The sequence below is a fragment of the Scyliorhinus canicula genome, chromosome 3 (genome assembly GCF_902713615.1).
Source record: "Scyliorhinus canicula chromosome 3, sScyCan1.1, whole genome shotgun sequence".
Taxonomy (NCBI): Eukaryota; Metazoa; Chordata; class Chondrichthyes; order Carcharhiniformes; family Scyliorhinidae; genus Scyliorhinus; species Scyliorhinus canicula.
In genome coordinates, this window is record NC_052148.1 from 193,542,839 (window position 1) to 194,030,425 (window position 487,587).

At 45.7% G+C, this 487,587-nt stretch overlaps 3 protein-coding genes across 11 annotated transcripts; 2 read left to right on the forward strand and 1 right to left on the reverse strand.

Annotated features, from left to right (window-relative positions):
* Positions 1-5,636: 5,636 nt before the first annotated feature.
* lsm6 (LSM6 homolog, U6 small nuclear RNA and mRNA degradation associated) lies at positions 5,637-14,993 on the forward strand. 3 transcript variants are annotated; one of them, XM_038791938.1, is made up of 4 exons: positions 5,637-5,824; positions 11,805-11,921; positions 12,588-12,701; positions 14,842-14,993. In XM_038791938.1, the coding sequence occupies exons 2-4, from the start codon at positions 11,828-11,830 to the stop codon at positions 14,910-14,912; spliced, it is 279 nt and encodes a 92-aa protein (XP_038647866.1). In that variant the 5' UTR covers positions 5,637-5,824; positions 11,805-11,827; the 3' UTR covers positions 14,913-14,993. The 3 variants fall into 3 exon arrangements, with proteins under 3 accessions (XP_038647866.1, XP_038647868.1, XP_038647867.1); XM_038791940.1 differs by having other exon boundaries at positions 5,648-5,824; positions 14,608-14,993; XM_038791939.1 differs by having other exon boundaries at positions 5,794-6,002.
* A 30,056-nt stretch (positions 14,994-45,049) lies between these two features.
* Positions 45,050-110,854, forward strand: LOC119963198 (reelin domain-containing protein 1-like). Its single transcript, XM_038791941.1, has 7 exons — positions 45,050-45,160; positions 68,726-68,948; positions 87,450-87,672; positions 90,698-90,867; positions 96,831-97,158; positions 106,930-106,999; positions 108,424-110,854. Exons 1-7 carry the CDS (start codon positions 45,149-45,151, stop codon positions 109,072-109,074), a joined length of 1,677 nt encoding a protein of 558 aa, XP_038647869.1. The 5' UTR covers positions 45,050-45,148; the 3' UTR covers positions 109,075-110,854.
* Positions 110,855-141,542: 30,688 nt separating this feature from the next.
* Positions 141,543-487,372, reverse strand: slc10a7 (solute carrier family 10 member 7). 7 transcript variants are annotated; one of them, XM_038791943.1, is made up of 13 exons: positions 486,871-486,931; positions 474,440-474,522; positions 470,545-470,591; positions 465,285-465,421; positions 461,281-461,356; positions 363,806-363,844; positions 264,353-264,388; positions 230,639-230,722; positions 214,643-214,808; positions 212,322-212,373; positions 210,676-210,749; positions 154,298-154,443; positions 141,543-141,852 (listed from the first exon to the last, which is right to left on the reverse strand). In XM_038791943.1, exons 3-13 carry the CDS (start codon positions 470,578-470,580, stop codon positions 141,814-141,816), a joined length of 885 nt encoding a protein of 294 aa, XP_038647871.1. In that variant the 5' UTR covers positions 470,581-470,591; positions 474,440-474,522; positions 486,871-486,931; the 3' UTR covers positions 141,543-141,813. The 7 variants fall into 7 exon arrangements, with proteins under 7 accessions (XP_038647871.1, XP_038647870.1, XP_038647872.1 ...); XM_038791942.1 differs by lacking the exon at positions 470,545-470,591 and having other exon boundaries at positions 486,871-487,364; XM_038791944.1 differs by lacking the exons at positions 141,543-141,852; positions 154,298-154,443; positions 210,676-210,749; ... (1 more) ...; positions 214,643-214,808; positions 470,545-470,591 and adding an exon at positions 219,761-219,996 and having other exon boundaries at positions 486,871-487,369.
* Between the last annotated feature and the right edge of the window lie 215 nt (positions 487,373-487,587).

The following is a 487,587-nucleotide window of genomic DNA, read 5'->3' on the forward strand; positions in this document are numbered from 1 at the left end:
TAGCATCACGTCTTTGCTTTTATACTCTATGCCTCTATTTAGAAACCCAAGGTTGCTATAAGCCTTCTTAACAACTATTTCAACCTGCTCTGCCGCCTCCTGAGGTCCCTCTGCTCCTGTACTCCCCTCAAAGTTGTATGATTGAGCCTATATTGTATTGCCATGTTTCTTCTATCAAAATGCATTACCTCACATTTTACTGCATTGAAGTTCATCTGCCAGGTGTCTGCCCATTTAGTTAACTTGTTAATGTCCCTCTGAAGTTGCTCAGTGTCATCCTCACAATTCACATTTCTCCTTAGTTTAGTATCATCTACAAAATTCGAGATTTTTGCCCTCAACACCCACTTCTAAATTATTGATATAAATCAGAAAAAGCAAAGGTCCCAACACTGAGCCCTGGGGAACACCACTTTTAACTCATCTTCAATCTGAGAAATGCCCATCTATACCTACCCTCGATTTCCTATCGCTTAGCCAACTTCAATCCATGCTGCCAAGGACCCATCAATCCCAAACATTTTTAAATTGCTAACCAACTTGTCATGCGGCACTGTATCAAATGCTTTCTGAAAGTCCAAATATACACCATTCAGGGTACTACCTTCATCCACTACCTCTGCTATCTCGTCAAAGAACTCAATTAAATTCATCAGACATGATCTGCCCTTGACAAAGCATGTTGACCATCTAGTACTAACCTATTTTTCTCTAAGTGTATATTTATCTGATCCAATATTATGGCCTCCATCAGTTTTCCCACTATTGATGTCAAGCTGACAGGTCTGTAGTTTCCTGGGTTATCTTTTGCCCCTTTCTTAAACAACATCACGGTAGCACAAGTGGATAGCACTGTGGCTTCACAGAGCCATGGTCCCAGGTTCGATTCCCCACTGGGTTACTGTCTGTGCGGAGTCTGCATGTTCTCCTCGTGTCTGCGTGGGTTTCTTCCGGGTGCTCCAGTTTCCTCCCACAGTCCAAAGACGTGCCGGTTAGTGGATTGGCCATGATAAATTGCCCTTAGTGACCAAAAAGGTTAGGAGGGGTTATCGGGTTACGTGGATAGGGTGGAAGTGAGGGCTTAGGTGGGTCGGTGCAGAGCCGATGGCCCGAATGGCCTCCTTCTGCACTGTATGTTCTAAAAATAACAGGATCACATTTGTAATCCTCCAGTCCCCCGGGACTAATCCTGTTGCCCTGTTACCACATCCCTGATAATAGATTGATGGTTGTCCATGTTATTGTTTATGAGTTCAGTCGATTAAGCAGTCAAGAAATCAAATGCTTGAAAGTATTAGGTTTCTTTAAGTAAAACTTATAACGTCCAGAATAATGGTCAATGTCCTTCACACACAAAGACAACAGGCTGGAAAGTGCTGTCGAAGCAGTGGCTTGAATTTTGTAGTTCTATCAATGGTGAAACTATCAGTGTTTGTTGTCATTCCTCCTCTGAAACGGACAGCAGATTCTGGAATCTGTGCACATGTGGTTAAGCGTCGAATACCAAAGTTTCTGTCAGTGATTCCCTGTTGAGGTCCTCGCAGATGGCAATCTATAGAAATCACTGACCTGAGTAGAATTTCCCCTTTTATACTGTAATATTTCAGTTTAAAAAAACAGAAAAGGTTATGCTTTATTAATGAGGTGTATCTGGGTTTTTAATGTCGTACTAAGCCATAACTAATAATAAACAACTTCTCTAACCCTGAAGAAGTCATTTTATACTTGTATCATTTCATCTTTTAATATTCTAATAAAAAATTACATGGCTTAGCAAAAATTGAAGTTTGTGATATTTTTGTTTCTAAGGTGTATCTTAATTCTACTTTCTGTAAAATTTATAAAAACATAAGGTTTAACAGTGCATTTTACTTCCTGTTTTGCCGTCAATAAGAATTCATTGTGATTGACTGCTTAGCAGGTTTGATGCTATCTCTGTTGCTGGATATGTAGCAATCCCCCTTCACTTGGTGCCAGGTTTAAAGTTACATTGGGAAAGACAAAGTTCGACAGAGATTGACAAACCTTTATGGGCAGCTTTCTTTGAGATCAGCGGCGAGCGAAGTTCCGGCCAATGATGCATTAACATTGCTTGTCACAATTAGATTCCAAAGAGAAACTCAGAAATTGTGGAGGAGATACACCCAAAGGGCGTGATTTAATGGGACAAAAACAGAGCCCCGTTTTGGGACAGTTTAGCAGGATGTTTCCTGGCATCTGCAGCACCAAGAATGACCCCGCTATTTAACGGCACTTTGCCAGTTTTTTGGGTCCCAGCGGGGAATGACCCACCAAGGCCGCACTTACACCATTTCCTGCACTGACGAGCTCAGCTCACCAATGCAGGAAGAGTATTCGCGGAGAGGGGTGCCATTTTTAAATGCCACCCTGATCTTTTGCCCCCCACCCTCCTCAGCCACCCCACCACGGCCTTTGGAACCCCCCCCCCCCCTCCCCCACTGCACCCAACAATTATGGGGCCCTTGAGCCCCTCCTCACCCTATCTCTTAAGGACAAGGCACCCCTGGTCCTGTTCCCTGGCACGGGCAACTGGCACCCAGACACCTTGGCACTGCCAGCCTGGCAGTGCCCCTGACAGCCCAGCAGTGCCACCCAGGCCCATTGCAATTCTAAGGTGGTACTGCCAGAGTGCCAAGGTGGCACTGCCAAGGTGCCAGGTGTTAGCAGGAGAGCCAGGGTACCATGCTGCCCAGAGCCCGTCCACCCATGTGTCTCTAATGGCCTGGGAGACCCATCCTAGATGCCGTTACGCTTGGTCCATGTTTGTGGAAACAAGTGCTAAATGGTACCGTGGCGCGGTCTCCCCGTGGGAATACGGCACATACATATTTAAATTTGCCTGATGGCTCGCTTAAATATGTTAATCTGGATCTCGACCCGATCGCGAAGTCTCACAAGATTCTGTTAAATCTCACGAGATGTTTTGAGCGTCACAAAGAGGCCTCTCGCGAGTTTAAATGGCATTGCCGCATCACCAAGTCAGGTGCGACAAGGGCATTAAATCGTGCCCAATGTTTCGATTCGCTACAAATTGTTGGTCAGTTTATCATGTTTCTCTGATAGCCTCAACAAAACTGAAAAATTCACTATATATCTGCTGAAGTTCATTGTATGTATGAAATTGCTGGATGTACAAATTTGATGTAAATTAAACGTGTTGCAGCCATTAGCATTGATAACTAAAATCAGTGTAAGTAAAAAATAGTACTGGAGAAATGAATGTGACTCGATGATGATGCATTCCTGGCTCTGATGACCTACATAATAGGGTTTAAAACAGGTAGCAGCAGAGATAGTGGATGCATTGGCTTTGATCTTCCAGGTCACCTTAGATTCTAGAACAGTTCCCAAGGATTGGAAGGTAAGAAACAGAATTCTGCTGCTTAGGAGAGAGAAAGAAGACAAGGAACTAAAGGCCAATGGCCAGACTTCAGTCGAGGGCAAAATGCTCCAATCTATTAATCGAGAAGCAGTAACACTGTGCTTAGAAAGTCATACTGTGATTAAGGAGAGTCAACGTGGACTTACGAAAGGGAAGTAATGTTTGAAAAATCTGTTCAGGCAGAATTTTACAACTCCGTTGTGGCGGGGCAGGGCTGGAAAATCCATCAAGCCATTTAGCGGAACTGGAATATTCTTAAAGTTTTTTGAGGGTGTAACTCGTAGAATGGATCATGGGGGAATCAGACGATGCATTGTATTTGGATTTTCAAAACTTATTGGTCATTAGACAGTTAGGACTCCTGGGATTGGCATGCATTGAGAACTGGTTAATGGACTGGAAACAGATGGTAGGAATAAACAGGACATTTTCAATTTGACAGGTTGCACTTAGCGGGACACAAGGACCAGTATTTGATCCTCAGCTCTTTTAATGACATAGTTTTGGATTTTGATTGGCATGGGCAGCACGGTAGCATTGTGGATAGCACAATTGCTTCACAGCTCCAGGGTCCCAGGTTCGATTCCAGCTTGGGTCACTGTCTGTGCGGAGTCTGCACGTCCTCCCCGTGTGTGCGTGGATTTCCTCCGGGTGCTCCTGTTTCCTTCCACAGTCCAAAGATGTGCAGGTTAGGTGGATTGTCCATGTTAAATTGCCCTTAGTGTCCAAAGTTGCCCTTAGTGTTGGGTGGGGTTACTGGGCTATGGGGATAGGGTGGAGGTGTTGACTTTGGGTAGGGTGCTCTTTCCAAGAGCTGGTGCAGACTCGATGGGCCGAATGGCCTCCTTCTGTACTGTAAATTCTATGATTTGATTTGATTTTGATTTTATTTATTGTCACATGCACCGAAGTACAGTGAAAAGTATTTTTCTGCAGCCGAGGGAACGTACACAGTACGTACATAGTAGATAAAAGAATATTCACAGAGAATGAAAGAGAAAATGCTGGAAATTCGCAGCAGGTCTGGCAGCATCTGCAGGGAGATGCTGAGATTTTCCAGCATTTTCTCTTTCGTTTCAGATTCCAGCATCTACAGTAATTTGCTTTTATTCAACAGAGAACATTGACAAATAGTACATCGACAAACAGTGATTGGCTACAATGCGGAACAAGGGGCCAAACAAAGCAAATACATGAGCAAGAGTAGCATAGGACGTTGTGAAAGTGTTCTTACAGGGTGTACAGGAACTGATCAGTCTGAGGGGGAGTTGTTGAGGAGTCTTGTAGCTGTGGGGAAGAAGCTGTTCCTATGTCTGGATGTGCGGGTCTTCAGACTCGTGTACTGAGTGTATGTAGGTCAGTTCTGGAAATAAAACCCAGATATAAAAGTAAATTTTAATTTGAACTAAATTGATACGAAGATTATGAATCACTCCAATATTTCTTGGAGATTAATGTCGCACAAATTACATTTATTTCTGCTTACCTGAGGTTTAGAATCAGAAACAGAATACCTCAGATTTACTGTGGAAATAAAACTCAATTCCTTTGAAGTTAAAATGCAGCAATGTATTTTTAATTTTAACAGAGATTCATACCTCAATTACCACCAGCCAGTCAAGCCCCCCCTCTTATACATATCAATAAGATCACCTCTCATTCTTCTAAACTCCAATGGATCCTGAAGTTGCAGTTTCAGAGGAGTAACTAACTTTGCTTTCTAATGCAAAACCCGCCTCATGATGCTGGGGTGTGCACACACACTAAAACCGACATGGCACGGTGGCACAGTGGTTAGCACTGTTGCTTCATGGCGCCGAGGACCTGGGTTCAATCCTGGCCCCCGTCACTGTTCATGTGGAGTTTGCACATTCTCCCATAACCCAAAGATGTGCAGGGTAGGTGGATTGGCCATGCTAAATTGCCCCTTATTGGAAAAATAAACGACCCGAATATTAACCGCCAAATTATGCATAAGAGATAAAAGCTGAAAGTACATGGATCTATTTCCAACATTTCTATGTTTTACATTTAGGATTACCAACATTTTGCGGTTCTTATTCTGTCATTGGCGTCCAGTCGGCTATTAAAAAAATTAACGTCGCGCATGCTTCAGCTTTTATCCATGTGGAAACATTCCCTACAAAAAAAGTTATTTTGATGCTAGATCCAGATGCCCGGTTACGTTTGTTGACACAATGTAGCAGCCGTGGCAGGGAACCACTCCGGTATCTTTGCAGCGCGTCGAAATCTGAGACGCTGGCTGGAATCGACTTTTGTGTTTGTCCTAGCGAAGCCCCCGTCGTACCGGGAGGCGGGTGTGTTTGGGGCAGGGGATTGGCTGATTGTGCGGAGCCGGGCGGCAGGAGGAAAAGGGAAGGAGAGATTTTCGAACCGTCCGGGCCACGTTCCAACCGAGCAGTAAGTCTGATTGGGGATTGAGCGGGCGGCGGCCTCTGCTCCAGCAGCGCCGGGCTGCAGCCAGGGCCCCAGGCCTGCTCACACCAGCCGCCCAGTGCATTGCTGTAGCGCCTGTGTAAAGTTTGTGTCCCGGCTGTTAGTCGGGGGCCTGGTGAACTAAGTCGTCTTCCTTTCCGCGGTATGTTCACCTTTTCTACAAAGGACCAATGCATGCAAACCCTGTGGATATCTTGCCCGGGATCACATTGAGTGTACAGCACGGGGACAAGCCATTCACCCAGCCGGACTCTTGTCAGGCGTTTATGCTCCGCACGAGCCTCCTCCCAACCCTCTTCGTTTCTCCTGATCTGCCGCCTACTCCTTTCCCACTCATGTGTTTATCTAGCTGCCCTTTAAATGCACCTATGATATTTGTCTCCCCTACCTGCTGTGATGTTCCACATTCTGACCATTCTTCAAGTAGAGGTCTTTCCTGAACTCCTTATTGGATTTATTATTGATTTATGTTGACTACCTTATTTTTACGGCCCCTATTTTCTCTAAATGTACTCCATTAAGCACTTTCATAATCTCAGAGACTTCTTGAGATTACCCCTCAGACTCCACTTCCCGAGAGAAGCCTATTCAGAATTCCTGATAAGTATATCTTCTTATTTCATGTGACCTCTGTACGCATCTTTTTTGCACCTTCTCAGTGGTGTAGCACATTGGGCTAAATCGCTGGCTTTTAAAGCCGACCAAGCAGGCCAGCAGCACGGTTCAATTCCCGTACCAGCCTCCCTGAACAGGTGCGACTAGGGGCTTTTCACAGTAACTTCACTGAAGCCTACTTGTGACAATAAGCGATTTTCTTTTCATTTCAAGTGCATCTAGAACCGGTTATAATATCAAGGGCAGAATTCTGCCGCAGGAATAATTATATGTTGGTGTAGTCTTGTCTTGTCCTGGGTAATGAGCTTTACAATTTTATACTTTTATTTTGAATTAAATAAAATAAGAAATAGGGGCAGAAGTAAACCCCTTGCATCAAGACCCCTTCGTCAGCATCCTTCCAATTGAAGCTAAATCAGTTGTTAATTTGAAATCTGAAATAGATAAATTGTTGTATTATGGGATACGGACCAAAGACGGGTATATGGAGTTAGGCCACAGGTCAGCCATGATCTCTTTGAATGGTGGAGTAGGCTCAAGGAGTTGAATTGCCTAATCATGTTCCCATGTTTGACCACTGGCATCTAGAAGTAGAAGGTCAGGGGCAGCAGATCCATGGGAACACTACCACCTGGAAGTTCCCCTCCAAGCCACACACTATCCCCACTTGGAAATATATCACAGTTCCTTCACCGTCGCCAAAATCCTGGAACTCCCTCCTGAACACTGGATGTATCTGCGCGACGTGAACGCCAGCAGTTCAAAAGGGCAGCTCACCACCACCTTCTCAAGGGCAATTAGGGATGGGCAATAATTGTTAGCCTGTCAGAAAAGCCCACATCCCTTGAATGGACATCGTGAATGATCTTTGACCTCAACTCCACTTTCCTGCCTGATCCCCTTAATTCTCCCAGAGTCCGTCCCGCCATCCATTCATCCCACCGACCCTGGACTATATTCAATGTCTGAGCATCTACAGGCCTCTGGCTAGAGAAGTTTAAAGATTCACAACCCTCTTAAGTGAAGATGTGGAGATGCCAGTGTTGGACTGGAGTGAACACAGTAAGAAGTCTTACAACACCAGGTTAAAGTCCAACATGTTTGTTTCAAACACTAGCTTTCGGAGAACTGCTCCTTCCTCGGGTGAATGAAGAGGTATGTTCCAGAAACATATATATAGACAAATTCAAAGATGCCAGGCAATGCTTAGAATGCGAGCATTTGCAGGTAATTAAATCTTTACAGATCCAAAGATAGGGGTAACCCCAGGTTAAAGAGGTGTGAATTGTCTCAAGCCAGGACAGTTGGTAGGATTTCACAAGCCCAGGTCTGATGGTGGGGATGAATGTAATGTGACATGAATCCCAGTCCCGGTTGAGGCCGCACTCATGTGCATTCATGTCGCATTACATTCATCCCCCACAATCTGGCCTGGGCTTGCAAAATCCTACCAACTGTCCTGGCTGGAGACAATTCACACCTCTTTAACCTGGGCTTACCCCTATCTTTGGATATGTAAAGATTTAATTACCTGCTCCATCGAAGTTATTAATATAAATTGTAACTAGCTGAAGCCCAGCATTTGATTCTTGAGGCATTCCACTAGTCACAGGCTGCAAATTTGAAAATTCCCCACTTATCCCTCCCGTGCTTCTGTCAGTTACCTGATTATCCCATCCATGCTAATGTTCTATCCCTATCTCCATGAGTCCTTGAGTAATAACTTTTGATGTGGCACTTTGTTGAATGCCTTTTGGAAACCCATACCTACTACATCCATTAGCTTTCTTTTATCTATTCTACTGGTTGCTCACTCAAAAAAAACTCTTGCCTTAATTTTCCTTTCTAAAGTCATGTCAAATTTGCCTAATCATATTATGATTTTCTAAGAGTCTTGGTAATGCCTCCTTAATGATGGATTCCAGCATTTTTCAGATGACTAATGCCAACTTAACTGGCCAATAGTTCTCAGATTTTCTCTCTCCTTCCTTTCTTGAATAATGATCAATGATGCTATAGTTCCTACTTCCCAATCTGCTTGGCCTGTTCCAGAATCTAGGGAATTTTGGAATTGCAGCCAATGCATCCACAATTTTGCAGCCACCTGTGTCAGAACTCTCGGTGTAGGCCATCAGTCCCAGGGGGTTTGTCAGCTTTTAATTTCTGTAGTACCTTTTCGACACTAATAATTGTTCAACCCGCTGGCCACAATGCAACAAGGCGCGGGAGTTCAGGGGCCGGCGCGGCAGAAAATAGACCGGGGGAGCGATAGGCAGGCCTGCTGATCGGTGGGCCCTGCCGCGGGCCAGGCCCCATCAAAAGCCCCCCCCCCCCCAGGATCGGAGCCCTCCTTGCGCCCACCCCCCCGACCCTGCGCACAGAGTTCCCGCCGGCTGCGACCAGCTGTGGACGACGTCGATGGGACTCTGCCTTTTTAGAGTGGCCGCTCGGCCCATCCGGGCTGGAGAATTGGCCGTCTGGTCGTGTACAGTGGCCTGCGACTGGCGGTGCTTCTCCGCTTCGTGGAGAAACACTTGCTGGCGTCAGGGCGGCATAGCCCGGTTGCGGGGATTCTCCGGCCCATCCACGGGCTGGGAGAATCCCACCCCCTTACACTCATTAGAACTTGGTTCCCCATTGATTTTTCTTATGCGTTTTGAAGACAGAAACAAAACATTTGTTTAACATTTCTGCCATTTTCTTATTCCCTATTAGTATCTCTCCTGTTTTGACCTTTAAGGCACCACTGTTCACTTTAGCTACTCTCTTCCTTTTTATATGCTTACAGAAGTTCAGTACTATTCTTTGTATCATTATAAGCCTGTATTAATCTAATGTTGTCCTCAACCTCTTTAATCAGCCACAGATTGATCACAGTTCCTGGGAAATCTTTTGTTTTTCAGTATGTATTTTCACTGTGAATTTTGAATTTCTTCAAACATTTCCCACTGCTTATCTACCACCATACCTTTTTCATCTTTTTTTCAGTCAGCCTTAGCGAGCTCAGCCCTCTTTAAAGTTAAGACTCTCGTTTTGGACTTGCGTATGTCACTATCGAACTTTGTGTGAAATTCTATGATCACTCTATCTGGTATAACCCTTTACTATGATATTACTAGGTCACCCTGTCACTTTGTAAGTTTTACTTTGCAAGCCTTATCCATGGCTGGTTTGGCAATATTTTGTTCCAGGAAACTGTCTTGAATGGATTCCATGAGAAAACAGGATTGGTTGCGTTCTTAAAAATTCTAATTACAACAGCAACTTAGAGATTGCTTCTTCTTAAAACAGAATTCTTTGTTTATGGTAGACAGATTGCTGAAGCTATACTGCACTGTTTTGTAGCAGCACATGGATTAAGCCATGGCGCTGTGGTAAAACTTGCCACAATTACTTTTAAGCAATGTTATTGCCTGGAAATCTCCACATTGAGCATGGAAGTTCAACTTTGGAATTAATTTTTTCTTGCTCACCCAGTGCTTGGATTGGATTATGGAGAACTTCTTACTTGAGTTCTTGTGCTTCACAATGCAATTTCTACAGGTCTTTTTGTGTAACAAAACTTTCAATTAAAAAAAAGCAATAACCAATCTGCACATTTCATATTCTCAGGATGCAGGAAAACATGGCAGCATCCCAGGAGCATCTATTAAATCAATGACCTATTTTAGTAGTGGTTGAGGGGTAAATGTTGGTCAGGACGCCGAGCGAATTTGCCTATTCTTCAAGTCGTACCAGTAGATGTTCTACATCCGTCTGAGAGACGGGTGATGCCTTGATTACACCTCACCTAAACAATGGCACCTCTGACAGTGCAGCATTCCTTGAGTACTGTAATAAAGTGGCCGAGTTAATGTGTTCAGGGTTCAGTTAGAGGCTGAGAGAGGTGAGAGTTCCGCGATAGAGGCTATGTTTGACACTTGGAAGTAACAAATTACACAATTAATTTAATTCATTTCTAAAAGTACTCAAAAGTGTTTGCATTGCATTAAATTGAAGTTTGGGGGGGGGGGGGGGAGAGAGAGAGAGAGAGAGAGAGAGTGAGTGTTCCCTGCCCGTACCTGACACCTGGCCTAACTTTTCGCTCATTGGGCACACACACACAGCCGGCTTAGAAGGGAACGCAAAACACTGTTCAGGACGTGATTTTGCGCTGTCTACCCATTAATTGGCAAGCCATCCCAGATGGATGCTGAGAAAGGCTGAGCACGACCAAGGAGCATAGGAAGAGGGTGGGCAGCGAGAAAAAGGAGGGTGCAGGCAGCAGTTTCTAATGTGCTCCCTCAGAGGGACAGCTGCTGTGGAGCTATCTCAGGGAGCTGTTTAAAAAAAAAATTGCAATGGAAAAATGCTGCAATCATAGAGCATACAATGCAGAAGGAAGCCATTCAGCCCATCGAGTCTGCACCGACCCACTTAAGCCCTCACTTTCACCCTATCCCTGTAACCCAATAACCCCTCCTAACCTTTTTGGTCACTAAGGGCAATTTGTCATGGCCAATCCACCTAACCTGCACGTCTTTGGACTGTGGGAGGAAACCGGAGCACCCGGAGGAAACCCACGCAGACACGGGGAGAAAGTGCAGACTCTGCGCAGACAGTGACCCAGCGGGGAATCGAACCCGAGACCCTGGCGCTGTAAAGCCACAGTGCTATCCACTTGTGCTACCATGCTGCCCAAACAGTGTCGAGACAGCACGTTGAAGTTCAAACCTCAATCCCCAGATACCTTTAACTTCATCCCTGACATTTCAGTCTGCCCTAGATTGTGGTTGAAGCAAAACTGAAACAGATGTCAGAGGTAGGTTCTTTACTCAGAGAGTAGTAAGGGCGTGGAATACCCTGCCTGCAACAGTAATGGACTCACCAACATTAAACGCTTTCAAATGGTCATTGGATAGGCATATGGACGATAAGGGAATAGTGTAGAGGGACTTTAGAAGGGTTTCACAGGACGGTGTAACATCGTGGGCCGAAGGGCCTGTACTGCGCTGTTATGTTCTATAAACGTCATCTGGTCAATTTGCCCTACCCACCAACTGTAAAAGCAGATGGGCCACATAAAACATTGTTCAGTTTGCCTCTTAATGGGCTAAATTGCCTGCTTGATTGTGGACCAATTGAACCATGCCGGAAGTTATTTTACAAAATGTTAGGTTCAACCAGTTGATCGCGTGCCCAACCCCCGAATGTAAAATTCTTTCTCTTTCTCTCTCTCTCCTTCACTCATGACCACAATTTGCAAATGTGCATAAACCTTTGTGTGTTCTTTGAAAAGTCTGATTATTTATGCTTGGTCCATCATTGCGGAAATGTTTCTTTTGTGCAGGTGCGTAGGCTGAAGGATACAAAATGAGCCTGCGAAAGCAAACACCCAGCGATTTTCTAAAACAGATCATAGGGAGACCAGTGGTGGTCAAACTGAACTCTGGAGTGGATTACCGAGGTAATGTATATTGGCCCATTTAGATTCTTGTGTGCTGGATTAAAAAGACCAGTTGTAATGGGCACAGCTTTTAAGAGAAGAAATAAACTTAATGGAATTACCTTGCAATCACCAGAGTGTTCCTGCTGCTGCTCAGAATATTTAAGTTGTGCTTGTCCTCTTTCTTTGGTGCATTGTGGATATGGAAACAGAAGTTGAAATCTTCAGTGATTTTGTACCAAATTTATCTGCTATAAATCTACAAGATGGATATCACGGATTTGTTTTGTTTTCACCTTTCCTCTTTTCCTGCTCACCTTTCACAATGGAGATTAGGAACTGTCACTTAGGTAGGATGTTAACAAATGAAGGGTTCATGCCCAAGTGTCAGGTGAAACCAGCAATCTTCCATTTTATAATGGCAATGAGTTAAATTTTAACAATCTATTTTAGGGAGTGAGGATGCTTTTTATTGTATGTTTTATTCTAGTGTAATATAAGGGGTTTATCTTGCATTGTCACTTGAGGTCTATAGATTGTGGCAAAAAAATTATTGTACCATAACATCCACATTTAGTTCTAATGTACAGTAACTGTTATATATAACTCAGTATTGTAACCAATTATATTGAGCATTCACATACTGGGTTTTAATAAATTATAACTGCGGTTGTCCCATTTTACCAGGTGTTTTGGCTTGTCTGGATGGGTATATGAATATAGCATTGGAACAGACAGAAGAATATGTAAATGGTCAGCTTAAGAACAAGTACGGAGATGCATTTATTCGAGGCAACAATGGTAAATTGATTTTTTTTCCCGAATAGAATGTGATAATTCTCTCTACTTTATGTTAATACATATGGTGTTAATTCTGGACCAAGGCTTTTGAAAAACTCCTATTCCCGTGACTGTCATTTTACTTGTCTTCCACTCTTGTGAATGTGGGTCTACGTGCATGTCTCTCTTGTGGCCCCCCTCCCCCTCTCTGAATCTCTATTTTGTTTCTGTATCGTTCTGCTTCTCTCTGGAAGAACAATAAGATGTTTGCTTTTAAATGTGATGCTGCTGTGATCTTGGTAAGAGCTGTGATTATGAGATTTGCTATGCATAGGCAAACTTACCCTTCATGCCACTTTATCAGATCCCTTTCCTGGATGTTTTATCTAGTTACGTTATGAAGTTTGCTATCAATTGAGTCATTTGGGGAGCTTGTACTTTTCTTTCCCTTTTTCTTCGAGGATTGAATTTTCAGAGACAAATCCTAACGCTTGTGTCTGCTTGCACCACCGAGCCAACATCCCTTTCCTTCTGTATTTATCCCTTTCTTTCTGTATTTATCAGTTTGAGTGTTTGTTTAGAAGTTTTCCCTAATTGTACTTTCCATTTCCAGTTTTAAATCAAAGTATTTAAATTATTCAAAATAGTTATAACCACTAATTAAACTCGCATCAGACTTTATCAAGCATAATGTCTGCCTAATTGAAGTGCTGTTCTGATGTCCTAATGAAGAACCTTGGACCATGTGAGAAGTAATTCTTTGCAAGATATCCAATAATACAGTGGGCGAGATTCTGCGCTCCCCACGCGGCGTGGGAGAATCGCGGGAGGGCCCCCCGACAAAATTCTCGCCCCCCGCTATTCTCTCTCCCCCCCCCCCCCCAACTCAGAAAAATCGCCGTTTTTCACGGCGAACGGCGATTCTCCGACCCGGATGGGCCGTGCGGCCTGTCATTTGCGACCGTTTCACGACGGTGGCAACCACACTGGTCGCTGCCGTCGTGAAACGGGTGAGATATGCCCGTTTGGGGCTTGTGGGGGGAGTACAGGGGAAAGAGCACCACGACTGTGCTCGGGCCGGCGTCTCAATCAGACGCACTATTTCCCCTCCGCCGCCCCGCAAGATCAAGCCGCCACGTCTTGCGGGGTGGCTGAGGGGAAAGATGGCCACCGCGCATGCACGGGTTCGAGCTGTCAGCATCGTGACGTCAGCCAGCCGCGCATGCGCAGGTTGGAGCTGGCCAACCTGCGCATGCGCAGCTGACGTCATTAGGTGCGCCGGCTGCGTCATTCTCGGTGCGATGCCCCCGCAGCCAAGATTTACGGAGCGTGGCTCCTAGCCCCGCCGGGAGGGGAGAGGAGTGGCCTCCGACGCCGTCGTGAAACTTGGCCGAGTTCACGTCGGCCCTCCCGACTTTTCCCGGGAGCGGAGAACTCCGCGCAAAGTTTATTTGTAAAATAAAATATGGCGAACATGGATCTTTAGAAACTGAGAGTCTGATAAATGTGATACTGTTCTGGCAGTATAACTAGTCTGTTTACCTCTTTCCAAAAGTAATACTTGTTTAAAAACCTGCCTCAGGAAAATGAGCGAAACTAGTCTTGACTAATGCCATTTTCATTGTTCTTCCTCATCTCCAACTTCCCAATCAGTTTAGTCAGCAACAAAGCATTTAATGTTTACAATGGTATAATGAATGCAGTAGGCTTGTCACAATATTGCCTTTACATTGACGGTTTAGAAGAAAGATGCATGACTGTGGCGTGGCTGGGATATTTGTTTAAGTTTAAGGAATTGTTTTGTTCCATCTGACCCTTGTGTTAACCACAGTATTGTCCTCTGTGTTAAATAGTATACATGAACTGGTTTTGACTGTTTATCTTAAACTAGAGAATCCTTACAGTACTTTTTTCTTTTTCCTTTCAGTGTTGTATATAAGCACACAGAAGAGAAGACTTTAGATGATGTTTTGCACCAAGTGTTTTGTTTTTTATTTAAAAAGACAAAAAATGTTTTTATTCTTGTTTTTTTTTAAGGAAAAGGACATGCTAGTTTAATTCTTTCAAATTTTGGTTATCTACAGTACATATAGTTTTTCATGACTATGAATTATTGATTTACATTTTCTGGAAGATTTTGTCTTCATTTGCTTTATTTCAGAAGTGGATAATGGCTATGATGTATCTATGAAAACACAAAGCTTCCCCAAAGCAAGCATAGGCCTGTTTTGAAATGTTTCACACATTTAAAGCTAAATACCTGTTTATGGAGAAGCTACAAACATTGCAAATAAAGGACTTGATATACATGTCTCACTTTGTTTAAGTTCAATATCACTACAGTAGAAAAATATTTAAAATAACCTTCTAACCAAAGGGCGGCAGTGAGTGGATGAAGACTTTTGTTTGCAATTTATAGTGAAATCATAAATGCTATATCTGTTCATGGACGTAAGATTTTGGTTTGAGTAGGAGCAATCTTCCCCTTTGGCTATTTGTGTCAGTTAATAGTGGGGTTATCTTACTCAGGATTTTGTAACAGAATAGATAATCCTCACTGTGATCTAATGGTTAGCTTGTAGTTCTTCCATAAAATCATACAGCACAGAAGGAGGCCATTCCACCCATTGTGTCTGTGCTGGCTCTTTGAAAAAGCTATCCAATTTGTCTCACTCCCCTGATCTTTCCTCATAGACCTATGTAAATGCAGTGCCACTAAATTAAAGAAGAGTTTGTACTTCGAGCCACAGATTTTGGATGCAGAGCAGGAGAATATATTGAGTCCCGTGTAACTGATATATTCAAAGCACCAGCATCTTAGGAAAATGGGTTCTTTTCTGCAGCTGAGTCCTATATGGAACATCCATAGAATCCCTACGGTGCAGGAGGAGGTAATTCGGCCCATTGAGTCTGCACCAACCCTCTGAAAGAACACCCTACCTAGGCACACTCCCCTGCAACTCCACCTAACCTTTTGGACACTGAGGGGCAAATTTGTATGGCCATCCACCTAACCTGCACATCTCTGAACTGTGGGAGGAAACCAGAGCTCCCGGAGGAATCCCACACAGATACGGGGCGAAAGTGGAAACTCCACACACAGTCACCCAAGGTCGGAATTGAACCAGGATTCCTGGTGCTGTGAGGCTGCAGTGCTAGCCTCAGTGTCTCCCATCTATCATCACATCTAGGAAGTTTGTCAATAAAGGCTCAGTGATTCCGTGTTTGTCGGTTATGGGCGTTACCCAAGTTTTTAAATTGAGATTTTGGCAGCCATTTCCTGATTTTCAGGGATGCAAAATCTTCCCAGTAGCTTGTTTTTTGTTTGGGTTCGCTAGTGCTCCTGCAAGTCCATGTGGCACGGAGGTCCCCAGGATGATAATGTATTCCTGTTTCAATCGATCATGGATTTCTTTGTCATCAAGGTAGAGACAATCCATTCAGGTATCTTGACTGTTCTCCCCTTTTCTCACCAATTCAAACTTCTCGTGTCTCCATCTTAGTGCTGACCAGCCCCCACCCCATCAGTCCAGTATCTGACAGGAGCCCCCACCCCCATTTTTTTTTCTCAAATCTCTCCAAGCTCCTCTATGGGTCTCACCTGTTGCTGCCTTTATCTCCAAATCCACTAATCACCTCACGCACTAATTGCTCCCCCCCCCCCCCCCCCCCCGTGTCACTGCATCAGCATCGGGATAACCTGACCTCTTTTTCCCCACCCCAGAGCATACGCAACTTCCCCCACCCCACACACACATATGGGCAACCCCCCAGTGGGGCTCCCCTTAGGGCAGTGCCCGGCCACATCCCTCACCACCTGGGGGCTAACAAAATCTCTGTTCCTCTTGCATCATCAAGACTGGTCTTCGTTTTTGAAAACCAGTAATGATGCTCATCAGAATGACATCATGCTACCAGAGTGAGGGGTGGGGGAGGAGCTAGCGTGGGTGGATGTTATGACATAAAACTGTTTAAGAATGTTTAACTATTAAAATTCATAAAAATCAGGTTCACAGTCAGAAAGGGCCTGAATCTGACCACATCACTGGCAGTGAGGAGATGGGGTGATATCAAACCGATATCTCACTGGTGCAAATCCCGTTATGGCCCCCTCGTGATATTTAGCAGCCAGAATGGGATTTGCTCCCGCGGCAAAATGGGGCTTCCAAATTCCACCCTATGTCTCAGTTAAAAAACTGCTTTCATCTTTCCTCTTCAAACTCCTGTCTGTGATTCCTGTCTTTGCCAGCTGTTACCTCCATCTCCCATTCTCCTTTCTGAAGCCCTTGAATGAATTGTCCCTGCCCAGATCCTTGCTCAATCCTTCCCTCACTTCATCTTTGAATCCCTCTCCGATATCTGTTGTATCTACTTTTTCACTTTGCACTGTCACCTTAAGAGTTTCCCAAGCTTTCTTTCCACATGCACATGCTATCAATTGGCAATGTAGGTAGTACAGTGGACCAGCACCAGGGACCCGGGTTTGATTCTCGGCCTGGGTTACTGTCTGTGCAAATTGGTGTACAAATTGAAGCTGAACCACAAGTTGCAGTCAACGTAATCTTTATTAGTGTCACAAGTTGGCTTACATTAACACTGCAATGAAGTTACTGTGAAAATCCCCTAGTCGCCACATTCCGACGCCTGTTTGGGCACGCTGAGGGAGAATTCAGAATGTCCAATTCACCTAACAAGCATGTCTTTTGGGACTTGTGGGAGGAAACCCACGCAGACATGGGGAGGACGTGCAAACTCCCCACAGTCACCTAAGGCTGGAATTGAACCTGGTTCCTGGTGCTGCGAGGCAGCAGTGCTAACCACATTGTCACTGTGCCAACACAACTGAAGAACGGGGTGTTTGAGATGTTTCCGATGATTGAAGGATTTGATAGGGGAAGGAGCAACTATTTCCTCCGGTGGGGGGAATCCAAAACAAGAGGATCTATCCTTAAATTTAGAGCCAGGATGCTCATTGGTGATGTCAAGAAACGCTTCTTCACATAAGGGCAGTGGGAATCTGAAAACTGCCCCACCCCCTAAAAATTGTGACGATTTGAAAATTTCAAAACTAATGTTGATAGATTTGTACCTTTTCACAGCACCATGACCTTCGACACAGGTAGGGCAAGGAGGCAGGTCCTGAACCCACGCTGTTGGCACCAATTTTCTCAGTCCAGCTGTTCAGCCAACCTCCACCACCACTGCCTAACATACACCTTCACATGCATGTTGTAGACTGGAGCTGTGGATAGAGATGATACACGCTCCAATTTCTTTCCATCACATGGCTAATAAGGAATCTCTCCTGTTCTTACTACCTGCCATTGGTGTATGTTGGAAGGATTTGAAATGAAAATCGCTTATTGTCACGAGTAGGCTTCAATGAAGTTACTGTGAAAAGCCCCTAGTCGCCACATTCTGGCGCCTGTCCGGGGAGGCTGGTATGGGAATCGAACCGTGCTGCTTGGTCTGCTTTAAAACCAGCGATTTAGCCCAGTGAGCTAAACCAGCCATCAAATCCTGGAGTGGGACTTGTACCCGGTGCTTCTGGCTCAGTGGCAGGACGCTGTGTCACAAGATCTCAATATTTGTTCCACACAGGATTATGGAACCAAGGAAAATAGATAAGAGTTCATATACAATCAGCCAGGATTAAATTGAATTGCAGAATAGGTCTGACTGGCAAAATTACCTCCTCCTGTTCTTTAATTGTGATTTTATAATTTACAAAATGGAAAACTACCATAAAATGCACGAGCAAAACAAGGATGGAGGTCAATTTTGATGGTGACAGTTGTACTTGCATTTTTGTCATTAAAATGTTCTATTTGACTCATTAAGTCATCTGTACTGCACATTGAAGTGTTGGTAAAGTTACTCAAAAAAACCACTGATACTGAAACACTCATTTTCTAACAAAGATGCTACACATCTAACTCCCAAGATAATAGAACCAAGGGTAAAATTTGGATTGACACCGTGAGGTTGATAACCCACTGAATCAATAGAGCTGAGGTTATTCTTCAGTGATAAATACAAAAAAGTTACATTTTTCACAATAAGTTGAAACCATCACCGGAATTAGAGATCTTTGAGAATTTTAGAGCTAGAGGAGGTTAGGAGGATGGTAGCATACTGGTAATATTGGACGTGTAAGTCAGAGGACTGGGCTAATAATCTGTAACGCAAGTTCAAATCCTACCATTGCAGCTGAGGGAATGTTTAATAAATCTGCATTGAAAAGCTAGTAAACGGATTGTCAAAGCCACCCCCATCTTGTTCTCTATTTCCCTTCAGAGAAGAAAATCTACCATTATTTGGCCTGGCAGACAAGTGACTTCTCAACCACAGTAATGTGGTTGATGTCTAATTGCCTTCTAGGGCAGTTAAGGATAGGCAATAAATGATAGCCTCTCCAGCAATGTTTACATACCAAGAATACATTTTTTAAAAGTATATAGAGTGGCAAGACCATAAAGTGATTTTAAACAATGGTATAAATTTTAATGTAGAGGCATTGCCAGATTGGGAGCCAGTGTGGATTAGCAAGCCCAGGGGACGATAGGCGAATGGGGCTTGGTGTGTGATGGGATATGGGCAGCAGTATTTTGGATGAACTCAAGTTTGAGGTGGGACAGTCTCTTGCTATCGCTTGCAGGTTCAGTTCAGTCGGTTAGAATAAATATTTGATTTATTGATTTGGTTTATTGTCACATAAACATATTGCCCAGATTGCTATTCCTGGTCCAGGGCCTCCCAGTATTCCTGCCTAATTTTTTTTAAACTTATGGCAGTGTTCTTCAAATTTTTTTTCCGGGGACCCATTTTTACCAACCGGCCAACCTTCGGGACCCAACCCGGCTGCCCTTTGCGACCCACACCGGCCGACCTTCGCGACCCACGCCGGCTGACCTGCGCGACCCACCATTTTCTATTACCTTGTTTGCTGCTGACAAAAATAGAGGAAATGGTTTTGGGTCCCTTTGGCCCTTGTATACGCTCCTCCAATGGAACCTGTTGGACGAAGGTGAAGCCTTCCGGTGTCGGAAAGTATGGTGTCTCCATCTGTACAGAGTTCTGCATTTTTTTCCTGTAAAATCTTATCAAATAAACCCCCCCCGAACTTGTAAAAAAATAAAATAAAATGAATAACATAAATGAATAAACCCCCCCAAACTTATAAGATAAAAAGCTGCGACCGTTTAACAAAAAGTGGCCGCACTGCGCATGCATGCCGGTTTGCGCATGCGCGCAGATAATCCGGCACGCATGCGGAGTGCGGCCACATTTTTCTACATATTTGCGGCCATTTTGAAGGCCGCTTGCAGCCGCCGTTAGTAACAGCCGGCTGCTGCGGCTCTTGCGTACAGAGTTGCGTGATCGGGCGCGCCACAACGGATGGCTCCCCGACACCCGCCCGTCGCGCTCCCGAGTTTGACAATGCCTGTATTATGGTATTTATCTGGGTGGGCAAGGTCCCAAGGATTCGAAGGGAGCTGCTTCAGAGGGAGTGACAGGTGGGGGGCTTTGCAGCCAAATTTGTTATATTACTATTGGGTGGCTAACACAGTAAAGGTATTGGGGACCTGGGGGCTCTCTGGGTAAGGATGGAATCGGAGTCAGTTAGGGAGACAAGCTTGGGGGCGCTGGCAATGGCGCCACTCCCGGTAGCGCCGATGAAATATTCAACAAATCCTGTGGTGGTGGCCACACTAAAGATTTGGAGACAGCTCCGCCAGCGTTTCGAATTGGGGGCAACGTTGCAGCTGACTCCCATCTGTGCCAATCACTTATTCAAACCGGCACGGCTGGATGCCAAATTTAGTGTTTGGAAAGTGATGATTGGAGAAGGTGTGATATCTATTTTTGGAGGGATGGTTCACTAGCTTGGAGGAGTTAAAGGAGAAATATAGGCTTTTGGTCGCGGAGCTGGGTTAAGCAGTTTTCTCCGGTGGTTCAGCCACCCACCTTATTGGAACAGATTTTATCCTGCGCTGGATTGGCGGAGGGTAGCACGTCTGGAATATACTAGCATATAGTGGGGGTGGAGTTGGGTTTGGTTGAAGGGACAAAGGCAAAATGGATGGAAGAGTTGGGGCCGATACTAGCGGAGTGCGGTGTGAGGCAGTGAGGAGGGTGAATGTGACATCGTCTTGCGTGAGGCTGAGCCTCGTTCAGCTAAAGGTAGCTTTTCATGCTCACCTCATTAAAACAAGTATGAGCTTTTTTGAAGGGACGGAAGATAGGTGTGAGAGGTGTTCTCACACGCACATGTTCTGGTCGTGCCCCAAGTTGATGGAGTTTTGAGGGTCCTTTCCTGACACCATGTCGGCGATCCTGAATGTGGAGGTGACCCTGCCCACTGGTGGCGATTTTTGGGGTCTCCGATGTGCTGGAACTGCAGAGAAGAGAAGGGGCGGATGTCCTGAGCTTTGCTTCGTTGGTGGCTTGGAGGCATATCTTATTGGACAGGAGAATGGCGGCACCACCAAAGGCTCCGGTATGGCTGGGTGATTTGGTGGAGTTTGTGCGCCTCGAGAAGGTCAAGTACACCTTGAGAGGGTCGACTGAGAGGTTTTATCAAATGTGGTGACCGCTCATTGTGTACTTCAAAGAATTGGTCACTGCTAGAGTTTAAGGGGGAGGGGGGGCTTATTTGTTTACAGGGGAGGGTGGCACAGGTGGGACGGGGGTGTGTGTGTGGTGTGGTAGAGGTGAGAGTCTTTGTAAAAAGTGTTTATTGATGGAATCTTGTGAAAGAATGTTCATGTATTTTATATTCTTTCTTATGAAAGGTAAAAAATGTAATCAAAATAGTTTCCAAAAATATCCAAAGGTCACTGATTTAAGGTGATTGGAAAAGGAGCCAAAGGAAACATAAGGAAAAACATCTTTATACAGCAAATGCACATGTGCATCTCGAATGCACATCCTGAAGGGGTGGCTGAGGCATATTCATCCTGACTTTCAAAAATGGAATCGGATAAAAACCTGAAGGGAAAGTGTCTAGGCGTATGGGGAAAGGGAAAGGGACTAGCTGAATTGCTCTTGCAGAGAGCTGATCCCACCTCCTGGATACACTACCAAAAGTGTGCAGTCGGAGATGCAACTCCCAGATTGGGCTCTTTAGTTATGCAAGAACCCACAGAACCTTTGGCCAGTAACATGGAGTTTCTTAGGTGGATAATCATACTCGTTAGCAAATGATCGGCGAAGGAGAAGCAGATGATATACTAATTACTGGTACTAATGAACTTGCATAACTTAGAAACCACATTGGAATGCCTTCAGATGCATTGTCTTTGTGTCAGGAAAGGTAAGCGTGACTTCTTTCAAACAACAGTCCAATATTTAGGTCATGTGAATAATAGTAAAGGTTTACACAAGGCATCTGAGAAGATGAATTCTACAATGGAGGCCCCACAACCAACGAATGTAACTCAGTTCATTCCTTGGGTTAATGAACTACTATGGGAAATTTGTTTTGAATCTAGTAACCCTGCTTAAACTGTTAAATACTTTATTGTGTGTAAAACATGCTCTGAAGTGGACAGCAGAATGCAAAAAATTATATGAGTCAGCTAAAGAAGCACTGAAGTAGTCAGAAGTGTTGTTACATTTCAACTCAAAGTTACCAATAGAACTTGCCTGTGATGCCTCCCTGTATGCAGTTGGAGCAGTGGTGTCATACATACTACATTCAGGGGACGAAGGACCAATAGCTTTTGTCACATACCTTAACAAGGCTGAATCAAACTACGCTCAGTTGGAGAAGGAGGCACTAAGTATTTTTAGTGTGAGAAAATGTCACCGTCTCTATGGTAATTTCTTCACATTGCTAAAGGATCAAGGGCTCTTAACAGCTATTTTTGGGCCACATAAAGGTATTCTTTCGTTGGCAGCAAGTAGACCCAACGATGGTCTTTAATATTATCTGCACATTTCTATGAGGTCAAATACCATCAGTCAAAGAGCCATGCCAATGTGGATACATTGTCACATTTGCCTTTGCCTTCTGGTCAGATACCACTCAATAGTGAAAATATCTTTTATTCTGCATTCCAGTGACTGCAGCTCAAGTCCAACAACATACCAGAAGTGACTCCATAGTGGGGAAGGTATTGGAATGGAATTAAAAGGGAGGATAGTGGGAACTATCCAGAATTAAAGACATACACATCCAGGAAACTCGAGTTGACAGTACATAGCACATACCTGTTGTAGGGGATGAGGTTAATAATTCCACCAAACTTGCAATAAAGAGTATTGGAACAATTAGATGAAGGACACCCAGGTACAGTTTAAATGAAGGAACTCATACAGAGCTACTTTTGGTGGCCAGGAATCGATGTCCAGATAGAGGAAAAAGCAGGACTGTGCCAGTGATGTGCGCAGGTAAGGAACGCACCACCATTGTCCCCATTGCATCCATGGGAGTGGCATAAAATGCCTTGGCAACGTCTGCACATTCACTTTGCAGATCCATACAAGGGGCGCATGTTCATGGATGTCGTAGACACACCCTCCAAGTGGTCTGATGTGGTTCTAATGAAGTCAACAACCAGGGAACAAACCATTGAAAAGCTCATTGAGATTTTCGCCAGATTTGGGAAACCAGAATAAATCGTGAATGACAACAGACCACAGTTCATGTTTCAGCAGTTCGAGGACTAATTAAAGATGAGTGGTATCCAACATATAAAATCATAACCTTACCGTCCCTTCCACAAAAGGTTTAGCCAAAAGTATTGTCCAGTCTTTGAAACATACTTGAAAGCCACCAAGGACCAAGGTTCATTACTTTGCTGCCTAAACAGTTTCTTGCTGATGGATCGTAATACCACACAAGCGACTACTCTGGGTTCCCCAGCTTTACCACTCCTGAAGAGGAAGCTGAGAACTACATTTTATCTACTCTTACTGCAGGAGATGTCTGAGATAATAGAACACAATCAGCAGTCGCAAATCTTGAGAAGAGAAAACAATGTGAAAAGATGCTTGTTTCAACAAGGAGAGCAAGTGTTGGCGTGCAGCTATACCACTAGCAATAAGTGGGTTCCTGCTCAAACTGGCCCTATCTCCTATACAGTGCAAACTGAAGATGAGCTAGTGTGGCGATGACACACAGATTACTTTATCTTCACACATCAATGTGCCATTACCATATATGCCAGAACTATCTCAGGAGGAAACGCCATCCATACTACCAGATCGTGTGACTGCGACTTCTGGTCAATATGCAGAGGCAGCGATTGCCAAAGAATCCTCTGCTGCTACTAGTCCTACTTCTGCAAAAGAATAGAGACATCCTTTGAAGAACTTGAGAGTAAAGTCCAGAAGTGCATACGAAACCAGTACAAAATAGATGCCCACCTGATCCTCTTTTCTATTAACTGTAATTATTTAATCTCTGTATGTAAACATTTTAATGTCTATGTAAAAATAATATAATTATTTGTTGTGTTGGACTTAGACGTAAAGGAGAGGATGTTACATATATGGATTGTTGTTGCATGATCCCTTTAAGAGCCTAGTCACGTGATAGTCCGTGGTGTCATCAGCTGTTTCGTGGGGTTTGTCTCAGTCTGGACCAAGCCTTTCTACAGTTCATAGCCACCTAATCATTATTATTGTGTTCAACCCATGTGCTCAACATTACATTATTTTATCCTGAATGTACAATATAAAACAAAAACATTTGTCATATTTGGAAAATGCTTTGATATGCGTTTGACATTCGATAATCCACAGGGCTGCGGATCATGCTTTGAAAAGTGTGATTAGGTGCAGGAGCTGCCTATTGGAGAGCACAGACATGATGGGTCAAATAGCCTCCTTCTGTGCTGTAAATATTCTATGCGCGAAATTATCCATTTGGGAGACTATGAGCTGCATTCTCCGATTTTGAGGCTATGCCCGGAGGCAGCACAGTAGCACAGTGGTTAGTATTGTTGCTTCATAAGACCAGGGTCCCAAGTTCGTGCAGAGTCTGCACGTTCTACGCGTGTCAGTGTGGGTTTCCTCCGGGTGCTCCGGTTTCCTCCCACTGTCCAAAGATGTGCAGGTTAGGTGGATTGGCCATGATAAATTACCCTTAGGTGTCCAAAAACATTGGGTGGTTACGGAGATAGGAGATGTGGCCTTGGGTAGGACGCTCTTTCTAAGGGCTGGTGCAGATTCAATGGGCTGAACAGGAAATTCCTTCTGCACAGGAAATTCTGTGATAAGTGTCTAGTTCTAGGATGAAAATATTGATGAGACCCCAGCACCGACCCTCCGACCGGTGTGGGGCTAGCAGCCACGTCACGTAAAACGCATGGCTTTCACAAAATAAATGGCCGGAGAATTGCCGGGTCCATAGCCGCAAAGGTGCACGGCTGCGACCTGCAGTGATCGCACCGTAAAACATGTGTTTGTTTTTCTTACGTGGCCTGGAGCGAGGATAGGGAGGATGTAAGGTGACCTGCTATCAGCACTGGAGAAGAGGAAGGAGGTGCTCTTCTGGTGTGCTCGGCATCAGTTTGACTTTCTGGTGTGACTTTCCACTGTTGAGAGTCTACTGCTTGATGCACGATCAATCGCACAAAGATGAGAGTTGAATACAACTGAGGCTTTATTACACTAAGATGTGTGGCCTCCTGCAGGGCCTTACCATACATACCCTAATATATACAGCAGTGGTTACTACCACATTCACCCCCTGTTAAAATTGAGTCTGGCGGGGGTGGTGGAGAACTATATACAGCACAAGTTTAATATACAGAGAAAAACATTTTGAGTCCAGAACCAATTACAGGTTTAGCCGGTCCGGAGCCTTGGTCTGACGGGAGCGATGCCATGGTGTCGGCGATTCTGGCGTTGGTCGGGTCCTTGGTGACCCCGGGAGCGTGCCAAGATCCCCTTTATCCTCATGCGTGGGCAGGGGGAGGACGGATGGTCCTGGGGGGGTTGCTGCTGGGTGCGCCAGGGGAGGGGAGGGTGGCGCCGGGATGGGTGTGTGTGTGTGGAACCTGCTGGTGCCAGGTCCCTGAGAGAGACAGTATCTTGGCGGCTGTCGGCGTATGCTACGTAGGCATACTGGGGGTTGGCGTGGAGTAACTGCACCCTTTCCACCAACAGGACCACCTTGTGGAGTCATACATGCTTACGGACGAGTACGGGTCCTGGAGCTGCGAGCCAAGTCGGGAGCGACACCCCGGAGGTGGACTTCCTGGGGAAGGCAAAGAGACGTTCATGGGGTGTGTCGTTAGTCGCAGTGCATAGGAGCGACCGAATGGAGTGCAGTGGATCGGGGAGGACCTCCTGCCAGCGGGAGGCTGGGAGATTTCTAGACCGGAGGGCCAGCTGGATGGCCCTCCAGACCGTCCCGTTCTACCTCTCCACCTGTCCGTTTCCCCGGGGGTTATAGCTGGTCATCCTGCTCGAGGCGATATCCTGTGGAATAGGAACTGAAGCAGCTCATCGCTCATGAATAAGGATCCCCTATCACTGTGGATGTAGGCGGGAAAGCCGAACAGAGCAAAGATGGTGTTGAGGGCTTTGATGACGGCGGCAGACGTCATATTGGGGCATGGGATGGCGAAGGGGAATCTGGAGTACTCATCGACCACACTGAGGAAATACGTGTTTCGGTCAGTGGAGGGGAGGGACCCTTTGAAGTCCACGCTGAGGCGTTCAAAGGGGCGGGAGGCCTACACCAGGTGCGCACGGTCTGGCCGGTAGAAGTGCGGTTTGCACCCCGCATAGACCTGGCAGTCTCTGGTGATAGCCCTGACTTCCTCGACGGAGTTGGGCAGATTGCAGGCCTTAATGAAGTGATACAACTGTGTGACTCCTGGGTGACAATGGTTGTCGTGCAGAGTCCAGAGTCGGTCCACCTGTGCGCTGGCACATGTACCTCGGTATAAGGCATCGGGGGGCTCGTTGAGCTTACCGGGGCGATAAAAAATCTCGTAGTTGTAGGTGGAGAGCTCGATCCTCCACCTCAAGATTTTATCATTTTTGATCTTGCCCCGCTGTGTGTTGTTAAACATGAAGGCTACCGACCATTGGTCAGTGAGGAGAGTGAATCTCCTGTCGGCCAGGTAATGCCTCCAATGCTGCACAGCTTCAACGACGGCTTGGGCCTCTTTTTCGACGGAGGAGTGCCGGATTTTGGAGGCATGAAGGGTTCGTGAAAAGAATGCCACGGGCCTGCCTGCCTGGTTGAGGGTGGCAGCTAGAGCGACGTCTGATGCGTCACTCTCCTCTTGAAAGGGTAACACCTCGTCGACTGCGTGCATCGCGGCCATGGCAATGTCGGCCCGAATACGGTTGAAGGCCTGTTGAGCCTCGGCCGTCAGGGGGAACAGGGTGAACTGGATGAGTGGGCGGGCCCTGTCCGCATAATTTGGAACCCACTAGGCGTAGTAAGAAAAGAACTCCAGGCAGCATTAGAGGGCCTTGGGGCAGTGGGGAAGGGGGAGTTCCATGAGGGGCTGCATGCGGTCGGGGTCAGGCCCCAGAACTCCGTTCTGGACCACATAGCCGAGGATGGCTAAGCAGGTAATGCTGAATACGCGCTTCTCATTGTTATAAGTGAGGTTTAGGAGAGTGGCGGTGCGGAGAAATTTGGCAAGATTGGCATCATGCTGATCGTGGCCGCAGATGGTGACATTGTCTAGGTACGGGAAGGTGGCCCACAGCCCATACTGGTCGACCATTCGGTCCATCTCCCTTTGGAAGACCGAGACCCCATTGGTGATGCCGAAGGGAACCCTGAGAAAATGGTAGAGGCGGCCATCTGCCTTGAAACAGTGTATGGGCAGTCCGCCTTACGGATGGGGAGCTGGTGGTAGGCAGATTTTAGGTCTACAGTTGAGAAGACCCGATACTGTGCAATCTGGTTGACCATATCAGATATGCGTGGGATGGGGTACGCGTCGAGCTGCATATACCGATTGATGGTCTGGCTGTAGTCCGCGACCATTCTGTGTTTCTCCCCCGTTTTCACCACTACCACTTGGGCTCTCCAGGGGCTGTTGCTGGCCTCAATGATGCCTTCCCGAAGCAGCCTCTGGACCTCGGACCTGATGAAGGTCCTGTCCTGGACGCTGTACCGTCTGCTCCTGGTGGTGACGGGTTTGCAATCCAGGGCTAGGTTTGCGAATAGGGAAGGTGGGTCGACCTTTAGGGTCGCGAAGCCGCACACAGTAAGGGGTGGTAGGGGCCCGCCGAATTTCAATGTTAGGCTCTGGAGGTTACACTGGAAGTCCAGGCCGAGTAGCAGGGCAGCACAGAGGTTGGGGAGGACGTAGAGGCGGAAGCCGCTGAACTCTACGCCCTGGATAGTGAGCGTGGCTATGCTGTACCCCCGGATCGCCACGGAGTGGGACCCGGAGGCCAGGTAGATTCTCCGATTGGCGGGGTGTACCTCGAGGGAGCAGTGCCTTACTGTATCGGGATGTATGAAGCACTCAGTGCTCCCGGAATCCAGCAGACAGGAGATCACGTGCCCATCGATCTTCACGCTTGTGGAGATGGTTGCTAGATTGTGCGGGCGAGACTGGTCGATCATGACCAAGGCGAGCAGCGGCTGGTCGTCGCTGGTGTCAGACAATGGGGTGCCCGGGGGGGGGGGGGCACGGGTCCTGGAACGATGGTGGCGCCATGTGCTGTGGGGGAGACAAGATGGCGGCACCTGACGATCCTGAGGAGGACAAGATGGCTGCGCCCACGGGCCGCACGTGGCCTGGGGAGGGGAAGATGCCGGCCCCCACTGTCTGTACGCGCCCACTGTCTGTACGTCTGAGCAATAGCGGTGACTGAGCGAGCCTGGCACACCACAGCAATGTGCCCCTTTTTGCCGCAGGCCTTGCAAAGGGCGCGTTGGCAGGGGTGTTTTGGCTGCCCACAGAAGTAACATCTGGGGCCCCCGGGGTTGGCTGGTTGGTGCGTGGCACAGGTGTAGGGTTGGCTGAGTGGGGTCCCCGATGGGGCGGCCGTCTGCGGGGTCCACGATGCGTAAGAGGGGTGGGCCGCTTGGCTGGGGGTGTAGGCCTGGATATTGTGCGAGGCGACCGTCATCGATAGTGCCAGATTTTTGATTGCCGTGAGGTCGAGCGTGGCCCCCTCTAAATGTCACTGGCGGATGTGATCTGATGCAATCTCCGCAACAAAAGAGCCCACCTGAGTAAATTCGAGTGTTCCGTGGCCGTGACGGCCAGACAGTCACAGTCTCTGACCAGGGGAATTAGGGCATGCCAGAAATCTTCTATTGACTCAACAGGGAGTTGACTATGAGTTGAGAGGACGTGCCTGGCGTAAAGCGTGTTAGTCCGCTGAGCGTAATTCTCTTTCAGTAGAGCTACGGCTTCATTGTAGGTCGGCGCGTCCTGGACAAGCGGAAAAACACTGAAGCTCAGCCGCGTGTAGAGGATCTGGATCTTCTGCGCTTCCAGAATTGGGTCTGGTACAGACCTGATGTAAGCTCCGAAACAAGATAGCCAGTGTTCAATGTCCTTTTTGGCGTTGCTTGATTGCGGATCTAGCTGTAGGCGATCGGCTTGATGCGGAGGTCCATCTTCTGAAAACTTTAGTGTAATAAATTGATGCACGATCAATTGCACAAAGACGAGAGTTGAATACAACTGAGGCTTTATTACACTAAGATGTGTGGCCTCCTACAGCAGCTGGTGAAATGGCTGCTGTACGGGGAGCACACATATTTATACTCCACCGACTGGGCAGAGCCAGCAGGCAGGGACTACCCCCGTACCTGTAGTACAGGACCTTACCATACATACCCTAATATATACAGCAGTGGTTACTACCACACTGCTGGAGCTGCAGGAGGTGGAGAGAGAGGAATTTGATGAAGAGGTTGACGAAATGTTTTTGCAGATTGCTGGTGACTTTATTGTACTGTTTACTGTTTAACTTTTAATGTGTGCTTGTTTTTCTTTGTATAAATGCACTGTTGTAGTTTTGTTCGTGTGCTGATATTCTGGAGCAAAAAGGTGCTTGTGTGTGTTTGGCGCGGTGGCCTTTGCTTGTCGGTTACTGGTTAATGTGATGTATGAACTGTCCAGTAGTTTGTTTTCATCTTTTTGTATAAAGGTATAGTTGACCGTTTAATGAACAAAATGTTCTCAAGTGGCTTCTCATGGGCATAAGTGCCATATCTCAGGCGATGATTATTGCATCACATTTCAATCAAACTTTGATGCCCGAACATCGTGCCAGAACTCTAGAAGCGTCAGCACCATAGAGCCAGCAGCCAACAAGCAAACACTCAAGAGCTGGCTTCAGTACTGTGGATATTCTCACGACCAAACGGTAAGGAGGAGGGCACCAGAGCATTGCCTCCCGAAGGTTCCCGGCAGGGGCTTGGAGTTTGGGGTCCTGCTGTGGCCCGGGGTGAGTGTGCAGAGCGAGGTTCTCCAGCACAATTGGTTCGGTGGATGGCACTCTCAGAGTAGGTGGGACACGTAAGGATGGAGGAGACTTGGGTGATTTGAGGATCCCAGGGTGGAAGCCCTGACTGATTGTCAGTTTCTCTCCTTCTCCGATTCCTTACAGATATAACAATATAGCTGCTATTGTCAGTCCACCAGATGCTGCCCTTGCAGAGGTGGTGACAGCCCAGGAGGCCAGAAACCGGAGATGGTGGCAATAGATCGAGTACTTTAGATGGGTCCGTTTTTGTCCAATGTGTGGAGGAGGGTTTCCTGACACAGTATGTAGATAGGCCAACAAGAGGCAAGGCCACATTGAATTTGGTACTGTTTCAAATGTGGCCGCACCAGAGTTTTGTACAGCTGCAACATGACCCCATGGCTCCGAAACTCAGTCCCTCTACCAATAAAAGCTAACACACCGTACGCCTTCTTAACAACCCTCTCAACCTGGGTGGCAACTTTGAGGGATCTATGTACATGGACACCGAGATCTCTCTGCTCATCCACACTACCAAGAATCTTACCATTAGCCCAGTACTCTGTCTTCCTGTTACTCCTTCCAAAATGAATCACCTCACACTTTTCTGCATTAAACTCCATTTGCCACCTCTCAGCCCAGCTCTGCAGCTTATCGATGTCCCTCTGTAACCTGCAACATCCTTCCGCACTGTCCACAACTCCACCGACTTTAGTGTCATCTGCAAATTTACTCACCCAGCCTTCTACACCCTCTTCCAGGTCATTTATAAAAATGACAAACAGCAGTGGCCCTAAAACAGCTATATCCTGGGACACCTGAAGATTCCTGGCATCTTTGAGGCATACCCCAGGATGACGGAGTGGTTCTTGGGGGATGGGGTACGCGCTGAGGTCCTGGATGATGACGCCAGAACGGAGGACAGAGACCAAGGTGGAGACCCAATATAACAAAGCCCATGTTGCCACCTGTGCTGGCATTGAGCGCTGCATCGGGATGCTCAAAATGCAGTTCCAATGCCTGGATTGCTCTGGTGGTGCACTGCAGTTCACCCCCCAGAGGGTTTTCCGCTCTGTGGTGGTCCGCTGTACACTCCACAACCTGGCACAGCAGTGGGGCGACATGCTGGCGGAGCAGGAGGGACATACAGCCTCAACTGAGGAGGAGGTGGACCAGAAGGGGATGGAGGACGAGCCCGGGGAAGACCTGCAGGAGGAGCCGGAGGATAGAGGACAGGCAGTGGGCGGCAAGTGACTGGCATGCCTGGAGGACCAGGGAGGTACTCATCCTCACTTGATTCTCATAGGACGAGCTTAGTTGGCCAGCTCACCCCTCTCCCCCAATCCCTCCTTCCTCCAAACCCCCTCCTCCATTCCCTTCCTTCCCACCCACTTCCCCCTCCCCATTCCCCTCCTTCCCCCAAACCCCCAAAACTTTATGCACTTTCCCCTATTCCCATCCTATTCATGTATTCGTCAAGATGCCTCTTAAACGTCACTATCATACCTGCTTCCACCATATCCCTCTGCAGCGTGTTCCAGGCACTCACTACCCTCTGTGCAAAAAGCTTACCTTGCACATCTCCTCTAAACGTTCCCCTTGCACGTTAAACCTATGTTCCCATGTAATTGTCTTTTCCACCCTGGGAAAAAGAATCTGACTTTCCACTCTGTCCATGCCACTCATAATCTTGTAAACATCTATCAGGTTTCCCCTCAATCTTCATCATTCCTGTGAAAATAATCCAAATTTATCCAACCTCTCCTCGAAGCTAATATTCCCCCAGACCAGGAACATCTTGCTAAATCTCTTCTGTACTCTCTCTGAAGCATTCACATCCTGCTGTTAGTGATTTCCAGGGTCCATTCCTAATAGGGGGGTTGAGGACTCGAATCTCTGGTACTCTGCACCCCCCGTATTGGCCCTCTCCCGCTTATTATAGGCCATCTTCTCCTGTGGGACATAGAGAGGGCATTGTGAACAGCATGCTTGATGGGTCAAGGGGGTCTATTGCAGAGTCTATATATGTGGGCACTGTGCCTGGAGATGAAGGTTTTGTGCTGGTGGACGCCAGGAGTGACGAGGAGCAAGCACGAAGATCAGATGTGGGGAAGGTGCGAGGTTTCAGACAGTGATTTGTGGGGGGAGGTGGGGAGGTGCTGTGGGGGGGGGGTGTTGATAGTTTGAGTGGTGGCAGGCAGAACTGATGCCAAAAGAGAAGTGGTAACTTACCCTTGCAGCTCAGTGGAGATCGTTGGTCTTCTTCCGACATTGGATGGCAGTCCTACTGGTCATGCTGCCTAAACTGACAGCTGCTGCCACTGCCTTTCAGTCGGCATTGCTGACCCTGCTGCTGGTCCTCTGATCCCCCTCGGGGGAACAGGATAGTACACCCCGCATCAATGGGGTAGAGGAGCCTGGTCGGGTCAGCATCGCCAAAACAAGGAGCAGGTCTGCGCGTTGCCATGCTTGTGTGTTGACTGAGAGTGAGTGGTGAGGGAGCGTTTAAAAGCAGCTCCCCTTTGATAGTGGCGAGATGCTGAGCCTCAAGTCTGCCGAATCAGGTGGCAAGACAGACAGTAATGACGAGAAGCTTGTGGGGGCTCATTTCTGGCACTAAGTGCCGTTAAATACGGGCCACAATCACACCAGCGCAGCCGTTGAGAAACAGCCAACCAATCATTCCCGCAATGACACTTCAAAATCTTTCAGTTAAATCGTGCTAAACATCAATCAGTATTTGATGGACAGGCTGCAGCATTTGGGAGCTCCTGGATGACATTGTGATCCAGGGGAAGCACGTCTGCAGTAAATGTTCTGCGGCTTGAGGATATTCAGCTCAGTCACTGAGCTGGAGGCTGAACTGCCGTCATTGCGACACTTCAGGGAGGGAGAGTGTTACCAGGTCTCTTTGTTTCAGGAGGTGGTCACCGTCCTTACAATAGGGTCTTCTGGTTTGGAAAGTGGTTAGGAACAGGGGTGTGTGACTGCAGCTGAAGCAGGGGAGGGTTCCCAGAGGGCAGGCGTGCAGCAGCGTCACCCTCTGCAATTGCCCAACAGGTTTGAGGTTCCCTCGGCTTGTTTGGATGAGAGTGCAGACTGCAGGGTGGATGAGTTGACTGGCCATGAAATTGCGAACCAAGAAACCATTTAAATGGGGGGAAGCACAAAAGAATGTCGCAGTAGTAGGGGGCAGTATAGTGAGGGGGGATTGATACTGTTCTCTGCAGCAAAGAGCCAGAGTCCAGGCAGTTGTGCTTCCTGTCCAGTGTCAGCTATCGGGACATCTGCTCCAGGCTGGAGAGGAACTGGCAGTGGGAGGGGGAGGATCCCGTTGTTGTGGTCCATGAAGGTACCAAAACGTGGAATGAGGAAAGAGGTCTTCCAATAGGGAGTTTAAGAAGCCATGCACTAAATTAAACAACAGAGCCTCCAAGATTATAATCTCTGTACAATTACCTGAGCCACATGGAAATTGGCATAGGGTACATAAAATTACAGAGATCAATATGTGGCTCAAAGACTGGTGTGGGAGAAATGGGCTTCAGTTCGTCGGAAACTGGAAAAAGTCAAGACTGTACCATTGGGACTGGATGGGGTCATTATCACGTTCAGCAGGTGTCTGATGTTCGCTGTTAGCTGAGTGCCCTTGACAAAGCCTGTCTGGTCTTCTGTGACCATCTCTGGTATGCAGTTCTCCAGTCACCTGGCCAGGATTTTGGCCAGTATTTTCACGTCTATTTTAAGCAATGAAATGGGTCTGTAGGATCCACATTCAGTGGGGTCTTTGTCTTTCTTGGGTATCAGCGATATAGTGGCTTGTGCTAGCATTGGAGGCAGCTATCCCTCACTCGCGAGTCTGCAAACATCCCCAGCAGGTGCGGGGCCAGTGCTGGTGCAAACGTTTTGTAGAAATCCATTGGGAAACCATCTGGTTCCAGCGTCTTCCCTGCCTGCATGACTTGTCCCAGTTCTAGTGGTGCTTCCAGCCTCCTCCTCCTATCTTTCCCCATGACTGGCATGTCCAGCCCATCGAGGAACCATTTCATCCCCGAGTCCCCGTCGGGGGGCTCAGAGATGTACAGCCCTCGGTAGAAGGCCTCAAATGCTTCATTGACTTTTGATGGTTTGATTACCAGTCTGCCTTTGCTATCTCATTCACCTGCACTATTTCTCTCATTTCTGCCTGCTTTCTCAGCTGGTGAGCCTGTAGACGGCTGGCCTTGTCTCCGTGTTCAATGAAGGTCCCCCACGTGTAGCGGAGTTGGTACACTGCTTTCCTGGTGGATAGCAGGTTAAAGTCCATTTGTAGCTTTTTCCTCTCTGCCAGAAGCCGTCCAGTCAGGGCCTCGGAATACTTTCTGTCGACCTCCAGTATGGAGTTGACCAGTTGTTGCCCAGCTGCCCTCTCTTCCCTGTCTCTGTGGGCTTTGTAGGTGATAATCTATCTTATGATGACAGCCTTCAGCGCCTTGCAGAACGTGGAGGGTGAGACCTCCCCTGTTCCAGTTGTTAGTGTTTATCTGTCTATGGCCTGGGATATTTTCTGGCAGAAGACCTTGTCGGCCAGGAGGGCCGTGTCCAACTTCCATGGGGTGGGGGGGGGGGGGGGGGGGGGGGGGGCATTGGGCACGTTCCATCTCCAACCTCACATCCATCACATCCTCACAAGCCAAGGGGCTTTTCACAGTAACTTCATTGAAGCCTACTCGTGACAATAAGCGATTTTCATTTCATTTCATTTCATGTAGTGTGGAGCCTGGTCGGAGATTACGATCGCGGAATATTCCGTTCTTACTAACCATGGAAACACCAATTTCCCCACTACAAATAAGTCAGTACAGGTGTAGACCGCATGTATCTATGAGAAGAATGAGAACTCCTTTTCTCCCAGGTGCATGAACCTCCATAGAATTTCTTAGAATTTACAGTGCAGAAGGAGGTCATTGTCCATCGAGTCTGCACCGGCCCTTGGAAAGAGCACCTTACCTAATCCCACACCTCCAACCTTTCCCCGTAACCCCACACAATCTTTTTTGGACATTAGGGGCATTTTGGCATAGCCAATCCACCTAACCTGCACATCTTTGGAGGAAACCGGAGAACCCGGAGGAATCCCACACAGACACGGGGAGAACACGGAGACTCTGCACAGACAGTGACCCAAGCTGGGAATCGAACCTGGGACCCTGGAGATGTGAAGCAACAGTGCTACCGTGCTGCCCATGCTGCTCCATGGATCCACTGCCCACATTTTCTCCATAAATGTCCCTAGTTCTCTTGCCATGTTTTCTGTTTTCCCCGTTTTGGGGTTTGACCTGTCAGTCAACAGGGTCTCTACCCCCCCCCCCCCCCCCCCCCCCCCCCCACCCCCCACTCCATGGTTATTCTGTGGGTGTCTATGTTGGGAATTTCCGCCTTGGACTTCTTTATAAATTCAGTGTCATCCCAGTTGGGCGCGTACATGCTCACAAGGACCATCGTATCCCCATTCAGGACACTGCTGACCCTGACGATCCATTCCCCCTGGGTCCGTAACCATCCTCACTGCGGGAAATGTTATCCTCTTACTGAGCAGTGTGGATACTGTGGTGAATGTGTAACCACTATAATTCACACTGGACACTGCTTTAGAACAGTACAGCACAGAACAGGCCCTTCGGCCCTCGATGTTGTGCCGAGCAATGATCACCCTACTCAAACCCACGTATCCACCCTATACATGTAACCCAACAACTCCCCCTTAACCTTACTTTTTTAGGACACTACGGGCAATTTAGCATGGCCAATCCACCTAACCCGCACATCTTTGGACTGTGGGAGGAAACCGGAGCACCCGGAGGAAACCCACGCACACACGGGGAGGACGTGCAGACTCCGCACAGACAGTGACCCAGCCGGGAACCGAACCTGGGACCCTGGAGCTGTGAAGCATTGATGCTAACCACTATGCTACCGTGCTTGCCACTACTGTGTCCCTGTGGGCTCCATCTGTGAGCCGTTGCATGGCTCTGCCCATAGGGGGAGATGAGGAGCATGTACAGGGCTAAGTCCTTGGCTCCGCCCCCAGCAGGAAGTATAAGTGCTGCGGTCCTGCGAGTCCGCCTCCAGTTCAGCACAGTCGCAGGCAGGCTCAGTTGTAAGCCGATTAAAGCCACAGTTTACTCCAACTCATGTCTCTGGTTGAATTGATGGTCGCGTCAATTTAATCGGCTTAAATAACTACTATGGAAGCAGCCCTCAAACCTGACCGACTGGAACTCGATCCACAGGCCGCAGAGGCAAAGGAAATTTTTTTGCATTGGCTTCGGTGCTTCAAGGCCTACCTGGCTGCTTCGACGACCTCCTCTGTTACAGATGAACAGAAACTAAGTCTTCTCCACGCACGGATGAGCCATCGTATTTCTACTCAACTTGATGAAACTGACTCTTATAATGAGGCCCTCGCGATACTCGACGGCCTGTGCGTGCGGCCCGTGAACGAAGTCTACGCACAACACATCTTTACGACCTGTCGCCAGCGCCCTGGGGAGTCGCTAGAAGACTATCTGCGCAACCGTAAAGCCCAAGCACGTGACTGTAACTTCCAGGCCTTGACAGCCTCTCAGCACATGGAACTCGCCGTCCGAGATATGTAGGTTGCGGGGGTCCGATCAAATTATGTGCGGCAGCGTCTTCCTGAGAAAGGGGCCCAGGACCTGGAGGACACAGTAAAACTGGCGACCTCGTTAGAGGCCGCTTTCCAAAGCCTAACTGCGTTCCCGGCCGATCACGCGACCCGATCGTGGACCCCCAACCAAAGGCTGCCCAGGCCTGCGCCACGCGGCTACCCGCCCACCACGGAGGACTATCATGCCATTTTTGCGGCCAGCCCCAACATCCCCGACAGCAATGCCCGGCCCGCAACGCGACCTGCAGCAGCTGCGGGCGAAAAGGGCACTTCGCTAAGGTCTGCCTGGCCAAATCCAAAAACTCAAACCCCAACTCGAACACTCGCTCCTCCGATTCTCAGGCTCGCAGACCCCGTAATGTGGCAGCGTGTCTGCCGACTCCGCCTCCGCACAACATGTGCGACTCATGGGGGCCGCCATCTTGGCCATCCTCCCCCACGCAGCCGGCCACGTGTGAGCCATGGTGGCCGCCATCTTGGACGGCATCTTCCTCGCCGCTCGCCACGTGCGATCCATGGGGCGGCCATCTTGGACGCCATCTTCCTCGCCGCCCATCACGTGCGATCCATGGTGGCCGCCATCTTGGCCATCACCCGCTACCGAACATGAACAGTCATCGCGAGGCCACTCCAGCACCGCCAACCACGCCGCCGTCTACCCTCAACTCAACGCCGTCACCTTGGACCAGTCGCGGCACAAGCACCTCAAAAGCTCCATGATGGCCGTCCGGATCAACGGCCACAAGACACCGTGCCTCATCGACTCCGGGAGCACCGAGAGCTTCGTTCACCCGGACCTGTTCGCTCCCTGTATTCCCAACGCGGCAAACAATCTCTCACGCCTCGGGGTTGCACTCAGTCCAAATACAAGGGCGCACCTCAGCGACTCTAACGATACAAGGCGCCAATTACACGAGTTTCAAATTGTACGTGCTCCCAGACCTCTGCGCTCCGCTCCTCCTAGGACTGGATTTCCAGTGTAACCTCAGGAGCCTCACACTCAGCTTCGGCGGGCCCCTGCCCCCACTCACTATATGCAGCCTAGCAGCCCTGAAAGTCGACCCTCCCCTCACTTCGCTAACCACACCGCTAACTGCAAGCCAGTGGCCACTCGTAGCAGCAGGAGGTATAGTCTGCAGGACAGGGTGTTCATCAGAGCTGAAGTCCGGCGCCTATTGCATGAAGGAGTCATAGAGGCCAGTAACAGCCCCTGGAGAGCTCAGGTGGTGGTCGTCAAATCCGGAGAAAAGCTCCGGATGGTGGTTAATTACAGCCAGACCATTAACCGATTCACGCACCTTGATGCGAACCCCCTCCCCCGGATTGCGGATGGTAAACCAGATCGCACAGTACCACGTCTCCATGCTGGATCTGAAGTCCACATACCATCAGCTCCCAATCTGCCCGGAGGACCGCCACTACACGGCGTTCGAGGCAGACGGCCGCCTCTTCCATTTCCTCCGGGTTCCCTTTGGCGTCACAAACGGGGTTTCAGTGTTCCAAAGAGCAATGGACCGAATGGTGGACCAGTACGGGCTGCGGGCCACTTTCCCGTACCTGGATAATGCCACCATCTGTGGCCATGATCAGCAGGACCACGACGCCAATCTCCAACAATTTCTCCAAACTGCCCAGAAACTTAACCTCACCTATAATAAGGAGAATGCGTTTTCCACACCACCAGGCTAGCCATCCTTGGCTACACGTGGAAAACGGAGTCCTGGGACCTGACCCTGACCGTATGCCCCCCCTCTTACAACTCCCTCTCCCTCACTGTCCCAAGGCCATCAAGAGGTGCCTCGGATTTTTTTCGTACTATGCCCAGTGGGTCCCCCAGTATGCGGACAAAGCCTGCCCACTATTTAAGGCCACCCTCTTCCCACTGTCAGCCGAGGCTCGCCAGGCCTTCGACTGTATTAAGGCGGACATCGCTAAGGCCGCCATGAGTGCAATAGACGAGTCCGTCCCCTTCCAGGTGGAGAGCGACGCCTCAAAGGTCGCTCTCGCTGCCACTCTGAACCAGGCAGGCAGGCCAGTAGCATTCTTTTCCCGAGCCCTCTCCTCTTCCGAACTTCAACACTCCTCAGTCGAAAAAGAAGCCCAAGCCATTGTGGAAGCCGTGCGGCACTGGAGGCACTACCTCGCAGGTAGGAGGTTTACCCTCATCACCGATCAAAGATTGGTTGCCTTCGTGTTTGACAATTCGCAGTGGGGCAAGATCAAAAATGACAAGATCTTGAGGTGGAGGATCGAACTCTCCACCTACAATTACGATATCGTATATCGTCCTGGGAAGCTCAATGAGCCCCCAGATGCCCTGTCCCGCGGCACATGCGCCAGCGCGCAAGATGACCGTCTTCAGGCGATCCACAATGACCTCTGCCATCCGGGGCTCACCCGGCTCGCCCATTACATCAAGGCCCGAAACCTGCCCTTCTCCGCTGAGGAGGTTAAAGCCGTCACCAGGAATTGCTCGATCTGCGCGGACTGTAAACCGCACTTAGAACATAGAACAGTACAGCACAGAACAGGCCCTTCGGCCCTCGATGTTGTGCCGAGCCATGATCACCCTACTCAAACCCACGTATCCACCCTATACCCGTAACCCAACAAACCCCCACCCCTTAACCTTACTTTTTTTTAGGACACTACGGGCAATTTAGCATGGCCAATCCACCTAACCCGCACATCTTTGGACTGTGGGAGGAAACCGGAGCACCCGGAGGAAACCCACGCACACACGGGGAGGACGTGCAGACTCCGCACAGACAGTGACCCAGCCGGGAACCGAACCTGGAACCCTGGAGCTGTGAAGCATTTATGCTAACCACCATGCTACCGTGCTGCCCCTCCCTTCAACTAATCGCAATATTTATTTCCTCAACGTTATAGATTAATTCTCCCGTTTCCCATTTGCCATCCCTTGCCCCGATATGACCTCCCTTACAGTTCTCAGAGCCCTGCACAGTGTCTTCACCCTGTTCGGTTTCCCCAACTATGTCCACAGCGACAGGGGTTCACCCTTCATGAGCGACGAACTGCGTCAGTACCTGCTCAATAAGGGCATCGCCTCGAGCAGGACTACCAGCGAGAACCCCAGGGGGAACAGGCAGGTAGAGAGGGAGAACCCGACGGTCTTAAGACCGTCCTACTGACCCTCCGGTCTAGAAAACTCCCGACCTCCCACAGGCAGGAGGTCCTCCCCGATGCGCTCCATGCTATTAGGTCCCTCCTTTGTACGGCCTGAATCAGACTCCTCATGATCGCCTATTTGCCTTCCCCAGGGGAACTACTACGGGGGTCTCGCTTCCGCCCTGGTTGAGGACACCGGGCCCTGTCCTCCTCCGAAAACACGTTCGGACACATAAGACCGACCCCCTGGTAGAGAGGGTCCAACTCCTGCACTCGAACCCCCGCTACGCGTTCGTTGAACACCCCGATGGCCGACAGGACACCGTTTCCCTCCGGGACCTGGCACCCGCAGGCTCTACTACCACTACCGCCGATGTACCTCCCACACTACACCCCACCCGACTTCCCATGCCCTGCGCCCCTGCGCCTATTTGTTTCCGCGCTCCCTTCCACGCGACACACCGGTTTGCAGGAACGAAGCTCAGGAAGAACCATCGCTGGAGTCCACCCCCGGACCCCCACCGAACATCCTTCCACAGCCATCCGAAATGGCTACAACACTGGTGCTTCGTCGGTCGCACCGCACGATTCGGGCGCCGGACCAACTGAACTTATAGACCCGTCACCCCCGCCGGACTTGATTTTTTAACAGGGGGTGAATGTGGTGGATGTGTAACCACTATAATTCACACTGTACACTACTGTGTCCCTGTGGGCTCCATCTGTGAGCCGTTGCGCAGCTCTGCCCACAGGGGGAGATGAGGAGCATGTACAGAGCTCCGCCCTCGGCTCCGCCCCCTTCAGGAAGTATAAGTGCTGCGGTCCTGCGAGTCCTCCTTCAGTTCAGCATAGTCGCAGGCAGGCTCAGTTGTAAGCAGTTTACAGTTTACTCCAACTCGTGTCTCTGGTTGATTTGATGGTCGCATCTGATACTCGTTCCATAGCATGAATGGTAGGTACATTTGGCCCACACAGCCTTTTTTCAGACCTGCAGTCAGTCCTTCTCACTCAGGTGCATCTCTTGGAGGAAGACTATGTCGGTTTTCATATTTTTCAGGTTGACGAAGACTCTGGATCTTTTCACTGGGCCGTTAAGTCTCCTGACGCTCCAGGTGACTATTCTGATGTTTTTTATTGCCCCCCCACCCACTCCTGCGTGATCAACCATACTGCTCCTGCACTTTGGGATTACCCTTTGTTAGGGAGCCATCCAAAATGGTCACGGTCACCGGGGCATCTGCCTGCGCTCCGGGTATTCCTTTTGTCCAGGGGCCACCCAACATGGCTGCCATCTGGGGTCCGGATGAGAGAACTTGGATGAGAGAAGTGAATGTACTGTTGCCAAATTTGCGGATGACACAAAAATAGTGGGGCGTCAATTGGTGAGGATGACACAAAGAGTCTTCAGAGGGATATAGACAGGTTCAGTGGGCAAAAACTTGACAGGTGGAATATAATGTAGGAAAATGCACTTTAATAGGAGGAGTAAAGGAGCTGAATATTTAAATGGAGAAAGATGCAGCACAGAGGGATTTGGGGGTCCATGTGCATAAATGGCAATAAACTAGCATGCAAGTTCAGCAGGTAATAGGGAAGCAACTGGAATGTTAGCCTTAATTTCAAAGGGAATGGAGTATAAAAGTCGAGAAGTGTTGTTAAAACTGTACACGGCAGTATAGTATATCCCACCCCTGGGATACTGTGAAAGTTTTAGTCCCTTTACCTAAGGAACGATATACTAGCATTGGAGGCAGTCCAGACAAGGTTGACTAGGTTGATCCCTCATATAAGGAGGGATTTTCTTATGAGGAGAGGTTGAGTAGGTTGGGCCTGTACTCACTGGAGTTTAGAAGAATGGGAGGTGACCTTATTGAGACAGATAGGATTCTCAGGGGACTTGACTGTGTAGATGCTGAAGGATGTTTCCTCTTGTGAGAGAGTCTAAAACCAGAGGACATAATCTCAGAGTAAGGGATCACCCATTTAAGACAGAGGGTAGTAAGTCTGTGGAATTCTTTACCACAAAGAGCTGTAGAGTTTGGGCCATTTATGTTCAAGGCTGATATAGGCAGATTTTTAATCTGCAAGGAAAACAAGGATTATGGGGATAAAGTGGGAATGTGAAGTTGAGGATTATCACATCAGATTGGTCATAATCTCATTGAATGCTGTGCAGACCCGATGGGCCGAATGGCCTACACCTGCTCCTATGTCTAATGATCTTATGGTTTGCCATGCAAACAACCACAATGTCAAATCATTGTGATTCTCTCAGGATGTTTGAACCATCGGCAGGACCATGGATTGAGGTTGGTGGTGATTTTTGTCGATTTGCACATTGTTGACCATCTGCTTGTTGTCATTGACAATTACCATAGAATTCCAGTCATGGGAAGCAATCAAATCAAAACTTGAACAGATTTCAGCCTTGTTCAGAATCCCTGAAACTGTGACATTTGTCAATGGACCCCCATTCAACAGCGATGAGATTGGTAAATTCACAAATTACCTCGGTTTCCACAGTGGAAACATGCTATGTTTCTCATTCACTCAAAAGGGGGGGGGGGGGGGGGGGGGGAGTGAATGTATGGCTGCTAAATGTTTTCACAGTAACTTCATTGCAATGTAAGCCTACATGTGACAGTAAAGATTATTATTATTATTAAATTTGCTGATGGCTCAAAATTAGGTAGGAATGTAAATTGAAATGAGGACACAAGGAATCTGCAAGGGGACAGAGATAGGTTAAGTGAACAGGCATAAATTTGGCAAATGGAGTGTAATGTAGGAAAATGTGAACTTATCCACTTTGGCAGGAGGAATAGAAAACAGATGGAGAGAGATTGCAGAACTCTGAAGTGCAAAGGTATTGGGAAGTCCTGGTATATGAATCGCAAAATGTTCGCATGCAGGTACAGCAAGTGATTGAGGTAAATGGAATGTTGTTGTTTGCAAGGGGAATGTGATAGAAAAGTAAGAATTTTTGCGACAGTTGTATGGAGTGTTGGTTAGACCCCCACCTCTAGTATGATATACAGTTTTGGTCTCTTTATTTAAGAAAAGATTAAGTGCACTGGAAGCAGTTTAGAGAAGGTTCACTCAACTGATACCAGGGATTAGGTGGTTATCTGATGAGGATAGGTTGGACAAGTTGGGCCTATGCTAACCTGTATTGGAGGTATAGGCCCAACTTGTATTGGAGGTTAAAAGAATGAGAGGTGAATGTATTGAGACATATAAGATCCTGAAGAAACTTGATAAAGTGGATGCTGAAACTCTTGGTGTTGACTACACTGTGAAGCAGAATGACACCAATGGCATGCTTTCAATCTCCATACTGGCTGTGGTAGTTCATGGAGGTGCATGTGGAGTAGTGTCCCTCAGGCTGTATATAATCAATTGTTTCTCTTTAATGAAGAAAGATTTTTTGTGGACTATGGCCAAGGACCAATCCACCTAATGTTAAATTTCCATGTTACCTTTCGGATATATTAACTACATTGATCTTAATTTAGTGCAACCTCCTTCTATCTGTGGTCAACTGTGGCAATTCATCACCAACCATTTTTTGTAAAGGAAGGAAACTGGAAAGATCTTTAATGTGCATTAAATAATGGATTGTCATGGATGGCTTGCTGATCTCTGAGTTGTTTGTTTTAGTCATGCATGGCTGCAATTTATGTCCTGGCCCCGTACTAACTAGGCTGCATGCAGCCCTGTAATTCATCCTGGGCCATTCATTATCGCATATCTAATTACATCATTGTGAAAGGTTCCTCTTGTTTCCTCACAAATCATGATTTGGAAAGGGAAGAATGCGGCACCAGGAGTCTTCACTTGATTACCATTTGTCACTGGCAGTCTTTTCCAAAGACAATCAGTTAAGTATGGACAAAATGCAAATGAACCTGTCAGAACCAAATGCTTGCGTGAGGGAAAGAGACTGCTGATTTAAAAGCCCGCGGCTATTTATTTTCCAAATCACAACGTTGGTAGTTCTTTTGTGATTGTCCAAAACAATGCGGAGCCTTTCCACCTGGAAACATCAACTTCTGTAATGAAGTGTAGGTACAGATGGATAACACCTATAATTCTGTCGACATTTGAAATTTAAACCCCTAGAAGTTGTTTTTTTACGCGTGTGTGTGGGGGCAGTGAATTGCAGCCAGGGTAACTGCTACTACTGGGCTGGATCTTTGTGTGAGCCCAGCTCACAGCAATATCTTGGGCTGTAGGCCATTGTCTGTGGTGCACTGAACTGGAAACAAAAGTCAGATGTTATTAAAATCGTTCACATGCTGTCAGGTGGGGGGGGGGGGGGGGGGGGGAAGGCAAATAGGGAAAACATCAGGGGAAGGAAAAAGTGATGAAAAAAGTTTTTAAATCAGAACTGTTAGTGACCACCTTTCACTGTGCACCTAGCTTGAGATTCAAAATCTCATCTGCACTTTCTGTGAAGAGGAAGCTATACAGCTTTTGAGTTGAAATGAATGATTCCGTTGGACCTCCAGAATTAAGCATATGTCCTTTGACCCATTCCATCTAAAACTTCTGCGTTTAGGTCCCAGGCTGAGTAATAGAGGCAGAAAATTCAGAGTCATATGTGATTTAAATAACAGAAGCAGACCGATGTGAAAATATTTCTCTTTTTCCCTTTGTCTTGAAATGTATGCCCATGCTTATCCTTGCTCTGTAAACTACAAAAACCTCAATAAAAACATTTAAATAAATAAATAATATTATTTATTCACTTACAAATACAAGGGCAGTTCTTTCACAGAAAGTTAACACATGGAATGCGTGTAATATCAAACAGAGCCACACTATCCTGGTGTGGAAACAGTTATTACGGACATGATGGTAAGGAACGACATGAATCAGATGGACTGATTTAATTGCAAGACTTTGTGTTATAAAGGCAATCCCAATCCTTTAATATGAGATCAAACGACTGAAAACTGGAGTCTTCAGGATGGGCACAGGGAGACAAGAAATTAAACCAACTCCTTTTTGTTTGTACAACACAGATTAGACAGGAAGAGCGAGAGGGGGAAAAAGAAAAACTTTGTTTGCTGCTAATGGGATTAAAGAAAGAGGCTGACATCACAGAAAAATTCACTATTATTACAGCGACAGCTGTTGCACTTGCCATTAGAGGGAAAAGTTCAGACAGTTTTTGGAGATGTGCATCCCTGATCAGAAAGCCCTGATACATTAGACGTGGCTTATACACAGCTTGTCTTGGAAGGAAATGCCCACAAAGGTCAGTTTATTTAATGATTACACTTTACTTTTCATAAATGGTAATAAGGTAAGTGCTCAGGTATTTTGTAAGGAGCCCTTTGGGTGCCGTATGACATGATAGCATTGCTTGTTTCAGTGGATTAACTGCACATCCGTCCAGAGGCGGATCTATCTTATGTTTAGTCAGCGGCGTGTGAGCTAATAGTGGGGGTAGTTTGGGTAAATCTATAAAATGATGCTTCCAGATTGATATAATGGATTAAAGTTTTGATGCATTGTTTAATTAAATAATATGTATGCGGAACACATAGGGATGAAATTGGTCACCAGTGGCCGTACAAAACAAAGGGAAGCAAATTAGTCATCTGTTTTAGATCTCATCTGATTTTCATTTCTATTTAAATCGATGGAGAAGCAATTCCTGCTGATTGATTGATTTATTGTCACATGTATCGAAGTACAGTGAAAAGTATTTTTCTGCGGCCAAGGGAACGTACACAATACGTACACAGTAGACAAAAAGAATAATCAACAAAGTACATCGACAAATAGTGATTGGTTACAGTGCGGAACAAGGGGCAAAACAAAGCAAATACATGAGCAAGAGCAGCATAGGGCGTTGTGAATAGTGTTCTTACAGGGAACAGATAAATCCGAGGGAGAGTTGTTGAGTCTTGTAGCAGTGGGGAAGAAGCTGTTCCTATGCCTGGATGTGCAGGTCTTCAGGCTTCTGTACCTTCTGCCTGATGGAAGGGTCTGGAAGAAGGCAATGTCTGGGTGGGAGGGGTTCTGATAATGCTGTCTGCCTTCCTGAGGCAGCGTGAGGTGTATACAGAATCAATAAGAGGGTGGAAAGCTTGTGTGATGAGCTGGGCTGAGTTCACCACACTCTGCAGTTTCTTGCGATCTTGGGCCAAGCAGTTGCCATACCAGGCTGTGATGCAGCTGGATAAAATGCTCTCTATCGTACATCTGTAGACGTTTGTTAGAGTCGATGCAGACATGCCAAATGTCTTTAGCTTCGGAAGTACAGATGTTATTAGGCTTTCTTGACTGTTGCATCAACGTAAGTGGACCAGGACAGACTGTTGGCGATGGTGATCCCCAGGAACTTAAAGCTATCGACCATTTCCACTTCGGATCCATTGATGTAGACCGGGGTGGGTCATGCTACGCTTCCTGAAGTTGATGATCAGTTCATTGGTCTTTCCGACATTTAGAGAGAGGTTGTTTTCGGTACACCATGCAACCAAGTGATCTATCTCCCTTCTGTAGTCTGATTCGTCGTTGTTTGAGATACGGCCCACCACAATCATTTCATCCGCAAACTTATAGATCGCATTGGAGTTAAATCTTGCCACACAGTTGTGTGTGTATAGGGAGTACAGCAGAGGACTGAGCACACATTCTTGCAGGGAGCTGGTGTTGAGGACTATTGTAAAGAAAGTGCTGTTACCTATCCTGACAGTTTGCAGTCTGTTGATGAGGAAGTCAAGGATCCAGCTGCACAAGGAGGGGTCAAGTCCAAGGTTGCAGAGTTTGGTTATTAGTCTTGTCGGGATAATGGTGTTGAAGGCGGAGCTGTAGTCTATGAACAGCAGTCTGACATAGATGTCCTTGTTGTTGAGGTGTTCGAGTGTTGATTGTAGGTCCTGGGAGATGGCATCTGCTGTGGATTGGTTGCGGCGATAGGCGAACTGCAATGGATCGAGACCGTCTGGGGGGCTGGCATTGATCCGTCTCATGACTAGCCACTTGAAGCATTTCATGATAACAGATGTCAGGGCCACCAGTCGGTAGTCATTGAGGCAGGCTACCTTGTTCTTCTTTGGTACTGGTATTATGGTGGTCTTCTTGAAGGAGGTGGGAACCTCGGAGCGAAGATGTCTGCGAATACACTCAGAACCTGCGCAGACCAGTTGATGAGTGCTCACTCAAGGACTCAGTCAGGGCCCATCGCTTTCCACGGGTTCACTTTCAAGAAGGCAGCTCTTACCGCTGAGGCTTAATAGTGGGTATGGGTGTGTCCAGGGATGTTGGGGCGGGTGGCACTGATACATTGGCTGACTGCTCAAAGCAGACATCGAACTTGTTCAGTTCATTGGGGAGTGATGCTCCAGCACGAGAGAGTCTGCCTGGCCTGGCTTTGTAGCCCGTAGTCTCGTGTAAGCCCTGCCATTGACATCGTGGGTTTGTGTCGTTGGCCTGGGATTCTAGTTTGATCCGGGATTGTCTTTTGGCATCCATGATGGCTTTACGTACGTCGTACCTGGATTTTGTCGTATCTGACACAGTACCACACAGTGCCCCACTTCTCCAGAGTTAATAACGATTTTTTCAAACCACTCACTCCTGGTAAAGGGTTTGGCAAAATGCTTTCCTAATTTTCTGAATGTGATCATTGCTTTTGTTTGACTGGTTTCTGCCGTTACTCATTGGAACTGTAAACTTTAATGAAAAAATAGACTGAAAAAAATCACATTGTGAAAAGGACCGTTGCTGAAAATAGACCACCTTCGAAAGCAAGGCCTGCCTCAGTTACCCAAGAAGAACTTGTTTATACAAATATTTTTATTCTCCATTTTCATATTTTCTTCAGAATTTACACCCCACCAACAAACAGTCAACGGTAACGAATACAATGTCAATCCCCTTATCAACAACAACGATCCTATTCTCCCACCACCCCCCCCAAACAACGGCCTGCAGGACATTATAAGCATCAAATAAAATAAACCCTCCCAAGGTGGAAAAAAAAGGAAAAAAGAAAAAGGAATCAGGAATCGCCTATCGTCACCATTGACATATACAGTCCAACCCCCAACCCCCCCCCCCCCCCATATTCAATGCCATCCAATCTACGAAAGAGTACCATGAATGACACCCATGAATTGTAGACACCTCCCCCCACTCCCTCTCCCAGACTCCTCCCCTCCAATTCCTCTTGCAAACTCCTCCCCCCCCAACCTTGGTTCCTTCCCCCAACTTTTCACCCCGGCTAGACTCACCGAAACCTGTTCTACCAGGCTCCGATGGCCGCAGCCCCTCCCCCCACCTCACCCCTGTTCACTGGCCGGCTTAAACCGGCCAGCGTGGGGGCCCCCGCCCGGGTCCCTTCCCCCCTGGACCGGTCCCAGGACAACCAAGAAATCCCCTTTAGCACACAACCCCAGCATACACACCCAAGCCCCAAAGAACCATCATTGCAAATGAAAGTCCCAACTCTTCCCTTGTTCAAATATATACAGCGTCAACTCATTTAGTACATACACCAACACGCAGTGAAAAAATACAGTTACATGAGGCTACATCGGTACACGACCATTTCTCAATACTGCCACAGTCCTTCTGCCTTCGCAAACTTCTCCACTGCTTCCACCGTCCCAAAATAAAAGTCCTTGGATTCGTAGGTCACCCTCAACTTAGCTGGATATACTATGCTACACTGCACCTTGCTGATGTACAGTGCCTTCTTCACCTGGCTGAAACAGCCGGCCTCCTCGCCAGATCGACCGTAAAGTCCTGGTACATGCGTATACCAGCTCCAGCCCACTGCACCACCTGCTTCTGCTTTGCCCAGCACAGGACCTTCTCCTTCACGCTATACCTATGGAAACACAGTTACTACTCTTGGCGGCTCACTTGCCTTTGGTATAGGCCTCCACGACTGATCAGCCCGATCCAGCTCATATCGGGAGGGATTGTCCCCCTCCCCCAATAGCTTCGCCAACATCATGGCAAAATACTCCGTCAGCCTCGGGCCCTCCACCCCTTCGGGCAGACCCACAATCCTCAGAATCTGTCGCCTGGATCTGTTTTCCAGGTCTTCCATTTGGGCTCGCAGACTCTTATTGGTCTCTGTCACCCTCCGCAGCTCCTTCCCCATCGAGGTGAGTTTATCACTGTGCTGCGATAATGCCTCTTCCACTTCCTTCAGTGTCTCACTTTGCTCCCGCACCTCCGCCGCTGCGCTTGATACCGCCTCCCTCACCGGAGCAATCCCCTCCTCCACCAGCACTTTCAATACCACCCCCATCTCCTTCTTCATTGCTTCCATGTGCTTTGTGAACTGTTTTTCAAGTTCCACAGCCATCACCTTGGTCATTTCTTCTGCTGTGAGCAATGCGGCTTCCCCTGGTGCTCCAGCCTTCGTTTTCCTTATAGTTCCTGCGCTGAATTTTTCACTCCCTGGCGGACTTTCATTAACCGCCTTTTTCACGGCCGTTTTTCTCCCAAACTTGGACATTTCTGCTCCCTGTGCCTTCTTACAGCCTTTTCAGCCTCCGTTACCCCCGGGACCGGGTGTTAAAACTCCAAAGTTTCTATTCCCGAGCGGGAGCCCTCCAGTGTGTGGCTGCCTCCCGCCCGCCGTCACCGGCAAGAACTTGTATTTCTAATGTCATCTTTAATGTGATGAAACAGCTCAAGGTGCAGCAAGGCAAAAATTCACATTGAGCCGCATAAGGTGATGTTAGGGTAAATGACAAGAGCTTAGTCGAAGAATTGGGTTTTAAAGAGTGTCTTATAAGGGGAAACAAGGTAGAGAGGCTTTGGGAGGTTATTGCAGAGCTTATGGCTAAGGCAGCTGATAGGACGGACACCAGTGATGGAGTGATTAAAATTAGAATGCTCAAGAAGATGGAATTTGTGACTTTAATAAGAGCAGTTTTTGCACTGTTGCAAGGCCAGAATACTGACCAAAAGGGACTCCAATATGGTGTTCTAGCAGAGATGTGTATAGGTTTGAGAGGTGACAATGCATAGTAGTAGCCAATTTTTGCAGATGAGGTCAAAATCCATACCTCTTTATGTGGTCCAGCCACATCTGGCAGTGAAAGACTGTGTACCTTGGAGTTAAGGGAACTGAGGCAATGGCCATTCCAGACAGAATGGTGAGGATAAGAGAAAGTGATTCTCTATCCCAGAATGCAGTGGAAGCCTGAACACTGAACAGATTTAAGGAGGAGATAGATAGGTTTTAATTTAGTAGCGGAATTAAGCATTATGGGAAGGAAGGTGGAAATGAGTGAGGCCGAGACGAGACCAGCCATGATCGTATTTATTGGCGGAGTGGGCTCGAGTGGATGAATTGCCCACTCCAGCTCCTAGTTCTTATGTTATTAATGGTTTTATTAAGAGCTAGGGAGTCAAAGGGAGTCAAAGATGGAGGTGAGGATGCGTTGAGCAAATCAGTAGCTGCAGAAATGTTCTGGTAGATGGAGAACTATAAAATCTTCAGGAGTCCCAAGAAGGTAACAAAAACAAAGGTTTACTTGACAAGCAAAAGTAAAGGCCGTAACGTGGCATACAGCACAAGTCCCAGCCGGGGCTACCGATCATGCCGTTTCAATCCGGGCCGGCTTTTAAGCAGTAGATTCATGAGCCCCAGCTGCTAGGTATCCACCGGGCACCATTCCCAAAATTCCGGACCTACACAGTGTCCCCTGGCTTGAACCCTCTGTCCTGCTTCCGGTGGTCATGGTACTTTTTCTGGAGATCTTGTTTCTTCTCCACCTTCCCAACAAGATTAGGAACGTTAGGCTTAGACGGGGTTCATAGTCTTCGGCCCATCAGTAATTCTGCCGGTGCTATCCCAGTTGTCATATGCAGCGTGATCCGATAGTTGAACAGGAAATGCACCAGTTTCGTCTCAATTGACCCTGCGGCTCGTTTCTTCACGCCCTGCTTGAAAGTCTGTACCGCTCGCTCAGCCAAGCCAATTGAAGAAAGATGGTAAGGGGCGTTCCGAATGTGTTTCACTCCATTTGCCTGCATGAACTTCAAGAATTCCTCGCTGATGGAAAGTGTGCCGGTATCGGTGACGAGCACCTCCGGAATTCACTGGATACTGATTGACTGGCGTAGCTTCTCTATGGTGGTCCATGAAGTGGTGGACAGCATCCGGTAAATGTTCATCTATTTTGAGTGGGTGTCGAAGCGTAATGGAAACACTGACCCCAAGAACGACCTGGCAAAGTCAGCATGTGAACGCACCCAGGACTGGCCTGGAGTGAAGCTAATGGTGGAAGCTTTTTAAAAATAAATTTAAGAGTACCCAATTATTTTTTTTTTCCAATTAAGGGGCAATTTAGCATGGCCAATCCATCTAACCTGTACATCTTTAGATTATGGGGGTGAAACCCACGCACACACTGGAAGAATGTGCAAACTCCATACAGACAGTGACCTGGAGCTATGATCGAATCCGGGTCCTCAGTGCTGTAGGCAGCAGTGCTAACCACTGCGCCACCGTGCCGCCCCGTGATGGCGGGAGCTTTTGATGCTCTTGGCATGAGAGGTGATAACCTCTCAATATCACCATTAAGCTCTGGCCACCACATGTGTTGGCAATGGGAGTTAGTTCAGGCCATCCATGTGCACAATCTGTGTACGCGGATGATACTCGAAGGCATATTCATATGCTGCCTGTCATAATATACATCCAGGTATATGTTGGAGTGCAGACAGGCACTGATTGATACACAGGATGACACAGCAGCCAATCACCAGACAGGAGACGACCACTATAAAGCCAGAGGGCACCAGTTTTCCCGCTCTCTCGGGATCCAGCCTCTGAGACAGTCAAAGCTCGTGAGCAGCAACTAGTACAAACACCATGTGGTAGTCAGATAGTCTGGTCAGTTTAGCCTGAGGTCTCCAGTCAAGTTAGCATAGTGTCAGCCCACAGTTAAGCATGTATTATAGTTAGTTGATCAATAAAATCGTGTTGCATTTCTTCAAGTGTTTGAAGCCTGTCTCTCTCTACACTGTGTCAAACGCAGTCCACATAGACCCAGCTTACCCAACACATCACTGCCAACAATAATGCTCATCACTGGATCCTGGCCAATGCGATCGAAGGTATCATCTTGTCTTCTTTGAAGAGACTGAGTAATGGTTTGTGATCCGTGATGATTGCAAAGGGCCATGCATAAACGTACTGATAAAACTCGTTGACTGCAAAGATCACGGCCAGATCTTCCTTTTCTTTTTTTCAAATAAATTCAGAGTACCCAATTATTTTTTTCCAATTAAAGGACAATTTAGCGTGGCCAATCCACCTAACCTGCACATTGTGGGGGTGAAACCCACGCAAACATGGGGAGAATATGAAAACTCCACATGGACAGTGACCCAGAGCCGGGATCGAACCTGGGACCTCGGCACCGTCAGGCAGCAAGGCTAACCCATTGTGCTGCCCCTAGATCTTCCTTTTCAATCTGAGTGTACCAGAGCTCTCCGTCAGCCAAGGCTCTTGACTCATAGGCTATCAGTCTCTCTGCCCCATCGTCCATCCAATGGCATAACCCCGCCCTGATGCCAAATGGGGAGGCGTTGCACTTGACAATGAGCAGCTTAGAAGGGTAGTAATGTGTTAGCAGGTTAGAGGACAATAATTGTCATTCTTTTGTGGTGCCTTCCATGCTCAATCCTGACATTTCTTTAAGAGTGCATGTAATGGCGTTAGTCTGGTCGCCAGATCTGGAATTAACGTTCCATAATTTATAAACCCTAGGAATAGCCTCGGCTCTGTCATATTCTCTGGCGTTGGGGCCCGTTTGATAGCTCAAACCTTGGATATAAACCATCCTTGTCTACTCAGTACCCCAGGCATCATGGGCTGGATTCGCCGTTATTGGGACTATATCACCACGCCGGCGTCAAAACTGTGGACTTTCATGCCAGAAAACCTGGCGTGAAGGGCCACATAATCCTGGCCCTGCAGGGGGCTTGCAGGGACCCGGCATCAATCTAGCAGCTTTTGCTGCAGATACGGGCCCCAACACCTCTGGGTTGGAGGCCGCACATGTGCACGGCGGTGGCCTCCAGCAGCCGCACAGTGCACCATGGCAGACTCGGACCGTGGAGCTGGACCCTGAAAATAGATCCCCCTGTCGGCCGCGCGCCCGACCCTGACTGCCCTGACAAACATTCCCCGACCGCGTATAAGGCCCCCTCTGCCCTCCGATCGACCCGCCCCCAAACAGGGCGGCTGAGAACTGAGTCTGCAGCCACCCGCAAGTATCCTCGGACCACATTAGATCCACGCCGTCGGGACTTTGGCCAATCAGGGGTGGAGCGGGCCTCCAGTAATGGCCCAAGGTAGGACCTAGGTAGGTCTCCAAGTATGCCGCTTTTCGGGGCCCACAGAATCGGGGAACTGGCGCCAGTCCCGATTCCGTGCCGGGAAATGGATTCTCCACCCCCCACGCTAGCCATGATTTCAGCACCGGGGTGCGGAAAATCCAGCCCATGACCTCTCTTGCCCGGAAAACACAATTGCCCCTCTTCAGATGGTCACCTGCCTCCAAGAAACAACGGAGGACTTCCTCTAAGTTATCGAGGTGTTCTTTCTCGGTGACTCCGATAGGCAATACGCCATGCAGTAGACTGCTGCTCTTGAAGGATGCTCTCCATAACCTGTTGGAAGATTGCACAGGCAGATGACAATCCAAATAGGAGGCTGGTATATTCATATAGTCCTCTTTGGGTATTGATAGTCACATATTTTTCTGGACGCCGCACCCAATTCCAACTGGAGGAAGGCGTGGCTCATGTCCAACCTGGAGAAAGAATGACCCCCAGCCAACTTTGCATAAAGGTCCTCCACAAGCGGCATTGGGTACCTTTTCAACAGAAGGCCCTGTTCACCATTATTTTATAATTGCCGCACAGGCAGACAGTCTTGTCTGGCTTTGGCACTGGGAATACTGGTGTTGCCCACTGCGGGAACTGAACCGGGAGAATAATCCCTAAGTTTTCCAGTCGGCTGAGCTCGTCATCCACTTTTGACAGTAGGGCATTTGGAACTTAGGTTGGGCTTTTGGGTCCACATAAACTTCGGCCATGGCTTCCTCAAACCATCTTAGAAAATGTCCGGGTATTTTCCCAGGGCCTCATACAACCCGCCTATACCCAATTTAAAAATCTGTTGCCAGTCTAGGCAGAGCCTCTATAACTATTCGTGGCCCAACTGACCACTATCAGTGGCAGGTGAACTAACTGCTGCTCCTAGGTAACTGGAGCCTTTGGTGATCCATGATCGTTAATGGCTACCATTCCTTAGTGTTCCTTAGGCCTGGGTGTTGGATCCCTTTAAGGACCTTCTGGTATGTTTGCTATCCAACAACAAAGACACTGGCCCCAGTATCTATTTCCATCTCTAGTGGGTGGCCATTTACCTGGATGGTGATCTTAATGGGGGCAACTTTTAGGGCCGTAATGCAATTTAGTTGCATGCAGCCATTCTCCTTGGGTTGTACTAAATGTAAAGCCCTACTGAGGTAATATGGGTTGAAGTTAGAAATAGGAAAGGAGCAGTCACCTTGTTGGGTGTGTTCTATAGGCCCCCCAATAGCAGCAGAGATGTGGAGGAACAGATTGGGAAACAGATTCTGGAAAGGTGCAGAAGTCACAGGGTAGTAGTCATGGGCGACTTCAACTTCCCAAACATTGAGTGGAAACTCTTTAGATCAAATAGTTTGGATGGGGTAGTGTTTGTGCAGTGTGTCCAGGAAGCTTTTCTAACACAGTATGTAGATTGTCCGACCAGAGGGGAGGCCATATTGGATTTAGTACTTGGTAATGAACCAGGGCAGGTGATAGATTTGTTAGTGGGGGAGCATTTTGGAGGTAGTGACCACAATTCTGTGACTTTCACTTTAGTAATGGAGAGGGATAGGTGCGAGCAACAGGGCAAGGTTTATAATTGGGGGAAGGGTAAATACAATGCTGTCAGACAAGAATTGAAGTGCAGAAGTTGGGAACATAGGCTGTCAGGGAAGGACACAAGTGAAATGTGGAACTTGTTCAAGGATCAGGTACTGCGTGTCTTTGATATGTATGTCCCTGTCAGGCAGGGAAGAGATGGTCGAGTGAGGGAACCATGGTTGACAAGAGAGGTTGAATGTCTTGTTAAGAGGAAGAAGGAGACTTATGTAAGGCTGAAGAAACAAGGTTCAGACAGGGCGCTGGAGGGATACAAGATAGCCAGGAGGGAACTGAAGAAAGGGATTAGGAGAGCTAAGAGAGGGCATGAAAAATCTTTGGCGGGTAGGATCAAGGAAAACCCCAAGGCCTTTTACACATACGTGAGAAATATGAGAATGACTAGAGTGAGAGTAGGTCCGATTAAGGACAGTAGCGGGAGATTGTGTATTGAGTCTGAAGAGATAGGAGAGGTCTTGAACAAGTATTTTTCTTCAGTATTTACAAATGAGAGGGGCCATATTGTTGGAGAGGACAGCGTGAAGCAGACTGATAAGCTTGAGGAGATACTTGTCAGGAAGGAAGATGTGTTGCGCGTTTTGAAAAACTTGAGGATAGACAAGTCCCCCGGGCCTGACGGGATATATCCAAGGATTCTATGGGAAGCAAGAAATGAAATTGCAGAGCCGTTGGCAATGATCTTTTCATCCTCGCTGTCAACAGGGGTGGTACCAGAGGATTGGAGAGTGGCGAATGTCGTGCCCCTGTTCAAAAAAGGGAATAGGGATAACCCTGGGAATTACAGGCCAGTTAGTCTTACTTCGGTGGTAGGCAAAGTAATGGAAAGGGTACTGAGGGATAGGATTTCTGAGCATCTGGAAAGGCATTGCTTGATTAGGGATAGTCAGCACGGATTTGTGAGGGGTAGGTCTTGCCTTACAAGTCTTATTGAATTCTTTGAGGAGGTGACCAAGCATGTGGATGAAGGTAAAGCAGTGGATGTAGTGTACATGGATTTTAGTAAGGCATTTGATAAGGTTCCCCATGGTAGGCTTATGCAGAAAGTAAGGAGGCATGGGATAGTGGGAAATTTGGCCAGTTGGATAACAAACTGGCTAACCGATAGAAGACAGAGAGTTGTGGTGGATGGCAAATATTCAGCCTGGAGCCCAGTTATCAGTGGCGTACCGCAGGGATCAGTTCTGGGTCCTCTGCTGTTTGTGATTTTCATTAACGACTTGGATGAGGGAGTTGAAGGGTGGGTCAGTAAATTTGCAGATGATACGAAGATTGGTGGAGTTGTGGATAGTGAGGAGGGCTGTTGTCGGCTTCAAAGAGACATAGATAGAATGCAGAGCTGGGCTGAGAAGTGGCAGATGGAGTTTAACCCTGACAAGTGTGAGGTTGTCCATTTTGGAAGGACAAATCTGAATGCGGAATACAGGGTTAATGGTAGGGTTCTTGGCAATGTGGAGGAGCAGAGAGATCTTGGGGTCTATGTTCATTGTTCTTTGAAAGTTGCCACTCAAGTGGATAGAGCTGTGAAGAAGGCCTATGGTGTGCTAGCGTTCATTAGCAGAGGGATTGAATTTAAGAGCCGTGAGGTGATGATGCAGCTGTACAAAACCTTGGTCAGGCCACATTTGGAGTACTGTGTGCAGTTCTGGTCACCTCATTTTAGGAAGGATGTGGAAGCTTTGGAAAAGGTGCAAAGGAGATTTACCAGGATGTTGCCTGGAATGGAGAGTAGGTCTTATGAGGAAAGGTTGAGGGTGCTAGGCCTTTTCTCATTAGAACGGAGAAGGATGAGGGGCGACTTGATAGAGGTTTATAAGATGATCAGGGGAATAGATAGAGTAGATAGTCAGAGACTTTTTCCCCGGGTGGAACACACCATTACAAGGGGACATAAATTTAAGATAAATGGTGGAAGATATAGAGGGGATGTCAGAGGTAGGTTCTTTACCCAGAGAGTAGTGGGGGCATGGAATGCACTGCCTGTGGTAGTAGTTGAGTCGGAAAATTTATGGACCTTCAAACGGCTATTGGATAGGTACTTGGATTAGGGTAGAATAAGGGAGTGTAGGTTAACTTCTTAAGGGCAGCACGGTAGCATTGTGGATAGCACAATTGCTTCACAGCTCCAGGGTCCCAAGTTCGATTTCGACTTGGGTCACTGTCTGTGTGGAGTCTGCACATCCTCCCCGTGACTGCGTGGGTTTCCTCCGGGTACTCCGGTTTCCTCCCACAGTCCAAAGATGTGCAGGTTGGGTGGATTGGCCATGACAAATTGTCCAAAATTCTATGATTAACCTAGGACAAAAGTTCGGCGCAACATCGTGGGCCGAAGGGCCTGTTCTGTGCTGTATTTCTCTATCTATCTATCTATTTCTGGGTAGGTGTGTCACCCTAACCAGGGTGACACGCTTGCTGACAATTCTGGAGTACCTGGTCCCCATGGTTCCTGCGACCAGAAGTGCAGCACCATTGTGAGTCTTCCTCCTGGAGCTCAGGAGAGATATCTTGTTGGGCTGCAGTGGCTTTTGGCTAATGGGTCTGACCACACCATTGCTTGTGCGGCAACTGGATCCCATAGGCTCTACTTTTACTCTTACAGCATTACTCACTGGAATGGGAGGTGGCCAATGCTATTTACCTTCATATCCATAGAGGCCTGCACTTCCTTTTCTGTATTTTCACCGAAGAGGGGTAATTCTCTGATCCTTTTTAAGTGAAAAGAAGATTCTGCCAACAACTTAAACTGGGTCTTGTTTGTTGTTTATGTCACATATGAGGCTGTCGCGCAACATCTCTGGAAGGGATGGCTCATAGTCACAATGCACAGCTTGTTTGGGTAGGCATGTGAGGAATTACACTACAGACTACCCCAGTGTTTGCCCGGTGGTGTTGAACCGGTACCTCTGCACTATCACCGGTTTGGGGACATAGTGGTCTGCAACAGGTGCTACCAACTCGTCAAAGGCCTTTGAATCTGGGGCCGTCTGGTGGGTCAGGCTTTTGATCGCACTAAATGTTGAGGCGCCACAGGTGGTCAGGAGTATTATCTTTTGTCAGTCGTCTCCTGTAATTGCATTTACCTGAAATACTGCACACACAAATGAAGGTTTATTTGGAAAACAAAAGTAAAGGCTGCAACATGGAATTAAGCACATAAGTCCCAGCCGGGACTGCCGATCATGCCGGTCCCAATCCAGGAGGGCTTTTAAGAACTAGATTAACGAGCCTCAGCTGCGAGACCACCGCCCCTCAGCGGGGGAGCTCGTATTTCACGAACCTCAAAGGGAGATGAATTGAGTCGTCCCAGTGGGTTTTATGAGGGTTATTACACTTGTAAATGATTTGGGGGAGATTTTTGCCAGGGTCGACAAGGCCGGGCAAACACCTGGGTAGTCAGGTTGTGTGTGGAGATTCAGTACTGTGCTGTCACTTTCTGTCGAGGCTATGACAGGAAGATCTGAATGAGGTGTAAGAGGGAGGGTTACCTGAATCACAGCCTGGAAACAAACATGCCATGCAAATAAGCCCTCACTGCACTAGAGAGAGTAGACCCACAGCTCACAGCCTACTTAATATTGAGTTTTGAGCCTTATCTATCACAACAACGAACTGCAGATTCCCGCTGAGCCTTCTCAGGTCGCTTGCCTGGTAAGGACTTGGATCTCCTCCCCATGCAATCTGCATTCTTATCTGATGCCGAGTATGCAGAGCTCCTGAACATCTTTGATCCAACAATTGAGCCGAACTGATTCACTGCATCTGCCTAATTCCTGTGTCCTACCTGCTTTGTATTGCTATTAACACAAGTTCAGCTGCAGGTAAGCATTATTGAACAATTTTACTTGCACCTCCCTAACAGAGAGGAATTTTGAGTTGTTACGACACACTGGGCAAGTGCACGGTCAACTCCAGTCCCATGTGCTCTGGAGTCACAACACAAGTGAGTAAACCAATAATTCTTATGAAAATTCCTGAAATCTTTGGCCCTTGGCTGCCCAATAACTAGTGTCCAGGTTCTATGAACCTTTTGGTATTTGTTAACAGGCGTAGTGGCAGAACTACCACACGGTTCACCATCCAACTTCCTCTTAATTTTTAAAAGGAATTGTTTACTGATTATTTACTCTCCTTTGCTATCTGCTGCCTTTACCTCGAAGAGGCACTGTGGACCTTCAACACCCTGGGAAAGTGCGCGGTCAATTCCAGCTCCACACATCCCATAGTCACAACACAAATGAATTAAGCGATCATTCTTATAAAAATATCCAAAATCTTTGGCCCTTGGCTGTCCGATAATAACAGTCACCAGCTGAGTCACTGTCCGTGTGGAGTTTGCACGTTCTCCCCGTGTTTGCGTGGGTTTCACCCCACAACCCAAAAATGTGCAGGTTAGGTGGATTGGCCACGATAAATTACCCCTTTATTGGAAAAAGAAATGAATTGGATACGCTAAATTTATTTAAAAAAAATAACAGTCACCAGGTTGGTACGTTTAAATACAATTGCTGTTTATTTGTAACAAGAACAGATATGAAATATGCAGTAAATGCAGCTGCTTAATGACAAGCTAATATCTGGCTCCCCCTTTAACTGTTCCAGCCTCTACCCACACACACAGGAGAGACAAATATAGAGGGATGGAAAGAGGTAAAATAATAAGGATTAAGGTCAAAAGATAGGAGTCCTTGCTTCAGATGGTGAGTTCTTTAGTGCACTTTCTTTACAGTACGAGTGTGGATTAAAGGCTCTGCTTTACAGCCCGTAATGATCTTCCTTGCAGTTCGCAATATCTTACTCACAGCTTTTCCAGGAGAGGCCCCTGGCTTCATATCAGCCTGTTCTGCAGAGAGAGTTATATGATTCTGGTCTCTACTTGCATCAGCCTTTTCTGGAAAGAGAGCTGGTTCCCATCGTGACCTTTTGGTGAGAATTAGCTGGTTATTCCTGGAGGAAATAGAATGGGAAAAAGAGAGGTCTTCTCCCTTAGCTGCCAAAGTGAAACAGAAAGCTCCTTAGGTCCCTGAACCATTTATGTGGGATCAGTTCCAATCACCACCTGTTACCAGACGGAGCACAGCCTTTGGGTCCAATTCATTGACTACCAGCCAAATCAATCAAACCAAGTCATCATTGAGGCCCACCTATCTCCAATAAACAGTCTAACACAACACAGCTTTCTGAATCCTGCTGATTGAATTAAAGGTGCAGGTCACAGCTTCCTTCTGCTTGGATTAAAATGGCAGACTGCCTTAAAGACACATGGGGGTCTTATAGATGCAGTGCATCTGAACTTCCAGAAGGCATTTGATAAGGTGCTGCACAGAAGGATAATTCACAAGGATAGATCACATGGGATTAGGGGTAATTTATTAGGTTGGATAGAAGACTGGCTGACGGACAGAAGACAGCGAGTCGGGGCCATTTTGTTTTGCTGAAGGGTAAAGGGGCGCACGGCGGAGATGGTGCCTTTGACCACGAGCCTACTCTCCCTGTCCGGTTGGAGCATTCGCCGAATTGCAACAAGACAAACTCATCATAAAACTGGTCCTGACTTTCATGACCGGTATGGAAATGCTATCCTTTTGGGAGGATTAACTTTCTGTATTGTAGTCTGGAGTTATGCTGCCACACAGACTGGGATCACATGGAACCTTTCTCCTGTTGGCAAAATCGCCCCTCAAAAATGGAGGGAATAGATGTACGGACCAAGTGTTTGCAAGAAATTGAGTACAGATGTGCTGCAATGCAAATTTGCTTCTAGTCTCATGGCTTCTACTGTACTGATTACCTCAGTATATTGGGTTTCATCGTAAATCAATAAATTATATAAACTTTAAAAAAAAAGAAGACAGCGAGTCGGAATAAATGAGTCTTCTTCTGGATGGCAAGATGTAACTAGTGGGGTGCCACAGGGTTCAGTCGTTAGGCCTCTGCTATTTCCAATCTATATAAACGACTTGGATACAGGGATAGAAGGTTCTATAGCCAAATCTGGAGATGACACACAAATAGGTGGGACAGTAAGTTGCTTTGAGAAAATAAGAACCTGACAAATGGATATAGCTAGGTTAGGAGAATGGGGCAAAATGTGGCAAATGGAGTTTAACGTGGATAAGTGCGAGGTCATGCACTTTGGTCAGAAAAATGGGAAGGCAACCTATTATCTAAATGGGGAGAATCTTTGGGGTGCTCCGTTGCAGAGGGATCTAAGGGTCCTTACTCATGAGTCACAGAAAACGAAGATGAAGGTACAACAGACAATAAAGAAAGCAAATAGAATGTTGGTATTTATAGCTCAAGGAATAGAGTATAAAGTTAAGGAAGTTATGTTGCAACTATACAAGGCATTGGTGAGACCAACCTGGAGTATTGTGCACAGTTTTGGTCCGCTTATTTCAGGAAAGGTGTAGTGACATTGGAGATAGTTCAGAGGAGGTTCATTAGGTTGATTCCATGCATGAGGGGTTTGTCATCTGAAGGAAGATTGAACAATTTAGGCCTATACTCTAGAGTTTAGAAGAATGAGGGGAGGTCAAATTGTGGTATGCAAATTGAAAGAAGGTATGGATAAAGTAGACGTGGAGCAGATGCTTCCTCTTCTGGGGCATTCTAGAATGAGAAGCCATAGTTTTTGGATAAGAAGTAGCAATTTAAAACAGAGTTGAGGAGAAATTACTTCTTCCAAAGGGTTGTGAATCTGTGGAGTTTGCTATCCCAGAGTGCAGTGGATGCTGGGACAGTGAGTAAATTTAAGGAGGAGTTGGACAGATTTTTAATTGCTGATGGGTTGAAGGGTTATGGAGAATGGGCAGGACAGTGGACGTAGGATGCGATCAGCCATGATCTAATGGCAGAGCAGACTCGATGGGCCAAATGGCCTAAATCTGCTCCAATATCATATGAACTTATGAGCTTATGTCCATAAATTATCCATGAATTAAAATGCATCAGCAAAAGTAGAAGAATGTGGAAAACAAGGGAATAGATGGAGAATAAACAAGAAGGAACAGTAAGAACCCTTGCAGAGTATAAACGGTTTCTCCTGTTCTCCTTTTGTCAAATCTCCTTCCTCTTTCCCCTATATTGACTGAGTCTCTCTCCAATTGTCACTCGGTGTGAATACACCCAGCATCTTTACAACAACTCCAAACAAAACCTTTTCCTTTTGTCAACTCTGCTTCTGAAATAATATGACTCCTGTAGCTGAATTAAGAATAAAAGTAAGTTGTGAATCTTTGACTCTCTATTTCTATTGTGAGTGCTGGAATTTTATCTTTAGTCCCGTTATTCTCATCTTTCATGTGCTGTTAATCTTGCTCTCTGACAAAGTGTAACTTTTGATCTTCCTGCTTAATAACATTAACTTGTTTCCAACATTGTTCATATGCACATTCAAGGATTTCTAAACACCTGAACTAGCTCCAGATCGACCACAACTTGACCTGGTGCATGGCTGTGACCTTGAGCTTTACCAGTCACAGAGGTATTAATGTTTCCTCTTCTCCTTCATGTCATCTGGTTATGACCGACTTGTACTCACGTATAGCACTTTGACTGGGAGAGGGGTCATTTAAATGGCTAATGGCTGCTATGACAATGGTAATATCTAAATTTCTGACCCTGAGAATGTGGACTTGACTACTGTGACCTAGATCTTGCTGAAATTATAGAATTTACGGTGCAGAAGGAGGCCATTCAGCCCATCGAGTCTGCACCGGCTCTTGGAAAGAGCACCCTACCCAAGACCAGACCCCACCCTATCCCCATAACCCAGTAACTCTTCCCAACACTAAGGGAAATTTTGGACACTAAGGGTAATTTATCATGGCCAATCCACCTAACCTGCACATCTTTGGACTGTGGGAGGAAACCGGAGCACCCGGAGGAAATTCACGCACACACGGGGAGGATGCGCAGACTCCACACAGACAGTGACCCAAGCCGGGAATCGAACCTGGGACCCTGGAGCTGTGAAGCAATTGTGCTATCCACAATGCTACCTGGAAATCTGGAGGTCCTGCCTTGCTGATTCAGGAAATGAATTCCCTTGCAATTTACAACCGTCTCTTTCTGTCATTTCCATCACTGTGGTCTAATCCTAGGCCTCCTTCCATGTCAACTTATTGCTATTGCTCAAAGCTTGGTCTGGATTTTATTGTTCTTTAGGCCCCTGGAGAACAAATCTCTAAGGGTGATTTTTAAGCACATGCCGTACCTACAGTGACAAGACAGTTTCTTTAATTCAAGGCTGTACTCTGCAGCATTCTCACTTGACAACTGTTTCCTTTCATCCAATGCAACTGTCAGTGCAATCTCAGTCATGCCATAATATGAATCTAAAATCCCATTAATTTCAGATTAGCCTGTAGCACCAAGGTCTAGAGGGCGATATTATTAGACACCACCTCAAGAGCTTCTGGGCTCATTATCGCGAGGGAAACATTTGCTTTATCCCCATTTCCTATTTCATTTGCTTTCAACCAAACGTCTAACCTTCATTCATAAATATACCTGCCCTCTTTGTTAGAGTCGAGTTCTCCCATTGTCCCCAAATACGTTGTTACGGACAGGAGAGACAGTTCAAACTGCACTGATTTGCTCTTACCACCTGCCTGTAAGAAGAAGGATGTTTGAGTTAGTTTTAAAGAATAAGCAGTGGCATGTTTTCCTAATCCTTCATGTTTTATGATCTAATTTTACTAATAATCCCACAGTGAACCCAAATCAGGTTTAACTCAGCAGGTTAGTTTAATTTCCACATTCCAAAACCTGCGAAAAGGAATGTCCGCATCTCCGCACATTCACGCAGTAAAGGGTGAGATAGAGAAAAGGAGGTTTACAATACAAGGGCCACAGAAAATTCAATATTGCTTCACACGAGTTGCAGAGACCTAAGTCCGAGCCCAGTAAGGAATTTGTTCTCCTCAGCATTTGAGTTCGGCTGACTGAAGGCGGCATTGTTTGATTCGTTTTTCACGGCGACCGGCGATTCTCCAGCCCGGATGGGCTGAGCGGCCTGACGAACCCGACCGGTTCACGCTGGCGCCAACCACACCTGGTCGCTGCCGGTGTGAACATCGCGCGACAGGTAAGTGTGGGGCCTGTGGGGGGCGGAGAGAAGAACGAGCACCACGGGCGTGCTCGGGAGGTGACTGGCCACCGATTGTCGGGCTGGCGTCTCTAAGAGACGCACTCTTTCCCCTCCGCCGCCCCGCAAGATCAAGCCGCCATGTCTTGTGGGGCAGCGGAGGGGAAGACGGCAACCGCGCATGCGCGAGTTGGAGCCGGCCAACCAGCACATGCGCGGCTGATGTCACTTAGGCGCGCCATCGCGTCATTCTCAGCGCGCCGCTTTGATGCAAGCATCAAGGCCCGGCGGCCGAGTTTCTCACAACGCCGCTCCTAGCCCCCTGGGGGGGGGGGGGGGGGGGGGGGGGGGTGAATAGGGTGCGAGAAGCGGCCTCCGACGCCTTCGTGAAACTCAGCCGAGTTCACGACGGCCTACCCGATGCCGCGCAGGAGCGGAGAATCGCGCCTAATGTCTCAGTAGACCCACTGACTTCACTAGCAAGATTGGCTTATCAAATGCAAATGGCATTCATATAGCTCCTTTTGAAATTGATCTGAACAGATAAGACGTTCCTTCGACACAACAAGTTGTGTTATTCCAGAAACTGAGAAGAAAATTTTTATGTTCTGGAGAAAAATTCAAGTTTGAAACTTTAAAAATCGTAATAAAGATGAGGTTTTTAAAATACATACAGTGTAGGGTTTCTTTTACTTGTCAGAGGAATCCAACAACATCTTCAGTACCATTTTATCAATTAATGATGACCTATTGTCACAAGTATGAAGTTACTGTGAAAAGCCCCTAGTCGCCACATTCTGGCGCGTGTTCAGGTAGGCTGGTACGGGAATTGAACCCATGCTGCTGGCCTTGCTCTGCATCACAAACCAGCTGTCTAGTCCACTGAGCTAAACCAGCCCCTATTACGTACTTTGCTGACTCACTGTGTACTTGAATATGATGTGAATGTGGTATAATATTTCAAATTGCTCAAACATCCCCAAAATGACCTTCAAGTATATGTCACAATGTTTTTCTGTCCTTAATTCCCCAAATTAAATGCAAGAGAAAATTTCATCTGAACCTCGTCACCGTCTTTCTGTCGTGTTTGTATGCACTGAGTAAGACAAATATGTGCTCAGCTGCAAGCAGCCATTATTGAGGCTGCTTTATTTCCATCTCCCCAACAGGGAGGGCAGCAGAGAGGGCAATATATTTTTTTGAAATATTCTGATTGAAGTTTTTACATATTATACACTATGCAAGCAGCAAGGGTAACTGTGCTAATTATGGTGGACATATCAATTTCTTTGTGTGAACCCCCCCCCCCCCCCTCCTCCCCCTTCTCTCATTGTTTCAGGGTCCTTTCCTGGGCACTTCACTGTACAATGGATAGTTCTTCATTATTTAAAAGTGGGTGGTGATTCCCTGTCCCTCTCACTTTTGTTGTTGCCCCCCCCCCCCCCCCCCCCCATCTCTTATCAACCTTACCTTGGGGGTTCCTTTTCCTGTGTTCTTGGTCTAGGTTCTCTGGCCTGTTTTTTTCTGGTTCCCCTCCTTTTTCCGGTAGCCTCACCCCCCACTTTCCTGCCTGCCTTTCCTGTTTGCTCCCTGTCGTTCCATTGGCTCCCGCGCAGAGACATGCCCCCCACCCGTTCTATTAGCTGTTGGCTTCAAACAGGTCCTGGAACAAGTTGGTGAATGGCCTCCATACTTTGTGGAAGCCATCCTCTGACCCTCAGATGGTGAACTTGATCTTCTCCGGGTGGAGAAGTTTTGATAGGTCTGCCAGCTAGTCTGCAGCCGTGGGTGGTACTGCTGATCGCCAGCCGAGCAGGATTGTCTGGCAGGCGATTGGAGAAGCAAAGTCAAGGTCGTCAGCCCTCTTTCCCCATGAATAGCTTGGCTGGTCCGATACCCTGAAGACTGCCACGTTTGGGCACGGCTCCACCCTCACCTCCACAACCTTGGACATTGCCTTGAAGAAGGCTGTCCAGAACCCGACAAGTCTGCGGCATGCCCAGAACATGTGGGCATGGTCGGCCAGACCTCCTTGGCACCATCCACATTTGTCCCCCACGTCTGGGAAGAGCCTCATTCTGGATCCTGTCAGGTGCGCTCTGTGTACCAATTTCAGCGGCATGAGGAGGTGAAATTGGCTCTGCACAGTGCTGCACTCCAGAGACCCCACCCTATTTCTGGCTGTTTCGTTGGAGGTCATTTATATCTGATTATGATAAGAGAACATCAGACAATCTGCTGCAAGTAGTTTGCGCAGAACACACTTGCCGCGTGTGACGGAGGTTGTGCTGTGATGAACATAAGTAACTGTTTCTGTATTATTTTAATACCACGGTTCAGATAGAGTTTATGGCCTAGAAATGTTATGACACGTTTTCAAGTGTGAACTAAATGCCTAAGCATCCACCATGGGAGGGAGGGTTTACATGGTCACTGCGGGCTGGAAGTATGCCACGTGCCGTACTCATGATGTCAGAGGCACATGCCTGAAACAGACGTTGGACTTTTGAAACTGATGCTGGGCCAGTTTGGTTCAGCGCTCCTGAAAGGGACTACCGAAAGCCAGCAGCAGCCAGTAAGTCTTTAAAGAATTATTGAATGTGGTACTGTGAGGAACACGAATGCTCCAACCAGAACTACAGCAGTCTTAAAGACCGTTGCCAGCCCCTGTTTGGTTCGCTGTGGTTCCTGATTTCTTCCCTGCCTCTCTTGAGACACCCTAGTAACTCTTCCACAATCCAAAATCAAATTCCTCTGCTGGCAAGTTGCATGGGGATATACATAGGCATCAGCTACTCACTGACTTCATGAAAATGAGGCCCTAAATTAGGTGGAGCTGAGGCCTATCCATTCTGTCACAATGTTCCTTGTGCCAGGTTTTCACTAACAGGCTGATCTGAACCAACCTTTAAGACTACATATCTTATCAAACCATAGAATCATAGAATTCACATTGCAGAAAGAGGCCATTCAGCCCATTGAGTCTGCACCGGCCCTTGGAAAGAGCACTCTACCTATGCCCACACCTCCACCCTATCTCCGCAACCCAGTAACTCCACCCAATTTAGCATGGCCAATCCACCCAACCTGCACATCTTTGGACTGTGGGAGGAAACCGGAGCACCCGGAGGAAACCCATGCAGACACGGGCAGAACGTGCAGACTCCACACAGACAGTCACCCAAGCTGGGAATCGAACCTGGGACCCTTGAGCTGTGAAGCAACTGTGCTTACTACTCTGCTACTGTGCTGCCCCGTCACTTACATTTGATACGGAATACGATGGCAGGCATCTGCTCTCCCCTCTCCCACAGCTGAGGAGCATCAGAGATATATTAATATGCCAAACCTTATGTTTCAGCTCCTTGGTTTTACAAATTCCAGGTTTCATTTGGCAGAGCAATGGATTGTCTCCCTGCTGTCAAACCCCATCAACTCCACTCCCTGCTGCCTAACTCCAGGACCCTCTGCTCAGTCCTATAAAACACCAGGATCAGCCCCCATTGTTACCAAAGCACTGGAGCACATTGAATGGAACCAAAGCTCAGAACCATTACCAATATCACCAAAGCCTAGATACATTCTTGAAGTTAGCAAAATGCAGAAGTACATCTATAGCCGATTTACCCTGACAATGCTGCTAAACAATAGGGGTGGCATTTGAAAAAACAAAATTAAAATTGGATGCGTTCAATATGAGCAGACAATGCACTCTACCAGATTACAGCCCAGGTAGTGAACAGTGTGATGTTCCTTGTATAGTCCTCCAAGATAGCTAAAAGTTGTAGCATTTACAAAGAACATCAAGCTATGTATTTTTTAAAAAGCTGGTTTATTTTACACTACTTTAAATGGTTCATACACTCTACTAAGTAATAGTTAACAAAACAACAGTATTAAATCTATGCTACAGTAATCTATAATGTGTTTCTAATAGAACTAACACTATCTCAATCTCTCACCATCCTTCTCCATCAGCTTCTCCCAGAATGCTTAGAGTCGCAGCCTTTTAAAAGACTACTCAGTGATGCCATCTAGTGTTGAGATACATGAACAGCAGCTTCTAAACCCTTTACTCTCCTTAGATTATACATATCATTGCAAACAGGAAAATCCATATCCAGATGTTTATGTCCAAGTCTGTCCTGGAACCATTTGTGAATCTATTATTCAATAATTCTTGCATGCCAGTGCTGAGTATTCTCAGCTTTCAAACGGTAAGTGATACGACTGAAATACATAGTCAAGTAATATCTTTAACAGGCAACGGACAGCATGGTAGCACAAGTGGTTAGCACTGTGGCTTCACAGCGTCAAGGTCCCAGGTTTGATTCCCCGCTGGGTCACTGTCTGTGTGGAGTCTGCACGTTCTCTCCATGTCTGCGTGGGTTTCCTCCGGGTGCTCCGGTTTCCCCCCACAGTCCAAAGACATGCAGGTTAGGTGGATTGGCCATGCTAAATTGTCCTGAGTGTCCAAAAAAGGTTATTGGGTTACGGGGATAGGGTCGAAGTGAGGGCTTAAGTGGGTTGGTGTAGACTCGATGGGCCGAATGGCCTCCTCCTGCACTGTATGTTCTATGTTCACTGTTATCTTCGAGGGGAAGAAGATTTGAGAGCATCTACTACTCAAGATTGACCACCCTGAACTAAACTTCGTTAGTTGTGATAAGAAGCTACTGGGCTGGCTGGTCGTTCTTGACCTGACGCCCTTTTAGATGTTTGAATTTCCTTATGTTGCTTTAATATGTATTTCTGACTGTTTCACAACAGATTGTGTTGAAAATGTTGAGAAGTCATGTAGCTCTGCTGGCCTGGATGCTAGGTGTGCTTTGCCTGGTCTCTCTCAGCAGTGGATTCTCTCATGGTGCAAGTACCACTGCCTGTGTTGACATGAAACCAAAACACATCAGTGCTCATCCACAAAATCCACACAGCAACTTTATCAGTGTGCACACCGACAAGTCTACCTACCTCCCTGGGGACAAAATACCAGGTAAGAAAATCTGATTATAGGTGTCCTGTGTTAGAGGGCAACATATAATTAATCATAGTTAATATCAGGTGTCAATATTAACTGTCATAACCTACATGGGAAGAAAAATATTTTTTTAATGGCGATCCAATGTTACAGAGTAGATAAGAAATGCCACGGTTGAGAAAAGGCAATTTAGCCCACTGAAACGGATTCTACCGGATACATTTGAATAACACCAATATTGTGTCTCTATAACCCTGACTGGCAGATTATTGAAAACATTATCACTCTTTGATCAAAAAACTTCTTCCTGATATTAACTTTATTATATTTTCTACTTATACCTTCTAGTCCGACTTTCATGGTAAACCTGAAGTAATGTTGTAGGCTGATTTGTAGATAACATTTTATATATTGCAGATAATTTCATTTTCACCACAAATATGACAAAGCTCTGTTGCTGATTTTTCACCTTGTTGCAATGTAAATGCATTGTCTAATTGTATTGACCAAGACTGAACACAGTGTGTTGTTCCTCGTGTCTTAATAAAGCTCGTAGTCTCAAAGGTGGAGAAGATGCTTTATTGTGAATTTGTTCTGTCTTCAGAGCTTAACTTACGGCTACCTCAAATGCTGCCTGCATGTGTCTGTGTCCTGCTACCAGTTCTGCCTTCCGTGAAGTGTGAAGTGTATTTATAGCTCTTCCGTGCTCCCTCTAGTGCTTGCTCAGTTGTATTGCATCTACACTGATACACAATCACCACATCCCCCCTTTTTTCTTTACATATTTTCTGTACATCGTTAAAGAAAATTGTACAAAACAGTTACTTATGATATGTGTATCTATACAAGTGATGGTGCTATTGCATATTTTACAAAGCCAATTTATATTTATGAGTCCAATCTTAATAAAAACATTTATGAGTGCAAACTTGATGAATTTGTTCACTGAGTTTTTTCTTTTGTTGTTGTTGACGTGGTGATATTGCTATTGCAACTCCGTTGTGAATGTTGTCGGTGTTCTTGTTATTTTAAGTAACCAATACGTCATCCCAAGGTTTTTGCATGGTCGAACCACTGATGTTGACTGACATGGACTTTTTTCTGTGCTTGTGGTATCGATTTAGTATGTCATCTGCCTTGAAAGCTGGTGTGCTTGCTTGTTCTGGAGCAGATGTGAGTTTGTGCGATTCATTGTCATCCCATGGCATGTTTGTAGTCTTGTCATTGTTTTGCAGTGTGCTGTGGCATTGTCCTTCATGTGCAGAGTTGTACCATTTTGTACAAGTCGTTGTTTCATTGCTGTTGTTTCTGTCGTTCCTGCCTTTGTTGTTTTCGTTGCCGTTCTTGTTGCTGTTTTTGTTGTTTCTGTCTTTGTTGTTGTCGCTATCTTTGTTATGCTTCTTGTTGGTTTTGTGTTCTTCTTGTGTAGTTTTTGTTGGTGCTGTTGTTGTTCTTGTTTCTGCAGTGCTTCTTGCGATTTTTGTTCTTATCGCGCTTCATGTTGCTTTTGTTCTTGCTGTTGTTGTTCTCGTTTCTGCTGTGCTTCTTGTGGCTTTTGTTTTTCTTGTTATGCTCAATGAGTGTCCCGTGTGGATAATTTGAGTCATTGTCACAGTTATTGGTGCGAGTATCCTTTGTGGAATCTGTTACATTGAACGTTTCGTCTCGAGAATGGCGAAAATGATCTGATGTTGTATTGATGCTGGTGACATCAGTCATTTGTGGTGGATTTGATTCGTCGTCTTTGCTTTCTTGGTGCTCCTCTTCTGGAGTCAAATTCTTCACTATTTCATTTGACGTGGTCTCTCTGGACTCTTGGTGCTCCTCTTCTGGAGTCAAAATCTTCATGGTTTCTGTTGATGTGATCTCACTGGACTCTTAGTGCTCCTCTTCTGGAGTCTAAATCTGCATGGTTTCTATTGGCGTGGTCCGGATCCTCAGACATCATGACGCTCGTGACGCCACGCGTAGGAATCGATTGCGCATGCGCAAATCGGCCTTCCTTTACTGTGCGGTTTTGTGACCACTGCGCACGCGCGGCTTGCGCATGCGCATAACGATCAGCAACACAAACTTTTTTAAACTGACGCAGATTTTAGTTCTTTGTCTGCCAGAGATTGTAAAATGTGCTCCGACGCCATTTTATCGCGGATTTCAGCGTTTTTTCTTTCTGAAAGTTGTAAGTTACCTTTTCCTTTCGATCTGGACTGGATTTCAGCATTTTGGCTTTGTGAAAAATTCAAGTTATTTCTTCTTTTTGATCTATACTTTTCACTCGCGATTTCTTGACTGAACTCTTTCTGTTTTGACAGTGATTGTTTGAGTTTTGCATCACTCAGACTCTGTGCAGTTTGGCCTCTGAGCATACCGTGCTGTTCAAATTCCATACAGTACTCTTCGAAATGTTTTAGTATTATTTGTAAGTTGTTGCTGTCTTCATCTTTTGAGTATTTAAATCCATGATATACTTTCCTAGCATCATGTCCTGCGATGAGCATTGCTATTTTAATTTCGTCTGAGGCTGCTGCTACATCATTTGCTATGATGTAAAAATCGAACATTTGTTTAAATATTTTCCAGACATTTCTTACATTGCCGGTCATGTCCAGCTGAGGTGGGGTTCCAAGCCACATCCTCGAATAAGCGATGTCTTCCCAAGTTGAATGTCCAGTAGGAGTTTTTCTTGCCATTTTGGTCTTTCTGTGTCTGCAGCTGAGTTGTCTTGTAGTAAGCGTCTGAAGTCACTCCTTGGTACCATGTGTTGTTCCTCGTGTCTTAATAAAGCTCGTAGTCTCAAAGGTGGAGAAGATGCTTTATTGTGAATTTGTTCTGTCTTCAGAGCTTAACTTACGGCTACCTCAAATGCTGCCTGCATGTGTCTGTGTCCTGCTACCAGTTCTGCCTTCCGTGAAGTGTGTCCTCACTTCCTGTCCCTATGTATTTATAGCTCTCCCGTGCTCCCTCTAGTGCTTGCTCAGTTGTATTGCATCTACACTGATACACAATCACCACACACAGTATGAGAAGGAAAATGTCTTTCCGAAGTTTAACTCCTGTAGCCTTGATCCCCAAAGTCTCCTGGGGGATTCAGCCAATGTTATGCTGTAATTGGCAAGAGCGTTAGAAGATGGCCGACGGACTGTTTTGGGAGCTTCTAATAATAATCTTTATTATTGTCACAAGTAGGCTGAACACTGCAATGAAGTTAATGTGAAAATCCCCTAGTCGCCACACTCCGGCACCTGTTCGGGTACACTGTTGCAATGTAACGCAAATAGTGACAATAGACTGGGAAAGGTCTCTTTACACTGGGAATTTTCATTCCCAAGCCTGGATTGTGGCCTAGTGCATCATGTGAGTCTGTTACAATAAATGGGTTGAAATACTCCAATCTTCAGCAGGTTGGGTGTGGGTCTCAGGACTGTACGAGCTCCGCCAATGGCTTCCGTTTGGGTACAAACATCAATGGTGCCATTGGGTGGTTATGGGCCCTACTAGTGGGATTGGTGGGGGATTGGAATGGGTGTGGGCCCCACTGGTGGGATCTGGGTGCATCCAAGAAACCTAGGCACCTGAGGAAAGTATTTAAAAAATTGATTTGCCCCTTGTTTGTGGGTGATGGAGACCTGAAGCAGCGAAGTATAGGGGTCAATCTCAGTCAACTTCTGACATTGGATCCTGAGGAATTTTAACCCTTTATATTGAACAATATTTGCTGTTTCACAATATCTATTAACTTGTTCATTGATTTATCTCCAGCAATTAAACACCTTTCATGGAAGTACAAAAGAGACACCAAAGAATATCAAGGACTGCTTACTGCTCTAAATAAGATGTTGCAAAGTTACATAGAACATAGAGAAATACAGCACAGAACAGGCCCTTCGGCCCACGATGTTGTGCCGAACTTTTGTCCTAGTTTAATCATAGTGTCCAAAATTCTATGATAATCTAAGGGCAATTTATCATGGCCAATCCACCCAACCTGCACATCTTTGGACTGTGGGAGGAAACCAGAGCACCCGGAGGAAACCCACGCACACACGGGGAGGATGTGCAGACTCCACACAGACAGTGACCCAAGCCGGAATCGAACCTGGGACCCTGGAGCTGTGAAGAAATTGTGCTATCCACAATGCTACCGTGCTGCCCTTAAGAACAAATTAATCTACAATCCATTATTCTACCATAATCCATGTACCTATCCAATAGCCGCTTGAAGGTCCCTAATGTTTCCGACTTAACTACTTCCACAGGCAGTGCATTCCATGCCCCCACTACTCTCTGGGTAAAGAACCTACCTCTGACATCCCCCCTATATCGTCCACCATTCACCTTAAATTTATGTCCCCTTGTAATGGTTTGTTCCACCCGGGGAAAAAGTCTCTGACTGTCCACTCTATCTATTCTCCTGATCATCTTATAAACCTCTATCAAGCCCCTCATCCTTCTCCGTTCTAATGAGAAAAGGCCTAGCACCCTCAACCTTTCCTCGTAAGATCTACTCTCCATTCCAGGCAATATCCTGGTAAATCTCCTTTGCACCTTTTCCAAAGCTTCCACATCCTTCCTAAAATGAGGTGACCAGAACTGCACACAGTACTCCAAATGTGGCCTTACCAAGGTTTTGTACAGCTGCATCATCACCTCAAGGTTCTTAAACTCAATCCCTCTGTTAATGAACGCTAGCACACCATAGGCTTTCTTCACAGCTCTATCCACTTGAGTGGCAACTTTCAACGATCTATGAACATAGACCCCAAGATCTCTCTGCTCCTCTACATTGCCAAGAACCCTACCGTTAACCCTGTATTCCGCATTCATATTTGTCCTTCCAAAATGGACAACCTCACACTTGTCAAGGTTAAACTCCATCTGCCACTTCTCAGCCCAGCTCTGCATCCTACCTATGTCTCTTTGCAGCCGACAACAGCCCTCCTCACTATCTACAACTCCACCAATCTTCGTATCATCTGCAAATTTACTGACCCACCCTTCAACTCCCTCATCCAAGTCATTAATGAAAATCACAAACAGCAGAGGACCCAGAACTGATCCCTGCGGTACACCACTGGTAACTGGGCTCCAGGCCGAATATTTGCCATCCACCACCACTCTCTGACTTCTATTGGTTAGCCAGTTCGTTATCCAACTGGCCAAATTTCCCACTATCCCATGCCTCCTTACTTTCTGCACAAGCCTACCATGGGGAACCTTATCAAATGCCTTACTAAAATCCATGTACACTACATCCACTGCTTTACCTTCATCCACATGCTTGGTCACCTCCTCAAAGAAGCCAATAAGACTTGTAAGACAAGACCTACCCCTCACAAATCCGTGCTGACTATCCCTACTCAAGCAGTGTCTTTCCAGATGCTCAGAAATTCTATCCCTCAGTGTCCTTTCCATTACTTTGCCTACCACCGAAGTAAGACTAACTGGCCTGTAATTCCCAGGGTTATCGCTATTCCCTTTTTTGAACAGAAGCATGACATTCGCTACTCTCCAATTCCCTGGTACCACCCCTGTTGACAGTGAGGACAAAAAGATCATTGCCAATGGCTCTGCAATTTCATTTCTTGCTTCCCATAGCATCCTTGGATATATCCCGTCAGGCCCGGGGGACTTGTCTATCCTCAAGTTTTTCAAAATGCCCAACACATCTTCCTTCCTAACAAGTATCTCCTCGAGCTTACCAGTCTGTTTCACACTGTCCTCTCCAAAAATATGGCCCCTCTCGTTTGTAAATACTGAAGAAAAGTACTCGTTCAAGACCTCTCCTATCTCTTCAGACTCAATACACAATTTCCCGCTATTGTCCTTGATCGGACCTACCCTCGCTCTAGTCATTCTCGTATTTCTCACAAAGCAAACAAAGCAAGGAATTTGTTCTGATAATACCTTTCTCAGAAATTGAGTCTTGGCATCCTTCTGATAGGAAAATACAAATATGAATGTATGCATCCTGGTTTAGCACAGTGGGCTAAACAGCTGGCTTGTAATGCAGAACAAGGCCAGCAGCACGGGTTCAATTCCCGTACCAGCCTCTCCGAATAGGCGCCAGAATGTGGCGACTAGGGGCTTTTCACAGTAACTTCATTGAAGCCTACTTGTTATTATTATTATTATTATCCTTGATGCAAAGTGCCTGAATATTTTGAGGCAGAGGATCCAATTTGAAATTTTCTCCAGAAATTTAAGAACTCATGGGTGAGAAACCCTCAAGGGTGAAATTGGGCTTGGTAGCACTTGTTTCTTGAACCACTATAAGGCTCCTTCTGGTTCCAAAATGGTGGTTGTAGCAGATGTTCACATATTCTGTGCCGGATTCTGTATTGATAAATATACTGGTATGTGCAGCTAACGGCCACTGTGAGTATGCAGGACAGACAGATTGTTATGTTGTTATGATTCCTTTAAGGACCAGTGACTTTTTCTTTAAAGTAGACAAAGTGTGGGATCCCAGGTATTTACTAAGAGAATAAAGCTACAAGATTCCATAATTTTAAATATAGAAAATGAACTTTACTATACAAAGTCAGAAAAGTAAAGCAATTAGAATATCTAATTTATTCAGAATTAACATGAGATAAATATGAATTATGAGACAAATTGTGGCTGAACACAGCAAAATGCACCTTCGTAGCAGCTGTGCCCAAGGCAGATCTCATGGATTTACCAACATCCGACCCAGATGTCAGTGTCCATGGTGAGTTTCACAGTCTCGTGAAAACTTTGTCTCCTTTATGAGGGATTGTAAATCTCCACTCTCGAAGATAGCCACTCCTAATCATACTACCTCAACAACTGCACACCCCCAATGGTCCAATCTCTTCTCCTGAGACTGCCTTCCATGGGAGTCACAAAGCTCCACTCCAGAATCCACTTTTTGGCACAATTTTGGCTCTTTAGCAGAGTGTTAGCTTCACTGATCTGATACTGCTCCTGTGTTTCTCTGAACTCCAATTTCACTCTTCCAGATCTGCTTCTGAGCCCTAAACTTTTCCATCACGGATGAAGTAACCTTCTGGTACCTTCTTGGACTTCCCTCAACTCTCTCTACCTGGAGTCTGCTAACAACAGCACTTTTACTTTTGCTGCCTCTTCTGCCTCCTGCACACCCAGTCACATGGGCTTAACCTTTATCACCACCATGGGCCCCACAGTCAGGCTTCTGTGCTACCAATGCCACGGGGGCACCCTGATGATCTCTGAGAAAAGAGCCCAGAATGAGCTGAGCTGATCCTGTCACCTTGCTGCCTTCTGTGCATGTGCCAGAACTCATGGGCTTGCCGGGAAATGAAGTCCTTGGCCTTGGCCTGGAATAAGGTTAGTTCACATTTCTTGACAAGGTCAATCAGTGGGCAACTACTGATTCTGGACTCTGTGGACACATGTCAGACCCATGCTTGGCCTTTGTCGGGCTAAACCCCTGACATTGACATCTGTGACTATCTATTCCCACAACCTAGGGGCATGTGTCCGGAAGGACATCTCTCATCCTGTTCACCTTTTCCACTATGACCTCAAATGCCATGTCCAAAAACCTTTTCTCTCCCACAGTCAGCCATTTTTGATTGCTGCACAATACTATTCTCAAAGATCTCAGCACCTCCAGCAGCCACCATACACCTTCAATTTAAGAGGTGTAAATTAGTTTTAAGCAGTACGATCCCACTTTAAAAAAATATATATTTTTATTCTCCTCCTTTTTCACATTTTCTCCCAAGTTTAGACCCACCAACAATAAACAATAAGCAGTAACGTGTACAATGTCAATCCCCATATCAACAACAACAATCCTATCCATCACCAAACCCCCAAACATTAGCCCGCATGTTACCATAAACAAATAACAAAAAGAAATCAGGGATCACCCATAGTCACCATTCAGTCCCTCTCCCTCCAACCTTCCCAAACCCCCCCCCCCCCCCCCCCCCCCAATGTTCGATGTTATCCAGTTCTTGAAAGTGCACAATGAATAAAGCCCATGAATTGTAGAACCCCTCTCTTCCCCTCAGTTCAAACTTAACCTTCTCAAGAGTCAAGAATTCCAACAGGTCCCCTCACCATGTCAGGGCACAGGGTGGAGAGGCTTCTCTCCATCCCAGCAGGATCCGCCTTCAGGCGATCAACGAGGTGAAGGCTACAGCATCTAGTACCGTCTAGCTTTAAATGGTGCTGGCAAGTAATGATATTGCCCCCCGCCCCCCCGATGATTTGTACAATGGGGTTAGCATTGGTTAGATGCAGAAAACGAGGAGGTAGCATGAGGTTGGCAATATGTCTGCATTACATTGACTGCTATGGATTAATTGCATCTACCTGTGTCTGTTCTTTGGGGCTGTTTCATTTAATTTCCCTTGTCTTCTGAGGCCCACAGTACAATATGAGCAAAATCTGAGTCTTTCTTGTCACTAGATTTCTCACTTCCTCTTTGTATTAGGGTCATGTCAGTATTCCCGCTGGTGAGGACCCGCCAGTGGGTGGAAGGAAACTGGCTGCTGGTGCAATTATACAGGGTCGAAATTCTAATGACGCTCCTGCTGGAATCTTGTGTAGGCTGGGCAGAGGTTTCTGGGATAGATCCCAGATCAGATGAGTTTCTGCCTCATTAACAAAGCTAAACAGAATTCCCATCTGGAAAAGAATGGGCTCATTATCCGCACGGCACTACTGAGCACCAGATATTCCTCTGGTAGACTTTGGGGTGTGTAAGTTTTATGGCAGTAATTGTAGGTGTGGTTCCAGGTCACAATCTGAGCACTTGGTAAAATAATCTTGCTCATTGCAATCATATCCAAGAGAGTTTGAACAGCAGGAGGCCTAGAATGAAGATATTATCAATAGTCCTTTCGGTCTTTGGCTTAATTGGTTTCTATCTCCTCTACTTGGACTGGAAGGGTGCCACTCCCAGAATCTGTCAGGTGGGCACCCTTGTTCCCTCACTGTCGGTGTCAGTACCTGAACCTCATATTCAATAACCCCGTATGTGGCATTTTGCAGCATCAAAGTAGCAGGAGGAAGTTCTATTCTGTCGGACTGCCTGCAGTGCAATAGTGCCACTCAATGACAGCATCCGTTTAAAATGCTGGATGGTTTTGAAGAAGTACAAAGAATTTCATGATCCTGACAAGGAGCAGAAGATGTACTGCTGTGGATCTGTTCCTTCATCACTGCTGCATTGATTATCTTCACTGCGGTGGCCATTTATATATTTAGGTTTGTATCATTTCCCTATTTTAACAGGTGTAAGTATTTGGTATTGCCAAGCCACAAATGACAGGGGGTTTGAGGCGACATTTGCTGTGAAAATGATGGCAGATGATTAATACAGCTATATGATTCTCACCCATCTTCCTAATCTGAATAATCCTGTCAAATGGGCGCAAAATCAGGGGGGAATCCTGCCTACTCAGACCTAACCGAGAATATAGGATTCTTTAATCTGCCGCGGGAGTCACGTGCTGATGGTCCAGTCTGTACGGTGCAAGGAATATCTCTTCCCTGAACATCGTACACACAATACTTTCCACAACCTCATCCTGCACAGGTGCCCAAAGATCCATGTGTCAAGAATCGGCCTGTTCAGTCAGATGAAGTTCAACGGCAGAAACCAAGGACACTGAATTGATATCCTCAACTCAAGGGATAGACACCACCACAGCAATGACAACACAAAATACAATTGATGCGACCATCAATTCACTCGAAGACTCGTGTCGAAGTAAACAGTGGTTTTAATCAACTTACAACTCTGCCTGCCTGCGACTGGTACAATACTGAAGGCGGTCCCGCAGGTCTGCTGCTCTTATACTTCCTCTAAAGGGCAGAGCCATGGGCGGAGCCCGTACATGCTCCAACATCTCCCCCTGTGGGTAAAGCCACACAATGGCCCATAGATGGAGCCCACAGGGTTAATAGCATAGTATAACGCAATACAGTATACTGGTGAATTAACAGTATTTATACATTCACCACCTGTAAAAAAAATTAAGTCCGGCGGGGGTGACGGGTTCACAAATTCAGTTGGTCCGGCACCCAGATCGTACATTGCGATCGCCGAAGCACTGGTGTCGAAGTTCAGAGGTGGTGAGGGTGCGTGAAAAGAACGCTACCAGCCTGCCTGCTTGGTTAAGGGTGGCGGCGAGAGCGACCTCTGGAAGGGGACAGACTCGTCCACCGCACGCATGGCAGCTTTGGCGATGTCCACCTTGATGCAGTTGAAGGCCTGGCGAGCCTCGGCTGCCAGTGGGAAAAGGGTGGCCTTAAATAGTGGGCGGGCTTTGTCTGAATACTGGGGGACCCACTGGGCGTAATAGGAAAAAAATCTAAGGCATCTCTTGGGGGCCTTGGGACAGTGAGGGAGAGGGAGTAGTAGGAGGGGGCGCATACGGTCAGGGTCGGGCCCTAGGACCACGTTTTTCATGACGTAGCCGAGGATGGCTAACCTGATTGTGCAGAAAACGCATTTCTCCTTGTTATAAGTGAGGTTAAGTTTTTGGGCGGTTTGGAGAAATCGGTGGAGATTGGCGTCGTGGTCCTGCTGATCATGGCCGCAGATGGTGACGTTGTCCAAGTACGGAAACATGGCCCGCAGCCCGTACTGGTCCACCCTTCGGTCCATCGCTCATTGGAACACCGAAACCCTGTTCATGACGCCAAAGGGGACCCGGAGGAAATGAAAAAGTCGGCCGTCTGCCTCAAATGCCGTGTAGTGGCGGTCCTCCGGGCGGATTGGGAGCTGGTGGTATGCAGACTTCAGATCCACCGCGGAGAATACGCGGTGCGTAAACCGGTTAATGGTCTGGTTGTAATCAACCACCATCCGGAACTTTTCCCCGGTCTTGACGACCACCACCTGAGCTCTCCAGGGGCTATTGCTGGCCTCGATGACTCCTTCCCGCAAGAGACGCCGGACCTCGGACCTAATAAACGTCCTGTCCTGCATACTATACCTCCTGCTTCGAGTGGCTACTGGCTTGCAATCAGCGCTGAGGTTAGCGAAGAGGAGAGGAGGGTCGACTTTTAGGGTTGCGAGGCTGCACATGGTGGGAAGGGGCAGGGGTCCGTAAAAACTAAGAGTTAGGCTCCTGAGATTGCACTGAAAGTCGAGTCCTAAAAGGAGAGGGGCGCAGAGGTCTGGGAGCACATACAATTGAAAATTAGTATACTCGACACCCTGTATCGCTGAGGTTGCAGTAGTGCGTCCTTGGATTTGTACTGAGTGCGACCCAGAGGCGAGAGAGATTGTAAGTTGCGTCGGGAATATCGGGAGCGAGCAGCGTCATACCAGATCCGGGTGAATAAATCTCTCGTGCTCCCGGAGTCTAACAGGCAAGGTGTCTCGTACCCGTTAACCTGGACGGCCATCATGGAGCTCCTGAGGTGCTTGGGTCGCGACTGGTCCAAGGTGACTGCACTGAGTTGAGGGTAAACGGCGGCGTGATCGGCGGTGCTGGGGCGGCTCCGCGATGACTGTCCGTGCAGGTTGTACGCGTCGAGTGGCGTAGCAGATGGTGGCAAAGATGGCGGCCCCCGTTGATCGAGCGTGGCGGGCGGTGAGGAAGAGGGCATCCAAGATGGCGGTCCCCATGGATCGCACATGGCCGGCCGCGTGTGGGAGGATGGCCAAGATGGCGGCCCCCATGAGTCGCACGTGTTGTGTGGAGTCGGCAGACACACTGCCACATTACGGGGTCTGCAGGCTGAGAGTCAGTGGATCGGGTCTGTGAGTTTGAGCGTTTAGGCTTGGCCAGGCAGACCTTGGTGAAGTGTCCTTTTCGCCCGCAGCTGCTGCAGTTTGCGTTGCGGGCCAGGCAGTGTTGCCGGGGGTGTTGAGGCTGGCTGCAAAAATAGCAAGGTAGCCCCCCATGATGAGCGGGCAGCCGCGCGGCACAGGCCTGGGGTAGTCTCTGGTCGGGGGCCCACGAGGGAGTCGCGTGGTCGGCGGGGAACACAGTGAGACTCTGAAAAGCGACCTCCAGCAAGGTCGCCAGTTTTACCGTGTCCTCCAGGACCTGGGCCCCTTTTTCGAGCAGGCGCTGCCTCACATAGTTCGATCTGACCCCAGCAACGTAAACGTCTCGGACGACGAGCTCCATCTACTGAATGGCCGTAACGGCCTGATAGTTACAGATGCGCGCGAGGGCTTTGAGGTTGCGCAGATAGTCAACAGCGACTCCCCGGGGCACTGGCTGCGAGTGGTGAAGATATGTCGCGCATAGACCTCGTTCACAGGCCACACGTAGATGCGTTCGAGTATTGCAAGAGCCTCTGTATAGGAGGTGGCTTCGTCGAGCTGGGCAGAAATGCGATGACTCAGCCGTGTGTGGAGGAGACTCAATTTCTGTTCATCCGTGACGGATGGTGTCGACGACGCAGCAAGGTAGGCCTTGAAACACCGAAGCCAATGTTAAAAAAATTATTTCGCCTCCGCGGCCTGTGGATCGAGTTCCAGTCTGTCAGGTTTGAGGGCTGACACCATAGTAGTTCTTTAAGTTGATTAAATTGGTGCGACCATCAATTCACTCAAAGACTCGTCTCGAAGTAAACAGTGGTTTTAATCAACTTACAACTTTGCCTGCCTGCGACCAGTACATTACTGAAGGCGGTCCCGCAGGTCTGCTGCTCTTATACTTCCTCTAAAGGGCAGAGCCATGGGCGGAGCCCGTACATGCTCCAACATCACCCCCTGTGGGTGAAGCCACACAATGGCCCATAGATGGAGCCCACAGGGTTAATAACATAGTATAACATATAACAGTATACTGGTGAATTGACAGTATTTATACATTCACCATAACAATTTGAGGCTTTGTTATGTCACTTGAAATCCTGCAGAACTCTACAATCTATCTTTATGGATTTTCGATAATAACATGAATGTAGTGCGTCTGAATGTACTTTTATCTGAATGTCTCCAATGACAAATGCATGATTCTCTCCTCATTAGTTACTGAACTCCACCTAATTTAAGAAATCAACACCGAAAAGATGCTGCCCGATTAAAGGTTAGCATTTTGAAAAAAGTGAACACAGAAAGCCTATCTTGCATTGGAATGTAAAAAGGGGGTGGGAGTGGGCAGTCGACAGATCTCTATCAAAATACCAAATCAAATTAGTGGGTACAAGAAGTACTTTTAGATTGTAGCTTTTCAGGGAGCCCATTACCACACACACCAACAGATTACAAATACCTTGGGTATCAACCAATGGATAATTTCTTTATGTGTTGGCCTCATCAGCAAGGATTTGCATCTTTGCAAAAAGCGTTTCCAAAATAGATTTATTTCGATAAAAATTAAGATGTAAAATGGTAAAGAATTATTTTAATGAACGAATTGCACAATAATGAAAGTCTATGTAATAACGATTTCCTGCCACTAGATGTAGCTGGTGGACTGTAAGAAATTGCAGACCAGATAGCATGCGAGACTTTGCCTGCCGTTAAAGAGGGATTTCAGGATGAGAAAGAGGCTACATTAAAGACAAAACTTTATGAAATGAATAGATCAAGCGAAAATTGACCTCAAATGTCAAGTTCAAGTTATGATCTATAGTTAGCCTTATTTGGAGTTTTGAGTAATGATCAAACTGAAAAAAATAATGAAATACCTACCAAAATAGCAGGTGATGTAGGAAATAATGACACAAATATTAACCCTTTCTTGGGTCATTTATGGCCATTCAGAAAGTCGCAGAGTATACAAACATTCGGTGACACTGTTATGGCTGGGTATTTATTCCTTGAGTAGTTTTTACAGTTTTTGCTGAATTTAATCCATTTCATTCAATTCACATCATGCTGCTTCATTGCCTCAAGTTAGGCTACAACGTTAAGTTATCCTAGCGTTTAATGCTGGGTCTACTTTTTGTATACATTTTGTGTATATAAATGACTTTGTCTTGGGTATTGACAACACAATTTATTGATGGGAAGGAGGTCTGGCAAACAGTAAAATACTTCAGCAGCAACTTTGATTTAGATAAGACCTTTCATGTAAATGGACACTGAGCCAAACAAAATATTAAGAGGTGTGACCAAAACCTTGCTCAAACTGGTGGGCTTTGAAGAGGGATTTAAAGGATAATAAGATGGAGGGAATTCCAGAGTGAAGGATCTGGGAACCATGACTGCCAATAGTGTGGTGAAGGAAATCAGACAAATAAAGAAATTGTTTGGGGTTTAGGGCTGGCGGACATTACAGAGAAAGGAAGATGCACGATACTGAAGTGATGTAAACACGGAAATAGGAATTTTGAATTTAATACTCGGGGGACCAGGCAGCAATGTAGGTCAATGAGGACAATGTTGGGTAAGTGGGGCTTGAAATGGGATTGGAAATGGGTAACAGAGTTTGGGATGTGTTGAAGTTTATGGTGGTAATTTATTGTGGAGAGGTGCGGGCTGTTACATTTTTGCAGGAAAAACAAAGAATGAGAATCCTAATCGTAGAATCATAAGAAATCATAGAATCATAGAATTAACAGTGCAGAAATAGGTGATTCGGCCCATCGAGTCTGCACCAGCCCTTGGAAAGAGCAACCCACCCAAGCCCACACGCCGACCCTATCACCGTAAACCCACCTAACATTCTGTGTTTGGACACTAAAGGCAATTTAGCATGGCCAATCCCCCTAATCAGCACATCTTTGGACTGTGGGAGGAAACCGGAGCACCCGAAGGAAACCCACGCAGACACGGGGAGAACGTGCAGACTCCGCACAGACAGTGACGCAAGCCGTGAATCGAACCTGGGACTCTGGAGCTGTGAAGCAACTGTGCTAACCACTGTGCTACGGTGCCACCCTTACAGGTGAAGTTTACAGGAGAAGGCATTTTGGCCTCTTGAACCTGCTCCATCATTCCCTAAGATGTTGGTTGATCTTATTGTGGCCTCAACTCCACTTCTGTCTTCCCCCTCATAACCCTTAGTCTCATTGTAGATTATTAATCTGTCTAACTCGGGGCTCGAATATAGTCATGACCTAGCCTCCACTGCACTCTGAAGTCAAGAATTCCAAAGATGAATGACCCTCCGAGAGAATACATTCCTCCTCATTTGTGTTAGATGGGAGATCCCTTATTTTTAAACTGTGTCCCCTAGTTGTAGATTCCCCAACAAGGGCCACCTCCCTCTCAGCATCTACCCTGTCAAGCCCTTTCGGAATCTGAAGTAAGGAGAATATTATTATTCACTGTACATGAGTTGTGCACCACCCAATTCCCTGTATAGCTGTAGCCTCCCTATCACTGTACTCCACTCCCTTCAAATAGAGGCCTGCATTCCATTCCTAATTACACATGCTAGTGAGGGTGGGCAGAGATAATGGCCGGGATTCTCCGCCCCGCCACATTTCTGCTCCGACCGGCTGTTGGGATTCTCCCTTACGCCAGTCGGTCAATGGGGTTTCCCATTGTGGGGCAGCCCCACGCCGTTGGGAAACCCTCTGGCGCCGAGATAACGGAGAATCATGCCGGCAGAGAATCCCAGCCAATGTTTTCACCCGTTAATTTGTCTGTTTGTCTGTAAACTATATCTCAAAAACGAATGGATGGATTTCAATGAAACGTAGTACACAGAAAGGATATAGTCCAAGGAAGAAGTGATTATTATTTTTGTTGATGATGTGGATCTATATGCACATCCTAGAATTTTTTTAAGGATTCATTCATATTAGGAAGCAAGGCAATTTATCTTAGAACTTTGTGGGTTGCTTTATTTAGAACATTATTGATTGCTTTAGAATGTTATTTATTGTCTCGGCTGTTGTGATGGAATTTGTCACAGCTGTCAAAATGTGAACAGATTTTTCAGAGCAGGTTGTTTGTTATGGATTAACCTCATGCCTCCTCAGTGAGATGGAAGATTTTTTTAAAAATGCAGTGTAATTACAGAACATCAACCAGGCAGAAAAAAGCCTCAAGGAAGAGTTGCGCAATTGTAATAATGTGAAGTTAGCACTGTAAGGCGGTAATATGTGCTCTGCTATGTTCCCTCTTCACTTGTTACTTGATTTACCTGCATACAAGTGTTTTGTGATCCATGTACAAGGGCACCCAGATCCCTCTGTGCTGCAGAATTCTGCTTTGTCTCTCAATTTAAATAATATTCTGCTTTTCAATTCTTCTGCAAAGTGGGCAACCTCACATTTTCCTACATTATAGTCCAAAGATGTGCGGGTTAGGTGGATTGGCCATGCTAAATTGCCCGTAGTGTCCTAATAAAAGTAAGGTTAAGGGGGGGTTGTTGGGTTACGGGTATAGGGGGGATACGTGGGTTTGAGTAGGGTGATCATGGCTCGGCACAACATTGAGGGCCGAAGGGCCTGTTCTGTGCTGTACTGTTCTATGTTCTATGTTCTATTATACGCCATCTGCCAAATTATTTGCCCACTTACTTGACCCATCTATTGCTCTTTGCAGATTCTTTGTATCCTCCTCACAACTTGCCTTCCTATGTATTTTTGGACTGTTCATCTAAGTCTTTAATATAGATCATAAATAGTTGAGGCTCCAGCACTGATCCCTATGGCCCTCCACTAGTTACAGTTTGCTATCCTGAAAATGACCCATTTATCCGGATACTCTGTTTTTTTCTCAGCCAAACCAATATCCAGGCTAATATATCACCCCAATACCATGAGCTCTTATCTTCAGCAGTAATATTTTATATGGCACCTTATTGAATATCTTTGGAAATCTAAATACACTACATCTACTGATTCCCCATTATCCATCCTGCTTGTTACATCCTCAAAGAACTCTAAAATAAATTTGTCAAACACGATTTCCCTTTCACAAAGCCTTGTTGACTTTGCCGACTGTATTATGGTTTTCTAAATGTCCTGCTATCCGTTAGCGATGGATTCTAACATCTTCCCGATGACACATGTTAGGCTAATTGACCTATTGCTTGCTGATTTCTGATTTTCTCCTTTCTTGAATAAAGGTGTTCAATTTGCAACTTACATCTGTTTCAAATCTGTTATGACCCGACCAGAATCTGGGGAATTTTAGAAGTTTACAATAAATGCATCCACTGGGCAATATTTACTGGAGGCAAAGGGCGTCTCACATGTCAGCTGGAGAGCTGGTCCCCATATGGCCTCTTTTAGGGAAGGCCTGTCGAATCAAGCACCACTCAGTAACTTAACTGAACAGTGATGAACCTTCCCCGAGATCCAAGCCTCCAGGTAAGGAGGTTCTGCTGCCCAGAGCTGTGGGCAAATCAGAGGCTGCCAGCTGTCATTGCAGGTGGTGCCACTAGGAGGGGAAGGCTGCTGCTGTTTTGACACCCACACGAGGCCTAGTATCAGCATAGGATCCCAGGTCACACCTGAGTGATGGCCGGAGAGGAGTTTGTTATCCTGAAGATCGCCTAGTGGAATTTGTCGAGGAGTGTGGTCAACAGGAAGGGCAAGTGGGTAGCTCTCAGCAAGCACCCTCCTTCCTGATGTTGTGTTCCTCGATCAGAGACTGAGTAAACAACTGCTCTCTCACCCCCAGGAGCCCACAAACAACACCACACAGTTTTGTTAGTTGTGCTCCCTACATAGCAAACACCAAGCCCACCACTGCGTTAATGCCAGCAGCAGGGTGAGGCCCTTAAGTGGGCAGTAAGTGCAGGATTATGTGACCCAAGGGCGGGATTCTGTGATTCCCCCAGGCATGTGTTTCTCGTCAATGTACCGTTCGCTGTGGCAGGATTCTCTGTTCCTGCAGCTTGGCAATGAAATTTCCCATTGAAGACACCCCAGGCCATTGGGAAACTCACGGGCTGTGGTGCACTGCTGGCAGGAACAGAGACTCCTAACGGCTGGAGAATTCCGACCTAAGAGTGAGGAAAGAGGTTAGGATAGTTTTTTTAGTCCAAAACTTTGGAATGGTTTGCAACATATTGGTGGAAGAAGAGATCATTGGACTGTTTAATGAAAACTCGGAAGAATGTTAGGCCAAGATTCAGGTCGAAGAAGAGAGGTCAGTCAGTGGGGTATCCTGACGGCATGGGTTGGCTTGAATGGGAAATTCCATTGACAAGCAGCGGGGGTAGAGGATCGCAACACCGAGAACCATGCAGCTGGGGAACTGGAGAATCCCGCCCTGCATCTGAGAAGGCGCGTGATGGGATTTAATGATAATAAGGATATTAAATTTAAAATGTTGGGAAATGGAACCAGTTTAAGTCTCCGTGCAGGGTTTAGTGCAGAACAGACTACGTCTGCTGATTGCTGGATGAGTTGGAACTTATAGAGGGTGAAGGATGGAGTCCACCAAGGAGAATATTAGAGAAACTGAGCCTAGAGGTAAATGAACATTTGAGAAGGTAAGATGTTGAGAAAAGTGGAAGAATGGGGGAAGAAATAAAACCCATTAAAGAGTGACTGTGCAAAGGAAGATGATATGGCGAGTTTCCAACTGATGTACTGTGTGTTTTGAGAGTAGCTCCTGGATTAAAGGAAAAAGCCTGCTTGCTCCTAACAATGAGGAATATCTCTTATTCTTTACAGTGACTATACGGAGCACACGTGACTTCATGGGTTTCCTGATGCAGGCTCGCCGAGTTGCTGATGACCAAGTGGCTGGGACCTTCATTCTCATTTCGTCTGGGTCTAAACTACTGAAGTGTTCTAAAGATGGAGATACCGTGACCCACTCAGACAAGTCATTGAAGAGAAATCTCTCCTTTATTTGGAAAGCACCAGACCAACTCATGGGGAACATCAAACTTTTGTAATTATTGTCTATGACCTTAAAATGCATGTAAGAAAATTAGCAAAAGCAGAGAAGTCTTGCAATGTTGTGGGTGGAGGTCAATGAAAATACAAATTAATCTTCCATTCACTCTGAAACATTTTCAAGAAAATTGTGCATCAGGGTTAGGTGTCTGGCCAGGAGTGTGTAAGTACTGAGACACTGAACCATTCCAGAGTTGTGCAGATCATAGCTTCAAGTGATATGAGCTTTTACCTGTTAAAAGTTTCAGACACATGAGCTGCATTAATGTGATGTGCCTGAAAAATGGTGAGCTTGACTCTAGTAACGGAGCTTAGAACAAAGTTATATTATGTGCAATCTTTTATGCACATATTTAGGTTTCAGATAATCTTTCTGAAGGGTGGCCTTGTGACTGCTATGAGCAGTACTAATCTTTGTATGACCATGACCAAATGTTTCCCTTGTGGGACAAACTAGAACAGACAGGTGAGCCTAATGTACGGACTAGTGAGCCTAATGTACGGACCGGTGAGCCTAATGTACAGACCGGTGAGCCTAACATATGAACCGGTGAGCCTAACGTCTGTGTTGGGTAAGTTGTTCGAAGGTATTCTGAGAGACATCTACAGGCATTTAGAGAGGCAAGGACTAATTAGGGACAGTAAGCATGGCTTTGTGAGTGGAAAATCATGTCTCATGAATTTGATTGAGTTTTTGAAGGGGTAACCAAGAAGGTAGATGAGGGCAGTGCAGTTGACGTTGTCTACATGGACTTTAGCAAGGGCCTTTAACAAGGTACCACATGGTAGTTTGTTGCACAAGGTTAAATCTCAGGGAACCAGGGTGAGGTAGCCAATTGGATACAAAATTGGCTTGATGACAGAAGAAAAAGGGTGGTTGTAGAGGGTTTTTTAAAAAAACTGAAGGCCTGTGACCAGTGGTGTGACTCGGGGATCAGTGCTGGGTCCATTGTTATTTGTTAATTATATTAATGATTTGGATGAGAATTTTGGAGGCACAGTTAGTAAGTTTGCAGATGTTACCAAGATTGGTGGCATAGTGGATAGTGAAGAAGGTTATCTAGGATTGCAATGGGATCTTGATCAATTGGGCCAGTGGGCTGATGAATGGCAGATGGAATTTAATTTGGATAAATGCGAGGTGATATATTTTGGTAGATTGAATCGGGACCTACTCAGTTAATGGTAGGGAGTTGGGGAGAATTATAGAACAAAGAGATGTAGGAGTACAGGTTCATAGCTCCTTGAAAGTGGAGTCACAGGTGGACAGGGTGGTGCATAGATACATAGTAGATAGGAGCAGGAGGAGGCCTTTTTGCCCTTTGAGTCTGCTCCACCATTTATCACAATCATAGCTGATCATCCAACTCTACAGCCTAATCCTGCTTTCTCCCCATAAACTTTCTCTTGAATATAATAATAATAATTGTTTATTGTCACAAATAGGCTTCAATTAAATTACTGTGAAAAGCCCCTAGTCGCCACATTCCTGCGCTTGTTCAGGGAGGCCGGTACGGGAATTGAACCTGCGCTGCTGGCCTTGTTCTGCATTATAAGCCAGCTTTTTAGTCCACTGTGCTAAACCAGCCCCATATATTCAATGTTTTAGCAACAACTATTTCCTGTGGTAATGAATTCCACAGGCTCACCACTCTTTGTGAAGTAATGTCTCTTCATCTCTGTCCGAAATGGTTTAGCCCAACTGTGACCCCTGGTTCCAGACACATCCACCATTGGGACCATTTTCCCTGCATCTACCCTGTCTAGTCCTGTCAGAATTTTATAAGTCATTATAAGATCCCCCCTCATTCTTCTGAACTCTAGTGAGAACAATCCTAACCTAGTCAATCTCTCCTCATATGACAGTCCCACCATCCCTGGAATCAGTCTAGTAAACCTCTGCTGCACTCCCTCGAGAGCAAGAACATCCTTCCTCAGAAAAGGAAACCAAAAGTGCACACAATATTCCAGGTGTAGCCTCACCAAGGCCCTGTATAATTGTAACTACACATCCCTGCTCCTGTACTCGAAAGCTCTTGCAATGAAAGCCAACATACCATTAGCCTTCTTTACTGCCTGCTGCACCTGCATGCTTACCTTCAGCAAATGGTGCAGTAGTAGAGGCGGGTACAATTTTGTCTTTTAAAAAACATTTTGACAGTTATAATAAAAATAATCTTTTATTGCCACAAGTATGAAGTTACTGGGTTATGGGCCAAATGCTTGCAATTGGGACTAGCTCAGTGGTAAAAACTGGGCGGCATGGACAAGTTGGGCCGAAGGGCCTGTTTTCATGCTTTAAACCTCTATGACTCTAAGAGGTCACAGATATAGGTTGATTTAAAACTGAGATGAGGAGGCACTACTTCTCGCAGAGGGTGGTGAATTTGTGGAAGTCCAAATTATTGAATGGTTTCAAGAGGGAGATAGATATATAGATTTTTTAAAACGGGTTAAAGGAATATGGAGAACAGGTAGGGAGGTGGCTTTGAGACCAGGAAGAGATCAGCCATGATCTGATTGACTGGCAGAGCAGGCTCGAAGGGCTGAATTACCTACTTCTGCTCCTAATTCCTATGTTCATATGTTCCTGTGTCAGAAGACAAAGTCTGATTCCTGATGGGACAATGGTTTAAAATATAGGGTCACTCCAGTGGTGTAGAAATATGTAACGCTTTGGGCCATGTAATATGGGCTAATATGTCCTGGCCCTATGGAAAATTGTTGGAGGCAGGCAGCCAATTCAGGTAATTAAGGCCCCACTGAGAGGCCATTCTGTGACAATGCCAAGGCAGCTTCCAAGTTCCCAACCTGGAATTTTGGCTGACATCAGGATTGGGACTCATTCGGGGAATTTCAGTCCATATGTTTCAGCATATCCCACTTCAGATTCCGGTACACAGCCAATGTTCCAGTTACCTTGCTGAGATATTTTCCCTCTGGATCAGTGAGTGTTTAAAACGACAACATCCCCTGAGATCCCATTCTAATCAATGACTTTTGTTCTGTGTAACCTGCAGTGTTTCAGCTGTCCAGTCATACTTTGTTTACTGGGCCAGAGTTGAGTCTGGCCCCATTTCTGAGCAGAAGCAGAATGATTCTATATTGACGCAGAGTGAGGAATTAAAGGAAACACTCCCGGCATCTGTATACAACAGTACCACAGGAAGAACTATTCCCTTTACTGAAGGTACAGCACATTTTACTTCACTATTATAAAGTGGGTATTATTGATTTCAAGTTATTACAGCATTGAACTGCTGGTGTCATTCAACAAGCAATATTAAAACATTTCATGACAAATTCCTCCATTAGTGACAATAATCTGGACCTGAAATAACTTTTCTTTAACAATACACAAGGAAATGCTTGTATTTCCTCTGTAATTAGTAATGAAACATGGATTCTTTGAAACATGGAATCTTGGATTATATATTTTACTTGCCAGTGCATTTTTACTGAAGAGGAAAACACAACTTTCCCCCATTTTCGGTAAGAGGAATTTTACGAGGTCCCGGGTTCGATCCCAGCCCTGGATTACTGTGTGGAGTTTGAACATTCTCACTGTAGCTGCGTGGGTCTCACCTCCACAACCCAAAGATGCGCAGGGTAGGTGGATTGACCCCGCTAAATTTGCCCTTAAAAAAAAGAGCAATTTCACTTGCTTATGTTCTATTTAACTAAACTGAAATCAAAGTGTTAAGGAATAACACCATAAGGAATAAGAAGTCTTCCTGCCCCCAGTATCAAAAACCCTCCCGAAGCAGTTCTGAGACGTGTCAGATATGATTGATTGAGGTTCACCCTTGCATTCTAACATTTGTGATGAATGTATGAAATTGTTATATATTATATTTTATATTTGTGGCAGTAATGTCATCAAAAACCCGATTTAAAAAACACACAGGCAGCCTATCTGCTAAAACTGTAATTAAGGAGTTGTAAAAAGCAAAGTAACCATGGTTTCTAACCATTTACTTGTTTACAAGATGATGAATGGAACATTGTTTTGATTGCAGGAGATTCCCTGGAATGTAGCTAATTTGTGAAGGAGTGGTGTTTAGTCCTAGTTAAGCAGGTCATGGGACAACTTAGTAGAATACAGATGATGTAATTAATGGAAGGAACTTGGCATTTGTAATGTTGCAGACACCGAAAGATTTTAAGTTGAAAAACAGCTTGCCATAGGATTTGAGTCTGATAAGGCAGACAAAGTTTCAGGTTGTTCCTGAAAAGGACTCTCTCTCTCCAAGGGTCTGCACAGATAAGCAAGAAACCCTGATAGTTAACTTTATTTATAAGTGGCATTTGAACTGTATTGGATTGCTTAATTGGAATATAATGGCAGGTCTAAATAGTAAGACAAAGTTTTTCCATTTATTTAAAATCTATTTAATGTTAATTGTAAAGCTATTTCTTTGATATCAATATGGTTGCTTCTGTGTTTAATTTAGAACATAGAACATAGAACAGTACAGCACAGAACAGGCCCTTCGGCCCTCGATGTTGTGCCGAGCAATGATCACCCTACTCAAACCCACGTATCCACCCTATACCCGTAACCCAACAACTCCCCCCCCCCCCCTTAACCTTACTATTAGGACACCACGGGCAATTTAGCATGGCTAATCCACCTTTAAAGTTTGTTTTAACATAACAGATAGCCATTGGTCAGAGTCATCACTCCTGGGGTGAAGTATTCTTTCTTCACCATTCGACAAATTGAAATTTGTTTGAGGTTTCTCGTCTGATATCCTATCAAAAGTTGGGATCTGGTCCAATATCCTAACACATTGGATATAAACTTACAGCAGTTGATTGACAACTGTTCACAGAGAATTTAAGTGAAACATCGTAGAAAGCTGTCAGGCCATTTGACCTTCGTTTATTTAGTTCAACTGGATAACTTCCAATTCATCAAGCTCTGGTCTGAATCTTTTCAATAGCACAATTCCACACTGTATTTTTGGTCTGTGAATATTGTTGTGTGCACAGGCATGAATAATATAGCCTCAAAATGTACTCCTGCATCAGACTCCAGTGCAGACATCATTCCCTGTCAAAATCATGTAATCCTTATGATGCACTTGATGTTACAACAAAGGCATCACGTTTTGAGCTCAGGGAACTCCATTAATAACACAAAACCATGTATTGCAAACAAAATATCAAAATTGAATGTATAATCAGAGGCTGGGAATTCTGCAGCAAGTAACTCACCTCCTGACTCCCCAAAGCCTGTCCCCATTCACAAGGCACAAATTGGGAGTGTAATGGAATACTCTCCACTTGCCTGGATGAGTGCAACTCCAGCAACACTCAATACCATCAGGACAAAGCAGCCCGCTTGATTGGCACCCCTTCCACAAACATTTACTCCTTCCACCACCGACAAACAGCGCTTCAAGAAGGCAGCTCACCACTACCACCTTCTCAAGAGCAACTAGGGATGGGCAATAAATGCTGGTCTAACCAGTGACACCCATATCCCGTAAACAAACAAAAAAAAATAATGAAATAGGATTATGGTTGGAATAGCTTGACTCAGGAAACAGGATATAAGCCTTTTGTTAGCCGTAAGATTTATTATATTTTAATATCTATTTAATATTGTCTTAAAAGAAGATTATTCGATCTTTTCAGCTCTTTTTAACTTCCATTGCTGTAGACACCAGTCAGAACTTGTTCCTTACTTTGAGCCTCTGACAATGGCATTCATAGCTAGCTACTGGGAGGTGTGTGGCATTGGGTCAAGGATAGTTATTTTGCATTCTTTGTAGTGGGTAGTCCCGGACCTTTGCTCAAGGTTTCCCCCTGTGAGAAAAGCTGAGAACAGAAATTCATCAGCGTTGGTGGTAGGCTGTCACATTTCTCCTACGCTGTGCCTCATTTACCATATAAATACCATTGTGGATGACTCAAAGATAAATCTTTGTGTGCTGTGATATTGAGCCTCACAGAGCTGGAATATCCAAGGTTTTATTTGCATCCTGTACATGGTCAGCTGACCTGAACTTTTCACTTTTCGTCAGGGTTCCGTGATCCTTTGCTGAGAAATGGAGTTTTGGTGAGTGCAGGATTAGTCATTACTATAACGGCTCCTGTAGTCAAATAGCATGCTGCTTAACGTCTAGATTCTCAAAAGCAAAAGCTAACCAGTGAAAGTCATTGCCTTTAGGAAAGGTGTGAAGGAGCTCCTGCTGGTCCTGACATACCCTGCATTGTTGGACGCGTCACTCGATCTACGTGTCCAAACCCAATGACCACACGTAACCACGGGCAAGCATCCCATTTTTGACATGTTGGGATGCCCATTGTGGAGGGCAGCCAGGATATGGCATTGCCTATTGTGTGGAATGATCATGCGCATGCCCCAAAGGAGGACAGAGTCTTCAATGCTGAACTCAGTGATCTTCATAGTAAAAGCCTTTAGTTCACTGGGAAGGGCGCGATGCACGTCCCCATACAAGACGATGTGGAGAACCTTGGACAGCAGAGAGTTGGTCTGGGTCCAGCACGTATCTCGGCTACCATGATTGGCAAGGTATCCATGAAATGTATGGTAGCGTGGATCTCGTCGGCCCTGGGAACGTCAGCGGCCTTGTTGGGAACAGGAGCCTAGTCAAGGTGTCTGCTTATGCAATTGGCATTCCAGGGCTGTGTTCCACCACGTACCCAGACGCTGGTAGTATAAAGGCCCATCACTGATTCCTGGCCGAAGCAATGGGAGGAATGGTCCTGTCCTTGAACAACCCCCGCAACGACTTGTGATTGGTCGGCAGTGGAACCAACGCCCGTAGATGTACTGATGGAACGTTTTGATGACAAAGACCATGGCCAAGCCCTCCTTCTCTATTTGGGCATAGTATTGCGCTGAGCTGCGGCAAGCGTCCTTGAGACAAAAGCGATTGGGCACTCCTTGCTGTCGTTCATCCCATGGGATAATACTGCCCCGATGCCGTGTGGCGAGTCCACAGGTGACCAAGAGCGGCTTTACAGGGTGAAAGTAAGTGCGCAGCTGAGAAGAAATGAGCTGCCTCTTTACCTCAGTGAACGCAGATTCCTGTGACTGACCCCCCTACCCACACCTGGCCCTTCCTGAGGAGACTGTGCAGTGGGGGGCAACATTGTTGCCAGGTCCGGGATTAATTTTCCACAATAATTGACAAGCCCCAGGAATGAACGGAGTTCCGTCGCTCCCTCCGGCACGGGGGCCTGCCGGATGGCTCGTCCCTTATCTTCGACCTGGTTAAAGCCCTGCTGGTCCACGAGGTAGCCCAGATAGGTCACCACACGGGTGTGAAAAATGCAGTTCTCCTTATGGAAGCGAATATCAGAGTCCGCAAAGTGTGGAGTACCTTGTCCAGGTTATTTAGGTCCTGGTCAGACGTTCTGTTGATCAATATATCATCCAGATTAACCGCTACGCACGACAGGCCCCGCAAGATATTTTCCATCACATGCTGAAAAATGGCGCAGACTGACGACACTCCGAAAGGCAACCTGGTGTATTCATACAGTTCCCAATGTGCATTCACCATCACATGTTTTCAAGACTCCGTGTCTAGCACCAACTGGAGGTCCGCATGGCTCATGTCGAGCTTGGTGAACGAGTGACCTTCACTCAGCTTGGCATAAAAGTCGGCGATCTGTGAAACACTGTTCACGGTGATCTCATAGTCACCAAAAAGGCCTACGGTGCCGTTGTGTTTAACGACAGGGATGACTGGCGCTGCCCCACCAAAAATGTTACCAGGTGGATGATCCCAAAGTCTTCTAGGCAATCGATCTTCGCTTCCACTTTAGGCAGCAGCACTTAAGGAACTGGGCAAGCACGGAAATACTGTGACTGTGCTTCAGGGTCCATGTGGATCTTCGCTGTGACCCCAGGGATGGTGCCTAGCCCGGTTTTGAAAACAGTCGGTACTTTGCCAACACTGTGTGGAAGCCACCCGAGTTTATCCGGAACACCTGCAGTCAAGGTGGAGGCACTGCAACCAATCGTGGCCGAGCAAACTGGGGCCATTGCCTCATACTATGACAAGGGGTAGGCAGGTGGACTGTTGCCCGTAGGCATGGTGGTTCTCGCTATCGCCAGCGGCTCCCCAGTCTACATGGTCAATGGAGCCTCGGTGTCCTGTAACGACAAGAGCTGTACTCCTGCCTGGAATTTCTCAAAAGTGTTCCAATCGACAACTGAGACAGCGGCACCAGTGTCCAACTCTATCAATAATGCGTTACTGACACCACAGACCAATCTGACTCGCAACATCTCAGAGAGGGCGGCGCCATATTGGCAGAAGTCCACCTGTTTCCGAAGGGGCACTACTAATTTCATGATGGACACCCCAGGGATCCATTCAGCCATTGAAATGATAGCGCTGGACTATGATGAACGGTTTAGGGTTGAAGAGCTGAACCACAAGAACGAACAGGTTCACAAATGACTTTGAGTCCAGGTCGACGGGATATGTAAAGTTATTTATCACACTAAAGGTGGGGGGGGGGGGGGGCAACAAGCTGTTAAAAGGATCATGGTCTGGCATTCATCCCCAACAATCATACTGCGACTGATCTTCAGTACCTGTATCAAACACTTCTAGTTTCCCAAAATGCGGCATTTCTGCGGCAGGCGAAACGTCCAGAGTTCTTTGGAGAGGGGGCCAAGCATTGCGAAAAGGCATTGTCTGCATCTCCACTTCATTCTCATTGCCAGTATTGAGTTCAAGGAAACGATGAAACAGGAGCATAAGGAAACAAAAGGTTTAATGATGTCTAAGGAAGACTTTATGTACAATGGTCCCAGAAGGGACTACGTGCGCCCAGCCCATACTCAGGTCAGGGTTTTTATCTCCTGATTTGCTGCTCTGTTGATAAGGAAGCTCCACTCCTCAGTGGGAAAGCGTGTACTCCACAAGACTCGTGGGGAGTCCAATCTGCTCAGCCGTGGGTCTCTTGCAGGTTACAGCATTCACTAAATAAGTACATTTCTAATTTTTGTTTAACAGCATAATACTTTCATTAATACCAATACATTGGCCACAAATCTATTCTTGCCTTCCATGTGCACTGCATAATAATTTGGAATTTGATCGATGTGACTTTGACCGATTGAGTGTTAATGAAATTGCCATTTCAATTTTGTTAATACAGTGTCCACATTACCATCTTGGAAGTTAGCAGACGACATAAACCCTCAAGCAATTCCTCAGGTGAAATGGGAATATTCACAAACTCCACTCTTCACCACAGAAGGTTACCTGAGGCCAGAGGTTGTTCATGTGGAAAGCTATTTGCCTGAACTGTTCGGATATCCTCAGGGTCACAGCCCTGCAACCCAGCAGTCAAGTTTGGACCTGAATCAGAATGCTGCACATCTACAGCCATCCCTGAATTCCATGAACAGAGAAACGCTGACTGATATCCAGACAACGGAGAGCAGTTTTCTGCTGGAAACCAGAGAGTTTGGGAACACGCAAAGGTAGATTTAGTCCTGTCTTAATATTCTTTTCAAAGTGCGAAAATATCTACACCACAAATGTTAGAACGACCTCAGCACGGCAGCACAGTGGTAAGCACTGCTGCCTTCGAGACGGGATCGACACCCATTTGGAAGCAAATGGACGTATTAGCGTTAGGCAGCATGGTTTTGTGAAGGGGAGGTCGTGTCTCACTAACTTGATAGAGTTTTTCGGAGAGGTCCCAAAGATGATTGATGCAGGTAGGGCAGTGGATGTTGTCTATATGGACTTCAGTAAGGCCTTTGACGAGGTCCCTCATGGCAGACTTGTACAAAAGGTGCAGTCACATGGGATCAGGGGTGAGCTGGCAAGGTGGATACAGAACTGGCCAAGTCATAGAAGGCAGAGAGTAGCAATGGAAGGGTGCTTTTCTCATTGGAGGGCTGTGACTAGTGGTGTTCTGCAAGGATCAGTGCTGGGACCTTTGCTGTTCGTAGTATATATAAATGATTTGGAGGAAAATGTAACTGGTCTGATTAGTAAGTTTGCAGACGACACAAAGGTTGGTGGAATTGCGGATAGCGATGAGGACTGTCAGAGGGTACAGCAGGATTTTGATCATTTGCAGACTTGGGCGGAGAGATGGCAGATGGAGTTTAATCGGAAAAATGGGAGGTAATGCATTTTGGAAGATCTAATGCAGGTAGGGAATATACAGTGAATGGTAGAACCCTCAACAGTATTGACAGTCAGAGAGAGCTTGGTGTACAGGTCCACAGGTCACTGAAAGGGGCAACACAGGTGGAGAACGTAGTCAAGAAGGCATACGGCATGCTTGCCTTCATTGGCCGGGGCATTGAGTATAAAAATTGGCAAGTACTTTTGCAACTGTGTAGAACCTTAGTTAGGCCACACTTGTGGAGTATAGTGTTCAATTCTGGTCGCCACACTACCAGAAGGATGTGGTGACTTTAGAGAGGGTGCAGAAGAGATTTACCAGGATGTTGCCTGGTATGGAAGGCATTAGCTATGAAGAGAGGTTGAATAAACTCGGTTTGTTCTCCCTGGGACGACGGAGGTTGAGGGGCGACCTGATACAGGTCTACAAAGTTATGAGGGGCATAGACAGAGTGGATAGTCAGAGGTTTTTTCCCAGGGTAGCGGGGTCAATTATTCGGGGGCATAGGTTTAAGGTGTGGAAGGTTTAGAGGAGATGTATGAGGCAAGTTTTTTTACACAGAGGGTAGTGGGTGCCTGGAACTCGTTGCTGGAGGAGGTGGTGGAAGCAGGGACGATAGTGACATTTAAGGGGCATCTTGACAAATGAATAGGATGGGAATAGAGGGATACGGACACCGGAAGCGTAGAAGATTTTAGTTTAGGCGGGCAGCATGGTCGGCACAGGTTTGGAGGGCCGAAGGGCCTCTTCCTGTGCTGTACTTTTCTTTGTTCTTTGTTCTCACAGCGGCAGGGACCCAGGTTCGATTTCAGCCTTGGGTGACTGTGTGGAGTTTGCACTTTCTCCCCGTGCCTGCATGGGTTTCTGCCGGGTGATCCGGTTTCTTCCCAGGTTAGTAGCATTGGCCATGATCAATGGCAGGATTATGGGGATAGGGAGAGGGAGTGGGCCGAGGTAGGGTGCTCCTTTGGAGGATCGGTGCAGATGTGAAGGGCTGAATGGCCTCTTTTTGTTCTGTTGGGATTCTATGGATTTTTCTATGGAAATGAACCGAATTATCTGATAATTGTTTTAAATTATATATAAGAGTTGTACAATATTCATGGCTGCATTTTCCCTCTGGAGCATCTGATACTCCACAATTGTCCGTGAGAACAAATGGAGATATCTGGTTGTCAATTCACAGTGGCTTACTACCTCCAGCAAGAGGGGCTGGTTTAGCTCACAAGGCTAAATCGCTGGCTTATAAAGCAGACCAAGCAGGCCAGCAGCACGGTTCGATTCCCGTACCAGCCTCCCCGGACAGGCGCCGGAATGTGGCGACTAGGGGCTTTTCACAGTAACTTCATTGTAGCCTACTCGTGACAATAAGCGATTTTCATTTCATTTCATTCAAGAGGGTTCTGGCTTTGCTCCAGTCAAGTGCAGCCAAGCCCCAGAAGTGAAGGTCTGGCTTGCTTCTTTAAATTAGTGGGTAAAAGGCTATCCTCACTTCTCTGCTGGGAATGGATTCTAGGCAGGGTCATTCCTTTGACTGTATCACTTCCCTCTAAGTCTTCTTGACTGACTCTCATAATGTGCGTTAATAAATGTTCCTTAACCCAACCTCGATTCAGTCAGATAACCATAGTATCTAATTTCATTTTTTAAAAAGTATTGTTATTAAGGTTTTGCAGAATCTTTCATAATAAAACAGTAGTAACCATAATAACAAAACAAACTAGAGGGAACATTGACATAGTGCAAAAAGAGAACATAAAATGACAATTAAATAGACATCACCCCACGTGACCATCGCAATGCCCGCCCCCCCACGGATTGCTGCTGCTGCTGACATTTTAAGTCGACGAACGGCTGTCACCGCCGAGAGAACCTTAGCGTAGACCCTCTTAAGGCAAACTTTATTTTCTCGAAGCTGAGAAACCCAGCCATGTCGGTAACCCAAGTCTCTACACTCGGGGGCTTCGAGTCCCTCCACATTAATAAAATCCATTTCCGGGCTACTGGGGAGGCAAAGGCCAAGACGTCAGCCTCTTTCGCCCCCTGAACTCCCGGGTCTTCTGACACTCCAAAGATCGCTATCTCTGGACTCGGCACCACCTGTGTGTTAAGCACCTTGGACATTGCCCTCGCGAACACTTGCCAGAACACTCTAAGCTCCGGGCACGCCCAAAACATGTGGACATGGTTTGCAGGACTGCCCTTGCACCTCATACAACTGTCTTCTACCCCAAAAAACGTGCTCATTCTCGCTGCCATCATGTGTGCCCGATGGACCACCTTAAATTGAATTAGACTGAGCCTGGCACATGATGAGGAGGAATTAACCCTGCCCAGGACCTCTGCCCACAGACCCGCTTCCAACTCCTCACCTAGCTCCTCCTCCCACTTGCCCTTGAGCTCCTCCACCGGGGTTTCCTCTGCCTCCTTTAGTTCCTGGTAGATATCCGACACCCTCCCCTCCCCCACCCAGGTGCCGGAGACCACCCTGTCCTGTATCCTCAGTGGCGGCAGCGTCAGAAAGGCTACTACCTGATTTTCAGGAAGGCTCGTACTTGCAGATATTTAAAGGCGTTTCCTGGCGGCAGATTAAATTTGTCCTTCAGTGCCTTCAAACTGGGAAAGCTTCCGTCTATGACCAGATCTCCCATCCTTCTGATGCCTGCCATCTGCCAGCTCTGGAACCCACCATCCATCCTACCCGGGACAAACCTGTGGTTGTTGCATATCGGGGTCCAGACCGACGCTCCCTCCACCCTCTTGTACCTCTTCCACTGTCCCCAGATCCGCAGTGTCGCCACCACCACCGGACTTGTGGAGTAATGGGTCGGCGAGAACGGCAAAGGAGCCGTTATCAAAGCTCCCAGACTAGTACCTTTACATGACGCCGCCTCCAGCTCCTCCCACGCTGCCCCCTTCCCCATCACCCACTTCCTAATCATAGCTATATTGGCCGCCCAGTAGTAGTTGCGAAAGTGTGGCAGCGCCAACCCACCCCCCCCCCCCACCCGCCTCCCCCCCCCCCCCAACTGCGCTCCAACAGCGATCTCCTTACTCGCGGGCTCTTATTCGCCCACACAAAGCCCGTAATGATCCCACTCACCCGCTTAAAAAAGGCCTTTGGGATGGAAATGGGGAGGCACTGAAAAACAAACAAAAATCTGGGGAGGCAGATCCTGATCCCTGATGACTTGAGTGTTGACGCACAATTGGATTTGAGTTTTGGCAATTTGCATCTCTCTGTATTAAAATGGGTTTCTCGTTGGCACTGTTATCTGTGGAATTCCATTCTGTGACCAAGACGTCTGCAGGGCCATTGTGCATCAGTTTCTGCAGATATTTGGACAATAGCAGCTCTTCGTCTACAGGAAAGATCTGTTGCATTTCAATACCGCTCAATGGAATTTCCCAAAAGGCTGTTTGATTTTATTTTTTATAGAACATAAGAACCAGGAGCAGGAGTAGGCCATCTGGCCCCTCGAGCCTGCTCCGCCATTCAATGAGATCATGGCTGATCTTTTCTGGACTCAGCTCCACTTTCCGGCCCGAACACCATAACCCTTAATCCCTTTATTCTTCAAAAAAACTATCTATCTTTATCTTAAAAACATTTAATGAAGGAGCCTCAACTGCTTCACTGGGCAAGGAATTCCATAGATTCACAACCCTTTGGGTGAGGATGTTCCTCCTAAACACAGTCCTAAATCTACTTCCCCTTATTTTGAGGCTATGCCCCCTAGTTCTGCTTTCACCTGCCAGTGGAAACAACCTGCCCACATCTATCCTATCTATTCCCTTCATAATTTTATATGTTTCTATAAGATCCCCCTCATCCTTCTGAATTCCAACGAGTACAGTCCCAGTCTACTCAACCTCTCATAGATAGAACATAGAACAGTACAGCACAGAACAGGCCCTTCGGCCCTCAACGTTGTGCCAAGCAATGATCACCCTACTCAAACCCACGTATCCACCCTATACCTGTAACCCAACAACACTCCCTTTTAACCTTACTTATTAGGACACTACGGGCAATTTAGCATGGCCAATCCACCTAACCCGCACATCTTTGGACTGTGGGAGGAAACCGGAGCACCCGGAGGAAACCCACGCACACACGGGGAGGACGTGCAGACTCCGCACAGACAGTGACCCAGCCGGGAACCGAACCTGGGACACTGGAGCTGTGAAGCATTTATGCTAACCACCATGCTACCGTGCTGCCCCCTCTCCTCGTAATCCAACCCCTTCAACTCTGGGATTAACCTAGTGAATCTCCTCTGCACACCCTCCAGCGCCAGTACGTCCTTTCTCAGGTAAGGAGACCAAAACTGAACACAATACTCCAGGTGTGGCCTCACTAACACCTTATACAATTTCAGCATAACCTCCCTAGTCTTAAACTCCATCCCTCTAGCAATGAAGGACAAAATTCCATTTGCCTTCTTAATCACCTGTTGCACCTGTAAACCAACTTTCTGTGACTCATGCACGAGCACACCCAGGTCTCGCTGCACAGCAGCATGTTTTAATATTTTATCATTTAAATAATAATTCCTTTTGCTGTTATTCCTACCAAAATGGATAACCTCACGTTTGTCAACATTGTATTCCATCTGCCAGACCCTAGCCCATTCACTTAACCTGTCCAAATCCCTCTGCAGACTTCCGGTATCCTCTGCACTTTTGCTTTACCACTCATCTTAGTGTCGTCTGCAAAGTTGGACACATTGCCCTTGGTCTCCAACTCCAAATCATCTATGTAAATTGTGAACAAATGTGGGCCCAACACTGATCCCTGAGGGACTCCACTAGCTACTGATTGCCAACCAGAGAAACACCCATTAATTCCCACTCTTTACTTTCTATTAATTAACCAATCCTCTATCCATGCTACTACTTTACCCTTAATTCCATACACCTTTATCTTATGCAGCAACCTTTTGTGTGGCACCTTGTCAAAGGCTTTCTGGAAATCCAGACATACCACATCAATTGGCTCCCTGTTATCTACCGCTCTGGTAATGTCCTCAAAAAATTCCACTAAATTAGTTAGGCACGACCTGTTCTTTATGAACCCATGCTGCGTCTGCCCAATGGCACAATTTCCATCCAGATGCCTTGCTATTTCTTCTTTGATGATAGATTCCAGCATCTTCCCTACTACCGAAGTTAAGCTCACTGACCTATAATTACCCGCTTTCTGCCTACCTCCTTTTTTAAACAGTGGTGTCACGTTTGCTAATTTTCAATCCGCCAGGACCACCCCAGAGTCTAGTGAATTTTGGTAAATTATCACTAGTGCATTTGCAATTTCCCTAGCCATCTCTTTTAGCACTCTGGGATGCATTCCATCAGGGCCAGGAGACTTGTCTACCTTTAGCCCCATTAGCTTGCCCATCACTACCTCCTTAGTGATAACAATCCTCTCAACGTCCTCACCTTTCATAACCTCATTTCTATCAGTCACTGGCATGTTATTTGTGTCTTCCACTGTGAAGACTGACCCAAAAAACCTGTTCAGTTCCTCAGCCATTTCCTCATCTCCCCTTATTAAATCTCCCTTCTCATCCTCTAAAGGACCAATATTTACCTTAGCCACTCTTTTTTGTTTTTTATATTTGTAGAAACTTTTACTATCGGTTTTTATATTCTGAGCAAGTTTACTCTCATAATCTATTTTACTCTTCTTTATAGCTTTTTTAGTAGCTTTCTGTTGCCCCTTAAAGATTTCCCAGTCCATAAGTCGCCCACTAATCTTTGCCAATTTGTATGCTTTTTCCTTCAATTTGATACTCTCCCTTATTTCCTTAGATATCTACGGTCGATTTTCCCTCTTTCTACCGTCCTTCCTTTTTGTTGGTATAAACCTTTGCTGAGCACTGTGAAAAATCGCTTGGAAGGTTCTCCACTGCTCCTCAACTGTTTCATCATAGTCTTTGCTCCCAGTCTACCTTGGCTAGTTCTTCCTCATCCCATTGTAATCTCCTTTGTTTAAGCACAAAACACAAGTGTTTGATTTTACCTTCTCACCCTCCATCTGTATTTTAAATTCCACCATATTGTGATCGCTCCTTCCGAGAGGATCCCTAACTATGAGATCATTAATCAATCCTGTCTCATTACACAGGACAAGATCTAGGACCGCTTGTTCCCTTGTAGGTTCCATTACATACTGTCCTAGGAAACTATCACGGATACATTCTATAAACTCCTCCTCAAGGCTGCCTTGACCGACCTGGTTCAACCAATCGACATGTAGATTAAAATCCCCCATGATAACTGCTGTACCATTTCTACATGCATCAGTTATTTCTTTGTTTATTGCCTGCCCCACCAGAATGTTACTATTTGGTGACCTATAGACTACTTCTATCAGTGACTTTTTCGCCTTACTATTCCTGATTTCTACCCAAATGGATTCAACCTTATCCTCCATAGCACCAATGTCATCCCTTACTATTGCCCGGATGTCATCCTTAAATAACAGAGCTACACCACCTCCCTTACCATCCACTCTGTCCTTCCGAAAGATTTGATACCCTCGGATATTTAACTCCCAGTCGTGACCATCCTTTAACCATGTTTCAGTAATGGCCACTAAATCATAGTCATTCATGATGATTTGCGTCATCAACTCATTTACCTTATTTTGGAGCATTCAGGTAAAGTACACTTATGTTGGCTTTTATACCTCTGTTTTGAATCTTAACACCTCGATCAGTAACCTCTCCTAAGTTATATTTCCTCTCAACTTTTCTCCTAAGGTTCCTTGTCGTTGAACCCATATCTTCATGTACCAACCTGCCGCGTCGCTTACCATTTATGTTTTTACTTCCCATTTTATTCCTTTTAGTATTACTGGGCCTATTCACTGAGCTCCCCTCAGTCACTGTACCTTGTACTGTCGCCCTTTTTGATTTTTGACTATGGCTCCTCTGCCTTACACTTTCCTCCTTACTGCCTTTTGTTTCTGTTCCTGCTTTACTACCTTCCGACTTACTGCATTGGTATTCCAGCGTAGTATATTTACAGGTGTACACAAAAAAGAAAGAAAAAACTGAGAAGATATGATACACAAGATAAAAACAACAATGCTATATAGTTAGCAAAATCACGGGATTAACAAGTAAAGAAAAACATGTAGCGGGGGGGTAAACTGGTGAAGTGTATATTCATCGAGATACTGGGGAGAAAACTACAGTACATTGGTACGCCCTTCTCGTGCATTCTTTCATTTTTATACATTTTGTTGGTCCTGTACATAGAGAGAACGCATCAAAAATGTATCTGGGGGGAGGGGGGGCCTGTGTGGCGCCCCTGATGGTGTGGAGGGTGGGGTGGGGTAGGGGGCCCTGGGTGGCGTCCATGAAGGTGTTGCTTGCTTCTCCCAGTTGGACTTTGCTGCTGCTGTCGCGTGTCCGCCTCTGCTTCGGTGTTCATCATTTCTTCTTCCTGTACTTTCTTACTCTCTGTTACTGTTTGCCATGGTTGTTGTCATTTCCTGTGCTCTCCTTCCAGATTTATGTTCCCTTGTCTTCTTCCCCCCCTGTGTTTCCCCTCTATTGTTCTTTGCGTCCCCTCTTTCCTTCTTCCCGACCCCCTCCCCCGCTCTCTTTCCCTGCAGTTCACCTTTCTTTGCTTGAGTTTGCTATCCGCCTGCACTGCTCTTCCCCCCCCCCCGCCACCACTCCCACCCTGGGTCTTTCCCTCCCTCTTGCGCCTTGGCTACTTTCCCCTGGCTCTTGGCTATTTGATTATTCTTCTGCTTGTTCATTGGCCACAAACAGGTCCCGGAACAATTGGGTGAATGGCTCCCACGTTCTGTGGAAGCTGTCGTCTGACCCTCGGATGGCGAATTTTATTTTCTCCATTTGGAGAGATTCTGATGGGCCGGACAGCCAGTCTGCAGCTTTGGGTGATGCTGCTGACCACCAGCCAAGCTGGATTCTATGGCAGGTGATCAGGGAGGCAAAGGCGTCTGAAATCCCGAAGACCGCCAATTTCGGGCATGGCTCCACCCTCATCCCCACCACTTTGGACATAGCCTCGAAGAAGGCTGTCCAGTACCCTGAAAGTCTGGGGCAAGACCAGAACATGTGGGCGTAGTTGGTCGGGCCTCCTTGGCACCGATCACATCTACCCTCCACCTCCGGGTAGAACCTACTCATTCAGGTTCTTGTTAAGTGGGCTCTATGTACCACCTTTAGTTGCGTCAGGTTGAGTCTTGCGCATGTGGAAGTGGAATTGACCCTATGCAGTGCTTCACTCCAGAGTCCCCACCCTATCTCAATCCCCAGGTCATCCTCCCATTTCTTTCTCGTTGCATCCAGTACGGTGTCAGCCATTTCTACCTGTCATTCATACATGTCGCTACAGTTTCCTTTACCTAGGATGTTTGCGTCAAGTAACTCCTCTTCACGTCCACGACTGTTGTGGCCATCGTGACTACGGCCTTGTCTCCTTCCGTATGAAGTTTTTAAGTTGCATGTACCTTTGTTCTTTCCGCCGAGCTAGCTGAAATCTCTCCGTCAGTTTGTTCAGTGTTGTGACCCTGCCATTGGCATATAGGTCCCTGACTGTCAGTGTAGGTTGTTTGATTTTTAATGTCCTGTCCAGACAAACAGGCTAACATCCAACCTTGCAGGTCCATGCATATCGGAAGGGATGTCACTTGACCTCTTAACTCCACGTTGTTTGAAAGAAAATAATCCGTACTCCATTTTGTTTCTGAAAATGTCCATTTTCCGTAAGTCCACGGGTATAACTGCATGGGTGTGACATGTTTTACTTATTTTTTCTGATGGGAAAGGCCCTAAAGAATGAAACTACAACTTTTGCGTTGGTTGCAATGGGAAAATGTGATTTACCTCAAGTCGTTTCAATTAAAATTGCACTTTTTAAGAGTGTAACTATAGCTTTTTGTGAGGACTTAACTGCTTATAAGGCAAGCAACAAGACTCTTAAAGATGGTGTATGCAGTTTTGCGGACCATCCCATTTAATTGAAGAAATCACTTCAAACCAGTTGAAAAAATTAACTTAAGTAAGATATTTAATTATACTTACCACAGCAAAAGTAATCATTGTCTTCTTACAATTTTACATTCTAGTGAAGATATTCTGAATAGTGATTTCTACCAGGCTTTTCAACCTTGCATGAATTGCAGTGATATTGTACAAGTAAGTATTCACTTAATTTTCACACTGGGGTGCTGTGACAATTCTTATGTTTTACAGATTTTTGGCTGAATGGACTAATCCCTGGAGTGCTGGATTGTTTCATTTAGCATCATGAACCTTAAACATGGTAAATTATATGGTATCATGTGGACAAATAGGAATCCACATTTGCAACCAGGAATATCAACAGGAGGTTTTGTTTTTCATTCATTGTTTTTGGGTGGGGGAAGGAAAGTATTAGTATTTTACAATAACTGAAAGTATTAGCAAATTGATCAAAGGATACAGTAGTGAAAGGTTCAAGCAAATTTTGACTTCAATCTGAATTGGATGAAGAGGCTGTTGGGAGGCACAGGAAGTGTCATTGTCACTTCTGTCCCCATACATGGGCCTAGCTGCAGAACCACTGGGAGATGATGTAAAGATGCTGGGTTTCGATCATTCGCTCCTGACTGCAATGGAAAGGGTGGTGACTGCAATGGAAAGGGTGGCACTCAGACACATGACTGAGGGCAAGGGGGGCGGTGGAGAGCTGCAGGCTGAGAGTGTCTTCTGAGCCAGAATGGGGACGAGTCTCTTACAGAGGGACAGAAGAGAGTTGGGGCCTGAATGGGAGGATGGCAGTGCAAAGAAGCTTCAGTTTGCATTCCTAACCTTGCAAAGACTGTCCTTGTCCCAGTCCAGAGAGGGGGAGGGCACGTCAGCCTGGTGTCAATCATGTCCAACCTGTTGTGCATAAGGCACTGTCTGTGCGGAGTCTGCACATCCTCCCCGTGTGTGCATGGGTTTCCTCCGGGTGCTCCGGTTTCCTCCCACAGTCCAAAGATGTGCAAGTTAGGTGGATTGGACATGATAAATTGCCCTTCGTGTCCAAAATTGCCCTTAGTGTTGGGTGGGGTTACTGGGTTATGGGGATAGGGTGGAGGTGTTAATCTTGGGTAGGGTGCTCTTTCCAGGAGCTGGTGCAGACTCGATGGGCCGAATGGCCTCCTTCTGCACTGTAAATTCTATGATCCGATCATAACATCAAGCGGTTCAGTCCAGGGGTTTGTGGCAAAAAACTGGGCTGCAAGAAGGCGCTCTCAGTCTGGAGAGGCCTCTGCAGCCTATAGATGTGGAAAATGCATAGTGTACGGGCATTCCAAGGTCTCATGGGTGGGGAGAGGCAGCGGGGAGGATATCTCTACATTTCTCTGTGCAATCGGCCTCAAGATATGAAAGGGTAAGATCCACATGTACTTTTTGAGTGGCAATAGGTGGCAAAGGAAATAATAAATGTTACAGCATGACAGTGTCAAGTCTGAAGAATCAATGATTGTGCTGAAATCACTGCAAGATTATCTTGCAATAAGCATCATGCCATAAAAAAACAATTTGAGTTTATTGCTGTGGTGTTCAATTCCTATCATGATTGTATTTTAAAGGTCACTTCTACAATGGTTGATTCAGGATCTTCAGCAGTTATTTCATTGTCAACAAAAACTGGGCAAGAATATTCTACCTTCTGGTTTGTCGACTTCACTTCAAGTGAGGTAATGGGCTGGGCACCCACAGATGTACAAGATACCAAAAATCCAGTCGGTAAAATAATTCTGAGCTCCGGGCGAGTTCCAAAGCGAGAGGATATCAATCCAACATTGACTGAAAACCAGCTGACATCACATGGTGCTTCAGCAAACTTCCTTCAGTTGGCAGAAACCTCAGCATCCAGAGCTGATCTGGGTAAAGTGGTTAGAAACATGTCCCTCGGGGTGACACAAGCTATAGAGAAAGAAAACGACTCGGGCCGAGGAGGTAGTCCTGCTAAAGGAACAGATCTGGGTATTCCTCAATTAGGAATCTTGTTGGGTTGCTCCGCTGCGCTTGGCATGGCACTAGCTGTAGGGTTACGCCATCTTCTTTCCCAACATTGTCGAAAACACACAGAAGTGTCCTTTCGGGATCCAGATAGCAGCATCATCAGTGTGGGAGAGAGTGGTGAGTTGGTGCATGTGAGAAAGATACGGGAAAATAGCTTTGTGCTTGTTCAGGCTGAATACAATGTGATCGCTCCATCAGCCACTCCTGGAAAGTAATTGTATATTGAGATGTGTCAGGTTTTTAAAATTTCATTAACCCCCACAGCTTCATTAAAATGCACGCTGTTATATAACATTATGAACTTTGCCGTGAATGAAGAAGAGAAAGTTGGAATCTTTGTGTGTTCAGCCCCCAGCTTGTCCTCCTTCCACATACAGATTGTGAATATTCTGTTTTGACAGGACATATCCATTTTTCAATTCCCTGTGTGCAAGGCTGATAAAAATATCTGTATTCACTTCTCGATGTCACCATTTAGTCCTCACTTTTACCTGTTGGCTCAAAGGGTACATGTATAAATGCAGCTGGATTACAGCAGGGCTTTCTGGATATGGGGAAGGGCGGAAGGGCAGGAGGTGCTGGATGAAGAGATGGATGTGCAATTTTAAGGTGGCAGTCTCACTACTACTGATGCGATAATAAGCTAATTTGGCATCTTCCAGAGAATTCTATTTGTGTTGGTGGCAACTTGCATTGTAGATCCATCATGAGTAGTTACCGATCTGCTGCTTATTGTTGTTAATTAGCACAAGTCAGTAGATATTGATGCTTGTGTCAGATATAAAATGACTGACCCAATCTATTTAATCATGGTTCACTAGGGGTGGTCACCTTAAAGCAGGGGTAAAGGAAAACTAGGTTTTCTATGTTTCGCACAGAGTCAATGAAATTCTGGCAATTTTTACCCGCAGAAAGGATCAAATGAAGGGAAGACATCTCTAACCCATCAAACATGAACTGAACAATTTTCTTCAATGCTTAAAAGTAGTTTTGAGTTTTTGACTTGCTCTAGTTATTCAAAAGATTTTTTAAACACCTGACAAATAGATTTTAAAAAATCATTAGTTACACTCCTTGTTAAGAGCCAACATCAGTGTTGGACCAACAGTATCCATTGACTTGTACTGAGTAACACAAATTAAAACATTAACCTTTTTGCTGTGCAGTACTGGGCAATGACCCATTGAATTTGTGGAATATTCAAATTGATTTCTTATCGCAAGTGGAAAACAGCAGAAATCTATTTTAGGAGAACTCATCGTTGAGTAATTCAATAAAATGCGACAACTAAACAAGTCCTAGCCCTCACTTAGCAGTGTCCAGCTTTAAAGGTAGTAATTATAAATGACCAAGACTGCAGTCAGTTTTATGCTGATGTGAAGCAGTTGGGTATGAATTGACGTAAAGGTAGCTTGTGATGTTAAATAACACATGGAAGTCAAGTAGTAGGACCCTTCCACTTTTGAGATTTTGTTACACAACATGGGTTCACATCAATTTTAGTATAACTCCAGATCAGGACTAGTTCTCTGTCTCATCAAGTGGTATTATGATTTAAAGGTACGACCATTTTACCAATTTTAAAATCATGAACAGGTACATCTCTCATTTGCTGGCAATTTTTCCCCATGATTAGAAAGAAAAATATAACTTTTTTACATAAGATTTGACCTGTTCACCACCTAGTCTGTGGTTATTTTTGCCTTGCATTGTGATGAGAAATGTGGATTTTCAATGTTACAAAATCTTTGCAGCTGATTTTTCCACAGTACAATATGGAAAACGCTTGCCTCCAAAGGTTCCCATTATCATGAGGGAGGAATGTAATTCTGAGCTCACAGAACACCTTGGTTTGCAAAAAAATCTCAAACAAATTCTTATTTTCTGTAATTAGAGTATTAACATTTAACCGTTTGCAATAGCATGTTCGCTTGTAAACAATTCTCTCGAGGAGGCTTTCTAATCTTTGGAAACGGATTAAAATGGATGAATGAAATGCCCAACTTTACTTTATTTTGGATATTTCTATTAATTAGTTTTGTTCTGTTTAAGCCACATTAAATTCTGCATATTGTTAAGAAGCATCATTCAACCCTAGTCTGTCTGTTAATCTTTGCTACAGGAATCAGGGGGTGGGATTCTCTGGCCTCCCAGCCACGTGCTCCTCAGTGGTGGGAGGTGGCCTGGTATTCGCTGGCATTCTCTGCTCCTAGTGGGAATTCCCACTGACGCCACCCCACACTACCAGGAATCCAGCAGGCGGGAATGCACTGCCAGCAGAACTAGAGAATCCCGCCACCAGCGAATGGCAGAGAATTCCAGCCAGGATCTCACAAAATAATTCACTCAAACTTTACAATACATGGAAATGTGTTGGAGAAGTGAGACACATCAATTAGCAAATAGATACTTTGAAGCAGTATTTGGTTCATATAAAAGTTGAAGAATTTCTAGGGATTAGTACGATGGGTACCTGCTGGGGCGGATTCTCCATTCCCAACGCAGATTGCGGGATTCCCGATCCGGCAGAGAATTGAGTGTTGGCTGAAAAACGTCGCGTCGCCCAACAGCAACAAGTTACAAGCCTCGTGCTGACGCAAGGATGCGAATCGGTGGTTTTTCACCATTTTGCATCTGATTAACGGGCTAGAGACCTGAGTCTTCAACCCACTCTACTGTTATGCACCGACCTCCCCCCCCCCCCCCCCCCCCCCCCCCCCCAAGCAGGAAATAGTCCTGGCAAGGTTTGGTGTAAGTATTCCCAAGCATGGACCCCACGTGATTCAAAGGGGTCAGTTCATATGAGGTGTCCCCCAAAAGTCGATTGGAAGGTCCCCTTCCCCACAGCGCAAATCTTGCCCCGCACAATACCCCTCCAACCGACCCCATAAGTCTCCCCACCAGATTCCCATCAGAGACCAAAATTAGGCCCCATCAGAGACCCCTATTAGACACCCTCATCAGAGACTGCCAACACAGATCCCCATCAGAGACCTCATCTGAGACCTTCATCAGAGACTTCCATCAGAATCCCCCAACAGAGACCCCAGCAGCGATCCCCATCAGAGACCCCTGTCAGAATGCTGAAGAGCATTCCTGGCAGCAGTGTGAAAAATCACTGCATTTTCACTTACCCTTCCTTAACAACCGCTGGCTCAGACAAATACGTTTAAAGCAGCAGCTGTTGCAAAGGTCAGAGGCTTCCTCAAAAGCCATGTACACTTCAAAGGGTTTCAAATCCCTTGACGGCCTTTGAAATGTAAATTTTCTCTTCAAGTTCACACAACAATGGATTTCATTAGCCAGTGTTTAGCAATGCTTTGACTCCAGAGATAGGCGCGTGGTGGATTGTTGATCTCTCTTTCCCTTCACGCTTGAATGCATCTCAAGTAACTTGCTTTGATTATTTTTCCAAATATTTTTCTTCGGTTTTTAACATTTTTTACATGAAACAAAACAACACAAAGCAAAAGGAATAACAGCAGAATCCCCACCCCCTCTCTACCATCAACACACATATGACTCAAAGAAAATCCCACACTCATCCTTGCCCCCCTCCCAAACTCGCCCTTAGCAGCTGGCGGTGACCAACGTGTTAAAGTGAAGAATAAACAGACTACATCTCTTCTGGAACGCCTTAATCATCCCCCTGAAGGCGAACTTAACCATCTCAAGATACAAAAACTCTATCAGGTCCCCCAGCCACACTGAGGCACAGAGCCAGCAAGCAATCAGCGAGGTGAAGGCTAAAACACCCGCCTCAACCCCCCTCTTCAGTTCCGACACCCTTTATATGGCCCCCAGGGGGCTGGGCTCCAAGTTCAAGATTGTTAACATGGTGCTGAAAAAAGAACCCCAACATTTCTCCCAACTTCGGACAGTGACAGTAGCGGATGAGGGAGAATAGTGAATCGTGAGGATGACGCTGAGCGACTTCAGCGGGTCATTGATAAGTTGGCCAAATGGGCAGTCACCTGGCAGTAGAACTTCAATTCAGCAAAATGTGAGGTAATGCATTTTGGTAGAAGAAACATGGGGAGACAATATAAGCTCAATGGTACAACTTTGAGCGCAGTGCAGGAGCAGAGGAACCTCAGGGTTCAAGTGTGTAATTCTCTGAAGGTGGCCAGGCAAGTTGAAACAGTTGTTAAGAAGACTTACAGCATCCTTGGGTTTAGAAATAGATGTATAGAGAATAAAAGCAAGAAAGTGATGCTACCACCTCTACAAATCATTGGTCAGACCACATTTGGAGTACCGTGTTCAGTTCTGGGCACCTTATTTAAGGAAGGATGTTAAAGCCCTGGAGAGAGTGCAGGGGAGATTTACAGGCATGTGGAATTTTAGGTACAAGGAAAAATTGGAGAAATTGGAGTTATTCTCCTTGGAACAGAGAAGATTAAAAGGCGACCTTATTGAGGTGTTCAAAATTCTGAACAATTTTGACAGGGTAAAGAAGGATCTTCTGTTTCCACTGGTTGGTAAGTCAGTGACTAAGGGACACAATTTGAAGATGGTCAGCAAGAGAACTCGGAGTGAGATGAGGGGAAACGTCTTTGCTCAGAGTTGTTGGGGTTTGGAATGTGCTGCCTGGGAGAGTGGTGGAGGCGGATTCTATAGGAGGTTTCAAAAGAGAGCTGGATATATATTTCCAAGTGATGAATTTAGAGGGCTACGGAGATAGGGCCGTGGAATGGGACTAGCTTGGTTGCTCTCTTGGGAGCCGGTGAAGACGCGATAGGCCAAATGGCCTCCTTCTGTGCTGTAAATAACAAACAAATAAACAAACAAATATTCTCTGAGGTTCAGAAGCACGAGAGGCGAAACATTGAAACATACAAGATCATGAAGGGGCTTTATTTTGTGGATGCTGAGAGATTGTTTAAGTTTGCTAAGTATAAGGACACATCATTTCGGACTGAGATGAGAATAAATTACTTTAGTCAGAGCATTGTGAACCTTTGGATTTTTCTAGCCCAGAGGGTTGTGTATGCTCCATTGTTAAATACATTTCAGACTGAGATAGGCAGATTTTGGTCTCTCGGGGAATTGAAGGGTGAGTAATCAAGTGGAGTTGAAACCCAATATTAGCCATGGTCATATTCAATGGTGGAACAGGATCAATGGGCCATGTGGACAATGCCTGCTGTTATGCCCTGTGCTCTTGTGACTGGAAGAGATGGATCCATGGATACTGAGGGAAATAAAGGTGAAAATTGCAGATGCACCGGCCAAGAGTTTTCTATTCGAGGTAGATGTATGGATGGTGCCAGAGGACTGGAGGATTGCAAATGGTAAACACACTTGTTCCAAAAAGGGTGCATGTTAAGCGTAAAACCTTTAGCCGGTTGGGAAAGTCTGGAGGAAACTGAAGGACCATGTGGATGATGCAGGAAGGGAATGGGAGTCATTGGACAGCTCATTCCACAGAGCTGGCACAGGCAGCCAGGGCCAAATGACCACCTTTTGTGTTGGAAAACTGTGAACCCTGTGCTATCTGAGTGAATTTGGCTTGGATTCACTCAGGGTCTTGGGATTCCCAGTGAAATGACCTCATCGTTCCTGAACTCTGTAGCCTCACCCAGCCCTGGTGCTCTCGGAGATATCTGTGTGGAATTTGCACATTCTCCCCGTGTCAGCGTGGGTTTCCTCCGGGTGCTCCGGTTTCCTCCCACAGTCCAAAGGTGCACAGGTTAGATGGATTGGCCATGGTAAATTGCCCCTTACCATCCAAAGATGTACAGGTTATGGAGGCAGGACAAGGGGGTTGGTGGGTCTAGGTAGGGTCAGTGCAGACTCGATGGGTTGAATGGCCTCCTTCTGCACTGTAGGCATTCTATCTCTTCTCCTCGCGTTCCAACCTCTTTCCTAAATTTTATTTCAGTTGCTCCACCTTTAGGAGCCGTTCTTTTAGCTCCTAAGGTCCTGAGTTTTGGAATTCCCATCTGAACATCTTTCCCTCTTCCTTTACAAGTCGACTTAATCCTTCCATTTTGGCCAAGCTTTTGGTCACTTGTCCCTAATATCTGCTGATGTGACTCAGTGTTAGGTTGTGCTTGATAACACTCCTATGAAGTGCCTCTGGTCGCTTTACTATGTGACAAGTGCGATACAAGCATAAGTTGTTGTAAATAACAAAAGAAAGTCTGACTTGTAGCAATACAGATTCTGACCAGAAATGAGACACAGAACAGATGTTAAAGTGAATCCTTTATTATTTATCGAAAATGAACAATACAGAGACCACAGTGGAGAATTCCCATCAGAGCACGCTGGATATTTCAATATCAACTAGATCCAGAGACTGTGGCGCGATCTAACGGGATTGCAATAGAATCCTGCTTTAAGTGTGTTTAGCTGGGTGTTTCCGGAGCTCACAGCCCTGATAAAGACCATGCTATCGAACGGGCATCTGTTGTTATCTGGGGTCTCAACGGGAAAGGCCCCACTGAGGCTGCACTTAGTCCTGTTTCCTGTACTGAGGAGCTCCGCTCTCCAAAACCCCTCAGTACAGGAGGAAATTGGAATGCTATTTCTGAATGTTGTCCCGATCTTTCGACTCCCCGACGTGACCTGAATGCCCCAACTGACCTCTAACGGCATCCTCAGGCCTCACCACACATCACATGGGCAGTCTGGCTTTGTCACCTGGGCACCTTGGCAATGCCAGGCTGGCACCCAGACCAGACCAGCTACCTCACTCTAACATGCAGATCTGCCAAATACTGATCCCGCCCAGATCCCGACGTCTCACAAACTCCCATGTGATCTGGCGAGGCAGAGCAGACCTGGTAAATCCCAGAAGCGGTCTCTCCTGGCATCTACTGGCTGCATCCCGTCCCCGTTTGGGCACAATGTGTATAGGAGATCACAACCTAGACCTCAGTTTTCAACTATGATCACCCCTGATCTCCTTATTAATCACTATACCGAGCTCTTGCAACCCTTCCCATCACTGTAACATTGTATAGAACCAATGACCTTCACCAACTCTGTCAGCTCCTCCGGCCCCTATAACTCTCCCTGGCCAGAGAACTCTCCTGCTTGTTGTCATTCACTTTTCCCACTGGCATTAAACCCACGCCCATGGGTTTCTCGGTGGCGGGGAGTGATTACAATTGGAAATCCCATTGACAAGTAGTGGGAAGTTAGAATCCCACCGTCAGGCGTCCAGTGGCGGCCATGGAGTGAAGGGTCACACATTTGGTAGCTCCTGCCCGAGCTGGAATTGTTTGGATCTTTCCACCCGATATAGGAGGTGTTTAAGACCAGCAGACATAGGAGCAGAATTAGGCCATTCGGCCCATCAAGTCTTCTCCATCATTCAATCATGGCTGATATGTTTCTCATCCCCATTCTCCTGCCTTCTCCACATCACCCCTGGTTTCCTTTTAATCACGAACCTATCTAACTCTGTCTTAAAGACACAGTGATTTGATCTCCGCTGCCTTCTACGGCAAAGAGTTCCACAAATTCACCACCCTCTAGCTGAAGAAATTCCTCCTCATCTCAGTTTTAAAGTATTGTTCCTTCAGTCTGAGGCTGTGCCCTCAGGTTCTAGTTTTTCCTGCTCGCGGAAACATTCCCTCCACATTCACTCTATCTCAGTATCCTGTAAGTTTCATGAGATTCCCCCTCATCATTCTGAACTCCAGTGAGTACAGACTCAGATCTCCAACTACTCCTCGTGTAACAAGCTCTTCATTCCAGGGATCATTCTTGTGAACCTCCTCTGGACCCTTGCCAAGGCCAGCACATCCTTCCTTGGAATCAGGGCCCAAAACTGCTCACGATACCCCAAATGGGGCCTTGTACGGCCTCGGAAGTAAATCCCCCCTCTTGTATTCTAGCCCTCTCGACATGAATGCTAACATTGCGTTTGCCTTCCTAATTGCCAACTGAACCTGCACGTTAACCTGAAGAGAATCATGAGCTAGGAGTCCTAAGTAACTTGGTGCTTTGTGCTTCTGATTTCCTCAGCCTTTTCCCACTTACAAAATAGTCTCTGCCTCCACTCATCCTCCCAAAGTGCATAACCTCACACTTTACCACATTGTATTCCACCTGCCCACTCTGCGAGCTTGTCCAAGGCCTTTTGCAGCCACTTGCTTCTTCAATACTACCTGTCCCTCTGCATATCTTTGTATCATCTGCAAACTTTAGAAACAGTACCCTCAGTTCTTTCTTCCAGATCGTTAATGTATATTGTGAAATGTTGTGGTCCCAACACCGACCCCTGAGGCACACAACGAGTCAATGGCTGCCATCCTGAAAAAGACCCCTTTATCCCACTCTCTGCCTCCTGCCAGTCAGCCAATTCTTTATCCATGCCAGTATCTTATCCTTAACACCATGGGCTCTTATTTAACAGCCTCCTATACAGCACCTTGTCAAAGGCCTTCTGGAAATCTAAATAGATCACATCCACTGGTTCTCCTTTGTCTAACTTCCTTCTTACCTCCTCGAATGCAAAGGTGGAGGAAGTTGCCTCCTCATCAACTCCTCCTGGTGCTCGGACGTGGCGACCCCTGACAACCTACTGCTCCCTGGGCATGGAATACCTGACCGTGAAGAGCTGCCCATACTACCTACCACGTGAGTGGGTGGCACAGTAGCACAGTGGTTACCACTGTTGCTTCACAGCACCAGGGATCTGGGTTCGATTTGCGGCTTGGGTCACTGTCTGCATGTTCTCCCCATGTCTGCATGGATTTCCTCCAGGTGCTCTGGTTTCCTCCCACAGTCCAAAGATGTGCCGGTTAGGTGGATTGGCCATGATAAATTGCTCTTAGTGTCCAAAAAGATTTGTTGGGGAAAGGTTGGAGGTGTGGACTTAAGTAAGGTGCTAATTCGAAGGGCCGGTGCAGACTCGATGGGCCGAATGGCCTGCTCCTGCACTGTAAATTCTAAGATTCTAAGGTGCTTCGCCCTTCCCTTTGCATGTTTCCTCCTCTTTGGGATTAATTTCTGTTAGGGGGGCCTGTACATAATTCCCGTCAGAGTCATTTTCCCTTTGTGATTCCTCAACTCTACCCGCAGATTCTATGTCTTCTGATCCCATATTGCATCTTGTCCTTGATTTAATTTAATTCCTTAGCAACATGGAACCCCCTTTGCCCATCTGTCTGTCCTTTCGATAGGACACATATCCTTGGATATTTAGATCCCAGCCCTGACCCCTGCAGGCATGTCTCTGTGATGCCCACAACGTTGTACCGGCTAATTTCAATGTGCGCAACAGGCTCATTTACCTTGTTCCGTATACTGCACACGTTAAGGCACAACATCCTCAGTCCTGCATTGACCACCTTCTCGTATTTTTCCCTGTTTTTGCTCTGCCTGGAGTTAGATTCCTGCCACCATCTATACTCTCTCTTCTACTACGTGTTATGGAAACTTGACTAAACTCTCCTGAGCCCTCGGCTCCTTTAACGAGTTCAAAGTCCTCGTCATTAACCTGCACTTCTACCTTCTCCTTTAACTTTGATTTTCTAATTCTCCATAGAACTGAACCCTCCCCCCAACTATGATTCAGATGAAGACCATCCCGTCAATAATGTCAATGCTCCTAACTATACTATCCCCAATTACTATGCATTTCTTTCTCTCCCCCCACTTGAAAAGCTCCCTGTACCACGGTGCTGTGGTCAGTTTGGCCAACCTCCCTGTAATCCCAGTTCCCATCCACACAAGGAGCAAGAATCTTTCCAGGTACCTCACCCCCTCCCTGATGTGTTGCAGTGTCCAAAGCTGGTGCAAAGTGCAGGAACACTGAGAGAAATTCTCCCTCGGTGGGGCCTGTTTCTGGCTTTCCAAACAAGGAGTGCAACGATCAAGGGGCAGCAGTCTGGCCGGGAGGACATTTGAAGTGAGACAGAGGGGAAGATGGCAGAGAGCTCTGGGGCATTGTTGCCTGCCCAGTGGTCTACTGAGCAATTGGTGGAGTTTCTGAATGGCAAGTTCCAACAGCAGAGGCAAGAGGCCTCAGAGGACTTGTCTAAGGTGCTGGAGCTGATCAAGACGGCTATTGAGAGAGTGGAGCAGAGACTGGAGGTGCAGAGATCGGAGCTCCAGAAGGTGGAGGAGTTGGTGATGGATCATGAGGACCGATTGGCCTCGATGGAGGCAGAGACAGTACTCATGTCAGAGGGCCAGAAGCAGCTGAGGGAGAAGATGGAGGACCTGCAGAATCACATCAGGAGGTAGAATCTATTGATTGTGGGGCTGCCTGAAGGGATTGAGGGAATGCAAGCCACAAAGTATGTGGCGAATATGTTCAAGAAGTTGGTTGGGGAGGGGTCTTGGACCGAGGTGGATCGAGCGCATTGAGGAGGAGTCCAAAGGCGGGGGAGCAGCCGAGGACGATGGTGGTGCGGCTGCATCATTTTCTGGATAAAGACAAGTTTCTGCGGTGGGCGAAGCGAGAGAGGGTACCTGGGAAGGAAACGTGGTGGGTATCTACCAGGACGTGGGTGCAGATTTGGCCAAGTGGTGGGCTAGGTTCAATCGGGTCAAAGCCGCCCTCTACAAGAGGGGAGTGATGCTCGGGGTGTTATATCCTGCTCATCTGTGGGTCACCCACCAGAATCAGGGCGAGTAAATCCAGGAGACACCATGGACTGGGGGACTTGCGAGGACATTGAACTTTGTAGATGCCAGTATGGGGAATGTGGGTCTGTATGCTGGGCGGATTGTTGTATTTACTGTGTTTGGGCATGGACTGGGTAAGTGTGTTCAACCCGGGGAATTGCAGGTGAGGGATGGTAGGGAGGGAGTCGGTACATGGCTGCCTTGAGTGGGGCCACCATGCTAGCAGGTGGGCTAGTTAATGGGAGAAGTGGATGTTCGATCCATGGAGGGGGCGGGGTGGGTTAGTTTTTTGCTTCTTTGTTTGGAGGGGGAGTGGGGTGAGGGGGGGGGGTGCTGATGTGGACGGTGTGGTGATATGCATCACTGTAAATACACAAGAGGTTAATGTAAATACACTACAACTAAGTCAACACTAGAGGGAGCACCAGAGACATCATGACATGCAGACATACAGCTAATGAACACATAGAATAGGACACGACCAATGGGCAGTCAAGGCACCCAAAGGTGACACTACCACAAGGGGGCATTTACACAACCCATATAAAAGGACAGGGCACACATGCTCTTTCTTTTTCCACAGGCGACACTCAGAGATACAGGGGCAGATCAGAAGCATCATACACACCTCATGGCTTAGAGCAGACTGGTTAGTTAAACTGAGTTACTATAGCAAGATTAACAGGAGAGTCGAACTCAAGTGGGAGAATTGTTAACTGCTCAGTAAATGTGTTGAACCTATCTCCAAGTCTGAACCTTCCTTTGTCAGAGCATACATCAAATAAGCAGCTTATCCTATGTGAAGATGCATAACACAACATAGGTAGCAGTGAGTGCCTGTTGAATCTATATAGTTCAACTCAGCAAGATCCGTGACTACCAGCAACAGCACCCAGGCAAGATGTTCGAGATTCCGGTTCTTCAGTAGCTCAAGTACCACGGCAATGTCAGTGCCAACTGGTGTGCATTCAAACAGAGATTTGAGATCTACGTGGCAGCATCCGACCTAGATGGCGTGGCCGATGCTGAGAAGATAGAGCTTCTGCTCACCATTGTGGGTGAAAGTGCAACAGAAATCTTCAACTCCTTCAGGTACTCCAAAAGACAACAACAAGAAGCGTACCAGAGGCAACAAACACAACTACAAGCATGTCAATAACAACAATGGCAACAACAATAGAACAATGACTGGTACAACATGGTACAACTCTGCAACTGCAGGACACTGTGAAAGCACAGCTCAAGGCAATGGCAAGTGTGCAGATATACCATAGCAGGATTACGCATTTTACAAATTCATGTTTGCTCCACTACGAACAAGCAAACCAACTTTCAAGACAGATGACATACTGCATCGCTCCCACAAGCATAGAAAAAAAGAGTCCAAATCAGACAACAAAGTGATTTGACCATTTGTACACCTCCTAATGACTTCTTGGTTCCTTAAGCACAGGGACTCTGACGGAGTTCACAAGGAAATGACAACATCAACATCGACACTTCAATAACAACACAAGAAAGCCACTCGACCATATTAATTCATGCACTTTGGACTCATACATATTATTTGGTATTGTATAATCACCACTATCATCATGGTTTGTACATATCATCACTTATCTACCTATTTTCTTTAACACTGTACAGAAAATATGTAACACGAAAAAAGGGGGATGTGGTGATATGCATCACTGTAAATACACAAGGAGTTAATGTAAATACACTACAACTAAGTAAACATGAGAGGGACATCATGACATGCAGACATACAGCTAATGAACACATAGAATAGGACACGACCAATGGGCAGGCAAGACACCCAAAGGTGACACTACCACAAGGGGGCATTTACACAACCCATATAAAAGGACAGGGCACACATGCTCTTTCTCTTTCCACAGGCGACACTCAGAGATAAGGACAGGGGCAGATCAGAAGCATCACACCCACCGCATGGCTTAGAGCAGACTGGTTAGTTAGACTGAGTTACTACAGCAAGATTAACAGGAGAGTCGAACTCAAGTGGGAGAATTGTTAACTGCTCAATAAATGTGTTAAACTTATCTCCAAGTCTGAACCTTCCTTTGTTAGAGCATACATCAAAGAAGCAGTTTATGCTACATGAAGAAGCATATAACAACAGATGGAGTTGATTAAAGTGGGGATGGCGGCAGACATCTTGGTGATACCCCGAGCGTGTGCAAAGCATTGACCTGTGGGAGCTGGTTAAAGAGGGGCTATGCCTGATCGGACAGGGGGTTGGCGGGGAGCCCCCCCGACCCGATTGATTATGTCGAACGTTCGGGGATTAAATAGGCCAATTAAGAGGTCTAGCATTTTCGTTCATTTAAGGAGTTTAAAGGTGGACGTGGTGATAATCCAGACAAGCTTGAGGAAAAGCTAGGTGGGGCAGGTATTCCATTTGGATTTGGAGGGGTGGTTGTGTTGATCAATAAGAGCAAGGCCTTTGAGGTGGAGTGTATTGTGACAGACCCTGGGGATAGATTTGTGATGGTAAATGGGAGGTTGGACAGGGCACCCATGGTGCTCATGAACGTGTATACCCCAAATTGGGATGATATAGAGTTTTTGAAGTGGGTTTTGGCAAAGATCCCAGATCTGGACCCTCACCGGCTGATTATGAGGGGGGTTTGGATATGGTGCTGGACTCCAGGTTGGACTAGACCTGTCCCAGGTCACTTGGCAAAGGAGCTTTTGGGGTTTATGGAATGCATGGGAGGGGCAGACCTGTGGCGATTTGAGAGGCCGAAGGCGAAGGAATTTTCATGCTTCTCGCAAGCACACCAGGGGTACTCCCAGATTGATTTCTTTGTCCTGGACAAGACGCTGTTGGCGGGGGTGGTTGGATCGGATTATTAGACAATTATGGTATCTGACTATGCACTGCATTGGGTGGAATTGTGGTTGGCAAAGGGGTGTCTCTAACAGCCACAGTGAAGGTTGGATGTGGGGTTATTGGCGTAAGGCGGTGGCTATCAGGAACTATGTGGAGTAGAAAAAGACAGTGGAGGTTTCTGCCTCCACTTTGTGGGAGGTGCTGAAGGCAGTGGTAAGGGAAGTGGGGGGGGGGGGGGGGGGGTTATCTCAATCCGGGCGCAGAAAGAGAGAGTAGAGCTGACTGAGAGGTTGAGGTCATTCTGAGGGTTGACCGGAGGCACTCAGCAGCACCTGAGGAGGCGCTGTTGAAGGAGAGACAGGAGCTCCAGATAGAGTTTGGACTTGTATCCATGGGAAAGGTGGTGGGGCAACTGTGCAGGGCCAGGAAGACAGTTATAACTATGGGAGAAATCCAGCAGGATGCTTGCGTGTCAGCTGAGGAGACAGGTGGTGGCGAGGGAAATTGGGTGGATGAGAAGAACCGGGGGTACGGCGGTAACGGAGGCAGAGGAGGTGGACGGAGTGTTTGAGGCTTTTTACCAGAAATTAAACACTCGGAGCCTCCAGTGGGAGATGAGGGCATGAGGCGATTTTTGGAGGGCTGGAGTTCCGAGGGTGGTGGAGGCGAAGGTGCAGGGACTGGGAGCCCCAATTGGGCTGAGGGAGCTAATGGATTGGGTGGGTTTGATGCGGACAAGGAAGGCCCTGGGTCCAGATGCATTTCCAGCCGAGCTCTCCGAGATGTTTGGGTCAGAGCTGGGGCCCCTGTTGGTCGAGATGTATAATGAGTCGATGGAGAGGGGAGAGATCCCCTGACGCTGTCTCAGGCCTCGGTATCGCTCATTTTAAAGAAAGACAAAGACCCGGATCAGTGTAGGTCCTACTGCCCGATTTCACTGCTGAATGTGGATGTGAAGCTGTTGGTGAAGGTACTAGTCATGTGGATAGAGGATTGTGTGCCGGGGTTGTTAAGTTAGGACGAGCTGGGATTTGTGAAGGGGCGGCAGCTGTCGACGAATGTCCGGCTGTTGTTGAATGTAATTATAATGCGTTGCTGCACTTGCAAAACAATTATTGGTCAGTAAACATTGCAATGGTTAGGAAACGGGCAGTGGAGGAGTAGTCAGCGTGGGGCGGATGGAGGTGGATTGTGTAAAGGGACTAGTTTGAGGGCAGTATTGCAGACGCCCCTTCCACTCTCGCCGGCCAAATACTCCACAAGCCCGGTGGTGGTATCAGCGTTGATGGTTTAGAATCAGTGCGGCAGCATTTTAGAATGGAAGGCATGTCTCTGTGGGTACTGATTTGTGACAATCATAGGGCTGCCTCAGGCGGAACGTCATCCAGGGGATCTTGCAGGTCATCAGAGACTCCAGGGTGGTTAGGGTAGGTGGAGGGTTGGCCCCCTGGCCTTACTTCTAGTACGCGGGCATCTTCACACTGCCCAGCTGGCATCTTGGCACTGCCACCCTGGCACTGTCAAGGTGCCGAGATGGCTCTGCCAAGCCAGTAGGAGCATGCCTTGTCCTAGGGTTTCAGTGTAAGGGTGCCAGCTGGGCAGGTTGAAGGTGCCCATGTACCAGGGGTAAGGCCAGGGGACCACTCTACACCTACCCTGACCACCCTGGAGTCCAGGTGGGGTGACAGGTGGGGATAGAATATTTACGGGATTTGTTTGTTGGAGGGAAGTTTGCAGACTCGGAGGAGCTGGAGGGGACATACCAGTTGCTGAAGGGAAATGGGTTCAGATATCTGCAGGTTAGGGACGTCAGTAGGAAGGAGGCGGCATTGTTTCCGGTGCTGCCACTCCCTGCCGCTGCAGGACAAACTCCTGTGTGAGGAGGAAATAGGAGAGGGCAAGGTCTCAGATATATATGGGGAACTGTTGAAGAGAGAGTGACCCAGTGGAGGAGGTTAGGAGTAAGTGTGAGAAAGGGCTGGGTGGGGCTTTGGGGGCTGGAGTGTGGAGTGAGGCTTTGCGGAGGGTTAATGCGTCCTCGTGGTGTGCAAGACTGTGTCTCATCCAGTTTAAAGTGGAACACAGGGCCCACATGACGGTGTCCAGGAAGAGTTGGTTCTTTCCGTGTGTGTGTGTGGGGGGGGGGGGGGGGGGGGGGGGGTAGGATAGGTGTGGGCGATACACAGGGAGGCCGCTGAACCATGTCCACATGTTTTGAGCGTGTCCGACGTTGGGGGGCTTTTGGACAGGATTTGCAGATATGATGTTGAAGATGTTGGGGTAACAGTAGCTCTGAGTCCAGAGACTATGGCTCCGTGTGTAATCACCCCACCCCCCTCCCCCCCACACCATCTCCACACCACCCCCACCAGACCCCACCCCCACTACCCTCACACAATCTCCACACCACACCATCCCACCCACCCCACACATCCCACCTCCCCCACACCACCCCACCCCACCCTCACCACCCATCACCCCACCCCCACCGCACCCCACCACACCCCACCGTCACCCCAAAACACCCACACCACCACTCCACCCTCACACCAGCCCACCTCCCCACACCCACACCACCCCACCAGCAAACCTCCCCCACACAAAACCACCACCCCTCCGCCACCCAAACCTACTTATGATCTACCTGCGCGGGATCCACCGGCCTTCCATTCAACGGCCTCTCCAGGGCGTTCCCAGCCGGGCGCTGACACTGCTAGTCCACACAAATGTGGAGCAGGCGGAACGGCACCCAGGGGATTTTGCAGGTCATCGGAGACTCCAGGGTGGTCAGGGTAGGTGGAGGGTTAGTCCCTTGGCCTTACTTCTAGTATGCGGGCATCTTCACACTGCCCAGCTGGCATCTTGGCACTGCCACCCTGGCACTGTCAAGGTGCCGAGATGGCTCTGCCAAGCCAGTAGGAGCATGTCTGGGTCCTAGGGTTGCAGTGTAAGGGTGCCAGCTGGGCAGGTTGAAGGTGCCCGTGTACCAGGGGTAAGGCCAGGGGACCACCCTACACCTACCCTGACCACCCTGGAGTCTCCGATGAACTGCAAGATCCTCTGGGTCCCGTTCCACCGGGTCCACCCCAGGATGGTACTCCCAAGGGCGAGGGGTCCTTGTCCATAAAATGAGAGTGGAGGAAAGGTTTGAAGGGAGGGGGAGTACAGGTCAGGTAAATAGGTGCTTATGGGAAGTTGGGGGTGGGTGGTGGGTGGGGTCCTGGAAGGGAGGCGGTGCTATAAGGGGCCTTGGGGGGGGCCTGAAGAGGGGCACCCCCAGGGACCGCATATCAGGGTGTCCTCACTTGGGGTGTGGGGTAGTGTCCATTGTGTGGGGGGTGACATTTCCAATGGGTGGGGGTGGGGGGGGGGGGGGGGAAGCTCACTTAATGATCGGAGCTCCCTTTCAAAATGGCGGCCCGATCTCTGCGTTCAGCTCCCCAGTGCCAACAAAAATTCTGGGCACGGTCCCAGGGGAAGAGGCCAAAAACGGGAACCACGCCAAGCACCAAACATTTTGCGATGCAACCGGCCTGCTCCAGTAGGTGAATTTGAAATCCCGCAGTAGCGTGGCGAGAAACCAATTATCACCACTTAAGGCCCACTTTCCATACAATTAACGAGAGCCACCTGTCATCCAACGGCCTCATGTCATTCACCGGCCACCCCAGCAAGTGGCCATGCTGGCGCCCAGTACTCCTTTTTCAAAACGTGAACCTGGCGGAAGGTCTTCCATGGGGGGCCGACGCGGACAGTGGCAATTTTTGCGCACAGGCAAAGAGATCGGGGTGTGCTGGTCTTGCCACGCCAGTGCTCGGCAGGGGGAGGGCGCGGGCACCCTACGCAGGGGTGTGCCGCCATGGGAGGGTGGAGGGGAGGCACTGGGGGGGGGGGCAATTGAGAGGCAATCACTGGCACTACCATGCCAACCCTTGGATCTCATCCCCATGCCGGGGGCAACCTCTGACCCTGTCCATCTGCTCCAGCGATCACCCATAACCCACACTGACTGCTGAGGCTTTTGCTGCGCAGCTGAAGGCTATTAATAATAGGGAACTGGCAATTGTGGTTAAGTGAGCACTTGACACATGCCAAGTGGGGCCATGTAGCATGTGGGAGTCATTGACCAGTATTCCAATCAAACCTTGATGCCAGGACATTGTGTGGGGGTTAGCACCACACACACGCAGCAGCCAACATCCAACCACCCAGGGGATGGAACCACAGCTCCCGGGAGATGATCACGGCCGGAGGGTGGGTTGGTGCCACGGGGAGGGGGTGGGTTGGTGCCACGGGGAGGGGGTGGGTTGGTGCCACGGGGAGGGGGGGGGGTTGCCTGGAGTGACAGGCAAAGTGTCCCGGGGTCAGCCTGCATTGCGGAGGAAAGTGACAGAGGCATCATAATGTTTGTGCAGAGGTCATAGATCATAGAATTTACAGTGCAGAAGGAGGCCATTCGGCCCATCGAGTCTGCACCGACTCTTGGAGCACCCTACCCAAGACCACACCTCCACCCTATCCCCATAACCTAGTAACCCCACCCAACACTAAGGGCAATTTTGGACACTGAGGGCAATTTATCATGGCCAATCCACCTAACCTGCACATCTTTGGACTGTGGGAGGAAACGGGAGCACCCGGAGGAAACCCACGCACACACGGGGAGGATGCCTCAGCACTGGGTGAGGATAATGAGTGATCAGTGTGGCAGACGGACAGGGACAGGGGTTGCCCCGGCATGGGATTGGTATCCAAGGGTTGGCATGGTGATGCCGTGAATGATTTCCACCCCCCCCAGTGCGCTCCCCCCCCCCCCCCGCCCCATGGCGGCCACCCCTGCAGAGGGTCCCCCACCCCCGCCGAACACTGGTGTGGGAAGGCAAGCACCCCTGGACTTTATGCCTTGGTGTAGAGAGATTGCCACTCCCCTCCTCGCCTCCCCACGGAAGCACTTCCGACGGATTCCCATTTTTAAAAAGGAGTACCAATCGGCGCCACCGTGACCATTTGCTGGTGAATGACAGGAAGATGTTGGATGACAGGTGGCTCTCATTAATTGTTTGGAAATGGGCCTTTATTGGTTTCTCGCCACGCTCGGGCGAGATTCTGAATTCACCTACGGGAGCGGGCCCATTGCATCGCAAACTGTTTGGTGCCTGGCGTGGTTCCCGGTTTTGGCCTCTGCCGCTATTCACCGGCCATGTTACGCTTGAGGGTGAGCATAACGAGGCCGGAATATCGAGCCCTAAGTTAATTTGTGGCGGGTTTGTCGGGGGGTTTCCCGTTGGCTCTGCCAGCGAGTTCCCCAATCTATTCAATGACACTTTGTCAGTTTTCTGTGCCCTGGGGAGTTTCTCATCGATTTAGCCCACACTTAGGGCTGGATTGTCCTGCCCCACTTGCCGCAAGAGTGCCACGGGCAAGCTGGGTATAAAGGAAAAGGAACTCACCAAATCCAAAGAAACACAACCTGGTCCCATTCTCCATCAATGTTAAACATTTCAGTATTTATATAAATGCACAAAAAGAATATTAAAAGTTGGGCTTTTCGCCGTTCCAGTCTTGGTCTGTGATGAGCTCAGTTCTTCGGTCCTCTTACCAGCCGCCTGCATATTTTGTCTTCAACATCTGCCTTCCAGCTTCTGGCGTGAACTGTGGAGCATCGAACGATGTTCATGGTGGCTGAAGGGTCTTGTCTCGGCGCCAGTCCTTTCCTCTCGGGAGCTGATCGGTGAGCCAATCAAGTCTGCATTCTGGCAATAGAATGATTGAGAAATGGTCTCCAAGTTGAGGGAGTGGCTACTTTACTCTGCTCACTCTCACTGCTGCTCGGGAATGGCCTGTGGAAATGTCCGGTGGAATTGACGGCGTTTCCAGGTCGATGCTGTCCATTCCTTCTCCTTCTGGGGAATTTCCCAAGGCTGGAGCTGGGGTATTGTCCACTGTGGAAGCCTCAATGTTGCTCAGCACCGAGTCATTCTCACTGCTGCTCGGCAATGGCATGCTTAAATGTCCGGTGGACATGATGATCTCTGAGTCCAACGGCGATTCCAGGTCGATGCTGTCTACCTCTTCTTCTGGGAAAGGCTGTAACTGGGGTATTGTCCACCGTGGCTCCCTCAATGTTGCTGAGTAGTGAGGCTTGGTCCTTCATTCTCTCTGCGTGTTGTTCTGTGGCAGCAAAGGAGTGAGACCTCACCAGCAGATCTGTCATTCTCTTCACCACTGGTGCTGAGGTTCACAGGCGATTCTACCAATGGTTCAGCTGTTCTCTTTGTCCACTCGAGTATCTTGCAGTCTCTCACACCTTCGCTGATCTCCAGTGAAACTCCAGGATCCTGTTGGCCGCTCTGTACAATCGGTACCAGGATCGGCCTTCTCCACAGCAGCTGTTTTTTTTCTTTATCAGAGAATGTGATCCAGGATAGTGAACAGAAAAGACATAGAACAGCTAGAGGGAGAGAAGTTAGAACTACTTTATAATAATATTGTATAGTTAGATAGTTATCTGTATTTCATTTCATTTGTTTGCAAAGATGATTCTAGATAGGAGTGAAAGTAACAGGGTAGTTGTTATGGGGGACTTTAACTTTCCAAATATTGACTGGAAACACTATAGTTTGAGTACTTTAGATGGGTCTATTTTTGTCCAATGTGTGCAGGAGGGTTTCCTGACGCAGTATGTAGATAGGCCAACAAGAGGCGAGGCCGTATTGGATTTGGTACTGGGTAATGAACCAGGACAGGTGTTAGATTTGGAGGTAGGTGAGCACTTTGGTGATAGTGACCACAATTCGATTACATTTACTTTAGTGATGGAAAGGGATAGGTATATACCGCAGGGCAAGAGTTATATCTGGGGGAAATGATGATGCGATGAGGCAAGACTTAAGATGCATCGGATGGAGAGGAAAACTGCAGGGGATGGGCACAATGGAAATGTGGAGCATGTTCAAGGAACAGCTACTGCGTGTCCTTGATAAGTATGTACCTCCCTGACAGGAAGTGGTTGAGCGAGGGGACTGTGGTTTACTAAAGCAGTTGAAACACTTGTCAAGAGGAAGAAGGAGGCTTATGTAAAGATGAGACTTGAAGGTTCAGTTAGGGCACTTGAGAGTTACAAGTTAGCTAGGAAGGATCTAAAGAGAGAGCTAAGAAGAGCCAGGAGGGGACATGAGAAGTCTTTGGCAGGTAGGATCAAGGATAACCCTAAAGCTTTCTATAGATATGTCAGGAATAAAAGAATGACTAAGGTAAGAGTAGGGCCAGTCAAGGACAGTAGTGGGAAGTTGTGCATGGAGTCCGAGGAGGTAGGAGAGGTGCTAAATGAATATTTTTCATCAGTATTCACAAAGGAAAAAGACAATGTGGTCTAGGAGAATACTGAAATACAGGCTACTAGACGAGAAGGGCTTGAGGTTCATAAGGACGAGGTGTTAGGATTATGGAAAGTGTTAAAATAGATAAGTCCCCTGAGCCAGATGGGATTTATCCTAGGATTCTCTGGGAAGCTAGGGAGGAGATTGCTGAGCCTTTGGGTTTGATCTTCAAGTCATCTTTGTCTACAGGAATAGTGCCAGAAGACTGGAGGATAGCAAATGTTGTCCCTTTGTTCAAGTAGGGAGTAGAGACAACCCCGGTAACTATAGACCAGTGAGCCTTACTTCTGCTGTGGGCAAAGTCTTGGAAAGGTTTATAAAAGATAGGATGTATAATCATCTGGAAAGGAATAATTTGATTAGAGATAGAAAAACATGGTTTTGTGAAGGGTAGGTCGTGCCTCACAAACCTTATTGAGAAGGTGACCAAACAGGTGGATGAAGGTAAAGCAGTTGATGTGGTGTATATGGATTTCAGTAAAGCGTTCGATAAGGTTCCTAACGGTAGGCTATTGCAGAAAATACGGAGGCATGGGATTCAGGGTAATTTCGCAGTTTGGATCAGAAATTGGCTAGCTGGAAGAAGACAAAGAGTGGTGGTTGATGGTAAATGTTCAGACTGGAGTCCGGTTACTAGTGGTGTACCACAAGGATCTGTTTTGGGGCCACTGCTGTTTGTCATTTTTATAAATGACCTGGAGGAGGGCGTAGAAGGATGGGTGAGTAAATTTGCAGATGACACTAAAGTCGGTGGAGCTGTGGACAGTGCGGAAGGATGATACAAGTTACAGAGGGACATAGATAAGCTGCAGAGCTGGGCTGAGAGGTGGCAAATGGAGTTTAAAGCAGAAAAGTGTGAGGTGATTCATTTTGGAAGGAATAACAGGAAGACTGACTACTGGGCTAATGGTAAGATTCTTGGTAGTGTGGATGAGCAGAGAGATCTCGGTGTCCATGTACATAGATCCCTGAAAGTTGCCACCCAGGTTGAGAGGGTTGTTAAGAAGGCGTACGGTGTGTTAGCTTTTATTGGTAGAGGAATTGAGTTTCGGAGCCATGAGGTCATGTTGCAGTTGTACAAAACTCTGGTGGGGCCGCATTTGGAGTACTGCGTGCAGTTCTGTTCGCCGCATTATAGGAAGGATGTGGAAGCATTGGAAAGGGTGCAGAGGACATTTACCAGGATGTTGCCTGGTATGGAGGGAAGATCTTATGAGGAAAGGCTGAGGGACTTAAGGCTGTTTTCGTAGAGAGAAGAAGGTTAAGAGGTGACTTAATTGAGGCATACAAGATGATCAGAGGATTAGATAGGGTGGACAGTGAGAGCCTTTTTCCTCAGATGGTGATGTCTAGCACGAGGGGACATAGCATTAAATTGAGGGGAGATAGATATAGGACAGATGTCAGAGTTAGGTTCTTTACTCAGAGAGTAGTAAGGGCGTGGAATTCCCTGCCGGCAACAGTAGTGGACTCGCCAACACCAAGGGCATTCAAATGGTCATTGGATAGACATATGCACGATAAGGGAATAGTGTAGATGGGCTTTAGAGGGGTTTCACAGGTCGGTGCAACATCGAGGGCCGAAGGGCCTGTACTGTGCTGTAATTTTCTATGTTCTATGTTTTGTTACTTCAGTATTGAGAACAAAAGGACTCGCATTCTTGTTTATATTACTCATTAAATAGTTCATCTTTTACAAGAAGACTATTGGTCATTTTATCATCGGCTAGTTCAAAGAGTAATATATATATTTTAGATAAGGGATTATTTAAAATATAACATGGTACCGGGTGAGATTAAATCTTTTAAGAAAGACTAACAAAGATTTAGAATAAAAAAGAAGAAACTATTCGACTACAGAATTCATCGCAACTAAGAAAACTTTGACGAAAACAACTTTTCAATGGACCAAGTTCAAGCACCAAGACATCTCAAGACCACTGAATTGGAAATTGTTCAAACAAGTTTCAACTTTGTTTAGAAGATAGTGACTTAAGTGCTGCAGCGAAAGGTAGAAGAATTGCTTCTGTCCCATATCCTTCCTATAATGCGGCGACCAGAACTGCACGCAATACTCCAAATGCATTCAAATTTGATAATCAACAAAGACATTAAACCTTCATTATCGTTGACGTTAAGATCGACAAGGAGAAGAAGACCCAATCATCTGAACTTAGAACTTTTTCAATAATCTAGTGATTACTGTATACTGTTTACACTGCATTTCTTATGTAAATTTTCTTTTCAAATATTTCAAGAAAATGTTAAAAAGAAAGGTGATGTAGTGTTATTCAGATATCAATATACATGACCAATGTATGTAAATGTAGTACAGTCATTTCAACACTAGATGTCTCAATGTCAGATGGTATAAGAACAAGATTCCTGCTATTTATCAGAGAGTGATCCAGGATAGTGAACAGACTAGACATAGAATAGCTAGAGGGAGAAAAGTTATAACTACTTTATAATAATATTGTGTAGTTAGATAGTTATCTGTATTTCATTTCATTTTTTTTTGTTAGTTCAGGATTGAGTACAAAAGGACTCAAATTCTTGTTTATATTACTCATTAAATAGTTAATCTATTACAAGAAGACTATTGATCATTTTATCATCGGCTAGTTCAAAGAGTGATATATATATATTTTAGATAAGGGATTATTTAAAATATAATACTGTCGAAGGCGGGGAGGTGATGATAACCTGCAGAGTGCCTATCAATCTATGCCACAGTTTGTGAGTGGCATGGGGAAATGGGACAGGGAGGATGAGAGTGGCTATGGGGCTGTATGGGGAAGTAGGGATGGGGAGGATGTGAGTGACTATGGGGCTGTATGGGAAGGTGGGATAGGGGGGATGTGAGTGGCTATGGGGCTGTATGGGGAGGTGGGACAGGGAGGGTGCGAGTGGCTATGCAGCCGACTGGGGATGTGGGATAAGGCAGGACGTGAGTGGCTATGGGGCTGTATAGGGAGATGGGACAGGGAGGATGTGAGCAGCACGGGGAGAACGTGCAGACTCCACACAGACAATGACCCAAGCCGGGAATCGAATCTGGGATCCTAGAGCTTTGAAGCAACTGCGCTAACCACTATGCTACCATGCTGCCCTTTAAGGGCAGAGGATCTCTCGCCTCTGCTGGACCCCATCCAGAAGCTTGCTGAGGGCTCCCTCAGTGAAGAGTGGTGCAGTCATTGTGCGAAGAATCAAACAAACAACCAATTCAAGATTCTAAGTCTATTTCACAGTGTTTGAAGTTACAAACATTCACGCATTGCGAACAGAAAGAGCATGTGCATGAATTGAGTCTTGTTAAACTAAACAAAAGATTGGAGGAGAGCCATTTCCTGGTCATTCTCCATGGCAACCTATCTACCAATTAGAGTCCACGTTACCAAGGGATCAGCACACTCTTCTTGTGCAGTATAAAGTGTTGTTCCCTTTGAGATTTTGTATTCTTGCAATTCTGTCCTGATGAGTGTAAGATAAAAAGCTTCAATGGGATGTCTCTTTTTTCAGCAACACTCAGGTTCTGCCTACAAAGTGACGATTACAAGTTTACACTATGCTCTGAAAATGTCATGTGGACTCAAAATGTTAACTGTGTTTCCCTCAATCCACAATTGCTGTCAGACCTGCTGAGTTTTGCAGCAAGTTTACTGCTGGTTCAAAGCACTTTGAGCTTCACGAGGGCACTAAAATGTTTGTATCAATCTGAAGTCAGGGTCTGTAAAAGTCCCTGAAAGAATAGTCTCCCATAACTTCTGATTTAGGCTGTCTGCACTACAAATCAAGTGTGCTCTGTACAGTGTCAAAACAGTAGATGTGTGACTGTATGCAGTAGATGTATAATTTCTTTATCGTGTCAAACCTGACATGCAAAATGCTCTGAATTCATTGGATTCTTTAGAGACATCATAAATCTACCTGACCTTAACTTAAAATGTCGGACAGACTTTCAACATTTACATTTTGAACTTTTTGTAGACATAATTGCCCAAGTAATTTATTTAGGCACGTGTAATGCTCCATTCAGGCAGAAGCCAGCGATGTAAATAGGTACCTGTGAGATTTGGATCCTGAATTGCAGCTTCTGTCAGTATAGAGTGGTGTCAGAGCACTGATATTAAAAAAGGCCAAATTCTTAAGTATGCTTCTCCAACATAGCATTTTGTTTATAACTTTATCTGACAAATAACACACTATTCCTATTTATTCCTCTCAAGCTCCTGACTCTAGTGCATTGCTGAGATTTCATTGTATTCTGATTTCAGTCCATTATATTGTAAGAGTCCTTCTTGTTTATTTCCTTTGTTCCTATTTCTTTTATGTTATTTTATTATTCTGGTCCGTAGACTTATAATCCTATATGCCGTTAAACAGATGACTCAAAGTTAAACAACCTGCTTGTCAGGACACCGTGTTCTCAGGTTTTGTGTTTGCAGAGGAGCAGCCAGTTTCTTGGGCACTGAGTGGATGTTAGGAACCAGGGACGGAATTCTCCGAACCCCCGGGGGGCCTGAGGGAGTTGGATCGATTAGTTAACTGCAACTAGTGGGTTGGCCAGGCACAGTGTTCTGCCTGACAACGGTAAGTAATTGGTTCCTGCGCGATGCTTTCTGAGAGAACTGGTCAGAATTGTTTAGATCTTGGAAGTGAAAGGGACGTTCTCGCTCCTGTTTACTGAAGTGAAAAAACTGTTGTATTCTGAAAGTGGTGCCCGGCACATCCTTTGCTTTGAAATGAAATTAAAATGAAATGAAAATCGCTTATTGTCACGAGTAGGCTTCAAATAAAGTTACTGTGAAAAGCCCCTAGTCACCACATTCCGGCGCCTGTTCGGGGAGGCTGTTACGGGAATCGAACCGTGCTGCTGGCCTGCTTTCAAAGCCAGCGATTTAGCCCTGTGCTAAACAGCCTGCTAAACCTGGAATGATGTGGAGTCTGCAGAGCAGATAGACAACCTTGCCAGAGAAAACCATCTCAAGCCTAGAAGGAAGATGAATAAAAAAAAAGCGGAACTTCAGAAAGACATTAACTAGAAATTATCCCAGTTCATCAAAGATTTTTATCCTTTTATTTGTGGGGGCAATTCTGCATGGCCAATCCACCTAACCTGCTCATCTTTGAACTGTGGGAGGAAACCCATGCAGACAGTCACCTGAGGTTGGAATTGAACCGGATCCCTGGCGCTGTGAGGCAGCAGTGCTAAACACCGTGCCACCCCAGTCCTTTCATTTTTCTTTTTTTTTTCTTTCCCTTTCCACCATCCTTTCCCTTCTGTTGTCTGTGTAGAGAGTGGGGGTAATTAGTAAAGGGGGGGATTGGGAAAGGGGTCTTAGGTCACTACATTTTCTTGCCACTTGAATTATAATATTGTACATAATAAAAAAAATATTTGTGTTTAAGTTACAAACCTGGTGACTGCACTTTATTAGGTTCAACAAAGAACCTCGGGTATTTTTATATTTAATTTAATTTCAGCTGCGTTGCGACTCTGGGTCTAGTGAGGCTGGAATTGACGACCCACTAGCTCAGGGTGTCATGGCAAAATTCTCAGACGAATATCTGTGCAATAATAATTTAGACAACAAATAAATAAAAATTATGGACCTTGGTAATTTTTCTGCTCAAGGTGGCGCTGGGAATTTAATGAAAAATTCATTCTGGGATGTCAAGTAGTTGCCATAAAGATTTTGTGATCCATTTGCAATCTGTTATTTTGTGAACAAAATGCTTTTTGACTTGTGTTTCACATTATTTGTTTTTGCATCACAAGTGACTTTGGATGCCAAGTCAATGAAGAATAAACATTGAGATAAAATACGTAACCTGTGTGCAAGAGCAAAACAGAAATCAATGAAAATCCCATAAAAACAACCTTGCACCTTATCAAATATAATGACCCAGATTTTATGGTTAGCACTGAAGCTGTTTATTCCAATTACCCACAAACATTGTAGATTTTTGCACTTGTACTTGGAGTTATTAGAGAGCCAAAATAAACGAGATCTTGGCCATGTCTGAACAGGACAAGCGATAAGATTGAGAATTCTTACTGAGATACCCAGGGTACAATTCCCTGGCCTTGTTACACTCTCGCTCGAGCGAAACGAGCCGGTGAATAGCGGGAGAGGCCGAGAAAGAAAACCGCACCAGTTGCCAAATGGTTTGCGATGCAACCGGATCGCTCCTGTAGGTGAAATCGGGGTCTTGTCCTATTGCTTTTCACAGTAACTTCATTGAAACCTACTTGTGATAAGCGATTATTATTATTGTGGCGAGAAATCACTTTTCACCACTTATTCCATATTTCCATACAATTAACGAGAGCCACCATAAGTAGGGGCTGTTTAGCACACTGGGCTAAATCGCTGGCTTTGAAAGCAAACCAAGGCAGGCCAGCAGCACGGTTCAATTCCCGTACCAGCCTCCCCGAACAGGCACCGGAATGTGGCGACTAGGGGCTTTTCACAGTCACTTCATTGAAGCCTACTTGTGACAATAAACGATTTTCATTTCATTTTCATTTTCCAACAGCCTCCCGTCATTCAGCAGCCTCCCCAGCAATTGGTTACACTCGCGCTGATTAGTACTCCTTTTGAAAAACACGACCTGGTGGAAGGGCTTCTGTGGGGAGCCAAGTGGCAATCTTTGCTCACAAGGGGGTGGGGGGGGGGGGGGGGGGGGGGGGGGGGTAGCCGTGCGTGGCACCACCATGCCGACAAGTGGATCGTGTGTATCCGTTCTGCCCGTCTGCCCCACTGACCACCCATAAACCCCACTGACTAACAAAGCCTCTGGCCGTGCAGCTGAAGGTTATTGGTAATACGGAATTGACAATCATGGTTATGTGAGCACTCCACACAACCCATGTGGATCCCCATGGGTGGGCGGGCCATGTAGCATGTGGGAGTCATTGCCCAGCATCCCAATCATACCTTAATACCTGGACATTGTGCCTGAACACTGCGGGAAGCGACACACAGCAGCCAACATCCAAACACCAAGGCGATGGGACACAGCTCCAGGGACAAGTCCAAGGTCGGAGGGTGGGTGAGTGCTATAGGAAGGGGACCAGAGCCTGGTTCAGGTGATGTTATGAGCGGGTATCCGGGGTATAGGGTCTGGGGTCCGGTGAGGGGAGCTCACTGCGCCTGGGAGCGCAGAGGGAAGGGTATTATGTGTGGGGGGAAGGGGGGAATCAATGGGGGATTGGATTGGAGGGTCCTGGGGTGGGAGCCACCACTGTTTGTCCGTCTAACACCCTCTCCCAATGCCTTACAGACATTGAACGCTATGGCAGGGATATTAGAGGCAGAACTTGCCCTAGTGGTGCTGCTGCTAGGCCGGGCGGCCAGATGCCAGAAATGGCAGCAGCAGCGTCTGCAGATGCTCAAGGCAAAGGCCCATGTGCCAGATTCTACCCCAGACCCTGGGGACCCGGCCGTCCATCAAGCCAGGTAGGGACCCAAAGGCGGAGGCCTGCGACAGCTCAGGATTTACAGGCGTCGCTGGTCATTTTGAACAAATGACAGACAGCGCGTGCCGCAGGAGACTCCGCCTCAACAGGGAGATGGTGCGTCACCTGTGCCACGTCTTCGCGGGCTTGGCATCATAGGACTGAGGAGGACATCCCGCTCTTTGTGCCCATTCAGGTCATTGCAGCCCTGAACTTTTATGCCACGGGTCACGAACCCTGTATCTCGGGGTGGAAAACTACATCATCTTTGACATGAACCAAGCCAGGGCAGCAGGTTTCTCCACCATCGCCTGGATGCCCAAGGCATAGGGGGTAGTGGATGCCACACATACTGCCCTGCGCTCAGCGGGCCATCTGGGAATGCCCTACTTTAACAGAAAGGGGTTCCACTCCCTGAACATATAGCTTGTGTGCGACCACCACATGAAGATCATGCATGTGTGTGCACGATCCTTGGGGAGTATCAACTACAGCTACATCCTGGGGCAGTCCGTCATCTCCGGCCTCTTCGAGGACGACCCCAGGATGGCCGGTACCTCTTGGGGGATAAGTTTCATCTGCTGAGGGCCTGGCTAATGACGCCAGTACGGAGATCGGAAACCAAAGCGGAAACCTGGTACAACGAGGCCTTTGCGGCCACCCTGTCATTGAGTGGTCCATCAGACTCCCCAAGATGCGGTTCCGATGCCTCGACCACTCCAGTATACCGTCTGGAGGGTCGCCCGCTTTGTTGTGGTCTGCTGTGCCCTCTACAACCTTGCACAGCAGCGGGGTGACGAGCTGGAGGTTGGCCCCCTCCCCTGCCTCCCAAGAGACCCATCAAGGTGAGCTTTGTGGATGCCATGATCAATGCGTCACAGCTGTCATCCCACTCTCCACCAGAGCAGAGACACGCACCTCGGTGGGAAACGTTAGTGGACAGGCTTCTGGGGGGTAGATGGGGTTGAGCGGGGTGGGGGGGTGAGTGGGTGGTGGGGAGACTGGGACCGCACCATCGGGAGAACGGGGAATTGTATGACACATTAGCATTGAGCATAACCAAAATGTCACTTTCTTCCGCAATATGGACAGATCTCCGAACCCTTGGCCCATCTGTCCAGGCATCTCCCCGTCCACGGGTACACCACGTGCAGGTTAGCAAGCACTCAGCAGACAAGCAGGGGCCAGACTATGGCTAAGATTGAGGAGCACTGGCGCTCAGCTCTCTGTGGGGTTATCACCCGGCCCGCGACACTGACCTGCTGATGGTGCCGTAACACTCCCAGCACCGTGGAGTGATGTGACACTAGGAGGGTGGGAAATGGGAGTGCGGGGTAACAGACCAGGCCATGTCCTATGTGAATCGGGCGAGTATGAGGGCCCCTTGGCCCAATGGGCTTGCCGGACCCTTGCCGCTGCTGTCTGTCCTGCAGCCTCCACTAGTCTACCGGTTTTTCCGTGGGATTGTCCTCCTGTCCCCACTGGTCCGGCGCTGCCTCATCATCCTAGTCCTCCTCCTCAGAGGTGGCCACGCTGTTGGAGCCTGGTCTGGGATCGTAATAGTGTGTCAACATGTAAATCTTTCCAAACAGGCCAATGGCTGGCAGTAAGAGTAGGAGAGACTCCTGGTCAGCGACACTTGATGTGGCGTGCCACCTCTCAAGCTAGAAGCCCCTAGCGAGAGACTAGTGACCTGTTCCGGGAATTACTAGCTATAGAAACAGATAAAAGTCTGCCTTAGTGCATCACCAGGTGCAGGAAGAGAATTGAAATGGAAGAGATGAATGTTGCATATATTACCAAACTAAAACAGAATAAAGTTTTGTAGGTTTTGGACAGCCAATTCCATTTCTATTAATTAGCCGTGTTATATGTGCAATTGTGAAGATACCTGTTGCATATTTCCAGCATTAGCTGTTTTTATTTCAGACTTCTAGTATTTTGCTTTTATATTCAATTAACTATACTTTGTGATAAATACTTTTAAGCAATTCATAAAGAAAGCTTTGTGAAACATTTCAATATGGTATGATGGTTTAGTAGGTGTGACAGGTTTGACCTGAGATGAAAATTAGAGGTTAATTCATTAACTATAAACTTGAAATTACTTAACAGTAAATGCGAAAAAGCATAAATTTTACTGAAAACATGAAATTATGGTTAAACATTCTCAGCCCTGTATTGGCAGGAGTGGAAGTGGGGTGCCCCAGGAAAATAGGGGCCTGGGGGAGGGGGAAGCAGTGTTGGGATGGTTCTCTGATGTATATCTGCTGCTGGGGAAGTTTCCAAGAGAAGATGCCTTGGAAGTGGATCATTTTATGGAGGCGGGCAGTCATTTAAAATTAAGACTCTAATTAGAGGCAATTTTGCACCCCTGCACTGCCATGTGAGAAGGCCACGAGTTCTACTGAGGTGGCTTCTTTGCAACAGATTGGCGGCCCATCAGGGCTGGAGGCTCCACACTCCAAAGAGGGAGCCATGAGGAAAGACAGCCCCAACAATCCAATTGGAAGAGCTTCCCCTCTAATCCAAAGGGCCTTCTGCCTCTGAAATGTTCATTCCTCCAAGGCACCTCCATCATACCGGATTAGTCAATTAGCTGCCTCGACAGCTGGTGAGGCTTTCAAAACTGCTGGCTCTGTGACTGCACTGACAGTGTCATGGGCCCATCAGCCAAGCTTAATAGCCTGGGAAAATAACTCACTGGTATGACTCTCGGCAAATGCACGCTTGGGAACCCACATTCGGTTCATTTTTTGGGGTCCCGAAGCATGCTGAAAAATTCAATAAATGCAACAGTTAATCTCATCAAAAAGAAAAACCAAGTAGGAATGTGTACACCGTAACTGTTTATTGATGACTCTTGCAAAAATAAATACTGCACCTGTACATCAATACACTTGCAAAATTAACACAATGTAAATTGGTCGCAGCAATAATGTCATGACTAGACATTTGTGCAGGTTAAAATACATTAATAATGGCCCACAACCAATAACGTTCAAAATCTTGCATAACCCTGAAAAGACTCAGATACTATTAACTAGATTCTATCTTGTCCAGAAGCAAATAAAAAGTAAAATGTTAGAGGCAAGTATATGGTATGAAAGCAGCTCAGTAAAGAACAATGAATATCAACTGATAACCAGTGACTTAAACATGAGCAAAGCTTGACACAAGTAAGAATTTGGTTTACACGACTGTAATACGACATAGTATTACTAATGGTCCCCTTATTTAAAGGATTATACTCCAAAATTTACAGTGAAATTGTAAAGAAAAATGTATACTCAATTTAATAAATGAACACAATACTGTCCAAACGAATTATGACTGAATCAATTATGGGTACAATGTAGTAATCTAACTGAAGGGTTTATTTTAATCACACATTGTGACTTTGGAGTCAAATGGGTTTAGTTATCCGAGTTCAGAGACCGAAGCGCTCTATTTCTGCATGTGTATACATACACCAATATATACATATATATATATAATATAAAAATAAATTTTATCAGCCTTTACCAGTTCCGCAGATGACAAGCCATGTCAAAATAAATGCTTCTAATATAAAATTATGCAGGTCCTCATAGGATACTAGTTTGGTAACATAAAACGGAATTGAATTTTGGGTGCTTCCTAACAGTTGATAACAAAGGAATTGATATTCAGCAGTCTGCAGCTATGAATTACTGTAACTCATCCATACACAATTTTGATTCATTGAATTTGTGACTCAGATGTGTCTTTACTGAATATAGAATTACAGTAATACATTCAAAGAACAGCTTCCAGCAATAATTTGCTGTAGGTTACATCATTGAATGAAATATTTAATGTTTCCCACATTCAATAACTGTTCAACAATTATGTGTATTCGGAATTTAAACCTGCCTGATCTGAATAAGGCAGTTTGACTGACTAAAAAGTACTGATGCAATCTGATCGGAGGCATTTTATCAGTTGTCTTGCCAATCCTCAATCTGGCAAGAAACTATTTAAAAATAGCCACTATTCCTCAATTCGATTAATGTCATGCATTATGGTTTTAATGGGAGCAGACACTAACTGAGTTAATTTCTGCCCTTTACCCACCACAACAGCACTTAGACATACTATGGGAAATCCTCATGGGACAAAAGGCAAAAGCTTTGTGAATTTAACACAAAATGAGGGCAGCTAATGTTATAACGTTATATGTAAAGCCTTGGGGGGGGGGGGGGGGGGGGGGGGAGAGAAAGAGAGGTACCAACGTGGCATTTGTTCCTTTTTAAAAAACAATAGATCAGAAATGTGAAAGAAATCCCTTTCATATAGCTGAACTGTATTTGAAAAAGGCGGATGGACTATCTGTTAATTATCTTGCATGTTAGTTTAATAAATATTTTTTGGTGCTAAAAGAAAAACCATTCATACACCTTGACTAATTTTGCTGCAGTCTTCTACTCTTATTCAACTAATAGTTCTTATTCAAGGAGAAAAACAAACTAAAAATGTCAGTTGTACTCTTAAGGCACTTAATCATGAACATCCTAAAATAAAGCAGATACATCTGCACAATCTTAAACATAAATCATTACTCAAACAGTTTGCTGAGGTTCTACAATTACTTTTCATTGTATGGCATACATACATTCACAGAAAATAAAAGATTCCATTGATGTTATACAAGTATCTTTGTCTGTTTTGTGAGCTTCAGAGCCTGTGAAAGAAAAACATATTATTTTTAAAATTTTGAACTGAAGAGCATGTCAGCATTGTTTCTATTTTCTAACCTACAGTCAGCCACAGTGGCATTTTTTTCTTTTAAAAACTGTTCTTGGAAATACCAGAAATTGCTTTCATCATGCAGTTAACAACCTGCCTTTAACTTAGCATTCCAAGTTGCTTTACAGAAGGACTACGGAACATAGATATAGAACATACAGTGCAGAAGGAGGCCATTCAGCCCATCGAGTCTGCACCAATCCACTTAAGCCTCACTTCTACCCTATCCCCGTAACCGCTCCTAACCTTTTTGGTCACCAAGGGCAATTTACCACAGCCAATCCACTTAACCTGTACATCTTTGGACTGTGGGAGGAAACTGGAGCACCTGAGGAAACCCACGCAGACACGGGGGAGAACGTGCAGACTCCGCACAGACAGTGGCCCAGCGGAGAATCGAACCTGGGACCCGGTGCTATGCAGCCACAGTGCTATCCACTTGTGCTACCCGATTTAATTGTGAGCAAACATAATTAGATGGTGAGCAATTTAAGGAGTTAGTTAGATCAGTTCAGCTCAGTTGGATGGGCAGCTGGTTTGTGATGCAGAACAAGGCCAACAGCGTGGGTTCAATTCCCGTACTGGCTGAGGTTATTCATGAAGGCTCAGCCTTCTCAACTTGCCCCAGGTTGTGGTGATCCTCAGGTTAAATGCCCACTAGTCAGCTCTCCCCCTCAAAAGGAGAAAGCAACTATGGTTATCTGGGATAATGGCCCCTTTACTTTACTTACTTTATTAGACCAGTTGACCAAAGGTTTGGTCAGCGAAGTAAGTTTTATGGAGGGAAGAGAGATAGAGAGGCAGAGATATTTGGGGTAAGGAGTAGCAGAGTATTAGGCTCTAGGGAGCTGAAGGCATGGCTTCCAATGGTAGCAAGATGAAATTTTGGAATGCTCAAGCAGCTAGAATTTGGTGACATGTAAAGATCTAGGTTGTAGGCCTGGAGGCCATTGGAGGATAGGGATGGGGTGAGGCAATGAAGGGATTTGAAAACATGGAAGAGAATTTTAAAATCAACGTCTTCCTTGAGTAGGAGTCAGTGTAGACCAGTGAGCACAGGGGAGATAAGAGAATGGGACTTAGTTTGAGTTAGGACACTGGCAGCAGAGTTTTGAATGCCCTCCAAATTTATAGAAGGTAAACATGTGATACTGACCAGAACTGCATTGGAATAATCAAATCTAGACACGACAAAGGTATGGATGAGGGTTTCAGCAACAGATTAGCTGAGGCAAAGATGGAGTCAGGTGATGTTACAGAAGTGGTAATTAGTGGCCTTGATGATAGTACAGATATGCTGTCGGAAGCTCATTTCAGGCTCAAATGTAACACAAAATTGGAGAACAGCGAAGTTTAGCCTCAGACATTTGTCAGGGAGAGGGATTGAACCATACAAGGAAATGGAATTTGGGATGAGGACCAAAGGCAATGATTTCTAACTTCCTTAAATGCAACAAAAGTAACAATATGTTTGGGGATGTGGTTCACTGGTGAGTTGAAAGTTTAAGACAGCTATAAAGTCTCAGTTGAAATTATTTTGAATGGTGTCAACCTGGTTCCAACTGAGCAAAAACTGCCTAAACTCAGGACATGCTGATAGTAAACATCAAGGTGGCTAATTTGGAAAATAGAACATCTTTCATCAGTGTGACATGAAGTACCCTTTGGAGTTTGAGGACTGTCATGTTGATTGCATTCTGGTCTCCCTGTATGATGGTTGTTAGTTCTTCACTCCACTCCAGAACCTGAGTATGTAATCTAGGTTGATACTTCAGTGATGTATTGAGGGGAGTTCTGTTGTTGGAAATGCTATCAATGAGATATCACTGAGGTCCTCACCTGCCTGCTGAGGCATGTAAAATATTCCAATCACTTAAAGAAGAATAGGGAGGTCTGCTAGTGCTTTGGCCCATGTTTTTCCTAACTGGGTATTTACCAAGTTTGCAGTGTTAAAAATAGCCACTGAAGCACTGCCGGGTTTTCAGATGAGATAGAGAGGTGAATTAAAGGAGGTCTCAATATTGGTTGAAGGAACAATCACAGTTTTAAGAAGAGAAAATATGCTGAGAAGGATTGTTAAATGAGGCCAAATGGATTGAAGTGAAGAACAAAAGTAGGGCAATTAAATGGCTGGGAGCGTACTTTAGATCGCTCCATATGGGGAGAGGCGCAAATCCCGCCCCACCAGCGTGACGCCAGCTGCCCTATTCTCCGGCGCCGTTTTTCGGGGGCTGGCGGGATTCCCGCCACGCCGGTCGGGGGCCGTCGAATTTTGCCCAGTCCCGCCGGTGTGAATTACTCACCTCACACACGGCGGGTCCTGGCAGGTAAGTGAGCAGGGGCGGTACTGGGAGAGGGATCCGACCCCATGGTGGCTTGGCCCGCGATCTTAATCTTGGCCTACCGATCCTGCGGACGGGCTGGTTCCGTGGTGGCCTTCTTTCCTCTGTGCCGGGCCCCTGTAGGGCTTCGCCATATTGCCCGGGGGCAGGCGCAAAGAATGGAACCCCCACGCATGCGCGGAAATACGCTGGCCATTCTGCGCATGCGTAGAAATACGCTGGCCAGTCCACCCATGCGCAAGATCACGCTGGCTGTTCCACACATGCGCGAACTCGCGCCATCCCCGCTGCGGAAACCACTCTGGCGGCAACCTAGTCCCCGAGAATGGTGAGAATTCCTCGCCTTCGGGGGGGGGGGGGGGGGGCTGTTGACACCAGAGTGTTGGCACCGGTCTTCCCGCCAGCGTGGGGACATAGCCCCATTATTGCAGAATCCCGCCCAGTGAGAGAGGAAATGTTAAGGGGTTTACCATCTTTGAACGTAGATAAATCATTCAGCCCAGGGTATAAAGCGAAGCAAGGGAGAATATAGTGGAAGCTCTGACCATCACTTTCCAATGCTTTCTGATTAAAGCCATGGTGCCAAAGGATTGGATGATTGCCAATGTCTATCATTATTTGACAAGAAACGGATAAACCATAATTAAAGGCTAGGCAGCTTAACCCCTGGAGTGGATGAATAATTGAAATAAATTCTGAGGTACAGTACTGAATGGCATTTAGAAAGGCATGAATTAATCAAGGACAGTCAACACGGATCTGTTAAGGAAGGGTCATGTCTGACTAACTTGACTGAGCTTTCTGAGGAAATAATGCAGTAGGATGGATGTTGGTTGGTTGTTTGATGTATACATTGATTCTAGCCGCAAAGCTAGACAAAGCCGGTAGATACCAGGAAAGGTCTCCCCAAGCTTTCAGACAGCTGTTACGCCTCACGAGATCTAACCAGATCTAGCGAGTCATTGCAATTGTCGGCAGTCTTGTTCAGCTAATTGGGTTTAAGAACCCACGTAACTCCGCCGACGCTGGATCTAACTGGCTCCCGGAATCTATCAGCCTCTCCAGTGAGACCCCAGCCGGGCGCTGTTAGTACTGGTCCACACAAATGTCAGGCTAGTGAGAAGTGTAGAGGAACAGGGACCATGGAGTGCATGCCTGCAGATCCCTGAAAGAGGGCAGGGAGATAAGGTGGCTTGGATGGTATGTGAGATATGTCCTTAAATCCTCTATAGCCATCATTGCATGCCAATCAGGAGGTGTGATAATTTATATAGATCTTTGACTCAGCTAGTCCCAAGAAATGACGATGATGCACACATGATTACAGTGAAACCAATATAAGGTGCAATATTCACATGTGTCAAACTGAACCATATCATCTTTGTGCTCTCAAAGTCTAAAGCTTTCTCTTAAGGCCACTAAACCTTGGTGCAGCCTGACATCTGCAGTTGAGGTGGAGACAGTCTGTTCAGTATGCTGCCCTGTTGCTTTTGATGATTGTGATGACAACAAGGCCTTGGAGCTCCATGTGGACCTCCATATAGATATATAGAAGATAGGAGCAGGAGGAGGCCTTTTGGCCTTTCGGGCCTGCTCCGCAATTTATCACGATCATGGCTGATGAGCCCATAAGACCATAACACATAGGAGCAGAATTAGGCCACTCAGCCAATCGAGTCTGCTCCGCCATTCAATCATGGCTGATATTTTTCTCCATTCTCCTGCCTTCTCCCATAACCCCTGATCCCATTATTAATCAAGAACCTATCTATCTCTGTCTTAAAGACACTCAGTTATTTGGCCTCCACAGCCTTCTGCGGCAAAGAGGGTTTCACCACCCTCTGGCTGAAGAAACTCCTCCTTATCTGTGTTTTAAAGGATCGTTCCCTTGGTCTGAGATGGTGTCCTCTGGTTCTCCTTTTTCCTACAAGTGGAAACATCCTTTCCATGTCCACTCTATCCAGGCCTCGCAGTATCCTGTAACTTTCAATAAGATCCACTCTCATCCTTCTAAATTCCAATAAGTACATACCCAGAGTCCTCAAACGTGCCTCATATGACAAGCTGATCATCCAACTCAATGGCCTAATCCTGCTTTCTCCCCATAATCTTTGAACCCATTTGCCCCAAGTGCTATATCCAGCCGCCTCTTGAATATATTCAATGTTTTACACCAACAACTTCCTGTGTTAATAAATTCCACAGGCTCACCACTCTTTGGTGAAGAAATGTCCAGCACGGTAGCATAGTGGTTAGCATCAATGCTTCACAGCTCCAGGGTCCCAGGTTCGGTTCCCGGCTGGGTCACTGTCTGTGCGGAGTCTGCACGTCCTCCCCGTGTGTGCGTGGGTTTCCTCCGGGTGCTCCGGTTTCCTCCCACAGTCCAAAGATGTGCGGGTTAGGTGGATTGGCCATGCTAAATTGCCCGTAGTGTCCTAAAAATTAAGGTTAAGGGGGAGTTGTTGGGTTACGGGTATAGGGTGGATACGTGAGTTTGAGTAGGGTGATCATTGCTCGGCACAACATCGAGGGCCGAAGGGCCTGTTCTGTGCTGTACTGTTCTAAATCTAAATCTAAATGTCTCATCATTTCTGTCCGAAATGGTTTACCCTGGATCCTCAGACTGTGGCCCCTAGTTCTGGACTCACCCACCATAAGGAACATCGTCCCTGCATCTCCCCCCCATTCCACAGATCCTTTCATGTGCCTCCAACAATCTGCCTCTAAGTGGCCCCTGGGAAAATTACCTGCCCTCAAACTTTTCATTGAGAACTGTCGACGAGACATTGGCCGTCTTAATTTTCCTGTTCCCCCCCTCACCCATTCCAACCTCTCTCCTTCCGAACTTTCTGCTCTTCACTCAGTCAGGTCTAACCCCGACTTTGTCATCAAACCTGCCGACAAAGGGGATGCTGTTGTTGTCTGGCGTACTGACCTCTACCTCACAGAGGCTGAGCGCCAACTCTCAGATACTTCCTCTTACCTCCCCCTGGGCCATGACCAGAACACTGGACATCAAGCCATTATCTCCAACACCATTAGCGACCTCATTTCCTATGGATGCCTTCCCCAACGGCTTCCAACCTCATAGTCTCCCAACCCCGGACAGCCCGCTTTTACTTACTTCCCAAAATCCACAAAAAGGACTGTCCCGGCAGGCCCATTGTGTCAACATGCTCCTGCCCCACCGAACTTATTTCCTCTTATCTTGACTCCATCCTCACTCCTCTGGTCCATTCCATCCCCACCTACATCCGGGATTCCTCTGATGTCAGGTGTCATAGTGACAGCTTCCAGTTTGTGGGCCCTAACCGCCTCCTATTCACCATGGATGTGCAATCTCTTTACACCTCCATCCCACACCAGGATGGCCTGAGAGCTCTTTCTCGAAAAGAGGCTTGGACAATTCCCATTCACCACCACCACTCTCCTCCGCTTGGCTGAACTTGTTCTATCGCTCAACAACTTCTCCTTTAACTCATCCCATTTTCTCCAAATCAAAGGTGTGTAGCAATGGGTACCCCGCATGGGTCCTAGCTATGCTTGTCTTTTTATGGTGTTTGTGGAACATCCCTATTCTTGGCTTACCTGTGTCCCCTCCCGCAACTCCTTTACCGTTACATTGATGACTATTTTGGTGCTGCTTCATGCTCTTGTCCGGACCTAGAAAAATTAATCAACTTCGCTTTCAGTTTCCACCCCTTCATCTCACCTGGTCCATCTCAGACACTTACCTTCCCTTCCTTGATCTTTCTGTCTCCATTTCTGACAGTAGACTCTCTACTAATATCCACGACAAGCCACTGACTCCCACAGCTATCTGGACTATGGCCTTCGCACCCTGCACCCTGTAAGGACTCCATCCCTTTCTCTCAGCTCCTTCGCCTCCGTTGCCTTTGTTCCGATGATGCCACTTTCCAAACTGGTGCTCCAAAAATATGTTCCTTCTTCCTCAACCGCGATTTCCCACCTACAGTTGTTGACAGGGCCCTCAACAGTGTGTGGTCCATCTCCCGTGCCACTACCCTCACCCACTCCCTCCCTTCCAGAACATGGATAGAGTCCCCCTCGTTCTCACATTTCACCCCATCAGCCTCCGTAGGCAATGCATAATCCTCCACCATTTTCGCCAACTCCAGCGTTATGCCACCACCAAACACATCTTCCCTTCACTCCCTCTGTCAACATTCCACAGAGACCGTCCCTTCCAAGATAATCTAGTCCACTCCTCCACCATATCCAACACCTCTCTCATCACCCATGGCACCTTCCCATGCAATCGCAACACCTGCCCCTTTACCTCTTCCATGCTTAACATCCTAGGCCCAAAACACGCATTCCAGGTTAAGCAGTGTTTCACTTCCAATTTGATCTATTGCATTCGCTGCTCCCAATGTTGTCTCCTCTATATTGGAGAGGCCAAACGCAGACTGGGTAATCGCTTTGTTGAGTATCTTCGGTCTGTGCGCGTTCAGGACCCTGACCTTCCTGTTGCTTGCCATTTTAATGCAAGACCCTGCTCCCATGCTCACGTCTGACCTTGGCCTGCTACAATGTTCCAGTGAAGCCCAATGCAAACTGGAGGAACAACATCTCAATGTCCGGTTAGGCACAATACAGTCTTCCGATCTCAACATCGAATTCAACGATTTCAGATGATTAGCTCTATCCCGTCTCGACCCATTGTTTTCATCCCATTTTATTTTGCTGTTTTTAACCATTTCTTTCTCTCGTCCTACTTTATATATATTCACCCCCCCCCCCCCCCCCCCCCATCTTATCCATCTTTCGTTACCCTTTCTCCCCTTTGCTTCCCCCTTCCCCTCCCCCCACATCTAAATCTATTACAGTTTATCCTCTGATGTAAGTTTCTCTGCAGTTTGGCCTTTCACACCTTTTGTTCTCTCTGGGGACTGCCATTAGCACTCTTTCCCCATGGTATCTGTGGCTATTAACACCCCGTTTCCATGGGTTACTGTGGCTATGACTCATCTTTCATTCTCACTCCAAAGTATAAATATTTCCCACTTTCTCTGTCTTTAACTTTGACAAAGGGTCATCCGGACTCAAAACGTTAGCTCTTTTCTCTCCCCATAGATGCTGCCAGACCTGCTGCAATTTTCCAGCATTTTCTTTTCGGTTTCCCTGCATCTACCCTGTCTAGCCCTGTTAGAATTTTATAAGTCTCCATGAGATCCACCCTCAGTCTTCTGAACTCCAGCGAGAACGATCCTAACCTTGTCAATCTCTCCTCAAATGACCGTCCCACCATCCCTGGAATCAGTCTGGTAAACCTTCGCTGCACTCCCTCAAGAGCAAGAACATCCTTCCTCAGAGGAGACCAAAACTGCACACAATATTCTAGGTGTGGCCTCACCAAGGCACTGTATAATTGCAATAACACATACCTGCTCCTGTACTCGAAACCTCTCGCAATGAAAGCCAACATATCATTAACCAACTTTACCGCCTGCTGCACCTGCAAGCTGACCTTCAGTGACTTGTGCACAAGGACACCCAGGTCCCGCTGCACACTCCTCTCTCCCAATTTACAACTATTCAGGTTTCCTGTTTTTGCTTCCAAACGAATAACCTCACACTTATCCAAATTATACTGCATCTGCCATTGGTTTGCCCACTTGCTCAATCTGTCCAGATTATGCTGCAGGATCTCTGCATCCTCGTCACAGTTCACCCTCGCACCCAACTTGGTATCATCTGCAAACTTTTGAGATGTTACATTTTGTTCCCTCATCCAAATCATTAATATATATTGTGAATAGCTGGGACCGATCCCTGTGTCACCCCACAGGTTACTGACTGCCGATTTGAAAATGACCCATTAATTCCTACTCTTTGTTTCTTCTCTGCCAACCAATTTTCTATTCACCTCAATACACTTCCCCCAATCTCATGTGCTTTAATAATCTCTTATGCGGGACTTTGTCAAACGCCATCTGAAAGTCCAAATATACCACATCGACTGGCTCCCCCTCGTCAACTGTACTAGTTACATCTTCAAAGAATTACAACAGATTTGCCAAGTATGATTTCCCCTTCATAAATCCATGCTGACTCTGACTGATCCTGCCACTGCTTTCTAAATATTCCGCTCTTAAATCCTTGATAATGTATAAAAATTTTCCCCACTACCAATGTTAGGCTTACTGGTCCATAATTCCCTGTTTTCTCTCTATCTCCCTTTGCGAATATTGGAGTGACATTGGTTACCCTCCAATCTGCAGGGACTGTTCCAGAGTCTACGACTACCAATGTCAGAGGGATCTTGGTGTACAGGTCCACAGGTCACTGAAAGGGGCAACACAGGTGGAGAAGGTAGTCAAGAAGGCATACGGCATGCTTGCCTTCATTGGCCGGGGCATTGAGTATAAAAATTGGCAAGTCATGTTGCAGCTGTATAGAACCTTAGTTAGGCCACACTTGGAGTATAGTGTTCAATTCTGGTCGCCACACTACCAGAAGGATACGGAGGCTTTAGAGAGGGTACAGAAGAGATTTACCAGGATGTTGCCTGGTACGGAGGGCATTAACTATGAGGAAAGGTTGAATAAACTCGGTTTGTTCTCACTGGAACGACGGAGGTTGAGGGGCGACCTGATAGAGGGCTACAAAATTATGAGGGGCATAGACAGAGTGGATAATCAGAGACTTTTTCTCCAGGGTAGAGGGCATAGATTTAAGGTGCGAGGGGCAAGGTTTAGGGGAGATGTACGAGGCATGTTTTTACACAGAGGGTAGTGAGTGCCTGGAACTTGCTGTCGGAGGGAGTGGTGGAAGCAGGGACGGTAGTGACGTTTAAGGGGCATCTTGACAAATACATGAATAGGATGGGAATAGAGGGATACGGACCCCGGAAGTTTAGAAGATTTTAGTTCAGACGGGCAGCATGGTCGGCACAGGCTTGGAGGGCCGAAGGGTCTGTTCCTGTGTTGTACGTTTCTTTGTTTTTGTTCAATGCATCCACTATTTCCAGAGCCACCTCCTTAAGCACTCTTGGATGCAGATTATCGGGCCCTGGGATTTATCCACGTTCAATCCTATCAATTTTTCCAGCACCATTTCTCTACTAATATTGATCTCCCTCAGTCCTTTGTTCTCACTGACCTTGCATTCTCCACCATTTCTGGTATCTGATTTGTGTCCTCTTTTGTGAAGACAGAACCAAAGTATGTATTGAATTGCTCAGCCATTTCTTTGTCCCGTATTTTACATTCCCTGTTTCTGTCTGTAGGGGGCCTACATTTGTCTTTACTAATCTCTTTCTCTTCACATATCTATTAGAAACTCTTAGTGTCAGTCTTTATGTTCCCTGCAAGCTTACTTTTGTACTGTACTTTCCCCATCTTAATCAATCCTTTTGTCCTTCTTTGCTGAATTCTAAACTGCTCCCAATCCTCAGACCTATTCTTTTTCTTGCCCAATCTGTATGCTTCTTTCCTGGATCGGATACTATTTCTAATTGCCTTTGTAAGCCATGGATTGGTCCTCTTACCCATTTTGCTTCTGTGCCAGACAGGAATGAACAGTTGTTGCAGTTCCCCATACGCTCTTTGAATGTTTGCCATTGTCTGTCCACTGTCATCCCTTTACGTAACTCTCCTCAATCTATCAAGGCCAACTTGTGCCTCATATCTTCATAGTTTCCTTTATTAAGATTCAGCACCCTAGTCTCCAAATCAACTACTTCATTTACCATCTTGATAAAAAATTCTATCATGTTATGGTCGCTCATCCCCATGGGGTCTCGCACAGCCAGATTGGCAATGATTCCCTTCTCATTACACAGTACCCAGTCTAAGATGGTCTGTCCTCTGGTTGGTTCCTCCATATATTGGTCAAGAAAACCATCCCATATACACTCCAGAAATTCCTCCTCTACGGCATTGCTGCTAATTTGATTTGCCTAATCTATGTGCAGATTCAAATCACGCATGATCCCCGATATTCCCTATTACATGCATCACTAATTTCTTGTTTAATGCCATTCCCAACATCACCACTGCAGTTTGAGGATCTATATATGACACCCACTAATGTTTTTTGTCCCTTGGTATTTCTCAACTCTGCCCATACAGACTCCACATTGTCACATTGTCAGAGCTAATATCCTCTCTCACTGTTATGTTAACTTTGCTCCTTAACCAGCAGTGCAGGCCTTCCCAAATACTGAATACCCTGGGACATTCAGTTCCCATCCCTGATCACCCGGCAGGCATGTCTCCGTAATCCCAATTATATCATACCCATTTACATCTATCTGTGCGATTAGTTCATCCACTTCATTGTAAATTGTCCGTGCATTAAGGCACGGAGCCTTTAAGTTTATCTTTTTCACATTGTTTGACTTGCTCCCAATATTTTTCTCTTTTGCCCTGTTTGAATTTTGCCTCCGCCCATCACTTTTCTTATCCCCTTTTCTACCTTTTAATTTTGTCCTTGTTCCCTCTTTTTCTGACTCCTTACATAGGTTTCCCTCCCCTTGGCATATTAGTTTAAACCCTCCCCAACAGTGCTAGCAAACAACCCCTCTAGGGCATTGGTTCCAGTCCTGCCCTGTCCAGTCTGCTAGCAGTTTCTTGCACTGGTGCAGGGGCATTCTCCTGGGCCTTGCCTACTGGAGGCAATGAGGTCAATGGCAGAGGAGAGGCCACTCACCCATGTGGCGTTCTGGGAGGAATTTCCTGGGGTGGCAGGCACATACTCCTGTTCACTTTCTGTGGGTGATTGCACCTCACTGAGAAGGGGCACCTGGAGAGAAGTCCAGGTGTCTCGTCCCACTCTCGCCTCGGAATTACTGGATGGAGCCCATGCTAGAATGGATGGCATACAGGTCAGAGCACATATGGGTCTTATGTTGGATTTAGTTTTCCACAGCGGTCACCAACCATAAAGGGAGCCATGAAGTTACATGCCCAAGGCATGGCAGAACTCATGGCTTGCAATGTACTTTTCCTCACAGAGGAAGCTGGATGACCAATAGTATCTCCGCTACACATTGCTGTAACTTTTGCTGCATGCCAAGCAGGCATACTGTGACCACATCTAGAGGCTCATCATCAGCCTGGACCTCAGCAGTCCACGGAATGTCAGGGGTTCCGGCTATCACACCCTCAATCAGTTGCTGGGACATGTGTGCTATGTGCTCACCAGGTTGTGCTCCCGATTCTAAACACGACCCCTCCATGACCAGAGACGATGGGTTATAGCAAGATATGGGACAAAGTTTTGATAGAGTGGGTAGGAGTGTTGTGGGTAGGAGTGTTGTAATCATTATGTTCAGCCTCCCTGATTGTCCAGAAGACTCTTTTAATTGCTGAACTGGCAGCTGATGGCAGGATCCGGCAATCAATATCCCTGCCATACAGCGGTATGTATCTCTCGTGCACGCTTTTGGCATTTAACTTTTAATTTGAATCGCATGGGAGCTAGCTCGTGACATGAAAGTAGAAGTGGCATCCACTTCTGTTTCCACTGTTGGAAATGGTACGTCACTGATTAAATGCTGCTGAAGTCTCCAATATTGCAATCTTTTTGGGCTTTTGCTATTTTGTTGGCTATGGTCAATGTGCCTCTGAACCTTTCATATTTGTTGCTTCTCACTCTAAATACATCAGGTTCGAGGCTGTTGGGCTAAAAAATTTTATTTTGTTTTAATTTAGAGTACCCCATTCATTTTTTCCGTGAGGCAGCAGTGCTAACCCACTGCGCCACCGAACTGCCCTCTGTTGTGCTAAAATTAAGAAACATCACATCATTCTCCAATCAGTACATGAAATCTGTGAAACTTTGAAGGAAACAGAAAGATTTCAAATATTAACTCAAACTGTAATCAGAGTTGGGGTATGTTACACAAATTAAAATCTAAGGGCATTCAAGCCCTCTAAATTGCAACAAAGTAAAGCAAATCAAAAGAAGGTAAATGTTTACAGCAGTTTTCCTCAAAAAATAAATTTCTGAGAATTTTGCCATAATGGTTCTAATTGTTCCAGACTACTAAATTGGCTTGACAGGCCTTACCTTTTGACGAGTGATCATCCAGTTTTTCACTGTTCCAACCAATAGGCCACCGAGCAGAATCTGGGTGGGATGGTAGATGAGTAATGGAACAGAGATGAGGGATAAATGTTCATACCCTGAAAACACTATCTTCAACAACGGGATTCCTGTTAACAGAAAATAAACACAAAGAACATTAGTTAACAAATGTAACTTTTTTTGAAATACTTTGAGAATTTTGGGTTCTTCATCCAAGTGATCCAGTTTAATATTGACTACATGAACATGTGGGTGGAGGCAATTGTCATTCTCCTACTCGAGAGAAAAACAATGGCAATGCAAACAAAACAGCAGCACAATGCCGAACATGCTTTCTCACTGATGTCCATCTGTGCCCACCTAAGTGCAGCCTTGAAGTTGGTGGCCCTGGTGCTGGCCGGAAAGAGGCAGCAGCCTCACTAGTCCGTGCAAAATGAGGCTGTATGATGACAACAAGATTTTGATGTCACATTAAAGTACCAGTCGGTCAGGGTGCTCTAACAATTGGCACTTGGCCTTGAGCAGTGTAGATTATGGTCCCCAATCCTTGGCCCGACTCAGCCCTTCTACTCACTTCGGAATCCCAGCGAAGGTAAGTCTGTCGAGAGAGTGGCAATCCAATGGAGTGTGCCACTCTGAGTAAGTTATGGATCAACATGATAATCACAAAACCATGCAAGTGCCATGTTTCAGTCAGTCAGTGAAAATTGCAGAGTTTATACTTGTATGCTAAAGGGGACTTCAAGATAGCACACAAGTTGGAAGACTATGGTGATCAGATTTCAACAGTAATCAATACATTTTAACATGCCAGAACTCTGATACTGTGACACTTCTTTTGACAGAGCATCAATGAGCTTTCAGATGACATATGGCCAAGTGAGATAGTGCACTATCTGTGCATTTATAAGGCCACTGAGCTGCCACACTGCAAATGTTTATAAAAGATTAATCAAATGTTTCAGAACTACAATACGCTGTCTGTAAACCAGGTGGAAGGTATGTACTTTAAATGGATTTTTCATTGCTTAATGTAATTTCTAGCAAGAACATTTTAACCATCAGACAAGTACGGAGTGTGGACTGATATAGAGCACTTTCTCAGCACATTACTATCCAATGCAAACACTTGGGAAATCACTAATGCACAACATGTAATATTTCTATGTCATGCATGGTTCACTCTTCTTAAAGTCACTGAACAATGCAGGATATTCCATAAGGAACACTTCCAAAGGACAACCGCTGGCAATTTTTTGCCTGAAAGTAACATTCTGTGGAAAGATAAAGTAAACACACAGTGGTAGTTTATTTTTCCATTCATCACTGTTAACGTTTTGTCTCCATTACTATACAATTGAAAACCTGCCAAATTATACTATCTCTTTTTACTGTAAATGTGCAGCAATAATTACTACAATCTTACTTTGGAGTAAAACATCTCAAATGTGGAAAGGTGATTTTAAAATGACTATTGCACTGCACGGTCGACCATAGACCAATAGAAAATAGACCATAGAACTAGGAAGGTCAATTTAAATAACATCCTGTACCCAGCACACAAACTAATAATTTAACTCCGTTCAAAGTATGAACACAAAACTGGATTTTTAAAAAATGGCCTGAATTTTGTGAATGTTATGATGGTGAACCTGTCAACGTCTGACTTCAATACTCTGTTAAACTAACAGAATCTTCTGCGCATATGCACAAAAACCCAGAAGTCGCTGTCAGTGGTTCACTGCTCCTCCGCAAAGACGCTGAAGTCCTCACAGTTCGAAATATGAGAAATAATTTCAACTGATGCAAACGTTCACTTTTTATGTTACTAGTTTCACTGTAACAACTTTTAGAAATATTACACATTGTTGAATAAGATGTGACTGTTGTTTTAACAGCATATTAGGTCAGAATGATGTTTGAATCGCCTCTAGCCCTGAAAACCTAATGTCATATTTATGGAATGTCAAATTCCTTCATTATGATAGAAAAGATTCCACAGATTGTTGCGATGGAGCCTTTTAAAAATTTGTGATATTCCAGCTGCAACCTTACTCCCACATACAAGTCCCAAGCTTTATTTCATTCTCTGTAAAATGATTAAAAAGTGAAGGATAGTTAGTGCTTTTTACTTCCTAGCTTGCTGTCTGACAAATTCTTTGATGTGATTTGCTGTTTTTCCTGCTGGATGACTTTACTCATGCTAGATGTTAAATTACGCTATAGTACGGAACCAGATTGAAATTACCACCAGGAAAGGTGAAATCCAGATCACAGTGATCACCAGTGGGCAGCATTCTTTCAGGTCAGCAGTGAGTGTATCTACTTTTTCTGTTGCGTGCAAAAATGTAACTGTTGTAAGAAAAGTCTGAGAACACGGACGAACAGACTCAAAAACAGCTTCTTCCCCACTGTCACCAGACTCCTAAATGACCCTTTTATGGACTGTCCTCATTAACACTACACCCTGTCTGCTTCATCCGATGCCAATGCTTATGTAGTTACATTGTATATCTTGTGTTGCCCTATTATGTATTCTCGTGTATTTTCTTGAATTCTGTTCAATTCCCTTTTCTTCTCATGTACTGAATGATCTGTTGAGCTGCTTGCAGAAAAATACTTTTCACTGTACCTCGGTACACGTGACAATAAACACATCCAATCCAAAAGCACAGCTTTGGAATTCTTTTAATTCCCATGGAATGCATAATTGTAATGTAAACAGGGGTTCTGATAAATTGGTAATGGAGTACAACTTGTTTACAAACAATAACCATATAACTGGTCCATGAGTCATATGATCTAATCAAAAATTAACTAGTGAAAGATGGGATAAGATGGAAATAATAGGAATTAAAAAATGTTTTATCAAATAAGGCGAAGAAACATGTAATTTATGCCGTTTGGAAAGGTGTAGCGTATGTTCATCCCCAAGATAGGGATGGATTTGTATTTACTGCTACACTCATGCATGTTACTATAGCATAAAAGGTTAGTAGTCTGTTCTCAATGAGTGGCATAGAGGGAGGTGGCTTGTCTTATCTTTGCAGAATCAGTCCTGTGTAGATTCAGTTCCTGGGACTGCGGGCAATCAATGTATTAGCTTTTATAATGTATTTTTAAAGCTTTAGGGGTGGTCCTAATTCTTCTGGTCAAATAATATGCAATGTTAGCATTACTTTTGGGTTACAATACAATTCTTCTCCATGAATCACCATCTTGACATGGTGGATAGCCTTGTGCATCTCTTGATTGGATGATCCCTAAAGCAATGCCATTGGGAGGTACTTGCTCCTGGTTGAGCTGCTTCTGGTGGCAAGGTTGGGGCAGATGCCAGATAAAATGCAGTCCAAAGAGTACTCAATGGGAGAACAGGCAAAGGAATAGTTCATAGCTCACGAGCTGCAAAGTGGCTATAATGGCAAGGTGGACAAGGTCAGCGTGGTTTGACATGACATCAAAATCTGACCAACAACCCATCAATATCGGGCAATAATGCCACCCCAAGGCTCCCACATTAAATTAAGTCAGGTGCAGGCTTCTACCACAGTTCATTTGCCAAGTCATGTGGTGATGGAGGATTGGTGATGTGGACACAGTTATGAACCTGGGTGTCCCTGGCCAAGAATTTGTGCACAGGAGACAGATACATGAAGGTTGCTGGATGCCTGTGTTAGGATGGAGGTGTTATTGATCAGTAGTACCTGTGACTGAGCAGTCCTCTTCAAGATACCTCCTGCTCACCTCAAATGGGGACTGGTCTGGAAAAGATGTCCTAAAAATATGCTGTCCACCTTCTCCTGGCTGGGGAACCACCCAGCAGGATCACCAACTTTGTAATCAAAGCAAGAAAACTCTAAATTTTACAACTTGGATCTTAAAACACTCGTGGATAATTTTAAAAGCGATTTTCCGTAAAGAAGAACTACAATCGTATCGCCGTTAGCTAAATTCACATTGCCCCCCTCAGCGAGCCTTGCCTTCCTGCGGAGAGGCATTTGAAGGCACAAACATGTGGATACATCTTTTACTGGAAAAGAAAGGCTGACATTGATCCTCATGTCCACGGTGTTGCTTTTGCCAGCTGGAATGGATCTTGGATGCACTCCTCATATGAATAAGTGAAAGACTCATGGTGCTGCACCGACAGCTTACCCATAACCAATATGCCATTGTCACCAGCACAAGAAAAAAAGTCATCCTTCTGAGGGACTTTAATGACAGGATTGGCTGTGACTCTGAACAAAGATTGGGAGGTTCTGAAATATAAACAGGAACCTTGGCATCACCGTCATCTTCACTGTCTGCACTCGTCCAGCCAATGATAGTGGAGCACGTCCCACCTTTTAAAATCCCCCTTCATCCAACCGAGCCACATTTCTCTTGTGCAGCTACGCCCAACCCTGCGTCACCTGCATGCTTAAGTACCTAAAACCCACCCCCACCACCCTGAATGGCAGCTTCCCCAAACCCCTCCCCTCTGGCCTCAATTGAGAACACATCGCTCTTTCCCATGTCGAGCTTATACCGGGGAACCGGCCAAAGTCCTCCAAAATCTCCATAATACTGCCAATGCCCTCCAATGGTTTTGGAATATATAACAGGTCGTCTGCTTACAGCAAACCCTGTGCTCGACCCCACCCCCGCAAAATCCCTTTCCAATCACTCAACGCTCTAAGTGCCATAGCCAGTGGCACTATAGTCAAGGCAAAAAGCAAAGGGAAGAGTGGGCACCCCTGCCTTGTCCCACGGTGCATCCTGAAATATCCAAAGTGACTGCTTGACTGGCCCATTCAGCCCCCTCACACTCCCAGCCAGGTTGGGCTGGGGGGGGGGGGGGGCGCGCTCCCCTGACGATCAACCATGCCCCTTTTTTGTGCCAGCCTGTGTCAGGCGACCCTCCAGGCCCACCCTTGGATGTCCACTGTCATCACTCCCTTTCCAGCTGCGCTACACCAACTGCATCCTTGTCAGCACCCCACAACCAAACATAACGGCCCCATCCCCCTCCCCTGCACCAACCACCTGACCACCCCCTACTGTGCTCCTGTTAACTAGCCCGCCCAGCTAGCATGGCACCCACGCCAAGGCCTCCAAACCTCCTAGCCCCAATTACCCCTCCCCCATCTGTACTACCTCAGGAAACAAAGAAACAGAAAAGCACTCACCCTTGATGCTCCCTGCCACCAAGCCCAACAAAACATTTCAAAGGAGAAAAAGCGCCCCAACAACCACAAAAAAGAAACACCTCCTCCAAAGTTCGATGTCCTCTTCCTCCTGCCAGAATATTGTCTCTCAAAAACACGATTGCTTCCTCTTGGGTACCAAAATAGTATTCTCAATTTGGAAAGTCACCCAGAGGTGGGCAGGGTACAGCACCCCAAACTTCACTCCCTTCTTGGGGAGGGCAGCCTCGACCTGATTAAACCTGGCCCTCCTCTTTGGCAGTTCTGCGCCCAGATCTTGATACACCTGCAGTTCATTCCCCTCCCAGGTGCACTTCCTCGTCTCTTTATCCAAGAAGCGGTGCAACCGCACCACCTTCGCCCCTGGCGGCTTGCCTGCCGTGGCATCCGCATCAGTGCCCTGTGTGCTCAGTTGACCTCCAGAGACCGATCAAAGGCTCCTCCAGACCTTTCCAGCATCTTTGCCACATACGTGCCGGCCTCCGCTTCTTCGATGCCTTCGGGCATTCCCACGATCTGTAAGTTTTGCCTTCTTGAGTGGTTCTCCAGATCCTTCATCTTCTCCTTCAACCTCCTTAGGGTCTCCCGCATCACCCCAATCTCATGCTCCCCCCACCGTCTCCTCCACTTTCTGTATTGTCTGGCCTTGGGACTCCAGCCTCTGCTCCAAATGGTCAATCCCTGCTTTGAGCGCCTCTACCACCTTGGCCAGGTCGTCCAGGGCTTCCCTTCTCTGTTGGCTCAACGTATCATAGTCCACCAGTTGCTCCGTTGACCATTGGGCGGGCAGAACAGGCCGTTTGCCATATTGACCTGTGGGGCATGAAGAGTCCCCTGCTGCACCAGTTCCCTTCATCTCGACATACTCCTAGTTCTTGGATCCATCCACCAGCTACACCACAGGTAATACCCTTTCTCCTGGCACTCCTACATCTCTTTCCATCCAAAATTCCACCCCTCAGACGGGGAAAGGACAGAAAAAAATCCACATTGAGCTGTAGCTATCAAATGTGCAACCGCTCACTCCATGGCCGTGACCTGATGTCCACTGGTTGTAGTCATATCTGGCACAAATGATGATCATTTCAGTCCCAGGACACCACGCAGGAGTTCCTCATAGTGTCCCACATCCAATCACCTTCAGCTGTTTCATCAGTGATCTTCCCACCATCATAAGGTCAGATGTCGGGATGTTTGCTGATGATTGCACAATGTTCAGCACCTTTTGTTACTCCTCAAATATTGCAGTAGTCCACACCCATAAGCAGCAAGTCCTGGACAACATTCAGGCAGGCAATTGACAAGTAACATTCATGCCAGACCAGTGCCAGGCACTGACCATCTCCAAAAGAACCCAACCCCATGGCATTCAATTACTATTGTTGAATCACTGATCAGAAACAGAACTGGACCAGTGAATCATTAGTTTTAATGTCTCTATCATTTTGTAGCTTTAACCAATGTATTCTGAAGCATTTTCTACTAAAATTGATGGAAGCCATTTTAGTAACAACTAAACCCGTTTTTTGGAAATCAGCCAGATTAACAGCATCAATTGTCAGACAATTAAATAACATGAACAGATATGTTAGAAAGGCGGGAACTGTAATTCGGAACTCAAATATTCATACTTTTTCTAATTAAACATATTATTAACACTTGATTATTAATACAGATTCTTCAAAGTGCTGTGGGAATAAGATTATTGTGTGCTTCTCAAACCTCAAAATAAAGAGATAAAATGAATATCAACCTTGGCTAGGAGAGCTGAATAGGTCCTTGCCTAAGGGACCTCAACTCCAAATATCAGGTGGCTATGTTAGAAATGTTTCTAAGTGTCATTTGTGGTGGGTTTTGCTGGGAGTTCCCCCTGGCTCAGTTGGCAAGTTCCCCACCAATATCTAACCAAACGTAGTCACTTTTTTGGGCCCTGGGGAGTTTCTCCCCGGTCACGCCCACACTTAGGGCATGGTTCTTCAGCCTCGTTACGCTCTCACTCAAGTGAAAGGAGGCCAGTGAATAGTGGGAGAGGCAGTAAACGAGAAATGAAAAAAAAAGAAAATTGCTTATTGTCACGAGTAGGCTTCAAATGAAGTTACTGTGAAAAGCCCCTAGTCGCCACATTCTGGCGCCTGTTCGGGGAGGCTGGTACGGGAATTGATCCGTGCTGCTGGCCTGCCTTGGTCTGCTTTCAAAGCCAGCGATTAGCGATGGTTAGCGATGGGGAACCCTCGGCTGGGGATGGGGGACCTCGGCAGGGTGGGGGAGAACTGCACTGGTGCCAAACAGTTTGTGATGCAACCGGCGAGAAACCAATTATCAGCACTTAAGCCCTATATCCATACAATTGACAAGAACCACCCCATATCCAACGATCTCCCGTAACTCAGCGACCTCCCCAGCAAACGGTCACATTGGCGCCGATTAGTATCTTTTGAAAAATATGAACCTGGCGGAAGGGCTTCTGTGGGGAGCTGAGGAGGCGAGTAGCTATCTTTGCTCATATACAAAGAACCCCGGGGCACGAGGCCTGTCACCCCATGCTCGGCGGTGTGTGATGTACCCTTGGCTGGGGGTCATGGATCCTTGGCTGGCGATGGGGAACCCTCGGCTGGGGATGGGGGACCCTCGGCAGGGTGGGGGAGGGCTGGTAACCAGAGGGCAACTGCACATGGCACCACTTTGCCAACCCTTGGATTGTGTGTACGCTTTCTGGGAGCAACCCAACCTGCTCACTACAACAGTGCCAGGGGGCAGTGCCAAGGTGCCAACGCCAAGCTGCCCGTGTTCCAGGTGGAGGGCCGGGGAGCACCCTGCCCTGACCACCTAGGGACCTCTGATGGCCGGGAGACCCCCTCAGATGCCATTTTGCCTGGTCCACGTTTGTGTGGACCAGTATTGAACGGTGCCTGGCTGGGGACTCCCAGTGGAGGCCTTTAGATGCCGGCAGCCCGGTAGATCCTGGGTGAGGTTTAAAACCAATTTAGACATGTGAGACTTGGTCACACCCATTGTGGGCAGGATCCTGATCGCGACACATTGCCAGGTCTGGATAGATCTCGCGAGGTGTAGTGGCTGCTGGGAAGCCCGCAGGATGTTTCACGCGGCACCCACTGGCAGTGTTGTGCTCCCGTTTGGGCATGATGAGGCTGGTGGATAGCACTCATAATTTGAGAAGAAATGTTGTCTTAAAGCTGAGACAAAGTGCACAATTAGTCCAATGGGCAAACTCTTACTGTATTATCGACAAGTTTTAGATCAATTGGCTATTTTTCCAATAATTGGCTAAGGTATTTTAATATTTTAAGCTATAAAAAAGGGTCCTGAGAAGCCATTCTGAGGGGCATAGAAGAGGAGTGATGGGAGGAGAGTGATGTTTATGGAGAGACTCTGAGAGCTGATTTTGATGTTGTCACTTCGCGACTTGGTCTGAGAAGGGTGATGAGAGGTCTGTTCAATTGTTAAACTTAAGTTTTCTCCTCTTACTGTAAATTCATATTTTGCTTTTTATCTTTTTAATGGTTAATAAACTTTCTGAATCATCTGTTAAGTTTCTAGAACCTGAGGTGATTTGTGATTTTGGGGGTTATTGCAGACATGTGAACCCCATAAATCTTAGTTCAGATAGGAAAACCCCCCAACTTATATCAGCCATATAAATACTGTGGCTACAAGAACAGGTCAGAGGCTGCAGAGGATTCTGCAGAGAGTAACTCACCTCCTGACTCGCCAAAACCGGTCCACTATGTACAAGGCACAAGTCAAGAGTGTGATGGAATACTCTCCACTTGCCTGGATGAGTGCAGTTCCAACAATGCAGAAAAGATTCAACACCATCCAGGACAAGGCAGCCCGCTTGATTGGCACTCCATGCACCACCGATGAACAGTGGCAGAAGTGTGTACCATCTACAAGATTCACTGCAGCAACTCACCAAGGCTCCTTTGACAGCACCATCCAAACCCATTACTTCTACCACAACAAGGGCAGAAGATGCATGGGAACACCACCAGCATGTTCCACTGTAAGTTAATCAGCAGCCTGACTTGGAACTATATCACCATTCCTTTACTGTCGCTAAGTCAAAATCCTGGAACTCCCTCCCTAACAGCACCATGTGTGTACCTACACCACATGGATTGCAGCGGTTCAAGATGGCAGCTCGCCACTAACTTCTCAAGGGCAATTAGTGATGGGAAATAAAATTATGGCCTAATCAGTGACGCCCACTTCCCGTGAAAAAATAAATCACTAAAAGATAGTGGACAGATACGAAAAGTAATGGAAAAGATTGACGGATTTAAGTCTTTATCTCAAGGAGACTGGATAACAATGGGGTGAAAGTTACACTACAGTTAAATAAGCCTCTGGTTAGATTGCATCTGGAGTACTGCAACCAGTTCTAGGTGCTACACCATAGGAAGGATATGTTGGTCTTGGAGCGGGTAGAGTACAGATTCACCCAATTTCTGCTGAGGCTAGAACTGTCAATTGGAAGCACAGGTTGCACCGGCTGAGCTTGTATTATCTTTTACTAATAATCTTTATTGTCCCAAGTAGGCTTACATTAACAATGCAATGAAGTTACCGCAAGTATAAAAAGATAAGGGGTGAATTAATTGACATGCTTAAGATGATTAAAGGACTTGATAGGGTAGATGGACTGAAACTCCCTGGATGGGGAAGTCCAGAACAAGGGACACAATCCTAAAATTACAGCTATGCCATTATGAGGAAGGATCTGAGCTGTGGCATAGTGACAATGTTCTGAATCCAATTTCCAGTGCTTTTGAATGTCAGGAGAAATTATGCAGAACATACCCTCACAAAATTAAATAAGCCAGGTGGATAGGAATTTGTGGAAGGAATAGATTTGATGGGTCAAATGACTCCTTATCGCATCATGCTTTATGTTCTGGCAACTTAATTTTGTACAAAAAACATAGCCATTTAGAACATAGAACAGTACAGCACAGTACAGGCCCTTCAGCCCACGATACAGTGCCGACCATTTATCCTAATCTAAGATCAACCTAACCTACACCCATTCAATTTACTGCTGTTCATGTGCCTGTCTAAGAGTCGCTTAAATATCCCTAATGACTGACTCCACCACCTCTGCTGGCAGTGCATTCCACACACCCACCACTCTTTGTGTAAAGAACCTACCTCTGACCTCTCCCCTATACCTTCCTCCAATCACTTTAAAATTATGTCCCCTCGTGACAGCCATTTCCACCCTGGGGAAAAGTCTCTGGCTATCCACTGTATCCATGCCTCTCATCACCTTGTACACCTCTATCAAGTCACCTCTCTGCCTTTTTCAATCCAGTGAGAAAAGCCCTAGCTCCCTCAACCTTTCTTCATAAGACATGTCCTCCAGTCCAGGCAGCATCCTGGTAAATCTCCTCTGTACTCTCTCCAAAGAATCCACATTCTTCCTGTAATGAGGAATGTATAATTTACATGAAATAACTGACTTCAAGTTTATAGTGTAAATTATTACGCTCAGAATACTGGTCAAATATGGGATGTCAGTATTGGGAGGGCTCCGTAGGTACAACATTTCTAGTTTGGTGGGGAGGGTGAAAGCTGATCTGGCAAGGTGGGATGGTCTCCCCCTGTCACTGGCGGTTAAAATGAACGTGCTGCCGCGATTACTGTTTATTTTTCAATGCCTGCCGATATTCCTGCCAAATGCATTTTTTAGAGAGATTGAAGGGATGATTACCTCGTTCATATGGGGAGGGAAGGTGGCTAGAATGAAAAGAGTGCTACTACAGAGAGGAAGGGAGGCAGGGGGTTTGGGTCTTCCGAACATGATGTATTATTACTGGGCGGCGAATGTGGAGAAGGTATCTAGCTGGGTCAGAATAGAGGAGAGTTTTGGTAGGGGGTTGGGATTGAAGGCGTGAGCGACAGCACAGCTCCCGACAGCCCCAGGGAGATACTCGGGGAGTCTGGTAGTAATAGCTTTGTTGAGAATTTAGAGGCAGTTTAGACAGCGCTTTGGGTTGGGGGCAGGGTCAATGGAAATCCCAATTCGGGGGAACCATAGAATTGAGCCAGGGAAGTGGGATGGAAATTTTCGGAGATGGGAGGAGAAAGGAATTAGCACACTAAAAGATTTGTTTCTTGGTGGTCGTTTTGCGGGATTGAAGGAGCTGGGAGCTAAGTGTGGGCTGGAGCAGGGGGAAATATTTAGATACATGCAAGTCGAGACCTTGCCAGAAAGGAGATACAGAGCTTCCCAGTAGAGCCAGCTTCCACATTGCTGGAGGAGGTGCTGACGACAGGAAGAGCCGACTCTTTGAGGGGGTATAAGATGTATGAGAGCGCTGTGTTTTCTGTGTGTGGAGGAAGGGGGGGGGTTGTGCAAACCACGTTCATATGTTTTGGTCCTGTCCAAAGATGGAGGATTACTGGAAGGAGGTGTTTAGGGTAATCTCTAAAGTGGTGCTGTGAAACTGGACCCGAGCCCTCGGGAGGCCATATTCGGGGTGTCGGACCAGCCGGGGTTGGAAACGAGCACGGAGGCAGATGTTGTAGCCTTCGCCTTGTTGATCGCCCGAAGGTGGATCCTGTTAGGGTGATCAAACTCTCCAGCCTGTGCCCTGGCGTGGCAGGGGGACCTGTTGGAATTCTTGACGCTTGGAAAGGTCAAATTTGAACTGAGGGGAAGGATGGAGGGAGTTATTCATTATGCACTTTCGAGAATTGGATCACATCGAACACCAGTTGGTGGCTGGGAGGGTTGAGGGAAGGGGGACTGTATGTCTTAATGGTGACTATGGGTGATTCCTCTTTGTCATTTGTTTATGTTAACATGCGGGCTAATGTTTGGGGGTTTGGTGGGAGAATGGGATCGTTGTTACTGATATGGGGATTGACATTACCTTCGTTATTGATTATTGTTTATTGTTGGGTGTAAATTTGAGGGAAAATGTGAAAAAGGAGAATAAAAAAATATAAAAAAAATATGGGATGTCAGTTACAAGGTCTTCCTCCTGTAGAAAATAAATGGTTGTTTTCCATTGCATGTTGCCTATTGACCTGATCAATGAGCAAGGTCACAAATAATTCAAGGGTATGAGAACATAAGTGAAATTCTGTACTTACAATTTATCACACTGCTTCAGCAAAATGTTGATTTTACTTCAAAATTACATTTTAATAAGACTTCGACAATGATGTTAAATTTTTCTCAAACTGTAGCAGCAATCTATTAATATCAATTTTAAAAATTCTAATGGACCAGTCAATAGTCGCATCGCAAACCACAATGTATAATGAACTCTGTGGTCCATTGATGCACTAATCCATAACTGGTAAGAAATGACTACTATTACCTATCCATAAATATCTCTTAATATACCAATAACTGCATTGAGCTCTGTAATTTATTTTGGTCGGCTTTATTGCATGTGCTAAAGGAACCTCCATCCTTTTAAATGGTTTGATGTGAAGACAGATCGGATATTGCAAAATCTATCCCATATTAAGAAATGATTGTGATGTGATTGAAGAAGTGACAGTGAGAAATCATTAACCCCACGAGAACCTGTCTGTGTCTAATCTAATATTTTTTTCATAATAATTGTTCTAATAATTCTGAGATAACTTAATAAAAATGACATTTTCATTCTTCCATGTCTGTTGCAGGTTGTGTATGCAATATGCAAATCTGATCAACTTTCTCTCTGGGGACCGATTCTGTACCAGCAACAGTGTAAACCACTAGTCTTTTTTTTGGGGGGGGGGGGGGGGTGGTGGTTAATAGGGGAGAGTATGGATTTGAAGATGCAATTTGAATTGCATCTTCAAATCACCGCACTAACAAGCAGGGCATCCTATAACCCCCCCCCCCCATGGGAATTAAGTGTACCCCCCCTTCCCCCCACAGCACGCAGGCATGAGGGTGCCCACCCACCCATCAGACACCCTCCTCTTCCCCCCCCACCAGATCTCCCCCCCTTCCCCCGTGCAGTGGACACTGTGGTGGGTCAAGGGTGTAAGTGTGTAACAGATTTTCACTACGTCAAAAGCTGCTAAGAGCTTTGATTTCCTCTTTTGCACAGGGGGAAATACTTTGCTCCCTTTGATGTGGCAAGGGTCTGTCAATCATAGCAAGACTGTTTATAAATATTGTGGTTAGCATTAATGCAGAGTAATGGAGATGCATTCAAGTATGAAGGGAAAGATCAATAAACAATCGACCAAGCAACTGTCTCTGGAGTAACAAAAATGTCAATCACTGGCTAATGCAATGTTTTTTTGTGTGAAATTGAATGGAAGATTTACATTTCAAAGGCTGTCAAGGTATTTCAAGCTGTTGGAAGTGTATTTGGTTTTTCAGGAAGCTTCTGACACTTGTGACAGCTGCTGCTTTGAACACTTCCGTCTGCAGTAGCAGATGTTAGGAAAGGGTAAGTGAAAATGCAGTGATTTTTCAACCAATTGCTCCTCAGCTTTCAGGCAGGGGTCTCTGATGGGGGGGGGGGGGTCTGTGAGGGGGGCTCTGGAGTTTTAGTGGGGAGGGGTCTGATGGGGTATTCTGATGGGGTGCTCTGGCGGCAGAGAATCCATACCCATGTCTCCAATTGTTCAAACTTTGGGAAGCATTGCTCCAAAATCACATATTTCAAAACAAAATTTTTTTTCCGAGTACCCAATTCATTTTTCCAAATAAGGGACAATTTAATGTGGCCAATCCACCTACCCTGCACATCTTTGGGTTGTGCGTGAGAAACCCATGCAAACACGGGGAGAATGTGAAAACTCTACATGAACAGTGACCCAGAGCCGTGATCGAACCTGGGATCTCAGCGCCGTGAGGCAGCAATGCTAACCACTGTGCCACCATGCTGCCCCAACAAAATCACATATTACTCCCAAGTCATGTATCAAATCACATCACATTTACTTATACCGAATGCCATCTGCCACAGCGCCACCTTATCCTTAGCCCTTTGAAGTTTCAATTTCTCTTCTAAAGAATGCACTACCTAATTTAGTATCACTTGCTAATTCTAAATCACTGGTTTTGCATAGTGAATGTAAGTGGCTCGAACTGAATCACATGGAACACACACTACCACTTTCAACAAACTTCCCTGAACATCTACTCCTTTCCTCTTTCAAAACAACTTTTAACCAATTTTGTATCCTTCTGATATCATCCTCCTTCACCTTTGTTATCTCCTTTTAAAAACAAAATACTAGATTGTCTACATTCTAGTCTTGCAGCTTCAGTCACACTCAAAACAGCACTAAAATTTATATTCCAGGATTTTATCAACTTCTCCTCTCATCTGTCCCAAAACCATTGGATGTATCCTCTTGTATACTGGCACTTTTAGCCTAACTAGGGGCTTTTCACAGTAACTTCATACTTGTGAAAATAAAAGATTATTATTATTAACGAATTTGTGTAGAATTTTCCTTTTAACATTCATATCACTTGGCTCACTCTTGAAACTTTCCTAGTTACCACCTTTCAGATATCCTTCATTTCTGTCGGACTGAATGAAAATACTTAATGCTTTGTCATATTTTGATTTCATCTACACATTGACAATTCACTCATTGAACAAAGGAAAATGATGGACAAATCGTCGAACAAATTTCAGTGATTTGCTTGATCAATTTTGAGGTAGAGCATCTTCATAATTAGTTCTTGGATTAAATCTTGGAAGTAATAAATTGAAAGGTGTTCAGCAAAAAAATGATTAAAAGTACAGAAGGCAGCGAGATATAGAACTTGGCACAAACAATGGACAATAATTCAGGCTCTGAAAACATGGAGGTAAACAAAGTTAAGCAAGAAGGTTGGAAAAGTAAATCGAATCAACAATTTTGAAGGTTAAATATTTTAGGGTCAACATCAGAGGCAAAATGTAACATTTCCCTACTAGAACATAGAACAGTACAGCACAGAACAGGCCCTTCGGCCCTCGATGTTGTGCCGAGCCATGATCACCCTACTCAAACCCACGTTTCCACCCTATACCAGTAACCCAACAAACCCCCTTAACCTTGCATTTATTTTAGGACACGACGGGCAATTTAACATGGCCAATCCACCTAACCCGCACATCTTTGGACTGTGGGAGGAAACCGGAGCACCCGGAGGAAACCCACGCACACACGGGGAGGACGTGCAGACTCCGCACAGACAGTGACCCAGCCGGGAATCGAACCTGGGACACTGGAGCTGTGAAGCATTTATGCTAACCACCATGCTACCGTGCTGTCCCTAACTGGTGGGTTTACACGTGAGAGGGGGCTTAAAATTCCTCGAATGGTCTTAGTTTTCAGGCCATGGGGTTCATGGGCAGAAGGAAGCTTGGAAAGTGCCTCGGGTGACAAGGTGTTGGGGCGGGCAAGCCCTCTGCTCATCCCTCTGGCCTCACCTTGTCTCACTCCCTGCCCTGAAACCCACACTTACTGGTGCTGGATTCATGGGACTTTGACTTTGGGGACTGCTTGTAGTCCCAATCCTGTGCACTGCGGCTTCTGACACAGCTGGCATAGAGAGCTGCCAGCCAATCAGATTAGCCTGCAGCTTTCTGAGGCAGGATTCCCTCCCGACTGATGGGCGGAAATCTCATCTTCAGCTAATTAATCTCCTTAAATAGTTGTGTGGTCAGAAGCCCCACCATCCTAAAAATAGTGGCCTCGGAAACAACATTTTACTCTGTAGTGAGGAGTGCAAATGAGGAAATATTGAAGCTAAGTGATATCAACCTTTTCTACTACTAGATGTCTATTACGCTGTGCAAATAAATGCAGTAACAAAAGGTATTAACATATCAGCACTGGATCAAGGTTTTGTTGATTTTTAAAAAACGTATTCAAATTTATATTCTTTGCTTCTTGAACATGTGTGAATGTGAATAATAGAGATTGAATCACAGCAGGAAGCCAGTCTATGCCAATGCTAGCTGGACCCTAAAGCTATTTAATGTATTTCAATTTCTCCAGTCTTTTCTTCCACCTATTTTCTTATTTTTCAATGGTTTATCTAACTACCTGTACCACAATCGCAATTTTTCCTGAGCTAATTTATTCCATACGCAATTCACCTCTTTTCACCAAACATCTTCCTAATTTATTTTATCCTTCCAATACTATACCCTAAATTTATATCCTGTTATAATAATAATCTTTATTAATGTCACAGGTAGGCTTACATGAACACTGCAATGAAGTTACTGTGAAAATCCCCTAGTTGCCACATTCTGGCACCTGTTTGGGTACACAGAGGGAGTATTTAGAATGTCCAATTCACCTAACAAGCCCGTCTTTCAGGACCTGTGGAAGGAAACCGGAGCGCCCGGAGAAAACTCACCTGGACACAGGGAGAACGTGCAGACTCCAGACAGACAGGTCCCAAGTGGAAATCGAACCTAGGACCCTGATGCTGTGAAGCAACAGTGTTAACCACTGTGCTACTGTGCTGCCCTTAACCAATTCAATAAGCAGTTTATATAATTTTTTCACTATTTACCCTTCCAGACTTCATAATTTTGAATACTTCTGTTGGTCTGTTTTATAATTTTATTTATCTCTGTAAAGGCAGCATTTACTTGTCCCCTTAAAACTTACCATTCAATTATTTCCATCTTCCAGCTATCACAGTCCTTCACTTTTATTCTTTCCTTCCCTTCCTCTCCACTTTTTCTTCCTTTGTTCTTGCTTAAAATATGTTACATCTCTTACTTTGCCAGTTAATTTAAAAAATATATATTTCACAGAATGTGATACTGTTGTTTATTGTCCGTCTCTAACTGCCCTTGAGATTGTGGTTGTGATCTGCCTTCTTGAACGCTGCAGACCATGTGATGTACTTAGGGGCGCAGTACTGTTAGGGAGCGAGTTCCAGGATTTTGATCCAGCAATAATGAAGAAACGATGATATAGTTCCAAGTCAAAATGGTGTGTGATCTGGAGAGGAACAAGCAGGTGGCTGTGTTTCTATGCATCTGCTGCTCTTGACCATCTATGTGTACAAAACTGTGAGGGCCCTCAATAGTGTGGATGGGAAGGGCCTATTTATTTTAGCACAGAGCTCAGTAACTAGGCAGCATAGATTGAAATTTATGGTAGAAAGAATAGAAGGGAGATGAGGAAACATTTTTTCAGCCAGTGGGTTGTGGAGACCTGGAACTCAATGCGTGGAAAGATAGTAGAGGCAGAAATCTTCAACTCACTTAAAAGGTGTCTGGATACGCGCCTCTAGTGCTGTAATTATTAGGGCTACGGACCAAATTCTGGAAAGGGGAATTAAGCCGAGTGGCTTGTTTATCGTCTGGTGCAGATATGATGGACCAAGTAGCATTTTTCTGTGCTGTAACCTTCTGTCATTCTAACACTAGAAATGCATGAGGAACGATTAACAAGGGTTATCATTACACAATGAATTGTATCCAAGCCACCCACATCCAACTCTGATAATACTTCTAATTTTACTGTTTCATGGTAGTGACTGTTGTGTCCAGACCAGAACCCCAATTTTAGTTAAGATCCCGGATTAGAACCTATTTGCATTTGGTAAAATTGTGAGGAAATGTGACTGCACCACAGGATTGATAGCACTGACCTGTAGACCGCTTTTATATTAAAACAAACTTTAATTTGAACACAGAATTAAACACATTAGCAACAAAGAAATAGCTTTACATTTATCAGTTACAACATTTTATCTTGTTTCCTGAAACTCTGCTTCTATATTCCAACTAAGCAACACATATATTTCAAAAACCACTTATGTATAAAGTTGGCAACCAGGTTTTACTTGCTTATCTTGGTGCAGAGTCCTTGGAGAGATAAGTTTATTTTTGGGACCAAACTGAAAACCTTCTGCTCTGCTTAGAGCCCTGGACGCAACTCCTTTGCCTAGACAGACCTGGCCTCTACCATTAGGCAGACCAGCTGCACTCAAAGAACACAGCATTCCTTTGTCTCTTATTAGAAGATGTGCCTTAATTTGTTTAGCTGGGCTCAAACTGTTACAACATTACATTAGCTCCCCGTCTGCAAACAGGTAAAATGGCTTTTAATATCTATTAGCAAAACACTTCCCCTGCAAAAATCACTGATTATTTCACTTTTAATCACAGCTCTAGCAGATAATATGTTTGCAAGCATTTTTCATCCGAGATTTTTAAAAAACATTGCTCCAAAAATACAAACTATAAAATATGACAGAGCCAAAGCGGTGTCTTACTTCCCTTTGGATGATTAGATAACCCGAGTCCGCATTTCCACCTCATTTTTCCACTGCTCATATGGTGCAGATTCGAAAAAAAAAAAACCGGTGGATAATCAAAGCTTGAGAATTTACATTGGGTGTCAGCCATTTTGTAATAGAGGCTGCCAGGAGCAGTACCTTTATCAGAAGAGAAAGTCCAAGATCCCTTATTAAAACTTCCACAGCTCAATGTTAATCCTCTACTGTCATTTTAACTTTTGTGTTCATCTCCCTCGCAAGAAGCTGGAGCCAGTTTACCGGAGCCAGTTTATCATCAACATTGTATATTCACAAAACGCAGTCAAAAATAACGGCAGATTACTTTTCCCTCCCAGACAGCATCCCCCACAGGTGAAAACTGGTTCTTATATGTGTGCCCTAACCTTACTCCAATTAGAATCAGTTGCTCTTAATCACAAATGGATCATGCAATCAATTGTCATTGGGCACAATTCTCAGGCCTCACTGCGCTCTCACTCGAGCGAAACAAGGCCAAAAACGAGACATGGCTAGCACCCAGAGATGAAATCGGGATCTTGCCATAGCGTGGCTAGAAACAAATTATCACCACTTAAGTACTATTTCCATCCAATTAACGGCGCCGATTAGTACTCCTTTTGAAAAACGTGAATCTGGCGGAAGGGCTTCTGCGGGGAGCCGAGGAGGTGAGCAGCCATCTTTGCTCACATTCAGAGAGCCCGGGACCCCATGAATTTTCACAGGCAAGAAAACCTACTGTTGATTATCACCTCCATTCTCCAAAGTAGATTTTGTCCTCAAACCCTGGAGTGGGATTTGAACCCGGTACCTTGTGATTCAGAGACACATGTATCACCAACTAACAATAATAATTGCTTATTGTCACAAGTAGGCTTCAATGAAGTTACTGTGAAAAGCCCCTAGTCGCCACATTCCGGCGCCTATTCGGGGAGGCTGGTACGGGAATTGAACTGTGCTGCTGGCCTTGTTCTGCATTACAAGCCAGCTGTTTAGCTCACTGTGCTAAACCAACCCCTATTTGAGCCACAACTTATGCTTTCCCCAAATGTATATGTATATGTTGCGAACACAGTGGGTGCGATTCTACGGAAAGATTTGTGTTGGGCAATCACTAGTAAGCTATAAAAATTGATAATAATGATAACCTTTATTAGTGTCCCACGTAGGCTCACTGCAATTAAATTACTGTGAAAATTCCCCAGACACCACACTACTGCTCTGGTACACTGAGGGAGAATTCAGAATGTCCAATTCACCTAACAAGCACATCACTCGTAACTAGGGAGGAAACCGGAGCACCCAGAGGAAACCCACAGACACGAGGAGAACGTGCAGACTCCACACAGACAGTGGCCCAAGCCGGGAATCGAAACCGGGTCCCTGCCGTTGTGAAGCAACAGTGCTAACCACTGTGCTACCCATTGAATTGGTTTTAATATATTTATTTGAAGAAACACAGCAAGAAACGTCTAAAACTGGCCCTTACTCAATACTTGGAGACATGCTACATGTTGAGTCTCTAGCACTCTCCCTCATTTCTTCTTTCTGATCTGAATTTGGTGGCTTGTGTTGTGTTGACAATTCCACAATGAGACAGACCTCCAGTTGGTATCTTGTTCAAGTGGTTCGAGTGCACCTCAACAGTATATAAGAACATAAGAACTAGGAGCAGGAGTAGGCCATCTGGCCCCTCGAGCCTGCTCCGCCATTCAATTAGATCATGGCTGATCTTTTGTGGACTCAGCTCCACTTTCCGGCCCGAACACCATAACCCTTAATCCCTTTATTCTTCAAAAAACTATCTATCTTTACCTTAAAAACATGTAATGAAGGAGCCTCAACTGCTTCACTGGGCAAGGAATTCCATAGATTCACAACCCTTTGGGTGAAGAAGTTCCTCCTAAACTCAGTCCTAAATCTACTTCCCCTTATTTTGAGGCTATGTCCTCTAGTTCTGCTGTCACCCGCCAGTGGAAACAACCTGCCCGCATCTATCCTATCTATTCCCTTCATAATTTTAAATGTTTCTAAAAGATCCCCCCTCATCCTTCGAGTACAGTCCCAGTCTACTCAACCTCTCCTCATAATCCAATCCCTTCAGATCTGGGATTAACCTAGTGTTGAATGCTGGAGCAATGAAGTCACATTTTAAGTGTAGGATGAGGAAATTAAGTTTCAAATTAGTAAATGGCAAATTTTGGACTGATACCACAATTCTTCTTCACTCAATGGGAGACCAAGACATGGAATGGATGTCTGGGTAGAGCATAGAGGGAAATCCTAGTAAGTACTTCAGAAATGTTTATATGCTGTAACTGGAAGGTTGGGCAGAACATTTTGGATGAATGAATTGAGATGGGATTGAATAGTCCACTGCATCTGTATTTACCATGTGATCTTGTTAAGACTATTTTAAGTAGCACCACAGCAGAAGTAGTACCACAGCAGAATCCACTTGACATCTATTTTCTTAACCTAGGCATCCTGCTACAAATCATCCACTGCATTTGTCTGCTGTTCTACTGATGTCCAACTACATACATTTTCAAATTAAATGGGAGCAGATGTAAAATTTGGTGAAAGTCAGCTAACACAACTAAAGTATTGGAGGAACAAGTTGGTGTTTGTGGAAAGATCTAGGGCGGAATTCTCCGCTCCCGCGCGGCATCGGGAAGGCCGCCGTGAACTCGGCCGAGTTTCACGACGGCCTCGGAGGCCGCTTCTCGCACCCTATTCACCCCCCCCAGGGGGCTAGGAGCGGCGCTCCGTAAATCTCGCCCGCCGGGCCCTGACGCTTGTGTCAAGGCGGGGCGCCGAGAATGACGCGACAGCGGCGCCTATGTGACGTGAGCCGCGCATGCGCAGGTTGGCCGGCTCCAACCCGCGCATGCGTGGTTGGCGTCTTCCCCTCCGCTTCCCCGCAAGGCCTGGCGGCTTGATCTTTCGTGGCGGCGGAGGGGAAAGAGTGCGTCTCTTGGAGATGCTGGCCCGACGATCGGTGGGCACTGATCGCGGGCCAGTTCCCTCCCGAGCACGGCCGTGGTGCTCACTCCCCTCTCCGCCTCCCACAAGCCACAAACAAACCTTTGGCGCCATGTTCACGACGGCAGCGACCATGTGTGGTTGCCGCTGGCGTGAACAGGTCGGGAACGTCAGGCCGCTCGGCCCATCCGGGCGGAGAATCGCGCCCGTGTGTTAGCCGTGAAAAACGGCGAGCGGCGATTCTCCAAGCGTGGGGTGGGAGAATAGTGGGGGTTGCCAGGATGGCGTGTCGTGAGTCGCCCGGCCATCCCACAATTCTCCCACCCGGCGTGGGGAGCGGAGAATCGCGCCCCATGACTTCCAATACAGTGGTTACATCCATTTTTAAATGGAACCAGCACTTTATGACATGAGTTACCTTATTAAGTTTGGTTAAATTGCCACTACAGATTTCTGACACAAAAATGCAAAAACTGATGCTAAACACAGCCATTTTTAAGAGGTGGCCAATGTCCTCTAAAACTAAATTGTAAAATAATATGAACTTAAATAATTTGTAAACTACTGAACTAATAAACAGGATGATTTGATGCATCTATTTTAAAAAACAGCAGGTGCCTGACATGACTAAGTTCTTTATGAAGAACAGCCTTTCCGGTGGAGAAGATAGTCAATATAAACATAAAACATGCTGGCTTAATATATTAATATGCAAGGTGTAATGAAGGAAATTTATTCTCGCATCTTCACAAGAATTGGCATGCGATGACAACATTTTTGCCAAAATTATATTGGTAGTTAAATAAGACTGATTGTGCCTGGCAAATGCTTTTCTCTTCAAAAGGACAAGCTTTGCTATGTAAAATAAGCTTTTTTGTTGAATGGAATAGTAACAGGATTCCAAATCTTTTATTTTGTGGTAGTTTAAATTTGTTTATTTCCCCACCACTGTATTTAAATCCTGAAGCAAATCAGTTACCATTGAAATATACTCAATGCAATAATGGTATTGGTATTACTGTTGCTTGGGACCAGATAGTCATTTGTAATGCTACTTCATAAACCAGAACTAGTAACTTCTAATACTGTCGATCACTAAATCTTATTGCCACCCAAAAGATAATTATTACACAGAAATATTCATGAATTAAACAAAAGTAACAGACAAAATAATCATCCAATCAAAAAAATGAACACCCTTAAAATAGTTGATTATCACTAAGGCATAAAATGGGAGATAACGGTGCTCGTTTGTTCAGACAGTTTTAGTCGTCAGTTCTTTTTCTTCAAATATTAACATCTAACATTTATAATAAAACATGGCATTTTCTGACAATTTTTTTTATTGTACATTAAATCTTTTTAAAGTAATTCAAGTTAATGTTTCTATTTCATTGAAGACCAAACTAAATGGGAACTCAATCACTGGCAAAACACAACTATTTTTAAACACAGCAGAATCTTTATTTGATTTTAGCAGAATTCAAGTGCTTGGGACGTTTAATGTCCCCAGAAACATCACTGACCTCTATCTACACAACTGCCCTCTACAAAGTAATTTCATATTGTGAATGGATATTTATGAGGTTGGAGCTGAAAAACCCAGCACTACTATATTAACTGAGCTACAATGAACACTCCATATTCCCATTAGGACACCCTCCTGTTGTTTAACAAACTCTTGGGAGCTTAAACATGTAGGATTTCCAACTGAACAATGTCAAGCCATAGCTCAATGTCAGGTTCAATGCGACACTCCATGATTAAGGGTCAAATTGTCACCTCATCCGCAATCAATCAGTGAAAATGCAATCTGGCAAATAATCTAATGAAAGCAATGAATCAAACTGAGTTTCACTAAAAAAATTATCATTAAGTGATTTTATGCTTTATACAGTTGTTATTGACTTTAACTTGCATAGGAACTACATACAGCATATTTTGGAAGAATATTTTACATTTAAACTGAACTTTATTGCTTACTCTGTTAAATGTTTTGTGTTCAAAATACATTCTGTACACTTTTCTAAAAAGAAAAAATACTTGGATACTTTCAATGGTCAAATTAATACTGTGAAAAATAAACTACCCTTCATGTTTATCAGTAATGAATTATAAATTACTTTTGCATACACTTGCAGTGATTACATCATAATCATTTCTCTCCCAATTATTTCATCAATAATAAATGTGGAATTAAAAAAAAAAGTTCTCAGAATATCCTTACAACAGATTTTGCTTGAATTTTCTTCTCCTCAATTTCTTGTCCAAAATAGTGTTCTTCAAACTTTTTTTCCAGGGACCCATTTTTACCAACCGGCCAACCTTCGGGACCCAGCCCGGCTGACCTTCGCGGCCCTCTCGGCCGACCTTCGCGACCCACGCCGGTCGACCTGCGCGACCATTTTCTCCCACCTTGTTTGCTGCTGACAAAAATGGAGGAAATGGTTTTGGGTCCCTTTGGCCCTCATACATGCTCCTCCAAAGGAACCTGTTGGATGAAGGTGAAGCCTTCTGGTGTCGGAAAGTATGGAGTCTCCATCTGTCCAAAGTTCTGCATTTTTTTCTGGTAAAATTTTATCAAATAAACCCCCCCCCCAAAATCTAAATAAAATGAATAAAATAAATCAAAAAAATTAAATGAATAAAATGAATAAAAAAACCCCGAACTTGTAAAACAAAAAGCTGCGACCATTAAAAAAGTAAAGCAGCCGCACTGCGCATGCGTGCCCGATCATCGGCAGACACGCGCATAGTTCTTCCGGTTGCGGCTATGACCAGCTAAGTCGCACGTTTGGCTGCTCCTGCTACAAAGGTGTTTTCGGGCCGATTGGAGGGCCCCAACGGCGCTGTAAGGACAAATCCCGGTGGGGGAAGGCTCCCTGAAGAGAACCAGACCAACTTTATGGTCGGTACCCGGAGTGGGGTGGTAAAGAAAGCAACAGCAGCTCCCAAAAAAAAGCGGGGGAAGAAGACCAAAATGGCGGCCGGTGGAGCACCCGAGGAATGGAGGAAATGGGCGGAGGAGCAGCAGGCCGCTCTCCTGCGCTTCTTTACGGAGCTGAAAATGGAGCTCTTGGAGTCAATGAATGCGACGACCACCAGGCTGATGGGAGCCCAGGCGACCCAAGAGGCGTCGATTCGGGAGCTGCAACAGGAGATGACTGTGAGGGAGGAGGAGGCCACGGTCCTCGTGGGAAAGGTAGAGGTGCACGAGGCACTCCACCTGAAATGGCAGAGCCGTTTTGAGGAGCTGGATACCCGAATGAGGCGGAAGAACCTGAGGATCTTGGGCCTGGCAGAAGGCCTGGAGGGGTCAGACCTCCCGGGATATGTAGCAGAAATGCTGAGCTCCCTGATGGGGGCAGGGGCCGTCCCTTCGCCCCTGGAGCTGGAAGAGGCCTACAGGGTCATGGCTAGGAGGCCAAGAGCAAATGAGCCCCCGAGGGCGGTGCTGGTGCGGTTCCAGCGACTCAGCGACCGTGAGAGAGTGCTGGAGTGGGCCAAGAGGGAAAGGAGCAGCAAGTGGGAGAATTCGACGGTGAGGGTCTACCAGGACTGGAGTGCGGAGGTGGCAAAGCGGCGGGCCCGGTACAACCGGACGAAGGCGGTGCTGCATGCAAAACGGATCAGGTTCGGAATGCTGCAGCCAGCGCGCTTGTGGGTCACCTACAAGAACCAACACCACTATTTTGAGTCCCCAGAGGAGGCGTGGGCCTTTGTACAGGAAGAGAAACTGGACTCGAATTAGACCCAGGGGATACTTGGCGGCCGTAGCCGCTCGGGTACTTTCAGCTGAATTCTTTGTTTGGATTTTGAACTCTTGCTGTGGTTTTTCTTCTGATGTTTTTTCCCCCTTTGCCAACTTCCCTTAGTTATTGTTATTGTGGTTATTCATGGTTATTTATGGTTATTTATGCTGTTTGGTAGAGGGCGACTGTTAAGTACATTGTTATTTGTTATTTATCTGTTATTTATAATGTTAAGTTGGGGAGGTGGGACGGGGGGGAGAGCAGATCGGGGATATGGGCTCCTAGGGGGGGTTCTTTTACAGGCATGGACGGGGACGGGGGTGGAACTGAAGATGGCGGGGTGGGGTGTGGCAGGGCGAAAGCGCGGGCTTTCCTCTGTTTTCCCGCGCGCGGGGCAGAGGAGGGGGGAGGGGAGGAGTGCGGGGCGTGGCTAGCAATGGCGACCTTTCCCGCGCTGGAGCGGGGCCAGGGAGGAGTGGCAAGGGGGGGGGGAGGCCCCCCCCCGAGCCGGGGGGAGTCGGAGTGGGGCAGGAGCAGCCGGGTCAGCGTGAACCAGCTGACTTACGGGAGTACGATGGAGGGTACATCGCGGCTAGGAGGGGTCCTAGCCTGGGGGGGGGGGAGGGGGGTTAGGGAGGGACACCGGGTTGCTGCTGAAAAGACCAGAAACGGGAAGTGGAGGACTGGAGAGGTGGGGGGAGGGGGACATCGCCATGGGGAGCGGGTCAGAAGGGGAGGGTCGACCCGGGGCGAGCAGGGAACAGGACATGGCTAATCGGCAGGGGAAGGGGGCGGGTCGTCCCGCGACCCGGCTGATCACTTGGAACGTGAGGGGGTTGAATGGGCCGGTCAAGAGATCAAGGGTATTCTCACACCTGAAGGGACTGAAGGCTGATGTAGCAATGTTACAGGAGACCCATTTGAAGGTAGTGGACCAGGTTCGCCTGAGAAGGGGGTGGGTGGGACAGGTGTTCCACTCTGGATTGGACGCAAAGAACCGGGGGGTGGCGATTCTGGTGGGAAAGAGGGTGTCGTTCGTGGCGGAGGAGGTGGTGGCGGATAAGGAGGGTAGGTATGTGATGGTGAAGGGTAAGCTGCAGGGGGAGAAAGTGGTGATGGTCAACGTATATGCCCCGAATTGGGATGACGCGGGTTTTATGAGGCGCCTATTGGGCCTCATTCCGGGACTGGAGGCAGGGGGCTTGATCATGGGGGGGGACTTTAACACAGTGCTGGACCCCGGGCTAGACAGATCGAGCGCAAGGACCAATAGGAGGCCGGCAGCGGCAGAAGTGCTGAGGGGGTACATGGAGCAGATGGGAGGAGTAGACCCATGGAGGTTTGGTAGGCCGAGGGCGAGGGAGTATTCCTTTTTCTCCCACGTCCATAGAGTGTACTCCAGAATCGATTTCTTCGTGTTGAGCAGGGGGCTGATCCCGAGGGTACGGGAAGCTGAGTACTCGGCCATTGCGATCTCTGATCATGCACCGCATTGGGTGGATGTGGAAATGGGGGAGGCGCGGGACCAGCGCCCGCTGTGGCGGCTGGATGTGGGGCTGTTAGCGGACGACGAGGTGTGTAAAAGGGTCCGGAAGAGCATTGAGAGCTATCTGGACTTGAATGACACGGGTGAGGTGCAGGTGGGGATGGTCTGGGAGGCCCTGAAGGCAGTGATCAGGGGAGAGCTGATCTCCATAAGGGCGCATAGAGAAAGAAAGGAGAGGCAGGAGAGGGAGAGGCTGGTGGGGGAGCTATTGGAAGTGGATAGGAGATATGCGGAGGCACCAGAGGAGGGGCTGCTGGAAGAACGGCGCAGCCTGCAGGTCAAGTTCGACCTGCTGACCACCAGGAAGGCAGAGACGCAGTGGAGAAGGGCACAGGGCGCGGTCTATGAGTATGGGGAAAAGGCGAGCAGGATGCTGGCACACCAGCTTCGCAAACGAGATGCGGCTAGGGAGATTGGGGGAGTGAAGGAGAGGGGCGGGAAGGTAGTGCAGAAGGGGCAAGAAGTGAACGGGGTCTTCAGGGATTTTTACAAGGAGTTGTATCGGTCTGAGCCGCCGACAAGGAGAGGGGGAATGGAGGACTTCCTAAACAAATTGAGGTTCCCAAGGGTCCAGGAGGGGCTGGTAGAAGGGCTGGGGGCGCCAATAGGGCTAGAGGAGCTAGTCAAGGGAATAGGTCAGATGCAAGCGGGGAAGGCGCCGGGGCCAGATGGGTTCCCGGTGGAATTCTATAAGAAAAATGTGGACTTGGTGGGACCGGTACTGGTACGAGCCTTTAATGAGGCGCGAGAGGGGGGGGTTCTGCCCCCGACAATGTCGCAGGCTCTGATCTCCCTGATATTGAAGCGGGATAAAGACCCCGTGCAGTGCGGGTCCTACAGGCCTATCTCGCTTCTGAACGTGGATGCCAAGTTGCTGGCAAAGATCCTGGCAGCTAGAATAGAGGATTGTGTGCCAGGGGTAATCCATGAGGACCAGACGGGGTTCGTGAAGGGGCGGCAGCTCAACACGAACGTGCGGAGATTGCTGAATGTAATTATGATGCCGGCAGTGGAGGGGGAGGCTGAGATAGTGGTAGCGCTGGACGCGGAGAAGGCATTCGATAGGGTGGAGTGGGAGTACCTGTGGGAGACGTTGAAACGGTTTGGGTTTGGGGAAGGGTTTATTAAGTGGGTGAAGTTGCTCTACTCGGCCCCGACGGCGAGTGTAGTGACAAACGGGAGGAGGTCGGAGTATTTCGGGCTCCACCGAGGGACCAGGCAGGGATGTCCCCTATCCCCCCTACTTTTCGCACTGGCGATTGAACCGTTGGCGATGGCACTGAGGGGTTCAGGGGGGTGGAGAGGACTGACTAGGGGAGGGGAGGAACATCGAGTATCGCTGTATGCGGATGATCTACTGCTGTACGTGGCAGACCCAGAAGGGGGAATGCCGGAGATAATGGAACTATTAGCAGAGTTTGGGGACTTTTCGGGGTACAAATTAAATTTGGGCAAAAGCGAGGTTTTTGTGATACACCCGGGGGACCAGGGAGAGGGTATTGGGAGACTCCCCTTCAAGCGAGCAGGAAAGAGCTTTAGGTACTTAGGGGTGCAGGTGGCAAGGAACTGGGGGACCCTCCACAAGTTGAACTTTTCCAGGCTGGTGGAACAGATGGAGGAGGAGTTTAAGAGGTGGGACATGGTACCGTTGTCGCTGGCGGGGAGGGTGCAGTCAATCAAAATGACGGTCCTCCCAAGGTTCTTGTTTTTATTTCAGTGCTTGCCCATCTTCCTCCCTAGGGCCTTCTTCAAAAAGGTGACGAGTAGCATCATGAGCTACGTGTGGGCGCATGGCACCCCAAGGGTGAGGAGGGTCTTTTTGGAGCGGAGTAGGGACAGTGGAGGGCTGGCACTGCCCAATCTCTCGGGGTACTACTGGGCGGCAAATGTGTCAATGGTGCGCAAGTGGATGATGGAAGGGGAGGGGGCAGCTTGGAAACGAATGGAGAGGGCGTCCTGTGGCAACACAAGCCTGGGGGCCCTAGTAACGGCACCATGGCCGCTCCCCCCCACGAGGTACACCACGAGCCCGGTGGTGGCGGCCACCCTCAAGATATGGGGGCAGTGGAGGCGTCATAGGGGTGAAATGGGAGGTCTGTTGGCGGCGCCAATAAGAGGGAACCATAGATTCATCCCGGGGAACATCGACGGGGGATTTCAGAGCTGGTACAGGGTGGGCATACGGCAGCTGAAGGACCTGTTTATAGAGGGGAGGTTTGCGAGCCTGGGAGGGCTGGAGGAGAAGTTTGAGCTCCCCCCGGGAAACATGTTCAGATATTTACAAGTGAAGGCATTTGCTAGGCGGCAGGTGGAGGGGTTTCCCCTGCTCCCCAGTAAGGGGGCGAGTGATAGGGTGCTCTCGGGGGTCTGGGTCGGAGGGGGGAAGATATCAGACATCTACAAGATAATGCAGGAGGCGGAAGCAGCATCGGGGGAGGAGCTGAAAGCCAAGTGGGAAGGGGAGCTGGGGGAGCAGATAGAAGACGGGACGTGGGCGGATGCACTGGAGAAGGTCAACTCTTCCTCCTCGTGTGCGAGACTGAGCCTCATTCAATTTAAGGTGCTGCATAGAGCTCACATGACGGGGACAAGGATGAGCCGGTTCTTTGGGGGTGAGGACAGGTGTGTCAGATGTCTGGGAAGCCCAGCGAACCATGTGCATATGTTCTGGGCATGTCCGGTGCTGGAAGGGTTCTGGAAGGGGGTGGCAAGGACGGTGTCGAAGGTGGTGGGGTCCAGGGTCAAACCAGGATGGGGGCTTGCGATCTTTGGGGTCGGGGTAGAACCGGGGGTACAGGAGGCTAGGGAGGCCGGAATACTGGCCTTTGCGTCCCTAGTGGCTCGACGAAGGATATTAATTCAATGGAAGGACGCGAGGCCTCCAAGCGTTGAAACTTGGATTAACGATATGGCTAGCTATATTCAGCTAGAAAGGATCAAATTTGCCCTGAGAGGGTCGGTACAGGGATTCGCCAGGCGGTGGCAACCTTTCCTTGACTTTTTAGATCAGAGATAGACGTTCGGGGTCGTGGCAGCAGCAACCCGGGGGGGGGGGGGGGGGGGGGGGGGGGGGGGGGGGGGGGGGGGGGGGGGGGAGGGGAGGGGAGGGGGGGGGCAGCAAGGGTCGTGGGGGGACATGCATGACTGTAACGCGGGCAAGCCTGCTCGCTGCTCATGTCTGAAACTGTAGGCTGCCTTGGTTGTTAAGGTTGCCTGGGGGGGGGGGGGGGGGGGGAGGACTGGTGCGCGCGAGAGGGCGGGCGAGGGAGGGACATTTGCCTAGAGGGATTGTGTTGTAAATAATTTAAAAATTAGTAGGGGTAAATGTCTGTATGGAAAAACTCTTTCAATAAAAATTATTTAAAAAAAAAAAAAGACACGCGCATAGTTTTGTGCATGCGTGCCGATGATCTGGCACGCATGTGCAGTGCGGCTGCATTTTTTTTACATGTTTGCGGCCATTTTGAAGGCCGCTTGTGGCCGGCGTTTTTAACAGCAGGCTGCTGCGTGCAGATTTGCGCGATCGGGAGCGCCGTGGTGGACGGCTTCGCGACCCTCTTGACACCTGCACGCAACCCACCCGTGACCCTGAGTTTGACAATGATTGGTCTAAAGGATCGATTGTTCCCTTTCTTAATTGATTATTCCACTAATCACATTCCAAAAACAGTTGCTTCCTGAGGCACAGGGGCCATAGAACCATAGAACTCCTACAGCGCAGAATTGGGCCATTCAGCTCATCGGGTTTGCACAGGCCCTCTGAAAGAGCACTCTACTTATGTCAACTCCCGCACCCTATCTCCGTAACTTCATAACTGCACCTAACCTGCACATCTCTGGACACTAAGGGGTCATTTTATCATTAACAATCCACCTAACTTGAACATCTTTGGACTGTGGGAGGAAACTGGAGCACCTGGAGGAAACCCACGCAGACAGGGGGAGAACGTGCAAACTTCATACAGTCACCCAAGGCTGGAATTGAACCCGGGTCCCTGTGCTGTGAGGCAGCAGTGCTAACCACTGTGCCACCATGCTGCCCCATATTGTGTCATCTAAACCCCTTTCTACTTGAAAAACAGAAGTCCCAGGAAAATTCAAGAAAAATAATTATGTTGCTTGTTTTGAATTTGGAACCTTGAATTAGGCACAGTAAATTGAATCATGGCAATGACAGTGATTTCTGGGACAGAAACTCCTTGCCCTATAACTATTCCAGGGCAGCTGTAGAATTGACATCTATAAACAAGGTGACATATTATCTACCTATGCTTGAGCCATAAAAAGCAGGCATAGCTAATCTGGCCAGTTACCGTCTTACAGGCCTCCTCCCACAAAATCAAAAAAGTGATGGAACAAGTGTCAGCAATGCTAATAAATGACACCTACTCACCAATTACTGATCCGTTCAGTTTCCACCAGAACCACTCAGTTCCACTTATTACAGCCAGATATGGACACAAAGATGTGAAGCAAATGAAAATGGCTGCCATCAACATCAAGGCGGCATTCGGCCAAGTATTGTATGGCACCAAAATTGGCAGTCGAAGAAAATCTGTCCAGCAGCTGGAGTCAATCGGACACACAAAAGAATGGCTGTGGTTGTCAGAGTCTAATCATCACACTTCAAAGAAAATTACAGCACAGGAACAGGCCCTTCGGCCCTCCCAGCCTGCGCCGATCCAGATCTTTTATCTAAACCCGTCTCATATTTTCCAAGGTCTACTTCCCTCTGTTCCCGCCCGTTCATATACCTGTCTAGATGCCTCTTAAATGATGCTATCGTGCCTGCCTCTACCACCTCCTCTGGTAAAGCGTTTCAGGCACCCACCACCCTCTGCGTAAAAAACTTTCCACGCACATCTCCCTTAAACTTTCCCCCTCTCACCTTGAAATCGTGACCCCGTGTAACTGACCCCCCACTCTTGGGAAAAGCTTGTTGCTATCCACCCTGTCCATACCTCTCATAATTTTGTAGACCTCAATCAGGTCCCCCCTCAACCTCCGTCTTTCCAACGAAAACAATCCTAATCTACTCAACCTTTCTTCATAGCTAGCACCGTCCATACCAGGCAACATCCTGGTGAACCTCCTCTAGACCCTCTCCAAAGCATCCACATCCTTCTGGTAATGTGGCGACCAGAACTGCACGCAGTATTCCAAATGTGGCCGAACCAAAGTCCTATACAACTGTAACATGACCTGCCAACTCTTGTACTCAATACCCCGTCCGATGAAGGCAAGCATGCTGTATGCCTTCTTGACCACTCTATCAACCTGCGTTGCCACCTTCAGGGTACAATGGACCTGAACTCCCAGATCTCTCTGTACATCAATTTTCCCCAAGACCCTTCCATTGACCATATAGTCCGCTCTTGAATTTGATCTTCCAAAATGCATCACCTCGCATTTGCCTGGATTGAACTCCATCTGCCATTTCTCTGCCCAACTCTCCAATCTATCTATATTTTGTTGTATTCTCTGACAGTCCTCCTCGCTCCTCGGGACATAGTTGCTGAAATTCCTAAGAGCAATATCCCTGGCCCACTTGTCTCCACCAGTTTCATCAATGGCCATCATCTTACAATAATGCCAGGAATGAGGCTGTTTATTGATGGTTCCAGTGTTAAGTTTACTGTATCTACTATCTGTAGATGCACTGTACCAATTCAGCAAGGAACATTAATACAAAAGCAAAATATTACAAAAAATATTATAAAGTCAACATGAACGTAATGATGTCCAAATTATTTGTGTTTTTTCTTTAAATATAAACAATGTTATAACTTCCGCACTTGGGACAAGTCCACAACTCAGCTCTTCACTCTCAAACTTTGAGTCCTCCTCACTTTTTCTCCCTCCATCTCCTTTCCTATCTCTTTCCATCCTTTCTTTCCTTGTCTCAGTCTTACAGTCAAGCCTTTTTCAATTTACATAAGCATCAACTTTGGGGAAATGTTAGGCAGGCATCCTATGATCAAAAAAATTGGATTAAAAATCGTGTCTGACACAGTCAAGCTAAATAAAAATGTGCTCCATTTTCAAATCAAAATGAAGGAGCTTAACTTTGGTTTCTTTTAAAAGCACATAAGGAAATTTTAGGGGCGAGAAAATAAGTTTTGGCTTCTTGTGTTCAAACTTGTCCAGTCGGTTAAATACATTTCACCATGCTTTGATACACTTGGTTCCATTACCATACCTGACAAATTTTCTGAACCATTATCAGGTTTGGCACTAGGATCGGTTTTCAATTTACTTTAATAGGGTTTTAATGCATCGGGTCCAAAATTGGGATTAGTAGCACCCATTGCTTGGGCAATTTGGGTGCTGGTTTGAGGACCAAAATTACATTCAATGCCCATGGGCACAATTCAGCTTGAATTGTGTCAGACACTACCTTGGTAAAGGAGCTCTTTACCAACATCTGAAGTAGGCCCTCGTTTATTTGCACCTTCTTTTTCCCGTTGCAACATTGGTTTACCTTGAGGTAGTCAGTGCCACTGCTGAATTATAGAATCCCTCTAGAAAAAAAAAAGCACGAAGCACAATGGGTTTTCCAGACACTATTTAGGATAACATGGAGTTGGCTGGGAGAAAAAATTGCAGACCTGGAACTTCTGCCCCCATTTCCATCTATTTTCAATTGTGCATGAAAATAGGGAATGTGGGACGCGGGGGTGGTGGGATCATGAACCCTACCGCTTGCTACTTAGAAGTTGGTGGCACCATTCTGGAAGCAGGCATTTCAGAACTTCTGCAATTTCCATGGAGATGGCTGTATTTTGGAAGCCTTTCTAAATTATACCTGCAGTGTGGAGGTGTGAACCATAGATCGGAGACAGGAAGAGTATATTACACTTCATTATAAAATGCTGTAACTTGAGTTATATGTATGTGTATTATAGTGAGTGATGATAATGCTATGATTGGAAAATAAGTGACCATTAAATAACATGGTTGTCAGGTTGTTTTTTACAACTGGCAAGCTGTCAAATGAAGGGACAAAATTGTAAAAGTGAAAATGTTTACAGATGCAAACACACAGATCATCCACTGGATAAAGTGCTATTCTGCAGTGCACAATATAGAAAGTGCAGGCTTGAGTAAGGTCAATAGCTAATTGTTCAAATTTTTACTGTGGTTTTTAATCAATTCTTTACAGAACAGCTCGGTCACCTTTTGGCTGTTTGAAAGCTTAGATAGATGTCTGAGTTTTGGGCTGTCTTAAAAGGCACTAATGGATTCTGTATTGCAGAGTTTGTTTATTCAGCTGTCCTGGGGTTATGAGTTTGTTTACTTTGACAGATTTATGAGCTTTTCACAGACTTCCAAATGTTAATATAGTTAAGAGTTCTGTTTATAAAGTGAATACTGAAAGAGTAGTTTGGATGATGTAAGGGGGTGAAAGGAGTATGACGGGGATTGAGGGATGAAAGTGGGTGAAAGGATAAAGCAAAATGTCAAAGTGAGGGAGGTGAAAGTGGGGTCTGCACAACTGGAACGAGGTCTCTGTGAATGAAGGTGGACCTTTTAACCTGGCTGCTTTGATATCTGCCGGCCTCTGTATTTGTCTCGGTAGGCCTTATTCCAGATCCAGATAGAGTGGATGTGAAGAGGATGTTTCCACTTGTAGGAAAAACTAAAACCAGAGGACACAATCTCAGACTAAAGGGACGATCTTTCAAAACAGATATGAGGAGGAATTTCTTCAGCCAGAGGGTGGTGAATCTGTGGAACTCTTTGCTGCAGGTGGCTGTGGAGGTCAAATCACTGAGTGTCTTTAAGACAGAGATAGATAGTTTCTTGATTAATAAGGGGATCAGGGGTTATGGGGAGAAGGGGGATGAGAAAAATATCTGCCATGATTGAATGGCAGAGCAGACTCGATGAGGTGAGTGGCCTAATTCTGCTTCTATGTCTTATGGTCTTATCACCCCTGCCTCCCCGGATGAAAATCCCACTGCTGGCATTGACTAGATGGAGGGAGGATTGTGACATCAGGAAAATTCCCAACTCCTGCCTCCATGATGCAAATCCAGTTCCATGGAAATTAAAGATAGTTACTTATTTTAATCATCATTGCTGCCAGTCCTGAAGTCTCCAACCTCATTTGTTACTCTAACTTCCAGGCCCCAACCCTCCCTCTCCAGAAAGATCCCCCAAATAGCCCTGATTTCTGAATATCAATCACCTTTTCCACCCAGCAACACCCAGGCAGCACAGTGAAAACACAGTGTCAGGTCCCGCAAGTACACTGATGAACCCAGCTATATTTCATTGCCACCACTTTCGATCCTTCTGCAGTCTCTATGTTGTCAGACTGGCATCCAGTATTGGATGAGCAGAAATTTTCTCCAATTAAAAATAGGAGTAAGGATGCCAATCTCTTTAGAACTTGGTTCTCTAGTCGCTAACTTCAGCTTTCTCCTTGGCAAGTGTCTCAGGCTGAGCCAGATATCCTGCAACCTTGGTTTCAAATCTCAATCCAAGATGAGCATCCAACCGCGTATTCATGCCATCACCAAGACCATTTATTCTCACTTCTGAAGCTCACCTGGCTACAGCCATGCTTTAGCTCACCTGATGCTGGAACCATCATCCATGCCAAAATCACAGAATGGTTAGAGCACAGAAGGAGCGCATTCAGCCTGTTGTGTTGTGCCAGCTCTTTGTAACAGCAACTCAGCTAGTCCCATTCCCCTGCAATTTTCTGCCGTGAGTCTATTCCAATGCTTTGCTGGCCAGCCTCCTACATCCCATCCTCATAATCTTGAGGTCATTCAAAACTCTGTTGTCCATTTCCTAACTCACACCAATTCCAAGTTCGATACCCTCTGTGCTTGCTAACATTGGCTCCTGGTTAAACAGTATCTTGAATTTAAATTTTCAACCTGGTTTTCAAATCATTTCATTGCCTTGCCACTCCCTAGCTCTGTAATTTGTTGCAACCCTACAAACTTCCAATATGACTGATTCTCAACTCCACTCTGAATTGACCAGCAAGTCAGTCAGTTATAGCGACCTGCAAAGAAAGAGCCCAAAAAGAACAAAACTACCGTGCATTGACCTGGTATTGAACAGAACAAACACACACCCAGCCCCATTAACCCTCCAAATACCTCATAACATCTGGCAACTTGTGCCAGAATTAGGAGAGCATTCTCATAATCAAGGAACAGCCTAGCATTATCAAACTCACAGAATGTTACCTTTCATCCAACATCCTAGACCCCTCCATCACCATAGATATATCGGTCTCACTGGCAAGACAGACCCATCAGAGGTGGCAGCATAGTTGGGATGGAATGGCCCTGGGAGTCCTCAACATTCTGGACTCAAGACATCAGATCAAACAAGGAAAGGAAACCGCCTTCTGGTTACCACCAACCACTCCGCATAATCCATTCAGCTGATGAATCAGACCTCCTCCACGTTGAACACCATTTGGAATAACCACTGAGCTCATCAAAGGCACAGAATGTACTATAGATGGGGAACATCAATCTATTACCAAGAATGGCTTGACAGCACAACTACAGACCATTAGAGCTGAAATCCTGGCCTCCACCAAGTGACAGGAAACCAAAATGAGGGAAAAACCTACTAATCCTGTCCTCACTAACCTACCTGTCAAAGATGCCTCAGTTCATAACAGTATTAGTAAGAGTACCCATCATACAATTCTTGTGGAGAAAAAATCCGTCTTCACACCGAGAACACATGCCACCTGTATCACATTAAATAGAATCGAGTCAGAACAGATCAAGCAGCTGAAAGCTGGTTATCCAGGAGGTGATGTGGCCATCAGCAGCAGAATTATAGTCCACCACAGCCTCATGGCCTGACATATTGTGCTCTACCGTTACCATCAAGTCAAGGGACTAACTGACACAATAAGGGACTTTGAGAAACAAAGCTCTATAATCTGGCTACATACACTTGTGAATGGTGAACACTATCTAGTGGAAGGAGCAGGACTCATGAACATCCCAACCCTCGAGTATGACGGTGTCCAGCACATGAATTCAAGATTAAAGATGGAAGTGTTTACATTCTTCTTTCGCCAGAAGTGCCGATTGAATGATCCATCTTGGCCTCCTCCTGAGGTTCCCACACTGGTACCCTCTAAGCTGCATGGGCCTGAAAGTTCCTATGCAGGCCACACATTAAAATAAATCAACTGTGCAGTCAAAAAAAAACCCATAAACATTTCTCCCCACAATCACAGACACCAGTCTTCAGCCAATTAATGATCAATTAGATGATAGAGAATTTCAGTAAATATCTGGATACAGCAAAAGCTATGAACCCTGACAACATTCCGGCTATAGTATGCTGAAAATCTGTGATGTTCTGAAGACCCGTGCTCTAAATCTAGCCATGCTTCTGGTCAAGCTGTTCCAGTGCAGATACAATGCTGGAAAATAGCCAGTAGAGAGAGTGGAAAATTTTCCTGGTATATCCTGCACATGTAATTCAGGACACATCCAATTTGATCAACTACCACCCATCAGATTGCTTTCAATCATCAGGAAAGCAATAGAAGGTGTAGTCGACAGTTTTATCAAGCACCACGTCCTCAGAAACAATCTGTTTTCTGTTACTCAGTGTAGTTCTTCCAGGGCCATTTGGTTCTGGACAGGCTTGGTCCAAGCGTGGATAAATTAGCTGAATTCCAATAGCAAGGTGAGGGTGACTGCCCTTGACATCAAGGCAGCAAAATTGGAGTTAATGTGAATCAGGGCTCAACTCTCCACTGGCTAGTCACGCTTAGCATAAAGGAAAATAAAGATGTGGATAACTGGATGCCAATCATCTCAGTTCCTGGACATCGCTGCAGGAGCTGCTCAGGGTAGAGTCCTCGGCCCAATCATCCTCAACTGCTTCATCAATGACCTCTCCATCATAAGGTCAGAAGTGGAGATGTTTGCTGATGATAATTCACAATTCCTCAGATAATGAGGCACTCTGTACCTGCATATAGCAAGGCCCGAACAACATTCAAGCTTGGTGTATGATCCCCTAATTCTTCAGGACTTCCATCTCCTTACCCAGTTTCCCCCCAGCAGTGCTCCTGAAGACTGCAATCTTCCTCCCAATCCCTCCTCAAAGTATTTCCATGGTCTGATATATTTCTACCGGATACTCAAAAGTACTCCTGAGATCCACAATCTTTTTACCCATGCTCCCACTAGTATTCCAGAAGATTACAATCGTTCTACCCAACCCCCCAACTGTATTCCCAAGGACTGCAATCATTCTACCCAATCCCCCAACAGTATTTCCGAGGACTGCAATCATTCTACCCAATCCCCCAACAGTATTCCCGAGGACTGCAATCAAAGGATTTCTAGGCCATTGTCTCACTGATTGACCAATATTCCAGGTTTAGCTTATCTATGAAATGTAATATTATTCGTATCTCAATGGAGTCACTCCCTATAAACTTCATATTCTGAAGAAAAGATCAAGCTTTCCTCATTCTTCAATCATTTGGCATTATTCTTGCTGCTCTTTACAGAAACTCCATTGTATGAAACTATAAATGTTTACAGCACAGAAGAATGCCATTCAACCCATCTCGTCAGTGCTGACTCTTTACTAGAGCAAGTTAAAACAAATCCTGCTGTTGTGCTTTCTTCTCATATCCCCCTTGCTTCAACTATTTATTCAATATTCTCTGAAAAGATACAATAGCCTGTTTTTACTGCAACCTGTTGCACAGGATTCATTCTGCAACATTAAGAAATGTCTCCCAGCATCTCTCCTCATAGAATCCCTACAGTGCAGAAGGAGGTCATTCAGCCCATCGAGTCTGCTCCGACCCTCTGAAAGATAATCATACCTAGGCCCAATCCCCATAACCCTGTAACCCCTGTTATGACACCCTGGGCGAGTGCACGGTCAATTCCAAAGGCCCCACAGGCCCTGGAGTCCCAACACAAGTGAATTAATCAATCATTTGTATACAGTTTCTGAGATCTTTGGCCCTTGACTGCTCCAATGAAATACAGGCACCAGATTTGTAAGCGAAACACAACTGTTTATTTATAACAAAAATAGAGATGCGACATGCAATTCTTATAATAGAATAATGGCCAGCTAGTCTACTAACATCGCACCATTTACCGTCCTATCCTCTACTCAAACACACACAAGAGAGTCACACACAGAGGGGGGTACAAACACTAGGAATTACAATATGAAATGGAACATGAGTGTCCTTGCTTTGGATGTTGAAGTCGTTGCAGCAGTAGGCTGTCCTTCCAGGACGCGGAATGATTGAAACCAGTGGTTGGACTGCTAACGAAGATCTTCTGACAGTAACATTCAGTCAGAACTTCCAGGCTGTAGGATTCCCTCTAGGGAGTCACTTTAACATTTATTAAACTGGGGCTTCACTCAAAAGAACAACCTCAGGCCTGTGCAATTCTTATTTGTGTTCAAATCCACCAGAATGTCTAACAGCCTTTCTGACATAATAGCAGAGTTCCCCACACGAGATTTCAAAAAGGGATTTTAAACAACTGACCCTGACTGCAGCTGGTGCTGGACTGGATTTACTTTGCAGCTCTAACTGGCTTTAGTTAATCCTGCTGGAGTGCCCTGATTTTTTAAATTAAAGGTGAAGTGCATCTTAAAGGCATAGGCAATTTTTTGGCCATGTACAAAAATGGAAATAGCAGGATAACAGAAATTAAAAGGATAAAACAAGGGACAGACAGGGATTAACAGGCGGATCTGCACACCCCACCTAACCTAACGTTTGGAAACTAGGGGGAAATTTAGCAAGGCCAATTCACCTACCTTGCACATCTTTGCATTGTGGGAGGAAACCAAAGCAAACCCACGCATACAGGGGAGAATGTGCAAACTCCACACAATCAGCCGGGGTCAGAATGAAACCCAGCTCCCTGGCGCTGTGAGATAGCTGTGCTGCACTGTTTTATGACAATTTTATGTCAGTAAACCTGCGTCATTGATTCTTCAACTGAGGAAATATTTTTGCTCGCTGCACAATTTTAAAATTCTCCACTAAATGTCTTCTTAGTCTACTTTGCACCAGTGGATATAGTCACATTATCTGAAGCACCTCGTCATAACAATAGTTCCTAAAGTCGGACATCATTCTAATAATAATAATAATTGCTTACTGTCACAAATAGGCTTCAATGAAGTTAGTGAAAAGCCCCTAGTTGCCACATTCCGGCGTCTGTTCAGGGAAGCCGGTATGGGAATTGAACCCCCGCTGCTGGCATTGTTCTGCATTGCAAGCCAGCTTTTTAGCCCACTGTGCTAAACCAGCCATTCTACTGAAACAATGCTGTGCACTCTCTCAAGTTGTACAAGTTGTACTGTTATTTTTATAATGGGGGACCCAAAGAAGAACTGCTGTCCTTCTTAAACATTTTGGTTCTTCTCTCTGTTGATGTCTTAAGTGGTATGTTACTGTTATTTCTTCAGGTGGCAAGATTCATGCTGAGAAAGAGGCATGTAATATTTGTACCAAACTGTCTTTAACCAATATGTGGACCCTAGTGGACTCCTGGATGCAAACTAACTTATTGTATTCCACCTCGGACAAGGGTAGCAGATGTATGGGAACCACCCCATGCTGGTTCCCCTCCAAGCTACATACCTTGGAACTATATCACCCTTTTTCACTGGCGCTGGGCACAAATCCTGGAACTCCCTTCCTAGCAGCATTGTGAGTGTACCTACATCTCATGGATTGCAGCGGTTCAGGAAGGTGACTCACTACCACCTTCTCTTTTAAAAAAAATTTTTTAATTGAGATTTTCAAAAACATATCAAAAACAGAAAATAACAACAAGAAAACAGTATTAACAACAGCAAAAAGAAAAACACACTAACCCCCAAAATCGACCCCCCCCCAGTAACTACAAAAAGAAGAAATAGATAAACACCTGGCATATTCAATAAACACATTTCTCCCTTCCCCCGAAACAAACCCCCCCCCCCCCCCCGGGTTGCTGCTGCTGCCGGCCTATTTTCCTACCGTTCTGCCAGAAAGTCCAGGAAAGGCTGCCACCGCCTAAAGAACCCCTGTACTGATCCCCTCAGGGCAAATTTCACCTTCTCCAATTTGATGAACCCCGCCATATCATTGATCCAGGACTCCACGCTTGGGGGCCTCGCATCCTTCCATTGAAGCAAGATCCTCCGCCGGGCTACTAGGGACTAGGGACGCAAAGGCCAGAACACCGGCCTCTTTCGCCTCCTGCACTCCCGGCTCCACTGCAACACCAAAAATTGCGAGTCCCCAGCCTGGTTTGACCCTGGATCCTACCACTCTCGACACCGTCCTTGCTACCCCCTTCCAAAACTCCCCCAGTGCTGGGCGTGCCCGGTACATATGGGTGTGGTTCGCTGGGCTCCCCGAGCACCTAGCACACCTGTCTTCGCCCCCGAAAAACCTACTCATCCTCGTCCCAGTCATGTGGGCCCTGTGCAGCACCTTGAACTGTATGAGGCTAAGCCTCGCACAGGAAGAGGAGGAATTCACTCTTTCCAGGGCATCCGCCCATGTCCCCTCTTCAATCTCCTCACCCAGCTCCTCCTCCCATTTACCCTTCAGCTCCACCAACGAGGCCTCATCCCCCTCCTGCATGACGTGGTACACGTCCAAAATCCTCCTCCCTCCAACCCACACCCCCGAGAGTACCCTGTCCCGTCCCCCACGTGGAGGCAGCAGAGGGAACCCCTCCACCTGCCGCCTGGCAAACGCCCTAACCTGCATGCACCTAAACATGTTCCCCGGGGGGAGCCCAAACTTCCCCACTAACTCACCCAGGCTCGCAAACCTCCCATCCACAAACAGGTCCCTCAACCTCCTAATACCTACCCTGTGCCAGCCCAGAAACCCGCCATCGATGCTCCCTGAAACAAACCGGTGGTTCCCCCGTATCGGGGACTCCATCGAGCCCCCCCCACCTCCCCCCAGTGCCGTCTCCATTGCCCCCAAACTTTGAGGGTACCCGTCACCACCGGGCTCATGGTATACCTCGTTGGAGGGAGCGGAAACGGCGCCGTTACCAGCGCCTCCAGGCTTGTGTCCACGCAGGACGCCATCTCCATCCCCTTCCATGCTGCCCCTGCTCGGTCCATTACCCACTTACGCACCATCGCTGCGTTGGCAGCCCAATAGCACCCACAGAGGTTGGGCAATGCCAGCCACCCCCTATCCTGTCCCGCTCCAAAAACACCCTTCTCACCCTCGGAGTCCCATGCGCCCATACAAATCCCGTAATACTCCTGTTGACCCTCCTAAAAAAGGCCTTCGGGATAAGGATGGGGAGGCACTGGAACAGGAACAAAAACCTTGGGAGCACCGTCATCTTGACGGACTGCACCCTGCCCGCCAGCGACAGCGGCAACATGTCCCATCATTTGATCCTCCTCCGTTTGCTCCACCAGCCTAATGAGGTTAAGCTTGTGCAGGGCCCCCCAGCTCCTAAGCCACCTGGACTCCCAGGTACCGAAAGCTCCTCCCCGCCCTTTTCAGTGGGAGCCTACCAATCCCCTCCTCTTGATCCCCCGGGTGCACGAAGAACAGCTCACTCTTACCCAGGTCGAGCTTGTACCCAGAAAATCCCCCAAATTCCCAAAGGATCTGCATTACCTCCGGCATTCCCTCCACTGGATCCACCACATAAAGCAACAAGTCATCTGCGTATAATGATACTCGGTGCTCCTCCCCACCCTGCACCAGACCCCTCCAATTCCTCGACTCCTTCAACGCCATGGCCAGGGGCTCAATTGCCAACGCAAAGAGCAAAGGGGACACCCCTGCCTCGTCCCCCGGTACAACCGAAAGTACTTCGATCTCCTCCTATTCGTGGCTACGCTCGCCATCAGGGCCTCATATAACAGCCTCACCCAACTGACAAACCCCTCTCCGAACCCAAAACTTTCCAGCAACTCCCACAAGTACCCCCACTCAACCCTATCAAAGGCCTTCTCTGCGTCTAATGCTACCACTATCTCCGCCTCCCCTTCTACCGCCGGCATCATTATAACATTCAGAAGCCTACGTATATTGGTGTTCAGCTGCCTTCCCTTCACAAACCATGTCTGGTCCTCATGAATGACCCCCGGCACACAGTCCTCTATCCTTGTGGCCAAGATCTTCGCCAACAGCTTGGCATCCACATTTAACAACGAGATCGGCCTAGACGATCCACACTGTAGGAGGTCCTTGTCCCGTTTAAGGAGCAAGGAAATCAGCGCCCGTGACATAGTCGGGGCAAAGCGCCCCCCCTCCCTTGCCACGTTAAAGGTCCTAACCAACAGGGGGGCCCAACAGGTCTGCATACATTTTGTAAAATTCGACTGGAAACCCATCTGGCCCCGGTGCCTTCCCCAACTGCATGCTGCCTATCTCTTTGACCAGCTCCTCCAGCTCAATCAGCGCCCCCAGCCCCTCCACCTGTCCCTCCTCCACCGTCGGAAATCTCAGCCTATCCAAAAAGCGCCCCATTACCCCCCTTCCACCGGGGGCTCGAACCGGTACAATTCCCCATAAAAGTCCCTGAAGACCCCATTAATGTCCACCCCTCTTCGCACCACATTGCCTCCCCTATCCGTCACTCCACCAATCTCCCTGGCCGCGTCTCGCTTACGTAGCTGATGCGCCAGCATCCTACTCGCCTTCTCCCCATATTCGTACACCGCTTCCTGTGCCTTCCTCCACTGAGCTTCCGCCTTTCCGGTGGTCAACAAGTCGAACTTGGCCTGAAAGTTACGTCGCTCCCCCAACAGTCCCTCCTCCGGAGCCTCCGCGTATCTCCTGTCCACCCTCACTATCTCCCCCACCAACCTCTCCCTCTCTATTTGCTCTCCACTCTTTCTATGGGCTCGGATGGAAATCAACTCCCCTCTAACCACCGCCTTCAATGCCTCCCAAACCGTCCTCACCCGGACCTCCCCATTATCATTGGTGTCTAAGTACTTATTGATACACCCCTGAACCCACCCGCCCACCTTCTCATCCGCCAGCAGTCCCACCTCCAGGCGCCAGAGTGGGCGCTGGTCCCTCTCCTCCCCCAGCTCAAGGTCTACCCAGTGCGGGGCATGGTCCGAAATGACTATGGCCGAATACTTGGCATCCTTCATCCTCGAAATCAGCCCCCTGCTCAGGAGAAAAAAAATCGATCCGGGAATAGGAATTATGCAGTGGGAAAAAAATGAATACTCCCTGGCCCTCGCGACCCTCCAAGGATCCACCCCCCATCTGGTACATAAACCCCCTCAACAGTTTAGCTGCCGCGGGCCTCCTGCCCGTCCTGGACATGGATCGATCTAATGGGGGATCCAGCACTGTGTTAAAGTCCCCCCCCCAGTATCAGGCCCCCGTCTCTAGATCCAGAATGCGGCCCAGCATGCGCCGCATAAAACCCGCATCGTCCCAATTTGGGGCATAGAGATTCACCAGCACCTCCCACTCCCCTTGCAACTTGCCGCACCTTCACCATCACATACCTCCCTCCACTGTCAGCCACCACCTTTGACGCCTCAAACGACACCCTTTTTCCCACCAGAATCGCCACCCCCCCGATTTTTTGCCCTGAATGAAACACCGGGCCTACCCAGCCCTTCCTCAGTCTAACCTGGTCCGCCACCTTCAGGTGCGTCTCATGGAGCATAGCAACGTCCGCCTTCAACCCCTTCAGGTGCGTAAACACCCGGGCCCGTTTGACCGGCCCATTCAGCCCCCTCACATTCCAAGTTATCAGCCGGATCAGAGGGCTCCCTGCCGACTAACCATAACCCGTCCCCTGACCCCGCTCGGCCCGTTCCCCACGGCGGCAAACCCCCACCCCAGCCCCCCCCTGCATACTCCAGCTCCTTCCTGGCCATTTCAGCAGCAACCCGGTACCCCCCCCCCCCAAGGCTAGGACCCCTCCCAGCCGTGTTACTCCCTCCGTAGCACTTCCGTGAGCCAGCTAACTTCTGCTGACCTCGGCAGCACCCCACCCGCCCAAGAACCAACACACAACCAGTTTAAAACAGCATAAAACAGAGACCCTTCCCACCAAAAGTTAACACAGTTATTTACAAACCCCCGACCCTCAGTCAGAGTCCAACTTCTCGGCCTGCACAAAGGCCCACGCCTCCTCCGGGGACTCAAAATAAAAGTGCCGGGCCTTGAAAGTGACCCACAGACGCGCCGGCTGTAACATGCCAAACTTCACACTCTTTCTGTGGAGCACCGCCTTCGTCCGGTTGTACCCGGCCCTCCGCTTAGCCACTTCCGCACTCCAGTCCTGGTAGATCCGCACTATCGTGTTCTCCCACTTGCTGCTCCCCTCCTTCTTGGCCCACCTAAGCACGCGATGCCCAGCGAACCGGTGGAACCGCACCAGCACCGCCCATGGCGGCTCAATCGGCTTGGGCCTCCTGGCCAGTATTCTGTGGGCTCCCTCCAGCTCCAGGGGCCCCTGGAAGGACCCAGCTCTCATCAGCGAGTTCAACAAAACGACCACATAGGCCCCCAGGTCTAGCCCCTCCGTGAGGCCCAGGATCCGCAAATTTTTCTGTCTCAACCGGTTCTCCATCTCCTCGAACCGCTCCTGCCACTTCTTATGGAGCGCCTCGTGCAGCTCCACCTTTACTGCGAGAGCCACTGCCTCATCCTCTCTTTCAGAGGCTTGTTGTCGGAGCTCCCAGATCTCCACCCCCTGGGCTGCCTGCGTCGCCAGCAGCTTGTCCGCATTCGCCTTCAGCGAGTCTAGCAGCTCCACTTTTAGCTCTGAAAACATCGCTGGAGAGTCTCCTGCTGCACCTGCGCCCACTGCCTCCATTCCTCGAGGCCTCCGCCGGCCGCCATCTTGATTCTCTTCCCCGGCTTTTTCTTAGGCGCTGCCACCGCTATTTTGCTGGCCCCACTCCTGGTCAAGACCATAGACCACTGGGGATCCGCTGCAGACACCTTCCCACGTCGGGAACCGTCGAGCAAGTACTGCTGGGGGCCCTTAAAAGAGCCCAAAAGTCCGTTCCTGGCAGGAGCTGCCGAACGTGCGGCTTAGCTCCGCGTAGCCGCAACCGGAAGTCCCACTACCACCTTCTCAAGGGTAATTAGGTGTGAGCAATAAATGGTGACCTTGGGAGTGATGCTCATATTCCATTAAATTATTTTTAATAGTGCAAGCTGCTTTTTTATCAGTATTGGATCAGTTTTTTATTCATCTTGCATGGCTGTCAGGCAACCTTCTTTGCAAACAAAACAGTGAATCAGAGACGCATGCCACAAAAAGATGTTTTTCAATTCTTAATTTCCATCTGATCACTGCCGTCGTATTAAACAATATCATCCATTCCAAAGCAATATTCGTTGGCAGACGAATGTCAATTATTCATATTGAAATGAAGCAATAAAGCCCAAAGATGTACAATAAATACTACAGACACTGAGTAAAGGCTGAATGAGCAGGCTGCCTCTCGGTTTGCTTCCTGGCAGATTGAGGTGGACAGTGGACCAAAACAGCAGCTGGATGTCAGTGTGTTTCTGAACCAAAAGCCTCAAAAGAGGGCAGAATGAACTGGCTGCAAGAAAAGGCTGAGGGAACTGGTAGCCCCCATTGTACCTCAAGCAAGTAGTTGCCAGGAGCTGCTCTTGCAATGGCAGCCTCTGCTCGTAGATGAGCTCAGCTTACACCATTAAATGGTCAGATTGCATCTTATTTTCCTGCTGCACTGACCTCCTACTATGCAGTCGCCTCCTCTGAGAAGGTTAGGACACAGCATGATGCTCAGGTGGTGCTATCAAAAATTGCACTGTTTTTGGAAACTTCCATTAACAAGTTTACCTGGCTTCCTACCGCTGCTGGGGTTGTGCTGGCGTCACCTAACAGAAGCCACTTCCGGGAAAACCAGGAGGAGGCACAAACACATTGGGGAACTTGTAAAACGCATTTTACTCTGGTTTTGCTGGCTCCCCTGCCTCCAAGGGCCTGGTAAAACTATCCGCTGAATGTCTGAAAGATGTGACAATCAATGTTCAATCTGTTGTTGCATGTTTATATGTTGCAGATCCAGCAAGATGGAGATCAGGTTATTAGCATATAAAGCTACATACAATTATAATGGTGAACTGGATTATACCATTGTAATACCCCCATGAGACCCATGGGGACACCCCGATTGATCGTCCCATGGGGCTCGTGGAATATGACCTCACCCGCTGAGGGGCAGAGGTCTAACCGCGGGGCTTGTTAAAACCCACTGATAAAAGCAGGCCAGGAAGGAAACCGGCATCTTCAGATGGTCTCAGCTTGGACTGGATGTACTCCCTGCCACTTTGCAGCTATGCTTTGGCTTTGTTGAATCTGCGGTAAGCAGAACACAGTGATGATAGTAGAAATTAACGAACAAGGTTTATTACAATAAAATTCCAAACCTCCTCCATTCCCCTAAGGGCATGCGATTTTATACAAGCTGGGGCATTCCCTAGGAAGTCTCGCTCCCTTAAAAGGAAGTTCATATTCCGGGGAGGTCATGGGAAGCCGTATCATTCTGATTCTCCATTGGTGTGATAACACTTCTCCATGCCCTAAGTCTGAAGCAACGTCCACGTTCATTTGTGAGTGCACTGGGCCGGTGGACGGCCTTCAGGCGCAGACCCTGTGGCGCAGGAGTTGTATATTGGACTGGGGAATGGCGTTTGCCTGATAAGCACCTGGGCAGCGGTGGCATTGATGGTGCGGCCATGAGAGCTGGCGGGTGTCTCCGGGGGTGGCACAAAGCCCATCTCGGTTTCCGAGTTGGAGTTAGGCGGTTCTTCGTCCGGTATCTCACGTCCTCAAAAATGACCTCTGGATCCTTGACAACTGGTGGAGCCGGGGGCAGCTGTGGCAACAGGGGCGGCAGGGGCAGCGGTGAAGACAGCAGAGCTGGGACGTCCAAATCAATGGCCTGTACGGTTGGAGTATCTGGCACGCAGCCTCAGAAGTGGTCCACATGGCAATTATACTTGCAGCCCTGCGTCCATATTTGGTAGGAAACCGGACCCGTTCTCGCCAATTTGGCAGCTGGAATCCAAGTGACCGTCAACGAACTTCTGGATGCTTACCGCTTCACCTGGGGTGAACTCGCACTGTGGCTTTTGGCGACCTGCGTCTGCCTCGTTTCAGTCCTGTGCGTGGTGGAGTTTCCTGCCAATATCCGGAAAGACGACGACCCATTAACATCTCAGCTGTTGCGTTACCTGTCGTGGCATGGGGTCAGAGCAGAATAATAACCTGGCTAAGTGGGTCTCCGAGGAACCCGATGTCTGCTTTTTCATTCCGAGTTTAAAAGTTTACACGTCCATTTGGCCAACCTATTCAAAGCCGGGTGGTATCAGGTGGTCCTCAAGTGATGGATCATGTTGGCAGACACGAATGCTGCAAATTCCGAACTCATAAATGCCGCATCATGGTCTGATGCTAGCACCTCGGGTATGCCGTGTGTGCTGAAAATGTGCTGGAGGGGGGCTTCTGGTAGCGGCTATGAAGGAGTAAGTCACACATTTGGTGGCTCCCGCTCTGCTCGGATTTTTGGACCTTTCCTCCCGATTTTTTAATGGACTGGAATTGTAAAACGGATGTTAGTGGCAATTCTCTACTGAATTCCCACTTCGGTGCATGGAGAAAAGGATGAGGTGTTCGTAATGGCAGAAACAAAAAGATAGAGAAGACTTGGGGTGTAGTTGCAACAGGAGACAGCATGGTGGAGGGTTGGACCTCTAGCTTGTCGAGCCAGCAGTCTATGGAGCAGCTGATGCGAGTCATTCAGGAAGGCTTTGCTACGCAGAAACGGGACCTTGGGCCCAATAAAAGAGTTGATTGATCGGCTGGAGCTCAGATTGGACACCCAGGATCAGGCGATCCAGAAGGCAGAGAAGGCTCTGTCTGAGCAGGAGGATCATCAGACTGCGATGGAGTTGGAGATGCTGAGGGACCAGCAGAAGAAGCTTCTGGAGAAGGTGGAGGACCTAGAGAATAGGTCCCGCCGGCAGAACCTAAGAATTGTCAGGCTCCCAGAGGGGTCCGAAGGAACTGACGCTGGGGCATTCATCGCAGACATGTTTCAGAAGCTGCTGGGGGATGGAGCATTCGCCCGGCCCTTGGAGGTGGATAGGGCTCACAGAGCACTCGCGAGGAAGCAGCGAATGGGAGACTCCCCCGACGGTAATGGTGGTGAGATTCCACAGTTTCTCGGATAAGGAGCGTATTCTACAATGGGCCAAGCAGACACAGAGCTGTAAGTGGGACAATAGCATCCTGCGGGTTTACCAAGTGTGGAGGAGGCCAGGAGGAGAGCAGGCTTCAATCAGATCAGGGCGATCCTTTTCAAGAAAAAGGTGAAGTTTGGACTATTATACCCAGCCCGTCTCTGGGTCACGCATGAGGATCCGCACTTTTACTTCGAGTCGCCTGAGGACGCGTTGGACTTTGGGAAAAAGAAAGGGCTGGTGGTGGACTGAGAACTTTTGAACTTGGCTGCAACGTTCATGTTTTTGTTTTTACTTTTTGTTTTGCTGTATTTGTAAAAAGTTTCTCGTTTTGCATTTAATGGAAGATGTTTGTGATGCTGTTTGCATTGATTTGGAACCAGCAGTAGAGCTGAGTGAGTTAAGGTTTTCATTTGCACTATTGGGGTATGGAGGTATGCTTGTTTTGATCTTGGTATTTTCGTGTTGGGCAATTGTGTGGGGATTGTTTGATGTTGGAGTTTGTATGAGTTCGGGGGGGGGAACAATAGGTGGGAGACTATCTGGCACCGGGGATGGGGGCCACCAAGAGTTAGCTCTTGGAAGCGCAGTGGGGGGGGGGGGGGTGTGCATATGTTTGGCTTAGGGAAGGGGTTGGGTTATAGGGTGTTGTTGCTGGGGGGAGGGGCGGTGAATGTTCTGCTGACGAGGGAGGGACTTGGGCTTAGGGACAGAGAGCAGGTCGGGGGCTGCCTGGGGATGGGCTGGTGGAGGTGCAGAACACGGGCTGGAGGCGGGCCTAAAAAAGGGGATGGCTGATCGGTGGAGGGGGGTGGTGGCAATGAGCCCCTAACTAGGCCGATCACCTGGAATGTTCGAGGGTTAAATGGGCCGGTCAAAAGGGCACATGTGTTCGCACATTCTTGGGAATTGAAGGCGGATGTGGTAATGTTGCAGGAGACGCATCTTGGAGTAATGGACCAGGTTAGACTGAGGAAAGGCTGGGTCAGCCAGGTGCTTCACTCAGGACCAGATTCAAAGACTAGAGGGGTCGCGATCCTGATCAATAAGCGGGTGGTGTTTGAGGTGGGTAGAATAATCTCGGACGTGGGAGGTCGGTATATTATGGTCAGTAGGAAGCTAGAGGGGGTGCAGGTGGTATGAGTTAATGTATGCGCCAAATTGGAACGATGTGGAGTTTATTAGGAGGATCCTGGGAAAGATACCGGACCTGGACTCGCACAGGTTGGTCATGGGAGGGGACTTCAATACAGTTATGGACCCTGGCTTAGACCGGTCAAGCTCGAAAACGGGCAGGGTGCCAGCAATGGCAAAGGAACTAAGAGGGTTCAAGGAGCTGATTGGGGGGGGGGTTTGGATCCATGGAGATTTGGGCAGCTGAGGGTGAAGGAGTTCTCCTTCTACTCACACATGTAAAAAGTATACTCCCGGATTGATTTCTTTATTTTGAGCAGGGCCTTGCTGGCTGGGGTGGTGGACACGGGGTATTCGGCGAGTAAAATCTCAGACCATGCACCGCACTGGGTGGACCTGCAGGTTAGCAAAGACGTTAACCAGCGCCCGCACTGGAGGTTGGATGTGGGACTTTTGGCGGATGAAGGGGAGTGCGAGCAATTGAGGAAATCTATTCAGAGCTACCTGCAGGTCAATGACACCAGGGATATTTCATCAGTGGTAGTTTGGGAAGCACTGAAGGCGGTGGTAAGGGGGGCAGCTAGGGAGATGGGGAAAGTAAAGGATGGTGAGGGGAACATCGCTGGTGATTCAGCAGGGGTGAATAAGGCGTTTAGGAATTTCTACAGCAGGCTGTACAGGTCGGAACCCCCTACGGGGCCGAGGCACTTCTTGGAGGGGCTGAATTTCCCAACAGTATACGGGGAGCGGGTAGATGGGCTGCCAAATTTTAGCAACTATTACTGGGCGGCTAATATAGCCATGATCAGGAAGTGGGTGTCGGCATGGGTGCTTATGGAGGCGGCGTCTTGTAAAGGCACCGGTCTGGGGGTGTTGGTAACTGCGCCTCTGCCGCTCCCGCCGGCACGGTACTCCACCAGCCCCTTAGTGGTGGCAGCCCTGAGAGTTTGGGGCAGTGGAGGCGGCATGTGGGAGTGGTGGGAGCATCGGTCTGAGCCCCAATGTGATAATCACCAGTTTGCCCCGGGGAGTATGGATGGGGGGGGGGGGTTCCGGTTATGGTTGAGCGGGGATTGAGAGGATGGGGGATATGTTCATAGAGGGGAGCTTTCCGAGTATGAGGGCGTTGGAGGAAAAGTTTGGGTTCGCGAGGGGAAACAAATTCAGGTATCTGCAGGTGCGAGACTTCCTTTGTAAACAGATGTCAACCTTCCCGCTCCTACCACTGAGGGGGATTCAGGACAGGGTAATTTCCAGAGGGTGGGTAAGGGAGGGGAGTGTCTCGGGCATCTATAAGGAGCTTATGGGGTCGGAGGAGACACAGACCAAGGAGCTGAAGTGCACTGTTAGGATGGACGAATGGACAGAGAGACCAACAGCCTATACATCAAGGACTTTGGTCGAATAGGGCGTAGACACACTCAGATCAAGAAGGGCTAGCTGTCACCTTCGAGGTCAAGAAGTTCCACCAATACGGAATTCCGCCGACAGAGATGGTCCAGCGGGTCGTCCCCGTGGAGCTCATAGGGGTTATTACATCCCTTCCTCCGAAGGCAGGAAGCCCCTCTGTCGTAGAGGATGGAAGAGGCCTCCTTCGCTTCGCCTGCCGATGTGTTTCAAGCGGTTGCGGGGCTGGGTCGGGGGCATATAGAATAGAATCCCTACAGTGTAGAAGGAGGTCATTTGCCCCATCAGGTCTGATACAGCGTTGGACACTACTATTGGCAACGTATGAGTATGTGATCGAATATCGCCCGAGCACCTAAATTGCACAGGCGGATGCTTTGAGCCGACTGCCACTGCTCATCATGTGTTGAACGGGATAAAACATATTCGGACCACCCCATACTACCCCTCTTCAAATGGCTGGACAGGGCGGTCAGAGGGGCATGAAGAAGCAGACCATGGTATCCATGGAGACAATGTTGGCATGGTTTCTATTCAGTTATTGTACCACGCCACACATAACGACTGGAGTGGTGCTGGCAGAACTACTGATGGGTCAATCGCGGAGGGCCAGGTTTACCTTGATGTTCCCTGTTATTGGGCAGAAAATGGAGATGAGACAGAGCTCCAGAAACAATACCACAGCAGAACAGAGACTTTTGACCAGGGACACAGTATTTGATCGGAACTTCAGAGATAGGCCCTGGTGGATACTAGGGACTATAGTGGAAAGGACTGGATCGGTGAAAACCCAAGAACGACGGACCAGCTTAAAAGCAGAGAGCCCATACCAGGACCGGCCTCTCTGGATGAGCCAGCCCTCCATCCCTCCTGCCCATCACCCAAGAGTCAAGGGGGGAAACCCCCCTAAGGCCAGGGCACAGATGTGCAAGGTGGAAGACTCAGGGTTAGACATGGAGATACAAGCGTCCATAGTCTCGGGCGACAGTTTGACCAGAGAGTGATCGCCGATGGCAGCCCCAGACAATCGGCGCGGAAGCGATGTTCCACAAAGCGTTACATGTTATGCATTACAACACATCCAAAGATGTGCAGGTTAGATGGATTGGCTATGGTCAATTGCCCTTTAGTGGCCAAAAGGTTAGGTGGGGTTACAAGGGGCATGACCCTAGGTGGGGTGCCCTTTCAGAGGGCCTGTGCAGACCTGATGGGGCAAATAACCTCCTTCTACACTGTAGGGATTCTATTCTATATGCCCCCGACCCAGCCCCGCAACCGCTTGAAACACATCGGCAGGCGAAGCGAAGGAGACCTCTTCCATCCTCTACAACAGAGGGGCTTCCTGCCTTCGGAGGAAGGGATGTAATAACCCCCATGAGCTCCACGGGGACGACCCGATTGATCTCTCCTGGGGTCCATGGAATAAGAATTCCCCCGCTGAGGGGCGGAGGTCTAACAGCGGGGCTCGTTAACATCCATTGATGAAAGCCGGCTAGGAAGGGAACCGAGATCTTCGGATGGTCCTGGTTGGGACCATATGTATTTTCCGCTGTTTTGCTTTAGATAGTTGAATAAACCTTTCTGTTTGAAACCTTTTCGGGACTCCTGTGATTGTAATAACCAGTAAATTGTTTCTATTTATAGAACTTGCACTTCATGTTTTCTTCTTTGAATCATTACACAGAATCATAGAGAACTTAGCACAGATGGCCATCTAGCCTGTGCCCTACTTCAACTCTGGGGCATTTACTCTTGTGTAATTACTCTGTCGTTTTCTTCTACCCTGTAAAATGAAAGTTTTCTTCTTAAATTGAGCATTGATCATTTTGTATCATTGCTAAATTGATGCTCTTTTTAACCTTTCACTGTGTACCATGTCACAACTTTAATAAACATGGAATAGAATTTGTTGGAGTGGGGCACCTCACATGTTCATTAGTTTAGATTTAGAACTGCATATTTAAGTGTTAAAATGTTTTTTCCACAAGATTATTGGAAGCACGATCTGATAATGACTCAGTGAGAGCAAGAATGAAGCTCCTTGATCCATGAGATTAAAGGACTGAAAAATAAAAGGATGGACTGAGAAGGAGAATGAATGGCCTAAGACACACAGAAGTGATGGCCCTTTACACCCTATCATATCTATGACTGGTTCTGCAAAACAGTAATTGGCTAAATGATTGAGTAAATTGCCAGAACCAATTCCGAGCGATTTCTCCACATATATGGTGAAGGATTCCTTCAGTTTTGTGAGGACTATACCAGACCTACGTACTGATAGCAAAGCCTTTCCGTGTGCTCATTTGACATTGTGAACCTATTTACTAATGTGCCACTTAAGGAAGCCTTAGCACCATGGCACTATGTCATGGCACCCTAGGTGCCCCAATATTGTCTGAATCTGTATTAATTGAACGCCCGAACTTAGCAACTTGTTCAGGTGAGTTCAGCTTTAACAACACCATTTGTGGCTAATAGATGCCATGGGATCCCCATAGCACAGCTCTCACTAACGGGTTTATCGTTTTCCATAAGAAACATGTCTTTGATGGAATGCCCCCCAACTTCCTACCCCTTGTATGTTTCAGATATGGAGAGGACACTGTTCCTATATTTGAATCTGCAGCTCCATGTAAAAATTTCCTCACGCACCTTAATGGGCTCCATCTGTGCTCAAATTCACCTTTGAAAAGGAGCAGTCCAATGAGCTCCAATCATTGATATACAAGTTGAGAAATCCAGTAATGTGTTCTCTACTAGTGTCCACCTATCTTCACTGATCAATAAATGTGTTGGGATTCCTATAGCTCCACTTGCAAGAAGATTGCCCCTTATTGGCAATCTCGTGAAAAGGGCTCGAGCCACTTGCTCACTGTGCAAGCTTAATGCCAAAATAAGAAGCATCAAATTATTAGGGGGAATGGCTACCCTGATCAGATTAATTTGTCTCCCTTACCCGGTCAGGCTAACATGTCGCTGACTCTTAACTGCGCCCTAAAATGGCCTAGTAAGCCAGTCAGTTCAAGGACAATTAGGGATGGGCAACAAATGCTGGCCTTGTCAGTGACACACACACATATCCCATGAAAGAATAAAGGTAGAAAATAAAATCTGCAATTGGACAGCACTTACTGAGCAATCCCAGTGTGCTAAAATTGCACAAACACTAATTCAGGATTATCAGTCATCCTCACAATGTGGCTCACTAATGCATTCTAGAAACTATATGTATTCATACACAGGGCCTTGTTCTCTGCAAACAAAAAAAGCATGACCTGACATTGCACCTTTATCAACCAAACAAAAGCTTCGGGGACAATTGTCCCCTGGTGCATTCTGCATGGCAACACGTCGACTCGAGTCGACCTGCCTTTTTGAATTGAAACTAAAGTTTGGAGAATAACTGTTCTCTGTACATTCTCTACGGCTACACTTCAAGCAGACACTTGCCAACCGATCGGCACTCTTTTACTCAAACAGTATAAATGTAATATTCTTATTTGTCCTGATAGCTTCGATGGCATGTCTCTTTTTTCAACAATATTCATAACCATTTACTTTTGGATAACAAACTTTGATTTACTGTCAATAATAATCACATTAGTAAAAAGGTCCGTACACTTAATAATTAGACTTAATTTTCTGTGTTGTGCGAATATACAATTAATGCTCCAATGCAGTAACTTCACGAAAAACACTAGTTTAAGCACCCCATGCTATTCTAACAGCGCAAATGGTTGAGTGGCACAAATAAGCCAGCAGCCAGTGGTAATTTGCAATTCACAACTATATATCGCTGGCCAATTTGCACATTAATAATGGTGTGCATCATTCAGATGCCATCATTTTTTGCAGCGAAATCTGGCCCTATACATGAAAAATAAAATGTATAATTAAGCGAAGCAGTGCAAAATAAAAAAATCCTTGCTTGTTGACATTATACTGATTGTGTAATGATTTGATAAGTTATATCCCAAATGACTCATTCAAAATATTTGTAGTATTTTCACAAGAGGAAAAAGTAAAGTACACTGGGGGTTAAACTTAAGAAATTAACTTTTCTTGTCATCTACAACAGTCGCTAGCCATTGTTTCCCCTTCCTGTCAAGGACAAGAGAAAAGCATAATCTTTAGGCAAGGGAGGACCTGAGGAAGGACCTAGTATGTCAGGTCTCCACGCCTTCTTTTGGCTATCTAAAATTCTGCCAGAAATGCATAATTGAAAGACATTGACTTAGTGGTATTATGCTGTCTAAATTATACTGCTGCCGCCGCAACTGCCCCAATGCAATGCATGTCTATATAAAGTAGATGTACACCAGAACCCCATCCTTGGTGTTTATTAAAGCCTTGGAATTAAAAAGGCTGATTTTGCAAAGGTTAAGTACTTTTCTTTTTCACATTATCAACCGATATAGAAATGCAAAAAATAGTGCAGTTGTCTATCAGCATTGTGCAACGTCTGTGACTCTGGGGTTTGACAGGAGTCAAACATACATTTTCATGGAGATGAATTTCCAGGTCCAAAAGGCCTCCCTAGAATTATCTCAGCTATCATTTTTGGCAGACCAGTTTTAGGAACTGAAATATTCAGTGTGAAACATTAGTCCTTGATATCATCCCACCAATATCAATCAATAATTATGTTGGGGCTTTTCACAGTAACGTCATTGAAGCCTGCTTGTGACAATAAGCGATTATTATTATTGATATTGAAAATGTTGACAAATTTTAAAGTTACCACTTTATTTGCATTATCCTAGCAGGTTCAACAATAATCGCATTGTCTGATCTGGTCATTATAAACAAATTGTTGAAATACTGAAACTGAAAACATCACTTAACAACAGATTATATTGCTTACCAAGAGTCAGTGATTTATGTGTTGAACAGAACATAATGGCAACTGTGTCTGCAGCTGTGAAACCTGATTTTTTCCTGAAAGAAAAAGAGAAGTTGAATATACGTTTATATCTCTGTTACTGGCGGGTCGGGTACAGGCGGTTAAAATGAACGTGTTGCATCGGTTTCTGTTTATTTTACAATGCCTGCCAATTTTCCTGCCAAAGGCTTTTTTCAGAGAGATTGAGGGAAGGATAACTTGGTTCATATGGGGAGGGAAGGTAGCCAGAGTTAGAAAGGTGCTGCTACAGAGGGGAAGGCAGGCAGGGGGTTTGGGTCTCCCGAACCTGATGTATTACTACTGGGTGGCGAATGTGGAGAAGGTGCGGAGCTGGGTCAGAGGGGTTGATTCCCAGTGCGTCAGAATGGAGGAGAGTTTGTGCAGGGGGTCGGGATTGAAAGCACTAGCAACGGCCCTGCTCCCGATAGCCCCGGCAAAGTAGTCAGGGAGTCCGGTAATAATAGCTTCATTGAAAATTTGGAGGCAGTTTCACCAACACTTCGGATTGGGGGCAGGGTCAAGGGAAATGCCGATTCGGGGGAACCACAGATTTGAGCCAGGGAAGTGGGATGGAAATTTTCGGAAATGGGAGAAGGGGGTTAAGACACTAAAAGATTTGTTTCTTAGGGGTCGGTTTGCAGGATTGAAGGATCTGGAAGCGAAGTATGGGCTGGAGCAGGGGGAAATGTTTAGATACATGTAGGTTTGAGATTTTTGCCAGAAAGGAGATACAGAGCTTCCCGGTGAAGCCGGCCTCCACATTCCTGGAGGAGGTGCTGACAACAGGGGGACTGGAGAAGTGGGGAGTGTCTGCAATTTACAGGGCTATTTTGGAAGAGGAGAACGCACCACGGGAAGGGATCAAAGCAAAGTGGAAGGAAGAGTTGGGAGAGGATATGGAGGGGGGGGTTCTGGTGTGAGGTGCTCCGGAGAGTGAATGCCTCCACCTCGTGCACGAGGTTGGGGGCTGATACAGCTGAAGGTGGTATACAGAGCACACCTCATGAGGGCGAGAATGAGCCGATTGTTTGAAGGAGTAGAAAAAGTGTGTGAACGTTGCGGGGGGGTGGGTGGGGTGCTAATCACATTCATGTTTCGGCCCTGTCCAAAGCGAGAGGATTATCCGGATAGGTTGGAGAGCAACCTCTCCATCTTGTGTTGGAGAGGAGGGTGGACCTGTTGGAATTCTTGACTCTTGAGAAGGTTAAGTTTGAACTAAGGGGAAGGATGGAGGGGTTCTACAATTCATGGGCATTATTCATTATGCACATTCAAGAACTGGATAACATCGAACATTAGTTTGGGCGTGTGGGTGGGAGGGGGGCTGTCTGTGTTAATGGCGACTATGGGGTTGGGGTTGGTGGGAGGATGGGACATTGTTATTGATATGGGGATTGACATATTTGTTACTGATTATTGTTGGTCGGTGTAAATTTGGGAGAAAATGTGAAAAAGGAGAATAAAAAGTATTTTAAATAAAATAATATACGTTTATTTAAACAAATTCTTTTCGTTTTTTTAATGTAAATATTGTAATACCCGTATTATATTTTAGAATGCCGATACAGTAAAATATGAGTGTATTCATACAAAATGTAATTACCTACCTTGTAGAAATGATAAAAGTTAAAAACATGAAACTCAGCTGAAGGAAAAGTACTAAAAGAAGAAGAAAAATAATATTTAATAAGCAACAATAATAAACATATTTTCAAAGTGTATGCAGTTTGCAATGCAATTGGGACAGACCCTGAATAACTATGAAGATACATTTATCTTATATGAAGTTTAAATATAATATTTCCTGTATTGTAAGTTAATTGTCAAATTTTTCAAACGTCAAATATAAAGTTTGAAGAAGCACAATGACATTAAAATTTCAAGCTATCTATTGCTACTTGCAATTTTATTACTGCAATTGTGAGTACTGTGTCTGAATATTGAACAGTAATATAATATTCTACTTTATATTTTTTCAATGTCTAGAATATTCAAACGTGACTTAGCAAAATGCAATTTTGAGTGGAAATTTAACCAGTCACATCAAGTAGTTCAAACAAAAAAAACATATTTGGCAATCAATAGGACCCTCAGTTATTTTTCTTAAACTGCAACTTGAGTTTCTAAAATCATTTATAGTCGAAGTTATAGTTAGATAAATGCATAAAATTATTAAACCTGTATGATATTATATGCATGAAGTAATATGCATGAAATATGCATGAAAAATGGGATTTGTAATAGTGGAATTCATTTTCAGACTGGAAGTAACATGACTTCTGTCACTGGAGTTCACAATTTAAATTGATTTAATAAAAAACATAAATCCTGTGTTATAAGACAAAATTTTAAATGACAATCATTGGAAAAGAAATAAACTATTTGAAAAAGAGGGAAGAAACATTTCCTGTTAAATAATAATGCTGACTGTTTTCAGGTTGAATCCCCTGACTATGCTGTTAGCCGGTATCAAAAGGGAGCCTTACAAATGGCCTCAGTGTATCTGGACTGGGGCAGGAAAAACGATCAGCCACTTGCTCCTGACTGTCCAGTATCCCCAGCTGGTAACTGCAGATTACATAGAGAGCATCAGCCCCGATTATTGGTGTTCTGTATCCCAATGGCTGGAATACTTTGCTGTTTTGTTGTAAACTTGAACACAAACAACGTGGACAACACTTTGGCTCACCGGTATGAGTTAATATAAATAATATGAAGTAATGTCAAGCCGTCAACTAGGCTAGCATGAACATATGCCACTTAGTGAGGTAGGGAAGGCTTGCTGACAAATGAGAAACTAGCTCAACATGAATGACCGCTGTCCTATGAGAGGGAAAAACTTAAAAAATCTATCAAATCAAAATAAATCATGCAAAAAAGTGTATTTTCTCTTCCGCTGTTGAAGATTGTTATAGTTTACTTGCTTCTGGTGAGCCCATCTGCTAAGGCTTTCTGAACATTCGAAAGAAACTCATAATTCATGATTCGTAACTTAGAACATAGAACAGTACAGTATAGTACAGGCCCTTCAGCCCACGATGTTGTGCCGAGCACTTATCCTAATCTAAGATCAACCTAACCTACACCCCTTCAATTTACTGCTGTCCATGTGCCTGTCTAAGAGTGGCTTAAATGTCCCTAATGACTCTGACTCCACCACCTCTGCTGGCAGTGCATTCCACACACCCACCACTCTCTGTGTAAAGAACCTACCTCTGACATTTCCCCTATGCCTTCCTCCAGTCACCTTAAAATTATGTCCCCTCGTGGCAGCCATTTCCACCCTAGGGAAAAGTCTCTGGCTGTCCACTCTATCCATGCCTCGCATCACCTTGTACACCTCTATCAAGACACCTCTCTGCCTTCTTCTCTCCAGTGAGAAAAGCCCTAGCTCCCTTAACCTTTCATCATAAGACATGCCCTCCAATCCAGGCAGCATCCTGGTAAATCTCCTCTGCACCCCTCCAAAGCATCCACATCCTTCCTATGATGAGGCGACCAGAACTGGACACAATATTCCAAGTGTGGTCTAACCAGGGTTTTATAAATCTGCAGCAAAACCGTGCGACTCTTAAACTCAATCCCCCTGTTAATGAAAGCCAATACACCAATATGCCTTCTTAACAACCCTATCAACATGGGTGGCAACTTTGAGGGATCTATGTACGTGGACCCCACGATCCCGCTAAGGAAAATAAAGTTAACTCCTTTTACATTTCAGCTGCAGTTTCAAGTGGCATGGCTCGCAGTTGTGCTGTAAGAAAAGAAAAAGAGTACTGAAGATTTTGCACTGGCTAACCACTAGAACAGCCACAGATTTCATATAACCTAGTACGGGATCTAATCCTGGAATAGCTGTCGGTGATGTGCTTGGCAGTAACAAAGAAAGGTTATCATAAAGTGTGAGTAAATCTTATTCATTACTTACTTATAAGAACAATTATTATCAGACTAAAGGTATCTAGGTCAATCTTCGGATTGGAGAAAGTATCACAAAATGTTGAATATATGATCATAAGAAGCACACAACTGCTGATAACTCCAAATGGGGGCTTCTTCCTTTCAAGCCAATCCTTGATGAATCTTCGTAAAATCTGTAGGGAAAAAGAAAATCTTCAGTTTATCTTGTGGAAGGTTATGCAAGTCAAGTTGGGCATCACAAAATAAATATGACAGCACAGTGGCATTTTACGGGAATGGAATAATTCAGTTGGTGTCCCCAGTGGATTTCAAAGCTTTCCAGCTGCATAGCTATTCTTCTGGGGAATTTAACATTTTTAGTGGAACTTCCGTAGGGGAGCTCAAATGAGAGCACATTTTCAACTAGATTCAAATTTATCCTTAATCATGGCAAATGCTCTTTGCTAGCTGTCACTGAGATATGTCCATTAAGCTTCCCTCAAATTTGCATCCTCTATTAACATAAATGAATACATGCGATTACTGAGTATTCTTCTCAATCAACAAACAATTTTAAGCTTATCTTGGGAGCTTGAAATATCTGACATCTTATGGAATTTCATAAATGTGGATAATAGAAAGTGATCCGTAGAACATTTTAATATTTAAATAACTAGCATTGTACCACAAGTTTCTAATTAAATTATAACTCATGCTTCAAAATCTAAAGTACATGTGTTGTGGGAGTTTAAATAATTTAATCTCTGAATATCCAATCTAACTATAAATGTGAACTTAAATGGCACTCAAAACTTTTTAGAATATCAGCATGATCACTTATAAGCTAACCAAAATGAAGTAATACAGATTATCAACACAGTTAAAAATGTTGATAAACATTACTCCCCTTGAACTAATAAGGGTTTTAGTTATCTTTTGGACTTTAACAAATGCCAACAATTTACCAAGATACAGTATGCAAAATTGGCTCCAAAGTAACGTTACTATGTGGCATTGAAACTTAGATCAAAGTCGTGAAAAATACCATTCTGGGAATAAATGTCATTCATATCAGAAACATTCAAGGTTTGTGATGAAAATCTTTCAACAATTAAACAAGAATTCTTTTGTGCTGAGTGCAAACATTGTTTCAGATTGCATACGGGTTTTATGCGGCTGCATTACAGTGTACATAGATTTAAGGTTAATACACAGCACAAAGAATACAAAAATAACATCAACAATATTGGTCCAAAACTTCCAGTTGGATTTGGAGTCCCTGATTCCAACTCTGATCAGGATGAAACCTGCATAGGCTGAAAAGGCTTTGACTTCTGATGGAGGAATCTGAAGAACTTTCAGCGCCAGAATCCCCACAAGAAATTAAGCAAATAAGCACCGTCACCGTGCTCCCTTTATATGGCACTAACTATTGTATTCTGGTATGTTTTTATGGCCATAGGTTTCTCAGAGTGAGTGTGTGAGTGAACTGAGTGGAAGGCATGGTGACACAGTGGTTAGCACTGCTACCTCATAGCGCGAGGGACCTGGGTTCCATTCTGGCCTTGGGTGACTGTGTAAAGTTTGCACCTTCTCCCAAAGTCAGCATGGGTTTCCTCCCACATCCAAAGATGTGCAGGATAGGTGGATTGGCCATGATCAATGCATGGGGCAAGTCAGTTAGGGCAGAGGAGTGGGACTAGTTAGAGTGCTCTATTGGCGAGTCAGTGAAGATTCGATGGGCTGACTGACCTCCTTCTGCATTGTAGGGATTCTCTGGATGAAGGAATGATTGAGTGAATGGGTAGGATGCAGCATGTTAGGCTGGTAGGTAGCTGGGAAGGCTGACAGCTCAGTGAGTGGTAGCTGGGTAGAGGGGGTAGGTGCAGTACTCAGGCCAGGTCGGGAGGGACTGTTAGGTTGAGTGTAGTCAGGTCGGGTCAGGTGGTGGGGGGCGGGTGCCAGAAGGGTCGGGTGATCGGGGTTGGTCAGATGGGGATGTGGATCTCGCTGGCTGCATCAACATTTATTGTCCATCCCTAGTTGTCCTTGAGAAGGTGGTGGTGAGATGACTTCTTAAACTGCTGCAGTCACTGAAGTGTAGGTACACCCATGATGCTGTTTGGGAAGTAGTTCCAGGATTTTGACCCAGTGACAGTGAAGGAACGGTGATATATTTCCAAGTCAGGATGGTGAGTGACTTGGAGGGGAACATACTGTGGCGGTGTTCCCTTGCATCTGCTGCCCTTGTCCTACCAGACGGTACTGTGGTGGGTTTGGAAGGTGCTGCCGAAGGACTCTTGGTGAGTTCCTGTAGTGCATCTTGTAGATGGTACACACTGCTGCTAATGTGAACTGGTGTTGGAGGGAGTGAATGTTTGTGGCAGGGGTACCAATCAAGCAGGTTGTTTTGTCCTGGATGGTATCGTATTTCTTGAGTGTTGTTGGAGCGACACTCATCCAGGCAAGTGGAGAATATTCCAACAGACTCCTGACTTGTGCCTTATAGACGTGGACAGGCTTTGGGGAGTCAGATGAGTTACTCGCTGAAGGATTCCTAGCCTCTAACCGTTTCTGGTCATTGGTAACCCCAGGATGCTGATAATAATAATAATCTTTATTATGATAGTGGGGGATTCAGCGATGGTAATGCCACTAAATGTCAAGGGGTGATGGTTCGCTTCTATCTTGTTGAAGATGGCCATTGTCTGGCACTTGTGTGGCTTGAATGTTACTTGCGCTTGTCAGCCCAAGCCTGGATCTTGTCCAGATCTTGTTGCATTTGGTCATGAAGTGCTTCAGTATCTGAGTCATCGAGCAGTCATCAGCAAAAATATCCTCATCTCTGATCTTGTGATGGAAGGAAAGTAATTAATGAAGCAGCTGAAGATGGTCGGACCTCATACACTATCCTGAGGAACTCCTGCAATGACGTCCTGGAACTGAGATGATTGACCTGCATCTTACTTTGTGGCAGATAGGACTCCAACCAGCAGTGGATTTTCCCCGATTCTCAATGACCCCAGTTTTGCGAGGACTTCTTAATACTATGCTTGGTCAAATGCTGCCATGGGGTCAAGGGCAGTCATTCTTACCTCACCTCTGGAATTCAGCTCTTTTTTTCCATGTTTGAACCAAGGCTGTAATGAGGTCAGGAGCTGAGGGACCATGGCAGAATCCAAACTGAGTGTCAGTGAGCAGGCTGTTGGTAAGTAAGTATGGCTTGATAGTGTTGTTGATGACCCCTTTCATCACTTCACTGATGATCGAGAGTAGACTGATGGGGAAGTAATTGGCTGGGTTGGATTTGTCTTGTTTCTTGTGTACAGGAAACACCTAGGCAACTTTCACATTGCCGGGTGGATGCCAGTGTTGTAGCTGCACTGGAACAGCTCGGCTGGGGGCGCAACAAGTTCTGGAGCACGTCTTATACTATTACTAGAATATTATCCAGCTCCATAGCCTTCGCAGTACCCAGTGCCTTCAACCATTTCCTGATATCATGTGGAGTAAATCGAGTTGACTGATGACTACCATCTGTGATGCTGAGGACCTCTGGAAAAGGCCAAGGTGAATCATCCACTTGGCACTTCTGGCTTGATTGTTGCGAGTGCTTCAGCCTGATCTTTTGCCCTGATGTTCTGGGCTCCTCCATCGATGAGGATGGGAATATTTGTGTAGCCTCCTCCTGCAGTGACATGTTTAACTGTTGTTGCTCGTTCTGGTGAGTGTGCTTTACACTCAATTGGCTCTGTTTTATTCCTTAGTCTAGAGTCGCCAGGAATCCTTATGATACCGCCACGAGGTTCAAGTTCAAATCAATGACTCAATTCACCAGTTAGCAAGGTTCAATCAAATACGTTTATTATTTACACAGTAATTTCGATACTCATGCAACTAATACTAACGGACTAAACTATTCCTACCACTATTAGCCAATACTTATCTTCGATAAGGGAACCCACTGGATCAGGGAACAATGGCCTCTTGTTCTGTCCTGAGACTGCAGGCTTCCCAGTTGGTACGGGCTATCGTAGCGAGCGTTGGTTGGACACTTACTTGTCGGTGTAGCTGTTGGCCAGGCCTCTCCTTCTCACGGTCAAGTTCTTAGAGAGCTGCTGCAAAGGTGTTCTGCTGGGAGGGCTGGCTAAGAGAGCGAACTAAACTTTGGAACTGACTTTTATAGGTCCCAGGGGCTTCGCGCCATTTTGGGCGGACCCCGATCCTACTGTCAATCGATTGGGTCTCATCCCAATCGATTGGTACGAATCCCCCAATACTGAGGCTGTCCCTCGATCGCAGGGCAGTTCTTCCTAACTGGTTTGTTTCCTTTTGTTTCAGACCCCGTTGGCGCCGGGAAGTCTGACCTGCCATAGAATGTCCCAATTGTAGCTAATCGTTGCATCCATTGTTCCCGGGGATCACTTCATTAATATGCAAACTGCTGGTTTTGGTGCTGTCTGCTTTCTTTCCAGCCAGAATACACACTTCTGCAAACTGCTTGTCTCTTTATAATTGTCCAGTTTTCCCTGCAACCTTTGCGTTCTTCCATTTTGAGTGGGGAAGTGGCCAACCCAGGTAGCTACACTCCCTCCTTGTGATCCTAACGCGAAATCGTGAAGGATCACACAACTACGGTGTCTTCGTTCCCTGACCTCAGCGAGTTCCATGGTCTCTACACTGTCCTTAACTATGCAGAAAAGTTTTACCTTACAATCTCTATTTGACGCTATCATAAGGGGACATGCACTACAAAACAACAAACTGGAACCTCTAACTATCTGAAATAAACTACACTCACTGAAAACATACAAGCATATAAACTTCCTAACAGTATAAATGATAGTAACATTCACATTTCACTTTCTCTGACTCGGCAGTCGAGCTCAGAGTTAAACATCTTTACACAAAAACACATATCCTTATTGACAAATGACACGGAAAATTCTTTATTGCATTTCGAGGGGTTCGGGGGACTGGTGGAAACCGAAGATGGGGGATCTCATCCTATATACCGCCCAGGTACGAGAGCGGTAGGCTCTCTTTCGCCATTTCCTCATCCGAAGGGTCTGCACTATGATGCAGATTACTGCTATCGCCAAAAGTGATTCCACTACGTATGACAAGGAGTACCAAGCCATAAATTTGGTACACCACGTCGGGTTACTGCTGCTTGTTACTGGGCTTTGAGTGGTCTGTGGAAGTGAAACATTAACGGCCGGTGGAGTGGGGGTAAGGGGGTTCGCATGCAAAAATATACATATGATAACGAAAAATACAGTTGGTGCCGTCATCTTCCTGCTCTGTTCTCTTCACTGATCTCTTTCTTTGCTGTGATCTCGCTCTGATCCTGCTTTGGTCCCTCCTCGGAAAGTCCGAAAGCTATGGGATCAAGCATAGTGTCTGTTAGTGTTCCGCTTAATATCTTGAATTTTAGGATGTCTGTCCTCTTGAGCCAAGTTTCCCTTTATGATTGGTCACTCTCTGTGACTCCCTCATTTTTTTTTGTTCAAAACGAATTTAGGACCAGACATATACTTAAATACTGTACCACTGCGAGCAGTCTCGCAGGCTTTGCGATTTACCATTCCAATGTTCCTGGATGTAAATAGCATGGGGAGTTGGCAACCAAAGGGCTACCTAAAATAAAACAAACAAAGCCAAACTTTTAGAACCAAGACTTTCGAAATGAGTTGCATATGGGCCGCGACGGGTAAGATTTGGGTGGAATCCCCGGGTAGGGCATGCTGTGCTGTACCCGAGCTTAGCTGACCAGAGGGGGGTCCTCAGACAGGGCGGGTCCTCAATGCCGTTACTCCACTGCCTGAGCGACCTGAAACGAGCGGGCAAGAATGTAGTCATCATGGGGGTTGTCTCTTCCATCCTTCAAACAGAAGAGTAGTTACGAAAATGGAGCTAGCAAGCTCTCAGAGGATTCAACGGATATGCCTGTTGGCTAGGCCACAGACATTTCAGCTGATAAGGCGTCTGGCAAATTCTCCTACCGTGGGCAGCACGGTAGCATGGTGGTTAGCATAAATGCTTCACAGCTCCAGGGTCCCAGGTTCGATTCCTGGCTGGGTCACTGTCTGTGCGGAGTCTGCACGTCCTCCCCGTGTGTGCGTGGGTTTCCTCCGGGTGCTCCGGTTTCCTCCCACAGTCCAAAGATGTGCGGGTTAGGTGGATTGGCCATGCTAAATTGCCCATAGTGTCCTAAAAAGTAAGGTTAATGGGGGGGTTATTGGGTTACGGGTATAGGGTGGATACGTGGGTTTGAGTAGGGTGATCATGGCTCGGCACAACATCGAGGGCCGAAGGGCCTGTTCTGTGCTGTACTGTTCTATGTTCTATGTTTCTGCGGACAAACTTGGCTTTTGGCCGCAGAGCTTTCCGAACTGTAACGAAAACGTGCAAAAACAAAACAAACAAACATGCAACAAACATACTGCAGGTTCTATCAGAAAAGGACACCGTTTATCTCTCAAGCGGTTCCTCTTTTTACATGATCTGGACACCTCGATAATCATCTTCTGCGAACAGGGTCGCAAAGGGGTTGCCGTGCCGGGAGTCAGACGTAATGTCATCCTCTTCACCCAGATCCCATACCCTTGTATGGATCAGGCTCGATAAGGCTGCACTGTGTGACCGTGGGTCTAGCTCGTCATTCCCGACGAGTCAACATGAGTTGTCTTGGTGCCAAATCGTGGTATCTAAGTTGGTATGAACGTTGTCGGGGTCGTCATAGTTGGGCGGTGGGTCTGGGTGTGGGTTTGGTGTTTTAATGTAGGTGATCTCCAAGGGATCACCGGAGTCGGGGTCGTAGTCGCTGTGTGTGTGGTCTGTGGTTTCGGGGCAGTAGAGAGGAGTGCTGTGGCTGTTGTCAGAGTTACTGTCGCTGTCTCTGCTGTGGCAGCTTGTGGGCGTCGGGGCGGAGTCTAAAGGTAATGGGCGGAGTTGAGGTTGAGTCCGCGGAGGTGCTGGTCTGTGAGGGGGAGGGTGGAAATGCGTCTCTTGGGGGCGGGGTGTGGAGGTCTGCTGCGTCAAGCATGACGTGATGTGTGTGGTTGGACTGTGTTCCAAATGCCTTTAACTGGTTGATATGGAACCAGGCAGTCTTCCCATTGGGGTATTTTATTTTGTAAACGGAAGGGCTAACTTTATCTGCAATGGAGTAGGGGCCAGAGTATTTGGGTGAGAGGAATGTACTGGGATTGTAGACAGAGAGCATAACTTGCTGCCCTACTGCAAACTCAGTGGCGTGTACCGTCTTGTCAAAACAGGCCTTGCTCGGTTTCCTTCTGGTGCCTAACTTTACCGCAGCTGCCAGCTGAGCCGATTTAATATTTTCTACCATTTGTTTGACTGCCTTCTCGTGTGTGAGGGGCGTCAATTCTGGGGTGGTCAAATCGATCCCTAACAAATACTCTGTTCCTTTCCTGGGGCGTCCGGTCATGAGCGTGTGTGATGTGAAACCTGCAGAACTTGAAACAGTATTCCTTAAAAACATACGCGCGAATGGGAGTACCGAATCCCAAGTCGTGTTATTTTGCTGGACCATCTTTCTAAGGGTTGATTTTAGAGTCCGATTCATGCGCTCCACGATACCACTCGACTGAGGGTGGTACGCGATGTGGAATTTTTGCGACATGCCGAATATGGTTAGGACGTTCTTCATGACCCGTCCTGTGAAATGAGATCCTTGGTCCGACTCAATACTTCTGGGGAGTCCCCATCTAGTAAAGATGTGGTGTGTCAGGATCTTTGCTGTCGTTTTAGCTGTATTAGTTCGAGACGGGAATGCCTCTACCCATTTTGTGAATGTATCAATCACTACCAAAACGTATTAATAGCCATTCCTGCACGGGGGCAATGGACCTATAAAATCGATCAGGAGGTTAGTCCAGGGGCCATTAACGGGGCGCGTGTGGTTAAGCTGTGCCTTCTTTGAATACTGCTCCGGGTTATTCTGTGCACAAATTAGACAATTTTCAATGTAATGCGTTACATCTTCTTTTAAGTTTGGCCACCAACAGAGCTGTCTCAGGTGGGCTGTGGTGGGGTCTATACCTTGGTATCCATGACTGTCATGGAATAAGCAAATCATTTGATTCCTGTCCTTCTCAGGAACCACATAAAGGTTCCATGCGTGGTTAGGGTGTGTTTAAACTTGTTGTACGGGGCCGCAAACTTTCCTTTCAAAATCTCCCTGAGATTATAAGATAGATAGAAGATAGATAGATAGATAGAAGATAGAACAGTACAGCACAGAACAGGCCCTTCGGCCCTCAATGTTGTGCCGAGCAATGATCACCCTACTTAAACCCACGTAACCCGTATACCTGTAACCCAACAATCCCCCCATTAACCTTACACTACGGGCAATTTAGCATGGCCAATCCACCTAACCCGCACATCTTTGGACTGTGGGAGGAAACCGGAGCACCCGGAGGAAACCCACGCACACACGGGGAGGACGTGCAGACTCCGCACAGACAGTGACCCAGCCGGGAATCGAACCTGGGACCCTGGAGCTGTGAAGCATTGATGCTAACCACCATGCTACCGTGAGGCCCCCTGTTTTTGGGCCTGTACTAAATCCTCAATGTTGGTCTGTGAGACCTGAACTGAACTCTCAGGGGCGCTAGCGGGGGGTGTCCAAAAATGTCCGTGCCTGGAACCTGCTTTTGCCAGTGCGTCGGCTTTCACATTTCCAGGGGGGGGGGAATGACCGATTATGACTTCTAACTTTAACTTCTACCCTTTGCTTTCTCTAGGATGTGGCGAAGCAATGGGGCCGATGGAAGGGGCTTCCCATCTGTGGAAACAAAACCTCTTGTCTTCCACAGGGGTAGAAAATCTGTCAAACTGTTGCAGACGTAAAGGCTATCGGAATAGATGTCTGCCGGGCTGGGGAAAGAATCTGGGTGCGCTCACCATTTAAAACCTGTAATGCGCTCACCATTTAAAACAGTGGATGTACCATCCACATAAATCCTCAGGGGTGCACACGTGTCTGTGTGCGGGGGGCTTTAGGTTGAATTTCCTATGTTCCTGGGGGGCGTCTTTGCAACAAAGGGTCCTGTATTGTGAAGTGAGGATATGATCTCACATTCATGGGGTTTTCGTGGGTATTGGAGGTTATCTGCCAGAAAGGTGTGTGTTTGTCCGTTTCACAGTGATGTCCCGTCCCTGTTAAAGAATGGTCCATCTAGCTGCTCTGATTTGACTAACTGAACCGCCCTTCAGTCGTCCGTCTAATAGAAGCTGTGTGGGGGTGTGTTCGGTCAGAGTCGTTACGGGGTTGAGTCCGGTAATGTACGAAAAGTACTGTACTGCCCAGAATACTGCGAGTAGGTGCCTCTCGCAGGCTGAAAATCCTTGCTCAACTGGGTCTAAAAGTCTGGAGGCATAAGCCACTGGTCGTAGCTGCTCGTGCCGTTCCTGAAGGAGCATGGCCGAGAGGGTCAGATCTGTGCTTGCTACCTCAATTGCATAGGGGGAAAGCGGGTCTGGAACTTGGAGTGCAGGGGTTGCGCTAAGGACTCTTTTTAAATCGTCCACAGCATCCGTGTGCTGCGGAAGCCATTCCCAAGGGGCTCCTATCTTGAGGAGGTCTGAAAGGGGGGCTGCCTTTGTTGCGAACCGTTAATATGGTTCCGACAGTACCCAACCAGTCCTAAAAATGACCGGAGAGCTGAAACATTTTGGGGAAGGGGCAATTTGATGATCGAGTCAATTCTTTTGTACTCGATCTCGCATTGCCGTGCATGATGATCGTACCCAAATACATCACTGTACTCTCCAATATTTGGGCCTTTCTGGGGTTCACTTTACATCCAATTGTTTTAGAAATTGTAGGAGTGCAGACAGAAGCGTGATGTGCTGTGCCTTGGTGTCTGTCTGCAGTAGTAGGTCGTCCACATACTGGACCAGACATTTGGGTTGGGAAAATTTTGATAATCCATTTGGCAGCTGTCGGTGGAAAATGGAGGGGGAATTGTGGAATCCTTGTGGAAGGCATGTCCACATGTACTGCTGTCCCTTAAAAGTGAATGCGAATTTGTACTGGCACGCCTTCGCCAATGGGATGGACCAGAAGCCGTTGCTAATGTCCAAAACCGTAAAGAATCGTGAATTGAGTCCCTGCTTGAGCATGGTCTTGGGACTTGTTGCTACCGTGGGGGCTACTGCGGGGGTGACTTTATTGAGTTCCCGATAATCGATGGTCAGTCGCCATGATCCATCGGGCTTCCTCATTGGCCAAATCGGGACATTATTAGTTGAGGCTACTGATCGGAGTACGCCCTGCTCTAATAAGCTCTCTATTACTTTTGAGATTTCTCCCTTTGCTTCCTGGGGAAATCTGCATTTTCATTGTGGTCTAGGGTCAGGTCCTGTAATTTGAACCGATCCAGTCATTCTGCCGCAGTCGGCCTGTGACTGGCAAATAATGCTGATCTGCTGTCTTTCAAAACTGCCCTAACCTGTTTGTCCGTGCTGAGCGTGGTCGGATCCAAGCAATACTCTCCTACTGTGCTAATCCTGTTTTCATACTCACCTACTGTGAGCGTTGCGGGGGCTCTTTCTGATCCTGCCATTCGCCAGACACACTGATTGACTGGGTTGAACGACAGGCTGTGTGCATTCATAAAATCTATGCCTAGTATGTGTTCTGCTGTGTGGGGCAAATCTACTAAAACAATGGGATGTCTGGTGGTAATGGTCCCTAGCTGAATGGGTACAGGGGCTGTAATGTGTCCCTGCTGTGAGTGGCCTGTAAAGCCGCTGAGTGTGATTGTGGCTGTAGTGGGCCACGTGTCCTTTTGGTACATAGTGGAGGAATTTATGGTCGTGCGGGACCCTCCTGTGTCCCAGAGTAATTCTATGGGCTGTCCCCGGATCTTTGCTGTGACTACCGGTCATCCGGACCTGTCCCAAAGGATGTCACAGACCCAAGTGGGGGAGCCCGAACACCGTCAGTCCGTTCCGTCCACATTGGTCTGTCCTGAATGAGTCCCTATACTGTGAATGGGCTTTGCTCTATTTCTGTTCAGAGTGTCTGTCTGTTGGCCTCTCTGAGATTTCTGAGGGGCTTTGCATTCTCTTGCAAAATGTCCTAACTGTCCACAGTTAAAACATTCTTGCGGCTTCAGTGGGGGGTTGTTCTTTCCTTCATTCACCCAGGCGGGGTTTTGGTGTGCTCTCACTGCCTGAATATCAGCCTCTGCCTGCTGATCTTCGGGTTTCCTAACTGTGGGCTTACTCTGTACAGATTGCTCCCAAGCGCGGGACAACCTTTTTAGTACCCATTTCTCATTATGTGCGTCTTCCGATGGGTCATAATTCGCACACGCTTTCTGTCCAGCCGCTGTGGCATGGGAGATAAAGATGCGGGTCCATTTAGCCATGTTGTCTGGGGTTAGATGGGCGCGATCTAAGTTCCCAAATACTGCCGTGAAATGTATCCACAGCCTTCCTGCAAACGCTGTGGGGTGCTCGGTTTTCTTTTGCCTGCACTTGTTTAGGCCTTCTACGGGGTCACCTCTATTATACCCGATTGCATCGAGGATCGATGTATGCATCTCTTCTAGGGTGCCTCCTCCACCGTTCTGTGGGTCTGGAAGGGCTGCTACCACTGAAGGTTCTAAACTTAAAACGGTGAGCTTCACCTGCTCACGTTCATCCAGGACGTACATGGTCGCCTGTTGCTTTACTCTCGCGAAGAATAGGTGGGGGTCTGCGGTGGGGAGGAACGGTGTGATTTTGTCGCATGCGTCCCATAATTGGGTCACGGTTAAGGGGGTGGTATAAGTGAAATCTGGTGAGCCGTCTGCGGATGCTTTGCGTTGGGTGGTGACTGGATTCATGGGTGCTGGTGCTATCTGCTCTGTGGGGGGTTAGGGTGCTTTCCTCTTCTGCGGTTTCTCTTGCGCACATGTTCCCTGAACGTATCTCCGTGCTGTTTCATTTAATTCCTGCCAATCGGGGGCGTTTTCCTCATCTAATTGTGTCCCAAAGGTGCTTTGGAACCCATTCTGTACAGAAAGCAGAGATTGCAGTTCCGCAATCTGCTTCTGGCATTTTGCGTGGTCCACGGAGCTTTGTCTCTGCTCTGTGGTGGCAGCATGGAGTGCTCTTAAAGCTGCCTTCAGGTCGCTGCATTGCTTCTGCAATGCCTCTACCTGCTTCTTGGTTTCCTCTCTTATCAAGACTGCGCGCTGCATATTCGTACTGTGTTTGGGAGTTGCTTAAGTGCGCCAAACAAGACTGGTGTGCCCTCTTGGCATCATCCACTTCTACATCTTTTTCTGCAAGCCTCCGTCTCTATTCGATATTCTCTCTCTCTACATCGAGAGATGTAGCACGGTAGCATGGTGGTTAGCACAAATGCTTCACAGCTCCAGGGTCCCAGGTTCGATTCCCGGCTGGGTCACTGTCTGTGTGGAGTCTGCACGTCCTCCCCGTGTGTGCGTGGATTTCCTCCGGGTGCTCCGGTTTCCTCCCACAGTCCAAAGATGTGCGGGTTAGGTGGATTGGCCATGCTAAATTGCCCGTAGTGTCCTAATAGTAACAGTAAGAAGTCTTACAACACCAGGTTAAAGTCCAACAGGTTTGTTTCAAACACGAGCTTTCGGAGCACGGCTCCTTCTTCAGGTGAATGGAAAGGCTTGTTCCAGAAATGTTTATATAGACACAGTCAGAGATGCCCCGGAATGCGAGCACCTGCAGGCAATCAAATCATCAAAGATGCAGAGAGAGAGGTAACTCCAGGTTAAAGAGGTAAGGTTAATAGTAAGGATAAGGGGGGGGTGGGGGGGGCGGGGGGAGTTGTTGGGTTACGGGTATAGGGTGGATACATGGGTTTGAGTAGGGTGATCATTGCTCGGCACAACATCAAGGGCCGAAGGGCCTGTTCTGCGCTGTACTGTTCTATGTTCTATGGCTGACGTCCACTTTACTCATTCTATTTCTTTCCTCTAAATCTGCGCGGAGCGTCCTGACGACCTCCTCTGTGCCTCGCAATTGTGCCAAACAGGACACGATTGCCATCGGCTTACGTGCTTTACTCAAACTCTTTTTATGGATCTCACACAGGTTCTCCCACCAAGTATGTCCTATACTCCCGGGACCCGTTTCCTCATTCGAACAGAATTCGCTCCAAAGGGGCCATCCTTTCCCTTTGAGGTATTTTCTGATCTCCAGTTCCCAAACAGGACACTGTCCTACTCTGCTGCTGGTCGCTGCGACCACGAATTCCTGGGGGTGCATGAGGCATTCCATTACCTGCATGGCCATCTCTCCTATCTTAATGCTCTCTCTTAAATTTAGAACAAGGGATGCTAAGGCGGTGTTATAAAATACGGGTACGGCTTTCGCTAATTTCCGAAGTATAAACTCCCGACAGTTTTTTCGCAACAAATCTCTCGGATTTACCTTATATCCCTGTTAGTTACGCATGCAAAAACACACTTCCGAATTGTGAGGATTGATGTGAACTACTTGAACACTTGTGGTTTTTACTTTTTCCCAATTGGATTTCTGATTCAAATTGGTGGGTTCTCTCGGAGTGGGGGTGCCACTTCTAGTCGAGTCCTGGCGGAGTCGCCACTAAATGTTGCTCGTTCTGGTGAGTGTGCTTAACACTCAATTGGCTCTGTTTTATTCCTTAACTCTAGAGTCGCCAGGTATCCTTATGATACCGCCACGAGGTTCAAGTTCAAATCAATGACTCAATACACCAGTTAGCAAGGTTCAATCAAACACGTTTATTATTTACACAGTAAATCGATATTCACGCAACTAATACTAACGGACTACCACTATAAGCCAATACTTATCTTCGATAAGGGAACCCACTGGATCAGGGAACAATGGCCTCTTGTTCTGTCCTGAGACTGCAGGCTTCCCAGTTGGTACGGGCTAAGGGGTCAGCAGTGTCTATTCTTGTAGCGAGCGTTGGTTGGACACTTACTTGTCGGTGTAGCTGTTGGCCAGGCCTCTCCTTCGCACGGTCAAGTTCTTAGAGAGCTGCTGCACAGGTGTTCTGCTGGGAGGGCTGGCTAAGAGAGCGAACTAAACTTGGGACCTGACTTTTATAAGTCCCAGGGGTTTCATGCCCTTTTGGGCGGACCCCGATTCTATTGTCAATCGATTGGGTCTCATCCCAATCGATTGGTACGAATCCCCCAATACTGAGGCTGTCCCTCGATCGCGGGGCGGTTCTTCCTAACTGGTTTGTTTCCTTTTGTTTCAGACCCAGTTGGCGCTGGGAAGTCTGACCTGCCATAGAATGTGCCAATTGTAGCTAATCGTTGCATCCATTGTTCCCGGGGATCGCTTCATTAATATGCAAACTGCTGGTTTTGGTGCTGTCTGCTTTCTTTCCAGCCAGAATACACACTTCTGCAAACTGCTTGTCTCTTTATAATTGTCCAGTTTTCCCTGCAACCTTTGCGTTCTTCCATTTTGTGTGGGAAAGTGGCCAACCCAGGTGGCTACACTGTCCACCACCATTCACAACTGGATATGGCAAGACTGCAGAGGTTAGACCTGATCTGTTAGTTGTGAAATTATTTGGCTCTGCACTTTCCCACTGAGACAGAAAGGACACATCCAGAGTGAGACACACTGAAGATTACGAGGTGTGCGAGTCATCCCAGCCAACTCAGCCTATTTAAGAAGGGGATTTGAAGCTCACTCCCAGTGAGACAGAGAGGACACTTCCAGAGTGAGACACATCAAAGAGTGAGTTTGGGAGCTGGGAATTCGAAGCTAGGTGGAAATGCGAGACTGGGTGGGAAGATGTGCTTTTTATCCCTTGATTTGTTACACACAAATTTCCCGAGTGGCCTTGCCCTGCTGCAAGTGACTACAAGAGAGAGCTGATTGGTGAGTAGCTGGTAAGGTTTGAAAGTCTTTCACATCAGGAGTGGAGCTGAGCGGGAGAAATCAATTCAAGAAGGCAGCTTGCCATCATCTTCTAATGGGCAATTAGAAATGGGCAATAAAAATGCTGGCTTAGCCAGCAATGCCCACATTCCTTGAAAGAACAAAAAAACATCCACCATTAATCTCAACAATAATTTGAGTGGAAAATCTAGCCCAAAATTGCTTTGTCAGTGTTAAATGCTTTGAGACATTAGCAGGATAACGCATTGAATGTTACATGGTATAAAACTTTTATCATGAAACATTCTCTGAAGGATTGAAGATAGGAAATTTGCTGCTTTACAATTAATTAAATTATAAGTGATTTTGGCAATCATGTATCACTTCAGTAGAACAGGAGACTATTTTCTATTTTTAATCTTTAGTTTACATTCTCTGAATTACATTTTGAGTGGCATACCTTATGATAAGAATTGAAAGTAAGGCAAATTGTATATCCGACAATTTGTCCTTCTCGAGGACAATTAGCAATGGGTAATAAATGCTGGTCTTGCTAGCACCACCCACATCCCATGAAAGAATAAAAAAACACATTGACTCATAGAAGTGTTTTTCATAAGCAAATAAGGCACCATAATGACATTCTAAACTACCAGTGTACCAATATTTTCTTATTTAAATCACAACCAAAACAACCAAAGTGAAACCAAGCACCAAGTTATGACATTATGTTAACAACATATTAAATATATTTTGTGATGTTGCATCATGTTTCAGCTGTTATACTTTAAACTTTATATTTATTAAAATAGTTGCCTTAATATTTAAAATTATATACTTTGTCAATTCAAAATGTAACCATGTATATAAAAAAGCTTACCATGACGTAAAGCTCAACTTTCTGGTGTTACATCAGGTGCTGGATTTCTTTGTGCTGAAATTGGTTTACACTATGACTTATTGATGCTCTCTAAACAACGTTTATGCAAAAATGAAGTTTCTTCTCTGATCTGGGGTTTGATTTTTGCTTGATCTGCTTACACTTCATATCAGATTCAGAGAAACTACTGCTATCACTATCAGATAAACTGTCACACAAGGAAACTGATTTAAAAAAAACAGTAATTTTGCTTACCTGTCCTACAATGAGTGGAACTACTACAGTCATGAATAGCTGTGAGAAAATTGAAGTAAATGGCACTGAAGAGGAAGACCCGAGCTGCAAAAACCCAAATCAGAAAAAGTGAAAAAACTAATTAAAACATTTTCTACCTTCAATATTCATATCTACACATACCATGTTCAACTAAAAAGCAAAATGATTTCACAACCACTAATTTTTTGATAGAAATTATTTGATCGTCATTATGCAATAAGAGTTAAATTTACACGCTTATGGAACAGATTCACTTAAAAGTTATGCAATAAACAAGGAGCATTAATAAAAACAACCTGACAGTGTTTATAAAATTGCAGCAATCATTCCAGCATCACAATTAAGTACATAATCCAAATAGCAACTTTCCTGATTACTGCCAGACTCCACCAATTAACATTAAATTGATTATACACTTTGGTTATTTTTCAGAATAGGACATTTTATATAGGCTGTAAACTGTATCCTGCAAAGTCTGCAGGTAATAAGTTCCATTGTGTTATCACTCATTTATCACTCAGTACATTGTCAGTCACGGTAATTTTTTCTTTAAAACAGTCCTGAATTTTTGATTTTCTCCTTTATATAGAATGGAGTTTTAATCAATTATAGTACAAGTCTCTGCACACATTTCGGTTAGATGAAAAAAGTAGATCATCATCAGGGATCCAAGTCCTTAGTGAAAAATATAACAGGTGCATACTTGATGAATTTTTAACTATTATTATTTTTCACAAGGACCATACTCTAATCTCAGTTCAGGAACATTGGAACTTCATAGTTACATTTAGAGTTGCATTTCTGATGCAACTCATTTAATTTGCAATCAACAGACAATTGTATAGTTACTATTTTTTTTAATGGCTAGAGTTTAATTCTAAACTTGAATTAATTTTCACCAGAAAAAATGGTGACAATCTGAACTTTAAGAAAATGAATGTGTAAATTGCGATTAGAGTTTTTAAATACCATTGAATCCACAAATTTACAAAACTGAAATGAGCAAGAGAAACCTAACAAGATGAGAGCAGCTGACATTTACCATTGCACAATAACTACTGATTCCTTTAATCAGCCTAAAGATTTGGAGCATTTAACAATGGTGGGATTCTCGTGAAGAAAATTTGTTCGAAACATCATTACGATCTATTGCTTTTTAGGTTTCAGTCATTGAAAACTGTTTTTCTAATGACAGGGTGGGTAGGGTGTCGTTGTTTCGGGTGAATGCCCCTCTGTAATTGGCCTGTAAGTGTGAATTGGCATTCAGAAAGACTGGTAGACACACCAACCGGTTGATTCAAATTAAAACATGCAAACATTTTTAAGCATGCCACACGTAAAATTATATAGTAATATAGTGCAGATTGAAATAGTTTCACAGATTTAAAACAAATGACCAAAACTGTGTTCACTTTACCTTTAATCATAAAAACAGTAAAATTACTTTGAAAAGAATAAACAATAGTAATGCCTGTTCAAAAGAAAGAGCAAAATAAAACATGATAAAAGCAAGCCGACATCCCGTTAATACACTTGTTAAAATAGTTGCTATGTTGTTTTCTATCTAAATCTATTGTTTGCTCTCAATGGGCGTTCCCACACTGTCTGCATCATAAGGGGGTGGGGCTGCACTCTTTCTGCACCACGCTGGAGCCTGCCGAAGGGAAAGGAAGGTTCCTCGTAACACCGGAGCGCAGGTAAGTGCACACATTTCTATTCTTAAATCAGCAGCCCATGGCTTCCCGCCGCAAACAGGAAGGTGCGGTCCATTGTGTTCCAAAAACAGAACTTCCTGGCACTGATTGCCACATTTTACTGAATCTGGCATTTGGTATATTATTGTTAAATTCACAAAAAATATCATATACAATTATGTAGCATCTATAGAGAAAGAACCAATGAACGCTTCAAGGGTGCTGCCTGAACTACTGAGGATTTCAAGCATTTTGTTTCTTTTTCATACTACCAGAATCTGCAGTGGTTTGCCTTAGTATACAACAACATATACGGTTTTTCATTAAATGGGACTGTAAACTAATAAACTGGCATCCCATCCATAGATTGCAAATCCATTGTTAAATACACAACATTTTCGAGGAACTCGCAGGATTCATGTACAAATGAATTTAAGATCATGATAATTTTCGATTCACTATACTGGCATGATGTGAGCTTTGGCTTATGTTTGTACTTCCTAAAAGACAATATAAATGAAATCTATTCTCCAGCATTTCTCGATAATTATATACGATGGAAGTTAGAGACATATTAGTGCATAATGTATAATTTTTGTGCGTAAGTTTTCTCAGCATCAGTATTTTAAATGTAATTTAGCAATATTCTTATCATTCTAAATAGAATTTTAACAGCATTCACCTCTCAGGAGAGCCAGGTTAGAGTCTGAAATTAGCTACTATTTAATATAATTAATTTATGAAAACATTGCTATTTTACGTTATTCCATGACCAGTATTGGTGCAGAGGCAAAGCACTGAATACAGAAAGGAAGTGCATTGCTGAAATTTGATAGAAATATAGGGGTGATTCAACTGCTTTTCTTGCACAGAATCACTGCTGTTGTGTCAAGAGAAGCAGCAGCGCTTCCTCGACTTCAATGTCACGATCACAAACAAATTCACACCAATCCAATAGTGTCATTTTAGGACTCGCCTTTGGGCCATTGCTAGCAAGGCAAACAGTCCAATATTATTTTATTATCACACGTGAGCTGCCTGTGGACATGCAACAGGTTCTGGCAGAAAGCTGATGTAGAATGAGACAGGAGGTCCAATTTCAGGGAAGCAAACCTCATCTACTGAGTGAATCAACAGTTCAAGGTGTAATGGTAAACCTCATGGGTGTGATCTAACGGGAGAAGCACTAGGTGCGGTAGCAAGCGAGAATTTCATAATAATAATAATTTAACAATAATCTTTATTGTCACATCGCAATGAAGTTACTGTGAAAAGCCCATAGTCGCCACACTCTGGAGCCTGTTCGAGTACACAGAGGGAGAATTTAGAATGTCCAAATTACCTAACAGCACATCTTTCGGGACCAGTGGGAGGAAACCGGAGCACCCGGAGGAAACCCATGCAGACACAGGGAGAATGTGCAGACTCCGCACAGACAGTGACCCAGCCGAGAATCGAACCTGGGACCCTGGCGCTGTGAAGCCACAGTGCTAACTACTGTGCTACCATGCAGGATGCTTCCTGACGGCCGACCCGACGACACAGCGGCCGAATTCTAATGTCAATTAGGTTGATTATAATACCACTTGGGCTTCATGTCAGAAATGTCTGCCCCCCCCAGCTGATTGGCCCGGATCACCCCAGACAGCTCCCCGCTAATGAGGGGGAGCAGCTCTTTAACCGCTCACTCCCAGCAAACGCCAGACAGCACGCAGCCATGCCACAGCGCTGACCAGCCTCATGATTCGGAGATGTGGACCAGGCCCGGCTGTTGGATGCAGTGGAAGAGAGACGAGGCGCCTTAGTTGCCCCAGAGAGGCAGCCAATGCTGCCTGTGAGGAAGTGGCAGTCAGCGTGAGGAGTGTCACAAAGAGGACCGCCACCCAGTGCTGTTAAAAGCTCAATTACCTCTACCGGGCTGGACGTACGAGTTGGCACTGCTCCCCATCTCCCCCAACTAACGCACAGCGGTCAACTGTTCTTCTGAGACCCCCCCCACCCCAACAACGGTGGGTCTCAGGGTAAGAAGGCAGAACAGGGAGACGAGGTACGTGCCACCGGCAAGGGCCCCAGAGGACGCCCACGTGTGGCATCGAAGGCCACACGCAGGCTGCCTCCACCTCTAATGTGCATCACGGTGACACACCTAAGCGTAGCGGCATAACGTGGAGGATTAAGCAGTTTGAGGATCACTGAGAGGGCACGGGGGGCACCATAGGTAGCTAGGGAGAGTTATGGTCACGATTGTTCACCAATAAAACATATTACACCAGAGACATATGAAGGTTCTTGCGCCCTGACAGCAATCAGACAGGAGTCAGACTAAGGCATAGATTGAGGAGCACCAGAGCTCATCTCACAGCAGGTTATCATCACACTCCAATCTTGTATATTTACCCGCTGACACAGTCCCATCATCCTGGAGTGATGTTACACACACCCTTGGAGGGTGGGAATGGCTGGGGGGTGGGGAGGGAGTGAGATGACGGATGAAGCCATGTCCTATGAGAAGCAGGCGAGGATGAAGGCCTCCCTGGTCCTCCGTGCCGGATCCTCGCCACCGCCGCTGGTCTTCCCGGGCTTGTCCGACAGCCCTACCTGGTCCGGCTCCTCCCTGTCTTCCTCCTCAGATGAAGCTGCAAGTTCCTCCTACTCCACCTCCAGCACGTCGCCCAGCTTCTATGGCAGGTTGTGGAGGGTATAGCAGATCACCACAAAGCAGACGACCCTTTGGGAGGTGTACTGCAGAGCACCACCAGAGTGGTTGAGGCGGCAGAACTGCATTTTCAGCAGTCCGATGCACTACTCAGTGACATTCCGGGTGGCCAAATGGGACTCGCTATATCGGGTCTCAGCAAAGGTCTCCAACCTCCGTACTGGAGTCATTAGCCAGGAACTCAGCAGGTACTCTTTTCCCCCCAAGAACCAACCTTCATCCTGGGGTGTCCCTCGAAGTCACTGGGGATTTCCGACTTCCTCAGGATGTAGTCATCGTGCACACATGTGTATGATCTTGAGTAGGTGGTCAATCAGAAGTTCAGGAAGTAGAACCCCTTCCTGTTAATGAAGGGAGTACCCGAACTGCCGAGTGCACGCAAGGCGACATGTGTGCTATATATTACCCCCTGGACATGGGGCATTCCTGATAATGGTGGAAATCCTGCTGCTCGGGCATCTTCCTGGCTTGATCCAGGTCAAAGTTTATTTTGTCGGCTGCCCGGGCAAACAGGACATCTGTCACTTGACGCCCACCTGGAGCGGGTATCCTCCTCCATGTGGTGCCAAGTCCACGAGGACATGGCAGAGGTGCCACACCGTCTCCTTGTTGAGACGGCACTTCCTGCAACACATGCTGTCCAACATTTCCTCAAAGGACCAGCAATGCCTGTACACCTTGGACCGTCGTCGGCTCCCCCTCTGGGTCCCTCACTGGCCTGATGGGCGGCTAGGTCTTCAGAGTGTGTGGCGGGCCCCCTGCTAATGAGCTGCTACCTGGAGCCTCCGCTAACGCTGTTGCTGCCACTGTCTTCCACCCGGCCCCCCCCCCGGCCTGCCACCAGCACCACAGGGCTGATGCTGCAGAGTCCACAATCTCATCCACAATGTGATATCTATAAGGAATCAGAGAGGGTGAGACACTGATAATCAGTTAGGGCTTCCACCCAGGGACCCTTGTCCCCCAACTTTCCCCACCCCTTTATTCCCTGCCATCTCTAAGGGTGCCATTCAATGAGCTGGTTGTGCTGTGGGGGAACCTGACCTGCACATGCAGCCCCAGCCACTGCAGGGGCCCCCAGACACCGTGCCCCAGACTCCAGACACTCATCAGGAACATTACTGCAGCCCCGCTCAGTTTCCCTTCCCGATCCACACACCCCACCCTCTGGTCACAGGGATATCCCCAGTGCTGTAGTGCAGCTCTTGGGTATTTGATGGCTGGCTGCTGCCTCCGTGATGTTGATGCCTCCAGTGTTCAGACAATGTGCCCAGGCCTCACAGTCTGATTGAGATGCGAGGCAGTAACACTCGCCTGCGATATGGCACAGCTATCCGCGGGAGCTGTGAAGTGCTCATGTAACTAACATTGCCAATTCGCTATTAGCAATAGCCTTCAGCTGTGCAGCCAGAGACCGCCACGGTCAGTGGGAGTTAAAGTACCCTGCACCATATTATCACGGACAGGGCTCTGTCCTGGGGGAAAGTTGCCCCTGTTACGGATGTACACAATCCGGGGGGGGGGGGGGGGGGGGGGGGGGGAGGGGGGGTGCTATGTTGGACGTGTGGATGCTGAGCCCCTCACCCCCCCCCAGCCCAGGGGCGACCTCCACCGATGGCTGCCAACCCCTCCCTTAGCCAGGCCCATACCCCCCTGGGATCTCCTCTCACCTCGAGCACTGAGGCAGCACTGTGGCTGATTCCCTGGTCTCGAAGATGGCTACTCAACTCCTCTGATCCCAACAGCAGCCGTTGCGCTAGCCTTTAAATAGGTGTGCTAGGGTGCCTGTGTGACTGCCGCGGGGACCCAGTTAAGTCACCGTTCGATAGGGGTTTTGTTTACGATATGGAGATTGGCCTTAATTGGTGATTATTGGTTTCTTGCTACACTTTGGGGAGTGGGCAAGTTAGATTGGAAACCGATCGGTCCCTGGCGCGGATACCGATTTTGGCGTCTCCCGTGATCTAACCAGCTCGCATGGATCCACACCAGACGCAATGTGCAAACACACCCCATGTGTTTTCTATGCATGCAACAGCATAAATATAATAGAAGCAAATTAGATCTATAACTTTGATTTTGTTTCCCCCCAATGTTAAATGTTTTTAACAAGATCCTGTGTTACAAGTCATAAACTTATCAACAATGTACCCACCCAGAATAGTTTCTATGGCTTCCCATCCAACTATATTCCGATCTGGTTTCAATTTAAAATGAATTGGAAAAAAATATTAAGAAAGCTAAAATACTTAACAAGGATTGACAAGTATTACCTTTTTTTTTACTTATACATGTACGGACTAAGCTTTGAAGAGTATTTGCTACTCTATTCCTGTTGCTGCTATTTTTATTTTTAACTTGTGGAAAAATCCTTGAAATTATTATAGTGTTCTGTATGAATTTTATGTACATTTCCTAGAGAGATAAATTTCCATGTTCACCATTCTGTAATGTTTTCAGTTTTCTACCTTTTTAAACACACAGAGCTCCTGTGAACGAAAACATGTGACCGGATTTTGTGGAGGAGGTCGAAACGTTGAGTCAGGAAACCTCCCGACCCGGTAGGCCCATTTCATTTAAGAGGGTATCATCTTTTAGTTCTGGGAAAATGGGAGCAAATTGAGGCCATTACCTCTGAAAGCAGGCCTGTGGTGGCAATGGATAGGGGCAGATTGATAGACCAGGAAGATGGAATGTCCATCTTTGATTACTGGGATATCAGCTCGGCTTCAAATGATGAATACTGTGGTGATTGTGTATCAGTGTAGATGCAATACAACTGAGCAAGCACTAGAGGGAGCACGGGAGAGCTATAAATACACAGGGACAGGAAGTGAGGACACACTTCACAGAAGGGAGAACTGGGAGCAGGACAAGCAGGGAGCATTTGAGGTAGCTGTAAGTTAAGCTCTGAAGACAGAACAAATTGACAATAAAGCATCTTCTCCAACTTTGAGACTACGAGCTTTATTAAGACACAAGGAACAACACAAATACCAGGCGCAAAACCCTCAATCCCCCAACTACTCCTTGACACCCCCATGTCCCTTCATATCCCTCAAGCACCCTCATAGCCCATGGCCCTTTTATCTCCCATGCCACTTCATGTTCTGCATGTATCCTTCATCGCAACCCTTCTAGTGTCCACTAGAGGCGAGCCTCAAGATTTCTTTGAAATCGACATTTACAAAAAAAAACTCTCACAATTTAATCTCATTCAAATATACTACACTGAAGATACTCTCCTTCACAAAAAGAACATTCCAAAAAAATTTAATTCCCTCAAGTGGTTAATCTGTTATAAAAACAAACAAACATCTATGTCATTAACCACCTCAAAGACAGCTCATGTTTTAATAACTTCTTAAAGTGTCAATCAAAAATGTCTATATGGCCCCTTTCAGGGTGGTTCTGGGCCCATTGAATCATAGCCAAGCATTCATACGGTCTCAGCGGTGACAACAAATCATTACAGCTCATAGAAAATGCAGCCCATTGAAATTGCAAAAGTTGATGGGTAAGATTTTAGGCTACACCAAATGGCCTGTCAATCGAAACAGTTCTAGAATTGATTTTTTTTTTCTAACAGCTGCTGATTTTTTTTATTTTAAAAAGACTCTGGGCATTTAAATCATTTCAGAATATTATACTTGAGGTCCGAATCACTGCAGTAAAACACATCTCACTTGAAACTAAAATAACATTTAAAAAATATTTCAAGGCTTGTCAATGGAAGAACTTCAGGAAGATGACTGAGTTTATTTAGTTCTCTACGTGGGCTGGAATTAGCTCTGAGGATGTCTCCTCTGAGAAACCGTGAACCACACATCCTTACTGAAGGAGCCCAATTCCATTAAAATTGATGGGGGGTTTAAAACTACTCATCCAGGCAATGGAGTCAGCGAATATGGGAGTGCTGTGTTCAGGTGGACTACTCCCACCCTTATCCTGTGGTGATGAAAATGACCAGAAATGGGATGGAGATAAGGACGTGGAATCGGTTCCTGTCGGCCATTTTATAAAGGGGTTCGGTGTCATCTCAGCTTGGTGCAAATCTGGACCGATGAGACTGTACACATGTGACTAGAGGGGTAGAATGCCAAAGGATGAACAATTTCTGGTAACTATGCAAAATACATGCCACATTTTCCTGTCCACTTCAACAGATATGAACTGCCAGTCATCTATCTTTGGACTAAAACCTATAATCCCATTTATTCAAATATATTTTGACAAAGAAGGCGGCACAAAAAGATACAAATACAAAGAATATTTAGGAAGGAAGAAAAATAGAATTAGTCCACATGAATGTATCCTTTCACAAGTGGAAACAATTTCTCCCTATCTGCTTTATTAAATAATACATGATTTTCAACATCTCAATTCCAACACCCCTTAACTTTCTTTGCTCTCAGGAAAACAATGCGCTTTTCTTCTGCACTTTAAATGACTTATAAAAGATACTTTCAAATTTGTCCTGAATTATGGCTAATTAATGCTATCGACATATACCCACTCGTCACTTGATTGAGACTGGCCAATCTTATTTCAAGTGTGAGCCTTGGAATCCAAAACCCTCTACAAGTTTGTACGTTATTGAATATATTTTTCTTCTTTTTAAAGCATGGTTACAGCACAGAAGGGGAGGCCTTTTGGCCTGACATGTTTGTGCTGGCTCTCCCCATAACCCCTGGAAATATTTTTCCAGGAGTATATTGATTACATATTTCAATTATTTTATGAATAAAACAAGCTTTCATGGATATCCTGATGTGCCTTTGAGGCTAATTATCTTATAGCTCTATGGTAATAGAGTGAGGGAATGACAGGACTAGAAAGTGCTACAGAAATCTGGCATGGACTAGTGGGTCAAATGGCCTCCTATACAGTAATGACACTTTTCACAGGGTGACCCTCTTAATTGATGCTTGGTTGCTTACGCCATCCACTTAGTGTCCCTGGGGACGTGAACGAAGGTAGGTTAGACTGCTAAAGTGCGGGCCCGATTAAAATAGGTCATCGCAGCCATTTCTATGGACTCTGCATAAATCAAATTGCTGACTTTCTAAAGATGTCCAAGGTAATTTGGAAGCCTGGGGGCCAGGACCAGGGCTGCCCCCAGGTTCTCCAATGCTGGCATAGACGTAGTATTGGAGGCCGTATCCCCTATTCGCAAAACTTTATCAATCCCAGATTAAAAAATATATGCAAAGACCAGCATTGTGTATGTTCTAAAGTTTTAAATTTGACAAAATCTTAAATGATATAGGTCAGCCGCAGTCCTCATCAGCTTTAAACTTTTAATTTATAGCTTTATTTATATAACTTACCAATTAGAAATTTGGCATGTGGCTGTTGTTTTGTGGAAGAAACACAGGTAATACACCTACTGAAGGTGTTCTTACATTTGCAGTTTTGCTATGGACTGGAGATGAACAACCATGCACTTACTACAAGTGCCCACACTGCTAAAAATGGATCCCTCATCCAGGTGTCAGAATCATTGACCCACACTTTATTTGATATAATTTTTACAGGCCCTATGGTTCTATCAGAATCAGCATACAAATTACATGATTAGGAATTTAACACTTACTATTTCTGTACTTTAGATCAGAGGAGAGCAATGTCAATTTCTTGCATTAACATTGTTAAAGCTGAGTCACTTATTCTGATAATAATGCAGGCTACAGATTTCTCAGAAGGCTGCACAAATTTCTTCAGAACTACTTAAGTGTGAGAGATTTCGTATGAATTAATACTTATCAGGAAGAATAGGTGCACAGTTACATCTTCATTGATTAACATAGCAATAACATGACATTGCAAACAAATATTATAATTTTTTAAGGACTCATGCACTCGTCTGCAGAGAATAGTATGATCCCCCTAGCTATCTGTCCCTTACTGCTACCTTTGTTTTTATTGTCCCAACTTGAAAGTCCCCTGCATTATGGGTCTGTAATCAGTTTGTTTCTGCAGACTTTGCTCTTGCCCACACAATTTCAAGAATCTTGAATCTGTTGAACAATTCCTCCGTGCTACCTTCTGGATTTCCATATCTGCCTCACACGTAGTCACAGCCTCCTATCCCTGACAACTGATCAAATCTGAAGTACTTAACCGAAGAGGTGTGACTGCCTCCTGAAACAAAGAATCCAGGTAACTTTTTCTTCCCTGATGCATTGCAACATCTAAAGCTCGGATGCCAGCTTATCAACTGTGAGCTGAAGTTCTTGAACTACAGACATTTCATGCAGATGTGGTTGCTGTGGGTCACACTGGTATGCAACAGCACCCACATGAGACAGCGCAACACATTACCTGCCCTGCCATTTCTATTATATTTTGATTAACTATTCAGGGCTATATAGCAATGCCGTACATGTCTGATGAGGAACCAGATAAATAGAAACACCAACGTTACCAGCAGGAGCAACTGTCTTCTCATTAGCCAAGTGCCATTCCTTCGGACAGATGGGGTAGCACAGAGAACTAACCTGAAGATGATGAGGCCTCCAATAGAGGGTCGACAGGATCAGCTCTCTTCACATGGGTGGGACGAGTGCTTCAGGAGGTTCAGGCTCTCATGGCAATCTGACATCTGTAGCCTCCTGAAACAAATCCTCTTTTCCAGTGGAGCAAGTTGGCAGACATTGCCAGTGACTGTTAATGTGTCTGTCACAAACCCCAACACACCACCACTCCTACCACCACGCTATCCGCTTCACTCCCCCCCCCCCCCCCCCCCCCCCCCCACAGCATCACCCCATCCAGGTTTCTGCCTCTCCCTGAATGTGTGCTATCTTCCCCTCCCTCTGCATGAAAAGAAAGCAAAGAGTTATGAGTGTTAGACAAAGGACTGGATATTCCACTCCTAGATGCTTCAGGCGGGATAGAGGAGGGTGTAAAAGGGGTGGAGGAGCTACGCTACTGGCTAGGGAGAATATCACAGCTGTACTGCGGGAGGACACCTCAGAGGGCAGCGAGGATATATGGATAGAGATCAGGAATAAGGGTGCAGTCACAATGTTGGGGGTTTACTACAGGCCTCCAAACAGCCAGTGGGAGATAGAGGAACAGATACATAGACAGATTTTGGAAAGCAGTAAACGCAACAGGGTTGTTGTAATGGGAGACTTTAACTTCCCCAATATTGACTGGGACTCACTTAGTGCTAGGGGCTTGGAGGGGACAGAGTTTGAAGGAGCATCCAGGAGGGCTTCTTAAAACAATATGTAGATAGTCCAACTAGGGAAGGAGCTGTACTGGACCTGGTATTGGGGAATGAGCCCAGCCAAGTGATATAAGTTTTAGTAGGGCAGCATTTCGGGAACAGTGACCACAATTCATTGATTTGATTTGATTTATTATTGTCACGTGTACTAGTATACAGTGAAAAGTGTTGTTTCTTGTATGCTATACAGACAACGCATACCGTACATAGGGAAGGAAAGAGAGACTACAGAATGTAATGTTACAGTCATAACTGGGATGTAGAGAAAAGATCAACTTAATACGAGGTAGGTCCATTTAAAAGTCTGATGGCAGCAGGAAGGAAGCTCATCCTGAGTCGGTTGGTACGTGACCTCAAACCTTTGTATCTTTTTCCTGATGGAAGAAGATGGAAGAGAGTATGACCAGGGTGTGTGAGGTCCTTAATTATGCTGGATGCCTTCCGAGGCAGCGGGAATTATAGATAAAGTCAGTGGATGGGAGGCTGGTTTGCATGATGGACTGGGCTACATTCACAACCTTTTGGAGTTTCCTGCAGTCTTGGGCGGAGCAGGAACCATACCAAGCTGTGATACAACCAGAAGGAATGCTTTCAATCGTGCATCTGTAAACATTGGTGAGAGTCGTAGCTGACTTGCCAAATTTTCTTCATCTTCCGAGAAAGTAGAGTCGTTGGTGGGCTTTCTTAACTATATTGTCGGCATGGGGAGACCAGGACAGGTTGCCGGTAATCTGGACACCTAAAACTTGAAGCTCTCGACCCTTTCTACTTTGTTCCCATTGATGTAGATAGGGGCATGTTCTCCACTACGCTTCCTGAAGTCATAGAAAATCTCCTTCGTTTTGCTTTAATTGAGGGAGAGATTATTGTCGTCGCACCAGTTCACCAGATACTCCATCTCATTCCTGTACTCTGTCTCGTCATTGTTTGAAATCCGACCCACTATGGTGGTGTCATCAGCAAATTTGAGAATCGAGTTGGAGGGGAATTTAGCCACACAGTCATAGATGTATAAGGAGTATAGTAGAGGGCTGAGGACACAGCCTTGTGGGACACCAGTGTTGAGGATGATCGTGGAGGAAGTGTTGTTGCCTATCCTTACTGATTGTGGTCTGTGGGTTAGGACATTCAGGATCCAGTCACAGAGGGAGAAGCTGAGGCCCAGGCCACGGAGTTTGGAGATGAGTTTTGTCGGAATAATAGTGTTGAAGGCTGAGCTGTAGTCAATAAATAGGAGTCTGACATAGGTGCCTTTGTTATCTAGGTGTTCCAGTGTTGAGTGCAGGGCCAGGGAGATGGCGTCTGCTGTGGATCTGTTGCAGCGGTAGGCGAACTGTAGTGGATCAAGGCAATCTGGGAGTCTGGAGTTGATTCGTGCCATGACTAACCTTTCAAAGCACTCGATAATAATGGATGTCAGAGCCACTGGACGATAGTCATTAAGGCACGCTGCTTAGCTTTTCTTTGGTATTGGGATGGTGGTTGTCTTCTTGAAGCAGATAGGGATCTCAGATTGTTGTAAAGAGAGGTTGAAGATGTCTGCGATTACCCCCGCCAGCTGATCTGCCCAAGACCTGAATGCTCGTCTGGGTACCCCATCCGGGCCAGTGGCTTTCCATGGGTTGACCTTTGAGAAGGCTGCTCTGACATCTGCAATGGTGACCTTGGATACAAGTTCATCCGAGGCTTCTAGGGTGGAGGGCGCGTTCTCGCTGACCTCTTGCTCAAAGCGGGCATGGAATGTGTTGAGCTCATCCGGGGGGTGGGGGGGGGGGGGGGGGGGGTGCGTTGGAGCCGGTGATTTTACATGCCTTCATCTTATAGCCCGTGATGCCATAGTCGACGGGCGTCCGTGTGGCTAGCCTGGGACTCGAGCTTGGTCTGGTACTGTCTTTTGGCATCTTTGATGGATTTCCTTAGATCATATTTGGCTTTCTTGTGTAGGTCAGGGTCGCCTGACTTAAACGCCTCAGACCTCGGCTTCAGTAAGCAGTGGATATCCCTGTTCATCCAGAGTTTCAGTTTGGGGAACACGCGGATTTGCTTCTTTGGCGCACAGTCTTCTACACACTTTCTAATGAAGTCAGTTACTGTAGTGGCATACTCGTTCAGGCTGGTCGCGGAGTTTTTAAATACTGACCAGTCCACTGACCCTAAGCACTCCCACAGGAGATCATCCGATTCCTCAGACCAAAATTGCACGACTTTCTTTGACGAATTCTCCTGCTTCAGTTTTTGCTCATCAGCCAGGAGTAGGAGCACAGCCTTGTGGTCAGATTTGCCAAAGTGTGGGCGTGCGATAGAGCGGTACGGCGTGTTTGATATTTGTGTAGCAGTGGTCCAGGATGTTTGGGCCTCTGATGGAACAGGGGACGTATTGGTGATTACCTGGTAGTACGCTCTTGAGCTCGGCCTGATTGAAGTCCCCGGCCACGATGAACAAGGCCTCGGGATGTTTCATTTCAAGGCTATTTGTGGTGGTGTATATTTCGTCCAGCATGATTTTCACGTCCGCATGGGGTGGGATTTATACTGCCGTCAGGATAACGGAACTGAACTGTGGAAGGTAGTAGTGGCGGCATTTTAGCGTCACATATTCTAAGTCTGGGGAGCAGAAGCTCGCCAGTGTTAGAACATAGAACATAGAACAGTACAGCACAGAACAGGCCCTTCGGCCCTCAATGTTGTGCCGAGCCATGATCACCCTACTCAAACCCACGTATCCACCCTATACCCGTAACCCAACAACCTCCCCCTTAACCCTACTTTTATTAGGACACTACGGACAATTTAGCATGGCCAATCCACCTAACCCGCACATCTTTGGACTGTGGGAGGAAACCGGAGCACCCGGAGGAACCCACGCACACAGGGGGAGGACGTGCAGACTCCACACAGACAGTGACCCAGCCGGGAATCGAACCTGGGACCCTGGAGCTGTGAAGCATTTATGCTAACCACCATGCTACCCTGCTGCCCCAAGGTTGCGACCTCTAGGCACCAGGAGGTGTTGATTAGGAGGCAGACCCCACTCCCCTAGCCTTACCCGAGGCCGCTGTACAGTCCATTCGGTGGATTGAGAAGCCCTCTGGTTGTAGGGCACAGTCTGGTGAAGCAGGAGTGAGCCATGTCTCCGTGAAACAGAGCACACAGCAGTCCCTTAGTTCTCTTTGAAAAGTGAGTCTGGCTTTCATTTCGTCTAGCTTGTTTTCCAGAGATCGGACATTAGCTAGGAGTAAGCTAGGCAGAGGGGCTTTGGGGCCGCGTTGTTTCACTCTCACCTGCAGGCCTGCACGTTTTTCACGCTTCCTGGAGTGACTGCTTCTTTTCAAGCCTGGGAGACGGTGAGAGTAGGCGGTGTTAAGGGTACAGTTGTGTCCAAGGAGGTGATTCACTCTGGTCGGTATGTGGATGGAGGATTTGTTGCCTTGCTTGCAATTCAGTAAGTTTTAAAGTGCTGGTGGACAAGGATAAGAATGGTCCTAGGGTGAATGTGCTAAATTGGGGGAAGGCTAATTATAACAATATTAGGCGGGAACTGAAGAACCTAGATTGGGGGTGGATGTTTGAGGGTAAATCAACATCTGACTTGTGGGAGGCTTTCAAATGTCAGTTGAAAGGAATTCAGGACCGGCATGTTCCTGTGAGGAAGAAGGATAAATATGGCAAATTTCGGGAACCTTGGATAACGAGAGATATTGTAGGCCTCGTCAAAAGAAAAAGGAGGCAGTCAGGGCTAGAAGGCTGGGAACAGACGAAGCCTGTGTGGAATATAAGGAAAGTAGGGAAAGTAGGGAAGAAAGGAACTTAAGCAAGGAGTCAGTGAGAGGCAGCACAGTTTTGTGAAGGGGAGGTCGTGTCTCACTAACTTGATCAGAGTTTTTCGAGGAGGTCACAAAGATGATTGATGCAGGTAGGGCAGTGGATGTTGTCTATATGGACATCAGTAAGGCCTTTGACAAGGTCCTTCATGGCAGACTGGTACAAAAGGTGAAGTTACACGGGATCAGAGTGAGCTGGCAAGATGGATACTGAACTGGCTTGGTCATAGAAGGCAGAGAGTAGCAATGGAAGGGTCCTTTTCTGATTGGAGGGCTGGAACTAGTGGTGTTCCGCAGGGTTCAGTGCTGGGGCCTTTGTTGTTCATAGTATATATAAATGATTTGGAGGAAAATGTAACTGTTCTGATGAGTAAGTTTGCGGACGACACAAAGGTTGGTGGAATTGCGGATAGCGATGAGGTCTGTCAGAGGATACAGCAGGATTTAGGTCGTTTGGAGACTTGGGCGGAGAGATGGCAGATGGAGTTTAATCCAGACAAATGTGAGGTAATGCATTTTGGAAGGTCTAATACAGGTAGGGAATATATAGTGAATGGTAGAACGCTCAAGAGTATTGACAGTCAGAGAGATCTAGGTGTACAGGTCCACAGGTCACTGAAAGGGGCAACACTGGTGGAGAAGGTGGTCAAGAAGGCAGACAGCATGCCTGCTTTCATTGTCTGGGGCATTGAGTATAAAAATTGGCAAGTCATGTTGCAGTTGTATAGAACCTTAGTTAGGCCACACTTGGAGTATTGTGTTCAATTCTGGTTGCCGCACTACCAGAAGGATGTGGAGGCTTTGGAGAGGATGCAGAAGAGATTTACCAGGATGTTCCCTGGTATGGAGGGCATTAGCTATGAGGAGAGGTTGAATAAACGTGGTTTGTTCTCACTGGAACAAAGGGGCGACCTGCTAGAGGTCTACAAAATTATGAGGGGCGCGGACAGAATTGATAGTCAGACTTTTTCCCAGGGTAGAGGAGTCAATTACTAGGGGGCATAGGTTTAAGGTGCGAGGGGCAAGGTTTAGAGGAGATGTACGAGGCAAGTTTTTTTACACAGAGGGTAGTGGGTGCCTGGAACTCGCTGCCCGAGGAGGTGGTGGAAGCAGGGGCGATAGTGACGTTTAAGGGGCATCTTGACAAATACATGAATAGGATGGGAATAGAGGGATACGGACCCCGGAAGTGCAGAAGATTTTAGTCTAGACGGGCAGCATGGTCGGCGCAGGCTTGGAGGGCTGAATGGCCTGTCCTATGCTGTACTTTTCTTTGTTATTTGTTCTTTATTCACACACCTTTCCGTCCATTTTCCGACAATCAACATCAGGGCCACTATTATAAAGTAACATATGGTTATCAGACCCCTACGCCAGAATCATTCCATCAGACAATCCATCCGCGGCAGTATTGTGGTAAAAGTGTGGGCAGCATAATCGAAGACCACTCTCATCTGGATTATTCACTCTTCCAACTTCTTCCATCGGCAGAAGATACAAAAGTCTGAGAACACGCACTTAGAGGTTCAAAAATAGCTTCTTCCCCACTGTTACCTGACTCCTGAATGACTCCTTTACTGACTGATCCGATCTCTCCACGCATCTTCTCGACTAAGTAGTACTGCACTCCATCTGCTCCCCCGTTGCCTGTGCCAATGTATTTAAATTGTGTATTTATGTATGTCCCAGTTTGTCGTTTTTGCATGTATGGAATCATGTGGCTGGACTGGGGGAGGGGGTCATGTCTCCAATGTCCTATACAGTTATAGCACGACGTCCCTATTTTTATACTCCAACCCCCTTGCAATAAAGCCCAACAATCCAATCGCCTTCCTAATTACCTGCTGTACCTGCATGCTACTTATTGTGAATCATATACCTGGATATTCAGATCCCTGTGTACTGCAGCATTCTACAGTCTCTTTTCATTTACATAGTATTCGGCTTTCTATTCTTCCTGCCAAAGAGGACAACCTCGCATTTATCCCACATTTATCCCATCTGCTAATTTCTTTCCTATTCTTTTAACCTATCTACATCGTTTTACAGACTAAGATAAAAGCAAAATTGTTCCAAAGTAGTCGAATCGAATTGAAACGTTAGCTCTTTTCTCTCCCTACAAGATTTTCCAGCATTTCCTCTTTTGAAGTCACCTCTGGGGCGGGGTTGAACTGCCAGCGGGAAAAGAGAATCCCAATAGGCAGAGAATTCCAGCCATAGTCCCCTGCCAACTCCCACGACATTATCACTACATCGCTAACTAACTTGTACAAGAATTTCACATGCTTTGTTGTTCATTAATTCTGCCGTATTGCTTCCATTGCCAGGTCTACTATGGTATTTGTGACTTTTGTCAATATTGCAACTCTGGTTTGTTTGCAATTTTCTTGTCTTTCATAAACATCCCATAGACAAGAATATTTTTTTCCAAATTATGCTCAAGTCATGCCATGTGCATTCGAGGAGAGAACTTTTATCTGGGTCAGTGTCCCTTCATGCCCCCATCCGATGGGTGACAGGGTAGCATAGTGGTTAGCATTGTTGCTTCACAGCACCAGGGTCCCAGGTTCAATTCCCGGCTTGGGTCACTGTCTGTGCGTAGTCTGCACATTTTCCCTGTATCTGAGCAGGTTTCCTCCAGGTGCTCCGGTTTCCTCCCACAAGTCCCGAAAGACGTGCTTGTTAGTTGAATTGGACATTCTGAATTCTCTATGAGTGTGCCTGAACAGGGGCTGGAGTATGATGGCTAGGGGATTTTCACAATAACTTAATTGCAGTGTTAATGTAAGCCTACTTGTGACAATAAAAGTTATTATATGGCTGGTCATTATCTCACAATTTTTTATTATTCTCTTCCAGGCTCTACCCAGTAAGAAGTCTTACAAAACAGATTAAAGTCCAACAGGTTTATTTGGAATCACTAGCTTTCGGAGCATAGCTCCTTCATGAAGGAGCTACGCTCCGAAAGCTAGTGGTTCCAAATAAATCTGTTGGACTTTAACCTGGTGTTATAAGACTTCTTACTGTGTCCACCCCAGTCCAATGCCGGCATCTCCACATCATAGACCTTGCCCAGTTTAAATCTTTCCGTATATGTCCCAAGCAGCAGTTTAAATCTTTAAAAACTGGTGCTATATATTCAACCTCTCCTTCCAGAGATTTGTGGGGATTGGAGTTCAGTCACTCCAATAGCATTTAAGAACAGGCTTCAGAACAGCAAGACACAAATGAGGAAGCTAGCAGCAGCAGGGGAGAATATTATAAATAAATGTATTAAAATGAAAGCAGTCAATAGCCAAAACTAAATTATGAAGCACAAAATAAACTTAATTGAGGAGATAAATGGTGGCCAAGGTGACACAAACAAATCAGCTTCACAGCTGCATGCAATTGCACAATTAGCATTATGATTTTACAAAGTTAAAGCAAGTTATATGTTATGATGATGGTGGATAAGAAGGGGGGGGGGAGGGGAGAGAGAGAGAGACAATTAGTTAGGATAGTCACGTGGAACGTGAGGGGGTTGGGAGGTCCAGTCAAGAGGTCAAGGTTGTGTGCGCATCTTAAAAGCTTGAAGGCCAATGTAGCAATGCTGCAAGAGACTCACTTGAGGGTGAAGGACTGGGTGAGACTGAAGAAAGGCTGGGTTGGTCAGGTGTTTCACTCCAGATTTGACGAAAGGGCTCGAGGGGTAGAGGTAATGGGCAGCAAAAGGGTATGGTTCCAGATAGAGAACGTGGTTGCAGATCGGGGGATAGATATGTGATTGTGATAGGGGCGCTGGTGGGGAGGTTAGTGGCGCTGGTAAGTGTGTATGGTCCCAATTGGGATGATGTAGGATTTGTGAAGGTGTGTAGGGCCATCCCTGACTTGGAGTCACACAAACTGATAGTTGGGGGGGACTGGAACTTGGTGCTGTAGCCAAGGTTTGACAGGTCACGGCTGCGCTCGCTGGTCCCATCGGCGGGGGGGTTAATGGTGGAAATGGGAGGGGTAGACTCTTGGAGGTTTCTGCACCCAAGGGAGTGGGAGTAGCTCTTTTTCTTAGCGGATCGACGTTTTTGTGGTGGGGAAGGCTCTGCTGGTTGGAGGTTAAGGGGTCGGAGTACTCGGCAATTGCAATATCAGATCATGCTCCGCATTGGGTGGAAATGGTACTGGAGAAGAGGGTAGTACAGATGGTGGGGTGGAAATTAGATGTGGGACTGTCGGGAGACCGAGGGTTCTGTGACAAAATTGAAAAAGTAATTAAGGAATATGTAGGTTTTAACGGCATGGGGGAGGTGTTGAAGGCGGTTGTATGGGAGGCTTTAAAGGTGGTGGTGAGATGGGAGGTGATCTTGTTTAAGGCTAGGGTGGACAAAGAGGAGAGGTTAAAGTGTCAGAAGGTAATAGATGTGATGTTGGAGGTAGATAGGAGTTATGCAGATGCAAGGATAAGCTGGCACCGCTGATGGTGGAGATGTTCAAGGAGGCGATAGTGAAGGGGGTGTTACAACAAACCCTGGGATAGGCATCAATTTCCCTGTTACTTGAGAAAGATAAGGATCCAACAGAGTGCGGGTCGTATAGGCCCATATCACTTTTAAACATGGACGCAAAGGTATTGGCGAAGGTACTGGCAGGTAGGCTGGAGGAGTGTCTCCCGAGGTGATAGGTGAAGATCAGACGGGGTATGTGAGAGGGAGGCAGCTGTTTTCGAACATTAGGAGGGCACTGATCGTGGTTATGGCACCGGCGGAGGGAAAGGAAACAGAGGTGGTTGTGGCAATGGACGCGGAGAAAGGGTTTGACTGGTTCGAATGGGGTTATTTGATTGCAGTTCTGGAGCGGTTTGGGATTGGACCACGATTTGTGGACTGGGTAAGCTATTGTATAAGGAGCTGAGGGCGAGTGTCCGCACAAATAACGTCAGCTCGGGATATTTTTCTCTCCACCGTGAGACTAGGCAGGGATGTCCTACGTCCCCCCTGCTTTTTGCACTCGCAATTGAGCCGTTGGCCATTGCGTTAAGACGTTCGGGAGTATGGAAAGGGATACTGCGGGAGCCGGCCTCCATATTGCTGGAGGAGGTGTTGACGACAGGGGGACTGGAGAAGGGGGTCGGCAGTTTACGGGGCTATTTTGGAAGAGGAAAAGGTAGCGCTGGAAGGGCTCAAAGCAAAGTGGGAGGAAGAGTTGGGAGAGGATGTGGAGGAGGGGTTCTGGTATGAGGTACTCCGGAGAGTGAATGCCTCCACCTCGTGCGCGAGGTTGAAGCTGACACAGCTGAAGGTGGTACATAAAACACACCTCTCAAGGGCGACGATGAGCCGGCTCTTTGAGGGGGTAGAAGATGTGTGTGAACGTTGCCGCCGGGGAGGGGGGGGGGGGGCCTGCTGGAATTCTTAACTCTTGAGAAGGTTAAGTTTGAACTGAGGGGAAGGATGGAGGGGTTCTACAATTCATGAGCATTATTCATTATGCACTTTCAAGAATTAGATTACATCGAACATTAGGGAGGAGGGGTAAGGAGGGGGGACTGCACATGTTAATGGTGACTATGGGCGATTCTTGATTTATTTTTATTTTTTGTTTATGTTAACATGTGGGCTGTTGTTTGGGGGTTGGTGAGAGGGTGGGATCGTTGTTGTTAAAAGGGGATTGACATTGTATTCGTTACTGCTTATTGTTTGTTGCTGGGTATAAATTTGGAAGAAAATGTGAAAAAGGAGGAGAATAAAAATATATTTTAAAAAAGCAAGTTATATGTGGATACTGGAATTTATAGTGGAAAAGAGTCGAGATAATGGCAAGAATTTTATGGTGCCCTTGGGACCAGTGAACTGCCTGTCCTCTGACTGATGGGAGAACCGCAAGCCATGAACTCAGGTAATTAAATGCTTGATGACCACAAAGTCTTGGCATCTTGGCCCGGCAGTGGCAGGCTGCCCTTGACTTTTCAGCCAGTGGTGCCACCAACTCTGCGTGAAGTCCCAGTACGTGTGACAAGATTGTAACAAGAAATTTAGCACTGACAGGATCACTCTAGGTAGACATTAAAAAAATACCTATGGATATGCATTTAAGGTTGAAAAAAAAACCTGCTTGCTCCCAAACCTTTCATTATGCGGTCAAATTGTCATTTTGAAAAAGCTAATAACTTTTATTTTCGTTTCTGTTGTAGAGCTAAAGATAAATGTTCCCACTGACAGACAAATTATAGAGCCTTGATGAAAATAGCCAATAAATGACACTACTGTGGTGACAAATTGAAAACCTTAAGTTCACCATTGCCAGTTTTGACCTGGAGTAATTAATTTTCAAATTGACTCTACAGCTGATGACAATTACACAAATTCCTGAGTAACTTTGAAAAACAAAATAAATGTTCATGCATGTTAATCCATTTTTGGAAGAATAAAAATTCTCAGATCAGCAGTAAACACTTGCAAATAATTCACAAGCACTTCTTCCAAACATTGTCACTCGTAATTTTATTGGTAGTTTTAAGAGAGAGAGAATATAGCTCCACATGGCATTATTTCTACATATTGTTTCCACAATGAATGATGTTATGATCCCAGCCGATGTTGTTACTGGACAATTCAGATCCCAGGATGGAACTTGGTTTGATAGATTCTAACTCTTACTTTTTGTTTAGATACGTGATGAAGTCATAGGACTGCTGATTAACTTTTAACAAAAGAATAAAACATTGATTAAACCAGATTAACTATAATTTGCAACTTCTTCACCCCAACTATACTTTTACAGACATATACAGATTTGTAAGGATAACAAAATCTAAAAATCTATCTTATACTACAATGATCACAATAAGTACACGATCCATGCAAAATGTGGCCAGACACACCATACTCTGAAACCAAGTGACCAATGCCATTCAGAACACCTTCTGCAGATTTCTCATCAATTCTCCCAAGATGCTTATCAACTGGACTCTCTCGAAATCTGAGTTTCACACAAGATTTTCAAACTCCGTTCTCGAAGAACACACCTTGGAAACCACTTCCACACAATGCTTTCTCTTAAATGCGTTCCCCACGGATCCACCACCAGAATTTTCAACCTCTCCGTTCGGTATTCCTCTGTCCTGGATCGCCACATGCATTCGAGCTTTGCCTTTCACAGGTACCCAGCCATGTCAACAGAACACCACTGCTTCACAGGCCTGCAATATGCAGTCATCAACCTTCAGATTACATTGGATGTCAGGTTTCTCGCAAGCTGACTTTAGATCTGGTCCCTGCAGCTGTCTCTTTAATTTGGAGCTCTTCCTCTGCTCTTTACTGTAAGTTTCCTGAACAGGACCTTGTTCAGATTCCTGTTCTTCGTTTGTTTAACTTAACTTTCTTCCTGGGACATTCTTCTGTCCTTACTCTTGGTCTCTGGCACTTTCTTTTGGGAAATCTGCTCTCTGCAGTTCCGTGTCCTATGTCCAGCTCCTCGTGGCACTAGCTTACAAGTAAATCAAGAGCTTCCTGCTGTCTCAGTGTATCCTCTGGTTGCTAAGCAAGTCTAGATTGTCTTTAAATCCTGGGCTGGATTCTCCATTCCGTTGGCCACATTTCTCGGCAGCACGCTGTTCGCTGGCAGTGGGATTCTGCACTCCTGCCATCTGTCAATTGGATTTCCCATTGAAGTGACCCCATGCCATCGGGAAACCTGTGGGAACAGAGAATCCCAACGGCTGAAGAATTCAGACCCCTATTAGCTTTAATGTTATAAAACTCTCATTAAAATGCAGGTAACTGAACCAACCTGAAGTTATTAACCATTTCTGAACATAAAAACACACAATACAAAATTAAGCTTATTTAAAGCTATACCTTATTTCTAATACCCACAAAAATAAATATAAATAATTTAATAATAATAATAATAATCATTTATTATCACAAGTAGGCTTCAATGAAGTTTCTATGAAAAGCCCCTAGTTGCCACATTCCGGCACCAGTTTGGGGAGGCTAGTACGGGAATTGAACCCATACTGCTGGCATGTTCCACAATACAAGCCAGCTGTTTAGCCCACTGTACTAAACCAGCCCCTAGACTACTTTTGTTTCCTGACAAGAGATGCCACAAGCAATTGTCATGCATTAATCATTGGAAATTTGAATATTAGATCTATAAATCCCACAAAGAAAAGAAAGAGTTGAAATATAACAATTTTAGTCGCATTTAAAGCTATTTGGTCATTCTTGACTGTGCTGGATTTCGGCTCCTTTCAGGGTCTGATTCTGCACGCTCTATTTTCCTGCTTTTTTCTCTATCTAAATTAATTTTCCTGCTAAACAAATTTCCTGTTGGGAGCAAAGGAACGGGTGTAGGATATTTAGCCCTCGCAAGCTTCTTCCGGTATTCAACGAGATGATGTCTGTTCTGCACCTAACTCGATATTCAGGCCTTTTCCCCAAATCAAAGAACAAAGAAAAGTACATTATTTTATTATAATAGTGTTCCTGACGTTGATGGTCAGAAAATGCACGGAAAAGGTGTGTGAATAAAGAATAAATAACAAAGAAAAGTACAGCACAGGACAGGCCCTTCGGCCCTCCAAGCCTGCGCCAACCATGCTGCCCGTCTAGACTAAAATCTTCTACGCTTCCGGGATCCGTATCCCACCATTCCCATCTTATTCATGTATTTGTCAAGATGCCCCTTAAACGTCACTATCGTCAGTGCTTCCACCACCTCCTCCGGCAGCAAGTTCCAGGCGCCCACTACCCTCTGTGTAAAAAACTTGCCTCGTACATCTCCTCTAAACCTTGCCCTTCGCACCTTAAACCTATGCCCCCTAGTAATTGACCCTCTACCCTGGGAAAAAGCCTCTGACTATTCGCTCTGTCTATGCCCCTCATAATTTTGTAGACCTCTATCAGGTCGCCCCTCAACCTCCGTCGTTCCAGTGAGAACAAACCGAGTTTATTCAACCTCTCCTCATAGCTAATGCCCTCCATACCAGGCAACTTCCTGGTAAATCTCTTCTGCAACCTCTCTAAAGTTTCCACATCCTTCTGGTAGTGTGGCGATCAGAATTGAATACTATACTCCAAGTGTGGCCTAACTAAGGTTCTATACAGCTGCAAAAGTACTTGCCAATTCTTATACTCAATGCCCCGGCCAATGAAGGCAAGCATGCCGTATGCCTTCTTGACTACCTTCTCCACCTGTGTTGCCCCTTTCAGTGAACTGTCTTCCTACATACCAAGATCTCTCTGACTGTCAATACTCTTGAGGGTTCTACCATTCACTGTGTATTCCCTACCTGCATTAGACCTTCAAAAATGCATTACCCCAAATTTGTCCGGATTATCTATCTGCCATCTCTCAGCCCAAGTCTCCAAACGATCTAAATCCTTCTGTATCCTCTGACAGTCCTCATCGCCATCCGAAATTCCACCAACCTTTGTGTCGTCTGCAAACTTACTAATCAGACCAGTTACATTTTCCTCCAAATCATTTATATATACTATGAACAGCAAAGGTCCCAGCACTGATCCCTGCGGAACACCACTCGTCACAGCCCTCCAATGAGAAAAGCACCCTTCCATTGCTACTCTCTGCCTTCTATGATCTAGCCAGTTCTGTATCCATCTTGCCAACTCACCCCTGATCCCGTGTGACTTCACCTTTTGTACAAGTCTGCCATGAGGGGCCTTGTCAAAGGCCTTACTGAAGTCCACATAGACAACATCCACTGCCCTACCTGCGTCAATCATCTTTGTGAAGATAAATAGCAGAGAATGGTTTTGATCCATCGACCTCTGGGTAATGGGCCCAGCACGCTTCCGCTGCGCCACTCTGTTCCCTCTAATTCCCTTCATTCATTCCGATAACAAAAGTCTATGAATTTCAGATCTAAAATTTACAATTGCCATTTGCAGAAGAGGATTCCAAATCTCTACCACCCTTTACGTTTCCTAATTTCACCCCTGTAAAGACTGCTTCTATTTCCAGACTATGCTCCCTTGAGCAGTTTTGGTCTCCTTCTCTGAGGAAGGATGTTCTTAGTGTCGAGGAAGTGCAGCGAAGGTTTACCAGACTGATTCCAGGGATGGTGGGACTGTCATATGAGGAGAGATCGACTAGGTTGGGATTGTTCTCGCTGGAGTTCAGAAGAATGAGAGGGGATCTCATAGAGACTTATAAAATTCTAACAGGACTAGACAGGGTAGATGCAGGGAAGATGTTACCAATGATGGGTGTGTCCAGAACCAGGGGTCACAAAGAGCATTCAGGGTAAACCATTTCGGACAGAGATGAGGCGACATCTCTTCACCCAAAGAGTGGTGAACCTGTGGAATTCATTACCACAGGAAGTAGCTGATGCTAAAACATTGAATATATTCATGAGGCAGCTAGATATAGCACTTGGGGAGAATGGGATAAAAGGCAATGGGGAGAAAGCAGGATTAAGCTATTGAGTTGGATGATCAGCCATGATTGTGATGAATGACGGAGCAGGCTCTAAGGGCCAAAAGGCCTCCTCCTGCTCCTATCTTCTATGTGACTTGGACTCCAGTAGCAGCGGAAATAGTTATGGAAGTGTTATAAAGCAAAATTAGAAACTGAGCCTCATAAGGCAATATTAGAACTGTGGGTCAAAGGTATGGTCAAAGGGAATGGCATGTGGTGCAGTGGTTAGCACTGGGACTGCGGCGCTGAGGACCCAGGTTCGAATCCCAGCCCTGGGCCACTGGCCATAAGGAGTTTGCACATTCTCCCTATGCCTGCATGGGTTTCACCCCCACAACCCGAAGATGTGCAGGTTAGGTGGATTAGCCACCCTAAATTGCCCCTTAATTGGAGAAAAAATTATTGTGTATTCTAAATTTATACAAAAAAGAGAAGTATGGTTCAGAGCCTTTGGGTCCTCACTGTCCACGGGGATAGTGCCAGAGGACTGGAGAGTGGCGAATGTTGTTCCTCTGTTCAAGAAAGGGAGTAGGAATGACCCTGGTATTTATAGGCCAGCTAGTCTTACTTCGGTAGTTGGTAAGTTAATGGAAAAGGTCCTGAAGGATAGGATTTATGACCATTTGGAAAGATGCAGCTTAATCCGGGATAGTCAACACGGATTCGTGAAGGGTAAGTCTTGCCTCACAAATTTGATTGAATTCTTTGAGGAGTTAACTAAATGTGTAGATGAAGGTAGAGCAGTTGATGTCGTATACATGGATTTTAGTAAGGCGTTTGATAAGGTTCTCCATGGCCGGCTCATGAAGAAAGTACGGAGGTGTAGGATAGAGGGAAATTTGGCCAATTGGACAAGTAACTGGCTATCACATAGAAGACAGAGGGTGGTGGTGGATGGAAAATTTTCAGACTGGAGACCAGTTACCAGCGGTGTACCACAGGGATCAGCTGGGTCCTCTGCTATTTGTGATTTTTATAAATGACTTGGAGGAGGGGGCTGAAGGGTGGGTCAGTAAATTTGCTGATGACGCCAAGATTGGTGGAGTAGTGGATGAGGTGGAGGGCTGTTGTAGGCTGCAAAGAGACATTGATAGGATGCAGAGCTGGGCCGAAAAGTGGCAAATGGAGTTTAACCCTGATAAGTGCGAGGTGATTCAGTTTGGTAGAAAAAATTTGAATGCGGATTACAGGGTCAACGGCAGGGTTCTGAGGAATGTCGAGGACCAGAGAGATCTTGGGATTCATGTCTACAGATCTCTGAAGGTTGCCACTCAAGTAGATAGAGCCATGAAGAAGGCTTATAGTGTGTTTGCGTTTATTAACAGGGGGCTTGAGTTTAAGAGCCGCGGGGTCATGCTGCAACTATACATGACCCTGGTGAGACCACATCTGGAGTATTGTGTGCAGTTCTGGTCACCTCATTATAGGAAGGATGTGGAAGCATTTGAAAGGGTGCAAAGGAGATTTATCAGGATGCTGCCTGGTTTGCAGGATAGGTCTTATGAGGAAAGGTTGAGGGAGCTCGGGCTTTTCTCTTTGGAGCAAAGGAGGATGAGAGGTGACTTACTGGAGGTTTATAAGATGATGAAGGGGATAGATAGAGTGGACGTTCAGAGACTATTTCCTCGGGTGGATGTAGCTGTTACAAGGGGGCATAACTATAAGGTTCAGGGTGGGAGATATAGGAGGGATGTCCGAGGTAGGTTCTTTACTCAGAGAGTGGTTTGGGTGTGGAATGGACTGCCTGATGTGATAGTGGAGTCGGACACTTTAGGAACTTTCAAACAGTTATTGGATAGGCACATGGAGCACGCCAGAATGACAGGGAGTGGGATAGCTTGATCTTGGTTTCGGACAATGCTCGGCACAACATCGAGGGCCGAAGGGCCTGTTCTGTGCTGTACTGTTCTATGTTCTATGGTTAAAGAGGCAGGTCTAAGCAGCATCTTAAACGAAGAAAGGGAGATAGAATCAGAGATATTTGGAGAGGGAATTCTAAAGATTAAGGACTAGGCAACTGGAGGCATGGCTACCAATTAAAATTGGGGATGCTTAAAAGTTCAGAATTAGATGAGTGAAAACTTGTCTAAGGGTTTTGGGGCTCAAAGAGAAGACAGAGATTGGAAGGAACGAGGCCATTGATGGATTTGAAAATAAGGGTGTAAATTTTGAAATCGAGGCATTGCTTGATTGGGAGCCAATATAGGTCAGTAAGCACAGGGTTGATGGATGAACAGGACTTAGTATGAATATGTTGCTAAATTATCAGACTGCTTATTAGATATCTAGTAAGGATGGCACGGTGGCACAGGGGCTATCACTGCTTACAGTGCCAGGGATCTGGGTTCAAGGGTTCAAGTCTGGTCTTGGATGACTGTCTAAGTGGAGTTTGTACGTTCTCCCAGTGTCTGCGTGTGTTCCCGCTGGTTTCCTCCAACAGTCCAAAGATGTACAGGTTATGTGGATTGGCCATGCTAAATTTCCCCTTTGTGTCCAAAGGTTAGGTGGAGATATGCGGAGAGGGCAGGGTAGTAGGCCTCGGCAGGATGCTATTTCTGAGGGTCGGTGCAGACTCGTTTGGTTCAATGGTCACCTTCTGCACTGTATGGACTCTATTCTACTGGATGAACAGAAATTTCTCCAACTAAACATTAGAAAGACTGAAGCCATTGTTGTTGGTCCTCACTCCAAACTCTGCTCGCTAGTTACCGACTCCATCTCTCTCCCTAGCAACAGTCTAATAGCCTGTTTGCAGCCTTGGTGTCCCATACTATACAGAGGTGAGCTTTCCACCTCATTAACATCACCTATTTCCACCTCTGCAACATGACTTGATTTGGCCTCCATCTCAGTTTATATGCTGCTGAAGCCCTCATACCTTCATTACTTTCACTCAAATATTGCAATGCACTCCTGGCTGGTCTCCCACATTCTACCTTCTGTAAACTTGAGGCCATCCAAAATTCTTGCCCATTTCTTAATTCATAGCAAGTCTGATTCCCCTATCTCTTCTGTGCTCGCAATTAAGTGGGCCTGGATATCATGCCTCCCACCATAATGGGCTGTGTAAAATCTAGCCTCTGATCTCTGTAATTTCCTACAGCCTCACAACCCTCGGAGATATCTGTGCTGATCTAACCTAGAGTACTCCTCTTTTTAATTGCTTCAACATTGGTCGCCATGCTCTCAGTTACCTAGGCCTCAAGCTTTGGGTTAACAGCCCTGTACCTCTCTGCCTCTCTAGCTCCATTTCCCCCTATTGAAACCCTTCTTAAAACTTATCTATTTGACCAAGAAATTAGGAGCAGGAGGAGGCCATTCACGCCTTCAAGCCTACCCTACCATTCAAACGGTCATCTACATCTATGCCTTTTCCCCCACTATCCCCATATCCTTTGATGTCAAAAGTATCCAAAAATCTATCAATTTCTGTCTTGAACATGCTCAATGACTAAGTGTCCACAGCCCTCTGGGGTAGAGAATTCCAAAGATTCACCACCTTCTGAGTGAAGAAATTCCTCCTCAGCTCAGTCTTAAATGGCCTGCCCCTTATTCTGAGACTTAACCCGGTTCTAGACTTACCAGTCAGGGAAAACATCCTTTGACAAAGTCATTTGTCAAAACTTTAAACAATATCTGTTTTCCCTCAATCTCTCATCTTCAGGGAATCCTGCCATTCCAGGGGTTAGACTGGTGAACCTCCATTGCACTCCCTCTATGCATGCACATCCTTCCTTAGATAAGGAGACTAAAACCGTACACAATACTCCAGGTGCAGTCTCACGAAGGCACTATAAAAGTGTTTCTCAAACTTTTTTCCTTTTGCTTTTAGCAACTGGCCGACCTTTGGGACCCACGCCAGCCGACCTTCAGGACTCACGCTGGCCGAACATCGCAACCCATGCCAGCTGACCTTCACGAGCCACCACTTTCATTTACCTTTAATGTGACAGGAGAGCCTTCTTGTTCTTCACAATCTCACTGCAATCTGGTTCATAGGACGAGAGGGCAATGCGCATAGGTGCAGAGTTCAACCGGTTCCTTTGTGCCGTCTTCATCTTTGTGAGGCGGAAAATCCAACCTCGCACACGTAGGTCATTGTGAAAGGCACTTACCAGCACTCAGGGGGCTGGTTTAACACAGTGGGCTAAATAGCTGGCTTGTAATGCAGAACAAGGCAGCAGCGCGGGTTCAATTCCCATACCGGCCTCCCCAAACAGGCACCGGAATGTGGAGACTAGGGACTTTTCACAGTAACTTAATTGAAGCCTACTTGTGACAATGAGCAATTATTATTATTATTATTATTATTACTGGATACTCCTTCGAGATGCTACTCCGGAATGTAACAAAGTAATTGTTATGTTTTTTCATCATTTCCCAATTCTCCATGAGAAATTCTCCTGTCTATGTCTGTAGTGGACCCACATTTGTCCTGGTTAATCTTTATAAGGTTATTGGTCATCCCTTATTGGATCCCAACTTGCTCCCAATCCTTGGGCTTACCACTTTTGTCGCAGTCAGTTCCCTTGAACTAATGAAATCTTATTTTGCTAGCCACGGCTGATTTACCTTTTCTGTTTGGTTTCTGTGTCTCAGCGGAACGTATATCTGTTGTCAACTGACCTAATATCTGCTTATGGGGCTTTGTGTCATCATTTGTTTTACAATGCTCCAATGAAATACTTTGGGACATTTTATTAGGTTAAAGATGTTGAATAAGTTCATAGAATCATAGAATTTACAGTGCAAAAGGAGGCCATCCGGCACATCGAGTCTGCACCGGCCCTTGGAAAGAGCACTTTACTTCATCCCACGCCTCCACCCTATCCCCGTAACCCAGTAACCTTTTGGACACTAAGGGGCAATTTAGCATGGCCAATCCACCTAACCTGTGGGAGGAAACCGGAGCACCTGGAGGAAACCCACGCAGATAAGGGGAGAAAGTGCAAACTCCACACAGTCACACGATGCCGGAATTGAACCCAGGTCCCTGGAGCTGTGACGCGGCAGTGCTAACCACTGTGCCACCCATTGCCATCGTGCACAAGTTGTTGTTTTTATGCACATGAGAGGTTTGGATGGCCTCAAGTTTATGGAGGGTACAATGTGGGAGGCCAGCCAGGAGTACACTGGAATAGTCAAGTATAGAGGTAACAAAGGCAAGAATGAGGGTTTCAACAATAGATCTGTTGAAGCAGGTTGCAAATTTGGAAAATGTTACGAAAGTGGAAATAGCCCATCTTAGTGATAGTGCGAATTTGTGGTCAGAAGCTCATCTCAGGGTCAAATATGATGTGCAGGTAATGAACAGAATGGTAATGTGCTCACCTACTTCCCAAGATGAAAACCATCTGTTCCTGGGAATTTATCCTTCCTTAGTGCCATTATTTTCCTTATTACATTGCCTTTGGATACATGAATTTGGGTGAGCATTTAATCCTGATTCAATATTAGTTTCTTTAGGATGTCAGACATGGCATCTCTTCCTCTACTGTAAAAACTGAAGCCAAATAATTTTTCGGCACATCTGCTAATTCCTTATTTTATTGATCATATTACTGTTATCAATTGTCTAGGTGCCCAAAGTATTTCTCACCACCTTTGTTTTCCTAATGCAATTGTGAAATTGTTGCGAATTTGATGTCTCTTGCAATTTCTTGCTCCCTTTATGAGCTCTTATTATCTTTTTTCACTTTGTTTTTACACTATTTTATATTATTCAATTAATTATTAGGTACCGACTGAATGTTGCAATTGATTTGGTATTCACCACTTGTGGTCACATGTCAATTACACTTTTCATGCACCATTTATTTGTCTTAATCTCCCTCATCATGTAACTTGTCGGCTAATGGAAATTCATGGGCAGCCTCTTGGGACCGAGGATGTCCAGTTCAATGGGTTCTGAGATAGCTGATAAGTCCAATGTGTAATCAACACACACTGCCACTTGCAGGCAGGGGGTGCTTTGAAGGATTGGGTAGATGGGTTGCTTGGAGGTTTGTGCATTCCCTCTTATGCCTTGACTTCACCTCTGCACCTTCCTAACAAAGTCTCTAAGCATGTTCGGTACCTTCCCGAATTAGCCTTTTCCGCTTTGGCTGATCAAAGCCAGGGTCTCCCATGAGTATGCCTGACCTCTTCAGGGATGCTTTGAGGAACATCCTCAAAGCGTGCTCGCTGTCCTCCTGGGAGTATCCTGCCATGACCGGGTTCAGAGTAGAGCAATTGCTTAGGGAGTCTGATATTTGGCACAGTAATGGAAATATTAATCTGGTGTCAGGCATTTGAATGGAAATAACCTAACATTCATCATTTCAATAAATTTTTATTAATTCCAAAAACGTCACTGAATTCTTCCTCATTTGTCTTGGCATGTGAGATTAAAAACCTAGTAGCCCCTTAATTAGAGAAAAAAAATAATTGGGTCCTCTAAATTTTTTTTTTTAATTTCACAGTATTTCAGATGAGTTACAGTCTTCATAAATCTAGTGTTTAACCCGTCCCAAAATAAATCCCCAAACCATCTTTCCCGCCTAACAATTTTAAAAAACTGACAACCCTCTTTAAATAATTTGTCATTGTTCCTTCAAGGTGCATTTAAGGTAAATTCGCAAACGCACAAGTAATTCTTTAGAACTGGTCACTGCTCAGGGATAGGATACTGTGACTGCAAGTCAGGCAGCCAAGGGAATCCTGCAGGTAGTGATGGAAGGGCCTCAGCCCTGACTTGGTACGAGGTGCTTGCTACCTGTGTGGATGAGAAGTTCCGCAGGGTGAATGAGCGGACTAACTATGGCAATACGGTGAAGCATGCCATTCAAGTAGGGTGTTGAAGAGGATTATGGTAGTGATAGGAGACAGTGATGGGGGATATATACTGTTCTCTGCAGCTGCAGGTGAGAGCTCTGAAGGTGGTGTTCCTGCCTGGTGTCAGGGTAAAGGGCACCACCTCGTGGCTAGAGAGGAACTTGGAGCAGGAGGGAGAAGATCCAGTTGTTGTGGTTCACATGGGAACCAATGACAGACAGAACCAGGAATGATGTTCTGCTAGGAAAATTGAAAGGCTGGGGTCCAAATTAAAACAGAAAGCATCAAAGATAGTAATCCCTCGATTGTTACCGCTGGTAAGGGAATCTAAAATGTGGGGGCACAGCCTCATGATAAGAGGCCTATCATTTAGGATTGAGATGAGGAGAAATGACTTCACTCAAAGGATTGTGAATCTTTGGAATTTTTTACCCCAGAGGGTCATGCATGTTCCATCATTGAATACATTCAAGGTCCGGATAGACAAATTTTTGTTCTCATAGTGAGTCAAGGGATATGGAAGAGGGGCAGCAAAGTGGAGTTGAAACCCAGGAAGTTACATACGTCAAGGACTGTTAAGTAACATCTAGTGTGTGCAGATATCAGAAACATTATATAAGCAGCACTGTGTACTGTTTAACATTTTGCAGTTTAGAAATGGTGTTTAGCATAAATTTAAATAAAGGCATGTTACACATTTTATGACGACATTTTCAATTACTTTTGTTCAAAATGACATCATATAACCCATGGGTTTTGAGGAAACTGAAATATAATAACAGCAAGAACAATGAACAAGTTTTGTTCAAGGTTAAACTCTTTCATGAACTTATAGCATTTTGTACTTATATTCAAGGAAACATTAATTTAAAATTAGCTTGTACTTAATTTCAAGGAAACATTAATTTAAAATGAGCTTGTTGAGTTTTACAATTGAGCATACACTTCAGAAACACATATCTATATATACAGAAATTAGTATGTACTCACAAACAGCAGAAGTAATAGCGGTGTGATAACAATTCCCTGAAAGAGAAAGTGTATTGATAATTGCTCTTCAAGGGAAACCAATTAATACAAAACAAAAATAAATGAATAAATTGTGTAATATTCCCTCTGAAATAAACATTTCTGCAACTCTCAAACCAGCAAATAATTATCAAGTTCCCTTTTATAGGTTCCAATTGCCCCCAAATCATTTGCAAATCCAAAAGTGTGTTTTGCTAGTACCAGTGTGTCCATAGCTTGTTGTACCAGTGACAACAAGAAATATTTTGTGGAGCACAGCCCAAACAAATCTGAAATGGTAGGTTTCTAAGTGAGTCTGACAACTCAATATGGTAATGAAGGCCCCAATATAAACATAAGCATCTCGAATTAACAAACTCACTGCTTTAGCAAGGTTGTGGGCCAGGAAACAGAGAAAAGCAGGAATAGGAAATATAGATGCTATGAGAGGTTAGTAGTGTCGAGAGAACCAATTAAGGGTGAATGGAAAGGGAAAGAGATAATCCGGTGGGGTGGGGTAGGATGGGAAATGGCTGGTGGTTGGTAGAGCTGAGGAGACATAGAAACAGCTGGGCTTGAAATGGGGGATGCACCTGGCAAGGTTAAAGTGAGTGGGCATTGCAGATCAGGGCTGGAGAAATCCGCTGGGCCTTGGGAAAGTACTCCTGCATCTCCTGGCCCACCTGGAGTGCTAGAACAGCTGCTTTTCTGGGGTAATAGAATGATTTGAGGCTGGCAGGTTTATTCATCCCACCTCTATTACAATCATAGATAGAATTTACAGTGCATAAGGAGGCCATTCGGCTCATCGAGTCTGCACCAGCTCTTGTTAGCCTATTAATGCATGTGAGTTCGATTCAGAAGGCCCAAATTTCACTTGTCCCTCACACATCACCACCCCTCCTGTACTCTCATGCTCATCGGATGCAGTTCACATCAAGGCCATAGTTGTTATCAGGGCTCATTAGGCCAACGTTACAAAATCATGTACAGGTCAAATTCACAGTGGGCAATGTAACTTCCACTCATAACACAAAATTATTACATAAAAATACAAAAGAGAGCAATTTCTCTGTCAAAGTACCAGCCTCCCAGAACAGGCACTGGAATGTGGCGACTAGGGGCTTTTCACAGTAACTTATTATTTAGGTTAGGTTAATCTAAAAAGCTGAATTTTCACAGTAACTTCATTTGAAGTCTACTTGTGACAATAAGCAATTTTCATTTCATTTTCATGTTTTTTTCAGTCAGAACTACACCATTTGACTTCCTTTGTTATTCATAATTTTGCAAGTGAATTTCACCGCGACATTTTCATACAAAATGACAAAGTAGACTCCGTGAAGATGTTTCATAGAATTTGCAGTGCAGAAGGAGGCCATTCAGCCCATCGAGTCTGCACCAGCTCTTGGAAAGAGCACCCTACCCAAGCCCATACCTCCACCCTATCCCCATAACCCAGTAACCCCATCTAACACTAAGGGCAATTTGGAGCCTAAGGGCAATTTAGCATGGCCAATCCACCTAACCTGCACATTTTTGGACTGTGGGAGAAAACCGGAGCACCGGGAGGAAACCCACGCACACACGGGGAGAACGTGCAGACTCCACACAGACAGTCACCCAAGCCGGGATTCGAACCTGGGACCCTGGAGCTGTGAAGCATTTGTGCTAACCACTATGCTACCGTGCTGCCAAAAGATGTCAAATGTTCAGTGTTGTCAGACGTAAGTCGTACTGCCAAACAGTAAATTCCCTTTCCAGTGAACCAAAAGCATTATTTTACTGATAAGGATAACATAAAAAAAATATGCTTGCAAATTCAGCTTTTTAGATTAACCTAACAATTTGCAACTTTAAAACTGAGTATAGAACAGAGTACTTTTAAGAAATGGGATTATTCAGAATTTGATGAAATAATAACAGCATGAAAATGAGCTAGAAAGTCATGCAGACTCGATGTTAACTCTGTTGGTCTCTCCATAGATGCTGCCAGATCTGCTGGGATTTTTAGGCATTTTCTGCTTTTACCTCTGACTTGAATATTGGACTCCTTCCTATATCTTTTTCTTACGCTCAGATTTTGTAAGTACCCTGGGCAGGATTCTTCCGTACCTGGTGGGGCGGGGGGTCCCAGTGGGATGGAGTGGCATGAACCACTCCATCGTAGGCCCGCCACAAAGGTGCGGAATCCTCCGCACCTTCAGGGGCTAGGCCGGCGCCAGAGTGGTTTGCGCCCCACCGGCCGGCGTGGAAGGTCTTTGGCGCCACGCCAGCCGGGGCCGAAGGGACTTTGCCGGGCGGCGCGGGTCCACGCAGGCGCGGGAGCGTCAGCGGCTGCTGACGTCATCCCAGCGCATGCGTGATGGGGGGGGGGGTTCAGCTACGCGTCAACCATCACGGAGGCTGACACGGCAGCGCGTAGGAAAAGAGTGCCCCCACGGCACAGGCCCGCCCACGGGTCGGTGGGCCCCGATCACAGGCCAGGCCACCGTGTTTTATGTAACCAGGCCTATGTAACTTGAACTTTACCCGAGTCCATTCATGTGCACATTTCGAGTGCTGCTCCAGACCTAGAAGCTCCAGAAGCTCTTTTTAGCTTCTTTTGTCTTTACTTATGCTAAAACCCTCTCTTTTGTTGTTCCTCATTTCACTTCTTCTTTCTCTGCCCTTCGCTACACTAACCCTTCAGTATTCCTCTACTTTCCCACATTGTTGCTGCTGTCCTTGGCTTGACTCAGATAAGTGTTACAGGTTCCGCTTTGTTTCCTCTACAGTACCTCTTTCCTCTGATGGGCTCATTGAGTGCTCTGCGGTGGCTCATTTTGAGCATCAACTCCAACTGCCCCATCACCCACTCTCATTGTCCTTTCCACCCACGCTTTATGTATCTTCCTCCAGCCTATCCATTCACTTGGGAACAAAATCCTGAACAATCCATGAAGTCGCTGTAGCTTTTGGCATCGACATCATGGAGTTAACAGAAACTTGGCTGATGGGTGATAACACCTTGTTCCTTAATGAAATCTCCCTACCTGGCTACATCTTCAAATAAATGTGCCCCAAAGACTGTTGGAGTAACGGTGTGGGGCCAGATCACACTACAAAACCAGACCAGACCTCAACAGATACTGGATAGAAACCCCAATATTTTATTTGAATTTTGTAAGACTGTGAGGAAAGGTGACCTCACTCCAGTGATTTCATGAAAAAATAGGGACCTTGTATATTAAAACAAACTTTATTACTAACACAGTATTAAAACATCTTTAACATCACACCAGAAAATAGCTCACAATTACCATTTAAATAATGCTAATCAATACAGTGAATACAATAACCCTTAACTGCTATCTTTATTCCCACTCAAACAACAAGAGACCATCTCAGCTTTCAAGTCCCTGTTAAATACAGTTAGCCCTCAGGGCACATGGCGGCAACGTGGTTAGCAATGTTGCCTCACAGCTCCAGGGTCCCAGGTTCAATTCTGGCCTTGGGTGACCGTCTGCGTGGAGTTTACACTTTCTCCCCATGTCTGAGTGGGCTTCCTCCAGGTGCTCCGGTTTCCTCCCACAATCCAGAGATGTGCGGGTTAGGTGGATTGGCCACGCTAAATTGCCCCTTAGTGGCCAAAAGGTTGGATCGGGTCACTGGGTTACAAAGATAGGGTGGAAGCCTGGGATAAGTGGGGCGCTCTTTCCAAGGGAAGGTGCAGGCTCGATGGGCCGAATGGCATCCTTCTGCACTGTAAATTCCATGATAAAATTGCCCCTTAGTATCCAGGAATGAACAGATTAGATAGGGTTACGAGGAAAGCGTGGGGGAGTGCACTTATGGGGATAGGGTGCTCTTTCAGAGGGTTGGTACAGACTCCAAGGGCTGAATGGCCTCCTTCTGCACTGTCGAGATTCTATGATTCTATGAATACCTGCTTTACAGAAAAACAAATTACTGTGCATGCTGGAATCTGAAACAAAAACAGAAAGTACTGGACAATCTCAGCAGGTCTGACATCATCTCTGGAGAGAGAAGGGAACTAACGTTTCGAGTCTGCATGGCTCTTTGATGTTCTTAAAGAAAAGGCGTGAATCCTGTGAGAACCAAGCAGAAACTTTGGCTGCATTTCTTCAGAAGCTGCTCCAGCTTCTTTCCGCTCACCTCCTAAACACATTCTTCTGAACTGCTTGGAAAAAAACTGCTAATCTAGCTACAGACATATCTTTTAACTGAACTGAGATGTTTGACTTCTTCTCACATCTCCAACTAACTCAACTAACACCGCTTTTGTGCTTTGGCTCCTCCCAATAATTACATCACCTTAACAAACTGAAATCCAATGCTCTCCACAAAGACTCCCCTTAATCCAAACATCATTCAATCAGCCCAAGCTTTATACAATGTTTTAATTCCACCACCAGCTCCAAATGTTAGTTACCTTTCAAACTAGGATTTATTTTAAAAACATGACTGCAGCAGTCATGTACGAACTCAGGCTTTTAATCCTTACTGCACCAAATGCATACAATGCAATGTATCTGAAATTCCTACATTCATCAGACTTGGCCTGACCCCATACTCCTCTAGAACGTTCTTTCAGAATCTCGTCTTGTTCCATCCCTCTCATCTCTATTTCAAAATTGTTCTCCACCATCCTACCAAGTACAGTAAGAATTTTCTCACCGAGATATCTTCACTGCTTTCCTCCCTCAAAGGGCTCTAATGATTTATATCCTGACTGATTTCAACATAATCTGAACCCATAATGCTCCCTTTTCCTCGGAGGTCACTGCTCTTTCATCCTCCCTAAATACCTCCCAACCCCATATTCACGGCCACCTCCTTGGACTTGCAATTTCATTTGGCTAATCACATCATATTAATTACATATCTGATCAGTTCCATGTTATCACTCACCGTCCAATCCTCCTTACTTAACCACACTCTCAAATCAGCCTTTGATGCTCTAGTCCCCAGTAAAACCATTACTTGCTATCTCAGCAAGTAAATCGGCTCAATTAAGTCTCAGGGGCAAAGATTTAGAAGGATATAGTGGACAGCTGGTTTAGCCACCCATTGTCAGATCAGGTTGGACCATATAAAACACTATTGGATACTTCTCTTGTCTGCTGAAACTGTTTACCATCCCAGGATCATTGTAGAATGCAAAGGTAACCTTAGCTTCATTTCTTTACTGCAATTATCTTCTTAAATCCCTTTATCCGTCTCCTCTACCCTCACTTCCAACAGTAAGTATGAAAGCTCATGGACTTTTTTGGTAATAAAATTGTGACTATCTGACCAGCTGCTTCTGCCACCGTACTCCATTCTGTTAGCCCATTCGACCAAACTTCCTGTAACGTTCCCCTTGCCTAAGCTTGAACTTGCCATCTTTCTCTCATATCTATCCTATCCCCCCTCATGCTCTCAGCATGACAGCCACCTCCTGCTCCATTGGCCCTTTTTCCATTAAACTAATGACCACAACCTCTCCTCCTGGCCCCCATATTAGCTGATATTGTCAATGGTTCTATGTCTTCAGGTGTTGTCCCTCTCTCCTTTAAATTTGCCTAATTACCTTTCACCTAAAAATAAATTCCGCGACCCCATCAACCTTGCAAACTATCATCCCACCTCCAAACTCTCTTTTCTCTCCTAATTCTTTGAATGTCTTGTTTATTCCCAAATCTATTCCCACCTTTCCTGGAACTCCATGTTTGAATCCCTCCAGTTTTCCTCCCCCATCACAATACCAAAACAGCATTTATCAAAATCACAAATGACATCCTATGTGACTCTGACAAAGGTAAACTTTCCCTCCTAGTCCATCTTGACCTGTTGACACAGTTGACCACACCATCCTGCTTTAACACCTCTTCACCATCATACAGCTGGGGGTGGACAACTCTCACCTCGTTCCATTCCAATCAGAGCCACAGTAGCACTAGCAATTACTTCTCTTCTTGCCCCTGCACCATTTCCTTTGGCATCCCCCAGGGATCTAACCCTGGCCCATCTTATTTTTCCTCTTCATGCTGTCCCTCATCGACGCTATCCAAAAGTACAATGTTAACTTTCATATATGTTGATGACACCCAGCTCTATCATATGACCTTGACTTCTCAGCTATTGCTAAATTATCGCATTGCCAACTCGACATGCAGTACTGAATGTTCAGAAATGTCCTTCAATCAAAATTGATTGAAGTCATTGTTTATGGTCCCTGTTCCAAAATCCTTACCCGTGTTCCTGATTCCATCCTTCTCCCTGGCAACAGTCTGAGATTAACCAGTCTGTTCACAACTTTGGAGGCACATTTGACATCAGGTTAAACTTCCAATCTCATTGGTTACTGTAAAGCAGTGCTTCGATTTTTTAAATGTCCTCCTTGTTTTCAAATCTCGCCATGGCCTTGGCCTTCCTATCTCTATAATCTCCTCTATCCCCACAATCCCCCAAGATATCCGTGCTCCTCGAATTCTGGTCCTTTGAGCATCTCCAATTTCAATTGCTGGCTAGTTGCCTAATCCCTAAACTCTGGAATATCTTCCCTACTCTCTACCTTGCTTTCTTCCTTTAAGCCAATCCTTAAAACCTTCCTCTTTGACCGAGCTTTTGGTCATCTGACCTAATATTTCTTTATGCAGCAGATATCATATTTTGTTTTAATATGGCTCATGTGAAATGTTTTCGGAAATGTTATGTTCAAGACACTACATAAGATGTTAGCACAGAGATGACCATCGTCTCATGAGACAGAAGGCTGTCAAGATTATTTAATTGCATAGTATTGCTTAATTGCTAATAATTGATCAATGCTGGCATGATTACTGATCACCTCAAGATTTAATTTTAATTAACGGATTAAAACCCTGATATAAATTTGAAATCCTATTGGCACAAATATATACCCAACTGAAAGGGCAAACTGCACATGCATGGCAAATATCCACATGCACAAAATGTCCAAGACACCTTCAAGTCAGCGTGCGGAGATAGTGTTTTACAAAAGCCAAATTTTCTTACTCCCTTGGAAGGGAATGCTATCCATGAGAGCTGCTGGACAATCTGGTTGGCAGGCAGGTCTTCACCCCGGCCAGGCACAGTACTGCTGTGGCCAGAAGCAGTAGCAGTACTTCAGTGCTCCGTCTGGGACTGAGTTCCGGGGTCTTTAAAAACGTAGGTCCGGTGGGTGGGTGTGGTGGTGGGGAGGGGGGGCTGATCATGGCATCAAGGGCATTCTAGAGCTCCAATATTTGGGGGAGGAGGGGCACCCATCCCTTCCTGTCTGCGATGGGGAAAAGTTTAAATGTCACATTCCAATCCTACCCGCACCCGCCAGCCTAAATATTAAGGCTGGTGGGGGGGGATGTGGGGTAATAATAACAACCTTTTATTGTCACAAGCATGAAGTTACTGTGAAAAGCCCCTGGTCTGAACATTCTGGCGTCTGTTCGGGTAAGCTGGTATGGGAATTGAACCAGCGCTGCTGGCCTTGTTCTAAATCACAAACCAGCTGTCTAGCCCACTGAGCTAAACCAGCCCTCAAGACACTTAACTGGCCATTAAGGGCCTTACTAGATGAATGGGCGGGTTACCTGCCCGGGGCCCTGCCCACCCAAGCGTGAAATTTCATCTGGGTTTGGGTAAAGAGGTTCAACGGGTGGGGGGGTCCCGTCCATTCAATTTTATCCTTCCCCCACCCCGTCCGCCAATGAAGAACCTGTCTTGGGGGACGTAAAATTCTCCCATGCAGTGCTCAATCTATTACCATAATTATGTAGCTTCCATGAAAGCCAATGGCAATCATTATTTTCTTGTAGTTAAGTCTGTCTCCACCAGTTGGGGCAGAGTTAAAATTGGTCCTTCATTGTTCAGCAAATTGTGGGTTTAAACCTGCATCTATGCTCTTGGAATAGGGAACACTTAGCTTAAACAGCTGTGAATATTGTGGTGAAATGCCTGTAAACAATATTCTAGATGGCTGGTGGTGCAACCCCTAACTAGCAGGTGGTGGAACAGACCCACCATGCCGTCATGTGACAAGGCACTCAGATATAAGTGCGGGCACATCCGGTGATCAAGAGATGGTTATAAGAGGACAGTCGTGCCTCGGGGTAGTTCCAGATGAGTACAAATAAACTCCATGATAACTTGCTCTGTAACAGATCCTGGTTTCTCTGGGAAGCCAGGGAAGAGATTGCTGAGCCTTTGGCTTTGATTTTTATGTCATCATTGGCTACAGGAATAGTGCCAGAGGACTGGAGGATAGCAAATGCGGTCCCTTTGTTCAAGAAGGGGAGTAGAGATAACCCCGGTAACTATAGGCCGGTGAGCCTCACGTCTGTTGTGGGTAAAGTCTTGGAGAGGATTATAAGAGATACGATTTATAATCATCTAGATAGGAATAATATGATTAGGGATAGTCAGCATGGTTTTGTGAAGGGTAGGTCATGCCTCACAAACCTTATCGAGTTCTTTGAGAAGGTGACTGAACAGGTAGATGAGGGTAGAGCAGTTGATGTGGTGTATATGGATTTCAGTAAAGTGTTTGATAAGGTTCCCCACGGTCGTCTATTGCAGAAAATACGGAGGCTGGGGATTGAGGGTGATTTAGAGATGTGGATCAGAAATTGGCTAGTTGAAAGAAGACAGAGGGTGGTGGTTGATGGCAAATGTTCAGAATGGAGTTCAGTTACGAGTGGCGTACCACAAGGATCTGTTCTGGGGCCGTTGCTGTTTGTCATTTTTATAAATGACCTAGAGGAGGGCACAGAAGGTTGGGTGAGTAAATTTGCAGACGACACTAAAGTCGGTGGAGTTGTAGACAGTGTGGAAGGATGTTGCAGGTTACAGAGGGATATAGATAAGCTGCAGAGCTGGGCTGAGAGGTGGCAAATGGAGTTTAATGTAGAGAAGTGTGAGGTGATTCACTTTGGAAAGAATAACAGGAATGCGGAATATTTGGCTAATGGTAAAATTCTTAGCAGTGTGGATGAGCAGAGGGATCTCGGTGTCCATGTACATAGATCCCTGAAAGTTGCCACCCAGGTTGATAGGGTTGTGAAGAAGGCCTATGGTGTGTTGGCCTTTATTGATAGTGGGATTGAGTTCCGGAGCCATGAGGTCATGTTGCAGCTGTACAAAACTCTGGTACGGCCGCATTTGGAGTATTGCGTACAGTTCTGGTCGCCTCATTATAGGAAGGACGTGGAAGCTTTGGAACGGGTGCAGAGGAGATTTACCAGGATGTTGCCTGGTATGGAGGGAAGGTCTTACGAGGAAAGGCTCAGGGACTTGAGGTTGTTTTCGTTAGAGAGAAGAAGGTTAAGAGGTGACTTAATAGAGGCATACAAAATGATCAGAGGGTTAGATAGAGTGGACAGTGAGAGCCTTCTCCCGCGGATGGAGGTGGCTAGCACGAGGGGACATAGCCTTAAATTGAGGGGTAATAGATATCGGACAGACGTCAGAGGTAGGTTTTTTACGCAAAGAGTGGTGAGGCCGTGGAATGCCCTACCTGCAACAGTAGTGAACTCGCCAACATTGAGGGCATTTAAACGTTTATTGGATAAGCATATGGATGATAATGGCATAGTGTAGGTTAGATAGCCTTTAGTTTTTGACTTCCCATGTCGGTGCAACATCGTGGGCCGAAGGGCCTGTACTGCGCTGTATCATTCTATGTTCTATGTTTGACGAGTCACAAGTCGTTTAGTAGATTCCTTGCCAAACATCGAAGGCCTAACACAACAAATTACTATCTTTGGGATGGTGAAACACAAAGAATTTAGAAGGTTTCAAATTTCAAAAAAATTGGTTTCTCAATGAAAAGTATAATTGACTGGTGGTTCATAAAGATGAATATTCATGTGTAATATGTTAATGAGCCAGGATTTTTCAGTCATTGGAAAAGGAGGTACTTGCTGTTGACTGCATGAAGTGGTACGACCTTACTTTGGTGGTAGATTCAGGAGGATAGTGTTTTCCAGGCTGCAGCAGGAGTTCAACAACAGTCAATGCAGAGGCATACTGGCAAGGTGCATTGCCGGTGGAGTTACGCCCCCTTTGACATCATGAGCTGAAAACATGCCTCTTGTGCTCAGCTTCATGACGGGTCATGATTCTTGACTCTTTGGAATTTCTTATTTGATGGCGGCAATAATAGCGGTGTATAAATTTTAATTAAAAGTTGCCTCTGACTTTCCCTGTTTCCCCTCCATCCTGTCTCTTCCATCCCACTGATGCCAAATGGGGGTGGGGAGGGAAGGGAAGGACGAGCAGGGGTCGCATGCACAGCAACAGCTTCCCTGCCACTGCGTCTCAAACAGCAGCTTTCTTTTTTCTGTGAGACAGTGTGAGAAGAAGTGTTAAAACTGGCACTCGACATTTCAATGTGCTCTGTTTGCCTCTTGCTCCCCATGGCAACTGGATCACTGAGTGGAGGTGTCTATCTGGAATCCTCTGTTTACTGTGACATAAATGTACATTTGAAAACCTAGCTGATGTGTAAAGGTTTAAAAATATATTTTATTCAATATTTCATAATTAAAAAGCACGATCTAAACTACAAACACAGCTCTGAAAATTGTTTAAACATGGTACAATTGTTGTGCTAACAAGGACTCAGAGATACAGTAATATAGGAAAATAGAAAAACACACAACAAAGGCTGCATCCAACACAACCCCTCCACCCCCATTTTCCCCCATTACCACAAATAAACCCTACCTTCCTCCTCAACAGCTGATGGTAATTAACTCTTTGAAGTATGAGACAACTGGCTGCCGCCACGAGGTCAAATTTACCCCATCGAGACCCTCATTTCACACATCCTCATCTAGAAGTGGTTCAGACTCCTCCCATTTCGCCCTCACCCGATCAAGTGAGGTCATAGATTTTCAAGATCTCCCCGCCCCCCCACCCCAAATCTCGCGAATCGTAAAATTTCCTCAAACAGGGATGGCTACGGCACCAGGGGGAACGTAGGACAAGCCTTGTGAACTAAGTCGTGTAATTGAAAATATCAGAATAGAGATGTCCCCGATAGTTGGAATATCGGCAGGAACTCCCCCCCCCCCACCTCAACTGGCAAACGGTCCCTCTATAAACAGATTTCTAAAGCGTTCTACCCACTTCCCTTCCCTTAAAAGTCGAATCCAAACCCAATGGTGCAAACAAATGGTTACCACTTATAAAAGTCTATAATGACTTGGCACTCAGCTTGTAATGTTGTCTGTGGAGTTCACCGCTAGGTTTGAGGTATATAGGGTGGCATGGAGGCGCAGTGGTTAGGACTGCTGCCTCACGGCGCCGAGGTCCCAGGTTCGATGCCAGCCCTGGGTCACTATCCGAGTGGAGTTTGCACATTCTCGTCGTGTATGCATGGATCTCACCCCCACAACCCAAAAGATGTGCTGAGTAGGTGAATTGGCCCTCAATTGGAAAAGAAAACTAGTTACTCTAAATGTTTTTTAAAAGAAAAAAAGGGTTTGAAGTATATTTTGCTGGAGAGAGTGGGAGTGGTGCCATTACCAGAGCCCAGAGGCTCGACACTTTCCATTAACCTTCCCCCATCCTCCCCCATATGGTGGGAACCACCCCAGCACCTTCTCCACATTGGCCAAATACATGAGGAAATTGGGTAGTGCTTGGACCCCCCAATTGTCGACCCCTCTGGGGGTACACCCTGCGTATTCTTGGCACCCGCCCCGCCCATATAAATGAATTCACTAACTTGTTCACCCTAGCAAAGAACGATTTAGCAAGAAAATTGGATGGTATTGAAACAAAAATTGTTTGAACTCTGCCTGCCAGGGATAATGGGAGGCTACCCCATCTCATCAAATCAAGTCTCAGCCTATCCAACAAACTTATAAAGTTTAATTTATGAAGCCTATGCCAATCATATACCACTTGGATACCCAAATACTGGAAGATACCAATGGCTCGGCGGTAAGATAATACCCCAGATTGACTCCCCTCCCTGGGGGATTAACCCAGGTTTAACTTATAGCCCAAAGAAGGAGCCAAAGCTCCTCAGAAATTTTGTTATCTCGTCTATAGAAGAAACCAGATCTGTGACGAGGAGCAGGTCATCAGCATAAAGCCACGCTCGATGTTCCCATCCCCCCCCCCCTCCAATTAAACCCCCTCCATACCCCAGAAGCCTTCAGTGCTATCGCTAGAGGCTCTATTACCAGACTGAAAAAGCAGCGGTGACAATGGGTGGCACAGTAGCACAGTGATTAGCACTGTTGCTTCACAACGCCAGGGTCCCAGGTTCAATTCCCGGCTTGGGTCATTGTCTGTGCGGAGTCTGCACGTTCTCCCCGCCTTTACGTGGGTTTCCTCCAGGTGCTCCAGTTTCCTCCCTCAAGTCCCGAAAAACTTGCTTGTTAGGTGAACTGGATATTCTGAATTCTCCCTCTGTGTACCCGAACATGCGCCGGAGTGTGGTGACTAAAGGATTTTCACAGTAACTTCATTGCAGTGTTAATGTAAGCCTACTTGTGACAATAATAAAGATTATTATTACTCCTGTTCAAAAGATGTATCCCGAGCTTGTCATACTAATGCAAATACTAACCATGGGCTTCTTGTACAGCAGCCGCATCCATGAAATAAATTTCTGCCTGAACCCAAACCTCCCAAGTACCACTTCCAAGAATATTGTTTACTCCATTCATATCACATTTCAAAATCTATTGTCCTGTTTGCTAGCTCCTCTGCGTGGTTGATATGGGTGTGATTTTGTTTTATCTCATTAAACTTGTCTTCTGCAATCCAACTTTGCATTATTTTATTCTATTTTCACATTGTACTTAAATTGTTGTGGTCATTATTTTCCAATTGTTCTCCATCCTCGCATCATATTTATCCTACTTTATTTCCCCAGGGATTAGATTTAGGAAACAGTCTTGAATACATTCAAAAAGCCTCGCCTCACTTTAACCAGAAATAACGTCCCCTTGCTTGGCCCTAATTCCACCCCATTCTCCATCAAGCCGAATCAGACCGTATGAAGTCTTGATATCAGATTAACTCAGAGAGTTTAAATTTCAAACCCACATCCAATAAATCATCTCCACGTTTACAAAATTTACTTCTATCTCAGTCGTGCTGAAACTTTTATTGATGTATGTGTTACCTCTGAATTTGTTTCATTCAACATTCTCCATGCCAGTGTCTCATCCTTTTCCTTTCATAAACTCCAACCTGTTCAAAACTTGGATGTCTGCATTCTGCCTGCACATTTATCATTGCCACCATCGCTGATGTATAATGACTGCATTGTAATGCGTTAAACTTGAAATCCTCATCTTCAAATGCGCAGTCACATTTACGAACTCAACCACCATGACTCAACGTTAGTTTCTCTTTATTTTTCCTTTTATAAAAGCACTTTGGAAGTATTCTTCATTGACAAGGTTCAAACGGCTGTTGTTAAATCTTTGCTCAACATCTCTTTCTACTGGTACACACATATCTTACCAATATTATTTTTTATGTTGCTCATAATAACAAAAGAACATCTACCTTAATCTCCAATGACTTAAGAGTGATAATCATGTTAGATTGGAAAAAGGGATACTAGATACAAAAGTAAAGTTTGCAATAGAAGCAGCAAGACTTTGAAACAAATCCAGCTAAATGTATTATAAATACAAAAACAAATAAATGACAAAACAAAAAATGCAAAACACAATATTTTTATTGAAATTGCCATATGTCTGGTTGTTCTTTGTGCACAGGAGATTTTAAAATGGTTCTTTCATAAGCTCAATAAGTAATCTTGGGACAGTAACCAAGAATTTCATTATAGCTGCCTTTGATACTTTCTCATTCCCAAACCTCAGACAACCAGCAACCAAGGTATGCAATGAATCATGTTTAATTGATATCAGACTTAACGTTTTTTCCTCCTTGAAGTACGCAGTGCAGTCATTTCTGGCACTGTGGAAGATTCTGTATACTTACTCTAAACAAAGTTACATTTAAGATTATTGCACTGAACTATCTTGCTTATGGGCATATGACAACAATGCAAATGCTGGTGCCAGAATAAACGAAATAGGACTTTTCAGAGGATATATGGTTCTTAAAAGTAACGAAAAAATATTTTTTTTTCATGATAGACTAGGGGCCCTAAAATCTCGGAAAGGCCTTGACAGATTGGGAACCTATCCTGGCGTAGAACTTCAATTTCATCTGGGCTGGATATGAATTTCCACCCACCGGGTGGAATTTTCCCATATTTATTCGGAATGTCAGGCTCGGAGTGAAACCCGGCATGTAGCTCTCCAACTCTACAATAAAGCTCTTAGTCCAGATTTTGAGCCTCTTTGAAAAATAAATTCAGGGGGTGCAATTGACACTGCCACAGTGGAGATGTGGGGCATGATAGAGCTGGAGGGGCCAGCTCCACAGAGAATGGGTGCCCGTTAAAAAGGTTCTCCAACACCCCCAACCCCCCCACCACAATCATCAGCATCAGGACTCTCCCCACCTGCTTTGATTCCTAAATTACACTTCAAAAGTATTTTGTTGGCCACAACAAGCATCAGCATCTGGACTCTCCGCCCTCACCCATCCGCACAAGCATTCTACCAACCCCAACAAACATAACGCGAACCCCGCCCCCAATTGGTCCGCCCATGATTCTGCCCGTGGCACAGGTTGGCATTGCCCGCCCCCCCCCCGTCAACTGATTCACGTATTTCAGAAACCGTTGTAAATTTTCACCGGCGTGACAATATTAAGATGGGGGGGGGGGGGGGGGGGGAGATCATGTGGGGAGGCATCTTGGTAAATATTATTAAAAATCATTTAAATGAGGTTCCTGCCCTTTCTGGGCGTGAACCTTGTTACATGACCAGCGAGGGGTGCGGAAAATCAGAAAATGGAATTTCACTGGTGAGAAATTTGATTTTTGATTATTGCGGGATTTCCCGGCTGTGTGGCAGTTCTCGCTAACGACTGATGCAGGCTGAAATTGACCACTCTGTATGGAAATTCCAATGTCAGTGTAATTAAAAATTAAGGACAAGGACCCATGTCAAGTCTGGCACAATTCAGCATCTGCCTGAAAAGTGAGGGAGGTCCCAAATATTGGTATTTCTGCTGCTCCGCCCCAAGAATTTCTTTACTTTTGCATCTGTAAGTTGCGATCATGAAATGTGGAATTCGATAGATAAGTATTTAATTTAATAAATAATTTAGTAGTCACACGAATGCAAGCTTAATATTAGGGAGTTCAACCTGTTCTAAGCCGTGGATTACAAAACATCTACTCTAAAACTAGTCCATTGACTCAGAATTTTAGGCTCCATACAGTAATAAAGTTATCACTTGAACTTATGCCACTGATGGAAATCAAGATTTCACGGACAATCCACCATTGGAAAGGTCCGTCAATTATTTGGAGAAGTAGTACGAGTTCGCCATTTGGCTGTTCAAGCATGCTCCGCCATTTGGTAAGGCAATAATTGATCTGATGTGACCTCAAATCCACTTTCTTGTCTGTCCCCGCCACCGCCTATTGACTCCCTAAGTAATAGATGTTTCTAAACACATGGTAGTAGATTCAAGTCACACTTCAGAGGTTCTTTCATTCAGTCATGGGATGAGGATGCCGTTAGCAAGGCCAGCATTTGCTGCCCATTCCTAACTGCCCTTAAGCAGGTGGTGGTCAGCCAACCCCTTGAACTGCTGAGTCCGTGTAGCCTGTTTGGTGTTGGTGTACCCAAGTGCTGTTAGGAATTCCAGGTTTCTATTTTGTATGATCACAATGTTGCCAGTGGGAGCTCGCTATGCACAAATTGGCTGCTTTGTTTCCTAAATTACACTTCAAAACTACTTTGTTGGCCATAAAGCATCATTTGTGGCGCCCTGAAGATGTGAATGATCTAGTTAAACTAGATGTCCTGCTGAACCAAACATCAAGGATGGTAGATAGAGATATAAAATAATGAAAGGGGTTGGAAGGATTCAGGAATGGATAAATTTAAAAACCATAAGAGAAATGGCCAATGCTGAAGCTCAGAATAGGTCAAGGAAGGGCAGAAGTCTTTACAAATTTAAAGGGATAGTCACGTCGAGGGCGACAGCAAGGAAGAAGTAAAATCATAGACATTATCTGAATGCACAAAGCATTCACAAAATAACAAATGGATTAATAGCACAGATAGAAATGAATGAATTTGATCTAATAATCATTATAGAGATGTGACTACAAAATAACCAAGGTTGGGAATTGGATGTTGCAGACTGCTTCACTTTTAGATCAGGTAGGCAAAATGGAAAATGAGGAGATGTCCTATACTAAAGGATAGAATAAAATTCAGTGGAAAGAAAAGGTCTTGGGTGAGATTCTCCATTGGTTGATGCCGAAATCGCAAAACGCAATGGGGCGGGGAATAGGTTCCCATGCTAAAATCACGGCGGGCACCGATTTGATGCTAACTCGCTATTGACCATCACTTCGATAGAGGCATCAATGTTGTCCGGGGGCAGCACGGTGGCACAGTGGTTAGCATTGCTGCCTACGGCGCTGAGGACCTGGGTTCGAATCCCGGCCCTGGGTCACTGTCCGTGTGGAGTTTGCACATTCTCCCCGTGTCTGCGTGGGTTTCACCCCCACAACCCAAAGATGTGCAGGGTAGGCGGATTGGCCACGTTAAATTGCCCCTTAATTGGAAAAAAATAATTGGGTACTCTAAATTTAAAAAAAAAAAAAAAATCAATGTTGTCCGGAATGCACGCACAGTAAACACCGTTTGCATGTCATTGGCGGGTCCGCGCAGTTTTATCTGGGGTCTCTGTGATGCTCTGCCTCTGATGGGCCGAGTTCCTGATGGTGCGGTTCACTTGTGCTTTAAAAATCGTGAAACCGGTGTCCTGGCTGAGGAGGGAGAGGAGGTACGGAAAGTGTCCAACATCGCCATAGTTTGCTGACAGTTGTGTCGCTGGCAGGAGTGTTTCTGCCATGGCCGGGGGAGTAGTGGGAGGGAGCCAGGAGGTGGGCTGTGGGGGCGGGTGGACGGGCACGGAACACCATTACCGCAGCAGGCAAGGCAGCCATACAGCTGCACATGCTGCTAATAGCCCACTGTGAACATGTGCCATATAGATCCCCCCTCAGGCCTCCGCCCTAGGTGCCCTCTTGCCCCAGCCGACCCATCAGCTGTATGGACGCGCTCCAGAACAATCAGTGCCATCTTGTTGGCTGGGATGAGTGTGTGTAGGGATTGTAATGTGCAGCTGCAGCTTGTCAGCCTCCCGAGTGTCAATCATGGATCTGGTGAATCGGACTTCCGGTGTGCACCATGGAGTGAGTGATCACACAGAGGCAGCTCCTGCCCAAGGTTACAGAAAAGAGCTCTTTTTTGGGCGGCACGGGTTGGAATTTCGATGAAAAGGCGTAGGTGAATGTTCGAGGAGTACTTTCCCCCAGGAATTGTATGTTTCTTGGTTATCAGACCCTCAGAAACAGTGCGATTGGGCTGAAGCAGCAGCAGACAAAAGCCTCTGCAAGCATGCAGGCGGGGGAAGGGCCAGCTTAGAGGCCTCAAGCTGACTTGAGGGCCTTTATGAAAGCTGAATTCTAGCAGCAGAGGGAAGAACTGTGAAAATATCTCACCAAGGCCATTGAAGAAGCGGAGACGGACTTCCGGTAGCGGTGATGCGGAGCTAAGCCGCACGTTCAGTGGCTCCCGCTATTTTCGGACTTTGGGGCTCTTTTAAGGGCTCGTAGTGGTGCTGTTTGGACTTTTCCCCGTGTGGGAACACTCCTTCTCAGATTCTCCACCGGTGGATGGCCTGGACTAGGAGTGGAGCGGTCAGAAAATCGGCTTTGGAAACTTCCGGTTGCAGCTATGCGGAGCTAAGCAGCACCGCAGCTCCCGCTACTTAAGGACTTTTGGGCCGATTTGAGGGCCCCAATGGGCGCTGTCTCGACGAATCCCGGTGGGGGAAGGTGTCTAGAGGAGCATTCCCCATAATTTATGGTGCTCACCCGGAGTGGGGCAAAGGAAAAAGCTGCAGCAGCTCCCCAAGAAAAGCGGGGGAAGAAGGACAAAATGGCGGCCGGTGGAACACCCGAGGACTGGTGGAAGTGGGCGCAGGAGCAGCAAGCCTCTCTTCTGCGCTGTTTTGCAGAGCTGAAGGCTGAGTTGCTGGACTCCCTGAATGCGACTACCAACAAGCTGCTTGGGACACAGGCGGCCCAGGAGGTGTCGATTCGGGAGTTGCAGCAGCAGGCCGCTGAGCGGGAGGAGGAGGCCGTGGTCCTCGTGGGGAAAGTGGAGTTGCACAAGGCACTTCACAAAAAGTGGCAAGACCGCTTGGAGGAGCTGGACGTTCGCACGAGGCGAAAGAATTTGAGGATCCTGGGCCTGGCGGAGGGGCTGGAGGGGTCGGATCTCCCGTCGTACGTGACCACGATGTTGAGCTCGTTGATGGGAGCGGGGTCCTTCCATTTGCCCCTGGAGCTTGAGGGAGCTCACAGAGTGCTGGTCAGGAGGCCTAAGGCAAATGAACCCCCGCGGGCGGTGCTGTTCCATCGATTTAGTGACCGGGAGTGTGTGCTGCGCTGTGCCAAGAAAGAGAGGAGCAGCAAGTGGGAGAATTTGGTAGTGCGAATCTACCAGGACTGGAGTGCGGAGGTGGCAAAGCGGCTGGCCGGGTTCAACCGGACTAAGGCGGTGCTGCATGCCAAGCAGGTCAGATTTGGAATGCTGCAGCCTGCGCGCCTGTGGGTGACATATAAGAACCGGCACCACTACTTCGAGTCCCCGGAGGAGGCGTGGGCCTTTGTACAGGCGGAGAAGCTGGACTCGAACTAGGGTCTGGGGACACACTATGGCCGTTGCTGTTTTCGCTGTTGCTGTTCTTCAATTTTGACACGTGTTTTTTTTATGCTGGTTTTCTTTTTGCTCTGTTTCCGGGTGGGTTTGTCTGTTGGGTATGGGTGTGGGGTATGTGGGGAACGTTGGGGGTATGTGCTTTATATGTTCTCTTCTGTACGTGGCTGGGGGTTGGGGTGAAACTGGATTTTGGGGAGCTGCGTCAGAAGGGTGGGGTGTGGCAGTGTGAAAGCGCGGGCTTTCCTCTGGTTTCCCGCGCTGTGGGGCAGGGGGGCGGAGCTGGAGGTGGGGGCGTGGCCTCTACTGGTTTTCTTTCCCGCGCTGAAGCGGTGCCAAAGAGGTGTGATAAGAGGGGGATGACCCCCATGCCGGGAGGGGATGGGTTTTGGCGGGAGCTGCCGGGTCAGCAGAAGTCAGCTGACTCACGGAAGTACCATGGAGGGTGCGTCGCGGCTAGGAGGGGTCCTAGCCTGGGGGGATACCGGGTTGCTGCTGGAATGGCCAGGAAGGAGCTGGTGTGGGCCGGGGGGGGGGTAGAGGAGAGGCGTTATCGCCATGGGGAACGGGTCAGGCGGGGCGAGCTGGCCTGGGGCGAGCAGTCGATAAGCTATGGCTAGCCGGCGGGGGAGAGGGGCGGGTTGCCCTCTGATCCGGCTGATTACCTGGAACGTGAGGGGGCTGAATGGGCCGGTTAAGAGAACTAGGGTATTTTCTCATCTGAAGGGGCTGAAGACGGACGTGGCTATGCTCCAGGAGACCCACTTGAAGGTGGCGGACCAGGTTCGTCTGAGGAAGGGGTGGGTGGGGCAGGTTTTTCACTCAGGATTGGACGCAAAGAACCGGGGGGTGGCGATTCTGATTCTGGTGGGGAAGAGGGTGGCGTTCGAGGCGGCTGAGGTGGTGTCGAACAAGGAGGGCAGATATATTATAGTGAAGGGTAGGCTGCAGGGAGAGAAGGTGGTGCTGGTTAATGTATATGCCCCGAATTGGGATGATGCTGGCTTCATGAGGCGCTTGTTGGGCCGTATTCCGGACCTGGAGGCAGGGGGCCTGATCATGGGGGGAGACTTTAACACAGTGCTGGATCCCCCACTGGACCGGTCCAGTTCAAGGACGGGTAGGAGACCGGCGGCGGCCAAAGTGCTGAGGGGGTTTATGGACCAGATGGGAGGGGTGGATCCCTGGAGGTTTGGGAGGCCGAGAGCGCGGGAGTATTCCTTTTTCTCCCATGTCCATAGGGTCTATTACCGAATAGATTTTTTCGTCCTGAGCAGGGGATTGATCCCGAAGGTGCAGGATGCCGAGTATTCGGCCATAGCGATTTCAGACCATGCTCCGCACTGGGTTGATCTGGAGATGGGGGAGGCGCAGGACCAGCGCCCGCTCTGGCGCCTGGATGTGGGGATGCTGGCTGATGAGGAGGTGTGTAGGAGGGTCCGGGGAAGTATTGAGGGGTATCTTGATACCAACGACACGGGGGAGGTCCGGGTGGGGATGGTCTGGGAGGCTCTGAAAGCAGTGATCCGGGGGGGGAGCTGATCTCCATCCGGGCCCATAGGGAAAGGAGGGAGAGGAAGAGACTGGTGGGAGAGCTCCTGGATGTGGACAGGAGATACGCGGAGGCACCGGAGGAGGGGTTGCTGGGGGAACGGCGTAGTTTGCAGGCCAAATTTGACTTGTTGACCACCAGAAAGGCGGAGACACAGTGGAGGAGGTCGCAGGGCGCGGTATATGAGTATGGGGAGAAGGCGAGCAGGATTTTGGCGCATCAGCTCCGCAGGCGAGATGCGGCTAGGGAAATTGGTGGAGTGACGGATAGGGGTGGGAATGTAGTGCAGAAGGGGACAGAAGTAAATGGGGTCTTTAGGGACTTCTACGAGGAACTGTACCGGTCAGAACCTCCGATGGGGAGAGGGGGGATGGAGAGCTTCATGAACAGGCTATGTTTCCCAAGGGTTCAAGAGGAGCTGGTAGAGGGGCTGGGGGCGCCGATAGAGTTGGAGGAGCTAGTCAGGGGGATTGGACAAATGCAGTCAGGTAAGGCGCCGGGGCCGGACGGGTGGAATTTTATAAAAAGTATGCGGATCTGGTGGGCCCCCTGTTGGTGCGAGCCTTCAATGAGGCATGGGAGGAGGGGGCTTTGCCCCCGACGATGTCGCGGGCACTGATCTCTCTGATCCTGAAGCGGGATAAGGACCCCTTGCAGTGTGGATCATACAGGCCTATCTCGCTCCTCAATGTTGACGCTAAGTTGCTGGCGAAGATCCTGGCCACCAGGATAGAGGACTGTGTGCCAGGGGTGATACACGAGGATCAGACAGGATTTGTCAAGGGACGGCAGCTCAACACGAATGTGCGGAGACTGCTAAATGTTATTATGATGCCGGCAGTGGAGGGGGAGGCGGAGATAGTGGTGGCGCTGGATGTGGAGAAAGCGTTTGATAGAGTTGAGTGGGGGTACCTGTGGGAGGTGCTGGAGCGGTTCGGATTCGGGGAGGGATTCATCAAATGGGTGAGGCTGCTCTACGCGGCTCCGTTGGCAAGTGTAGTTACCAATGGAAGGAGATCGGAGTACTTTAGGCTCTACCGTGGGACCAGGCAGGGGTGCCCCCTGTCCCCCTTGCTCTTTGCACTGGCGATTGAACCTTTGGCTATGGCGTTGAGGGAGTCAGGGAGATGGAGGGGTCTGGTGCGGGGTGGGGAGGAACATTGTGCATCGCTGTATGCGGACGACCTGCTGTTGTATGTGGCAGATCCAGAAGGGGGAATGCCGGGGGTGATGGAGCTGTTAGCGGAATTTGGGGGCTTCTTGGGCTGTAAGTTAAATTTAGGCAAGAGCGAGGTATTTGTAGTACACCCGGGTGATCAGGAGGAGGGAAGTGAAGAGTTTCAGATACCTGGGGGTACAGGTGGCCAGGAGTTGGGGGACTCTCCATAAGCTTAATTTTACCAGGCTGGTGGAGCAGATGGAGGAGGAATTTAAAAGGTGGGACATGGTGCCGCTATCGTTGGCGGGTAGAATGCAGTCCGTCAAAATGACGGTTCTCCCGAGGTTCTTGTTCCTTTTTCAGTGTTTGCCCATCTTTATCCCTAGGGCCTTTTTTAGAAGGGTGACTAGCAGCATCATGAGCTTTGTTTGGGCGCATGGGACCCCGAGGGTGAAGAGGGTCTTCTTGGAGCGGGGTAGAGATGGGGGGGGCTGGCGTTACCCAATCTCTCGGGGTACTACTGGGCGGCCAATGTGTTGATGGTGCGCAAGTGGGTGATGGAGGGGGAGGGGGCAGCATGGAAATGGATGGAGAGGGCGTCCTGTGGAGATACAAGCCTGGGGGCCCTGGTAACGGCGCCTTGGCCGCTCCCTCCTACGAGGTATACCACGAGTCCGGTGGTGGCGGCTACCCTCAAGATTTGGGGGCAGTGGAGGCGACATAGGGGAGAAGTGGGGGGCTCGATGGAGGCTCCGTTAAGGGGGAACCATAGGTTCGTCCCGGGGAACATGGATGGGGGATTTCAGGGTTGGCACAGAGCGGGCAGCAGACAGCTGAGGGACCTGTTTATTGATGGGAGGTTTGCGAGCCTGGGGGAGTTGGAGGAGAAATTTGGGCTCCCCCCGGGAAACATGTTCAGGTATCTGCAGGTAAAGGCATTTGCTAGACGGCAGGTGGAGGGATTCCCTTCGCTTCCCGTGAGGGGGGTGAGTGACAGGGTGCTTTCGGGGGTCTGGGTCGGAGAGGGGAAGATATCTGATATCTACAAGGTTATGCAGGAGGCGGAGGAGGCGTCAGTAGAGGAGCTGAAAACTAAGTGGGAGGGGGAACTGGGGGAACAGATCGAAGACGGGACATGGGCTGATGCCCTGGAGAGGGTTAATTCTTCCTCCTCGTGTGCGCGGCTTAGCCTCATCCAATTCAAGGTGCTGCATAGTGCCCACATGACTGGGACGAGGATGAGTAGGTTCTTTGGGGGTGAAGATAGGTGTGCCAGGTGCTCGGGGAGTCCAGCGAACCATGCCCATATGTTCTGGGCATGCCCGGTACTGGAGGAGTTCTGGAAGGGGGTGGCGAGGACGGTGTCGAGGGTGGTGGGATCCAGGGTCAAGCCAGGATGGGGACTCGTGATTTTTGGGGTTGGGGGTGGAGCCGGGAGTGCAGGAGGCGAAAGAGGCCGGTGTGTTGGCCTTTGCGCCCCTAGTAGCCCGGCGAAGGATCTTGCTACAATGGAAGGATGCGAGGCCCCCAAGCGTGGAGACCTGGATCAATGACATGGCGGGTTTCATTAAGCTAGAGAAGGTCAAATTCGCCCTGAGAGGGTCGGTACAAGGGTTCTTTAGGCGGTGGCAACCTTTCCTCGACTTTCTGGCTCAACGATAGGGTACGGGGACAGTAGCAGCAGCAACCCGGGGGGGGAGGGGGAGGGAAAAGGTTACGGGGACGGACGATGACTATGTTTGTTTATTTAATTTTAATTTATTTTTAAGTTCTTTTGTTGTTCATTGGGGTTGGGGGGGTGGGGGGATGTGATACATGCGTCAATACGGTCTGGGGTGTGTTACAGTTATTGTGGGTTTTTTGTTGCATTTCATTGTTTGTTGTTATGTTTTATATTTTCTGTAAAAAATTCCAATAAAAATTATTTTTAAAAAAAATGTATCCGGCAAATCCCGCACCGTTTTTGATTGGAATCAATTGTGTTCCACGTGGCGCAGTGCTCGCCCCTCCACAGCTGCTGAATCGATCCAGGTTTGGCGCCTGTTTTGCTGTTGTGAAAGTCCATGAATTCTGCATCGGTGTCAACACTTAGTTCAACGGAGAATCCCGCCCCACTGCTCAGAAACTAAATATGTAGAATTAGTTTGGATGGATAAATAATAAAGGGCAAAACAACAATGGTGATAGTAGTTTAAAGGCCTGCTAACACTATTGTAGGGTGCATAAGGGGAAGGGTAGTACAGAAATCGTGGGGGACATTAATCTTTATATAGAATGAACAAATGAGGGTGGCATGGTGGTGCAGTGGCTAGCACTGCTGCCTACAATGCTGAGGACCTGCATTCGATCCCAGCCCCAGGTCACTGTCCATGTGGAGTTTACACATTCTTCCCGTATCTACGTGTGTTTCACCCCCACAACACAAAGATGTGCAGGTTAGGCAGATTGTCCATGCTAAATAATTGGGTACTCTAAATTTATAGAAAAAAAGAATGGACAAATTAAATTTGAAGTAATTGTGTGGAAGAGTTATTCATGAAATGTACACAGCGTAGTTTTCTAGATCAGTCTGTCTAGGAGCCAATTCGTGAACAAACTATTTTGGATCTACTACTGTGCAATGGGACAAAGTTAATTAAAATCTTTGCAGTAAAGGAATCTTTGGGGGAGCACTGCTATGATCTTCGTGGTGACCAACAAACTAAAAGATCCAAATTTACTGAATGACTCCAACAAAAAATCCAATGGGCAAGATTTCACTTTTGTTTTATAACTTTTCCTTTATCGAACCAAAATCAACATAAATTAAACGTGAATTAACAGCCAAATTGTAGTCAATATAAACTATAAATTACACTTTCTGTAGCAGCATAGGCAACAAAGATAGGTCTCATGGATTTATTAGGCAGTTCACTTAGCATACTGGCATTAATTCCAGCCACAAAGTGCTTCAAAGCTTTGAATTTTCTCTGGTAAAATTGCGGCTCCTTTTCTTTGAGAACTTTGGCTCAGCAGTCAGCAGCAACCAACCAATGAAAATTCCAGGGACAGCGCCTTCACTAAGAGACACTCATTTGCAAAACATCCTCAGCACTACTCATGAAATAACTAAAGCAGCAGCAGTAATTTTATTCTTCATCTCCGCTCTTAAATCTAGCCTCCTTGTTCATCTTTTCGAACTGTGCCACAATGCTTTCTCCTGCCCTAAAGTTGGTCATACTAGCCTTGCTTCATACCACCTAGTGTCACATGGGCCTGTTAGTTTTTCTTATTTGCAGCATCTAATGTCATCACACTAACACTTGATGGTGTAACCAGCTCATGATTCTATGGGAAGGGAGGACTCCACTGAAGGATTCGAGAAATTCTACTTATGGATGGCTGTGGGGGAGGGGCAGGGAGAATCTAACAAATAAGTTGTGAATCAGTGGGTAGAAACTCCTTTCAATTGTGGTTCCTGCTGCATCTGTTTTATGGTTCTGTTCCCAGACAAGTTTACAGCATAGAACAACAAACACTGGCTGGGATTCTCTGAAATCGCGGCTAAGTGTTGACGCCGGCGTAAATACTGGAGTGTTTAACGCCGGCGTCAACGGGCCTCCTGGCCCAGTGATTCTGTGGCCTACACGGGTCGCGCTTCTGCACCGGGCCCATGTAACATGGCGGAGCCACACAGCGGGTCGGCACGGAAGGTAGGCTGGCTCATGCCTCGATCGCGCGTGCCCGCCGATCGGTGGCCCCCGGTCGCGAGCCTGGCTGTCGTGGAGGCCCCCCCCTGGAGTCTGATCCCCCCCCACTAGGACGGCCACCGCAGCTGTGGGTCCGAGCTCCAGCCGGGTGGACCCATGTAGAACCACACCGGCGGGAACTTGGCCGGTCGACCGTGGAGAATCGGCGCAGGGCCTCTTTCAACAGCCGCCGGCCGGAGCTTCGCCGATCGCACGCACGCGACAGGACCGGCTGTCGGACCGGCGTCGCGGGCCGTCCCGGTGTCAACTCAATTCTCCAAGCCAACACGGGCTCAGAGAAACCCGGCCACTGTGTCTGTGTTAGATCTTTGCTACAGCAATCCGAAACTAAATCCCCTTCCCTGCTCTCCCCCTCCTCCCCCTTCCCCCCTCAGAATCCTATATATTTCACTGTTTCAAATGTTTATCTACTTTTCTCTTAAAAGTTACAGCAATTTCAGCCTCAACTACTCACAGTGACAAGGCATTCCATGCTGCAATATTAGTATAAACACATTTCCCCAAACATCTCTCTACGCCCATCAACTATATACTGTAAGAAGTCTTACAACACCAGGTTAAAGTCAAACAAGTTTTTTTTAAATCACTAGTTTTCTGAGCACAGCTCCTTCCTCAGGTGAATGAAGATGTGGGTTCCAGAAACATATATATATAGACAAAGTCAAAGACGCAAGACGATACTTTGAATGCGAGTCTTTGCAGGTAATTAAGTGTTTACAGGTCCAGATGGAGCAACTGGAGAGAGAGATAATCACAGTTTAAAGAGGGTGAATTGTCTCAAGCCAGGACAGTTGGTAGGATTTCGCAAGCCCAGGCCAGATGGTGGGGAATGAATGTAATGTGACATGAATCTAAGGTCCCGGTTGAGGCCGTACCCATGTATGCAGAACATGGCTATACGTTTCTGCTCAGCGATTCTGCGTTGTCCTGAAGGCTGCCTTGGAGAACGCTTACCCGGAGATCAGAGGCTGAATGCCCTCGACTGCTGAAGTGTTCCCCGACTGGAACGGAAAATTCCTGCCTGCCAATTGTTGTGCGATACCCGTTCATCCGTTGTCGCAGCGTCTGCTTGATTTTGTCATTGAACCACGCTTCGGGACATCCTTTCCTGTAATGTATGAGGTAGACAACATTGGCCGAGTCGCAGGAGTATGTACCACGTACCTGTTGGGTGGTGCTCTCACCTGTAATGGTGGTATCCATGTCGATGATCTAGCATGTCTTGCAGAGATAGCCATGGCAAGGTTGTGTGGTACCGGAGTCGCTGTTCTGAAGGCTGGGTAGTTTGCTGCAAACAATGGTCTGTTTGAGGTTGCGCGGTTGTTTGAAGGCAAGTAGTAGGGGTGTGGGGAAGACCTTGGCAAGATGTTAGTCTTCATCAATGACATGTTGAAAGCTGCGAAGTAGATGTCGTAATTTCTCCGCTCCGGGGTACTGGACGACGAAGGGTACTCTGTCGGTTGGTCCCATTTTTGTCTTCTTGGAGGTCGGTGCAGTTTTTTGCTGCTGTGCGTTGGAACTGTCGATCGATGAGTCGAGCGCCATATCCCGTTCGTACGAGGGCATATTTCAGCGTCTGCAGATGTCTGTTATGCTCCTCCTTGTCTGAGCAGATCCTGAGCATACAGAGGGCTTGTCCATAGCGCATGGCTTTTAACGTGTTGAGGGTGGAAGCTGGAGAAGTGGGGCATCGTGAGGTTATCCGTGGGCTTACAATAAAGCGAAGTGCTGAGGTAACCGTACTTGACGGAGATGAGTGTGTCCAAGAATGCAACCGATTCTGGAGAGTAGTCCGTGGTGAGTTTGGTGGTGGGATGGAACTCATTGATTTTATCGTGTAGTCGTTTCAGGTTAAATCACCACCAGTCAACTTATGGTCATCTGAGAGTATGGCGATTTTACTTACTTTACTGTCCATGTACAATTTTTTAATTTAGCAACACTGTGTAGGCAAATAGTAAAGAGAATAAGACCCAGAAAATTCTTGCAGTTTGATAATAATGTTAGATGCTCAGGAACAGCCATAGTTGTATTGTACAAAACGAATATCACTCTATACTTAATTCACAAATATTTAAGTAATTATTACATTCACACTGTTCAGCATTATTTTAAACTAGTTACAATTAGAAACTTATAAAAATATATTTGGCTTTTCTCAGAATAATGATCCAAACAACAGACTGTGTCCCAAAATTCAGATCCTACTGATAAAACGGAAACCTTCTCGAATGTTGCACTAATCAGTGGTCACTTTCTTCCACAAATCTTAACATTTGTAACATACTCACTCCAGTGCCAAAAACTTGGTACTTCAGCAACAAAATAAACTGGTGCAGTATGCCTACACATTTAGAGAGCACTTAATTTGAATGTTCAAATATAACAATGGAGGAAGAACTGTGATGGGGATGGTAGCTGAAGGATGCAGAGTTATAGAACATAGAACATTACAGCGCAGTAAGGGCCCTTCGGCCCTCGATGTTGCGCCGACCCGTGAAACCATCTGAAGCCTATCTGACCTACACTATTCCATTTTCATCCATATGTCTATCCAGTGACCACTTAAATGCCCTTAAATTTGGCGAGTCTACTACTGTTGCAGGCAGGGCGTTCCACATCCCTACTACTCTCTGAGTAAAGAAATTGCCTCTGACATCTGTCCTATATCTACCACCCCTCAATTTAAAGCTATGTCCCCTCGTCTTGGTCATCACCATCCGAGGAAAAAGACTCTCACTGTCCACCCTATCTAACCCTCTGACTATCTTATATGTCTCTATTAAGTCACCTCTCAGCCTTCTCCTCTCCAACGAAAACAACCTCAAGTCCCTGAGCCTTTCCTCGTAAGACCTTCCCTCCATACCAGGCAACATCCTAGTAAATCTCCTCTGAACCCTTTCCAAAGCTTCCACATCCTTCCTATCATGTGGTGACCAGAACTGCACGCAGTACTCCAGGTGCGGCCGCACCAGAGTTTTGTACAGCTGCAGCATGACCTCGTGGCTCCGAAACTCAATCCCCCTACTGATAAAAGCTAGCACACCATATGCCTTCTTAACAGCCCTATTAACCTGGGTGACAACTTTCAGGGATTTATGTACCTGGATGCCGAGATCTCTCTGTGCATCTACACTACCAAGAATCTTGCCATTAGCCCAGTACTCTGCATTCCTGTTACTCCTTCCAAAGTGAACCACCTCACACTTTTACGCATTAAACTCCATCTGCCACCTCTCAGCCCAGCTCTGTAATCTATAACATCCTTCAGCACTATCCACAACTCCACCGACCTTCGTGTCATCTGCAAATTTACTAACCCATCCTTCTACACCCTCTTCCAGGTCATTTATAAAAATGACAAACAGCAGTGGCCCCAAAACAGATCCTTGCGGTACACCACTAGTAACTGAACTCCAGGATGAACATTTGCCATCAACCACCACCCTCTGTCTTCTTTCAGCTAGCCAATTACTGATCCAAACCGCTGAATCACCTTCAATCCCATACTTCCGTATTTTCTGCAACAGCCTACCGTGGGGAACCTTATCAAACGCCTTACTGAAATCCATATACACCACATCAACCGCTTTACCCTCATCCACCTGTTTGGTCACCTTCTCAAAAAACTCAATAAGGTTTGTGAGGCATGACCTACCCTTCACAAAACCGTGTTGAGTATCGCTAATCAACTTGTTCTTTTCAAGATGATTATAAACCCTATCTCTTATAACCTTTTCCAACATTTTACCCACAACCGAAGTAAGGCTCACAGGTCTATAATTACCAGGGTTGTCTCTACTCCCCTTCTTGAACAAGGGGGCAACATTTGCTATCCTCCAGTCTTCCGGCACTATTCCTGTCGACAAAGACGACATAAAGATCAAGGACAAAGGCTCTGCAATCTCCTCCCTGGCTTCCCAGAGAATCTTAGGATAAATCCCATCTGGCCCAGGGGACTTATCTATTTTTACACTTTCCAAAATTATGCCGCAGGACAGGGATGTATTGGTAATTTGGGGACAGAAATTTCCTTTTTGATAGGGACTCCAATGTCGGAATCAAATGCGGGACCCAATGTCGCACTGTGGGATGGTGGGAAGGCTTGCAAAGCTCAATAGGAGGTGCTCCCGCACTGAGGAGCTGTAGTCTGCTGCTGCAGGCAAGGTGGAGCGAAAGGGCTCCTCCACCTGGAGGTGTCCCCATAGCATTTTTAACACACTTGAAATTAAAAATGCCCACCGCTGCCATTAATGGCACCAGTAGCCATTCCTCACCCAGTCTCCAGGAAAATGGCTGGGAATTGGAAGGTTGGCTGGAATCAGCATGCTGGCCAATGCTGGGAAATACCTCCTAGACTGAGTTTGGACAACCCATTCTTCACCCCATTGCTGATTGGAGATCATATACAAAGATCCCGGGGGTTGATGACAGCTCTCTCTGGGTCAGGGACTGAACTCCTTCCAGTAGCATTTGAAGGATCCCTGCCTGGCACTGAACCTGTTCTGGAATGTTTTCTGCCCAACTGGAAGACAAGCCCGTAAAGGAGGCTGGTTTCGTAACAGAGACCATGAGAAAGAGAAATGACGTACTCTGTGGAGCTAAAAGTCCACAGCATGTGTGGAAATCTGGACCACTAGTTTTCCATGTGAAACCGTTCCCTTCCTTGCGATCCACACAACCCACCCTTTTCAAGAATGGGGCTTAAGTTTCCACTGCAATATTGACTTACTTCATACACCATGGGTGTGATTTAACCACCATGTTGCACCCAGCGTTAATCTGTGTGCGCCAATTAAATAGCTGGAAAGGCCAAAATTGAGATTTGCGCTGGACACAAATCAGTTATCAGCCCACTCTTGATGGTGAGTTCCAGATCACGCCGAAATATAGCAAGCATATCATTGACCCCAATTTGCATCAATTTCTGTTTCATTAGCAAGACTGAAGTCGAATGTAACGGCCTCCCAGGAATTAACGGGCTCCCCAGCAAGAAATCACACGAGCGTCATTTAGTACGTCCTTTTCAAAAACATGAAACTGGCGCAATGGCTGCTGAAGGGAACTGAGGAGGTAAGTAGCCTTTTTCCAGCATACGGCTCAAGGGCACAGGAGCTGCTGTTCCAGTATACGTTTGGGGGGCAGCGGCGTTGTGCCTGGTTGGTGGACTTGAAGCATCTGTGGGTCGGGGGTGTGTTTGAGGGTCTTTTCGCCCTTGGTCCTTCATGCCACCTTTAAATATTGTGGATATCCATAACAGGGGCAACTATAGCTGCTGTCTGTCTGTCCTACCAAACACTTCCTGGACAGAGCCTTGTTCTTGGATATATGCTGATAGTCACATTAACATCCTTGAACTATGAACAGTCTCTAGCTTCGCAAATGAAGGCTATTGCAAATAGGAATTGGACCTGTTAGTTGTGAGAGCATAGAACATAGAACAGTACAGCACAGAACAGGCCCTTCGGCCCTCAATGTTGTGCCGAGCCATGATCACCCTACTCAAACCCACGTATCCACCCTATACCCATAACCCAACAACCCCCCCTTAACCTTACTTTTATTAGGACACTACGGGCAATTTAGCATGACCAATCCACCTAACCCGCACATCTTTGGACTGTGGGAGGAAACCGGAGCACCCGGAGGAAACCCACTCACACAGGGGGAGGACATGCAGACTCCACACAGACAGTGACCCAGCCGGGAATCGAACCTGGGACCCTGGAGCTGTGAAGCATTTATGCTAACCACCATGCTACCCTGCTGCCTTCACAGATCTCAAGTGCATGCCTGTGGGTACACGTGCCATGTCTTAGATGATGATTTTTGCATTGTATATCAATCAAACTTTGAAGCCTGACCAGTTTGCCTGACCTTTATAAACGTCAGCACCATAGAGGGAGCAACCAACAGGTTGGGCTTTAGCACTGGGTGTGTCCTCGTGACCAAAGGATGAGTGTGTAGATCAGGGGAGAGAACCTGAGCATGGTCTCCCTGTTGTTCCCAGTAGAGGTCTGGTGTCTGGGAACTAGGGGCCTCTGCTGTGGCCAGGGGTGAGTGTGCAGAGAGAGGTTTTGTGGAACAATTGGCTGGGAGGATAGCAGTCAGAGAAGGCAGGACACACAAGGCTGGGAAGGCTTGGAGGATTAGAGAGTCCCGGGGTGGAAGCCCCAACTGATTGTCAGTCTCTCTTCTTTTCCATTTCCTTACAGATACCAAAATGGATGGTGATATTGATCCCACAGAGGATGTCCTTATGGTGCTGGTGGCAGCCCCAGCGCCGGAGAAGGCATCAGCATTGACGCAGGTTGGAGGTGGCACCCCTAGTGCAGGGGGCCGTCGCACACCCTGAAGACCCAACTGTTCATCAGCGAAGAGGAAACCCAGGGGGGAGGCCAGCAATGGCCCATGGTGTACAGGTGTCAATGGTCATTCGAGGAGATGATGGCCAGCACGTACCACAGAGGGCAACAGAGAGTGTGGTATCCCAGGTACCTGGCGCCCCGCCTTGGCCCTTTCCTGCCTATTATGGGCAATCTTTTCCTGTGGGGACAAACACAGGACATTGTGAGCCATATGCTTGATGGATCAGAGGTGTCTATGGCAGGTGACGTGTGGGCACCGCATCTGGACATGAAAGGACTGTACTGGTAGATGCTGGGGTGCTGAGGAACAAGCATGACGATTGGATATGGGGGAGTGCGAGGTATCAACCAGTGATTTGTGGGGATAGGGTTATGTAGCAGACGAACTGCTGCCAGAAGAGAGGTGGTAACGTACCCTTGCAGCTCGGTGAAAGTCGTTGGTCTTCTTCTTACATTGTACGGCGGTCCTCCTGGTCATGCTGCCTAAACTGACAGCTGCTGCCACTGTCTCCCGGCAGTATTGATGGCCCTGCTGTTGACCCTCCGCCCCACCGTCTCACCTCCACTGCCTCCAGGTCGGCATCGTGAAAGCAAGGAGCAGGTCTACACGGTGCCATGGGTTGTGCGTTGACTGGCAATGTTAAAAGCAGCTCCCCTTGTTAAAAGCGAGCAACTGAGGTGCGAGTCAGTGAGACAGCCAGTAATGGCGAGAAGCTCGTGGGGGCTCTTTCTTGGCACTAAATGCTGTTAAATACGGGCTGAGGTCTCACCAACCTGCCAATCATGCCCAAAATGATACTTCTAAATCTGGGGAGTTCCATGATGACTTCCCGATACCAAATATATCATACTCACAGCAAAGAAAAACATAATAATGCCACTAGATGGCAAAATAGGTCCATTTGCAAGTCAGAGCATTTCTATCTTACCTCTTTAAGTCTTATTTTACATAATAATTAGAGATACAATGATGAGGAAAGGAAGACTGAGGGAGGAGCACCTCTGTTCAGAGTTCTCCCCCTCCATCACCTGACACAAAATTTTGGACCTGGTAGAAATTTCTTGATTTAAAAAAAAATATTTTCTATCAAAATGTATTGCAGGAATACTTCTTAAAAATAAATGTTATTGAAGTATATCCTGTTAAATAAAGCTAACCAATAGAGATTGTCAAATATATCCTCCATTCCAAGTCATTTTAGTGACATCAACTATGGCTAGCATCCCAGCATCAGCCCATAAATAATGGATGATAATATTCAAATTAGCCTAAATGTTGCCTAGAATTGCTCGATTGCAGGAATGTAGTTTGCCAGATTTTGTGGCATATTGTTGTGCAGCATTCCTGTAACATTTCCACCCCAGACTAAATATTTCAATCTTTATTTTGTGTTTAAATATGCTGGGTAATTCAAGATACCCTTCTACATCTAAATTATAAATAATAATTTAGGCACAGTCAGTCTTAATTGAATGATTAGCCTTTCTGTCAGGATCTTTGACTGTAATTGTAATATCTGCCTTGTTGCCAAAGCAGTCCTCTGTATGAAAAAAAGCAAGCTTCCCAACAAGAGTCCAAATGGTCACCATGGATGGTGGTCATTTGATTCCTGCCACCCAGCAGAAAAAAACAATACTTTTATAGAACTAGGGAAAGATACTTCCCTTGGGATGCACTGAAATGTAGAAATATGTGATATAATAAATAAGCAATGCATTGTAACTGAAAACTTGATTTCATACAATGTTAACGAAACAATTTGTCACAATATGACATGGAACAAAACCATTGCTTCTGTGATTAACAAACGAGAAAATTTCTCTACTTTGGTATTTTTTTATTTTCCAGTGGTACAATAGCTGGCACTCCTGCTTCATAGCACCAGGGACCCGGGTTCGATTCCGACATTGTGTGGAATTTGTAATGTCTGCGTGGGTTTCCTCCGGATGCTCTGGTTTCCGTCCACAATCCAAAGATGTCCAGGTTATATGGATTAGCCGTGCTAAATTGACACCGTGTCCAAAGATTGGTTGGGGTTATGAGATAGGGCAAGGGAGTGGGCCGAGTAGGATGTCCTTTCAGGGGGTAGGTGCAGACACAATGGGCTGAATGAACTCCTTCTGCACTGTAGGGTTTCTATGGGAAGCTAGAAGCTGGTTCTCCTTATCCAGTTTACCACGCAGGCTTGGAAACAAACTCACCATATATGCTGATTAAAAGACAAGAGATTTTGACATAGGTGTTAATAAAATGAAGCATAATCCGTAGATTTAATGAGCTATGTTTCTGGATGTTTAATGATTTGACCTGGAAGGAACTCCAGTTTAGTTACATTAAGATGCCGCTCTCAGGTTAAAATTTCCTAATACAGGATAAAGTCCACAACATGCACCTTGCAGAAATAAATTCAGATGAATTCTCTGCCCCGAATGGTGCTTTCTGCATACCATATCAGCTTGGGACAATGGAGGGTACATTAGGGGCAGCATGGTGGCACAGTGGTTAGCACTTCTGCCTCACAGCACCAGAGACCAGGGTGGTTAGTGGTTAGAAGTGCAGGTTAGGTGGATTGGCCATTCTAAATTGACTTGTAAGTGTCCAAAGATGTGTTGATTAGCTGGGCTTATGACGTTTTGGGGTAGGGCGGGGGAGCGGGCCTAGTTAGAGTGCCCTTTCAGAGGGTCGATGCAGATTTGATGGGCCAAATGGCCTCCTTCTGAACTGTAGGAATTCTATGGTTCTATTAAAGATGCTCCAGGGATAACAACATAAATGGTGGAAAAGCCATATTCATGTGAACTCAATGGGGATTAGCTGCAGAAGGTTTCATTTTCCAGTTTGATTGGGCAATTCCTGGGCACAGAGAAATGGTGGCAGACCAGAGGCCACGTATTTGGCTTCTTGTTCAGCTAAGAAAGAACACAAGAGCTGCTCTGAAGATCTAACAAACAACAATACAGCACAGGAACAGGCCCTTCGGCCCTCCAAGCCTGCGCCGACCATGGTACCTGCTTAAACTAAAAGCGTCTGCACTTACAGAGTCCGTATCCTTCCATTCCCACCCTATTCATATATTTGTCTGGATGTCCCTTAAATGCCACTATCATACCTGCTCCCACCACCTCCCCAGACAGCGCGTTCCATACATTTACCACCCTCTGTGTAAAAAAGGTTGCCTCGCACATCTGTTCTAAACTTTTCCCCACGCACTTTAAACCTATGCCCCCCCCCTAGCACTTGACTCCTACTATAGGAAAGAGCATCTGACTATCCACTCTGTCCATGCCGCTCAATCTTGGAGACCTCTACCAGGTCACCTCTCAACCTCTGTCGTTCCAGTGAGAACAGACCGAGTTTATCTAACCTCTCCACCTAGCTAATGTCCTCCATACCAGGTAACATCCTAGTAAACTGCTTCTGTACTCTCTCCAAAGCATCCAAATCCTTCTGGTAGTGTGGCGACCAGAATTGTACACAATATTCCAAATGAGGCCTAACTAAGGTCCTCTGCAGCTGCAACATGACTTGCCAATTTTTATATTCAATGCCCCGACTGATGAAGGCCAGCAGGCCGTATGCCTACTTGACCACCTTATACAAATGCGTTGCCACTTTCAGTCTAAAGAAATGCAGGTTAGGTGGATGAGCCATTCATAAATTGACTCTATATGTATTGGACCTTCCAAAGCGCATTACCTCATGCTTGTCTGGATTAAACTCCATCTGCCATTTCTCCGCCCAAGGCTGCAATTTATATCCTTTTTATATCCTGCTGTATCCTCTGACAATCCTCTTCACTATCTGCTATTGTGATAAATGTCCTCTCCTACTTTATTCTTTCATAAACTCTCCTGTCTGGTTTTATTTTCATTGAGGCTGCTGATATTTCTCATCATGTGGAGATGACGGTGTTGGACTGGGGTGAGCACAGTAAGAAGTCTTACAACACCAGGTTAAAGTCCAACAGGTTTGTTTCGAATCACTAGCTTTCGGAGCACTGCTCCTTCCTCAGGTGAATGAAGAGGTAGATTCCAGAAACATACATACATATATAATATATATATATATATATAGACAAAGTCAAAAATGCAAGACGATACTTTAATGCGAGTCTTTGCAGGTAATTAAGTCTTCACAGGTCCAGATGGAGCAGGTTAAAGAGGTGTGAATTGTCTGAAGCCAGGACAGTTGGAAGGATTTCACAAGCCTAGGCCAGATGGTGGTGGGGGTGGTGGTGGTGGTTGGGGGTGGGGGGGGGGGGGGGGGGGGGGGGGGGGGGGGGGGTGAATGTAATGCGACATGAATCCAAGGTCCTGGTTGAGGCCGTACTCATGTGTGCGGAACTTGGCTGTAACTTTCTGCTTGCCGATTCTGCGTTGTCCATAGTTTCTCATAGTTCCTTCCCCACCTTACTAGTTAAAGATTTTGTGACTCCTTATTTACCCTTTACATTAAGACATGGGTCCCGTGCCAATTCAGGTGGAGCCCATCCATGAGGTGTGGACTGACCCCCCCCACTGGTAGAATTTCAACGACAGCGAGAGGAGGCCCTTATGTCCATTAATTTGCTTCTTCTGGTCCTCAATTGGCCCGAGGGTGGAGTGGTCAGCATAACACCTACCCTGACACTAGATAAATTCGAGTGGTGGGGGTTGGGGGGTAGGTGGTCAGGCACATCACCACTATGCCACCCAATTCTACAGCCTGTCATTCCACTTCAGAGGAGTCCATAAAATTTGTGCTGTAGTACTTCATCCCAGAGTGGTTATATGCCCAAACCCCAATTCAGGAATGGAATATACAGAGGAGGATCTTCCTCAGAATTAATTATCACTGAAAAATAGCTGATCTTGGGGTGGTAATTCCATTAGCAATGGCAGGGAGTCTCCCTGCAAATTCTCACCCACTGCAATCACCGGCTAAGACTTTCCTTTGCCTCCAATGCTAGAAATGTCAGCCATCTGCCCACTGTTCACCCTACAACATATAAATGATTCAAGAGTTGGGGGGAGGGGGGTAGTGGTGGGAACTGGATATTAATAGGAGGCTATTCACCATGTAGAGCCTGTTTTGACTATCAGTTTCTGAACTCAGTTTTTCTTCACATCACTTGATATCCTACCGATTAAAATCCATTAATATCAATCTCGAAAACGTCACTGGCCCAGCATACAACCTTTTGATGGAAGAGAATTACAGATTTCCACTAGTTTTTGCGTTGGGAATAAATGTTTCTCAATTACAGGCTGGTAGTTGAGAGACATGGGGTTGGGTTCTCCGACTCTGAGGCTGTGTTCTCATGCCAGCGTGGGGACGGTGGCGTTTTCCGCCCAACATTTTGGCCATTGATCTTCCGTCTGGCTGGGGGCTAGCATGCACCAGGCTCTAGCTGCCGATATGGCCTGGAGAATTGCCGGGTCCGTAGCCGCATATGCGCACGGCGGCGGCCTGCAACGGTCGTGCTGTACAACATGGTGCACGCTGCGCGTGGACCTTGCCTGCAGAATAGTGCCCTCCCTTTGGCAGGCTCGCGAGCCCCTGACCACCCCCCAACAGTGCCCCCAGCCTCTGGCAAAGTCCCCCCTGCCCGCGGATCAGCCCTTCCCCGACTGTGGCAGTGCTGGACTGAGTCTGCAGCCGCCACGCCGAGCTCCCGACGGATGATAGCACACGCGACCAACGCCGTCAATAACGCGGCCTGTCAGGGGTGGAGCATCAGTGGGTAGGCTTCAAGCAACGTCCTGAGGCCGTCGACATGGTGTAAGAGTACTCTGCTTTGGAGGGGGTGGAGCATCACAAAAGCGGCACCACCCACGATTTGGTCGGAAACGGGTATTGTCTGGCTGATTGCCGAACAGAGAATCCCGCCCATAGAATACGAATATGAATTCAAATTCAGGTATCTGAAAATAATGATGATCAATAACCATGATCATGAAGCTGCTGGATTTTCTGACACCTACTCAACTGATCACTAATGTCCTGTAGGAAACAAATCCTGCTGAAGTCACATTTTTTGGTCTATATGGGACTCCATACCTTAGCTACTATTCCTCCTGCCATCGGGGCTCCCAAGACAAGGATCCTGTCTCCAAGGGCTGCCAGTTTATTAGAAGATCGGCATTCTTCAGACCCAGCAGCGCTATCAATGGCTTGTTTGGTGTTTCAGGTCAGTGACCTTTCATCAGAACCGGAAAAGTTCTAAATATAATAGGTTTTGAGCTACTGAATATGGTTGGGTGGAAAAATAACAAAAGGGTAAGTCTATGATAGAGTAAATGGCCAGCGAAATTAAATACAAAAAGGTTTCATGTTGCAAGGCTAAAAAGAGTGGCACGGGTACAGAAATAAAATTTGTTTCTGGAGGAGGTATGAATGGCAAGATCCTGAAAGCTGCCATATGAAAACAAAGGAAAGCAAATAAGAGAAATGAGAGGAGAACTAAACCATTAGATCAGCAAAGAAAAATGAAACAAAATGTCTGCAGTGGTTACAAACTCAAATAGTTGAACACAAATGCTGGATCCAGAAATCTGCAAAGATCAAAAGCTGTTCCTCGAGCTTGCATTGAGCTTCACTGCAACAATGGAGGTCAAGGTTAGCAAGGTCAATGTGGGACGCGATGGAGGATTAAAGTACCAAGGGACAAGAAAAACACATTTTCGGACTGAATGGAGGCATTTCGCAAAGCAGTCTCCTCAATGCAGAGGGGACCACGTTGTAAGTATTTCTTATTTACAATTTAATTTTAGGTTTCCAGCACCTGCAGTATTTTACCTACCTCTGAAATGGCCTAACAAGCCAACAGGACAAGTAGAGATGGGCAATAATGTTGGATTTACTAACATTATCCACACCCATAATTCCTTTTCTCTTAATCCAAATGTTTCAGATCAGATCTTTGCACTGCCTCAAATGATTACATAATAGGTAGCACTGAAGCATCATGGTTAGCACTGTGGCTTCACAGCACCAGGGTACCAGGTTCAATTCCTGGTTGGGTTACTTGACTGTGCGGAGTCTGTACCATCTCCCTGTGTTTGCGTGGGTTTCCTCTGGCTGCTCCGGTTTCCTCCCATAGTCCAAAGACGTGCAGGTTAGGTGGATTGGCCATGCTAAATTGCCCTTCGTGTCCAAAAAGGTTAGGGGGGGTTATTGGGTGATGGGGATAGGGTGGGAGTGAGGGCTTAAGTGGGTCGGTGCAGACTCGATGGCCCGAATGGCCTGTTCTATGTCCTCTTGAAATGAAAAAAATGAAATGAAAATCGCTTATTGTCACGAGTAGGCTTCAAATGAAGTTACTGTGAAAAGCCCCTAGTCGCCACATTCCGGCGCCTGTCCGGGGAGGCTGGTACGGGAGGCTTTGTCCCTTAGCACTGGACACAGTACTCAATGTGTGGCTTTGTTGGTTGCTGTTCTGCACTGGCTAAACATATTGAGTTGACTGAGACTTCAAGTTATTTTCAGGTTCATCTTTAGCTATTTCAAAACTATTCAATAAGTATGTAGATTATTAATTTTTCCTTCCTATTAGTAGTACATCACATTTGCTTTATTGTTAACATTGTCTTGCCAATAAATATTTAATCCAACTCATTCTGTAATTTCTGAAGTACGTCTTCAAATCCAGCACCTCAAACCTCTTCTTTGATGTTATCTGCAAATTTGGAAAAGTTGCAGAGTTCAACTCAGTGGAGTAAATTATAAACAGCATTGGCCCCTGGCAGCTGACAGAATTAAATTTTAATTAATAAAATCTGGAATTGAAAGGTAGTCTCTGCAAATGGTGATCAGGAAATAGTTGTCGACTGTCGTAAAAACCTATGTGGTTCATTAATATCCTATAGCAAAGGAAATCTACCGTTCTAACATGGTCAGGCCTACAAGTGACTCCAAACCCACAGCATGTGGTTGACTCTTAACTGCCCTCTTAAATGCCCCAGCAAGCCACTCAAATCAAGGGCAGTTGGGGATAGGTAACAAATTCTGGCCTTGCCAGCAACACCCATATTCCATGGAAGAATACATTTGAGAAAAGTTGGAGCCCTGGGTTCCCCACACAACCTGAAATAACTGATCTTTCTTTCCATTCTTCAACTTTTTAAAATCCATACCCAAGATCTATCCTGGATCCTCAGCCCTTAGCTAATAGGCACGCTCTTGTGAAATTCTGTCAAAGGTATTTTGGAAATCTAGGTGCAACATATTCTTGGGCTCACCAGAATCTGTGATGTTGTTTCTTCAATAGAAGTCAAAGAGTTGATCAAACAGGATTGTACACTTCTGATTCCATGCTGCTTATGCTAAGTTATTACTGTACAAATAATCTTCAAGTTCACATTTGATAATAGATTCCATTACTTTATGCATGACTAAAGTAGGACTAATGAGTCTGTGGTTGTCTTTGTCCAATTTGTTGCCCTTTGTGAATGCAGTACCATGTTGGACTGTTTCAAATCATAAATTCTAAATCAAACAGTGTTCTGTTGGATAAGATTAATGCCTAATATGATTTATAACTTCAGTATAGTATGCTGTTGTTCAGGTATTTTAGTGTAAAATTAAATGGATTCACATTTCTCCCAGAACAATGACTAAACTGATGATTTTACTCCCCAAATACATCAATGTTAGGATTTTCAGGCCTAATTCACACATTTGCATTTTCTAAATCTGCATCAAAATTACTGGCAAACTGGGAATCACCCACATGCCCTTTCTCTTCAATAAGGATTACACTTTACATTATTGAGGCAGTGCATAGAAGTAGGTGCACTTCGGCATGTGCTTTTTGCTCACACAGGGTGCCCAAAGCAGAAAGTGCTCCATTCTCCAGCAGTAACATTCCTCATATTGAGCACAAAGTAACAAGCTTTTTCTTAAAGGAGGACTTTGTTACTCTAAAAGGTAAAATTTATCAGTCAGCACTGTCTTCCTTGTACCTATTACACAGGCATAATAAGAAAGGAAATTCTAAACACATTGACAAACATTACAAATATACCAATGCCATGGTAATTTTGATTTATAGGAGAGAACCTATTTTGCAGTCACCCTAATTTACACATGTAAATTATGCCTAATTAGCATAATCATTCCTAACACAACGATGATGCCTTCAAATTTTGATAATGAAAGGTTTTTCTAATTAAATGTACACATGTAAATTAGGTGTAATTTGCATACTTAACATTAGCATGACTTCTACCCTCCAAGTTTCATAAAGACAGGTTTTACACTTTTAAGATACTAATTAACACATTAAAAGGTCCAGACCACATCCACATTTTCTCACCTCTCACATCAATATTTGCATGTTCACTGTTGGGTGGGGGGAATAATAAACAATTTAACATTCTGCATGTATATGTAAACATATTGATATTATTTCTGTCGGGATAGATAAAAACAAAAGCATAATTCGTATTCATTATTTTGGTGAGCTATGATGGCCTTCATCACAGTTAGTCTAATTTATTGTCAGGTATATAGTAGAGAGGAAACTTGTTGAAAACAAATTTAAATGACTCATTGCGACATATGATCTAACATAAACGCACACATACTGCCATAATTCAGTGAAAAAGCTAGCCAAAGAAATGAATGGCATGCAGATTAGCTTCACGAGGGAAAGTCTGGAGTCTGACAGGACTCACATGGAGGCAATGCCAGGCAGTTACGAGTGTGGTATGACTAAGAGAGCTCTGGAAATTGGAATGATCCAGGTCTGGAAGCACCCAGATGTCTGAGAAAACTGAAAGAAAAGGTTCTGGTATCCCTTGATGGGGGAATCTCTTTCCTGCTCTTTGTTCATAGTCTTATAGATAACAACACTTCAAACGCATATCCATGTACAATTAAATATGACTTTGGTCTCTACCTATCCTTTCCGGCTGAGAGTTCCAGACCCCTGCCATCCTCTGGATGAAAAATATTCTCACCACCCCTCTAACCTCTGACAATTGCATTAAACTATGCCCCTGTGTTATTGATTTCTCTCTAAGAGAAATACATACCTCCTATCCACTTTATCAATACTCATTCTCAGTTTATACAGCTCAATTTAATATGCCCTTCGCCCCCTCTGTTCCAAAGAAAAAAACTCAAGCACATCCAATTTTTCCACAAAGGTTTAATAATGGGATTCACCAGCATAATCAAGAGATAAAAATATTAGGATTGCATGGACTAAATTTAAAAATATGGATTCTCCTCAATGATGTGCTGTTTTGAACCACAGCTAGAGGTTAAATATTTTAGCCACATATTTGATATAAACACTGTTTAGTACTAAGTTAATAGGTTCCACTCAGCATTTGGAGAATCCTGGAGAAGAACCTGATTTATTTGGCTTTTGTAGTGGAGTCCAAATTTACTTGAACTTATGTATCAGAACAGTTATTTGGTCCTTACAACACAAGCTCAATCTAGAATCAGTGGTTAACAATAAATTTCTCAACTTACTTACAGGGGAGGGTTTTGCATAGTGGACTCTTCTTGAGCAAGCCTTACATGAATTCTTTATCACTGTGATAAAGATTCAAGAGAATCGTGTTTGCAAATCAAACAGGTTCCTTCACACATGAATGTCCAGACTAATGTCCACTGATTCATTAAAATAGTTGTTGGAGACTTCAGCAATTTATTCAAAATTGCTGTATGCTATAAAAAGCAAATGAAAATGCAATATAAGGATGCTGCAAACTATACTTAAATTCCTGGTCAAATGAAAAAAGGAATCATCACAATTCACCACCTATTCGACTCATATGTGGTACGATTAACTCTCCCACAGCTGGGATTGGGGGCAAATCCCTAGACACAGCTATGCATTTCATATATTCTCTAGTAGTGTAAGCCACATATTATGGTGTTTGTGATTTGAACTGAACTGAATTGGTGCCACACAAGGCATTTTAAACAAAGCATAATAAATGGATAACAAAAAAGTTGCAAATAATTTGAAAATATTTTCAGAAGTGAATTCTAATGCTATTAAAATATCCATCTATTAGCAAGAATTCTTTCTTGAATTAGTTCATCAATAAAATACAGAAACAAAGATAGTTTACTTAAAATTTCTCTATTTTCTCGACCAATTTTATACTTTCCTTCCTCCAATCCAGGAAGTTTTAGAAAAATAAATCAATAATTTCCACAGTGCACTGGTATACTGATGACTCTATAGCAACTCTACTTTTATTTAACAAAGTATGAATTTGGGTTATTTTCCTTGAAACTGATTGATATTTAGGATCACCACAAATTAATGGAAATAGGAAAGAAAGAGCATGCCAGTCAATCCCTGATAACCAGCGCAAGTGAACATTAATCATGCACAAACCTCGACAGTGAGCCTCAGCTGCCCATTTTGTGTTTGGGACTTTGTTGAGCCATGGGGGAACATGTAATGATGTAAATGAGTTTCTACTGAAATATTTAATGCTCAGAAATCCTGTATCAACCTATAAAGAAAGAATTACCAAGGTCTCACAGATTTAATAAATCAACTACCCTCCAACTGAATTTGTTAAGACAAAAGAAAATGACTTTTGGGTTATTACTGTGCTATCTCTTGTTGTGTTTGATGCTAGTCCACGGTCTTATAACCATTCCCTTGCTGCAATACAAATAGTTCACATCTCATCTCAAAATATGCACCCTTACAGAGCACCTCAAAGGCTGCTTTTTTGCTTTTAGAAATATGGCTTCGGGTTGTCTCCCTGATGTTTTTAACCATTACAGTAATCTTCATCAGCCCTACAACCTTACAAGATATCTGCACACATCTAATTCTGGCATCTGAGCATGCCTGATTCTAATTGCTCCACCACTGGTTGTAATCCCTTCAATTGGCTCGGCTCTAAACCGTGGAATATCCTCCCTAAACCTAGATGGAGTGAAGATGTTTGCAAACACAACCAAAACTAAAAGATAAATAAATCTAACCGGTCTGCTCTGAGTGGTTAGAATCTGAAATCTTCCACCATAGGGAGTAATTGTGTGAACTGCTTAGACACACTGAAGGGAAGGTAGGCAAGCATATGAGGGAGAAAAGAAGGATATGTTGTTGGGGTTAGATAAAGAGTGGGAGGAGTCTCATATGAAATCTTAGCACAAGCATGGATCTATTGGGACTGCTTCTGTGCTGTAACTAGTTTGTATCCCATATGCTTTCTTTTTTTTTAAAATTTAGATTACCCAATAATTTTTTCCAATTAAGGGGCAATTTAGCGTGGCCAATCCACCTACTCTGCACATTTTTGGGTTGTGGGGGCGAAACCCACGCAGACACGGGGAGAATGTGCAAACTCCACACGGACAGTGACCCAGAGCCGGGATCGAACCTGGGACCTCAGCGCCGTGAGGCGGTTGTGCTAACCACTAGGCCACCGTGCTGCCCTCCCATATGCTTTCTTAATCATCACTTCAATTTCCCCTTGGCCTGTTCAAAGATTTACCAATATGCACCTCAAAACCTTCAAATAACACCAATATTGCTCTTTATGTTGTTTCTCCCAAAGTGCATCACCTCCCACTTAGCCACATTAAACTGCATTATTTTATGGGCTGGATTCTCCGTTGGCTGATGGTGGAATCGGGAAATGCGAATGGGCGGAGAATCAGTTCCGACATTGAAATGGTGGAGGGCACCGATTTGACGGCAAATCGCAATTCACTGGCATCTCGACAGGGGCGACAATGCGGTCCGGAATGCACGTACCGTAATCACCATTTGCATATTAGTGGGCCTGACCCGGTATTGTCTGGGCCTCTGCGATTCCTTGCCTCCGATGGACTGAGTTCCTGATGGCGCAGTTCAATTGTGCTTTGAAAAATCGTTAAACCGGTGTCATGGCTGATGAGGGAGAGAGAGGAGGTAGGATACAGGGAGGCGTGACCGTTGGCTGCTGAGTCGGACACTGGATGGGATTGGGGGGTGGGGGGTGTCCTGCCAGTCCCGGTGGGAGTGGGGGGAGGAGTCTGACCCTTCCCGCTGCGCACCCCACTGACCACCCACCTTGGCCCCTGGTTCTGAAGAGTGACACCGGCCACATGGGTGCTCCCAACCCTGCATCCCACCCTCCGCTATTCCACCCCCACCCCAGTCGCCACCTGCTGACAGGGCATTAGGCGGCTCACTCAAGGGCAATGCCCGCTGTCGCACCTATGGGGGTGCCGGGCAGAGCCGCGGAGCATACTGCTGGCAAGGCCAGTGCCCCTGGCAGCAGGGATGGGCGCCAGGGCTAGAGAGCCCACAGTGCCGGGCAACAACGGGACCAGGGGTGCGGAGTTAGGGGTGGGATACATGCAGCACAGCCGGCAGTGCCAACTGGGGCCACCATGTAGCCCAGTGGACCTGGTTGGGTATGCGGATACGTTCCAGTCGAACATGTCGGCCTTTCACCGCCTGCAAACAATGGATATTTGAATTCTAGTTGCAATGGTGGCCTTCCTGCTAGTCGCCGTAGCCCTGGGGGATGCCCTGCGGCTGTACCAGCTGGAGCTTCTCGAGAAGGAGGAGGAAGCAGCACAACGTGCAGTAGCACAATGTGCAGCAGCAGAGCGTGCATCTGCGGAGCGTGCATCTGCAGAGCGTGCAGCAGCAGAGCCTGCCCCAGAGGAACAGGAGGTAGCCACCCAGGATGGAGAACCGGCTGCTCAACAGGCCAATGAGGAGGAGGTGACAAGGAGGCGCCGCATGAGGCCTCGTGTTACCAGCAGTGCCTGTCATTCAACATCTGCCGGAACGGGCATGCTGAAGACTCCGCCGGCGCAGGGTGACAGTGCGACACATCTGTCAGATCATGGCGCACCTGGCACTGCAGATAAGGGACTGCTTTATCTATAAGGGGCTGGTTTAGCTCAGTGGGCTAGACAACTGGTTTGTGATGCAGAACAAGGCCAGCAGCGCGGGTTCAATTCACATACCAGCTTAACCGAACAGGCGCCGGAATGTGGGGACTAGAGGCTTTTCACTGTAACTTCATACTTGTGACAATAAAAGGTTATTAATATGGTGGGACACCCGTGCCCGGTGGCCGTGAAGACAAGTTGCCTGAAACGTTAATACGACGGGGTCCTTCTAGTCGATGAGTGACGGCCTGTCCGGGATCTCACGGACCTTGGTGCACAGGTGTAGCCGCGCTGCCACGGAGGCTCTATATGCCCAGTTGGTTCAATACATCCATTTCAATGTGGACCAAGCCCATCAGGATGCCAGAGCAGTGGAGTTCGCTGCCATTGCCGAGATGCTTCGACTCTAGGGGGCACTCAAAGGGATGCATGTCCCCTACGAGCATCCCCCCCACCCCGGGGTTGGTTCCTGGTTGTAGCTGATGACACCTATCTGGAGGCTACAAACTGATGCAGAGACCAATTACAACGACGCCCATGCAGCAACCAGGAGCGTGATCGAGCGCTGCTTCGGGATCCTGAAGATGCGGTTCAGGTGCCTGGAGGGCCCTCCAGTGTGATGCTGAGAGGGTCGCCACATTGTGGCGGCGTGCTATGTCCTCCACAACATCGGGCAGCAGAGGGGTGACATGCTGTAGAATGCGAGGGAGGGGCACAGGCCCTAATGCTATGTCTTGGTCGATCCCCATACGATACATCAGAAGGTGGCCTGCTCTGATTCCTGCCCTGCGACCTGGATCCCCGTTGACCGCTGTCATCTGGGCGAACGGGCCTGGATGCGCCTGGCTGCTGCTCGGGTGCTCCAGATGGCGTGGTGCCACCCTCTTCTGTGCGCTGCCCACCAGATACGCCAGTGACAAGGGGACGGAGGATCCAAAGTGAATCTTGGTGCCCCTCTCCTTGCTGCCATCTTGTTAGCTGGGGTAGTATGTGTGGGGAGTGCCGTGTGTATATGCGGCTGCAGCTTGGCAGCTCCTGAGTGTCAATCTCGGATGTCGAAAATCCGGCACGGTTTCTCATTGGAAGTGATTGTGTTCCACGTGCAACCGGTGCTTGCCCCTTAACAGTAGCTAAATTGGTCTAGGTGCGGCACCAGCTTTGCTGTCGTGGAACTCCAAGAATCCTGCGCTGGCAACAACACTTAGTCTCAGGAATGGAGAATCCTGCCGCATACGTCTGCTCATTGCCCCAGTCTGTCTATCTCCTCCTGCAGTCTGCTGCTATCTTATTCCTAGTATCATATAACATTGCCAAATTATGCATCATCTGGAAACTTAGAAATTGCACTCCAAAAGTCCAGGTCCAAGTCTTTTAGATATAACAAGATAAGCAATGGCCCAAATACCAAACTCCTGGGAAACTTCCATTGCATATTTCTCTTCAGTCAAAAAAAAATGATTCCCACTATTCCCTGCTTCCTGTCCCTTTAGTACCATGTGCTTCTTTTTCCTGAGTAAGTATGAGGTACTTCATCAAATATCCTTTGAAAGTTTAAGGGGCGGGATTCTCCGACCCTCCGTGTCAGTATCGCGCCCGGCGCGGAAGCGGAGAATAGCCGTTCATGCCAGAAATCCGGCGCTTGCCGCTTCCACGATTCTCCGCGGACCGCCAGTCCCGCAAGTGCGTTCGATGCGGCGGCGGTCAGGGGCCGTTGGAACAGGCCGCCACGGCGATTCTCCACGGTCGACCGGCTGAACCCCTGCCCGCGCGGTTTACATGTGGTACCTCCCGGCGGGAGTTGGGATCCGCGGCCGCGGTGGCAGTCCTAGTGGGGGGGGGGGGGGGGAGGGGGGGGGGGGGGAGACCTCAGTGGTGGCCAGGCCCGCGACTGGGGCCACCGATCGGCGGGCCATCATGATCTGGGAGGGACCTACCTTCCTCCGTACGGGCCCGCTGTGTGGCTCCGCCATGTCAGCGGCACCCGCGGCGAGGTGGGCCGCCGTGCGCATGCACGGACCCACTTGTGTCCACCGTGCGCATGCACGGCCGCGCAGTCTGGCTAGCAGGGCCCCGCCGGCAGACAGAGCTGCGGGACCCTGGAAAACGGACAATCACCCGGACCTTCGAGGAGGAGTGATTCTCGCCCGTTTTCCGGTGGGCGTGGGGACTTTGTCCCCAGAAGGGGGGATTCCCGCCCATGATGTCCAACATCTACTGTGCTACAGTAGACCTTTTCTCTAATTTCATCAAAAATCTCAATGTTAGTGAGAAATTATTTTCCTTTAATAATATACTGGCTATCTCTTGCAAACAAACCCTTTGCTTCGCCAAGTGAAAATTAACTTTGCCTTTGACTATGGCCTCTCGTAGTTTTCCCACCATTGACAGATTAATTGTCCAGTAATTACTTGGTTTATTCCTCCTCTTTTTAAATAAAAATGTAACATTTGAAATCCTCCAATCCTTTGGCACCATTCCCATATCCAAGGAGAATTAAAAGACTGTGATGCTCTGTCCACCTGTTACGTTCACCCCAGCTTCCTTCAGAAACCTAGAATAAATCCCAACTGGACGAGAGACCAGTTTAGCAGCTCCTTTTTAACTACTCTTATCCCATCCAATACTTCTAATCTCAAGATATTAACCTCATCCTCTTCTTTTATGGAGGTGGATGCAATGTACTCATTCAGTATCTTGGTCATGCATCCATTACATTTCCCCCTTTTGTCCCGAGCTTCTCCATTAGTTCTTCACATAAAAACATACATAGAAAATAGAAGCAGGAGGAGGCCATTCAGCACTTGAAAATGAAAATCGCTTATTGTCATGAGTTGGCTTCAATGAAGTTACTGTGAAAAGCCCCTAGTCGCCACATTCCGGCGCCTGTCCGGGGTGGCTGGTACGGGAATCGAACCGTGCTGCTGGCCTGCTTGGTCTGCTTTAAAAGCCAGCGATTTAGCCTTGTGAGCCAAACGCACTTCGAGCCTGCTCTGCCATTCATTATGGTCATGGTTGATCATCAAGTTCATAGCCTGATCCCGCCTTCCCCTCATATCCCTTAATTCCTTTAGCCCCAAGAGCTATATCCAATTCCTTCTTGAAATTTGGGCAGCATGGTGGTTAGCACAATTGCTTCACAGCTCCAGGGTCCCAGGTTCAATTCCCAGCTTGGGTCACTGTACGGAGTCTGCACGGTCACCCCATGTACGCGTGGGTTTCCTCTGGGTGCTCCGGTTTCCTCCCACAGTCCAAAATCTGCAGGTTAGGTGGCTTGGCCATGATAAATTGCCCTTAGTCTCAAAAATTGCTCTTTGTGTTGGATGGGGTTACTGGGTTATGGGGATGGGGTGGAGGTGTGAGCTTGGGTAGGGTGCTCTTTCCAAGAGCCGGTGCAGACTCGATGGGCCGAATGGCCGCCCTCTGCTCTGTAAATTCTATGATTACATAATGTTTTGGCTTCAACTACTTTCTGTGGTAGTGAATTCCAGATTCACCATTCTCTGGATAAAGAAAATTCTCCTCACCTCAGTCCCAAAAGGTTTACCCCTTATCCTCAAACTATGACCCCTAGTTCTGAATTTTATCAGTTTTTATTAGATCCCCTCACTCTTCTAAACTCCAATGAATGTAGTCCTAACCGACTTAGTCTCTCTTCATATGACAGTGCTGCCCCCTCAGAATCAGCCTGGTAAACCGTCGCTGCACTCGCTCCACAGTAAAAACATCCTTCCTCAAGTAAAGACACCAAAGCTGCACACAATACTGTAATACTACAGATTAATATTACACTCCTGTCTGCTTCACCCGATGTTGGTGTCTATGTATTTACATTGTGTACCTTGTGTTGCCCTATTATGCATTTTCTTTTCATGTACTAAATTATCTGTTGAGCTGCTCGCAGAAAAATACTTTTCACTGTACCTCGGTACACGTGACAAAAAACAAATCCAAACCAATCCAATACTCCAGGTATGGCCTCAACAATGCCCTGTACAACTGCAGTAAAACATCCCTATTCCTAAACTCAAACCCTCTCACAATGAAGCCCATTAATTATCAGGTTCCTTTCAAATGTTTCAAGAAGAATTTTAGGTCTAATTTCTGTTACCTAAGCTTTTCTCATGTTCTCTTATTGCCCTACTGATAGCCTTTTTCAATTTAACCAATGCTCTATGTATTTTCTGCCTGGTAATTCTGTCATATTCCTCCTTTTTCTATTTTGCTTTAATCATCTATAACATTTGTCATCCAGGGAGCTTTACTTTTAGATGCCTCATCTTTCCTGATTAATGCAAAATGCCTCGTCTGCACCGAAGGTATCGCTAATTCTTGAAGGCCTGCAGTTACTCATTTACTGCTTTCCTGCAGTGCCACCTCAAATCCCTGAAATTGACTCAATGGGCGCGATTCTCCCCAAAAAAGACAGGTGTCATTTTGGCCAGGTTTTGTGGGGTGATTCTCACCGGGTGTTCGGACACAGTCCAGATCCCTATTCACCCACACTTAAGTCCTCTTTTGGAGCTTGGGGAGATACTCACTGAACCATCCCACACTAAGAATTTTGTCTGGAGTGCAGAACTAAAGACTGCCAGCAAGACTGGCTCCCCAGAGATCAGGGCACCCTTTTTTAAGGATGCCCAGATTTCAAAGTTAAGTTGAGGGTCTCCCACACTACCCCCACCCACAGATACTGCAAACCTCTGCAAACATGGGCAACACCCCCAACCCTTGACGCCAGTGGGGCAACCTCCGCCCCCCCCCCCTCCCCCCATCACTAAATGTCTCGGTAACCCCCCCCCCCAACACCATCCTGGCACGAGGGTGAGCCGGCCCCACACCCATCCATCCTCGTTGGCATCAGGGCATTGCCCCCCTCAACCCAAGTGAGCGTACCCCCTATGTGATTGTTTAGGACGTTTAAAGCCAACCTCTCCCCTATGAGGCCCCCATACACCAACTTGAGGCCCCCACCCTTCATGCACATACCCTTCATACATCCCTTCAGACCTCCCCTTTATGCATCCTCTTCATCCCCTTGGCACTACAGGGGTGCCAGATTAGCACTGCCTGGGTGCTATGCCTTGTTCCAAACAACTCGGGGGTGCCAATGGCCACCGAGCCCCCCGGCGTGACCATCACATTTGGTTTTCATTATGGGAGACTGGTACTGATTTGCGCTAGCAGGACCAGTGAATACCGGCACCTAGGAGCATCACAATCGGCTCAGCGCCCGGCACGAAACCAGTTTTTGTCCTCTCCCGCTATTCACCGGGAATAGCGGGAATGATGCCAGGCGCAACACAGTCAGAAAATCATACCCAGTATGGTATTTTCAACATTAATTTTTCTTTATTCCTTTTCATAACCATTTTAAACTGATGTTCTCTCAATGAAACACACTACTTTCCTAACCCAGAACTGGGGTGGCACAGTTGGCTGGACGACTGGTACGAGAACGAGGCCAACAGCGCGGTTTCAATTCTTGTACCACCTGAGGTAATTCATGAAGGCCCCACCTTCTCAACCTTTCCCCTTGCCTGAGGTGTGGTGATCCTCAGGTTAAATAACCACCAGTCAGCTCTCCCCCTCAAAAGGAGAAAACAGCCTATGCTCATCTGGGACTATGGTGACTTTACAAAAGCTAGACCTAGATTGAAGACTGCTTCCTTCCATAATTAAAAACAAAGTTTGTTTATACACATTTTAGAAATTCTCCCCCTCTTCTCACTCGGTCCCACAACGACCCAGTCTACATTATTTAATAAGAACATTAGAAATAGGCCATTTGACTGAGTTTTTCTGTAATTAAATAAACTCATGGTTGATCATCTACCTTAACGCCATCTTCCCACACAATCGCCTCATCCATTGATTACATTAGTATCCAAAAATCTATTTATTGCTGTCTTGAATATACTAAATGACTGAACAGCTCCTAAAGTATTCCAAAGATTCACTATCTTTTGGGTGAACAAAGCAATTCTCATTTCAGTCCAAAATGGTTGACCCAATCTTCTGCAACCGTGATCCTTAGGTCGAGACTTGGAATGGATTTGGCAAATGCAACATATTCAAGCACTTTACAGAACAAAGGGAGGTTGAAAATGGGATAGTAGTTTGCAAGGTAGTTGACCACTCCTGGTCAAGGATGGGCTTTGTTGAAGAGGTGGGTGATGACACCAGATTTGAAGGTGAGCGGGGCAACATCTGAAAAGAGAGAACCATTAACAATATCACTAACATGAGACCAGTAAGGTAAGTTTGAGTGGTCAGCTGTTTAATGGGAATAGTCTGCTTTTCCATTTTTCCTATGAAAGTAGATAATTCCTCAATTCTCCAAAATATTTTTGCCCACTCAGCCAACCTGTCCATATCTCTTTTGCAGCTTCTTTCTGTCCTCCTCACAGCATACTTTCCAACTAACTTTGTATCATCATCAGCCTTGGATACTGTTACAACCCGCACGGGTCTTACAGGGTAAGGATGATCCACTACCCAGCGCAGCTTGCAGAATATGACATCCCCTGATAAGGGGGGCGGGGGACCCTTAACTATGTCCAGATGCCTTTGTATAAATAGAGTTGGCCAGTCAGGCACCGTCCAGAGAAGACCCAGTAGGGAACAACTGGAACTTTGACAAAGGGTCATCCTCACTCGAAACGTTAGCTGTTTTCTTATCCTACAGATGCTGCCAGACCTGCTGAGATTTTCCAGCATTTTCTCTTTGGTTTCAGATTCCAGCATCCGCAGTAATTTGCTTTTATACTGGAGCTGTGTATATAGTTACTGTGTTCAATAAAAATTAGTTTTTTTCTCTCTCCAACTTAGTGTCCTTTTGTTGCCCCTTACAAAACTGGCGATGAGGAGAAAGACTGGTTTGGTATCGGCACTGCTGAGCCATCTCCCTATACTTGGTTACAGGTTTGCTAGATTCACTGAGGAGGATTTAAACTGGTATAGCAGGGGGTGAGAACCAGAATGTGAGCTTAGAAGGTGTAATAACTGAAGGGGAAATAGAGAACCAAAATAAAAGAACATCACTCTCAGGCAGAGCAAAAAAGGTGACAAGTGGGAAAAGGGAGGTGGTCAATGCAGGATTGAGGGTATTGCACCTAAATGCGCGCAAGGTAAATGAGTTTGTAGCGCACATTAAAATTGGCAGGTACAATGTTGTGGGCATCACAGAGAAGTGGCTACAAGGGGATCAGGGCTGGCATCTAAATATCCAAGGATATATTTCCTATTGAAAGGACAGACAGATGGGCAAAGCGGGCGGGATTTCTTTGTCAGTAAGGAATTAAGTTAAATCGATAGCAAGGAACGATATAGGATCAGAAGGCATAGAATCTCTGTGGGTAGAGTTGAGGAATCTCAAAGGTAAAAAGACCCTGATGGGAGTTATGTACAGGCTCCACAGCAGTAGTCAGGATGTGGGGCAGAAAATAAATCAGGAGATAGAAATGGCATGCAAAAAAGGCAATATTACAACAATCATGGGGGACTTCAATGTGCAGGTGCACTGGGAAAATCAGGTTGGTAGTGGATCCCAAGAAAAGCAATTTGTGGAATGTCTAAAAGATGTTTTTTTTGAAGCAGCTTGTAACAGAGCCTTTGGTGATGTGTAATGAGGCAAACCTGATTAGGGAACTGAAGGTGAAGGAACCCTTAGGGAGCAGTGACCACAATATGATAGAATTTACCCTGCAGTTTGAGAGGGAGAAGCTGTAATCAGATGTAACGGTATTACAATTAAATAAGGGTAACTACAAAGACATGAGGGAGGAGCTGGCCAGAGTTGATTGGAAAAGGAACCTAGCAGGGAAGACAGTGGAACAGCAATGGCAAGTGTTTTTGGGGGTTATTCGGGAGGCACAACAGAAATTCATCCCAAGGAGGAGGAAACATGCTAAGGGGAGGACAAGGCATCCATGGCTGATGAGGGAAGTCAAGGACAGCATAAAAGCTGAAGAAAAAGCATACAAAGTGGCGAGGATTAGTGGGAAACCAGAGGATTGGGAAGTCTTCAAAAGTGAGCAGAGGACAACTAAAAAAAGCAATGGGGGGGGGGGGGGAGAAGGTGAAGTATGAGTACAAGCTAGTTAATAATATGAAGGAAGATAGGAAGAGTTTTTTTTCAATACATAAAGGGTAAGAGAGAGGCAAAAATAGACATTGGACCACTGGAAAATGTGGCTGGAGAAATAATAATAGGAAACAAAGAAGTGGCAGACGAACTGAATAGTTACTGTGCATCAGTCTTCACGTTGGAAGACACCAGTGGGATGCCAGAGCTCCAGGAGAATCAGGGAGCAGAGTTGAGTGCAGTGACCATTACTAAGGAGAAGGTTCTGGAGAAACTGGAAGGTCTGAAGGTGGATAAATCACCTGGACTAGATGGACTGTACCCCCGGGTTCTAAAAGAGATAGCTCAGGAGATTATGGAGGCATTGATGGTGATCTTTCAGGAATCACTGGAGGCAGGAAGGGTCCCAGAGGTCTCGAAAGTGGCTAATGTAACATCCCTGTTTAAGAAGGGAGGGAGGCAGACGATGGGAAAGTATAGGCCAGTTAGCCTGACTTCGGTCATTGGTACGATTTTAGAGTCCATTATTAAAGATGAATACTTGGAAGTGCATGATAAAATAGGACTGAGTCAGCACGGCTTTATCAAGGGGAGGTCATGTCTGACAAATCTGTTAGAGTTCTTTGAAGAAGTAACAAGGAAGTTAGACAAAGGAGAACCAGTGGACATGATTTATTTAGATTTCCAGAAGGCCTTTGACAAGGTGTCGCTTGGAGACTATTAAATAAGTTAAGAGCCCATGGTGTTAAGGGCAAGATCCAGGCATGGATAGAGGATTGGCTGACTGGCAGAAGGCAGAGAGTGGGGATAAAGGAGTATTTTTCAGGATGGTAGCCAGTGACTAGTGGTGTGCCTCAGGGTCGGTGCTGGGACCACAACTTTTCACAATATAGATTAATGATCTGGAAGAAGGAACTAAAGGCATTGTTGCTAAGTTTACAAATGATAAAGAGGCCGGTGTTCTGGCCTTTGCGTCCCTAGTAGCCTGGCGGAGGATCTTGCTTCAATGGAAAAGAGGCCGGTGTTCTGGCCTTTGCGTCCCTAGTAGCCCGGCGTAGGATCTTGCTTCAACGGAAGGATGCGAGGCCCCCAAGCGTGGAGGCCTGGATCAATGATATGGCGGGGTTCATCAAATTGGAGAAGGTGAAATTTGTCCTGAGGGGATCAGTACAGGGGTTTTTTAGGCGGTGGCGGCGGACTTCCTGGCAGAACGGTAGGAAATTAGGCCGGCAGCAGCAGCAACCTGGGGGGGAGGGGGGGAGAGAGGGAGGGAGGGGGGGGTTTGTTTCGGGGGAAGGGAGAAATGTGTATATGTGTTTATTGAATATGCCTTGTGTTTATCTATTTCTTCTTTTTGTAGTTACGGGGGGGGTGGGGGGGGGGGGGGTCGGTTTTGGGGGTTAGTGTGTTTTTCTTTTTGTTGTTGTTAATACTGTTTTCTTGTTGTTATTTTCTGTTTTTGATATGTTTTTGAAAATCTCAATTAAAAATTTTTTTTAAAAAAAAGTTTGCAAATGATACAAAGATCTGTAGAGGGACAGGTAGTATTGAGGAAGCAAGGGGGCTGCGGAAGGATTTGGACAAGGTAGGAGAGTGGGCAATGAAGTGGCAGATGGAATAGAATGTGGAAAAGTGTGAGGTTATGCACTTTGAAGGAGAAATTGAGGCATAGCCTATTTTCAAATGGGAAGGTGCTTAGGAAATCAGAAGCACATAGTGACTTGGGAGTCCTTGTTCACGATTCTCTTAAGGTTAATGTTCAGATTCAGTCGGCAGTTAGGAAGGCAAATGCAATGTTAGCATTCATGTCAAGAGGGCTAGAATACAAGACTGGGGATGTACTTCTGAGGCGATATAAGGCTCTGGTCAGACCCCTTTTGGAGTATTGTGAGCAGTTTTGGGCCCCACACCTAAGGAATGATGTCCAGAAAGTGTCCAGAGGTTCACAAGAATGATCCCTGGAATGAAGAGCTTTTCGTATGAGGAACGGTTGAGGACTCTGGGTCTGTACTCGATGGAGTTTAGAAGGATGAGGGCGGATCTTATTAAAACTGAGAGGATGCTGCGTGGCCTGGATAGAGTGGACGTGGAGAGGATGCTTCCACTTGGAGGAAAAACTAGAAGCAGAGGACACAATCTCAGACTAAAGGGACGATACTTTAAAACAGAGATGAGGAGGAATTTCTTCAGCCAGAGGGTGGTGAATCTGTGGAACTCCTTGTGCAGAAGGCTGTGGAGGCCAAATCACTGAGTGTCTTTAAGACAGAGATAGATAGGTTTTTGATCAATAAGGGGATCAGGGGTTATGGCGAGAAGGCAGGAGAATGGGGATGAAAAAATATCAGCCATGATTGATTGGCGGAGCAGACTTGATGGGCCGAATGGCCTAATTCTGCTCCTATGTCTTGTGGACATTCATTATTCTTCATCATGTCTTTTTTCGGACGTTTGGATGCGTTCGATGCTGGACTATAAGATTGGAATCAGTATGCACAGAGAATGCAGTATGTTTTCAGGGCCAATAATATCACGGAGAGCATCCGCCAGGCAGTCCTATTGCTAACTGCCTGTGATGCTCATACATTCGGAGTGAGAGAGCCTATCCAGTGGCCCTGGACACTAACGTTTTGATGAGCTTGTGGAGCAACATTTTAATCTGACCCCATCGGTAATAGTGCAGCGGTACCGATTTAATACCACTGAAAGAACCCCGGGTGAGTCCATCACCGAGTTTTGACCTAGACTGCGAAAAATTACTGAGTTCTGTACATATAGCGTCTCCTTATCTGAAACGCCACGTGACCGCTTAGTTTGCAACATAAACAATGCGGCCTTGCAGAAGAAGCTGCGGAGCGAACAATCCCTAACTTTGCAATAGGCCGTCCAGATTGCGCTCTCCCACGCAAGCGTGGAACGAAGAGTGAGGAAATGCAAGGAATGGTGGTTAATGCCTTAGGGCGCACCCCTTCCCATCCTGGAGTCCCTCCTCTTCCCACCGCTTTACCCTGGACCGAACATCATAAAGGCTCAACCCAGTGGCCGAAGAAAGAGCCTTCCAGGAGAAGTGTTCCTCGGAGACCGCAGAGGAGGAACAAGGTCATTGTGTGGCTTGTGGTCGTCGATCCTGGTGTTAGCGCAGGTCACAGGTGAACCAGAGGCCGCTGCCAGCCGAGAGCCCGTACTTTCCACTTGGCTGAACTAGAGGACGAGGACAACTGCATGCAGTTTAATTCTGCAGCAGCACCCCAACCCCCTAACCGAGTGGCCTTATTAGGGTAGTGGCACATGTGAATGGACACCCCGCTCGTCATGTAGTTGGTCACTGGCGCAACGGTCTCCGTGATCGGTCACCTACAGCTGCGGTGGCAGCACATTATTCCAACAAATTCTGGTGGTTTGGCCAAGTGGGGGAAATACTCCGAGGCATTTTCCTCTAAGGTGTCTGAATTTAGTATAGAGGATGGTAGCCTGCTGTGGGGTACGCATGTAGTCATCATGGACAAGGGGCAGGAGTTAATTCTCAGAGACCTCCACAGCAGCCATCCAGGTGTGTCCAAGATGAAAATGCTAGCACGCAGTAACGTACGGTGGCTGGGTCTCGATAGAACATAGAACAGTACAGCACAGAACAGGCCCTTCGGCCCTCAATGTTGTGCCGAGCCATGATCACCCTACTCAAACCCACGTATCCACCCTATACCCGTAACCCAACAACCCCCCCCTTAACCTTACTTTTATTAGGACACTACGGGCAATTTAGCATGGCCAATCCACCTAACCCGCACATCTTTGGACCGTCTCGTGACGGACATCGAGACGATGGCCCAGCAATGCTGTTTTCCAAGAACATCAGAAGCACCCCTGCATCATTGGCAAGTGTCGGCCATGGGCGCGGCTACATGCCAACTTTGCCAGTCCTTTTCAGATGACCCTGCTCCTATTAGTAACCAGACGTTTGAAGTGGCTTGAGGTACATAAGACGGCGAGAATCACGTCCCGGGAGACCATTGAGAAGTTTTGTTGATCATTTTGCACGCACGGCCTCCCTGAAGTATTGTCACTGATAATGGCACTCCTTTCATGAGTGAGGAGTTCTCTAGGTTTCTGAAGTCAAATGGGATGCGGCATATCAGTACCGCCCCATAGCACCCGGCTTTGAGTGTTTTAGCAGAACGAGCAGTGCAAACTTTTAAACGCAGCCTTAAAAAACAATCTTTGGGGTCGATGGACACCAGGCTGGCTCGTTTCTTGTTTAGCTCCAGGACCACTCTGAACGTAGCGACTTGGGTAGCCCCCATGGAATCACTGATGGGCCGGAGACTTCGTACTCACCTCAGCATGATTTTTCCAGACATAGATACGAAAGTACGACACTACCAGCAGCTGAAAGGGCGTTGCCCCTCTCGACGCGACCTTCCAGGCATTTTTGAAACAGGTGACTCAGTGTTGGTTTGAAACTTCTGGCGTTATCCTCTGCCAAACAATCAACGGTTATACTATGAAAAAGCTGCCCGACCATTTTCAGTCCAGGAGACCGCTTCTTCGGAAAGTTCCTCGTCCTCAAAAACGTCTTCCAAAATTGCATCTGCTGCCTGATCAAGTACAGAGCGCCTCACCTTCAAAGACCTCTTCCAGAATGGTATCTGCAAGGGAGTCAGGATGCCTAGATGACTGAGGTAGTCGACTCGGACTCATAGTCGAAATGGAAACACAGGCGACCTCCGATGGGAAACCTTTGAATCAACAACTTCTGAAACTGCAGCCACCATAACCTTCGTGCCAGAGGCACCGTTCGCTTTCGAGATATATGCCACCCGACTCACAGTCAAATGTCCAGAGGGTCTGGCGCTCTCTCTCACCAAGGCCTTTGGAGGACTCTTCGGACTTGGGGGTGGCGGGGGTCTTACATACGAGGAGAGATTGTCATATGAGGAGAGATTGACTAGGTTAGGAATGTACTCGCTGGAGTTCAGAAGAATGAGGGAGGATCTCATAGAGACTTATAAAATTCTAACAGGACAAGACAGGATAGATACAGGGAAGATGTTCCCGATGGTGGGTTTGCCCAGAACCAGGGATCACAATCTGAGGATTCAGGGTAAACCATTTCAGCCAAAGATGTGGAGACATTTCTTCACAAAATGTGTGGTGAGCCTGTGGAATTCATTACCACAGGAAGTAGTTGATGCTAAAACATTGAATATATTCAAGAGGCGGCTAGATATAGCACTTGGGGCGAATGGGATCAAATGTTATGGGAAGTAAGCAGGATTAGGCTATTGAGTTGGATGATCAGCCATGATCGTGATAAATGGCGGAGCAGGCTCCAAGGGCCAAATAGACTCCTCCTGCTCCTATGTTCGATGTATCTATGCACAGGGTACGGATAATCCACTACCCATGGAGCTTACAGAATATGAGCTCCCATGATGAAGGGGCTAGGGACTCTTAAATCCAGGTGCTTTTGTATAGAGTCGGCCATTCACGGAGACACAGTAGGGAACTACTGGAGCTGTGTACATAGTTAACATGTTAAATAAAAGCAAGTTTTGTTTTCCTCTACAACTCAGTGTGGACTTCTTCTGTTGCCTCTTACAAAAGATAAATTAGAAGTCCCTATTATTACTGCTCTATCGTTCTTAAATTTCACTGAAATCTGCCCACAGATTCTTATTATTTAGCGAGGTGGGGCATCTATAACTAAGGACCCAGTAACATAACAACTCCTTTTTGGTTTCTTAATTGAACCAAATAGATTATTTGAACTGTCAAGTATATTGTCTCACTGTAGAAGTATATTCCCTTGACTAATATAGCCACCTGCTTCCCCCGCCCTGTCTTTTTTCCTACCCCACCCTTCCTGAATATATTGTGCCCAGAAATGTTGAGGTTAAATTCCTCCCCATGTTCAGGTAAGGTCTTTAATATGGACATTGTATCATAATTCCACACAGCCTGCAGCTTATTAACATTATTTGTTTCACTCCTCACTATGACACACGTACATTCCACTATTATGCTAACCAGCTTTGCTTCTTTACTTCATCATAGAATTATAGTACCCTACGGTGCAGGAGACCATTCAGCCCATTGAGTCAGCACCGACTCTCTGAAGGATCACCCTGCCCAGACTCATGCCCCACTCCATCTCCGCAACCCCACCTAAACCTTTGGACACTAAGGGGCAATTTAGCATGGCTAATCCATCTAACCTGCACATCTTTGGCCTGTGGGAGGAAACAGGAGCACCACGCAAACACGGGAAGAATGTGCAAACTCTACACAGACAGTCACCCAAGGTTGGAATTGAACCCAGGTCCTTGGCGCTGTGATGCAGTAGTGCACTGTGCCACCGTGCCTTCCTTCATCTAATTCTTTTCTTATATCCTTTGCTTTGTTGCTATTTTTTCCTTCTAGTTTACGGTGTCTCCCCTCTCTGCTGCTGTGCCAACCACTGCCAAATTAGATTAAACCCTCCCTCTCATATTTTTAGTTAACTTTTCCCTCTAGGGCATTGGTCCCAGTCCTGTTCAGGTATAATACGTGTAGCTTGTGTAGGTCATGACTTCTCAAGAGCCGGTCCCAATGCCCCAGAAATCTGTAGCTCTTCCTCCTGCACCACTGCTCTGGCCACATATTCACCTGTACTATCTCCCTGTTTCTGTACTCACGAGCAATTGGAACTGGAAGACATCCAGAGATTACTATATTTTGAGGTCTTGTTCCGTAACCTCTTTCCAGGCTCCCAAAACTCTGCCTACAGACTTGTGCCATTGGTTCCAACATGGATCGTGACTCTGGCTGTTCCCCTTCTCCTCACAGAATGGCATGCACCAGATTAGTGATGTCCCATACCCTGGCATCAGGGAGGGCAGTGCACCTTTTGGGACTCATGGTTGCAGAAATGATTGTCATCTCCTGTCAAATCATCTATAAAAAATGTATTTCTACACTCTGATGTATTTTCCCTTGTGCAGTTAGTCTTCCAAAGATGCTGTGGATTTGCTTATGTCTGCGTTCCTCCTCACTGATATTTAACACTGAATATGGTTTGAGGGAGTCACAATCCCAAAGGATTTCTGCATTGCCTATCTCTTCCTTCTAATCTGCTTGGTGGTCAACCAGTCCTCTGTATCTTAAACTCTCAGTGTTATGGGGTGCTCAATCCTGAAATGTGTTATCCACAATGTTCTTAGCTGCTTAAATTATGCCAGCCACCTCTAAAGCTTAGATGTTGATGGGACTTCTCGCAAAAGCTGTATTAATGACACAAAATATGAATGCAATAGGCCTCTTGCCTTGTCATGTTAGCTGACAGTTATTTCAAATTGTTTGTTTATCTTTGGGACCAGTTCTCCACTCTTATATCCCTTTCCATTAAGCTGCTCTCGCACAACTTTATACAGGCTGTTGACCCAAGCTGTTTTTCCCCCCACAAGATGCAGTCAAACAATCAAGTCCTAAACGTTTGGAAGGAAAAAACAATTCAGTTGCCTTGGAGAAACACAACTGAGTCCCTGTATACTCAAAAGTCGTAACATTATTTTCAACCTCTGTATATGCAACTAATAGCTAATTTAACAAAAAGAGGGGTTTGTTACCAGGGCATGGGGTATCCAACAAAAATGTTTTTGCATTTTACAATCTTATACAAATAGTTGTGAAATTTCTTTTAGAATTAAAAATTCTGTATGCCTATCGGGGTTGAACAATTTCTGACATTTGTAGGGCAAACACTTTTCAGCCAAACATTCACATTGTGTGCATTTCACAGTTGTAAAAAATCCACAAACCCAGCATTAAACCTCCTGAAATGAATCCTCCTCGTATCACCTCTGACCCACTCCCCATATTCTGCCTGTGTTACACGAGCTGTTGGATACTCTTTTCTATGATTTTATTTATCTTTTAAAAAACTGACTGAAATTTTAAAACTAATTTCTAATGACACCATGATTTGATTCTTCAACTACATCTTATAAAAGAAAAAAAATCATAATACTGAAGCTCACCTCCCCACCTAGTTTATTTGGACTACAATCTCAGTATGTATCCTACATATAACAAAAGAGAAACATAAAAGGTTATGTTTGAATAAACACTCAAATTATTGTGGTAACAACTAGCTGTTTTTACTATTTAAAGCAGTAAAATATTCTGTCAAGGAATAAAAATACAGGAAAAGACATTGGAATGTAATTCGGCGCAGGCTGGGAGGGCCAAAGGGCCTGATCCTGTGCTGTAATTTTCTTTGTTCTTTGTAATTGCTACAGTGTGCTTACTCCATTCAGAGCTATATCATGTTCGGTTAACAATATGCAATTATAAATGCCAAAGTACACTGGCAAAAGAACATGTATGAGAGGTATATAGTCAGAAAAAAAAGAAGGTAGGGAATGCAAAACAATAACAGACAAATGCAAGCAACACTGTGTACAAGGTGTGAGAGTCATGCAAAGAGAAAGGGAATGGAATCTAATTATAACGACTACAGCATGAGAACCTTTTATAAGGCAATACAACAAACACAAATCAGATAGGTTCAAGAAGCTTAAAGATGTTAGTCATAAACTCTGTAAAACGCATACTGGAATATTATTCATCTTAAAAGCCTTTCTATTTAAATAGAAATTTACTTTGTGAACCTAAAAATTCTAATCTTACTGCCTTTCCAAAAAAAGCATCAATTATTAATAGCTGATGATTTTTCCTTTAGCAGAGCATGAAACTGTAAACTTTTTAAACTAAATATTCATGCGCTGTCCATTGAACATTGCAAAATGTAATCGATTTAACAATCAATGGTGCACTGAGACGCGGCAAAAAACAGTCAAAACCCATTAAATTCAAGGGTCCTCTTCAGGTTCCACTTCGTTGCTCTGACCCTGCTAGTCGTGGCTGAAGACAGCAGGTTTGTCGGGCAAATATCTGCAAAACTACTTTGTAGTACACCCAAACCAAATGCTGCACATTCACCTAACTTTATTTCAATTAACAATCATGGAATGCAACCAATTATTTACTATTCAAGGTTATTATCGTCATAACCTTGAACTAATTACCAGATACTGGAATAGGCACTCAAAAGAGCATGCTCCATCAGTATGTCACCTAATAATCAAGTTGACCCACAGAGCAAGTTTTAATTTTGAAAAATGTGTAAATTGGAACACACCTAAGTGAAATGAATTTAACATAAAGTTCTGCTTCAGGCATGCTGGAGGCAGTACTAGTAGAACATATTTGCAACTACAACATGTACGTTTCTGATAGCAGGATTATAATTTAAAGATTTAATGCTTATTAGCATGCACAGCAAAATATTAGGATCACATACCCTTTCCGGAACTCCCCTTCCCAAACTCAGAAAAAGGATTTGTTTTCAATGGGTCGACTGGTAAAGGACATGTTTAGTTTGGGAGGCAGCTACAGTTAGATCTTTTACTGCCTTTTTACATCACAATTACTGCAACTATGGGGTGTATTTATCAAGATGTTAATGATTTTTTGTCACATATACCAAATACAATACGTACAGTTTGTTCAGGGTTTTATGAATAATATGGGCATTTATCAAGAATGCGGTCAAAATCTGATGGGGTATAGAAGTGTAAAGATATCCGACGTTTTCAATGCTATAAATAAGCTCAGAATAGACCAATGTGACCAGTGCAAGACATGATCCCTCTAAATATTTTTTGGTACATGTGGACTGTTTAGTTCAAGGCATAGTACTTTAAATTTTTTGTGTGCATGGAATCTTAAAGGGATAGCGTGTCAGCAGCCTGTACAATACCTTCAAGAAAGCTGCATGATCACACACACATGCAGCTTAGAGGAAACCAGAGTGCAAGTACTCAATGATCATCAAGGTTACGAAATTTAAATTTGAGAAAATGGACTGTTGCAAAAACCAAAGTGGAAGAATTAACAAGCTCACCTAAATCTTAGAGAACTCATGAAGTTCAGAATCTGTAGAGGGAAGCAGAGTTAATGTTTCGAGTCCGTATGAACGAAGAACAGAAAAGTGAACAGGACGAGTGAATTATTCATTGAAGTGGGGTAATTGAAATAATTTGATACTAAGATTGGTAGCTTTGAAGTCAGCAAATATAGTTATGGGCATTAACAGCTTTAAAAGAGTTGTTATCAGAGCCCTTTCTTAGCATGATGGTGTGGGAAAGTAATTACAAACATAATGACCTTCACAGGATGGGTAAGCAAAAGTGTAATAAGAAACACAGACTTGAGTCGTCAGTTAGATAAAAGGAACAGCCGCAGCCTGTATAATTCTGCTTATTAGGACTTTATAGTATAAATATGATAACCAAAAGATATAAATACGTTATGCAATCTTTGTATCAGAGAGTGACACCTTGTAGAGACAAACCTGCTGTCTTCAGCTTTGACTAGCAGGTTGCGTCTCCCAAGAATGCTTGTAAATAAAAGTCTCTGTTACAAAAATTTACAGACTAGAGCGATTTCAATCTGTTACCACAATATCCAGCTTTGCTCTTCAACCCACGGACCTCCGTGAAATAATACTTCATTAGACTTTGATTCTAGACTCTGGACCCCACATGGACGAATATTTAATTTCTCTGTGGTCTCTGTAAAACCTTCTTTTCTCTATCCCTCCCTTTACTGTCTTCAGAATAACTGCTAAAGTTATGTCTTATTTTTAAACAGAGTCCACTAGTTCTAGTCTCCCCCACGAGGGAAACAGCCTTTCAGCATCCACTCTATCAAGTCCCCTCAGATCACCCCTCGATCTTCTGAACTCCAATGCCCAGCCTGTCCAATCTTTCCTCTAAGATAACCCACCCAATGCCACCCCAAACTGCCCAATTCCCTCCACTGCCATTGCAGGTAGCAGTCTAGTGAACCCTCCCTGAACTACTACTTATGCATTTATATTCTTTCTTAAATAAGGACACCAAAACTGGACACAGTACTCAAGATAAAAGCAAATTACTGCGGATGCTGGAATCTGAAACAAAGAGAAAACGTTTTAAAATCTCTGAAGGTCTGGCAGCAGTTGTAAGGAGAGAAAAGAGCTAACGTTTTGAGTCCAGATGACCCTTTGTCATCTGGACAAAGAGTCATCTGGACTCGAAACATTAGCTCTTTTCTCTCTCTACAGATGCTGCCAGACCTGCTGAGATTTTCCAGCATTTTCTCTTTGGTCACAGTACTCAAGACACGGTCTCATCAACATCCCTTTGCAACTGTTGCGAAACATCTTTTATATTCTTTTCCCCTTGCAATAAATGATAACAGTCCACTTGCCTTCCTAATCACTTTCTGTTCCTGCATACTAATGTTTTGGGGATTCATGTACCAGGGCGTCCAGATCCCTCTGTTCCTCAAGCTCTGCAATCTCTCTCCATCTAAATTATTTGCTGCTCTTGTACTCTTCCTGTAATATGCACAATCTCACATTTTCCCACATTATACTCCCACTGCCAAATTTGTACCCACTCATTTAACCTATCGATGTCCAGACTCCTTATTTCCCCATCTCAACTTACCCATCTTTGTGTCATCAGCAAATTTAGCACCATACCTTCATCTCCTTCATCCAAGTCATGTTATAAATTGTAAATAGTTGAAGCCTCAGCATTGTGGGACTCCACTCGACACACCTTCCCAACCTGAAAAAAAACTATTTATCCCTACCCACTACTTTCTATTGCTTATTACTTCCTCAAAGAACTCAAATAAATTAGTCAAACAAGATTTCCCTTTTACAAAACCATGTTGACTCTGATTGCATTAAGATTTTCTAAGTGCCCTACTATAACTTCTTTAATAATAGTTTCCAACTATTAAGCTAACTGGCCTGTAGCTTCCTGCTTTCTATCTCCCTCCTTTCTTGAATAAAGGAATCACATTCGCTGTTTTTGAATCGGATCGGACCTTTCCAGAATCTAGGGTGTTTTGGAAAATTAAAACCAATGCATCTATATCTCTGCAGCCACTTCTTTTAAGACCCTAGATTGAAGAACATCAGGACCTGAAAACTTGTGAGCTTTTAGTTCGAATCATTTTCTCAGTACCTGTTCTGTGGTGATTGTAATAGTTTTAAGTTCCTTCTTCCCTTTCACCTTCTGATTCACAATTATTTCTGGAATGTTATTTGTATCCCTCACAGTGAACACAGATGCAAAATATCCGTTTAATTCATTCACCATTTCCTTATTTTTCATTATTAATTTTCCAGACTCTCACTTGAAAGGACCGATGCTCACTTTACTTTTATTCATTTAAAATACTAGAAGAAACACATCCCATCTGTTTTCATATTTCTCGCTACCTTTCTCTGGTATTCTAATTTCTCCCTCCTTATTAATTTTTCAATCATTCTATGTTGTTCTTTATTATCTGTCCACTCATCGTTATGGAATTATATGCATTTTTTCTTACAATGTGATACTATCTTTAACTTCTTTGGTTAGCCACAGATGGTATCCTTCCCTTGTTCTTTATGTAAGCCCACTGGTGACAATAATAAAGATTATTATTAAAAAGAGGGCAGCACGGTAGCATGGTGGTTAGCACAATTGCTTCACAGCTCCAGGGTCCCAGGTTCGATTCTTGGCTTGGTTCACTGTCTGTGCAGAGTCTGCACATTCTCCCCGTGTGTGCGTGGGTTTCCTCCGGGTGCTCCGGTTTCCTCCCACAGTCCAAAGATGTGAAGGTTAGATGGATTGGCCATGCTAAATTGCCCTTAGTGTTCAAAACTGGCCTTAGTGTTGGGTGGGGTTACTGGGTTATGGGGATAGGGTGGAGATGTGGGCTTGGGTAGGGTGCTCTTTCAAAGAGCCGGTGCAGACTCGATGGGTGAATGGCCTCCTTCTGCACTGTAAATTCTTTGATTCAGTCAATTGTATCTTTTCTGAGTATTCTGAAATATCGCTTTAAATGCCACTGCATCTCTACTTACTTATCCCATAACCTAATTTCCCAGTTCACTTTAGCTAGCTTTGCCTTCATTTCCTCATAATTGCCCTCATTTAAGATTAAAACACTGGTCTTCGATCCACTCCTTTCTCCCTCAAACTAAATGTGAAATTCAATCATATTATGATCACTGCGACTTGGGGTGCCTTCACTATGTGGTTATTAATTAATCCTCTCTTATTGCACATGAACAGAAATGCTGAAGGGAAAAGAGTTGCTCACAAGAGCTCTGATTGCTTTTGGAGGGCTGGCAAAAGGGATTATTTTTGGTCCAACAGAAACAGGAAGTGCTGGAAATGCTCAGCATGTCTGGCGGCTCCTGTGCTGAGAGAGGTCAGTGACCTTTAGTCAGAGCTAAAGCCCATCACGGACCTGAAGTATTAACTCTGTTTATCTCACCACAGTTGTTGCCTGGCCTGAGTACTTCCAGATTTTCTATTTATATTTCAGATTTCCAGCATCTGCAATACTCTGCTCTCCTACTGTCTGCTGGGCATTTGCATGTGTGGTTAGTTTCAATTTAAAATCAGAAAATATTCATCATTCATCAAAAAGTATATATTTTTTTCTGTTAACAAACCTCACTTGTGTGGACAGAAACACCACATTATTGTAGATGTTTATTCACTGGATGGTTTTGCCATTTTTTAAAACTTAAAAGTGTAAGAATATGTCACTGTTAGTTGAATATATTCTCATTTGTACATGTGTTTGCTGTTTGTAGTGCTCTTGAGGTTCAGGTCTTTTGGACATTCCATCGAGATATTGTATAGGCCAGGCTCAAAGAATAATAGTATAATAATAATAGCTTATTGTCACGAGTAGGCTTCAATGAAGTTACTGTGTAAAGCCCCTAGTCGCCACATTCTGACGCCTGTTTGGGGAGGCCGGGATGGGAATTGAATCCGTGCTGCTGGTCTTGTTCTGCATTACAAGTCAGCTATTTAGCCCACTGTGTTAAACCTGTCCCTCAGGCTGAGCTGGTTGCACAATATCAAAGACTAAGCTCAGTGTAATTATCTGATAAAGCTGTAGTTGGAAAGTGTATCATACTGAAACCTAATTCGCGATAGGCTTTATAAATAGAGTAGAAAAGCCAAGATGTTTTGCTAAAAGTATATAAAACACTTGGGCTCCGCTGTGACTATGGCTCCCAATTCTTGGTACTGAAAGCATGTGAGCGGGAGGGTTAAGGTGGTCAGAAAAGAAGCAACAAAGCCCATGATTCATTTTCCTCACTTTCGTGCCGCCTCCAGGAGCGGGCTGGGAAATGGATGATCGGATGGGCAGACATGGGGTATGGAGTGGATTAGTCAAGGATGACCTCCCTGCACCCCAGGTTAATTGAGGGCCTGAGACCTGAGTGGGTTGGGCCTGGAGTGGGTGCAACTCTCCTGATAGGGCACCCTGTGTGCTACAAAGGACCAATAGCAAGGATGACCCTGTTGAAAGATGCCCTCTGCCCTCCATACTGACACCCCCTACCCTCCTTGCCAGGACCTGCCTGACTGGCCCCAATAAGTCAATCACCCATGCATCTCTTCTTCAATGCTTCCGCGTGGGATTTGCTACAGCACAAGCAGTGGCCATCTCTCTGGCTTTCTGATTAGCTGGAAATTCTCGCAGGCAGCATCCTCATCTTCAAAAGCCAGGGGTCCCTGACAGCAGGCAGTTAACTGCCTGATTGCCATTTAATTATGTCAGGGCTCCCAGAAATGGCCAGAATGGCAGAGCTGCCATTGGCTTTCCAGCTGGAGCCTTAACAGCAGCCATTAAATCATGCCGCAGTTGCCTACACATTTCTATCAACTCATCAAAGTATGTTCACAATTGAACTATGCTCTGGGAGGTGCATCATTGAATTAGCATTGAGTATAAAAATTGGCAAGTCATGCTGCAGCTGTATAGAAATTTAGTTAGGCCACACCTGGAATATAATGTTCAATTCTAGTCGCCACAGTACCAGAAGGATGTGGAGGCTTTGGAGATGGTATAGAAGAGGTTTACAATGATGTTGCCTAGTATGGAAGGCATTAGCTATTAGGACAGATTGGATGAACTTGATTTGTTCTCACTGGAACAACGGCAGTTGAGGGGTGACCTGATAGAAGACTACAAAATTATGTGTGGCATGACCAGAATGGATAGTCAGAAGCTTTTCCCCAGAGTGGATGAGTCAGTTACTCGGGGACGTAAGTTTAAGGTGCGAGGGACAAGGTTTAGATGAGATGTGCGAGTGAAGTTTATTTTTAAACAGAGGGTGTGCCTGGAACCTGCTGCCGGCGGAAGTGGTGGTAGCAGGTACGATAGTGACGTTTAAGGGGTGATTTGACAAATACATAAATAGAATGAGAATAGAAGGATATGGATCCCGGAAGTGTAGGTTTTAGGTTAGACGGGTAGCATGGTTGGTACAGGTTTGGAGGACTGAAGAGCCTGTTCCTGTGTTGTACATTTCTTTGCTCTCTGTCCATCTCTACTCATAATGGAATAATCTGCACATGTTGATATAATGTTGATTTACCAATACCTTTTTACAAAATTTGTCAACTGAGCAACTGCTAACATAAATGTTAGACAGACTAGCTCCTCTTTCCTTAGGCATGCTGGATTTGCTTCAAAATGGTGAACTCCGCCCTTGTGGCATCGCTGTTTTACATTATTACTGGAATGAGATCTTGTACTTACTTTGGCCTTTGCTCAGTAGAGAATTGCAATATGGCCCACCATTTGGCAATTAAAACAGTTTGTATGCCATACAGACATGCCTGGCTCGTGTGGTCACCATTACAGCGATAATATGTCACTAAAATCACAGCGAGCAGCACTCTTTTCATTAAGACCTCCACTTTTAAGTTTAGCTGTGAACAGAATCACACTCGTCACTTGCATAAGACAAAATTATCGAGCATTCTTTGATGCCATTTCTATGGTAAAAGCAATTTTACATGCTTGCAAAAATTCAAGATTTTGGGAGTTTAGTAACTCGATTAGACCTTTTTTGTCCATCAATTCACACACAAATCTGTCTTGTAATGCATGGCCAAAGGTGTAAAGGAATGGTAAATTCTTCGGTACCACAAAGTTTTCACTAACTGTTCTGCTATGTTTCTGGTTTCTGTTTCCAAATATGTAGCTTTCTGGTATCTTAAGAACATAAGAACTAGGAGCAGGAGCAGGCAATTCAGCCTCTCGAACCCGCTCTGCCATCTCGGTCTCAATACTTTCCTGCCCATTTGTCATAACCTTTCAACACATTACTAACTAAAAATCTGTCTATCTCCTCCTTAAATTTACCCAATGTCCCAGCACCCACCACACTTTGGGGAGTGGATTCCACAGATTTACAAACCTTTAAGAGAAGTAAATTATTTTCCCCTCTATTTTAAATCTGATACCCCTTATCCTAAAACTACGACCTCTCATTCTAGATTGCCCCACAAGAGGAAGCATCCACTAGATGTCTACTTTGTCAATTCCTTCTGTCATCTTGTATACTCAATTAGATCTCTTCTCATTCTTCTAAATGAGAGAGTATTACCCTAAACTGCTCAAACTCTTCGGGCGGGATTGTCCCATATGTGGCGGGCCGGGGGGGTCCCGGCAGGACGGAGTGGCGTGAAGCAGTACAGCGTCTGGTCGCCCCAAAGGTGCAGAATCCTCCGCACATTCAGTGGCTAGGCCGGCGCAGGCGTGGTTTGTCCCCCCCTTTGGCACCACGCCAGCCGGGGCCGAAGGGACTCCGCCGGCCGGTGCGGGCCCGCGCATGCGCTAGAGCGTCAGCGGCTGCTGACGTCATCCCCGCGCATGCGCAGGGGGGGGGGGGGGGGGTTCAATTTCGCGCCAGCCATCGCAGAGGCTTACACAGTCGGCGCATAGGAATAAAGTTCCCCCACGGCATAGGCCAGCCGGTGGATGGGTGAGCCCCGATCACGGGCCAGACCACAGTGTGGCACACCCCGGGACCAGATCGCCCGTGCCCCGCCCCCCAGGGCCCCGGTGCCCACCCGCGCCGCCAGGTCCTGCCAGTGAGGAACCTAGTCCAATTTACGCTGGCGGGACCTGCAGAGAACGAGCGGGACTTTGGTCCATCGCGGGTCAGAGAATCGCTGGGGGGGCTGCTGCGAGCGGCCGCTGACCGGCGTGGCATGATTCACGCCCCCGCCAAATCTCCGACACCAGAGAATTCGGAAGCCGGCGGGGGCAGGATTCACGCTGCCCCCGGCGATTCTCCGACCCGGCGGGGGGTGTCGGAGAATCCCGCCCTTCATTTTTAAAAGAAATTTAGAGTACCCAATTCTTTTCTTTCCAATTAAGGGGCAGTCAATTTAGCACGGCCAATTCACCTACCCGGCACATCTTTTGGATTGTTGGGGCTAAGACCCACGCAAACACGGGGAGAATGTGCAAACTTTCCATGGACAGTGATCCGGGACCAGGATAGAGCCCAGGTCCTTGGCGCCATGATGCAGCAATGCTAACCACCTCGTCACTGTGCTGCCCCTCAAGCTGTCTTCGTGAGTCAAACCACTCATTTCTGGAATCAATCTAGTGAACCTCCACTGAACTGCCTCTAATACAACTACATCCCACCTCAAACAAAGGGACTAAAACATTACTCCAGGTGCAGTCTCACCAGTGCCCTTTACAGTTGCAGCAACACTTCCCGACTTTTGTACTCTATTCCTTTAACTACAAAGACCACAATTCCATTTGCCTTCCTTATTAGCTGCTGTTCCTGCATGCCAGTTTTCTGGAGTTCATGCATGAGGACACCCAGATCCCTCTGCACCTAAGTATTGTGAAGTTTCTCTCCATTTAGATAATGAATTGCCTTTCCATTTTTCTGACCAAAATGGATAACCTCACACTTATCCACGTTAAACTCCAGCTGCGAAATGTTGGTCCCTCACTGAACCTATCTTTATTCATTTGTAAATGTCTTATTTCCTCATTGCAGCTTAATATCCCACCTATTTCAGTATCAACTGCAAATTTAGCTATTGTACCGTCTATCCCTACATCCAAGTCATTAATATTTTTGTAAGTAGTTGGGGCCTGAGGACCAAACCTTGTGTAATCCCACTAGTTACATCTTGCCAACCTGAAAAAGATCCATTTAGCCTGACTAGCCTTCTGCTGGTTGGCCAGTCTGCTATCCAAGGTAATAAATTATTCCTAATCCCATGTGATCTTACATTATGTATTAACATTTTGTGCAGCATCTTTTCAAATGCCTTCTGGAAGCCCAGATATACTACATCTGGATGTCCTCATGCCAATGTAATTATCTTTAACTCCAGAACACTAGTGTTTGACTCCAGTTTCTCACCTTCAAATGGAATTTGAAATTCCAGCGTGCTATGATCATTCTTCCCTAGAGGATCCTTAACTATGAAATCAATAATTAATCACTCCGCCTTGCACAATACCAAATCCAGGTTAACTTAATCCCTGGTTGTGTGGGACCAATCTCTAATACATTCAATAAACTCTTCCTCAAGGCTACCCTTGTCAATTTGATTAATCCAGTCTATATGCGTATTAAAAATCATGATTATTCTTCACTTGGCTTGTTACATCTTTGAAGAACTCGAGCAAACTAGTCAAACACAATTTATCCTTCATAAAACCATGCTGACTCTGACGGATTACGTTTTGACTTTCTAAATGTCCTGTTATTATTTCCTTAATAATGGAGTCTAATGACTTCCAATGACAGATGCTAAACTAACTCGTCTATCACTTCCTATTTTCTGCCTCCCTCCCTTTTTGAATAGCATATTACATAAGCATTTTTCCAATCCACTGGAACCTGTCTCGTATCCAGGGAATTTTGCAATATTATAACCAATGGATCCACTATCTTTGCTGTCACTTCCTTTAAGACCCTTAGATGTACGCCATCAGGCCCTGGGGACATGTCTGTTTTCAATCCCAATAGTTCATTTAGTATTTTCTACCTATTGATGATGATTGTTCTAAATTCATTCCTTTCTATTACCTCATTATCTGTTACTATTGGGATGGTACTAGTGCCTTCCACTGTGAAACCCGAGGCAAAATATTGATTTAGCGCCTCTGCCATTGCTGTGTTCCCCAGTATTAACTCCCCGGTCTCACCCATCAAGGGCCCAACATTCATTTTAGTTACTCTCTTCCCTTTTATATACTTATAGAAGCTTTTGTTACCCTTTCGTATATTTTGCTCTAGTTCTCTTTCATAATTTACCTTTGCTTTTTTTTATTGATTTTTTAGTAACCCTTTTTTGATCTTTAAAATTTTACCAATCTTCCACCTTGCCACTGGCCTTTGCAATATGGTAGGCCTTAGTTTTTGTCTTGAAGCTATCTTTAACTTTGCTTAGCCATGGATGTTTCTCCCCCCCTCCCCCCCCCCCCCCCTCCCCCCCTCCCCCCCCCCCCTCCCCCCCTCCCCCCCCCCTCCCCTTACAATCTTTCTTCCTTTCTGGGATATATTTTAGTTGGGAGGAACTGAATGTCTCCTTAAACAACTCGTCACTGCTCATCAATTATCCTACCTTTTAGTCTGCCTGCCCAGTTCACTAAGGCCAAATTTGTCCTCATGCCAATGTAATTATCTTTGTTTAACTCTAGAACACTAGTGTTGGACTCCAGTTTCTCGCCTTCAAATGGAATTTGAAAGTCTAGCATGCTATGATCACTCTTCCATAGAGAATCCTTAACTATGAAGTCATTAATTAATCCCTCCTCATTGCACAATATCAACTCCAGGATAGCCTGATCCCTGGTTGGTTCCACAACATATTGCTCCAAGAAACAATCTCTAATGCATTCAATAAACTCTCCCTCAAAGTTACTCTTTTGATTAATCCAGTCTATAAGCATGTTAAAAATCATGATTATTGTCGTACCTTTCTTATAAGTCTACAATGTTTCCTGGTTTATACTGTGCCCCAATGCAGAACTACATTGTTTGGGTCCTATAGGTTACTCCCACTGATGACTTCCTTCCTTTGCTACTTCTTATTTCTATCCAGACTGATTCCGCATCTTGATCTCCAGTGCATATATAATTTCTCCCTTCAGCACTGATCTCTTATTTCACCTGCAAAGCTACGCCACCTCTTTTACCTTTCTGTCTATCCTTACAAAATACTGAGTACCCTTGAATGGTCGCCTTGTAACCATGTCTCGCCACCAAATGCTACCCCTTTGTCTCTATTTGCACTGTTTACTCATTAATTTTAATCCAAATGCTTCATACATTCAGGCACAAAACCTTCCAAGTTTTGTTCTATTATCAAATTTCCCTATTCTTAACTGATTCCCTGCTGCAATATTACTTTCACATATTCTGTCCCTTCCTTTCATTTTCTGGTAACAATTCACACCTCATCATTAACCTGCACTCCTACCTTCTCCTTTAACTTTGATTTTGTAATTTTCTATACAATTGAACCTCCCACCCCCTGTCGAACCTGTTGGACAATGACAAGGGCCGAGGCTCCTGGAACCCTACCTCTTGGATCCCAGTACTTGCCTCACTCAGTCACGCCTCCTGTCCCTGATCACTGGCTTGAATTCAAGGTGTTTTAATTATTTAATTATTCTAAGGTGTGACGGCCTTCTGAAACACAGCATCCAGGTAACTCCCCCTCCCTAGTGTGTCGTGGCGTCCAAAGCTCAGACTTCAGCTCATCAACTCTAAGCTGAAGTTCCTCGAGCAACCGACACTTGCTACAAATGTGTTCACAAGGAACCACAATGGGGTCCATCAGCTTCCATATCATGCAGATACAACAGATCGCCTAGCCCTGCATCCCTATTTTATTTAATTACTTTTTAAATGTTTTTTTTCCCATTTTTTAGTTTTTGTGATCTGTAAAATATTTCTTCTTTTTACCTTTAATCTGAAAGCAACTTTGAATAGGTAATGCAAATGAGCAGTTATTTACCAGCCAATGAACTTGCCATTTTCCTACGACATCTTTCCTGGATTGTTTTTGAAACTCAGCCCTCTGCCCTAGCATAGGTGTCCCTGACAAATTTGGCTGTCTCTGCTCCTGGGAGGTAAGTGAAGGCCCCAAGCCTCGCGCTGCATTTATCCTCCGCCCAAGTAGAGGTGTCCCTCGCAGGTCTGGCTGTCTCTGTTGCCGGAAGGCAAGTATCGCTAGTGGCTTAGGGTTCAAATGTTTCGCCAACTTGGTGATGATTGTTTTAAATGGCATATATTTTCCTTGTTGAGGGCAAGAAAGTTTGTCAGCATGTCACATGCCTCTGGACCAATCTCTATTAGCAAATTGCTTTTTTGCACTCAAGAATGACCTTATTGTGAGTTGGAACACTTCATTTCACCGTCATCTTCTAGAATATTATCACAGAATTTACAGTGCAGAAAGAGGCCATTCAGCCCATCAAGTCTTCACCGGCCCTTGGAAAGAGCACCCTACCTGAGCCCATACCTCCACCCTATCCCCGTATTCAAGTAACCCCACCTAAGCTTTTTGGACACTAAGAGCAATTTATCATGGCCAATCCACCTAACCTGCACATCCTTGGACTGTGGGAGGAAACCCACGTAGACACGGGGAGAACCTGAAAAATATGTCCATTCTTCCTACATACATGCTTTATCCTGTGGGTGCAGTCATATTTAAATTGTAAGTGGCAAAGTACCCTCAGTGTAGCTGTCCATAATAGTGGCAGGGATAAATCAATCTATGTAAAACAAACTCCAAAGCAGTCAAGTCAGTTGTTGGATTGAATGGACTCTTGGACCCTACAGCAACTCATTCAACTCCATGTGGCCATGTGATCTCCGGAACAGCAAGGATCAGCACAATCCAAGCGAAATCTCCGCCATGCGCGAAGGTACATCAATGGGAACCAGCTGATTATATTCACCACAGTCCGTACTGCCATTTACTGCCAATACTTTTTGCACTTTGATTCCATCCCATTTTCAAAAATCTGTTACATATTGAGAGGCACTTACAAAGAAAGAGGCACCAAGACAGCAAGTTCACAATTATGCCACTCTGAATGCTGATAACATACCAGTAGATTGCGCTCTGCATGAATCAGAAATAACACGTGTCAAAATTCTGATGGTTAAGACTGACTACACAGTGAAATAGTGTTCAAAAGAGCAACAAAAATTCTGGATAGGTTTTTAAGTACTTTGCATAGAATTACGTAGAATTAATACTGAATAAACAGTTTTCTTGGAAAGGAAAGACAGATTACCCCAAAGCGTGTTGGAAATGCAAATATCCATTAATTATGAACATATTTGAAAGCCCCAAGGTGCCTTCACCAATTAGCCTGAAGAGATGCGCAGCACACAAAATTGTGAAGCCAGCCTAAACTTTGTAAGCAGCAACCCAATCCAGAAATGGTTGTACTGGTGCCAGAAACAATGGAGTAAAATGTTATATTTTAAATCATTTTTTAACAATTAACTTCTAATGCATTTAACAAATATCTCATCACAGTAAACAAAGTTACATGGGCTGAGAGTACATATAAAATAATCAATTAAAATAAAGTCACAGCACTAGAGTGTGGATTGTTTCTGGCAGCTATTTGATAAACTGCGCTTAATATTTCAAGTAGGTCAAATTAACAGAATTTCACCATTCCAATTATACAGAAACAAGACACAAAATCCCAAAGGACTTGTTCCAAACATCAATATAATAAGTGAGTTACAAAAACAATGGTTTAACTACATGGAATTGACCCTTCAATGTAGTTTGTGTTATAAATTACAATTAATGTAGTGTGTTAGAAATTACAATAAAATTTCCCAAAATGTTTTTGTTTTACATCTAGCTTTCAATAAAGAGCAAATTAAAAATTAAAAACAATTATTTTAAACTCAAATTTGCACCAGAAAGAAATTTAAGTGAATCTCATACTTTGTTACTGGGTGGATGTTCTGGAGTAGTTTCTGGTTTTCTGACCTATCTTTGTAACACAATTCTTTAACACTAAAGATTAACCTCCAGACATTCCCAGCACCTCCTCCAGGAGTTGGGTGTGACCATTCTTTTCCTTCAGCGTCCGATTTTTCACATATGTCCTGTTTTTTCTTTATGCTGCCTTTCCTCTTTTGCTTTACACCAGTAGTACATATGGAGTTGTCTGGTCTTCCACCAACTCCGCTCATATCCTTCCAGTCTTTCGGACCTAATTCATTGGATTCTGGAATGTCTTCTGTTGGTGCTACCTCCATTTCCCGTCTCTTCAATGGAAAGTGGGTCCATTACCTATCTAATGCAGGCATGTGTATTGAAGGACATGAATCACTGAAAGGAGCCCAAATAATAAAAGTTGAGAACAGCAGTTACCTTTATTACCACAGACAAAGAATGGGCATCTGATGGACTTTCCTGCAAATTCTCCTCCAAGAGGTCAAACAGATCCATAACTGCTTGAAATGAACATCACAATCTCTCTGTCATTAATACACTCAATGACTGAGCATTCACAGCTCTTTGTGGCAAATAATTCGAACAATGCTCCACTCTTCCAGTGAAGAATTTTTTTCATTCAGGCACAGGATGTGGGTATCGCTGGCTAAGCCAACATTTGTTGCCCATCTATAACTGCTATCCAGAAGGTGGTTATGTGGTGTAGTCATAGTGCTGTAATTATGTGGTGTAGTCATAGTTAGGGAGGGAATTCCAGGATTTTAATCCAGTGCCAGTGAAGGAACATCCTAGTTAGGATAAAAGCAAATTACTGCGGCTGTTGGAATATGAAACAAAAACAGAAAATACTGGACAATCCCAGCAGATCTATCAGTATCTGTGGAGAAAACAGAGCCAACCTTTCAAGTCCGGATGACCTTGTTCAGATGATGTGTGGCTTGGAGGGGAACTTTCAGGTGGTGGTGTTCCCATGTATCTGCTGCCCTTGTCCTAGGTGATAGTGGTCGGAGGTTTGGAAGGTGCTGTCGAAGGAGCCTTGATAATGTACATGTATCTTGTAGGTGATAGACATTGTTGCCACTGTGCATTGGTGGTGGAGGGAATGAATGCTTAAGGTGGTGAATGGGGTGCCGATCAAGTGGGCTGCTTTGTCCTGGATGATGTTGAGCTTCTTTAGTGTTGCTGGAGCTGACTCATCCAGGCAAGTGTAGGGTATTCCATCGCATTGCTGACTTCTGCCTTCAAGATGGTGGACAGGCTTTGGCAACTGAGGAGATGGGTTACCTGCCATAGAATTCCCAGCCTTGCCACAGAATTCCCAGCCTCTGCTCCCTCTTGTTCATAGTGGGTTGGCGGGAAAGTGGAGTTGAGGCTGCAATCAAACCAGCTATGATACTATCAAGGCGAAGCAAGCTCAAGAGGCAGAATTGCCAACTCTTGCTCCTATTTCATATGCTTATAGTCACAATATTTATATGGTTAGTCCAGTTCAGTTTCTGGTCAGTGGTAACCCCCAGGATGTTGATAGTGGGTGACTCAGCGATGGTAATGCCATTGAATGTCCACGAGACATGTTTGGATTCTCTCTTGTTAGAGATGGCCATTGCCTGCCATTTGTGTGGCGTGAATGTTACTTGCTGCTTGTCAGCCCAAGCCTGAACGTTATCCAGGTCTTGCTACATATGGGTACAGATTGCTTCAATATCTGAGGAGTTGCAAATGGTACAGAAATTGTGAAATCATCAGCGAACATCCCCACCGACCTCATTATGACCTCTCCTCTCTCCTCGCGCTATTCAAAATGAACTCTCTCCTCTCTCCGCACGCTATTCAAAATGAATTCTTTCCTCTCTCCCTGCGCTATTCAAAGTGAACTCTCTCCCCACGCTATTTGAAATGAATCTCTCCCCGCACTATTCAAAGTGAACTCTCTCCCCACGCTATTCGAAATGAACTCTCTCCCTGCTCTATTCAAAGTGAACTCTCTCCCTGCGCTATTCAAAATGAACTCTCTCCCTGCGCTATTCAAAATGAACTCTCTCCTCGCGCTATTCAAAGTGAACTCTCTCCCCGCGCTATTCAAAATGAACTCTTTCCTCTCTCCCCTCACTATTCAGTCAGGGAGTTAAATATCCAGGGTATCAGACTATTCAACAGAACAGAATGGAAGGTAAGGTGTAGCTCTGATATGGAAGGATAACATTAGAACAGTAGTGAGATAATATAGTTCCTATGGGGAAAAAGGATGAATCAATTTGGATGGAAATTAGAAATAGTAAGGAGGAAAGGTTTCTGATAGGTGTAGTCTATAGGTCACCAAATAATAACATTACAGTCGGGCAGGCAATAAACAAAGAAATCACTGCTGCATGTAAAAAAACGGTATGGCACTTGTCATGGGGAATTTTAATTCACATGTCGATTGGTCAAACCAGGTCAGTCAAGGCAGCCTTGAGGAGGAGTTCATAGAACGTATCCATGTCAGTTTCCTCAAACAGTATGTAATGGAACCTACAAGGGAGCCAGCTATCCTAGATCTGGTCCTGTGGAACGAGACAGGAATAATTAATGATCTCGTAGTCAGTGATCCTCTCGGAAGGAGCGATCACAGAATCTAAAATACAGATTGAGGAGGAGACGGTAAAATCTAATACTAGTGTTTTGTGCTTAAACAATGGATTCTACAATGGAATGAGGGAAGAGTTGGCGAAGGTAGACTGGGAGCAAAGACCTTATGGTAGGACAATTGAGGAACAATGGAGGACTTTTAAAGCGATTTTTCGCAGTGCTCAGCAAAAGTATATACCAGTGAAGAGGAACAACTGCAGGAAAATGGCTAATCAACCATGGATATCCAAAGAAATAAAGGAGGGTACCAAATTGAAAGAAAATGTACATAAAGTGGCAAAGATTAGTGGGAAACTAGAGGATTGGGAAATCTTTAAATGTCAACAGAAAGCCACGAAAAAAGCTATAAAGAAAAGTAAGATAGATGAAGAGAGTAAACTAGCTCAGAATTTAAAAACAGATAGCAAAACTAAAAAGAGAGGCCAAGGTAAACATTGGTCCTTTAGGGGATCAGAAGGGGGATTTAATAATGGGAAATGAGGAAATGGCCAAGACATTGAAGAGGTATTTTGTGTCGGTCTTCACGGTGGAAGACACAAATAACATGCCAATAATTGATGGCAGGGAGGCTATGAGAGGTGAGGATCTAAAAACGATCATTATCACTAAGGAGGTAGTATTGGGCAATCTAATAGGGCTAAAGATAGACAAGTCTTTTGGTGCTGCTGGAATGCATCCCAGGGTACTAAAAGAGAAGTGGCGGGGGGGGGGGGGGGGGGGGAAAACAGAAAACTCGTGGTAATTTATCAAAATTCGCTGGATTCTGGGGCGGTCCCGGCAGATTGGAAAACAGCAAATGAGACTCCACTGTTTAAAAGAGGTAGACAAAAGGCAGGTAACTATAGGCCGGCTAGCTTAACTTCTGTAGTGGAGGAAATGCTTGAATCTATCATCAAAGAAGAAATAACAAACCATCTGGATAGAAATTGTCCAATTGGGCAGAAGCAGCATGGGTTCATGAAAGGCAGGTCATGTTTAACTAATTTACTGTAATTCTTTGAGGACATTATGAGTATGATGGACAATGAGGAACCATTGGTTGTGGTGTATCTAGATTTCTAGAAGGTATTCGACAAGGTGCTGCATAAAAGGCTGCTGCATAAGTTAAGAGTGCACAGTGCTACAGGTAATGTATTAGCATGGATAGAGGATTTGTTAACTAACAGAAAGCAAAGAGTGGGGATAAATGGGTGTTTTTCAGGCTGGTGAGCTTGACGTCAGTGGTAGGCAAACTGTTGGAGAAGATACTGAGGGATAGGATCTATTCACATCTGGAAGAAAATAGACTTATCAGTGATAGGCAGCATGGTTTTGTGCAGGGACGGTCATGTCTTACAAACCTAATAAAATTCTTTGAGGAAGTGACAAAGTTAATTGATGAGGGAAGGGCTGTAGATGTCATATACATGGACTTTAGTAAGGCGTTTGATAAGGTGTCCTATGGCAGGTTGATGGAAAAAGTGAAGTCGTATGGGATTCAGGGTGTACTAGCTAGATGGATAAAGAACTGGCTGGGCAACAGGAGACAGAGAGTAGTGATGGAAGGGAGTGTCTCAAAATGGAGAAGGGTGACTAGTGGTGTTCCACAGGGATCCGTGCTCGGACCACTGTTGTTTGTGATCTACATAAATGACCTGGAGGAAGGTATAGGTGTTCTGATTAACAAGTTTGCAGATGATACTAAGATTGGTGGAGTTGCAGATAGCGAGGAGGACTGTCAGAGAATACAACAAAATATAGATAGATTGGAGAGTTGGGCAGAGAAATGGCAGATGGAGTTCAATCCAGGCAAATGCGAGGTGATGCATTTTGGAAGATCAAATTCAAGAGCGGACTATTTGGTCAATGGAAGGGTCCTGGGGAAAATTGATGTACAGAGAGATCTGGGAGTTTCAGGACCATTGTACCCTGAAGGTGGCAACGCAGGTTGATAGAGTGGTCAAGAAGGCATACAGCATGCTTGCCTTCATCGGACGGGGTCCCGGCAGATTGGAAAACAGCAAATGAGACTCCACTGTTTAAAAGAGGTAGACAAAAGGCAGGTAACTATAGGCCGGCTAGCTTAACTTCTGTAGTGGAGGAAATGCTTGAATCTATCATCAAAGAAGAAATAACAAACCATCTGGATAGAAATTGTCCAATTGGGCAGAAGCAGCATGGGTTCATGAAAGGCAGGTCATGTTTAACTAATTTACTGTAATTCTTTGAGGACATTATGAGTATGATGGACAATGAGGAACCATTGGTTGTGGTGTATCTAGATTTCTAGAAGGTATTCGACAAGGTGCTGCATAAAAGGCTGCTGCGTAAGTTAAGAGTGCACAGTGCTACAGGTAATGTATTAGCATGGATAGAGGATTGGTTAACTAACAGAAAGCAAAGAGTGGGGATAAATGGGTGTTTTTCAGGCTGGTGATCGTGGCTAGTGGTGGGCCTCAGGGATCAGTTTTGGAACCTTCATTGTTTACAATTTAGACAGATAATTTGGAGTTGGGGACCAGGTGTAATGTGTCAAAGTTCACAGATGACACTAAGATAAGTGGTAGAGTAAATGTGCAGAGGACACAAAGTCTGTAGAGGGATATAGATAGTTTAAGTGAGTGGGCAAGTGTGTGGCAGATGGAGTACAATGTTGGTAAATGTGAGATCATTCATTTTGGTAGGAATAACAGCAAAATGGACTATTATTTAAATGATACAAAATTACAGCATGCTGTCCTTGCGCATGAATCGCAAAAACTTGGTTTGCAGGTGCAGCAGGTAATTAAGACGGCAAATGGAATTTTGTCCTTCATTGCTAGAGGGATGGAATTTAAAAACAAGGAAGTTCTGTCTGGTGAGACCACACCTGGGGTACTGTGTAGTTTTGGTCTCCTTATTTGAAAAAGGATGTCCTGACACTTGAGGGGGTGCAGAGGAGATTTATACGGGTTGATTCCGGAGTTAAGAGAATTGTCTTATGAGGAGAGACTGAGTAGACTGGAACTATACTCATTGGCGTTTAGAAGAACAAGGGGGGATCTGATTGAAACATATAAATCTATCCTTACAGTACAGTCCCAGGAGTCAGTTGAGTGAATGTTCAAAGCATTTCCTCCAAGTTAAGTACATCCTTCCTCAGATAAGGAGACCAAGACTGTACACAGAAATCCAGATGGGTTCACCAAAGCCTACACAATTGCAGTAAGCCATTTTATACTCCAATCTCTTTGTAAAAAAGACTAACAGAGTATTTTCTTACTGAACTGTTGCTGTATCTGCATAATAGTCAATAAATTCAATAGGAAATTCAGGAGGTACATGTTTCCTCAATTTGGTAAGACCATGGCGAATGTAGCGTTTTAGGCTAGTGGTATAGATGTATTTGATAGAAAACTAGACAAGTACATGAGGAAAAAAAAATCAACGGTTGCAATATAGGGTGAGATGGAGTAAGGTGGGTGGCGGGCTCAGTTAGAACACCGGTATAGATCTGTTGGGTTAAATGGCCCATTCCAGTGGCGTAAAACTGACAAATTGGACCTCAAGTTTTTGTGGCAAATATTTTTAAAATAAAAGTAAGAGTCATGCCAGAATCAAAAATATAGGTTGAATAGTTTGGAATTAACCCTCATTTGTAATCAATTCATGTTAATGGACAGTTACCCTCGACTAGCAGCACTTGTCATTCTGGACAAACTTGACAGAAAATAAAACAATTCTCTGAAAGTTATGACTATTTACCCAGAATGTATTCCTATAGTCAAAACACATATCAAAGGCAGAGCATACATAAGCTAGGTATACTCAACAACTTTTGGTAAAATGCTACAATCTCAGCAAAGGCTGCTCAAAGGTTGCTATAACAAACCCATCATAGCCGACTCCCATGTTTTATTTTTTCACAATATGATGATGTATCTATGCAACAAAACACTATGGCAGGGGGATGGGAACCGATGCAGGAAGTTGGAAGGTAGTAAAACAGGGACAGAAGCAAAAGGAAGGGGAAAAGTGCAAGGCAGAGAAGACATAGTCAAAAATCTAAAAGGGCGACAGTACAAGGTACAGTGACTGAGGGGAGCTCAGTGAATAGGCCCAGTAATAACAAATGGAATAAAACTGGAGATGTTAAGATTCAAAACAGAGGTAAAAAAACCAACATAAGTGTACTTTACCTGAATGCTCGTAGTATTCGGAATAAAGTAAATGAGTTGATGGCACAAATCATCGTAAATGACTATGATTTAGTGGCCATTACTGAAACATGGTTAAAGGATGGTCACGACTGGGAGTTAAATATCCGAGGGTATCAAACTATTCGGAAGGACAGAGTGGATGGTAAGGGAGGTGGTGTTGCTCTGTTATTTAAGGATGACATCCGGGCAATAGTAAGGGATGACATCGGTGCTATGGAGGATAAGGTTGAATCCATTTGGGTGGAAATCAGGAATAGTAAGGCGAAAAAGTCACTGATAGGAGTAGTCTATTGGCCACCAAATAGTAACGATATGGTGGGGCAGGCAATAAACAAAGAAATAACTGATGCATGTAGAAATGGTACAGCAGTTATCATGGGGGATTTTAATCTACATGTCGATTGGTTTAACCAGGTCAGTCAAGGCAACCTTGAGGAGGAGTTTATAGAATGTATCCGCGATAGTTTCCTAGAACAGTATGTAATGGAACCTACGAGGGAACAAGCGGTCCTAGATCTTGTCCTGTGTAATGAGACAGGATTGATTCATGATCTCATAGTTAGGGATCCTCTCGGAAGGAGCGATCACAATATGGTGGAATTTAAAATACAGATGGAGGGTGAGAAAGTAAAATCAAATACTAGTGTTTTGTGTTTAAACAAAGGAGATTACAAGGGGATGAGAGAAGAACTAGCTAAGGTAGACTGGGAGCCAAGACTTTATGGTGGAACAGTTGAGGAACAGTGGAGAACCTTCCAAGCGATTTTTCACAGTGCTCAGCAAAGGTTTATACCAACAAAAAGGAAGGACGGAAGAAAGAGGGAAAATCGAATGTGGATATCTAAGGAAATAAGGGAGAGTATCAAATTGAAGGAAAAAGCATATAAAGTGGCAAAGATTGCTGGGAGATTAGAGGACTGGGAAATCTTTAGGGGGCAACAGAAAGCTACTAAAAAAGCTATAAAGAAGAGTAAGATAGAGTATGAGAATAAACTTGCTCAGAATATAAAAACAGACAGTAAAAGTTTTTACAAATATATATATATATATTTGGGGCCTCACAGTAGCATGGTGGTTAGCATCAATGCTTCACAGCTCCAGGGTCCCAGGTTCGATTCCCGGCTGGGTCACTGTCTGTGTGGAGTCTACACGTCCTCCCCGTGTGTGCGTAGGTTTCCTCCGGGTGCTCCGGTTTCCTCCCACAGTCCAAAGATGTGCGGGTTAGGTGGATTGGCCAGGCTAAATTGCCCGTAGTGTAAGGTTAATGGGGGGATTGTTGGGTTACGGGTATACGGGTTACGTGGGTTTAAGTAGGGTGATCATTGCTCGGCACAACATTGAGGGCCGAAGGGCCTGTTCTGTGCTGTACTGTTCTATAAGACAAAAAAGAGTGGCTAAGGTAAATATTGGTCCTTTAGAAGATGAGAAGGGAGTTTTAATAATGGGAAATGAGGAAATGGCTGAGGAACTGAACAGGTTTTTTGGGTCGGTCTTCACAGTGGAAGACACAAATAACATGCCAGCGACTGATAGAAATGAGGCTATGACAGGTGAGGACCTTGAGAGGATTGTTATCACTAAGGAGGGAGTGATGGGCAAGCTAATGCGGCTAAAGGTAGACAAGTCTCCTGGCCCTGATGGAATGCATTCCAGAGTGCTAAAAGAGATGGCTAGGGAAATTGCAGATGCACTAGTGATAATTTACCGAAATTCACTAGACTCTGCGGTGGTCCCAGTGGATTGGAAATTAGCAAACGTGACGCCACTGTTTAAAAAAGGAGGTAGGCAGAAAGCAGGAAATTATAGGCCAGTGAGCTTAACTTCGGTAGTAGGGAAGATGCTGGAATCTATCATCAAGGAAGAAATTGCGAGGCATCTGGATAGAAATTGTCCCATTGGGCAGACGCAGCATGGGTTCGTAAAGGGCAGGTCATGCCTAACTAATTTAGTGGAATTTTTTGAGGACATTACCAGTGCAGTAGATAACGGGGAGCCGATGGATGTGGTATATCTGGATTACCGATATTCACTAGACTCACCGGTATATCCGATGTTCAACATCGCCAGATGCTCCTGACACAATGGCAAGTGCAGAGATCATTGAGGGATCAAAGGGACATACCCACCCTAAGCCCGCAGTAAAATTACAGAGGGTCATGCTGTTAGGTAATTTGGACATTCTGAATTCTCCCTCAGTGTACCAGAGCAGATGCCGGGATTTTCACAGTAACTTCGTTGTAGTGTTAATGTAAGTCTACTTGTAACAATAGTAAAGATTATTATTATTATAAATTTAACTCCACAGGGTGAATCCCAGGGAGATCATTGCGGCCTTTGTAGCAAGGCAAAGACAAATTGCAGAGCATTGCAATTTTGGGTCAGCGTTGAAGGACATGTTATGAGACCAATTGGTATGTGGTGTAAACAATGCAGCTATACAGATAAAAGTATTAGCTGAATCGATGTTAACTTTTAAAAAGGTGCTGGAAATAGCATCAGCGATAGAGCGCGGTAGGGCACCAAGGAGCTACAAAGTGCACAGAGGGATGAGGTCCGCCAGTTAGCTAACTAACAACAATGGGTTTATTAAGAATTCCAAACTATATACAGGGTGCTAAAACCGTCTTCATTCTCAGCACTAAGATCACAACTGGCTACAAAGTCCACATCCCCAAGCTCGTTCCCCATTGGTTAATCGGGTCACATCATGCTTCTGATGCACTTCCCCTTAAAAGTGGCTAGCTACTATAGGTTGAATTTTACACAAGTAATGTTTGAGGGGTTTATATGTGCACAATACTTGGGCCCATAGGGTATCCTGTACAGGGATTGGTTATCTAATTGAGTCACTGATGGGCTGCCTGCCCCAACCTATTTCTATGACATGGATGGGTGCACTCCAGTGCGATCTGATCTGCCGCAGTTGGACAAGTTGCACTGTTCAGTTCCGAACCCCGGTGGGGCAAGCTGAGACCAGCATGTTGGATAGTAGGGGTTCTGACTCCTCAGGGAGTGCTGTGATTTGGATTGTCCATAATGGCTATGTTAGCAAAGCATAAGTTTAAGATGCTCCTGGCAGACAAGTAGATCGACATGAAAGTTTTCCTGGACAGCGATTCCAACCTGCCATCTTTCTTCAGTGAGTATGTGAAGAAGTCCGGGGTGAAGAGGGGGGAGCAGGACATTCGATGGGTTTTGATCCCTGAAAAACCAAGGTCAATCTTTACATGATGTGGAGATGCCGGTGTTGATGCCGGCCCTCCACACCAGGCAACATCCTGGTAAATCTCTTCCTTCTGGTAATGTGGCGACCAGAATTGAACACTATACTCCAAGTGTGGCCTAACTAAGGTTCTAAACAGATTAAACTCCATCTGCCATCTCTCCGCCCAAGTCTCCACACATTCTAAATCCTGCTGTATGCTCTGACAGTCCTCATCGCTATCCGCAATTCCACCAACCTTTGTGTCGTCCACAAACTTACTAATCAGACCAGTTACATTTTCTTTTGTTTCCTTTTGTTGAGCTGGTTCATTTTGCTTTTCACTAGGATGTCTCTCAGATTTTTATGTCTCTTGTAAGCCGCTAATATGTTGCAGTATTCTCGGGTTCGGTTGTTCTTTTTTAGGTTTTCAAAGTTGTTTTTCACAATCTTGTTTATTTCTATACCTTGTTAGTGATGATCAGTGGTATTGGGAAGTGGAAGTTTTGGCAAGAACAAGGAACGGCAAGAGGGTGGTTTAGGGAGCGGCAAGACCACAAGTCTAAGGGTTAGGAAGCAGGAGAGGACCATTTCAAAATGGTCCCAATGTCAAACCAGCAGGAAAAAACTTTAAAACAAAGCTTGTGACTCTAAACAAGAATTCATGCCTCCTCACCTGACAGACGTCAAAGCAGAATAACATTAAATGGGGCAACATTAAACAGGGCCTCACTCTGTTATATAATAAATGTATCATATGATATGTAGATATAACAATGGATAATTAAAAGTTTGAAAAGGGAGCAGGGAGACATCAGGAAACAAAAGTGCCCAAAGGAACTATATGCTTTGTTATGTCTTTTTGTTTGGTTGGGGGATAGGGAATGGTGGGAGAAAGGTGCAGTTACATGTGTGTTATGATCTGTACTGTCGGGATTTGTACGATGTCACAATTAATCATTTGTTTATCACAAAAAATGTTACAGGATCTTGTTTTATCAATTGTGGCCCTAGTACTGACATCTTGGCCGGAATTCTCCAGTATCCGGTGGGCAGGCTCTACTGGCGTGAAAGAGTGGCGTGAACCACTCCGGTACCGGTCAGGCCGCCCGGAAGGTGCAAAATCCTCTGCACCTTCGGGGGCCAGGCCGGCACTGGAGTGGTTGGCGCCGTGCCAACCGACGCCAAAGGACCTACGCTGGCCGGCGCGGGTTGGCGCATGTGCAGGAGTGCCAGCGTTTTCCCAGAACCGCTGGCATGATTCCTGCGCATGCGCAGGGGGTTTCTTCTCCGCGCCGGCCATAGCGGAGCTTTACAGCGGCCAGTGCAGAGGGAAAGAGTGCCTCCACGGCACAGGCCACCCGCAGAGCCAGGACCCACCGGTAAGAACCTTGTGTAATTTACGCCGGCAGGACTGGCCGAAAATTCAGCTGAGCAGAGAATTGCCGGGGGGGGGGGGGGGGGGGGGGGGGGGGCTGCCAACGGCCCCCGAACGGCGCGATTCCCGCCCCCTGAGAATTTGGCAGCTGGTGTCGGGGCGGCATTCACGCCGCCCTCCGGCGTGTCTCCGGCCCAGCAGGGGGTTGGAGAATCCCGCCTCTTATTTCCAAAAGGAGGTATAAAAATGAAAAAGAAAAAATTGATAAGCAAAGAAATGCTTATATTAAAAAAAGTCTGGTATTTGACTTGTACAGTTGTTACTTTTGGTGCCATTTCAGTTATCCTTTTTTGATTATAGGTTATTATAGGTTAGTAAAACTAGTTTATAATCACTGTACCTCCTTCTGAAGTCCCTACATCATAGATACCTGTCTTCAGCCAACTTGCTTCACTCCACATATCAACCATTATTAATGTGAAGCTTAGGGGCAGCACGGTGGCACAGTGGTTAGCATTGCTGCCTACAGCGCTGAGGACCCGGGTTCGAATCCTGGTCCTGGGTCACTGTCCGTGTGGAGTTTGCACATTCTCCCAGTGTCTGCGTGGGTTTCGCCCCAAGATGTGCAGGTTAGGTGAATTGGCCACGCTAAATTGCCTCTTAATTGGAAAAAATATTTGGGTACTCTAAATTTAAAAAAAAAATGTGAAGCTTTATAAAATGGCTATGTTTTAAATTTAACGTAAGGTGGAATACCCTGGAATGAAGTACAACTTCAGGGTGTGAAGTTCTGCTGTAGCCTGCCTGATGATAATCCCAGTGACTTGGTTGTAATGGGGCCGGGCCCATGTCAAAATATATTTAAAGTCCGCTATGAGGACCAACACTGAGATAGAAAGGAAGAAGCAGCTGCATTTACTATGTGCAGACATACAGTCCAAACTAACAATTTGTGGTAAGCAGACCACAAAAATTGCTGCTTTGTCAAACAGAAGAAAATGGTTCCTGGGCTAATCACCAAGCAGGCTGTGGGAACCCATGTTCCAGAAAACAAGGACTGTGAAAAGTTACACAAAAGGGAATCTTACAAGGGGGATCTTGTTTTGCGATCCTTGGTCATTGAGATATTAAAATATATTGCTCTCTACAGGGATCGTAACACAAGAAACAGTTGAAGGCAATGGATAGAACAAAGACAATATGGGTCATGTCAACATTCGAGCATCAGTCCTGAAAACTTATGCTCCAGAACTAGCCACACCACTAATCAAGCTATTCCAGTACAGCTACAACACGAGCCTCTATCTGACAATGTAGAAAATTGCCTACACATCTCCTGTCCATAAAAAGGACAAATCAAGTCTGACCATTACTGCTCCATCAGCCTACTCTCAATTGTCAGCAAAGGGATGGGAGATGCCTTTGACAGTACTATCACGCAGCACTTACACAGCCAGAAGCTGCTTAATATTCAATTTGGGTTCCATCAGGGCCACATGGCTCCTGACCACATTACAACCTTGGTCCAAAGAGCTGAATTCAGGAGGTGAGGTAGGAATAAGTGCCTGTGACATAAAGGCAACATTTGACCGTGTGTGGCATCAAGGAGGCATAGCAAAACTAAGTCATTGGGACTTGGGCAGAGAACTCTCCACTGATTGGAGTCATACCCAGCACTAAGAAAGATGGCTGTCCTTGTTGGAGAGTAATCACCTCAATGCCAGGACATTGTAGCTGGAGCTCCACAGGGGCAGCACGGTAGCATTGTGGATAGCACAATCGCTTCACAGCTCCAGGGTCCCAGGTTCGATTCCGGCTTGGGTCACTGTCTGTGCGGAGTCTGCACGTCCTCTCCATGTGTGCGTGGGTTTCCTCCGGGTGCTCCGGTTTCCTCCCACAGTCCAAAGATGTGTAGGTTAGGTAGATTGGCCAGGATAAATTGCCCTTAGTGTCCAAAATTGCCCTTAGTGTTGGGTGGGGTTACTGGGTTATGGGGATAGGGTGGAGATGTTGACCTTGGGTAGGGTGCTTTTTCCAGGAGCCGGTGCAGACTCGATGGGCCGAATGACCTCCTTCTGCACTGTAAATTCTATGTAAATTCTATGTAATCTATAGTGTTCTAGGCCCAAACACCTTCAGCTGCTTCATCAATGATTTTTACATCATAACAAGGTCAGAAGAAGGGATGCTTGCTGATGATTACACCATGCACTACTCTTCAGATACTGAAGCAGTCCATGCCCAATATGCAATAAGACCTGGACAATATTCAGGTTTTAGCTGTGAAACAGCAAAGTAACATGCGCACGACTTAGGTGCCTGGCAATCACAATATCCAACATGACAGAAGCCAACCATTTTCCTTAAAATTCAATAGTGTTATCATTGCTGATTCCGCCACCATCAACATGTTAGAGGGGTTACCACTTACAAGAAATGCAACTGGATCAGCTGTGTAGACACTTTGGCTACAAGAGAAAATCAGATGCTGGGAATTGACAAGGCATAAATCAGAGGTTTGATCAAATACTCTCACATTCAGGAAGCTCAACACCATTCAGGAAAAAGCAATCTGCTTCACTGACACTCGATCCACAACTTTAAACGTTGACTCCCTCTACCACTGGTGCAAAGTAGCATGCATCATATACAAGATGCACTGCAGCAGCTCAGCAAGCTTCTTGGGGCAGTATCTGCCAAGCCCTGGACCTCCACCACCTAGAAGGACAAGGACAGCAGACTCATGGGAACAACTCCACCTGCAAGTTTCCCTCCAAACCACACACCATCTGTACTTGGAATTGTATCATTATTCCTTATTATCACTAGATGAAAACTCTTGTCACTTCCTTTCTGACAGCACTACTGGTGTACCTACACCTGAGAGGCTTCAGTGGTTTAAGGTGACTCACCACCATTTTCTTAAGGGCAATTAGGGATGGATAATAAAAGCTAGCCTTGCCGGCACTGCTCTCATCGCATGAAAATATTTTAAACTTTTTTAAAATTCCGGCTTTATATTAGTGTTTTATTACTTCTAAAATGTACTATTTAGTTTACAGAATTATGACACTAATATATTTTTTCAACCTCACGGAATAAATCATTATAAATACAGCTTATACAAATAAAATTGCATTGACTGAGCATCCTAACCTGGTGTCTTTCAATTTAATTTCCATTGCTCAGTCAGAAGACCTTGTGATTCAACCCCACTCCAGGGTTTGACCATATAATCTCAGATTACTTTGCACTGCAGTACTGAGGAGGCCCGTTCCTTCAGAAAAGACGTTCATGTGAACACAAATTCCAATGGCATTATTCAAAGTTGAGCAGTGAACTCTCATGGTGCTCATGTCGATGTCCCTCCCTCAACCAATACCACCAAACAAAAAAAATAATTAATTGGGGTTGAATCCTATTTTTGGAGCATTGCAATGTATTTCCAACAGCGCCTTCCCTCAGTGCATTTCAAAGAAATTCACTGAATTTTAGATGCCTCATAGAGACATTACAAGGCACAAAGTAATTCTAAATGCTTTTTTAAAAAGAAGTACATTTCAGTTACCATGAAAATAGCCAAATGTTTCAAAGTTAATCATCATGTTTTGGTTGATGAAACATATGTGGTCAATCAGATCCATTTGTAGACACTACTTAGCACAGTTGGCAAATGGAAATGAGGATTATTTTGAATTTATCTCAATAAGTGTAAAAAGTGACTTTTCTAAAAGCATTGTTGCACCTGAAACAACAAGAATGAATAATTTAAATCCCTGAAACTTTCCACATAAGAGCAGATCAAGCATGCTACTGGCATTTTCACTTCAGATTTGTTTAGTCTTTAGTCAGTTTGCTTCATCTACATTTCTAACAACTGCTTCAGACAGTTTTCAACCGCGTAGACAAGTACAGTGCATTTTCTTTTATCTTAATCTATCAATATCTTTCTACAAGAAATGTATGACTCAAGGGAGAATTATCTACCAAGTAAAAATGATCAAGTATTCAAAACTGTCAGCATCTGAAAGTGAAGTCACTTGATGGGAGGCCCCTTTTTAAAATAAAGGTAAAAGGATTTGAATTGAGTAGAAATAAAAATATTTTTGATCTTACTTATTCTGATGGCATATATCGTAATTGGTAAGCTCTATCAATATTTTTCAATCAGCAAAATAATATATTAAATGGTAAAATAGATGTTACATTGTTTCATTTCATACAGTATAAAAATCAGCGAATATCTGTGGAGAGAACAGGGAAACGTTTTTAAAAATAAATTTAGAGTATCCAATTTTATCTTTTCCAATTAAGGGGCAATTTAGTGTGGCCAATCCACCTAACCTGCACATCTTTGGGTTGTGGGGGTGAAACCCACGCAGACACTGGGAGAATGTGCAAACTCCAGACAAACAGTGACCCAGGGTCGGGATAGAGCCCGGGTCCTCAGCACCGTAGGCAGCAGTGCTAACCTCTGTGCCACCGTGCTGCCTTTGAGAACAGCTAAGTTAACGTTTCATGGTTAAACACCTGATATGAATTTATTCATTTTCTCCAAAGGGAGTGACCGGCCTGCTGTTTTCAGCATATGTTTGGTTTTGCTCAAGATATCTATTGCCTGCAGTTTCATTTAACTTTTACAAGTAGGACTCAGGAGATCATGTCTTACGGATTGAATTTTTCAGGGAGGTGACTAGGTGTGTAGATGAAGATAGTGCAGTTGATGTAGTCCATATTGACTTCAGTAAAGCTTTTGACAAGGTCTCACATGGGAGACTAGTCAAGAAGGTAAGAGCCCTTCATGGATCCAGGACAATTTGGCAAATTGGATCCAAAATTGGCTTAGTGGCAGGAGGGTCATGGTCAAAGGTTGTTTATCTTACTGGAAGCCTGTGTCCAGTGGTGCTCAACAGGGATCGGTCCCGAGTCCCTTGCTGCTTGTAGTGTACATTAATGATCTGGATGTAAATGTGGGAGGTATGATCAATAAGTTCGCAGATGACGCAAAAATAGTGGGGAGGAAATCCTTAGATTACAGGACAATATAGATGGGCTGGTTAGATGGGCAGGACAGTGGCAAATGGAATTTAACCTCGAAAAGCAGTGCAAGGTAGCACAGTTTCACAATGCCGGGGCCTGGGTTCGATTCCTGGCTTTGGTCACTGTCTGCAGATTACACTAAAATGAGTGGTAAAGCGAAAAGTGCAGAGGATACTGGAAGTCTGCAGAGGGATTTGGATAGGTTAAGTGAATGGGCTAGGGTCTGGCAGATGGAATACAATGTTGACAAATGTGAGGTTATCCATTTTGGTAGGAATAACAGCAAACGGGATTATTATTTAAACAATAAAATATTAAAGCATGCTGCTGTGCAGAGAGACCTGGGTGTGCTCGTGCATGAGTCACAGAAAGTTGGTTTACAGGTGCAACAGGTGATTAAGAAGGCAAATGGAATTTTGTCCTTCATTGCTAGAGGGATGGAGTTTAAGACTAGGGAGGTTATGCTGCAATTGTATAAGGTGTTAGTGAGGCCACACCTGGAGTATTGTGTTCAGTTTTGGTCTCCTTACCTGAGAAAGGACGTACTGGCGCTGGAGGGTGTGCAGAGGAGATTCACTAGGTTAATCCCAGATCTGAAGGGGTTGGATTACGAGGAGAGGTTGAGTAGACTCGGACTGTACTCGTTGGAATTTAGAAGGATGAGGGGGGATCTTATCGAAACATTTAAAATTATGAAGGGAATAGATAGGATAGATGCGGGCAGGTTGTTTCCACTGGCGGGTGAAAGCTGAACTAGGGGGCATAGCCTCAAAATAAGGGGAAGTAGATTTAGGACTGAGTTTAGGAGGAGGGTTGTGAATCTATGGAATTCCTTGCCCAGTGAAGCAGTTGAGGCTCCTTCATTAAATGTTTTTAAGGTAAAGATAGATAGTTTTTTGAAGAAAAAAGGGATTAAGGGTTATGGTGTTCGGGCCGGAAAGTGGAGCTGAGTCCACAAAAGATCAGCCATGATCTCATTGAATGGCGGAGCAGGCTCGAGGGGCCAGATGGTCTACTCCTGCTCCTAGTTCTTATGTGCTTATGTCTGTGTGGGTTTCCTCCAGGTGCTCTGGTTTCCTCCCACAAGTCCCAAAAGACATGCTGTTAGGTGATTTGGACATTCTGAATTCTCCCTCAGTGTACCTGAACAGGTGCCGGAGTATGGCGCCTAGGGGCGTTTCACAGTAAATTGATTGCATTGTTAATGTAAGCCTACTTGTGGCAATAATAAAGATTATGATTAAAGTGTGAGGTAATGCGTTTTGGGAGGACTAATAAGGCAAGAGTATATGAGGGCAGCATGGTAGCACAGTGGTTAGCACAATTGCTTCATAGCTCCAGGGTCCCAGGATCGATTCCCGGCTTGGGTCACTGGCTGTGTGGAGTCTGCACCTTCTCCCCGTGTTTGCGTGGGTGTCCTCCGGGTGCTCCGGCTTCCTCCCACAGTCCAAAGATGTGCAGGTTAGGTGGATTGGTCACGCTAAATTGCCCTGAGTGTCCAAAAAGGTTAAGTGGGGTTGCTGGGTTGCGGGGACAGGGTGGAGGCATGTGCTTGAGTAAGGTGCTCTCTCCAAGGGCTGGTGCAGACTCGATGGGCCAAATGGCCTCCTTCTGCACTGTAAATTCTATGATTCTAATGAATGATAGGAATCCAGGAAGCACAGAGGATTAGAGGGACCATGGTGTGTATGCCTATAGATCCCTGAAGACAGCAGGACAGGTAGATAAGGTGGTTAAGGAGGCATATTGAAAATACTTGCCTTTATTAGCCAAGACATAAAGAGTAGGGGAGTTACGATGAGACTGTATAAAACACTGGTTAGGCCACAACTGGGGTACATGTGCAGTTCTAGACGTCAGACTAGAGGAAGGATGTGATTGCACTAGAAAGGGTGCAGACGAGATTTATCAGGATGGTGCCTGGGCTGGAGCACTTCAGATATCAAGAGAGGCTGGGTAGGCTGAGGATATTTTCCTTGGAGCAGAGAAGGCTAAGGGGAGACCTGACTGAAGTGTATAAAATTATGAGGGGCAAAGATGGGGCAGAGGTGTCAATAACCGGGGGGGGGGGCATAGATTTAAGATAAGAGGCAGGAGGTTTAGAGGGCATGTAAAGAAAATTGTTTTCACCCAGGGACGGTTGGAATCTGGAACTCACAGCCTGAAAGGGTGAAAGAGACGGGAACCCTCACAACAGCTGAAGAAAATCAGCATGTCTGCATCGACTCTCACAAATCTCTACAGATGTGCCATAGAGAGCATCCTATCCGCATGCATTACAGCCTGGTATGGCAACTGCTCGGCCCAAGTTCGCAAGTTACTCGAGTGTGGTGAACTCAGCTCAATGCATCACACAAGCTTGCCATCTTCCCATTGATTCTGTCTACACCTCGCGCTGCCTCAGAAAGGCAGACAGCATTGTCAGAAACCCCTCACACCCAGGTTTTGCCCTCTTTCAGACCCTTCCATCAGGCAGAACATACAGAAGTCTGAAGAACCCCACATCCAGACAGCTTCTTCCCCACAGCTACTAGACTCCTCAAAGACTCTCCCTTGGACTGATCTGTTCCCTGTAAGAACACTATTCACAACGCCCTCTGCTGCTCTTGTTTGGCCTTGTTCCGCACTGTAACCAATCACTATTTGTTGATGCACCACTTTCAATGCACTCTGTCGATTATTCTTTTGTCCACTATGTATGTACTGTGTACATTCCCTTGACCGCAGAAAAATACTTTTCACTGTACTTAGGTACATATGACAATAAATATCACTCAATCAATCATTTAAGAAATATTTAGATGAGCACTTGAAATGCCATAGAATACAAGACGAAGTGCTGGAAAATGGGATTAGAGTAGATAGGTGATTGATCGCCAACGCGGACACAATGGTCCTGGGGGCCTCTTTCCATGCTGTAAATACTTCAGTGACTCTACGAGCAGGAGTACGCCATTCAGATAGATGCTAAGATACTGTTTACAGAAGCTGCTTTTACCAATTCGCTCCAGCCATTCATTTTAATCACCTCCATCTACTTTAGCTGAACTTGTGTACAGTACTAAGGTTTTCGGTTGTCAGGTTTCTTATATTTCCATTGCATTTGCTCAGTAACAGCACGCTCCACAAAAGGATTTATGGAATATTTATTAATTCATAGTCATCATCAGAGCCAAGAATTCAACCATGTTCAGGGACAATCAGGAACTGGTGCGGGACAAGTAGGCGGCATATAAATTACACAGAATATACAACACAAAACCAAGTCATTGGGCCCACCTGATCCAAGTGGATATTTAAGCTCAACAGAAGATTCCTGCCATTCCATTTCATCTAACCCCATCAGCATAACCTTCCATTCCTTTCGCCTTTGTGTTAATCTAGCTTCTCCTTAAATCAATTACCTTAACTATTCCTTGTGACCATGATTGCCAGATTTTAACTACTCTCTGAATAAACAGGTTTCCCCGTGTTAGATATACACAGAGCGACCACAAGGAAGTGATGATGAAAGCAACAAAAGTTTTAATCACATGGTAAACTACAATATTCAACTCCACTCCCCGTAGGGTCTCCCACCTCAACTCACATCAAGGTCGGGGTTTTTATGTCTGGTTGGTTACCCTTGTTAAGGGCCACAATTTCATCGGGGGTCACGGGGAACCTGACAGTTCACACCCCATGACTCTTGCGAGGGTTACAACGCCCTGAATCTTAAATACCTCCATTAGGTCAGGGGTAAAAGCAACCATTAGTGAGTCGTGGCAGTTTGAGTTCTGGTATTGTTCTTCTTTTGACCTGTTGAACATATTCTTGAATGTAGGTAGTAATACCTGTTCGAGCCTCTTGCCTGGTTCTGTACCCTGATCACCCGACCCCCTCCTGCAGCCTTCTTGGTCTTCCCTGGTTACGAGCTTCCTTACCCTTCCTCCTTATCCTGATCAACCCTGGTTCTGGATTCCAATCTCCCAGCAAAGTTTGCTCTGCCATCTTCCTCCAACTTCCTTGATTCCTGACTCTGATCTACCCTGCTCCCTGCTGTAGTCTGGCGCTTAAGATATTCCTGCCCAATAGCCTGCCAATGCTCAGAAAAATAGTATTCAGGACCTATGTTTTCCGTTGTTTTGGGTTACCAAACTCAAACCAGCCGTCCCGCTCTCTCCCAAACCTCCAAGTTAATATCCAGCAAAGTTACCAAATAATACATAACTTACACAAACAAAAATCAGAACTGGCATATTTCTGATTTGATCTGACAAACACATTCTTGGAATGTAGGCATCGATATCTGCTCTTGACCAGTTAGATCAATTAACTATAATTTAATTACCTTTGCTGATAAATGTAGTTCAACAGTTTCTAGTCCCACATAACGTTTAAAAACTTCCTAGGAAGAGATTTTTTCACGTCTGTTCATCTAAAATTTTCGCTTTAGATTTGTACACAGCAATTTTGCACTCTTGCATTGTAGAAAGCATCAAATGAGAAGAGGCTTTCTGCATTCTGCTAAAATAGGTCACAAACGAATTCTCAGAACTGCCTACCCAGACAAATCAGTTCCACAGTGACAATGTCCCAAATGATTTGAATTATTAATAAGGAATGTGTCCCCAACATGCCATGCTGCTTTTCTTTTTTCTTTTCAGCATATAAAAGAGAATGATACGAAGTTGCTACACCTTCTACTGTACAATCCCAATCTAAAGTTATCTCACACAACTTAAGAAATAAAATCTGTTATCTTGTTATTATTTGGATCACGTATTTTTTTCAACTAGAATAAAGAAAACCATTACCCTAAAAATCAACCCGATTCTGCCCAACAAAATTAAATTTGAGAGTTACTGGCTATCACGGTAATTAAATTCATGTCACAAATTTGCAAGAAAAATGGACTTGTATGTTTCCCATCTACACAATTCAATAGACAAACAGTGCAAACACTGCCTATTTGAAGCTGACATTCATTGGAATAAATTTTGGGGGCAAATATCAGTTTAATCACTACCAATTAAACCGATAATTTTTAACCATAGTTTGCTCAGGACTCACCTTTACAGCTAAGGTACTAGCTATTGAAATACTTTGTTCTAGTTACTGGTCAAAAACATTTGACAAAACATTCTTATACTGTCACAGTTGCATCTGAAAGTATTAGTGATCAAGCCTGAGTTTGTTGTTTATATATTTAGTGATCTCCATCTAAAATAATGAGTAATTATGTAAACATTCATAACAGAAACAAACTTCCATTACTGCAAAAGTTAGAAAAATATTACACACCATGCGTGAGGGTTCTACCTTCCATAACTTGGAAGTATAAGGATACAAGCAGATTTGATTAGGTAACCATTCAGTAGACTATAATTGATCTGCCATCAAATATTATTAAGCCACATCAAAGAGAGAAATCAAATCATTTATTCTAATCTACTTTATTGTAAAACAGCATGTGTAAAATGAAGGGGAGGGGATAATGAAATTATGTTTCCAACATACAGCAATTCTCTGTGGCACAATGCAAAGAAACCAGAGTCTGAAATTTATGCAAATTGTATTCATCTATCAAATATAACTAGGGCATTTACATTAAAAATGTTCTGTTTTACAGCAATGAAACATCAGTACGCATAAAGGTTTGTATGATATTTGTCTCGACTTTTTCTTAAGCAAAGAACTTCTAACCCGAGTTGATAAGTGGAAAGTAAAAACAACACATGCAAACACACACACAAGCAATAGATTGAGCTATAATTTCCTGTTGCATCTGTGGGTCATGATTTATTTTCCAAATACCAATCCCTCAATGTTCAGTAACGAACATTTGATGAACCTCATAAAAATGATCTATATATTGACACATGCTTCTATTCAATTTCACCTATAATGAATTGCCATTCCATCTAAAAAGCTATTTCTAAAGACTTTGAAATTTAGTTAAAAGATTCAATATAATATTATGGAACGGTAGTTTTACATTATAAAGAGTAACCTGAGAGATATTTCAAAATTGCCTTCGGTAAACATTAATAGCCAGAAGAAAGCTATGCCTTATTATGCTGTTAGAATAGTCCCAATAACTAATACAGTAATCTAAAATTTGCCACTGCATCATTAATTTAAAGTGACATAATTAGGAAGGGCAGGCAAACGGTTAAAGTTTGAAGATTAACATGAAGAATACTAATAAAATGTTTTCCGAAAGGGACTTAAATTATTTTAATCTGATTATAATTTAAAGAATGCCCATATGCAATTTTGAAAATCTTCCCCTATTCATTAATGCAATTAGTACAAAATGCAAAGTAAAGTGAACCAAAATTTAAAACAGAATATATCTTGTGAAATTTAATAATAAGGAAGCAAGTCAATAAAATCCATTGCTGTGCCTTTGTTCGTTTTAAACATAACTCAGTAATAAATAATAAAACATTAAAATTTAACCAAAATTACAAGTTAAATATTTTAATGTTGTCATTTAATACTTCCACTCTTACCAGAAAACTTCCAAAAGCAGAATTGAAGATAGCAGCTGCCTGGAAAACAAAATTGGATTTTTTGATTATTGCTTTTATCATTTGATACTGCTAAATGACATTTGTAGTATTTTAACTTGTCAAATAGAGCAAATGCTTATATCATACCAAAATTAACCCAGTAAACACAGATACAATACTGTAAACATATTATTTTTGACACTGACAATCAGACAGAAATAACCATAGGACAGGACAGTACTACGACACGAGCAATTACTGTATGCAACAAATTTCAAATCCTTCCAATGAAACCATTCCAGCAAAATAACAACTAATATTGAACATATGCCGCAAGTCTTAGAAAAGATGCAGAGACTAAACAAAACAAGTATGTGAACCTCACAGTCAAGGAATACACACTGTAATGACGACAACATGCCTTGCAGATCCATTGTGGTCCCTCGAATCCAGAGAGATGAAAGCTATGCCACCTCCACCGAGAAATTAAATAAAATGCAGCCAACATTCGCACTATTTATATGAAAAACATTATAAACAACAAAAGATGCCAAACGGTACAAGAAAGTTTAAATCCAGACAAATTCAAAGTCATATTTAAAAGACAAAGCCAAAGCTACACACTGCTTCAATAGAGGAATGATAAGACTGAATAGATAAAACGATCTCTAGCTCTAGAGTATTAGCTTTCTTATTCATAATTAATTCAAGAACATTGATAATTTCATTAGACTTTTCCAGACTTATCAATAAATGATTGCAATGGACCACAGCTCCACTGTGCCTTAAATATCACAGTAACCACAGACACATAACCTCTGCTCACTGTCAAGGATGTGACATATGGCAATTCCTGCCACATAGGGACAATTTCAATATCTTAGAACATAGAACATAGAACATTACAGCGCAGTACGGGCCCTTCGGCCCTCGATGTTGCGCCGACCCGTGAAACCATCTGAAGCCTATCTGACCTACACTATTCCATTTTCATCCATATGTCTATCCAGTGACCACTTAAATGCCCTTAAAGTTGGCGAGTCTACTACTGTTGCAGGCAGGGCGTTCCACACCCCTACTACTCTCTGAGTAAAGAAACTGCCTCTGACATCTGTCCTATATCTACCACCCCTCAATTTAAAGCTATGTCCCCTCGTCTTGGTCATCACCATCCGAGGAAAAAAACTCTCACTGTCCACCCTATCTAACCCTCTGACTATCTTATATGTCTCTATTAAGTCACCTCTCAGCCTTCTCCTCCCTAACGAAAACAACCTCAAGTCCCTGAGCCTTTCCTCGTAAGACCTTCCCTCCATACCAGGCAACATCCTAGTATATCTCCTCTGAACCCTTTCCAAAGCTTCCACATCCTTCCTATCATGTGGTGACCAGAACTGCACGCAGTACTCCAGGTGCGGCCGCACCAGAGTTTTGTACAGCTGCTGCATGACCTCGTGGCTCCGAAACTCAATCCCCCTACTGATAAAGGCTAGCACACCATATGCCTTCTTAACAGCCCTATTAACCTGGGTGGCAACTTTCAGGGATTTATGTACCTGGATGCCGAGATCTCTCTGTTCATCTACACTACCAAGAATCTTGCCATTAGCCCAGTACTCTGCATTCCTGTTACTCCTTCCAAAGTGAAACACCTCACACTTTTCCGCATTAAACTCTATCTGCCACCTCTCAGCCCAGCTCTGCAGCTTATCTATGTCCCTCTGTAACCTATAACATCCTTCAGCACTATCCACAACTCCACCGACCTTCGTGTCATCTGCAAATTTACTAACCCATCCTTCTACACCCTCTTCCAGGTCATTTATAAAAATGACAAACAGCAGTGGCCCCAAAACAGATCCTTGCGGTACACCACTAGTAACTGAACTCCAGGATGAACATTTGCCATCAACCACCACCCTCTGTCTTCTTTCAGCTAGCCAATTACTGATCCAAACCGCTGAATCACCTTCAATCCCATACTTCCGTATTTTCTGCAACAGCCTACCGTGGGGAACCTTATCAAACGCCTTACTGAAATCCATATACACCACATCAACCGCTTTACCCTCATCCACCTGTTTGGTCACCTTCTCAAAAAACTCAATAAGGTTTGTGAGGCATGACCTACCCTTCACAAAACCGTGTTGACTATCGCTAATCAACTTGTTCTTTTCAAGATGATTATAAACCCTATCTCTTATAACCTTTTCCAACATTTTACCCACAACCGAAGTGGGGCTCACAGGTCTATAATTACCAGGGTTGTCTCTACTCCCCTTCTTGAACAAGGGGAAAACATTTGCTATCCTTCAGTCTTCCGGCACTATTCCTGTCGACAAAGACGACATAAAGATCAAGGACAAAGGCTCTGCAATCTCCTCCTTGGCTTCCCAGAGAATCCTAGGATAAATCCCATCTGGCCCAGGGGACTTATCTATTTTTACACTTTCCAAAATTGCTAACACCTCCTCCTTGTGAACCTCAATCCCATCTAACCTGGTCGACTGTACCTGAGTATTCCCCTCGACAACATTGTCTTTCTCCAGTGTAAACGCTGACGAAAAATATCCATTTAACGCTTCCCCTATCTTCTCTGATTCCACACACAACTTTCCACTACTATCCTTGATTGGCCCTAATCTTACTCTAGTCATTCTTTTGTTCCTGATATACCTATAGAAAGCCTTAGGGTTTTCCTTGATCCTATCCGTCAACGACTTGTCGTGTCCTCTCCTCGCTCTTATTAACTCTCCCTTCAGGTCCTTCCTGGCTAATTTGTAACTCTCAAGTGCCCTAACTGAGCCTTCATGTCTCATCCTAACATAAGCCTTCTTCTTCCTCTTGACAAGTGCTTCAACTTCCTTAGTAAACCACGGTTCCCTTGCTCGACAACTTCTTCCCTGCCTGACAGGTACATACTTATCAAGGACACGCAGTAGCTGTTCCTTGAAAAAGCTCCACATTTCGATTGTACCCATCCCCTGCAGTTTCCTTCCCCATCCTATACATCCTAAATCTTGCCGAATAGCATCATAATTGCCTTTCCCCCCAGCTATAATTCTTGCCTTGCGGTATATACCTATCCCTGCCCATCGTTAAGTAAACATAACCGAATTGTGATCACTATCACCAAAGTGCTCACCTACATCTAAATCTAACACCTGGCCGGGTTCATTACCCAGTACCAAATCCAATGTGGCATCGCCCCTTGTTGGCCTGTCTACATACTGTGTCAGAAAACCCTGCACACACTGCACAAAAACTGACCCATCTATAGTACTCGAACTATAGTATTTCCAGTCAATATTATCAATATCTTGATAAAGATGTTGTAGTGAATTGAAAGGTATTGCAGTTTCATTTGTTATACACTGTCCCAAATAAATGTGTCATCAAAAGCATATTTTCCTAATTTCTATAAAGTGATCACATGGAGAAGAGACAACTGTGCATTTCACACAAGCACCACAAAGCAGAAAACTACTATATACATGAAAGATCCAACTTTTAACAAGGTGGTGCATAAAATCTCAATGAATATTAAGGAATTCTAGCACTTAATTTGTTTTTTAATAACATTTTTTGCAGAATTAAATATCGCATAGTAAAGGATCTTTTAGGAAAGAGTGATCATAACAATGGAATTTCACATTCAGTTTGACAGTGAGAAAAGTGAAATAAAGGCAAAAAGGTATAAAGGCAGAGTTGGCTCAGTGGAATGAGCAAATCGATTAAAAGAGAAGATAACAGAGAAGTGGTACAGATATTTGAGGTATTTCATAACTCCCAACATATAATTTATAGAATTTACAGTGCAGGAGGCTATTCGCCTATCGAGTCTGCACCGGCCCTTGGAACGAGCACCCCACCTAAGCCCATACCGCCACCCCATCCCCGTAACCTGGCAACCCCACCCAACCTATTTGGACACCAAGGGCAATTTAGCATGGCCAATCCACCTGCACATCTTTGCACTGTGGGAGGAAACCGGAGCACCCGGAGGAAACCCACGCAGACACAGGGAGAATGTGCAAACTCCGCAGAGCAGTGACCCAAGCAGGGAATCAAACATGGGACCCTGGAGCTGTGAAGCAACTGTGCTAACCACTGCGCTACCGTGCCCCCCCTCTCCCCGCTATTCCTTTAATGAAGAAAGATGCTTTCAAAGGATGCGCCATCTGTGGCTAACAAATGAAGTTAAGGACGGCATCAAATTGAAAGAAAAGACAAATGCGGAGATTAGTGGTAGGCCAGAAGATTGAAATGTTTTAGAAACCAGCAAAATATGTCTAAAATAATAGAGAGAAATTGGAGTATTAGAGAAAACTAGCAATAAAAATAAAAGCAGCTAGTAAAAGCTTGTACAAGTATATAATGTCATGAAGCATGCTGACGTTATCTGCAAGCATATCCCAACTTGGAACACCGATTCATGGGGTTGAATAGTTTTGTTTTGCTTCGGTGTGAGGAGATAAGTGAACCCCAGTGAGAATAAATAGCCCAGTTGGCATGTAACAGTTATTAAAGATTATTTATTGCACACAAATAGGACTTTTCTACTCTCACACAATTAAGATATATGAGTTACTAAATACACAGTTTACATAGAACGTACCCGTTGTTACAAAATATATCTACGATACCTGAACACTGTAAGACTTCCCCAAACAACATCCAGATTGAATAACCAGCTATAGTTACCACATAGTACAAGGATGATACTTAAATCTGGGAATGGCTTTTTTTCTTGTCCAGTGATATTTTAAAACTGATGTTTTGAAGGTTTTCTGCACTGCCTTGGCTCTAAGACTTAGAAGCTTGTTTGTTGTAAACTTGGCCTTCAGACTTGGTGGCTGGAAACTGGTCTGTCTGCTTTTGGAGACTGCTAGATGTTGACTGCGTCTCCTGGCTTCTCAGAGTCTGGGCAATTATATATTTGTTGTTCTTTGATTATGCCTTCTCTGTACGCAGCTGTCTGCCCCATCAACTTCCTTGACTATACATTAACATATGTATATCTCATGGACTTTCCCATTCATCCATGATTTGTTTCTCTTTCATAAGCTAGTCAAGCTTGATTATTATCTAAACTGCCATTCTAAACCCATTACTGGGGTTACACATACCAATCAAGGGTATTTGAACACTGTCTACTGCTGTCTCCAGGCACTCATGAGAATAAGAAGGAACAAGAGTAGCCGAAGTGAACATTTGTCCCTCAAGAGGGTGAGACTGGGAAATTAATAATGCGAAATGAATGGTGGAGGCTTTGAACAAGTATCTTGCATCTGTCATCACAGTAGACGACACAGAAAGTATCCTAAGAACAGCAGAAAATTTGGAGTCAAAAAGGAAGGGAGGACTTAAAACAATTACTATCACTAGAGGGAAAATAATGGGAAAACTAATGGAACTTAAGGCTAACAAGTCCCCTCGACCTGACATCTTAAAAGAAATGGCTGCAGAGACGGTGGATGGAATTTTTCCAAAAAATGCAGTGTCAATCTTCGTGCAAAAAACTAGTGCAATTCCTGCTAGCCCCGACAGCATGATTCGGATCACACTTTTGAGGCACTTTGAGAAAAATTATTTTCCCCATGTGAAAAATACCATCCCTGAGGTGTGAAGCATCTGATTTGCCCACACCGGGGCTCATCTGAGAAGTTTAATCAAGCTGCATTTAAATGGCTCCACAGCACTTTTTCTCATTCAAGCCAAGAGCTTGGCAATGAGGAAGGCTGTGCCATGATTCACGGAGGGGCCCTTCACCTGTACGCTGGATGCTATGGAAGAGATGTAGGCAACAATATATTCTCGAGCTGGCAAGAGACCCTCCAGCAATACAATGAACCCCACCTGGGAGATGGTCTCAGCACTGGGCAATGCCAGCAGCCTTCACAAGAGGACAGAGGTGTAATGTTGCAAGGCGATGAACGACCTACTCCATTCTGTAAGGGTAAGTGCTCCCTATATTCTCCTTTCACTCAATCGTGCCGTCAACCCTCGGAATGTCATCTGAACCCCACATGCTGTCACATAGCAGGGACCAGCACCTGACCTCCCACAAGCACACTCACACCCCGGCACTCTTCCTCAGAACCCCTCCCTGCTTGCGTGCAGTGCCCACATATGTCATGTATCATCGACATCTGACCTCCCTCCAGGCGGCCATCTCCCATCATCCCCATTTGTGTTTCTGCAGGAAAAGCTTGCCCACAACCACTGCCCCGACTCCTTTTGAGGAGATAGCCCAGCAGCACGCAGAAAAGGAGCTGGTTCTGCCCAGTGCTGAGAGCGAGGTGAGCCTGCGTGAGGAGCCGCCACACGTTCATCCAGATGACCAATATCAAGTGAGTTGTGTGTCCCAGACCACACAATCCGGCCATGTACTAATCCATGTTCCTTTCCTTGCAGGAAGATTGCCCGATCAGCCAGATCCGTCCACCAGCAGTGTCCACCACCCACCCTCGTCATGAGCCCAGACGAGATGTCGAAGGAGGACAGCGAAGAAGAATTAAGGCATTCTGGTGAGTACCACATTGGTTCTGATGCACATCAGTGGAGGCAGGGACGACCAGTGATCGAACAGTCAGAGGTCTGCTGGATACCAGGACTCAACTGTGTCCCAGCCAGGTGCCATGCCTCTGGACACATTCATCCCTCAGCTTGAGATGCAAAGGCAGAGCTGGGAATCGAGGAAGGGATATCTGCACCACACTGCAGCTAAAGGCTCAATGGAGGAGTCCCAAAGCTTTCTGTCACAGCAGATGGTGCCGGCAACGTGCGGCATCCAGCCCAACACTGCAAAGGTGGTGTCTGCAGTGGAAAGCCTGTGCTCAAGGTCAGAGCCATGTTGGTGGAACTTTCAAGCATGGCTCAGTCCCCCACGTCAATGGCTGAGTGCTTCAACTGGATGGTTCAGACAATGGTAGGCCTCCAGAACTGGCAGTGCCAGATGAAGCTAAGGCATCAGGGAGATCACTGCAGCTGCCTGTCCCTCCCATGGAGAAACCCAGGAGCGCACAAGCACCTGGAGGGATGGGATCCACTAGAGGAGATCTGGCAAGCGCCCAACCAATCTGAATCCCACTCTTCTGCCCCCCCCCCCCCATTTCTGAGACAGGCTCAAGCAGATAGAACTGGGTGAGGCTACAACACCAGCACCACTCCAAAGCAGGCCGGGCTCTCCAATGCTCACCACTCCAGATGACGTCCGCCGAAATCTCAGAAGGCAGCCCAGTGCATTGGAGGCAGCCCAGGGCATGGAAGGCAGCAGGGCATGGAAGGCAGCAGGGCATGGAAGGTAGCAGGGCATGGAAGGCAGCAGGGCATGGAAGGTAGCAGGGCATGGAAGGTAGCAGGGCATGGAAGGCAGGAGGGCATGGAAGGCAGGAGGGCATGGAAGGCAGCAGGGCAGGGTAGGCAGCAGCGTGCCTCCACCTCTGATGTGCATCCTGGGAGCATACCTAGACATAGTGGGAGGGTTCGCAAGCCGAAGGAATTGGAGGAGCTCAGCGTGGGCATGGGTGAAGGTAGGCACTGGGACATTGTCATTTGTCACATTAAATCTCAGCAGGCTCATCCTTCGCTTCCTCTGGCACACCCTCCTCATCCGAGCAAACATGCCACTCCTTGGGATTTTCCTCAGGAAACTCCTCATCCTGCTGCAGAGTCAGGTGTTGGAGAGCAGACCACGAGAATGTGAGCGAACGTCTGGGGCTGTATTGTCGGGCCCCATCCGACCTGTCAAGGCAGCGGAACCGCATCTTCCAACAGGCCAATGCACCATGCGATGACAGCTTGGATCCCACTAAGCACCTCATTGTACCTGATCGCCGCAGCGGTCTGTGGTCTCTGCACTGGCATCATCAGCCAGGACCTGAGGTGATATCCGTTGTTTCCAAAGAGCCATCCCTGTGCCTGGGTATCCATCGAAGATTACAGGGATCTGCGACTGGCCGAGGATGTAGATGTCATGCAATCTCCCTGGAAAACGGGCACACACATGCATGAAATGCATTCAGTGGTCACAAACCAATTGGAAATTGAGAGACAGTAGAACCGCTTCCGGTTGATGAAGGGAACTCCCTGGTGTCATGCGGCAAGGAGTGCGACAGGGGTGCAGTCTATCACCCCTTGTAGCCACCAAAGTTGGCCATTCCCTCAATACAAAATGGAGGAACGCAAAGCTTGCAGGTTAAAATGGACAAAGTTTGCAGCACAAGCAGGCTGCACCAAGCCAATGTGTATTCTGTCTGCTAAGAGAGCAGACAGCACCGAAACGAATATTCCGCATACTAATGAGGTCCGGGATAGTTAATGAAATGAAATGAAATGAAATGAAATGAAAATCGCTTATTGTCACGAGTAGACTTCAATGAAGTTACTGTGAAAAGCCCCTGGTCGCCACATTCCGGCGCCTGTCCGGGGAGGCTGGTACGGGAATCGAACCGTGCTGCTGGCCTGCCTTGGTCTGCTTTAAAAGCCAGCGATTTAGCTGAGTGAGCTAAACCAGCCCCTAGTGAGCTAAACCAGCCCCTAGTAATGGAACGATCCCAGGGACAATGGACACAAATAGGGAAGTGATTGCAACAGTGTGTGGGAAACCAGACACCCCGGCACCAGCGGGGTTCGAAAACAAAGAACCTGAAGGCCCGCCCAGTAGCCGAGGGACAGCCTCAGTATTGGGGGGATTCAAACAAATAGATTGGGAAAGACCCAATTGATTTCCAGCAGGTAGCGGTCCGTGCAAAAGGGCGCGAAGCCCTAGGACCTATAAAAGACAGGTCCCGAACTTAGTTTGTTCTTCTTGACCAGCCCTCCTCTCTTGACCAGCCCTCTCGACCAGCTTTTACCGAAGAAGACCTTGACCGAGAGAGAGAAGAGGTTTGGGACAGCAGCCGCCAGCAAGTAAGTGTCTCACAACGATCGCTACCAGAGATAGACACTCCTGACCCCTTTTTAACCCGTACCAACTTGAAGTCTGCGGACCAGTGCAGAGCAAGAGGCCTTGTCCCCTGATCCGGCAGTTCCTTTAAGATAAGTATTGGTTTATATAGTGGTAGGAATAGTTTAGTCATCTTAGCGTGTGCATGAGTAGATTATAATTGTATTATAATAAACTCATTTGTTCGAACTTACTAATTGGTGTATGGTTTTATTGCTTTGAACTTGACCTTGAAACTTGTGGCGGTATCTTAATGATACCTGGCGACTATACTGGGGCTGGTTTAGCTCACTAAATCGCTGGCTTTTAAAGCAGACAAAGCAGGCCAGCAGCACGGTTCGATTCCCGTACCAGCCTCCCAGGACAGGCGCCGGAATGTGGCGACTAGGGGCTTTTCACAGTAACTTCATTGAAGCCTACTCGTGACAATAAGCGATTTTCATTTTAATTTTTCATTTCCAGAGCTAAGTAACGAAACAGAGCCAAATCAAGTGTTAAGCACACTCACCCAGAACGAGCAACATCCTGCACCTTTGGCAGACCAGCTATGTGCCCAAACCCTGTAGCCCTCTCATCCTGCCAAGCCTGTTCAGGTCAAAGTGGATGTAGTCCAGAGCCCATGCATTCAGTGCAGCCATCACCTCATGGATGCAGTAATGGGGCTTCATGGTGACACAATGGTTAGCACTGCTGCCTCACAGCACCAGGGACACAGGCTCTATTTCGACCTTGGAAGGCCGTATGGAGTTTACACATTCTCCCCATGTCTGCGTAGGTTTATTCCAGGTGTTCCAGTTTTCTCCTACAGTCCAAAGATGTGCAGGTTAGCTAGATTGGCCATGCTAAATTGCCCCGCACACTTTCGGTATGAAATATCACAGAGATCCTCCGTGGAGCCTTGGTGTAGAAGCTGAGGACTGCCGTGACGTTGGCAGCCGCAGGGAGTGAGTGTCCCCCACTGCCACGTGACGTCAAGTCCACACATTCTTAAGATGGAGTCTTCAACCACAGATGGCCTCACGGTAGCATGGTGGTTAGCATCAATGCTTCACAGCTCCAGGGTCCCAGGTTCGATTCCCGGCTGGGTCACTGTCTGTGTGGAGTCTGCACGTCCTCCCCGTGTGCGCGTGGGTTTCCTCCGGGTGCTCCGGTTTCCTCCCACAGTCCAAAGATGTGCGGGTTAGGTGGATTGGTCATGCTAAATTGCCCGTAGTGTAAGGTTAATGGGGGGATTGTTGGGTTACGGGTATACGGGTTACGTGGGTTTAAGTGGGGTGATCATTGTTCGGCACAACATCGAGGGCCGAAGGGCCTGTTCTGTGCTGTGCTGTACTGTTCTACTGTTCTATGGTGTCAGACAGCTCCATGAGGGACACACAAGTCCGATAGATCCTTGGGCTTCTTCGGCTCCTTTGCACTCCCTGCACGGCAGATGCAGCTTCCAGCCCCTGATCCTAATCTACGGTCCTCTGGTCTTATTCTGTAGGGTCTTCCCTCGGAGCCGCTGCACATTGCTGCTGGAGTATGTGCACAGAGTGAGAGAATCTTAGAGAGCGAGAGAGAGACAGATTGGTGTCACAGCGTCTAACCATCATTATCGCCACTGACCTGGATGCAGCCAGTCGCCAGTCCCAGAGCTTCGCCGGCAGCTAGTACACACTTACAGCTCAAGTGCACTCCCCTCTTGAGAATATGATTATCACCCACTTAGCTTTCTGCCTGGGTTTCCCCTCCCTAATCACCTACACTGAGTGGTCTTACAGGAGGGTCCTGTGCCCCCTCATCCTGACTGGCGAAGGTCAACTGTATGGTTATGTCTGCTGGATCCTTACTGGCAAGTGTTGGGGGCTTGGCAGAGAGGCGGCCCCATTGCCTCTTGGTCGTGTGCCACCAAGCTTTGAGCCTTGAACCATTGGGATTCATCCCTTTCTTTGACTTTGATCATTTCTCAAGTCAGTGTCTTTCTGGGGAGCCAATTAAACATCTTGAATCACAGACGCTGAGACTGTGGGGAGCTGACATTGCTAAGGGTTAACTCTTGATGGCTAATTAGTGTCATGAGCACAAGTATCCAGAATGTTAATGGGCATAATTGCTTTCTGCTTCAGGGAGAGCCAGAGATAATAGACACCCTTCTTTGTCAGGCTGCATCATTCAGAGATCTCATTGTCTTGCCTCAACACAAGCCTCCTGGACAGCTACTCCATAGGTTGAGCCCCCACCCCACCCCCGGAAACACCGGATGGACACCATGTTGCTTTCTCTTTTGCGGTCTCATCCACCCAGCCCATTGGCCTGGCTCCATGACTTTCATTAAACTCCACCCCCCACCCCACATGCCCCACAGTCACATGTGTCCCACACTCCCATGCCATTGACAGCATATTCACACAACACCGAAAGCATACTCACACAGCATTGAACACAGACTCCCGGACTACCAACACCAACCGCGAACCCAATGCTCCCCACGGATAGTTTTATGCCCTAACAGCTGTCCTCTTCTTCATCTCCCACCCCTCAACCCCCTCCAGACATCCCTGAACTCCACCCACACCCAACCCATGACTCACCCACCCACCCCCGATGCCCCACCTCCACCCCCCCCAAACACTCCCACCCCTCGAAATCCCCCTGACACCCATCGCCAGAGCTGCCCAGCAGTTTCTGTCTGCTTGGAGTCCCTGGTGTTCAGCAGAGATTCAAGTTCATGCTGATCAGGTTCATGCACTTCCTGGGCGTAAACCTGATCACGTCATTGGAGAGGGCCTGGGCCAATCGCATTACATAAATCCCATTTTTGGTCTCTCACAATATTTAGCGCCCATGACAGGCTCTGTGCCCACGGCTAATGGTCCATTAAATCGCGCCCAGTAAATGAATTGGTCGTAATCTTCCAAAATTCCCCAGTTTCTGTAAAGGTCCCTGCGGATTGGAAAATCACAAATTCAAGAAAGGAGGGGGGGAAAATCAGGAATCTATAGACCAGTTTAGCCTAGTGTCTGTAATTGGGAAAATGCTAAAATCCATCACTGAACAGGTACATAGCAGGACATACAGAAAATCATAATACTGTTGGTCACTGTGGTTTTGCAATAGGGAAATCATGTTTGACTAATCTGTTAAGAGTTCTTTGAGGACATAACAAACAGGGTGGATAAGTGGAACCACTTTTTGTATTTCCAAGAGACAGTCAGTAAGGAGTCAGGTAATTTATGATGCTGGGGTTAAGTGGACAGAGGACTGGCTAACTAAAAGGCAACTGAGAATTGGTGTAAATGGGTAATTTTTAGGATGGCGAACTGTAAATAGTGGAGAGTCACAGGATCAGTTCTGGGGCCTCAACTATGATCTCTATGATTGTATAACCGACTGTACTGTAGCCAAATCTGCTGAAAACAAAGTTTTGTGGTCCCGAGCTCCGAGGCAGCAATAGCTGACATGGAGCTTGGAATTATTACTGACAGCTGCGAGGCCCATTTAAATTTTTGGTAGGTGTGGCCGAATGGACTGCTCTGAGGACTGACTACTGCTATAAAAAAAAGCCTGTGAAAAAGGCATTTGGGTTTTTCTGCAGAAACCCAGCCTTTTCATGAACCCCCCCCTCCCATGATCAACCCAACTCCTGTTCCCCCACTCCCCCCACCCCCACCCACCCAACAACTGAACCCTTCTCCACACCCAACCCCACCTTGCAACTCAACAACTCTCATAACCCCCAGAACAGCGGCAGGCCATACCTACAGCCGGAGGCGATCCCGTGAGGGGTTTCCCCTCTACAAAGTGATGTGGAGATGCTAGCGTTGGACTGGAGCGGGCACAGTAAGTAGTCTTACAACGCCAGATTAAAGTCCAACAGGTTTATTTGGAATCACTAGCTTTTGGAGCGTAGCTCCTTCATCAGGTGAGTGAACAGGTAGGTTACACAAACACAACTTATAAAGACAAAGCCAACGATGCAAAATGATACTTTGAATGCGAGTCTTTGCAGGTAATTAAATCTTAAACTCCAGATGGTGCGACTGGAGAGAGGTGTGAATTGTCGCAAACCAGGACAGTTGGTAGGATTTTGCTAGCCCAGGCCAGATGGTGGGGGGTTAACTGTAGTGTGACATGAATCCAAGGTCCTGGTTGAGACCGTACTCATGCGTGCGGAACTTGGCTATAAGTTTCTGCTTGGCGATTCTGCGTTGCGTGCGCCCTGACACAATTGACACCTCTTTAACCTGTGATTATCCCTCTCTCCAGCCGCACTGTCTGGACCTGTAAAGCCTCAATTATCTGCAAAGACTCGCATTCAGAAATCATGGAGAACATCAGCTCCATGCAGGCGAGGAAGGCACCGGGACCCGACGGGTTCCCGGCGGACCTCTACAAAAAATTCGCACCAGTCCTGGCCCCACACCTAAGGGACATGTTCGCGGACTCACTGGCAGGGGGCACCCTGCCCCCAATGCTTGCGCAGGCCACAATCTCACTAATACCCAAAAAAGATAAAGACCTAACGGAATGTGGATCATACAGTCAAATTTCACGGCAGAACGTGGATGCGAAAATACTCGCAAAGGTCCTGGCCAAAAGGCTGGAGGGCTGCGTGCCAGAGGTGGTCGCAGAGGACCAAACGGGCTTTGTCAAGGGTAGGCAGCTCACAGCGAACATCAAGCGGCTACTGAATGTAATAATGACCCCCCCCCCCCATCCCGGGGATAGAACACCAGAGGTGATCGTCTCCCTGGACGCAGAAAAGGCCTATGACAGAGTCGAATGGAGCTACCTCCTCGAGGTACTGGAATGGTTTGGACTAGGAGCGGGGTTCACCGCCTGGGTGAGGCTCCTGTACAACGCTCCCAAAGCGAGTGTCCGAACTAACATCACCAGCTCTGAATACTTCCATCTACAGAGAGGAACAAGTCAGGGCTGCCCCCTGTCCCCACTCTTGTTCGCGCTAGCGATCGAACCCCTGGCAATAGCCCTGCGGGACGCAAAGAGCTGGAAGGGAATCTGGAGAGCAGACAGAGAGCACAGAGTCGCACTCTATGCAGTTGACCTGCTCCTTTATGTCTCGAAGCCACAGGAGGGACTGAAGGTGATACTGCAAACACTGAAAGAGTTTGGAACCTTCTCGGGCTACAGAAGGGTGCTGAAACCAATGATTGGGGGGGGGGGGGGGGGGGAGAGGAGAGAGGAGGAGGAGGAAGTGGGGATATCATAGGCCGATCCAGGGGGCAGCAAAATGTACATAGTTAGTCAAATGAAGGACAAAACAAACCTCTCTGTAAAATAAAGCAAATTAGCGTGGGCAAGAAAAATGTAATGTATATAAGTAACAGTAAGAAGTCTTACAACACCAGGTTAAAGTCCAACAGGTTTGTTTCAAACACGAGCTTTCGGAGCACGGCTCCTTCTTCAGGTGAATGGAAAGGCTTGTTCCAGAAATGTTTATATAGACACAGTCAGAGATGCCCCGGAATGCGAGCACCTGCAGGCAATCAAATCATCAAAGATGCAGAGAGAGAGGTAACTCCAGGTTAAAGAGGTGTGAATTGTCCCAAGCCAGTTCAGTCGGTAGGCCTCTGCAAGTCCAGGCTTGTTGGTGGGGGCCGAATGTAATGCGACATGAATCCCAGATCCCGGTTGAGTCCGCATGGAAACCAAGAGAGAGGCCATATTCTCAACTTGCGCTCAGGACACAGCAGACCAGCTGCGGAACACCGCCAAACAGATGAGACAGCAATACTATGCCACCTACATGCACACCAAGAACAGGAAGCTTGAGAAACTTGGCATCACCACCAGCAGCAATCAAGCTTCTCCCGGTACAACAGTCGAAAACAATACAGGGAAATCCATTGTCAACTTGTCAGACTACACCCTTCAACCAGACGAAATCGAAGTCCTCAGCAGAGGGCTCAATTTCTGCACCACCACCAAAATGGACCCCATCAGTCTCGCGGCAGATACGGAGGAATTCATCAGGCGAATGAGGCTCCGGGAATTCTTCCACAGACCCCAAGAGGCCGACAGCGAACCCAGGGACACGACCAATGAACCGGAACAGCAGACCGCGAGATCTGCAGTGCAGCAACCGAAAAGGAGTCAAATTGGACCCCTCCGGAAGGCCGCTGCCCTAGACTCGACATGTATGCTCAAGCCGTCAGAAGTCGTGTCAATGCCAGATTCATCACTCGCAATCACAAGGCAGCCTCAAACGTCACCCAAGCACAACGCAACGCCATCCGCACTCTCAAGACCAACCGCAACATCGTCATCAAACCAGCAGACAAAGGAGGGGCCACCGTCATACTGAACAGAACAGACTACTGCAAAGAAGTATACCGACAACTCGACAACCAGGAACACTACAGGCAGTTACCCGCAGATCCAACCAAGGAACACATCCGCCAACTCAGCAGACTGATCAAGACCTTAGATCCAGACCTTCAGAACACCCTACGTGCTCTCATCCCACGTAATCCCCGCATTGGAGATCTCTACTGCCTCCCGAAAATACACAAGGCCAACACACCAGGCCGTCCTATCGTTTCAGGCAATGGGACCCTGTGTGAGAACCTCTCTGGCCACATCGAGGGCATCTTGAAACCCATCGTACAAGGTACACCCAGCTTCTGTCGCGACACGACGGACTTCCTACAGAAACTCAGCACCCATGGACCAGTTGAACCAGGAACATTCCTCGTCACAATGGATGTCTCGGCACTCTACACCAGCATCCCCCATGACGACGGCATTGCTGCAACAGCCTCAGTCCTCAACACCGACAACTGCCAATCTCCAGACGCAATTCTGCAACTCATCCGTTTCATTCTAGACCACAACGTCTTCACCTTCGACAACAAATTCTTCATCCAGACGCACGGAACAGCCATGGGGACCAAATTTGCACCTCAATATGCCAACATCTTCATGCACAAGTTTGAACAGGACTTCCTCACCACACAGGACTTTCAACCGATGCTATACACCAGATACATCGATGACATTTTTTTCCTTTGGACCCACGGCGAGACATCACTGAAACGACTACACGATGACATCAATAAGTTCCATCCCACCATCAAACTCACCATGGACTATTCTCCAAATTCAGTTCCATTCTTGGACACACTCGTCTCCATCAAGGACGGTCACCTCAGCACCTCGCTTTACCGCAAGCCCACAGATAATCTCACGATGCTCCACTTCTCCAGCTTTCACCCGAAACACATTAAAGAAGCCATCCCCTATGGACAAGCCCTCCGTATACACAGGATCTGCTCAGACAAGGAGGAGTGCAACAGACACCTACAGATGCTGAAGGATGCCCTCGTACGAACGGGATATGGCGCTCGACTCATTGATCGACAGTTCCACCGCGCCACAGCAAAAAACCGCACCGACCTCCTCAGAAGACAAACACGGGACACCACTGACAGAGTACCCTTCGTCGTCCAGTACTTTCCTGGGGCGGAGAAACTACAACATCTTCTTCGCAGCCTCCAACACATCATCAGCGAGGATGGACATCTTGCCAAGGTCATCCCCACACCCCCACTACTGGCCTTCAAACAACCGCGCAACCTCAAACAAACCATTGTTTGCAGCAAATTACCCAGCCTTCAGAACAGCAACCACAACACCACAAAACCCTACCAGGGTAATCTCTGCAAGACATGCCAGATCATCGACATGGACACCACCATTACACGTGGAAACACCACCCACCAGGTACGCGGCGCATACTCGTGCGACTCGACCAATGTAGTCTACCTCATACGCTGCAGGAAAGGATGTCCCGAAGCGTGGTACATTGGCGAGACCATGCAGACACTGCGACAACGAATAAACGGGCATCGTGCGACTATCAACAGGCAGGACTGTTCCCTTCCAGTTGGGGAACACTTCAGCAGTCAAGGACATTCAGCCTCTGATCTCCGGGTCAGCATTCTACAAGGAGGCCTTCAGGAGACGCGACAACGCAAAATTGCTGAGCAAAAACTTATAGCTAAGTTCCGCACGCATGAATGCGGACTCAACCGGGATCTGGGATTCATGTCGCATTACATTCGGCCCCCACCAACAAGCCTGGACTTGCAGAGGCCTACCGACTGAACTGGCTTGGGACAATTCACACCTCTTTAACCTGGAGTTACCTCTCTCTCTGCATCTTTGATGATTTGATTGCCTGCAGGTGCTCGCATTCCGGGGCATCTCTGACTGTGTCTATATAAACATTTCTGGAACAAGCCTTTCCATTCACCTGAAGAAGGAGCCGTGCTCCGAAAGCTCGTGTTTGAAACAAACCTGTTGGACTTTAACCTGGTGTTGTAAGACTTCTTACTGTGCTCACCCCAGTCCAACGCCGGCATCTCCACATCATATATAAGTAACAACTGTTTATAAATATGAGAAAAGCCAATAAAAAGATTTTCAAAAAAATAAAAAGGCTCGCATTCAAAGTATCATCTTGCATCATTGGCTTTGTCATTATATGATTGTTTGTCTAACCTACCTCTTCACTCACCTGAGGAAGGAGCTGTGCTCCGAAAGTTAGTGATTCCAAATAAACCTGTTGGACTTTAACCTGGTGTTGTAAGACTTCTTACTGTCCTCTACAAATTGGCCTGGTACTGGGACAAAAGGTTATTCTTTAAAATTCTAACCTCTTCAGAGTGCATGAGATGGGATAGCAACGCCTATGTCCATTTAGAATGCATCATCAGTAACACATGCAGAGTCCTCAATATACAGCCAACCAGGAAGTCGGCTCTTGATTGGAGGTCTCTCCGATGATTTCCTTGACGGGTGCCAAATGGTCCTACCCCTTGTTTTTGTTTTTAAAAGGACAAGATTCCACCTGTGAAGGCTTACAAGCCATTGAGAATTCATGTTTAAACATATACTTTTAAATATCCCCAAGATGGACTTCCAAAATTAGAGTTAAACTTGATAAAATCTTGTCAAAGATGGCAATCCTTGGCTCTGGAATAACATAGATACAGCTCCTTACCCCGGAAGGTGTAGCAAGTATTTAATTTGCTCTAAATACGTGCTCCAGTGATATATCAAGAACACTGATGTAGCCTACATAGTACAAAGAACTCCATGAAGTTCAATGTGTAAAAGAGACACAGAGGACAGAAACTATTAATGTGCATCAACTTCTGGCACTATACTTTGGCATAATATATTTTTACATTATATTGTAATTATTAGAAGTATTTCATGTCATTCCAAAATTATTTTTCTGATTGACTAAGTTAAGCTCAAGCTTAAAAATGGCAGGAGATCTCAGACCTGTGTTATGTTCCTCTTGCTCAATGTGTGAGCTCAGGGACGTGGCTGATGTCCCTGGCTCCTTCACGTGCAGGAAGTGTGTCCAGCTGCAGCTCTTGTTAGACCACATGACGGCTGTGGAGCTGCGGATGGACTCACTTTGGAGCATCCGGGATGCTGAAGAGATCGTGGATAGCACGTTTAGCGAATTGGTCACACCACAGATTAGAATTGCTGAGGTAGAAAGGGAATGGGTGACCAAAAGGCAGAGAAAAAGCAGGAAGGCAGTGCAGGTGTCCCCTACGGTCATCTCCCTCCCAAACAGGTATCCCGTTTTGGATAATGTTGGGGGAGATGACGCACCAGGGGAAGGCAGCAGTAGCCAGGTTCATGGCACCGTGGCTGGCTCTGCTGTACAGAAGGGTGGGAAAAAGAGTGGAAGGTCTATAGTCATAGGGGATTCAATTGCAAGCGGAGTAGATAGGCGGTTCTGTGGTCGAAAACAAGACTCCCGAATGGTATGTTGCCTCCCAGGTGCATGGGTCAGGGATGTCTCAGATCGGCTGCAGAACATTCTGAAGGGGGAGGGTGAACACCCAGTAGTCGTGGTGCATATAGGCACCAACGATATAGGTAAAAAATGGGATGAGTTCCTCCAAGCAGAATTCAGGGAGTTAGGAGCCAAGTTAAAAAGTTGGACGTCAGAGGTAGTAATCTCAGGATTGCTACCCGTGCCACGTGGTAGTCAGAGTAGAAATGAAAGAATAGGCAGGATGAATGCTTGGCTTGAGAGATGGTGCAGGAGGGAGGGGTTCAGATTTTTGGGACTTTGGGACTGGTTCTGGGGGAGGTGAGACTACTACAAATTGGACGGTCTACACGGTCTAAGCCGAACTGGAACCAATGTCCTTGGGGGTGCTTTTGCTAACGCTGTTGGGGAGGGTTTAAACTAATGCAGCAGGGGGATGGGAACCAAATGAAGAGGTCAGTGGACAGTAAGGAGGTAGTAATTAAAGCCTGTAAGGAACTAGATCATGAAGTCAGCGTGATTAAGGGGAAGAGTAGGCAGGGAGCAGATGATGAACGCAAAGGGACTGGTGGTCTGAGGTGCATTTGTTTTAATGCAAGAAATGTAGTAGGTAAGGCAGATGAACTTAGGGCTTGGATTAGTACCTGGGAGTATGATGTTATTGCTATTACTGAGACTTGGTTGAGGGAAGGGCATGATTGACAACTAAATATCCCAGGATCTCGATGCTTCAGGTGGGATAGAGAGGGAGGTAAAAGGAGTTGAGGAGTTGCATTACTTGTCAGAGAGGATATCACAGCTGTGCTGAAGGAGGGTACTATGGAGGACTCGAGCAGTGAGGCGATATGGGCAGGGCTCAGAAATAGGAAGGGTGCGGTAACAATGTTGGGGCTGTACTACAGACCCCCCAAGAGCGAGCGTGAGATAGAGGTACAAATATGTAAACAGATTATGGAAAGATGTAGGAGCAGCAGGGTGGTGGTGACAGGAGATTTTAATTTTCCCAACATTGACTGGGATACACTTATTGTCAGAGGTCGAGATGGAGCAGAATTTCTAAGGAGCATCCAGGAGGGTTTTCTAGAGCAGTATGTAAATAGTCCAATTCGGGAAGGGGCCATACTGGACCTGGTGTTGGGGAATGAGCCCGGGCAGGTGGTTGAAATTTCAGTCAGGGATTACTTTGGGAATGGTGATCACAATTCCGTAAGTTTTAGAATACTCATGAACAAAAATGAGAGTGGTCCTAAAGGAAGAGTGCTAAATTGGGGGAAGGCCAACTATACAAAAATTCGGCAGGAGCTGGGGAATGTGGATTGGGAGCTGCTGTTTGAAGGTAAATCCACATTTGATATGTGGGAGGCTTTTAAAGAGAGGTTAATTAAAATGCAGGACAGACATGTCCCTGTGAAAATGAGGAATAGAAATGGCAAGATTAGGGAACCATGGATGACAGGTGAAATTGTGAGACTAGCTAAGAGGAAAAATGAAGCATACATAACGTCTAGGTGACTGAAGACAGACCAAGCTTCGGGAGAATATCGGGAATGTAGGACCAATCTGAAACGAGGAATCAAGAGGGCTAAAAGGGGTCATGAAATATCTTTAGCAAACGGTTAAGGAAAATCCCAAAGCCCTTTTTCACATAAAGGAGCAAGAGGGTAACTAGAGAAAGGGTTGGCCCACTCAAGGACAAAGGAGAAAAGTTATGCGTGGAGCAGGAGAAAATGGGTGAGATTCTTAATGAGTACTTTGCATCGGTATTCACCGAGGAGAGGGACATGACGGATGTTGAGGTTACGGATAGATGTTTGATTACTCTAGGTTAAGTCGACATAAGGAGGGAGGATATGTTGGGTATTCTAAAAGGCATTAAGGTGGGCAAGTCCCCAAGTCCGGATGGGATCTATCCCAGGTCACTGAGAGAAGTGAGAGAGGAAATAGCTGGGGCCTGAACAGATATCTTTGCAGCATCCTTGAACACGGGTGAGGTACTGGAGGACTGGAGAATTGCTAATGTTGTCCCCTTGTTTAAGAGTAGCAGGGATAATCCAGGTAATTATAGACCGGAGAGCCTAACATCAGTGGTAGGGAAGCTGCTGGAGAAGATACAGAGGGATCGGATCTATTCCCATTTGGAAGAAAATGGGCTTATCAGTGATAGGCAACATGGTTTTGTGCAGGGAAGGTCATGTCTTACCAACGTAATAGAATTATTTGAGGAAGTGACAAAGTTGATTGATGAGGGAAGGGCTGTAGATGTCATATACATGGACTTCAGTGAGGCGGTTGATAAGGTTCCCCATGGTAGGCTTATGGAGAAAATGAAGTCTCATGGGGTCCAGGGTGTACTAGCTAGATGGATAAAGAACTGACTGGGCACAGGAGACAGAGAGTAGTAGTGGAAGGGAGTTTCTCAAAAATGGAGAACTGTGACCAGTGGTGTTCCACAGGGATCCGTGCTGGGACCACTGTTGTTTGCGATATACATAAATGATCCAGAGGAAGGTTTAGGTGGTCTGATTAACAAGTTTGCATATGACACTAAGATTGGTGGAGTAGCAGATAGTGAAGGGGACTGTCAGAGAATACAGCAGAATATAGATAGATTGGAGAGTTGGGCGGAGAAATGGCAGATGGAGTTCAATCCGGGCAAATGAGAGGTGATGCATTTTGGAAGATCCAATTCAAGAGCGAACTATACAGTAAATGAAAATGCCCTGGGAAAAATTGATGTACAGAGAGATCTGGGTGTTCAGGTCCATTGTACCCTGAAGGTGGCTGCACAGGTCAACAGAGTTGTCAAGAAGGCATGCGGCATGCTTTCCTTCATCGGAAGAGGTATTGAGTACAAGAGTCGGCAGGTCATGTTACAGTTGTATAAGATTTTGGTTTGGCCACATATGGAATGCTGCGTACAGCTCTGGTCGTCACATTACACAAAAGGATGTGGATGCTTTGTTGAAGGTGCAGAGGAGGTCCACCAGGATGTTGCCTGGTATGGAGGGTGCTAGCTATGAAAAGAGGTTGAGTAGATTAGGATTATTTTCATTAGAAATACGGAGGTTGAGAGGGGATCTCATTGAGGTCTACAAAATTTTGGACAGGGTGGATAGCAAGAAGCTTTTTCCAAGAGTGGGGGACTCAATTACTAGGGGTCGCGAGTTCAAGGTGAGAGGGGAAAAGTTTAAGGGAGATATGCGTGGAAAGTTCTTTACGCAGAGGGTGGTGGGTGCCGGGAACGCATTGCCGGCGGAGGTGGTAGAGGCAGACACAATAGCGGCATTTAAGATATAGCTAGACAGATACATGAATGGGCAGGGAGCAGAGGGATACAGATCCTTAGAAAATAGGTGACAGTTTTAGATAGAGGATCTGGATCGGCGCAAGCTTGGAGGGCCGAAGGGCCTATTCCTGTGCTGTAATTTTTCTTTGTTCTTTGAAACTCCGTTCTGGGAGAATAAATTTTCCACTTTTGAACCTAGAAAGCACGTAATTTCTTGCAGCTTATTTACTTGATTATTTTATAACTCAATTAAGGAAAATTAAGAAACCTCAAAATCAGAAACTTTTGTTATTCCTTGTAAGGTCTGAATGGCCTACTTCTGCTCCTATTTGTCCTTCAAGCCAGATAAATAAGTTATTTTAAAGAACAGTCAGAATGAGGTACAAGTAGCTGAAAAAAGTTATGCTCAAGATTGTTCGACATAATATTCAGCATGCAGCTTACTTTCATAAAAGACAAGGGGGAAAAAAATCAATGGTTAAGGAATGTCAGTTGATAATCTGCATTTTAATTACAAAGATGTACTTGCATGCTTTAAATTTCAAAGGACATTTTTCAAAGCTTTGCAATCAAGAACAAAAGTATGTTAGGGAGTATTAAAATTTAGAATTAGTAATAGAACTGGATAGTATACTCAAAAAGCATCAAGTAAGTAAAAGTCAAATGAAGCAATATTTAACATCCTACAATATATTTTTTTTAAGCATGAATAGGTCTCAATCCAGGCAAGGCCCTTCACAGAAAAAGCAATAGATTAAACTTCTTGCTAATGTGTGCTAAATTGAATAAGGTGTCCTGAACTCTTAAGGAAATTAAGTCCTTTTTGTGGAAGTGGATTTAATGAGAACCGAGTCTGCCGACATTGATGAATGGGATTGACACCAGAGAGAGCATGTAAGCAGGACAATATCTGCATGTTACACTACTGCTGACTATTTTTCACTTACTCTCTGAAATTACCCCATCATCTCATATGGGACATATTAATCACAAATTTAAAAACTGCACTTGATTTATTTGTATTTTATTCTGCAGATGGAGAGTCAATAACAAAAATATTGAAAAGCTAGATTTATAGTTTGTTTTATCTTTGTCCGCACCTATTACTTACCATATTTAAATATTAAACAATGTGTATTTTTCCACATAATAATACTCAACATACCTTGTACTTATTGTGATTTTGACATTGCTCTGCTAACCGAGTATACACGAGTTAGAACAAAGCATGCACATGCTAATCAGGGAATGTAATCTAAAAGCACAACTAAAGTCTGTTTAATAACTTGCACATATCTAATCAGCAAAGTGGTCACACAGGATTAAGAGCTACAAAGTCAATTTATGAGCAAAAAAGGCTAATTTGAAAAAAAAGTGAAAGTGCAAACACAAACCACAAAAAGATTAAATCAACATGGAGGCTTTAGACCCAAGTAATGAGCATTGCCTACAGGCTAATAACAGCCTGTTCTCATTATTTTACTGAGCTCCCAAAAGCATAAAATAAACATAAATAAAAGGAAGACTGAACTGGAGTTATTTTGCAACCATTTACAACATTCTCTCTTCCCACAAGGGATATTTTGCAACTGTTACTTAAAATAATTGTTCTCTTTTGAAACCAATTTCATTTCTTCCCACTGTGTTGTAAGCCATTGTACAGTTGGCATGTGACTTACACCACTCCACTCCCTATCTGAAAAACGTTTCACTTGAGAACATGAATGTGCATCTAAAACAAAAGCCCTTTCATCCCATTTGTTACTCAATATTAAAGGAGGTACCATTTGAAAAAGGTGTATTTTTGGCAAGATTTTGTTCTTGCTAATGACAGGTATCAAGGTACAAAGTGATTGCTGATAGGCACATGTAGTTAAATCACACAGCAGGAACTATGCTATATTTCACATTTTTGACTGTATGTTCTATGGAAATAGCACAGCCTACAAATATTTTTAGGGCACCCAAAGAATTGAAGTGAGTTATAAATCAACAATCTATCTGAAGTATTCCAGTAAAACAAACCATGGCTTCAGCAGGCTATATTTGCCAGCATAACCCAGGCCAGAATTTTAAGCTCCCATCCGTGGCGGGTTCTACGATCTTGTGATTCCTGCCAGCCTTGACCTCGCAGTGATTTTTAAGCTGGGGCAGGCAGGGCCTTGGGTGGGAAGCCCACCGTTGCCCCAGTTAAGGTCCATAACTGGCTAATTAATATCCACAAAGACAAATTCCCGCCCCAAAAAACTTATAGGTGGGCGGATTACACCTGGGGGTGGCGTGGGGAGAAATGAAAATAGCTGGACCTTGGACGGAAAGGGACAAAGGGTGTCTCCATTACAAGCTCCCTTTACTGTTGACCTCCAAATCACTCTCCCTACTCAGCCTACTCCCAAGTCCCTGATTATACCACTCATGACCTCCAATACATTTCCTAATCACCCCGCCATGGGACTCCTGCCACCTAACATGTCCTCCTGTTCCATGAACGTTTGAACAGTGGCTCTTCCGGTCACTGCAATGCAGTTGCTGGAGGTCTGCTGGCCAATCTGATTAGCCTGCAGCACTCCTACGCGAGACTTCCTCCCGAATGAGGGCGGAAGTCCCGTTTTATGCCAATCAACTCTCGTTCGAGCGTAATATGGCATTGAGGCGCCTGGAGCCGACTGGAGCCCCGCCATCCTAAAAGTTCAGGCCCTAGAGTTTTAGTATAGGAACATATAAAGTAAATTATTTTGTGCAACTGCTTCAGTTGCTTCTGCTATTTGCGGGCCAGTCTGGTAGATCAGATAAGGCTCAGCGACCATCAGTACCTGTCATGGTGCTAGATGGGGCGTCTCTGTAATCTCCTACTCGAGCAATGATGTGGTCTAGCAAGTTTGTGTTTTGGCAGTGGGTGTTGCCACGAAGTCTTGTGCTTGTCTTGCTGGTGGGTACAGTGTGTTGGTTGTGAGAAGGTCAGATTCTAGATATTTCATCGTGAAGAGGACTCCATTGAAGCTTTCATTCCCTACTCCTTTCTTGTCTATCACACCCTTCCAGAGATTTGCAACCTACCGACCCTGACATTGACATTTCCAAAGTGGATCAGTTTGTCACATGTTAGGGCTCGGGTTAGGGATTGCTCAAGATGGTATGGAATCCCTCCTTGGTCTTGACAGTTGCGTCAAGTGTAGTAGTTTATACGCTGATGGCAGTGGCATTCTGATTCTTCATTTGGCAGTCATTAGGCCCTTGCTTATCCCACAGGGGGAGACGCTGAGGTGCCGGACAAGCTCATTTCTGTTGGCAAAGCACACCCCATGGCACATGAGAAAATGGGCCTTCACTCTATACCTGGAAAACTAAGTTCTCTTTCCAAACAGCAGCCGCAGCAAAATGCCTCCCCAACCTCGGTTAACATCAGCAAAGAGATCCTTGAAATGTTGACATTTTCCATACCTTGAGAGCCTCCTCTCAACAAAGGAAGACATAGACAATAACATTTATCATCATGTCCAATGTGCCGGCTCAACCTTCGGCTGACTTAGAAAAATAATATTTGAGGATCAGCATCTCAAACTTGAGACTAAGGTCATGGTTTATCAGGCAGCAGTGATTCCTGCGCTCCTCTATGCTTTGGAGTCTTGGACAACCTACAGCAGGCACCTCAAAGTATAGAAAAACCACCAACGGTGCCTTCACAAAATCCTGTGAAAGAAAGGGAGTCCAACAGAAATGCCCCTCCCAAGCCACATTGCCCAGCATTGAAGAGTTCATGACTCAAAACCAGCTCTCCAGTGCGGGATATGTAACACCAGACTCCTGAAATATCTGCTTCACACAGAACTCAGTCATGACAGGAGACTCCCAGGAGAACAGTGGAAACACTTTAGGGGTGTCACCAAAGTATTCCTTTATTGGTCAAACATACTCGCTGACTCAGGGCAGACCATGGATTGTGACTGACCAAAATGGAGAAGGCTTTTTTGGGAAGGCACTAAACACAGAGAGACTTTGTCAGGAATGTGCAGAGGTGAAGTCACACACCTACTCAGCCCATTAAGCACCACCTGCCCCACATGTGGCAGATTCTGCAGATCGTGTGTTTGAATCATCAGTGATCTTGGAACCCATCGAACTGGATTGGAAACAAGTCATCCTCAATCCAGAGGGACTGCCTAAGAAGAATAAGAGTTGTGATTGCTGGTGCCAGACACACAATCACAATTTGTGCATGAGACGTACAGGCTAAACTGTTTGTTAAAATAGATTATGGGGGATTTGGGATAAGGTTCAGAGAAATATATAGTTTCCAACGGTTGAGGAATCTAGAACGAGAGGACATAAATATAAGATTGTAGGAGAAACTTAATGTTAAAAAAAGGTTTCAAGACTGTGCATTCCATTCCTGAAGTTGGTCATTGATGCAGAGACCATATGAACATTTAAGACTAGGTTAGTTGGTTGTTCAAGAAAATTGAGTAAAGGGATTTGGTAAGAAGGCAGGCACATGGGATTGAGACCATAACTAGTGTGGAGGATAAACAGCAACAACAGACTAATTAGGTAAAAATGCCTGTTTCAATATTGCAATTACTGAGCAATTCCATGCAAGAGGCTGTCTCACAGGATGCCAGAGTGGGTTGGAAGGCACCGTGATTAATTCATTATTACAAGAGAACAGTTACCTGCTGACAAAAGACAGGATGTATAAAAGCATACCCTTGCGCAAGGATTCCAAATGTCTGTGTTGCGATCTGGCACTGTCTAAGTCAGGGGTGGGCAAACTACAGCCAGCGGGCCGCATGCGGCCCGCCAAAGGTATTTCTGCGGCCCTCCAAGTCATTTTAAAAAAAAAAAAATTTAAAAAATTTTTTTTTTTTTAAGGTTAATGGGGGGGGCTGTTGGGTTACTTACTGGTATAGGGTGGATACGTTGACTTGAGTAGGATGATCATTGTTCGGCACAACGTCGAGGGTCGAAGGGCCTGTTCTGTGCTGTACTGTTCTATGTTCTATATGAGGCGCCCAGAATCATAACCGGGTGAAGTAATTATTTTACTTAATATACTATGCGGCCCTTTGTGAATTGTGAATTTCTGAATGTGGCCCTTGCACGGAAAAGTTTGCCCACCCCTGGTCTAAGTCGTGGATCTAGGAAAATAGCAATGGGCTGTGTCTGCATCCTAAAACAGATCCATCAGAACTATCCATTATACAAATTCCCCATCACCAACAGGTTGGAAATCTCAGGGATAGGTGACAGTGGTGACAGTGGTTTAGACAGTGTGACTAGATATTTTGTTGAAAGAAAGGCAGTAAAGGGGCATGGGAGATTCACAAGAGAGTTGAGAGAAAAGATAATGAACCTTTTATCTTTTAAAACAGCACACAATGTTTTAAGGATCAATACACCAAAAAAAAGCATCTTTGATGGAAGATAAGTTCTGACAAGTGTGTTAGTCACAGCTGACTTACAAATAGATTACAAGCAACATGCCAATGATGAGGTAGGAAGGGGGGATGGGGTAATGGTAAGGGGGTGAGAAGAGGATCAGGAGAGGATGAGGGAGGTGGGGAAAGAGGTCGGGGAGGGCTGGACTGTGTGACCTGCAGAAGAGTCCAGAGGAGGAAGAGTGGGGGAGGGAAGGGTAGAGGGGAAGGGCCGTGGGAGGAGGGAATGAGGGAAGGCAGGGAGAGAGACTACCATTCAATGTAGTACAGCATGTGGTCAAAGGATGCTAGCAAAGCAGTCACAAATTTTAAGGCAGTTTCACAGCACTATATTCACATTCAAAATCACAGAATAGTACAGCACAGAAGAGGCTCCTCGGCCCATGTAGTCTACATCGACACATGAAAAACACCTGACCTGCCTACCTAATCCTATTTGCCAGCAATTGGCCCTTAGCCTTGAAAGTTATGACCTACCAAGAGCTCATCCAGGTACTTTTTAAGGGATGCGAGGCAACCCCTCTCTACCACCTTCCCATGCAGTGCATTCCAGACCGTCACCACCCTCTGGGTAAAATGTTTTTCCTCAATTCCCCCTAAACCTCTTGTCCTTGAACTAAAATGAAAATGAAAAATGAAAATCGCTAAAATGAAAATCAAAAGTAGGCTTGAATGAAGTTACTGTGAAAAGCCCCTAGTCGCCACATTCGGGCACCTGTTCGTGGAGGCTGGTATGGGAATTAAACCATGCTGCTGGCCTGCCTTGGCCTGCTTTAAAAGCCAGCGATTTAGCCCAGTGTGCTAAATCAGCCCCTCTAGTGTACCCTTGTAACTGACCCTTCAACTAAGGGGAACAACCGCTCCCTATCCACCCTGTCTATGTCCCTCTTAATCTTGTACACCTCGATCAGGTCGTCCCCCTCGCCGCCCCCCCCCCCCCCCCCCCCCAAAAATCTTCTCTGCTCCAGCGAAAACAACTCAAGCCTATCCAACCTCTCTTCATAGCTTAAACATTTCATCCCAGGCAGAATCATGGTGAATCGCCTCTTGCACCCCCTCCAGTGCAATCACATCCGTCCCATAATGTGGCAACCAGAATTGCACACAGTGATCCAGCTGTGCCCTCACAAAAGTTCTATACAACTCCAACATGACCTCCCTGCTTTTGTAATCTATGCCTCGATTGATAAAGGCAAGTGTCCCAAATGCCTTTATCACCACCCTATTAACCTGCCCTTCTGTCTTTAGAGATCTATGGACAAACCATGCCAAGGTTCCTTTGTTCCTTAGAACTTCCCAGTGTCATGTCATTCATTGACTACTTCCTTATTCCATTACTTCTTCCAAAGTGTATCATCTCGCACTTTTCAGGGATAAATTCTATCAGCCACTTTTCTGCACATTTCACCATCCCAACTTCCTGTAATCCAAGACACTCAACCTCACTGTTAACCACCCAATCTTTGTGTCATCCGCAAACATACTGATACTAGCCCCCACATAGTCATCTATGTCATTTATGTAAATGACAAACAATAGGGGACCCAGCACAGATCCCTATGGCACGCCACCGGACACTGTCCTCCAGTCACTAAAGCAGCCGTTTGTATTCACCCTCTGTGTCCGACAGCTAAGCCAATTTTAAATAATGAAAGAAAAAACAGTAAGATGTAAAAATGGTAGACAGGGCAAACTCAAATCGACCCACATTACAAAAAAAAAGAGGATAAATAAAAATGGCAAAAACGCAAGCTTCTAAATGCTTTATATCTTTTTTTAAAGATGTTTTTATTGGGGTTTGTCATTTATTACAAGTGAGTCTTTGCTTCATGTTTTCACTGATAGGAAAACAGATAACTAGATCAAAAGTGGTACAAACATCAGAGTTATTGTAATCTTCCTTTAACCTATATATTAAGCGACTACCATATTTTAAAAATTAGCAATTATAAAATCCAGATTATAAGAAGCAGAAATTTGTGAGTCCATGGCCAAATCTTGGATATTGTGCAATAATTACACTCTAATTTTGATGTTTATGTCAGAATAGATGAAAGATTAACTAAATCTCTCCCTCAAAGGGGGAATGAGACACAGTTGTCCTGGTCTCCCATCTTACTTGATCCTTCATCAACAGTGTGTTGCATGCATCTCAAGCATTTGGCAGCACAGTGGCACTGCTGCCTCACAGCGCTGAGGACCCAGGTTCGATCCCAGCCCCGGGTTACTGTCTGTGTGGAGTTTGCACATTCTCCCCATGTTTGCGTGGGTCTCACCCCCACAACCCTAAAGGTGTGCAGGGTAAGTGGATTGGCCACGCTAAATTGCCCCTTAATTGGGAAAGTAAATTGGGTACTTGAATTTTTTCTTTTTTTTTAAATGCACCTTAAGGATTTGCCTAAGGTTTCTGCTCCAAGCATTCCAAGTGGGATATGAGATCTCCAAAAACGGTACAATGACTGAATAAGCCTTAAAAATGTGTTTTCTTTACATTATTGGTTAAAAGTTAAAGTTATGGCAAGAATGTTCCTCCTGTGAATCATGTCATGAGAGTACCTTTAAGAAATGGGTGTTTAAGCAATGTACCTTTAAGAAAATAGTGATGTCAGAGAGTGGATGGAGCTGAGCTACCTTCTGCTTTTTGGGAGTTTTAGTTTCAGTTTTGAAGAAAGCTTGGGTGTGGCTGTGAGCTGCATTGCTGGTGATCTCTGCCATGAAGGATCTCTTAATCCTTTGGTGAAATCAGAATTGTAAAAAGGTCTCAGTATTGAATATAAATCTAATGTGCTTCTGTTTGAAGGATTTGTTAAGTCTTTTGGATGTGTAAAGGAATAGTTTGTAGGATTGGGTAGTGTTGTATTATTTTCGGGGTTATCTTTGAAGTAAGGGGTGTTAAGAGATCCAATGTTTATTTAAAAGGTTAATTTGAGTTCATGGAATAAACATTGTTTTGTTTTTAAAACTACGTGTCCATAATTGTAATACTACACCTGGGGAACAAGCCGTGTGCCAAAAGCAACAATCCATTAAAGGTGGGGGTTGGTTGAACTCCATGATACATTTTGGGGTTCTGAAAACACCTCTCCCATAACAATCATAATTCAAAACTGTGCTGAATAAGGTTAAAGAGCACTTTGGTCTTTGGATTTCTTCAGTAACAAACTAATTCAGACTAAGGATGTGGCATTTTTATCCAGTAATCCAATACCCAAAAGGTAGGTTAATCCTTCTTACACAAACAACAGAATACTAAATGCTATGCTATACTGGGGCAGCGGCTTGTTTGAGGAGGGGGGGGGGGGGGGGGGGGGGAAATCGCCGGCCTTTGGTGCTGCAAGTTTGTACATAAACAGCCGGAGTATGTTCCTTTGGTAGGGGGATAGAGAGTCTACACTTCACATCAGACAACTAGAAATTGAATCTGGATGGATTTGTTGGTACCTTGATTTAAATACTTTAAAATGGTGATTTAGGTTCAGTGCACATTAAATTGATATCTTGCCCAGACTCAAAAAAGAAAATGAATTGCCTTATTAAATATGGTGGTGCGGTTGGACAATTTAAATGAAGCTCAACTCTTGTTCGTCCTTTGGGGTGGCATGTTGGCACAGTGGTTAACTACTGCCTCACGGCGCTGAGGATCCAGGTTCAATCCCAGCCCCAGGTTACTGTCCATGTGGAGTTTGCACATTCTGTCCGTGTGCGCGTGGGTCTCACCATCACAACCCAAAGATGTACAGAGTAGGTGGATTCACTATTCTAAATTGGCCCTTAATTGGAAAGAAATAATCGGTAATCTAAATTTATTTTTAAAAACTCTTGTTTGTCCGTTGAGGAAAATATCACCATGTCTGTAATCCAGGGTGTTTGGTATGGTTCTGGGGCCGATCTACGCCCAGGAAATTCTGCTGCAAATGTGAGAAGATATTGCAAATAGCGGAGTTTTGGAGGAGTTGCTGACTCGGGAGTTCCTCTCATTCCATTTTCTCTCTGCCTTAGCTATGTGCTTGCTTTCAAAGGAGGCCGTGCCATTTCTGGTTTGGTTGCGCTTGGTGCAGCGATCCTGGGCAAGTTTCTCCTAGGACTTGAAGTGGATATCAAAACTATGGAAGTCGTCAGAGAGTCCTTCTACCTCTTTGTTCGACTGCCATGAGAGTGCATATCTTCATAGAAGATTCAATTTGGAAAGCAACCGTCTGGCCGTATTGGGACTGTCTGAATATGATTTGGATGCTCAGCATGCCAGCTCAGGTGGGACCTCAAGTGTCTTGTATTTTGCCATATCACCTGATCTGTTTCTAAAGGCTGCTCAAGTGAGAGTGGTTGTGCTGCTCGTCATGATGCCGACACACAGTTCAGGTCTCACATGCATTGAACAGAGCGGGCAGGACTATTCCTCTATCGGCTTTCAGTTTGGTAAGAGACTTACTCCTCTTCATTCCAAGACCAATGTTTGAAGCCTTTCGAAGGCTACATCTGTTTGGTCAATTCTTGCATGTATCTTCACATTAATATAGAAAGCTTGAGAGAGTGTGCTGTCACGAGAAGTGAACTTGCCCACTGCTGACAGGTCCTGGCTATAGACTGACCTTGGGATCTTGGCAGGGGTTTCCTGCAGCAGGCTGAAACATTACTTCAATTTTCTTTGTGATGCTGTCACATGCATTGAAAAACAAGCTCATGCTACACTGCATGTCCAGCTCATAACAAGCACAATCACCAACAAAGAGAAAATCACAATGCATGTCCTTGGACCTTGTTCAAATTACACAATTCTGAGAAATTCATCACAATGGTTCAAAAGTTCCATGTTGCAATACTCAAGCGTATATTGGATGACGGTGAGTCTTCTGACCCATTCCTGGTCACGAATGGTGTTAAACAGGGCTGTGTGCCATTGCTAACCCTCTTCAGAATATTTTTCTCCCCCAATTTCATCGATGTTTTCCATGATGGTGATGGCATCAAAATCAGACATCACGTGGTTGGGAAGCTGCTAAATTCAAGACAACCCCAGAAAATACTAAGGTCTCCAAGGACAATTCTGAGACACAATAAACTGTAACTAAATAAAGGGTAACGGTCAACGGATGATTTTGCAAATGGTAAACAGTTTCCAGTGGTGTTCCACAGAGCTCAGTATTGGGGCCCTTGCTGGTAGTTGTATATATTATGATTTAGACTCAAATGTAGGAGGCACGATAGGAAGAGTTGCAAATGACACAAAAATTGAAGTGTAGTTAATCATAGAAACATAGAACATAGAACAGGCCCTTCAACCCACGATGTTGTGCCGACCATTTATCCTAATCTAAGATCAACCTAACCTACACCCCTTCAATTTACTGCTGTCCATGTGCCTGTCTAAGAGTCGCTTAAATGTCCCGAATGACTCTGACTCCACCACCTCTGCTGGCAGTGCATTCCACACACCCACCACTCTCTGTGTAAAGAACCTACCTCTGACATCTCCCCTATACCTTCCTCCAATCACCCTAAAATTATGTCCCCTCATGACAGCCATTTCCATTCTGGAGAAAAGTCTCTGGCGATCCACTCTATCCATGCCTCTCATCACCTTGTACACCACTATCAAGTCGCCTCTCTGCCTTCTTCGCTCCAGTGAGAAAAGCCCTAGCTCCCTCAACCTTTCTTCATAAGACATGCCCTCCAGTCCAGGCAGCATCCTGGTAAATCTCTTCTGTACCCTCTCCAAAGCATCCACATCCTTCCTATAATGAGGCGACCCAGAACTGGACACAATATCCCAAGTGTGGTCTAACTAGAGTTTTATAAAGCTGCAGCATAACCTCGCGGCTCTTCAATTCAATCCCCCTGTTAATGAAAGCTAACACACCATACGCCTTCTTAACAACCCTATCAACCTGGGTGGCAACTTTGAGGGATCTATGTACGTGGACCCCAAGATCCCTCTGTTCCTCCAGACTTCCAAGAATTCTGCCTTTAACCCTGTATTCAGGATTCAAATTCGACCTTCCAAAATGAATCACATTTATCAAGGTTGAACTCCATCTGCCACTTCTCAGCCCAGCTCTGCATCCTGTCAATGTCCTGTTGTAACCTGCAACAACCCTCAATACCATCTACAACTCCATCAACCTTTGTGTCATCGGCAAACTTACTAACACACCCTTCCACTTCCTCATCCAAGTCATTTATAAAAACCACAAAGAGCAGAGTTCCCACAACAGATCCTTGCGGGACACCACTGGTCACCGACCTCCAGGCAGAATACTTTCCATCACTACCACTCGCTGTCTTCTTTTGGACAACCAATTCTGTCTCCAGACAGTCAAATATTCCTGTATCCCATGCCCCCTAACTTTCTGAATGAGCCTACCATGGGGAACCTTATCAAATGCCTTACTGAAATCCATATACACCACATCCACTGCCCGGCCTTCACCAATGCGTCTCGTCACATCCTCAAAGAATTCAATGAGGCTTGTGAGGCATGGCCTGCTCCTCACAAAGCCATACTAACTATCTTCAATCAAACTATGTTTTTCTAAATAATCGTAAATCCGATCTCTCAGAATCCTTTCCAATATTTTGCTCACCACAGACTTAAGACTGATGGGTCTGTAATTCCCAGGGATTTCCCTGTTCCCTTTCTTGAATAGGGGAACAACATTCACCTCCAAACATCCAGTACTACTCCAGTGAAGAGTGAGGACGCAAAGATGATCGCCAACGGCGCAGCAATCTCCTCCCTTGCTTCCCGTAGTAACCTTGGGTATATCCCGTCAGGCCCAGGGGACTTATATATCCTGATGCTTTTCAAAATTTCCAGCACATCTTTGTTCTTAATATCAACCTGTTTGAGTCTATTAACCTGGTTCACACTGTTCTCATTGGCAACAAGGTCCCTCTCTCTAGTGAATACTGAAGCAAAGTATTCATCTAGGGCCTCCCCATCTCTTCAGACTCTCGGCACAAGTTCCCTCCACTATCCCTGATCGGCCCTACTCTCAGTCTGATCATCCTCGTATTTCTCACATTAGTGTAGAGCGCCTTGGGGTTTTCCCTAATCCTTCCCGCCAGGGCTTTTTCATGCCCCTTCTAGCTCTCCTCAGTCCATTTTTGAGTTCCTTCCTAGCTACCTTGTAACCCTCTAGAGCCGAGTCAGATCCTTGCTACCTCAACCTTACGCAAGCTTCTTTTTCCTCTTGACTAGAAGCTCCACTTCTCTGGTCATCCAAGGCTCCTTCACCTTACCATTCCTTCCTCGTCTCAGTGGGACAAAACTGTTCAGCACTCGCAGCAAATGCTCCTTAAACAATCCCCACATTACTGTTGTGCATTTCCCCAAGAACAATTGTTCCCACTTTATGCTCCTCAGCTCCTGTCTAATAGCAGTATAATTTTCCCTTCCCCCAATTAAATACCTTCCCATACTATGTGTTCCTATCTCTCTCCATGACTATGGTAAAAGTCAAGGAGTTGTGGTCACTGTCACCGAAATACTCTCCCACCGAGACATCTGACACCTGGCCTGGTTCGTTGCCGAGCACCAAATCCATTATGCCCCCCCCCCCCCCCCCCCCACCCCCCCCAAGTCGGCCTATCTACTTATTGAGTCAGGAATCCTTCCTGTACACACCTGACAAAATCTGCTCCATCCAAACCATTTGCACTAAGGAGGTTCCAGTCAATATTAGGAAAGTTGAAGTCACCCATGACAACAACTCTGTTACTTCTGCACTTTTCCAAGATCTGCCGCCCAATCTGTTCCTCTATCTCTCTGTTGCTATTGGGGAGTCTATAGAAAAGTCCCAATAAAGTGACTGCTCCTTTCTTGTTTCTAACTTCACCCATACTGACTCAGTAGACAAACTCTCCTCAACTACCTCCTTTTCCTGCAGCTGTGATGGTCCCTAATTAACATTGCCACCCCCCCTCCTCTTTTACTTCTCTCCTTATTCTTCTGAAAACATCTAAACCCTGGAGCATCTAACAACTATTCTTGCACCTGTGAAATCCATGTCTCCGTAATGGTCACAACATCATAGTTCCAAGCACTGATCCATGCTCGAAGTTCATCTCCCTTATTCCTGACACACCTTGCATTGAAACAGACACACTTTAACCCATTCCACTGAGTGCAACTTTGCCCTATCAACTCTCTATCCTTCCTCGCAGACTTGCTGCATACTATTTCTGCCTGTTCAACAGCTATCCTATCCTCTCATCCAAAGCTCTGGTTCCCATCCCCCTGCTAAACTAGTTTAAACCCTCCCAAAGTGCTCTAGCAAACCTCCCACCCAGGATATTGGTGCCACTCCAGTTTAGGTGCAATCCGTCCTTCATGTACAGGTCCCACCTTCCCAAGAAGATATCCCAATGATCCACCTATCTGAAGCCTTCCCTCCTGCACCAGCCCTGTAGCCACGTGTTCAGCTGCACTCACTCTCTGTTCCTTGCCTCACTTGCACATGGCACCGGTAGCAATCCTGAGATCACTACTCTGCTTGTCCTGCTCTTTAGCTTCCAACCTAACTCCCTAAAATCACTTTTTAGATCCTCATCCCTTTTCTTAGCTATGTCGTTGGTGCATATGTGCACCACGACTTTTGGTTGCTCACCCTCCCCCTTAAGAATACTGTAGACTCGATCCGAGACATCCCTGGCCTGGCACCCGGGAGGCAATATACCTTCATGAAGATGATAGCTATTGTAAGTGTCTTTCCTGTTTATTTCTATGGTTCCAATTTATTTTATTATTTTTTGGGGTCCATGGACCCACAATCGGAATGTGCCTTTAAGCAGAGGAGTTCTTAAAAGATTTGTTTCCTCGGGGTCGATTTGCAGGATTGATGGAGCTGGAAGCGAAGTATGGGCTGGAGCAGGGAGAAGTGTTTAGGTATATGCAGGTTCGGGACTTTGCCAGGAAGGAGATACAGATCTTCCCGGAGGAACCGGCCTCCACGTTGTTGGAGGAGGTGCTGGTGGCAAGTGGACTGGAGAAGGGGACAGTGTCAGCGGTATACGGAGCAATGTTGGAAAAGGATAAGGCACCACTGGAGGGGATCAAAGCGAAGTGGGAGGAAGAACTGGGAAATGTTATAGAGGAGGGGGTCTGGTGTGAGGTGCTCCAGAGAGTGAATGCCTCCATCTCGTGTGCGAGGTTGGGGCTGATACAGCTGGAGGTGGTGTACAGGGCACACCTCACGAGGGCAAGGATGAGCCGATTCTTTGAAGGGGTAGAAGATGTGTGTGAACGTTGCTAATCACGTTCATATGTTTTGGTCCTGACCAAAGCTTGGGGAGTACTAGAAGGAGGTGTTTAGGGTATTTTCCAAAGTGGTGCATGTGAAGCTGGACCCAGGTCCCCGGGAGGCCATATTCGGGGTGTCGGATCAGCCAGGGTTGGAAACGGGTGCGGAGGCAGATATCATAGCCTTCGCCTCGTTGATCGCCCGAAGGCGGATCCTGCTGGGATGGAGAGCGGCCTTTCCACCCTGTGCCCTGGCGTGGCGAGGGGACCTGTTGCAATACTTGACCCTTGAGAAGGTTAAGTTCGAACTGAGGGGAAGCTCGGAGGGGTTCTACAAGTCATGGACACTTTATTATGCACTTTCAAGAACTGGATAACATCGAACAATAGTTGGGGGGGGGGGGGGAGGGGGGGGTGCGCGGGGGGCTGTGTATGTTGAAGATGGCTATGGGTAATCCCTGATTCCTTTTTTTTTCTCTTTGTCATTTGTTTATGCTAACATGCGGGCTGATGTCTGGGCATGGTGGAAGGATGGGATCGTTATTATTGTTATGGGGTTTGAGATGTTTGTTGTTGGTTATTGATTGTTGTTGGGTGTAAATTCGGGAGAAAAATTGTGAAAAAGGAGGAATAAAAATATATTTTTTTTAAAAGCAGAGGGGTTCTTGCCAGGACATTGTGTTCCTAGGTTTTGTATTTTAGAGGGGAGGAACCAGACTCAACAGCACCAAGTGAATCTTAAGAACCGGTTTTGGGAGAAGGAATTTGTTTTAAGGAAAGTCAGTTCAATTGGTTAACTGACAACCAATGGGTTGGCCAGGAACAGGGTTCTGCCTGACAACAGTTAGCGATCGACTCCTGCCGGGTGTTTTTTTTTTTCCAGAGAAAACCTGCCAGAAGCCTTCAGACGCTCAAAGGAAGAGGAGCTATGTTTTCTCCCTTTCTCTGCTGCTGGTTGCCTGCTGTTTCTGTGAGTCAGCATTGAAGATCATTACAAGCTGAAGGAAAAATAAGTACCCAACTGAAGGCAAGAAAGAAACTAGCTGGAAGACATCCATCTGAATCAAAGATCCTTATCCTTTTACGTTATTATTTTCTTTACCACTCAACCACCCTTTCCCCTCTGTGTTGTTTGACTGTGTGTCTATGTATATATAGAGAGTGAGTTATTAGAAAGAAGAGGGGCGGTTCGGAATCTAGTTAATTATAATTAGTGTTAATAATAAAACGTTATTTGTGTTTAAATTTTACAAACCGTGGTGACTGTCATCAATTTAATATCAAATCTCATTTCATCCGTGTTGCGACTCCAGTTCAAACAGGGTTGGAATTGATCGTGCACTAGCCCAGGGTGTCGTAACACTGTCAACTCCAGAATTATACCAATGGATGAGTTGAGTGGGCGAAGAGACAAATGGAATTCATTCTGGAAAACTGAGGTAATGCATTTGTGTACAGCATATATTTTCTTAAACAGTTCTAACAATAAGGCTTTTTGTAATCAAGACTATGCTATTCAATGAACAAGCTGCTAAATTGTTTACTATTGAATTTACAATTTTTCATACAAACCATCTAAAGATAAAAATTGATCATAAATATCTGTGGACATCCTGGAACTACTTAAGCTTTCCTCTTACTGACTTACTGACCATGTGGTTAAAAATACCACCTGATTGATTTCACGTTCTGCAACTTATTTTCAGTTACCTACTATTCTATGTGGTTAGAGATTATTTTAAACCTAGAGAAAATAGGGATTATTAATCCCAAATCGATTACTCACTTTGACTCCTAGAAAATTGTGAGATAAAGACAGCACTTCAGCGCACTTGATCTCATCCTTCCAGAATACCAACATTTTCATTACATCACGCAGCTGTTCCTTAAATGAGTCTAGTGCTTTGCTCTTAACTCACCACATCCATTTATCATCCTCTGTGTAAATAAGAAACTTCCTGTTATCAGTGCTAAATTTACCCTTTACAATTCTGAATTTTTACCTTTTTGTTATACAGCCTCTGGATATACTTCCTCATTCTGAGTATCTTGTATACATCGATCAGTTTCCCTCAGGCATTTTCTATGAGGCGAAAACCCCCCCAATAAATCCTCATTGCTCTGACGCTAAGGATCAGTCACATTGTCCTCCACATAGGACCTGGTTGGCTAATTTACATCTTGGCAACCATAAATAAATTGAACTATAGGTAGTCTTGTTCTTTTTAAATCATTTTACTAATTATTGTCAATTTATGTACAGCTGCGCTTTAAGACTTTGACAAGTTCAGCATCACACAAATCCTGTGCCTAATAGCCCGGACAACTGGTTTAGGCATATACACACCAAGTGCAAAAACATTGGTTGTCATGCGCAGGTCAGCTATCAGTGGATGTCTTAAACTCTCATGCATCTTCAGACATTACATTCTATAATGTCTGCTTAAACCCGTGCACCAACTTATGAGGAGAGTCTAGCCCTAAACATGTATCTCGTGCTAGACCCAATAGCGTTTTAAGTGGTCTGAGCTGAATTAAAACTAGCGCCAAATGAGAGCATAGCCCTAAAAATGTATTTATTGCTGAAAAATGGAGTGAGGGGAGTGGTCAATTTAGAAGCCAAATATAAGCCTAAACATGCATTTTGGCACCAAATAGTTAGCATTACCAACCTATGGTATCTTTTTAGTCTGAAGCTGATGCCCAAGTGATCTTCATTAGCATTTTGAGGTGTTCTTCAAATCGCTCTTCAGATGTATGGTAATGCTTTTATATATATATATATATATTATATATATATATATATATATATATATATATATATGCTATATACCAGATTACCTGATTTCTAATTTTTCTTACTTAAATACCCTTTACTTCAGGAAGGATGAGGGGACAAAGAGTGGTCTGAATAAAAAAATACCAAAATTTGGATAACATCGTTCTTTGCAACTGGACCTCTCATTGTGAAAGGCAGCTATGTTTTAATAAATGCTGTTGTTGATCACCGATGTGCCTTTGTTTCATTGACATAGAACATACAGTGCAGAAGGAGGCCATCCAGCCCATCGAGTCTGCACCGACCCACTTAAGCCCTTACTTCCACCCCATCCCTGTAACCCAATAACCCCTCCTAACCTTTTTGGACACTAAGGGCAATTTAGCATAGCCAACCCACCTAACCTGTACATCTTTGTACTATGGGAGGAAACCGGAGCAACTGGAGGAAACCCACGCAGACACGGGGAGAACGTGCAAACTCCGCACAGACAGTGACCCAAGCCGGGAATTGAACCTAGGATCCTGGTGCTGTGAAGCCACAGTGCTAACCACTGTGCTAATGGGTTCATTATACTTTCCTATCACCTTCATAGACGCAATAAAATGATTTTTCCTTCAAAAAGATCAATTTGATACTACAGGTTAAAAATCCCTTATCCGAAATGATTGGGGCCAAGTGTGTATCGGATTTTGGGATATAGTGCACATGTATGGGACACATTGGGGTCTGCGCATGTGCGGTGTGCATTGGGAACTGTGCATGTGCGTAACGGTGGGAACTGCGCACGTGCAGCACACTTTGAGAACTGTGCATGTTCAGAATGTTGGGAACTGTTCATGTGCAGAACGTTGGGAACTGCACATGTGCAGAATATTGGGAATTGTGCATGTGCAGTGCACATTTGAACTGCGCATCGCCTGGGAGCATTGAGGGATTTCCCACTTGTGATGTTATGTCGCCGCTCAAAACAAAATGTGGATTTCGGAATTTTTCAGTTTTCGGCATTTCGGATAAAGGATAAAATTCCTTTATTTCAGCATCCAGTTAGATATGTGGGTTGTGTACAAACAGATCTAGAAGAGTATTTTTCTTGGGTGTTCATTTTGTGATGGCCTGCCCACACAATCTGGCGCAGTGGTTAGCACTGCTATCTCATGGCGCCGAGGACCCAGGTTCGATTCCGGCCTCGGGTCACTGCCCATGTGGAGTTTGCACATGAAAATGAAAATCGCTTATTGTCACGAGTAGGCTTCAATGAAGTTACTGTGAAAAGCCCCTAGTCGCCACATTCCGGCGCCTGTCCGGGGAGGCTGGTACAGGAATCGAACCGTGCTGCTGGCCTGCTTGGTCTGCTTTAAAAGCCAGCGATTTAGCCTGGTGAGCTAAACCAGCCCCTAACCAGCTAAACATTCTCCCTGTGTCTGCGTGGGTCTCACCCCCACAACCCAAAAAGATGTGCAGGGTAGGTCAATTGGCCATGCTAAATTGCCCCTTATATGGAAAAAAATTGGGTACTCTAAACTTGTTTATTTTTTATTTTAAAATACATTTTCAAATATGTTTTGGTGTCCAAATAACTGTAGACATAGAAATCAAATGGTTATTTTTACATCAAAAACTGCTGTTATGGAAATGTTACTTACTAATTCTATACAACTTGGGAGTAAAGTTATTAGATCTCATTTGATTTATACTTCCTCACAACATCCGTTTCACCATTGCCCTTGGAAGGCAGTCCACCATGTTTTATTAGCTCCATGTTGAACATTTTACAATATGTGATCACTCCACCTTTCACACTGAATGCACCAATTCAGGATGTTGATTTGCTAGTTAAACAGTGTGAATAAAAAAGTAGAGAACAGAAATTAACACAGGAACCACCAAACCTCAATCCTAGTCAATAACTATGGTTACAATCACAAAAATGTGAATTATGATTCAGCCAACATATGCCTTTTGTAGGCTCTTCCTCCTACGTCATCACTTTTCAAAATCAAGAATCCTTGCACAGTCTCCTATTCCAACTGGTTCCTTCCCAGGGCTTCAAAATTGTGGGATACCTTATTTCCCACAATCTATTCAAAATTTGGGCTTTGAAAACTCAAACTTGAGATAATTTGGTATATTACTTTGCCCACTTCACTCTTCAAACTTAGTGTTGTCCTGCACTATGGGTTTTCTCTTTCTTTTAAAGTTGGGCACTAAAACCTTTTGTAGATCGATTGCTGTTCAGGGCCAATAATGCAATTGACATAATTGGAAATATAATCAAACGTGATCCTAGATCTTCCAAGATCTAAATCATAACGAAGCAAAGTGAAAGTGTTCCGAGCACAATAAGACAGAAATACAGAAAAGCCTATAATATTGTGACAAGTAAATCAGTTGGACATTTCATTCCTGACATCAAGTACTACATTTCCTTAATAATGCTGAACACAAATAGGTTGAAAAATGACTACAAGTAACAAAACAAGGAAAATGAAGGGTGCATCATGAAAAATTAAGAATGATTTTTTTTATTCTTCGATCTGCCAGACAAATGCATTTCCAAAATATGAGAATGCATCCACCATCAAATGCTAACCTAACCCTTTATTAGTTTCCGTACAATGATTCCTAGGACATCGACAGGAGACCAAATGGATACAAAAGTACTGCACTGCAAGTAAAGGTCCTGGTACAATAACTGATTTGGGTTATTGATCCATAAATTAGTGAAGCTAGCAAAGGGATTTTTGTTTTTAAACTTAAACAGCCGTTATGCTCCTGCCTGGTTGCCTCCCATCATTAAAAAAAAGAATCTCAAAAATGCTTGTCTTAGAATCATAGAATCCCTACAGTGCAGAAGGAGGCCATTCAACCCATCGGGTTTGCGCCGACTCTTTGAAAGAGCACCCCAACCTCGGCCCACTCCCCTACCCTATTCCCATAACCCGCAATCTAACCATTGGATACTAAGGGACAATTTACCATGGCCAATCCATGTCGGCTCAATAGTCGATGGAGCAGTTGCTGAGCTTCCTGAATGAGAAGTTCACCCAGCAACGAAAGGAGAGTCTTGAGGACCTGGCCAAGGTGATGACCTCGATCAAGGCGGTGGTTGACTGCGTGGAGACGAGGCTGGCAGCCCAGAGTTAGGCAATCCAGAAGTTGGAGGAGCTGACGGGTGGGCATGACGAGCAGGTGGCCTCGATAGCAGCGGAGATGGGGCTAATGCGGGACCACCAGAAGCAGTTGGAGGAGAAGGTGGAGGGCTTAGAGAACCGGTGACACAGGTAGAATATTCGGTTCATGGATCTGCAGGACGGGTGCGAAGGAGCCGATGCTGGCGCGTATGTGGGGAAGATGCTCAAGAAGCTGTTTGGTGAAGGTGCGTTTGACCGGCCGTTGGAGGTGGACCGAGCACACAGGGTTTTGATGAGGAGGCCCCAGGGGAACGAGCCACCGAAGCCGATGGTGGAGCGGCTGCATCGTTTCCTTGATAAGGAGCAAATCCTGAGGTGGGCCAGGCAGACGAGGCACTGCGCCTTGGAGGGCAGTGAGATTCGCATGTAAGACCATAAGACATAGGAGCAGAATTAGGCCACTGGCCCATCAAGTCTGCTCTGCCATTCAATCATGGCTGATATTTTTCTCATCCCCATTCTCCTGCCTTCTCCCTATAACCCCTGATCCCCTTTATTGATCAAAAACATAACTATCTCTGTTGTAAAAACGTTCAGTGATTTGGCCTCCACACCCTTCTGCGGTAAAGAGTTCCACAGGTTCACCACCCTCTGGCTAAAGAAATTCCTCCTCATCTCTGTTTTAAAGGATCGTCCCTTTAGTCTGAGATTGTGTCTTCTGCTTCTAGTTTTTCCTACAAGTGGAAACATTTTCTCTACGTCCCCTCTATCCAGGCCATACAGTATCCTGCAAGTTTCAATAAGATCCCACCTCATCCTTCTAAACTCCATCGAGTACAGACACAGAATCCTCAACCGTTCTGCATTACGAAAAGCTCTTCATTCCAGGGATCATTCTTATGAACCTCCTCTGGACCCTTTCCAAGGCCAGCACATCCTTCCTTAGATACGGGGCCCAAAACTGCTCACAATACTCCAAATGGGTTCTGACCAGAGCCTTATATAGCCCTCAGAGGTACATCCCTGGTCTTGTATTCTAGCCCTCTCGACACGAATGCTAAAATTGCATTTGCCTTCCTAACTGCCGACTAAACCTGCACATTAACTTAAGAGAATCGTGAAAAAGGACTCCAAGTTAAATAAGTTAAGAGTCCATGGTGTTCAGGGTAAGATCCTGGCATGGATAGAGGATTCGCTGACTGGCAGAGGCAGAGTGGGGATAAAGGGGTCGTTTTCAGGATGACAGCCGGTGACTAGTGGTGTACCTCAGGAGTCGGTGCTGGGACCACAACTTTTGACAATATACATTAATGATCTGGAGGAAGGAACTGAAGGCACGGTTGCTAAGTTTGCAGATGATACAAAGTTCTGTAGAGAGGCAGGTAGTATTGAGGAAGCAGGCGGGCTACAGAAGGACTTGGACTGGCTAGGAGAATGGACAAAGAAGTGGCAGATGGAATACAATGTGAAAAAGTGTGAGGTTATGCACTTTGGAAGGAGAAATGGAGGCATAGACTATTTTCTAAATGGGAAGATGCTTAGGAAATCAGACAGGGTTTGTTAAGGGGCAGCACCTGGCAACCAATATTAGGAGGCTCTTGAACGTTATCATGATGCTTACAGAGGGGCGCGAGGTTGAGGTGGTGGTGGCTATGGACGCAGAGAAAATGTTTGATCAGGTGGAATGGGGGTACTTATGGGAGGACCTCAGAGAGTTCGGGTTTGGGCAGGGATTTGTGGACTGGATCCAGTTGCTTCATCAGGCACCGGTGGCAAACTTGTGCACAAATCAGGCGAGGTTGGAATATTTGAGGCTGTATCGGGGGATGAGGCAAGGATGTCCACTCTCCCCACTGCTGTTTACCCTTGCCATAGAGCGTTTGGCAATGACGCTCTAAGCTTCGAAGGTCTGGCAGGGGATAATGAGAGGGGGGGTGGAGCATAGGGTTTTGCTCTATGTGGATGCTTTGCTCTTATATTTATCAGACCCGTTGGGGAGGATTGGAGGGATTATGGGGGTACTGAAGGAATTCGGCCAGTTCTCCGGGTATAAATTGAATATGGGCAAAAGTGAGGTTTTTGCAATCCAGGCAAGGGGGGCAGGAGAGATGATTGGGGAGATGTCATTCAGGGTGATGGGAGGGGATTTTAGGTATTTGGGTATTCAGGTGGCATGGGAATGGGGTCAGCTCCACAAACTGAATCCAAGTAGGCTAGTAGAGCAGATGAAGGGAGACATCCGGAGGTGGGACGAGCTTCCACTGTCTCTTTCAGGGAGGGTACAGACTGTGAAAATGATAATCTTCCCGAGGTTGCTGTTTGTTTTTCAGTGTCTCCCAATTTTTAACCGCAAGGCGTTTTTAGGAAGATGAATGCGGTAATTTCGGGATTTATTTGGGCTGGTAAAACCCCGCAGGTGAGGAAGGTACTGCTGGAGCGGGGGCCTGGGAGGGGGGGCTGGCTCTTCTGAACTTCATTAACTATTACTGGGCGCCGAATATATCGGTGGTCAGGAAGTGGGCAGTGGGGGAGGGGTCGGTATGGGAGCGGATGGAGGTGGCATCCTCTGAGGGCATGGGTTTGAGGGCATTATTAACGGCACCTCTGCCGTTCTCACCGGCTTGGTACTCCACAAGCCCAGTAGTAGTGGCAGCCCTGAGGGTGTGGGGACAGTGGCAGCAGCACAGGGGGCTGAAGGGAGCGTCGGTGAGGGCACCGATATGCGATGACCGTCTGTTCGCTCCAGGGGGGGCTGGACGGGGGGGGTATCGGAGATGGCAGCGGGCAGGGATCAAGAGATTTGGGGATCTCTTTCTTGATGAGGGTTTTCCGAGTTTGGAGGAGCTGGAGGAGGAGTTTGAGTTGCCAGGTGGGGAACGGGATCTAGTACGTGCAAGTGAGGGATTTTGTACAGAGGCAGGTATCGAGCTTCCCACGCCTCCCGCAAATGGGGTTACAGGATAAGGTGATGTCGAGAACAGGGGTTGGAGAGGGGAAGGTCTTGGAAATCTATAAGGAGCTGATGGAGTGGGAGAGAGCCCCAATAGGGGAGGTGAAGAGAAAGTGGGAAGATGAGCTGGGGGTGGGGGGGGGTGAGAGTTGGAGGCTGGGCTATGGGAGGAGGTCCTGTGGGGAGTTAATGCTTCCTCGTGGTGTGCCAGGCTCAGCCTGATCCAATTCCAGGTGGTCCACAGGGCTCATATGACTGCAGCCCGGATGAGCAGGCTCTTCGAGGAGGTGGACAGGTGTGGGGGAATTCCTGCGAATCATGTACACATGTTCTGGGTGTGTCCGAGGCTGAGGGGCTTTTGGCAAGGATTCGTGGACGTCATGTCAGAAGTCCTATAAGGGAGGGTGGTGCCGAGTCCAGAGGTGGCAATCTTTGGAGTTCCGGAAGACCCGGGAGCCCAAGGGGTGAGAAAGGCCAACGTTTTGGCCTTTGCTTCCCTGGTGGCCATGAGATGGATTTTACTACGATGGAGGGTCTCGGAGCCCCTGAAGTTGGGGGTTTGGGTTAGCAACATGGTGGGGTTTCTCTGGCTTGAGAAAATTAAATTCGCCTTGAGGGGTTCATTACAGGAGTTTGCTCGGAAGTGGCAGCTGTTCATCGACTTCTGGAGAAAAATTAAGCTGTCAGCAGGGGGGTGGGGGAGGGGGGTGGGGCAGAAAAGGGGAGGCATGGAAGTGACAAATAAAATAAATTTGTGTCAAAATAAAGTTACAAAATGTGAAATCTTGTTGATAATTTCTTCATTTGGGGGTCAGTTAGTAAATTTAGTTATTTTGGTTTATGGCTCTCCCAAAGGGCTTCATAACAAGATGAAGAACTTTTCTGGAGTACTGAAAAGAATTACATTGAGAAACTGAAATCTAGCTAAATGAGCAAAGCTTAAGACTAAATTAAGATTTTTTAAAAAAGATCACATGAAACAGCTTATTTAAAATAAATATTTACATATACAGGGCAAATACTTATTATTTGTTTAGATGAAATAAGGGACAGAAGAACAAGGGGGAAAATATAGTTTTCATTCTGAGGATAGCTTACTTCTGCATCTCCAATATCACTGCCATAATAACAGAAAACACTGGAAATACTCAGCAGGTCTGGCAGCATCTGTGGAGAGATAAATAGAGTTAACGTTTTGAGTCCAGTTGACTCTTCTACAGAGTAATCATAGGGACTTGAAGCATTCTCTCTCCACAGATGCTGCCTGACCTGCTGAGTTTTTCCAGTATTTTGTTGTTATTTCAGATTTCCAGCAGCCTGAGTATTTTGCATTTATCATAGTTCTATTGTAATTCTCAATCCCTAAAAATCACAGATCTTCCAAAAGCCACTTGTTGATTCGTTAAGTCAACACTATTAATAATTTCTTAAACAAGCTGAAAATATAATGTTTAGTATTTTCAACTGGATGTACTATTTTGGATCCCGCCAAAAGGTTGCTCAAAGGTTAAGAGACAATTGTGAATAACTGCAAAACTAAACTGTAAATAGCATAAAACATGTATATGACTAAATATTTAGTACTCTGTTGGTTAAAATTGGGGAGGGGCATCAGTGACAGGTGACATTGCTTCATCATTTCCCTCTACCAGGATAATTTCTTGGAAGAGTCATCTTAGCATCATGCTATTCCATTCATACAAATCACTGCTGTGCTCCATTCCCCCCATGTTGTGATGTTTAAATGGAACCTTTCCTCCTCAAACCCAACTTCAGTCCATGTTCCTGTTGCTGATTTACAACTAAAATGATGCAGCAATATAATATTAGCAGATATCAACAGCAGGAGTCAAGACTGAAACCTGAAGTTGTTACTTAAATAGCACAATGCTGGCAGAGCAGAACAGCAGCTAACAGAAATGTGCTGGTTGAAATCAGAAAGAACAAAGGAAATACATTGCAGGTACTAGCTGAAGTGTGGATGCTTTGGTGGATAGAAGCTACGCAATGTTAATCTTCATCTCATACAAGAGTTGTAGCTTTGTGATGGAGTGAGTCAAAGTGGAATTCTGGGTGTGTTGACTTAAACCTGGGTTATGCTTTACAGGAGTCAAAACATTTCAAAATACTGTGATCCAGCCAAAATCATTGGCAAAGCTTTTAAAAAAGGTAATCAAGACTAGTGTTCATACTGCCTTATTTTATTTTGGCCAGTTATCTGCATTCATATAAACCCTGATGTCATAGCTTCTTCAAATCGATTTGCGATATTAAAGGACTGCCCAGGTGTATCAGTGAACTTTGCCTGTGAGCATCTGTGCCAAAGGGTTTTCATTAATCAGTTGACCTTAGCACAGTAGCAGAGTTGCTACAACTGGCCTCAGAAATAATGGGCAATGCAGAAGACTGGCAAACATCTATGGCTTTGGATTCTGCTCATTATCCATCTTGATGGTAGGGTGAACAGGTAGAGGGGGTGGGGGAGGAGAAGAAAGAAATAGAGAATGAAAGAATGAATGGCGATAGAGAAAGGAAGGGAAAAAAGTACAAGTATCGGGTTGAACGTCAACATCCCCAGTCAATTAGTGTGACAATAATTGCTGTCAAGATTTATGTAAAAATAATAGCCACTTGGGCAAGGCATTGAAGGTTACTTGGCAACTGTAGAATCAGATCACAATAAGAAGTCAATATCCTTCAGAGTAAGGGAAGAATGGCAAAAACAAACCAAAAAGGTTTAAAACACTTTTGTTTACTCATTTCTAACTGGTATGGAATTTTGAATGATCATTCAAATTCATGATACTGTAAAGATGTTGAGCAAAAATATTTTTAATAACTAATAACAACTACTAAACAAGTCATTGTCCAAAAATCAGTCAAGCAAATATTCTTAGCATAAATATCAAGTCATCTTCCAGCATAGTATAGGTTTATATTTATTCATTCAGTCGTTTTGCAGGTTTCCACAGGGAAACAAAAATGTCAGTCAGTGCAAGATCCTAAGCTATAGTTTGCAACATTTACAGTCAACCTGTTTAGAATTCAATTTACCTCTTAAAATTTGATCCTTTGAACAAGACTGACAGCAATGCAGCAAGATGATTTTGTTGCACTTATATCCCCAGTTGCCAACAAACGAGTCCATAAAATACATTCATATAGGTACATATAATTGCCAGCTAGAATATATGACCTTCAAGCTGGCAAAAGCAATCTTTTGTTATTTTGTCACCAAGCATAAAAGTAACTGTTTCAATAACTTATATGTATTCTTTAAACAATGAATCAGAGCAGGGACTCAACTGTGACTGCAAGCAGCCATTTGTGCTCACTTGCTGCTGGAATTCTGAAGTTGTACTGGTGTGAAATTCAAACTAAATAAGTAAACTTCTTTATCGACGTAGGCATGTAGCTATTTCATTTACAATAGAGGCATCATAGATTCATTGTCATTTATTCCCGTCTGGTGTTAGAATCATTCATATATTCCACTACTGCTATTGCAAATACATGATTACAAACATCAATTTAACTTCTCCAGTTGACTTCCGAGTCACTATTGTTCATTAATTCCCATCCAGATTTAGCAAAAGTATATATACATCACAGATAAACTATCAGCTGGCTTGCAATAAAATGGTATTCACAAATCTATTGCCCAACACAATAATGGCAATGGTGATGCTGTTGAAACAAGATTTTGTGTTCAGTGTCATGAAACATTTACAATGCAGAACATGTAAATGCTATAACGTACTAAAGACATCAACTGAATATAAATTATTGTCATTCAGAAATCTGGGACAAAAATTAATTTCATTCAGTAAATTGACTAATAGGATCCATTTCCTGTTGAACTTTGTAGAAAATCATCTATTAGAACCCTCCTAGTGTCTTGCTATTAAATTTACATATCTGTTCCTTTTTTCAACCTCTCTTGCCCTTTCAATCATGGAGCATATTACCCCTCTGTCACCACAAAGCAGTTCCTAACAACAGGAAACCCAGCTGGGAAAGGAAGAGGGCAGTAGGCTCATGCATTAACATAATAATCCAACTGTGCTCCCATAGGCCCTCAGGGCAGACAGCATATTAGCTAGCCCTCCTGTGCTGGCCCTGGCTGGAGCTGCCTCATCACCTGCCTGTCAACCTGTAGCATTCACAGCCTACCCAAAGGCAACAGACTATGCAATATCATGATGTCCAATCAGTCTGCTATTAATACCAATACATCCTCCTGTCTATCCATTAACATCAGCAGAAAATGCTTGCAGGCTACCAGCAGTAATAAACAGAAATTGTCAGGTAATTAAGCAAGCCAATATTTAGAGCTTACCCATTTCTGGCTTACACGTTTGTACTAATACTCTGAATGCTCAGTGCTTTGTCCAATTTTTAAAAATCGGCTTCCTATTACAGAACCGGTGTAAAAAGTAATTGTGGAGTGTTCCGATGCTCATTTTTGAAATATAAAAGGACAATTATTAAAGAATTGTATCTTATTTAAGCTAATCTATGGTTAAAAATATTTGAACAATACACTTAAATGTCATATTTGGATAGAGAAATATTGCTTGAAGACTTAAATAATTTTTGTTTCACCTCTTCCAATCTTGTCATTTCCTCCAGCCTTCGAAGAACTCTCTGTTCTTCTGACTCTGGCCTCTTGTTTAGTTCCTACTCTCTCACCCCACCACTGGCAGCTCTATGGAGGTTGGCAAAGGAAAGGCCCAGCGCCCGCAATGGAGGTTGGATGTGGGGCTGCTAGCGGAGGAGGAGGCGTGTGAGCGGGTGAGGGAGGCCATTTGGGGATATATAAGCATCAATGATAGGGGTGAGGTTTCTGCAGGGATGGTTTGGGAGGCACTGAAGGCGGTTATCACGGGGCAATTCATCTCAATTCGGGCCCATAAGGAGAAGGCTGAGCGGGCGAATTTGGACAGACTGGTAAGCTAAATTTTACAGGTGGACAGGAGGTATGCAGAGTCTCCGGATAACGGGCTTTTGAAAGAACGTCAGAAACTGCAGCTAGAATTTGGGCTCCTGTCCACAGGTAAGGCGATGGGATAGCTGAGGAGGGTAAAGGGTGTGGTTTATGGGGAAAAAGCTAGCAGGATGCTGGCGCATCAGCTGAGGAAACAGGAGGCGGCGAGAGAGATAGGGAAAGTGAGGGATACATGGTTCTGGATCCGGCGGGGGTGAATGATGTGTTTCGGGAGTTCTACAGTAAATTGTATAAATCGGAAACCCCAGCCGGGGAGGAGGGGATGAAGCGATTTCTGGGGGGGGCTGGAGTTCCCGAGGATAGATATGGGGTTGGTGGAGGATTTGTGAGCCCCAATCGGGCTTGGGGAGGTTATAGAAAGGTTGAGGGGGCGATACAATCGGGCAAAGCCCCAGACTAGATGGATATCCGGTTGAGTTCTATACAAAGTTTTCAGGGCTGGTGTGGCCGCTTCTGGTAAAGGCTTTTAATGAGTCAAAGGAATTGGGTGTGCTTTATTTTGAAACACAATAAAGATCCGGAGTACTGTGGGTCGTCTAGGCCAATCTCCCTGTTAAACGTGGATGCAAAATTGCTGGCAAAGATCTTGGCCACACGGATAGGGGACTGTGTTCCGTGGGTAATACCAGATGGGATTTGACACTTGACGTCCAACATTAGGCGGCTCCTAAAATGTAATAATGTCGTCTGCGGAGGGGCACGAGGTCGAGGTGGCCATGGATGCAGAAAAGGCCTTTGATCGGGTGGAGTGGAAATATTTGTGGGAGGTCTTGGGAAGGTTTGGGATCGGGCAAGGATTTGTGGATTGGGTCCGGTTGCTATATCAGGAACCGGTGGCAAATGTAAGTACAAACCGGGTGCGATCGGAATATTTTGGCTTGGTCGGGAGACAAGGCAGGGGTGTCCATTCTCCCCACTACTGTTTGCCCTGGCCATAGAGCCTTTGGCAATGGCGCTGCGAGCATCGAACATTTGGCGGGGGATAGTGAGTGGGGGTGGAACATAGGATTTTGCTCCATGCGGACGATCTGCTCCTTTACATAACGGACTCATTGAGGGGGATTTCAGAATTATGGGGATATTGGAGGAATTTGGCCGGTTCTTAGGTTATGTGGTGAATGTAACTTGGTAATTCACACTGACTCTTTGTAAGCGCAGTAGCGTTATCCGACCACTAGGGGGAGTAGCTCTGGGAATGCTTAGGAGTTTGTACAGGTCTCCACCCTTGGCTCCGCCCACAACTCCTCCCCCTTGTGCTGCTGTATAAATACCCTTGTCCCGAGTCAGCCTGCAGTTCACCGAGAGTTCATCAACGGGTAACAGGCTGGTTCTGTAGTAAGTAGATTAAAATCACTGTTCATATCGGAAAGCACGTGTCTGGTGAATTGATGGTTCCATCAGGTTACAAACTGAATATGGGCAAGAGTGAGGTTTTTGTGATCCAGGCAAGGGGGCAGGAGAGGAGACTGAGGGAGATGCCGTTCAAGGTGGTGGGATTCTGTTGGGACGGAGGGACTCGGAGCCTCCAAAGTCTGGTGTTTGGGTCAGTGACATAGCAGGGCTTCTTAGGTTAGAGAAAAATAAGTTTGCCTTAAGGGGTTCACTACAGGGGTTCGCTCGGAGGTGGCAGCAGTTCATCGACTTCTTCAAGGAAAATTTACCGTCAGCATGGAAGTGACGATTAAGGGTGGGAAATCTAATGTATGGGCAGTTAGGTTTTATGCTGGGGGGGGGTTGAGTATGTTATTGTGGGTTTTTTGTGTGTGTTGGATCTCTTTGTTTAAAATGTTAAAATTATAAATTCTTCAATAAAACATTTTCTTAAAAAAAACCTAATAGATATAGATATAGATAGCATGTTATAGAACATAGAAAAAAAATACAGAACACCACAATGTTGTGCCAAACTTTTGTCTTAGATCAAGAACAAATTAATCTACACCCCATTATGTGACCAAATAAATAGAAGGAATATTAGCTAAAATTTTACGGCCCCTACAGGACGTGTCTTCCCCCGGTGCATCCAATATGCCATTTAGAACAAAGAACAATACAGCATATGAACAGGCCCTTCGTCCCTCCAATCCCGTACCAGTCATGATACCAACCTTTGCCAAAAGCCCTTAGCACTTTCTTATGCCATATCCCTCTATACCCATCCTATCCATGTATCTGCTTCCACAACCTCCCCTGGCAACGCGATCCAGGCACTCACCACCCTCTGCGTAACAAACCTGTCTCGCACATCTCCTCTAAACCTTGCCCCAAGGAACCTTAAACCTATGCCCCCTGGTGACTGACCCTTCCACCCTGGGAAAGAGTGCCTGTCCATCCACTCTCTCAATGGCCCTCATAATCTTGTAGACCTTTGTAAGTTCACCCCTCAACATTCATCTTTCTAATGAAAAAGTCTGAGTCTAGTCAGCCTTTCCACATAGCTAACACCCTCCAGACCAGACAACATCCTGGTAAACCTCCTCTGCACCCTCTCCAAAGCCTCCACATCCTTCTGGTAGTGTGGCGACCAGAATTGTGCGCAATATTCCAAGTGCGGCCTTACCAAGGTTTGACAACGGGTCATCTGGATTCGAAACATTAGCTCTTTTCTCTCCTTACAGGTGCTGCTAGATCTGCTGAGATTTTCCAACATTTTCTCTTTTGGTTTCAGATTCCAGCATCCACAGTACTTTGCTTTTATTTGGACATTTTTATGCCACTTGTGCAAAGAGGCTACTTTTCTCGAGTTGAGGTGAAAGCACAGCAAGGAGGTTTTTTTTCTGCAAGGGTTTTCTTTTTCCTCTGGGGATGTGGTGGCAATAACAAGGTCATATTTATTGCACATCTCTAGTTGCCTTGATAAGATGTTGGACTTTTTCCTTGAACCACTGAATATCTTCTGTCAATGCAGTTAGGTAGGCTATTGATCCAGTGACAATGATGCATACTGAAGTCAGGATGTGTCTGGGTCCATGCCAATAAGCCAGTTTTTTTGAACTTGGTAGCAATTGTTTGCTTCAAAGGGCATCAAGGAAAACCACTTTGTATGTTACAGTCATGTAGAGTAGCAGGCTCGCGTTCCAGAAGAACGACAGTGAACCTGTTGGGCTTTGCTGTCTCTCTAAAAGCTTTCATGTATATCCTTCTGGTCTGGAATTCAATTTCACAACTTGCAATCGTGGAATTTAAATTAATGACATCTAGGTTGCTGTTGTAGAATCATAAACACTAGTTAATAATATTTTAGAATTCGAAATGTTAGGGGTAAGTGCTCTGAATCTAGTAAAGTGGAATTAAAAGCAGTAGACTGTAGCAGTTCAATTAGAGATCCAGGCAAATAGGCAAAGGAGGTGGTCATACTGTTTAACAAAAGGCTGGCCTTTACAGCAGCGAACATAGTGATGAACCCAGGTGAAGATATGTAATGGTTAGCGGGATCCTAGGATTCCTGGTGGTACTCGTAAATATATACGTCCCAAAACTGGGACGACGCCAAGTTCATTAAAAAAAACCATGGCAGAGATCCCGACCTCAACTCCACCAATTAAACATGGAGGGGGAGACTTCAACTTTGTGCAGGACCCAACAGCAGACAAGTCCAGCCCCAGATAAGGGGAAAAACCAGAAATGGCAAGAGAACTAAACACCTTCATGGAGCAAATGGGGGGAAGGGGGGGACCCATTGAGGTTCAATCATCCGAGGCAGAACATAAGAACTAGGAGCAGGAGTAGGCCATCTGGCCCCTCAAGCCTGCTCCGCCATTCAATGAGATCATGGCTGATCTTTTGTGGACTCAGCTCCACTTTCCCGCCCGAACACCATAACCCTGTATTCTTCAAAAGCTTTTTTCTTCAAAAAACTATCTTTATCTTGAAAACATTCAATGAAGGAGCCCCAACTACTTCACTGGGCAAGGAATTCCACAGATTCACAACCCTTTGGGTGAAGAAGTTCCTCCTAAACTCAGTCCAAAATCTACTTCCTCTTATTTTGAGGCTATGCCCCCTAGTTCTGCTTTCATCCACCAGTGGAAACAATCTCCCCGCATCTTTTAGATGTTTCATAATTTTAGATGTTTCTATAAGATCCTCCCCCCGCCCCCGCAACCTTCTAAATTCCAACGAGTACAGTCCCAAACTACTCAACCTCTCCTCATAATCCAACCTCCTGAACTCTGGGATTAACCAAGTGAATCTCCTCTGCACACCCTCCAGCGTCAGTACGTCCTTTCTCAGTTAAGGAGACCAAAACTGAACACATTACTCCAGGTGTGGCCTCACTAACACCTTATACAGTTGCAGCATAACCTCCCTAGCCTTAAACTCCATCCTCTAGCAATGAAGGACAAAACTCCATTTGCCTTCTTAATCATCTGTAAACCAACTTTTTGCAACTCATGCACACCCAGGTCACTCTGCACAGCAGCATGTTTTAATATTTTATCATTGAAATAATAATCTCTTTTGCTGCTATTCGTACCAAAATGGATAACCTCACATTTGTCAACATTGTATTCCATTTGCCAAACCCTTGAAATGAAATGAAAATGAAATTTTCATTTTCACCTTGCCCATTCACTTAAAACTATCCAAATCCCTCTGCAGGCTTCCAGTGTCCTTTGCACTTTTTGCTTTACCACTCATCTTAAGTGTTGTCTGCAAACTTGGACACATTGCACTTGGTCCCCAACTCCAAATCATCTATGTAAATTGTGAACAATTGTGGGCCCAACACTGATCCCCGAGGGACACCACTAGCTACTGTGCCAACCAGAGAAACACCCATTAACATCACTCTTTGCTTTCTATTAATTAAGCAATCCTCTATCCATTCGACTACTTTACCCTTAACGCCATGCACCTTCTTCAAGTTCTTCTTCTTCTCCCATGTTCCCAAAGCCTACTCATGCATAGACGTCTTTGCAGTGGGTAAGCCATTGCTTCCAGGGGTGGTAGGAGCAGAAAACTCTGCAATAGTAATCTCGGTGCTCCCGCCACATTACATGGAGGTGCGGTTGGAGATGGGCAAGGCCCAGCGTCCCCACATTCCGTGACCTCATGCTCCATATTCTGGGGGACACTGAAGGCAGTATAAGAGGGAGAAATAATAGCATATAGGGGCCCTGATGGACATGAAGGAGAAGGTTGCCAGGGAACGGTTGGTCAACTTCATACTGGAAGTGGACCGTGGAGCTGCTGGCGGAGAGGAAAATGCTACAAATGGAATTTGACCTGCTCTCCATGTATGATGCCAAAGTTCAAGCAAAAGCTCTGGCGAGGTGACTGGAAAGCTGTTTGCCAGAAGCGATCACGGAAGCTCAAACTGGGTTTGTCATGTGCAGACAGCTAACAGCGAACATCAGACGGCTGCTGAACGTACACAACCCGGGCAGAATAAACTAGAAGTGATCATCTCCCTGGATGCAGAGAATGCCTTTGACAGAGTCGAATGGAGGTAACTCATGGAGGTGCCAGAACGGTTCGAGTTTGGGCCAGGGATCGCCTTGTGGGTACAGCACTCCTACGGCGAGTGTTCGGACAAACATCACCAGCTCTGGCTTCTTCCAGCTGCACAGGGGCACGAGGCAGGGATGCCCATTGGCCCCTCTTGCTGTTCGCCTTGCCAATGAAGCCACTGCCTATCGTTCTTAGATCAGCTAAGGGGTAGAGAGGCATCCAGAGGGGAAACAGAGCGCAGAGTCTCACTCTATGTGGATGACCTGCTCCTCTACGTCTCAAACGTTTCTCTACGTTTCCCTAGCCAGCATGGGAAAGATGATGAAACTCCCGAGGGAGTTTGGAGCCCTCTCAGATAACAGACCTAACCTGAGCAAGATAAAAGTACTCCTGGAAACGCTGCCGTTTGAACTGGCCCAAACCAAGTTCCAATGCCTGGGGATCCGGTTAGCCACAACTAGATATGAAATGAAAATCGCTTATTGTCACGAGTAGGCTTCAATGAAGTTACTGTGAAAAGCCCCTAGTCGCCACATTCCGGCGCCTGTCCGGGGAGGCTGGTACGGGAATCGAACCGTGCTGCTGGCCTGCTTGGTCTGCTTTAAAAGCCAGCGATTTAGCCTGGTGAGCTCAACCAGCCCCTAGGGCTCTATAGGTATCACCTGTCCAGATTAGTGTAGAGCAGGGGTGGGCAAACTTTTCCGTGCAAGGGCCACATTCAGAAATTCACAAAGGGCCGCATAGTATATTAAGTAAAATAATTACTTCATCCGGTTATGATTCTGGGCGCCTCATATAGAACATAGAACAGTACAGCACAGACCCTTCGGCCCTCGACGTTGTGCCGAGCAATGATCACCCTACTCAATCAACGTATCCACCCTATAACAGTAAGAAACCCAACAGCACCCCCCCCCCCCCCCCCCCCCCCCCCCCATTAACCTTAAAAAAAAAATTTTTTTTTTTTAATGACTTGGTGGGCCGCAGAAATGGGCCGTAGTTTGCCCACCCCTGGTGTAGAGGGTAGAGAGAGACAATAAAAATGAGCCTGCTGTCAATGTTTTTCTTCCTGTTCAGATCACCTCCTGATGTTCATCCTGAAAGGCCTTCTTCACCAAGGTAGATAAATTAATCATAGCGTTTGTGTGAGCTGGAAAGAACCCTAGGATCCACAAAGGCGTCCTACAAAGAAGGCGGAGCATGGGGGGCTTGGCTTTGCCAAACCTCCTGTTCTATCACTGAGCAGCAAACGCAGAAAGGGTGCGGGAGGCTTGGAGAGCCGGGGGTGGAATGGGGCAGATGGCGGAGAACTCCTGTATTGGGACATCCCTCCACCGGAACACTGGCCACCGCCACACTCCCATTTGCCCCAGCCAAATACTCGAGGGGCCCGAAGGTGGTGACCATGCTAAGGACCTGGAACCAGCTCAGACACCACTTCAAACTCGGTGACATGTCTGCTGCGGCCCCCATCTGCAGAAACCATAGATTCAACCCAGCAAAAATAGACAGCACCTGCAAAATAGGATGAAAGGATGCTGACAGTAAGGAACCAGTACATAGTCAGTAGAATAGTGACCCTGGGGGAACTAACAGAGAAGTTCCAGCTCCCGAAAGAGAACGAGTTCCGATACTTAAAACTGCAGAACCTCTTCCACAAGAAGGTGACTGTGTGGAGTCTGCACGTTCTCCCAGTGTCTGCGTGGGTTTCCTCCAGGTGCTCCGGTTTCCTCCCACAGTCCAAAGATGTGCAGGTTAGGTGGATTGGCCATGATCAATTGCCCTCGGTGTCCAAAACGATTGGGTGGCGTTACTGGGTTGCGGGAATGGGGTGGAGATGTGGGCTTGGGTGAGGTACTCTTTCCTGGGGCTGGTGCAAACTCGATGGGCCGAATGGCCTCCTTCTGCACTGTAAATTCTATGGTAAGGCCGCAACGTTCCCCCAGCTACAGGACAGGCTGCTAGCAGCGGACAAATTCTGGGACGTTAAATGCGCCGACATGTACAGGCAAATGTTAGAAGAGGTAAGGACCCCACTGGATGAGACACGAGAAAGATAGGAAGAAAAACTGCACATGCAGATAGAGAGAGGACTCTGGATTGTGGCACTACATAGGGTGAACTCCACCTCCTCAAGCACAGGGCTGAGTCTAACGCAGCTAAAGGTGGTGCACAGGACACACCTGACCAGGACACATAGAACTTAAGAACTAGGAGCAGGAGTAGGCCATCAGGCCCCTTTTTCATGCTGATCTTTTTGTGGACTCAGCTCCACTTACCCACTGCTCACCATAATCCTTAATTCCTTTACTGTTCAAAAATCTATCTACCTTTGCCTTGAAGCATTCAACGAGGTAGCCTCAACTGTTTCACTGGGCAGGGAATTCCACAGATTTACAACACTTTGGGTGAAGAAGTTCCTCCTCAACTCAGTCCTGAATCTGCTCCCCCTTATTTTGAGGCTATACCCTCAAGTTCTAGTTTCACCCACCAGTGGAAACAACTCCCTGGTTCTATCTTAGCTATTCTCTTCATAATTTTATATGTTTCTATAAAATACCATCTCATTCTTCTAAATTCCAATGAGTATAATCCCAGTCTACTCAGTCCCTCCTCATAAACTAATCCTCAACTCCGGAATCAACCTAATGAATCTCCTCTGCAACCCTCCAGTACCTGTACATCCTTTCCCAAGTAAGGAAAGACACCATTTATCCCCACTCTGCTTTCTGTTAATTAACCAATCCTCTACCATGCTACTACATTACCACAATATTGTACACCCTTATTATCTTATGCAACAGCCCTTTGTGGGGCACTCTGTTAAATGCTCTCTAGAAATCCAGATACAGCACATCCACCGGTTCCCCGTCATCCACCATACTTGTAATGTCCTCATAGCCTATAGTCCTATGGCCTCTCTGCACATTGCACATCTTTGGGTTAGGCCAGAATTTATTGCCCATTCCTAGGTGCCCTTCAGAAGGTGGTAGTGAGTTGCCTTCTTGAACTGCTGCAGTCCCTGAGATGTAGGTACATCCACTGTGCTGTTAGGCAGGGAGTTCCAGGATTTTGCCCTAGTGACAGTGAAGGAATAGCGATACATTTCCAAGTCAGGGTAGTGAGTGACTTGGAGGGGAACCCCCAGGTGCTGAGGTTCCCAGGTATCTGCTGCTCGTTCTTCTGTATGGTGGTGGTCATGGGTTTGGAAGGTGCTGTCTAAGGAACCTTCGTGAGTTATAGCAGCACATCTTGTAGATGGTACACATGGCTGCCGCTGTTCGGCGGTGGTGGATGGTTTGAATGTTTGTGGAAGGGGGAGCAATCAAGCGGGTTGGTTTGCCCTGGACTGTGTCAAGCTTCTCGAGTGTTGTTAGAGCTGCACTCATCCAGGCAAGTGGAGAGTATTTCACTATACTCCTGACTTGTGCCTTGTAGATGATGGACAGTCTTTGGGAGGTCAGGAGGTGAGTTACTCAACGTAGGAGCCTTTGACCTGCCCTGGTAGCCACAGTATTAATATGGCTAGTCTAGTTCAGTTTCTGATAATGGTAACCCCCAGGGTATTGATTGTGGGGATTCAGTGATGGTAATGCCATTGAATATCAAGGGGCAATGGTTAGATCCTCTCTTGCAGGAGATGGTCATTGCCTGGCAGATGTGTGGCGCAAATGTAACTTGCCACTTGTCAGTTCAAGCCTGGATATTGTCCAGGTTTTGCTGCATTTGGATATGGACTGCTTCATTATCTGAGGAGGCGCGAATGGTGCTGAACATTGTGCAATCATCCGCAAACATCCCCAATTCTGACCTTATGTTGGAAGGGAGGTCATTGATGAGGCAATTGAAGATGGTTGGGCCCAGGACACTACCCTGAAGAACTCCTACAGTGATGTCCTGGAGCTGAGATGATTAATCTCCAACCACCACAACCATCTTCTTTTGTGCCCCGTATGATTCTAACTAACGGAGAGTTTTCCCCCTGATTCCCATTGACTTCACTTTAGCCCGGGTTCCTTGTTGCCATACTCGGTCAAATGCTGCGTTGAGGTTAAGGGAAGTCACTCTCACCTCACTGCTGGCATTCAGCTCTTTTGTCCCTGTTTGAACCAAGGCTGCAATGAGGTCAGGAGCTGAGTGACCCTGGCAGAACCCAAACTGAGCATCCATGAACAGGTTATTGCTGACTAAGTATCGCTTGATAGCACTGTTCATGATTTCACTTTGCTGATGATAGGGAGTAGACTGATAGGACGGTAATTGGCTGGGTTGGATTTGTCATGTTTCTTGTGGACAGGTGTTATGTGCCAGGGTTTAAAAACTCCAAAGTGTATTATGGCGTTCACCTGACCTATAACATTTTGTTGAATTTGGCTAGGATGGGCACAAGAGTCTTCATTTGAGGTGTGATTCAACAGAATTCCTAGACACTTTAATCAAAATAAGCTTTATTCTAAGAGCTTAGTTAACATTTATATAAACACACAGCAAGAATTTTAATCAATTAAAAATATAAAGCCACCCCATAGCTACAGTAATCTATGTATAACACTTAATGAATTCCACCTTTTACTATTCCAATTCAAAAACAAAATTCCATAAACCAAAACCCTCTTCAAGGGCGAGGCCCAGCACTCTCCATTCTCACTTGACTAAGACTGGCTTTCCCTGAGATTCTGACCCCGTCTCACCAGCATGTTTAAACTCTTCTGGAAAGCAAGCTATATCTTTCAAGTTACTGAAGCAGGTAGCTATAATCAATGTTTTTATTTTACTGGAACAGATATTTATCATGAAATTAGAGAAAGACTGGCAAAAACACTTCTGTTCTCTGTCTGAGTCCACAGCAGTCAAATGTGAAAGCGAAAGCCACAACCCAGCTCCACCCACACAATGACGTCACTGAAGCCATGTGATATGACAACAACCTTTCTTAAAGGGACACAGAACACATCTGGGCAATTTTCCACATTGCTGGGTAGATGCCAGTGTTGTAGCTGTACTGGAACACCTTGTCTAGGAGTCTTCAATACATTTGTCGGAATATTGTCAGGACCAAAAACCTTTGCAGTATCCAATGCCTTCAGCCGGTTCTTGACATCACATGTTGTGAATCGTATTGGTTGAAGACTGACATCGGTGATGCTGGGGACCTCCGGAGGAGATCGAGATGGATCATCCATTCGGCACTTCTGGCTAAAGATTGTTCCAAATGCACAGATGTGCTGGTCTCCTCCATCATTGAGAACGGGAATATTTGTGGAGCCTCCTCCTCCAGTAAGTTGTCCACCACCATTCACGGCTGGATGTGGCAGGACTGCAGAGCTTAGATCTGATGTTTTCATGTGGAATCGCTTAGCTCTGTCTATTATTGTTGCTCATGCTGTTTGGCACAAAAGTAGTCCTGTGTTGTAGCTTCATCAGGTTGACACCTCATTTTTTTGGTATGCCTGATGTTGCCCCTGCCACGTTGTCCTGCACTTTTTATTGAACCAGGGTTGATGCCCTGACTTGGTGGCAATAGTAAAGTGGGGGATATGCCGGGCCAGGAGGTTGCAGATTATGGTTGAATACAATTCTGCTGCTGCTGATGGCCCATAGAGCCTCATGGATGCCCAGTGTTGAGTTGCTAGATCTGTTAGAAGTCTATTCCATTTAGCATGATCGTAGTGCCACACAACACGAGGGGGGGTATCCTCAATGTGAAGATGGGACCTTGTCTCCACAGGACTGTGCGGTGGTCACTTCTACCAATATTGTCACGGACAGGTGCATCTGCAGCAGCGAGATAGGTGAGGATGTCTTTCCCCTCTTGGTTCCCTCACATCCTGCTGCAATTCCAGTCTAGCAGCTACGTCCTTCAGGACCCAACTAGCTCAGTTTGTGATGGTACTACCAAGCCACTCTTGGTGATGGATTTTGAAGTTCCCCACCCAGAGCATATATTGCACCGTGGTGTTCAACATGGTGTCTGGGACATCGTCGGTAAGGTATGATTCTGTGAGTATGCCTTTGTCAGGCTGTTGCTTGACTAGTCTGTGAGACAACTCTCCCAACTTTGGCACTCGCCCTCAGATGTTAGTAAGGAGAACTTTGCAGGGTCAACAGGGCTCGGTCTCCTGCTGTCATTTCTGGTGCCTGGGTCGATTCCGGGTGGTCCGTCTGGTTTCATTCCTTTTTTGCATTTTTGTAGCAGCTGAATACAACCGAGTGGCTTGCTAGGCTACTTCAGAGGGCATTTAAGAGTCAACCACATTTATGGGTCTGGAGTCACATGTAGGCCAGACCAGGTAAGGATGGCAGATTTCATTCTCTAGAGGACATTGGTAAACCAGATGGGTTTTTTCGACTTATTGGCAATGGTTTCACGGTCATCATTAGACTTTTAACTACAGATATTTTATTGAGTTTAAATTCCACAACCTGCTGTGGTGGGATTCAAACCCAGGTCCCAGATCATTATCCATCGACAATACCACTACGCCATCGCGTCCCTACACTAACCCTGTGAAAAAGCCTACCTAGGCCCACTTTCCTGCCCTATCCTTGTAACCCTATCTAACCTTTGGGCAATTTAGGCAATCTTTGGACACTCAGGGGCAATTTAGCATGGCCAATCCACCTAACTTGCACATCTTTGGACTGTGCAAGGAAATTGGAGCACCCAGAAGAAACCCACACAGACACATAGAAAAAGTGCAAACTCCACAGACACAGTCACCCAAGGCTGGAATTGAACCCGGATCCCTGGTGCTGTGAGGCAGCAGTGCTAACCACGAGCCGCTGTGTCACCCAGGCGATTGGCAAAGAAGGGCATTCTCCAGCGCGATACACACCGCTCCGATCCAGTCCCACAGGCGCTAGAAGTGCAGCTGCAGGCGAAGAGCAGGCACCCACCTACTCCACCTTCCTCAGATGGATCTTCGGATTTTGGGGGGGGGGGGGGGAAGAGGGATGTCATAACCCTCACAAAACCTACAGGGGGCGAACGTACAAAGTCCACAGAGTTACGCAAAGACGGAATTGAACACAGGTCCCTGACTCTGTGAGGCAACAATGCTAACCACATCGTCCATGCTTTAAAAAGATGCTCATCTTTTTAAAGCAGGTCACCATCAGTACACAAATAAGGTACATCATTTCTTAAATATATAATTGGCTTTTTCAATTTAGCTATTCTACCACAAGTAAACTCCAGTTTGGAAATACAGCTCATTTAGCTGACAGTTAAATAACATACAAATTCTTCACATTGGAAGGTATTGTTTATAATGCAAAAAGTTTTAGAGGAGTTTTTCTTCAGTTTAATTTGGCTGTTTCAACTGGAAATCCACATAATATTTAAATGCACAATGAAAATTTCAGTAATTAATATCTTGTTACTGTAGAACACATGGATCATAATTTACTTTTAATTAACAGCTGTGCTTTTCATTTTCGCTGATCCTGGAGTTATTGTTTTTAATTCTCTCTATGAATGGGAACTGAAAGATGAGCAACTCACAATGTGCCCCAAAGAAATGCTAAAAAATCTTTGATCTTCAGCCCACAGCAAATGCTGCTGTGTTCCACTGGTTGGCCTTTGGGATTTCTGAAGAACCAGACATCTGGCTACATGGTTGTAATTGGTTAACTTGTTCCCATGAGAACGTAAGTAGTGACACCAGGCAGGGAGTGTCCTGGCAGGAAAAAAATTACTGGTGCATTTCAATGGATTATAGTTTGAAAATGGTCTTCATATGTCTATAGGGGGCCTTAGAGCTCTTCTCCTCTGGGGCTGCAGATTTCACTATAGCATCATGGTGCACTTCGGAGGCTGTAATCAGACCTTTGCTCAATGAGGTTTTCAATTTTCTATTTCTCCGCATTTTATAATTAATACATTTTTACTTCCCAGACTTCAAATGTACGCACGTTAAAATAACAGCACAAGTAAATATTTCCATCCTCTTTTTCAAAATACTGCATATTAAATTATTTAACATATATGGACAATATTGTGAACAGTTCTGTTGCATTTTAGTTCAGAACTTCTAATTTACAACCAATTTTTTTCTTCAAAATAAAAATAATCGTTGAAATACAGACACAAATTTATTAAGTGAAGGCAATTATGCAATAATGCTTCATGGCTTGAAAAAGCAAAACTGGCTCTTACAAAATAAGACAAACCATATCATCTTAATGCAAGAGTTTAAAGATTAATAGGCAATCATTTTTCCCAATTTGAAAACCAAAAAGCTACAGTAAAAATATTTGCATATTTTGCTCATACAATCTGAAAAATACCATAGAAAATCCTTCAGGAGTCATAAATACAAGAAGCCACTAATTTTGACTGAAAGCAACTATTATAAATACCCAAGTCTTACTTGAATTTAATATTTAATAAGACAAAATGTTTTACATATATAGTACTTCAATAAATATTAAGAACGAGTACTGCGTTTTATTAAGTACACAGGAATTATTGCAAATCTGAGTATTTGACTATACCTAAAATTTCACTAATATCAGTGAACTGTATGTCTTGCAATACTTCCAAGTTAATATCCCAAGTATAGTCTTGCTGCCTGCAGGGTGGATGAGAAAAATAACACAGCACCAAGGTCCAGGAGGCCATTCAAGTGGGAGGAGTGCAAAGGAATGTGGTTGTGGTAGGGCACAGCAGAACCAATGGAATCACTTCTCCATGGGCCAACCAGTTCTGAAGGTCCATTATCTGCCTGGTGCCAGGGTTGAGGACATGTCACGCCTGCAGAATAACCTGGAGAGGGAGGGAGAGGATCCAGTTGTCATGATTGATATTGGAACCAACAGGACTGAGGAAGTCTATGAAAGAGATACATTTTTTTGAGAGGACAAGGAAATGTGGAGAAATATTAAAGGACATGTCACTCAATTGTTAAAATCTCAAGATTGTGTCACTCAATTGTTGTAATCTCAAGATTAATACCTGAGCTATGTGAACATTGGTGAAGTGATAAGTTGATTAGGGAAGTGAACAAATAGCTAAAGGGGTGGTGTAGGAAAGAGGGGTTTCATAGCACTAGTATTGGAACAGGACAGAACTGTGCCAGAGTTCAAACTCCACCTAAATCTGGAACAAGGATCCAAGCAGGAAGAATAAATAGGACTTTAATTACAAGGGTTTTAAACTAGTAAGGGAGAGAGGGCTCAGATGAAATGGGTGGTATAGATAATGGATGTAATCTACTGGACATGCTGCGCCCGAAAAGCAGCGCGTTGTGGCACAACATGGCCGGTAACTGCCGGGAGATCCTTCTCTTTTGATTACTCGCTGCATTGAGGAGCTCCGGCGAACGGAGCTTCACAGTGCAGGAAACGGGGCTGAGTGTGACCTTGGGCGCACATACCTTGCTGAGGCCCCGTATCTAACCAGATGGGCGATAGAAAGCGGGGTGTTTCTCGGCACTGCGGGCATGGGTAACACATGATTAAACGCACTGGTTATGGGACTCTGTTCCCATTTGGTTAGATCGGACCCAATAGTTCAAATATAAACAAATGGGAAGATTATAACAATCAGGAATTGTACTTTCGACACAACAGGGAAACTAAAAGGTGAAAAGAAATTAAACAAGAAGAGATAAATAAGAAATGTGACAGCAAAACAGCAGAGCAGAAGGACTGGCTAGAAATATGGCCCAAATAAGCATTCATTATACAAACACATTTGAGTACAGATTTACACAGGATATACGGGACAGAAACAGACAATTCAGCCCAACCAGTCCACACTGGAGTTTATTCTTCTTTCAAACTCCGCCCATCTTTCCACATCTAAATCCACCATATCCCTCTATTCCCCTTTTCCCTGATACACCGGTCTATAGCATCCCATTAAATGCATCTATACTATTCGCTTCAACCATTTTCTGTGGTATATTCTCATCAGGCTTTGGGCAAAGAAGAATCTTCTCAATTCCCTATTGGATTTCTTGGTGACAACTTTATATCAATACCATCTAGTTGTGCTCTTCCCCACAAAAGGAAACCTTCTCCTGTCTCCTCAAAAGATCTCTACTGGTTAAATCTTAGCCTTCCTTTTTCAAGAGTAGAGATCCAGACTGCCAATCCTTTCCTGACATGCACATCCACACATTTCTTTGCACCACCTCTTTGTCCCTTTTATAAAGGGTTCCAGAACCACATTTGTATATTCAGTCTGAGCAAGATAGAGGTTTAGCATTACTTTCCTCCTTTTCAATTATAGATCTCTAAAGATTAAAAAAGAAGCATTGTTTCTAAAACAAATTAATGTGATACACAATCAGTTTATACCCCGAAGAACTCTACGTGTCAATAAAGCCACGTAGAGGTGGGTATAGGACTAAAAGTACACAAAAATGAAAAAGCTCAGATCCTGGTGTTTGGAAAAGATGCAAAGAATTGCAAAGGGTGACAAAAGATAGTAAGAACTACAAACAGGTTGTGTGAAAGGAAACTTGCAAGGGATATAGTATTATTTTAATTATAGTTATATTAGGAAAAGAGAGTGTTCAGGAAAAAGTGGAAAAGTTGATGAATTACTTTGCAACAGTATTTACATTAAAAGAGGTCAGTATGCCAGAAATCACAAGGAAACTAATGCTGGATCAAGGACAGGGACTCATCAAAATTAACACCAGTGATGAAAAAAATAATTACATTAAATAATGACAAATCCCCATGATCAGATGGTTTCCATTCTAGTGTTTTAAGTCTTCCAAAGTTCATTTGTCTCAGGAATCATTCCTTTTAGGTTATGAAATTGTTCGTGTCAACTATTATTTAACCGAGGGTAACAAAAAGAAAGATTTTCAGCTTGCATTTACCATCAGAAAGAAAGGTGGCATGGTGAAACATCTTGAAAGAATCAGGAAACACAGTTCTCTGGCGAGATCATATTTCCCACATTAACTTGCACTTCATTGGGTATCATCACATGGTTCATACCCACAAGGGGCAAGAACCTCATTTTAATCCCATAACCGTGCCTCCCTTGCCACATGATCCCCCTCACTGAATATTCATACCTTGTCAGCGCAATGTCACGTTGGCGAGGTTTCCAACAGCTTTCTAAAAAAACAGATTCAGTCAAGCAGATCCCTCTGGGATGGAGAGGTAAGTATAACACCACCATCCCACCCGATGTCGGGCAGTACCCAAATAAAATTTCAACCTGGCCCTGCCAAACTGGCAGCACCAACCTGTGCAGGGGCAGTGCTAATGTCAGACCCTCGTGGGAGACCCATAGGAGGGTGTTTACGCTTATGTGCGGTGGAGGGGGCGGGGGGAAAGAATGGTCAATGAGGGAGGAACACAGGCTTGAGGAGGGTGTAAACCTTGCGAAACCCACGCGGTGGTGGTGCGGTGGATGAGCCCCCACCGATCGTCCGTAAAGTGGTTGGGGGGGGGGGGGGGGGGGGAAGAGAATCGGTCCTGATGATTGTGCTAGGGTGGGGATGGAAGAGTCCCCAGTACCTCTGTGGTGAAGGAGGAGGGAGGGGGTGAGAAGAGAGAGAACAAAAGTGTTCAACTTCATTGCTGATCGGGGTGGCCTTTAAAGTTGGTTCTCCTATCTCTGTTGGCTCTATCAGGCCCGACCCTCTGGTGACACTGTACACCACGCCCACTCTGTTCCCCCCACCCCCACGATCTTGAGATAAAACTGGTCTCTGCAACTGGAGAGCTTCATGCTGTTTTCTGTCTCAACCTGACACTACGGAAATATATGGTACGCTTCCTCCCAGTGTGACAAAACACCATGAAAATTCTAAGCTGATCAGAGAGGGTCAACTTTAAAGGCTAGGTCATGCCTGATGTACGCGATTAAATTTTTCTGGAGGCGACTAAAGAAGTGTTCAGCGAAATGTCTATGAAATGTCTCTCAGAAGAGACTATTAATGTAGAAGTGCTGGGTTCCAATAACTGGTAATCAAGGGCCCCGTTTAAGTTGGGACAATCGGTTGTACCAAGATGCAACAGTGTGCGCAAACAAACATACAGATTGAACAGGCTAACGTTACATAACAATTTAAATAGGGTGAAATACGGACTAAGCTGGTGTTGGTGGTGCATAGCCCATCACGTCTCCATCACCCTCCCACCCCCACATTTTTGTCATTTAACGAAGGACAAAGGCCAGTTATAGACTAGATCGTTATGGAGTCCAGTTTGGGTTTAGTTTGGTCATACATCCTGAGCATACGATTGTACTAGTTGGCTGTTCTGTAGATGTTCCCAGGTTAGTTTCCCCGAGTGTGGACGACTCGGGGCATTCCTTTAGTGTACCCAGTGGGTGCAGGCTTGCCATGTAGGCCTCTGGAGGAGCTTCTATTTCCATGAGGGTTAGGGGCCTGTGTTGTAGGCTGGGTGACTGGGGTACTGTGATATCTGCTGGTGCTGGCTGTGATACCTTTAGCAGTTGACGCAGATTTTGCACACAGTGGGCACTGTCCAAAGCTACCACATAACTGTTCAACTGCGGAGCATCGATGTGTACCACTGCCAGTTTGTTGTTACTGCGAGTGAATGAATACTGGCACTTTGACCAGGTGTAAGAGGGCCTAGTCTCTGGACATCTTTCTCTCTCTCCCCCTGTCAGCATTCCGCAGGGACTGTTCCCTCTGGGATACCCTGGTTCACTCCTCCTTCACACCCAACACCTCACTTTCTTCTCACGGCACCTTCCCATGCAGAAGGGCAATACCTGCCCTTTACCTCCTCTCTGCTCACCATCCAAGGGCCTAAACACTCTTTTCAAATGAGGCAACTCCTCACGTGCACCTCCTTCAACTGGTCCATTGCATTCGCTACTCCAAATGTGGTCTACTTTATATTGGCGAGAATAACACAGATGAGGTGATTGCTTTGCAAAGCATCCTCAGTCCCTCCACAAGCAAGGCCCAGACCTTCCTATTGCTTTCCATTTCAACTCACCGACCTGCTCTCATGTCCACATGTCCATTCTTGACTTGCTACAATGTTCCAGTGAACTCAGGGGCAAGCTGGAGGAACGGCACCTTAAAAGGACTTGGACAGGCTAGGAGAGTGGGCAAAGAAGTGACAGATGGAATACAATGTGGAAAAGTGTGAGGTTATGCACTTTGGAAGGAGAAATGGAGGCATAGACTATTTTCTAAATGGGGAGATGCTTAGGAATTCAGAAGCACAAAGAGTCTTGGGAGTCCTTGTTCATGATTCTCTTAAGGTTAAGGTGCAGGTTAAGTCGGCAGTTAGGAAGGCAAATGCAATGTTACCATTCATGTCGAGAGTGCTAGAATACAAGACCAGGGATGTACTTCTGAGGCTACATAAGGCTCTGATCAGACCCCATTTGGAGTACTGTGAGCAGTTTTGGGCCCTGCATCAAAGGAAGGATGCTTTGGCCTTGGAAAGGGTCCAGAGGAGGTTCACAAGAATGATCCTTGAAATTAAGAGCTTGTCGTATAGGGAACGGTTGAGGACTCTGGGTCTGTACCCGTTGAAGTTTAGAAAGATGAGAGGGGATCTTATTGAAACTTACAGGATACTGCGAGGCCTGGATAGAGTGGACGTGGAGAGGATGTTTCCACTTGTAGGAAAAACTAGACGCAGAGGTCACAATCTGAGAATAAGGGGGCGATTCTTTAAAACAGAGATGAGGAGGAATTTCTTCAGCCAGAGGGTGGTGAATCTGTGCAACTCTTTGCCGCAGAAGGCTGTGGAGGCCAAATCACTGTCTTTAAGGCAGAGCTAGATCGGTTGTTGATTAATAAGGGGATCAGGGATTATGGGGAGAAGGCAGGAGAATGGGGATGAGAAAAATAACAGACATGATTGAATGGCAGAGCAAACTCCATGGGCTGAGTGGCCTAATTCTGCTCCTATGTCTTATGGTCTTATGATCCATTTTTCTCTCATCATGGTCTCCCCACCCCATCTGTTCCCTGTTCCAAGTTGTCCTTTGATACACTGCTTACCTCTGATCTGCCATTTACACATTCTGATCTCTTAATGTGCCACTATCAGCACTCTTCTTAGTCATTAGCACTAACAGTTAATTCCCTTTGTCCACAACATCTTTGTCAATTGCCACCTATCATTGGCCTTCTATCCAGCCTCACTGCTCCATGCTCCCCCTCCGGCAGTACGACAGTATAAATCTCATCCTATTTCCAGTTCTCTTTAGCTTTGACAAAGAGTCATCCAGACTTGAGACATTAGCTCTATTCTCTCTCCACAAATGCTGTCAGACCTGCTGAGATTGTTCAGCATTTTCGTTTTTTAATTCAAACTTCGCGACTGCCTCATCTTTTTTGATTTGCCTGATAATCCAGGAGCGCAATCGATGCGCCACTCCTTTTAAAACGTTGCCCAGTAGTCCACAAAGTTTTTATCGAACATGATGAAATAAAGTCCTTGAGCCGCACTGCCATCTCCTGACACCATGTAGAAGTTGGGTTCCAAGTGTTGGAACAACAATACTTTATTCAGTACTAAACCCAGTATTCTCCAACATTCCATCGGAGCCTGAATTAAGAGGGAAAATGCCCCATATGACGGACAGTCTTAAGTGAATGAAGGACTAAAACAGATTTCTACCAGTAAAATTGGGCCATAAACTAGGTATCTGGAATGCGAGGCTTACAAACTATATTTAGAAAAAAGGGGCCTCACGGTAGCATGGTGGTTAGCATCAATGCTTCACAGCTCCAGGGTCCCAGGTTCGATTCCCGGCTGGGTCACTGTCTGTGTGGAGTCTGCACGTCCTCCCCGTGTGTGCGTGGGTTTCCTCCGGGTGCTCCGGTTTCCTCCCACAGTCCAAAGATGTGCGGGTTAGGTGGATTGGCCATGCTAAATTTGCCCGTAGTGTAAGGTTAATGGGGGGATTGTTGGGTTATGGGTATATGGGTTACGTGGGTTTAAGTAGGGTGATCATTGTTCGGCACAACATCGAGGGCCGAAGGGCCTGTTCTGTGCTGTACTGTTCTAAACTCTAAACTATGAGCAGCTATTGCATGCTTCTGTTCTGCCCGCACTCCGGGGAGAGCTACACTTCCGTCACTTGATCCTTTAAGTACCCATGTCCTCACATCATCACATGACCACACAGTGTACAGTTAACTAAAGTTGAAGCCTAAGGAATCAAAGCCAAGTTATTGACCTGCTTCGAAAATTGGCTAAGCAGCTGGAAAAAGAAGAAAGCAATAATAGGCATATATTGACCTTAGAGAGGCTGCAGCCGAGGTTTACCAGAATGAAACTTGGATTCGAAGGGTTAAAACACGAGGAGAGATTACCCAAATGAGGATTATAGTCCCTTCGGACAGCTATAACCCTGCTGAAAGGAAGTCTGTTGGGGGCATGGAATAGCACATGGGAAACTCAGAAAAGTATGATGTGCCCATCAGTGGCTTTTTAACACAACTACTGCATTATCATATCATTTCAGGTTTTTCTGACAAAAGTGGCATCAGCAGGGGTGAGTGATGCCAATACCCATGATAAGATTTAAATTCCATATTTAAAAGAAAATTCTAAACATGGAAGTTAAAGCATTGGAGATGGGAATGAGACCGAAAATAATTTCTGGGGCATAGAAGATAGAATGTCAAAGGCTGCTTCAGAATTGCCTCCTTCATGCTTTTGAGGGCTCCAAGGACATGATGTTTGCTATGACCCGCCAATGGTTGGGACGCATGTCCTACATACCTGTCACCGCACTGAAATTAAAATGCCAGAATACGCATTTCTTTCTTCTTTTAGTCTAATATTATCCTTAACATTCCTATTAATCAAAAAATTGATCTTTCTTGTTGGTTTTTGTTTTGCAATCGGATGTTGTTGAACATTTTGAATTGTTTCTTTTTATATTTCCCACCGTTTATTTATCCAGATGCGGTTTAGTCTATTTGTCCAATCAACCTTAGCCAGCTCTCCCATCATGCCTATATAATTGGGTTTAAGTTTAAGATTCTTACTTGGGAATGCAGTTTGTCACTTTCAAAATTAGTATGGAATTTGTTATTACGAACACTTTTTCTAAGCGAATGGGATTCATTAATGTAAATTAGTATAAACCCTGCCTCATTCCAGTGCTCGATCTAAAATACATTTATTCCGATTTAGTTCCACAATTGTTCCAGGAAACTGTCATGAAAGCATTCTATACACTCATCCCCCAGACCACCCTTGCCAATTTGATTTGTCAATCTACATGAAGATGACAGTCCCCCACAATTATTACTGGGCCTTTGTTACAAGCTCCTATTATTTCTTGTTTAATGCTCTTGTCCAACAGTATAACAACTGTTAGGGGGCCTATAAACTACTCCCATCAGTGTTTACTTTCTGGTCTTCTGAGCAAAGATTTTTTTCTCACTGTCATCTTTTACTGTCGGGCAACTCTTATTTTTCCACTCTGTTGGTCTTTTCAAAATGTTGTGTATTATCGAAAATGTATTTCTCATCCTTGGTCACCTTTTTTTAAATATTCATCCACGGGATGTGGGTGCCACTGGCTAGGCCAATGGTGGTGAGCTGCCTCCTTGAACCACTGCAGTCTATTTGGTATAGTTACACCCACAGTGCTGTTAGGAAGGGGGGTTCCAGGATTTTGAAACAGCAACAGTGAAGGAACACGATATAGTTTTACATCAGGATGGTATGTGACTTGGAGAAACATTTGCAGGTAGTGGTATTTCCATGTATCTGTTGCTCTTGTCCTTGTAGGTGGTAGAGGTCGTGTGTTTAGAAGGTGCTGACAAAGGCGGCTTGGGGAGTTGCTGCACTGCATCTTGTAGATGATGGCCCTGGTGATACCCAAACTGAGCATCAGTGAGCAGGTTATTCATAGAACATAGGGAGAATGGTGCAAACTCCACATGGACAGTGACCTGGGGCCGGGTCCTCAGCGTTATGAGGCAATAGTGCTAACCACTGTGCCACCGTGCCGCTCCAGGTTATTGCTGAGTAAGTGCATCTTGAGAGCATTGTTGACGACACTTTCCATCACTTTTCTGATGATCGAGAGTAGGCCAATGATGGGGTAATTGGTCAGGTTGGATTTGTCCTGCTTTTTGTGGACAGGACATACCTGGGCAATTTTCCATATCATCAGGTAGATGCCAGTGTTTTAGCTATACTGGAACAGCTTAACGAGGGGTGCAGCTAGTTCTGAAGCACAAGTCATTTGTGGAATGTTGTTAGGGACAATAACCTTTACAGTATCCAGTGTCTTCAGCCATTTCTTGATATCACATGAGGTGACCCAAATAGGTTGAAAATTGATAATATGATGCTGGGGACCTCCGGAGGAGGCTGAGATGGATCATCCACTTGGTACATCTGGCTGAAGATTGTTCCAAATGCTTCAGCTTTGTCTTTCGCACTGATATCCTGAGTTCCCTGCCATCAAGAATGGGGATATTTGTGGAACCTCCTCCTCAAGTTAAGTTGTTTAATTGACTTGCACCATTCACAACTGGATTTGGCAGCACTGCAGAATTTAGATCTGATCTGTTGGTTGTGGAATTGCTTATCTCTGTCTATCATATGCGGTTTCCCCTGTTTGGCATGCAAGTAGTTCTCTGATGTAGCTTCACCAGGTTGAGACTTGTATGCCTGACACTGTGCCTGGCACGGTGGTGCAGTGGTTAGCACTGTTGCTTCAGAGTGCTGAGAACCCGGGTTTGATCCCGGCCCTAGGTCACTGTCTGTGTGGCGTTTGCATATTTTCCCTGTGCCTGCGTTGGTCTCACCCCCAAAACCCAAAAGATGTGCAGGGGAGGTGGATTGGTCATGCTAAATTTTCCTTTAATTGGGAAAAATAATTGAGTACTCTAAATTTAATTTAAAAATGTTTTGAATAGTTAGATCGATTTGAAATCTATCCAATTTAGCATGTTAGTAAGTACCATACAACACAATAGAGGGTATCCTTAATGTGAAAGCATGACTTTGTCTCCACAAGGACAGTGATGGTCACTCCTACCAATACTACCCATGTCTCTGCAATGGCAATTAAAACTAAACCAGTTATGTCAATTTATGCCACTGGCTTATCTATCTTGTTGTGAACGTTTAACACATTCAGATAAAGAAGCTTTAATTTTTTTTACAACTAAAATTTACATGGGCCTTAATCACTGATGCACTATTATCGTTAAATTCTGTCCCTTCCTCACCTACTCCGCTGGATTCGATCTCCACCTCAAGACCTTGTCGTTCTTAATCTTGCCTCGCTGTGTTACTAAACATGAAGGCAACCGACCATTGGTCAGTGAGGAGAGTGAATCGCCTGCCAGCCAGGTAATGCCTCCAATGTCACACAGCTTCCACAATGGCTTGAGCTTCCTTTTCGACAGAGGAGTGCCGAATTTCGGAAGCATGGAGGGTACGGAAGAAGAAAGTCTGCCCGCCTGGTTGAGGGTGCCAGCCAGAGCCAAGTCCGATGCGTCGCTCTCCACCTGAAATGGGAGGGACTCATCGACTGCGTGCATCATGGCTTTGGCAATGTCCGCCTTGATGTGGTTGAAAGCCCGGCGGGCCTCAGCCGTCAGGGGGAAAGTGGTGGACTTGATGAGTGGGCGGGCCTTGTCCGCATAATTAGGGACCCACTGGGCGTAATATGAGAAGAATCCCAGGCATCGCTTCAGAGCCTTGGGACAGTGAGGGAGGGGGAGATCCAGGAGGGGGCGCATGCGATCGGGGTCCGGCCCCAGGACTCCATTTTCCACAACGTAGCGAAGAATGGCTTGGCGGGTTGTGCGGAAAACGCATTTCTCCTTAATATAGGTACGGTTAAGGAGTTTAGCGGTGTGGAGGAATTTCTGGAGATTCGCGTTGTGGTCCTGCTGGTCATGGCCGCAGATGGTGACATTATTCAGGTTGCCTTCATGTTTAGTAACACAGTGAGGCAAGATTAAGAACGACAAGATCTTGCGGTGGAGGATCGAACTCTCCACCTATAACTACGAGATCTTGCATCGCCCTGGGAAGCTCAATGAGCCCCCAGATATCCTGTCCCTTGGTACATGTGCCAGCGCACAAGGAAACTGACGTGGCCCGCAGCTCGTACTGGTCAACCATTCGGTCCATCTCTCGCTGGGAGATCGAGACCCCATTGGTGACGCCGAAGGGAACCCTAAGGAAATGGTAGAGGCGGCCATCTGCTTCGATTGCAGTGTAGTGCCGGTCCTCCGGGTGGATGGGGAGCTGGTGGTACGTGGATTTCAAGTGGAGAAGATACGATACTGCGCAATCTGGTTGACCATGTCCGATATGCGGGGAAGTGGGTATGCATCAAGCTGCATGTACCGGTTGATCGTCTGACTGTAGTCTCCCCGGTGCTTCTCCCCAGTTTTAACGACCACCACTTGAGCTCTCCAGGGGCTGTTACTGGCCTCAAGGACCCCCTCCCGCAGAAGTCGTTGGACCTCGGACCTGATAAAGATCCTATCCTGGGCACTGTACCGTCTGCTCCTCGTGGCGACGGGCTTACAGCCGGGGTGATATTCGCGAAGAGCGAGGGTGGATCAACCTTAAGGGTCGTAAGGCCACAGACGGTGGGGGGGGGGGGGGGGGGGGGCAGGGGTTCGCCAAACTTTAGGGTGAAGCTCTGGAGGTGGCACTGGAAATCGAGACCCAGTAACAAGGCAAGCGCAGAGATGGGGGAGGACGTAGAGTCGGAAGTTACTGTACTCTACGCCCTGTACCGAGAGGGCCATCACGCAGTACCCCAGGATCTGTATGGAGTGGGACCCGGAGGCCAGGGAGATTTTCTGGATCACGAGTGGATGAAACTCTACATGCTCCCAGAATCGAAGAGGCAGGTCGTCTCGTGCCCGTTGATCCGTACGGTCATTGTAGCGGTCGTGAGGCCGAGACTGGTCGAGGGTGATGGAGGCGAGCTGTGGGAGGGCCGGTCGGCGATGGCGGAGGTATCGGCGGGTCCAGCTGCCGGAAGCTTTACATCTAGCACAATAAATTGATGTACCATCAATGACCATGCGACGAATGGTGAACTATTGTGGCTTTATTGTGCTAGATGTAAAGCCTCCCTCACTTTCCCTAGCTGATTGGCGAAACCTCCCCGAACACGCTCTCTTGCCATGAACGATCTGGAAGAAGGAGCTGAGGGCATTGTTACTAAGTTTGCAGATGATAAAAAAGGTATGTAGAGGGACCGGTCGCATTGAGGAAGCAGGGAGGCTGCACAAGAACTTGGACAGGCTAGGAGAGTGGGCAAAGAAGTGGCAGATGGAATATAATGTGGTAAAGTGTAAGGTTATGTAACTTTGGTGGCATAGAGGAATAGATCGTTTTCTAAATGGAGAAAGGCTTCAGAAATCTGAAGCACAAAGGGACTAAGGAGACCTAGTTCAGATTCTTTAATGTTAACATGCAGGTTCATTTGGCAGTTAGGAAGGCAAATGCAATGTTAGCATTCATTTCAAGAGGGCTAGAATACAAGAACAGGGATGTACTGCTGATGCTGTATAAGCTCTAGTCAGAACCCATTTGGAATATTGTGAGCAGTTTTGGGTCCCGTACCTAAGGAAGGATGTGCTGGCCCGAGAGGAGGTCCAGAGGAGGTTCACAAGAATGGTCCCAGGAGTGAAAGACTTACCATATGAGGAGCGGCTGAGGACTCTGGGCCTGTACTCGATGGAGTTTAGAAGGATATTAGGGGATCTCATTAAAACTTACAGAATATTTGAGTGAACGTGGAGAGGATGTTTCCTCAAATAGGAGAGAATAGAACCCGAGGGCACAGCCACAGACTGAAGGGATGATCCTTTATAACTGAGATGAGGAGGGATTTCTTCAGCCAGGGAATGGTGAATCTGTGGAACATATTGCCTCAGAAGGCTGTGGAGACCAAGTCACTGAATACCTTTAAGACAGAGATAGATAGGTTCTTGATTTATAAGCGGATCAGGAGAGAGGGCAGGAGAAAGGAGATGAGAAACATATCAGCCATGATCGATGGGTTGTTCGTTGTTCTTTATATCTTACGGTCTTATGGTCTGTACCCTAGACCTTAGCTCACACATTTCTCTAATTTCTCTCTCATCTCCCTCTCTGAGCTAATCTTGTCTGAGACCCACCTTCTGCTTCTTGAACCCTATTCCCATCATACTGCTGACCACCCAATTTCTCTCCAAGTCCCCATGTTAATGGACATTCATGACAAAGGATCCAACTTTGGCCCCTTCCTATTTCTGAGCTTCATGCAGCCCTGCAGTGATATTAACTAAATATTATTAAGGCTAAAACCGTTGTCTTTAGTCCCTGCCATAAACTCTGTTCCAGGGCCATCAATTCCATTCCTCTCCCTCATTCGATCTGACCCAAGATGAACTTCCAACTGTATATCTGCTCCAACATCAAGAACACCTACTTCCACCTCCATACCATCACCTATCTCCGACCCTACCTCAGCCCTTCTACTGCCCCCATCCATGTCTTTATTACCTTGAGACTTGGCTCTTCCAATGTTCTCCTCGTCAGCCTCCCAAATTCCAACCGGTATAAACATGAGCTCATCCAAAACTCTGCTGCTTGGAACCTAACTTGTACCAAGTCCAATTCACTCATCCCCTCTATGCTCATTGGCCTACATTAGCACCCAGCCTCAATTTAAAGTAACCATCCTTGTTTTCAAATTTCTCTATAGCTTCGCCCTTCCCTATTTCAGTAACCTCCCGCAAACCTACGAGATCTCTGGGTACTTCCAATTCTGACCTATTGCGCATCCCCAATTTTCATCGTTCCACCACTGACAGCCATGCTTTCAGCTGTTTAAATTTTAATCAGCAGAATTCCCAATCTAAACCTCACTGCCTTTCCACCTCAGTCTCTTTCTATAAAACACTCCTTAAAATCTACCTTTTTGACCAAGCTTTTGGTCATCTGTCCTACCTTCTCAAGTTGGGAGGTGTCAAATTTTGTTTGATAACATTCCTGTGACATACCTTGGGATATTCTATGACACTGAAGACATTGTAAAAATGCAAGTTGTTGTTGTACATGTAGCATATTGATTTAAAAAGCCTTCTCGGATTCCCTCTTTCCTATTTTTATCCAGGTTTACACTTGAACAGACTCAGCCAATAGGCTGACAAATAATTAATTGAACCAGTTACCAGAGACTTTTGTTTATCCAGAAAGATATTCTGGCCTCAATCGCCAAAAGGCCATTTCTTAATACTTCCTCATCTCCTTTTCCATCATGTCCACCACCCTTTAAAATAAAATTATATCCAACTCCCTCCCAAACTTATTCTCAAACTTCTCTGCCACTGCCTTGCCGCAACAAAATCACAGTTTCATATCCCTACTATTTCCTCAACCTTTCTTCCCTTATCTTGAATATATAACCAGTCACTTCACCAAATTTGACTTGACCAGCTCAACCATTGTACTGCCTCAGCAATATTATCCTGCTCGTCTAGATCATCCTGAAACTTAAGGCACCCCACGCTCCTTTTCTCCTCTACAAGCTGGAACCTCAAATAGCATTCCCCAAACCACTCCATCATTATCTCTAATGCCAATTACAAAGAGCTTGTGAAGTTTTGTCTTTACTGTTACATCCATTAATCTTTTATGGAGCTCGTTTGTCCCTTTTCGTCCACTCCCTATACTTTGCACTCCCAGCATTTTGCAGTTTTGTTCCCACCATCCTTCCCAAGCACAATTAAAACTCAGTTCCAAATCACTTCACTCCATCGTCTGGCTTCATGCTTACAGACATTGTTATTGGCTCGCTTTACTGAGGTGCCTCAGCACTTCCTTTCAAAGTCCTTATCATCACTCACTTTCGTCAAAAGGCCTGCCGTTGACTCATTCCCTAAAATTACATCCTTTACCTCCCTCCAAGACCACTGGATGAATCATTGTTTTCAGCCTTTTTCCTCACAAAACATGCTATTTAAATTTCTTCACTCTAGCTTCTGCCCTGCACCCATCACAGAGCCAAATTAGTAAACGAAATAGGTAAAATGGATAAAGAAAAAATGCTCAGACATTAGGGGAGAGTTACAAGAGGTTAATAAAAACATTGTTGAAAAGATGAGTTTCAAGAAAGCTTTTAAAAGCAGAGGCAGGTGTCAAAGCATTTAGGAAAGATGTTTGAGTGCAACTGAAGGCTGTGCAGTCAGGGATACATTGAGAAAGAGAAATGCACAAAAGGCCAGAGTGAGAGATTAAGGGTGTGGGGAGAGGATAGATATAGCCGGAAGACGTTTCTGAAACACACTGGGAGAAGCTGTGAAGCAATTTGAAGATGACAGCATGAGTTTTAAGTTTAATGCAAGGGGCAGGGTGCCAAAGGAGGTTAATGAAAATATCTTCTATGACTGACTACAGTTCATCTCTCCTTTTCATCTCCCTGCTGTATTTGATATAGTCAATTACACCGTCCTCTCTGCTGCTTCCGTTCCTAACGGTCTGAAAGCGCTGAGCTCACCTTCAGTGCATTCAGCTCTGTAGTTCTTCAAGTATTAATTCTGTACTCTCTATTTCTCTCTACATGGTCCCAAGCAGCATCAAGATCATGGGCAGCAGCAGCGAGGAGTAGAGGAAAGAGACAGATTTTTGAAAAAAGGGCAGCACAATGGCGCAGTGATTAGCACCGCTGCCTCAAGGCACCGAGGTCCCAGGTTCGAACCCGGCTCTGGGTCACTGCCCATGTGGAGTTTTCACATTCTCCCCGTGTTTGCGTGGGTTTCGCCACCACAACCCAAAGATGTGCAGGCTAGGTGGATTAGCCACACTAAATTGCCCCTTAATTGGAAAAAATGAATTGGGTACTCTAAATTTAGTTTTAAAAAAGACACAGATATAAAGAGGAACAAACTGCGCCCCGAGAGCCAGATCAGGAGCAGGACCACAGCAGGGGCATGGGGATAAAAGGAATAATGACCTGAGACTTAAGAGCTGTGTCGGGAGTGGGACCAGACGTAAGACATGGGGATAAAAAGAGCAGCGGGGGCAGCATGGTGGCTCAGTGGGTTAGCCCTGTAGCCTCACGGCGCCGAGGTCCCAGGTTCGATCCCGGCTCTGGGTCACTGTCCGTGTGGAGTTTGCACATTCTCCCCGTGTTTGCGTGGGTTTCACCCCCACAACCCAAAGATGTGCAGGCTAGGTGGATTGGCCACGCTAAATTGCCCCTTAATTGGAAAAAATGAATTGAAAAAAAAAAAGAGCAGCGGAGGGAAAATCAAGAAGCAATGTCACATGGCAGCAGGTCAGTGATTAGTTGGTGAGTAATGCAGCAATTTCTTCTTCTCTAAGAAAGAGTTGTTGCTTAAAAAAAGTGCTGGGAAATATATCTGTATTTTCTCTTAATCAATATCTACAAATATTTGTTTCAGAAAATTAATTGAATTTATTCAGGTGTACCATCAAACAAATAAATAAGACAACAAGAGGTGACAGGACAGACTACGTGACAAGACCGGAGTATTTAAGAGTTTGTGGACAGTGAGGCAGTCACTCAACCTCAGAGTTATACTTATAACTGGAGCACAGTCACATCTCAGGTTCAAGAAAAGTGGGTGTGACTATTTGGAAGCAGGAATTTATAAGCGAGATAGAGCAATAATGATCTGATCCAACAAGCATGATGTGCAAGTTACCTGCAAGAACAAGGCAAAAGATTGCAGGGAGGACAACCACAATGCAAGCCAAAGCTGTGTGGCTCAGAAGGCAGTGCAAGGGCATATTAGAAATCTGGTAGTGATAGGGGATTTCATAATTAGGGAAAAGATAGCATCCTCTGTAACCAGGAACAAGAATCCAAATGCCTACCAAGTGCCAGGATGAGTTATCTCAAGATGGCTGCGGACAAATTTAGAAACAGAGGGGGATAAACAAGTTGTTGTGGCCCATGTTAGAACAAACAACCTAAGAAAGAACAGAGGAGGTGGCCCTGCTGAGGCAATAATCATGAGTTAGGCACTAAATTAGAAAGCAGGACCTCACGTATGATTATCTCTGGATTATTGCCCAAACCATGTGCAAATTCACATTGAAACAAACAATCAAATCAGATTTGACATATGACTAAACAGCTGGTGTAAGGTGTTCCTTCTCATGGGACAAATGCACTATTATTTAAACTAAATTATAAAGGAGCATAAAACAAAATAGAAAAATATTTCTACCCTCCTTAATATAATCTAAACTAGCAGAAGTAAAAGTAAAGGGAGTAATTTAAGGCTAAGCAAAATATATAATTAAATAAAATGATTAATTATAACACACTAAGGATGGCAAAACAGGTGACGGGTCACAGCTGCAATGTTGCCTGCCTGATGTAGGGTTCGGGGCACCTGCTTGCGTTGGAGAGGAACTCGCAATGGGAGGGGGACCCAGTTGCCATGGTCTATGTAGATACCAACATAGGCAGGATGAGGAAGGAGGTTCTGTATAGTCAATATGAAGACGTAGGCACTAAATTAAGAAGCAGAACCTTAAAGGTCTAGATTATTACCCGAGCCACATAGAAATTTGCATAGGGCAACTCAGGGATGACTCAAAGACTGGTGTGGGAGAAGTGGGTTCCGGTTCGTTGGGGCACTGGCACCAGTACTGGGGAAAGTGGGATCAGTATCGTCGGGACGGTCTACATCCGAACCACACTGGGACTGATGTCTTTGCGAGTCACATAACTAGGGAAGTAGAGAGGGTTTTAAACTAAATAGTGTGGGCATGGGATCAAATGTGGGAAGGTGGGGTAAATCAAAGAGCAGAGACAAGGCAAAAGAGAAAGATATTATTACAGGAAATAAAAACAGACCCATGACAGGAAGGGATAGAAAGTACAAATCAAAGAGTAAATCAACAGAAGAACAAAAGGATAAAACAAAAAGCTCTGCATCTGAATGCACATAGCATTTGGGAAAAAAAACAGATGAACTAAGAGCACACACAGAAATAAATAAGTACGATTTGAGAGCCATTACGGAGAAATGGCTGCAGGATTGGCAAATTAGATGAAAAGATAGGTCGATAGAGATGCATGCAAATATTTGGAGGAGCATTCCAGAATGCACTGAACAGATACATTTCAACGAGTAAGAAAAAGTCCAAGGGACGAATCACCAACCATGATTAACTAGAAAGGTTAAAGACAGTATCAAACTTAAAGAAAAAGCATATAATGGTGCAAAGACAGGAGGCAGGTCGGAAGATTGGACGGAATATAAGTGACTAAAAGATTAATAAGGCGGGAAAAATTAGACTCCGAGAGAAAGCTAGCCAGAAATCTAAAAACAGAGTAAGAATTTTTATAAATGTTTTTAAAATTTAAATATTTAAATTTAATTAGCAGAAGGCCAATAGGCTTTTCGGGTCTGCACTGGCCCTGTGAAAGAGCACACTACCGAGGCCCAATCCCCCACCCTAGCCCATAACCCCACCTAGGGATAATTTTGCATGGCCAATCCACCTAACGAGCATATCTTTGGACTTCAGTATAGAGGACACAAGTAACGTCCCATTAATACCTTTATATCGGGAAATGGAAAGGAGGAGGAACTCAGGGAAATTACAATCACCAGGGAAGTGGTACTGAGTAAATTGTTGGATCTGTGGGCTGACAAGAGCCCTGTCTTGAGGGACTTCATCCTAGGGTCTTAATAGAAGTGAGATAGTGATACATTGGTTTTAATTTTCGAAAACATCCTATATTCGGGGAAGGACCATTAGATTGGAAGATAGCAAATGTAACTCCATTATTCAAAAAAGGAGAGAGTCAGAAAGCAGGAAACTACAGGTCAGTTGACTTAACATCTTTTGTAGGGAAAATGTTGGAAGCTATTCTTGAAGAAGTTATAGCAGGGCACTTGGTTAAGCCCAAGGTAATCAGGCAGAGTCAACATGGTTTTGTGGAAGGGAAATCATGTTTAACCAACCTTTTGAACTTCTTAAAGTAAGTAACCTGTGCTGTAGGTAAAGGGAAACTGTTAGATATACTGCACTTAGATTGCCAGAAGGCATTTGGTAAAATGCCACATCAAAGGCTATTTGTGGCAAATAAAAATCAATTTATAGGGAGTGTAACATATTTGCATGGAAAGATAATTGGCTGGCTAACAGGAAGCAGTGAGTAGCCATAAATGGATCATTTTCAGGTTGGCAAGATACAACGAGTCCCTCAGGGATCAGTGCTGCGACCTCAGCTATTTTCAATTTATATAAATGATTTGGATGCAAGGATTGAAGGGATAGTTGCCAAATTTGCTGATGATACAAATATAGAAGGAAAGTAAGTTGTGAAGAGGATGGAAGGAGGCTACAAAAAGATATAGACAGGTTAACTGAGTGGGCAAAGATCTGGAATATAATGTGGGAAAATATGAAATTGTCTATTTTGGCAGGAAGAATAGAAAAGCAGCAAATAATTTCTTTCAGCTAAATGCTTGAAAGATTGTAACCATCATTTTAGCCCCAATAATACATTCCTCACCTCTTCCACTAAATTGATCTTCCACTCTGACCACATGCTCAGTCTGAACCATATCTTGCAAAGCTTTGAGCACTTGCTTATCCTGGAATTCTCACAATTGATTCGTCATCTAGGCTGCCTCCACCCCACTGCTGAATTCCTGATACAAATTTTTGTCACCGTGGTCTTCATTTTGCCAATATCCTCTTTTTTAACCTCCCACTGTCTCCAAATATAAACTACTCCAGAAAACTTGCATCCAATACTTTCTAAAACGCTACCATCCATTCCCCCACATCTTCAGTAACCTAAGTCACCTTGTTGTAATTTAATGGGCTGAATTTCAAACCTTTCCTCTTGTATTCAAATCCGTCCATGGCTGCTCCCTGTCTCAAAGACATTATCTAGCCAATGTCTTTTCCTGCATCCAGATCACTAATTTTTGGGCTTTGGGCATCCTCCCACCATCGTACCATTAATTCCAAGACTTTCAGCCACGTCAACCTCACATTCTAGTGCTCTTTCATAAATGCTTCACTTAGTTTCTCTGCCAGTCAATATTCACAAGGGTCCCACACACAAAATACATTTGAAAGCAACTGTCAAACTTAGTATTCAATGTAGAATTAGACACCAAAAAAGGGTTTAAGTGATATTACAGAAGTACATTTTCTAAGTACCAGACAGTAGAAGTGCACTTTGTATTGTAAGTACAGGGCAATAAGCACGACTTTCGGCAATAAACACAATATAGCTACAGTGATTTTACTGTCCCACCATATTCTCTTTAAAAACACACACTTATTTCATTTGATCTATTTGGTGCTTTTTTTTGGATTGAAGAATATTGTCTAAATTTCTAAAATATATTAGAAATTTACAATAACAGATATATTATGAGGCCATGTGGAAAAGCTGCAGGTCTTTCAATCCCCAAAAGTGCTATTAAACGATACTAATGAACATAAATGTCCTGTATGAACATAGAACATACAGTGCAGGAGGCCATTCGGCTCATCGAGTCTGCACCGACCCACTTAAGCCCTCACTTCCACCTGGAAACCCAATAACCCCTCCCAAATTTTTTGTTCACTATGGGCAATTTATCATGGCCAATCCACCTAACCTGCACGTCTTTGGACTGTGGGAGGAAACCCACACAGACACGGGGAGAACGTGCAGACTCCGCACAGACAGTGACCCAGCGGGGAATCGAACCTGGGACCCTGGCACTGTGAAGCCACAATGCCGGGTTTGCATATTTGGAATCCAATCTCTAGTTGGTATGGGACCCGAATGAAGTACTAATCAGCAATCTCATTCAGAGGTCATAGAAATGCTATTGTAGGAAACAGTAAAAGTTGAACTGCTTTAGAATTGAATTATTTTATGAGGTTGCAATTCAGGGACACTGTGGGGTGCAGAAGTTCAAACCTTAAGCTGTGGTTGCCCTGGAAATGCATGGGTGAAACATGGGTGACCAACCTGCACTTATTATAAAGGTGTCCTTGTGTCTTCTGACTGTAAAGTCAAACCAAAATTTGTGCATTTTTGTTTTTTCCCAGATATTATTGAAATGTTTATTTGGACATTGTTGACCAGCAGCATGCACAGGATTGGTTGCTGACACAAACGTGAATTGAGCACATTTGAATGAAGCTATTGCGTTCTAATCCCCAGAATTAGTGCCCATCAAACTGATGCGTCAATTGATTTTTAATTTTTTTCTCATATAATTAGGTTTACATAATATCAAATTCTTAAGCATTAGCTATCATTATTTTCTTTACATGTACCTATGAACATCTATTTAGAACAAAACATAAGAGGCTGGCACACTGAAGCAAAATTGGGCATGGGATTCCCCTTAACACACTGCAGAAAATTCCAGCTGGTGAATCAGTTTGGTTAATGTCCCTGATATGGCCATATTCAAGGCACATTTACATAGAGACATAGAACAGTACAGCACAGAACAGGCCCTTCGGCCCTCGATGTTGTGCCGAGCCATGATCACCCTACTCAAACCCACGTATCCACCCTATACCCGTAACCTAACAACCCCCCCCCCCCCCCCCCCCCCCCCCCCCCCCTTAACCTTACTTTTTTAGGACACTACGGGCAATTTAGCATAGCCAATCCACCTAACCCGCACATCTTTGGACTGTGGGAGGAAACCGGAGCACCCGGAGGAAACCCACGCACACACGGGGAGGACGTGCAGACTCCGCACAGACAGTGACCCAGCCAGGAATCGAACCTGGGACCCTGGAGCTGTGAAGCATTTATGCTAACCACCATGCTACCGTGCTGCCCAAATGCCCATATGGCATTGTCTACTGAATAAAGAAAAAAAAAACGTCTAACTGAATATCGTACTTTGCTATGTAGCGAAATTGTTCCTTAATAATTCATACTAATTCAAATCATCAAAGTCATATCTATAACACCAGAAAGAAGTAGTTATCACTGATACCATAAACACATTGTATTGTCTACTTAAAACAAACAAAAATGTATTCCTCAAAGTAATTTCAACGTAATGCATTGACTCAATACAATAAATGCAACACTTTTCTGAGGTAAGGAGACAGAGATTTCATTATCAAAGTAGTTGCTCACATAAACCGTCATTAAAATATTTCTCTGGGATATTTGATGGCAACATCAGCTGCACGAGGAAGTATTCCTATTTTCTTAACAAGAAAGTCAATCAAATCACTGACAGAACAGATATTTTATATTAATTCATGGATGTGAGCGTAGCTGGTAAGATCTGCATTTATTGCCCATCCCTAATTGGTCCTGAGAAAGTAGTGGTAAGCTGCCTTCTTGAACTGCTATAGTCGCATGTGGTATAAGTACATTTCAGCAGTGAAGAAGCAAGTTCAAGGTTTTGTACCCAGAAATAGTTAAGGAATAGTGTTTTAGTTCCAGATCAAGATGGTGTGTGACTTGAAAAGAGAACTTGCAGGTGATGGTGTTCCCATCCATCTGCTGCCCTTGTTCTCCCAGGTGATACAGGTCACAGGTTTGAAGTTGCTGCAGTGCATCTTGCGGATGGTATACATGCTCCCATTGGGTGCCAATGGTGGAGCGAGTAAATGGTTAGGGTGATGAATGAAGTGCCATTCAAGCAAACTGTTTTGTCCTGGATGGTGTCTTCTTGAATGCTGTTGGAGCTGACTTTTGCAGAAAAGTGGGAAACATTCTGTCACACTCCTGACATGTGCCTTGTATGATGGACAGGCTTTGCTGGCGAGTCAGGAGGCGAGTTACTTGCTGCAGAATTCCCTTCCCCTGCCCTATAGCCACAATATATGACTGGTCCAATTATATTTCTAGTCAATTGTCACCCCCAGGATATTGATGATGAGGGTTTCAGCAATGGTAGTGCTGTTGAAAGTTAAGGGGAGATGGTTAAATGCTCTGTTGTTGAAGATGATCATTGCCTGGTGCGTGTGTGGCTCGTGTGTTTTGTCAACAGTTATAATTTTGACGTGCAATCCGTATGCTTTGTGGTCTCTGGATATTGAGTATCATGTTCCAGATAAGGGGGCTGTTTTGCACAGTGGTTAGCACAGTTGCTTCACCGCTCCAGGGTCCCAGGTTCGATTCCCGGCTTGCGTCACTGTCTGTGCGGAGTCTGCACGTTCTCCCCGTGTCTGCGTGGGTTTCCTCTGGGTGCTCCGGTTTCCTCCCCAAGATGTGCAGGTTAGGTGGATTGGTCATGATAAATTACCCTTAGTGTACAAAAAGGTTAGGTGGGGTTACTGGGTTACCGGGATAGGGTGGAGGCGTGGGCTTGAGTAGGGTACTCTTTCCAAGAGCCGGTGCAGACTTGATGGGCCAAATGGCTGCCTTCTGCTCTGTAAATTCTATGAAATTTATATAGGGCATTTCACAAGAGCATTATCAAACTAAATCGGAGAGTCATGTAAGATGTTAGGGCAGATGACTAAAAGCTTGGTTAAACAGTTATGCTTGAAGAATGAAAGCAAGAGAGGCAAATGGATTTCGGGAGAGATTTGCAAAGTTGAGGGCCTCGGCACCTACTGAAGACATGGCCAACAATGTTGGAGGAGCGATTAAAATAGGAGATGCGCAGAGGCTAGAATTGGAAAAACGCTGATATTCTGTGGGACGGGGGATGCAGGTTATACATCTACGGTGAGGTTACACAGGCAGGGATAGGTGAAATGACAAAGGATTCATAACAGGATGAAAATTCTAAAATTGAGGCATGTCTTGACCAGAAGCCAGTGAGCAGAGGAGTGATTAATGTACAGGGCTTGCTTCAATTTAAGGTACAAGAGATCTGGAGGACCTCAAGTTTATGAAAGTGTAAACATGTAAAGCCAGCCAGCAGTGGGTTGGAACGGTCAATTCTGGAGGTAAAAAAAATATGGAAAAAGATTTCAACAACAAATGTGCTTATGCAGGTGTGGAGTAAAGTAATATTACGGAGGCGGAAATAGGCGCTCTGCATGATGGCGCAGATTTGTAGTCAGAAGTTCATCTAATTATCAAATTCAGTAAAAGTTTACAAGAAATCTAGTTCCGCCTCAGTCAGCTATCATGAGAAGGATGGATTGCTGGCTACAGAACCAAGTTGGTCAATGGCTTCTGTCTTCCCATATTTAGTTGGTAGCAACTTCTACTCCTCCAAACTGGACAAATAATCTAACAATTTAGAGATAGTGGAGGGAGGGATAAACAAGGTGGTGGTGACATAAAACTGGATGGTGTCAGTGTACAGATGATGTCACTGAGGGGCCGCATGCAGTTGAGAAGTGGGGGCGGGGGCTGGGGTGGAAAGCAAATCGATCATTGGGAGACACCAGATACCAGAGATTATACTGCAGGAGCGAAAAGAGAAGCCATTATAGGTGCTTCATTGAGTACAACTGGAGAGACAACATGGAAACAAAGCAATGCAAAGCTATTCATCTGGATGATAAAAGAAAGACACTGGAGGATGGTATGGTCAACCATGTTAAAGGCTGCAGGCAAGTCAAAAGGTAACAAAGGCAGATTTTAATGGGAGAGCCTGAGCAAGAGAGAACTGTTAATAATATGGGATCAGAAAGGAGAAGTTAAATGATCAGAACTCTAGTGAGAATGGACACAAGAGAACAAGGACCCTTGGGTAGGGAATGAAGGATGAAAGCAGCAAAACCAAGGTGAAAATTCAGGGTCAGGGTAAAGGCAGAAGAGGCTGGGGGTTAGAGGTGGTGGGAAGAGCAGCAGAAGCAGCTATACATGGGGCCAGATTTTCATCTCCCAAAAGAGGTGAAAATCAGATTGCAAAACGTTGGAACTTTTTTTGCCGGAAAAGTAATTTTCCTCTACCTTCCCAATCTCACGTAATTTTCATGTGGTCTTTGCATGGGTTGGGTAGGCCTTTGGCGCAAATGCACATTTTCTGATGTCGGGTAGCCATGGTGAGGACCATAGGAAATTTACATTTTGAGCCTTTTCATTGCTGGTGAGAGTTTTTGAAGGCTGGTGAATATATATCACATTGGAAAGTTTGTGACCACTGGGAAAATCCTGCTGAGGATTCAGCAACATTCTATATGGCAAGTGTAAAATGTTTTCACACTTCTAATGTCACTGTCAAATACTATATTGTGACAGAGATCTGTTTTTAAAGCAGTGATTCATCATAGGGCTTGGTTCTGCAAAGATAAGTTAACCAATACATTGACCACAATTTTACAAGGGTTGACATGCATTACAGTACTTTTTCCATTGAAAGAAGTTCCACAATGTATTGAAAAATGTCAAACACTCCTTGGCATATCTGACATTGTAATTTAAATGCACAGATAACGCGAACTGAAAGATCACCCCCTGACCTTGAAAGATATAAAATATCCAAGCACCTGCTCCCTCCCGCCCGCCCGCCCCCCCACCCCCCCAACCCCCCACCACCACCAACAGACAATGGACTTTGAAATGCAGAATGCCCAATCTATTTTTCAATTTCAGTCTTGGAGTTACAAGAGCTAATGTTTTTGATAGCTGTGGCAATTATGAACACTTGGTTGAGTTCCAAAAGCTGTTGCGGGCTGCTGTAAAAGGTTGTATAAATATTCTCTGTCTTTGCTATGGCTTCAGAGTATATGGCTATTTGTTTACATAACTTAATAGCTACTTAAAGGAATAACATTTTTTCCCCAATGGAGAAAGGGATTTTTGCAGTATCAGTGGCAGGGTGTTTGAATGAGATTTATTAGATTGTCACAGAATTGTTCTCGTTCTTCAACGGCAAACATATTAGCATTGCTTTGCAGAGCTCCTGAGGTTCTACAGAGTGGATACCGGGTGAGTAGCTATGCAGGATACATGGGGGCATGGGGGGGGCATCTAATGGGATATGGAGGAGGTATGGAGTGGCATAGATTCTTTTTTAAATTATTTGTGAGAAATGAGCATCACTGGCCATGCCAGAATTTATAGCCCACCCCTAATTCCCTTCGAGAAGGTGGTGGTAAGCTACAGTCCTTGTGATGTAACTATATCCACAATGCTGTTGGGGCAGGATTTTGACCCACTGACAGTGAAGAAACGGCAATACAGTACCGAGTCAGTATGGCGAGGGACTTGACGGGGAAACTTCCTGATGGTAGTATTCCCACGTGTCTGCTACTTTTGTCCTTCTAGATGGTAGTGGTCATGCATTTGGAAGGTGCTACCTTAGGAGCACGTGTCAAGTTCAGCCCTTTTGTCCCTCTTTGGATTAAGGCTGACATGAGGTCAGGAACCGAGTGGAAGCCAAACCGAGCGTCAGTGAGCAGATTATTGCTAAGCAAGTGCAGCTTGATAGCACTGTTGGTGATCCCTTCCATCACTTTACTGATTATAGAGTAGACTGATTTGGCTGTAATTGGCCAGATTTAATTTGTCCTGCTTTTTGTGCGCAGGGCATAGCTGGGCAAATGTCCACACTGCCGGGTGGGTACTAGTGTTACAGCTGTGCTGCAGCAGCTTGGGCAAGGGGTCCAGTAAGTTCTGGAGAACAAGCCTTCAGTATTATTCTCAAAATATTCTCCAGGTAACTTCCGTTGATGGCCACGATTGATCGGTCACACATAAAGTGGCTACTGCTTGGAGGCTCTTGATTTTGGCACATTCTACCCGGTTAATGGGTGCTTTGTTTGTAAAAAGTGAAAAAGAATTGGAGGGAATCGGTTTCTCCTCCTAAGTGGAATGTCGGGGTGTTACAAAACCCAGCAAAATTTGAGTAAAGCCTTGGTTCAAGAGGTGGAGGATGCGCATGGCGCAGTAACTGAGAGCATGGCAAGACATCATTATTAATGCCAAGACATGGCATTATTAATGCTTATCCCACTGCTGTATGGAGCAGTCGATGGAATTGATCAAGGGGGAGTTCAGGCACCATCAGCAAGAGAGGCAAGGGGACTGGTCCAAGGCAATTGAAGGAGCAGTAGGCACTCTTCGTGTGACTTGGAAACGGGTGGAGAAGCATTTGGAGTTGCAAGGTGCGAAGATCTTCGACAAGGCCACGGAGGTGGATCGGGCCCACCGGTTGCCGCAACAGAGCCCAAGATGTAGGGAGCTGCCATGGGCGGTGATCATCCAGATGCACAGATTTCAGGAAACGGAGAGGATTCTGAGGTGGGTGAAGTCAACGCGAGACTGTGGCTGTCAGGGTGAGCGGATTTGGATCTACCAGCACTTTGGGGTCAATCTGGCCGAACAGTGGGCGGGTTTTAACAGGGCCACGATGACGCTCTTTCGGAGCAAGATTCGGTTTGGGGTGTTGTATCCGACCAAACTCTGGGTGACTTTCAAGGGCAATGGACATTAGTTTACGACGCCGGAAAAGGCGAGTGACTTTATCAAGGAGCATGAGTTGGGGGAGGCCTAATGGTGGAAACTTTTTTGGTTTTGGTATGTATATACAAGTTTTGTAAGTGTTATTTTTTTTGCCCAAGTTGGTCTTCCTTTCATTTGGGTTGATGGGGGGATGCTTCCAAATCCTGTTTTTTTTGTCTCCTCCTCCCATTCTCCCCGGGTAGGTATCCCAATACCCGGTTGGGGTGTCATCCCTCAAGGTATGGATCCAGTTGAGGCTGCACTTTGGAGTGGGAGGTATGTCGGTACTGGCCCCAAATGGTGGGAATCAGAGGTTCATACCAGGAGAGATAGACAGGACATATAGGAGTTGGAATAGGAAAGGGGTAGAGCGGGTAGAAGGGAGGTTCGCAAGACTGAAAACGTTGCAGAAGGAGTTTTACTGTTGAGGGGGAATGAATTTAGGTACATACAGGTGCGGACTTTTGTACGCAAGAAGCTCCCCTCTTTCCCTCAGCTGTCAAAGAATACTCCACTGGATAAACTCTTGACTCAGGATGAGCTGGGGAAGGGAAGCTGCAGATAATTATGGGTAGTTGGAAACAGAGAAAGCACCAGTGGAGGAGATAAGAAGGAAATGGGAGGAGGTGCTGGGGAGGGGGGGTTGCTGGAGTGAAATTATGCACCGGGTGAATTTGACATCATCCTGTGGCAGGATAAGCCTGATACAGTTCAAGGTGGTGCACAGGGCCATATGATTCAGGCTCGCATGAGTGGGTTCTTTCCCAAGGCGGAGGACAAAATATGAGAGTTGCACAAGGGGGCCTGCGAATCATGTTCAAATGGTCTTGTCTTGCCCGAAGTTAGGGGGATTCTGGACATCGACTTTCCAGTGTCTTGATGATGGGGGTGAGGATGGAGCCATGTCCATTGGAGATGATTTTCGATGTTTTCAGAGCTGCCAGAGCTACTGGAGAGGAGGGGGTCCGACGTTGTGGCCTACGCCACTCTGATTGCCCGACAGTGAATCCTACTGGGATGGAGGTCGGAGGCACCGCCGAGGGTGTTGGCGTAGTTGGGGGATGTGGCGAAGTTCTAAAAATCAAGTTCACTCCCAGAGGGTCAGAGGAAGGACTTCATGTCAGATGGAGGCGGTTTCTGTCTTTACTCAAGGATCAGTTTGTCGCCAGTGGGTTGGGGGAGGAGAGATCAGTAAGGGGAGAAAAAGGAGAAAATGACAAACTGTTGTAATTTGGATGTATCTTTTGATGTCAGATTTGTTGATTGTGTTTGGAATAAAATATGTTTTTAAAAAAAGAATATTGTCCAGGCCCATAGCCTTTGCAATACCTAGTGCCTTGATATCGCGAGGAGTAATTGAATTGGCTGAAGACGGGCATCTGTGAAGCTGGAGACCTCCAGAGACAGAGACCATTTCCTCATGAATTCAAAACTTTCAACCATTGACTGCCTCCCTTTACCTTTTGAGAGCAGCATAATTTATTCATTTTCACCTATAAATGTTCTTGGTATCATCTCCTCAAATAGAATACTCTGCTAAAGGTCCCTTCAAGAAACTTGGTTTCTGCTTCTGTGACAAATATCATTTTCTACCTAACTCCCACCCCATTGGCTTAGAACTCTTAATAAAGACGTAGTCCATTGAAGACTTGGTTCCATGTCTGAAAAAGTGCTTCTGATGATATCCTCACATGCTGATTCCGAGACAGGATACATGTAAAAGCTTTTGCAACAAGAACTTGTATTTATACAGCATCTTAAACAACAAAAAAATCCTAAGTGCTTCACAGGAATGTTGTTTTTTTTGTTTTAGAAAACATTTTATTGAGGCATTAATAATTTTAACATTTTAACATATTAACATTATAAATAACAGAACGGTCCGACACACGCAAAAACCCCACGGCAACACACCCATCTTTCACCCCGCCCTAACTCCTAGCTACCTAAATATTAGATTCCTTGCCCTTATTCTCTACTTCCATGCTCCCCCCCCCACCCCCCACCTTCTGCTGACGGTCAGCTTTCCTTAAAGAAGTCGATGGACGGCTGCCACCTCTGAGCGAACCCTGTATTCAACCCCTTCAGGCGACCTTAATCTTCTCTAGCCTGAGAAACACTGCCATGTCACTGACCCACACCCCCGACTTTGGAGGCTCCGTGTCCCTCCATCCCAGCAAACTTCGTCTCCGGGCCACCAGGGAGACAAGTCCTTTCTCTCCCCCGCTGGGCTCCCGGATCTTCCGACTCTCCAAATATTGCCATCTCTGGACCCGGAGTCACCCTCCCTCCCAGAACCTCTGACATGACATCTGAGAATCCTTGCCGCAATCCCCTCAGCTTCGGACATGCCCAAAACATATGTATATGATTCGCCAGACATCCCCCGCACCTCCCACACCTGTTCAACACCTCCTCAAAAAACCTACTATCCGGGCCACAGTCATATGAGCCCTGTGGACCACCTTGAACTGAATCAGGCTACGCCTGGCACACGGCAAGGATGCATTGACTGTTTTTAGGGGCTTCTCCCATAGCCCAACTTCCAACTACCCTCCCATCCCCGAACTCGTCTTCCCACTTCCTCTTCACCTCCCTGATTGGGAACCCTCCCCATTCCATCAATTCCTTATATATTTCTGAGACCCTCCCCTCCCAATCCCTGTTTTTGACATCACCTTATCCTGTAGAGGGAGGCGAGGGAAGCTTGGAACCTGCCTCCGGACAAAGTTCCAGATACCGAAATCCGTTCCCACCCGGCAACTCAAACTCCTCCTCTAGCTCCTCCAGGCTCAGGAAACCCTCCTCAATGAAGAGATCCCCAAATCTTTCAATCCCTGCCCGCTGTCACCTCTTAAAGCCCCCATCCAGCACCCCCAGAGCGAACTGGTGACTGTCACAGATCGGTGACCACACCGACGCCCCCTCCAGTCTCACATGTTGCCTCCTTTGGGCTTTTCACAGTAACTTCATTTGAAGCCTACTTGTGACAATAAGCAATTTTCATTTCATTTCATTGCCCCCGCACTCCCAAGGCTGCCACTACCACTGGCTTGTGGAGTACCGAGCTGACGTGAACGGCAGAGATGCCGTTAACAGAGCTTCCAGGCTCGTGCCCTCACAAGATGTCGCCTCTACCCGCTCCCACACTACCCACTTCCTAACCATCAAAATATTAGCCGCCCAGTAGTAATTAATAAAGTTCGGAAGGGCCAAGCCTCCCTCCCCACGTCCCCGCTCAAGAAGAACCTTCTTCACCCCGGGGCTTTCCCAGCCCATATAAAACCCGAGATCGCCGCATTCATTTTCTTAAAAATGCCTTGGGGATAAAGATTGGGATGCACTGAAACACAAACAGCAATCGCAGGAGAAACATTTTCACATTCTGTACCCTCCCCGCCAATGACAGCGGGAGCACGTCCCACCTGCGGAAGTCCCCTTTCATTTGCTCAATTACCTTGCCCAAATTTAGTTTATGAAGCTGACCCCAGTCCCTTGCCACCTGACTCCCCAGATACCTAAAACTCTTTCTCACCACTCTGAACGGCATCTTCCTCAATCTCCTCTCCAGCCCCCTTGCCTGGATCGCGAAAACCTCGCTCCTGCTCATGTTTAGTTTGTAGCCTGAGGATCAGCTAAATTCCTCCAGTATTCCCATAATTCCTGCAAACCCCCCGCCAACGGGTCTGTTATATACAGGAGCAAATTGTCCACATAGAACGAGACCCTATGCTCCACCCCTCTCTCACCATCTCCCACCAAATGTTCAATGTCCTCAGCGCCATTGCCAAAGGCTCAATGGCCAGGGCAACAGTAGTGGGAGAGTGGGTATCCCTGCCTTGTCCCCTTGCACAGACTAAAATACTCTGACCGGGCCCGGTTGGTCTTTACATTCACTACCGGTGCCTGATATAGCAACCGGACCCAATCCACAAATCCTTACGCGAACCTTCCCAGGACATCCCACAGATACCTCCACTCCACCCGATCAAAGGCTTTCTCTGCATCCATGGCAACCACCACCTCGACCTCGCGCCCCTCCGCAGGCATCATTATCACATTTAGGAGCCGTCTAATATTGGACGTCAGGTGTCATCCCTTCACAAATCCCCTCTGGTCCTCCCCTATTGCCTCCGGGACACAATCCTTAATGCGTGTGGCCAAGACCTTTGCCAGCAATTTAGCATCCACATTCAACAGGGAGATCGGTCTATACGACCCACAACTCTCCAGATCCTTATCCGCTTCAAAATAAGGGAGATCGATGCTTGCGATAACGTTGCGGGGAGCACTCCCTGCTCCTTGGACTCATAAAAAGCCTTTACCAGCAGCGGCCCTAGCAACCCAGAAAACTTTTTATAGAACTCATCCGGGTATCCGTTAGGTCCCGGGACCTTACCCAATTGCATCGCCCCAACCCGTCTATAACCTCCCCAAGCTCGCTTCATACCCTCCTCCCTGGCAGGAGGTTCCAATTTATACAACCTACTGTAAAACTCCCTAAACACATCATTCACCCCCGCCGGATCCAAAACCAACTTCCCCTCTGTATCATTTACTTTCGCCGTCTCTTGTTTCCTCAGCTGGTGCGTCAACATCCTACTGGCTGTTTCCCCATATTCATACACCGCCCCCTTCACCCTCCTCAGCTGTCCCTCCGCCTTCCCGGTAGACAGGAGCCCAAATTCCAGTTGCAGTCTCTGGTGCTCCTTCAGAAGCCCGTCATCTGGAGACTCCGCATACCTCCTGTCCACCTGTAAAGTTTTGCCTACCAGCCTATCCAACTCCACCTGCTCAGTCTTCTCCTTATGTGCCCGAATTGAGGTGAGTTCCCCCCTGATAACCACCTTCAGTGCCTCCCACACCACCCCTGCCGAAACCTCACCTGTGTCATTGATCATTATATATCCCTGAATGGCCCCCCTCACCCGCTCGCACACCTCCTCCACCGCTAACAGCCCCACATCTAACCTCCATTGCGGCCGCTGGGCCTTTCCTTTGTTGACTTGCAGGTCTACCCCAGTGCGGGCGTGGTCTGATACCACAATTGCTGGGGCTTGCGCATCAGTGCCCTATGGGCCCGATCGACCTCCAGCGCTCGATCAAACGCACCTTCCCCAAGCAGTTTCTCAAACATCTTCCCCACATACGCACTAGCGTCCGATCCTTCGATTCCCTCCAGCAGACCCATGATCTGAATGTTCTGCCTCCGAGAACGATTTCCCAGGTCCTCCACTTTCTTCAGCAGCATCTGCTGGTCACTCAGCATCCCAATATCTGCTGCCATCGAGGTGGAATGGTCCTCATGCTTCCCCGCCACCTCCTCCAACCTCTGGATCGCCTGACCCTGGGCCGCCTGTCTCGTCTCCATGCGGTCAATCACCGCCTTGATCGAGTCCACTACCCAAGCCAGGTCCTCCACACTCTCCTTCCGTTGTTCTCATTTAAGAAGCTCACCAACTGAGGAGCTGACGGGGTCCGACCCTGTTCGTCCGGCATCTCCACGCACATTGTCCGCTCCTCACTCACCACCACCGCCTGGTTTGTTCTTTTCCGATGACTTTTGAGCCGCAGCTCCATAAACCGGGGGTACCTTTCTTCTGTTCTTGCTTCTACATCCTTTCTCTACAAATTTCCTGCAACAATCCGGCTTAAAAGCCACACAAAGACCACCATGAGCGGGAGCTACAAAAATGTGCAACCGCTCACTCCATGGTCGCCACCGGCAGTCTTTCACAGGATTGTTATAAAGCCAAATTTGACAACAAGCCACAAAAGGAAATATTTGGGCAATGACCAAAGCTTTGTCAAAGAAGTAGAGTTAAAGGAATGGCTTAACGGGAGAAAAAGAGGTAGAGAAGCAACAGGTTGAGGGAAGGAATTCCAGTGGCGACTAGGGGCTTTTCACAGTAACTTCATTGCAGTGTTAATGTAAGCCTACTTGTGACAATAAAGATTATTATAGATCTTATGGCTTTGGCAGCTGAGGCTCAGCCATCAATGATGGAGCCAAGAGCAAATTTCAAAATTAACCCCTGTATTATAAATTTACTCTTGGATAATATATTTGCTTTTAGTTTATTTATTAATGTACTTACCTTTAATAATCTGGTCTCATATATAATGATCAAAATATAAATCACACTCACCTCATTTCCACCAACCGCTTTGGTCAAGATTACAGCAGATGACACAGGAGGAGGCATGCAACCAACAGTCTGCAAACTAAAACATAAACGCAAAACAACCTTAGAACATTGGCATTTTTCACATCATGTTCAACAACAAACATTTACCCATTTCTTATTGTTCATGTCAGTAAATTAGCTGTGTTGCATAAACTTAACTCCTTAAAGCTCTCGCAGCATTTCATAACCATTCTGCAAATATTTGACTGCAATGTTCTTCAGTAACTTTAAGCATATTTTAGATACCAAGTAACTTTTGTGTCTCAGAAAAGCTCAATATTTTAAATTTATAGGAAATAAAATGTTTCTCTCATACTACAAATGTATAACACATTGCAATATTTACTGAACATCCCATGCTGAAACCTTGGGCAGGAATTTTATGTTCAAAACTTGTGGCCAGGGTTTAGAACAATTAGCATAAGAAAAGGGTTGTCAGGCAAGTTCTAAAAATACCAAAAAACTTTAATTGGCCAGTGGAATATGGTCAATCGTGTCCCTGTTATGCTTAGCTTGGCTCAAGACTTTTATTCATCCACTGTTCATAAACAGTTTGAAGCAGGGTGAAATACTTCTTTCTTATATCTGTACCAATAGCAGATCTCAACGGTTTTAATTTAAAAGCATACAAATGTCTTCAGTCATTCATACAAATTCATATTGCCATCTGAGGCTTCTAGTGGATTTTTACATTAGACTGGACACAGTCCTCTGAATAGGTAAATGGCATTTTGGTCTTTCTTCAATATGTAACTAATAAGGGACAAATTAAGAAATAAATACAGAAATGCTAGAAACAATCAGCAGGTTGTGCAGCATCTGTGGAGAGAGAAACAGAATTAACATTTCTGGTAAATGACCTTTCATCATCATCTTCTGTCAGCTTCTCCCATATTACTTGGGGTCACCAATTGCTGATTGATTACCATTTTACACCTCCTGTTAATCACCGATTCTTCTTCCAATATCACTGAGCTTCACCCGAAGAAGCAGTGCTCCGAAAGCTCGTGTTTGAAACAAACCTGTTGGACTTTAACCTGTGTTGTAAGACTTCTTACTGTGTTCACCCCAGTCCAACGCCGGCATCTCCATATCATCCAATATTACTGTGTAAGAGTGCTTCCTGTTTCTCCCCTTATTTCCCCTTTATTTTATTTCTGCTGTTGGATTTTTGACCATTGATGTTTAATGGACCTTTGCCTTTAAGACAAAGCAGCCTTTAATTCAAACAGGACAATCCAGAAGGCTGTGCTGTTTTAGATTGACCATCAGTGATTATCAGGATTTATTGATGTGACAGGTGGCCAATGAATTGATCCAAAATGGAGGTGCTCTGACCAGTAACAGGTGGTGATTGATTCTGTTCCCAATGAAATGGTTCAGAGATCTAAAGAGGTTTCTGTTTCGCTTTTGGCGGCTAAGGGAGAAAACTTCTTTCTTCCCACTCTGTTTTCTCCAGAAATAACCAGCAAATTCTCCACCAAAGGTCACTGTGGAAATCAACTCTCTCTCTGCAGAAAGTGCTGATGCAAGTAGAGACCAGAATCTGATAACACTCTCTGTGGAACAGGCTGGTCTGAAGCTCTCCTGGAAAAGCAGAGTAAAATATTGCCAGCTGCAAGGAAGATTATGAGCTGTAAGCCAGAGACTTTAAACCATGCTCACACTGTGAAGAAAGTGCACCAAATAACTCATTACCTGAAGCAAATACTCTTATTTTTTGACCTTAATCCTTATTATTTTTATCCCTTTCCGCCCCTCTGCTTTTGTCTGTCTTGTGTATAGGTAGGGGTTGGAGCAGTTAACGGTGGGAGGGCGGAATCAAGTATTAGCTTGACATTAAGCAGGTGTATTCTCAGCATATTTCATATTTGTTCTAGTTATAAATAAACAGTAATTGTGTTTAAACGTCCAAACCTGGTGACTGTGATTTGTGGGGCAGCCAAGGGTCAAAGAATTTGGGTATTTTTATAAGAATTATTGGTTAATTCACTTGTGTTGTGACCTGCGATACGTGTGGCTGAAATTGACCGCACAAGTGCCCAAGGTGTCGTAACATAAATTGGGGGCTCATCCGGGAATTTTGGAACGGTAAATGGTGAAGTTTGGGTTACAGTGTAAATTAAAAGTGACACCAGGTTGGTAGTGGTATAACAGAATGGCTCTGTAAGCTGCTAAGAGTTTTCGTAAGGTGGGTGACTTAACTCTGGCTTATTTAAAAGAACTTCACAAAGGTAAGCTAGTCGAACTGGTAGGTAAATGAAAAATAGAGGTACCAGTTGGAGCTAAAAAATAAAATAATAGAAAAAGAATAGACTATATGGGAGTCTTCACGTTCTCCCAGTGTCTGCATGGGTTTCCTTCAGGTGCTCCTGTTTTCTCCCGCAATCCAAAGATGTGCAGGTTAGATGGATTGGCCGTGCTAAAATGCCCTTAGTGTCCAAGATATGCAGGTTAATTGGGGTTATGGGGATAGAGCGGAGTTGAGGTCTAGGTGGTGTGTTCTTTTGTAGGGTTGGTGCAGACTCCAGGGGTTGAATGGCCTCCTTCTGATTAGAAATGGAGATGCTGCAAAAGGAAAGGGATCTGCAGCAAAAAGAAAGATTGAAAGAAATGGAGATGAAGCAAAAAGAAATGCAGATGAAATGAGGAGAGAGGAAGAAGAACGAGGGAGAAAGAGCAAAAAGAAAAAGAGTAAAACTTCCAGCTATAGAACTACAAATGAGCGAGTAGCTGCCAGAAAGTAGAGGGAAAATTAATCCTAGAACGGAACCCATTGGCGATTTGTTTAAATTTATACAGGCCCTCCCAAAATTCAATGAGAAGGAGGTAGAAACTTTTTTTTTTAAGGCTTTTGAGAGAAAAGCAACCCAAGACAAAAGTAGACATTACCCATGCAGAGTAAACTGAAGGGGGAGTGGGGCACAAGAAGTTTATGTTTTACTGTCAGAGCAGAAGTCTAAGAATTGTGTTGTGGTAAGAAGAGCTATTCTGGATGCATAGGAATTGGTTCCCGAAGCATATACGCAAAATATCCTCAATTTTAGGAGACAGTCAGGACAAAGTTATGAAGAATTTGAAAGAGCTAAGCAGAACAATTTTGTTAGGTGGGTGCGAACATTGGGAGTTGACACTACCCATGAGGCTCCAAGAGAGGTCTATCTCCTATAGTAAGAACCTATGTTGAAGACCAGAGGGTGAAGACTGTTGGGCAGGCAGCAATTATGGCTAACGATTACGAGCTAATCCATAAATGTAAACCTTTGTTCGAAGTGGGAGAGTGAAAGGAAGACAGGTAGCCACGGTAAAGAATGGATAGCTGGGAATGCTGCGAGATCTCCTCCCCAGACCTGGCAGGAAGGTACTAACGGTAGAGGTGAGACTTGGAAGCCTAGGTGTTACCTTTGTAACAAAATAGGACAGTTCATTTAGCATGTTGGAAGTTGCAAGGAAAGCCCATGGGACTTGTAGGAGTTCAGGAGGATTCTGAAAAGGGAACAAAAGAAGCGAATACTACAGAGCAGACTGAAGCTTGAACAGGACTTAGGAGACCCGAGGTAAACAGTTGGCTGGACAGCTGGTTCATGATCAGAGCAATGTTAATAGTGTTAGTTATATTTCCATACTGGTTGAGGGTATTCACCACCAGTCAGCTCGCCCCCTCAAAGGAGAGAGCAGCCTATGGTCATCTGAGACGATGGCGACTTTACATACTTCCTTCACCACATTTCTCATGTTTTACCAAATTAACTGTGCTTTTTTGAGGATAGAGTCATGAAGGAAATATTGAATGACCCTTCAGTGCAGACTATCAATCACATACATAAAAACTTTTAAAACCAGCAATTACAGGATTAGGTTTTTGGGTTAGGAAATCCTACATCACCAAAAATAATATTGCCGACATATCAAGCAATTTAGAAACTAAAATGCATTAAACACAGAATTGAGGGAAAAAATCTTACCCTTTCAAAAGCCATGGGTTTATAGATGTCAGCGCTAATAATTTAAGAAAAAACCAAATAGCAGCCGGAAAAAATCCAAGGGTAAAGATCTGTACAAACATGTGAAGTTTTACATGCATCAAAGCACTAGTCAGTTCCTGAAACATAAGGAGAAAAAAGTGGATTCAATTTTAAAATAACAAATTTACACAAGGGCAGGAATAAAGCTAAAATCAAACATTTTAATGTTTATGTTTTTTCAAACCTATAACTCAAACTAAATATGAAAGAAAATGTTCTAATGACCTTCTAGAAATGAAATTAAAATTGCTTATTGTCATGAGTAGGCTTCAATGAAGTTACTGTGAAAAGCCCCTAGTCGCCACATTCCAGCGCCTGTCCGGGGAGGCTGGTACGGGAATCGAACCGTGCTGCTGGCCTGCTTGGTCTGTTTTAAAAGCCAGCGATTTAGCCCAGTGAGCTAGATCTGCTCTACCTAGAATGTCCATCTTCTCAAATCTACGTTGTCTTTCAAATGTGTTTATATTTGATTTCTATCAAACATAAAACAACAGAATAAAAGCAAAATTGTGCAGATGGTGGAATCGGAAACAAAAATAAATGCTGGAAAAACTCTGCAGGTCTAGCAACATCTGTGGAAAGTAGAGATAATGGGTGGGGTTCTCTGTAGCCCGACGGCGATATAGTGATCGGCGATCGGGCGGGAAATGGATTCCGACGCCGAAATAGAGGCCGGCACCAGTTTGATGCCGATCCGCCATGTTCCGCCCCTTTCAAACTGGCAACATTGTGACGTGCGGCACTTCAGCGCCATTGGCGCCTCATCGGCCGGCTCACCCTTGATACTCCGACCCCGATGGGCCGAGTTCCCGAGGGCGCGGGACATGTGTGGTCTCAGCCGGTGAGCCGGCTGCAGACTGTGTCCAACGCCACCACAGTCGGCCGGAATCCGTGCCGCTGGCCAAGGGGGGGGCTTCTGCTAGGGCTGGGGGGAATGCTGGGGGATGGCCGGGGGTGGGCTGTGGGGACGCAGTTGGCGGATTAGGTTTTGCACATGACCGGCGCCATGTTGTACGACGCGACCAGTGCAGATCGCCAGCCGTACGCATGCGCAGTCTGAGACCCGGCCATTCTCTGGCCATTTTTGGCACGATCCGCGGGACTTTCACTCGGTGCCGTGCTAGCCCGTCACCAGTACCGGAATCGGTGAGGGGGGTGCTGAATATCCTGTCGTGAAAGTCAACACATACTATGCTGGTGTCAGCACTTCGTCTCCAAAACGGAGAATCCAGTCCAATGTCCCTCCTCAGATGCTGACAGACCTGCTGAGTCTTTCCAGCACTTTCTGTTTTTGCATAAAGCAGCAAACTAACAAATATCGCTTTGCAAATAATTTAACAGTGTGACAATGATTTCTAATCACTTCTATCCAGAAAAATGTAATAGCACAAACAAGAAATTAACCTGGGCTTAGTGGTAGCACTCTCCTCCCACCTCTCCCAAAGCCGGCTTTAGGTTTAAGGCACATGCCAGAAAATTAAGCACAATTTTGTTTTTATTCGTTCAAGCGCTGTGTGCATCGCTGGCAAAGCTAACATTGATTGCAAATTCCTAACTGCACTTGAGAAGGTGGTAGTCAGCTGCCTTACTGAATCATTACAGTCCTTGACCTGTAAGTAGACCCACATAGGGATGAAGTTCCAAGGTTTTGACTTAGTGAAAGTCAAGCAGTGAATTTACAACACAGAATGGGGGGAAGCAGGTTGTGCTTCCAAGCAGGTTGTGGAGTTCCAATGTACCTCCTGCCTTTGTTCGTCTAGGTGGCAAGAAGGTCACAGGTTTGGAAGGTGCTGTTGAAGGAGTCTTGGTGGGTTGCTGCTGTTTATCTTTGCAATGGTACACTGTGGCCACTGTGAGCTGGTGGTTACAGGAGTGAATGTTTAATGTGGTGAATGTGGTGCAATCCAGCAAACTCCTTTGCGTTTGATGTCATTCAGCTTTCTGAGTATTGCTCCACAAAGCCACAAAAGTGGTGAGTATTCTTGTGCCTTGTAGATGGTGGATGGGCTTTGGAGAGTCAGGAGATGAGTTACTCTCCACAGAATTTCCAGGCTCTGACTTGCTCTTGCTGGTCCCGTTAAGATTCCGGGTAATGATAAACACCAGGGTAATAACGGTTAGGGATTCAACAATGGCAATGCCTTTTGAATGTCATGGGGAGATGGTTAGGTGCTCTCTTGTTGGAGATGGTCATCGTTTTGCACCAATGTAGCATTTATGTTACTTGCAACTTATCAACTCAAGCCTGAAATATGTCCAGGTTTTGCTGCATATGGAAACAGCCAGATTCATTATCACACAAGTGATACTGAGCATAGTGCAATCATCAACACACATTCCTACATCTGATCTTCTGATCCAGGGGGAGAGGGGGGGTCACTGCTGAAGCAATTTACAACGGTTCAGCCGAGTTATAAGCTAGCCAAGTGCTGACTTCCAAATGAGATGTTAAAAGGAGGCCCCCAGGGCAGCACAGAGGCGCAGTGAGTTAGCCCTGCAGCCTCACAGCGCCGAGGTACCAGGTTCGATCCCGGCTCTGGGTCACCGTCTGTGTGGAGTTTGCACATTCTCCCCATGTTTGCGTGGGTTTCGCCCCCACAACCCAAAGATGTGCAGACTAGATGGATTGGCTACGCTAAATTGCCCCTTAACTGGAAAAAATTAATTGGGTACTCTAAATTATCAAAAAAAAGGAAGCCCCCCATTTCCCTTTCAGATGAACATAAACGGCCCTAGGGCAGTTAAGAAGGAAAAGAGGAACTTTTTTTAGTACCTTGGCTAATATTTATCAACCAACATTATTAAAATAGTTTCTGATCTCAATACATTTTGTAGTCCCTTGCTGTGCACAGATTGTTGCTGAATGTCCCAACATTAAAACAGTAACTACAGGGCAGCACAGTGGCGCTGTGGTTAGCACAGCACAGTTAGCACTGCTGCCTCACAACGCCAAGGACCCGGGTCACTGTCCGTGTGGAGTTTGCACATTCACACCGTGTCTGCGTGGTTCTCACCCCCACAATCCAAAGATGTGCAGGGTAGGTGGATTGGTCATGCTAAATTGCCCCTAAATTTAAAAAAAAATTGGGTACTCTAAAAAAGGCAATAACTACACTTCAAAAGTACTTAATTGTTTTGAGGACTTTGGCTGTCCTCAAGATGTTAAAGACATTATATAAGACAAATTCTTTCTTTCATGATACTTAAAGAGGAAGCAAAGTAATGGTCTATATCACTATGGAAATATGAATAAAAGTGGTGTGATGGCTTTTGATCTGTTTAAAATCAGCATTTGTTAATTTTTAATTTTGGACTGAATAGTAAATACAGTACTTTATTACTATAACAATTTTAAAAACAACTATCATTTTCATGGAACCTTACCACAATGTAAAAACATTGCCAAGTGCTAAACATAGTATGTGTTCCACTGACTGAAGTCACTATTGTTAAGTGGATAAATATTAATGCCACACAGCAAGCTCCCATCAGTAATGAAATGTGAAGGGGTTCTAGCAGGATCTTGCAGAGGGATGCTAGGCCGCAACATTTATTGTGGGGCCGGGTTTACTGGTCATCATTTCCAACAAATGCCAACCTGCTTTCAGCTGCTGGAAAGCCATGGGAATCTAAAGCAGTAGCTACGGGGTGGCATGGTAGCACAGTTGCTTCATAGCACCAGGGACCCGAGTTCGATTCCCATGTTGGGGCACTATCTGTGTGGAGTCTGCACATTCTCCCCGTGTCTGCACGAGTTTCCTCCAGGTGTTCCGGTTTCCTCCCACAAGTCCCAAAGACGTGCTTGTTTGGTGAATTGGGTATTCTGAATTCTCCCTCAGTGTACCCGAACAGGCGTCGTAGTGTGATGACTAAGGGATCTTCACAGTAACTTAATTGCAGTGTTAATGTAAGCCTATTTGTGACACTAATAAAGATTATTATTTCCCATTTTGCCCCAGATTAAAATACAATCAGCGAAACATATTGTAACTATGTTATGATTACTTATGTAACTCGGTAAAATAAATTGATTCAGAGTTAAGAACCATCTCATGTTACAATCCATTGTTTTTGAAAGCCAGAGTGCGAGCTAATGGAAATCCAACACAGGTCTAATAGCTAGATATAATTATCAGGCACATTGATTTTCCCAGGAAAATTACCAAACGCTTACCCAAGCATGAGGCAAGGATAGATACTCTCAAAAAGTATGAGATTAGGGATTCATCCATGAAAGAGATTTAAGATATGAGAATCAAATTAAACTAGGATAGGAGGTTCTCAAATACTTAAAATGGAACCATTTGTTTATTCTAATTCTTGGTTACTGATGTTGTCAGTTCCATAATACATTATATCATCTAAAAATGTGCAGTTATAAAAATAATCGAATTGAGTTAGGCAGTAAGCCTTGCAGCAAACTATTTTTCCATTCCAGCATTTTCCCACAAATCCATAATCACATTTCAAAGTAAACTGCTGGTTGTGAGTGTTTGGGAGGTTTTGAGGGCATGAAAGGCATTATATAGAATCACAGAATCCCGACAATGCAGAAGGAGGCCATTCAGCCCATTGAGGCTGCACCAACCCTCTGAAAGCACACCCTACCTAGGACCACTCCCCCGCCCTATCCCCGTAACCCTATCTAACCTGCACATCTTTGGACTATGGGAGAAAACTGGAACACCCAAAAGAAGCCAACGCAGACACAGGGAGAATGTACAAACTCCACACAGTCACCCAAGGCCAGAATTGAACCCGGGTCCCTAGTACTGCGAGGCCACCGTGCCACTCTAAATAAATACAAGTTCTTCGTTTTGATGAATTCCCTGGTCCAGTTGAATAGCTCAAAGTTCTGAAAACGGAGTACAATTCAATATTCTGAGGAGAATATGCTATGTGGAAATTATTTATTTGAAGTATATCTTACAACAAATGAAGTCCATGTTTAACGTTTTATGATTCCAGAATTAAACTATGACTTTCACGATCGCAAATTTGTATCCAGTCATGTGAGGGAACCTCTTAAGGGTTCCAAGGGCTTGAAAAAAAATTGTCAGAATCATTTGGTTGATCACTTTTGAGGTGTTTGGTTCAATTCACTTTTTTGGGTTCTTGATTCATTATGTTTCCTGCAGCATCTGCTGGCTGATTTTTAATTGACTCAAATATCCTATTTATGAAATGCAAATGAACAAACCTCTAATTTAAAGATCGGGGTTAGTGAGTTGATCATGGATTTTTGCCCTAGGAAGATGCAACAAATTTTTATTACAGTGATATACATGGAGTCTTTTAAAGCTGATATCAGAATTTCATTAGAATGCAAAGATAATCTCAAATATGTCACAAATGAGGAATTTGTCTTGCAAGTGCCTACAGTTCAATTGTTGGTTATAAAGAGTTAAAAAAATAAACTGCTAGCTACATCAGGATATTATTCCAAGCTTAACTCAATACCAATGTTGCAAATTTCACTGATACCCCATATAATAGAATCTATAGAATCAAGTAAAATCAATTATTAAGGAGGCTATAGCAGGAATTTTAGAAAATCTTAATGCAATCAGGCAATGTCAACATGATTTTCTGAAAGGGTAATTGAGTAATTGATTAGAGTTCATTGAGAAGTAACAAGCAACTTGGATACAGTGGAACCTGTAGATCTTCCCAAAAGGCATTTGAGAAGGTGCCAACTCAAAGTTTCCGACACAAAATAACAGCACACAGTGGAGGGGGTAACATATTAGCATGGATAAAGGATTGATTACTTAACAGGAAGCAGAGACTAGGGATAGTTTGAGTTGGCAACATGTGACTAGTGGAATGCCACAGGGATCAGTGGCCTCAAATGTTTATGATCTATAATCAATGATTTGGGATGATGGGACCATATGTCAGTTGTAAATTTGCTGATGACACAAAGATAGGTAGGAGAGAAAGTTGTAAAGAGGACATAAGAGTTTGCAAAAGTATATAGATAGGTTAAGTGAGTGGACAAAAACTTGGCCGATAGGAGTATAATATGGGAAAATGTGAACTTGTCCACTTTCGTAGCAAGAATAGAAAAGCAGCATATTATTTAAAAGGAGAAAGATTGCAGGTCTCAGTTGTAGCCATTGACCAGAAACTTAACTGGACTAGCCATATGAACACTGTGCCTACAAGAGGAAGTCAGAGTCAAGGAATTCTATGATGAATAACTCACCTCCTGATTCTCCCAAGCTTGTCCACAATCTGCAAGCCACGAGTCAGGAGAGTGATGGAATACTCTCCCCTTACCTAGAATCACAGAATCCCAACAGTGCAGAAAGAGGCCATTTGGCCCATCGCGTCTGTACCACCCTTCTGTTAGGGCACCCTACCTAGGCCCAATCCCCCACCCTATCCCCTAACCCTACCTAGGGGCATTTTTGAATAGCCAAACCACCTAACCTGCAAATCTTTGGGAGGAAACTGGAGCACCCGGAGAAAACCCACGCAGACACGGGAAGAAAGTGGGGTCACTCACGTGAAACATTAACCCTGTTTCTCTCGCCACAGATACTTCCTGGCCTGCTAACTATTTCCATCATTTTCTGTTTTTATTTCCGATTTCCAGCATCTTGTTGCTTTTATATGGAAAATCTCTAAGTGCTTTCAGGGATATTTAAAGAAGAGTAACTGATCAAATCTAAGTTGGTTTTACATTTCTAAAATCTCAAAGTGCCAATTAAGGGCGGAACAATGGCGCAGTGGTTAGCACTGCTGCCTCACGGCGCTGAGGTCCCAGGTTCGATCCTGGTCCCAGGTCATTATCCGTGTGGAGTTTGCACATTCTCCCCATGTCTGCATGGGTCTAACCCCCACAAACCAAAATGATGTGCAGGGTAGATGGATTTGCCACGCTACATTGCCGCTTAATTGGGAAAAAAAAAATAATTAGGCACTCTAAATTTAAAAAGAAAAGTGCCAAGTAAAATAAGAAATGAACAACGCAAGTATAAAAGCTATTCACAAAGAATTGGAGTCTGCAGGGGCTAAATAAATAGCCCTCCCAAAAAACAGGTGCAGGAACTTGCTCCCTAAGAACACTGTAGGTGTACCTGCACCACATGGACTGCAGCGGTTCAAGAAGGCAGCTCACCACCAAAGAGACCCTTCAGACACACAGACAAAAAAGCAGTGGGGGCATACAGGTTAATGTCAGCAGTTGAGCCCTAAGGATGAACATACACTGCTGCAACAAGTTTCCCGTACCAGCCTCCCCGGACAGGCGCCGGAATGTGGCGACTAGGGGCTTTTCACAGTAACTTCATCGAAGCCTACTCGTGACAATAAGCGATTTTCATTTTCAATTACCTCATGGGAGTGGCCACGGTAGGTAAATGCATCTTTAAATGCCATACCTTGTCAACTGCAACAGTAGCCTCAGTAACTGTTCAAATCACCACCATCTCATGTGGGGCAGTTTAGCATACTGGGCTAAATCGCTGGCTTTGAAAGCAGACCAAGGCAGGCCAGCAGCACGGTTCAATTCCCGTACCAGCCTCCCTGAACAGGCGCCGGAATGTGGCGACTAGAGGCTTTTCACAGTAACTTCATTGAAGCCTACACATGACAATAAGCTATTTTAATTTAATTTCATAATTTACCCATCTACAATATTAATCAAGATCTGTACTTAACATTCCTATGCTTCACCCCACCTGCAAATACTTCGCATTGCTGCAAGCCTCACACCCACATACTTGCAAACACTGCCAAATATTCAAACACAAGCCACATCAGCAAATATAATTGCAGGACATTTGCTGATAGTCGTGCCGCTCTTGGACAAGGTGGTGCACAACCAGTGGCAGAATGAGGCAACTGAGGGTGAACTGACGTGCCCACGTGCGTTAACCCCCATGGAGACATCAATGCTGGCCATTATTGGGACAGCCAATGTTGTGCCTCTGGTCAGAATTGATGTTGAAACCAAAAATGAAGATGTTATCATACTTAATCCCAGGCTGAACTTCCATGAAATGGCAATCAGAGTCGGACTACCACTCTGCGCCTACTTTTTTAAACTTTGTAATCAGTGCAGGGCAGCATGCTCCTGAGGCTTTCAGTTGAACGCTATTGAATTGGAGGCAAGGAGGCCACGCCACCTTTTATAAGACACTAGGAGGAATGAAACCTGTTGGGTGGGTGGGTGGGTGAGTATAGGTGAGGGGAAATAATCAGGGGTGGCAGGGCTCCGTTTGAGAGGGTACTGAGAATGGGACTGGAGGACACCCATGGAGGAGGGCAGAACCCATCCAGAAGCTAGAAGTGGTTTTAATTCTTCTCAACTTTTTTTGGATAACTATTGGTACAAGACAGTCTGAACCATCCAAAGAAGACCCCTAATTTTTAATCTGTGCCTCCTAGTTCTAGACTCTCCCACAAGGAAAACATCCTTTCAACATCAACCCTGTTATGTCCCCTCAGCATCTTACATGTTTCAATAAGATTACCTCTCAGGCCCAACCTTCTCAACCTTTCCTCTTAAGATAAGCCCTTTATCCCAGGAATCAGTGAAGTGAATTTCCTCTGAACTACTTGATATCCCTTAAGTAAGGAGAACAAAAATGTATACAGTACATCTAGGATGTAGTCTAATTAAGGCTCCGTACAGCTGTACTTTTATACATAATTCCCTGCAGTAAAAGCCAATATTCCATTCAAATACTATGTTATTCTTCTATTCTGCCTGCCAAAGTGGACAAGTTCACATGTACGACAATAGATCTTTAAAAATATGCTGCATTTTGTATCAATTAATGCATCTATTAATGTCGGCTTCCTACTTTGAAAAAGACAAAACCATTTTCAAAATTATTATGTTAATATAAAAAAACATACACTGGATAGAATACAGGCACCAACTCCACATACTAATTACTGGATACAACTAACCGTAGCATAGAATAGCTAAAATATAATTTTGTCATGGTTTATACAAGATACAAATCATTAAAAATGAAATACAAATTAAATACTAAATGGCCAATGCTGTACAAGCCCACAGTTTGATGTGATAGTTATGATGCGATAGTTATGATAGTTATGAATCATAAAAAGCCTACCTCAGTCTTTAATGAGAGTCCACTGTTTAAAAATATAGTTGAAACAGCAACATACGTTATCGTAATCTCTGGCCTCAATGGTCCTATATATTAAAAATATATAATAATTTTAATTATAAAATCTCTCATCCTCAATCCTCCCTAAAATAGCCATTGCACAGATTTTATTTTGCATTAGTCAATGGTAATTAGTAAGTATTAATCTAAAACAAATATGTTAAAATAATTGATTATTTTCTAAATGGTAAGTGATTACACTGGTTTTTTATTTTGATTGACTGATTGATTTATTGTCACGTGTACCGAAGTACAGTGAAAAGCATTTTTCTACGACTAAGGGAATGTACACAGTAGACAAAAAGAATAATCGACAAAGTACATTGACAAATAGTGATTGGTTACAGTGCGGAACAAAGCAAATACATGAGCAAGAGCAGCATAGGGCGTCCTGAATAGTGTTCTTACAGGGAACAGATCAGTCCGAGGGAGAGTCGAAGAGTCTAGTAGCTGTGGGAAAAAGCCATAGAATATTAAATTACTAATAAAAATAACATCTTAATTGTAAATATACCCAAATTTGAAGTGTTACAGTTTTCATGCAAAAACAATGGGCAAGTTTACGGATTTGAAATCGAAACATTTCACAGCCTCTTTTATATATAATACGTATAAACTAAATCGGATACACATTTTCATATTATACTGCAGTGGAAGTCAGCATACGTAGTCGGCAAGAATATCTGGCCTCCCCGCAGCGTGTTTCTCGACGGCGGGATCTTCAGGTCCCACCACTGTCAATGGGATTTCCCATTAACTCCACCGCCCCATGCCACCGAGAAACCCGTGGCAGGAGTTTGCCATCTGCAGGATCAGAATCCCTGCCAGCGTGAACCGATGCAAGATCTCATCCTGTATCTTTTCTCTGTATAAATTGTTAAATAAAATTAACACTGAAATGATTCTCAGAAAAATGTTCATTTCTCTCCCAAAACATGAAAAATATTTTTGAATTATGTAGAAGCATACTTATTTCAATTAGATTAATTTATTGGGTTTAGCAATGTTATCTGTTCTCCAGTTTGACTCATATTCAACTGAAATTGAATATTAATTTTCTCAAACTTTTAAGCATAAATTAAAATGTGTAATAAAATAGAAGTGCATTAATTCATTTGAATTTCTGGAAATGTTTCATCACATTCTCTAGGAATAATGTACTTGTCTTATCAACTTTATCAACTAATATGATTGCATTTCATTAGGCCTGTTACTTTCATGAAGAAACTAAACAAAGTTTATACAACCACGTTTTCAAGAGTGAACAAATAAGCTTGCTTATGGGATTTGTTACAATTATCAAGAACATTATTTTTTGAAATTCAGTCCCTGTTACAGAGATAAAAGCAGCAGCATATTTGGGCACTAGTTTACAGAAGCCGCAAACAAACCAGTGACCAGATAATCTGTTCTTGAAAAAGATAAAAGACCCCCCACAGGTCAGAGAAGAATTTGGAGTGACAGGGTGTCGTCAGTTCTCATGGGCCATGTAGGAATCAACGATGTAGGCAGAAATAGGAATGTGGTTCTGCTGAGGCAGTTTCAGGAAGTAGGATACGAATCAATTAATAGAACCCCAAAGACTATAATCTCTGGGTTAATTCCTGAGACACATATAAATTGGCCTCGGATTAATCAAGAGTCTTGAATGCGTGGAAGACGGAGATGTCTATTCATGGGGCATGACACCAGAAATGGAGAAAGAGGAAACTGTTCTGTTGGGCTTCACACAAACTTGGTTGGGACCTGTGCCAAATAACTCGGGTTGGAGGCAGGGTTTTCAACTAAATTAGGATTGGGTGGGGAAGAGTTCAGGTGAGTGAAAATTTATAAATCTAAAGAGAAAAGTCAAAGCCATAAAGCAATGTCACGATTTGGGTAAAGATGGGCCAGATGGGATTTATCCTAGGATTCTCTGGGAAGCCAGGGAGGAGATTGCAGAGCCTTTGTCCTTGATCTTTATGTCGTCTTTGTCGACAGGAATAGTGCCGGAAGACTGGAGGGTAGCAAATGTTGTCCCCTTGTTCAAGAAGGGGAGTAGAGACAACCCTGGTAATTATAGACCAGTGAGCCTTACTTCGGTTGTGGGTAAAATGTTGGAAAAGGTTATAAGAGATAGGGTTTATAATCATCTTGAAAAGAACAAGTTGATTAGCGATAGTCAACACGGTTTTGTGAAGGGTAGGTCATGCCTCACAAACCTTATTGAGTTTTTTGAGAAGGTGACCAAACAGGTGGATGAGGGTAAAGCGGTTGATGTGGTGTATATGGATTTCAGTAAGGCGTTTGATAAGGTTCCCCATGGTAGGCTATTGCAGAAAATAAGAAAGTATGGGATTGAAGGTGATTTAGCGGTTTGGATCAGTAATTGGCTAGCTGAAAGAAGACAGAGGGTGGTGGTTGATGGCAAATGTTCATCCTGGAGTTCAGTTACTAGTGGTGTACCGCAAGGATCTGTTTTGGGGCCACTGCTGTTTGTCATTTTTATAAATGACCTGGAAGAGGGTGTAGAAGGATGGGTTAGTAAATTTGCAGATGACACGAAGGTTGGTGGAGTTGTGGATAGTGCTGAAGGATGTTATAGGATACAGGGGGACATAGATAAGCTGCAGAGCTGGGCTGAGAGGTGGCAGATGGAGTTTAATGTGGAAAAGTGTGAGGTGGTTCACTTTGGAAGGAGTAACAGGAATGCAGAGTACTGGGCTAATGGCAAGATTCTTGGTAGTGTAGATGAACAGAGAGATCTCAGCATCCAGGTACATAAATCCCTGAAAGTTGCCACCCAGGTTAATAGGGCTGTTAATAAGGCATATGGTGTGCTAGCCTTTATCAGTAGGGGGATTGAGTTTCGGAGCCACAAGGTCATGCTGCAGCTGTACGTAACTCTGGTGCGGCCGCTCCTGGAGTACTGCGTGCAGTTCTGGTCACCACATTATAGGAAGGATGTGGAAGCTTTGGAAAGGGTTCCGAGGAGATTTACTAGAATGTTGCCTGGTATGGAGGGAAGGTCTTACGAGGAAAGGCTCAGGGGCTTGAGGTTGTTTTCGTTAGAGAGGAGAAGGCTGAGAGGTGACTTAATAGAGACATATAAGATAGTCAGAGGGTTAGATAGGGTGGACAGTGAGAGTCTTTTTCCTCGGATGGTGATGACCAAGACGAGGGGACATAGCTTTAAATTGAGGGGTGGTAGATATAGGACAGATGTCAGAGGCAGTTTCTTTACTCAGAGAGTAGTAGGGGTGTGGAACGCCCTGCCTGCAACAGTAGTAGACTCGCCAAATTTAAGGGCATTTAAGTGGTCACTGGATAGACATATGGATGAAAATGGAATAGTGTAGGTCAGATCGGCTTCAGATGGTTTCACGGGTCAGCGCAACATCGAGGGCCGAAGGGCCCGTACTGCGCTGTAATGTTCTATGTTCTATAAACAGAATGCGACAGGAACGGACAGAGCTTAACAGTAATAATGCACGAGTGAATAAAATCAAAATCAGGATAAAAGCAAAAGTTCAAATTAAAGGCGCTGTATTTGAACCCATTAAGCGTTCTTATAAAATAGACAAATTAATGGCGCAAAACAAAAAGAGATAAATGGGTTTGTTTCAACAGCTATTAAGAGGCATGGTTGCATAGCGACCACCGCAAGAGAGAACAGAATATTCCAGCATAATTGACAGAAAAGGACAGCATCGGGATGGGAGTGTTAGCCCTGATAATAAAGGATGGCATAAGGACAGTAGTTGTCATAACCTGTATTCTCATTGTACTTATGGCATCGGGGATCTCGTATTCCCAGAATTCTTGGGGGAACGTGTGTACTTCCGGTATAAAGCTGGCCGTATCTCCAGGGCTTTGGAATAAATTGTTATCGTTTCACTCAACTCGGTGTGGACACCCACTTCTTGAAGACACAAAACTGGCGACAAGGAGTAAACTCAGTCCACTTTTGACACAGGGGTCTTGCAGCTCCACCACCTCCTGATGCTTGGGTTGTGAGTAGGGGACCGCATGTCTTCACTATGCTGCGGTACAGACGCAAAGGTCGAAGATTGGACCTAGTATGCAGTGCGCATGCACTATTATTTTCACGAAAGATCAGCGCAGGAACTCCAGGACATGGAAGTAAATGCCCTGCATTGAGGTCCCTCCCGTGGTAGCCCCCCTCAGCCGGTCTGACAGATCACGAGGCCCTGGCCCGTGGGCACAGGCCCATCCGCCACGACGAGACCACTCACCAGAGTCCGCCGAGAACAATTTACCTCAGTGTATGACGTGCGGCCACCGGCCACAGCACGACCGCAGGGAACAAGGATTTCATGAGGAATGAGGAACGATGGTATAGGCTCCCCGACCAGGGTAAGCGTCCACCTAGAGATAAGAGCTTCTATTTGGACGATTCGGATAGGGTCTTTCCTTTGAATCACCGAGACGAAGAGTCTGCCACGTAATTGCAGTGCCTTGCAGCACCCATGTAGCCCTCATTCGTGTCCCCGTTCAGGTGAATGGACACATGCTACAATCGAGTTGGTCACTGGGGCGGTGGTGTCCGTGGTGGTGCAGAGCACTTTCAAACACATCTAGAATCATAGAATTTACAGTGCAGAAGGAGGCCATTCGGCCCGTCATGTCTGCACCGGCGCTTGGAAAGAGCATCCTACCCAAGCCCACCCCTTCACCATATCCTCGTAACCTAGTAACCCCACCCAAATCTTTTGGATACTAAGGGCAATTTAGCATGGCCAATCCACCTAACCTGCACATCTTTGGACTGTGGGAGGAAATCGGAGCACTCGGAGAAAATCCACGCAGACAAGGGGAGAGCGTGCTTACTAAACAAAATTATAGGGGAGGGCACCAGCAAATGGCCGCATTATATAGGAGGGCACCAGTAAATGCCAGAAATGTAGTGGTGGGCATCGGGAAATGGCATCATTATAGAGGAGGGCACCAGGAAATGTCAGAATTATAGAGGAGGGCACCAATAAATGGGGGGATTATGGAGGAGGGCATCAGTAAATGGCAGCATTAGAGAGGACAGTAACAGTAAATGGCAGCATCATAGATGAGGGTACGAGTACATGACAGCATTTAAGAGAGGAGGGTACCAGTAAATGGTGGGGGGTTATGGGGGAGCGCACCAGTAAATGGCATCTGACTGGGAGGCCACACTTTGGCTTTGGCGGACACGACAGCTTGTTTAGCTACGTATCCGGAGAGCATCTGCAGATCATGGGGGCAGTGTTGGCACCCATTGTTTGTGCCCATCAGTCGACCCAACTAACCCTTATTGTGGTTCGCAGGGATGGCCCCAGCTTACTGGTTTCGCTGCTTACGACTGGACTGGCAACATGTTCTGCAGGGCAGGTCCAGTGACATGTGCGAAGTGCTTGGCAAGTTCCCAGAGGTTTTCCAGCCCAGGCCGTGGCTAAAATACACATAGATCCAGCAACTCATCCATGCTATTTCCGGTCGTGTCCCATTCCCTATGCCTTGATGAACAAGGTGGCTGCTGAACCCGACCGATTGGAGAGCCTGGACATCATCAGGCCATCTGCCGCGCCGACTGGCCAGCGCCGGTGGTGCCGGTCCTGAAACCAGATGGGATGGCCCGCCTTTGCGGTGACGACAAGCTGACGGTCAATACCGCCTCGCAACTAGACCGTTATCCCACGCCTCGTATTGAGGACCTGCATGCAAAGCTAGCTAGTGGGTGTTCTTTCACCACGCTAAACACAAGCAACGCATACTTACAACTAGAACTCGACAAGTCCTCCCGCCAATATGTCATGATAAATATTCAGCAGGGCCTCTACAAATATACCCGATTGCCTTTGGTGTCTCGTCAGCTTGTGCCATTTTTCAGCGCATTATGGAGAATATTCTGCGCGGGTTGCCATGTTTCGCGACATTCCTCGATGATGTCCTGGTCATTGGAGCTACCAACCAGGAGCACTTAAGGATCCTGGAGGCAGTGCTGCAACTGTTTTCGGAGTTTGGCTTCTACCTGCATTGGCGTAGTGCATGTTCTCTGCCAAAGTAGTAGTCTACATAGGATATCACGTTGACCACGATGGATTGTAACCAGTGCCGGGAAAGGTGGGTGCCATTTAGTTGGCCCCCGCCCTGACGGATACAATGGAGCTCCGTTTGTTCCTCGACTTGGTGAACCACTATGGGAAGTTCATGCTAAACCTTGTGACCGTACTGGCTTCTCTGCAACTGCTCTTAAAAAGAAGCACCAGGTCTGGATCTGGGGAACGACCCAGGAGGCGGCTTTCTAACACATATAAAGATGTTTGTCATCCTCCAGCATACTGATGCACGGCAGCTCAGGCAAGCCTTTGGTCGGCACCTGCGATGCATCCCCTTATGTATTGGGGCCGTGTTGGCCCATCGGATGTCAGACATTAGAGAACGGACAATCGCTTTCGTCCCGCACATTACCCACGGCCGAGCATAAATATGCTCAAATCAAGAGGGTCTGACGATGATGTTTGTAAGTGTACAGTCACCATTTTAATATAACTACGGACCACAAGCCTCCACTCATGAGGACAGAGCGATCCTGCCAATTGGGCACTACTATAGGCAGCAACAGTACTCTCTTTTGGTATCAGCCAGGGACCCACATAGCACATGCAGACGCGCTGAGCTGCTCGCCCCAACCAAAGAAGCCTCGCCTCCCCCTCCGGTAGACGAGGTCGTGGCCATATTGATTTCATGGACTCTCTGGTGGTCACTGCATCCCACATCCATGAATCACCCAGAAAGACCCCATCCTTGCCAAGGCACAGCGCCTGGTCTTGATTGGAGGGCAGCATCAACAGTTGCCGATGGAACTATGGGCGTTCTCCTCCAGGATGTCTGAGCTCAGTGTGGAGGACAGTATTCTCCTGTGGGGCACATGGGTTGTTCACCTGAGAAAAAACCAGTGGCTCATATTGAAGGACCTACATAACGGGCACCCAGGGCTGTCTAAAATGAAGATGCTAAAATTAAGCTGCTCGCAAGAAGCTATGTTTGGCAGCCGAGGCTCGATTCCGGCCTCGAGCAGGTGGTTCAGCCATGCCCCGTCAGTCAGGAACAACAGAAGCTCCCTACCGCCACACTTCTTCATCCCTGGGAATGCCGGGCCATCCAAGGCCCGGTTCACGCCAACTTTGCTGGCCCCTTTATTAGTTTCATGTTTCTTCTGCTGGTGGACGCCCATTCAAAGTGGTTAGAGGTCTACCGGATGACGACGACAGCGAGGCGACTAGCATACTTGCGGTAACCAGCAGGCACTCACATGTTGGGTAGTGCCAAGTGCCATGTATTCAGGGCTTTGAAATAAATTGTTATCGTTTCACTCAACTCGGTGTGGACTCCCCCTTCGTGAAGGCACTAAAGTAGTGAGAAAGGAACTTGGCTCAGAAGAGCAGGAAGTAGAATAAGTATGGGTGGGGATGAGAGGTATTCAACAGTAGGCATAATACTGGACAAGAGTATTTATCAAATCCACCATCTACAGAACACAAGTCAAGAATGTGATGTAATATTCTCCATTTACTTTGATTGGTGCTGCTACAACATTCAAGAAAAAGGAGATTGGCACCCCATCCAAAACCTTAAATATTCTCTCACTCTACCTCCAGCACACAGCGGCAACAGTGTGCAGCATTTACAAGATGCACTGCAGCAACTCGCCAAGGCTCCTTTGACAGCACCTTTCAAACTTGACAACTCCTATCAACAAAAAGAATAATGCAGCAGATATGTGGAACACCACCGCCTGCAAGTTCCTTTAAAAGTTGCACACCACCTGACTTGGAAACATATGTGTTCCTTCACAGTTGCTGGATCAAAATCTTTGGACTCCGTCTCTAACAACAGTGGCTCACCTCACCGCTACCTTCTCAAAGGCAATTAGGGGTGGGCAATAAATGCTGGACTTGACAGTGATGACCATGAATGAATGAAAAAAACTAGAGAGCTTGTAATGAAGGCGATACAATAATGATGGAAGACTTCAATTTTCATATGGACTGAACAAATCAAATTGGAAAAAGTCGTTAGAGGACTAATTCTTGGAACGCATTTAAACAGCTTCCTAGAACAACATGGAACCAATTACGGAAAAGGCCATTTTAGATCTTCACTTCTGTAACAAGACAGGATTAATAGCAATTTCACATGAAGAGATCCTCTGGGAAAAATTATAAAAATAAATGTAAACAGAATTGCTCGTTGAGCCAAGCATAAAGTCTAAAACAAGAGCATAAGACTTAAAAAGTCAATTACATAGGTATGAGAGACAAGTTGGCTGAGGTAAACGGGAAATTAAATCAATAGGTATCATGGTCGATAAGCAATGGTGAATATTTAAAGAGAAAATATTCTCATTAAATATGTATTCTATTGAGAAATAAAAATTCCAGGTGAAAAGTAATCAATTGGCAGATAGATAATGGATTTATTGAAAATGCATCATAGAAGCAAGTACCAAATTTTGATGACAATACAAATAAAAGAAGTGACAATTCTAAGTATTGATTCATACAGAGTTATGGACAATGAAAATAAAAATGAAGTATAAAATAATAAAAGGATTGCACAATTATCAACATTTTAGTAAACATATAATTGCAGTATGTTGTAATCTGTGGCTAACATAGGTTAAGGATGGTAGATAGATTAAATGAAGAGGTTTATAATATTGCAAAGAGTTGCAAGCTTGAGGAATTTTAGAAGCTAAAGGATGGCCATAGAAGGTTAAAGGACAGAACACTGTCAGAATAAACAGATTATAAGGTTGGCAAGCTGGTACTAGTGGAGTACCACAAGGACTGATGATGGGGTCTCAGCTTCTTACAAGACTTAAATGAAGGGACTGAGTAATAATAATAATAATAATCTTTATTATTGTCACAAGTAGGCTTACATTAACATTGCAATGAAGTTACTGTAAAAATCTCATGCCTGTTCGGATTCACTGAGGGCCAACTCAGAATGTCCTATTCACCTAACAGCACATCTTATTGTGGGAGGAAAACAGAGCACAGTGACCCAAGCCGCGAATTGAACTGTGAAGCAACGGTGCTAATGTGCTATCATGCCCGTGATATGCACATATATACATATATATATATATATATATATATATATAAAATATGCATGAAGTGTACTGTATCCAACATTGATGCAAAGCTCGGTGGCAAAATAAGTAGTGAGGGGGACATAAAGTGTGTGAAAAAGGGACATGTTAAGTGAATGGGCAATAAAGTGACAGATGGAATATAGTACAGAACTGAAAGTTATTCACTTTGGTAGGTAGGGAGAATATGTTCCAATTGTGAGAAACTACTAAATATTGGTGTTTAAAGATGTCCTTATGTACAAAACACAGAAAAGTAACATGCAGAAAGCATTTTATTTGTTCAAGGGATGTGGGCATCACAGGCTGTGCCTTCATTTATTGCCCTTGAACTGGATTGCTTGCTGGGCCATTTTAAAGGGTATTACATTGCTATGGATCTGGAATCACATTTGCCAGACCAGAGAAGATGATGGATTTCCTTCCCTGAAGAACATTAGTGAAGCAGATGGGTTTTTTTTACAACAATGGTTTCATGGTCATCTGCACTTCCAGGTTTTTACTGAATTCAATTCAAATTTCACCATCAGTCACGGTGGAAATCAAACATGAGTCCCCAGAAGATTATCCTTGGTCTCTGGATTACTAGCCCAGTGACAATACATAATAATAATCTTTATTGTCACAAGTAGGCATACATTAACACTGCAATGACTTTACTGTGAAAAGTCCCTAGTCGCCACATTCCGGCACCTGTTCGGGTACACTGAGGGAGAATCCAGAATGCCCAATTCACCTAACAGGTGAATTCACTCTTTCGGGACTGGTGGGAGGAAACCGGAGCACCCAAAGGAAACCTACGCAGACACAGGGAGAACATGCAGTCTCCACACAGACAGTGACCCTAGCCGTGAATTGAATTTGGGACCCTGGAGCTGTAAAGCAACAGTGCTAACCATTGTGCTACCGTGCCACCCGCTACTATACCACAATCTCTCCACAGTAAATGGCGTGTTGGCCTTTATTGCAAGGGGTCTGGAATACAAGGGTTATGAAGTCCTGCTACAATTGGACAGAACTTTGGTGCGAATACACCTGAAATACTGTATACAGTTTAGATCTCCATATCTATGAAACTTGAGTAAGATTGCATCGGAGATTCACTAAATTGGTTCCTGGGATAATAGAATTTACAGTGCAGGAGGCCATTCGGCCCATCGAGTCTGCACCGGCTCTTGGAAAGAGCACCCTACCCAAGGTCAACACCTCCACCTTATCCCCATAACCCAGTGACCCTACCCAACACTAAGGGCAATTCTGGACACTAAGGGCAATTTATCATGCCCAATCCACCTAACCTGTACATCTTTGGACTGTGGGAGGAAACCAGAGCACCCGAAGGAAACCCACGCACACACGGGGAGGATGTGCAGACTCCACACAGACAGTGACCCAAGCCGGAATCGAACCTGGGACCCTGGAGCACAAGGCTACTGTGCTGCCCTAAGGTTTTCTTAGGGGAGAGATTAGGTAAAGTGGGAGTTATAGTCTTTCGAGTTTAGAAGAGAGGTAATCCCATTGAAACCAAATAAAAAATGCTGGAAAATCTCAGCAGGTCTGTGTGGGCAGAACGGTAGCACAGTGGCTAGCACTGTGGATTCACAGGTTCGATTCCCCGCAGGGTCACTGTCTGTGCGGAATCTGCACATTCTCCCCGTGTCTTTGTGCGTTTCCTCTGGTTTCCTCCCACAGTCCAAAGACGTGCAGGTTAGGTGGATTGGGCATGCTAAATTGCCCTTAGTGTCCAAAAAGGTTCGGAGGGGTTATTGGGTTACGGGGATGTGGGGGGGGGGGGGGGGGGGGGGGGGGGGGGGGAGTGAGGGCTTAAGTAGGTTAACGTTCCGTTAACATTCTGTTACTGAACGTAACATTCTGCACTGTATGTTCTATGTCTGGCAGCATCTGTAGGGAGAGAAAAGAGTTAACGTTTCGAGTCCAGATGACCCTTTGTCAATTGGTAATCCCATTGACACATACAAGATTCCGAGAGAACGTGACAGGGTAGAGACTCCTCTTGAATACTCTTTCATCTGGCTGGAGAGTCTACAACCAGTTTCAAAATAAAGGGTCAGTCACTCGGACTGTGATGAGGAAATTTCTTCACTCAGTGATTGTAACTCTTTGGAATTCTTTATTTTAGAGAATTGTGGATGCTTATACATCTATAGATATGTGGACTCAAGGAATCAAGAGATATGAGGATCAGGTGAGAAAGTGCAGTTGAAGTTCAAGATCATCCAGCTAGCCATGATCTTATTAAATAGCAGAACAGGTCTTGAGGAACTGCATGATCTACTCTTGCCTTAGTCCTGATGTTCTTAAAAGCTTTTAAATTTAATTGTTATTTGAATGTATTAAAATCAGGTTACTATACCCTAAAGTAACTGGAGAATTGTTTTAATACTTTTCAGTAATTCAAAATCATATTATTCAGATGGTGGACAGATGCAGATCAAAATGCTCATTTTTTGGATAAACCCATTTTCAGGTGTTTAAAACAAATTTTACCAAGTTAGCATTCTTAAATATGCAAAGGAAAATATTGTAAAACATTTTTTTTTTAAATGACGTCCAACTCTTGAGAAGATTTTACTCCAAAAGTATGCACGGTAAAGTTATATCCTCCACATGTATCAGATGGATACAATGATTTCTCGATTAGCCGGATACTGTATACAGTTTACATCTTTAGTAGGTTAATAAATATCAGATTCTGGCATTGCATTCGAATTAGAAAATCAATACAATAACTATTTTTAGTACGGGCTACTGTGCAGAATTGCGAGGGTGTTTAATATCTTATGAAAAGTTAATATACAGTACCTCAAAGGCACAAAGAGCGAGTTTAAACATTTATCTAACAACACTGAAAGTTATTAATGACAGCCCTTGTAACACAATTAAAAATATAAACACCGCCATGTTGACGAAACATACAGTACTGTAGGTGGATGCATCTTTTTTCAGATGCATGTTTTAATCCATGAACATAATACCGCAGTAAGCAAAACACGGAAGTGAGTTAGCAACGTGTCATGTGTAAGGTTTGTGTCTTGTGCAACAGAATGCACAAGGAAGCAAATTAAAAGCAATGGTTCTTCTTCAACCAGGTATCAGAAGAGCTCCGGGCGTACACACGAGGTTAAATCACTCCCTCACTCGGGTTTATCCATGCCATCCTGTGCCGGTTGTGTTGTACTGACACGGCCAGGTTTCCTTCTGACTGGGCGTTAAAACTCACCTCCATGCATTCCCACAGAAGGCTGCAGTTTAGCGAAGGTGATCGCCAGCACGATGGCCACCAGGAACCACTGCTTCCGGACGCGCTCGAGCAGCCCCATGGCCTCTCCGGCGGCGCGCGGGCCGCGGCGTCCAGAAAAACTGAGCGGCCTCCCAACTGCCACTGGCTCGCGCCTTCCCAACTGCCACTAGCTCGCGCCTTCTCCCTCCGTCCGCCCCGCAGTGTCCCCACTCCCGGACTCTCTCCACGTCAATCCTATTCCGGTTTCACTGTGTCAGCGGCAGCAGAGTCAGTCAGAGAGGCAGCCGAAGCCGCACAGAGGAGGAGCTAGGGGAAGGGAGGTCGACATTTTTTTTTCAAGAGGGAGGTTTTGTTTCACCGTAAACCCACACTGGGTAATAATGAAAGCACAATAATGCAGGTGCTGGAAATCTGAAACCAAAACAGAAAATGCTCAGCAAGTCTGGCAGCATCTGTGGACAGAGAACCAATTCAGTTTTCGAGTCTGCATGACTTCTTCAGGGGAGGGGTTTGTGATGGATTATATCGTTGGAGAGGGAGGTGGAGCAAAGTTGGAAAAAGGTAGAGCGCCTTCTTCACTTTTCAATGTTACCATGAACACTTCCTTTGTCTTGTGTCCATGAGATCTCTGTCAATCTCACCTTAGCTCCCACTTGATGTGCAGATGCCAGTGTTGGATGGGGTGGGCACAGTATG

Excerpts from the sequence above, each read along its gene's own strand:
- LOC119963198 (XM_038791941.1), top strand. Across the intron at positions 68,949-87,449 it reads CCCTGGGGACAAAATACCAG|TGACTATACGGAGCACACGT; the intron begins GTAAGAAAATCT and ends TATTCTTTACAG. Across the intron at positions 87,673-90,697 it reads ATGGGGAACATCAAACTTTT|TGTTTCAGCTGTCCAGTCAT; the intron begins GTAATTATTGTC and ends TGTAACCTGCAG.
- lsm6 (XM_038791938.1), top strand. The coding sequence starts at position 11,828 with ATGAGCCTGCGAAAGCAAACACCCAGCGATTTTCTAAAACAGATCATA. Across the intron at positions 11,922-12,587 it reads CTCTGGAGTGGATTACCGAG|GTGTTTTGGCTTGTCTGGAT; the intron begins GTAATGTATATT and ends CCATTTTACCAG. Across the intron at positions 12,702-14,841 it reads ATTTATTCGAGGCAACAATG|AAGTGGATAATGGCTATGAT; the intron begins GTAAATTGATTT and ends GCTTTATTTCAG.
- slc10a7 (XM_038791942.1), bottom strand. The coding sequence starts at position 486,970 with ATGGGGCTGCTCGAGCGCGTCCGGAAGCAGTGGTTCCTGGTGGCCATC. Across the intron at positions 465,422-474,439 it reads GACTCTCATTAAAGACTGAG|GAACTGACTAGTGCTTTGAT; the intron begins GTAGGCTTTTTA and ends CTTATGTTTCAG. Across the intron at positions 363,845-461,280 it reads AAGCGGTTGGTGGAAATGAG|GCAGCTGCTATCTTCAATTC; the intron begins GTGAGTGTGATT and ends TTTGTTTTCCAG.